The sequence below is a fragment of the Alligator mississippiensis genome, chromosome 5, assembly GCF_030867095.1.
Source record: "Alligator mississippiensis isolate rAllMis1 chromosome 5, rAllMis1, whole genome shotgun sequence".
Classification (NCBI taxonomy): Eukaryota; Metazoa; Chordata; order Crocodylia; family Alligatoridae; genus Alligator; species Alligator mississippiensis.
The window spans coordinates 68435443-68980135 of record NC_081828.1 but is presented as its reverse complement, the minus strand read 5'-3'; the positions used below and the strand labels follow the sequence as shown (position 1 = coordinate 68980135).

At 43.2% G+C, this 544693-nt stretch overlaps 9 protein-coding genes and 1 pseudogene across 25 annotated transcripts; 3 read left to right on the top strand and 7 right to left on the bottom strand.

Moving 5' to 3' along the window:
* Positions 1–12422: 12422 nt before the first annotated feature.
* On the bottom strand, positions 12423–51515 carry HENMT1 (HEN methyltransferase 1). Of its 2 annotated transcripts, none has more exons than XM_019479358.2 (7): positions 51247–51515; positions 30324–30476; positions 23713–23825; positions 20211–20345; positions 19549–19731; positions 16212–16389; positions 12423–14790 (listed from the first exon to the last, which is right to left on the bottom strand). In XM_019479358.2, exons 2-7 carry the CDS (start codon positions 30441–30443, stop codon positions 14350–14352), a joined length of 1170 nt encoding a protein of 389 aa, XP_019334903.1. In that variant the 5' UTR covers positions 30444–30476; positions 51247–51515; the 3' UTR covers positions 12423–14349. The 2 variants fall into 2 exon arrangements, with proteins under 2 accessions (XP_019334903.1, XP_019334904.1); XM_019479359.2 differs by having other exon boundaries at positions 30324–30453; positions 51247–51514.
* PRPF38B (pre-mRNA processing factor 38B) lies at positions 50845–61860 on the top strand. The gene is made up of 6 exons (XM_006265723.3): positions 50845–51276; positions 55402–55470; positions 55844–55995; positions 56079–56139; positions 59250–59473; positions 59770–61860. Exons 1-6 carry the CDS (start codon positions 50992–50994, stop codon positions 60626–60628), a joined length of 1650 nt encoding a protein of 549 aa, XP_006265785.1. The 5' UTR covers positions 50845–50991; the 3' UTR covers positions 60629–61860.
* A 4517-nt stretch (positions 61861–66377) lies between these two features.
* Positions 66378–100156, bottom strand: FNDC7 (fibronectin type III domain containing 7). 2 transcript variants are annotated; one of them, XM_014602091.3, is made up of 14 exons: positions 99915–100156; positions 98923–98941; positions 96550–96807; positions 95112–95366; positions 93470–93730; positions 92697–92954; positions 86154–86408; positions 84348–84605; positions 83266–83520; positions 82132–82386; positions 81208–81468; positions 78778–78807; positions 75273–75329; positions 66378–72067 (listed from the first exon to the last, which is right to left on the bottom strand). In XM_014602091.3, exons 1-13 carry the CDS (start codon positions 99975–99977, stop codon positions 75298–75300), a joined length of 2460 nt encoding a protein of 819 aa, XP_014457577.1. In that variant the 5' UTR covers positions 99978–100156; the 3' UTR covers positions 66378–72067; positions 75273–75297. The 2 variants fall into 2 exon arrangements, with proteins under 2 accessions (XP_014457577.1, XP_019334912.1); XM_019479367.2 differs by lacking the exon at positions 84348–84605.
* Positions 100157–100218: 62 nt separating this feature from the next.
* STXBP3 (syntaxin binding protein 3) lies at positions 100219–147522 on the top strand. Of its 2 annotated transcripts, none has more exons than XM_014602083.3 (19): positions 100219–100322; positions 113452–113501; positions 116314–116395; positions 119188–119264; positions 120039–120117; positions 120992–121092; positions 123150–123304; positions 127240–127330; positions 128378–128502; positions 131386–131490; positions 132154–132211; positions 132552–132617; positions 135390–135470; positions 136449–136587; positions 137493–137599; positions 139366–139464; positions 140172–140257; positions 142578–142726; positions 146115–147522. In XM_014602083.3, exons 1-19 carry the CDS (start codon positions 100265–100267, stop codon positions 146213–146215), a joined length of 1809 nt encoding a protein of 602 aa, XP_014457569.2. In that variant the 5' UTR covers positions 100219–100264; the 3' UTR covers positions 146216–147522. The 2 variants fall into 2 exon arrangements, with proteins under 2 accessions (XP_014457569.2, XP_059584426.1); XM_059728443.1 differs by having other exon boundaries at positions 131383–131490.
* Positions 147523–148787: 1265 nt separating this feature from the next.
* AKNAD1 (AKNA domain containing 1) lies at positions 148788–173385 on the bottom strand. Of its 7 annotated transcripts, none has more exons than XM_014602079.3 (20): positions 173128–173379; positions 170462–171681; positions 169361–169420; positions 168842–168893; positions 168454–168602; positions 168285–168341; positions 167467–167600; positions 164722–164890; positions 163933–164105; positions 163457–163559; positions 158280–158383; positions 157545–157633; positions 157284–157428; positions 156696–156808; positions 155379–155483; positions 155174–155278; positions 154279–154368; positions 151712–151787; positions 150914–151055; positions 148788–148925 (listed from the first exon to the last, which is right to left on the bottom strand). In XM_014602079.3, exons 2-20 carry the CDS (start codon positions 171608–171610, stop codon positions 148797–148799), a joined length of 3144 nt encoding a protein of 1047 aa, XP_014457565.1. In that variant the 5' UTR covers positions 171611–171681; positions 173128–173379; the 3' UTR covers positions 148788–148796. The 7 variants fall into 7 exon arrangements, 6 of the variants coding, with proteins under 6 accessions (XP_014457565.1, XP_019334893.1, XP_019334895.1 ...); XM_019479348.2 differs by having other exon boundaries at positions 170867–171681; positions 173128–173377; XM_019479350.2 differs by having other exon boundaries at positions 171314–171681; positions 173128–173376.
* Positions 173386–173570: 185 nt separating this feature from the next.
* Positions 173571–215633, top strand: GPSM2 (G protein signaling modulator 2). 2 transcript variants are annotated; one of them, XM_006265726.4, is made up of 15 exons: positions 173571–173791; positions 185438–185755; positions 197766–197987; positions 199469–199604; positions 201959–202101; positions 203225–203348; positions 203689–203804; positions 205017–205172; positions 206067–206175; positions 206627–206756; positions 207687–207757; positions 209790–209966; positions 210448–210613; positions 210774–210991; positions 214556–215633. In XM_006265726.4, exons 2-15 carry the CDS (start codon positions 185694–185696, stop codon positions 214721–214723), a joined length of 1998 nt encoding a protein of 665 aa, XP_006265788.2. In that variant the 5' UTR covers positions 173571–173791; positions 185438–185693; the 3' UTR covers positions 214724–215633. The 2 variants fall into 2 exon arrangements, with proteins under 2 accessions (XP_006265788.2, XP_014457550.1); XM_014602064.3 differs by lacking the exon at positions 185438–185755.
* LOC102573574 (COP9 signalosome complex subunit 5-like) lies at positions 175304–176540 on the bottom strand (annotated as a pseudogene).
* Positions 215634–216351: 718 nt separating the features above from the next.
* CLCC1 (chloride channel CLIC like 1) lies at positions 216352–245039 on the bottom strand. 4 transcript variants are annotated; one of them, XM_014602067.3, is made up of 11 exons: positions 244942–245039; positions 243034–243174; positions 238712–238822; positions 234624–234734; positions 233310–233531; positions 226233–226373; positions 224506–224599; positions 221765–221862; positions 221538–221684; positions 220635–220961; positions 216352–220020 (listed from the first exon to the last, which is right to left on the bottom strand). In XM_014602067.3, the coding sequence occupies exons 2-11, from the start codon at positions 243163–243165 to the stop codon at positions 219823–219825; spliced, it is 1581 nt and encodes a 526-aa protein (XP_014457553.1). In that variant the 5' UTR covers positions 243166–243174; positions 244942–245039; the 3' UTR covers positions 216352–219822. The 4 variants fall into 4 exon arrangements, with proteins under 4 accessions (XP_014457553.1, XP_014457551.1, XP_014457554.1 ...); XM_014602065.3 differs by having other exon boundaries at positions 244938–245030; XM_014602068.3 differs by lacking the exon at positions 244942–245039 and adding an exon at positions 244144–244674.
* Positions 245040–254607: 9568 nt separating this feature from the next.
* Positions 254608–317405, bottom strand: WDR47 (WD repeat domain 47). The gene is made up of 15 exons (XM_014602087.3): positions 317215–317405; positions 306237–306403; positions 300476–300559; positions 297406–297490; positions 290872–291674; positions 287067–287199; positions 284291–284469; positions 279481–279747; positions 278760–278835; positions 274563–274720; positions 268166–268335; positions 260947–261117; positions 259868–259999; positions 257953–258171; positions 254608–255978 (listed from the first exon to the last, which is right to left on the bottom strand). Exons 2-15 carry the CDS (start codon positions 306392–306394, stop codon positions 255836–255838), a joined length of 2778 nt encoding a protein of 925 aa, XP_014457573.1. The 5' UTR covers positions 306395–306403; positions 317215–317405; the 3' UTR covers positions 254608–255835.
* Positions 317406–332713: 15308 nt separating this feature from the next.
* CAMSAP2 (calmodulin regulated spectrin associated protein family member 2) lies at positions 332714–538081 on the bottom strand. Of its 4 annotated transcripts, none has more exons than XM_019479352.2 (18): positions 537630–538081; positions 519592–519851; positions 419185–419346; positions 417496–417579; positions 401626–401658; positions 395379–395520; positions 386403–386542; positions 363547–363640; positions 362190–362280; positions 353749–353831; positions 353112–353181; positions 349263–351471; positions 343727–343863; positions 341608–341828; positions 340449–340548; positions 338087–338202; positions 337015–337133; positions 332714–336561 (listed from the first exon to the last, which is right to left on the bottom strand). In XM_019479352.2, exons 1-18 carry the CDS (start codon positions 537766–537768, stop codon positions 336256–336258), a joined length of 4506 nt encoding a protein of 1501 aa, XP_019334897.1. In that variant the 5' UTR covers positions 537769–538081; the 3' UTR covers positions 332714–336255. The 4 variants fall into 4 exon arrangements, with proteins under 4 accessions (XP_019334897.1, XP_019334898.1, XP_019334899.1 ...); XM_019479353.2 differs by having other exon boundaries at positions 340449–340521; XM_019479354.2 differs by lacking the exon at positions 401626–401658.
* Positions 538082–544693: the final 6612 nt, after the last annotated feature.

Sequence of the window (544693 nt, the reverse complement as noted above, 5' to 3'; positions counted from 1 at the left end):
ATAGGAAATTCTAAACAGGGTATAGGACTATAACATACTACAGTACAGACAGCTTATGAAAATATGCCTAGCTCTTCTAACAATGAGAACTATTTGACAGCAGTGTTCTAAAGCAGTGATTTTTTTTTTTTTTTTTTTTTTTTTTTTTTTTTCCCAGCCATCTTAAGTCACAGACCCTTTCATATCACTTTCTGTTGTGGAACCCCTACCCCTGTCCTATGAACTGAGACAGGTTTGGTGAGAGGGTATGTTTTTCTGCTGCTTTTCCTCCTGACCTCCTTAAGAATCCCTCATATACTTGGAAATTAAGGTATGGTAGGATGTAAAGGGATGATTACTACAGTAAATTTTATCCTGAAGAAGGGGGTGCGGGGAGTGGGAAGCAAAAAGACCATATGCACTGGGTTAGGGCAAACAAGAAAAATATTGCTATTGCCTGAAGAAGACAAAGTTATTCTTTTCCCTCTGTACAAGCAAAGTGGTAGAGAAGGGAATGAAATACTAGATCTTGCATATTAGCACACTGTGCGCGCTTCGGTGTTGTTATTCTGCAGCACTTGTCAAACATGGCAAAAACAGGTAAAGTTCAACATGTGGAAAGTAGTATTGCTCTTACTATTGGGGATAGGTGTTAAAACATCTGTTCTCATGGTAGTGATTTTGACACTGCAGGTCAAGAACATAATTGAGAATTTTACCTTGAATGGTGATATGTATAAAGCACTTTGCAAATGTATAAATGAAGATTACTTGAACATGAATATAAAAACCCCAAAATGTAAGACAGCAACTCTGAATAGAGGATATTATTATAGAATCATAGAAAACTAAGGTTATAAAAGAGCTCAGGAGGTCACCTAGTCCAACCCCCTCCTCAAAGCAGGACTTCAGCAAGGCCTTTGACACTGTCTCCCACCCCATCCTCATTAAAAAAACTAGGCGACTGTAGCATCGATGCCTACACGGTTAGATGGATTGCTAAGTGGTTGAAGGGTCGTACTCGGAGGGTGGTGGTGGATGGGTCGTATTCGACCTGGGGGGAAGCGGGCAGCGGAGTCCCCCAGGGCTTGGTCCTTGAGCCCGCGCTGTTCAATTTCTTTATCAGCAATTTGGACGACGGGGTGAAAAGCAACCTATTCAAATTTGCTGATGATACCAGAATTTGGGGTGAGGTGGGCATGCTAGTAGGGAGGGGAAGACTGCAGAAAGACCTGGCTAGGTTGCAGGGGTGGGCTAACAAAAACAGGATGCGTTTCGATACGGACAAGTACAGTGTGCTGCACTTGGGCAGTAGTATCCGGCAGCACACTTATAAGATGGGAAACTCCCTTCTTGAGAGCACGGAGGCAGAAAGGGATCTTGGAGTTGTCATTGACTCCAAGATGAACATGGGCCGACAGTGCGAGGTCACGGTCGGCAAGGCCAACCGGACCCTATTGTACATCCACACGTGCATCTCAAGTAGGGCGAAGGAGGTGATCCTCCCCCTCTACGCAACACTGGTCAGGCCGCAGCTGGAGTACTGTGTCCAGTTCTGGGCACCCCACTTCAAGAGGGATGTGGACAACATTGAGAGGGTCCAGAGGAGGACCACCTGCATGATCCAGGGACAGCAGGGCAGACCCTACAATGAGAGGCTATGGGACCTGAACCTGTTCAGCCTTCACAAGAGAAGGCTGAGGGGGGACCTGGTGACTGTCTATAAACTCACTAAGGGGGACCAGAAGGGGTTGGGGGTGACCTTGTTTCCTGTAGTGCCCCCCCGGGATAACAAGGAATAACGGCCACAAGTTGTTGGAGAGTAGGTTTAGGTTAGACATCTATAAGAACTACTTCACAGTTAAGGTGGCTAGGATCTGGAACCAACTTCCAAGGGAAGTGGTTCTGGCTCCTACCCTGGGGGTCTTTAAGAAGCGGCTCAATGCCTACCTGGCTGGGGTCACTTGAGCCCAGTTTCCCTCCTGCCCAGGCAGGGAGTCGGACTTGAAGATCTACAAGGTCTCTTCTGACCCTGCTTCTATGATTCTATGACCATCCTCAACTAGATCATCCCAGACAAGGCTTTGTCTAGTCAGGTCTTAAAAACCTCCAAGGATGGAGGTTCCCTGGGTAACTTGTTCCAGTGTTCTATTACCTTCCTAGTGAGAGAGTTCTTCCTACTATCTAACCTAAATTTCCCTTGCTGCAACTCGAGACCATTGTTCCTTGTTCTGTGTCATCTGCCACCACTGAGAAGAGTCTAGTTCAGAGGTGGACAAAATATGGCCCATGGGCCACATCTAGCCTGCGAGGCCATTCTATCTGGCCCATGGGGCCCCTAAAAAATTTAGAAAATTAATATTTATCTGTCTTTGGTTCCTGTCAAAAATGATAGGAGCTAGAGGCAGTAGGACCCAGGGGAAGCCCCAGCAGGCTCCTGCAGCAGCAGGGCCCACCTGGCCCTGCCCCCCACAGCCAGAAGCTGCAGCAGGGGCTTCTGGCCTGGGACCATGTGGCTGCACCAGTGCTGGCAGCTCAGGTAAGCGGCGGGGAGGGCAGGGGATAGGGGAGGACCCCAGGCAGGGAAGGAGCCCGAGGAAAAGCTTAGCCTGTGGAAAAGTGGACCCTCCCCCGCTCTGTGGCTGGTGCTCCCTACTGCAGCTGCTTGCAGCCTGTGCGGGGTTGTTCTGAGCAGGCACAGGCAGCCCAAGGTGGGCTGTGAGCAGCTGCAGCAGGGAATGCCAGCCATGAGGTGCAGGAGGGGCTGCTTCTTCCTGTGCTCAGCACCAGCTCCTTCCCTGCCAGCAAGCAGGGGGTCAGGGCTGTATGCTGCCCCCAGCCTGTACAGCAGGGCTGGGGGAGCAATGGGAATGAGTGGGTATGGGAGCCAGAAAGAGCATGGGGCCCGTACCGGTGGTGCGGGGCCCAGGGCAGGGCGGCAGGGGTATGGGGTCCTGACAGCCAGGGGCTCTATGGAGCTGGACCAGCTCCCCCCTTTCCGTGCTGGTCCAGCCCAGCCCAGCTCCACAGACCCCTGCCAGCCTGGGCCCTGCTAGCACTGACCCTGGGACATTGGTCCCAAGATGGTGACCAAGGGGTGGGGCAGCTGTCAAGGGGCAGGGCTACCCATGCAGTAGTCGACAGCTTGCCAAAACTGGGTAAGCGGCCCTCCGCCCTAAATAATTGCCTGTCCCTGTTCTAGTTCCATCCTCTCTGGAACCACCTTCAGGTAGTTGAAGGCTGCTATTAAATCCCCACTCAGTCTTGTCTTCTCTTCTCCAGACTAAATAAACCCAGTTCCCTTAGCATCTCATAAATCATGTGCCCCAGTCAGGCACCATTTTTGTTACCCTCCACTAGACTCTCCAATTTCTCTATATCCTTTCTGTAGTAATCATTGATCCCTCACGGTCAAGGAGGATCAGTCCCGTTGGTCAAGTAAAGGGTTGTAGATGAGTCCACTGATGACCTAAGAAGCTGATCCTAGAGCTGCATTTCCCAACCTTTTTTTGCCCCACAGCACACTTGCCTAAATAAAAAAGCACTATGGCACACCAGATGGAGCAGGGGGTTGCGGCCAGCCGGACACTGACTGGGAGGAGCGGGGTGATGGGAAGGGGTGGCATGCAGCCAGCAGGATGGTGTTTTGGGTTGGAGCCACATTCCCCATCTGTCTGTGTCCACAGCAGCAGCAGCTGGGGGGCATGGCTCCAGCCCAAAATGCCACAGTACATCTAGACATGCCTGATGGTGCACTAGTTGGGAAATGCTGTCCTAGAGCCACAGGCTTTTTGGCAGATGTCATAGGTGGTAGATAAAGGGAGGGCTGAACTCAGATTTCTTGGTCTTGTTTCCTTTCCTTCTGTTTTTGTTGTTTTTCTACCCCCATGGTGAGATGGTTTTCTCGAAGTACAATGTACCTCCTCTCACAAGGCATCACCACATAGCCCTATCCCAGCCTATTTTTTCCCAATTTGTGGTATCAATGCCACACTTAATGTTTGCCTCGAGGGTATCCTTGAAGTGTTTCCTCTGGCCCCTGCATGTCCTTTGTCTCTGGCTGAGTGGGGAGTATAGCAGTTCTTTTGGTAAATGTACATCAGGCATACTCACATAATGCCCTGTCCACCGCAGCTGATGTTGAATAATCAAAACTTCTGTGCTGGTGGTGTTAGCGTTGGTGAGGACACTGGCATTTGTGCAATGATCCTCCCACTTTATGCCAAAAATCTTCTGGAAGTAGCACTGGTAAAGGTGTTCTAGGCTTTTGAGGTGGTCCTTGCACATCACCCAAGCTTCACAGGTGGAGAGAAGAGTTGGGGCTACCACTTCTTTAAAAAATAAAAGCTTTGTTTGAGTCCTGATGTCATGATCATTGAACATGTGGCCCAAAACTGGACACAGTACTCCAGAGATGGCCCTACCAGGGCTGAAGAGAGGAATAATCGCTTCCCTTGATCTTCTGGTAATGCTCCTACAATGCAGCCCAGTATACTGTTAGCCTTCTTTACAAGGGCATGCTGTTGGCTCATATTCAGCTTACTGTCCAGTGTAAGCTCCAGCTTCTTTTCTAAAAAGCTGCTGCTTAGCCAGTTGGGCCCCAGCCTGTAGCAGTGCATGGGATTGTTCCATCCTAAATGCAAGACTTTGCACTTGTCCTTATTGAACCTCATGAGATTTCTTTTGGTACAATCCTCCAATTTGTCTAGGTCTCTCTCACTTCTAGCCCAGCCCTCCCCTTCAGCATATCTATTATTCCCTCTTGTTAGGTGTCATTCACAAACTTGCTGAGGTGCACTCCATCCCATCTTCCAGGTTGTTGATGAATATATTGAACAAAACTGGCCCAGAACCAACCCCTGGGCCACTCTACTTAATACTGCCTGCCTGCTAGACATTGAGCCATTGACTACTACCCTATAAGCCCAATGATCCAACCTTTTTTCTATCCACCTTACAGGCCGTTCTTCTACCCTGTACTATTTTAGCTTGCTTGCAAAAATGTTGTGGGAGACTGTAGCAAAAGCCTTGCTAAATTCAAGGTATATCACATCTGCTGCTCTTCCTGCATACACAGAGCCAGTCATCTTGTCATAGAAGGCAGTCAGGTTGGTCAGGTATGACTTGCCCTCAGTGAATCCATGCTGACTGTTCCTAATCACCTTCTCCTCCAAATGCTTAGAAATAGATTCCTTGAGGACCTGCTCCATGATTTTTTCCATGGACTGAGGTGAGGCTGATTGGTCTGTAGTTCCTTGGATCCTTCTCCTTCCCTTTCTTTACGATGGGCACTATATATGCCCTTTTCCAATCACCTGGGACCTCTCCCAACTGCCATGAGTTTTCAAAGATGATGGCTCTGCAATCACATTGGCCAACTCCCTCAGCACCCTTGGGTGCATTGCATCCAGCTCCATGGATTTGTACAGGTCCAGCTTCTCTAAATAGTGGAACCCTGACTGTACCCAAGTCACTTGCTACCTTTCGCCCTAATGAGCATCTCAAATAATACTATCTGTATCTCTAACCTGTTCTTTTGCCACTGTTGGCTGCTCATCTCCTCCCCAAACCGTGCTGCCAGGTACTGTAGTCTGGGAGCTACAGACTACAGCACTTTAAGGAGTAAAAACGATTGGAAAAGAGTAGGTAGAAGATTGTTTCCTTCACTGTACATCTTGGCCATAACTTGCATCTGTAATTTACAATAAGAATCCTTGGTTTTGTGTGGTATGACACAAATCTAATCTAAGCTTAATTATAATATTCAAAATTAAACATAACTTGTCCAGGATATTATTTATAATTAGCAAATTCTTTGCTAGCTCATTTTATGTACATGGATTTCTCAGTATGCCACTGTCTCCACTGTGACTCAATCAGCATGCTGCAGCACTCTCGGTTGGCTTGAGTTTCAAGGCTGCTGCAGAATGCCACACAATATTAGTATTGTTAGGTATGCAAACATGACTCATAAAATAAACCTAGCAATTTCAAATAGGAATCCATTGTGTTAAAAACATTCTGACCTGCTGTCAGAGTTCTCTGCAACAGAAGAATTACTCTTTTTTCTTTATTTAAAGATCAAGTAAAAACAAACTTCTGACATTTTCCAAGCAGTGCCTTGAGTTTTAAAAAAGGTTGAAAACTGCAGATGTACCAAAAACATCCTGTCCAGTTGCTTTAATGACAGTTGTCCCTATAGGCTTCTTCTAAACATACCACATTAGAGGAAGTGCTCAAAATGAGTCACTGCTGTGGTTTGTTGCTTTATCCTCCTCCTCCCCATCCCTTCAGTGTATACATTCATTTTTGCTTGTGCCTTGTTTCATGCCACATGCTTGGGATAACTTCCTCTGCACCGTCCCCTCACTTATTGGACCCAAGCAATTTCTCTCTTCCCCTTCAGATATCTTCTCAAAATTATATCTTCTCAAAATGATATTGGTGGCTATTTTTCAGTCTCCATGCCCATATACCTTCACTTTTATTGCCCCTAATATTTTTTAAAAATATCAATAATTTGATCTACTTGCATTGATAAATGTTCCTGTCAAATTAACATTCTATTTCCTTTCTTCTTGTCCTTCTCCTCTTGTCCACTATTTAAAACCAAACTCACATTAGAATCATAGAAAGTTAGGGTTGGAAGGGACATCCAGAGAGCATCTTGTCCAACCCTCTGCCCAGACAATCCCTAACTTGATCACCCCAGTCAAAGCTTTCTCTAGCTGGGTCTTAAAAACCTCCAAGGATGGAGAATCCACAACCTCTCTGGGTATCCTGTTCCAGTGTTTTACTACCCTCCTAGTGAGAAAATTCTTACTAATATCTAACCTAACTTCCCTTGCTCTAACTTGAGACCGTTGTTTCTTGTTCTGTCATCTGCCACCACTGAGAACAGTCTAGTTCCATCTGCTTTTGAACCCCCTTTCAGGTAGTTCAAGGCTGCTATTAAATCCCCTCTGTCTTTTCCTCTCTAGACTGAATAAGCCCAGTTCCCTCATCCTCTCATAGGTCATGTGCCCCAGCCCCCTCACCATTTTTGTTGTCCTCAGCTGGATTCTCTTCAATTTGTCCACATTCTTTCTATAGTGGGGGACCCAGAACTGAACACAGTACTGTAGATGTGGCCTTGCTAGTGCTGAATAGAGAGGAATAATCACTTCCCTTGATCTCTTGGCAACACACCTACCAATGCAGCCCAGTATGCCTTCTTTGCAATACAGGCACACTGCTGGCTCATATCCAGCTTATTGTCCACTGTAACCCCCAGGTCCTTTTCTGCAGAGCTGCTGCCCAGCCAGTCAGCCCCCAGCCTGTACTGGTGCATGGGACTGTTCCGTCCTAAGTGCAGGACTTTGCACTTGTCCTTACTGAACCTCATGAGATATCTTTTGGTCCAGTCCTCCAATTTGTTTAGGTCACTATGAATCCCAGTCCTACCCTCCGGCATATCTACTACTTCCCCCAGCTTGGTATCATCTGCAAACTTGCTAAGGGTGCACTCTATGCTCAGTGACTTCCAGGTCATTGAAGACTTTGAACAGAACCAGCTCCAGGACCAACCCCTGGGGCACTCCACTCGATACCAGCTGCCAGCTGGACATAAGCAATTGATTACTACCCTCTGAGCCCAGTGCTCCAGCCAGTTTTCTATCCACCTTACAGTCCATTCATCCAGCCTGTACTTCCTTGGCTTGCCTGAGAAAATGTGGGAGATGGTATCAAAAGCCTTGCTAAAATCAAGGTACACCACATCCACCGGTCTCCCCTCTTCCACAGAGCCAGTCGCTTCATCTTAGAAAGCAATCAGGTTGGTCAGGCATGACTTGCCCTTGGTGAATCCATGCTGACTGTTCCCAATCACCATCTTCTCCTCCAAGTGCCTCCAGATGGATTCCTTGAGGCTCTGCTCCATGATTTTTCTAGTGACATTTCTGCATAAAGCCTCAGATGACTTGGCAAAGGAATTTGGCCAGTGGCAGAGCAAACAGAATCCCCCCACCCCCAAACTCCAACAGTGAATCAACTATGCAGTCACTTCAGGACCTCATGCAGCTTTCAGCACATAAAGTTTTGACTCCTGCAATGTTACATAAATATAACTGAACATGATGTAATGAATGTAAATATCTTAACAGAACCAGAGTAGGCATAAATTGGACAAAGTTAAAGTAAGAAAAGACCCTTCTCCTTTCTTTCACTGCCACTGCAACTGTGATAATGGGCTTACCTCAAAGTGCTTTACAAAAGAGGGTAAGAATAAGGACAGGCTCATTTAGAAAGTCTGTAACATATGAGCCATGAATAGTAAGTGAGGTGAAAACATGCTGTATATAAGAAGTGTGCCATCTCCTGGTCACTGGCAGTGTCATATATAAGCCACAACTTTAAATACTGTAGACTTGTTTTCTTTGTTTTTTTCATTTGTGAGATTAAGATGGCTTGACTACATAGTCCAGATTTTAAACTGGAAATCTGTGGAAAATTAAATAAGCTGTTTTAATTAAATGGTATATTTAAAACATCTCAAACTAAACTGATCACAAACCATCCTGTGCCATTATGAGGAATTCTGAAGAATAGCTTCACTATTTTAGAAAAGAGCACTTCATTTTAAAATTGATCTAATTCAGTGCTTCTCAACCTTGGAAAATGCCAGTTCCTACCCTTCACTTCATTTTCCTTTGCTTCTGGAAAAATAATAAAGCAATTCTTCTGTTTCAAAAAGCCTGGAAAGACTGTGACAGGTTATATTGACTATGAATTCCTATTTGAAATCTATGGGATTATCCTGTGAATTGTGTGTAGGTGTTTGCATACCTAACACTGATAATATTGCATGGCACTTCACAGCACCCCTAAAAGGATTCTTGGCTGAGAATCACTGACCAGTGCAAACTCTGTAATAAGGGCAAACACACTCATTTAATTCTCAGCAGTAAGCTACCAACTTTACTGGGTAAACTGATATTAGCTGCAGCATCTTAAACAAATTGCAATATTTTCTATGCTTCACTATGCAAACTTAGACAAAAGTGCTGGCCAATATTCACATTGGCCATGGACAGAGTAAACATTTACACTAGTATAAAAAAAAGGAGTAGACAGATAATGCAAATCTCTAATTTGGAATAATTTTGTCCAATCTACTGGGACAGTATCCTGGAAGGACTGGGGATAAACTTTTGCTGAAATAATTACACCAGTTCAGGTTTTGTCCATCCCAGAGCACCCATTGATTACAGTAGAGAAATTATCTGCTTTGTTTGTGGCAAAGCACCTAAATAGTCACCTACTACAGGAGATACTCTGGAAGAGATTCCACATCTGTCTGGCTGTTTTCAGCAAAAAAAAAAAAGATAAACATTTTCTTGGCCGATACGAATGGCCAATTACTAACGAGCCATATCAGCCGATACCAATCTGATAGCTGATTTACAGGAATGCAGCCAGGCAACTTGGAGAGCAGCATCCAGTCTGTAGGGGGGAAGGGGCGTGGGGGAGGGAAAAATCGAGGCCCCCACTGGGAGGGAGGGAGTGGGGCAGGGGTTGCCCAGCCAGGGTGGTGAACGTGACCCTGGGGTGGGGCGCATGACAGAGCTATGGGTAGCTCGTCCAGGGGGTGTAGGGAGGGAGGGACAGCTCCCTGCCACTGCGTGCACCCCCGAGGGAGGCATGGGGGGCATGTCCCCCCCTGGATTTGTGCATGGGGCAAGGGCACACTGCCTGCCGCACAAAGTGAGCCAGCCTCTTCCCAGCAGGAGGTAGGGCCAGGGCTGCACTCGGGGTGGGATGGGCTCAGCTGCAACAGAGCACAGTGCCCTGAGCAGGGGCAGCACTAGGGGGGATTTGGGGGATTATAGCCACCCCAAAATTTCCTGTAGACCACCCCATAGCCACCCCTCCCAGCGCAGTGCCACCACTGCTGCACGCCCCATGCATCTGAGTCTGCCCTACCCCCACCTGCCCTGAGCATAGCCCTGGCCTAGCCCCCACCACCAGGAAGAGATTGGCATAGTCTCTGCCCCAAGCCCTTGCCCACCTTTGCCCTGCACACAAATCTGCCCCAAGCCACATGCCCCCCATGCCTTCCTCAGGTGGTTGCACAGTGGCAGGGAGCTGTTCCCCCCCACCCTTCTCCCCTAAGAGCTCCAGACAAGCTGCTCACAGCTCTGTCCTGTGCCCCACCCCACCAGGGCAGCATCAGCCCCTGTACCTGTCCCTGCCTCACTCCCTTCCTCACTGTGGGAGCCTCGATCTGCCCCAACATGCCCTTTTTCTCCCCTCCCCTACACCCATTCCCGCAACAGACTAACTGGAATGACGCTGCTCTCCAAGCTGCCAGGCTGCATTCCTGGCCACATGCATGCTGTAGCTGCATGTGCACACAGCATTTATCAATGATGTTATCAGTCAAAAAAAGCTGATTGCAGATAATGCTAATTTTCCTGTTATTGGTGCCCATCTTATATGTAACTGATATATCGGTGCAACTCTAAAAACTGATATAGAATACGCTATGCCAGGGATTGTAACCTGTGGCCCATGGGCAGGCTGGATCTGGTCTGTACAAGTCTCCTGCAGGAGAAGTGTTCACAGGGTGGGGGAGAGAGTAACAACCCAGTATCCTCAAATCCTCCCCACAGCCTCAAACCCTGCTCCTCCCCATAGGAGACACAAGTTAAATTTGAATCAATACTGTTATTTTCATAATATACTTACAATCCTAGAATTCCGAGAAGCCAAATACCAAAATATGGTTTCATTCCTCAGTAGTACAATTTAATGGGTTGGCCTCAGTAGTACGGTTCAATGGGCTCGCCTCAGCAATACAATTCAATGGGCTGGCCTCAATACTGATAGGACTAAGTCCCCTTCCTTCAGTCCCTTTTGGGCGCTCTGCAGCTTCAGCGTGAACTAAGAGATTCGTGTTCACGGAGAGGTTGGTTCAGGTGATCAATCTGATCCGGCCTACATTTGCGATTCTTCCTTCGTTGTTCTGCAAGTGAAGTCACCTCCAAATTGGGACACTAAGTTACAGTTTTTATTGAGTGAGCTGCCGTCTTGGGCCACTCCTACTCAAGCCTGTCATTACTCCCAAATTTGGGCTCGGATCTTACTCGACAGATTCTTTTGCTTAGTAATTAGTTTCTTTTGTTGATCATTTTAATTATTCTAGGGAACTTCCATACCACTGTAAGTGACCTTTTCTTACCAATCTGGTCAAAAGGCTCTAGGGTTTGATCTCTCGGAACTCAGGATATTTGCTCTCTTTGTAAAAGACTTCTAAAGATAAAATTCAGAAGTTAAAACTTTAAACAAAGTCAGGACCTTTCGCACGTAGTCCAAAAACAATGACTTAGATAAGGAGATCGATCTTATCTTCTTCCTGAAACTGGCTAATGGGCAACCATTACAAACCTTCAAACTATTTCATTCAATATGACAAATGCAAGTATTGCTAGGTACATCAAGAGACTGAACAGCTTCCACATGAAATGTCTGAGTAAGATCCTGAAAATAAAGTGGGAAGACAAAATACCAAACTTTTGCATGTGCTCCGAGGGTGGAGGGGCGATGCTTTAATTTGCAGCATGTTGGAGCAGCCTCTGTGCTCATGTACAGGCACCCAGAGGTACTGGAGCATGCAAGACTAACACACTTAGACATCACTATCAAGAAGAGGAAGTTGCAATGGATTGGCCATGTCAGGAGAATGGGAGGAGACCATATCCCCAAGAATATTTTGTACAGTGAAAATCACAATGGCTCTAAAAAGCAGGGTCTATGGCGGTACCGGAATGTATGTAAAATGATAAGAAGTCGTTTAACGTCAATGTAGAAAGTGAGGAGGAGCACAGAGAATCCCATCTGATCTGGTGGGAAGATTAAGCGCTGGGTGCAGTTCAACATGAAGCAGCTTTAACCCAGAGGTTGGAAGCAAAGCAAAAAAGAAGAAAGCAGCGTGCTGCAAACTTGGACTCCAACTCAGACAATACATGGATCTATGAAACTTGTAACAACCTGTGCCACTTTCAAATTGGGCCTGTCAGCCACAAATGGATTCATCATGCATCTGACTAGACCTCTTACACGTATACCATGATCCAGAGATTGACAGTTGCCTACTACTGTTCCAAATATACCCCACCTTGTCCTTATTTTAAATGATCAAACTACAAAGTACACTAAATAAAATGCCAAAAGGAAAATACACTGAGAAAAAACCTAAAGATCTAAAATTATCTGCTAAGTAATGTATGTCTCACAGCTATGAATTGCAGTGATATTTTCAAAAAAAAGGACAAGTTCTTGGTACTTAACTCCATTCTCATTAGACAGCCACCCTCATTTTGTTTATGAGTTTATTTACAAGCTTGGAATTTCACATTTAAACACTTACCAGATTAGCTTTACAGTTTAAGGAAACAAACAAGAAATTAATTCTAAATATTTTTTATTAAAGGTTAACTTGAAGTAAACATAGCTGTTTAACAAAGAGCTGCAGACAGTACAATTATGAAAAATATAACAGTCAAACCATGCAGCTTGCTGTAAAGTGCCCTCCTTTTTTGCAGAAACTGAGCCTGTCATAGATTATAAACCATTCCTTGGCTCTGTAAATTACAGCCGTATCTTCTGCCTGGTTTCATCCTAAACAACTTCTGAGTTCAGGAATGGCCAAGAACCTTTTTAACAAACAACAGTTGGTACTATATGAAAACTCTGCTTTTTATGTTCTGTGCATCTTACAAACTTTAAGACTGACTGCGCAATGCTTGCACACCCAAAGCTGCCAGTGATTCCAGTGAATGTACACAAGAATGCGTCAAGTACATTTCCATCCAGTTATGATCAGTGCTTTTAACATAAGAGGACCAAAAGGGGAAAAAAAGGTGCAAGAAATAAAACTATACATATGTATAATACCTACAAGTATATAATACAAATAAAAGGTACAATGGCTAGCCTTCCTCTTCCTCTGCCAGAGGACTGTTTTTCATTTATGTTTTTAGTGCAAACTTTTGTCTCCTTTTTTTGGGATACCACTAACTAAGGCTTTCTATCTGCTGCTTTCTCTTCCAGGTACGCTGAACAGCAATCTGTAATATATGCTTTCCGTAGACAGATCTAAGATTTTGAAAAGGGCATGTCAAGGATTGCTACAGATCCCCTGACTCCCAGCACCCCACCACCACCACTTTGCTTTACACCATAGCTGCCACCAGCTTGAGCTGCCCCACCCATGAACCTCAGGCTGCAGTTCTAGTTCCCCATGGCCCCCAGTGCCTGGGTCCCTGTGGGTCTGGGCAGGAGGAACTGAGATCAGACCACAAGAGTGATGGCACAGCTGAAGCACCCAAGCCAGCAGGGGATACCTTGGTGGGGCTGAGCAGAGAGCAGGTACAGGAAGGGGGAACCCACCTGCTGCCTTCACTGTTCCTAGCTGACCAGAGGTGGTGAGAACCCAGGGGAGGTAGGGCCACTCCTGCCCCACTCTAGCCAGGGGCTGCAGGGAGTGGTTGTGTGGGCTACTGAGCTTGGTCAGGAACTGTGGTAGTGGCAAGCTAATCCTCCCTTCCTACACCTGCTCCCTGTCCAGCCACTCCAGATGATCCCTGCCAACCTGAGGAGCTCGAGCCTCAGCCCCATCATCCCCATAGTCTGAGCTCAGTCTCTGCTGTCTGGACTATGCAGGGGACCTAGGTGTCTCATAGGGCACAGGGAACTGCATGTGCTGCCATGTCTGCCAGAGAACTCTCTGTGCACCCACCAGATCCACCCCTGATTTTCTGGATTTCCATATCCCTCTCCTTTTCACCCTTTCAACAAAACCAAAAAATCCCCCAAGGAACATCCTTTCAAACAAAAAGCACTGTAGGTATTATCACAGAAACTAACATCTTATTGCTTCAGTTTATGCTTCATGTATGACAACATTTTGATTTCCAGGTTCAGCACTGAAATCATTCTATGAAGCAGCAGCACTCTACCACTGTGTCATTATTCACATGACTGGTATCAAAACTTCTATTCAGCTGGTAAAAGTTGTGAATATTCAGCATATCTGAAGAAAATAATTATGATATCTGAGAGATTAATAAGGGGAACAGAAGAAATTGTTAAATAAAACTACTGAATTTCAATGGTAGTTGGTTAACTTTTAAAATCTATCCTCAAATCCTTAGAGCTGACTTTCAGCTAAAACCCTAGAAACCAAAGGGGGCTACGAGAGAATATAGACTCCTGCCCCTCTTGAAATAAAAAAATTAAGTTCACCCTATGCTTCTAGCTACCATACAGAAGATATCGGCACGTGTCTACTGAAGAGGGGCCCTTCATCACCTTAGTGGAAACATAAACCATTTACTCATTTTCTTTCTCTTCATGTTCATGTTCAGTACTGATCACCACAGCAGAACCATCATTGCTTAGTGCTACTTTGCCAGTAATCAGCTTGCTTAAGTTCTCAAAGGTGCCACAAAGTTTATTCACTTTGGGAATAGAAAAGATTTTTATGAGAGGTATGTAGACTGCATTTCCACTGACATATGTCTCCATGTTTCTGTCATCAGCAAGTTTTTCAGCTTCAGCTAGAGAGGGATTCTTTAAATGCCTCATGAAATAGTGAGGTAGTTGGAAGTCGGGTTTCATCTCGACAAGACCATCGCTATGCTCCTTATATACAGAGTTGAAACTGTCCAAGAGTCGTCTGGTAATAATTTGTGCTGTATTAATAACTTCACTGACTACTGCATTCTGCAGGTACTTCTCATCTTTAAGACTTGGATACACTGCTTTGAAAATCTTTAGGAAAAGTAAAGAATCCAAAAGATTAAATATTAAAACATGCTCAGAAAATGTTATAAACAACATGCATCTAAAAACAGTGTATTTGTACTCAGTTTTTTATCTTGATATCCAAAAATATTATATTTAATAACTGTTATGATTGTATAATGTTATAATTTTATTGTACAAACAATTTAAATAACATGTTGATCCAAACTCCACTCTCATTTATACAACCGTACACCAGACTTCACTAGACTTTTATACTGTAACAAGCAGGAGAATTACTTTAGTTATCAACAGAACTGCAAAATCATAGATTTCATAGACATTAGGGCTGGAAGGGACCTCGGAAGATCACTGAGTCCAGCCCCCTGCCCTAGAGGCAGGAAGTCAGCTGGGATCATAGGATCCCAGCAAGATAAGCATCCAAATTTCTCTTGAAGGTGTTCAATGTGGGTGCTTGAACTACCACCGGTGGCAGGCCATTCCAGACCTTGAGGGCTCGGACAGTAAAGAAATTCTTCCTTATGTCCAGCCTGAAATGGTCTTGCTGGAGTTTATAGCCGTTCAACCTTGTCATCCCTTGGGGCACTCTGGTGAACGATAGTTCCCCCAGATCCAGGTGAACACCCCTGATAAACTTATAGGTGGCCATCAGATCGCCCCTGAGCCTGAGCTTTTCCAGGCTAAAGAGCCCCATAGCTCTCAGCTTGTCATCATAAGATCTGTTTTCCTGACCTCTGATCATGTGCGTGGCTCTTCTCTGGACTCTCTCAAGCTTCTCCACATCCTTTTTGAATTGTGGAGCCCAAAACTGGACGCAATATTCCAGCTGCAGCTTCACCAAGGCCGAGTACAACAGCCTTGGTGAGGCTGTACAAAAATCAGACATATGCCTAACAAGTTAAGGTTAAAGACTAGATCAGGCATGACTCTTCTAATTTTTTTTGATGTATCAGATGCTTTCCATAGTGCTGACAACCATGAGGTTCTGATGACACTAGTCCCACCACAGATAAGGTCACATTTCTATACTGCCCTGCCCGCTTCCATTACCTTTCTAGACTTATAACTATACCAAAGTTATTTTTTAGGGTTAAAATGTCTTTATAAAGCCCTTTAAAATATTAAACTAATTTCCAAGAAATCATTCAGTATTTAAAAAGTGGTTTGAGTCTTAAAACTGTGACAGCAAAATGCATTTCTCTATGTCACAAGGTTAGTCACAGTATTTGATATTAGAAACACAACCATGGGTTTGTTTCCTTTTCAATGTAAAATTATATATTATTAACTGGAGTTATGTCTGTGTAGCAGTAGTAGACTAGATTATGATATATATGTACCCCTTCTACCTTACAAAAGTGTCCCTGTATTTATTTATTCATTACGAAGTGAAGTGAAAAGGCAGGTAACAAGTGGGAGATACTTACAGTTCTGTAAGAGTTTTCTGTGGGTTTCTCCAAATTAATAGGTTCACCAGTATTTGGATATTTTCTCCTAAATACAGCAATTTGGGTACAAAATCCAACATCCTCAGTTCCAGGTGGTGGGGCTCCCAAGCCAGTAAATTCCACTGTATAATCATAGCAACTGGCTGCATCTAGTGCCCTAAGAAAAATAATTTAATCTTATCAAAATATATTGGTCAGCATTTCATTCTGCTAAAATGTGAATCTTCCTGCAAGGAACCAGACTATAATCCTGCAACCTCTCAGGCATGTATGTAACCTCCAGCATAATAACTTCACTGAGATTTGAAGCTGAGCTCACGTGTAAGTATTTACAGAATCAGGGCCTTACTCTTTAGTAATGTAGAAATAAGAACCAACTTCTATCAATGCATTTTTATATAAAGCAAAAGCTTCTTTAATTTTCTGCAAGTATTTCCTATAAAACATACATATTCCTTATCTTCCCTAGCTAATGCATCTCTCTCAGAACAGACACCATTAAAAATGAACTATGTATGGAAACCATTAGCTTTCTGCACTTTATGTCAAGCTTTCAGAATAAATGATTTTGAGAAATCATTTAAAAGATAACAAGAGCCACATAACATATGCTTAAATCTTGATGTTTGCAGGCTCTTTATACCTAGGAAAGAGAATGAAATCTAGCAGCTTGTGTCTGTAACAATGTGCAGAGATATCATATCAAGGTGAAAAAAGACCCATTCATTCTACTGCACCAGTGAGTGTTAAACAGCCAAAGGAAGCAAGGAAGAAACTTACTGGAGACAAGACACCCAATGCTGGAATCCTCAACCACAAGAGATCAAGCTGGGCACATCCAAACAAGCACACACGTAAAGTATGTGGTGCTGCAGAGCCATCTGCGGCACTGCACACATGCAGGCATTCCCTGTGCTGCTAATTTGCAGTGCTGGGGCTGGGGGAGGGAGAGGAGGCTTAACAGTGGGAGATCCCACCATCAAAAAACCTGTGCTAGAATAAAGTGGCACACACGTGGCAGCACCGTGCACCACCCCAAACCAGAGCCTGGCTGGCTGGAGCCACACTCCAGCTGCCAGCCAGGGTCCCTGCTACTGGATTGCCACTGCTGAAGCCCCAGGAGGTCCCCAGGACCCCAGGTGCAAGTCCCCTACCCCACCTGGGGCAACTTGCCATGTGCTAGAGCACATGTGCACAAGCATTCCCTGGGGCAAGTAGCAGCAGCGCAACTGTGCTGCTGCTATTTGTCCTCAGGGAAATGCACGTGTGCGCTCGTCTGGATGTATACACTGACTTCATGACTGACTTCTTTTGAAACACGCTGCAAGACTCACAACACAAATGTGTGAGTGCTTCTATGCTTCTTACACTAAAGCAACAAACAGATATAGACGTATAAAGGTGCTGGAGTACAGCCAACAAGCATCAGAAAATTCAAAGCCAGGACTGATGGTCCATTTTCAATTCCTGGAATAGTTATTTAAAGTAAATAAAAGTTATTCTAGAAAAGTGCCCCCACCACCATCTCGGGCATTATTTATTGTTCCTCAAGCAATGAGACTGCAACAGTGTATCAGCACCAGAGAGAAAGTGTCATTTCTTTCTTTGCCATTCTTCACTCTCCTCTTTTTATGTGTTTGTCTTGTTTGCCTTCAAAAGACTGGACTCCAGACAATCCTAACTAAAAACTAATTTTCTCAAGGAAAATGATTAGCACTGTCTTTGAAACATCAAACAGGTTTTTTCTTTACAAATCTGTCCACAGTGAAAGGGAAAGGATAATTTTTTACTGATTTTCCTAAAGACAGAGGGTGACAATAACAGTGCAGAAGGTGGGTTACTTACTGCTTGCTTATAAATACAGCACAGTCACGTCATACATGCATTTAACTTGCACGAATTCAACTATACGCGGGGTGGGAGGGGGGGCAGGGCTTGAGTTTGCGGTGGCGGTGGAAGGTTTTGGCAGCGTGGTGGTGGCCCGGCAGCACGCAGCCATCCCCACCACCACCCCGCACTGCGCTGCTGCCACCAGCCGCACAGCTACAAGCACGGCTCCACGGCAGCGGCAGGAGGTTTTGGAGGCAGAGGCAGTCGCCTATACATGATTTTTGCCTTACGCAGTGACCTCAGAACCTAACCCCTGCGTAAGATGCGACATGCCTGTATTACACACCTTTCAAGCTCCCAAACAGTACTGTGCACTTTTACAATTTGTCAGAGCAGCAAGGCCAAACAAAATTATGTCAACATAACCTGTTGGAAGGTTATGCTAATAAAATGAGAAAAAGAGATGAGGACTAAGAGAAAGGAAAAAAGAAGGGAAGAATGGAGCAGTCTCCTTTGAGCAGTCTCAACAACTTTTTTTCAAATGTATCTTGAAATGGGATCCAAATATTTTCAATACAAATAATACATTTCTACCTTGATAAGTGGCTAACTTGGAAAGGTCTGAACATGACTGGTTTATTCTAGGAATAAACCTACTCTTCCATTTTTGTAAAATCATGTATTTGGTGATCACAGCAGACCTTAAGAATTAAAGTCTTTGTGGCAGAGCTAAACCTGCCTTAACAGGAAAGTATCCTATGATATTATTTACAGCAGTAGCTTACCTGTTGAAGTCAAGCATTACTTTAACTCTTGTGTTAACCTCTTTCCGCAGCTGCCTGCTTGCATCAGGGTCCCTTTTTTATATTATGGCAACAACAAATGCCAGAGCAGGATAAGGTCTTTATCTTGTGCAGACTCTACCAAGTCCAACATGGTAATAAAATATCTTGCTGTACCATATGTAGTCCCACATCAACAGAGATACTCTTAATATTATGCTATTTGCTGTCCCATTGGGATTATTTTTAATGTTGTGAAACATTTCTTTCCATGCTTTCAAAAAGAATTCCAGACTAATGGAATTTTTCATTAACAAGAATGAAAGGACAGGAGCCTAGAGAGCTCATGGGAGTTTATGATATATTTCTATGCAGGATATTGTTAACATAAAGGCTTTGTTAAGACTTTACATTTGAAATGCTTTAACTGTTTCCCCTTCTTTTGTTTCTTCAGTAAAAGTGTTGAAAAGATTCAAGAAGTATTTATGACAATGGGAAAAAGCCAACTATGACAAGACATAAAACTTCAGAGCACACTTAACTTTATGTTGCAGCAATGAAAATTAGTTTCATTAACATCTTGTTGCTTACCGGGCCTGAGTATAATCCCTTTCACAGTCCCCTTCCCCACTCCACACAAAACACATTGTAAATTTAAATCTGTACCATGGCTTTTCATATTATTTCATAGTTAGCTAACTTACCAACTTTGAAATTGTGCTTGGTCCCATTCAAATTTGTGGTCTGGATGCCTGAATAGTGTTACCCCTGGCAGTAAAGGGTTAAATTCTGAGTTTGGAGTGCTGATAACAACCATGGCTGGAGCCATAAAACCAAATACCACTTCTGGAAACTTTTCCAGTTCTGTTGCTTCCAGGTGCTCTATTCTGCAAAGGGTAAGATTGCAAAAGTCCTTGAAATCCTACAGAGTCTTTTAACTTTATTTACAGTCAATTCAACAAAATATATGACAACAGGAGAACAACCTGAGTAGGTATAAATTGTTTGTGGAGATGCTTTCGTATTTTTTATAGTCTCCTTCCCCTTTCACAAATCTTTATCATTTCACATCCTCCCCATTAACAATGTTTCTTACTATACTTAATTTAAATACAACCCAGGTCAGTAGTGCAGTAATGCAGAGCTATTCTGCTGTTTGAATTGCCGAAGTGTAAACCAGAAAGGATTGAACTCAGATTACTCAGATTAAGGATTTTAAACTCTTTTGACCTCAAGTAATCTTGCAACATGTCAAAGTACATGCAAAAGAAAGAGTAAAACACAAAATACTACTCTATTTACAAATATTTCTCTTTATAATGTGTCTTGATTAATGAAAACTGGAGTATATCAGCTTGGTACTCACAATTCAATGCATGTTATCAAGTCAAAACCAAGCATGCAGGGGTCCTTCTGAGCAACTGAGCCATGATACAAGGTAACAATTAGTGTCCTTTCACTTGGTTGCAGATAATCACCAGGAAGTGGAGATAATCTATGCCTAGAAAAGCATCAAAGCATCACAAATTAAAATGACATAAGGACTTCTTTGGGACAAAGCCATTTTGCCTGTACATGTCCTTCATAATGACTACCAATGAGATAAAGTACCTTCAACTCTGGTTGATTTCAACAGTAGAGGATGTTCAACCCTCAAGCAAAAGACGTTAGTAATTGTTTTAGAAATTAAGAAAACCTAAGAAGGCTGAATCTTCACAAAAACACCATAGTAAAACTTTTACTGAGGATAAGTGCCACTAGCAGATAAGCACTATCCAGTACAGTTCTGCTTTATCTTTACTTAATAGTGACATCTATTAGCAATTTATTTTCTTAATTTCATGCTTAAAATGGGTATTAATATGGTCTCTTGCACAGAAAAACAGTAATATGGATATCTTAAGTGTGTCAGCAGTGAGCCACATAAACGTAAAAAAACTCTTGCAATTAAGAAAAAAGCTTGCAATTAAAGACAATTTTGCAAAAATCTTGTTGGTCTAATAAAAGATATCATCTCTACTATGAGTCCTGACTGCCTTTTCCTCTAGACCAATACGGCTACAACCTGGATACCTGACACATGGAAGATATTGAATTTTAGCCAATTTTTTTTAATTAAATCTTCATATTTTCCCAAGCAGGAAGCAACTGTGACCACCTGAGACCTGAGATTCTGCTCCTGCCTTTGTTTCCAGGTAATTTGCATCATCACAGATCCTCACAGGAGGTGAGAGGCTTCATACCAGCTATGAACTGACTTCCCAAAGGAATTTTCCATCTGTTGACTACTCTGTGAAATCCTATGAAATATGAACTTTCATTTCTACCCACGAGAACTTTTACAATCTTTTCTCCAATGCCTGATGAAGGGTGTTTGTGCCTGACAGCTTGCAATTAAAGAAATGTTTTTGCAAAAATCTTGGTGGTCTAATAAAAGATATAATCTCTACTACGAGTCCGGATTGCCTTTTCCTCTAGATCAATAGGGCTACAACCTGGATACCTAAAACATACTCTAGCATTTTAAAAGGTAATTTAATTAAAATCACTGAAACAAATAATGGTGCTCAGGCATCCAATTAACAACCAGGCAGAGTCTCTGCCTGTACTTACAAATATCATGGAACAAAGAGTAAATTCATAATTAAAAAAAAATCAGGCCAAAAGATTTATTTTGGAGGTTTAAATTCAAATCTTATTCACCCTGTTTTCTTTTGAAGTTATGAAGATTTCCCAGACATTTTTCCTTATTAGCCCATTACTGTAGTACTTTAAAAAGATGAAACTATAACCACAATATCCTATGTTACAAATACTCAATCCCTGGCCTGCAGGCCTCATCTGGCCTGCAGGGGTCTGCACGTCTGAAAATTTGGCAGCAAGGGAATGGTGGGAGCAATTCTGCTCCCCTACTGGCAAATTTCTTGACCTGTGAGGAGCCCCATGGGCTGGATAGCATGCTAGATCAGCATGTAGAGGGAGCCCAGGGACTGATGTGGGCACACAGGGGCTGGCTGGAGGTGGTGTGGGGCCTGATCCTGCAGTATGGGCGGGAGTAGAGGCAGGGTGGGCCCCAGGGAAGTGCCACAGCCAAGGGAGGAGCACAGGGCCCCTATCCAGCAGCGCAGGTTCTAGGGACTTGGCAGCGCCCCCAGTTTGACACCATAAAAGCTATGCAGATGGAAGCTGCATCCACACTGCTTCTCCCAGCACCCCCATTCCTCAACTGCAATGCAAGTGCAACTTTCAATGGGAAGGAGGCTGCGCTAGGGCTGGCTTTGGCGGGTAGGATGTCGAGAAGAAGACAGGGAGAAATAGAAGCAATATGAAAGCAGCTTACAGTTCCCTGGTCCTGGCCAATTTTCCTCCAACTGGGAACTGCACCTAGGCCTCCACTTCTTCTCCCAGCCCTCTGTTCTCCAGCTGAAGTGCAAATGCAGCTTCCAGCCGCACAGTAGCTGGACCAGGGCCAGAGAGCTGGAAGCTTCTTCTATGATGTGATTCTGATTCAGCCGAACTGAATCGAGACAGTGATTCAAATCTCCGAATCGAAACACTGCCCCTCTGAATTGTCTAAATCTGAATCCAAAGTGAATACTTGCCGCTTCGCACAAGCCTAGTAAAGAGAAGCAGCAGTGGTGCAGGCTCAGCTTCCAGCTCCCCAGCCCTAGTACAGCTATTCACTGCCTGCAGCTCCACAGGCTGGTTTTATATGTTGGTGGCCCCTGACCTAAGCCAAACCTTGAAAAGGCAATTGTATTATCAACCCCAAAAATAAATAGAAAATACAGGAGTACTAGGCTCATACCAAACCTGTTCAAGTATTGGAAAAAGAAGTAGGCAAGAAAGCCAGCATGGTCACGTGTTTTTTGCTTTGTTTCCAACTCATATACTGTATTCAAAGTAATTTGCTTTCTTCTGTGAGAAGCATCTACACTCCTTGAGAACTGGAGTGGCAAAAAGGTGAACCAACCTTTGATTTTTTTCCCTATACCAAAGGGAGTTTAACTTGGAAATAGGCAAAACCTTGTAGTCTGGAAATGGAGGCATGTGGTATGCTACTGAACACTGTGTACCTGATACCTATTTTAACATCTTGGAATTTACAAAATTCTTCCTTCTTTTCTTAGGAAAATGACAAATGCCTAATGTCCAAAGTTATCTACCATAAAATAAGAAAACAGAAGAAGAGCAAGAGTTGGAGTCCTTCACAGTTTCAAAAACCTTACTCTGCTATCAGTTTTGAAGAGAGGCTATGATAGCAGCTAAATTCCAGAAACACAATAAACTCAGATGCTAAATTCCCTTGTGTGTTTATATTAGAATCTATATCCTACATTTATCACTGAAGCAATGGCACTCTCAACTTCAAGACAGATTATTTTGTGTTTGGGACAGAACTTTACCCACAATCAGTCCATAAACTTGGGATTTAATGCTGCAAGAGATCACAAAATTCAACATCTTCTGAACAGAAGGCAAAAACGAGGGCTCTTCACATAACCTTCATACAGTAAGAGACAAAACCAAAAACAACGTCTAGCTCCTACTGATTGGAAAGAAAACAAACTATAGCTTGTGCAAATGTCAGTTTTGAAACTGATTATGTAACCGTAGCACTTCGTGCCAATATAAGTGTAAAATAGTTTTACCAAATCAGTACGTAGTTTTCCTACATACCAGTAGTTTTACCAAATCACTGTACCCTTCCCAGTAAACTCCGTCCTCACATAGCGATATCCAAAACCTTAGTTCATTTCTCCTTGTACTGGTTCTCTTGGCAAGTACTGCTGTCACATGCCATGAGGCTGAACCAAATCCTGAACCCTGAATCTCGAGTAAGAAAAATAATGTAAAACAGAGCTTACATTTTCTCCTTCATCACGTTCTCACAGATATCTAGACCAGCTAGCACTTCAATACACTTGCAGAATTTCAGCATCCAGAGTAGTGAACAATCAGCACACCCCAGATCTGCTACCTGTAAATTAGATTGCAAAAGAGCAGCCGTTTATTATTCTATATGAAGACATTTCTGAAGCTTTCAGAAAAATATGCCACACAGATATTAACTATCACTTTTAGGAAGAAAGAATTAAACACATTGTATTGTTATGTAACTTTACATTTTAGTTGCAAGTTACCAAAGAATACTCAGGACTGTAAAGGATTCTTTTACAGGGGACATTTAGGCCCCAGTCCTCCAAACTGTTCTACATTGATGGGTTTATGCAGGCATTAAGTCTCAAATGCACAAGGTCTACAAGGGTTTAGGTTGTAGCCATGCTGGTCTAAGGACATAGGCAGACAAGGTTCCTTGGGTGAATTTGATATCTTTTATCAGACCAACCCAGATGGTTGGAGAATAGTTATTAAGCAAGCTTTCAGGTTCAAAAACCCTTCGTCAGGCTAAGGAAGCTGCAGCAGTTGGTGTGTGCTCTTCCTGGATGGAATGAAAAGTAAACAAGCCAGGGGCTGGGCTGGGCTGGGCTGGGGAGTCAGTTGCCAGGCAGATTGTAATGTATCAAAAATCCAATGTCTGTGTTTAGTCCCTGATCTCTAGTATCCAGGAGGTTGATGAAATGGAGCTCATAGGCTGGTCTCTGGGAAGTGTTGTGCAAGTTTCCCTTGAGGATCAGGACTGAGAGATTGGAGAGAGAGTGGCCCTCCTGTGAGAAATGTGCCCCCACTGGTAATTGAGTGTTTCTGTCTTTGATGGATTTCCGGTGTGCGTTCATTCTGGTGCGCAGTTGTTGTCTGGTCTCTCCTACATATCTTCCATCAGGGCATTTGGTGCATTGGATGAGGTATATCACATTTCTGGAGGTGCAGCTGTAAGATCCTGGGATGCTGATGGCTCTGTTGTGGGGTGTAGTAATAGTGGAGGTAGTGGAGATGTGGGGGCAGGTTTTGCATTTCTTGTCCTGGCACGGTCTGGATCCTTTTGGTGTGTTCTGGGCTTGAGGAAGTTTGCTTCTGGTGACGAGGTTGGCGAGGTTCGGTGCTTGTCTGAAGGCTAGGATGGGTGGCTCTGGGAAGATCTTTTTAAGAATAGGGTCTCTTTCTAATATAGGTTGCAATTTTTTGAGGATTTTCCGTACAGGTTCAAGGGATGGGTGATACGTCATAACCAGCGATGTGCGATTTGTGGGTGTTTTTCTTCTGTACTGCAGCAGTTCTTCACGTGGTATCCAGGTGGCTCTTTCAAACGTGCGATCCTTTCTCTGGAGGAGTGTCCTCGTTGGGTGAAAGCCTTTTTAAGATTGGTGAGGTGGCAATCCCGGGTGTTCTCTTCAGTACAGATGCGGTGGTATCTGAGGGCTTGGCTGTATATCACAGCTTTTTTGGTGTGTTTAGGGTGATTGCTGGTTCTGTGCAGATACGTATGTTGGTCTGTGGGTTTCTTGTATATTGTGGTCTGTATTTTACCCTTCTGGATACTGATCATTGTGTCTAAAAAGGGGATGCTGGTGCTGGAGTATTCTAAAGAAAGTCGGATGGAGGGATGGTGACTGTTGAATTTCTGGTGGAACTCAATCAGAGATGGCAGGTTCTCACTCCAAATTATGAAGATGTTATCGATGTATCTTAGGTATAGTAAGGGTTTGATGGTGCAGTTCTTGAGGAAGTCTTCTTCCAGGTGGCTCATAAAATGGTTGGCATACTGCGGGGCCATTTTAGTGCCCATAGCTGTTCCCATCATCTGGAGGAAGTGTTATTAAAAGTGAAATTGTTGTGTGTGAGGATGAAGTGTATAAGCTCAGTGATATCTTTGGGTCTGTATTCTGGGTTGTAATCTTGTTCCTGTAGATACGTAAGGCAGGCTTGGATGCCATCCTGGTGTGGGATGTTGGTATATAGGCTGGTAACGTCCATGGTGGCTAGGAGTGTGTTGCTGGGAAGGTGGTCTATGTTTTTAAGTTTCCATAGCAAGTCTGTAGTGTCTTGGACAAAACTTGCTCTGTGGGTGACAAGCGGCTTTAGGATGGATTCAACAAAACCTGATATTTCCTCAGTTAGGGTCCCATGGTTGGATATGATAGGTCTGCCAGGGTTCCCTTGTTTGTGGATTTTAGGGAGCATGTAAAAAGTCCCCGGGTTAGGTAGCGGGGGGATCAAGGTCTGTAGTTTTTCTTGTAATCTTGATGGAAATGATTTGATGGTATTGTTGAGTTTTTTGGTGAAAAGGGGAGTAGGATCTTCTTGTAGTTCTTTGTAGTAGGTGGTGTCAGAGAGCTGTCTCTTGGCTTCCTTTATGTAATCCTCACGGTTTTGCAACCTATATTAGAAAGAGACCCTATTCTTAAAAAGATCTTCCCAGAGCCACCCATCCTAGCCTTCAGACAAGCACAGAACTTCACCAACCTCATCACCAGAAGCAAACTTCCTCAAGCCCAGAACACACCAAAAGGATCCAGACCGTGCCAGGACAAGAAATGCAAAACCTGCCAACACATTTCCACCACCCCCACTATTACTACACCCCACAACAGAGCCATCAGCATCCCAGGATCTTACAGCTGCACCTCCAGAAATGTGATGTACCTCATCCAATGCACCAAATGCCCAGATGGAAGATATGTAGGAGAGACCAGACAACAACTGCGCACCAGAATGAATGCACACCGGAAATCCATCAAAGACAGAAACACTCAATTACTGGTGGGGGCACATTTCTCACAGGAGGGCCACTCTCTCTCCAATCTCTCAGTCCTGATCCTCAAGGGAAACTTGCACAACACTTCCCAGAGACCAGCCTATGAGCTCCATTTCATCAACCTCCTGGATACTAGAGATCAGGGACTAAACACAGACATTGGATTTTTGATACATTACAATCTGCCTGGCAACTGACTCCCCAGCCCAGCCCAGCCCAGCCCCTGGCTTGTTTACTTTTCATTCCATCCAGGAAGAGCACACACCAACTGCTGCAGCTTCCTTAGCCTGACGAAGGGTTTTTGAACCTGAAAGCTTGCTTAATAACTATTCTCCAACCATCTGGGTTGGTCTGATAAAAGATATCAAATTCACCCAAGGAACCTTGTCTGCCAAGGTCTACAACACATTAACAGCAGAAGATGCTGATCCTGCAAAGACTAACCTACACATTTAACTCTATGCAGTAAGGATAGCCCAATAGATTTTGATGGAACTTCTTACAGTACATAAAGTTAAGAACCTGTTTCCCATCACCCAGATAGAGAGGGATCTATGTAAAATAATCTTAGTCCTATTTCTAAAGGGCAACGGAATATCCACATCAAAAACCATAACTTAATAACAAGCGCTATTCCCCCATGAGGATTTCACGACCATGCCAAATAAATACCACTCTTTGGTCTGTGCTTTCTTGCAGGTTTGGACTTAAACACATTGCTCAGCAGATGTGGGAAAGCCTAAACAGCCTGTTAAAAAATAGAGAACTTCAGTCTTTCCATAAATTAATTTAAAAGAAATTAAAAGAATAAAATTTGCAATGCCAAAGAGCTGGCCTTTATAAGTCCAGATGCAACAGAATTGCTGAATGCATCCTGTTCAAAATCAGATTAAAATGGCATGATTTCATAGACTACTGCTTTATAAAACAGTAAATTACCCATCAATAATGTGATTACATAAAAAAATCCATTTATGGTACAGCCAATAAGAGCTCACACATTCCAAGACACTCTGTAAAACAGGGGACTGCAAAATTTATCCTGAACTCCCTATTTTTTTCCCCATAAAGACCACCACCAGAAGCAAAATAATTACCTTATTAGTTTTTATGTTCAATATATCTTTAAACATTAATTGCATAGCTTAGCATCTCAAATTTCCAGAAACAAGACAGGGCTTTGTATTTTCTATTACACTGAAACAACTGCAAACCCATTCCTTTCTGGTAAAGCATTTAGCAAATCTAATCCTCAATCCTATCATGAATGTCTCTGCCTAAAACAAGTGCTAAAAAAAGCTGTATCAATGCTGTCTCAGATTCTTAATGCCATTTCTTTTGTTCAAGCATGCTGTGTAGATGAAAGTGATAAGTTAGCATGTATTTTACAATTTGTCTGATAATCTATAAGGAGCCGTTCTGCCCTGTCTTGTGCCTAACTTTAACCTAGCAGGCCTAATTACCCCTCTTTACAGTTAGGACTGTAAATCAAACACACTAAAAGCCTGAAGCAAGATAAGTAGGAACAAGCCCTGGAGAAATCCAGGGCAGCCTAAGGGACAAAAGGGGAGCACATAAAAAGTGGAAACAAGGTGAGATCACTAAAGACGAATATACCTCCTCTGCTCGTGCTTGTAGGGAGGCAGTTAGGCGGGCTAAAGCTACCATGGAGCTGAGGATGGCAACCCAAGTAAAAGACAACAAGAAATTGTTTTTTAGATATATAGGGAGTAAAAGGAAGGCCCAGGGAGGAATAGGACCCCTGCTAAAAGGGCAGAAACAATTGGTGACAGACAGGGGAGACAAGGCTGAACTCCTCAATGAGTTCTTTGCCTCCGTGTTCCTAAGTGAGGGGCATGACAAGTCTCTCACTGGGCTTGTAGAGAGGCAGCAGCAAGGCGCCAGACTTCCATGCGTAGATCCTGAGATGGTGCAGAGTCACTTGGAAGAACTGGATGCCTTTAAGTTGGCAGGCCCGGATGAGCTCCATCCGAGGGTGCTGAAGGCACTGGCCGACATCATTGCAGAGCCACTGGCGGGAATATTCGAACGCTCGTGGTGCATGGGCCGAGTCCCGGAGGACTGGAAAAGGGCTAACGTGGTCCCCATTTTCAAAAAGGGGAGGAAGGAGGACCCGGGCAACTATAGGCCAGTCAGTCTCACCTCCATCCTTGGTAAAGTCTTTGAAAAAATTATCAAGGCTCACATTTGTGAGAGCCCAGCAGGGCAAATTATGCTGAGGGGAAACCAGCACGGGTTTGTGGCGGGCAGATCGTGCCTGACCAATCTAGTCTCTTTCTATGACCAGGTTACGAAACGCCTGGACACAGGAGGAGGGGTGGATGTCGTATACTTAGACTTCAGGAAGGCCTTCGATACGATATCCCACCCCATACTGGTGAACAAGTTAAGAGGCTGTGACTTGGATGACTACACAGTCCGGTGGGTGGCGAATTGGCTAGAGGGTCGCATTCAGAGAGTCGTGGTGGATGGGTCGGTCTCGACCTGGAAGGGTGTGGGCAGTGGGGTCCCGCTGGGCTCGGTCCTTGGACCGATACTCTTTAATGTCTTCATCAGTGACTTGGAGGAGGGAGTGAAATGTACTCTGTCCAAGTTTGCAGATGACACAAAGCTATGGGGAGAAGTGGACACGCCGGAGGGCAGGAAACAGCTGCAGGCAGACCTGGATAGGCTGGACAAGTGGGCAGAAAATAACAGGATGCAGTTCAACAAGGAGAAATGCAAAGTGCTGCACCTAGGGAGGAAAAATGTCCAGCACACCTACAGCCTAGGGAATGACCTGCTGGGTGGCACAGAAGTGGAAAGGGATCTTGGAGTCCTAGTGGACTCCAAGATGAACATGAGTCGGCAGTGTGATGAAGCCATCAAAAAAGCCAATGGCACTTTATCGTGCATCAGCAGATGCATGACGAATAGGTCCAAGGAGGTGATACTTCCCCTCTATCGGGCGCTGGTCAGACCGCAGTTGGAGTACTGCGTGCAATTCTGGGTGCCACACTTCAAGAAGGATGTGGATAACCTGGAGAGGGTCCAGAGAAGGGCAACTCGTATGGTCAAGGGCCTGCAGACCAAGCCCTACGAGGAGAGACTAGAGAAACTGGACCTTTTCAGCCTCCGCAAGAGAAGGTTGAGAGGCGACCTTGTGGCTGCCTATAAGTTCATCACGGGGGCACAGAAGGGAATTGGTGAGTATTTATTCACCAAGGCGCCCCCGGGGGTTACAAGAAACAATGGCCACAAGCTAGCAGAGAGCAGATTTAGATTGGACATTAGGAAGAACTTCTTCACAGTTCGAGTGGCCGAGGTCTGGAACGGGCTCCCAAGGGAGGTGGTGCTCTCCCCTACCCTGGGGGTCTTCAAGAGGAGGTTAGATGAGTATCTAGCTGGGGTCATCTAGACCCAGCACTCTTTCCTGCTTATGCAGGGGGTCGGACTCGATGATCTATTGAGGTCCCTTCCGACCCTAACATCTATGAATCTATGAAAGCCCCAGCATAATAATTAAATTTTAAAATGTTCAGAAAGCCAGCCACTCTCTAAGAAAAGGTGAAGGTTTATTTTATTTACATTTTGTAAGACCCAAAAGAATACCTTTAAATTCTAAATGCAATTTCCTAAATTGACATAAGTTTTATACGTTTGAGAAAAATCTCATTTGATCACCAGAAGAGTTTGCCAACATAATTTAATCCCGAGAGCATTACTGCTTGGCAATTAGGCATTTCTATCACTCCAAGACGTTTTCTATCAAGCGTTTACTGTATTTTTAAAAACGGGCTGTGAAAAGAATGATATACCAACCTTCTTGGGTTTGTATTTGTTCACTAAATCTTTAATGAACTGGTACCGTTGCTTGTACAGTGGAGGTGTGAACTTAATGGTTCCTGTACATTCACCCTTGGCCAGGTTCGCATCCACCATCCTGCCTACGCTGAAAGTTAAAAATTATGTTTCCTGAAACAGATTTGACAACAATTAATTCAGCCCCTCACTCCCCCTGAATTCAAAATCAACCATATATAGATCTGATCCCACTTGCATGTAATGTTCTCAAATGCAGGCCCTGTTTTTCTTTCCACTTAGGACTGAAGGACCTGAATCTCTTCAGCCTTCTCAAAAGAAGGCTGAGAGGTGATCTTGTGGCTGCCTATAAATTCATCAGGGGAGGGCAGCAGGGAATAGGAGATGCTCTGTTTATTAGGGCACCCCCTGGAGTAACTAGGAACAATGGCCGCAGAGTGACGGAGAACAGATTTAGGTAGGACATTAGAAAAAACTTCTTCACAGTAAGGGTTGCCGAATCTGGAATGACTTCCAAGGGAGGTGGTGCTCTCCCCTACCCTGGGGGTCTTCAAAAGGAGACTGGACAAGCAACTAGCTGGTGTCATCTGACCCTAGCACTCTCTCCTGCCCAGGGCAGGGAGTCAGACTCAATGACCTACTGAGGTCCCTTCCAACCCTAACATCTATGAATCTATGAACAGGACGGGGTCCTATCCCAACCCACTCCACGCCTCCCAGCATGGCACCTGTGCACAGACACATTGAAGATCCACTCCAGGAATCATGAAATCCAGGCAGGGCCTTCACCGCCTGCGCCAGGAAGGGGGAAGCAAGAGCTAGGCCAGCCCCAAGCCTAGGCAGCCCAATCAAGGCAGAGCAGGGTCTCCCAGACAGCCCTGCCTGGTGGCCACTGCCACCACAGACTATCCCATGACCCTCTCCAGGCTCCCTCCATCCCACCCACCACCCCGGCATGTCACAGCGGCCGCTGCAGGAGGCAATGCTAGGCTTCCGGGTCCTGCAGCCACGGGGACAGCATCTCTGCGGTGACTGCTGGCTCCATTCTCATATGTCCACACAGTGCAGAGCAGACAGGTTCCTTTACACTAAATTCAAAATGGGTCACAGCTGTGGCTGCTTCCCTTTATAATGGCAGGAAAACTCTGTGCATGGATTCAGTCTTAATATAATTGGGCAATCAGGACAGCAGTAGGGACTGTATGATACCTAGAGGTATTATAGGCCAATGATGTCATGGTCCCTCAGGCAGTGGGTTGGACTAGATGACCTGTGGAGATCCCTTCCAGTGCTGCTTCTCTATGATTGCTCCATAGCTCATTGATGAGTCTTGAGGTGACGTAAAAGTCCAACCCTTGAGCTACAGATCTTTCCATCAAAGTTGCAGGGCTTTCCCCACGGGGAAGGCAGACCATAGGCTGGGATTTCTCTTCTTTTTCTTCCTCCATGCTCTCTTCTCTACTTTGATGGCAAGATGCTTTTCCTCAAAGCAGACTGCCACTTGGCTGAGAGTGTAGTGCCATTTGGAGTCAGTTAGCAATGAAATATGAGAAGGTCAAAGTGCCTTTAACAGCAGTATCTCTTTGCGTTTCTAGTTAACTTCAAAATGCACATTGTATTTAGTTACAGCTGGATCAGGCACATGTCCAAACAGACTGTGAATTTTTCCTGCTGCTGTCAAAATGGACCCCATACAGTTCAATAGAGGTTTTGTGTCCCTTTTACAAACCTAAGCCTCCTTTATTTGCTGAACTTACATGACTGCTACTACAGCAGCAGGTGGCAATGTGCTGAAGGGCAACAGAAATTGATGGAAGTGATAAGTGGGTGAAGCAAACACTAGAATAAGAAAGATCACAGGCTGTTGCAAGAATTCAAGAACCAACTGGAGCAGGATTGTGGTCACAAAACAGACTGGAGGAACTGGATTGCATGGCAGATCTGGGATAACCATCAGGAAATGCAGCTTGCTTCAGGCCCTGCTATCGAGACACTACAATCAGAGAGGTGGTCAGCCATGTTGGCCTGAAGTCAGGCAGAAGGTAAGGCAGACTGGCACTTCTCTGGTTCAGAGAGGCATTTAACCACTTCCACCTCTCCATCAAAATTACTTTTGAACAGTCCACCCAACAAATTAATGTTTTGGACACCACTGTGAAACTGAAATGGTCACACTGGTACAATATATTGGATATCACTACATTGTCTTGGAAACCTACTGACCACTACAGCTACCTCAACACCATCAGCTTTCATCCTAAGCACGCAACTGATCCACTGAACTGTAGCCAAGATCTATGTTACACCCATAGCTGCTCTGATCACACTGACCAGGATGCATACCTCAGGTATAGAGAACAGTGTTTCCTACATGAACAATGCAATCCCAAAACCGTAGCCACTCAAAGCAAGAGAGCCAGACTCAGCCCTGCTCTGACCGGTAACTATACCAACCCTGTGACACAGACAACAGAATTTGTCCAGTTGTCACATAGCAGCCCCAACCAAAATACCTTACACCAGTGGAACCCAAATCTTCAGGCTCTGTGGGCCAGATGAGTGGTACAAAGTCAGTCCATGAACCCAATCCAACATGCAGAACTGTATCACCTGGCCCTCAGAATTCCCCACTGGTCTGGAATTTTGGCAGCAGGACAAACAGCAGTATCATTAATTGCCACAGCTCCAAGAACGGCAGCAATTAAGGCTGCCGCCACTACCTCACCACCAAATTTCTGGACCTGTGGAAAGCCCTGTGGACTGGATGATATGGCTCTGTGGGCTGGATCCAGCCCACAGATAGTATCTTGGCCACCCCTGCCCTGCACGCCACATTAATGACCTCAGTCATCATTTTACAGGAGAGGTCAATCTCAAGGTAGTCTTGGAGAACAAAGCTATCTTGGTTTACAGGCAGCCCCTAATCTCAAATGATAGGTCTCCTCCAACAGGCCACCTAACTCCAATTCTCACTTAACCCACCAGGCCTTGCTACAGACCCCCATGCTGGTTGTACACCGTCATCAACACAAACAGATCACATCATCAGCGGAGCAAACAACACAAATTATAACATCTAGTTTCATTTACCTACTCCTCTACCAATGCCATATATACCATTACCTGCTTACAGCACTTCTCTGCTATCTGCATTGGTCAGACATGGCAACCCCTATGTAAAAGAATGAATGGACACTGATCCAACATCCATTCCAGAAGCACACAAAAGCCTGTGGCAGAATACTTCAGCCTCCCTGGACATTCCATCATTGACTTGAGTAGCTGTCCTCAAAAAAAACCTTTAAAAACCCACTTGAATGTGAAATTACATAACAAGAAATCATCCACAGACTGCAACGTGTTAACTATGTTCTCAAAAGAGATTATAGATTCTATCCCATTGCTTGGACTAGTTGTTAACTCTAGTGTTCCTCAAGCTATAACTACCTTCTTCATCTCAAATGATCTAATCAACCCACCTTTTACCTCTCTTAGCAGTGTCCTCTTCTCCTAGTCCTTTCCCTTTATATATATGAAACCCTTTCAAATTCATTCACAGCATCTCACAAAGTAGGCTGCAGCCTATGAAAGTGTATGCCTCTCTGAACCAGTTAGTCTCTAAGGTTACTGCCCTACTTTATGACTAAAAATAAAAGCAGAATTCACAGCAGAGAGGTAGATGGCAATTGCATACGGGAAGCTTGCTACCTAGGCCTACTCTCAGTCAGTGGCCAGTCAATTTGGGGTTGAGAAATTCACAGTTGGAACAGTTGATTATCCTAGTCTATAAAGTTATTAAGCATGTCCTGTTTTGAAATATACACAGAAAATACCAGAGAAATATGAAATAATGGGTTTTGTGAACTGTGGTTGGACAAGAGATTGGATACATATCTTGCCACTACCAAAATTCCCCCCAACCCTTGTCTATCAGTACATATAGGGAGATTTTTCCATTCTTATCTAAATAAAGAGGATCACCAGAGACACTTTGCTGCAGTAACATTAGCTTGCTAGGGAAGGTGTATTATGTTCTTATCTTTAGGAACAGATGACTTTTCCATAAGATGGAAGAAACAATATTATTACCAAACCAGCAAATTCAGATTGGTAAGGATGAAATGCTCATAGTGATTCTAGAAGATCTGATTTACCTTTGCATGATTCATTAAGACATACACTGAATAGCCTGACAACAGCAAGGAAAGATTTAACCATAGACCAGGGCAGAATGATTCCTGAATGTTTTTTTGGTAGTCTGAAAGGACACTGACAATACCTCCCAAAGTACGTTAGATCTTAGAGAAGAAAGTAATCCTATTGTTATTCCTGCATACCATGTATTGTGTAATATTTGTGAAGCAAAGGATGAAAGCTTACCATCAGGGTGCAAAAAGAGGAATCGATAGATTATCAGCTGATTTGGAACACAAGAGGCCCTCCAGGAGCTGCATAGCTAAGGGAAGGCTTAATGGATTACTTTATCAATCAACCATAGTAGTGAGGTAAGCTGCTTTTGTGTAGAGGATTGTGAGTCTAACTTAAATATTGAAACAATATATTGTTTTAAATTATGATTTCTCCGTTATGGGTTTAACTGTTGTTGGCTTTCAAATAAATTTGCTTTGACTCTCAGCTGACATATTTTTATTAAGCAAAATAACAAACCAGTCAGTGAACACAAGGAAAAAGAATGACATACTTGGAGGGTAATCAAAACTCAAATTAGTTTTGAGATTTACACAAAAATATATATATTACATAGGAAAGTGCTTACTGAACTATATTAATAAAATGCAGTTAGCTATAACCACTATATTCCACGTTTCTGTAGGAATGTAGTGCATCTTATATGGGAGAATGTACTTGACTTTTTGAACATCAGATTGTCTATGAGGTATTGGTGGGAGTTGGACATTTTGCTTCAAAATAGTTTGCAATATTTGTTTGTTGCTTAAGGGGTTTCACTATGCTCTGTATACTTCTCTATCCTCTACTTCTCTACTGTGCAGCTTCTTTTTTCCCCTTTCTGTCCTACTGCTTCTCCTCTGACATTTTCTCCTTCCACTTCTGGTTCTTTGGCAATCTCTTGAGTATGTGTTCTCTCCAATTCCTGTTCTCATAAGAAACAGGTTATTTGCACTGGAGAAGCCCCAAAACAAATTATCTTGTGTGTTTCTTTCATTCCCTAATTTGGGTCAGTCTTCCAGAAGATGGAGAGGTTGTACTTTTCCAAGACACCTCAGGTCAGGCAATTGATAAAAATTACAAAAATATTCTAGTGTAGTGGGAAAGGAAAGGTAAAATTCCTGAGAATTTTTCAGGGAAAGATCTTTATAAGTGGAGGACAGCTCAGCTCAGGACTGCTTTGTAGCTTTAGGAACCATAAGTTTCCTATTGAAAACTGCTGGCCAGGAAGGGGGGAGGATAGCAATGAGGATCCTGATTTCTGATTATAAGAATGGTACTGTAAATGTTTCTAAAACATACAACAGGAAGTGACTGTTATGACTGACATAGTGTCTTGTGGGTAACTGAGTTAAGGCTCTCTTGGCCCTTTTGTTACCAGGCTGTGTTTGCTATCCGTGGTTAAGAGGCCTGGTTAGGTTTAGTTTTTTGATAGAAAAACGAGATAATCATTCTTAGAAGTCTCATGGAATGGATCAAAAAGAAACTCTTAGGGGCATAATTGGTACAGATGAACACAATACTCTATTCCTAACTATTACTGAAATCAAAAGAGAGGCAAGCCTCCTAAGCCCAAACAAACTGCTTAGCCCTTTCTCTCCCTCTGCCCAAGTATCATATCAGAGTAATTTGTTTGTGACTCAAGAACTTGGGCTTCTATTACAGCCCCATTTTTCATAATGTTCTTATTGGGGAAAGGCATTTTTCCAGGAGAGAAAAAGGGACCACAAATGAAAAATCATGCATTAAAAAAAAATGTAAAAATGCATCTAATAAGAATTCCATTCCTTTTAATCACCAGTCCAAGCTTGACACTTGTGAGTCTTCTCTGGTCTTGCTGTGTGTCAGAGAGCTGTTAGCCCATCTAGGGGTCTTCATTTATCTGTGCACCTCTCTCTCCCTCCACCTGAAGTAGCAAGGCTGTATTTCTATCCCTTTCTGCTTCCTTGCCAATCAGCTGAGACAAGGTGTCCATAGTTGTACTAGGGAGAGAGGCAGTCTATGTCGAGTATGGCAATCAAGTCTTTCACAAGTGGGCAAGCCTCTTGGGCAACCCTCTGTTTTCTGTTTCTGCCCTTACCTTCTGGTAAGCTTGCTACAGGTCTTTTACCTTTACCTGACTTTACTTGTCACTCTATAACTCCTTTTCAGTCTTCATATAAACATCCCTATTTCTCTGGGTGACCCATAACTGAGTGTATCCTGACCTTTTTTTCCTACAGGCTAAGTAGATCCAAGACTTTCCTAATAACAGCAATTTGTGTGATGGGCTCTTTAGGTACATTTACAGGACACTGTAAATATTCCCAAGCCAGCTGTGAAAAGACTAGTCTTACTATAAGATACTGTGCCTCTGCATCATCATTATTTTCCACCCCTGAAGCAGGATAGATTAGCTCAGCTGAAGCACTATACTAACACTGCCATACTGCACAGTTAGAGCTAGCCTGGGTATCTCTGCATGGCACTACATTGTGCTATGTACACATAAGGTTGGCACTGAACTATGCCCGTTTACAAAGCTGGTCTAGCAAAAAGCTGGGTTTGGTTAGCTTATCAAACAAATCAAGTTTAACTGTAGATAAATGCAGATCTGTGGTGACAAAAGGCTATTTCTGTTATCCAAACTGTATTTTAAAGTAAGCCTCAAGCACAGATGAGTGCCGGGTTAAGAGGGAAAGGGTTCATTTTGGACATAGCTAGGAGGTGTGCTAAGAATTGGTCCAGTTGTTCCTACTAAGATAATAATGTTGTTATGACTTTTTCCCCAGAGTTCCTGGAAAATAACAAAGTTATTGTGAAAATTATTATTACCTTTCCTGGCCTGCCCTGTTCCCCAAGAATTGCTATGAGCCAATTATAAATTAGCCTTTGAAGTCTTTTAAAATCACTGTCAGCAATATGAGAGAGCCATAGCCAGAAATTTTAATGCCCAGTGCAGACCATGTGCAGGGTCTCCCCCTCTCCCCCATGTGTTACTGAGTAATATTACTTCTAGTTGATTCAGCCCTTCCTGTGAGAGCACTTCCCAGTGCTGTCATGCCATTGGCACTGACTTTGTTATAGTACTGATAGGGATTTTAAATTTATGGCTGTTAGTTTTTGGACATCAGATTTATTTTAGTTGCCCTGCTGACACCCAACCTTATTCTCTCCACTCTAGTATAACAATAGGATAGTGCTGCATGAAAGCTTGGTTGGCAGGGTTCCAGGAAGCAGAGAATTACAAAATATGAAGCTAGTGATTCAGCGGCAATGTCTTCTTTCTGAGTCAGTTTAAGTCCCATAAATCCAGTACTCATCATGAGTTGCATAAATAGTACTCACCATGATAGGATTTCAGATAAGGTGAGGTTTGGGGCTTGAAAAAAATGTGTGGTCCTTATACCCTATGCCAGTTTATAAAATACCAAACTGAATTGTTTGTATTTTTCTCCAAATATCTACAGATTCTCCTATATTTTAATATGAAGAATTCTATTTGCAATTTAACTAGTGCATTTCTTTTTAAACTTTATTTATTAAATGAATTTAGCTCATCAAATAACAAATTAAACATTTCAATATATAGCCAGTCTTAAAATATGTATAAGGACACATTTATCTTCAACCACCAGTGCTCCCTTAGGTCAGTGTCCATAGGAGTATTGTATTCTTTTCTTCCTTTCAGTCTGGTAATTCCTTTATCCTTCAGTTGTTGTTAGCCATTTCTTCATCTTTATAATACAATTCACCCCCTCTTTTTCCCCCCCTCAGAATTCTGCACAAAATAAAATTGAATCATTTTCTCCTCATCTCTGCTTCTAAATTTGTTCTCACATGCCAGCTCATAAAACCTGCACTTTCCTTCAATACTCAAAAAAGTTTCTGGTTTGGAAGATTTTTTAAGCAAGTTCCAAGAATATACAGCAAATTTCAAAGTAAGCATCTTTTTTCTCCTTTTCACTGTAGAACACCAACTTAAACATTTTTTGAAGAGTTTTAGTTCTGGAAAAACTGTCAAATCCCTGGACTTTAGGGGCAAGTACCAGGTCTGGCACTGGGGCAGCAAAGTCACCCCCTTGTGGCTACCTGGACCCTGCTTTACTTGCCACCCCTGGCTCTCAGGTTCCCCCCTGTTGTCTTGCCTGCTATGCTTTGCTGTTATTCACAGAAGTTTAGGGATGGAAAGGACCTCAGGTGATCAGCAGGTCCAGCCCCCCTGCTCTGGGCAGGAAAGACTGCTGGGGTCAAACAAAGCCTCTCTCATTCATCAAATGAGGCGTCATGTCAATCACTTCAGCTAGTCTGAAATCCTAGGCTTTTACTTGCTAACAGAGGTCATAATTGGACAGGAAGACTGCCCTATTTGCCTTAAGTATTTGGAGAGTCCCAAAATACTTATTTTTCTGATGCCTATTGTTGCAGGGGCTTCCCTGAAATCTGGAGTCCTTCCTCCTTAGCCAGTCAGGCCCCTCTCTTCCCTAGAGCCCCACTCCTTACAGCCTACAAGGCTAGACTTCTCCCCTTGTCTCAGGCCCTGGGCATATATGCCTTTCTCTGGATCACCTAATCTACTACTTACAACCCAGGTCTGTCAATCACTGGCTGCTCTGTACTGGCCACACATGGGGTGAGCAGCAATTTTATTAAAGGGCCTTCTGCTCCTATCAGTTTTCCCAGGTGGCTAGAGCCAGCCAGCTGATCCCTGGCTCCCTCTCTCCTCAAGTGATGGGATAGGGGCCCCATTACACAGAGACCCTCAGCCCCCCTCCCCTTTACACTTCCAGTCTAGTTGCTCCCACTGGCTCTCTTCCTTACTCTTTTGGGAAACGAAGGTGGCACTGCCGTGCTTCTTTCCTGGTCAGTGATGTATAGTAAAATTATGGCATTGCAAGCTTAAGTACCAGCAATTTAGTTGGGGGTTGTCCAACGTTTTTAAAGATGCATGGTCCATTACCATGGTGAATTTTCTCCCCAAAAAGGTAGTAATGGAAACTCCCTACCACCCACTTTATGACTAAGCATTATTTTTCAGTGATGGCATATGCTCATTTGTGGGGGTGTAACCTGCAGCTGATACTAAAGGTATTCTTCCCCATTTTCTTTTTGTGACACTATGGCCACGTTAGCTGCATCAGTTTGCACCAGAAAGGGTCTTTCAAAGTCTGATGCAAGCCCACAGGTTGCAAGCAAAGGGAGTCTTTTACCTTTTGGAAGGATTCAGCAGCTTCAGGAATCCACTGGACTTTGTTTGGAGCTGCTGTCCAAGTCCGCTCAGATAGGGGTGTTGTGAGCTCAGAAATGGATTCCTTGAACCTGATCCATAGATTTTTCCAGGGCATGAGGCAGTTTGGTGTGTAGCTCCCAGATCCTATTTCTTCAAGATGGGCACTATATTTGCACTTTTCCAATCATCCAGGACCTCTCCTTGCCATGAGTTTCCAAAGATGACAGCCAGTAGCTCTGCAATCACATTAGCTAATTCCTTCAGCACCCTTGGGCGCATTGCATCTGGCCCAATGCACTTGTACACATTCAGCTTTCCTAAATAGTCCCTAACATGTTCTTTCACCACTGTTGGCTTCTCACCTCCTCCCTAAACTGCTGCTAGGTGCAGTAGTCTGGGAGCTAACCTTGCCTGTGAAGACAGGTGAAAAAAAAAAGGCATTGAGTACTTCAGCCAATTCTACATACTCTGTCACTAGGCTGCCTCCCCACATTCAGTAAGGGACCCACACTTTCCCTGGTCTTCCTCTTGTTGCTAACATACTTGTAGAAATCCTTCTCGTTTCTCTTCATGTCCCTTGCTAGCTGAAACTCCAGTTGTGCTTCAGCCTTCCCAATTTCATCCCTGCATGCCCAAGCAATCCTATTATATTCCCCCCTAGTTATCTGTTCGAGTTTCTGTTTTCTGTAAGCTTCCTTTTTTGGTTTAACTCACTGAAGAGCTCCCCGATAAGCCAAGCTGGTTTTCTGCCATGCTTGATAATCTTCCTCTGCATCAGGATAGTTCATTCCTGTATGCACTTAGTAAGGTTTCTTTAAAATATAACCAGCTCTCCTGGACTCCTTTACCCTTCAGACCAGCTTTCCAGGGGATCCTGCATACTAGTTTCCCTGAGCAAGTCAAAGTCTCTTTTCTGAAATCCAGGGTCCTTACTGTGCTGCTCTCCTTCCTTCCCTCAGGATCATGAACTCAGTCATCTTGTAGTCGCTACTACCCAAGTTGCCACTACCCAAGTTGCCATCCACTACTACATTCCCCACCAATTCTTCCCCTCTTGCGAGCAGCTGGTCAGGGAGAGTATGGCCCCTAGTTAGCCACTCCAGCACTTGCACCAGGAAGTCGTTCCCACCATTCTCCAAAAACCTCCTGGATTGCCTGTACACTGCTGTGCTCAATCACCTTGACATCTACCAGGAGAGCAAGTCCCCCATGAGAACCAGGGCCTGAGATTTAGAAACTTCTGCTAGCCATTTGAAAAACCTCAACCTCATCTTCCTGGTCTGGTGATCTACAGCAGACCCCCACTACAACATCACCCTTGTTGCTCTCCTCTCCAACCTGAACCAAGACACTTTGAACAGGTCTATCCCATTTCACACAGGAGCTTTGAGCAACTGTACAGCTCTTTTATATCAAGTGCAACTCCTTCCTGAACAGTTTATACATACCCATAACAGCGCTCCAGTCATGACAGCTACCTCCCTGCTTGTTTCTCAGGCTCCCTGTATTTGGATACAGACACCCGAATTAACTAGACAACCACCCTACTTTCTGTGGAAGAATGGGAACACCTCCCCTGTTGCTCCCTCCTGCTTGTGCTTTGTCCAGATCACCCACTTCCCCATGGCTTTGCTTCATCCCCCAGCAAATCTAGTTTAAAACCATCCTCACTAGGTTTGCAAGCCTGTCTATGAATATCAATGGTGATGCATAGGGGTGCACAGGGGTGCACGTGCACCCCAAGAGCCAAGAGTGCCAGTGCACTCCCTGACAGACCACGTTCTCCACTTACGCAACAGGCAGGGGGCAGGCAGGATTGCCGGTACCCCGCTGAGAGTGCTGGGTGGGAAGTGAGAGCACTCCCCTCCCCCAGTGGGCAGGATTGGGGGTGCCCCCCACCCCGTCACTGAGGGGAGGGGGGGGATGTGCCCCCCTGACTAAGGTGGCACCAGTTGCCCATAACAAAGATGCTCTTCCCTCTCTTCATCAGGTGCATGCTGCCTCTTCCTAGCAATCCTTCTTCTTCAAACAACATCCCATGGTCAAAGAAGCCAGAGCATTGCTGGTGACACCATCTGCACAGCCATTCATTGATCCACAGAATGCATCTGTTCCTGCCCAGGCCTTCCCCTCAACTGGAAGGATTGATGAGCACACCTGAACCCCTGTGCTTTTCACCCTTGCACATAGCGCCTGGCAGTCTCATTTCATTGGCTCAGGGTCATTCACCCCTGACAGCATCACTGGTGACCCCGTGGGCACCACAGGATAGTAGTCAGAGGGCTGAATGAGTCTCAGTAATCCCTCTGTGACATCTTGGATCCAGGTACTGGGCAAGTAGTAGACCTCCTGAAACAAGAAGTCAGGCCAGCAGAAGGCCTCCATCCCCTGCAGAAGGGAGTCTCCAGCCACCACCACCTGTTGCTTCTTAGTGGCAGTGGTCTCAATCCTTCCAACCTTGGGGCCTGACCCATCTTCCTCTACCAATGGAACATGCTCCTCTGTTGCTACAGCTCCATATCTGTTCTTCAGGCAAACCGCTGCAGGTGGAGATTATGATTTCTGCCAGAGGTCAAACTTCCACCTTCTTGGGAGTCCACATAATTTTTTTTTCCCCTCTAGCACTGCCTCTGGCAGTCCTTCCTCCACAGATGGTACTTGCAGGATATTGCTCTTATTGAACAATTCTTTAGGTACATAAGACCCAGGCCATTTAATACACAGTATTAAAATCTGCCTGCTTGAATATCAAAGTTTGAATGGGGTTATACTGCAGTTTAGGAGAGAGCATGTGATAATGTAATTAAAGGCAATGAGACACTTTCAAAGGCACAAAGGGCAATTAGTCACTCTGGTTCCTATTGATTCAGTTGGGACTGTGCCTTTTCACAACTATACCTGCACTATGCAGTGTTTGAGTAAGCTATTTCATTAAGAAAAGCAAGTTCCCAATAATTCAGAAAGGGTATGATTTTGCTCTGCCTACTGTGGTCAGTGAACATTATCCTGAGATTACAAGAGGAAACTTGAACTCAGGGCTTCTGGATAGTGAGTTTGTTGCTACTATTACAAGGAGTCTTGTTAAGCCATTGATTTCATGGTATTGCCTAGGACAGTCACCATCTCTGCTGATCATCTACAAAATAAGTATACTAGCTACATGCCAAAGAGACACCATGAGAGTTTATTGATGTTTGTAAACCACTTGGCATTCTCAGCTCAGAGGTGTTATATTTCTTGATTTGATTGACTGTAACCTGGTAGAAGTATCACTTATTATACTGAATCTGATACTATTTAAGAGAAGAAAGGGGGGAAAATACAAACAAGCAAACAAAATGTGCACAGATAAATATTTTATAGCTATCCAAAATAGTAACCACCTCTCTCCCCTCCCCCCCTCCCCCACCAGAGAGGGAAAAAAAGGAGAGAGATTTTTTTTGTACATTCTCCAGAACTAGTTATTTTTAGGTCACTTATACCCAATATTTAAAAATTCAGAAAGATGTTCTCTTTTGCTTTTCCCTACTAAAAATAATAAGGGGGAAAAAAACAAAAATAAATCACAGGTTAGGGACTGGTTCTTTGAAGATTGTCAGTCTAAGAGGTATGGAATACTGTCAGCAGTTTTCAACCTTAATATTTTCTTTGAAGAACAATGAAAGCTTGATCTCCCTTTCTGATCACAGCAAATTTTGAAAGTCTCTTTTGATCATCTTCCACTGTACCAGCTAAACAGTTATTTAGAATTATTCCATCAGATTCAGTCTGCTACCTGAAGTTTTCCTTTTATTTCTATTATGCAGAAACAACAGGAATCTTTAGTTCTAGAGTATTTTCACATTAGAGTTTGCATTGTCATGCAGGACACCAAAGATTCAATTGACTCCGAATATAGGTTTAAGTAAATAGGGTACCCAAGACAAGTCCCCCTCCCCCACCCTCATCTTGGATCCAATTACATGGCAAGGATTGGAGTATGAGGCTAACCCTGTCCCTTCTAGCCCATATATGGTTTCCTACTATCACACCCTCCCCCTACAACCCCTCCCCATTTACCCTCTGGTTCTGGCAGGCTCTAGCGGTGCTCCAGGTTGGGGCACAGAGCACATCCTTGCTCCAGCCCCAGCCTGGCTGGGTAACAGCCAATACAGCGGTGGCAGCTCCACCCTTACCTGCCACCAGTGCTGCTGCACCTACCACAGGGGTGGGCAGAAAAAAGAAGACAGGTGACAGGGGGTGCAGGCATGGGAAGGCAAATAGCAGGGGATGAAAATGGTGGGAAGGCTGCAAAGGGCAAGGGGGTCAGGCTGCTTGACCCCCTGCCCCAATACCCAACCCACACCTCCCAACCACCTCCCCCCCCCACTGCTTTCCCCACTGTAGTATTTGGGTGGGGGAGGGGCACATTTAAAGTGATCCCCCAATAATTAAATTCTACACAAGGAAAGTTATAACAAACGTATACATTTTCCATATTAGAATCTAGTTACTGGGTGGGGGGAGCGCTCTTTTTGGATTTAAATAAATACAGTATATTTGTTCTAAAAGCCTTAAAACACTACCAAGTTCTGCAAAAATCAATTGACTGAATTAAAATGTTTTTCATTACAGAACCATCATATTTTGCAGGGGTTTCTCCATTAAAAAAAAAAATAAAAAAAAAATCAATCTATCTATCTATCCATCCATCCATCCCTCCCTTCATCTTTTTCTTCCCTTACTTAAAATTGTATTGCCCTGTGCCGGGGCCCAAGGGCAGCCATGACACCCCCTGGTATGCCCAGAGCTCCTGCCACACCCCGGCCCATTGGGGTACTCTCCTTTTTCTTCTCACCTGCCACACCTCAATGCAGTTATTTTATTGTAAAATAGAAGGCTGCTCCAGGGTCCCAGAGTAAGCCCTAGCCCATTTTGACCTGCAGGTCCCTCCCATATCCAATGGCTCTACTCTTGTCCCTCAAGCACTAAGTAAGGAGCCTTCCTAGGCCCAGTAAGGCCTCAGAAGAACCAGTTGCCTTAGGGGCTATTCATAGTCTCTTTCTGCCTCTGTAGTCATGCCCATGACAAATGTTACTTTCAGTTCATTCACTGGGCCTAGTCTGTTGGCCAACCAACCCACCAGCCTGCCAAGCTCCTGGCCCTAGCAAGGCTCTTCTCCCTGGACCCCCGGCCCAAGTCTGGCTTCCACCTGCTTTAGGCTTCAGCCCCTCTCCAGGCTTTAGCCCTCCTCAGCTTAAGCCTGCTCCAGCTTCGGCCTCCCTCAGGATTTAGTCTCCCTACTGTGGCATTAGCCTTGCACCCTCTAGGCCCCAGCCCCATATGGCTGCTGTGCTCTATCCCAGCCCTCAGGGACCCTGGCCCCAGGCCAGACAGCTCTCCCACTGGCCTTGGCTCTCCCAGTCTCAGCCTGCACCAGCCTCACCCTGCTACACTGCTGACCCCACATTAGCCCACTTCCACTAACTTTAGCTCTCCCCACCTTGGCCTGCACCAACCCACAACTCTCTGGGTCTCTGACCCCAGATTAGGTTGCCTAACAGCAAGCATCCCACAAAACACCCCTCTATGGCCTCCATTATCTCCCCTGTAACTACAACCTGGTTCCCTGTTTAGCTGAACTAAAACATAAATACAGATACAAGCACAACAGCTATACAACATAAACCTTCCCCACACTGAGCTACAACTTTTCTGCCAGCTATAAATCCCTTACCTCCTTTCAGGGACACTTTAGGTACCAATCAGCCCCTTCCCCATACTCAGAAACTCTTCTCTCTGCTGTCTATAGGCCCAAACTGACCACTTGGGCTCAGGCACTGGGCTTACCTGCCTCCAGTGCCCCACCCCTTCCTGTTAGGTGGCTCTTCAGCTACTCACATGGGTTTCCTTTTGGGCTTGATGATCACCTTGTCTTTAGCTGCTCTAGTTCTTTGCTCCTAGGTTTCCTAGATGTCTGCCCCCTTGTGTAGCTTACTGCTTTGCACCTAGCTCCTGGAATAGTTACTCCCGAAGGGTAGTCCCTATCCCCATGGTTTCTGACCTGCTTACTTCCTGGCAGCTAGTCTTTACACAGCTGGCAGGCCCAGACAGCAAGCTTGGCTTGCTGCAGCATCCCCTTAACGTAACAGAAGCCTCTGGCTCCCTGTTACATGCCCATTTTAGCAATTTGATCAAAATGAGAAAGCTGTGAGCAAATTTCAGTAGACTAGATGGTCAAAACTTCCCAAGCATCAAGAAATTCTAAACCACAGGAACTCTTTATAGTCTCTTTTGCAAAAGGAGCAAGAAGTGGGCAAGATAGTAACCATCCTAGCTTGTCTTTCCGAATCAGTCTTTCATGCTGTTTGCTTCAATTCAGAGATAATGCATCTTAAAGGGTGCTATCACTTGTCATATATCTTTTGTTTCAATCTGAAATAACTGTAATTGAATACGACAGCCAAGAAAACTGATGCAGCAGCACTGTCGGAAAGCATTACTTGGGAGTAACATTTGACAAGAAAATACATATGGCAAGACTGCTTAACTTACAATTCAAGGGTACATGAACATTTCTGTGCAGGGGTCCATAATGGATGCTCTGGTGAACAAGGTGGAGAAGACTGCCATTTTTCTTATCTTCCTCGTCAACTGACAAAACAAGCCTGTTTCTAGCAAAAATCTTTGAATCAGTTGCTGTGAATGCATGATAAGGCTTGCCCCTTAAACATAATTTTAGATATAGTTCCTTGCTCTTTGCAAGTTAAAATAACCTTTTGGATTGATTATTTTTGATTTCTGTTGCCTTACATATGAAGATCAGGTGAGATGCCCTAGGGAGGAAAATCTAATTTTGGACTTTGGGTTTATAGGTTGTAGTTATACCAAAGGCCTCAGTTTCACCAGCTGAGAGAGATTCTGTGAGAATCTAAAAGATGGCATCTTACACAAAGGACAAGCATCATGCAGTATTAGAAAATAATACCTAAAATACTCTCATAGGGATAGACAAATGATTGAGTAAATACCTTGAAGAATAGAAGAGATAAGAGGGGTGAAACAAGCTGTTTTGCAATAATTATAAGGGAAAAGGAAGAGGGAAAACACTCTGCAGATGGGGAACAGTTTTAATAACACAGCACTCGATTCCAAATAATTTTATTGTTCACAGACTGATTTTTAACTTGCCAAGACAACGATAATAATCATATTATGTTTAAAAAGGGATGCATACATTCTCATGCTTCTGGCTAAATCAGGCATCAGTTGGCAGAGGTTAAGAAGAAATATCTGCTGGATAGAAAAGCATTCTCATAGCTTATGGCAATCGACTGGTATATTTGAGATACAGGTTATTTTCCTGTTAGTTTAGGCACACTGGGCTGGATCTGGATTGGCTTTGTAAATACTTAGGCTTCTGGGTATCTAAAAATACCCTGAGAGACCCTGCCAATGCCTGAAGAAGGGTGTTTGTGCCCCAAAGCTTGCAAAGAAGTTTTTTACAACTATTTTAGTTGGTCTAATAAAAGATATCACATCTACCCAAAGAACCTTGCATGCCTTGGCTCAGGAAGGTGATTCAGATTGGCAGGATCAATTGCCTAGGACCACTTTAGTGACAATAGAGAGAATTAGGCACTGAGTATGGAAGTGCCTAGAGCTAGACAATTTAAAACACTAGGCACAGAACAAGGTCTGAAATCCCATGCATCTTTGGAGCTTAAGCTGCTTGTTAGGAACCTCTATCAACTCATTAACCTAAGTGGTTAGGATTTTAGCTTCCATTAGCTCCTTTGAAGATGCTAGAGTAGGTGGGAAGCTCTTTTCAGGCAGGGATCAAATTTTATCATGTGCATGTACAGTGTTTCACACAAGAAAACCCTGGCCTTGTGCTTCACACAAGGAAATCTTTGTGGAAGCCCTCATGTATTGCTGTAGTAGTATAAGTATTTATAAAACCAAGCTACTGAAAAAACAACTAGGAAAACAATTTATCTGAAGTTTATATTTTACTTCTATCATGTTGAAACTTGAGGAATCTTCAAGTAAAAGGTATGTTTATGTTACAGTTTGCAATTTCAAGCAGGGCACTACAGGTTCAATTAACTCCACTGCTTGTTAGAACCAACTCAGGATGCTATACAGCAAGGAAATTATGGTTGTAATTTCATGAAGCAGTGGATTTAGTGCTTAGTAGGTGTAGCATAGCAGAAAAAATATATTGTTTCTGGAAGTCACTTGTATACATTTCTTTCCTAATGTCGATTAATTAACATAACAAAAATAATGAACTCTACTTTCAAAAGTGAAAAATTAGAGACTGTTTCAGTTACATACTCAAAGCTGTGGATACTTTTCCGAAGTCAATCCTTTTTTTAAAGATATAGCGGAATAAATTTCTACACAGAAAGTATAGCAGGCCATTTCCAGCCATAAGGAAACAGAAATAGCTGCCTGGTCTGAGACTCTGGCATTATGACTTAAGCCAAACATACAATAATCCTTGTCATACACTCAGTTCTGTAATCTAGAGTTTCTTCTATACTGTTTATTAGCTTGCTATTCACTTTGCTAGTCTTCCATATGCAGAATGTTATGCAGATATTTACTGCAGATTGTAGTGATCATCAAGATGGACTGATCTATGAAGTAAATAATAAACCTCAATGTTCTCTAGAAACCTGGAGCTGCAGATTTTGGTGGAGAGTTGTTGGAATGAAGAAAATCAGGTGGGAGCGGTTGGCTATAGAAAGCTTGAAAGCCTGCTATTGGAGCTGAGCAAAAGTGTTGAACATCCATCTCATGGGTTGGATACAGATCATCGAAGTAAATCATCTGACCTGCTGTCTTTTTTTAAGGCTTCTCATCACAGCCAAAGCCCTGGTGACACAATGGGGGTCACTGGAATGGTGGAGCACTGCAGGAATTGCCTGTTTGTGGGGTTGCATCTGAGTAGCCTTGGTCCCCTCATCAGCCTCATGCTGCTGCTGAGGAAGGTGTCTTTGCAGCCCCTACTGTAACTGCTGCTGAATTTACTGTTCCCCATTGGCTAAAGGAATTGATGACACTAGGTAATGGGGCTGAATGGTGGGAAAAACAGCTATAGTATGGGGATGACAGAGGGTCTATAATATACCCAGCAGATGCTACATTAACCTCCTGGCTGCTGGCCATGCTGACACCTCCATTCCCCCACCCCCACAGCAGTGGTATTCCCAGGAGCGGGATACTGACCCAGGATACAAACCTACCAGTTAGGCCTTTAGTTCCTACCAGTAGCCAGAACCCTGACTCCTCCCTCTGCTCTAACTGTAGTGGCAGGACTTCTAGGGGCATCGTGGACAGGGTCCACTGCAGCTAGACTGTAATGCAGAACTCCTTTGATGTCAGGGCAGTTGCAGTGTAACTCTAAAATGTCAGAATCAAGGAGTTAAAACTTATATTTTCTCTGAAGTGACCAAAACTTAATGTGCCATTAATAGTAACGAAAATTCCTTACAATACTTTTGGTATCTTGATGTATTCCCTTATTCATAGGTAACTGGTAGCAGGTGCATGTGCCCCCCCTAACAGCTGACACCGAAGCTGTCGGCAGGGCTGGTGCCTCCCCTGAAAGGGCTTCTGCGGGTACCCTCCCAGATTCAGGAAGCACCAGTCACTCATGCCCTTATTAATAGATTGAAGTATCCTAATCATCATTTAAATCACCACTGGTGCTGAGAAGGTATCTTAACAATAATATTTTGACCTGAGTTGATTAAAGCAGATCTCATCTCTTAGCACACAACTTATAAATTATATTGTTCCACTTTGCACAGCTCTGCTTTATTAAAGCAAAATTCCATGCATTACCCTGTTCATTAGACCCTTTTAGTCTCCTCAGCTTACCCTGTTTACATCTTGCTTTAAAATTTTACTTTGCACTTCGATTTACGAGCAACCATGTTACAGGTTTGGTCTTCAGGGTCAGATCTGGACCACACAGCTACTCAAGGGCTGGAGCTGGATCAGCCTCCACCAGTAGGATGAGCCATGTCAGCAAGCCACAGAGGTTAAAGCAGCTGTTGCTCAGCCCTCCCCCTGTATGCATCCACTTCAGGGCTTTAGCCCCGCAGCTTCCGCAGCGGGCCCCAGCAGTTTGATACCTCCACAGTACCTGGTGAGGGTAGTACTGAACTGTATGGAAGTACAAAGCAAGATGTAAGAAGGGAAAGCTGAAAAGACTAAAGGGTCTGCCAAAGCAGAAAGCCTGGGCAACAGGGTAACACATGGAATTTTGCTTTAATAACTGCAAAGTGGCACCAAGTGGACAACCCAATCCCTGAGCCCTCTAGGACAGTGGTTCTCAACCTTTCTTGTACCAGGACCCATTTATAAACATCAACGACCAGTCCCAACCCAGCGCCCCTCACTCCTGAGCCGATGCCCCCTGCTCCTCACTGTGTTTGAAAGTGGGGCATATGTGGGGCAGAGGGGGGCCACAAGCAGGCTGGAGCTCTGCCAGCCTGAAAGTGTGGTCTTTTTCTTACTTGTTTTTCTCCATTAAAGGAAAATCCATTTTGAAAGTTCATTTGCAATCCTTTCATATGTTCTCACGACCCACTTTTGAGTCATGACCCACAAACTGAGAAATGCTGCTCTAGGAGCCCCGCATGCCATTACTGGATGTTGGTAGGATGCTACTTTATTCGTGTAAAACATCAATATTTTGCAACATATGCACTGCTGGGGAGCCTCTGTCAGCCAACAGACGCCTGCATTTTACCGAGCTCCACAGAGAGGTCCCAGACAATTTTTGTGAAGCTCCGATTAAACTGGGGCAGGCGATTTTCCCTACACCGGCCCAAACCAAGGAAGTAGAGCCGCAATCAAGCTTCAGGCCTGGGCCAACTCTCGCTCCGCCCTCCTCGCAGGCCCCTCTGCCAACACAGGACAAGCGCAAGGCTCAAGCTGGCCCAGCCGCGGCGCCAGGCTTAAGAAGGTAACCTAGGCAGGCCGCAGGGCCGCCATGTTGGCTCGCCCCGCCCTGCCAGAGAGGCGCGAGCTCCGCGCGGCCCACACGCAGGCGACAAGCTCGGGTCACCCCCCGCCGCGATTGGCCGGCTCGGTGCCGGAAGCCAAAAACGTCATTTCCGCGGGCCCGCCATCTTGTGGGCAGTTGGCGGAGGCAGCGCCCGGCTCGGTTGCTCGCCCGCGTCTCGAGCCCCGTCCGCTGCGCAGGCCGCGCGCTACCCCAGCCCCCTCCCTTCCCCTCTCCTCCCCCGGCCTGGGCCGGCCCGGCCCGCCGCCATGGCCAACAACAGCCCCGCCGTGGGCGCCGGCAACTGCCAGCAGCAGCAGACGGCCCAGTACCAGGCCGGCTCCGCCCCGCCAGGGCAGCAGCCGCTGCAGAGCGGGGGCCCCAAGCCGGCAGCCTCGGGCAAGCAGGGCAACGTGCTGCCGCTGTGGGGCAACGAGAAGACCATGAACCTGAACCCCATGATCCTCACCAACATCCTCTCCTCGCCGTACTTCAAGGTGCAGCTCTACGAGCTCAAGACTTACCACGAGGTGGTCGACGAGATTTACTTTAAGGTGAGGCCCGCTCCCCGCAGCCTGGGCCCTGCCGGGCGCCTTCCCTCGGAGCGGTGGGGCGGGAGCCGCTCCCCGCTTCCTCGCCTGATCCGCGACGGGCAGGGAGCAGCCGCCTCGCTGTGGCCGGGAACAGGCCCGGGAGGCGGCGGGAGCAGGAAATGGCCGCTCAAGGTCCCTTGCACGAGGCCGCGGCGCGAGGGGTAGGCACGCGGAGGGGGGCGGAGATGGCCGAGCGCATCTGCGGAAGCGCGCGCCAAAGGCAGCCTCCGGATCCCCCTCCTTCCGGGCCCAAGCAGCCCCCACCTGGAAGTGGGGGGCAGGAGGTACCGGGGGTGACCATCTCCCAGAGAGGGTTTGCACATGGGCTTGTTCTGGGTGAGACCCGAGATCAGGTTGCTATTGGTAGGGGTCTGAGTGTGCTGGGGGGGGGGGCGGAGCTGAGATCCTTAGGGTCACTGGTTGTGGCTCCTGCTTCCTTAGCAGGACCCAGTCAGTTTTGCAGCCAGGTTTCCATCAAGGCATGCTCAGGGACAGGGCTGTGTGTCCTGACTGTCATCACAGTTGGTTGTGTTGCCCTGAAAAAATGGAAACTAAATGCCGATGGTTGAGGTTACTGTTTTCCATCAGTTAAGTGCAGGGAGGTATGGAGGCACTGATCTCAGTGTGTCCCTTATACTTAACTGTATTATGTCACCAAGTCAGTCCTGTTGCCCTCTTGTCTTGTTTAAATGTTCTTTAGGGGTAAAACTTGTTTACAGTGAATTACCAAAGGGCCTAGTACTTCCATAATAATGACTTTGGTTTTCCACATCTGTGCCCTGATGGCTTTGGTATCAGGGGTGTTTAGATTGCTGATAAAAAGAAGGCTTCATTTACCTGCTCTGTTAATTCAACCCGGCTTCTGAGAGTCCAGACAACTTGCTTCATTCTCATACAGGGTCTTCAGTAACAGACTCTGGAGGCCAAATTGTGACCTCAGTTGTGCGTGTCACTTATTACATTCTATGAAATGTTAAAGGAATTGTTGGTTGGAGTTTCATAAACAATCCTGGTGATGTTTAAACAAGGAATAGTGGCCTTCCACCTTGGTTGGAGCTGTGTTGAAACAGAATGAAAAGCAGCAAACTTTTTTTTGCCTGTTTTATTTTTGTCCTCACTAAGGTTGAGAAGTGTATGACTTGAGTAGATACAGGCAGCATATTTGTCCAGGGAGGTGTTTCATTATGCTTACTTTTCAGATACATTCTGAAATATTTTGTTTGGTACATGTGCACTATTTGTATCCAGCTGTTCAGGTAACAATTACAATAAACATGCTCTTAATCAAATTTTATTTTGACTGTTTTTGTGGGGGGGAAAATTGTTTATATCTTTAATTCTCATACACTTTATTTAAATGAAAATGTCTAGTAGATGAATTTGACAAATAGAGATAGAGCACTTTATACTTAAAAATATTTGTTTGTTCATGTGGTCTTTTAATAGACTGGTCCTAATTGAGTGACACTGTGAAGTAGGCAAATTCTTACTTACCAGGTTCATGTGGAATGGGTGAGAGAGAGAATGGTTTTATATTGAAGGCATTAGATTAGGATTTAGAAGGTTTCCTGTTCTACTGCAGGTTTCCTGTATAATGTTTGGGCAAGTCACTTACAGGTATAATTTTCAGAAGATAATAGCTTACCATCAAGCACCAAAATATATGAGCAGATCTTTTAAAAGCCGTGTTCTTGGAAACTGAACTTATTTGTGCTTGGTGTGATCACTACTGAAAATCTGGTCTCGATTCAGATGCCTGAACAATTTTTTTTCTGAAAATCCACCATCTAATCTCTATGCTTCAGTCCTCAGTCTGTAAAACGGGGCTGCTACTTCCCTCACCCTTGTCTCTTTAGCTTCCTATGCTTCAGTGATTTTTTTTTATTTTTTTTTTAAAGGTATGTATACACTTTGAGAAATGGCATCAAATTGAGTTTACACACAAATCTTCTATAGGACTGGGGTCTTAAATTATAGTTGTTTCATGCCAGGGTTTTTTATGCATCTATTTGCAGTATTTACTGTATTGGGGCCACTGTCTATTTTTGGAATAGAGACTATTATATTATCAAGATTGAATGTTGCCATTGTCAATCAAAGAACTAAATCAGAGGAATCCAATTATTTGGACTGGAGAGCCACTTAACCAGTGGTAGTCGACGGAAGCAATCATCATGGCACTCACTCCGTGACCAGTGGTGTCCCCCAAGGCTCCATCCTTGGACCTGTTTTCTTTAACATCTTTATCAACGATGTGGATACTGGTGTGAGAAGTGGACTGGCCAAATTTTCCGACGACGCCTATATTTTGGGGTAGAGGGTCCACACCTGAGGATAGGCTGGTGATCCAGGCTGACTTGGATAGGCTTAAAAAGTGAGCAGATACAAACCTGATGACATTCAATACCAACAGATGCAAGGTACTCCACCTGGGGCGGGGAGGGGACCCGCAGCACGCTTATAGACTCGGCAGTGCTACGCTTGCTAGCACCACGGCTGAAAGAGACTTGGGGGGTCGTGATTGACCACAAGGTGAACATGAGCCATCAATGCAATGTCACAGCTGGTAAAGCAAACCAAACTCTGGCTTGTATCCATAGACGCTTCTCAAGTAAATCTCAGGATGTCATCCTCCTGCTGTACTCGACCTTGATGAGGCTGCACCTGGAGTACTACATCTAATTCTGGGCACCACAATTCAAGAAGGATGTGGAGAAGCTTGACAGAGTCCAGAGGAGAGCCACACGCATGATCAGAGGGCAAGAGAAATAAGTCTTACGAAGACAGGCTGAGAGCCATGGGACTCTTCAGCCTGGAAAAGGGCACGCTCAGGGTTTGACCTGGTGGCAGCCTATAAGTACATCAGGATCTGGAGGAACGCCTGTTTACCAGAGCGCCCCAAGGGATGCAAGGTCCAATTGTCACAAACTCCTCCAAGACTGTTTTAGGCTGGCCATAAGGAAAAACTTCTTTACTCTCTGAGGCTCCAAGGCCTGGAATAGACTCCCTCCAGAGGAGGTGCAAGCACCTGCTCTTGACTGTCTTAAGAAACATTTGGATGCTTATCTTGCTAGGATCCTTTGACCCTAGCTGACTTTCTGGCCTTGGGGCAGGGGGCTGGACTTGATGATCTTCTGAGGTCCCTTGCAGCCCTAATGCCTATGAAATCTATGAACCAGTTTTGGTGATTTGTTGAGGGCCGCGCATGTGCACACATGTTCCCTGCAGCTGGGCAGAGGCCAAACAAGCCATGCTTGAGATCAAGCTCTAGCCTCTGCTGGCACCTTGGGGTATGCTGAGCAGAAGCAGCCCTGTTGCCTGGCACTCCATGGCCTGCCCTGGGCAAGCCATGCTCAGGCCCTGACTGGTGCTGTGCTGGGTCAGGCAGGTGGGCAGGGCTGTTTCTGTTCAGTGTTCCCTGAGGTGCCAGAAGAGGCTGGGGCCCAAGCACGATTTGTCCAGGGCCTGCCACAGTGCTGCCACGCACCTGCGGGCTGGATAGAATCAGTTGGCAGGCCAGATCCATCCCATGAGCTGTTTTTTGCCCACCCCTGAACTGAATGAATAACCACTTTCCTCTGCCTGCATATGTAAGGGAGAAGGCATGCCAGTAGGAATAATCTGATATGTTTTCAATGCAGTTAATTCTGTATGTTATACATGCTATTTCTGAACTCCTTTATATGATGTAATATGGTAGATGTATCTGATAAAGCAGGTTAGAGATTGGTTTCCATATTATTGATATTGAAGACAAGTTTGCCTTTTAGAAATAAGTTTACTGAAAAAATTAACATAACCATTTGTGATGTTGGATAAAATGGTTGACTTCATTTAATTTTGGCATGTTTTATGTATGTGTGTATGTATGCATCTTTCAATCAAGAATTTTATTTTGATTATACATTTTTGCTCAAGCATTAGACAAAAGTAAGACCAGTGGGGAATTTGTCTTCCATTTTCTGATCCCTACAGTGAATCTATCTCCCCTGGGAAATGGTATTTGGAAACTTGATTGCTTCATGTAACTTTGACATATTTTAAAAGCTACACATTATATTGATTATATTTTTTTTTCACTCTCAGGTTACACATGTTGAACCATGGGAGAAAGGGAGCAGAAAAACAGCAGGCCAGACAGGGATGTGCGGAGGGGTAAGTAGAAGTACGTGCCTTCTTAAATTTTTCTGTCTTATAACTAGTCACCTGTATAGTTTCACAATGTAAATGCAGGTAAAAATTTCAATTTTAGCTACAGTGAGAACTTAATTTCGTCTCGGACTCTAGACATTTTAAATGTACAAAGGATTGAGAAACCCCCCTTGCTTCTAATGATGGGGAGTTGTGGAGGCAAGAAGTACTCCTCTGGATGGTGGTTGTTCTGGAGGGTTGGGAGGGTTTTTGTATTTCAGTTCATAGAACGAGACTCTTCATTTTTATGTTTGTTAGCTTTTCCTGTTGCCAGCTGGAGTAATATCTTGGCAACTTCCCATGCCAAACATCTGATATTTTCTTTCTTTTGCTGAAGGTACGAGGTGTTGGAACTGGAGGAATAGTGTCTACAGCCTTTTGCCTGCTCTACAAATTATTTACTCTGAAACTCACCCGTAAGCAAGTGATGGGCCTTATAACTCACACAGACTCTCCGTACATTAGGGCTCTTGGATTTATGTATATCAGGTGAGTAAAAATGTAGTTAACTATTAACTAACTAAGTGCAAAAAAAATTATATAAAATTTATCTGGTTTGTTTTTACTTCAAGGTACACACAGCCACCTACAGATTTATGGGACTGGTTTGAATCCTTTCTTGATGACGAAGAGGTATGTCAGCGAGGGTAATGAAGTGTTTTCTTTTGTTTCTTTTCATGTTACTTCTTTAGATTAGATTAAGAGTTTAGCCTTTCCTATGGTTTGATCATTGTAGCATTGTGATTTTTTTTTTTTTTCCCCATTTTTTTTCTCCCCCTTCAGTTTTAATTGCATTCATATCTAATGAGTGGGGAGTGAATGGATCTGATATAAGAATTGAATCTGTTCCTTGTCTCAAACTTGGCAGAATTCTCCAATGGCTAGGAGTAAGAATGGTATAAAACGTGATGGTTGTTTATAGACATTATTTTTTTAAAAAACAAACCCAAAACACAATAAAACTATACATACGTTTTACCAAAAGAAGCAGCGTGTTACTTTGGCCTGGCTCTGTATAGAGCTGTATAGTGTCTGTATAGATCAGGTGCTTCAGCAGGGCTTTTTGGCACTTTTCAAAGCTGAGTCAATTGGCTATTACATAAAAGCACCAAAAAAGTTGCGCTAAAACACCTGTTCTGTACAGATGTTGGGTGAGCTAGATTCAACTAACACGCTGCCTCTTCTGGGCAAGTGCTGGGCTCGGTGCGGGAGCATGCTGAGTTTAAAGCCCTGGGTTTTTGGGTGTGTTTTAACGTCTGCAAGCAGCCAATACATGTTAGAAAGTGGTGTGGGTTTTAACAAACACTTGTGGGGGTAGGAGGGGATGGAACATGAGCTTTTAATAAGAAGATTTTAATTTGTTTTCAAACAGATTCATTTCTCTGATTACTAACCTCCATGTTTCCAAGTCATTGGAGGCCAAACTTACCAGATGAGAAGGAAGCATCTTAGTTACTTGGTAGATGGTACCTCCCACCCAGACATTCTTTGGTTTTTTATCATTATTGGAGTAATAAAAAAAGGTTCAGTATTTATTTCTGAGCATCTTTAACAGGGCTCTGTTGTACATTAGGATAGGAGAATGAGGAAAAGTAAGCTTTAAAAAGCATTATGGGATTTACAAACTGGAGAAATTAAGTAGGAGTATATGCAGCATGTGTGTAGGGTTGAGATAGTTTGAAATGATGTAAAACTTGGTCAGGGTGAGTCTTAAACCGTTAGTAAGCTTTAAGAATAGGCCAGAAAAGAGAATCTCTTGCTCTCTGACATCAATATCTTTTTTTAATGAGAAATGTTAAGTGTTCTATTTAGAAGTGAGGCCCAGATATTCTTAACAATAATGCGGTGTTAATGATACATATATATGACTACAACACAGCATATTTATTTTACTGCAGCTACTTTCATTCTAAGCAGCAAAAACACTGTACAAGAGAGACATGTATTAATCCAGGTAAACATGTATTAATTGTACATTTGTAATAGAATCAAAATATTCCTTAATTAAGAATTCAGATGAGGTGTAATCTAAATAAGACTGATCTATCCGTGTGCTATTTTACCTCTGGGATATAAGCACTAACAACTGGGTGCATCTACACAAGATGCTACATCACCATAGCAGTGCACTACGATGATATAGCGTCGGGCACAAACCGTGATGCTGCAGCTACGTCGCCGTAGTGATGCGCTCCCTTGCTGTAGCACATGGCTATGGTGACGTAGCAGCTAAAAATAACCATGCACCACCAGCATGGCATAGTAATGATGCTGTAGAGGCACATGTGGACATCTCACTTTATAACGTGTTGCTTTATCTTTTGATGGGGATGGTGGTGGGCCTTTAAGGTGCCTGTTTACAAGCTTTTTCCTTCATAAGGACAAGTTGAATCAGAAAATGACTTAACTTGCACATCTTAATTGGTAGCTGCACTTTTCAAGGCTCTGGTTTAGTTTATACATATTACACACTGCACAATTCTTGACCTAATACATTGCTTATTATATATTCATGTTTCCTGTTTCTCAAAAAAAAAATTAGGGGAAGTTTGAGTCAGTAATAAACTTACCTGCCTCCCCTGGGCTCCTTTATGTAGGAGAATATGGTTACTGCTTGTTCAGATGTAATTTCTGGCCGCTCGTGGTCAAACTTATTTAAAAATTAAGTAAACACAGGATAAAAATAATTTTGTCCTATTTGGTTTTTTCTCCAGTCCATAAATCTAGTATGTTGAAACAATTCAGCATTGTCATTCTCTCCTGTAAAAGAACCTCTTTCCATTTACAGTTGTTCTTTTTCTAAATGTTTCTATTGTCTGTTCTGTTTAATTGTACATACTCACCAAGTATTACATTAAAGTTAATTTATTTTTTCTTCTTTAGATCTCTGTTCAGCGATTATATTTGGAAATACTGTATATCTGAACACTTAAATGTGTGTGAGTGCAAGCAGTTTTACATTTAGATTTTCTCTTCCTTTGTAGATAACAAATCTCACTTTCCTTGTGTGCTTGCACTATAGGTTTGGGACTGACAATAGCTGACTAACATGTCCTGAGCTGTGAGAGGGCATAGCAAGAAGGCCTTCATGCGGTAATGACCCTTTTCAGAGACAATGGTCATCATGGATTATGCGTTTCCAATTATTTGTTCATTTATTTATTTTTTTACATATTTCTAAATTAGAAACCTCACTGCTTCATGGCAGTTGGTTTGCTATTGCTTCCAATTTTGTTAGGATGCCATTTCGTACTAGAACTTTTTCTATGATCATTTTTAGATAGGCGATGATGTTCTTATATGAAAAGGCCACAGGGTTGGGTATGATTATATAAGGTCACGCATCCACAAAATGAGGTAGTTAATGTAGTCTTAGGAAAAAGAAATTCTCAATGTTGTGGCAATTTAAGTAAGAAACAAGATCTTAATGTAACTAAACTGTGTAAGGGGATTCCACATTAATCTATTCATTGACAATCGTTTAAATACAGATGGCTGCAGGATTAGTATGCTCCTGCATGCATATGTATTAAGACCTATTCCCTGTTTGTAACACTTACGCCAAATCCAAAGCCATATAGAGGTTGAAATTTTTCTCAGAAAAATATTAAACCAGAAAGCAAGTAAACTTTCATAATTGAGACTTCAAGATGGCAGTAAATATAGCAGCATTTGTTTTTAAATGAGTAAAGAACTCTTTTTGACGGTCAGGATTTTTTTTTTTTTTTTTTTGTGTTTTGTAGGACCTGGATGTGAAGGCAGGTGGGGGTTGTGTTATGACCATTGGGGAGATGCTTCGTTCCTTTCTTACTAAGCTTGAATGGTTTTCCACGTTGTTTCCAAGAATTCCTGTGCCAGTCCAGAAAGCCATTGATCAACAGATTAAAAGCAGACCTAGAAAAATCAAGAAAGATGGCAAGGAGGGAATGGAAGAAATAGATCGACACACAGAACGTAGACGTTCAAGGTTATACACATACTGTTTTAAAATGTTAAATTTTAAAAGTCAAGTATTGAATGCTTTACATCTTATGGTACCAGGAATAAAATTCCTTGCATTTTGCTGGGATAGCAAATGGTCCTATGTATCAAATCAAAACAGTTGTTTGTACTAATGGCTAAAATAATTAAATTATATTGAAATAAATGCATGGCTAGCAATTGAGGCCAGGATGTGGAATGTGAAGAATTATGAAACATGATAAAAATCAATAGGATTCATTGTAAATCTTTTTCAACTTTGTAAATCCTTTATTTTTGAAGGTCTCCGAGAAGGTCTCTGAGCCCCAGAAGGTCCCCCAGAAGATCCAGAAGCAGAAGTCGTCATCGTGAAAGCCACGGATCATCTAGTTTTGATAGAGAGTTGGAAAGAGAGAGAGAACGGCAGAGACTAGAACGGGAAGCTAAGGAGAGGGAGAAAGAAAGACGCAGATCTCGAAGTGCTGATCGTCCATTAGAAAGGAGGCGAAGCAGAAGCAGGGAGAGGCACAGGAGCCGTAGCCGAAGCCGTGATAGAAAGGGAGATAGAAGAGACAGGGACAGAGAGCGGGAGAAAGAGAATGAACGAAGCAGGAAGAAAGATCGAGACTATGATAAGGAAAAGGGTACCGAGAGGGACAAGGAGAGAGATCGATCTCGGGAGCGGTCAAAGGAGAGGAGGAGTAAGGGTGAAGTAGAAGAGAAAAGGCACAAGGATGACAAAGATGAAAAAAAGCACAGGGAAGACAAGAGAGATTCCAAAAAAGAGAGAAAGCATAGCAGAAGTCGAAGCAGAGAGAGAAAGCATAGAAGTAGGAGTAGAAGTAAGAATACAGGTAAGCACAGTAGAAGCAGGAGCAAAGAGAAATCAAGCAAACATAAAAATGAAAGTAAAGAGAAATCAAATAAACGAAGTAGAAGTGGAAGCAGAGGAAGAACAGATAGTGTTGAAAAATCCAGAAAACGAGACCACAGTCCCAGCAAAGAGAGATCCCGAAAGCGTAGTAGGAGCAAAGAACGATCCCATAAACACGACCACAGTGATAGCAAGGACCATTCAGATAAACATGATCGTCGAAGGAGCCAAAGTACAGAACGAGAGAGCCAAGAAAAGCAACCTAAAAACAAAGATGAGACTGTGTGAACTCTTTCATAAGTGGATCACATTGAATCCTATAAATGTTTGAATAAATCCTGCTTATTTTTTTCTTAAAGTTGAGATTGTGCAGTAGCTGAGCACTCTTCTTCAACCTCCCTCTAGGCTGCAGATTGTCATTTCCTATTTTGGGTAGGGAAGTGCCTTTGTAAACCCATTTAATGCATTGACGGTTTCAAACCATTTGTTTAGTTTAATTCATAATGCAAAGATTGTTCTTGCATTTTTATTGTTCAAATGTTTCTGAAATGTACAGTCTGTACATATGTCCTGAAAATGTTTTAATTCCTTTGGCATGGTTGCCATGCTAGTAAAATTTGTATAAGGCAATAAACTGCCACTCATTCTACTTTTGTTTTGTAGGTGTGGAATTATGGTTTATATCCTGAAGCTAGCATGGCAGTGCTTTGCAAAATAGTATGGCAGAAGCTTCTTAGGGATGGGTCTTGAATGTGTATTATAGCTGAGATATTTATGTGCATACAGTGTACGTGAGGGCTGCAGATCTAGAACTAACTTGTGTGTCTGTTGTACCTACTGTCTTGGAAAGCTTTTTAAGCTGTATTATGTTTTAATCCCCAACAGTGTCCCATTGAGAATCGGTTTTCAAAGGAGTACCAGTTCTTGATGTGGGGATTTTGATTACATTTAGAGGTGTTTTAGTAATAGAAATGCTACCTCAAGGGGACACTGTTTAATGTTAGTAGGTCTGTACCATATACACCTATGCATATTTTATTTGTTCGAGAAGTTGTGAAAAGAGAATGCAAGTTTACAACACTGTTTCTCCACTTTAATTTAAAGTGTCCAGTAATCTCTCAGTTGTCATAACCCTAAACTGAAAGTGGTTAAGATTTTGGGTGGGGGTGGGGGAAAGAGGAAATTTAGTTGAGGTGTTTCAGGTTCAAGCTTCCAAAGCGTTTTTTATAAATGGAATACATTTAAGAAATGACTCGATGGTGTCCTCTTTTTAATTTAATAATATTTTCTACATAAGTAAAGATTGCAATTGGAGCTGAAAATTTCGTCTCCATCAGAGGGGGGAAAGTGATTTTGTGTTTTTGTGGGTTGTTGTTTTTTTTTTAACAGAGTAGAAGAAGTAATGCCAGAATGCATTATTGAGAAATAAAAGTCCAGTTCTGTTTAGTAGTTTGTTCTGATGACTTGTATACTGAGTAAGGAGAACCATCAGTCTGGAATAAACACTGGATTAACTTCTTTGTGCTGGGTGTCAGCTTTTCCCCTCCTGTCTATTGCTGGTGAAAAAAGTGTGTGGACTCTTAGACCTCATTCTAAAGTGAAATGAAATTATGTACTGATTGAAGTTTAGAAGCAACAGCAGCATACAGAGAACTAGAATTTTGAGGAAAACTTATGGAGGGTGAAAGTTTCTTTAAATGTGGCTCAATTGTAAATCTTAGCTACATGAATGTGGAAGAAATTGAAGGTTGTGCGCTTTTTTGCTTCTGTAAAATATAAGTCTTAAGATATTGTTTAGGAACTTCTTTTTCCTTTCCATAGGAAGTCATACATCTACCTGCTAATACTTTCTAATTAGTAATATATACTTTAGGTTACCCTCCCCAACCCCCAAGCTGTAGTTGTCCCTGATCTTGAAGAAATTTGGGCATTATTTATTGTGCTATTCTAATGTAAAAGAAAATCATTTGGAGAAATCTACTAGTTCATTTCCACGTTTCTTAAAATAAGCAGAAAAAAAAGGGGGGAGGGGAGACACTCCACAAACTTAATTTAACTTAATTTTAGCAAACTGTTATCTGGTCCCTCTTTATGAATCTCTTTGAGGTTCTGCTTTGGTTTTAATGGTGGGCTATTGAGTTTCAGATGAGAACTGGAAGGGACATTTGTATGCATGAGGGAGAGCTAGCTGTTGCAGTACGAAAATTCTTTCTGCTTTCTATTTCCCTTTAAAAACGAACAAATTAAACAAAAAAGAAATGTACCAGAAAATTAATCTTGTGAAGTCAGTCTTATGTAATGGTGGTTTCCTTAGGCTTTGCTTCATTTTGGCTCATAGCTAACTTTTTTGACTCTGTTTAACTGTTTTCATTTATATTAATCTTTTAACTTTTGCCTCGTTCTTTTGCAGTCTTACTTCTATTGATTACTTGGATCATGTACTTAATAGATATAGGTCAGTCTATCCACACCTCCTAGAATTATTTTCCTCTTTGGTTTTACTTAGGGGAGGGGAGGGAAGAAATCTGTTTTTGTTGCCTATGTTTGATAGTGTAAATCCCTAAATGTCTTTCATAGATTCATAGATGTTAGGGTCAGAAGGGACCTCAATAGATCATCGAGTCCGACCCCCTGTGTAGGCAGGAAAGAGTGCTGGGTTTAGATGACCCCAGCTAGATGCCCCTCTAACCTCCTCTTGAAGACCCCCAGGGTAGTGGAGAGCACCACCTCCCCTGGGAGCCCATTCCAGACCTTGGCCACTCTAACTGTGAAGAAGTTCTTCCTAATGTCCAGTCTTGTTACACAGAAAACCGCCTACACTTTTGTAAATGAATGTACTCCTTCCCTGTGGTGCTCATAGTCTTATCTCTAGTTAAGACACAAACAGTGAATGTTAGAAGTAGAAGGGGTTAGAAAATAAGGAGAAGGAAGATTGCAGTGTTGTGTGGTCACATGTATTTAAAAAAAAAAAAGTGAATTGACAAAATCGTGATGTTGCTGGTCAAATAATGTGTGGGACTGTTGCCACTTGCACAGTTCAGGCATGGCTGTTTAACTCCTAATATGTGCATAACCCCTGCTAAAATTCTGTGGGCTGTCTGACATGTAGCCACTAAACTTGATGGTTGACATTTATGAAGGTGACAAGCTAAGTTTCTTTGTAACAGAAAACACCGTGCTTATTATCAGAGGATAACTACATCTCTTGCAACCACTGCCACCTATGAAACACCAGTTATAAGGCATCTGTCCCTGCTTTCAAAGAGAAACGACAATGAATACAAGCCATTCCCTCTGCTTCTCAGGCTGCAAACTAAAAATTTTTCATTCTTTTGTAGTTTTCAGGTAACTTAATGGAAATCTGGGCTCAAAATTTCTCTTGCTTTATGTGGGTTCTGTATGTGCTAATTTTTATCTTGTACCCTTTTTGTACCAATAATTAATTATATGCAAGGTAAATTCACTCATACCTGATCAGTGTGGTGGAAGCCTGCAGTCAGCTGCTTTTTGCGGTGTATTGTGGGAGTGATGTGCACCAAAATATAGTCTTCTGGGTGGATCTGTGCTCCTCACTCATTGTCTGCGACACCTGTTTCTGTAGTTGCCATCCCCATTATGGCTTCTAAGTGCCCTGATAGCTTAACATTCACCACCACCTGTCTGCTGTTGGGGAGCACCAAAATTGTCTTGTAAAAGTTGTAGAAATGGGTCTGGGGGACAGTACAGTTGAGGCTTTGGAATGTATCTCTATTTGTTACATTGTAAAGTGGGTTCCCTTTATGTGAATTTGAGTTCTGCACTGTTTTCCAGGAATGCATGTACAGCATAAAGTGAGGGGAAACCTGTAATTTCCATTCCCATAACATTATAAGTGCTTTATGCTATCTGAAGATTATTTTTTCATGTAAGCAGTGTTGGGAAAAGGTATAATTTGGTAGCCTGCAAGTGTGACAGGCACGTTATAGAGCTGCTGTTGTTCCAGTGGTATGAGTTCTAACATCTGCACGTGTGGATAAAGGCAAACTTGTTGCTTTCTTTTTGCGTTTTGAAACCCAACAGGATAATGGACATGCTTACACAGCACTACAGTGATGCACTAGTTTGGGAACTGGAAGCAGCCTAGCTGCTCTAGTGTGGTGTTGTGCACTAATGAACTACTATGGCTAGACTGCCACTGGTACCTGAGTCACCTTGTTTAAATAGAGAACCCAGAATATCACAAACTCGGACCTTTACTGGCATGAACCAAACTTCAATATTGTTATTCTTCACTCTGTATCCATGGAATTCAAACATGCTCTTAGATGCTGAAGCAACTCGTACCTTTTAATGTAGAATATGATTGATAATTTGTTTCTGGCTCCGTATCCTTTATCTTCTTTCTCTTCTCTTAATTATAAAGAGCTGTTATGGAAAAAAAGACTCCTAAAATAGAATTTTGCATCTTAAGAACAAGATCTCGGATCTCAAAGTAAAGCGTTCTTTATTAGGATGAGGATGCGGAACACTTCTGAAATGCTTAACTAAAAGCTAAAAGGACAGTTAGCCTAGGCCAACTTGTGGCGCAACAGCCTTTGTGCCAGGCAGCATAACAGGGAGAAGACAGAGCAGCACATCTGGCAGGGGAAGGGAATTGAAGTAGTACTCCAGGAGGGCATGGACTTAATCTGTAGCACACCTGCCAACAAGGCTAGTCCCCACTGATCTTGCCCATGGTGATGCGTATCTCAGATATGGTTTCTAGAGAACAGAACAACATTTAAAAAGTGGGGTATCCCTTCCTCTGAGTGAAACCTGGGAGATGTACATTCAGATTTTTCCTCTTGTCTTAGATCTGACTTTGGTGAAATCAAAAGACCCTGGCACTTATAATCAAGAATGGCAAACAATTTTGAGAGGCATGCGGCGTTCTACTGGGCAGAAGCAAAATGTTTGCCGGTGTCATGATTCATTCAAACTTACTTTCTTTGGGATCTTATGTGCAAGGATTAGCATGTGCTTTCCTTTGTTCTTCCCCACGCCCCACTGTATTTGTATATTGTAATTACAGCTACTATTCTAATAGATGATGGTGCATCATTTATGGATTTTGGAACTAGTATATGGCCATTACATTTGAACGTATGAACAATATCACTTTTGATTTAGGATCTTAGGTTCTTGGATCTGGATTAGGACACTTCCAAGTGCAGTTTGGCCTTGTTAATGAAGCTCTGCCCTTTTCTTTTGTGTAGTTTTTCTCTAAACCAAAGGTACCAGTGAGGACTGCTTTTGCTGCAGCTTGCCTTCTATTACAGAAGCTGACATTGCCAGAATTTCTAAGACCATAGGAGTTAGAACCAGTGGCTCTAACTCAGTCAGAGAGGTTCTTGCTGTGTAGTGTTTTTGGCCTTATTGTTAGCAGAATACTTGGATCAGGATGTTCAGCAGCCAGAGGTTCCTGTAGTAATAAGGCTGGTAGTTTGTTGTCATTCGCTGGAAACTCTCTGGTAACAGTGCTAAAAGTTGACCACCCTGGGGAAATGAGTCCCTTTGAGGATTGCTCAGTATCTAGTATATGTATGATGCTAGAAGGATTGCTGGACATGAAGAGTCCCCTCTTGATACTATGTGCATCTGCCTCTGTCTCCGTCAGTTCACCATGGTTTCAAGGATCAGAATTAAAATCTCTTTTTGATGTCAGCAAGTCCTAGCTAACTTGGCTTATTTCTCAACTGTTGGTAATTTAAGTCAATGTTTCCTCTTTTAAAGAAAGGACCACCCCCCACTCAACCCAAAGAATAAGTTTTGTGGATGTTCATCTGGAGATGGAAGGAGCTGATGCTATGTCCTTTCATAACCTCATCTTCAGAGTTTTCAGAAGGTGGAGAGGAGTTAGCACCCCAGTACATACTGCTATGAGAGAGTTTCACTGTCATGCCCCACACCAGAAGATTCTGCTCTGAATGGGAGCATGCAGAGAACTTGGGTGTTGTCCATTAGCTGTAGTCGGGCAACAGAGCAGATTTTATGCTCAAAAGAATAAAACAAATTCCAGTAAAGCAGTGCATCATCCTTTATTCTTAATGTCAGCTTCTGACTATATGAAAACAATTGTATTAACTCATGACATTAATAGATTAAGCAGTAGCAAGGTGCAGATTCATCAGGTAGACTTAGTGTCCTGGCTGTTTTGATTAGATATACATTTTATAAGTCTAACTCCTACCACGTTGTTTGATCAATCTTGCTACTGCACCATGAAGCTGAAAAACATCTGAAATGGAGTATTTCTAAAATTTTATTTTAAACCTTTGTATCATGTTTTAAAAAGACAAATGTAATCTAATGGCATTAACTACAATGAAACTAAATCGTATAAATGGCATGTGGCTTTCTGGCTTTGGGTGGTGTTCCACCCAATGTGCGGTAGCTACTGCTCTCAAATGTCAGGTTCATTATAACTCCATTTTTCTGGTGTTACCAGATTTCTCTGTGTTCCAGAGTAGTTTAGCTGACTAGCTTTATGGGGATTTCTGACTTGCTGTTACAAGCAGAAGCTATGTATAAAATACTGTAATGACAAAACACTTGTAAACAAGATGGTTTTCAGATTTTTTCCAGACTGTAACACAATCAAAGTATTAACAGAGATACAGCATAATTGCTATTGTAAATGTGCAGTAGAGTCTTAACATGCTGTAAGTGGCATTTGGGGATGAGAAAAAATTGTGATGCTCTATATTCAAGCAATAAGCAATCCCCTGTTGATTTGTACCCATGCATGGCAGTATTCTACACATCACACCAGGGCCACAATGAGGCTTCTGTAATCGTACAGAATCTTTCCATTTGAGATTTAGGTAATGTATGCAGGAATTTACAACTAACTGATGTTAAGCATTTATAGATCTTTATGTGCATAAAACTGTACAGGCTGCAGTTATCAAAGGGAACTCAATTAGATGGTTAAACTGTCGGGTAAACATCCCAGTCTGACTTGCTAACACTACCTATGCTCAACTGAAGAGATTATTGATGTTTTGTACGTGAAAGGCATGAGCCAGAAAGGTGAAATGAGTTTAGATTCACACTGACAAAAGAAGCATTTGACCTCATGTCTTTTGCTCTTTTTTTAAAAAAAGAGCAAGTATTTTACTGATTGAAACCTTTTAAATTTAAAAACAAAATTTCAGTCTTAATTAAATTTTCTAAGAACCATGGGTTGCTTCCTAATCCAGTGAAGGCAAAAATTGAATTTTTACTATGTAGTTGTAATGTTGTCACTATGTGAATATTGGTAGATACCTCCTCTCCTTACAACTGTGATTTATTTATTTATTTATTTATTTTAGTAAAGTTAGCCTTGCACCTATTCACCTGTTCAATATTTAATGCTAATTAAAATTAGCTCTTTCGTTCATGTTAAAAAATCTTGAATTAATGCAGGCTTCTACCAGGTAATTAAGAAATGCAAGTCTTATGCAGCTAGTTAAGTTTTGATTCAGTTTAATTCAATTGATTTTTATTAAGGACTATCCTTAAGGCATTCACTTCTACTTTGGGTGTTTAGAGTATGTACCTATAGCTGTCTGTAGTGGTATATTTTGTGATGTTCAGACGACCTCATGCTCTTGAAGCAAAAATAATAATGTAGCCTACTATTAATAATAACCTAGAAAGAAAAAATATGTAGACTTGCAGATCTTTTATAGCAAAGGTGAAAAAGTAGTCAAACTCAAGTAAATGGTAATGTCACTAACATGGCTAAATACTGTTTTTGGATGACACCCTAACAATCTGAAATACAGGATGAATATGAAACTTGTGTTTTATGATCATAGAAGGGTTGGAATGGCATGGACAGACTTATCCATTATTTTCTATAGTCTATATTTAAAATAAACCAATATGACCTGGGCAGAAGTATCAGCTTATGTCTGTAAAGAGCCTGAAATAACTGACCTGCCAGCTTTTTCAGCCAGCTCAGGAGGTACTGATTCAGATGCCAGTGTTTAATGTTGAATGTTTTCCTGAATAAGAAAATATACCGGAAATGAGAGGACGTATGTTATGCAGATCTATACCAGTGCTTTGAAAAATTGGGTATTGCGGACTAGGGGGTCAGACACAAGACTTGTAGAGAGAGGACACATACTGTTAATGTTGAGTAATGTAGGCCTTGGCACCCTTAGTGTCATGTATGGAGATGCAAGCTAGCTTGGGTACCAGGAATAGTATAATTGTTTTGCCCAGGCAGTCTAGTATGTTCTTACTGGGAATAACTTTTTGTACAGATAGTAGAGAGGCTAAGTAGGGGTGAAGCTCTTAACATACTGGTCACAGACAAGGAGTTGGTTGAGGATGTGAAAGTAGAGGGTGACTTGGGTGACAATAACCATAAAATGATTGACATCTTAAAAGGAACTGAACTTCAGAAAAGCAGATTTTATTACACTTGGGGAGCTCTGAGCTGTAAGTCTGACAGGAAAAGGTGGCCAGGAGAATTAGCTGCACCTAAGGAGGTGCAGAAGCAAGAATGGGAAGTGTAACAGAGGGTATTATTGCATGGGTCTGCAGGAAATAAGTCAAAGGCACAATTTGAGATGCCACTGGAAAAGGCAATTCAAAAGGACTCTAGAATTATGTCAGAAGTAAGAGTTAGACCAAAGAAAGTGTAGGTCCACAAATGAATGCAGAAGGCAATCTAGTTACTAATGAGGCTAAAGTATTGGATGCCTTTTTTTACTTCATGAATAAAGTGAGCTACTGAATGACAAGCGCAGGTGCCAGCAAAGATGAGGAAGGAGGTAAACAACCTGGAGTAGTGGAACAGCCTATTTCTAAACACCTGGAAGAGAACAAGGTGATTGGGAATAGCCTATATGGATTCACCAAGTCATGCCTGCTGAACCCAATTTCCTTCTACAAGATTATATGCTTTGTGGATTCATAGATGTTTGGGTCGGAAGGAACCTCAGTAGATCATAGAATCCAACCCCCTGTCCTGGGCAGGAAAGAGCGCAGGGATATAGATTCATAGATGAATGAATGATGGAGGTGGTGTGGTGGTTGTGAAGTACCTTGATGTTAGCAAGGCTTTGAAATACAGACTAGCTGAAAGTATTGTAAAATGGATGCATAACTGGTTGGATCATAGCACTCAATGCGTAGTCATCAATGGTTCAGTGTTTGCTTGGGAGGAGGTATTCTTCCTCCCAAGTACTGTTCCCCAAGCGTCTGTCCTGGGTCAGTATTATTTAACACCACAAATGATTTGGAGGATGAATTCAGTGCATGTTTAGCAAATTTGTAGATAATGCCAGATTGGGTTGAGTTGAGGACATTTTGGAGTAGGGGTTGGCAATATGTGACCATGGGCCAGATCAAGCCTGCAAAGCCATTTGACTGGGCTTGTGGACATGGGGGTTCCATGATGGTGGGGACTCAGCAGCAGTTATTTTCCCATGCAGCTGCAAGGAAAAAGGGCTGGCTGCACATGACCTTCCCATGCCACTGCAAAGGAAGTGCTGGCAGTATCTGGGACTTCCTGCCCCACTGCCTTTCACCCAGACTGAGTTGGTACAGTGTTCAGGTTTTTAAGGTTGCCAGCTGCTATTCTGGAGGGTAGAACTGGGATCAAGAGCAATTTGAATGAGCTAGAGAAATGGTTTGAAATCATGCATAAAGTTCAGCACGGGCAACTGCAGAGTCCTGCTCTTAGGGTGAAATAATATCATGCAGACTGGGGAATGATCAGTTAGGGCAATATTTCCCAACATATTCCAGCCCACAGCCCACTTACATTAATGACATTTTTCCGCAGCACACTTGTTAAGGTATTCCATGGCAAAATTCTGCAGCACACCTCTTCATTTCTGATGGCATACTTTTGTGCCACAGCACACTGGTTGGGAAACACTGAGCTAGGGGAATACTGCAGGAATGGCCCTAGGAGTTGCAGTAGGTCATAAGCTGAATAAGGGCCAGTACTGCACTGTTGCAAAACAAATCCAACAAAAACATTCTGGGCTGTATGATTTGGAAGTGGCACTTCTGATTAAAGGAAGTCATTCTCTTCTGCTCTGTTCAGCACTAGTGAAGTCTCACTTGGAGTACCATAACCAGTTTTGGGCCCCACACCTTAAGACAGATGTGGACAGATGGAAAAAGTTACAACAGAGGGCAACAAAAATTATTAAAGGCTGAGAAACATGACTTACAAGGAAAGGCTGAAAGAACTAGGATTTAGTGTGGAGAAAAGATGGGTTTTGGTAATGCTCCAATACCTAAAGGGCAGTTATAAGAAGGATGGAGAGGTACTATTTTCTGCGGCCATAGAAGACAGGACTAGGAGCAAAGGCCTTAGCCTACAGCAGAGGGCGTTTAGGTTTAGGTTGATGATTAGGAGGAACTTCCTATGACTAGGTGGTCAGGCATTGGAGAAGTTGTGGAATCTCTAACCTTGGAAGTTTTCAAGAGCTGGTTATACAGACACCTGACTGCAACTGTTTAGTCAGAAGTGATCCTACCTTGTATGGGGGGCTTGGATTGGATGGCCTCATGAGATCCCTTCCATCCCTGTGATCCTATTATCACAGTGCTACTTGGGCTAACTGACCCTGTATGAAGGTATCTTTCATGTGTCTCTTTACAGCATGGCATAGTACTGTGGGGGTGACATTGTAACATGGTATGTTTTATACTGAAGCAAGTTTCAGCTCAGAAGTCTGGGAAATAAGGAATTATGCCCCTTTTTTAGTCACAGGGCAAAAATTCTGATTTAAAGTCCTAGGATTAGATGGCCTATGCAAAGTAGTATTTTTAAATCTTGATATGGTTACTTATTTTAAGTTAAATACCTGGGCTGTGCCATGTCCAGACTACATCCTCTAACCTTCATTGAAGGGGAGCTGGACCCACAGGATCATCTGTAGAGGTATGTGACCTGTATTAGGATGGACCTAGCTTTCACCTGATTTCCATACATGTGGGGTTCTGTGTCTAAATTTCACTATTTCATCCTGTTTGGGGAGAAAACAAACACGGCCTTGACCCTTTGAAGAATTCAGAGGAAACTACAAAGTTCCTTTTAATTTTTCTTGGCTTCTCTGCAGGTATTCTATGCAAGAATGTCATGTATTCCTTCCTCAACAAATGCACCTCAAGGAAAATTTAAAAGCATCTTTGCTCACAGAATAAAAATTGTAATAGCACGCTGAGACACAGCCAACACCTTTTTACTGAATTCCAGAAGTAAACAGTTTATTATGAAACTCAATTTAAAATGCACATCAGAGTATAGTATTATCAGATGTGCATGAAACAAACTATGGCCCAAGTTCTGTCCTGGTTTGAGTGGAAACCTGAAAAATCAACCTCGGGACTTGGTTAAATCTAGGCAACCGCGTTCGAAAATACTGTTACCTCTACAAGTGAGAGACTCTATCACAATAGCTTTTGAAGGGGGGGGGGGGGAACTGTAAATGAAATATTTATCTGTTTCCAACTTTTCAAACTCTAAATAGAAAATAACTTTACTATTAAGCACTATAATTCAGTTATTTTCAAGCATTTCTTAGAGAATTCTGCAAAAGTGAATAAAAACCACTTTCATTAAGAAACATCAGTATTTTTGGTACATTTTAAGAAATGACATGAAGTGTCTGATGTTTCGTTTGGCTGCTTTGTATAAGCGACCTCCATTGGTGATTTCAGGTGCCCATGTAAGTCGTCCATAATCCTATTCTGTGGGGGGAAAAATACTTTTAGCTACATAAATTAAAAATACAATATTAAGGAGAAAAATCAGACATACTTTGGCAGTGGTGTTGTGCCTAATCCTACCCTTCTTACCTTAGGGTTTGGGTTGTTGTTTTTATAATAGTGCTCTACTTAAATTTCCTACAAGTAGGTTTATTTAAACCTGAAATTATCTTTGTAATGTACTTCCTACATTTATGCTGGCAGTTTTGTTTTTAAAATTCCAATTTTATTTGGCCACTGAAATAAAGTAACCAAGTCAATTTGACTTTCATTTTGAATCAGATTCATTTTCCAGTTCTGATGCACTAACTTTGGCAGGTCATTTTGACATGGCTGTTACTTCAAACAGCCTATTTCCCTGTCCCACAGCCTTTGCTTACCATTGCTGCTGAAAGGTGCAGTGAGCAAAGATTTGGAGTAACTAATTCTGCAGCAAAACAGCTCATTCAGCATGAACGTAAGCTGAGCTGGGGGGTGGGGGGAGCAAAGTCCAGTCACGAACAACAACCCTCCAGGATGGATGGAGCTGCAACTGAGATTGGCAAAAATGTGCAGAATGGGACCTGTTGGGTATTCTTAAAACACTGGCTGGATCAGAACTTTGCAGGCGGGATCAAATCTCTTCTTGGACCAGATCTGGCTCATAGATCAGTGGTATAATTAGCGCAGGGTGACCAGAGCAGTTGCCCTGGGTGCTGACTGGGGGGGAGAGGGCAGAGTGGCTGCAGCTGTGCAGTGTGCTGTGGTATAGCAGCAACTAGAAATTCCCCTGTGGCAACTGCCCCAAGCACCCAGCTGTATCATATCTCCTGTTTCAGATAAGCCTAACCTACAGCATCTCTCCAAAGAGTACAAAAACAAGTGTTGCTCTCCATACCCATTTTGGAAACTGTTAGTGGGAGTATTGGCTCTCAAGTTTCTTGTTTCAAAAGCTGTACAGGTCTTGTTAGCTCCACACCCTTGCCCCTCTATAGCAGTATGGTTGCAACAGGAGCTGCCTGTCTAGCATCATCATGCCTGAAATGTATCCCCAAAAATGGCCTCAGAGGGTGTAGTTGTTTTATTCTACACTGCAGGACAGTGGAGAGCACCAAATAAGCTCAGGTACCAAAAGCAGTCTAGTCAGCAGCACAGGGCTTCATGTGGACTAATTGACCCTGCTTCTCTGTTGCAATCAGACAGCTTCTAAAACTAGTTTAGGTATTTCTGAGCTTTACCGAAGTGTCTATACACATGCATTAAGTTTTCACTGCATAGATAGCCTGGATCACTGGCACATGGGCAATCCCCAACATGCTTTTGCATTCCAAGTGAATGGAGGCATGTCTTGTGACTCTTTGTACTGAGGTGCATGATGCCTGGGAAAGAATCAATTATGGGTAAATTCACTGGTCTTTGGGAAGAACTGTGGAAACTATTGGAAGACTATAGCTTATCTTCGTATATGTCCTTGTTTAGTGGGAGTGAGGATGCATCTGAACACCCAGCTAGGTCAAGTGGCTTAGTCTCAAAGCACCTTCAAACCTAGATCAAAGATTTTCTTGTGTAAATAGTAGGCTTGTGTGAAGTGGCAAGTATTTGCTTTGGATTCAAATTCAAGGGACAGTGATTCGATTTGGTGATTCCCTACCACAATTGTTTCCTTTCCTTAATACAGACTTAGAGTTGGGCTGTACTCTTATACATCATGCTCTTCCCATTTTACTGTATAACTTTACTGCACAAACAAGTTGGACTGTTCCTCAGACTGTAGCCCAGGCCCCTTACTATTTACTAGAGCTGCGCAATGCTTCGGTAGCCAATTTTATTCAGAGGAGATTTGGCCTGATTTGGCGGCCAAATCTTTTAATCTAATCAGGAGACCAGATAAAAGCTCTGAATCGACTGTGATGGTGGGAGTCATGGGCAGAACCATCCTTAGGAGTGTGTGGGGCCCAGGGGAGGTAAGGCGGGGTGGCAAGCAGCCGGAGGAGTGGCCAGAGCCAGTGGGGAGGGGGAGGAGAGGGGCCAGAGTCGGCAGTGTATGGCAGCAGCAGAGCTGACGGTGCTTGGCAGTGGTAGTGCATGGTGACTGTAGTGAGGCCTGTACAGGACTGTCCATGGGGCATCCCAAGGCATGGGGCCCAAGGCAGTTGCCCCAATTCACCACCCCTGCTCCCCAGGACAGCCCTGGGCATGGCACTCTGGGAGGGGGTCTCCTGCCACTGCATGCCAGTGGTCCAGGAGGGCATGGGAGTGGGTATGACCCCAGATCTGTGCAGGGTGGGCTACACTCCTGATGGGCAGTGAAAGGCACTGGGAGTGGAGGTTATGCCCTCCCACTGCTTGCCCAGCCTCCTTGCACCTCCCAGGCAAGCTTCAGCTTCACCCCGGCTGGACAAGCTGCAGTAGGGCATAGGGGCAGGTGCATGCACCTGGATTGGGCCGGGCCTGGCCTGGCAGCAGGGGCTATGGGGAATTTTAGGGTGGCTGCAGCCTCCCCATAGTCCCTGCTTCACTGTGCTTTGTGGGGTGGGTGGAGCCAGGGCTGTGGCTAGCCTCCTGGAGCACAGCTTGGCCCAGGCCACCCTGCACAAATCTGGGGGCACATGCCTGCTCCCATGTCCTCCTTCTCTGTTGAACCTCATCTGATTACATTCAGCCCATAGGACCAGCCTGTCAGTGTTGTCCTGGATCTTTGTCCTGTCCTCAGATGTTCCCACTTGTCCCCACAGCTTGATATCATTTGCAAACTTAATCACTGCGCTTTTCACTCCCTCATCCAGGTCATTGATAAAGATGTTAAAGAGTACAGGCCCAAGTACTGATCCCTGGGGGACACCACTGGAGATGGCCCTCCAGGATGAGGCCACCCTGTCAATTACCACTCAGTGGGATCAGCTGCTGAGCCAGTTGCCAACCCATCTCACTAGCTTGGTCTAGGCCAGTACTCTCCAACTTAATTGAGAGGATTTAATGGGGAACAGTATCAAAGACCTTGCTGAAATCTAGGCAGATGACATCCACCTCCTGCCCCATGTTCAGATGGTTAGCAGGTCATAAAAAAATACCACGTTTGTTAGGCATGACCTCCCCTCAACAAAGCCATGCTGGTTGTTTCTCAGTACCCCACCAGTTTGCTGTTATTCCATGAACACTTCTGTAATAGTCTTCAATTCTTATTTTATTCTTATTTTAAAATCCTTACCTGTTTATCTCCATCTAAAATGATGCTATTCTGCACTTCTCTTTCCTCTATAAATCACTGCAACAAAGCAGAGGTTTAGATAAATTCAGCTGGGAGCAAAACATAACCAGTTTGCTAAGGAAATGTTTGTTTGAATACTAGTTTATGCAGCAGTTTAGGTCATCAAATTTAAGAGGAAGGCTATTTAATTGAAACTACAGGAGAAATTTAAGCAAAATAGGCTATACTGTATTCCCATTTGTAACAAAGTGCTACTTATCACTGGCATACTGTGACTCACTAAATAATGGAATATGACCATACATTTTCAAAAAGTACCTTGCAGTCCTTGATTACCATGAGTAGTTAGGATTTTACCTCCCAGCACTGTGCTGGGACAGTATCAGATTCAAAGGGGAAAATGTTGTTTTATTAAACATTATCACTCTTTTTGTATCACACTTTTTTCTTAGAGGTTTTAACCCAATACAGGCAAGGCCTGACTGATTTGCTTTTAAGAACAAGTAAGATCACAGCTTTCAGCACTACAGTTGCTGACCAAAATACAGGCAAGATCTGTGTAAAATACAGAGATGTGAATTTAATCCATTTAAGGATAAATAAATACAGATAGATATTCAGGGAGAAATATCATGTGCAGAAGACCAGTGTACAAGGCCTGTGCACCCCTTAATTGTACTTGCATCTTGTTTTGGGCCTAAGAATATATGAAACTATGGTATGTTATAAAGAGTTTATCTGCATGAATTTGAAAGGACATCATGTGATAGGTGGTGAAGCTACACATGAGTTAGAGACAATCCTCAGCTGTACACCAATGAAATGTTTCCTCTGCACCATTCTGTTATATGTTCTATATGTGCCACCTATGTTAGAAAAAAAATACTTCAGGGATTTTTTTGTGAGTTTCAAAAAACTTTAAGTAGAATAATTTTTAGAGTCTTGTGCTGGTAAAAACCATCTGCCAAGAGTTCAACTGTGCAAAGCTTAAGTGAACAAGGTTCTTTGGGTAAATCTGATATCTTTGATTGGACCAACTCAAATAGTTGGAAAAATTATTTTTTGCAGGCTTTTTGGATACAAATACCCTTCATCAGGCTGAGGAAGCATGTGCAGTTGGTCTGTGCTTTTCTTGGATGGAATGAATAGTAAAGAAGCCAGAGGCAGGTATACATGCAAGAAAGCCAGTCAGTGAAGCTGCAAGATCCAGGAATGCTGATGGTTCTGTTGTAGGTTGCAGTGATTGGGGGGGGGGTGGAGATGTATTATCATTAACATATTATTATAACATATGTTATCATGTTAACATATCTCCACCACACCCACAATAGAACCATCAGCATTCCGGGATCTTACAACTGCACCTCCAGAAATGCAATACATCTTATTCAATGCACCAAATGCCCTGATGGAAAATATGTAGGAGAGACCAAACAGCTGTGCACCAGAATGAACACGCACTGAAAATCTAGCAAAGACAAGAATACCCAATTACCTATGGGGGCACATTTCTCATAAGAAAACCAATCTCTCAGTTTTAATCCTCAAAGCGAATTTACAAAACACCTTTCACAGAAGAGCCTATGAACTTCACTTCATCAACCTACTGGATACAAAAAATCATGGACTAAATATAGACATTGGATTTATGGCACATTATTACCTGCCTAACATCTGACTCCCCAGGTACCTCTCTACTATTTACTAGCTATGTTCATTCCCTTTTTCACCCCCAGCCTGTCTCTCACCCACGGACTCCACAATTTACATCTTCATTGACTGGCTTTTTTGCATGCATACCAGCCTCTGGCTTCTTTACTATTCATTCCGTCTAGGAAAAGCACAGACCAACTGCAGATGTTTCCTTAGCCTGACAAAGGGTATTTGTACTCAAAAGCCTGCAAAAAAGAATTTTTCCAACTATTTGAGTTGGTCTAAAAAAAGATATCAGATTGACCCAAAGAACCTTGTCTGCCTACGCCCTTAGACCAACATAGTTGAAACATATACCCCTGAAGCTTAAATAAGGTAATCTGCATTAACAACACACCCTTTTTTCCCCCCACAAAAATGCCAAAACCTGAAAATGTAATATATCTGGCCCTTCCAGAGCTAGAAAACAGGTCCTGATCCTAATGAAAGAAAAGCCTCCCTAATGGTATAAAACTCTTGTTTCTACCCCAACAGGACAATTAGCTTACTTTACAGTTTGTAACATTTTTAAATCAGGAAAAGTGGCCAATGTCTAGAGCTGAATTTTGCTGGGCTGTAGGATGGTATAATTTGGGGGGTGATGGCAAGTTGTGTATCTGAAGGGAAAAGAAACATTTCTGGATTTATCCTTTTTTTTTTTTTTTTTATTTGCTAGTTGTTTGACACTGCTCAGAGTTTTAGAAATTTAGATTAAATGATTGGAATTACAGATTTATTGTTTCCAATTTTTGGATCATTTAGTCTGATCTCTTGCATAATAGAGACAATAGGACTCTGCCACATCATTCCTGCATCAAATACATAATTTCTGATGGAATGCAAGTCTATATTTCAGAAAGACATTCAATCTTGATTTAAACATGTCAAGTGACAGAAAACACCATGTCCTTATGTAAGTTGTTTCAATGGTCAACTATTATCACACTTAAAAATTTGTCCCGTTGGGCAGAGGGCACATGATTTGATCATGGGCATAAACTGAATTCATTGCACACCTGTTCAGTTATTGTATATCTTCAATTTATTGCGTGGATATCATTAAACATCCCCTGTGCTTAAATGACACTGGCTTCTGATGGCAAGTTATGTAGAACATAGGTGTTAAACTTGATCACCCCTGTGAGCCAGATTCAGAACTGGCAGCAGCAGTGTGGTCATCACTTGTCCCTCTGCTGCCAATATGCATGCCTATCAGGCTCCATTGCTAGGAATTCAGTGAGCAGGCCTTACCCTTGCTCACCCCACTCCTAAATTCCCAGCCCCATGAGCTAGATTTTTGATATCTATGATGTAGAAGTATCTTTTGGTATTGTGGAGCTGGCTAATTCCTTTGGCCACCCCCTTCCCTGCACATGAGGTAAAGTTTGTGGCAGGAGAAAAGGAATATATAGGTAGGCCTTCCCTGATACTTAACCCCTGGCTGCCATAACAGCCTCTAGCTCAAAGGGCAGGGATTAGGCTTTATGCTAACTTTTACACTGGGAGACTGGTTTGACACAGAGCAATCCTTGAATGATGGGAATACAACTATAATTAAATCTATCTTTGTACAGTATCTCAAATTATGCTATATTCAGCTTTGGCAAAATATCCAAGCTCCAAGCAAGCATCTCGCAAGACATTATTTTATTGGGTGTAAATATTTTTTCTATGGTAAAACTGAGAGAACGTCTTTATCTGAAAATAATGTCTCAAGTTATTTTAAAGGTATAGTACTTTTCATTTTAAGAGAAACAAATGTCCTAGTACCATCGTTTTCATTAGAGGTTAAATCGTGGTAGTATTGTCTTACCCATTCCAACGGAACTTCCAGAGCATGTCACTGGAATGAAACACAATAACCATGTGACTGTTCAGCATATAATGTTAAGATAGAAATACAACCAAAATAGTGCACAATACTACATTATCTCATTGGATTTTTTCCCATTATAAATGGTTTAAATTTCAATTTTTTTCAAGAGGAATTATTTTTCTTCAATTCTCCCAGCTTTCATTTTAAAAATACTTTTTGCTTGAAGAATGTCCACTTAGAGTCTGTCTGCACTAATACAAAGGCTCAATCTTGAGATCATCTTCAGTAAGCCCAAATCACATAAACTGTTCACCCCTTGCAGTCTATACCAAAGCTGTCCAATAAGAAGTTGTGCTTCATATTTCTCCAGTGCAGCACTAACATATCTTCTACTAGCTCAGGGGTGTCCAACCTTTTTGAATGTGGGGCCAGATCATGAACTTTTTATCACCCAGTGGGCTGGCGAGCCATATTCATATTTTATCACCCTGTGGGCCATATGTTGGACAAGCCTGAAATAAGGCAAAGCTGGCACAAACCCCTACCTGTGCTTAGCTAGTGACAAAGTACAGGAAATAGTCCTGGAACAGCCATCCCAACAGCCAGGCCTCCCTTCTGCCTACTACGACCACCATTTGAAGGCAGCCCCAGAAGATATTTGACAGCAGTATTAAAATATGTGACCAAACCGATGTAGATGGTGCTTTCAGGCAGGCCAAGGAGCCACCTATGCCACCGCTTCCCCAGGCCTTGCCCACACCAGCAACACCACTTCCCAAAATCTTGGCAGTGCTCGCGCAGGCGTGGCTGGGGCCCAGCCAACGCGTGAGATGGGGGAGGGCGGAACTGCAGGAGTGAAGCTGGTTCCCAGCCTGGCAGGGTCTCAGGCCTGGTCTGCCCAGAGCGGCTCCTGGCAGGAGAAGGCCTTGGGGGAACGTGGGCTGCTCCCTCCTCCGTGCTTCCCTGCAGCGAAGGCAAATGGCCCCCGGGAGGGTGCAGGCAGCCACCACAGCAGGAGAGCAGCTCCCGGTCCAGCCGCAGGGAGCGACAATCCCCCCTCGCCACCCCGGGCTGCCCTCAAGCAGCGCAACCCCCAAGCAGCGCAGCCCCATGAGCCAGGCCAGAGTGAGGTAGCCTCTGCACCGCAGCCCCTCGCTCACCCATCCACACAGCCTTGCTCACCATGGTGCCTGGCCATCCACATATGCAGCCCCGGTGGCCTCAGCACTGCAAGCCCAGAGCTCAGGGCCCAGTGGACACCAGCTTCCACTGCCTAGCCCCACAGAGGTCATGCCAGGACCCCGCTTGCCTAGGCCCCCCCGGGGCTGCCATGCAGACTGCCTGTGCCAGGCGCTGTGCCCCATTCCCGCTCCACAGCCACTCAGCCTGGCGGGTCCTGGGAGGTGGGCAGGATGCCGGGGGAAAGGGGCCAAGCTGGAGACAAGTAAAAGCAGACGCTGTCCTCAGTTTGTCCTGTCAGGTGCAGCCCCATGCCGCGCAGCCCGCGGGACAGCAGTGGGACCCAGCTCACGTGACATGGGAGGTCATGCGAGTCCGGCTCCGCGGGAGTGAGCAGCTCCCCTCCCCTCCCCCATGCACCTGTCCCGAGCAAGGGACCTTGGGCCACAGAAAATGGCTTGGCGGGCTGCATGGCGGCCCACGGGCCGTATGTTGGACAAGCCTGTATTAGCTGGTTTGTGTAATGATTGTCTCTGTCTAAGGGCAATGGATTGTAAAGGGGAGGATGCAGAAGAATGGGAAGACAAGAAAAGGGAATTGTAGGATTGTTGGATACCATTATTGCCCAGTCTATATGCTCTCTCCCCAGAAGGATTTCCTGTGCTTTAAGTCTGCAGGGTGAGGAAAGTCCCAAAGACAACAGAAAAGGGTAGACTAAGAAGCAAGCAGCAGTGTGTTCCACCTCACATGGAGAAGTTAGCAGAACTTCCAGGTTAGGGGTTGAATACCACTAAGAGCAGGTGTTTAGGGTTTAACTGCCTTTTAGGTATGTGCTTGAGAATGGCCTTAATTTCACCCCATGAGTGTTCACATAGCCTTAATTTGCTAATATAGGGATAGGTCCCAAAAGGGCTGCTTTTTTTTAATAAAAAAATACTTTTTTATTATTAAAATATGTGTTTTTTAAAAACCTTAAGAAAAAGAATTACAATGAACTTGAAAACAGGGCAAGGAAAAAACCATGCCCTTGACTTCCCAGAATGCTCCTTAGCAAGCCTGATCACAAACTGGTTGTGGGATGGCCTCTTTGAGGACCCAGTATTAGAACAGAAAACTTTTGCTACATGATATCTCTTTGCCTTCTCCTTTTTCTGACACAACCCTGTCCTATATAAATATTCTGTAAATTATATTGGCATACATTTAACAAAGTATACAGAGTTCAAAGAACAATAAGCTATGTTTTACCTGAGTATATCTTTTTAGGACAGAATGGAGGCTTTGTTCCCTTATCAGTAATTGGAGATACCATCACAGTATAGATATCCCCACAAGGTATCTCAGTGACATCACAAAACCTCAAACCAGACTTAGGGGTACAGGTGAAATTGCCTTTTGATCCATATAGATGTGTAGTATAGTTTATCAGTCCTGTAGAAGCCCTCCAGTATATTCGGATACCATTATTGCCCAATCTATATAATTTCACTCCAAAAGGACAGCAAGCACCTAATAAGGAAAATAAACACAACATGTCTATAAATAGTTTATGCACTTTTATGAAAGAAATTGTCAATTTTTCTTAATAGGTTTTTATCAGATGAAGTGAACACTTTCCAGTACCTATATTTAGACTACAAAGATTTACAAAGACACAGCAATTGTACCAAGTGGGGAATAGGGGAATAAAAATGACCCACCAAATTCCCAAGCATAGTGGGGCTGGAATACAGCCCTGTTTACAATTGTGAATTGGAAATCTGGTCAGTATTGCTCCACAACCAGTGTAACAAGGAATATAACAAGCTCCACATCCAGCATAACAAGTTTACTGGATGCTGGATTGTTGCAGAACCTGTGATCCCTCTCCCATCTCCAAACTTCTGCTTGGCTCCTGCTGTTTGGATCTAGTATGTAGCCCCATTCCACAGTGTAGAAAGGGAATCACAGTGTACAGATGATCTACCCATAACCCTGAAGCTAGACCAAGGGATTTAAGTGCTGTAGCGAGTTTGTCTAAATTTCACTGACATTACATCTATGAAAAATAGGGATTTGTAAATGTATTAACTATTGGTTTACTCTCAGTTACAACCTTAATATGAAACTAAGACTTTTTTTAGTATACTGTATCTTTCTTTTATTTTCTGTCACAATTTTTTGTTTACATACTGGAAGAATAGCCTTGATACGTGCAGTCTGATGTCAAGCCAGTTTCACTAATTGCTTTCAGAGACACTGTATAGTTGGTGCCACATGTGATGCATCCCAGGAGACACTGGTTTTGGAGAGTGTGGCACCTGGCCCATCCTTTTGGTGATTCCAGTACTGTTACATATGTCTGTGCACCAGTCCCAGCAGACCAGCTGATATTTGTTACAGATTGCGTCAGTTGAGTTAATGTCAGATCATTAGGGCAACAAGGAGCTTCAGAGAAAACAAAGAAAGAAAATTCAACACTTTTCTGCTAAGATCATATGCAGTCACTTTTGTCAACATCTTTGTTTTAGATGTACTTAGTTTAAATAATGTTAAATTAAAAAACTGTCAATTTTTTAAATATTTTCATTGCCCTTTAGGCCTGGTCCAGGCTTTGTTAAAGTCACTGGGAGACTTTCTGCTGATTCAATGAAAGTTGGATGAGAACATTAGGAAGAAGTACAATGTTAGGAGCAGTCCTTTAAAAATAAATAAGGGGAGAAGGGTGGAAGGAATGCATATTTTTAGGCAAATATTACCAAAGTGGTTAGATATTAATCTTCATTCAGCATGCTAAAGTAGATCAAATATAATATACTAATAAGATCAGACAAACACAAGAAAAAATTTTCCATAGTGAGATAAAGCTATTATCCTTGGATTACTATGTGAAGATTTTTATGAGCGAGTTCCGCTCAATGGAACGAAGTGAGTACAACCAGTCATTGAAATCCCAGTGTCTCTCTTAGTCCTATATTAAAGATTTAATTGCTAACAAGGAAGCCATGCACTGCATAAAAATGGTGTGCTATGAAACCCTGTAACCCATGAAATATAAGTGCTTATAATTAGGGTTTCTCAGTATAATGTAGCCACTAAAGAGTAACATGGCCCCTATCACACACACACACACACACACACACACACACACACACACACACACACACACACATTTGGGCAGATGTCATATCATTCCATATTAAACAGTAATACACATATATACACTGTGAAAAAAACAGATGGACATAAAACTACACATATCTATCAGAATTATATACATGGTAATGCTTATATTTTCAGTTACATTTCATACTGATTGCCACATACCGGTTTCGAAAGGGATGCTGTAGCTAGGTAAGCTTTGTCCTACTGTTGTACTTGCCACAACACTAACAAAGAAGACTGATCCACAGGGAAGATTTGTTATGGAGCAGGAATTCCCAGAACTAGTGCAATGCCACAATCCAGCCTCTCCTCTGGCAGTTACAATATATGTAGCTTCATCGTTATTTGACTGCCAGTACACGCTAATTATGGAAAGCGCATCCTTTGAGATATTTGTTATTTCAGGACTGCATGGGGCTGAAAGATTTCATATTGAGCAGGTTTAAGCTGTGAATTTATCAATATAGAACTCTTCTTATTGTATATGGTGGTCAACAACTGTGAATTATTGTGGCTATTTGACAGAGGCAATTTCATTTAGTAACCTATTAAAATAGTTTGGAACAGTTTACAAGGACATACATCTTAAATATTTATTACAGACACAACTCTTGATTAATTGACCAGCTAAATTCCACAAAATACATAGTGGGATCATAAATCTGATTTTAAAAGTGCAGGGTTTCAGTAGTTTTCAATCCAACCACTTAATTGGGTGCCTGATTGTGAATTTAGGAGTCTACATACACCTTTAAAAAAACAACAACAACAAAAAAAACCCTTTATACTAGATTTGCTTTTCTTTGTCAACTAGACATTATAACAACCTTACTTAGCAACTGGATCATAAAATTGCTAACTATTCATTTCTTATGTAAATCATAATTGTTCATAGGGTCCTATTGAACGCTTGGTCTTTTTGCCTGGGTTCCATTCTGAGGCAGCAAAATTATTCAAAAGTATATGATAAGATGGACAAATATCTATTTCCAGTTAAAAATGATATAATATCATCATTAAAGCAACAACCTCAGTAAATTACTGGTTGTGATGTAAACCTTTGAAACAGAAAGGAAAAAGAGAAACGTTGTTAAAACCATGAACCATTAGTCCTCATTTGGTGATGTTGCTTTTACTGGAAAATGATGTTTGTCTATCTCATAATTCTGAATCACCATCATATACGTATCTGTGGTAGCCAACTAATTTTTTCTTGTATAAAGAAAGAAAAATAGTCAAAGTACCTGTTAACACACATTTAGATGCACAGGATGTGTTGCTACCCCTGATTTCACTGAAAGAATAAACAGTGATGTTATATTGGGTGTTACACTGCAGTGAAGACAGAGTGCAAACTGTAGCAGTGTCGTTACAAAGTACCACACCAGTCCAATCAACAGCTTTTGTTTCATACATTTCAGCACCACGGACAGGAGACCAAACAATCTCAATTGTATCGCTGGACACAAACACTGGATGAATGTCACTAGGGCAACACGGTGCTAAAAACAAAGAAAGAACATCAACACTACTTATTATAAACTGAAAAATGCTAAATATTAAACTGAATAGTGCCCTGTGTACAGAAACACATCAGATCTGAAAACTTCAATCACTGATCTTGGAGTAGCTGTTCTTAAAAAAAACCCCCAAAACTAAAAGCCAACCTGAACATGAAACTGCAGAACAAGAAATCATCCACAAACTGGATTATATTAACATTAGTCTCAACAGAAACTCTGAATTATCTCATTACTTGTACTAGTTGTTTGCTCCCGTGTTTCTCATGGTTTTAACTGCCATGTTTTTCTTAATCCCCCAATTACTTCTCTTAGCAGCATTCCCCTCCCCTTTCCTGTCTATATAAAATCTTTTTTTTCCCCTGCCAGACCTTTTGCAGCACCTGATGAAGTAGGCTGTTGCCTATGAAAGGTCAGGATTTTCTGAACCAGTCTCAAAAGGTGCCATCCTGCCCTAATTTATGTCCTCATTATCAAAAATTGCCATATGTCACCCACACTGATGAATTTTTCATGCATCCGAAGCTAAATCTATTTGAATCAATTCCATGTCCCTTATTTGAACACAGAAAATTCTATTTTACATCCTCTTGTGGGCAAAGAATATTCTTTCATCTATTTGGAGTCTTGATTGCAGTAATAATTTACTAATCTGAAAATAACTCTTTATACTCATATTGTGCCTCCCATTTTAGGATCTGAAGTATTTAGTAATTGCCAAGTTAAGCCTCAAAAGTTCTCGATGATCTAGGCATTTTCTTATTTTACAGATAGGGAGAACAGAAATTTATGGAAGTTTGGGAACTTACAGCAAGACTATGACACATCCTGAACTAGAATTCAGGTTTCTTGACTCCCAGTATTGTATATTACCCATAAGACTATATTCCCTTCACTTATCAAAATATCTTAGAATGCTCGCACATTTTAGAATTTATAAATTGGTGTTGTCACACTTGACTAACACATTGGCTACTCAAGTTGACATTGATTGTGGTTTAAAATTGAACCCTCTAGTATATTTGCTAAATGCACCTTATCTTGTTGGTGGTCAAATGGCCAAACATTTTCCTTCACTTTTTTCAGCAGAAAATTGTCTTTCAATTAAACAGTTTGTTGTAAAGAGCTTTCCATAGAGAACTATAACTCATTGTTAAAAGCAGACACCCAAGAAACCTGAAGTGTTTGGTTTGGGGAATGCTGCTGCAATGTCTCATGCTCCCATTCTGCTAGATAGTCCAGGTTCCCTAGGCAGCCTACATTTTCCATGATGTACGATGGTGGCTCAGAAGGGAGACTGTGCTGCATCAGAGGAGCCCAGGTTTCTAGATGCAAACAGCAGCTGTACCAAATATTAACTTCCATGAGATACTGCAGAAGCCTCTAAAACTGAAATGTTCTGGCATAAATGTAACATCCTCTGTCATTTTTTTTTAAATGTTTGATCAGAAATGGTCAGCTTTTATTCAGGATTAAAAAAAAAAGAAAGAATTCAATCAAATGCAAATGAATAAATAAATTGCTACTTACCAGTAGTATAATTGAGTACTTCACCTGAGGGACTCTGCCCTGCTTTGTTGTATGCAAAAACACTAATGAAATACATGAAACCGCAGTCTGACTGGAAGTGGCACTGGGTATGGGATGTGTTGCAATGTACCTCCAAGCCATCATCACTTTTCACAAAAACCACATAATATTCACCAAGATCTACATTAGACCAGGACACTGACAGGTTACCAGGATCTTCCTCTTCAATTGTTATACTTCCTGGTGCACAAGGGACTGGAAAACCAGATTTAAAACAAAAACAAGGGGAGAGGGGCAGAACTTATTATTGTATTTGCAGAATTTATTTAAATAAACACTTTTACTATGCAAAAAAACAAGCGTATTTAGAGTTTGGCATGTTTGGCTTGGATAGCTGAAACATGCCCAAGTGAGAAAAGAACAACTTATCTGGATTTTTAAAAAGGTGCAACAATAACGTGTGGTTACATTAAAATGTTACTTTCAGAAGGTAAATGCATATTGAGTACAGAATGCATCGTTTATGTATTTTAAACAGAAAAAAGTACATGCTACTGCAGTCACATGCATAAGAAAGATCTTGTATGGTTTAAAGTCCACATATAAATAATAGCACAGGCATCAAATATTTACATTTAAAAAGTGTCATGTCTTAATACAGGAAATTGTAGGTTTGAATGGGCTGAAAGCAGTTGGAATGTGAAAGCTTTTACATGAGAAACCCTTATAGATTGAAATTCTATGGTGGCATTCCAAAATAGCACATATAAATGAGAACCATACTGGTAATTGACTTAATAACTCTTCTGCTTTCCCTTTCTGCTTTAAAGGTTTTTATCACAACCAGCATTTTGGTGCAATGGTGCTGCTTTAATTGGAAAGATGTTTGACCATTATAATCACCATTGTCATTCGTATCCATGGTAACCCCTGGATGTCCCAGTGTATATCATACCTCTATTATGCTAGGCACTATACAAATAAATACATAGGCATATATGTTCTCTGATTTAAAAGTGATTGAGGAGAGAAATAACAGTATTATTAGACACCAGAATTGTGAAGATTGGTTGAACTGTATGGTATTTTCTATTTCAACAGCAACTTGCTTTAAAGAATTTCAATGTACTTTTCTAAGGATGCACAAGGATGACACGCCAATTCGTGAAGCATTCTATATTCAAAAAACAAACAAACAAATAAAAATACTCTCTTATTAAACCTCATGGACAACCCTTGAGAATAGGCTACAGTAGGGAAGCAGCAACATTATGATTCTATAATTGTTGAAACTGAGTCAGAAACATGGCTAAGTGATTTGCCTATGGTCATGGAGTAAGTCTGCATAAGTAACAAAAGGCCTTTACCATAAATCTATCATTCATTCTGGTCCAGAGCTCCTTTGAGGTCTCCACCCAGACAGGCCCCTTGGATGGGTCAGCAGTGCCCTGGCCCCTGTCTGCGGGAGTTGGCCTGGTGGGACCTCTGAAGCCTGGGGGTAGCATGAGGGCCGGGGGTTCCCTTGCCTGTGCCCAGATTGAGGCCCTGGAGGGACAGGTGAGGGGACTCCAGGCAGAGGTGAGCAGGCTGTGGGGGATCAGGGCTACAGAAGATAAGATTGATGGATATTTTCATTCTCTGCAGGACCAGACACTTGGCGCATCACGGGAGAGTCCCAAGACAGCTGAATGGAGGATGGTCACCTCCAGAGCTAGACAGTGTGTGGCTGTGACTGCTTCCCCAACACAACTGGGGAACAGACACAAAACCCTGGCAGCACTAGAGGATGATGCAGCAGAGGAAGCCACAGGGGAAGACATGTCCACAACAAACACCAAGCAGGCTGAATGACAACCGAGCAGCTGGAGGAAGAGATGCTGGGTCATCACGATGGGCGATTCCCTCCTGAGAGGCACAGAGGGGCCTATCGGTCAACTGGATCCCATGGCATGGGAGATTTGCTGCCTACCTAGAGCCAGGATCTGGGACATCACTGAGAGGATTCTCAACCTTATCCAGCCCTCTGATTACTATCCCATGGTCCTCATCCATGTGGGCATGAATGATGCGGCCAGGAGTAGTCCGGATCGCATCATGAGTGACTACGGGGCTCTGAGGGCCAGGCTTAGGAAGTTCTCATCCATCCTTCTGGTCAGCAGTCGCCATCAGCATCAGGACGCCTGCATCAGAGAAGTCAACCTCCAGCTCCGGAGTTTGTGCCATCATGCAGGATTTGGCTTCTACAACCACAATCCACACTTCCATGAGAGGGGCATCCTGGGACAAGATGGTCTTCATCTCTCTTCTAAAGGTAAGAGTCTGTTCTCTTGCAGGTTGGCTAATCTGTTCTGAAGGGCTTTAAACTAGGTTCATTGGGGGATGGGGAAGCAGAGGATAAGGAGAACCTAAGATCAGTGAGTCATGAACAATGCACTAGATCAGCCCAGGTAAGCACTAAGGGACCCAATAGACATCAGGACAAAGGGGTACCAAGGACACCCACTGAGGGGCTTAAATGTCTCTACACTAATGCTAGGAGCATGGGGAACAAGCAGGAAGAACTGACACTCCTGCTTGCAAGCAACAACTTTGACATGGTTGGACTAACTAAAACCTGGTGGGACCCTACTCATGTTTGGGTAGTAGGCATTGAGGGTTACAGGTTGTACAGATAGAGTGGGGAAAAAAAAGGGGGGGGTGTTGCTCTCTATGTTAAGGAACAATATACAACCTCTATTATCAAGATGGTATCAGAGGAGGGCAAAACCGAGGTACTGTGGGTCAGGATACACAAGGGCTGGGGGAAAGGGACTTGGTAATGGGGGTCTACTATAAACTACCACACCAGGAGGATGACCTAGACCTGGAATTCTTCAGACAGCTCTCAAGAGGCCATAACAGTTGAGAGATATGGTTGTCATGGGTAACCAAAACTACCCTGACATCTGCTGGGAGGAGCGGTCAGCCAAATCTAACTGCTCACGTAGGTTCTTAACCTGCATATAAGACCTCCACTTAACGCAGAAGGTATGTGATCCCACTAGGGGAAACGCCTTGCTGGATTTGGTGTTAACTACAGGTGACGACCTGGTGGGGAATCTGCAGGTACAAGATAACCTAGGGGATAGTGACCATTGATTGATTGAATTCACTATCTGGCAAAGGGTAGGTAAACTAACCAGCAGGGCTGAAGTGCTAAACTTCAGAAAGTCTAACTTCAGTGCACTTAGGATATTAGTTAGTGAGGTGTTAAAGCTCAAGAGCATTGGTGAAATGGGGGTCCAGGAAGGGTGGCTGTTCCTCAAGGGAGTGATCCTATGGGCACAGAAGGAGACAATCCCATTGCACATAAAAGGGGGCAAAGGGGCCAAGAAGCCCTCTTGGCTGAACAGAGAAGTGCAGGAAACCCTAAGGGCAAAGAAAGATGCTGTGAAAACAGGGGGTAGCTACCAAGGAGGAGTATACCTCCCTGGCTCCCACTCACAGGGAATCAGTCAGGAAGGCCAAAGCAGGAGGGATATGTTGGGACCCAGGGCAGCCGGCCAGCAGCTCTCCCTGACTCTCACCCGGGCAGATAAGGGTCTGGGGCCTTAGAAGGCCGTTAGGCAGGTATTTGTGACGCGTGGAGTGGAATTAATTAGGCAGACGCTTATCGGTTGTAAAGCAAGATTGTTTATTCACGTCAAGGTGGTGTAAGACGGAGGTCAGAGATATTTAGTTAGTTATAGCTTAGAGATCGTCGTTCAGTTATTTTGTAGATATATATATATATGGGCTGGCCGTTGGCTTATCGGGCATGCAGGGCAAGGGTACGCCAGGGAGGTTGCGGCGGGAAGACGCTGACAACTGATCAAATTGTCAGATTTACTCCAAGGTGTGGGCAGAGTTGTCTTCGACTTTGCGAAAAATGTAAGCGGGTTTTGTTTGTATGATAGCCAATTGTTTTTCGCCACGTCATAAATCTAATTAGAATCGCCAATTATCTAGCAGTCTTCGCTAGGGTGTTATCATAGGGTTACTCCCTGTTTTCTTTGACCAATTATAATGATTTATATAAAGCAAAGAAGGCAAAAGTTTTTATCTCTGTTAGTGGCGCAGCAATAAATTTCTTTTTGACATGCGCAGAAAAAAGCGGTTACTATCATTATTGTTAACCCTTAGTTAACCTAGTGCAGAAAAAACTGTTTTAAATGGTTATTACTTGTTTGTGACATGGGCACTACTTAATTTGGTTGTGACAGGATAGACACAGGAGGGACACCAGCCCACCAACTGTTAGTGCAGACTTAGTGAAGGGGCACTTTGAGGCGCTGGATGTGTTCAAATCAGTGGGCCCAGATCAACTTCATCCAAGGGTGCTGAAGGAATTAGCTAGTATCATAGCAGAGCCACTGGCACGGCTGTTCAAGCACTCATGGTGCTCCGGTCAGGTCTCAGGACTGGAAAAGGGCCAGTGTGGTCCCTATTTTCAAGAAGGGGAGGAGAGAGGAACCGGAAAACTATAGGCCAGTTAGTCTCACCTCTGTCCTTGGGAAAACTATGGAAAAAATCATTAAGGATCACATTTGTGGGAGCCCAGCAGGGGAAATAATGCTGAAAGAAAATTAGCACGGATTCACTGCAAGTAGATCCTGCCTGACTAACCTTGTTTCTTTTTATGACCAGGTCACAAAATGCTTAGATGCAGGAGTCAAGGTAGATGTCATCTACCTAGACTTTAAGAAGGCCTTTGATACGGTATCACATTCCGTTCTCATAAATCAACTGACAGGCTGCGACGTAGATGATTACACGGTCAGGTGGGTGGCAAATTGGCTTAGGGGTCGCACCCAGAGAGCGGTGGTGGTGGATGGATCAATATCAACCTGGAAAGATGCAGGCAGTGGAGTCCCACAAGGCTCGGTCCTTGGACTGGTGCTATTCAATGTCTTCATCAGAGACTTGGATGAAGGCGAGGACAGCACTCTGTCCAAATTTGCAGATGATACCAAACTATGGGGCAAAGTGAACACACCCAAGGGTAGAGGACAGATCCAGGCAGCTCTGGACAGGCTAGAAAAATGGGCAGAATGAAATAGGATGCAGTTCAACAAAGACAAGTGCAAAGTGCTGCACCTGGGCAAAAAGACCCACCAACACACTTACAGGCTGGGGGATGACCTCAGCGGCACAGCAACAGAAAGGGATCTTGGAGCCAGTTGACTCCAAGGTGAACATGAGTCATCAATGTGACGAAGTGATCAACAAGGCTAAATGCACTTTATCATGCATTACGAGATGAATGATGAACAGGTCCAGGGAAGTGATGCTTCCCCTCTACACGGCACTGGTCAATCCACAGTTGGAGTACTGCATCCAGTTTTGGGCACCGCACTTCAAGAGCAATGTGGAGAATCTTGAGAGGGTTCAGAGGAGGGCCACTCATATGGTCAGAGTCCTGTAGGCAAGGCCCTATGCGGAGAGACTGAGGGACCTAGATCTCTTCAGCCTTCACAAGAGAAGGCTGAGAGGTGATCTTGAGGCTACCTATAAATTCATCAGGGGAGGGCAGCAGGGAATAGGAGATGCTCTATTTACTGGGCACCCCCTGGAGTAACTAGGGACAATGGCCACAAATTGATGGAGAGCAGATTTAGTTTGGACATTAGAAAGAACTTCTTCACAGTTAGGGTTGCCAGTATCTGGAATGGGCTTCCAAGGGAGGTGGTGCTCTCCCCTACCTCGGAGTTCTTCAAGAGCTAACTTTCCCTATCACAATCCTGGTGGGTTGAGGGGTGGATAAAGCTATGGTCAGTATTTCTGTAACAAAGAATTCCCCAGGGGGTAGGGGTTGTAATAAGTAGGATGATGCTGAAAGGTGCAACATGTATCACTTGGAAATGTTAAATTGGCTCAGTGTGAGTTTCTCCAAACTTTCACAAGTATTTTTTTTAAATAACTGAAGAGCTATGAAACCAGAAGGGGCAATTTTGTTCGGTCACTTTCTTGATTTCAAGGGAACTATTTTACCCTGATGTTCCAGAATAAATATACAGCTCAATTTCTTTAAAAATATTTTTTAATTAAATAAACAGCACTGAAAAGCTGTTTCATTGTTGTTAGGAACACAGCCAGGAAGCAGCGCTCCCAGCACTGCCTCCTGGCAATACTAGCACTTAAACGAATATTGCAATGCCAGTATTTTGACAAGGTAGTGTAATTATGTATTAGTAAGTCTTTTTAAATAAGGTTAAATAAGTTATTATATGAGCATATTATATGAGGAACACACACTCATGGTACTTAATCATTCTTAAATATCCTGATAATTATGGTAGCAAATTCTCGTAATATACTTAGTACTATGGGAATTTAATAAAAGGTAACTCTTGATTTCTTCTCCTATTTGATTTATTCTCCCTATAGAAGGTTATAGAAGACTACAGAAATTATTTTCATTTAGACCTTTAATTATTATTAATCTTTCTTTTTTGTGAATTCTAGAGCTGACATTAAAACATAAGCACAAGAGAAACAGTATCACAAGCACCATATTTTTCTTACCAGTTTTAAGGCTCACTGAATCTGTAGGCTTACTGGACCCAGCATGATTGCTTGCTATGACACAAATAGAGTACACGGATCCACAATGGAGGGAGGCAATGGAGCAGGAAGTGGAGGATGTGACACAATTCAGTTTGGAGGCTCTGTTGGAGGCCGTCACACTATAATTTAAGGTTCCCTCTGTTGGAGTCCAAGAAATAATGGCCTTCAGAGCTCCACTATCAAAAACTACTTGAACATCTGCTGGTGCTTGAGGACCTGCATTAGTTAAGAACAATTGTTTATACACTTAGCATATGGCCATTGACAGAAGTAATCCTTAACCAGACCCCTGGATACAAATATCCCCAAGCTCTAGGAAGTGCAGCTTTTGTGGCTTAGATCTTGCCTACCTAATTTACTCAGATCATATTTACATGGAATTATTTTCAAGGTGACTCTACTTTCTCACTGATCTGTTGAAGTCTCAGTATTTACATTAGTATTTGCTATTCACTAATGAAGAAATCCTAAATTCCTCCTGTAGTTTTAATATGGACCTCAATCAGGCACAACTTTAACTGGTGTTAATGGTACCTTTGCCTGAGTAAACTTTATATGATTTAACCTTTGTCCTTTAGGTTGCCCTCTATTTCATGAGCTTAGAAATAAGGCAAGGATAATTTATACCAATTCAGGATCTCCCCCTATGTGGTCTGTTAGAAATGCAAACGCAAATACAACTATAAATATTTTAAGTTGTGCTTTTACACTAAAAATTAAATAATACTTACTTGTTCTTTGGTTGTATATGAAATCATCTCCAGGTATTCCATTGACATTCCAGGCATGAGCTTTGATGGTATAGAGAGTTCCTGAATCTAGACTGGTAAACACCAACGAGGTATTGGTAGTATTCTCTTTCACCATATTGCCCAAGCCATCTGATCTCATTATGGACACAGAGAATCCAACTGCCATATGTACAGCTCCCCAGCTCACCACGATGGAGTCATAACTTGGGGAACTTGCAGACAGAACTGGAGCAGCCAGGACTGTTGATGACAAATCTACATTCACTACTGGGATTTCCATAAAGAGCAATACTGTTCAAAAGCTAAATGTGATAACATCAGACAGGGTTAAAGAGTCACATGCCTTGAGAGTAAGGACAAAATTCAGTAGTGACACAAACCACAGTATAAATTGGTCAAAGAATAAAGAGGCAAGGTAGCTTATTTTGTACCAGTGGATTATTTTGTAGGCTGGCAGAATGGCCAACACACCAAACAGTGAAAGGATGACAAGCACAACAAAAGAAGCAACTGAAGGAGGGGAATGATAAATTAGAACTCCTTATATCTTCTGATTACCTTAGGCCTTCCTTTCCATTGCTTCCCTATCCTTCCACTCTTAAGGGTCAGTATATGTATTAACTGGAAAGCAAATCCAAGTGTTTAGAGTCACAAAACAGAGAGAATACATTGTAAAGGTTTTAGACTTATGCCCACAAAGTCAGGTGTAAATTATGCAGGTCAGCCCATGGGTTCCAATAAAATCTTTATACCATGGCACCTCATATTATATCTGCCATACATATTTTTAATGCTGTAGAGAGCTTTCAATATCTTTAAGACTGTATTTTCACTGTCTTCTGACCATAAAACCAAAGTCCAAAGACTAACTATCCAAGCTGTGGAAAAAAAAGTATAATTAATACACTTCTGAAATCTCTAAAATTAACCCAGCATCATTCTATTAATCATGTCCTCATTTTAAGGTTCAAATATCACTGCTGCATCCTACAGGAAAACTGAAAATTTCTTCTTCCTAAATGTATGAATTCCAGATCTAGAATTCTAGATTTTTTAGCCTTGATACAAAATTAAATATGAGACTTTGGTCAAGGCCTGTATCTTGTTCGTGTGAGCCAATGATCAGGAGCATTTTGGGAATCTGAAAACTGTACAATGATAAATGCATATAGCACTGTAAATTATCACCTGCAATCTATTACCTGGGTAGCATAACTACACATACGGCTCTACATCTGCTTTTCACTTCCATAGTACCTTCTTTCAAGGCTGTAAGAGCTCTTTTAAAACAATGACTTGTAAGACTACTGCAAATTAGTGTTATTGTCCACGTTACAAATGAGAAATTAAAGAACAGACAAAGTACAAAAGCAGAGCTGGCAATACAATCCAAGATAATACTCATTAATCTGTCACATCTATACTCATATAATATTCCTCAACTACTACAATGGTGGCACTTTCAGGAAGATTTAAATACAAGATTTTACTAATCATTATCAGTACAAATTAATTGTTTTAATATTCCCTACCAGACTTTTATAAGAATTTGTTAGAAAGTGTTACAGAATATACATTTTGCATTACAATATTACAGTTTTCTAAATAAAATAAAAGTTACCTGTCTTTGCCTTTCTTGAAGGTGAAGGCTGGCTCTTTCCTCCAGAGTTTATAGATCTGATGGTAATTTTGTACAGTGTAGCAGCCTTCAACCCTGTCACTGTGCCTGGGGAATTTGTGATAATTGTTTCAATAAAAGACTCCCCATCTTGTGCAGTTAGCAGATAACTGGTAGCCCCAGGGACAGCTGTCCATTCCACTGTGATACTGTTGCTCAGTTTTGAATAAGCTTGATCAATAATGGGCATCTCAGGAGCTAAAATTAAAAAACCAACAGGTATGTTAAACTTTTAAAAAGCCATAGTCTTCAAGCATTCCAGAGGCATAATCAGAAGTAGTCAGCACATGTCTCCATCTTCTTAGACACTTTTGTTTTAATTTCTTTAAGTCAAACAGTACATTTAACTAATATAAAAAATATAACTGCTGACTTTCATGCAAGGAAGTGAGACTGGGTCCTTAAGCATCCATAATGCAGCAAGCAATGAAAAAAATTCCTTAGGGCTGTAAATATAACAGGGTTTTACTGTTGTTGCTATGATGGTTCAGGAAATGTATAAAAGAAGGTTTATTGGGTTTATTGCATCAATTGTGTAATTGGGAGAACTGTTCTGAACTAAGAAGTGACACTAGATGCCTTGAAGCTTGTTCAGTCTTTCTCCGAGCTGTACAGTTGGTCCATCAGAAGATATTACAAAAAGCCTTGCCTCATAAAATTAAAATACAGTTTACCCAATAACTAATTTGGCAAGCCTTCCATGCAGAAATTTCTTATACAAAACATAAAGGAGTTTTGTTCTCAGGGGCTTGCAGGTTTTCGATATACAGAACATCAGCATATTGTGCCATTTCTGACATGCCTGAGCTAAGTAGGGGGTAAAAATGGGTAGATTTAATTTAAAATTTCAAGGGGAAAATCAATGTAAACTTTATTGTACTAAATCCCCCAGTAAGAAAAAAATCTTCTGGAAAAAATAGTATTTCCAAAGTTTTTCAAGTCGAATAATTTTATAAGGAATTTTCAACAGATAAATAAATTTCTGTAATTAAACAGAGAAAATAGGAGATCTGTCTACAGAAGTTCTTATACCATACCCATAATTAACTTCAACAGTACATAAATTCTAAATGGGAATACAATGTAAACTTTTCACAATCCTCACTGAGTCCTCACTCATTCCATATTAGTTTTCAATTAAAATCATGATGGATGATTTCAAAAGTTGTGCTTTGATTGGCTGGGAAGAAATGTATGGCATGCAAGGTATACATGCAAACACACATACACAAAAAAGAAGAGAGGAAAGTGAAATCAGTGGGAAAATGTCCATACATCTCAGCAGGGCGAGGAGCTAGAAGTATAACAACATATAGTGGGTGAAGTCCTGGCTGTGTTGAAGGCAATGGAGATTTTGCTGAGCAAGCCATCCCATACTAACCTGTTAACTGCATAGTCTGTGCTTCAGCCAGGATAATTCCATTCTCATCAATTGCTTCCACTTCCACAGTGTGGATAGTATTGGGGGTTAGTGGAGTTAGGATGCCTATAAGAGTAACATCACTGAAATGAGCCATTACAGAATGGCCCACTACGTTCACAGGGCTTGCTGTTACCCTGTAAGAAACAGCTCCTGAAAACTTCAGCCATCTGAGATAAATACTTCTTGATGTCACATCATAAATGGATATAGAAAAGCCTGCAAAAAACGCCAAGCCCAGAAAAACATGTTAATCTTTCAAATCCGAAACATACTACTAAGCAAAGTTTTTGGATGTGCTTTGTAATAGGGTTGCCAACTCTATTTAAGTCTATTCTAGGAGGTTTCATCACAACATAATTACATTAATTATGGTGTGTAAACTTTACGTCAAGAAGGCAAATGCACATTACCATTACATTTAAAAAACCCACGGGAGTACTGTATAAATTGGATTCAACATTTAATATTTATTTTAATGAATGCCCTATCATTTCTCTCTCGGGTGACTCTCAGCAGTCTCCTGGAGATTTGTATCTAATTCCTGGAGACTCCAGGGCAAACCTTGAGGGTTGGCAACCCCACTTTATAAGCCTGATAACCTGGACTTAGCCTCATCTTCAGATGGCAGGCATTCAGAACTTCTGGAAGTCAATCCCTCTAAAGCAGGGGTGAACAATTCACCCTGTACTCTGGGCCAGATCCAGGCTGTGGGGCATCTTGGTTGATTAGATCTGTGGGGCTGTTGGTGATGGGGGCAGCAGCACATGCAGTTGTGGCAGCGGGACAAGCAATTGTGGGCTAGGTAACTGCTTGCTGTGATAGGTGGCACAAGCATTGGTGGGCAAGCAGCCACAAGGTGAGTGGAGCTGTGTTGGCACAGCCATCATTCACCCCTTTGCTTCCAAGAGTCATGTTCACAGGGGAACGGGATTCTGTGGCAGGCCCTGCCCACTGCAAGGCACACCATCAAATTCTTTGGCCCACTGGTAGCTTAGCAGGCTGGATGAAGCAGCACCATGGGCTGGATCTGGCTCGCAGACCGTATTTGACACTCATGATATGAGGCATTTCAACTGGGTACTAAAAATCTTTTGAAAATTAAAGTTTGCATTAAAAGAAAATGGAACTAGATTTTCTCTATCAATTTTTCTAAGCCATGAAATCCTGTAGTGATACTATGTTGCCAAGTCCCAAAGATTATTGTGAGTCTGTGATAACAGTCTGTCTTAAAAAGATCCAAATGTTGGCACTTCATGAATACCTGGAAAAAAACCTCACTTTCATTAAAAAGGTGACTTTCTAGCCCCCCTGACTGTGGAACAAAAACAAGTATGTGACCTTAATTTATTCTGAAAAGCTTAAAAATGAGACGGCAAAATAAAGGAGAGACAAAATGTATTTTGCTAATGTTGTGTTTCTTATGTAATTTCATTATTTTGCAGGGGCTGACTCTCATTCTTTTTTAATATTTGAGGTTGTCAGTACTGCTTTTACTTATATTTCAGCTTTTGTAATACTGCAAATACTGGGCCAATCCTGCACTTCTCAGTGCATGAAAATCCCTGTGATTTCAAGAAGTGTTTCAACCATGAAGGGTTTATGGAGTCAAATGAGATTTCTAACAATTTGACAGAAAAATGCAATATACTATAATAACTACCCAAATACTGTAGTCACATTGTTAAACTGTCATATTTAGAATTTTAGAAGACTGTAATATAATATTTCTACAATATACACTAAATGGATTCTTCTCAGAGCTCAATCCTGCATTCGTGCTTCAGTCAAAATATGCACTCAAGCCAAGAGGAGTTCTGGGCACACAAAGAATACGAGACTGAAGAAAAGAAAAGGTGATTTGTGTTGCATGTTTAGTTTTAATATTATACAAAACAGAATCAAAAGTTGTAGTTCAAGAGAAAAAAATACGTATCATAAACTGAGCAGACACTAAGCAATCTGCAGTTGACAGTAGCTATATAGATACTGGATATTTCCTAAGAAGACATTGTTCAGTGCAAGCTGAGTTCCATCTTTGATAAGCTTCAAACTCAGACTGTAAGCAATAAGACAGAAAGCTTGTGGGGAGGTAAAATAGCATAGGGAATTATTTTTTCAAAACTACCATCTAAATTTTTTTGCTGTAGAAAGAAACATACATTTTTATTTCAAATAAAACCAGGCCCATCAAATGTAGTTAGCATTTTCATTTACAAATTTATTCAAACTTAAAAGTCAATTTGCATCAACAATAGGAACTTTTTACGTTTTCTCGCTGTCCATTTAAAAAAAAAAAAGCTGGTAACCAAAATCACCTTTTTGAGGCATTACCTGTGTTAGCTGAAATGACCTGAAAAGGAAGATTTAGAAGATTAGAAACAAGGCAAAATACTTGGTTTTGGGAAAACACAACACCTTTCATTTCTAGATGTCACAACCCCAAGCTCTTTAAATATTATAATTTTAAGCAGACAACTTATTCCTGTACTGGTTTGCTTCTTTACTCAGGGATACAGGTTGTAGCTGTGTTGGTCTACAGGCAAAAGTAATCAGAACTCTTGGGGAGGAGCTATCTTTTATTAGACCAACTAGATAGTTGCAAAATAATTATATATTTGCAATTTTTTTTAGTTGATCTAATAAAAGGTATCGCCTCCCCAAGAGTTCTGATTACTTCTTTACTCTGTACATTCAAGCATTGGCAAGCTTGTGGAAGGTGAATTGGCAAGTCAGTGGGATGCAGCATAGGTATGCGGATCACATTCCCATTTCATTTCCTCTCTGAATCTGCCAATTGATCCAGAAAGGGAAAGCTTGGAGGTGCTGACAGACTTCAAAAGACCTTGTGTTACACAAGCAGAACATTTTCCACCCCATCTTCTCCCTGCTACCCGGGTCTGTTACAGGGATCCGGCAAAAAATCAGAGTAAATGGCAGGTATCCAGGTTGTAGCCGTACTGATCGAGAGGCGAAAAAGAATCAAAACTCATGGCAGGGGTGCTATCTTTTATTAGACCAACTAGATATTCGCAACAAAAAAAAAAGTCTTTATTTGCAAGCTTTTGGGCACAGGTACAGGAGATGATGAAGGGTCCCTGTGCCCGTAAAGCTTGCGAATAAAGATTTTTTTTGGAGCAAATGCCTAGTCGGTCTAATAAAAGACAGCACCTCTGCCTCGAGTTTTGAGTCCTTCAGCACGCGGCGGGGCTCGGGGCGAGAGCGGAGGGAACGGGTCCTTAACAGGACCCTGCCCCTGACCAAGAACAGACCGGGGGAGTTGTTTCACCCCGGCGGGCGGGCAGACAGGCGGGACGGGAGCTTACCGCCGCCAGGCTGGCGAAGGTGAGGGCAGGGTACAGGACGGATTCATGTCTTCTGCCGCCCATCCTGGGGGCGCCGCCTCGCCGCGGCAGGCACGGACGGGCTCAGCGACGGCTCCTGCTCCCCACGGGCATCCCCGGGGCGCAGCTGGCTCCCTTGGGGTACCCCGGGCACTGCCACCGGCAGAGCGCAACCTCCCACCCGCCACAGTCCCAGGCCCTGCCCTCCGCCAGGCCTCGCGGGGAGGGAACGGGGCGGGGCGTTCCTCTGACTTATCGGAGCGGGGGGGGGCAAGAGCTGGGTGACGTGAGCGCGGTGTGACGTGTGTTGAGGGCGGAGCTGAGGCAGCAAGATGGCGCTGGCGGGGGCTGCGGCCGGGGAGCGCGGGTTGCAGAGTATGGTGTGGCACCGTAAGTGTGCGGGGCCGGGGCCTCCTCTGTAGCGCCCGGCCCTGCTGCGCCGCGTCTGCCTGCGGCCATGGGACAGGCACCGCCGCCCCCTCCCTGCGAGCCCGGGGGTCCCGCGCCCGCTCTCCCGGGCTTGCCTGTTCCCGCTGCAGCTACAGTTGCCGGGTGCGGTCCGTGCGCGCCCGCCTCCCCCCTCCGCAGCAGAGACCTGGCGAGGCGGCCTGGTCGGGTAGGGGCCGGAGCGGCTCGCGGGGAAGCCCCTAAACCAGCAAAATAAAACCGAAGGAGCGTAGCACTTGGCTGTGGAGTGGGGCACAAGTGGCCTGTGGCGTTTTAGATGATGGGAAATACCGACGGGGGTAAGGCCAGGACTGGCATGACCTGCTGTCTGTCAGCTCTACCCTCAGGGAGCGCTGATCCCTAGGCTTAGACACCAGGGGCTGGGGATACTTCCTCGCACCTGAAACGTTCAGTCATTCACCACCACAAGGGAGGAGGAAGCTTTTCTGTGCAGGATGTCAGGGAATGAATTTCTGCAGAAAGCAGTCTTTTCTTTGGGCACGATGGATGCACAAATAACTTTGCCTGTATAACTGTGGTGTACTCTTTCTTAGTCTAAGTGCTGCTCACAGCTTTTACCCAAAAGCAGTAAAGCAAATGTTTAAAGAGACTGGCTGCTTTCTCTTATGTAAGACAGTGGTTCCAAACCTTTTTATGCTGCGGACCAGAAGTGACCACAGACATGCAGACTAGCAGTGGCAGCCAACCTTTTTGTAGACTCAGTGTAAAAAAGGGTTGGTTGCCAGTCCACAGTATGCTGCTCACTTCTGGGCTTCCAGTCTGGCAGCCAACCCCTTCATGGCTCAGTACCCGGCCCAGGGGTCGGGAACCTCTCACATAAGAGACTGGTTGCTTTCTCATCATTTCATTATTCAGTGTCCTGAGAGTGAAACAGAGTAATTCTGTTGGGTGTTTGGTTGTAGCTGTGTTGGTTTAAGGACATAGGCAGGCAAGGATTTTTGAGTAGATGGTGCTGTCTTTTAGACCAAATGAGTTGGGGCGGGGGGAGGAAGTTCATAGCAAGCTTTTAGGTACAGTCACCCTCCTTAAGGTATAGGAAATCTCTGCTGTTCTGAGACTCCAAGGAATGAGAGACGCTAAAAGTGTGACAGGATGTCAGGGAGAATCCAAATATGTAGAAATTAGAATGACAAAAGGTAATGCAGGGAAGGAAGGGGGAAAAAGCAGGTGAGTAAGGGAGACTACAGTGGTGGTAATTCAAGGTAGAAAAGAGGCTGTCTGAGAAAAAAGAAATAGCTGGAAATAAGGAAGACAGAGGGGTGAAAGGAGTGGGGGAAAAGAAAAGTGTACAAGGTGAGGTTAGGCAGGTACCTGGTGAGTCAGATCAGGCAGGTTGTAATGTGTCATAAATCCAGTGTCTATATTAAGTCTATGATTTTTTGTATCCAGTAGACTTATGAAGTGAAGTTTGTAGGCTCGTTTACCAAAGGTGTTTTGTAGGTTTCCTTTGAGGATTAGAACTGAGAGATCAGAGAGAAAGTGGCTGTCTTGTGAGAAATGTGCACCCATAGGTAGTTGGGTATTCTTGTCTTCGGATAGATTTTCAGTGTGTGTTCATTTTGGTGCACAGTTGTTGTTTGGTTTCTCCTGCATATTTTCCATCGGGGCAGTTAGTGCACTGGATGAGATATGTAACGTTTATGGAGGTGCAGGTGTAAGATCCAGGAATGGTGATGGTTCTGTTGTGGGGGTGGTGGAGATGTGTTGGCAATTTTTGCATTTCTTGTTCTGGCACAGTCTGGATCCATTTGGTGTGGTTTGGGCCATAGGGAGTTTGCTTCTGGTGATGAGGTTAGGGGCTTGTTTAAAGGCTAGAATGGGTGGTTCTGGAAAGAGCTCTTTAAGAATTGCGCCTTTTTCTAGTATGGATTGCAACTTTTTTTGAGGATTTGCCATGCAGGTTCCAGAGAAGGATGATATGTCATAACTAACAGTGTGAGATTTGTAGGGATTTTCTTTTTGTACTGCAGCAAATCTTCACAGTGGCATTTGGGTGGCTCTTTCTCTGCTTTACCTTTTATCTTCCTAATTTCTACCTATTTACATTCTCACTGACATCCTGTTACATTTTTAGCTTCTCTCATTCCTTGGAGTCTCAGTACTCCAGAGACTCCCTGTGCCTACAGAAGGGCGTCTGTGCCCAAAAGCTTGCTGTATACTTTTTCCAACTACTCAGTTGGTAGATAGCACATCTACTCAAAGAACCTTGCCTGACAGAGTAATCCTGTCACTCTGAAGAACAGTAGAGTTAGGTGCTGAAGAGCTCTGAGGAGGACTTAATTTGCTTTATTCCTCTTCTGAGAAAACAAGGCTACATATAGTATATGCATCCATTAGTAGTAGTGTGGGGGAGGAGGAGGAAATTAAAAAAAAAAAAGAAAATGTTAGTAGATGGGTGGCTTTTAGAAGAACTGTTTTTTCTCTTCCCTTTTTTTTCTCCCTACCTCTGCTGCTGCCCTTCACCCCTCAAAAAGTTTTTGAAGCAGTCCCTTAATAGGCAGGAGGCATTGGGTTTGGGTAAGGACAGAGATTTGCTTTCATTCCTGCTGCAAGAAAAGAGTGGTTATTGGAGAAGGCTTTTGAAGGTATCTCATGTATATTAGCCAGAGACCAATATAAAAGATGGTTCCTCAGAGCATGAGCTTGGAGAAATATGCTCTTTCCCTTTCTGAGAAGAATATAAGGTTTTTCTTTGAAAAAAGAGAAGCCTGGACTTCCTGCAAGTCTTTTGGGTAGCAAAGTACTTAGTAAACTTCTAGCTTCCAGTTCATAGTATGTATTTTTTCTTGTTAAGTCTTAGTTATTAACCAGTGATACATAGTTTTTGTAGTGCTAAATGTAGAAGTAGATCAAGAAGCATTGTATTTAAACCAAGTTCATTTTGTATGTAGTCAAGCAGTTAGTGAAGTTCTGTAAATTATTTGTTATTTATACATTAATTTCTGTAATTTACTTTAAAATTAATTTATATATTAAACATTTATAAATAAGATCTGGTTGAACAGTATACTTGTAAACGTGTCAAAAGTGAGAATTCTTCTGTGTGAGAAAAGGAGAAAAATGTAAGGAAGGTTGTAGGAATCATTTTGTGATTAATTATGTCTGTAGTATATACTAATTAATAGTTGGTTTTGTCCTGTCTTATTCTTTGTGTTATTTATGTAATTGTTCTTTTAAATGTTTTTAATAGGAATGAAAATTAGATTATAATGACTGGTTTCTCAGTAATTTGTTTCCCTTGATATTTTTGTTGTGTTGAGAGTGGCTTTCATTTGTGTGTTATGGATTGGCAGGTGTAACTGCTAACCTTCATTTTAAGATGCTTGGAAGAGACATTTAAACTTCTCTGTGGAGTGGGCTGGTTGAAGTTGGATACCTCCATAAACAAAAGTACTTGTAAAGCACAGAGTAACTACTTAGGTCACAAAAAGAGTAGCTTAGTATCTAGAAGAAAATGAAGTTTTAGGAGGAATTTGAATATAGTCTGGCCTGGTAGTATTAAGCTTTCTGTGTACAGAAATGGGAAGCGCAGGGATAGGCAAAATATGGCTCGTGGGCCAGATCCAGCCTATCAGTTGATTGTATCTGGCCCGCCGCTGTCCTCAGTGCTCCGCATGAGGCCAAGCCTGTGCTGTGCTCCCGTCTGGGGCAGCCCATGCCTGCTGACAGCACTACTGTAATCAGTGCACACAGCTTTCTGTTGGGGCTGCCTTCCACCCACAGGTGGCTGCCCATCGGACTGGGTGGGTGCAGTGGGTGGAAAGCGGCCTGGAGCTGAAGTCCTGCACGCTAGGGCAGGAGCTGCCCAGCTGCAGCTTCCTCCCAGTCTGGCTGGGCATGTGGTGACCAGCTCGTGCACCCATGGCCATAGCTGCTTCCCCATGATACCTGCTGCCGGGAGTGGCATGGCAGGGGCAGGTGGCGGAGGAGGAACCACTGAAGGTAGGAGAGATCCAAGCAGTACCTGGGCATTTGCAGCAGTGCTGTGCAAGCTGGCTTGGGCTGTGCCATTAGCAGTGTGGGGCAGGAATATGGTGCAGGCTGCCCTAGGCAGGAGTGGGTGCGCTTCAGCCTTATGTGGAGCACTACAGGGTCAGCCATGGGTGACCACACCTGCACTGCACCACCTGGAGGAGGGAAGGAAGAGCTCACTCAATTCCCAGCTGGCTCCCAGGACCTAATGTGTAGACAGCCCCCAAACACATGCACAAACCCAACCTCACACTCCCTCCCTCCCTCCCCTACCCACCTCCACACACACTCATCCTCCCCCCACAATATACAAGGGTAAGACTATTTTGAGTTATTATGCAATTGCCTCTATATATACTAGCCAAAAAACATAAATCAGGACAACTACTTTTTGAAGTGAGATTAAAATATATTATAGTAGATGTTTGATTTTTATCATGATTTGTATGTTTAAATCTATAATTTGTTAAAATGATATCTTCTGAAAGGTTTCAAGTATGTGGCCCTTGTCAGCTCACTAAAATTCATTGGGCTCCTATACACATGCAGGGAGGCTGCTCTGATGCTCCATAATTACAGTATGTTGAAGCAGAGTCCATTAATCAAGTCTGCTGGAGCATGGAAATTACACATGACACTGGAGCCTGCAGGAGTGCAGTATCAGTGCCCCTGCCAGGGTAGCTAAAAAATCAGTGATTTATTATTATTTTTTTTTATTTTTTTTTAAATAAAAAAATCAGATTTTTTTTATTTAAATCAATTTTTTTAATTTGATAGTATTTTTAATTTTTTTAAGGTGCTTTAAAAAAACCCAAACCCTATATAAAGATAGTTTTAATTTAAGATATGATAATGCTCAAGAGATCATGGAGTAAGGATTATAAATTCTAATTATATACTATTTGAGACAATATAGTTGTATAATATGTAATCTGTGTAATTTTAGGTAAGCTTTATAAATAATTCACAACAGGCCATGGACTATATTAGGGGCCCAGTCTTATAGGGTTCTCAGAGGCTCCTTTGTAGATTAGTAAAGATTAAAGAAAACTGCTCTACCCAATGGGACTTGGTACTCAGTTTAGAAGATCCCATTAAGCATCTCTGTGATGCTTAGTTTCAGTTCTTAAACTCTGGATTTGTCTCTCGAGAACTAACAACTGCCTGTTAACAGCAGTATATGGAGACTCAAGAGAACAGATCTGATTTCCTACCCTTCAGCCCTCTTGTCTCTGAAAGTTTGTCTACACAGAGTCAAGCCCTTAACATTCTCTAAAAGTGCAAAATTTCAAGAAGTTAAATGAATAGAGGATTTCTACAAAAAGTGCATTGTTGTTGTTTGATAACAATGATTAAATCAAGGCTTCCTGACCAGTGATTTAAATAATTATTTAAAGCCATTAGATTTGGATCAAATCCATCCAGCATCCAACCCATGCTGAAAAATGGCAGTGGGGCGTTTTAAACTAAAGTTTATTTGACGAGCTTTAGTTCAAAGTGCCCTGCTGCCATTTTTCAGTGCAGGCACACTGATGCATGTTATGCTCCAGGTGTTTTAATTAGTGCAGGTCTCAGAGCTGCACTAATTAAAGCAACGTCCTTCCCCCTAACTCCCAGAGTGTCTGTAAATGCCCATTAAGTGGACCTCCAGCTGAAATAAGTGCGCACCCCTGGGTAAGCAGGAGAACCTCAAGTTGAGAGAAGGGCATATAAGAACTTTTAAAGGTGATATGACTATTAGTTTAAGGAGGAGCAGAAGAAATAAGTAGACTTTGAATGCCAGAATAATAATGAGGCTGAAAAGACTATGAACAAAGGCAAGGAACATTTTTCAATTTTATAAGAATTTTTGTCAATTTTTCTTATGCTATTTTGGTTACCCAAAGCCATAACATTTGTCTCACTGTCATCATAGTGTATTAAATTAGCTTTGGCTGGAATTACTGATGCAATTAATAAAAGTGAATTAAATTGATATTTTTTAAGTTTATTGATTAGTTTATCCAAGAAGGGATTGAACAGATTCTTGGAGGAAAGGGACTTCAGTAGCTATTGAGCATGGGACTTCAGGATACAAGCTCTGAATCAGAACTTCCTAGACCTTAAATGCTGGAGGCTGCAAATGAGAGAGGAACAGTGGTGAGGAAAAACTCCTTAGTCATATCCAGTTTGCTCTCCCTTCCAGCATCTGCTTTCTGTTGCTGTGTCACAGGATACTGAGCAAGATGGACCTGTGGTTTGACCCAGTAAATAGCAATCCTCAAGTTCTTATCAAATAATAGATTTAACATTTATTAAGCTAATTCCCCCAAATATACGTCAAGGCAGATTTCGTCCATTAACTGTGCTCCCTTAACCCAATTTAGTGTCCACAGGAGTGTCATGTTCTTTTTTTTCTCTGCCCGTTTGTCTCTGACAGTTTCTTTTATGTTTCCATCAGTGTTAAGCTTTTGTGTTTCTTCATCTCTATAATAATTCAGTCGCTTTTTTCCCCTAGACATCTTGATGCATATCTCACTATCTTCTACTCATCTCTGCTTTTGAAGTAAATTTAAAATTTAAATTTGTTCTTAAGTGTAAGCTCATAAAAGTTGTACTTTCCTTCAGTTCAATGTCTAACTAAAAAAGTTTTTCAGATTGTCTAGTTTAGAAGCAGGAGAAGATTATTATTTAGCAAAATCAAGAATAACTATCACATTTCCAAGTAAGCATCTTGTTTGCCTTCTCCCCTGTAGAACACTGACTTGATAGGACATTTTTTCCATTGCTAAAACTTCCCAAACTTTTTAAAATCAGTCATTGATTTTTAGGGGTGTCCTTCTTCTTCCAGGCTTTTGCAGTTGTAATTTTTGTAGCTACTAGAACAGTGGTTGTGAGCTGGGATGCCATGATACTGTTGGGTGTTCTGGGGCCCCTTTAGGGGTGCTGTGGTGGTAGCGGCTAGGTAAAACTGTCCAGAGTGCTCCCCCCGCATTAGGTCTCTCTAATCAGCCTAAAACAAGCAGCAAAGTTGTCTCCTGCTATGCAGCTCTTTCTGGTCCTTCCATCTCCTGCTTCTCCTGTCCACTTGTTTCCAGGGGTCAGTATTGGGGGTGCTAGACTAGAAAGAGCTGCACTACATGAGGCAGTACCTGCCTGCTTTAGGCTGATTAGAGCCTAATTCAGGAGGAGTGTGCACATGCAGAACAGCCCTTCTTGGGCAGTTTCATAGACCTTCCTGGTAGTAGAACCTGACTGAGAAGCACTTGGGTAAGATGAGGCAGCACTAGAGGTGCACTGAAATATCAGTGGCATATCAGCATTGATAAAAAGAAAATTAATATTATCGTCCGTCAGCTTCTTTTGGCTAGTGTAGCCAGTAGTGTTACCAATAAATGCTGTGTGCATGTGTGCAACTGCAGCATGCATGTATCCAGAAATGCTGTCAGGAAGTTTGGAGAGTAGCATCTGGTTGGTTAGTTGGGGATGCCAGAGGGAGTGGGGTAGGGGCTGGCACTACCCAGCTAGGGTGGTGAATGCAACTCTGGGGCTTGGAGTGGGATGGAGCCAGGGGAGGCTTGTCCAAGGGGTATGGGAGGCTGGGGAGGAGGGCAGCACCCTGCTGCTGCGTGTACCCCCGGAGAAGCTATGTGCCCACTTGGATTTGTGTGCAGGGCAAGGGTGGGCTGCACACTGTGGGCTTGGACCAGGGGCCGCACCAACTTCTTTCTGGCGGGGTGTGTGGCTGGGGCAGGCTCTGCTGCATGGGACGGGTGGCAGCAGCACTGGGAGGTGGGGCTATGGGGAATTTTGGGGTTGCTCTAGCTCCCCAAGCTTTCCCTTAGCGCTGCCCCTGCTCAGGGCACTGTGCTCTGCTGCTTTCCCTCAGGAGCTCTGTGCTGGCAACACAAGGGGACAGCAGCAGAGCAGTGTGCCCCAAGCAGGGGCAGCACTGGGGATCTCACCTGATCCTGAAGGTTTACAGTTTCTGAGAGACTTACTCATATCTAGTATCTCTTCAGGTCATCTGGTTCTAGCCTAGGCAAATTTGCTTTAATTAGGTATTTACGTACTGAGTTTAGGATTTGCTGGATCTACAGAATAAGGATTCTTATAAGTTACAAATGTTCCACATGTGGCTTTTGAGTTGGTTGCCTAGTCATTTTTGAGCTCTCCAGACAGGGTGTGTAGTTTTATTGTTGTTTAATTTTTTTTAATGTGTTTACTAATCATCTATTACTTTTGTTTCCCTCATTATAATATAGTTGTTCTGTATATCTTAGTGCTTTTTCTGTCCTTTCAGTTTGTAACATCTAACTTGTTTTTAATTTCTATTATTATATATTTTCTGTGATTGATTAATCTGGTGTAATGTTTTAAGTCTTTGTATTTCTCTAGTTAGATTTTTTGTTTCTTCTCTTCTAATCTTTCTTTGGTGAAGCTCTTTATTTATTAGTTTGCCTCTGGTGATGGCCTTGAAAGAATCCTATAAAACGTTTTTTGTTTTTTTTTTAATTTGATTTATATTATTCTCAGCAGGGCTGGTCTAACCATTAGATGAGCTAGGCAGTCGCCTGGGGTGCCAAAATTATATGCAGAACAAAATAACAGGAACATCATTCTAAATAACAGCTCTGGCTGGCTGTTATAATTGTGTTGGGGTTAATGAAAAATGTGAAACAATCAGTAAAAAAAAAAAAAAAAAAAAAAAAAAAAAAAAAGTTGTTTTACTAGCCAATTGCCCATCAAGAATGATGATAATATTATTATGATATAATATTAGAATTGTTCATTTTAGATATCAAATAAGTACATCTTATTTTCCTCTATATTGGAAGTGGTGGGGGCGCCGAGGTACACAGTTCACCTGGGGCGCCAATTACCCTTGAACCGACCCTGATTCTCAGTGAATTAGAGCATTTCTTCTCTAATAGTGCAGACTCTTTTTCTGGTCATACACAAGTGGGATGCTCAGTCACCAAGTCTTCATTTTGGGTGTGATCTCTCAATCAGTAATAAACAATTTTACTGGTCCATGGTCTGATGAGAAAATTCCACCTTGTTTTGCTGATGTCACATTGTTAAGTAATGGATTGGAAATTGGGATCATATATATATATATATATATATATATATATATATATATATATATATATATAGTTTGTGTGGTGTTGAATAACAAGAAGATTCTCTTTTGGACTTAAACATCTCCAGAAGTCACAGTGTTCCAGAGTAACATACTCTGGGTATTTGCTTTGATGCTTCATATAGCCATATAATTTAGAACACTTACTAATACTTCTTTTGGATCGGATTCAGCAACAAAAAATTGCTGTGCCTTTTGTGCTTCAGTATAGAACAGGGGTGGTCAACCTGTGGCATGTATGCCACAAGTGGGCATCCCCAGTAATAGCAAACTATGCAGGGAGCAGAAAGTAGAGCAGCAGACGGGGCAAGGGCTTAGGTCAGGGAACAGAAAGCAGAGCATCCACTTAAATAGGGGGAAGTGATGGGAGTGGCATTTGGGGAGAATGTGGGGCAAATTTGTGGCACACCTGCCAAAAAGATTCCCCCCCCAGTGGTTTAGGATAATAGAAAATCTAACCATATTTCTAAGTTTTTACAACAGATTGTTTCCAGTCGGCTCTGTGATACTGCACTTTGATAAACCAGAAGTATTTCTACATCTGTTAACTTAGTATACTGAATCAAAATTGGTTAGCATATTTCATTTTCTGTAATGCTGATCTTCACCTTCTCTTAGGAGGAAAGGTCCCTTTTAACAAGGTTTGAAGGTAACCTTGTGTATCTTTTTCTGTTGAAGGTAACCATTGCAGTTTCCTGCTTCATAAATATATAAATAGGCTTTTTTTCTATATAAAAATCTGGTTTTAATTTTCAGTGCCTCATAATTTGACTGTAAAATGTGCTCTGGTCTGACATTTTTACAATATAATCTCTAACAAACATAAATATTAAAAACAAAACAAACCCCTAAACCAAGTTATCTGTTTATAATTGTTCCTTTCCTATGATATCCTATTAGTCTCAAGTTATTTTTAATGTTTTTGTTTTCACTGAAGGTTGCTAGTCCAATGTTTTCTCAGAAGGTAACTGTAAAAAGGTGGTCTTTTTGTATAGTACAGGTTTCCCTCCCTCTTCTGCGGGTTTTGTATATGTGAATTCGCTCTTATGCGATGACCCTTTTTGTGAGCAAAAAATTTGTTACATTTGAAGTTCATTCACTCTTATGCAATCAGTGTGGTACAAGCCTGCAGTCATCTGCTTTGTGCAGTGCGTTGTGAGAGTGATGTTCATCAAAATATAGTCTCCTGTATGGATCTGTACTCCATGCTCGTTGTCTGTGACACATGTTTTTGTAGTTGCCATCCTCTTTATGGTAACATTCGCCACCCCCCTGGGCATGCGTGTACTGTTTGCTATTGGGGAGCACCAAAAGTGTCTTGTAGAAGTGGTAGAAATGAGGTTGGGGGTTAGTACAGTCAAGGTCCTGGAACGTATCCATATTTGTTAAATTGTAAAGTGGGTTCCCTTTATGGAAATTTGAGTTATGCATTGTTTTCCAGGAATGCATGCACAGCATAAAGCAAAAGAAACCTGTATCTTGATTTGCTTAAAAATTGTAGATGTCTGGACCTTGCCATTCTGTCACAGGGGTGGATGGTGCTCTTGCTTGTTTTACTGGAATAAATAGTAGGTAAGAACATGTTCTGGTATTTGAACATGTTTGGGAAAGGTGTTAGTATTTAGGAACCATAGGACGTACACAGGTTTCTACCTTGTTTGCTGTTTTAAAGGGTTTCATGAGATTAGATGGCTTGTACAAGGGGTGGACCACTAGAATTGTTGCCTGGATATTTTGTTGATGGATCCTTTGGAAATGCCCGAGGCAGGTAATGAGTTGGATTTGAAAGCTTTGAAAGAGGTGATGAAGAAATACTTAATTTACATATTTAATTGGGACAGTGAATTGATAAATAGTTACAGGCCTAAACAAAGGAATGCAGTTGTTATAGTACCACAGGGAGGATATTTTTCATGGTATGCAATGGCCTGGAAGATGAGCTGTTCAGATGACATGAGCGAGAAGGTCAGCTCACACCCTTAATTAGGAAATGGAGTATCCAGGAACTAGCAATTGGATTATGCATTTACAATAAGTGTTGTATTCTAGTTTTTCTGGCCAAGGAACTTAAGTAATAGAAAATGTTGCACTGAAAATAGATAATGGTAAAGCATAGCAAACCCCCCCCCCAAAACAAAGGGGGGAGGGTAGGTAGAGGGAAAGAAAACCAAACGTCTCTCAGGTTCTTATTTATTAGCAGAAAGTTCTCTTTTCAATGTAGGTCACTGTTAGAAAAATTAAAGAAAAGAAGAATTTTTTTCCTCAGTTTTCATTGCATTAAAAAAATTCCATTTGTTTATACACTGGAACAAGAATATAAGATAATGTGTGGAGTTAAAACTTGTGACCACAACCTGGGTTCCATATAAAACAATAAAAAATAATTTAGCATGCTATGTGCTGATCACAAAGACTTGTACTGATAGAAACAAAAAAACAAACTTCCTAGAACAATTCTGGAAGTATTTATAGAGGGGAGAACAGATACTAATTTTGTATTAATAAGAGAACAAAACCAAAAAAGACTGTTACTTATGGCTCTTTACAAAAGTCTACATATATCATACCTGAATCATTGTTCTCAGCTTTGTATATTGCAGGAAGGGTGTTGAATTGGAAAAAAACAGTTAAGGGGAAACTACAAGGAATGATGATGGATTTCAAGATTTTATAAGTAGAAGAAAGTTAAGGAAAACTTTCCTTATTTACAATATGTATGCAGTATCCCAAGTTATTTTCCCTTGAAGATATTTATTTCTTACTAAAATACTGCTTGTGAAATGAGGACTGTATTTCTTTTGGGCTGTAAGAAATTCAAATGAGGAAATTTTAAAATTTCTAGTGGAGTAAAGGTGGATTCCATAAAAATGATCAAATGTGACATAATGGGAAGGTAAGACTAATTAATTAAATCCTCGTACATGCTATAATATAGAAAAGATTTGGTGAGGAATAAGCTGTTGCCATGTGAAGTTCTTAAGCCATGCAGGAAGGGAACTTAATTTCTGTACTACCCTCTGGGAATGGGTGGGGAATCTGGGGGAGAGCTGAGATAAGGGAAAATTGTGCAGTCATATCATGCCTTTGGGTGAAATGAGCATGATACTATGTCTATGAAACTGGTGATTAAATAACTTTGGCAGTATGTCCTATTCTGAAAACTCTACTATGTATTTTGTAGTACTTGTATAACAGTGTGGGTCGACTATGCAAAGTTACCTTATGAATTTTTTGCTTGTTTGTTTTTATCTGGAAGAAATGATCTTTACTGTCTTAATGGTTTTAAAGTGGTGAATATTTCTGCTGAAATTCAGCTCTTTGGAACTGGAGAAAAGAGAAGTAGATCCTCCTTACTCAATATTTATAAAGCATTAGCAACTGTAAGTCAGTAGGCATTGTATAAATAGAAAATGACAGTTGCTCCCCCAAAGAACTTGTTAATGTTTAAACATTTGCTATCTTTCCTATTATCTAAAACAGCCGGTGTTTTCTTATAGGTTACTTCTGGGATGCTTCAAAGGCTCACAGATGCCTACTTGTCTATTTTAAAGCATGCGGAATGCTTACATACGTTTGAGTGCAGGCCTAATTCTGCATGTTTTTAAGTGTTACCTTAAGTTTTTTGCATGTAGGTAGTCCTATTGAAATTCAGTGGAGCTGTTCACTAACAATGTTACTAATGTGACAAAATTTGCATGATCAGAGTTGTAATTTGGACTGCTCATGTGAATATCTAAATTTTATTTAAAACTAATTGGTTCAAATGAAATGTGGCTTTAAGTTTTGAAAAATTGCTGTTGAATAAAGCCAAGGACTACTTGGAAATTAAAATAGCTCTACGGAACTACCTCACAGATTTTCATATTTTATGCTTTTCAACCTGAGTAGGTCATTATAGTATTTATTTTCAGTGCCTCTGAGTGAATTGTTTTGTTTTGTTTTGTTTTGTTTAAGGGCTAAAATCATCTGTCTTCGATGACTGTAGGAAGGAAGAAGAATGGAAGGTATGTTTTAGTGGTGTAACATTTTAGAATTACTTAAAACCAATAACTGTAACAGAGCACAGTAACTTCAGCCATTAAGACCTAATTGTTATGTTTCTTGTATTTTCTGCTTTAAATATTTAACTCTAACTTGTCTATTTGGTGTGGTAAAAAATGTCCCTCAATTTGCTGAAATATTTTACATCACTGTTATAAACATATTTTTCCAAAAGTGACCTGTGGTAGGTAGACAAATGGGTTGGTCTTTTTTCTTTCTTAATATAAAACACAGGCCAAAAGATTGTTCTGTTCTGTTGTGTTGTTTTTTTTTTCTCTCTTTTAAATGCAGGCTTTGTCCTACTTTATTTTTTTCTCTGAAGTTTTTCATAGTTACCTTTGTGTATTCAAATCCACTAACGGTAGCAATGTACTGGCATGTGTTGTCTCTTTGGGATTTGACAATATGGTGCTTAACACAGGCAATAGCATAGAGCCCTAGCTGAACGAGTATGTCAGCTTTGCCAGTGAAATTACACTGCTGGTAGAAATTATGGATTACTTCTGACAAAAAGCCAAGTCTTGTATCTCATGATTCTGATTTGTTGGTAAGAATTAATTGTTGTTGTTATTACTTAGTCTATTTAAAGTTTTGCTAGCATTTCAGGATTTCTTTATACTTAATACAGAAATTTTAAGTCACTTTTTTTTTTTTTTTAATTTTAAAAGCCTCTAAGTCTGATGCAGAAATGCCTGTAAGGCAGCAGTTACAAAATTAGGGGTCCCCAACTGAGTAAGATAATAACACTTATGTGAGGTTGTGATCACCACAGAAAATTTAGTTGCAACAGTTGCAATGACGGTGGAAGTGGGCTTTCATATTGGGAGAGACCGATTCATTGCTCTAGGGGTTTGCTTATGTCTATGAAGATAAAAATTCAGGGGCACTGTGAAGGCTAGTACTTCGATTTTTTTTTTTTTTTTTTTTTTAACCCTAATTCTAAAATAAAATTTCTGGATTGTTACACAAATAAGCAATGAACAGAAAGATTCTACAAAGTAAAAACACTACAGAGGAAGGTTCAGAGGAGTCTAAAATCAAACTGATCTGAAGAGAGGAAGGTTGGATTCCAGAGGACCTTTTAAAACAGCAGATTCTGCAGGCAGTTAGAGCCTTAAAGTTGCTAATCCAAGCATGTTGGAACATCAGCACATTGAGTGAGGGGAGTCTAGTTTTATCTCAGTTGCCTTGTCATGGGCACCAATTAAGCAACAGTGTGTTCTACAGGCACTAATAATAAAACTTCCATCTGAAATACTATATGCAGTTCTGAATTGCTTATTTTTAAATTATATGAATATGGACTAGAAAAGGTGTAGTGAAGGTCTGGTAAGCTATCAGATGAATGGAGAGCCCATCATTTGAGAGAAGACTAGGAGGTAAAGAAAAATTATATGTTAAATATATCATGTGGGTAAATTCCAGATAGGGAGAAGGACTCTAAATCAGTGGTTCTCGCTCTTTTTTGTACCAGGACCCATTTGTAAACATAGATGCTGAGTCCCAACTCAGCAAATAGTTTAAGTAAAAAAACAGTTCAGTGGTCCTGCTGGTGCCCCTCACTCCCGACCTACTGTACCACAGCCCCGGGCCCCAGCCCCCTGTTGCGTGGTGTAGGGGGTATGAGGCATGCGGGAGCACATCCCTCCCGCCCAATTTGTGCACCCACAGAGGGCATAGTGCTGCAGCCTGGCTGGATCAGCATTGGCAGGAGCTGTCCTCTGCAGCCTAGCAAACAGAACTCCATGCAGGAGGGCAGAGTGGGGCGGCGAGACTTATTGCTGCTACTGTTGCTGGAACTCCCATGCCAGCCAAGCCTCCGCAGCACAAGGAGTAATGGATGTGGATGGGATGTGTATTACCCTCACCTTTTCCTGCTACCAGCTGCTCGTGCATCAGGCCACAGATCTACCTTGCCACCATGGCCTAGCCTCTGCTGCCACTCCCCTCAGGCCACAGCTGTACCGCAGAGAGGAGATGGAGTGACAGGCAGTGTCACCTGTGCTCTCCCACCCCCCCAGACGCATCGTCTGTGCCCCCCTCCTACCCCATAGACGAGGAGCTGCAGGAGCGGCTCTCCATGCTGGCTGGCTGCCATGTGCATGTGTCCATGCACACGTGTGTGGCACCCCCTGCCTGATTACCCTCCTCCCACTTCCACAGCTCCTGCAAGGGAAAATCCATTGTTTTCTCCTTTAAAGGAGAATCCATTTTTAACATTCGTTCGTTCATTTTTTTTTATTTATTTTTTTTTAAAGCTGGTTCCCAACCCTTTCATATATTCTTGCAACCCACTTTTGGGTCGTGACCCACAGGTTGAGAAATGCTGCTTTAAAGAACAAAGTTGGCACAATAACAAATAGATATAAATTGGCTGTGAATAAATTTAAACTAGCAAGCGGAAGCAGGTTTCTAACAATCGGAGGAGTAAGATTGTGAAATAGCCTTCCAGGAGCAGGAGGAAGAGAAAAAGCTGGCTAGTTTTGAGATGGAGTTTGAACAGTTTATGAAAGGATTATATGATGTGGCTGCCTGTGACAGCAGGAAACTGGACTATGACTGGAGGAGGGGGGGAGGGAAGGGAAATGGCTTCTAATCCTATGTAATAAAAATGGGCATCTTTACCGTGCGAGAATGATAGAAAAACAAGCTTGTGAAGTGAATAGATTTCAGTAACTAATCAAAGGTAACATTTAAAAGCATGAAATTAACATGGTTTACAGTAAAGTGTATGTTGATACTGAATTAATTGTCTTAATTTGTTTTTGTATTTAGATAATCCTTTTAGATGACTTTACCACTAAACTGCTGTCATTATGCTGTAAAATGACAGATTTATTGGCAGAAGGAATTACTGGTAAGTGTAAAGTATCTGCTTTTTTTCTTTTTTTGTAATTTTAGGGGCAGATCAAATTTTGGAGGAAAAAGTGGCATTGTTGAAAAACTTATTTACTACTTTATTTTCTTGGTTGTTAATCAAGAATCTGGGCAAAAATGCCTACAGTAATGTAGTCTTAAAAGAACTTGCGAAATGCCATGGAGGCGAGTGGTAATATTTTTAAAATCCAGAATCTGGTCTGCTCTTAACCTGCCATTGTTGACTGGCTGTTTATTCATTAAACTATTTAATGTCAATTCAGTATAGAGTTGTTTGCCTGTATAGTCATCTTAAAGCCTGATCTACTTAATCAGATTTAGTGTTTCCAGAAAAGCTTGCTGTTGTAAGTCAGCTTCTGTTGATGGATCAGGTTTTTGGTTTTTCTGCTTGAATCTTCTCCAAGCAATTTTGATCAGGTACAGATTTTTCTGTACTATAAACAAACAGGAAAGTGTCTGATAACTTCAGGAAGGTAGCTAATGGAGGATATGTTAAGGTACAAGATGAACTTCTTGAGGGTGAGGTCTTCATAGGTTGTTTCTTAGATCACCACTGTTTGCTGATTAGGTAGTTATGTTAACTATAACAGCGAAGTATAAAATAGCAAGAATACTGTAATACTGCTGTATAAATCATCGTATGCTCTTACCCTGAATGCTGTATCCTTTCTTGAGACTCAGAACAGAATAAGAAACCCAGAAAAGGGAAACTAAAATTACTGAAGACAGTAGTGGTAGGGGGAAATGTATTAGCAAGGGAGGGGTTATCCAGTACAATTAAAAGTCAACAAGCTTAAAGTTGCTAAATGAAAATACATCTCTACAATGTATGAGAGATGTGGCAGTGGGTTCCTTAGTTTACGAGCATCAAAAGCTTTCTAGAATGAAGTGGGCAATGAAAATATTCATGGATACAACAGGTTAGTTTTCATAAACATTTATTGAGCATAGTGCTATTAAATTCCCAGACTGTTTATAGCCTGGAGACTGAAGCTCTCTATGGAACAGTACAGGACATAGTCTGAAGCAAGACTAGTCTTCCTATATAACCCACCAGTGTTAGACCCTTACTTTTTAAATCCCCTTCTTCCCCTCTTCCCCCCCCCCAAAAAAAACAAACAAACAAACAAAAACCCAGTATTTTTTCATTGTGTTTTGAAATATCTAGGGTTAACAGGGAAACCATTGGAAGGATGTAGGTCAGGGGTAGGCAACGTTTTTTGGCCAGAGTGACGAGAAACACCACAATGCCTACCTCGGAAGGTGCCAGAGTGCCAACATGGTAGAAAAACAAAATAAGGGCAAGGGGTACATGGCAGGATGCCTTGCTTGTGCCCCTGCCCCCCCAGCCCGGGCTCTGTGGTTGCCAGCAGCTACCCCGGCTGTGGGTAGCTGCTGGAACCTGGGCTGCTCCCAGCAGGGCTTGCAGCATCACAGCTGCCTGCTGGGAGCAGCCCGGGCTCCTAGCTGGCAGCAGCTCCCCAGAGCTGGGCTGACTGCAGCCAGGAGGCTCCAAACAGCTGTGCTGAGCTCCAGGCTCAGCTCTGCACCAGCGCTTGCAGGCACGCCTCGGAGTGGGCAGTGGCCTGAGGCAGTGCAGCACAGCTGTTTAGAGCCTCCCAGCTGCAGCCAGCCCCAGCTCTGGGGAGCTGCTGCCAGCCATCCGGGATCCCAGGTTGATCCCAGCAGGCAGCTGGGACGCTGCAAGCCCTGCTGGGAGCAGCCCGGGCTCCGTCACTGGCAGCAGCTACCCGGTGCTGGGGCTGGCTGTGGCATGCCAAGCAAAATGACCTTGCGTGCCATACTTGGCACATGTGCCAGGGGTTGCTGACCCCTGATGTAGGGTATGTGAAACTATTGATTGTAAAAAATATCCACTTTGTGCACGCACTTACATGTGAAATTTGTTTGGCTCTTGTCCCGTTTCCAAAGACAGAAGTGGCTCAAGTCCAAAATGTGTGCTGCATAATTTCTTCTATCTTTATTCTGAAAACAGAAGTAAATTTATTAAGCCAGTCATTTGCAAGATGCTCCTTAAATACTGACCCCAATTATAAACTGTCTTTGACTTCAGTGGGACTCCAGATAAGGGTGTATAGAAGAGCTTGGAAAATTAACTTCTTAATTTGGTACATAAGAGCCTTGAATCCTCTTGTCTGTTTATATATACTCTGCTCTGCCTCTGGCCCCATGTGCTTCCTCCTCTTGCCATTCCACCCCATGCTGGCACTGGCTCCCAGGGACAGGGAGGGGAGAGGAGCTTGCATGCAGTGGTGGCTGGCAGCACCCAGCGGCATGCAACATGCCTCCCCTCCCCCTCTCCTCCCTCCCTCGCCGCTGCCTACCCCTCTTTGCTAGCTGTTGTTGGGGAGTGGGGTCACTGCCACCAGAACCCCCACCCTGTTCCTGTTCCAGCTCCCCTCCCTTCGTCCCCCCACCCCCTTCCTCTCCTCTTCCCTGCTGCCTCCTCCTCCCTGCTGACTGTTGTGGGGACAGAGCGAGGCAGCATGGCAGCTCCCTCTGTCTGTAATGCATCGGGCCCTTGCAGCCAATCGGTGTGCACCCTCTTGGCAGCACATGTGCACTTGGCCCAGACCATTACAGATAGACAGACTAAGGCTTTTATTATATTAGAATTCAGTCTAGAATGCTCTCTCATTTTTGTTTCTTTTTAAAAATTCTGTAGTCCAGTGCTTATTAAAACTCCATTAACTGGTGAAGTCAAGTATTTTAAGTTACTCATTTCAAAATGTGATTCTCTGTATTTTGTAGTTGTGGAGAATGTGTATAAAAACCGTGAGCCTGTCCCACACATGAAGGCAATTTATCTCATTACTCCAACCAAAAAGGTAAGTGTTTTGAGTAAAATCCAGTGAATTCGTTTACTTTGTTTTGCTTTTTTTAAGTCTTAACTATTCATGTGGCACTTCAAAGCATTGTAGCATTATGTTGCTTAACTATTACAGTTAGTTGCAACTCTGTGTCTTCAGTATTTGCAAACAAAATGTTATGTGCATATCATGGGTAAGTAATAGCTGGCTTATGTGTACCTTTTGTGATATAGAAGCAATGTTTTCTTGTTTGGCTTCTTTCATGTGTTGCACCTATAGTTCTGGAATTATTGGTGAGCAGTAGTGAATGAGATATTATAACTAATGGTATAAGAAAATCAAAACATTATAAGAATGCGATTTTTTTTTTTATGCAGTTTTTGTTTTTTTTCATGTTTGCTCCTAACAAGCTGCCCTCCAAGCTGTTGGAAAGAGCTCCCTGAGTACTACAGGAGAGGGGAAAAAATATACATCTCCAATTATTGAATCACTTTTCCATATATAACATTGACTCCTATGTACAACTTTGAGAGATGAGAATATAGCTTTTTCTTGCTGGTTTTTTTTCATGTGGGGGGGATAAACTATAAATTTTGTTCTTACTTTTGTTATATATGATCAGAATTACACTTTCTGGTTTCATTCTAATTGATTAAAAATTAAACTTTTTCTTGAAACTTGGAATGAGCAAACCTTGCTTACTCTATAAGAGCAGGCAGAACAGACTTCTATGTTATCTTGGGTCCTTTTTTTCCTTTGTAGTTAATTACAATTTAGCATTTTTATCTTAAGTCTATAGATGGACTTATAAATGACTTCATGAGTAAATCATCTAGCAAATACAAAGCAGCATATGTCTATTTCACTGACTGTAAGTATTTTGTATCTAATTTGATACCTCTGAATGTGTAAATAACAGTAATACTTTTTTTCTTGCTAATGACTTTTGTCATGTACTAGTTGGTACATATGTCTAATATGCAGCATCTCCAGAGAGGGGAATTTGGAAGCACAGCTTCTTTATACAGGTTAAGTTTGATAGATGATTAAGCACCTAAGTCTGTCTGTCCACTGGTTCATGCTGTAAAGCAGGAGTGACCAAGATACAGCCTGTGGAGCCATGTCATGTCATCCGGGTTTCATGGCTCCCTGTGGGTCCAGAAATTTGGCAGCACGGAACCAGATCAGGCCCAAGGACAGGCCCTGCATGCCAAAGTTTTTAAAAAAGTTTTTATAACATGCCAGCTATATTTTCATACTAGAGACTGCACTGAAAGAAGATTTGAGCAAAATAGTGTACCTTCATTAGCCTTTCTGCAAAGACTAATGTTAACACCCAAAAAAGGTTTTTTTTGGGGGGGGGGGGGAAGTTTAGGGTTTCAGCTGTGGTCTGAGGAAGGGCATTTTGTGCCTGAAAGCTTGTTTTAAAACCTCCAACTATGTAGCTGGTCCAATAAAAAAAATTATCAAATAAACCTTGCAAGATCAAAATAGACATAGGAAAATTCAGCCTCAGTTCCATGAGGAACTGACTTGGGAATTCTGTAGACCAACCTAATATTCAGATATTTAAGCCAGGGAGGTTTTTGCCTATTCACGTTCTGAAGGTTCAGACTTGAGTGTAGTTATTTCAATGAATTGCTAACACTTTCAAATCTGTATGAAGTTTTTATACTATAAACTTATAACTAGTACTTAGAAGATAAAATGGCAATAGTTCCATAAACGTAGATCTTTTTTCCTAGATTGCCCAGACAATCTCTTCAATAAAATGAAGTCTTCCTGCTCAAAGGCTATTAGAAGATGCAAAGAAATAAATATTTCTTTCTTCCCATATGAATCTCAGGTAAACTTCAAGTTCTTTTTCTTGGCTTAATCCCAGAAAACTATCGTATTTTGTTTCCAAGTGTGGAAGATTTTTTTTTTCCACCCCCCTGGGCATTGTGACAAATGGCAGGCAGGGCTAGGGCTGGGATCACGAGGCAGTGACAGCACAGGGATGCAAATTAGCGCCTGTCATAGAGACGTGCGGGAAGTGGATCATGACACTACTCTGAGTCCACGTTGTCAATGCCTTGCCATCCTGGCCGTGGCCTTGGCCCCTGCCTGCCTTTCTTGCTCCTAGATGCCATTCCCTGTCCGCCTGCAGCCGCATCCCATCTGCCTGGCCAAGTGTGGCTTGTCTCCAAGGGTCTTGGGCCAGTTTGCATGGAGACTCCTCCTGCCCATCTACTCTTTTTGGCGTCCCTAGCAGTGGGTGCAGAGTGGACAGTCTGGGGTGCCTGGGCAGTGGGACTTGGTCCAGTGGTGGCAGAGATGCTGGCAGTGGCACCTGGGTAGGGTGAGCCGCCGTGGCGGGGTCCGACAGGAAGGCCTGTCCAGCTGCTGCGCTGCTTAAACTCTGCTGTACATCTGGGGGCAGCAGAACTGGCTGCATGAGCCATGGCTCAGGTTGCCCCCTGCACTAGGTGGGGCCAAGGGACCTACCACAGGCCAGATAGAATCCCCGGTAGGCTAGATTTGGCCTGTAGGCCATATTTTTCCTAGCTCCTAGGCTAGGGGCTATGCCTTATCGCTCCCTTCCCCTCTCAGACTGGTCCAGGAAGGAAGAGGAGCAGCCACTGCTGCTCCTTGCTTCTTTCCCAAGCTAAACACTGCCCCACTTTGGGTAGAGGCTGGGGGTTTTGCCCCGATTCTCACTCTGCTCTGCTCCCAGAGACCAGTAGCAGAATGGAGGCATCTACTTCCCCACCTTGTGCCCCAGAGCCTAGTCTGGGGCAGGTAATGAGAGTCTTTTCCTGCTGCTTCACCTGCCCTGGGGGCTGGGAGAAGTGGAGCAGGCACTGTTCGCCCTACCTTCCTCAGACTGGGATCATCGCAGTCTCAGGAAGTCACAGAGAGCAGAGGTGAGGGAGTGACTGCAGACTGAACTTCTGTACTGCTCCCTCACTCAGAAGGATTTTCCCTAGTAGAAGTGAAAGTCTGTGCACAGCCACTGACCTTTACACACAAGGTTTTTTTCCCCCCCTCAGTGTTATCAGAGAGTTTAACAGGACACTTCTTTCTTTTGGTTTAAAAAAAATATATATCCTTCAGTGTCAATGGAAGTCTTTTAATTTTACTGTCATTTCACTATCCTGGTTCTCCAGAAAGCATCTATTACAATTAGAAAATAATTTGTAAATTCTAATGTGGAAAGAAAAGAAAAGAGGCTTCTGATTCTGCTTATGCCTTAGGATGAGGAGGCCTTCATGATCATAAACAAGCAACAAAGGGTATTTGTTGTTTTTGCTGTCTGACTTGAAACCCCTGAGCCCAGTTTGTATCACAATCCTAACTGGGGACTGGCAAGGATAGCCTAATGCAAAAATATTTTTTTCAGGTTTTAAGATTATATGAAGCTAGGGTATGAGGATTTTCCCCCTCATAGTTTATAAATATATATACAGTTTATAAATATATCAAACTTTGGGTCCAAGCAGGTTTGGTACGATTACTTTGGCATTATATTCTATCATTCCATGCCAGGTATTGGATGGTATTTAGTTCCAGAGGCCTTGGGTTCCTCCATTTGTGCAGGCAATGAAGAAGTTGAAATGTATAGTGTTGTTTGTCAGGGAGAAATAAATGGAAGACAGTAATAGAGGAAAGAAAAGTGAAAACAAGAAATAAAGTTGAGCTCAAGAGGTAAGAGAAAAGGAGAGAGGATTGAGGTAAAATTGTATCGTTAGGCAATGAGCTTAGATTATAAATTTTTTTTTTTTTTTTTTTTTTTTAACCGTGCAATTTTGCTCCAGAATATAGTTGTCAGGTCTTTGGCCATTATGATCTGGTAATAGATGTTTTAATTTGTAAAGAAATGTACAGTGTTTAAGCTATCTTTCTTGGCTATGATTTACTTAGGTGTTTACTCTTGATGTCCCGGATGCTTTCTACTGCTGTTATAGTCCAACTTTGGAAAAGACAAGTGATAAAGATGCCATGATGGAAACAGTAGCTCAACAAATTGTTACTTTATGTGCCACTTTAAAAGCAAATCCAGGAGTAAGATATAGAAGGTAGGGCAAAACTGTGTTACTGCTGTTTCTTTCATTTTAATTTAATCTCTTCTTGTATTGCTCAGAAACGGAAGAAAATTATCTGTTTTCTGAGAAACTCTTATTTTGATTGTTAAATTTTAATTTACAGCTTGAAATAAGGTTGTGATATATGAACCCCCACAATATAAGCAGAGGAAAAGATTATTTATTTGTGTGTTTGAAAACAGCTCATGGGGTCAGGGTTCTGTTGCCGATTCTTTGCTCTTCATATCTCATCTGCTAACAGGTGACAATCTCAGGCACTGCAGTGGGAGGAACATCTTGCATGCGTCTTCTTCCCTGCATTTATGGGAGTATGTAAAGAGTAAGAATATGACCAAAGAAGCCATAAATCCGTTATGGAATGCAGGAGACAAACTAGTTATGGATGAAGTGGAGAAGGCCGAATTTATTTAATGTCTTTTTTACTTCAGCCTTCTTGAATAGGGTCAGCTACTACATGTTGACCATGGTTGGCAGTAAAAATAGGAAAGGAGACAAACACTCTAGTGCAGGGATGGGCAATCATTTTGGATGCAGGTCATTCAACAAGTTTTGGTGAGCTGTCGAGGGCCACACACACAAAATATTTCAGAAGGTATCGTTTTTGCAAACTGTAGATTAAAAAAAATTAAACTATAGATAATAAAATCATATTAAAAACAATCTAATATACCATATTTTAGTTAAATTTTAAAAATATTTTGTCCTGGTTTTTATGGGGGGTTTTTGAGTGGTATATATAGAGGTGATTGCATAATAGCTCAGACTAGTCTTACTTTTGTATATTGTGTCTGCGGTTTGGGTGTGTGCACGTGTGTGTGTGTGGGGGGGGGGGTGGCTGTCTGCATGTTGGGTCCTGGGGGGTGGGCAGGGGGTGTTTGCAGCAGAACTTGTCTGGGGAGTGTGGTGCAGGTACAGTTCACCCTGCCCTATGTCCCCCTTGTAATCCAACCTGCAGCTGTTCCCTTGATGCTCTGCATAGGGCCAAGCCTCTTCTGCTCCCATCTGGGGCAGCCTGCACTGTGCTCCCACCTGCGCCTGCCCCATGCTGGGCAGCTCCTGCCTTAGCAAGCAGGACTCCAGCTCCAGCCACCTTCTACCCACTCTGCCTGCCTGGCACAATGAGCAGCCACCTGTGGGCAGCTGAGTGTGTGGAACATGGCTAGGAGCTGGAGCCCCACATGCTGAGGCCAGAGCCACCCAACTGCAGCTTCCCCCTTGCTGGGTATGTGGTGCCCAGCACATGTCCCCACAACAGCTACTGTTTCTGTGTGCCACCTGCTGCCCAGAGCAGCGCAGGAGGAAGAAGAGGAGCTGTTGGAGGCAGGGGGAGCTGAGTAATACTTGGGTGGCTGCAGCAGCAATGGGAGCAGTAGCTCTGGGAGGCTGTGCACTGGGCCTGGGGCCAGGGGTGTCTTTGATGGACATGGGGTGAGAGTGCAGCATGAGCTGCCCCAGGTGGAGTGGGCAGGGCTTTGGCCCCATGTGGAGCACTGCAGGGGCAGCCTTCGGCCAGATATAATCAGTTGGCGGGCTGGATTTGGCCCACAGGCCATATTTTGACCACCCCTGCTCTAGTGGAACAATAAGTTAGAGATTACTTTGAGATGTTTTCAGGTTGGCACAGCTGGATGAGAATTCCTTCAGTATCCTAGGATATTATTGATGTAACTTTAGGGCCATTGGCTATCTTCTTTGAGAACTTTTCGAGGTCAAGTGAGGTACCAGATGACTGGAAATGGGCAAATATAGTGCCTATCTTTAAGAAAGGGAAGAAGGAGGATCCAGGGAATTGCAGACCAGTCAGCCTGACCTCGATACCTGGAAAGATCATGGAGCAGGTCCTCAAGAAATCTATTGTGAAACATCTAGAGGAGGACAAGGTGATTGAGAAGAGCCAGCATGGATTCACCAAGACCATGTCATGCCTGACCAACCTGATTCCCTTTTTGGATCAGGTAACAGACTCTGTGGATGGGGGAGAGCAGTGAATGTGATGCACCTTGACTTTAGCAAGGCTTTTGATATGGTCCCCAATAGCATTCTCATTAATAAGCTAAGGAAGTACAGACTAGATGAAACTACTAAAATGTGGATACACAACTGATTGGGTCATCATACTCAGTGAATAGTCATCAACGGTTCAAGATCTTGCTGGGAGGAAGCTTCATGTGGGGCTCCATAGGGATCTATTTTGGGTCTTGTATTGTTTACTATCTTAATTAATAATTTGGACAATGGGCTTGATTGTGTGCCTAGCAAATTTGTGGATCATATGAAGTTGGGTGGAGTTGCAGACAGTCTGGAGGATAGGGCTAGGATTCTGAATGACCTGGGTTGCTTGCAACCATTTCTCCAGTCTGTCAGATGAAATTCAGCAAGGACAAACATGAAGAAGGCCTGTGCTTAGGATGAAATAACTGCATGCACAAGTCCAGACTGGGTCATGACTGGTTAGGCTGCAGTACTACAGAGAAAGACCTGGGGGTACAGTAGACCAGGGGTTCTCAAACTTTGCAATACTGCAACCCCATAAAATAATATATACATTTACACAACCCCCCCATGGTTAAAGCTATTGATTTCATTAGGATTAGGTAGGAAATGAATAAAGCACATTTATCTTTGTATATTAAATGAAATATATTTGTCAAAAAACATTGATAAACTTTATAAAATTCAAAACTGTTTCACTGAAAAAACATTGTCAATAGTGGTCAGTGAGAAGGATGAGTTTGCTTGCTTAGTTTTTCAAACCTAGGCTTTATTTTCAAGACTGCCAGTCTCATTGCATGTTCCACATTTATTTTTGATAGCTATTTGCTCTTTAAAACAGCAACTGCTGAAAAAACCTCACTCAATCGCATGCAGTCAATTGAACTGTTAACTGATTAAAAACTGAGCATCACTAACCTGTACATGCCGAGGTTATATGGGCGAGTCCAAGAACATGTGCGTCGCTTCTGGGGGAGGAAAGCAGGCAGAGCATTTGCGTGTTGGGGAGGGAAGTGAAGTTTGCGACCCCTTTTAAGTTGCTTGTGACCCCCTGGGGGGGGGGGGGGGGTCACGAACCACAGTTTGAGAATCCCTGCAGGAGACCATAAGCTGAATAGGAGTGACCAGCATGCTTTTGTTGCAAAACAGGCCAACAATATAGTGAGATGTATTAACCGGAGTGTTGCTTACAAAGTAACTTTTCTACTGTTCAGCACTGGTGAGATCTTATCTGGAGTACTATGTCCAGGTTAGGGTTGAACACTTCAAGAAGGATGTGGATAGATTGGAAAGAATTCAGCGCAGAGGGACAAAAATGATTACAGACCTGAGAGATGTGACTTACGAGGAAAGGCTGAAAGAACTATAGTAATTTGTTCTGGAGAAGAGAAAACTGAAGGGGGTTTGATAAGTCGTCAAATACCTGAAGGGCAATTTATAGTGAGGATAGAGATTTGTCTGTTCTCTGTGGCTGTTGGGCACAAGACTAAGAACAATGGCCTCAAGCTGTAGCAGAGTAAGTTTAGGTTGGCTGTTGGGAAGAACTTTCTGACTATGAGGGTAATTTAAGCATTGGAACAGGCTACCTAGGGAAGCTGTGGAATCTCCTTCCCTGAAAATTTTCAAGAGCAGGTTAGATAGGGACTTAAGGAGGGCAGTTTAGTCAGGGATGAGCCTATCATGAACAGGAGGCTGAACTAGATGACCTTGTGAGGTCCCTTCCAGCCTTACTTTCCTACAGTCCTAAGGGTGTCTGTTAGTAACCTACAATAGATCTTTGGCCAATACTATGTTTAGCATCAAGGGTATATTTTGTGGATTTCAGTTCGTGGAAACAGTTTCAAAAGTGTCTTAAAGCATGCATGTTTCAAAATCAAAGACATCTACTAACTATTTTCATGTTTCTTTTTCTCCAGTAAGCCACTGGATAATGCCAGCAAGCTTGGGCAGCTTGTTGAAGAGAAACTTGAAAACTACTATAAAAATGATGAGGAGAGCCAAATAAAGGTAAATGGCATAAGTTTATTTTTATTTTTGTAATGAAAGGTAATTATTGAAAATGATCTTTTTGTGGTAATGTCTATTAAATTACTTATTAAATAGGGACACCTTCTTATTTCAGTCCCTTTTGTGTAATGTAAAAGAAGGTTGAAAGAGACCATAATTCCTACACTCTTACACATGGTAATTTGGGGGACTGATGCTATTTAGAATGCCCATTCAGTTTGATCCTGTAACTTGCTGATCTGAGTTGATCTAAGCTCTAGTTTCTAGTGACTTCTGGATGAAAGTTCAAAACTTAAATATGTAAAAATGTTAGTCATGATAACTATCAACTTGGTCTGAGCTTCACACTGTAGCGCAAAATAGAGATAACTAAATTAAGCTTCCATACTGCAGCTAGACTGCTTCCAGTATCAACGTTTATTTACCCAGTCAAATCAATAAGACTATTTGAACTGCATCACAGTATGCTACCAGGTAATACTGCATCATGGTATTCACTGTAGAAATACCCTCAGACCAAAGAAGAGTTACGGATCAGATAGTTACCACTGCCAGAGTTTCTGTAACTTGGCTTTAAACCTGCATCAGATAGTCATGAGAACTTGAGAGCTTGGATCAAATCAGCATGAGGTCTGGGCGCACTGAAATGCATGTAATATACATGTTCTGAATCTGTTAGTGCTAAGCCTAAGTGTGTGCTTTCTGTATGTCTTCCCAGTTCAGTAAGGATTTTTATTTTTGAAGTGGAAAGTTGTCAAATGAATTGTAGTTAGCACAGGCCCACTTTGTCAAAAATATCTCATAAAAACACTTTGTCTTGACTGCCGCCGCCTTGGCTGACAAGTAGTGAGCCACCTTTTATATAGCTGTATTGCAGCTTGTAATTAGTTACAAAATGGCTTGCTCTTAAGCAGTAAATAATTGTTTTGGATTCCAATAGCTTTTCCCATAAAAGCTTTGAAGCGTGACTTGTTTGATACAAATAGGTTTGACGTATTTCAGCTATCTATAACATATTATCCTTTTTATTTATCCTGCTGTTTTAAGGATAAAAACAACTCCCTGCTGTTAATAATTGATCGTGGCTTTGACCCTGTTTCCACCGTACTACATGAACTTACCTTCCAAGCAATGGCGTATGATCTGCTACCAATTGAAAATGATACATACAAGCAAGTACTATTTTTTGTATCTAAATACTACTTTGATTTGCTCATGGGTGCTTTCATTGGCATGGGTTCTATTGTAGAATCTTTGAGGGTAAATTGCAAAGTGTGTGTTGTGTGTTTGTACAACTTAAAAAACAAAAATAACAATGGATTCATAGATGCTAGGGTTGGAAGGGACCTCGACAGATCATCGAGTCTGACCCCCTGCCTAGGCAGGAAAGAGTGCTGGGGTCAGATGACCTCAGCCAGATGCCTATCTAGCCTTCTCTTAAAGACCCCCAAGTTAGGGGAGAGCACCACCTCCCTTTGAAGCCCATTCCAAATTTTGGCCATCCTTACTGTGAAGAAGTTTTTCCTAGGCTAAATCTGCTCTCTGTCAGTTTGCGACCATTGTTCCTTGTTACCCCAAGAGGCGCCCCACTGAACAGAGCATTGCCAATCCCTTGTTGCATCCCCTTAGTGTATCCCTAACTTCTTATTTATTTTCCTTAACTTGGAGCAATTTAAAAAATGTCCTGCTAATTGAAGCTTCTAAGCAATTTTCAGAAATAGTCCTAAATTGTATTAAGTCTGGGTGGAGACTTACTGAGGCATGGATGACAATAGCATGGCCTTTGCTAGAGGGAGGGATGGCAGTAATTTTTGGCTTTATCCTGTGATCAGAAAAACTGGTATATAGATGAGGTTGTCATCTTTTCTACCTTAATCTGAAATCATAATGATGGCTATTAGTGCTAAACGTCTTTATTTTTTAAGTTGTGATCCAGCTCTGAATTCTTCAGACTTAATAGAAAGTATTTCTTTCACCATTATGCAGTGCAACACTCCTAAATCTGTATGTGCTTTCAAACTTATTTCTGACTGAAGTCATATTTATGCTTGGGGAAATTTTTATAGGGAATATTTCAGAACTCTAAAGAACTTCTGAAGAGCTACAAGTCAAATGGGACTTTTCAGAAAGTTCATAAGTAATGCTAAATTTGGAGCATTTATTTAAACTTGGATCTTCAGGAGACTGAAGTATCAAGTTGAATATAGGACCTTCTTCTATACATAGGTAGAAGCATGATCTAAATCTTTAAATTTGTTTAGTTTTTTCCCCTCTTGTATTTCTGCTGCGTTTTGGTTGAATCACTTGACCTGTGTGAATTTCTGTAACTATCCAACTGCAAATGAAAATGTTGTGTGGTATGATACAATGTATGCTTTCTTTTAATGGGAAATTGCTTAATAGCTTAAGTCAAGGGTAGGCAACGTTTTTTGGCCGGAGTGCTGAAAAAAACCACACCACCTACCTTGGAAGGTGCCGGCATGCCAGAAAAACAAAACGAGGGCAGGGGTACATGGCAGGATGCCCTACTTGTGCCCGTGTCCCCCAGCCCAGGCTCCGTCGTTATTGGGAGCTACCCAGAACCTGAGCCAGCTGCAAACAGCTGCTGCCCTCCCGCCTCGGCCCTGGCTGTCTCCTGGCCCCGGGCAGGCAGCAAGTGTTGGCACTGCATCTGTTGGGGCTGGGGCAGGAAGGCAGCAGCTGTTTGTAGCTTCCCAGCTGCAGCTGGCCCCGGCTCTGGGGTAGGGCTCCTCCCAGAAGGGCTTGCAGCCTCCCAGCCGCCCATTGGGAGCAGCCTGTGCTTCCGGCTGGCAGCAGCTACCCAGAGCCGGGGCTGGCTACAACCAAGAGGCTGCAAACAACTGCTGCCTTCCTGCCCCAGCCCCAGTGCGTGCTGAGGAAAATGGCCTTGCATGTCTTGCTTGGCATGTGTGCTGGGGGTTGCCGACCCCTGGCTTAAGTCTTTGATGCTAAGCATGTTACTTGTATATCTCTAAAATAATTAATCCAGTTTGGCTATAGACAAAAATTACAAGCAAACTGTTATAAGTGATCGGGAACTGATTCAGATCTGTAACAGAACAGAAGTTCACTGCACATAACCTGGTTTCAATATGGCTGAAACTAGCTTTAGGTAAACCTGGATGGATGTAGACTTAACTGATTTGGGTTAAATTGGATCAGACTTAACTGATTTGGGTTAAATTGGATCAGACTTAACTGATTTGGGTTAAATTGGTTTATTGAACTGCTGTCCTAGGTCCCCTTCGGATTCAAATTAACTCTGTCCCCCAGTATTCCAGGATGTTTTGCACCGTCCCTGCAAATCCCTGCTCACAGGGTGGGCAGGCTAGACTTGGCCCAAGCTGTCTGTTCCAGCTGAGCAGGGAGGGGTGCTCTAGTGCCGCCCCCCACCCCAGCTTCTGGCTTGTGCCACTGAAGGCATGTGGCTGCATTTCCAGGATCAAAAGTGAACTTGCTTATCAGTTCAGTCTACGCAGCTTAGACTAACCTGCAAGGATTGAATTGGTTCAGCCTTGGGCTTTTTTGACTGTCTGTGCTTAGCCTTCAGGTCTATGTGGCCTTTCTGTACCTCAAGAGTAAAATAGACTTCTCCATGCTGTTTGTACTGTGTCTCAGGCATGTGTGCCTTCACACACAACTTAAGTTTGAACAACAACAAAAAATAAAACTCAGGGAAATCAAAGTATATGTAAGTTAATGATTTAAGTTGGCAAACTTCAAGATATGTAAAAGATTTCCAACTACTTTAGGCTGTTGTATTGGAAAATTATTCTAAAATTCATGTTGTTTTGCATTTATTAAATACCTCAGCGCAGGCTTAACCATCTTTTGACTTGTATTTTGTATCAAAGATGTTGAAATTTGTTAAATTTTAGAACCATACTTTCTTTTTAAGGTAAATCTTTGTCCAGTGCTACCTAATATAAAGTGCAACTAACAGGTAGAATGACACTTCACTATCTTTTTTTTTTTTTTTTTTTTAAATGTGTATTTTAAATAAACATGTCATGACCTGAACTTTCCGTCAGCAGGTATAAAGCAGATGGACCTAGTGGAAAGGAAAGGGAAGCAATTTTGGAGGAGGAAGATGAACTTTGGGTGAAAATTCGACACAAGCATATTGCGGATGTACTGGAGTATGTGAATAAGTTCATATTCTTTTGAGACTTTATACACTTTCAAGGAGATTATCTAAATAGAATGTAATTACTGTAGTAATGGAGTTGACAAAGACATGAAGAAATACAGAATGAGAACAGGCTTCCAAGCAAGGAAAACTGGCAGGTCAGGTAGGAAAAGCAAGTCAGTATTCACAGACTACACAGTGCTGTTCAGAAAGACTTCTTGCTCAGTGACTGATGTTAGAAAGAAAATATGATTATACAATGCATGAATGTTGATATTCATTAAAATTCTTGTAGATGCCTTTTAAGTTTGAAAGCTCAATCATCAAAAAATTCTTATAAATTTGGCAAGGTAAATTACAATTTAGGAAGTATTTAGCTTTGCCATAATTGGAGGAAGAAAAAATTGCCATCCAAAATAAGTGGTATTCTACCCAGCAAAAGAACCTTAGTTTGTTCGATCTGAAAATACCTAGTTTCCTTCTAGAAATCTGCGGAAGCATAGTTTTCTTATATAAAGCTATATATTTTAAGCCCTTCTTTTCATTAAGAATCACTTTTATAATCACTGGAAGTTCTGAAGTAGCAAATGTGAAGAGCTTTATTATACAGTTAATTTTATAAATAAAATACTTAAGTTTTTAAATGCATTTAGTTACTCTCTTAATCTGACAGGGAAATACCAAAACTTTTGAAAGAAGTATCAACAAAGAGAAAAGCAACAGAAGGAAAGGTAAGTTATTACTGATTTAAGTTAGTGTTGAGTTTTTTCTAACTGTCTAAATGTGACTTTCAATGAATTGAGGGGGGGATGGTTTCCAGATTTCATGGATAAGCTTGAGGATTTGAGGATTATTTCAAATAAATCTTCTTGGGTTTGCCTATTGCTGTAAGTTAAAATGTACCTGTGGGAAACAGATTATTATTGTGTTTTGATTAGTAGTTTTTTATAGTACTAAAAGTAATACAAGGCTTACAAAATATTAATGTTGTAAATTTTTTCTTCCTCAGCAGTAAGTGGAATAAATGAAAGGTTAGTCATCTCATTTTCAAAATACATTTTCTCTTTTCAGTTATCATTAAGTAATCTGGCCCATCTAATGAAAAAGATGCCTCATTTTCGTAAACAGATTACTAAGGTAAATAATCTTCCCTACATGACTCTTACAGTTTGCCTATAAACTATGTTTACAAATAGTATCTTCTTTTAAGGGCAATATTTTGATTTTAATTTCATACCTACAGTATAGAAAATGTATTGCTACCATACTGAGCTTTTCTCATTCAGGGTTTGTGTATTCTGTATTGTAAATGCACCTGCTAGGTGTTTTAGGTTTGGTTTTGGAGGGTTTGTTTGAGAAATAAATCTACTTCAAAATCAGCTTAATTTTTTGTCAGTGTAAAATATTTATTCATTCAGTTGAATGCTTTCGTGCACTCAAACAAGTTCATTTCCATTATGATTCCAGATAGCATATAAATAGTTCCTTGCAGTATTACTTTTTATTCAGCACCTAATGCTTCTTAGCTCTTATGTACTGTAGTGATAAAGAATGATAGAATTAAATACTTCAAGCCTATTACCCTGCAATATTGCGTTGCAGTATTGTCATGCAGGAAGTGTCACTCAAATTACGTAACATTACAATCATTTATAAGACAAGACCGTTCTGTATGTTGGAGTAGGATGCGTAATGAACCCATCTACAAAAAGATATGTTTAAAGACCAAGACCATACTTGTAGCCTCATTGCATCCTTTTTTCTCTTGACCTTTAAGCAAAACAGTTAACCGTTCTGTTTTTCATTTCCAGCAATTCTGCAGTATACTACAGAAGTCTAAAAGGACACACTACCACTGTGTAAAGCAGGGTTTTTCAACCTTTTTTAAACAAGTGTACTCCTTCTGGTGGTGGTGGCCGAATGTGGAGAGCGGGGGGGCTCTCACACAGCTGCTTCCATGCCCCCCTTTCCCACAGCTGGTTGCACGTGTGGCTCCGCGAGCTGCTTTCGTGCCATGTGCCCAGCCAGTTGCATGCTGCCCATCAGCAGCCTGCAGAGTCACCGGCCAGGCGGTGCCTGTGTGGCACCCCTCTGCAGGCCACTACCTTTGCCCCCTCTGGCTGTGCTCCTGGGAGGCAGTGGGGTGGTGGGTGGTGGTGGCAGTGGTGGCTGTGTGCAAGCCCTGTGTTCATCCACGGAGGGGTGCCGCTGCCCTTGCCCCCCCCGCCCTGCTCTGTTCCCACCTGCCCCCTGTCACCTTTCCAAGTACCCTAGAGGTACACATACCCTGTTTGACACCCCCTGGCATATAGGATCAGTACCTTCCTTCAAATGCAGTTACTTTCTGATAGATTACCAAGCCTAGCTACTTTTTTGTTGTAGCTCAGTGGTAGAATCCATGTCTGCCACATGAGAAACCTGGGTTCGATTCCCAGAGGGGTGCACATAACTACAACTATTGAGGCACTGAATGTTTGGATTCAGTTTGGCCTTTGGAGTCTGTCTCAGTGGTCTGAAGTGGGAATGGAAAGTCTAGTCAGTCTCCACCCCTCTATACTCTTGCCTACACATACATGTCAAAGGTCTTGGTGATCTCTTGCCATGATTCAGAAGGACTGACAGTTGCCTACAATTATGGGGTCCAGCTGGTTTTATATTCCTGCTTTATCACTTAAGAGGGTAGATAGAAAAAAGTCTTGTTCTGTGAGTGAACAGTAATACACAGTTATTTTAGAAAGTTTAGCTTTCTTCCTGAATAGTACTTTCCTGGTGCCACTTTGTGTATTTTGCAGAGGCATAAAATAGCAATGACACGTAGAGACATAGGGGATAGAACTTGAAGTTCTTAATCAAATAGCCTATTCAGAAACCTAAGGGAATCTTTTTGCCTTGGTTTTAAATGTCACTTGGATTTATGTTTGTCAGTTCTTCTGTATGGGAAAAAACAATAATATCCAGTGCTAACTCAGGGAGCTTTATAGTTGTTTTTTTAAAATGTATTAACTTGAAGATATTTTTATTTAGTAAGTCATATTTTTTGGCTTAGTTATTTGAGAGAGAGGAATTTAAAGGGCTAGAATTGAGATACCTAGGTGAATGTCTGGAAAGTGATTGTACAGCATTAACATGTTCAGATGGCCTTACACACAAACCTCGTACAGTGGTGTTCTCTTTCAGTCAAGGTTTTCTTTGTGCTCTTCCATAAGGCAATAATAGAATAGTTGAAACAGTCATTAGAAATATAGTAAAATGCAGTCTTAACAGTTCCATACCTGTGCCAAGTTTGTAAGTTAGCACTTACCTATTTTAGGCTGGCTGTAAGATTTTTTTTTTTCCTTTTACTGTGATCAGATGACACATTTTTCAAGAATGAAGAAATAATGGGAGTTAGGGATATGGCCTCTGAATTAGAACTTCCTAGACCTTAAATGCTGGAGGCTGCAAGTGAGAGAGGAACAGTGTGGAGAAAAACCCTGGTCAGACCCAGTTCACTCCCTTCCAGCATCTGCTCTCTGCCATTGTGTGACACAGAATAAGTGGACAAGATGGACCTATGGTCTGACCCAGTAAACGGCAATTCTTATGACTCAAAAATCTTTACCAGTAATTTTCGTAGGCTTTGTAAATTTTGTTAACAACACACTTCATTTGGTTGTAGTTGCAGCTGCCTTAAAATATAAAGATATAATTTTATCTGTTGTAGTTACGTTAACAGATTTAAACCCCAAAGTATTCTTGCTTCTGACATTTTAGAGCTTAATCATTACAGAAACACTCAAAACTTTTAGGTGAGAGGTAAAACCACAATCTTTCAGAACATATTTTGTAACTAGTAGAAATAAATTGTATTTTTTTTGCTATGACTGAATTATGTGAAAAGATAAATTATGAGACTCTTCTATTTTCCAGCAAGTGGTCCATCTTAATATAGCAGAAGATTGTATGAGTAAGTTTAAGTCCAACATAGAAAAACTGTGCAAAACTGAACAGGTACGTTAAAGTCAGTTGAAAAATAACATGTTTTTGTAGACAATGCAGAAATACTAACTTTTCTTTACAAGTAATTAACAATATCAATATCTGCCCTTTGGTTACTTTAAAAAAATCTTATGATTATTCATGTTATAGGAAGATTAGATAATCCACAAATCTCTCCTGCCAATATTTAATGATCTGCTTCTGGCTTTGGAAAATCCAGTTAACTTTTACTGGGGAAGGGATTTTTTTTCTCTTTCTAATTTCAGGATGGTTTATCTTCCCTCCTTTCCTAAGATTAGGAGTTCTTAATTGGTACCATCCTTTTCTGTGGGCATTTACTTTATTTATCATTAAGTTAACAGTATTGAACTGCAAGTACAGACTGCAAAATTGTTTACATTTCTATGCTTATTTAATATTATAAAACCATTTTTAAGGCAGCAAAATATAGCATAAGTATGAGAGTCCTTTTATTATAGAATTCTGGTTTGCAATATGGTAACATATAGTAAACAAAATCTGAAACAAACTTTGACAATACAAGTGCATTGTAAAAGCATTTTGTATTTGACAATGTTCCTAATGGGCTGTTAGTACAGTTCTTATCTCTGCAGATGAAGCCCTTTTTGACAGGAGTTGGCAGCCAACATAATTATAATTGGAACTCTTTGCCAAAGCTGTGTTCGAAATAGGATTGTCTGACTACTGTAAACTCTTGACTGACATGTTTTACTCAGTTTAAAAACGTGTGCTCTTCTATCACTGGTGTAAAATATGAACCAGATCTGCGTACAGGTTGAAACATCTCTGTCAATAGAGTTGATGCGATTTGCTTCATGTAGGGTGTCACCTAAATTGTGTGTTATGATGAACATGTTAAAAAAATTATGCTACTGTAGTTTCAGAGGAACTTAAATTTAGAGACATAAATTGATGCAGTTTGTTTTTAATGATTGGTAACTAAGATTACTTTATTCACTTTTAACTTAGGATTTGGCTCTTGGAACTGATGTAGAAGGCCAGAAAGTGAAAGACTCAATGAGAGTCCTTCTTCCAGTTCTTCTCAACAAAAATCATGACAAGTATGATAAAATAAGAGCGATCCTCCTTTACATCTTTAGCACAAATGGTATGATATAAGTTGTCTTATTTTTCAGTATTTACTGCGGCTGTCAGTCATATTAGTGCAGAGCCTAGTACTGTGTGTGGACCAGACGGTGCATTAGGTCCAGACATTGTGACAGGGTTAAAACAAAATGATCTTCATACCACGTACCCCTCTTTTTACGAGATGGATCTTAAGGATGTTGCTTGTAAAGGGCTAGCAGTAATTCAGCACAACCAGTGAACATGTTTGTTGTTGTTTTCTTCAGCAGATGATTACTAGCAAAACTTGCAGTATTCTGGTTATGGAATAGTTGCTTGAATTTTCCCTCCTTTAGTTGGTATCAGAGGATGTGTTGGGGAGAGACTTGTTGTTTGGTGCATCCTGGGTAATGGAGTAAATGGGGAGGAGTGGTAGTGCACAAGGATGATACAGAGAAGAGAATGCAGGCCTGAGTTCTGTATCATAAGCACTGAACAGTAGAAGTTTAGGTAACCAATTATGTGATCCAGTTTCCAAGGAGGATTGACTTGCTTTTTCTCTTACCTCAATTTATCCCAAATGAACTGTTTTTTTCCAAGTGGGACTCTGGTTTGCACCACCATCCAGTGCTTCTATGCTGGGCCTGGAAGTACAGAGAGTGTTAAAGGAAAAGGAGGGGTGGTTCCTGTAGAAAGTTTTTTCCAGAGATTATCATGAAGCAAAATTTTAACTTTCAATTACTACTTTTATCATCCCGTCTACAATGTTAGGATAAATTTACAGAGGTGTATTTATTATGAGAACCCAAGAAATATACCCTCATTTTAAATCCTGAAAAGAAAAAAAAAAAAAACATTTAGTGCAACTGGGACCAACAGCTAATTGTCATTGCAAGTATTATATGAACTTCTTAGTTAATTTATGCTTATTTTTCTTTGTGGTAAAAGGAACAACCCAAGAGAACTTGGACAAGTTGATCCAGAATGTACAGATAGAAAGTGATAGTGACATGATTAAAAACTGGCAATACCTTGGTGTTCCTATCATCTTCTCAGTAAGAAACTTTTTTTTTACATTCAACTTCCTAACACTTATTCAACAACTGTGAACATAATGTTCCACATCTTTTTAGGATATATCCAATAGCTGTCTTCTAGGAACTCTTGCAATTATTTTTGCAACCTATTTTTTAAAAGCCATTAAACTGCTAACATGCATTGCTTTTTCCAATCATTTCTGTAGTAGTGTTCTGGATGTTGACCTGAGCTGTTCCTTCCATAGCCAGTCAGTTTTGCTTGCTTTGAGTGTAATAAATATTTGAAATTCATTTTTTGTTGTTTTCTAAGGTTGAGAGAATTGGATCATTTAGAGCAGGGGTGACCAAGATACGGTCTATGGAACTGCCATCCAGCCCACGGCACTCTTCATGGATCTAGACATTTGGCGGTGTAGCAAACAATGGCAGTATTTATTCCTGCTGCTCCCAGAGCAACAGCAAGTAACACTGCTACTGCTTGTCCTGCTGCCAAATATCCAGACCAGTTGGGAGCTTTGGGTGTGGAAATTTGGCGGTAAGAACAGTGGTGGCAGACATGACTCCATGAGTGTCAGCAGTCCGCTCTAACCACTTTGGTTGATTCAGGACTGTGCCACATGCTGTGCCCACTCTGGTTGGTCCGGGATGTGTCTCACATATGGTGCCTGCTCCAGCTAGCTTGGGGCAGGCACTGTGCAATGTGACTCCCAGAGCAGGTGTCACATGTGGCACAGCCCTGGACCAGCCAGAGTGGGCTTTGGATCTGGCATGTGGGGGTGGCTCAGTGGGTCCCCCACATGCCACATCCTGTACCCACTGTGGCCAGTTCAGGAACTGTGCTGCACCTGGTGCCTGTGTTTATATGTACTGCCTGCCCCAGACTGGATGGAACAAGTGCCACATGTGACTTATGTCCTGGTTTGACTGGAATGGGTGCCACATGCAGTACAGTCCCAGATCCACTGGGGCAAGCAATGTCAGTGCTAGATCTGGCATGTGGGAGGCAGCGTGGTGAAGGAGGAGGGTCCATGGACCAGATCCAGCTCATGGGGCACAGGCTGGCCTGTGCATTGTTTACTTGGCCTGTGGACTGGTCTTGCACCACTCATCTGGCCCATATGGCTGGATGAGTTTTGATACCCTTGCTATAGATAATTTGCTGCTTGAAAAGTGGGCACATGCCAGGGACTCTAATAGAAGCTGGGGGAAGAGAGATCTGGTAATTTGCAGAGTTGATTTTTCTGAATAAAGAGAAGACATACAAGATTAATTCAAATAGCTTACAGAAAAAAATGTGCCCTGACATATTTATGCTAAATCTTTTTCAACATGGTGTTTGTTGTCATTTTGTGCTCAAAAAGGGAAAGAGCTATTTCATGACTCCAGAGCCAGAGTAAAAATAATATCCTTTCTGTTCTGGAGACCCAGGTGTGAAAAACTGAGCAAAAGTAATACAGAGGCAGGAACTACATAAGCAATTATGTGCTTTGGCATTAAAACAATAATTTTTTTTAAACATCAGTTTACTAATCTCCTTTGTCCTGAATATGGGTTTCCAGTGATTTCTAAACTGTCCCTAAATGTTATTTATAGATATTGATGTTTTTGTGGATATACTGTATTATTTCTTTTGGAGTTTTTCCCTGTTTATTTGGGCTCTTTTTAGTGGGTGAAGTAAGAATTTAGATGTAGCTTTTTGTGGGGGCTGGGAGTGGGTTTTTTTTTTTTAAGAGTAGGCAATATACCAAACTACAGTCTTAAAAACAATCTCTTCCTTTTCTAAGTCTGCTACTCAGCAACGTAAACAATCAAGAAAGGACCGTTCTTCAGAGGAAACGTTTCAGCTTTCTAGATGGACACCTGTTATCAAAGATGTTATGGAGGTGAGTAATTGTTCCTGAAGTGTAATATTTCTTAAATACTTCAAAAGCTTAACAGTTCATTTGAATTGATCTCTTAACATTTTTGTTATGCTTGTGGTAAATTATGCTCAAAAGTAAGCTTGAAAGATTGCTGAAACAAATTAAGAGAAGAGAGGTTTGAACCCATAGTTGAAGGTCTGATTCCAGGTTCTCTAGTATGCTATATTACCTGTACACTTTTTTTTAGTGAAGTCTTTTAGACTATAACTGAAGAACTAATTCCTTCCTTATGATATCATAAGTCACTTGGGAAGTTCACTGCTTGTGAAGCTTCACATTTTGTTTGTTGTTTTTTTTTAGGTGGAAAAATCAAGTAATTTGAGGCTATGTGTATATATCTCGCAGATTAAAATCTGAGCTGTGATGCTGTTTGGTTAGAACTTTCTTTAACTCTTGACACTGTAGGATCTAGTCACGTACATAACTTCCTTATTTTTATTTTAAATAAAGCTCTGAGTAGGGGCATAGAATTTTTTTCTTCATTGCATAGAAGTGCTGGTTGTGGACAAACTGTACTTGGCATCTCTACCCTTGAAAATCACTGTGACTGCGCTCAAGTTCCAAACAGCTGATTTTGGCCAGAGTTGAGACTTGAGGGGTTGTGTAGATGAAAGTTTGCTTTAAATCAACAAAGTTGGTTAAAACGAACCTCTTTCCCCCCACCCCAGGATGCTATAGAAAACAAACTAGATTCAAAGGAATGGCCTTACTGTTCCCGGTGCCCTCCAGCATGGAATGGTTCAGGAGTAGTAAGGTAAATTATTGCAATTGATGTTCAAGTATAAATTTCTTCTCTCATTACCTTTTTCAAATATATGGTGTAATCTTACAAAATTAGGCACATTTGTCACTTCTGTTTCTTGAAGCAGTGATTCTGAAGGCCGGCTTGATCAGTACCTAGGGCTTGTGACCCCTCACCTACCCCTAGTTAGGCTCCTAAGTGACCTGTGTGTGGCAGTTCTGTACCAATTGAAATGCTTTTTTCAGGTATGCAGCTTTATTCCTGTGAGTTGCAGTAATCAGTGCTGTAAGTTACAAACATCCATCATTATAGTCAGACTTTCTTTGCCCCTGGTAGGTATAGGCGCTATTTTTGGCTAGTTACTAGGCCTGTGTGAAGCTTTGGTAGCTGATTTGATGTGGCCAGATTCGGGGACCGAATCTCCAAATCCAAATCAAATCAGGAGACCAAGTAAAAGCTCTGAATCAATTTGAAAAAGATTTGGAGATTCAGCCATAGACTAACCAGCTGAAGGCAGCTGTGTCACCTGCCTGTTAAGTCTGTTGGGGTTGGAGGAGGGGGGGTGTTAGTTGCGGGGGCGGTGGGCAGGGGATGCAGGATGTGGGTGCTGCAGCGCTGGGAGCAGGGGTTCTGCCCTGCTGCTGCTTGCCTAGGGGGGTGGGGCAAGATGCAGGTGCGGCTTGCTCCAGGCAGAAGGGGGCAAGCAGGGCATAGCCCCTGCTCCCAGCACTGCTATGCCTGCATCCTACAGCCCCCTCTTCTGCGCCAGCTGGCAAGCAGTGCCAGTGCAAAGTGCCTGCTCCCAGTGCTGATGCAGGTGCAGCAGTGCTGGAAGCAGGGGCTATGACCTGCTGCTGCCTGGAGCAAGCCATGCCTGCATCGTGGCCCCCCCACCCCCTGTGCCGGCTGGGTAAGTGGTAGCAGGGCAGAGCCCCCGTGGCACCTCCTGCCGGGGCAGAGGCAGGCACAGCCGTGGGAGAAGGCCCCATGGCTGCCCGGCCCAGCCCAGCCCAGCCCTACCCAGTCCAGCCTCCTAGCAGTTCAAAGGAGGAAAAAAACGTTGGCAACAGCAATTAGCACTTCTGAGGGCTCGTAGCAGAGTCCTCCTGTGCAGTGCAGGGCAGCAGGGATTGTCCCCAACCCTGCCTGGCACTTGTGTGGCAGCAGTTGCATTGCACGGGTGCAGCGCAGCTCGGCAGGGTGCTGCATGCTGTCTGGGAGCTGGGGTGGCTCCAGCAGTTAGCCGGAGTTCGGCAGTGCTTGGCCCCAGATCCCAGGCAGCCCACAGCCTGCTGAGCTGCACTGCACCTGTGCCATGGGGCAGCTGCCGCACAGGTGCCAAATGTGGGGTGGGTGGGGGGGTGTTGATCCCTGTGCTGTGCAGGGGGGCTCTGCCACAAGTGCCCAGAAGCCCCAATCACCAGGGCTGGGCAGGGGATGGGGCTGGACAGGGCAGCCATGGAGGCTTCTCCTGCAGCTCCCCCCGCCCAAGGAGAGGCAGGCACAGCTGAAGGAGCTGGAGAACCTGTAGCTGCCTGGCTGTGCCTGCCTCTCCCTGGTCAATTCAAATAACTGAATCTCTCCAAATCAGCACCAAATCTTTTGAAACTGATTTGGCTGAATTGATTCAGGACAGTGGTCCAAATCTCCGAATCAAATCACTGTCCTCCAAATTGGCCAAATTCAAATTGAATACTTCCCTATTGGCGCACACCTACTATTTATAGGTAAAAGTTTGGGTATCTTTTGGACACTTAGAGGTGTAATTCAAAGCTGCAGGTGAACTTAATCAGAGGTCAGATGTCTCCAGTAGCAAAAAGGGTGTTATAGATGAGGAAAATTCTTAAAACACTGCTTTCGTTTAGCATTCCCTCAGACTCATTCAGTCTTCCTCCAGGTGCAGTTTACATTTGAGGAATTGAGAAAGTTAAGATGCATGTGATCTCTGAGAGTTATTTCTTGTGGTAGAGTTTATTGACTTGCTAACTTTCAGAATATTTTATATTCTTTCCCCTGTGAAGCTTTTGTTGTGGGCTTTACTAGCACAAGGTCCTTGCTTTCTTCCTACTTTTTCTACTCTTGTAATGGCTGTGTAGTCTTATGCTTTACTACGAGCTTTTTCACATTTTATTGTTAGTTTGACTATGTGACTTTCTAATTTCCCTTTTAGTGTTATATTTTTGTTCAAATATCAATTGGATGCTAGATCACACAACTGCAAATAATTGTTTTCCCATTTGATTAGTCTGTCAGTTTTGCTAATTTAATAACCTGGGTGTTGAAATGATCTACAGCTGATTACGTTAAATTTTTCTTACAAACTATTTTACAGTGTTCGCCAGAAAACGAAGACTAATCAACCAGATGACCGGAAGAGTGGCTCAAAGCTGATTATTTTTATAATTGGAGGCATTACTTACTCTGAGATGCGTTGTGCTTATGAAGTTTCTCAAGCCTGTAAATCTTGTGAAGTTATCATTGGTAAGTATGTCTTCAGATGTTAACATGGGAGTTGCGTTATTTCATTTTCTTACTGTTTAGTCTTTTTAAAGACTAAAAGGTTAATGTGGATTATGTATCACTTAGTGTGCTCTTTAGTTAATGCACATTAAGATGGGCTAATGTGCATTTTCCTAATACCTTACAATGGAGGTACTAGATTTAATGTGCATTAATTAAAATGTGTTAATGCACGTGTAGACACACCCAATGTTTTCCGTGCCTTCCCTAGGTCAGTCTAGCAAATGTAATCGACCTTATTGCCCTTTGTTTTCAGGAATACTAGAAAAACAGATCAGGCTAGTGTATCTATAAACATAAATAAATAAATAAATAAATAAATATATATTTTAAAGCTCTTCTGAAGCAATAGGGCAAATGGCATCAGTTTGAACCAGAATTACCAGCAACATTAAAGTCAGTCTTTTACTTCTGTTGAGCTCTCATGAAGGATTGCTATAATTCTAACATTTTTGTAGGTTCTGTTAGTTTCAAGACCTGGGTTTACTTGTGCAGATGTTGCAGGAAATATTGGTTAGCTTAATAATCAGATAAAACACTAAGGGAAAAAAGCCCTAAACATTAAGGAAAAAACTGTGTAAATTAAAAGTTCCTATAGGATGTATCAAGAAAAGTAAATCTTCCTATTTTACTGGACTGAGTTCCCTTAATTTAAGAAAAAATGCTTCTCATGTCCAGTGTTCCCTCTATGTTGCGTGTGTGTGGCTGTGCACAATAAAAAATCATGCTGCGTGACAACGGGGGACCTGTGCACACCTACCTGGCAGCTGCAGCATGGGGGAGGGGGAGCGGGGGGGAACGATTGCGGGGTGGAGCAAAGCGACGCACGCGGAAAGGGGGAGGCAGGACCAATTTGAGACTGGACCGAGGCGGTGCACTCACGGACCGCTACATATTAGATGGAGCATTGCTTATGTCCGGAGTTGATATGAGCTGTTACTGACAGCAAGTATAACAGTGGCCACTTTTAGTCCTAGATTCTTTAAAAAGAAAGATTAGGTAGCAATATGGTTTAACTAGACTGCAACTTACTTGTCAGTAATCCTAGAGCCTATGTTTAATAATGTTACCAGCACAAAGTTTTTCTATTGAAATCCATTCTGCCTGGTGGAGTGGGGCCCCCCTTTCTGTCCCACCTGATCCTATTGCTGTTTCCTGGGGCCCGTGATCCTTCACTTGTAGAAGAGTAAATGGGGTTAGGAAGAAGGGATAGTTGTCACTGTGAGACATTAGGAACCCATTTCTCCATTGTATTTAGGAGATGCCTTCTCCTAATTTGCTTGTAGTTCAGTGTGCAACTGGATCCCCTGTTTAACAGCTACTACCAACACTGGCTGTTTGCTCAGCTGCAATGAATAATTTTATAACCTACCCTACCAATCAGATCACAGCACTACTCAAAAGAGAAAAAAAATTTAATCTGGCAATAAAGAAAACAATTCCATTCCAGCACTTTTTTTTTTTCCTGACCCCCACCCCTCCCTCCCTCCACCTTCCTCCTAAGACTAAAGACCCTAGTTCTAGTCCCAAGAGGTAGAGATTTTCATTCCTAGTGCTGGCTGATTTTCCCCTAGGCAAGGGTTTGGTGAGCAACTGTTCACCAGAGCACCTGAGGGGGAAACTAGGAGTAATGGCCACAAACTCTTGGGGGAGTGATTCAGACTCAACATTAGGAAAAACTTCTTGACAGTCAAGATGTCCAGACTGTGGAATAAGCTCCCTCCAGAGGTGGTGCAATCGCCTACCCTGGAAATCTTCAAGAGGAGACTAGACTGTCACCTTGCTAGGGTGACCAGACCTGCAGTTACCTTTCCTGCTTGGTGCAGGGGGGCTGTGATGATTTTCCAAGGTCCCTTCTGGCCTTACAATCTATGAAAGGGGAATGCTTTATAATCTCTTCCTCTGAGCGCCTGTCAGGTTTAGGATGCAACATACTATCAAGTTAGGGCTATGCAAAGCTTTGGTCCCTGATTCGATTTGGCCTGATTTGGTGGCTGAATCTCCGAATCCTAATTGAATTGGAGGACCCTTTAATCTCTCAAAATTGAACTGGAACCCTCCGAATCGATTCGGACGTAGACTCAGCTTTAAATGTTTGTTTTTTTTTCTACATACCTCTAGGTAGCAGGGGCTCGTGAGTGCTGCAGTGCTGGGGTGCATGGAGTGTCCCACAGAAGCATGGGGGGCTCCCCAGTGCGCTCGGCAGCAGACCCAGAAGTGGACCAGAAGCACTTCTGGGTCTGCTGGGGAGCGCTTGGTGACTGGTGCCTCCTGGGGGGAGGCACCCAGGGTTCCCACATGGCCAATCGTGGAGCCGGGGGAAGTACTTCCGGTCCACTTCCAGGTTCACGGCTGAGCATGTGGGGGGTGCCGCATGCTCCTGTGGGACGCTCCATCTGCCCCAGCATTGCAGTGATAATAAGCCACGCCTGCTACCTCAAGGTATGTAGAAGAAACTTTTTAAAGCTGTCTAAGGCTGAATCGCTGTTTCTCTGAATCAGTATTGAATCTTTAGATTTGGATTTGGCCTAATCGAATTGGGGACAGTGATCCGAATGAACTAATTGAATAGCTGTCCCTGATTCGGGTCGAATCCGAATCCCAATCGAATAAGGCGTGCTTCGCACACCCCTACTATCAAGCTAGTCATGTACAGAATACCTCCTGTTAAAGCCCATACAAGCTGGAAAAGTAGCAGGGCAACAAGTTTTTGGTGGGGGGTTTTCCTCTTTCAGATCAGTGATGGTAAGAATTTTTTGAGCAAATATTTAAAAAAATTAACTGAAACAGAATATTTTGGCAAAAATTTGTGATGTAGCTTTCATCAGGAAAGGTTCTTGGGTCCAGGGTGAAACTTCTAATGAAAACTAGTCCACTCTTTCAGAAATGTCCAAGCCCCAGTCCAGAAATTGTCGATCAATCCAGGGCATGTGTTGAAGACCCAAGTTCAGGTCCATTCTTTGAGTTAGTTGAAACAGAAACTTGGAAGCATTATAATCATTTGGGTTGGGAATATCTTCATTTCTTATCCCTTTGCAAACTACTTTGAAAGATCTCTCCTTATTCTGATGCAAAAACCTTGAGTTTTTGCTAAAACAGATTCTGCTTTCCAACCAACCCTAGACCTGACACAGTTGTTCCCCAGCCCCTTGGTAGCAGGGGGAGCACTTGCCAATGACTCATTACATTTCAAGAAACTACAGCATTTAGAACTACTGTACCTGGAGCAGTACTCCAGCATTTAGAACTACTGTACAGTAACCCAAAGTGTTGGTATTTTTTTTGATGATGAGTTGTATTATCTGCAAGTTAAACAATTATAATAATCCAAAGTATTATGTTTTACCAGGTTCCACACACATTTTGACACCTAAAAGACTACTGGATGATATAAAGAAAGTTAATAAACCAAAGGATATAGTCTGCATTAAGGATGAAACAAGATTGTAATGTTTCAGGTGTTATTTCAGTGGTGCCTAACTAAAATTTATTAAGAGATCCCATAATATAAATCATATGTATATATGTTTATTAACTTTCAAATGCTGTATTCAGGACAGCACATTCTCCCAAATAACAGAATAACTTTTTTATAAGTGAAATTTGCTGCTTTTGCCATTTTGGAGACCAGGGCAGGGCGTCTAACACTTTGGTATAGGCAGCAGTTGACTAAAGTGCATTCTGAAAAGGGCATGTTTACTACTGTAACAAATTATGCTAAATTTAGAAATTGTGTTTGTATATACACTCTAATGATGTCTTCAAAAACTAAGAGTTTTTTCTATCTTGGAAACAGGAGAGTTTATTGCTGAAAATGACTGAAATAAAAGAATCTGGCTTTATGTAGAGGTTTCAGAGGAAAACTAAATATAATATATGTTGATTATTTCACATAAGTGCAATGTGTCATCTAACTATGAAAGTTTTATGCAACATGTACAGTAATTAACTGAAAAATATATAGTAAGAAATATAAACACTCTCTAGTGAGCATCATTTTGTGAAAACTCCTAGGACAGAATGTTAATCTAATATACCTATGAGACCACGCAGATCTTCTGAGTGGGAGTTGTGTGGTGGGGTGAAAGTTAATAATTGAAATACTACATGCTTGTTACTCTCAATAAAATACTTTGGAGAATGTGATAGAAGTTTTGTATGAAACACTAAAAAAAATTTGGTGGGCTTTGACCCTACAGAATTTCATAGAAAAAAAATACTGCTGAGAGCTCAATTCTGTTTGCTGCTGTGTGTGTGCAATTCATGTATTTTTGTTTGTAAAATGAATGGTCTGTGATCAGGTAATAATGCAGACTCATTATTAGTGCCATTTCAAAGACATTACAACATAAGCTGGAAAAAGTAGTATATCTCTTGCTCCTTTCTACCAAAGAATTACAAAGGGGCCTGTATCAGCATCTGAGCAAGATGTGGCCAACATTAGTACTAATCTAATGTGTGTTGTTTAAAAAAAAAAAAAAAGTCTCCAACAGTGTGTCTGGATGGCTAAAACTGATTGATATAAAATTAATTGAATTGTATTTTTAATTGTTTTACTTTTTGAAAATTGACAAATTGAGTTAGTCAAACTTACTTTTTAATATTCAATTAAATATGTGAGTGTCTTCCAATGCTAACGAGTTCTGCTCTTCTAGTTGAATACAGAAACAACTTGATGCTTAATCTAACTACTACTTTTATAAATCTGACAGTATCATGGACTGCATTCAGTCTTTTCAATAAAATTTTGAACACAGTGTCTGTCTTTTCATGGAGATGGCACTTACATGGCCCTGAAAGGATTTCTTTTTTTTTTTTTAAATCCTCTACATGTAGGATACATAACTTCAGTGTTCCTAATGGGAATTGGACAGCTTACTTTCAGAATAGTCTCATAGAATTATAGAAAAATAGGTCTGGAAGGGATATCAGGTCACCTAGTCTACCCTTCTGCTCAAACCATCCCCAAACCATCGTTTGTTAACCTCCACTTAAACTTTCAGTGACAGAGGTCACAATGCCTCTTGAAGAAACCTGTTCTAGTGATTATCCACTCATTGTTTAAAAAGTTCTTCCTTGCATCTAGCCTGAATCTGCCTCAGTCCAGTTTCAAAGTTTGTTTTTATTAGTTCTCTCTCTCCATGGGACAAGACAATTGATTACCATCCTCTTTTTAACAACAAACTCCTGTGCTTGAAGACAGTTGCTGTATTTCCCCTTCAGTGTTCTCCAGACCAGATTTCAGTTCTTCCAACTTGTTTTTATATGGCATGTCTAGACCTCCAATCAGTTGTGTTGTTTTCCTCTTAACTCTTTCCAGTTGGTCAGTGTCTTTCTTAACATGTGCTGCAGTTTGACTACAGCAGGATCAGGCTCTCTACTTCACACATTTCCTTGTGTAAAGATACACACACCCCAATTTCCAGCTGCTAATTTGTGGGCAGGGGAAAAGTGCTTGTATGCAAATAAGATCAGAAATTAAATATAATTACTGAGATATGCAAGAAGTTAAGCTATAAAAAATACAAATTGTTTTCTGTGTATGGACTCCAAAATTAATGATTATATACTTACTTCAGCTTAGCATATAAATGGATATTTTAGAAAAAAACAAAAACCATCCATACAAAACAACTCCATAATTTAGGGAGATAATCCAGGAAGGGGGTTTTGGTCCTGATTCTCTAACAAGTGCCAGCAGGAAGAAGAATAAGGCTGTGATGGAGACAACATGTTATGTTACAGGTACTGAAATATCCTGTTGTTCTAAACAAGCGATAATGGGGCTTATTTCCTCAGACCAATTCTGTTAAAAAAGAGAATACTAAGAAAATTTGGGTTTATAGTCAATCGAGATATCTTTACTTAAAGCTTTGATCTGGTTTCTCCATGTCTCCTTTCTACCCCCCCACCCCGGAGGGGAAAAAAACAGGGCTGTCTCCTTAAATAATATAATTCAGGTGTCTTTCTCATGTATCCAAGACCAGCTGCACTCAGCTCCTAACAGGAAGAATACCAGTGCTTGAATAGCTTAAAAATGTTTATTTTGATGAGTTTTAACTTTAGCTAGATCTTCAGAAACTGCTTGTACCATTTGTTCTGTAGTTTTCTTCAAGCTGTTTGCTGTGTGTATGGCATGATCCAAAGTAGAGTTTAAAATCTGTTGGAAACCAATCATAATCAAACTGTTAGATATTTATTTCCCTGGTAATTTAAAATATCTCTTTACATACAAAACAGAATTGTATTGTGTTTAAAAAATGAGACACAACACTGTCAAATGACACCTGCAGAACTGTCCTGCAAACTCTGGGGGAGAAATCAGGAGGCGGAGATTAGGGGCAGTGTGGGGATGGTGCCATAATCTAAACAGTAGGGCTGTGCGAAACACTATTGTTTCACTTTGATGTCTGTTTCCCTGTTTCAAAGGGACAGTGTTCCGTTTAGTTTCGAAGCACTGTCCCGTTTCCTTTTGTCGAAACTTTCATTGTTTGACATTTCGCCCATAGGCTATAATGGGGAATCATGAAAATGCCTAAAACTTGGTCATTTCTTGCCCGATTTGAATGAACATTGCAGGGATGGTAGCCCATTCTGAGGCCATAAAGCCTGCCAAGGAGATAGGTGCAGAGGTTTCTGGGAAACTGTACCTCAAACTGGTCAAACCAATAGTCCAGACACTTGCCAGCAGCCTCCTGTCATCCAGTGTGTAGGTCAGGGGCTCGCACCCCTGGGAGGGCTGTGGGGCTGTGCCAGACTCTTGCTGGGGGTGCAAGCCCCTGGATCTGAGCCCTGATGAGCGAAGGCTCAGGCTGCGGCAGCAGCAATCTTCTTCAGTGCTGAGTGCAGCCCGCGCCCAGCACCGGTCCCAGGTGAACAAGCAACCTGAGCCTCCTCTCATCAGGGCTCAGATCTGAGGACTCACACCCCCAGGAGGACTGCCGGGCTGTGCTAGATGAGAGAAAGCTCAGGCTGCCGCCTGGGACTGGTGTTGGGCATAGCCTGCACCCAGTGCTAGGGAAGATTGCTGCTGCCACCAGTCCTAGGTGGCAGCAGCAGCCTCCTGTCATCTGGCACGCAGATCTTGGGGCTCGCACCCCCAAAAGGAGTCTGGCACAGCCCCGCAGGCCTCCTGGGGGTGAGCCCCCACTCTGCACACCAGATGACAGGAGGCTGCCACCTGGGACCGGTACTAAAGCCAAGTAAGCCTGGCTTTGAAACTTGAAACATTTTGAGTGCCCTTGTTTCGTTTCAAAGCTGTTTCAAAACTTTTTGTTTCAATTCGATTTTTTTTCTGTTTTCAGCTTGAAACAGCTTTGAAACGAAACACCCAGTGAAATTTTGCACAACCCTACTAAACAGGCCCCCAGGGCTACTTAACTGTAGAGCAGGACTGCCCAACTGGTTGCCAGTTGACCACATCCAGGCCCCAAGTGGTTAACCTGTGGCCGTCGGGCTCCCAGTTCCCCCATGGCTCCAGCTCCTGCTGCTGCCACCACTGGAAACTTTGAGCTTAGGAGGCACCTGAGGACCCCATGCAGTACAGCAGGTTCACACCTGCCGTGTGATGCTGGGGTGGAGGGCAGCATATGGCAGTGTTCAGGGCATGGGGGATCTGGTATGGTGCAGTGGATGGTGCCCACTGTGTGAAGCATAGCGTGGTGTGTGGCCTGGGGAATGTGTGGCCCCCAGCTATGCAAAAATTGAACAGCCTTGCTATAGGGCAAGAAGCAGCTCAAGACTGCCATCATGCAGACGTGACAGCCATTTCCTGTCCCCCTAAGCTACCAGTTCTGAACTGTCCGTTTTAGAAGCTAAGCAGGAAATTCTCTGCTCTGTCAGTTCTCTCTGTGGCTTAATGCAGAAATTATTTAGCATGCGTTTGTCTTAAATGTAGTAAATTGAAACTTATTGACGCTAAGTGAAAAAGTTGTTGCATGAGTTTGGCATAGGTTGGTAAATTGCATGCATTTGTATTCAAAAGCCAGTGACATTCCCCATCCCACCTTGTTAGACAACAAGTGCAACACAAGCTATGTCAATTTGATAGTATCTATGTAGAATTTTAAAGACTGCCACTGAAAGTCAGTCTGACTTATTCCCCCAAGTTACCTGGATATCTTTGAAAATGTCACCTTAAATTCTTACCTTTGTCTTGGTATCACTGTTGTATCTATTTCCAATCACTGAATTACTACTGTGAGTCTTCCTGAGGGCTAAATATTGAGGTGAAAGGATAACTGTATCATACATCCTTGAGTACAAGGCTTTGGGAAGCTCCAAGTTTTGTCTAGAACAGAAAACATGGAATATTCATACAAACATTTTTTTTGTAGTGACCAAAACAAAAATCCCAGTTTTAAACAATACTACTGTAATTTTTTATATTGTATTACTTGTTTAATAATAGCAGTATTATTGGTGTGTTACATTTATGCTATGTATACTGCAATTACAGACTGATAGTTGCTTGATGTGGGAGTAGGGAATCTGGTGTTATAGACAGGTATGTTCATTAGAACATGCAGTAGTGCCTCCTTTGAAAGAGAAGGCACTCCAGTATTAAAAATGTTTAATTTGGCATATGTCTAAATTATAGTAAAATCCTACTTAATATAAAATTATAGCGGGTTTCTATGAGCAGATAAAATAAAGAACCACTTACATTATCAAGGGAATTAAAAAAACAAAAGACTAGACTATTTTAATATAAGTACTGCAACTCATTGCTACAGACATCTGTCACAACCTGGCTTGCTTGATTAGAACAAATCTAATAAAATGTATACAATTTTTCTCCTTCTATATATTGTGCTTTCACTAGCTACAATTTTAATATGCAAAACAGAATTGCATACATGCATACCAGTGCCTTCCACGCATGCTGCATCTTTTAATAATAATTGTCTGTGGTAATATTTATAGAAATCAACTGCTATCACTTACTGTTCAAAAAGTCTGCATACAAATTGATCTGGCTGTTTGTTTCTGGAAACACTTTGGGCAGCAATTCTTTTTTTCTCTGAAAAAAGAGATTAAATTTTGAGGCCGTAGTCATCAAGGAAGGTGTACTGTAAGTCTATAGGAAATTATAGCTAATTTTTCATGTATGACAGAATAGGGTTTTGTGGGGTGGCTTTTTTTTTGGGTGGGGGGGAGGAGGAGGTTGTATATGTTCTCAATCTGCGTAGCCCACTACACTAATGAATAGACAAATTAGCAATGCACTTATGCATGAACAATATTAAAATTGGAGCAAGTATTTCTGGTACAAGCAGATATCCTCCTGGAAGATCTTCCTTGCAAGAGAAACTCTCCTGAGAATAAACTTCTGTACGCTACCCTCTTTGCCTGGTCTGGAGGGGGAAAAGGGAACAGCACCTGCTGTCCCCTGCCTCTTCCCCTAACTGTGGACTGGGCTTTCCCTCAGCCTGGTTCCTGGGCTCACTGGCTTCCCCTTGCTACCCTTGCTGCCCAGCTGTGTGATGGGGAAGGAAGGGTGACTTCCATGCTGGCAGTGGCAGGAAGCAAGCTCAGGGAAGCTTTTCTTGTCCCAGTAGCCAGCCCTGCTGGCTTCAAAGGCCACATATGCTGCCCAGCTGGGTGGCACATATAGCAATTTAAGGGTGCCTATACACATGCAGCGAGGCTGCTTGGACATACTGTAATTAAAGCCCCCAGAGCATCATATGTATTCGCGTCCCCACATTGAAAAATGGTGGCAGGGGTGGATTAATTAAAGCTCAAACAAGCTTTAGTTAAAGTGCCCCGCCACTATTTTTCAGTGCAGGGATGCTGAAACGCATGTCGCCAGAGTCTGCTGGAATGTAATTACCATGCTTCAGCAGACTCCAGTGTCATATGTATCAGCGTTCCTGCTCTAATTGAAGTGCCCCCTCCCTCCTAGAGCATGTGTATAAATGCCCTAAAAGCCTATGAGGCTAAGAGAGCCCTCCCAGAAGCAGTTGGACTGGGGAACAGACTTGTCCCCATCCTCACTCCCCTCTCAGACCTGGTCTTGGGAAGGTGCAAGGAGCAAGGAAAGGGAGACAATTACAGGCTAAATACCTTTCTTGTTTCTTCTTTTGGAAACATTTCTAGGAATGGACATTTCTCAGAAGTTTCCACTGCTGGAAGTGAAAGGTGTTTTTTTTCCTGGCCCAACTGTCTCTCTGCAGAGTTGCAGTTAGTATTTCACTTGGTAAAAATAGTGATAGCACAAAAAAAAAAAAAAAAAAAAAATCTATCTTACAGCCTCAGCTTTGGGGATTGTTCTGTGACATAACATTTATTAAACTAACCGTTTTTCTAATCAGTCACGGGGAGCAGTACAAAAAGCATCTCCTCTGCTTTACCCACTGAATTAATAAATAACAACAAAAATACCTAGAAAAAGTTTTATCTGCCAATTCAAGATGTTAAGACTCTTGCAATCATTGCTGTTTTTCTTAAAAGCCCAGATTGTGTCTAAAGGCAATATATTTTGTTCTTTCTGTGCTCTTTTAATTGGTCTTTTATTCATTAATCCTTTCCCTCCATTATTGTTTGTGGGGTTTATAAACTGCAGAAGTCTGACCAGTGTCTTTAATAGCTCCCTCTTCTATGACTAGTAAAGAGATTCCAAAGGTCCTCCAACTATTGCAGGCAAATCAGAAGGAAATCCCATATTTCAGGTATCAAGTTAGTAAAGTGCCTAATATCTGGATACCAAGACAAAAAAGGGAAAGCACTTAAAGACTATTCTTAATTGATATTTTAATACAGTAAAAGCTGCCTTAACTGGCACCGTACAAGCCAGCATGCTCTATTAACCAGCATGCCGGCTTGTAAGGTAACAATGGAACTGGAAGTGCCCACTGTGGCACTTCTGGTTTCGCTGAGCCCCCGCAGCCTGGGGCAAAGTAGCCTGCGCTGCTGAGCCCCCGCAGCCTGGGGCAAAGTAGCCTGCGCTGCTGAGCCCCCGCAGCCTGGGGCAAAGTAGCCTGCGCTGCTGAGCCCCCGCAGCCTGGGGCATAGCAGCCTGTGCGGGGCCCGCCTCCCTGTCCCTCGGGTATGGCAGGGGGGGTGGCAGCCCAAACAGGCAAAGACGCCTGTTTGGGCCTCTCAGTTAACCAGCATATTTTGTTATCCGGCACCCCCCCATTCCCCGTGGGTGCCGATTAAAGCTTTTGCTGTAATTAGTAAAACAAAAAATGGCTTGGTGACCAATCAAAGTGGCATTCTATGAAGCACACAGAATCCTTCATAAAAATATAAAGCCCATTTCCTAGATGCATTTTTAAACATGCCAGTAACAATGCTTGCTTCTGTATTGTCCAACCAACAGTGTTTCAAAACGCTGAGCTGTCTCCCTTGCCTTCTCCTAGACGCATCCATCCCTTGATCAGACTTCAGTTTAGTATTGTACATTTCAATATACTGTCTACACAAAATCTCTTTTAAAAGTTGGTGCTTGTACTGTGTAGACTGCATACCAAACATTGCACTGCAATTACGTCAGTGGTATTATTTACCAATATTATCTTTGATAGATTCCTGGGTGCTTTCATTTCTTTGACAATGGATGCATATATTTGTACTCCAATCCCTGGACTGTAATGATGCTGAGGGCAAAAGGAAACTAATGACAGCACAGCATAATCATAACAAATGCATTAATTCTATGTAGCACTTGCACAGCATTTTATATTTCAAAATCTTGGTACTTAATCTAAGTATTCCTCCCTGTGAAACATGAGCCAGAGTGTTGAAAGACTTTAAAAATTGCTTTGAGTGATCAACATTTCTGAAAATAATCAGGCTGTCTGACTTGTTGAAAATCATACAACATGACAGTGGCAGAAGCTGGAATAAAAAAAAAGATTAGTTTATTTTCATAGAACACTGCACAGTGGCCCAAGAGCAAGTGGTAGTTGGCATAGTGATACCTAAGATTTCAATATTTTGAACATGTTGGTAGAAAACATAAGGTGCCATCCTGTCTCACCAAGGGACTGCTATAACTGACCAAAAAAACATGCGAGTCTCTAGGGTCTGTTGCTTACATTAGGAAGCATTTGTGTGACCTGAAAAGGGATTCTGCTTTGTTGCAATATATTTAGTCACACTGTACTCATGAGTTGAACTGCTCGTGGGATACACTCAGTGTGTGCATATTTCATGACCATAGGTTTACAGAAGGACTTTCCAGAGGACAAGCAACTATTTATATAAAGGTGGATTTCATAATCTCTCCCTGAAAGATCTATACTATACTGAATTAGTCAAGCCAACTTGAGCACTGGCATTAATACAACTCCAACTGTTTATATGGAAGCTGAGGTTTTCCTTTTGCCATTACAGATATAGGCTGTAATACATAAAGCTTGGCTTGTGGACAGTAGTCTTTCAGTAACACGCTATACTCACGAGGTAAGCTGAGATTTTTGTTTCTACACATGGCACAGGACTGAATAGATTCTTTGCAGCTCCCACATTTAAACCAATCTCTGCTTCCTGTGTTGTATCTGAAACCTGAAAATAAGTCATGTCATAATTGTAAAAAAAAATAAAAAATTACACAGTAAAAAAAGTTTTCATACAAACCTTTTAGTAGTTTTGACATCATATGTACCTTTGGTTTGGTGTGGCTTATAACTTTTAGTCTTCTGTTCCATAAAGTCATCACTTGGTGAATTAATGTAAGAAACACAGTATGAGATGTCTTCTGAATCACTGCCTAAATCAAAAGTATCAGAAGATGCCTAAAATAAAGTTACAGATAACATGCTGCATTACCTAGTCTATCTATGTATCCCTATGGCTTCTACCAGCATCTGATCAGAGCACCTCACTATCATGTAATGAATTTCTTTTCTCAATATTCTTCATATGTATGAAGTAGATCCATTTTCTAGATAGAGAATTGAGCCTCATCATATTAAGCTACTTCCCTGAAGACACAAAAGACATCTTTGAAAAATCTGAATTCAGTTCCCATTTTGACAAATCTCAGGTGTTCTTCTACAAAACGAGCCTTCTTCCAGCAGGCAGTCCTACTGAAGTCAGACTCGAGGTATGTGGTTTTTGTGTTTTAATGGTTTAAATGCTAAGTATTGGAGCACTTTCTAGAACCAGTGAAAGTGAAGAGGATCATGAAAGAAAATGTAAGAATAAGATAACACCTTGTTCTAACTCATTCACATAACAGTAGTACTCACAGAAGTACCAGCGCTTGCATATAATCTCTATATAGACATCACAGAGAAATGAATATCAAAAGTAATTCAGAGAATTAGGAAGCCCACATGCTCAGATCTGAAATCAGCCCCAAAAACCACTCAAGCCACCAGAGTACTCTCAAAGAGAGTAGTACTCGACAGCAGAAATAAACACCTGCTGTCCAGACTCCAATGCCAGTCTTAACTAAACTACTGACAGACCTAGCATCTGCCTTACTCTGAGACAGGGTGGTCTCTGATGGTGTGGGTCCAGTGGAGCTATACTGCTAAGGTGGGATATGAGGGATCAATATGCTCCCAACCCCAAGTAGGGCAATGAATACCATAATGAATGAGTTTTCTTATAAAAAGCCTCTACCCTACAAATGACAATGATCATTTAAAACCTGTTCAGTTTAATAGCCTAACCAGTTAAGTTTGAAAGAAGTCCACAATCTCTTTTAAAGCCTCTGGGAAGTGCTCAATGTGTGAGCGCAGTTGTGAACATGTACAAAGACTTCTGTGTGCATATCAGTATACTTCTAATTCTGGAAATTTTGCAGCTGCAGTGTTGGAAGTTTATCCAAAAATGTCATTTTAGTGAGTGTTAAGTTTAAAAGGTCCATAAACATGTCTTCGTATTCTGCAGACCTTGTAAATGTTACAGTAACTATGCATCTTACAAGGAACCAATATTACACAGCTCTGGACATTGTGCCAATGCTACTTACTCAGATTAGTATCTGATAAATCTAAATCCATTGCTTTTTCCTGAATGAAGGCTGAATGCTGTCTGCTTACTGACTTTCTGCCGTTGGTTTTTCTGTTCTCCATGTTTTTACTTCTGTATGTTAAAAACAGTACAAGGATTAGATTTTAACAAATAGATAAAAACCTTTATGGGCAATAAGATGTACATTAACATCTAATTCATTCATTTAGGAAAAATAGTTTGATTCATAAAGGAAATATGTCTGAACAAGATTACTGAGCTTTGAAGGACAAGATGAAACCTAGGAGTTTGAGTAATAGCTAAACAAAAAATCTAAGCTGTTTAATTGCAGCATGAGTCATAGCAATAAGATCTGATTCATCTTAACTTCAAAAAATGAGTAATCCTTTTCTTGTTAGCAAAGTGCATAAATGTTTGTGCATAAACGCATGCATCTGGGCATGCCTTTACCCTAGACAAGTACACACACATAATGGTAAAGTGACCAGGAACGGTTTAAGTAATCAGTCTCTTAACCAACTCACAGCATTTTTAATATTCTTAACTTGTTGTATTGCTTAAGAGATTATATTCAATTTATACTCACTTCTTAACATAAGAGCAAGGTATTCTGTTTGCCTTATTTGACACTTGTGTTTTCAATCTGGGATGTATGGTATTATCGTATTCATCTGGACAGTTTTCTACTACTATTTTATGAAAACAGTGATTTGAGGGATGGACTAAATTTCCTGAAACGATTAGAAAAATTAATTGAATAGTAGGTAACTTTTACCAGAATTATGAAATGGTAAGATTCACTGAATAAACTGAAAAAAGTCTGACAGCCTTTTGCTTTTGTTCCTACCTTGCTCTTGCAGCACTTTTAGATGAAGAATGTTGTGCTCCATATTACACACATTTGAAAGCTTGGCTTTAGATGGAGATTTCATTTGCCTAAAATTTAAACTGCTGATTAAATGAAACCAGAGTTCATGAGAGAGAATTTCTACAAGTAAGAGAACTGAGCTGAATACTTGATGTCTGTTTATATAACTATACATACTCGGCTCTTTTCCCTTTGATTTGTCATTATTAGGGTAAGCCCTGTGGCTTCTATTAAATGCTGGATTTTGTTTTAAATATTTTTAAATAATTCATGATTTAACAACTATGGAATGAATTTATTTCTCTGCAAAGGGCCCACAGAAAACCTGTGACTTACTTATGCCCTTTACAGTAATATGTAAGTGGAATTTAAGCCTTGGATAGCTCTCCTGGACTAAGATGCAATTTACTGAGTGAAATCATGTCTCTGTTGTAAGTGACAGTTTAATGTTTTTTCACTAACATCAGAATTTCACTTAATGTGATTAACTGCCTGTGCATCAGGATGATGATATTTTTGCTACCAGCTCTTCCCTTTGGCTCCTGTATACTCAAAGGCAGCCACCTTAACTGTAAGATGAGGCCATTGCAACTACTTAAATTTCAGACAGTCACTGTATGAACACATTTAGAGTGTAAATAATTACCTGTGAATATGCACAAGCATTTAGCTGTAATATTTGCAATAAGTAAAATACATGAAGTGCTTACTTACCCTTCGTTTTTTCCTTGATCGGTAGTATGGTTGTGACTTAACATAGGCTGCCTATGAAGTTCTAGCCCTCTAACCCCATTTTCTTCCTCAGGTGTAAGGAAGTGCTGCGTCACAAAGAACACACAGTACTTAAGACATACTTATCTGCACTGTTGTGTTTATCTCAAGTATGATATAAGCAACATTTATTTATTTCGATATCTCTTTCTGTGGCTTCAGCAATACTTTTTCATGCCATCAGTTATCTTCAATTTGTTTTACCACGCACTCACAATTCTGGTTTATGTAAAAGGGCTTTGGGTGCAAAGGTGAAGGGGACAGGGGCACATCTGGTGTTCTCAGTCCTTCTGGTCAAGAGGAAGGTCCCTTGCAGGAGTAGACGCATCTTGCAGATCAATGCATGGGTGTGCAGGTGGTGGCGCCAGCAGGGATTCAACTTAGACCATGGGATGTTGTTCCAAGAACAACTGGTAGGACTCCTAGGAAGAGATGGGATTCAGCTGATGGAGAGGAAAGAGCATCTTTGCAGAAAGGTTCGCTAACCTAGTGAGGAGGGCTTTAAAATAGGTTCACTAGGGGATGGAGACCAAAGCCCTGAGGTAAGTGGGACACCTGGAGGAAGCATAAGGAGGAGGAGGCAACAGGGAAGGCCTCCTATTCTTCCTGAGACAGTTTGGCAGTCGGCTAGTTACCTCAAGTGTCTGTACACAAGCGCACAAAGCTTGGGAAACAAGCAGGAAGAATTGAAAGCCCTTTCACAGTCAAGGAACTGCAATGCAATTGGAATAAACAGACTTGGTAGAATAGCTTGCATGACTGGAGCACTGTCATGGATGGGTACAAACTGAGAAGGAGGAGTTGCTGTATATGTAGAAGAGCTGTATGATTGCTCAGAGCTCCAGTATGAAACAGGATATAGGCCTGTTCAAAGTCTCTGGGTTAAGGTTAGAGGGGAGAGCAACAATGGTGATGTTGTGGTGGGTGTCTGTTATAGACCACCAGACCAGGAGGATGAGGTAGATAAGGCTTTCTTCAGACAACTAGCAGAAGTTTTCAGATCACAGGCCATGGTTCTCATGGAGGGCAATACAGCAGTGCACAGGAAATACAGGAAGTTTTTGGAGAGTGTTGGAGCCATGTTCTTCTTCACCTGCACTCACAAACACAGAAGAATTGGTGGGGGATGAGGGATATAGAAGTGGCAACTTGGGCAACAGTGACCACCAGATGATAAAGTTCAAGATCCTGACAAAAGAAAGGAGAGCAGCAGAATATGGACCCTGGATTTCAGAAAAGCAAACTTTGACTCCCTCAGAGAACTGATGGGTGGGATGATGACTAGGAAGGAGAATAAGAATATTGCTCAGTCAGGCAGGGATGAAATCGGGCCAAAGCACAATGGGAGTTGCAGCTAGCAAGGGACATAAAGAGTAACAAGAAGAGTTGCTACACTTATGTTACCAACAAGAGGAGGTTCAGGGAAAGTGGGCCTCTAACTGAATGCAGGAGGCAACTTAGGGATGGATGAGGAAGAAAAGGCTTAAGTACTCAATGCCTTTTTTATCTTGGTCTTCACAGGCAAGGTCAGCTTCTAAACTATGCACTAAGCAGCACAGTTTAAGGAGAAGGTGAGCAGGGCAGTGAAAGAACAAGTTATGGACTACTTAGAAAAGCTGGACATGTACAAGTCCATGGGGCCAAATGCAATGCATCTGAGGGTGCTGAGGGAGTTGGCTAACGCAACTGTAGAGCCACTGGCCATTATCTTTGAAAACTCATGGTGACTGGGGGTGGTTCCAGATGATTGGAAAAGCACAAATATAGTGCTTATCTTTAGGAAGGGGAAGGAGGAGGATAAAAGGAACTACAGACCAGTCAGCCTCACCTCAGTCCCTGGAAAAATCATGAAGTAGGTCCTCAAGGAATCCATTTCAAAGCCCTTGGTGCATCCATGCTGACTGCTCCTGATCACTTTCTTTTCCTCCAAGGGCTAGTCATGCCTGACCAACCTGACTGCCTTCTACGATGAGGCGACTGGCTCTGTGGATGCAGGGAAAGCAATGGATGTGATATACGTTGACTTTAGCAAGGCTTTTGATATGGTCTCCCACAGCCACCTTGCGAGCAAACTGAGGAAGTATGGGTTGGATGAATGGACTGGCAGGTGCATAGAAAGCTGGCTGGATCATCAGGCTCAACAGGTAGTGATCAGTGGCTTGAGGACCAGTTGGCAGCTGGTATCAAATGGAGTGGTCATCTGGCCAGGTGCTGGGGCATTGGAAACTGAGTAATGTAGTCCCAGTTTTCAAGAAGGGGAGGAAGGAGGACCCAAGTAACTATAGGCCTGTAAGCCTCACCTCGGTGCTCAGGAACATCTTGGAGAGAATCATCAAGGAGCACATCTGTGGCGGGCCAGCAGGGGAAATCATGCTCGGGGGCAATCAACATGGGTTCATCAAAGGCAGGTCCTGCCTGACCAACCTGATTTGCCTTTTATGACAGTAGCTAAATCCATGGATGATGGTGTTGCTGTGGATGTAGTCTTTCTAGACTTTTTAAGAAGGCTTTGACACTGCCTCTCACCCCATCCTCATCAATAAATTAAGCGACTGTGGCATTGATGCCTACACAGTTGGATGGGTAAAAAACTGGCTGATGGGGCGCACCCAGAGAATAGTGGTGGATGGGTTGTACTCAACCTGGCGAGATGTGAGCAGTGGGGTACCCCAGGGCTCTGTCCTCGGGCCTGCACTGTTTAACGTCTTCATCAGCAACTTGGACGAGGGGGTGGAAAGCACGCTGTCCAAGTTTGCTGATGACATTAAGATATGGGGCGAGGTGGACACACTTGAAGGGAGAGAGAGGCTGCAACTAGATTTAGATAGATTACAGAAGTGGGCAGATGAGAATAGGATGGGGTTCAACGTAGACAAATGCAGGGTGCTGCACCTTGGGAGAAGAACTCCACAGCATACACACAGGCTGTGGAGTTCCCTCTTGAAAGCACAGAGGCGGAACGGGATCTTGGAGTCATTACTGACTCCAGGATGAACATGAGCCGACAATGCCAGACCGCAGCTAGCAAGGGCAGCCATACCTTGTCATGCATCCAAAGGTGTATCTCAAGCCGGTCCAGAGAGGTGATACTCCCCCTCTATGCGACTTTGGTCAGGCCACAGTTGGAGTGCTGCGTCCAGTACTGGGCGCCGCACTTCTAAAGGGATGTGGCCAGCCTGCAGAGGGTTCAGAGGAGGGTCACCCGCTTGGTGAGAGGGCAGGACAGGCCCTACGAGGAGAGACTTAGGGACCTGAACCTGTTCAGCCTCAGCAAGAAGAGGCTGAGGGGGGACCTGGTGGCTGCCTACAAACTCATCAAGGGAGATCAACAGTAAATAGGCAGAGCCCTTTTCTCCCCTGCACCACCTGGGGTGACGAGGAACAATGGTAATAAGCTAATGCAGAATAGGTTTAGGTTAGAGATCAGAAGGCAATATTTTACAGTTACGGTGGCCAAAATCTGGAACCAACTTCCCAGGGAAGTGGTCTTTGCCCCTACTTTGGGCAAATTCAAGGGAAGGTTGGACAATCACCTGTCTGGGGTCTTGTGAACCCAGCATTCATTCCTGCCTGTGGCAGGGGGTCAGGCTAGATGATCTGTTCAGGTCCCTCCTGACCCTAGCTAGTACGAAACTGAGTGCCCTAAGAGTCAGTCCTGGGGCCAATTTTGTTCAGTATCCTTATTAACTATCTGGAAGATGGGATGGAGTGCACCCTCAGCAAGTTTGCAGATGACACCAACCTGGGGGTGTAGTAGATATGCTGGAGAGTAGGGCTAGGATTTGGAGTGAACTGGACAAATTGTAGGACTGGGCCAAAAGCAAGCTCAGGAGTTTCAACAAGGACAAGTGCAAAGTCCTGCACTTAGGATGGCAGAATCCCACACACCGATGCAGGCTGGGGGCCAACTGGCTAAGCAGCAGCTCTGCAGAAAAGGACCTGGGGGCTCCAGTGGATAGTAAGCTGAATATGAGTCAACAGTATGCTCTTGTTGCCAAGAAGGCTAACAGCATGCTAGGCTGCATTAGTAGGAGTGTTGCCAGCAGATCGATGGAAGTAATTATTCCTCTCTTCTGCACTAGTCAGGCCACATCTGGAGTACTGTGTCCAGTTTTCTGTGCCCCCCCCCCCCCAAAAAAAAATTATAGAAAGGATGTGGACAGATTGGAGGGAGTCCAGTGGAGGGCAATTAAAATGGTTAGGGGGCTGGGACACATGACTTGTGAGAGGCTGAGAGAATTGGGCTTATTTAGTTTGCAGAAGAGAAGACAGAGGGGAATTTAATAGCAGGCTTTAACTACCTGAAGGATGGTTCCAAAGAGGATGGAGCTAGATTGTTCTCAGTCGTGAGAGATGATAGAACAAGGAGCAATAGTCTCAAGTTGTAGCAAGGGAAGTTTACGTTCGATATTAGAAAAGAACCTCTCTCACTGGGAGAGTGGTAAAGCACCAAACCAGGTTACCTAGAAATGTGGTGGAATCTCCCCATCCTTGGAGGTTTTTAAGGTCTGGCTCAACAAAACCCTTGCTGAATGATCTAGTTGGGAGATGGTCCTGCTTTGAGCAGGAGGTTGTACTAGATGACCCTGAAGTTCCTTCAAACCCTAATTTTCTATGATTCTATGACTGCACCACATTTGTACATAATCTCTATTGCTTAGATAAGAACACAAGAGGTGAAATGACTTTTAGAGTAACTTTCAAAAGATCTGGCATGGGATAATGTTTTTTTCAATCAAAGACTTTAACAAATGGCCCAAATAATCCCATTTAAAACTAAGCAGTTTTTTGTGTGCTTTTCCCCTTGACACCTAACCACCAGAGAAAGCAGGTTATGGCATAAGCAAGCACATTTCCCCCCAGGGAAACTAAACCCACCCATCATGTTTGTTTCACAACCTCAGACAGAACTCCCAGAAAATCTGCTCTTCAGTTTGAATCATCTTACTTAGCAGTCAGTATGGCAACGTTGTGATATATTGTACTATCTCAGGACAACAACAGTCAAACTACCATAACACTGGGACAGTTAAATATCATCTACTTAAATTACGCCTTGCATAAAATAGTCATGCTCAATCCAGAAAATATTCACTTAGTCATAGAAGTAGACTTTGTACCATTACGTCCGAAGAGTTCTTATTTGCTAGTAATCTGGCTTCTTCTAGAGGCTGAGTATCTTTTTCATAGGCAGATGCATTTCTCTCTTGTAATCTTAACTGACTAGGGGGAAAAGCAAATTTCACTTTAAAAACATTGTTTCTTGTAACATCAGTAATATCATTGCCTCCTGGTTCTCTGAAACAGGAGGACTTAATGTGGTAGAGCCTTTGCTGATCTGTTTGATAATGACAATAGTAGTTATTTTAAATATTGACATCTCTTCTATAATGCAAACTACTGCAAAATGACTATAATAAATAATCTTGCCCTGGTACTATAGTTGAAATAGCTCAAACAGTAAATATTTTCAATCTGGAATTTCTATGATAATAATCAAGACTTCTGGTTGCGTGCTCTGACGCCCCAAATGAGAGTCTTCTGACTTCAGGGGATATTTGATCAAGCCTCATATACCCCATAAATGTGTACTTACACTTGAGTGAAAGGCTCCCAATTGTCATTATATAAAGAAAGCAGGCAGTTTTTCTCTAGGGTCACCTCAGTTGCCCAACTTTTTTTTGTGTTCTCATCCTTCTTTTTATCAAGGAAGTTCACTTCAGTAGCTGTCCTTCCTGGAGGATCACTAATGCTTGAGACTAATTCGCTCTGTCAAAATAACCATATTATAGACACCTTAAAAAGTTACAATACATGCCCATGTATTTTGTTTCTACAGTCTCTAGTGACTCATTATATACTCAATAGTTTTACCCTTTAAGTTTCAGAGGAGGACTCTTAAATTCAGATGGCATTAAAAGCAATTAGCATATTTTGAAAGCATTTAGTGATCTATTATTTGGTCAAATGTGGAACTATGGGAAGCAGTTACATTTCTTTACAGTTTTATAATCCAAGTCGAAATGCTACCATATTCACAAGCGAACTGATTTTTGTGAACCTTGTGCAAGCAGTCTTTATTTTCATATGTTTTCTCAATTAAATTGTAACAATTTGCAAAGAAGAAAACTTTCACATTTTCAAAAGTTTTAACTATCTTTTTGTGAATCTGAAAGCATATGTCATTTCTTTCCCAGTGCAGTTAGTTTCACCAATGCTATAGTCACATTTAGATTTTCAACAACATGACTAATGAGATAATGGAAAGACTCAGATAATTAGTTCCACTATTCACATTTCTGGAACCCCTTCAAGTTAATGGACTTTGTCCCTGTGTAACTGAAAAAAGAATCTGGTCCCTAAATTGTAAGACTTGAGGAGTTACCTCAGGAAGAACAGAACAAGATGAAATCACAGATTCACATGCAGAGAGTGAAGGAGATGTTGGAAGCCTTATCTGTGAAGAGGAACATTGACTGTACAAGCTATCATCCATTTTCTCTTGCACATCTTCAAGCAGCATTCCAAGCCTAAATATTTCTCCCTCTACTTTTCTAAACCCAAAATACAAAACACAAAATATTATAATCACCACTTCAATAAACTGTTCTTATTCTTCACTGAAATACCAAGGTTAAAAGAAAGTGGTCACCATCTATAAAACAAAGCCATAACTCAGAATATATTTAATTAAATCTTCTCAAGTACTTGAATAAACATATTGATTACAGTGTGGCTCTAGTACAAGTAATACATTAATTATAACTAGGATACATAAGGTATTATCAATTTCTTACCATATTAAATACAGTATAATTGTATTCTGAATATTGAAAAGTTTTGACTAGGATATAAATAAAGTTATTTAATAATGTATTTTGACAGACTTCTTTCCAGCATAGAATTAAGCACTGCAATTTGCCATTACCTTTTTTAAACTAAACTAAATTTTAGCCAAAAAAAAGTTTGGGCTGAGATGTATAAAGGCATTTAGAAACCTGTCTGCCTCTAAGTACTAAAGTACACCGTTTTGACACTACTGACATTTTCAGAAGTTCAACTCAGCTGTAGCTTGACTCCATTGGCACCAAAGGTTTTTGTTTAGCAGTGGTTGCAAAGCTGCTCCAGTTAAGTGTGGGACAGCACCAACACAAGCAGCTCAAAGGCCTAGTTCAAACTAAAGTTCTGCTGTTTTCAAATGATGCACGGTTCATCACTAGACTCAATCCTGTAATCACTCTTAGAGCACACTAAGCACCTTTTATCTGCTAACTCTTGCATCAGGAGGGTCAGAGGCCACTGATAAACAGAGGGGCAGTAGAATGTCTGCAGTGGTATAAAAATTAGGGCTAGTATTAGAGAAGTACTGAGCATAAGCACAAGGCAAATGGGATTTTATCTGTTAGGGTATGTTTTAATAGTTTAACTCCAGGAAAGGGCTTGTGGCAGAGCATCCAACACACTGGGAAGTGCCTTTCTCCACGTGTCGTCTAGGTGCACCAAACAGATACCCACTTAAGTATCTAATCCCTTCACTCCTGGCCAGTTTAGGTAGCAATCAGATAAACATTATCCCTTCTTTAAGTTCTTTATATACACTGAAGGTAGAGCCTACTGTTTAAGTTGGAACCAAAAATTCCCACGGGCAACAAGATACACAGGAGCCACCCACAGCAACATTGAGCAATACATAAATACCATATTTACTCAAAACCAAGATGAGAATTCCCTCCAAACAAAACAGAAGGGAAAGAAACTTCATCTTGGATTTGAGTACTGGCCCAGGGCAGGTGGCACCTCAGCTTGCACTCTGGCTTAGTGCTGAAGACAGCTGAGCCCTCACCTGCCCCAGGCTGGAATGACTCCTTTGGTGGGGAGGGGGCACACTGGGGTACACTCCAAGATGGGGGACAGGACCTGCAGCCTGTTCCCCTGTCCATTGCTTCCCATGGCCGTGCCTGCAACCTCATCCCCTACTCCCACCTATAGTCTGCCCCCCAGCCTGTGCTCCCCCCCCCCCCCCCCCCGCTCCCCCTGCCACTCCCCCTTTAGCTCAAACTCTAGTCCCTCCAACCTGAACCTGGTCCAGCTGGGAGCTGCTGTTACCTCTCCAAAGCTGGGCTTTGAGAAAGTAAGTGGGGGAGGAGGAGGGAGTAGGGAGAGGTAGGTATTGCTGGGGGAGACAAGAGGCAGAGGGACAGGGTGGGGGGCAGGCACAGGGGACAAGGGCTGGGTGGGTAGGAAGTGAGGGGCAGGCAGAGGGGCCAGGTAGCAGGAGGCAAGGGCAGACAGCAGGGGGACATGTAGAGGGCAGTCCCAGGGAGCCAGTGCTTTCCAAACCACAGCACTAGGGGGATGAATTTAAGGCAACCTTCCACTAATTAGGTTCTATACATGGAAAATTATAACAAATTTATAATTTTCCCTGTACTGAATTTAATTTTTTTGCGGGGAGGTCATTTTAAAATCAAAGCTGTGTTAGATTCAGGTAAATATGGTATGTTTAAGTGATTTAAGATCTGATTGTTTGCATTTAAAAAAGCAATTATAGTATGTATCAAAGCACTTTACAGCAATTGATAAGCATAATTATCCAGTTTTAAAGGTTGGAATTCTCTCTCTCAGAGAAGGTTCATATTATAAACGTAATACAGAGACCAGAGACTCAGGAGATCAGGTGTCAGTTTCTGTTTCTGCTACAGAGTCCATATGTAACTTTGCTAAGAGGCATGGGTTTCTTACTGTGCTATCTTTTATTGGACCAATTACATACCTTGAATAGAATTAGACAAGTTTCTGAATGCAACATAGTCTTAATCTGATGAAGAATGTCTTGCATTCAAAAGACTGTCTGACTCCATCCCAACTATGCAATTGGTCCAATAAAACATACCATGCTAAGAAATTCGTGCCTCTTACATGTTTCCTGGACCATCATGCTATAACATCACTCTAACATAATCATAACTTTGCCCAATCACTTAGCCATCCTCACTTTCTCATACATAAAACAAGAACAATACATCTTTACTTGACAAGAATTTTGTGAGGGTAAATTAATATTTATAAGATGCTTAGATAATGGGAGCACAAACAAGTACACGTACTGTTTAGTAGCCATATCTCTGACCTGTCAGGATCAAACTCGCCCACACTTATGGGGTTGTGCTTGTAATTCTGTAGCTGTAAACCACAATGTTCCTCTCTAGTGGCTACATATTTCCGTTCCAATGCATCAAGGTATCCCTTTAATTGCTTTAACACCTTAACAAGTAAAAGGTAATTTATTTTGAAATTACTTAATTATTTAGCAATTTGTATTGATCTACATTATAAGCCTAATTCTATTACTACTGAACAAAATAGTTTCACTACTGATTTCACTAAAAGCTTCTTATGGGCATAAACTGCCCTATCTACTCATGAGGTCTTGCTCAGACAAAATTCCCAAAAACTTCCATAACAATTTGACTAAAGGTCTTCATAAACAGTTTCAGGTTGAGATTTGTGTAATAATTTAGAGCAGTAATGCTCAGTCTCTCTGGGCTATGGGGCCCAGATGAGTGTTGTGGGGTTGATCCGTGGGCCTGATCCCATGTGCAGGGTCAGCATCTGGGATCAATTTGCAGGGTGAGAGATGGCAGCATTAATTGCCACAACTCTACCATCAAACTTCCAGACTCAAGGAGAGCCCCATGGGGTGGATGACAGCTCCGAGGGCCAGCGGTTGAGCACCACCAGTTTAGGGAATGTAAATACTTCATGAAAATTCAAATTTTTATCTTGGCATTTTTTATACTACAGTAATTTTTCCAGGGATAGAGCAAAAAATGTTTCATTACCAATATAATATGACTTAATGAAAAAGTTAAGTTACCATACTTATAAATCTAATGCCATTTAAAGCACATTTACAATAACTGAAAAACATTAAAAATGTGAATTTACCAGACAATGATCTTGTGAAGATGGGGCCTGTGTTACATGTTTATAAAAATCTTCAACCTTCAACAGAAAATTGGTAACTTTAGTATATGATTGTAGACTTTCTAAACAACTAAATATATGAGAATCAGCATCAAACAGACTTTTAATAAAGCTCTTTCATATATATTACTTCAGCTCTCAGTTGTTCTGTTTGTTCCTTTAGCATTTGAGACATCTTTTCTCCTTCTGTTGTTTTTTGCAACAAGTTAAGATTTAAACACATTTCTCCTGCTGCACCAGGTGATGGTAATGCTGTGATAATTCTCCCAGATTGTAATCCTACATAACATCATAAAAATAGAGGATAAAGTATCAGTTGAAATTTCCAAATAAAGCTTCCCTGATTACATAACATAAAAATAAATCAGCCATAACCATGTAAAATGAAGAACTTACGTTATTTACAAAACCAACATAAATTCAACTACTTGACAAAGCTACTTAGGACAAACCAAGTACAGGTTGTGCAGAATAGTTAAGAGAATGAAATATAGATACTTCAGAAAATATCCCCTTACCTCCTGAGTGAATGGCAAAGTTTGGATTAGGAGACTCTGCAGGAGGATATCTCTGTTAAGAATATATAAAAGGGCCTTTAAAAAAATAAGAATAAATTTCTATATAAATAACTTAACTTGAAAACTGTTTTAATACTGTGTATCCATGTAGAAATTAAGTAGGAATGGTTAATTAGAAACAAGCAATGTGCAAAAGGTATTTTGTTTAATTAACATATTGAGATGTATCAGGTATTTGCATTTAAAATATTCATATTCATAGAGCAGAATACAAATCTAAGTGGTAATCATGTGGTACATTTATGAGATGTTATTTGCTACTCCCATTGTACAGTGTTAAACTCCTAAATCTCTTATGTTGCCAAACATGTCTCCAAAGAATATGTACAAACAAAAAGAGTACTAAGCGGTAAGTTGCTTAGTAGACTATGCACTTCCTATCACTCTTAGAGAAAAAAATAAGATACTAAAAGTCTCTTGAAAAATGTATTCAGTTTTATAATATTCTGATAGATTTACCTTATAATCAAATCTCAGGTGATCAATATGATTCTGAGTTTCAGCCTGTTTTGTCAGCATCTTGCATTCATCCAAAGTAAAGGGAAACAGTTATTACTGTGTTGCAACACATATTTAATACATTTATACACTAAGGTACTAATCCTTCAAAGAAGAAAAGACCAGATTTATGTATATGAGTAGTTCCAAAGACAGATGCTGCATATGAAAAGTGACCTTTAAATGAACTGCTGTTTACAATAATAAAGGAAATCCTAAAATACTGGACTAAGTCATTTAAAAAGGGACCCACAGTCAGTCAATAAAGGTCATCACAAAAAAGGTTTGGGGAGTTAAAAGGGCAACAACAAAACCACCAATGGCTTACACAGAATCAAGATCAGGCACACTATTAACATATACTTTTAATTATTGTTTTAAATCCTAAAAATGTAAATCTACTACCCCAGTGGTATTCAGCCCTCCAGCCCTGTGAGCTTGATGATTGGTACAGGGCCAGTTTACAAGCCAGATCCTGCACCCCAAATCTGGCAGTGTCAGCCCAAAGTTGCTAGGCCATGGACTGAAACTGCGTACTGCCGTGATCTAGAATACAGAGCCACATCATCCAGCCTGTGGGGTTCCCCACAGGTCCAGGAGTTTGGCAGTAGAGGAGCAGCAATAAATGCTGCCACTGCTCCCCCGCTGCAAAATTTCCAGACCTGTGGCCATGGGCTGGATAATAGTTCCACAGGCCAGAAGCTGAGCAACACTAATGGGAGTTAGAAACACAATATTTTGCAAAGGTTTGGGAATCAAAAAATTAAACTGACTATAACCAGTTTCATAGCACTTTGACAGAAAACATTTAGATTATGAATCACAGAGATATTCTGTAATCTTATCAAAGGTTTCTTTTAATTAAAGCTATAGCCTAAAAGCCCAGTCCTGAAACTCTTTACTCATGCAATTAATTCTTAAATTAATAGAATTGCTGGCTACTGGAGGACTGTTTGCATAAAGAATGATTTGTGTTGAGCTTTGCAGAACACTGCACTTAATTTCCACTGACATTAATATTTTATGAAATCCTAGCCAGCTATCTGAAAAGATCTCATTTACCTCTAGCTGTTGCCCTAGTTCAGGAATACACATTTCCTTTTCTTGAATCTTTACTTCACTAGAATCAAAATAATTCATAGTTTCTAAAACATCTTTCACAACTGATGATTTCATAAGCAAATTGGGGGAGGATTTCAGGTTTTTTATTATGGGAATTGATTTATTATTGTTATTTCCTTTTGGTGTTTTAACTTTTGAAGCAACTTTAGAAACATCAGGAAGGCAATAATGAACTTGGCCTTGGCCATATTTAAACTCATGGGATGACACTGTTCTCTCAAACAGACTTTTTTGATACGCATGCTCTTTTCCTGTGTTTTGAAAACTGTTTGTATCCTTAGTCCCAGTAACTGATTCAGAATTCTTCTGTATAAGCTCTCCCTCATCAAAATAAGAAGTACCTGCCTTTTCTATAACAAATTTATTTTCATCTAGTAAATTGTTATCTCTGTGAACAGCTTCAAATATTTTTTCTTGCTTTAGGAAATTATTTTCTTCAAAGGACTTTGCCTGTGCTTCTGCTGGTAAAGTGGGCTTAGTGCATTCTGAAATCCTCATTTTATTCAGGATAGCTTCATCAACACTTTCAGTAAGAGAGGTCTCTGGGATAGTCTCGCAATCAATTAAATGGTTTGCACTCAATAGCTCTTCTTTGGAAAAATGACGCAAAAGAACATCAGAAATTTTTGAGTTGGTGAAATGTTCATTTCTAACTGGGATACTGAACACTCCAAATGTCAATTCCTTCTCAAAAGATGTTCCACTCACTAGAGCATCTCTTGTCATTTCAGTTTTAATTCCACTTGCCCTTGTAGCAGGTGGATGGTAAGGAAACACCTTTTCTTGAGGTACCTGTTGCATTTTATAATTCGTCTCTTTTAAACGGTTGCTAACTTCTGAATAGGTTAACTCTAAACAATAATCAGATTTCTTTTCGATAAGTGTACAGTCCTTCAAGTTATCTGAATCACTGATGCGTTTGTAGGTTCTTTCCAAGTCTCCATCATAAGGTAAGTCTTCTTGCTCCTCATCAGTTGCATCCCCAGAATAGTCACACTTGTCTAAGACTATGTTATTTGCTGGGTTTTTCATCCAGTCAGATTGCTTGCTTTTACCCTTCCTGGTTGGTCGTCTTTGATAATATGCCATAAGAATTTCACTGACTGTCAGTTTTCATGTACATTTTGTGTCAGCTTTTGCATTACTGCATGTGTCAGATTCTGTAAAATATGAAAAGTTAGGGTGGTCTTTACGTACATTAGAACCATACCTAGGCAAAGCATACATTTTAGATCACAGCCTGTAGTTATTCTCCATACAAATTGCCAGTAGACTTTAGTGGGAGACATGCACATGAGAAGCCCAATTCTCTTTTACTTGGGTACAAAACTGGATCAACTGTGCTGAATCCAATTTGATTTTTGTTTAAATTATATCGGGGAAAAGAGGAGAATCAGACCTATACCCTACAGCACCAAGTTAGTTGGTCCTTGTTAATTAATCCACCCCTAACATTTACAAATTGAATCAAAACAGACTAACTTGGTAATGGGGTCAGGAATAGTACATAATGTTTATAAAGCTACTGTATATTTAATATAGAAGCAGCTTAACCAGCCGGCTGAGGATTTCCCTAATGTTTAGGATTCACTGGGTGGCTTAGAGCTCGTGTAGGCAGGCTCAGGCCTTCCCCCTCTACCCCTACCCTGCAACAGTCTTTGGAGAAGAAGTGGTGCTCTTTAAATTGCTGCTTGTTAGCAAAGGCAGACAGAACTTGGACCAGAGAAGGGATACAAAGAAATCCTGAAACAACTACATTCTGAATTACTGTTAAACTACTACAGATGCAGAGTGGTTCATCGTTGCTAAAAGAAACCCCAGCTTTTCTAATTTGTATGAAATAAAAAGTCTTTTTAATCTCATTCATACTTTATACTATTATTTTCACCTCTGTAAGTGTTGTTATTTATGGAGTGCCAAAGGACACTGTACACACATGAACAGAGACAGAAAGAAAATGAGTTGCAGCACTAGAAAGAAATGGAGACAGGAACTACCTCTGCTTTTGATAATCACATGTTCTAACTCTGAGAGGTTTACTCTCTGCCAATACTTTTAAAAGGATTTTGGGAATATGCCATGCCCCAATTTAGCAAACTTGACAAATGATAGAATAGGCAAAATAAGGGCAAAATTCACCCATCAAGCCCCATTTCTTTCTGCAGCATTGGTTCGAAGCGTTTCAAGAGGGATTTTCAAAAGAGATGCTCAGTTTCACTATTGACTTCAATTTTATTCTTTGGAACAAAGAAGTTTCCTAGGCATCTGCGTGCAGCGCTTCGAAACACAGGGACCTGTTCCGTCCTGGCAAGTGCTATATTGATGCTGTGGTAGAAAAGGCCTCCTGGCTGCCGTCCAGCAGGGTACGGGGATGCAAAGCAGGTGCATGTCTCCCTGCCGCACCCCAGAGTCACTCTGGATCTGCTGTGAGCCCTTTTCTCGAGCAGAGACGCAAGAAGGAAGAGATGGGGGAGGGGAGCGGAGCGGGGGAGCGACAGCTACAAAGGGGACGCGGCAGTGACATGCGGTGGGCGGATGAATTTCTCTCCCTCACTCCGCGCAAGCCCCCCCCACGCTTTTGTATGTCAGGCCAGGCACCAACTTACTTTCCAGCTTTTCTCGAGGCAGCGGGGAGGCTGCGCCGACCGGCCCGGGCCCCTACCGCTATCCCCACGGCTCGTCCTGCTTTCCCCGCGCACGACTGGCGCCTCACCCCCACGCAGCCGAACGGCCCCTACCCTCGCTCCCGCAACCGCGGTGCCGGGTTACGCGGGGGCCGGCTCCGGTGACAACCGCTGTAACCCAGCACCACCACCCCAACCCACCCCTGCTGGCGCCAGCCGCGCCACTGTCACAGCTGCGCCTCAGCTATTCCTACCGCCCCTGAGGGAAACCTGGCTCCGCCCACCGTTCACCCGGCCCCTCCCCCGCCCCGCGCATCCTATTGGTCAGAGCGAATGATGCCAGTTTCCGGGACGGGAGCTGGACCGTCCCCCTCGGTAGTCAGGGAAATACGACGCATGCGCAGAGCGCAGCTAGGGGCCAGATCGGGGAGCCGTTGGCCGCTCTGTACCCTGCGCAGGGGAGGCGGATCCTCTGGCTGTGAGACCCGCGAGAAGCAGCGTGCCGGCGATTGGCGGGTTCGAAGCGGGGGGCGGGGGAGAGCCGGGCTCCTGCCCCGCGAGCAGGAGCGACCGCGGCCCCTCCGAGGCGGGGGTGGGGTTTCGTTGCAAGCGCGGCCGCGGCGGCTGCAGGCGGGCCGGGGTTGAGGTGAGTGTCGGTCCGGCGCGGGGCGGTTTTTGAAGCGACGAAGACAAAGGAACGATTGTCCGCAAGGAGTGTGGGGCGAGACAGTGGCCCCCCGGAAGAGGGGGCGGAGGGGGGAGGTCCCGAGGCAGGACCAGCCCGGCCCCAGCCGTGCCCGGCAGACGCGGGGGTGCTCTGCGGGTTGGGGGCGCGGCGTGTCCGGGGACTCTGCGTGAATCCCCTACCTGACGCCCCGCGTAACTCTCCTCCTCCAGGTGAGGCGGCTCCCGCCGCCCTGCGGGTGCAGCGCCCAAGCGCCTAACCCTGAAGGTTGTTATCTCTTCAGTTTTCTCTTGTCCAGAGGGAGTAACGAATCCCACTTATTCCAACCCTTCCTTGCGTGTTATATTTCTAGAGGCCTAATCACTTCTCTCTCATTCCTCCAAACTCTTTCCAATTTCTCCACCTTCTTCAAGCGTCATGCCCCAAACCAGATGCTGTGCTCTTGCTTGGGCCTCCCTAGTGCAGAGTAGAGTGGGTGAATCCCTACCTGTGACTTGAGTGAGACGCTGCTGTTAGTGCATCCCACAGAAAACCTATCAAAGACAGAACCACCCGCTTACCTGTGGGTGCCACTTCTCACAAGACCGCCACTTCCTCTCCAGTCTCTCAGGTCTAATCCTCAAAGGGAGCTTACAAAACCCTTTTTATAGATGAGCCTAAGAACTTCACTTCGTAAAGCTACAAAAAATCGTGGACTAAATATAGACATTGGATTTACAGCACATTATAACCTGCCTAACATCCAATAACCCCAGGTAATGCCTCCACACTACCAGCTACATCCTATTGCCAGGTCAACATTTCCCCTCTCCCTACCCCCCATGGACCTATTGTCTCCCCTGGCCTCTGATCCTCACTGCTACGCATTTGCATTTTCACAGACCTGCATTTTGTATTTTAGCTTCCGTTCCATGCAGCAGAATACACAAAATACCAGCAGATGCTCCCTATGCCTGAAAAAGGGTGTTTGTGCCTGAAAGCTTGCAAAAAATAATTTTCCTAACGATTTAGTTGGTCTAATAAACGATACCACATTTGCCCAAAGAACCTTATTTCCCAATATTACTGGCAAACAAGGAGAGGATGGGAGTTAATACTGGAACTGTAAAGTGGGCAAGGAGTTTGGCTAAAGGAAGACTATAGCAGGTGTTATTGAAAGGGGAGTTAGACTATAACAGGTGTTATTGAAAGGGGAGTTACTCAGCTGGGGAGAGATTACTAGGACCCATCCTATTTATTATTTTCTTTAACCACCTTGGTGCAAGAACTTGGTATGAAATTTGAAGGAGACAAAGTTAGGAGGTATCACCAGTGTGGAAGCAAATCAATTTTTTTGCAGTAAGAATCACATAACCTTGTGGAATAGCGTAATAGAAATATTTTGAAACTTAGCAGTACTCAATGCAAAGCTGTGCATTTGAAGAAAAGAACAGTATCTCTTAGATGTGGGCTTCATGCTGCCCCTATTCCCTATCTTGTGCTACTGTTGAGAAGTATATCCCATCTGCTCACTCCCAATCAGTACTTGCCAAACTCAGAAACAAATTGGTGTCCTCAGGTTACAGCTGCCCTGAGTCTTATGGAAGATTAATAAATTTATAATAGTTCATATGTTCATCTCAGTTGGCCATAGACTTCAAGTGATATTCGTTTGATTAAAAAGTTTATCCTTAATAACCTGACATCGATCTGCGGATAGCATTTGTGGTGGTCTTGCAGCTGTCCCTTGTTTCTGTAGCAAGTTTGTCTTCTGATTTTTGTCATGCATCTCTAAACCCAACATGAAACTTCCTCGTCCAAGTTCTGACTCTTCTAACATTTCAGACAAATCAAAGACTTGGCCAGTGGTACAGTCAGTATTAGTAAGCAAACTAAAAGAACTGAGAGTAACCCAATATTTATTCCACAACAGCTCAAGCAGTTTGCGATCCAAAAATGACTTTAAGCAGATTTCTAAAGCATATTACTGTTTACAGTGCACACCAAATTTTTTTTTTTTTTTTATAAGTGGAATAGTCTGGTACTCAAAAGAACCTTCAACTGGAGGTTTATAGCCCTTGGGATATATTCTAAATGCCCCCAAATTTACTTTTCCAGTAGATACTGTTCTTGTTGGATCAATAACTGCTGTTACAAAGGGTTTCTGAAATTGCTGGTTAAGTATCTGAGTACTGACATCTATCCCTGAAGCCTTCACCTGGGTAACTTTGGTACTAACCAGCTGCATTTTCTAGATGACCAACTTGCTTGGCATTCTCAATGTAGGGAGCCAGGCACTTTTAGGTAGCCACCTGCACATTGGTGCACATCTTGGTGCCCTTGACAAGCAGGACAAAGCTGTCCATAATGATCATGGTCTCACTGTACAGCTTGCCCAGCAGGAGCCCATCACCTCTAGGTTGTTGCATCACCATCTGTAGGAGCACCAGCACCAAAATCTTGTAGTATTTGAAGCAGTGGTAGTCCCTGGTCCAAGGCTTGGCCTCTAGGATCTCCTGTTGCTGCTTGCGGTCGTACTTGTAGATGTTGTTGATGCTCTGCACTTCCTGCACGTTGTCAGCCAGTTTCCAGGTCATCTACACTGCCTGCCCCCCCAGGCACTGGCACCAGTGCCAGCACCAGTCCCTTCACTCTCAGAGGCTGCTGGGGCAGATAACAGTACATAGAAACTTTCCCCTGCCTGGCCATGCAGCAGGGTCAGTGCTGCAGATTGGCCAGGCAGGGGAAAGAGTTTCCATATGCTTTGTGCCTGGGAGGGATCTGGGGCCAGGTTGTGCCTGACAGTAAAGGGGGTGGGGCAGGGAGGTAGAAGCTGCAGAGGGGAAGTGGAGGGGAGTAGGAGGGTGCTGTGGGTTTCTGGCCCTCTGGGGTAAGGGCTGCAGCAGGCGCCTACTCCTCCCTCTGCTTCATATGCAAATATAAAACAAGGGGCTCCCCCCCCCCCCCCCCCCGCTTGCTGACTGGGGGGGCCGGGGAACACCTTACCTTATGTTCAAGTAAATACAATAGGTTTAGGAGCACAAACTGCCAAGGGATGCTTTAGTTAGGTGCAATATCTGAAAATATTACTTTTGGGTTTTGTTGGTTAGGTATCAGCTGGCCTTAAAGCAATTGCATTTCATTATTTTTAGAGAGCTTGGTTCTCACTTATCATAGGTACAGATCAGTGAAACTTATGTGTGCAGCCTAGAAAATGTTCAACTGGTGCAATGCTGTGAAACAAAGAATTGCTTATGTGATTGGTAGGAAACACATGCATCAGTTTTCATGTAGTTTCTCAGTCTTCAAGTATTTTGCTTTCTTGTATTTATTACGTTGTAGCTTTGCAACTGTGTGCTTTTTGTCTTTTTCTTTGTTTGCATGCTCAGGGGTTTTTTTTTAACATATAATAGAGCAAGCGTGGGTTTGCTAGAGGACAAGAGATCTCTATTGTGACCAAAAGGTTTTTGTAGAGAGATGAATGCTAGAATGAACCTCATAAATCTGTTGAGAATGGAGGCAAACTACTGTTCACTTTATCATGAGGAAAATCAGTTGGTTACAGTACTTTATATATAGATCTCCATCTGCTTCCCCAGCAAAATTAGGATAGTTCAGCACTAACAAATTGTTTTTGCATGTCTTCTCACATCATATTAACTCTATTTTTTCCTCTGTGCTTATGGTAGTAAATTAACATTAACCACTCTGATAGAAGGCAGATAAGGCAAAAATGCTACCAAACTCTAACCTTTTCAATATTGGGCATGTTCTTCATGTCCAAACCAAACCACAAGATTTGTTGAAGTGCGCTATTCTTGAAACAACATTCTCCAGCTTATCATTATTATCATTGATTTCTTTCACTTTAGTATAGCATGTTTCTATTATCTGGGGAATGCTGAGTTTTAGAACAAAGGGTGGTCTTGGCAGTGAATTATTCTTGCATTCATATATAATATCCAGCTTCTGTAAAAGTGGGGTACTGAAACTCCCTGTATATTAAAAATTGTATTTGCTTGTATAGCATTAAGTTTTGATTGTCTTAAATTCAGTTCATTGTCCGCTTCTGCTGCACTGCTCAGGATGAATTTTTAACACGTGTAGTTGTGCTACATGACTTCACACAGCTAGAAAATGCAGTTGTGATTAAGTAGATTTATACTTGCTACTAATACAAAGATGTATGGCACTAATTTATGTTTATCCACTTACAAAATCCAAGGATACACTTTTCCTCCTTTATTGCAAAAAGGACCCAAGTACTTTTTTTTGTTGTTGTCTATCTTGATTAGTTGGGTTTCCACATTCTAAGGAGATGAGCCAAGTGTGGGTTATTGGGTTTTTAAAATCTGCATAATTTCTAAGGAGTTTCTGATCACCCCTGTCAAAGCACAGATAGATAGTCAATAATGAATGCTGAACTCCATCTGCTGCCCTCTTTCTCATTATTTTGCATGCTCTATTTCCCACACTGAAGGTACTGAATAGTCTCCTTTTTGGATGAGGGAGCTGAAAATCTAGCCAGACATTTGCATGATAGGATTATTCTTTCTGTCTCTTCTGGATAACATTCAAATGTTGAGGTTGTTTTATATACCAAACCTATCAAAACACTGGTTGATTTGAGTTGTAATATGACTTGACCTCCTTAAAGTATTGACTGCAGGCCTAAAACAGGAGTAATACTGGCCCAATTTACTACTCATCTTTCTTTTTCTCTTAGTGCATATGACAGTGAAATTTTAAAATTACCAATGCAGTCATTAGGTGTGTGCAGCTTATTAAGTTCTTCATCTTTAGTATCTCTTGATCCATGAACTGTGTTTTTGGATCTGATTGGCATGGGTAGAACAAATGGAAGAATCCCAGGGCCTTTTTTAAAAAACAGTTGCTAAGAGAGAAGTCCTCAAACGCCCATGATTTGATGCACGTTTTATGTGGTAGCAAAACATCTATGGAACTAAAATGAGACTGAAAAGTTATTGTCACATTTTGGAATCGGTTTTCTAACTAGATGTATTATAGGAATGTAAATTAGTATTGTGCTGCTGGTACTTCTTTTTCTCTTTTTTTCTTATTTTGTGTTAATTTGGGGCTGCTGTGCTTAAGCACTTAAACAGATGGCTTGTGTATACTAACTGCTACAATATCCTTATAATAAAAATGTTTGTGGTTACTTCTCTTCTTGGCTACACCCAGTTCTCTGTGCTAACTTGTTCACATGGATAATAAATACCTACAAGATTAGCTAGTTCCTAGCAACATACTGATTATACTGTAATATGCAAAAAGATGTTCTACTCTGATAAGTTAACTTTGCAGTAAAGATATTAAGATATTCATCCTTGTGTAATTTATTTTCAAAGTATTAATAATGTTATGTAGTTGAACAATGTAGGATCTGACTGTCTGAGTAGATTCAGTACGCATTGTTACAACTAATAAAAGTTAAACATTCTGCACTTTATTTTCAGTGACAGTTCTGCCACTACAGGTTTTCAGGTCATAATGTCCTTAAAGCCCATAGATGCCTTAAAGCCTTTTCAGGTAGATATATCACATTAGAGAATACTGCAGATAAGGCCCAAGAAGGTTCATTAAAGTTAGTGGAAGTTGGATTAGGCCTATATTGAGGTTACTATATTTAAAATCATAATAATTTTTAAGGCCACCATTATGTTACATTGAGTAACATTTTTATCACAGTATTTTTTTTGAGGTCCCTGACATCACTTGATCCCCCTCTTTTTCTGCATCACTCACTGAATATTATTCTGTTGTTCTTACCATTTTTCATCTGCTTTCATTTCAGTGGCACCACTTTCTGAAATAAGGTGCTATTCAGGGTTATAAGAACATAAGAATTGCCATTTACTGAGTTAGTCCACAGGTCCATCTTGCCCAGTATCCTGTGTCACACGATGGCAGAGAGGGGATTCTGAAAGGGAGAGTTAACTGGGTATGACCAGGGGTTTTCCCCCCACTGTTCCTCTCTCACTTGTAGCCTCCAGCATTTAAGGTCTAGAAAGTTCTGATTCAGAAGCTGTGCCCTTAACTCCCATGCTCAATAGCTATTGATGGCCCTTTCTTCCAAGGTTTTGTCCAGTCCCTTTTTGAATCTGGCTAAACTATCAGCTTCCACAACATCTGATGGTAATGCATTCCACACTTTAATTACACACTGTGTGAAAAAGAAACTTCTTTTGTCAGTTTTACCACCTACTAGTTTCATTTTGTGACCTATTGTAAGAGATTGGTAAATAATAAATTCCTCTTTACTTTCTCTTCACCATTTAGTATTTAGTAAACCCCGTATCATGTTCCCCCTCGAACATCTTTTTTGTAAACTTGCTAGGCCTAGCTTCTTCAGCCTCTTCTCTAATGGAAGCTCCTCTATACCCCTCCATACCACCATACTGGGCCAATAGTGGAGTGAGAATTTGATCCTAAATTTGGAGTGTTAATGTAACTGAAAATTTATTGATTCTTTTCTGGTATGCTGCTATAGCTCTCTCTAGTTTTTCAGTGTGTGCCCATGCTTGAGTGTTGGTTTAAAACCTTTTACTGAAGTGAAAAGGAAACAATTCTTTAAGAGCATGTGTGAGCTCCTTTCTGACTAAAAGTGGTAGGAAGCACTAGCATCATGTTATAAGAATCAAGAATTGCTTGTTTGAGAACTTGATCTAATCATTGTGTACAATGGAGTGAAGCTGTATATTAGTCTGAAGTATTTTAATTTTATGGTGAGGTTATGAGTAATAGTGAAAATAATACTTAGTCTTGCATAGAATTCTTTGTCAAAGGGTGCACAAACATGAGTTTTTTCGATACCGGGTCGGGGAGGGGGAGAAAAAGTTTAAATTGTTGTAATTACAATTTAGAAATTCTTCGTTTCTGTTGTCCACAGCCCATGGGACTAGCTTTCTCAGAGATGGAACAGTTACAAAACCATGAATAATATTGGCTCCACATCTTGAATGAATGACACTTGCTCTAAGAGGAGGCATGCCCTGTATCATTGACCATATCTAGAAAGCTGTTATAATAGTATAAAACGCTCAACAACATAAACAGTAATTACGTTTTTTAAATTCCTGGGTGGGGTGTCATACCCATTAATTATGACAGTCCACTAATTAGAGGAAGGCATTGACTTCCTTTAGTTCTCTACGGCATGACCATTTGTAAAGGAGCAAAAGGTGCTGGAAATTTAGGATGGGAAAGGGAGTAGATTGAGAATCAAATGTGTGTGTATATCTTCAGAATAAGCAAATTATAATTTTTAGTTAGTAGTTAAAGGGAATCTTATCTGTGGTGTTGCTGTTTTTTTTTTCCCCATTTCTCCCCTACTAATTGGGATCCTTCTTGTTCTGTCAAATACCTTAAAAAGCAGTCTTGGAAACTGGTGAGGAGGCACTGCCAGGATGGTGCATCTCCACAGTGATGTATACCAGTGGTTCCCAATCTGTGGTATGCATACCCCCAGTGGTACGCAGACAACATGACAATGGTACATGGTAACAGATTTATTATAATTATATGACAAAAATTTGCTGGTGGTATTTAAGGTTGAACTGAAAAAATTGCTAGTGGTACTTAAGGTTCATAGATTCATAGACGTTTGGGCTGGAAGGGACCCCGGAGGATCATCGAGTCCAGCCCCCTGCCCCAGGGACAGGAAGTCAGCAGGGATCATAGGATCCCAGCAAGATAAGCATCCAAATGTGTCTTGAAGGTGTTCAAAGTGGGTGCTTGAACCACCTCTGGCGGCAGTCTATTCCAAACCTTGGGGGCTCGGACAGTAAAGAAGTTCTTCCTTACGTCCATCCTGAATCGGTCGCAGTGGAGTTTGTAACTGTTCGATCTTGTCATCCCTTGGGGTGCTCTGGTGAACAGACATTCCCCCAGATCCTGGTGAACACCCCTGATAAACTTATAGGTGGCCACCGGATCACCCCTGAGCCTGCGCTTTTCCAGGCTGAAGAGTCCCATGGCTCTCAGCCTTTCATCATAAGGTGTGTTTTCCTGACCTCTGATCATGTGTGTGGCTCTCCTCTGCACTCTCTCAAGCTTCTCCACATCCTTTTTGAATTGTAGAGCCCAAAACGACGCAGTACTCCAGCTGCGGTCTCACCAAGGCTGAGTACAACGGGAGAATGATGTCCCGGGATTTGCTTGAGAAACATCTATGGATGCAAGCCAGTGTTTTGCTCGCTTTACTAGCCACAGCATCAAATTAAAGGCTCATATTCATCTTGTGGTCAATTATGACCCCCAAGCCCCTTTCATCTGTAGTGCTAACCAGAGTAGCACTGCCGAACCTATAAGGATGCTGCAGGTTTTTCCTCCCAAGGTGGAGAACCTTGCATTTTTTGGTGTTAAACACTGTTAAGTTCTCATCTGCCCACTTCATGAGCCTGTCAAGATCTGCCTGGATCACCCTCCTGTCCTCTGGTGTGGATGCTTTACCCCAGAGTTTGGTGTTGTTGGCGAACTTGGTGAGCCCGCTTCTGACACCAATGTCTATATCATTGATGAAGATGTTAAAAAGTTTAGGCCCTAGGACAGAGCCTTGAGGGACCCCACTGGTCACCGCACACCACGATGATTGGCTACCGTCAACCGCCACCCTCTGGGTCCTACCACAGAGTCAATTCCCCAGCCAGTGGATCGTGGTGAGGTTGAGGCCACAGTTAGCCAGTTTTGCCAAGAGGTGATCGTCGGATACCAGATTGAAGGCTTTTTTAAAGTCAAGATATATGATGTCAGTCTCTTCCCCCCTGTCCAGGTGGTAGGTCATCTGGTTGTAAAAGGAAATGAGATTGGACAAGCAAGACCTACCCGCAGCTAACCCATGCTGCGTATCTCTCAGGATATTGCCGTCAGCTAGTACGTTAAGGATGGCCTCTTTGATAATCTTTTCCAAGACCTTCCCCAGAATAGAGATCAGGCTGATGGGCCTGTAGTTTGCTGGATCTACTTTCCTCCATTTCTTGAAGATAGGCACAACATTGGCCTTCTTCCAATCTTTGGGCACTTCACCAGAGTGCCAGGAGTTCTCGAAGATCTGTGCCAGGGCTGAGCTATGATGCTTGCCAGCTCCTTGAGTACCCTGGGGTGTAAACAGTCAGGGCCAGCTGACTTGAAGGTATCCAGCCTGTCAAGGTGTTCCTTCACGAGGTCAGCTTTGATGGAGGGTAAGGAATCTCCCTCACCTGGGCCTCCCTGACCCACAGTGGGCAGGGGTGTCCCATGGGACTGGTGAAAAACTGATGCAAAGTACCCATTTAGCAAGTTTGCTTTTTCATGGGCATCGGTTATCAGTTGTCCCATCTGGTTTAGCAGGGGTCCAACGTTGCCCTTGCTTTTCCTCTGGCTCCCCACATATCTAAAAAAGGACTTTTTATTGTCCTTGATACTTATAGCTTGCTAGAGTTCCATCGCAGCCTTGGCTTTCCTGGTTTGCTCTCTGCAGGTCTGAACCAGAGCAGAGTATTCTTCCTTGGTGGTGGTTCCAGTCTTCCATCCTTTGTAGGTCTTCCTTTTAAGACGCAGGAGCACCAAGAGTCTCCCCCCCCCCAGAAGCCAATCACCAAGCCAGGGTGGGTCCAGGGGACCCCCCCACACTCCGTCTCACCATCTCAGCGTTCATGAGCCATGCCTGGTACTTTTAGGTATGTTTAAAAAACATATAAAGCTATGTTTGTTGCTGATTCTCCAAATCAGAATCTAATCTTCAGATTCGGATTTGGCCAAATCGAATCGGGACAGTCATCCAAATCAGCTAATCGAATCACTGTCCTTCGAATCGGGCCAAATCCAAATTGAATACAGCCTGCTTTAACACCCCTAGTAGAGAGTAAACTTAACACCCTTAAATTAATAAAGAGAAATTTGTAGAAATCAAGTTTTTAAGAGGAACTGTGCTGCTTTTCCTACTGTTGTTTCTCTTGCAGGGAGTCTGTGCATTACTATAATTAACCTTGTCATATCTAGCTGCTTCTGTCATAAAGGAAGTCTTAGTATTTTTCCAACAGGTTACATACTGTTCTTTGAGCTCCTGTCATCGAGTATCAAATTAAGAAGAAATGGGGGATGTTGTTTTTCCATATATGTTAAAATCGGTATAATTGTGTCTCAAATGTGCTGCTGTCTGTTTGGCTTAGTGGGATCTTTATTTGACTTACTTGAATAGAATTTAATATTTTCGTTCAAATGAGCTCTAAACTTTGAATAAAAAACAAGATCATGTTTCCTATACTTGTTTGTATCTGAGCATCTGCTATTTGCATTAGGGCTCTTTTTTTTTTTTTTTAGAGTTGTCTTTTCTGAAAATCTGGGCCCACTCTAACATCTGAATTTGAGAAATAAGCTAGTTAATACATTATCACCTACTTTATTCTTTTCTTTTACTTAAAACTTCACAATGTCTGCAGTGTTTTGTTTTGTTCTTCAACTGTGTTTGCCCTTCCTCTTTTCTCTCAGATGCAAAATGATGCGATTCAGACTGAATCATCCGCTTCTTTAGCTGTGAGAAAACAGCACCTATGGATTGGCTTTGGTGTATAGCTTCTAATGTTGTCATACTAATTTTAATGCTAATTCAGAAATGCATATAACCATACAGTATAGGTTGACAGTGAATTACTATTTCTGTGAAAGCTTTAACTTCCTAATTATTGTGCATTTAATTTCTTTAATTATATAGCTGCATTAACAATGCGGCAGGTTGTGGGGCATTTTAATACTTAGGTTGGGAAAACGTTATTGTCACTGCATGTTACACCCATGATTTACAAAAATAACATCCCAAAGCATTCATGCCTGTTAAGTTAGACTGTTGAAATTGTAACCATGTGCATGCAGGGAGGAAAATACTGATTGGAAGAGTGGGGATGTCTGGTTATGGACTGTAAGCAAAAAGGAAGCAGTGGGAGGCTTATATCCAGGAAGCTGGTATGTGGCCCTACTGATGAAGGGAAAAGCTCTATTGAATGTAAACAGGAGTGGGGTTATGGGATAAGTTTACAATAGACACAAAAGAGAAAAATCTTGGAGGGGGATGGATTTGTGGGAGTAGAGAAGAGAGGGAGTGCTTTATAAAAACCTGGATCTAAGGTTAAATCTATGAATTAGTTGAACTGATCTGAGACTCTGATGTCATTTAGGTGTTCTTGAGTGCTTAAGTTTTGCTTTCATATTTTATAAATTTTCTAAAGTTTCACAATGGAAAGTAGAGCAGTGTAATTCCCACATGCATGTTTCAGAGGGCCTTCCCTTTGAGACATCTGGACTATGATACATTATTTAGAATTGGACACTTATCCTATACACTTGTCACTTGTAATTGGACCTAGAGCAACGACTGTCACCACAATGGCAGTTGATTCTAAATCTCTAACTGAAGACGGAGCTCCTTTCGATTTAGCCTTCTTTGCTTTCTCAGATGCTTGCATGTAAGAATTGCCATGGTTACAGTGAAAGACCTAGCTTCTGTCTTTAAGTGATTGAAGAGCCTTCACACTCAGCAGGGTGTAGCTTTGCTTTTTGCATCAGCTGAGAGTGGCTATGAGCTCTTAATTGAAAATTAGACTTCAAGCCAAGCATCTTGTGTTCCCTTTACAGAAACGCAGCTGAATGGAGATAAAAGGGCCACAGATGCAAGAACTCGGGGACACGTTTCTGAAAGTTTAAGCTGGGTCCGACACTGACATCCTTTCCTTATTAATAAAGAAGAGTGTTTCAAATGGAACTTAGGATGTATTAACTTCAACTTATTAAAATACTAACTGGAATAATGTTTCGGAACAATTCTCCATAATAAAGTGCTTGTCCTGCCTGCAGAACACTTAATAATTTTCTCTACTGGTAATGCAACTCAATGGAGGAAAGTAATTTATTGATAAGCATGCGTGATGATCAGTCATTTCATATTCGCTACAGGTAAGACCATGTGCTATTTATAGTACCAACTTATTTATAAGTATTGTGTTAACAGTAAAAATGTATGTAAATTTTCATGCTTTCCATTTTAAAGAGAAATGGGAAGAATAAACAACATCATTACAAGTGGAACAGATTCCCATGTTTTGTTGCCAACCTCCCTAAAACTGATGCCTGTAGAATACTGTTTCATTTCCTTTTGACTTTCCTAGCTAGATCAGTGAAAGTGGATTAGTTAGATGCCCTGGTTGATTTAATTTTTTGTTTCTCTTGTACTATCACAAGGCTCATAATTATTGGAACTAATACGTGCTTTTACAAAATGATGTGTGATCATTAAAATAGGCTTGTTTAAATTGACTTCTTGCCTACTTAGAAAATGTGAAGTGTAACCCTGTTAGGATAACTCCTGCTTTTCCCCACTTCTTCAGTTAGCTTCCTGTAAAAATAGTCTAGTTTATTCAGTAAAATCTGCTGAATTCCTTTTTCTACCCCCACACAGTTTCTATAAACTACACAATTTCAGAGACTGTTTCTGGGACTCATTTGAATGGCATAAATTAGGATGTTTAAAGGAAACAAATAGTAATTTTCAGTGCAGGTGAAGGTGCTATGTTCTGAAATATATTGAGACAAACTTTGTCTAAATCATTTTTTTTATATTCTTATTGAATTATATGCTGGGTTATTATGGAGGTTTGGACTTTTATTGTGGTTATGAAGCACTTTGAAAATGAAGGGCTAAAAGAGACTGATAATAGTGGTAGACTGATAGCTTGGGTTGGGCAGGGCCTTCTCTTCCTAGGAGTTCAGCTATCCCACAGAAACCCCTGTATAGGGAGGTAATCCCTCATAATGTGTCAGAGCAGTTCTAATAGAGCCAGAAAACAGAATAGGATTGAATATCTTCCAGCCTCCACTTGGCCACTGGAGCACTGCTTCAAGAAGAGTGAGTTGTTCAGCTAATTCCACAAGAACCAGATGCCATGTCAAGGCTTCTGATTGTAAAGACCAAAAACATTCAATGATAAGATCCTCATGGTGGTTCCTTGTGTATTTCTATTGTTGAAGAACTCTTGATTACAGTAAGACACATGATGCCACTTTTCAGCATAACGAAAACTATGCTGTGACTTAAAATTGAATGTAGCCTTGCATCTACTGTAGCGATCATTTACAATGCAATTTGTGTAATTTATAACAAACATCAACTAAGATATATATATTTATGATCCCTCAGGCTGCTGTTCTGACAAATACCAAAGGGTTGATTCTGCCTTCACTTGCCCAAGATAATTTAGCATGCTTCTGCATAAACAAGCCATTAAGTAGGGCAGGTCTCTTTATGGTCAGTACTGAAAAGCTTTCAAAATAGACTCCTGCCATCCTTCAGAAAGTTTTTTTTTCTTATGCAGAAGTCTGGAGAGATGAAGTTTAGAGTCCTAATGTTTGAAATATATGAATGAACTAGAACGTTTTCATCTGCCAACGACTGTTTGAGTGTAGCTTCCCCCACTGGATCTGTAACACATGTCCAGGGGTAGATCCAGAGGAGGTACAGTGGTGTGCCTGCACGCATCCCACACTTGCATTGGACTTTTTAAAGTCCCTAAGTAGGCTGAAAAATCCTCCCTCCCTTCCTCTTACTGCTCAAAGGCACACCCCCTCCCTGCTCTTTCTCTCCCCTCTCCCTCATGCCTTTTCCTGATGTCCCAGGGGTGGGGAAGCACCAGAGCTGTTCCTGCCCGCTGCTTGCAGCCTGGGCTCAGCTAGGGACCAAGACAACAGCAGCAGGAATGGATGGAGGGTGGGGATTCCCCTTCCCCATGCAGTGACCAGGCAAGGTGGGAGAATTACTCTCTTCCACTATGCTGTTGCCACTGCCCTCTCCCCATTTAGCCCTGCTGGCTCTGGAGCTTCCCTGCCCCTAAGCAGTGGCAAAAGCAGCAGCAGCAGGAAGGGGAGTGAAGGGGGAGGGGGCAAAGGAGGGGAGGGAGTATGTCTCAGAGCAGGAAAGGGAAGGGAGGGGGGATTTTCACCTACTTTAGAGACTTAAAGTCTGTCCATGCCGGTGGGGGCAGAGGAGGTTGGGAGCAGGGGGGTGCAGCCATCCCTGCCATTCAGATTGCTTCTCTTGCACACCCCTTCAGGAAATCCTGGATCCACCCTACAGGTGTCCACATGCATTATTGCTATTCATGGTATATTGATTTAAATTAATCAAGCTAATAGCAATATTGCCTTTTAGTATGTCGCTCTCTTCACTGGCATAGTGCAAGTGTAAGGCAGTTTAGCAGCAGTAAGCAAGGGCTGACGTTTCCTCCCTGTGAAATCCCAGAATACCCCTATGATAGCATAAACAGTTGACAGCACTGTTTGTCACTTATGCTAGTTGTGTGCTGGTAAGGGTGGCCTCAGTTGTGCCTGGCCTCTTAGAAGTCCTTTTCAAGGCAATCTCAGGAGCAATATGGGCTCTAGCTACCAGCTGACTTCCTAGACCCCAGACTGACTGAGAATGCAGACTTGAATAGAATCCTAACTTTTAATATGAAATCTGCACTGGATTAAGGATTCCATGAAAACAGAAAGCAAAATCCATGGTCCATTAGTTAACATGAGTTGGAGCGTGCAGATGTGTGTATATACACTCTGCTGTATTTCAACATGTCATCCTGTCTAATGTGCTGCTCCCTCTATTGTAATTATTTTGGCTAGAGGGCCACCAGGGTAGCCCCACCCCTTGGACACAATCTTGAAACTGGAAGTCCTGTCCCTAGCCCCTGACCCTTGCCATGAGAAGTCCCTTCCCTTGCCCCTGGAAGTACTCATTTTGGGAGGGGATGCCATCTTGGAACCAGAAAAAAAACCAAATTGTATACTAAAAATAAAACATCTGCTATAACATATTCTAATTTTACTTTAAAAAAATATTTTTGTCCTGATTTGTGTTTGTATAGTGTATGCAGAGGTGATTGCATAATAGCTCAAAATGAAGGCTTTCTTTTGTATATTGTGGGGGACTGTAAAAAAGTTTGAGGAGGGTATGGGTGGGTGGGTACAGGGTTTGTGGGGGAGTGTGTGGGTGGGTTTGGGGCTCTGGGTGTGTGGGCTTTGTGTGGGGGGGATGTGTGGGTGTGAGGTTTATGGGGAGGTGTGGATGTTGGGGGTGTGACTGGGTGTGTATGTGGGGGGTGTGGACCCCCCCATAACATGGCCCCTGCCTCAGGGTGCTTGCAACCCATGGTGGGCAGAGCCCCATCTGCTGTTTTGCTCCCACTTGCTGCCACTTCCCCTCACTCGCCCACTGCCACTTCCCCTCTGCCTGCCTGCTGCTACCACCATTGCTTCCCCTGCCTGCCCACCTGCTACTGCCACCACTTTCCCTGTCTGCTACCACCACCACTTTCTGTGCCCACCCACTGCCTCCTCCCCACTCCCTTCACCTCCCTCCCCCACCAACCCTTCCTTACCTGTGGGGCTGGGGTCAGGGCCATCTTGCAGGCAAGTGTGGGAGCATAGTGCATGCTGCTCCTGCAGGAGTAAGTGGGGCTCAACACCATGCGAGCACAGCAGGGACAGCCTGGGGCAGGGTCAGACTTAGTGAAGTTATAGGCACCCACCTGCGGGCTGGATGAAATTACCTGGTGGGCCAAATTCAGTCCCTGCTCTACTGTAATAGGTAGAGGAGAGAAAATTAGCCTAGCCACAGATATCTTTTTTTTTTTTTGTTTGTACACTGACACATGCATGATATGCGTGATACGATAATTGTATGGTTGCAACAACACATGTTTCTTTGAGTAGATGCATCCTAAGACGGGCTGGGAGGACCACAGGTAAAAAGAGACCTGTTTTTTTAATTATTGCATATTAACATTTGTTGTTAACAAAAGCAAATGAAATGGCAAAATAATATTAAGACAGTCAGTTGAGTGAAATGCCTTACTAACTTTCCACAGTATAATGCAAGATGGAACACAACTTTTTATAAGTAAAATGGAGATTTTCAATATTTGGAGGAAACCTAAGAGAAAGGTGTTAGTCCTGATGATTACAAACTATTGGTTGGATTACTATGCAAGTGTCAACTCTGCTTGTAGGAGGTGTTAATAAGGTCATATCTCCACTATTTTAATCAAGGTACTACCAGGTGAGACAGCATATTGAATAGATTTGAAGCTCTGTAAAAGGATATGGGGGGTTAGATAACTTGCCTCTTGAGACTGATGGTTCTAGTTGAAAATAAGGTTCAGGAAAAACTGTTTTTTGACATCATTGTTACATGTTCTTGCAGCAGAAGAACTTGGCTCTAGAGGAGGAGCTTTCCTCCTTTGGTATATCCCTATAGCAAAGAATTGGGAAAAAAAATCAACATTTAATCTTATTAGAATTATGACATTAAAATTAATTGAAAATTAATTCTGAGGGTTTATTTTGTATTTGTACTTGACTGTTTGGGCTATTCCTCTTTCTCTTCCCACTCTGTATTTGGACAGTATTCTCCTTGGAGCTCTGGAAATTGTTAACAGAGAAAAATATTACATGTATTAGACAGAGGATAACAAAAATACACATCAGTGGCTGGAAATAAGGTGGCTACTAGCTAGCTCTCTGTGGACCATTGGAAGTGCTTCACAGAGTAACTGTGAACAAACAATCTCTGCCTCAGCATAATGATCTAATGTACCTGAAATCCAGTTAAGGGCTTGTTTTAAGTAGTAAAGAAAGATTTTTGTTGAATCCCAGACTCCCATCAGGCTTCAGTTTGCTTAGCTAACACGTACTAAAATGCAGCGTGGCTTGTCTGGATTAGCATGTTTGAATTTGTTAAAAGACGCATTGTAAATTATTGGGAGGGGTTAGTTTGGTAAAAGGGTGTGTCAAGAGGAAAATTAAGGATGGCGTAAGATTTGTGCCTCTACATGCAGGAGATTATAAATTAGGTTTTATTTTTAATGACCTCTCTCCTACGGTTTTATGTTGTGTGTATCAATCTTGACTATCTCACAACAAGCTTGCACATTTTTAGTAGTGTAAAAACTAGAAAGTTTGTCATAAACCTGCAGAAATCTCATTCATAAAAACAGATTAAGATTCAGTTGATTAGTATTGGTGGCTTGTAATATAAAGGTGGTTATGATTTCTTTTGTGGGCTTTTCGTTGTCTTTTTCCCCAATTGCTTTTTGCATGCTTATTGCAGTGAAAAAAAAAAGGGTTCCAGAGTAGGACAGAGAAGATTTTTGTAAGTAGTGGAGAGGATTCAAATGAGAAGGTAAATAAGGTCAAAGAAGATTAAAAAAAAGAGGGCAAAAGGAGTCAAAGAAGATGAAAGGCTTAGTGTGACAGATGAGTGAGGTAGCCTTACAAATGAGAAATTACACAGGAAGCAAAAACTTTAGGAGAAAAGCAAGATCAGGTGAACATAAATAAGATAAACAAATAAAGCACTGGTGTGAATATTTCCACAACAGTATCTATAAGAAGATTATCATGTTTAGCAGGAACAGCATTTCCCTAGAAGTACACAGATGAATGGAGCTTGTTCTCTTTTGGGCTCTGCTGCTTCAATGTGTCCTTTGTTATGCACTTGGTTACTGAATAATGAATTAATTCAAGTCAGCCACTGGAACAGACGGGGAGAATATGAAATTACTTTCTTGTAACTATTTAATGACTTCCTCAAATATTGATAACCTAACCCTGTCTTTGCCTATTTGCCATTGTGCTATTATGAGCAGCAGCAATTTAAACATGCTGTGAGACCATTCCTAAAACATGTTATTTTTAAAAACTGAGAATAGTTGCTTAAACAGTTAAACAGTAGCTTAGACTGTTCCTGTAACATATTTGGAAGGTTATGTAAAATTACTTATTTTAATGGCCATCTATTAGATCTTGGGGAAACAAGTTGGCAACATCTGACAGTTGGATAACAGTATCTGTTATAGTGTGGCTAAGAATATTACTACAGATCGTTGGGTGCACTTTCTGAAATTAATCGTAACTAGATGCTTCCTTTCCTTTGTAATAAGATAATGATCCAAATGGTAAAGTAATACTCAGATTTTGGCATCCACCGATTTCTAAAACCTGGCTTCATAAATCGATAAAACCTTAATGTAGTTTGCAGTGGAATTAAACCTTTGACTTCCTGGGTTTTTTATTTATTTATTTATTTTTAAATACTGTTGGTCCTTCCTCTTATTCACCTATCCTAACTAACAAAATTAAATGAAAAGATTAATAAGCAAGAAATGAATCTAGAATGTTATATTGCAGTAAGGCAGTCACCTTAAAAGCACGGATAAATTTTACTCAAACTTGCACTTTGGAGTTCTTTATCTTTTTGTTAATATATCAAGAACCATTGTTTTCACCATATAAATGATAATAAGGAAAGTGTGGAGCTTGGGTTTAAATTTCTTGATATGCTGTTAATGCTGCTTCGTACAATATTTTATTTACCAAAAATCCTGGCTAGTGTAAAATTACTTGGATACCTGACAGTAAAGAAAAATATATTTCTAAAAATGTACTAAGTTTTGTTTCTGATTCATATCACTCTCCTGCATTATCTCCATTATATGCTTTGGGCCTTATGCCTTTATCTTCAGTGGCACAGTGTGTTACAATACCAATTCTAAACGTTAATTTATTATGAAGAGAGCAATAGTTAATTTTATTTTATAGAATCAATGTTAAACTGTACATCTGCATTTTGAGTAATAGGAACCTCCTAGTGTAAGGGCTACTGTAAATGTTTCATATTTCACAATCATTTAGATATCCATAGATTTTAATGTTTTAAAATTCAGCACTGTGGAGGACTATATTTTTCTAAACATCAAATTAATTAGAAATGTCATTTACAATGAGGTGCCCGGAGAGAACCTCCTGAGGACAGGATTATTTAAGATTACTGAGCAAAGTGTGTTAAATCTTAAACCTTTAGTTGCTGATGGTGTAACATATTGTACTTAATCATTTCTACATTTTTCCAAGTAATATTTAATACAAACAGTATAAGAAGATAGCTTTATGTTTTAATAAATAGCAGTTTTTTAATTTCTTCCAGAAGAATTTACAAACCTGACAGTACTGCATGTGTTATGGATATCCAATTTGAGAAGCTGAGCGTGGAGACAGCTCCATGCTTGAAGTATCTTTTATCTTTTAAATTTTTACTGGATACTAGGCATAGATCATTTTTAATTGCAAAAGCCAAAAATGTCTATTATGTCACTGTGCTTAAGTTGTGGAATGTCCAAGTCTAACAGGTACAGTACTGTTTTGTTAGTTATCTTATTTTACTTCTGGCTTAAATCACTTTGATTCTGAAAAACAATGCAGAGGATTGATCAAGGATACTTCCATTCTGCTTATGTGTTGTAAAATACTCTGTTACCTAGCAGCTCTTAACTAAGCCTTTAGCTAATAAAAAAGTAAGTTGCTGTTTAATGGTATGCTGAGAGATCTGTCCGCATTTTAGTACAATGCTGTCAATTAAGCAGTGTGTGGGTGTGCAGAAGGTTGCTTTTAATTGCTAATCTTATTGAATTTGCTCATCAAGGAAAATTTTGTTTTGGAATAGCATAAATTTAATTATCACTGTGTTACACATTTGTCCAATTGCAAGCAGTATTTTTCAAATCATGTGGGTGTGAGGATATATTAAGTTGTATTAGCTGTTTATGTACTTTCCATATTCAAATGTCTCCCTAGGTTAAGCAAATGATCATTTCCTGGTTTTTGACCTTCTGTGATTTTTGTATCCATTTTCATTGTTCACGTTTTGACAATTAAGTCAGTATCTCAAGAGAAAAACATTTAAATATTTTAGAAGTTAATGGATTTTTCATCTAATTTGGAAGTCTCTGTTGCAGCTGTGCGGCATAATTAAATGCTAGATAGCAGATAAAGAATGGCTGGTGCCTGGTTTAGTGTTAGAAAAAAAGAAATAATAGAGAAGGTTACATTTAACATGTTTTAGTATAGTAAACAAGCTATACTAATAATAAACAGTTTTTAAATTTCGAAAGGGGCTTTAAATCCTAAAAGAGTATCTTCCACTTACTTTGTAAACATTGTTAAAGAACAATTTAGGTGTCCCTATCCTTTACTTCCAGGTTTTTCAGAGTAAGATTTCAGTTGTAGATTATTTTTCTAAAGTGTGGTATTACAGTACTTTTATGTTTGAGTGCTGTAAACAGAAGTACTGTTTTCCCAGTACTTCTCTGTTTTGAGAATAGATTAGCAGATGGTTTTTTGAAGTATAGTTAAGGAGCGTTTTTAAAAAAGCAAAACAGTATATTTGTTAGACTTCTTTTTTTTTCCTCAAAAGAACTGGGTTATACCCCTTGGGATGGAGAATCCTGATATTCTTGTGTAGTTCTGAGTATGGATCTTTAAAAAAAAAAAAAAAAAAAAAAATTACTAACGCTTACTAAAATGTTACCTGTCTCTAAGATTAAACGCAAGTTAGTATAACATTTAATGGCGTCTTAATCAAGAATGCCCTTTTATGCCTTCTCATAGCTCTCCCTGCAGGTCGTCTTTGTTCACCTGTCGCATCTTTTTTTTTGTTTGTAGTTCTTTACAAATAAATACTAATACTATACTGTCAGCAGTGTTGAAAATAATAGTTTGCAGCATTATTTGTGTTCTTGGCTTGCACTGGTTAAATCTCTTCCAAATATCTGATGTACTCTTAGTGAAGCAAATATGCTGTCATGACCTCAACTCTGATAGTTGGTTCATTTTTTTATGTTATGATATAGTTTCCATAGTGTTGCATTGATGTTATAAGGTAATAATAGGAAACTGTTATTGTACTTACGAAATGCTTGTATAGGTATAATTGTATCTGTAAACATTTGGGGACTTCTTAAGTAGTTCTAACACTTCTATATTAGCTGTTTTCAAAAAAGAATCACAAGTCATTTTGCAAATAGTTATTATATCTTTTTTAAATTACTATATCTATGTTTTTAGGCCAGAAACTGAGCTAGTGAAAATTGTATGGCTCCAGTGACTAACTACTAGTATATATCAGCCAGGGTCATTTTAAATTTCTTGGCTACTCTGCCCTCAAATCCACTTCGTTCAGACCAAATACCAGTATCAGCTTGCAACTTCTACATTAGAGTTTTTTAGCTCATTGAATAGAAACACCCAGGTGTAAAAATGTATTCGCTTCAAGAATGCTAGCATGGAATGCTTAGTATCAGCAAAATACTACATAAAAATAAAAATTTTAAATAATAACATTACTATCTACACTGTCAGTTGTGATGTAGATTTACATTTAAATATGATCACAGTATTTAAAAAATCCTAATTTGCTGGTGAGCTATCCACTTCTAACAAAGGACAAGTCATTCATTTATTTGTTTGTTGTTCCAGTAGTGACAAAAGGCATAAATGAAAAAACCAGTCTAAGGAAAGGACTTGGGAGAAGTGGGATATTGTATGAAAAACTTGCTTTTTGTTCTTATGGTATGTTTTCTGTATTGGGGTAGCAGTGAGACAACAGAACCAGAGCAGCGGTGTGAGATTTGGTATAAATCAAAAACGGTACAAAGCAGCCCAATAACTCTTGCATGGTTCAGTAGCAGACTTAAGGAGGCCGTTCAAGTCAAGGAGTCATCCTTCAAGAAACGGAAGGCATGCCCAAATGAGGAAAACAGGAAAGCCAGCAAACTCTGGCAGGTCACGTGTAAAAGTGAAATAAGGCAGGCCAAAAAAGAATTTGAGAAGTATCTAGCAAAAGATGCTAAAGTTAATAGTAATAACCTTTTGGAATACGTCAGAAGTAGGATGACTAACTAGACTTAGTTAATAACTTTTAAACTATCTCTAGTAGAGAACTGGCAGGGCCATTAGATGACTAAGGTGTACTCAAGGATGATAAGGCTGTAGCAGAGAAGCTAAATTAATTCTTTGCATTGGTGTTTACTGCAGAAGATGCTTTGGAAATTCCCATGCCAGGCGAAATTGCAGAATAGCTGAAGTAGGTTTGTAACCTATTGTAACAAATGACCTCTGTGCCAGAGGTCTGGTGGGTTGTCAATATAACACCCATCTTTAAAAAGGGCTCCTGAGGTGATCCTGGGAAATAGACCAATGAGTCTCGCTTCCATTCCTGGGAAATTGGTAAAAACTATAGTAATGAATAAAATCAGCAATTACATGGACAAATACGATCTTCTGGGAAAGAGTCAGCATGGTTTTTATAAAGGGAAATCCTGCCTCGCCAATATGCTGGAGTTTTTTGAGTGTATCAACAAGCATATAGAGAAAGGGGATCCAGTTGACATAATATATTTGGACTTTCAAAAAGCATTCAACAAAGTCTTTTACCAAATGTTTTAAAAAAAAGCTGTATTGCTGCAGGATTGGTGGGAAGGTTCTTTCTTGGATTGAGAGCTGGTTAAAAGATAAGAAGGAAAGAGTAGGGCAAAATAGTCATTTTTCAGGATAGAGGGAGGTCATGAGTAGGGTCCCACAGGGATTTGTGCTGGGCCCTAATTTTGTTCAAGTCATTGATGAAAATATTGGAAATAGAAATGCATCGTGAAATCTCCAAGTTTGCAAATGATACCAAGTTATTCTGGGTAGTCAAGTCACAAGCTGATGGAGGAGCTGCAGAAAGATTTCATGAAGCTGAGTGAGTGGGCAAAAAAATGGCAGATGTGAGGTAATGCACTGGAAAAAGTAACCTCAATTATACATACACAGTGCTAGGTTCTAAACTACCTGCTTTGATTCAAGAAAGAGACATTGGTGTCTTTGTAAATAGTTTTAAAAAAATGTGAGTTCAATGTGCTGTGCTGGCCAAACAAGCCAAAAAAATATTGGATATCATTAAGAAGGTGATTAAAAACAAAATGGAGAATATTATCTTACCAATATGCAAATCCATAGTATGTCCACATCCCATATGCTGTTCTTGTCCCCACATCTCAAAAAGGATGGAGTAGCATTAGAAAAGGTACAGAGAAGGGCAACCAAAATGATAGGGGCCTGGAACAGTTGTCATACCAGGAGAGACTAAAAAGGCTAGGACTCTTCAGTTGGGAAAGAATGCTGATGGGAGGTTATGATAGAGGTCTATAAAATCATGAAGGGTGAACAGGGAACTGTTATTCACCAGTCTCAGAATACTAGAACTAGGGGACACCCATTGACATTGGTAGATGACAGGTTTAAAATGAGCAAGGTAAAGTACTTTTTATACAACATGTAGTTAACTTGTGGAGTTCATTGTCTCGAGAGATGATGGAGGGCAGATAGCATGGCCAGGTTAAAATGGACTGGATAGATTCATGTATGATAGATCTATTAATGGCTATTGAACAAATTGATTGGAGGTGCTTCCTCTGGCATCTTTAACCCAATCAATCATAGATTCAGGGAGGGTATTGAATAGGGGATAGCTCACTTTGGAGAGATTCAGTTCGGTGTTCTCCTTGTGTAGCATTCACTTCTGCCGCTGTTGGAGGCAGGAGACTGTGCTAGATGGAGCATTGGTCTGACCCAGTATAGCACTTCTTATGTTCTTACAAAGTATTAAATGGGCCAAATCCTAGCTCTGTTCAGTTTGTATTAGTCCTACCTCAAGTAAATTTTGTGCTGACAAAATAAAAGCTTGTCTAATAAGACCACAATGTTAGGCTCCATAGATTTTAGTAATTAAGCAGTTAATGCTGTAATATTTGGGGGAGTTTTGTTTTTGGTTTCTTTGCCAGAACCTGCTGCTGTTTCTTTTAGTAAACTGATGCATTGCCTGTCCTGCAAATTCCTGTCAAACAATAGAACTTGTTTCCTAACTTCTGTGTTCATTGCTAGAAGTAGTTCTGTGTTATCATCAAACTTAGTGTTAAACACCCCATAGAGTGCTTTGTAATGCAAAAAAGTTTCTGAGAATAAATGTCCAGAGAAATAATACTGTAATCAAGAATCTAGACTGAACTCTCCCTCTCTTTTTTTTGCCCCCCATCAAATTATGCAGAATGGAGGCTTCTTGCTTAGAGCTGGCCTTGGAAGGGGAGCGGCTGTGTAAAGCAGGAGACTGTCAAGCAGGCGTATCTTTCTTTGAAGCTGCTGTTCAGGTTGGAACTGAAGATTTAAAAACACTCAGTGCTATTTACAGCCAGCTTGGCAATGCCTATTTTTACTTGCATGAGTATACAAAAGCCTTGGAATACCACCATCATGATTTAACCCTTGCAAGGTAATTTTACTTGTCTGCTTTTAGGTTCATCCTCCATCTCAGGTCTGTGAAATAGCTTGTTCAGTTAAATGTTTGCCACTAAGGTTGGTTAGACAAATGAATGTGGTATAATTAGTGATGATAAGTAATTTGGCCATCACTCAGATAGGGAGACCGAGGAAAATCAAGTGTAGCATAATAAGTATACAGATTCCTTAAATCTGCCAGTTCTGTTCTTCACAGTTTTAAACCTTGGTCTATGAGAAATTAAGTTGGAACGATTGTTTACTAGATGTAGCTTGCTAGTATCTGTTTTGTTTTGTTTTTTTAAACCAGTAATATGCTGGTGGTGATACATACGTGAAGTACGTGTGTTTCATGTGTTTGTTTATTATGACTGTCTTAAGGCTCAATCTAATAAAGGGTTTAAGCAACTAAAACAATTAGTGAGAACATAGGTCCCTTATGTTGGCACAACTGCTGCCTAACCCTCATGCTGCCTAAATTGACAAGGTGTTTTCTCTAAGGCTGCTTGAAGACATTAAAAAAACAAACAAACAAAAAAACAGTCATGATTTACCAGAAGAAGCAGCACATTACTTTGGCTCAGCTCTGCAGTGTCTCCATAGATTGGATGCTTCAACGGAGCTTTTTTGGCGCTTTTATCTACTAGCTCATTCAGTCAGCTAGTAGATAAGTGCCAAAAAAGCGCCACTAAAGAGCCCAGTCTATACAGATGTTGGGCGAGGTGGGTTCAGTTAATGAGATGCCTCTTCTGGGCATGTGCTGGGCTTGGTGCAGGGGCACACCGAGTTTAAAGTGCCAGTTTTTAGGGTATTTTTAATGTCTGCAAGCAGCCTTCATGCCTAGAATTCTGCACCTTGGAATGCCCAAACATGTTTCTCACGTCAGCCCCCTCTAGGGTCTAGAAACAAGGGCTGCTTACAAATGTGGATGAATGTGGGCTCAGTATTGTAGGTATTCACACATTGTGCCTAGTGCCTGTTGACAAAGTTGGCCAAAATGCAGTTCTGGTTCTGTTCTTTTAGAGGAGGTGAGAGTGGTTCTTTAATGCTCTAATCTAATGGTTAAAGCACTTCTTTAGGATTGAGTCTTTCATTAGCCTGTAGCCTACCCACATTTCCTTCATTCTAGCAGAGGGATGTAAATAACTTACAATTCTGTTGTTTGGATAGGGGTCCCCCATTGAATCTTGTAGTTTTTTTGTGCATGCCTAGGACTAATAAGAGGACAAGAAACAGCATAACTCTGTAGCTTTGTGTTTATGGCACTGGCCTGAGATGAATGGACTCCTTAGGTTTTTGCTTCTAGAATTGCTCTACTTCCTATTCAATGCTCATTGGATGGCTGCTTTCAAAATACCTTTCCCTTCCTTCTCGTCTCCTCCCTGCGCAATGTAATGCTGTTTATAGTGCCTTGAACACGTACCTTATTGGAAAAATGAATGGGATTTACTGGATGTTATATTCCCTTAATTTCAGGACGATTGGAGACCTACTAGGTGAAGCTAAAGCTAGTGGTAATCTGGGGAACACCTTAAAAGTGCTTGGGAATTTTGAAGAAGCTATTGTTTGCTGTCAGAGGCACTTAGATATTTCCCAAGAACTTAATGACAAGGTAAGAATAGGGATTACTTGCTTTGCTATCAGTCTGGCTGTAACTTTATGAATAGTTAATAGAATGTGTACTAAATTTACCAGTGACCCTCCTTACAATGGTCTTTCAAAAACAGCCTGTCACCTTTTTGAGGTACCTGTATTCAGTCAAATAAAAGATGAAGTCTGCCCCCCTCCCCCCCCCCCCCAACATAGGAAAGAGAGCCCTTCATCTTAAATTTGTGTACAAGTAAACTTCATTAAATACATTGTCTCTCATTAAACTTTTGCATTTCCAATTATTCTGTTTTTTCGCCAGCCTTAAATGTCTGGCAAACATCACCAAACAGGGCCACAAACAGTTTTCTCAGAATCCTTGTTGCCCCCTCTTTCAGTCTGTCAGTTATGATTAGTGTGGCCCTGCTCTCCATGAGGTGGATCCAAACCAGGTTGCCCTATGCCTCATCTGCATATAAATTTCTGAAAGATCCCAAGATTTGTGACAAGAACACCCAGTTCCAGTGAGAGTGGGAGCTAAGTAACACCTGGATCCTTTGTAGCGGGTGTCTCAAGTACACACACTACTGAGCAGTGCTGAGCTATGGAGTCACCATGGCTTGAAATACTGTTGACTCTGTTGGGGCCCAGCCCAGTTAACTGTATGGTAAATCCTTTTTTGGCTTTGGACTCATATAATGCTTGTTTTGTACTCTCTATAAGCAGGTACAAAAGTGATGCTTAGAAGTGTATTTATGGAGTGTCTGTGCTGAAATGTGCAGCAGCTTCAAGAAAGCTAAAATGCTTCAGTTCTCCCAGCTTTATTTTCCCTGCTGTTGCAGTGGGAGGGGAGCAATTCAAGGCAAGTTTGAATTGCAAGTTTGACTTGCAATCAGGAAAATCCTGTTTGGATTATATACCTGGAAAATTATAACAACACATTTATAAATTTTCCATATATAGAATCTAATTATTGGGGGGGGTCATCTTATATTTAAGTAAATATGGTAATTAAATATAAATTATTCAGTGATTTATCCCAGAAATCCAGATCTGACTAGAGTCAAGGGGTAGGTCCTATCTAGAAGCCTACCATTTGCATGTTATAAATGTCAAGGAAGTTATGTAATTTAGTAACCTTTTCCCCCCCACCACCTTTTTTCTCCCCCTGCCATTGCTTCATTTTTAACAGTAATAGGTCCCAGCTTCAGAGATTTTTGTGTAATTCTTAGCCATGATAAAGAGAGTAAGTGAGTTGCATTGTTGTGGTATATCTAAACTGTAACTTTGTGTAAAGGCTTATACTTAGTTTTACACACCTATAATCGAACCTACTCATAACCATTAAATGTTCATGAGTTGCAACCTTTGAGAAATTTGCAGACCAAGCACTTGGTTAACTTAGAGTTAAGCTTCACCAATGCTGCCTTTTGTCTGACCATCTAAAATTTGGCCCATTGATCCCACCACAGATTCCCTTGAAATGCCTCAGTTTTCAAGATACCCTGAATCACAACATAGATTTTTAGGCATTTAAACAACCATTTGCTAAACGGCAATGTAATTCAAGTTATAGTAGCACTACTACCCCACTGATATTTAAGAATACCTCCTATTTGGCCCAGTGTCTCATGATTGATAAAGGAGTCCCAGTCTCATGATTTTTTATATCATGTGTTAAAGACTGTGACTAAAAATTGCCGTCTTAGGAGGACTCCTGTTCCTTCTCTCCTGGGTGAAATCTGTCAACTTGTCAGAACCGTCTCTGTGCTGAGCCTGGAACTGTCACCAGGATGCAGGCTCCACCCATTCACTCCCCTTCCATCTGCACCAAATTCCCAACATGAAGTAATGGAGAGATCTGAACATGTGCTCAAGGCTCACACAGGCAGTCTGTGTTGGGTATGCTCAAGACTGCTGCCCAGTGGCTACTTTGCCTCATTTATGGTACTTGGCATGTGCAGAGCAGGAGGGAGTGGTTGGGGTGTGCTTCATGGCAGTGCTTCCAGACTCAGCAGCATAGACAAGCGCTATGTCTCAGTCTGTTCTACTACTGTTGGGTGGGGCAGTCTCTCTTCCCTTCTGCCAGTGCCTTGGATGCAAGTTGTTTGCCTTCAAGGCTTTAACTACTTTGAAGAAACCTGCAGGTTTGAATGCAATTACCTGGGAAGTGTTGTGGGTAGGAGCACCAAAGCCACGGGCTTGCTTCCTTGTTGGGATGCTTGGGATGTGGTGTGACAGTGTTTAAAAAATGGTCATACATGTATGAATTAATAGTTGGGGAGCTTTTTTTCCTTTCCCTGTTTGATTCTAAGTCTTGTACAGCACATCTCTGCAGAAAACTGTGAAATCCTTTTGACACCTGGTTTTGTATTCTAGGTTGGAGAAGCCAGAGCACTTTATAATCTGGGAAATGTGCATCATTCCAAAGGGAAAAATGTAGCCTGTGCTGGGACTCATGATCCAGGAGAACTTCCCGATGATGTAAAGGCTGCATTACAAAAAGCTGCAGATTATTATGAGTGAGTAATATTTTAAAGGGCTGTGACAGGAGAGCAGAATCACTTGCCAAAGAAATCCTCCGAGTAGCTTAATACAGGGGTGCTGAACATGCACAGAAATCTGAATCCAACCCCCAGCAGCAGCCAAATGTCTGGGACAGACCCACAGCACTGGAGCTCCAATAGCACTGCAGCTTGTTACCACAATGGCAGCCAAGTGCTTGCGATGTCAGGCTTCTTCCTGCGATGCTGCTGGGGCTCCAGCACTGTGGCTCTCACAGCTTGGCTGCCACATACCCAGGCAAGAGCAGTGGTGATGGAGCCCCAACAGCACTGCAGGAAGAAGCCCAGCACCACAGCTGGTTCCTATGGCAGCAGCCAAGTACTTGAAATGCCAGGCCTCTTCCCGCTGGGTGTTGGGGTGGGCACTGGATCCAGCAGGGAGGGGGAGAGCGGGGGTCCGTAGGGCTAGCCTCATCATTTATGCAGCCAATGCGCTTGTCCCACGCCATTTAGGAGTTTGATACCCATGGGTTAATACATTTGGAGACCTGTAATGGTGTGAACTAAACTCCAAAATAGTACCATTTAGTTGTAAAAACAGAATATGTCAGCTAATGGGATATTTTCTTAAATCACTTAAAGGAGGAAAAAGTGATACCTGGTATTGTTTTGTTTAAATTTAAGGGTGGTTTTGCTTTCATTCTTCTACTGTAATACTCATCAGGTGGTAACATAGGTAGAGTTACTCCTGTATTTTATTGCCCTGTTATCTTCTTGGCAACCAGGCTGAGATATGAGAAGTAAGACTTGAATATCAGCCATCTGTGCTTGATGTTGGGGGTTTTTTTTATGAAGTAATTTCTCCCTTCCTATGCTATGGAAGGGAGAATGAATTCTCTTCAGACTGGGTAAGTTTTAATTTGAGTCAGACATCTACTTGCATTTTACTGGGTAATGCCTAGTGTAGCCTAAAGGCTACTAAACCAATAAAAAAAAGAACCTGCCACCTCCCTTTGATTTTATTTTTTAAATCTATCTTCCTGTTTAACAATCTTCTAGTGTCCTATGATCAGTGTTATCTTATATATTGTTTCCCCTCTTCTCCCTCCTTTTCTCTCCCTTTCCTCCCCACTCCAAACAGGGAAAACCTGACTATAGTGACAGAGCTGGGTGACAGAGCAGCCCAGGGACGTGCCTATGGAAATCTGGGTAATACGCACTATCTTCTGGGCAACTTTAGGAGTGCTGTCATAGCCCACGAACAGGTACTACTGTGGAATTTTGCTTACTCTAGTAAATTACTTTCTAGTTGATTGACTGATCTTTGTTATATTTTTGTATTGTCTCTGAGTTTTTAAATGCTAAATGACCATACAGCACTTAAACTTATTTATAATACAAAGTCAGCGTTGCTGGTTCTTTTCAACGTGTTGTCTTTTCAGGAGTTGTTTAACTGCACAAAGATTGAAGTGAAACGTTAATATTTTTAAACATGTTTTCACGGATATGTTTTACAGAGCATGTTTTCACATGTTATCTGTTCGAGATGTATGCAATAAGAAACCAGGTACATCAATAAGATGTCTTTGCTTATTTATTCATTAGCGTCTCCTAATTGCAAAAGAATTTGGTGATAGAGCAGCTGAAAGAAGAGCATACAGCAATCTTGGAAATGCATATATATTCCTGGGGGAATTTGAAACTGCTTCTGAATACTACAAGTTAGTCCATTTTACTTGTTATATGTAAATATAGTACCAAGGCACTTTTGCATAATCAAAATAGTGAAGCTTTTCACTCTGTTAACTATAATTATGCCTAGCACTTGGTTTGCTGCTTTCAACTAATCCATATACCTATGTGGACGTAATTATACAAAATTTAGCAGAGTAATCTAATTCTAATCTTTAGTTTAATTTTAATGGGACTATTCAACTCTTTCTAAAAGAGAGGAAGTCTGGCTCTTGTATATATCTTCGTGTATACTTTCTTTAGAGGATTTTTAAACAGACGCTTCTCAATGTGAATAACTGTTTCTTTCCTTATCCTCTGCACAGCAAGGTAAATATAGTTGCTGCATGAAGTTAAAATATATCTGTCTTTTAGATTAGTTGCATGGGCTACATATTTGAGTTCAGATGTTAACTTTGAAACTCAGGACTTCTCACCTTTCCACAGGGACCAAACCTTACCTGAGCACCAGGCAAAGAAAATTTGCTCAACTGTGAACTCAAGTCAGTCCATGTTATAGAGTAAGACTGACTGGCTTCTAAGTATTTTACAAATAAAGCATATACTCTAGCTGTTCTAATGTTGATACTAAACTGTCAAGTTAATTCTGTACTTTTTTCCAGAATGTAAAGAAAATCAACTAAAAATGCAATAGTGAAGCAACTGGCTGAAGTTAAATAAGTCATTTTCAGGGAACAGTCCTGCTGTTAGGGAAGTAAATGGGATTTTTTGTGTTATTTTAAAATAAGACTTAAATGGGGGAGGAAAAATTGGAATAATTGTCCTGTGAGACTAACACCAGTTAATGATTTAGTTGTGACCCAAGAGTTAATGGAACTGTGAGTGGATTTAGATTTTAATTTTATCCTGTTGCACCTATATAAGTGTATCAGTGTACGTTTCAGAATACAGGCAACCCCCCAATTAACGCTGTTCACTTAGCGCTATTTTGCTATAATGCTCATTTTAAATTGATACCTGATTTCACTTAGCACTCAGCAAGTTTCATTATAATGCTTGCGGTTGCCATCTTGAGTCATTAAAAACAATTGTGGTCACCACCTTGGGTCACCAAGTACTTTCAGTTTCGCTTAACCCTTGTTTCGCTTACCGCTTGTTTTTTTCAGGAACCAGTTAAGAGCGCTAAGCGGGGGTTGCCCATAGAATTTTTCCCCAAATGTTTTGTGATGCCTGTATTTTAGGAAGACGTTACAACTGGCTCGACAACTTAAGGACAGAGCTGTAGAAGCACAGGCTTGTTACAGCCTTGGAAATACATATACTTTGCTCCAAGACTATGAAAAGGCAATTGACTATCATCTGAAACACCTTACAATTGCTCAGGAGCTGAATGATAGGTAACTACTGTAAGCCTTTATCCTATACTTAGTGTACAGAGGTAGTAGAATTGTGACTGCTTTTGCTATGTGTCTTCTGTATATAGAAGGTGAACTGACATGATTTTGAGTTTCCATGTGGACTGGATCATGCCCTTTTGAAAAAAAAATGGTAGCCTTAAAGTCTTCATAGTAATGAATTCTGAGATGAAAAGTAGAGTTTTACTTACATGGAAGCTAAGAGACTTATGGTTTTGTTGTCACTGTCAAATTATCTTCGTACCATGATGTAAGTATTTTGGTAAGATCAGTAGCTATGACATCTGCCCTTTACCTTGAAATCATAAGTGCTTTTACTTCTAGTTGTCTCACAACAACAGATGCAGAAGGAAGTCCATTAATATGGTACAGGAATTATGTTTTAAAATGGATATCATTTTAAGACCTGATATTCAAATATGCAGTGCTGCTAAAATTGATTTATGATTGTTTTAACATTATTTATTTGTAGAGGGAGAGAGACACCCTAAGAATAAATAATGCAAATCAAGCAAAGCTAATGAAATGGATTGTGAAATGTCATCCAACTCCTTGGTTCTTTCCACCATTGAATAGTACTTTGTCAGTTATGAGTCACAATGTTCACAAGGTAGAAATCCAAAGATCTGACCATGATGAAGCTCCCCATCTTAATATGCAAATTTAGAAATACAGCCATTTTAACATTCAGGTAAAAAGTCATCTAGCAGTGACAACGACTTCTAATGTCTTGGTATTAGAAATGGAGGTTGTCTTACCTGAACCGGCAGTAGTACTGTGATTCTGACCCAAAATCTAATGTTATAAAATTGTGACCCCTGGTGTTTGAGCATTAACAAATCCAGCAGCTGCATATTTGCTTAAACTGTTTTGCAGAATCGGTGAAGGAAGAGCATGTTGGAGTTTAGGAAATGCATACACGGCATTGGGAAATCATGACCAAGCTATGCATTTTGCAGAAAAACACTTGGAAATTTCAAGAGAGGTATGACTTGCTTTGATTCATGCTTTGATTGTTGGCTTTTTCTCTTGAAGATTTTTCATTTGTCCGGTGCTCTCTTTATGAAGGGGAAACATTTTTAAAAACCTAAGTTGAAGCCATATTGTCAGGGCAGGAGCAGGTGATAATAAATGTACAGTGGGTACACTAAATGAGTCTAAAAATGAAAAATATTTATAAAGAAAAGTTGCCTGTTACTGAGGAAAGCATGCTTTGTGTCTAATGTGTTAGAAAAAACCATCTGGGAGCAACCTTTCTCTCTGAAAATTTCACCTCTCTGGTGAAATCAGTTCTAAACAGACAGTCATGGAAAATTTCCAGAATAAAAGATGAAAATGTTTGCATGGCGGGAGTATGAGACAAAGTAATGGGATAGAGGGCTAGAATGTGGGATAGATGCCTGTAGTTGAATTTGTGGAACTATATTTGGTTGCAGGTAGGGGATAGAAGTGGAGAATTAACAGCAAGACTTAACCTCTCAGACCTTCAAATGGTGCTTGGTCTGAGCTATAGTACAAATAATTCCATGATGTCGGAAAGCCATGCTGTAGATGCTAGCTTGAATGGTAAGTGCTTACTTCCAGGATATTTTTTTAACAGTGAACTTCAGAAGAAAAACAATTCATTGTTTGCCATGTGCTGATCCTTTATTGTGTACAAATGCTTCTGTCTGGCTTTCTTGCTATTCTTAACCAAGAAAAAAGATTCCTTTTGCTTGCAATATTGGACACCTTAGCCCTGGCATTATGGTGTTAGGGCTGCATCCTGGGCTGTCCCTCTCCCAAAATTGATTAGCCTTGGGAATCTGAACCTTCCTCCCCCACTTCATTTGGAGGGGGTGACCCCTCCCCCTCCCACCCCCCAAGTAAGACTGTTCAAGCCATTTCCATTAAGGGGAAAAAGAAAACACATTTGTTTTGTATCTTAATAGAACATACCAAGTTTGGCAATTCCCCTTCCTCCCCCGCCTGCTTTTTGCTTTTTTGCTTTGCAGTACTCTATTCTTTTTATGGAAAGCAACAGCTTTTTTTACCGTTTGAGATAATCTGCCTTGCCCTTTTCACCATAGCACTTGTACCACCTCTGATGCTGACAATAGAAATGGGAGACTCTTGCTCCTGTCCATCTAAGATCCATAGCCTTCTGGCTTTGCCTCTCATATATATTTGCTCTCACCTCTTCAAAAGTCACAGCTCACCTCTACAAAAATAACTTGTATTACACTAAATAGTAAATGTCACTTGGATGCCAGAGCTTAGAATTCCTAGTCCAAGAATCATACGGCACCCCAAATATGTGCATGTTTCTATACTAATTAGTTTTCAATTCTGAAAGGAAGAATATTACTTAAACTGATTAAACTGTATCATTTTGGAACTTAAATTGTTATATCCTAGAGGTTGTGTTGTATACCATAGTTCACTTTTGAAGTGTGCAAAATGATTTTCCTTCCTTTAGGGAGCCAATTATTTAAATATCTGTATTTCTTCTTAAAGGTACTAAGCCTAGGGTAGGACGCCGTCACAGTATGGAAAACATGGAGCTTATGAAATTAACACCTGAAAAGGTACGCATGTTCTTTTTTTGTGATTCCTGTTCTGGCCAATAGGGTTACAGTAATATTTCATATCTTTTTAACCTACTGTTGCTGTAAAATAGCTATTGTGGAATAATTTGTGGGGCGGGGGTTCACCTTCCTCAGTTGTTGGGTGCCAGCAGCCAGCAGGGCCTGGGGATTTTGACTGGAGTGCGTCAGTGGTCCTGCTGGGATTAAAATTCACAGCTTCCTGGCTAGAGGGTTATCACTATCTGCTCAGGGTCAGACTGATTTCCCCATTTAGGATCAGTAAGGAATTTTACCCCATGGTTAAACTGGTACAGACTGCAAAGGCTTTTACCTTTTCTCTGTAGTGTGGGGGATGTGGCCCTCTTCTGGGACTTCTTGAGAGCATTTTAACAGTGCTTGCTGTAGCAGAAGACTGACCACTGTTGTCCCCTCCCCACTTTACCCATGGCAGGCTTGGGTGTTTTTGGTGTCTTTGGACAACGTTTCTTGTAGTTGTGTAGCAGGGTAGATTGAGTAGTTTTAGGATTTTACATGTGGTAGTGTGGAGAGGAATGATCCTGCCTTGAGCAGGTGGTTGGACTAGATGACTTCTGGAGGTCCTTCCAGTCCTGCTTTTCTATTACTGTATTTGTTAAATATTTGCAGTTTCTATTCTGTGCTTCTCCTAAGATAGAGTGGAGACATAGCAGCATCAGGTCAGCTGAACTGCAGTACTGTTAAAGCAGTATGGTTGTCTTGACTGTGCACTCATCTCTGAGTAGGTTAATGTTACCGTGAGCTATCCCTAAGTTACGTCCTTGAGAACTTTCCATTTTGGCAGCCAGCTTCATAGGAAGCCATGCTGCTGCTGCTGCTGGCTGACAGTTGCGCAACAAAAGTATTTCTGAATTCTGCACAGCTTTTTGTGAAGAAGCTCTAAAAACCTTCTCCATCATCAATTGAGAGCTAAACAACTATTATATGAGGGTTTTCTCAGGTTGCCATTTATTCCCAAATCACTGATTTATTCTTTTTTTTCTTTTTAGAAAATACTTTTGAATGGCATGTTTTGGGATACAGATATGCCATGTGATGTACCTGATTTCTTTAAGCAAGAAAGGAAAACATTGATGAACAATTAATTCTTTGCTTTGCTTTTATTAGATGATTTGAGGCTGTCCCTTGCCCATTTTATATATCAAACTCAGTGTGAGGGGCAGGAAGCTTGTGTGGTCTCAATATAAAACTGGCTGTCTTTGAGTCCATGGATTTTAATCTGCCATGTTATCACTTTTCCAAATCACTGGGCTGGCCTGGGATTTTTTAAAGTCATGAAATGTAACATCTGGAAAATACCAACAGGGCATGCCAAATCCTTCTGTGTGTCTGTAGCACCCAGCATGCTCACATTTCCTGTCAGGTGCAATGCAGGAAAAGCATTTTTAATACATATGTAACCAAATGGCTTGCAACTCGAAGACATTACAAACAGTGTGTTCTCTTACTATTGACATGTGATTAGACTCATTTGGGAAGACTATTTTAGGCTGGTATTTCCATGTCAGAGGTTGAAACAGTATTAAATTCATCACTTCAAAACCAGTGGAGTTGCTCCTGGTGAATTTGTCCTATAATCCTTCTGATGCAAATCAGTACACCATATGATAAATTGAACTTTATAATCCATGTGCCATGTAAATGACCTTGTTTAAAGTCCTTGTGCATTGTTGTGTCCTGTCATGGCTTGTTATGGTGGTTGTTATGAATGTAACTGTTTTAAGTTACTTGTACCTCTACCCAGACTTGCAGACATTAAGAAAAGCTGCAATGCAATATTAATATCGCTTCAGATAATCAAGGACTACGCAGCCACAGGTTAAGTGATTCAGTCTAGGAATTAAAGTTTTGTTTGTTCACTTTACCACTGGAGATGTATAGAATGAAGATTAGTTTCTGTTGTTCTTCCCGTTAGTGAAGTAGCAAAGACAATAGATGGCAACATATATAAAGAAATTAGAATGCCGGTTCGGTGACTCCTTTTTTTTTCTCTTAGGTTCAGAACTGGAACAGTGAAATTCTTGCTAAACAAAAGCCCCTGATTGCCAAACCTTCAGGAAAATTGCACTTTGTAAATAGACTAAAAGGCAAAAAATACAAAAACGGCACCTCTTCCAAAGTTCTGCAGGATGCCAGTAATTCAATCGATCACCGACTTCCAAACTCTCAGAGGGTAGGTTTGGAGAGGCAGGATTTTCATAATTTAAAAAAAAAATTCTGTGTGACAGTTTATATTAGTTTTAATTCTTAATCTGTGCGATTAAACTATGCAATCTCAAGGCATTGAGTAGAGAACCATCTTTGTGTTGGGTGGGTTCAATTACATATTACGTTTGAAATATGCAAAGTCAAAAAATAAGCTAACTTAAGGAGAAATGCAAGGCAAAAAATATTTATTTGTGCTTATGCGTCTTGGTGCAGCTGCTGGAAATGTCTGCCTTACCCCTGATGCGTTTATTAACTGGTGTTTTGGTTTTTTTAAATAAACAAACTTCCATGCGCAGACTCACATTATTGATTTGGCCACCTACATTTTAACTTTGGTTTTAAAAGGCCACGCAAGCGCACACATGCATTGCAAAGATGAAACTGCCATGTCTTCTGCTTTACAGTTCAATAGTAATCCAAAGCTGCCCTAACTCCTGTCTTTTCAGAAAAACAGCCCTGACATGATTAGAGACGAAGGGTTTTTTGACTTGCTGAGCCGATTTCAGAGTAACAGGATGGACGACCAGAGGTGCTATTTCCAGGAGAAGAACAGACTGACAGCAGCTGCAGCAACATCAACTTCCTCTACTCCAGTCAAAACAATGAGAAAATGTAACTTTTTATTGTAGGAAAATATCCCCTAATCCATATATATTTTGGATTGGATTCATAAAAGAGCACATGCTCTTAAAACTATTTTGACTAAAATAAACAGATTACTATTTCTGCATGGATATTTCCAAGGTAACTTGGGTTTTTTTCTTCTCTGCAGCTTTTTCTACTTCCATGGTCTCACCGCACACTGATGAATTCTTAGACTTACTTGCTAGCTCTCAGAGCCGCCGCCTAGATGATCAGCGGGCCAGCTTTAACAATCTACCCGGCCTTCGCCTGAATCATCATAACAGTCAGTCTGTCCTTGGACACCTGATGGCAAGCAGTAACAGAGAGCCAGATGATGATTTTTTTGATATCCTAATAAAATGTCAAGTAAGTCACTTAAAAAAAATAAAGAAAAACATGCAGAATGAAGTGGGTTTCAGGAGTTGGGTGTGCACAGTTGTAGAAGTCACTTAAGTAATCTACTCTCTTTAGGGCTCATTTCCCTCATTTCTAGAATAGGAACACCTTTAAGGTTGTAGATGAAAAGGATCCCTCAACTGCTACATATTGTGATACAGGCAGGGTAGGGAAAAATAGCCAGTGGATCTTACTGTTTTGATCATTTGCCACTGAAATATTTATGCACTTATAACATTTGAAAGCCTCTTACTACTAGAAGTGTTGGACTCTAGTTTCAACCAGCATATAAAACATCCCAGGTAAAACAGAGGGGATGACACCAATTATCTTTGGTGGTCTTTAAGAGAAGGCTGGATAGGCATCTGGCTGAGGTCATCTGACCACAGCACTCTTTCCTGCCTAGACAGGGGGTCAGACTTGATCTGTGGAGGTTCCTTCCAAACCTTAGCATCTATGAATCTTACCCTAATGGAGCAATTGATTATTTCTGATACAAAGCTGATACACTAAAAAGGTCATAGGCTGAGTCAAGAGGAAAATGGAATAAAATCATGAATTCCTTTTCTTGCAGCTAAGACTGCTGATCCTAAATCTACTGCAGTAGTTGGTATGACGCTGCATCAAAACGTGGAAGTGAAATTAAAAAATCTGATCCGTCTTCTGTAACCATAAAAAGATCTGCATGACTTCTAGCTAACCGGCATCCATAGTATGTTTGTCGGCATGTTTATACTACACTAGCTGAAACCCGCAAAACACTTGCGATTACATTTTTACAGCAAAAGTATTTCTTTAAATACAGGATTTTTAATTTATCCTTTGACCGAATCAAAACTTCTCACCCTCGAAAACACTACATAAAGCTGTCCGCGTGTAAACACAGGCTTAGGAGTATAAATACATATTTTGTCAAAAGTCTGACATTATGACTTTATAGTCATAGAATAAGAGGACCCTTGTACACATAATTAAGGGCCCTTGTACATGTGAGGAAATTGGCACTTTTAGTGGTTTAATTGCCCTTCTTAACATTTTAATTATGTAACAGTGTAGATGTTCAGCAGTAGGTTGCAATTAAATTTCGTACCAGTGTTCATGTTCAGCAGTGTATTTTGATTTAAATAACTTTTTTACATAGCAAACTAAAACACACCCCATGTATCTTAGTTTGCTATGTAACCAATTACACAGCAATATTTGTCATGTGTACAAGTGCCCTATCCGGAGAAGGTGGTGGGGACTGTGCACAGGACGCGGGAAGCTTGGGCTTGCCGGGCTTCCAGGGCCCCGTGCACCATCCCTGCTGCCAGCACACCCAGCCCACCCTCCTGCCGTCTTCCTGGGGCAGCCAGCCAGTTCCCAGGTGGCAGGAAGGCAGCAAGGATGGTGCACAGTGTGCTGGAAGCCAGCTAAGCCTGAGCTTTCCCGAGCACACCCAGGCTTCCAGTGCCCTGTGGACTGTTGGATCCGATGGATACTGCCTACAAGCTGGGGCTGCACCTGCGCAGCTAGCACCCTGATGCAGGTGGCCCTGGTGCTCTGCAGTGGGGTGCCCTGGTGCTTAATTCTAGCTCTGACTTGCCTGCATGTCTGTTTGAAATGCCTCAGGCTCTGTAATAACAACATACTTATTCTGTCTGTCTGGAGCACTCTGGTTGTTTCAGTAAGCATTGTGATTGGCTGCTGAGACGGCTGATCAGAGTGCTCTGGACAGACAGAATAAACCTATTATTATTAGTGGTCTAAAGTATAATAGGGTAGGCAGAGTTCATTGTTTATTACTGTTTATGAGGTCTGGCTCTTTTCCATTTTGTATAATGTGTGCACCTTAGTTGGCAGAATAAATATATTTATAGGTCATATGAGGTTTGTTTGTTTTGGGAGGGGCAGTTCTTTTTTTTAATAAAACTTACTGGGTCCTTACTGCAAGGAAATTACTAGTTTAAGAAAAGCATGTATATACTAGCTGAAGATAATGGGGACTACACAAATTACCATGTTTAGGCCAGTACTGATACAGAACATATTTAAGTGAGTTAGTATTCTGACTAATAAGAAGGCTGGAAAATGCTCTTTAAAATGTACTGGCAGGTAAAACTCCTTACAGCAGTCCTCCCTTTGCAAGAAGTCATTAAATGGTATGTTAGCAGAGGATATAGGTACACTAACTGAAACTGTAAGCTAGATAAGCTTTTAAAGCTGTTCAGTGTTTACTCTGCTTTCAAATTTATTTATAATTAAAAAAAAAAAAAAGCTCACATCTACCTCCCCTACCCGTGGCAGCTCAGTTAGCCTGAGCTGGTTTTTAACTTGTGTAATATTCAGCTAACCTGGCAGCTGGTCTCTAATGAATTGTGATCTTGGGTAAGGGGGTAGTACAACTTTCATAGCATTATTTAGTTCGATTTAAAGAGAAGTGTGTCTCTGTTTGTTTCCTGTTTGATTCCTCATTTAATTGCCTTTAGTTGCAGTGTCTATAATGTGAAACTTGGTTACCATAGCTAAGTATTTACAATTATTGAAGTAGGGTGCAGTTGCAAAAGCCTTTAGTAATTTCTTCTGTTGGTTATTTCCTATTATAAATCCTTATGCAAGGAAGAAATGGTGCTGAGGAGCCTGGGACATCTCTGATTTCACTTTCATAAAATAGAAATAAAATCCACTATCTGTAGCTTTCCATAAAAAGCACCAAAATACCAACACAAGGAAAATGGGTGGTAATTTTGTGCACTGCTGTCATGTTTGCTACTTGCACTGGAAGAGTTACTATTATCTAAATAAATGATGCTCATCCTTTTTAGGCTTCTAGCACCCTTTGTTCATTTTCCAGGAAGTGCAAGTAGGCTTAGACTGAGAAGCAGCTGAAGCAAGAGGGGACATATCTGCCTGCATTGGGTTTATAGCATCAACCTAATACAGGCAGGGCCACCCCCTTCTTCCAAAGCTGCTGCAACATTGCCCAGCCAGGTGAAACTGCCCCGTGTGCCTCTGTTTCTAGAAAGTGTGTGCAGGGCTGGACTGGGAAGCAGCTGCAGTAGGAAGAGATACAGATAATGTAGGCAGAAGCAACCCTCTTGGCACAGCTACATCCCCATCTGGTCCTGGACATGCTTCCTGAAAAGAAGTATGTGGGGCAGTTTCACCTGGCCTCTTGTGGCAGTGCTGTGGTATCCCAGGGTACCACAGCACCCTGTTTGAGAGCCACTGAATTAAATGATTGTCTCCATCACTCATTTAGGATAAGAGGTTTTAATTAATCCTTTTAGTCACCATCTAAATGAGAAATATTTACCTTTTCTATAAATACTGGGGCATTATGGCACAGAAATGAACTGGATATGCTGTTAACCCTTCCCACTATTCAAGAGTTGGTATTAGTATGTTAGAGGAATCTGTTCAGTAAAAGCCAGCACTATTATAGCTAAACAAAAAAAACACTAAGTCAGAATAAAACAGTCTGTCACTGTCCAGTGTTTCATACCATTGTATGATATTTATTTGCTTACAAGAATGTTATGTTTAAATCTACAGGGTTCCAGATTAGATGATCAAAGATGTGCTCCGCCCCCTGCTGCTACAAAGGGCCCCACTGTACCTGATGAGGATTTCTTCAGTCTTATTTTGCGGTCACAGGCTAAGAGAATGGATGAGCAGAGAGTCCTTTTGCCTTCCAATATAAACAGACCAAGTTCTAACTGAAAGACTTATTAAAGCAAAGCTATCAGGGGTTTATTGTGTACTGTAACTTTTCAATACATTTCCTTTCTTGTGCAGGGAAAACTATATGCCTTTTAAGGGTGTGTATATATAGCACTAACAGTTGGCTAGCCAATTCAAAGCATATTGTGTAAATACTTTTTTTTTTTTTTTTTTTTATTACAGTTGTAGTAAATTGACAGTTCTATACTTTGCAATGTGGTCTGCAACAGGTACAGTTGTGACCACTACCTGAGATTAAGGGCATTTATACATGTGGTCCAGAAGGGTGGGGAAGGAGGAGGATGTGCTTTAATTAGGGTGGCTCCAAGAGCTGCTCCAATTAAAGCACCAGGAGCATCTCATGTATCAGTGTCCCTGTACTTAAAAATGGCAGTAGGAGCGCATTAGAGAAAACCAGCAGGGATGCTCTAAGTGTAGGGATGCTGATATAAAAGATGCTGGAGTGTGGTAATCATGCTCCAGCAGACTCAATTAATCAAGTCTGTTCTGATGCTCTGTAATTACAGTGCCTCAGAGCAGCCTTGCTGCTCATGTGTAGGCACCCTAAGTGTTTAGCAGCAGCTTTTAGCAGTGCTTTTGTAAATGAACTGGACAAGTCACTGGTAGTACACATCATCCCCTCAACTGGCTTCAGTTAGCGGAGATTTTACTCCATAGGACTTGTATTAAAGGTACTTTGTCATAATTAGGTAGAGTTTTAATCACCTAAAATAATAGTATGTAGCTGAGAAAGTTTGTATATCCTTTAAAACAAATTCTAATTTGTACTTCTGATCTTTCCAGGAAAGATCAATTAGTTCTTGGCACTGTTCTTTTATACAAGTTTTTGTGTTGTTTTTGTGTTTTTTTTTAAAGGAAACCCTTGAGGAATAAAGTCACCTCACTTTGACTCTGCATGTCTCACTCTTATTTAACAGTTTAAAAAAGAAAGTGTCTAGCTATGTACTATAATAGTCTCTTTCTAAAACTATGAAAAACCCATGCATTACACACTTGCCATATTTTTAGAAAGCTTATTTATATTCAACAAAGATCTTTAGAAGACTTGATAAACAATTCAAATAGTTTAAAGTAACTTGAGCTTGAAGTAGAGTTGATTAAGTATCAAATTTTTTTGCTTGCACTTTGTACTCTTGTCAGTAGTAGCATTCCACTCACCAAGAAGATATTAACTGGAGACCTAGAGAGTTGATAGGATGTGTCATGAAATACTGATCATCTGCCAGCTTTGTGCTCTCACTGAATATGTTAAGGTCATTTAACCAGCTCCAAGATGTATATACAGTCTTAATGTTATTCTCAGGATGGAGAACAGCAACTTGCAGACAAAAGGTCCAGGCACAGCTGAACCAGTTCTTTGCAGAGTCCATAGTAGCTGCCTGTTATTTGCAGTACCATGCTAAGCTAAAATGTGTGTTTGCCTTGATATAAAACAGGAAGCATGTATTAAACCTATGGAGCAAAGAGAAGCTACCGGAAACAGTTAGACAAGTGTTTGGGCACTTTATCCTTGCTTACTGTGATATTAGATACTAAGTGTTACTTACAAAGCAGATTCTGAAATGAGATATATTTTTGCTTAACTAAGAGATTTCATAAAACTGTGATAGGAAACTGAGATTTTTAATATTTTTGAAAGTAAAAAATACACCCAGTTCTGGTTCTTATTTAGTTTTTCAAAGAAAATATTTATAGAACAATCACAAAAATCTTCACAAACTAGTTTTCTGCAGTGAGTTTCCACACTGGAATTATCACACCAGTATAAAAAGAATAAACAAAATATAAATTAATTTTATAATGGTATTATAAAGTGTTTTTGACCTGAGCTGTAATACAGGCTCATTTTATGTTGACTAATACTTGCAAATCACATTTTATCTACTATTTTGCTACACACTTGCTTAAGATGCAAGCATATAGCATACAGCCCTACCCTACAATAAATACTAATTCTAGAGTTCTTGAAAAATGTGTAGTAACCTTCCTCCATAAGCATTGCACAAAATGAGCTGTACCCATTCCCCTACTTTAGTGCTTCTCAACCAGGTGCCACACCGCCCCCTTGGGGGTGTTGCAGTGGTAGAGGCCAGGTACGACTGCCATGCGCACTCCCTCTGCAGTAGGGCTCCCTAATCAGTAGGGATCTAGCTAAGGAACCTACTTAAAGCACACCAAATGCAAATGAAAAACTGCAGGCCACTTGTAGTACCCAGCACCAGTCTTTTTGCAGCGAACTCCCCCTTTGCTGCCCTGATGTGCAGAGAAGTCTGCCTTTTGTGTGGCCCTGCCCCTTGTCACTGATTGGCAGAGGCAGAGCTTCATGAAAAGTAGCCATCTTGGGTGCTCCATTTTGAAGCAGCTTACCCCAGCCCTCAAGTAGGTTGCGAAGCCAGGCTAGCACTAGCTTCTTAATCAAGTATTTTCCAGTGATTCTCTGTAATATCAAAATTTCAGTATGTCCCTACTAAATCAGCCTAACCTGCTGTATGGCACTTCTTAGTCTGGTTCTTCCACTTGTGCCTGTTTCCTGGAGGAGCATTGGGGCTGTCCCATCTGCTTCTGTTTAGGATGAGCACAGAAGACATCAAACTCTGTAGCATTACACAGCATGAGGCAGCACCTGCCTCCTTTAGGCTGATTAGAGAACCCTAATGCAGGGGGGAACGTGTGCATTGTGACAGCCCTTCCTGGGCTAGATGTGCAGCAGTTTCAGCTGGAGGCAGCAGAATCTGACTGAGAAGCACTAGTGTAAACTGAGGCAGCACCACCTGGTTTTTCAGCCCAGGGGTGCCACAATATTAAAAAAAAAAAAGTAGAGGTTGGGTGCTGTGACTGAAAAGGTTGAAAGACACTGCCCTATTTCATGTCACCAAGAGGGGTGGTAGTGGAAATCTTGCTTGCACAATAAAACTAGCTCCCTGTTGCCTAGCGGTCACATAGTATAATAGCACAAACTGCAAGTCAGTTTAAAAGCAGCATAGTCTCTACTGTGGCGTAGTAATTGATCCTGGAACTTACTTTCTAGTAAAGGAGTAATTTTCTCCTGTCTGCATCCTTCATTAAGTGCAAGTTTTCTTACCTTTAGAAATGATTTGCTATATCTGTAAAAGTGACTGCCCTTTGAGAGAGAGAGAGAAAGAAAGAAAGAAAGAGTGATAATTTAAACCTACCTGGACATTCAATTGCTGACTTGAGGGTAGCTGGTCTTAGACCACAAAACTTAAAAAAAAAAACCCAACTGGAATATTAAACTCTGGAATAAGAAATCATCCACAGACTGGACTGTGTTAGTTTTTGTGCCCCTTTGTCCCTACAGATTACTGTTTGCCTCTCCCCTCCCTATCTTTTGTATTCAAATCACTCCATTTTATACACTCTACTGTGCAAGTCCTTACACAGCATCTGATGAAGTGAGCTTGGGCGTACAAAGGTTCCAGAGACATATACACATCTCTGATTCAGTTAGTCCATAAAATGCAGGTCTACCCTGCCTTCTGTCCTTTGAAAGATCATGATAGCTTGTCCCTGTTATAATCCTGCCTATGTTTACTACTTAAATTTTACTTATTTTAGCACTGTTAAAAGATAACATCTCACTGGTCTAGGTGTCAGAACTGCCACTTAAGACATTTGCTACTTCTATCCTCTGCTATAATCATGGGTTTTAAATCAGAAATGACAGTTTTGTCAGCCAAATGAGTTCAGTTTAAAAACTGTTCCAGACTTCTGGGATGAATACCATCCAGATATAAAGAGCAACAATTCTTTGATACAGAAAATGGCTTCTAGAATGAAGAATAAACTGAGTATTTGGCACAAATATTTTAACACAGTTTTAAAGTGAACATAAACCTCAAACTAAAATTAACGTCTGGCCATTTTAACCTAAGTGAAGCTCAAAAGGGAAAATGTGCTTTGCTATCCTGTAATTAATAATATAGCAGAGTTTGGACCAGGCCTGTGGTGCCAGCACAGGGAGTCATTATCTGCTACAGTAGGCCCTTGTGTGCTAGATCACGCAATCCAGTATTACGATGCTTGCCGTGCACGTAGAGAATGAAGTTACATTTAAAAATTCTAGGTAAAACAAAATTCTAGGTACTTTGGGGGAAAGCTGCCAGAAAGGGTAAATAAGAATGGTCTGATATAATAGGGCTAAGGACAGAAATTACACCTAAATCAGTATAAGTCATCAGAAACCAGTTCAAAACTGTAACAACAGAAGTTCAGTGACCATAAACTACTTTCAAAATTGCCAAAACTGGTTTAAAATAAATCTGGATGGATGTAGTATCAGACTTAACTTGAATCTGGAGGAGCTGTGGGACAGAAGTTGAATAAAGCCATTTAACTTAAATCAGTTAACTCACAGTCCCCCAGAACCCCAAGATGCTTTGGTCTAAACAGTGTAGGTGGGCTAGCCTTAGCCCAAGCTGTTTGCTCAGCAGGAAGGCATGTTCTAGCTCCCCTCAGCTTCTGGCCTGGTCACTGCAAGCATGTGGCTGCATTTCCAGAATCAACATGGTACTTCTAAATCACTAAGTGAATCATTTAGTAAATTATTTAGTGATTTAGAAGTACCAGAATCCAATGTTCACTTGCTTACTGGTTCAATCTATGCAGCTTAAGAATAACTTGCAAAGACTGAATCAATTCAACTTCTAGCTTTCTGACCGCCTACACTTAGCCTTCATGGAAACTGAAACACTTTAAATCCCATCCCATACTATCAAGCTCCAATATTAAAAATATCACAAATACACCACACACAACTCAGAGGTATGTGAAGGTGACAAATACTGTTGTCTGGAAGGTAAAACCTGGGCCTATATGCCATTTGTGCATACTTATTTATGCTCAAAAGTAGATTTGGCTCAAGATGAGGTCAGCAATCATATTTTACTCAGTTCCTATAAATGAAAAAATATTAAAAACAAAGTCTGACAAGCAAAGCCTTTTGAAAACCAGGATTTTAACAAAACTTGCAGCACATCTGAAAGATTAACTCAGTCTTAGCTGTGCCTTCCTTTCATTCACACAAACTGCTCTTTCCTTTTTTAAATTCTCCTGTTGCATCAACAGTCTTGCACATTGGCATTGTTCTCTTCAGGGCTACAATTTGGTTCAGTTCCACACTTTGCTTCAGATTCTTGTAAATCTCCAGGTGTGCACAGTTTCTGCTGTTCAGGTGCAATCTCTCCTTCATGGCTTTGATCTTTGCTCCTTTTCACGCTACAAACAGCCTGTTCTTCAGAAGAAGCGTGCGATCCGTTCTGTAAAATGGATCATTTGTGTCACAACCCAATTAATCAGTGCCTATGCCACTAGCAAGAGATACCATTCAGACCATCCTCATTTTGCACACAGTAGTCAACTAAGGGTTAAAAGAAATCCTTGCCAGAAACTCCTGAAACAAAATCCTGGCGGAGAGCTGTATATAATTTATGCCGTCACAAACAAGAAACGAAACTTAAGACTGGTCAGGGTGAAAGGGGATAGCACTGTCATAAATCCATGACAGTGGGGGATCCATGGGCTTGATCTGGCCCATGGACCAGCCTGCTTCCCTCTCCCCACCCCTCCCCACACACACACTCCTCTGCCCCACAGGGCCAGAAGAGCTGGACACTCCTGAACAAGATTAACACTGTACAATATTTATTCTCTTTCAGAATGCTGTATGCTGACCAAAACAATCTACTTACAGCCATTCCATACTCCACTTGTTTTTGAAAACCTGGACTAGGCTTGTATACTAAAGGAGCTTAGTGACTTAGAAGTACCTACTTTTAGAAATACACATTTTCAAAATAACCTGTTCCTTTAGGTTTTTATAATTAATGCTAGGTTAACTTGAACAGCAGCTGAAATCCACAACTTAACATACACTGGTTGCCATCTTGGTGTGCTCTTCAATTTGTGCGTCTGGCATATCACCTGCTTGCAGAACTTCAGAGTTTTTTTTGCCATTTTGTGGTCTCATGTGACCTTCTCCATCTCTCAGACCATCTCCTCTCTCATAAGTTCTTACATCGATGTGTCCAGCATTCATCCTATGACGGATATTTGAATCACCTGCACAGATATATTGCACATACTCTTTTGGTTCCTCCTTCGGTCTGTCACTTGGAGGAAGTGAAGACTGCGGTTCCCTCTCAGAGCTTGTTAAAGCCCTGAATAAATTAACAGATCTTCCTGCACCATAGCAGAAACCCTAAAGAGAAAAAAAAAAAAAGGTATTTGCTTCTGCACCTGATTTTATTCGCTCTTTCTACAGACGTATTTTTCCATCTCTACAGACAAAAGTACTTATAAGGAAAGATGTCAATATAGAAAGTTTTACCATTTGCACAAAAGATCGTATTTGCCAAGATGCATTTTAAGCATAATTTTTCAGTACTTAAAAAAGGTAGGCAGCTCAGGGACCTCAACTTCAAAGCCTTAAAAATCTGAACAAATATTATTTACTTTCAATTTTAAAAGATCAATTAAGCCACTCACCCCCCCTCAGGCTTTCCCTGCACCATTTTGGTCAACAGAAATACACACATTACCACAATTAAATTGGCATGAGCTGGTCAGATTTCCTGGTGCAAGCTTTTCTTACACCACCTTAAAAATCTCTGAGGATATAATATATCCTAACAACTTTAAAATATTTGTTTCAATTTTACCAATCTGTTGTTCAACTCTGTAGACAAAAATGCTGTTAAAATATTGGACCTAGTTTTATGTGGTGGAGATTTATGTATTTCTTTAGGTCTCCTAATGACAGCAAGAACATACTAACCAGAAAAGCCAGAGCCATGATGATTAACACTGGAACCTGTAGCAATAATGGTATCTCTTTCATAAGCCCTTTAATAAATTCGCCAATTCCTTGTCCTATGTGCTTCAGTGGCTCTGTTACAAAATTGGTGAATGTAACGGCCAATGCCTAGAAATGACGAGATAGGGAAATTATTTTCATTTTTAACTAAACAATGGAAGCATGTATGGTTTAAGTCCAGTATATACCTTTGTTGGAGGAACCAGCCAAATAGGATTCACTAATATAAGTTCATAGTACTTCTGACAGTGATCATCCTGGAATGTCCATGAACTTCTAAACCATTCTACAGTTGGTATAAAAATAAAAAAGGGTAAATGTTCATATTTTTTATTTTTCTTTAAGATAAATTTTAAGACATGATAAAGTTAAGCATTAACCAAAATATTCAATACTTTGTTTCACTTCAGAAGAATTAAAATTATTTCATAAATCTGTTTGGAAGTTTAAGTTGTCTAAGCATGGAAGAAAAATGGAATTTTCTTAATGTCAAATCTTACTGTTCTTTGGCACAGCTCTCTTTAGGGTTTAAAATGTAGCACTAAGTAGCCAGGAAAAAGGACATTAGGCCTGCACATTTGCCTTATTTAAGGAAGTACTTTAATGTCTGCCACTTTTTGCAAGTAGTCATTGGAATTTAGGCTTGGACTGTTGTAGCCGTAATGGTCCACACTTGCTACTCACATTTGAATTGAGGACATTTTCAGTGTTATTACTTATCTATTAGCCAAGAAACGGGGCTTAATAGCACTTTAAAATATTGTCTGTACTTTTATACAGCTTTTGTTATACAGCTTATTCATCTTTTAACATCTTGATGTTGAATCCAAAACCACTGCAGGAAATGGAGCAGTCTTTCTGAATTGTATTATTTGGTTAAGCAGTAGTCCCTAACAGGCACTTATGAAGAGTAATCACTAGAACAGCCACCCTCACCCCCTGGGCAGGTTAGTTTATTTTGAATATTGAACAGCAGTATATTATGTCTGAGGATTATGTTTAAAACTTTAAATGATTTTCCACACAGTTTTCTCAAAAGCTCAAATGAGCTTTAGTTAAAGCACCCCCACCACCATTTTGAAGTGCAGGACTCTGATTACACATGATGCTGTGGACACTTTAATTAGAGTGGCTCTCAGAACTGCTCAAATTAAAGTGACCCCCCATAACTACTCCGGAGCATGTGTATAGACAGCCAAAAAGACAAAGTGATTGCTAACATTTATGTAAGCATACAGCACTTGCTGTTGCTATCCATCACAAATAGTTTTAAAAATCCCATAACGGCTATTTTTAACCTACAAATAAATACAGACCTACTATTATAATAGGTGTAACTCCTGCATAAAAATAAAGCAAGCAACTGAAAATATATCTTGCAGGTCTAAGTAATAATATATGTTTTGTATGCAATTCTATTTGTGTTGTGTTACTGAGGCCCACATACTTCATTTACAGGGAAGTATTTAGTGGGCAAAAGATTACAGTATTTACTCAAATACAAGACTAGGTTTTTCTCCCCAAACAACATAGGGTGGGTTGGGAGGGAGAGTCTCATTTCAGATTTGAGTACCAGCTCAGGGCAGGTTGCGTGCAGCTCAGCTCCAGCTTCAGTCCCAGACTCAGGGTTGAAGCCAGAGCTGTGTCACCACCTGTCCTGGGCCATGGAGGTTTGTGCGGTATGGGAGGGGGCTTGCAGCAGGGAGAATTTGGGGTGGGGGGCATATCCATGGCGGATATCCATGGGGGGGTGGTGCATAAACTCACTAGGGGGGACCAGAAGGGTTTGGGGGAGACCTTGTTTCCCGTAGTGCCCCCCCGGGATAACAAGGAATAACGGCCACAAGTTGTTGGAGAGTAGGTTTAGATTAGACATCTGTAAGAACTACTTCACAGTTAGGGCGGCTAGGATCTGGAACCAACTTCCAAAGGAAGTGGTGCTGGCTCCTACCCTGGGGGTCTTTAAGAAGCGGCTCGATGCCTACCTAGCCGGGGTCACTTGAGCCCAGTTTCCCTCCTGCCCAGGCAGGGGGTCAGACTTGAAGATCTACAAGGTCCCTTCCAACCCTACTTCTATGATTCTATGAAGACCCCAGCTTCAGCTCCAGGCCAGGCCAGGCTGGGCTCATAGCACCATCCCTGTCCTCAGCTTATCCTAAGCTCTGAATCAGGCATCAGCTAAACTCAGAGTTGCAGCAGTTGTTTTGGCCTGGCCAGGCTGGGCCATGGCAGTTGCTGCTGTTTCTTCTGAAGCAAGAGCCACCCCAAGAAAAGCGGTGGGGACAGGTACCTAGGGGCAGGGAGAGGCACATGGCAGCAGGTGGCAGGCATGGGGGAAGCCATGGAGGGGCAGGCAGAGGCATAGGGGCAAGGACAGACAGCAAGGAAGCAGGCGCAGGCATGGAGATATCAAGAAGCAAGGGAATAGGCACTGGGGGGTGGGGGCAGGTGGCAAGTGGGTGGGGCACAGGCAGTCAGAGGGTCAAGGGGCAGGGGTCTGGCCCCCTTGCTCCCTTTTCCTACTGCAGCAGTGGGGGGGATGAATTTAAAGTAACCCTCCACTAATTAATTTCTATGCTTGGAAAATTATACAAATTTATAATATTCCATATATAGAATCTAATTATGGGGGGTCATCTTAAATTTGAAGTTGTCTTGGATTCAGATAAAAAAAACAACAACAGGACTCTTTCTCCTTCATTTAAGATGCCATATATTGAATGGCATAGAAAGGAATACAGATGGAATGGGGGCAGTCTTTTCTGACTGATTTTACTAAACAATGCCATACAAGTTTTAAAGCCAAAACAAAATGATGTGCCACTACTGATTTTATGCCAACCCCCCTCCTCCCCCCAAATAACGCTGATTATTATTTGCTATTTTAAAATTGTGACAACTATCAGGAAAATTAAACTAAACACCTCACCAAACAGATTCCCACTCCAGCTGATCTTCTCAGCACACACATTGTCAAACTTCTCCATTTTAACTACTTCTGCTTGATGCTGTGCAAAGGCCACCTGAAATAAGGATGCAGCTCATAATTTTGCAAGGCCAGCATAGTTACTGAATATGCCATCTGGAAAAATAGTGACCTTATAATTAAACAAGAAAAAGAAAGAATAGCACCCACTATGCATTAAGCACTACTGGCTGGTAAGATACATTTTTTGTCCTTCTATATTTTACCTTTCAGGAAAGCACCTGAAATGTTCAATTTCTTGCAACAAAAATGGACACCTAAAATGGATACCACAAGTGAAAACTTTCGGAACAGGATTTGTAACAAATTAAGTTACGCTATCCATTTAGGCTGTTGTCTGAAGTGAGAGCATATCATTCATATACCTACTAACTTGCATGCCACAAGCACGTTTTCTCAAAAAAGTCAACCCTCCAAAATTGGGCTAGATTTCTTAAATGGAAAAACTGATTTTCTTTGACTGTGCCCCTCCTGCTCGCTGGAAGGGAGAGATGCTGGCATCTATTTTGAAGCACACTCATCTTCATGACTGTGGAAAAAAATCTTCTCTCCTTACATTCTGCCTTCCAGAAAACAAGGTGCATATCTTATTGGGTGTGGTATAAGGTATACAGGAAAATACAGTATTTTTTCTTCTAGTAGGTTAATTTATGGGCGCGAGCTAGTTTTCTTAAACAGTCTTCCAAATGAAGACTTTCATTATATCATAAGGCAAACGTAGCCCAAGGCAACAAATATCCTTTTATTGGATACATCACTGTAATGGATTGTGTCAATTCAAAGTTTTTCATTTCCTTTTGAACTGACCATATTTCAAGTACTACTCCTGTCAGTTTTTGTGGTCTTATATTTTCCAGTTCTATCTCTCTCCTGTTGCGGTGTGGAAACCTCATATGGACTGGAAGGAATGGGCAAATATTCCCAGCATGCCACTGAGCATACAAAGTAAACAAACTGAATGAGGCCTTTCCCCTGTGGGATCTCTTTTACAGGAAGGCATGCACAACTTGTATAAATAAGGCCTTCTTAAATAACATATGACTTTTAAGTTAGGATATGTTGTATAAGGTCTCCTGAGGCAGAACTTAGCAAAGCGCAAAGTAAAAAATTCTCACTCTGAATTTTAAATTTTAAGTTAAAATTTCACACTTCAGCAAAGTATTAAGTAAATGAACTTACTGAGACATATTTTAGTAACTGTAGGAGACAGAATCCTCCGATCAATACAAGCAAAATCAAAATAAAATTATCTGCTCTATGATTAAAGTAGCACTAGGCTGTAGTAGCAGCTAAAGTATATAATACATCTGCACTCTAAATGGTTTAAATGAGCTAGTGAACTCTTTTAGACACAGGTTAGTTTTTTTTCATTAAAAACCTTTCCTACATTACTGCTTTGGAGAGCCACTCTTAAGACCTTTGTGCAGGAGAATTACATGGTTCTGTTGCTTTCTGGATTCTGTGCACCACTGCAACAAGGCCAAGGGAAATTTTTATTTCAATCTAATAACTACTCAATGCAATTTGAAGCGTTTCTGTTCTTCTATTTATTTTGGCAATCAACAACATAATTTTGTAGTCTAATCCCCACTCCCAAACTCTAAGGAATTTTAAGTTTACTATTAAAAGTTTACCATTAGAAACAGATCCAGAATTTCCGATTTACTTACCTTATACAAGTAAACCCAGTTCCATCCAAAACTGATGAGAAAACAAATTAAGAACACACGTTTTATCTGAGTAAGCCAGGAAATCCTTGTCCATAACTCAGTAGCTATGATTACAACAATGCACACTAAACACAAGAGTCCCTGAAAAGAAAAAGGGCAGAGGAGAGTCAAAATCCAGACACAGAACTTGAGTTTACTAACTTGGAAGTGAGAGAACTATAACATTTACTGTGCCAATTTCACTTATATTTCTACTGCATCAAGTTGCTGCAAAAAGACCGTTATGAGACTGCTGTCTCCTTTTCAGAGAGTATCCTATTTCACTATAGAAAAAGGAATGCTTTCCATGATTTAATGGTCCTTCCTGTCATGCCTTCAGAAAATCTTTTCTAGTCACCATAAATTTCACTGAGAGCACATGACAAAGTAGGCTGTAGCCTAAGAAAGCTCATTCCTCTAAATACATTATTCTATTCAATTATATTTAACAATGCTGTTATAATAGTTCCCTTACATTGTTATAGATCTAATTAGTGCGGGAGCAGTAAGTGCATGGCAAAAACAAGAAAAGCCCAACCCATATACCTGCACATTGTGGCAAAGCTGCTCTGACAGTAGTTTAAGACGAATTAGTATATGCAGAGAGGAATGAGAAACAGCATAGGAAGAGCTGGTAAGACATCACTGGTAAAGGAAGAGATGGTATAAAAATACAATCCAAAATTTGAATTTTTCATTGGATATAAACGGGCACATTCTGAATCATAAAAGAACTTTGCTGACTTACAAAGTTATTCAAAAGACAAGGTAGATATAAGGAATGCATCGATACATTGGTCCATATTGTATCAGCACTGATAAAAGGAAAATTGACATTACTGGTAATTACCTTTACGGGCTGATGTAGCTGATGTCTCTGATAAATGTCATGTGTGAACATGGCCAGGAGTGCAACCATTGCTGGGGGGAAGGGCCACTGTGGGGGTGGGGAGGACGCAGATCGAGGTCCCTGTGGTGAGGGAGGGAGTGGGGCTGGGGCAGGCACTTCCTTGCTGGGGTGTGGGGTGGAGCCAGCAGCTTGGGTGGGGGGCAGCACACCCCCCCAGGAGAGGCATGGGAGGCATGTGCCCCCCGGATCTGCATGTGGGGCAAGGGCAGGCTGCTGCTGCAGGTTTGCATGCTGTGTTGGGTTCTTCCCAGCCGCTGCGCTCAGGCCAGGCAGCAGCTAGGAAGGAGGCTACGGGGAGGGCAGAAGGCTCGAGCCACTGCCATAGCCGGTTCCATAGCCCCCCTCCCAGCACCACCGCTGCCTGCCCTGCCTGGCCCAAGCACAGCCTGGGAACAGCTCCCCACCACGAAGTGGCTGGTACAGCCCTAAGCCCCAAGTGGCAGCCTGCCCTCACCCCGCACACAGATCCAGGGGGCACATACCCACCATGCTTCCACCAGGGGTGCACGCAGCAGGGGGAGCCACCCCCCAGACGAGCTACCCACTCTGTCCTGCACCCTGCCCTGGCAGGGCAGTGCCAGTGCCTGCTCCCAGCCCCACTTCCTCCTTTACCATGGGGGCCCCAATCTGTAACCCCACCCACATTCCTTCCCTCCCCACAACTGACTTATCAGCCAGATGCTGCTCTTCAAGCTGCCAGGCTGCATATCGGATTGGTACTAGCCAAAATGACTGGTCAATAATTGGCCATTGGTATCGACCTAAAAAATCTTTATCAGTGTACCCCTAGTAGATATACATCTTTATTGATTAAGGTATCTATAACTTAGGGCAGGCAACTTTTGTGCGCCAGATCCATAAACCTAGCAATCCAGGACACCTCATTGTCTCTGGCATTAGCACCATCACAGAGGGAGTTTCTAGCTAGTGTTCTGGCTCTATTCATTTCCCTAATGCCATTGGAGCCACAGCAGCTGTTCGAAAGACATGACAGATTTCTTAAAGAAACTAGGCTCCATTGACAAGCTTCCAGGAAATGCTGTATTAGCTACCATGGATGTCACATCTCTGTATACCAACATCCCCCATGAGGATAGATTACAAGCCATAAAGAACATTATCCCTGATGAGAAACCTGCTTGTTTGCATTACACTCTCCCACTTTGTCCTCACACGCAACTATTTCAAGTTTGGGAACTCCCTATAACTACAAACAAATGGCACCTCCATGGGCATATATATGGCCCCCCAATATACCAACATATTTATGACTAGGGATCCAGGTTTTCCATTTCCCACAGAAGAAAACGTGAATTTTCCCTTTTGACCAAGAAAAACAGACTTTTCATTTTAACAGGGAAACACGGATTTTCCACTTTTGCAAAGACCTCTATGCAGGCTGGAAGAGTTTACACATACACGATCCTTGTTATGATCAGGGATCCTGGTTCTCCCTGATAAAAAAAATATCAGGGAAAACCAAATTCTCTGATTAAAAAATTTTAAAATCTCTGATAAAAACTCCTAAATCCATTATTAAAAGAAAAGGCCCCTCACTCCCCCCCCCCACAGACCCCCAGCCCTGCTGGTGCCCCTCCCCCAGCCCTGGCAGAGGGGGCCCCCAGCTGCCCAGGCTATAGGGACAGGGATCCAGGTCCACAGCCCCCTGCCCCTGGCAGGAGGCAGCAGCTACTATAGCGGAGCAAAGTCTAGCTCCCCACCCCACAATGCCTGATGCACACCCGGGAGCAGGGGAAACCCATGCCCCAGATTTGTAAGTGGGGTGGGGGTGGGCTGCCCGCTGCAGGCACCTGCCCTGCTGCCCTCCCCTGGGGCCTCCACAGTCCAGTGAGCATGACCAGGCACTGTAGGGAACAGCAAGCCCGCACGGGTAAGGTGCTTGCAAGTTCCATGTTGCCCTGGTGAAGCATCCCACACCCACATGGCAGCAAGGGGCATAACCCCACGTGCCCCCCACCGCTGCTCCCATGCAGGCAGGGGATGCATTGCCAGGACAGTGCAGAGCTTGCAGCAGCAAACAGCTTCCCCATGCAGCCCCACTCTACCTTGCAGTGCCAGGATGTACCCTCTGGGCTGCAGAAGCCCCAGGGTAGGGCAGCCTGTGCCTGCCCCACATACAGATCTGGGGGGCATGGGTACCTCCTGTCCCCCTACCCCCAAAGTAGGCGCAGTAGTGGGGACCTGGCTCCACCCCACCCCACAACAAGCTACCTGCGGCCCCATCTCACTCCCCACCGGGGCCCTCCCCCACAACTTACCTGCAGGAGCTGCTCACTGGTGGCCATGAGCATATGCATACACCTGGAGGCCATGAGCATATACATGTGCATGGCGCCCCTTGCCTGACTGCCCTCCTCTTGCTCCCTCCCAGCCCCCTGCACGCTGGAACTCTGCCAGCCTGCAGAGAGCTCTTTACAAAACTGCAAAATCTGCAAGTTTCTCCATTAAAATGAGAAATCTGCGCTTTCCTCCGGTAAAGGGGGAAATCCATGTTTTTCTTTGTTTTCCCATGGGAAACTGAAAACCTGGATCCCTGGTTACGATAGACCTGGAAATCTGTTTCCTCCGCAACAGCCTCTCATCCCCCTTCGTATACCTCAGGTACATTGATGACATCTTCATAATATAGATATATAGGAAGGAAACTAGAGATATTTCACCAGGACTTAAAAAACTTTCACCTCTCCATCAGACTAGGTCTGAAATACTCCTTGCAACAGATTCATTTCCTAGGCACTACAGTGAAAGTCTGCATTTCCTGGATCACCACTACACTGTACTGGAAACCAAGCAACTGCCACAGCTATCTTCACACCACCAGCTTTCACCCTAAATACACTAGATCCATCATCTATAGACAAACTCTATATTACAACTGGATCAGCTCTGATCCCACACTGGGATGCACATCAGAAAAAGTTACAAGACAATCCCAAAACTCAAGTCCCTGCAAGTCACAAACGGTAATCTTGTGGCTACACCAGACAAGCAAGCTGATATTTTTAACAGTTTCTTTGCCTCTGTTTTCTTGAACAGGGACCGGGATATCCCACCTACCAGAGGTAGGAACAATCTTGGGGACAGCTCTATCAGGCCTTCAGTCAGCACAGATGTAGTTAGGGATCTTCTGGAAGGGCTAGACATTTTTAAGTCTGCAGGTCCAGATGCCCTCCACCCAAGGGTGTTGAGGGAGCTGGCAGAGGTCATTGCGGAGCCCTTGGCCTGACTGTATGAGCGTTCGTGGTCATCTGGCCAGGTGCCGGAGGATTGGAAACTGGCTAACGTCGTCCCAATTTTCAAGAAGGGGAAGGAGGACCCAAGTAACTACAAGCCTGCAAGCCTCACCTCGGTGCTCGGGAAGATCTTGGAGAGAATCATCAGGGAGCACATATGTGGGGGGCCAGCAGGGGAGATCATGCTCAGGGGCAATCAGCATGGGTTCAAAGGCAGGTCCTGCCTGACCAACCTGATTGCCTTTTATGACCAAGTAAGTAAATCCTTGGATGATGGTGTTGCTGAGGACGTAGTCTTTCTAGACTTTAAGAAGGCCTTTGACACTGTCTCTCACCCCATCCTCAACAATAATTAAGCAACTGTGGCATTGATACCTACACAGTTGGATGGGTAAAAAATTGGCTGATGGGGTGCACCCAGAGAGTAGTGGTGGATGGGATGTACTCAACCTGGAGAGATGTGAGCAGTGGGGTACCCCAGGGCTCGGTCCTCGGGCCCACACTGTTTAACATCTTCATCAGCAACTTGGATGAGGGGGTGGAAAGCACGCTGTCCAAGTTCGCTGATGACACTAAGATGTGGGGTAAGGTGGACACACTTGAAGGGAGAGAGAGGCTGCAACTATATTTAGACAGATTACAGAAGTGGGCAGATGAGAATAGGATGGGGTTCAATGTAGACAAATGCAGGGTGCTGCACCTTGGGAGAAGGAATCCACAGCATACATACAGGCTGGGGAATTCCCTTCTTGAAAGCAGAGGCAGAATGGGATCTTGGAGTCATTATTGACTCCAAGATGAACATGAGCCGCCAATGCCAGACCGCAGCCAGCAAGGCCAACCATACCTTGTCATGCATCCAAAGGTGCATCTCAAGCTGGTCCAGAGAGGCGATGCTCCCCCTTCTGCAACTTTGGTTAGGCCACAGTTGGAGTACTGCATCCAGTACTGGGAGCTGCACTTCAAAAGGGACATGGCCAGCCTGGAGAGGGTTCAGAGGAGGGCCACCCGCTTGGTGAGAGGGCAGCAGGACAGGCCCTATGAGGAGAGACTGAAGGACCTGAACCTGTTCAGCCTCAGCAAGAAGAGGCTGAGGGGAGACCTGGGGGCTGCCTACAAGCTCATCAGGGGAGATCAACAGCAAATAGGTAGAGCCCTTTTCTCCCCAGCACTACCTGGGGTGACAAGGAGCAATGGTAATAAGCTGATGGAGAATAGGTTTAGGTTAGAGATCAGAAGGCAATATTTTACAGTTACGGTGGCCAAAATCTGGAACCAATTTTCCAGGGAAGTGGTCCTCGCCCCTACCTTGGGCAAATTCAAGAGGAGGTTGGATGATTGCCCGTCTGGGGTCTTGTGAACCCAGCATTCATTCCTGCCTGTGGCAGGGGGTCAGGCTAGATGATCTGTTCAGGTCCCTCCTGACCCTAGCTACTATGAAGCTACTCATATCAACACCACCAGACTCAGGCCTAACTCTGATCTGCTACAATACCAATGCCAGGACAACGGAAACAGAATCCCTCTGGCTGTCACCTACAGCCCCCAGCCTGAACACCTCAGACATCATTAATAACCTCCAATCCCTCCTGGAATAGCATGACAACTTCAAGGCAGCCATGGCAGACAAACCTGTCCTGGCTTACAGACAACCCCTGCAACCTCATTCCTATTTTCACCAAGGCACCAGGCCTTGCAATGGACCCAACTACCTACTGTGCTCCTACATCAATACAGAATACATTATTACTGAACCAAATAACAAGGAGTACAACATCTGAGCTTCATTCATCTGTAACTCTACTGATGTCATATATACCTTCACCCGCTTACAATGCCCACCTTCACTGGGTGGAGAGAGCAATCTCTACATGTAAGAATGAATGAAGGAACACTGATCAGACATCAGCTGCAGAAAAATACAACAGTCTACAACAGAACACATCAACCTCCCTGGCCACTCGTGCTGATCTCAGGATTGCTGTTCTCAGGCAGAAAAATGTTAAATACCAGTTTGAACAGGAAGCTGCAGAACAGGAAATAATCCACAAACTGGACTATGTTAAATATGGTTTAAACAGGGATGATGGATTCTTATCCCATTACCTGGATTAACTTTTGTGAACCCTTTGTGCTCTATGCATCTCATTTAGCTAGTCTATAAAGGAACCTATCTACCCTGCTTTCTAACATCAGACTAACATGACTAACCATCTCTCTTTACATAGTTGCAACAGAATCTCAGTCAAATTATTTAATTTGTGATTATTAAATTAAAAATCAGTTTTGCTTAAAATGTTTTAAGTTACTGAGCTACCAAAAACGTTATTTAACAATGATATTTGTCTATTTGGTGTCTTGCTAGAAGCAAATATATTAGCATATTTACTTGAATTTAAGTCAACCCTAAATTTAATACTGCCCCCCATATTCTATATACAAAAAAAATGTTTACACCTGTTATAATTTTCCAGGTATAGAATCTAATTATTGGAGGGCTGTCTTAAATTCATTCCCTACCTCCCTCCTGCTACAACAGAGAAAGCGGTGGGGGAGGGGCGGTCAGGTGGCCCCCTTACCTTCTGCCCTCCCCACTTCTCAGTATTACAGTATTCAGACTAAGCCCCCCATAAGGGTACATGAGCAGAGTCTAAACTGCTCAGTCCATGGGAACTCTGAATCCTTATAGACTTTGTGTATTCTGGGCCCTAATAAAGTTAAAATGGATTCTAGTTAGCAAGACTACAATATCTGGTTGGATAAGAGACAAAATACAAAAAAGATCAGCAGATGCGGAGAGTTCAAAAAGCTACTTCCTATAGGTATTCAAAAGGTAGAGAGAAATCAGACAGACCAAATAATAATGTCTCTTACCATAAAGATATCGTATGGACAAACTCCAAATGCGTCCTCAAACCTCCATTTCCAAGCCTCATAATCATGATGCTTAAAATTAGTTTGCATATCATTAAGGGCATCATCCAAAGCAGCAGGTTGCAAGTCCTCCTCATTGAGAAACCTTTCGATCTCTGAAAGAGTTTGTTTTGTAAGGACGATCTCAGAATCATAATGCATGCTACCAGTATTTTCATTAGGCTAAAAAGAAAGCAATACAAAACCATGATTAATCAAACATTTTCAATAGGAAATCTATACAAAAACAAATAAGAATATGAAGCGTTAGATATTAAGTATTGAAAGAACCTTTCACCATTATGCAATCAGATCTGTGAAAGCAGGACCTGGTTTCCATGTGGACTTTCAACAGAGTCCTAATTCTGGGTGGTCATAAGATCTTCTTGTATGGGTCAGGCAACCAGAGTAAGGCTATATTTGAGATCTATAGTTTTTGTAGCCTTTTTGTTCATTTTTCTGCATCCAAAAAACTGGAAGTTGATAAGTAAATCGTATACTTTGAAATTTTCTTCCAAAATACATGAAAAACAAGAGCAGAACCTCTTTACATTTTGTTAGGATATCAGCAAATCTCCCTACTAGCAGATAGTAGTAAGTCATCTGTTCTAAAACAGAATGGGGTCCAAAATGTAGCAGGAAGGATTTAGACAGAAACTGTTTTGTTTACCAGTGGCAACTTTAGTATTGAAACATGGAAAATTTTATAATACATTCCATTTCTAGTCCTGTAGTGCTCATTATTTAACTTATACTTAAGGAAAAACTCTCTGCTCCAATGGGAAAAAAGTAATAACCAAAAAGGTGAGAATGAAACCAAGTAATCCTGTTTTATGCAAGCTCAAAAAATATATGTTAAAAAATGGTCAAATGAAAAAGACTGACAAGAACTTGTTTCTTGAGATCCAGTTAGCAAACCCATAGTCTGGGTAGTGCACTACTTTACCTACACATCATTTCATAAACACATTGGATTCTGAACTTCAGTAATAATCTTATGAATTCTCCCTATATTGTGGGGGCAGAGGGACAAGCTCTTCTCTAGGCGGCAAAACCTGCCTACTTTTCCATCACTGGAACTGAAATTACAATATCGTAGGAATAGTTTTATTTTCTTTACATCAACCGTATTACAATAATCTATAAAAAATGACTTTTTACTGCAGTCTCATTTATTGTAAGGGGAATACTTAAGTGCCTCTGATTAGTAATAATGGCAATTACAGTAAAAAACAAAGCAATGTGCAAAATACTATTTTATTAACAAATACTCACAAAACCAAGTTTTCTAATTTCATTTAGAATTTTATTCAAGTAACGCCTAAAAATATGAATGCTGCTGCTTTCATATGAGTTGGTCTTCTCCTTCTTCTTATAGTCCTCAATCTACAACAACAAAACATTATAGATTACTGTCTTCCACCAATAACATTAAATTTTAGTATAAGATTATCAATAACATAATATATTAGTGCCCTACACTGATAAAGGCAAGTTTCCCAATATTAGCCTGTTACAGCTACTATATCAGACAAAATCATACCAAGGACTTTAAGAACAATTGTTTTCATATATTTCACAGATTCAAAGCTAAATAGATTAAATTCAAATAGATCTAGATTCAAAGCTAAATATCCAGGACTTTACACAGTATTTTTCCATTGTATCTATTTCATTTATCTGTACACCACTGCCAAATCTGTATTTTTGTGAAAAGAAGTCGGTAGAAAATGCTGCAAATTCTGTTTTCATAGATCTATTATATGTATTTTTAATTAGAAATATGTAATGTGTATGGAACATTTCATTTCCCTCTTTTGTTTCTGATCAATGCAGTACTTGATATCACAATCTGAAGGGTCAGAATCAGATCCTAACATTATCCTAAAAATTCACAGCAATACAACAAAACTGTCTAAGTACAATTTACTACAACAAACAAAATGAACACCTGTTTTCATCTGACTAATGTAGCCTACCTATAATTTGCTGTTTTGGGGAAAACAGCAGCACCTACTAAGGAAATTTCCAAATGTCTCAGTTTTAAACAGTCAAAAGCCTAACTCTTGTCCCTCTGTGGGCAGAGTCATGTTTCAAACACTCTAGGACTAGATTGCTGGGTGGCAGTCCCATTTTCTGAACTATGTTAATACAGCAAGTATAGTTGGATTTGGCACCTGAAAGCCCTCTCTCTTCCAGGACCTGTGACAAGTCAGATGAATCTACGGTTGTTTCATATCTAGGGGTTGTAATTTACTATAAGCTGCTCTGAGCCTTTCTAGATAGGGCAGGATATAAATCTGTAGCTAAATAGTAATAACAATAATAAAAATAATTCTAATCACATTATCAGAGTCTAGATTTTGCTTTAAAAAGGAAAATTTCTAAATAGCCTGATAGTTGCAAAATCCAGAAACTAATTCTGGTTTAAAATAAGATTTTAAAAAACAGGGAAACTGAAAGGAAAATCTGCAGAAATTCTACAAATCAGCATTCTAAAAAATCTGCAAAAGCCTAAAGATGATAGCGCCAAAGCTAAAAGCAAAGTACAAACAGTGACTCTCTAATGGTACAGTCCATTCATTCAAACCTCAGCGGCCTAATCTCTGAATCCAAATCGCATTGGGAGACTCATTAAAAGGTCCAAATCGAATCCAAAGCCTCCGAATCAATTCAAAAAAGATTCAGAGAGATTTGGACCAGCCGGGGAGAGGCAGGCACAGCCGGGCACCTGCAGATTCTCCTGTAGCTCTTCTGGCTATGCCTGCCTCTCCCCAGGCAGGGGGAGCCGTGGGAGAAGCCCCAATGGCTGCCCTGCCTGGCCCCATCCCCCACCCATCCCCAGATGCCTGACACTTGAAAAAAAGAAAAAAAGAAAAAGAAAATCCCGCACTCGCTGGCTGCACCAGCGGGGATCAGGGCCTCAGGGGGTTCGCAGCAGCAGGAAAAGGGCAGCAGTGGCAGACGGGGGGCAAGTGGCGGCAAGCAGGAGCACAAAATAGAGAGAGAGAGACAGAGACAGATAGAGACAGACAGTGTGCTGGTTATCCAAGAGGTCTATACTATAAAGAATTGTCAGTAGAGGTGAGGGACCTAAAACTTCCCAATTCTAGGCTCTTCCAGAGACAGAGGGCATGTCTTCACTGTAGCAGCAAGGCACTGCTATTGAAATATCTCCAAACAGTGGCACCTGCAGGCATGCTTCAAACCTGAATGTATGCCAATAAAGAGGCTAAGGGTATCCCCTTGAAGTGTATATGAAGTCAGCTTCCAGCATATTTGAATGGAGCCACTGGGGACAAACCTAGAGCAGCCTGACTGCTGTACTTCCATGTTTGGAGAGCAGCAGGGGGATAACATATGCTCAGCAGTAGCGCATCACAGCCAGTCTAGACAAACCAAGACAGGTCTCCAACATTACTTAGGCTGTTTTGCCAGCAGTGTAACCCCAGACTGGTGAGAGACAGAAAGCTTCTGTTACCAACAACCAAAGCTGCTTTTAGCACCCCCTTCACTTTATGCTGATTACCAGCACCCATTTAACTACCAATGCCTCCCAGCATCTGCTGTGCACCATGCCAACACAAATGGCACATGCAGCAGTCAGAGGCAACTGCTATCTACTGGCAGAAAGCTTGCAACCCAGACAAGCCCTTTGACAGAACAATTATAAGGTACTTGGATCTCTACAAAGCTAAGTGTTGTGGCCCTGCTCCAAACACATCTTCGTGTACTAACCATAATTTGGATGACGGAATAGAGACCAGTGAGTTTAACTACCTGATTCTCAAGTACTTGCATAATAACAGGTTTTGATTGCTAATACTGAAAGGAAACATTTAATTAATCAAAAATCTGTTCTTCCATTAAAGTTTAAATATTTATGCAATCATTTCACATTCTGTTGTATGTGCAATAATCTTTAAATAAACATACTTTGTTTATATTGTACACAAATTTCTTCTCATCATCCTTTTAAAATGAGACAGAAAGTTACCCCCTGACAATACATGGCAATCCACAGATCATAAATCAAATTAAGAGACCAAAACAGTAAGTACTTCTTCACAAAAAATGCTTTATTTCATTATCTAAGCCTCAAAACTAACTAATAACCTACTAATCTACCTGGTCTGACCCATCTTTGCTGATATTATGGAGGATTCCATAGATTTCATAGACATTAGGGCTGGAAGAGACCTCAGAAGATCGAGTCCAGCCCCCTACCCCAGGGACAGGAAGTCAGCAGGGATCATAGGATCCCAGCAAGATAAATATCCAAATGTCTCTTGAAGGTATTCAAAGTAGGTGCTTGAACCACCTCCGGTGGCAGTCTATTCCAAACCTTGGGGGCTCAGACAGTAAAGAAGTTCTTCCTTATGTCCAGCCTGAAGTGGTCATGGAGGAGTTGATGACCATTCGACCTTGTCATCCCTTGGGGCGCTCTGATGAACAGACGTTCCCCCAGGTCCTGGTGAACACCCCTGATAAACTTATAGGCGGCCACCAGATCACCCGAGCCTGCGTTTTTCCAGGCTGAAGAGTCCCATGGCTCTAAGCCTCTCATCATAAAGTCTGTTTTCCTGACCCTTGATCATGTGTCTGGCTTTCCTCTGCACTCTCTCAAGCTTCTCCACATCCTTTTTGAGTTGTGGAGCCCAAAACTGAACACTACTCCAGCTACGGCCTCACCAAGGCTGAGTACAACAGGAGAATGATGTCCTGGGATTTGCTTGAGAAGCATCTATGGATGCATGCCAACATTTTGCTCGCTTTACTAGCTGCAGCATCACATTAAAGGCTCGTGTTCATCTTGTGGTCAATCATGACCCCCAAGTCCCTTTCACCCATAGTGCTAGCCAGCATAGCACTGCCAAGCCTATAAGGATGCTGCAGGTTTTTCTTCCCAAGGTGGAGAACCTTGCATTTTTCAGTGTTAAACACCATCAGGTTCTCATCCGCCCATTTCTTGAGCCTGTCAAGGTCAGCCTAGATCACCCTCCTGTCCTCAGGTATGGGTGTTTTACCCCAGAGTTTGGTGTCGTCGGCGAACCTGGCCAGTCCGCTTCTGATACCTATGTCCACATCATTAATGAAGATGTTGAATAGCGTAGACCCAAGGACAGAGCCTTGAAGGACCCCACTGGTCACAGGGCACCACGACGATTGACTTCTGTGAACCACCACCTCTGGGTCCTACCACGGAGCCAATTTCCCAGCCAGTGGATTGTGGTAAGGCCGAGGCCGCAGTTAGCCAGTTTTGCTAAGAGGTGATCATGGGATACCACAGGAAATTTTTGGAGGAAGCATCCAAAAATGCAAGAAGATAAAAAAAAAAAAACACTTTGAAACTCAAAACAAACCTGCTGCATTAGGGATTCCACTGTTCTCTGACAACCCTGCAAGTCCTCTTGGCTTGCAGTGCTCTCATCAGCATTCACTGTCTTCTCGGTCTCAGACTCATCATCATTTACCTGTTGTTAAAAAGAATTATGCATTCCTTTATAATCTAGTTACAGAGAAGTTTTAGTTCATGTAAAATAATGCTGCCCTTTCATTCACCAATGTATTGGATAGGCAATGGGATGTGAAATACAGAAATGCTAAAAGAGCTAAAGCAACTGAACAATGTTCTTATTATAATGTTCATTCGATTCAGTCTTTCAGTGTTCCTTCCTATGCTCTCTCTACTGCTCCCTTTGCTTCCTCTCTCTCCACCTCAAACCTGTTTCATGCTGTCTCTATAGTCTCTCACATCCATTCCTTAAGTATCACTTATTAATTGTATAGATTCCTTCATTGGAGCTCTTTTTGCACCATCTCCTTTGTTTTTATACGCAAACAGGTATATGTACTAAAAAGGTTCCTCAAAACCTCCCCCAAACAACTAACATGCACTGAAGCCCTACTACACAACAAACTCAAAGCATGATCAACTACGTCAGCAGTTCTCAAATGAGGGTCGCAGGGGCAATGCTGGTGGCACTGCACACAAAGGATGAGTTGCACCGTGCGCCGGGAGCTCTCCCAACCCCAACACCGCTGTACACCGCTCCCAGCAGTGGGCTGCAGCAAAAAAGGTTGGGAACCACCGAACTAGGTAATTGTGCCGTAAACTGTGACCCAGCTACATATTCAAGCAATTAACGGTGTGATAAAACAACCAATAAGCTACGTTATTCCACAAAAGATGTGTCATAACTTTGCAGCTTGTTCTAATCATGCCATTAATAGAACATCTGGCCAAGTGCTCCTCTGTGGCTGGGAGCCCCATCACTTGAGGGGCTCCCAGACACAAGGGTGAATCATCTGCTGCCAGCCCTGCAGCTGACAAGGCTTGTAGCTGGGGCTGGGACTTCACCTGTGGGGCTCACAGTGGGAAGAACGTTACTGCAAGTGTCCTGGGGTGCAGGGCTCACAGAAGCAGCAGCATTCCCCCACGCTGCAGGTCCCACAGCCAAAACAGCTGCAGGGTTCACAGCAGGGAAAACACTGCCCCTGCTGCAAGCCAAGTGAGGTGCCGGGTTTTCAGCCGCTGCAGCATTTCCCTGCACTGCTCCTGCTGCAAGCCCCACAGCCCACATAGGTTGCAGCGCTCGCATGGGGGAAATGTGTGGAAAAATGCTGCCGCTTCAAGCCCCACACCTCACAAGGCTTGTAGCAGTGGCAGCATTCTCCCACAGTCCCTGCTGCGAGCTCCACAGCTGACAACGTTTACAGTGGAGCCATCATTCCTGGCACTGCCCCCACTGCAATGCCTGCAGCCCCTGCTGCAAGCCTTCTCAGCTGCAGGAGCAGGCTCCTCCTGCACTGATGATAGGGCACAATGGCAATCTGCCATGTGCATGACAGGAGCTGAGACTGTGGATCATGCGTTAGATCCCACTGCACCTTTCCCTGAGCAGGTAGAAGGGGTCCGAGCCAAACGCAGCCATGGAACAAGCAGGTGCAAATCTACAGGAATCAGTAGTCTCATACGAATAGTATTCGGAATGAAGTTTCATGCTGCAGGCTTTGCAGAAGCATTCATAGATTATACAGTCGGAAGGGACCCAATGGATCATCGTGTCTGACCCCCTGCCCCTGGCAAGAAAGAGGACTGAGGTTAGACAACTCCAGCCAGGTGACTGTCAAGCCTCCTCTTGAAGACCTCCAAGTTAAGTGATAGTATCACCTCTCTTGGAAGCCCACTCCAGACTCTGGCCTCCCTTACTGTAAAAAATTTCTTCTGAATGTCTAACCTAAATCTACTCTCCACTAGTTTGCATCCATTATTCCTAGTTACTCCCTGAGGCGCTCTGGTCAACAGCACATCACCAATTCCCTGCTGTCCTCTCCTGATAAACTTATAGGCGGCTACAAGGTTACCCCTCAGCCTTCTTTTGTAAAGGCTGAAGAGATCCAGATCTCTCAACCTCCCCTCCTAAGGTCTTTCAAGGAGGCCATTAATCATGCGAGTGACCCTCCTCTGAACCCTCTCCAGATTCTCCATGTCCCTCTTGAAGTGCAGTGCCCAAAACTGAACACAGTACTCCAACTGTGGCCTGACCAATGCCGCATAGAGGTGGAGCATCACCTCCCTTGATCTGTTGGTCATGCATCTGCTAATACACAACAAAGTACAACTGAATTTGTTGATGGCCTCAGACTGGCGGATCATGCTCATCTTGGAGTCAACTATGACTTCAAGATCTCTCTCAGCCTCTGAGCTGCTGAGGAGGTCATCCCCCAACCTGTAGGTATGCTGGGGATTCCTCCTTCCTAGGTGGAGTACCTTAAATTTATCTTTGTTGAACTGCAACCTATTTTGTTCCGCCCATTGATCCATCCTGTCCAGGTTGGCCTGTATCTGCTCCCTGCCCTCCGGTGTATTAACTTTGCCCCATAACTTGGTATTATCTGCAAACTTGGAGAGGGTGCTCTCCACACTCTCATCCAAATCACTGATGAAGACATTAAATAACATCGGTCCAAGGACCAAACCTTGCAGGACCCCACTGCCCACCTCCTTCCAGGCCGAGAACAACCTGTCCACCACCACTCTCTGGGTGTGGTCCCTAAGCCAGTTAGCCACCCACCTGACTGTATAGGCGTCCACTCCACAGCCCGTTAGCTTCCCTATAAGAATAGGATGCGAAACTGTCGAAGGCCTTCCTAAAATCCAGTAGATGACATCAGCCTCAGCTCCTGTGTCAAGGCAGTGTGTGACCTGGTCATAAAAGGCTATAAGGTTTGTCAGGCAGGATCTACCTGTGATGAACCCGTGGTGGTTTCCTTTCAGCATCATTTCCCCTGCTGGGCCTTCACAAATGGGCTCTTTGATGATATTTTCCAGTATTTTCCCAGGGATAGAGGTAAGACTGACTGGCCTAAACTTACCCGGCTCATCCCTTCTCCCCTTCTTAAAAATGGGCACCATGTTGGCCCTTTTCCAGTTCTCAAGGACCTGGCTCAAACAGCCATGCCGGTGGCTCAGCTATGACACTGGCCAATTCCTTCAGCACCCGTGGATGGAGGTCATTCGGGCCAGCTGACTTATACCCATCCAGCCTTTCCAGGTGCTCTTAGCATATAACCTAAGATCTCACATCAGAGCAGAATAGATATACCAAAGGGCAGGGTTCCCTAGTGAATCCTCTGCGATACATTCCAATACCCTCTGAAGTGTATAGTCAAGGCCCACTGACTTTAAAGTACATGTGGGCTAAGATTTTGCAGTGTTTGACATGGATGCCAATGCTTCTTATAAAATGTCCTTCAAGATGTATATTCAGAACCAACAGCCTTGTTAATTAAATACAAATATTAATTTATTACAAGCATATTTTCATCTTTATAAGCATCGTAATAGGAAGTTTCTGCCAACATAGAAATTATATGCATTACATGGAACTTCAAATATTTAAAACTCCCACTAATTTCAGTTACAGCAAGGGCTCAGTGCTTCTGAAAAAAATTAAGAGCTCATGGTCCTTGCGAAGAACCTATAAACAATGGAAAAAATGGTTGACTTGATCTTCCTGCATCAGAGGGGGCCAACCTTTTTGGAAGGTGCATCATAAATTAGTTCTGCACTCTCCCTGAGTGCTACTCTGATGCCTTTTCCCAGCCCAATACACTACTCTGCTTTCTGCTCATTCCCCTGTACTCCCTGCTAGATCCAATGCATTGCTTTCTGCTCCACGCTGTATGTGACACTGTGCTGTCTCCTCCCCAAATCATACACACAGAGGCTGCCCAAGTCACTTTAGGGCACACATGCCACAGGTTGGCCACCCCAGGTCTGTATCACCTAGGGATGCTCTGGGAGAGACAGGCTTAGAACACAGCTCTCCAGGCTACAATTCAACTTCCTTAACCATGAGACCATGCCTCACATTCACTCTATGACTTCCACCTTCTGCAAAATAATAAAAGGAAAGATCCAACGCAAAATAGGTTTTTATACCATACAGCCCAGATTCAACCACAGGAAAGGTCCATTTTGGGCTTAGAATGAGGTAGGGGTCCAGGGTAAAAATAGAATATGAACATGTAATTGAAGACTGTATGAAGATGAAATTTCATACAAAGAGGAAAAGTTAAGATTCTAGAGAAAACTCTAACTTTTCATTTCTTAGCTTTATTCTTTCAACAAGTTTATTGTTTTACGTGCACACACAATTTTTGCCTTTTTTGCACTTGCCTTGTTAGGTCTTCGCATGCTCACTGAAGCTGCATCGTAATTCAGCATATCTGTGGGGTCAATCCAATCGTCATCCTGAGCACTGCCACTTCCTATCAGCAGAGCTGTGCACAGTACCAAAGAAAGGTGCATCCTGTATCACTAAAACAAATATCCACAAGCGTAATTACATAAACAAGTAAATAAAAATGTTGGTTTAGCATCAAGTATATAACTTATTCCCACAGCAAATTAATCTCCCCGTTTGTCTAAATATCTGTTATTTTCACTTAAAGAAAATAAATCATTCATATCTGTTTTCAATGGTATCCGTTTATCCCATTATTCCATTTGGTTAGAATTATTGGCCAAGAACACAGAGATTTGTGCGTGTAAAGTCCAAAGTTGCCAGATACAAGCAGCAGTTCAAAAGCATCACTAAATCTTACTTAATCCAAGCAACACTTCATTTGACATCAGGATTAAAGCAAATACATGGATCAAGTCATAAATTACTAGATTTTGATTTCCTAAGAGCTGCCTGTATCAGCATCCCCACACTTAAAAATGATCTATCATTGTCCAATGAGCTTTAGTTCAAGGGCCACTGCCGCCATTTTTAAGCATGGGGACACTGATACAGGAAATGCAGGAGGCTGCTGGAGTGTAGCAATTGCCAGGCTTCAGCAGACTCAGTTAATTGAGTGCTTCAATTTGTGGTGGCAATGAGTGTGGAATTTCAGTGCATTGGAGCAGCCTCCGCACTCATGTGTAGGCACCATGTGGGCATTTATACATGTGCTCTGGGAGGTGTGGGGGGAGCTTTAATTAGTGAAGCTCTGAGAGCTGCGCTAATTAACATCCCTGGAGCATCATGTGTGCTGAAAACATCCCTGGAGCACCCCTGTGCGGAAAAATGGTGGCAGGGCACTTTGAACTAAAACTGGTTGAATGAGCTTTAAAGCTCTCCATCACCATTTTTCAGCACAGGGACACTGATACAAGTGATGCCAGAGTCTGTTGGAGCATGTTGATTTCCTTGCTCCAGTAGTCCCAATTAACTGAGTCTGCTCCCATGCGAAACATCAGGGCAGGCTCCCTGCACGTGTGCAGGCGCCCAATACAACTAACTTTTGTCACAGATGTTCTGCTTCTCAGGATCCAGATCACACAGGCAGTCTTTGTTCGCGCACGTGGCCTTACTAGTTCCAAATGAATTGCTGATATGAAAAAAAGAGGAACACGACCACCTCCCAGTTTTACCAAGCATTTCTAGGTTAAGTAGCTGTGACTTCTCATGCCCCTGCAAATCCGTGTTTCTTCCCTGATATTTGCCATAGCTGTAACAGGGAGTTCTGGCCTGTCGAGCAGCAGCATTTAACAGACCATAACAGAGTCAAAGATCATTTCCTTTAGCAACCAATCGCTTCCCAATAATTTTAAAATCGGAGTGAACTGCTGCCTGTTTACCAACCCACAAACACAGCTGGCAAAGGACTCAGGTACGTTCTTTAAACTCCCAGCCCCGCCCCAAGATTACAGCTAGGGAGCCAAAGTGCAAAGGGCGTCTGAATCTTTACTGGTAGCAGGGCGGGGGCGGGCTCCAAGGGGTGATTCCCGTGGCGTGGCTGAATAGGGCCCGCCCCAGACCCCAGGGGCGCAGAGCACGGCCCTCAGGCCGAGCGAGGAGACCCCCGAGGCGGCAGCTGACACCGCCCCCTTTGGCGACAGGCGGTGCCATAACGACGCTGACCGGGAGCGGCCCCCACAACCAGCTCCCCCCACCACCCGCCGGCGCGGGCCCGAGGGGCGCCGAGCTCCCCGACTGCCGCCCGGCTCCGCGGAAGCCTGCGGGAGGGGACGGGGACGGGGACAGGGACAGGCCGCGCAGCCCCACGACACGAAGCTGCGGGCGCCCCACGCACCTACCGCCCCGCGGCTACGACTGAGGAAACTGGCACAGCAGCCTCAGCGCAGCTCGTCGGCTCCCCAAGCACGTGACGACGGGCAGCCAATGGGGCGGGGCGGAAGAGTAGCGCTGGGCTCTCGCCCCGCCCTTCCCACAAGTCTCCGGGGCCCCCTCTGCAGGCGGGCTGTGGCCAGGCCTCGCGCGCGTGGTGCCTGCTGACTGCTTGGGCGCTGCCTTGAGCTCCTAGCGGAGGCACGTGAGGGGTTCCCCGCTCCCAGCTGCCTCTCTGGACTCGGAGGCGGGAGCAGGACAGGGCTGCCCCGCAAGTGTCCCCCTCGCGGCAGTACTCCCACGGGGGTTGGTGCTGTTACTGCTCAGGGATGCTGCTTGAGGTGTATGGGGGAAGACTGATCCCCTGCGCTGTAAGTACAGTACAGACAGCCCTCGACTTAAAACATCGTGAGTTGAGGACCTTATAAATTGACACCCCGTTTTGACTTCCTGATGTCAGTTTCGACTTTACAACGCTTGATCTGATGCAGCGCCACACCAGCGAATGAGTTCGCTGCGTCACCCGTCTCCCTGGAGAACATCTGTCCAAACTTCCTTGGACACTTTAAGAAAGCAGACAAGACTTCAGAAGAAGCTGCAGGGAAGAGCCCGTCACAAAGTCTAGCAAAGTCATCTCAAAAAAGTCCTTCCAAATCAATTATTGCTATTTAAAAATATACGTACAGTAATGTAGCTATACTACTCATCCATAATTGATTGAGTACAACATTCTGGGTTATTTTTGGTGAAAATTGGGTCTCAGGCCTTGGTTCAGAAACCAATCCTATGGGAAAAATTGGTTCCAAAGTACAATGTTTCGACTTATGACACAATTGGTTCCTGAAAATGCTTCTTAAGTTCAAGGACTGCCTGTGGTGGAGGCAGACTCAATTAATCAGTCTGCTGGAGCATGCTAATTAGTACACCTCCAACAGTCTTGTGTATCAGCATCCCTGTGCTCCAAAATGGGAAAGGGGGGGGGGGGGAAGTGCTTTAGCTACAGCTCCTTCAATGAGCTGTAGTTAAAGCACCCCCCTGCCATTTTGAAGCATGGGATGGTCAGAGCTGCTTTAATTAAAGCATCCCAGCCCTGGAACGTATGAAAAACACCCAAGGAGTGCAATTTTTGAACTACAGACCAGGCCACAGATGTGGGGCTTTCTGTATGAGAGAGTAGGCTGGGATTCTTCTCTTTTCCCTTCCTCTGTGCTCTCTCTTTTGAGGGCAAGACACTTTTCCCTCAACATGGCACAGTAACCTCAATCATTTTGATGTAAAGTGTCTAAAGGCCACACACACAGGTAGCTGGAAGAGCACTTGCTTTAAGAGCAAAAGGACGTGAGCCTTTGGATCCCCATTCCTTTATTTTAAAACAACTTCATTTGGTAGTGACAGTTCATAGGGTTCAAGGACCCTTCCGAGAAGACACTGCTTGCCAGTCAAAGCAGACAACTGCTTTGCATGTAGTGTTGTGCCTCAAGGTACGACCTACAATTCTCAGCCCAGGGGCCAAATATGGCCTCTGGAGCAATGTCATCTGACCCACAGGACTCCTCATGGGCCCAAAAATTTGGCGGTGGAGGAGTAGTGACAGCATTGTAGGCACATATGTATAGGCAGCATTATTGGTGTATACATTATGCCAATTTGGGCATACAGGGGCAGGGCAAGGCTACGCAGGGACTGATCTGGTCCATGGATTGACCCCCCACACCACCTAGCTGGCCTATGGGGCCATAAGGTTGAGCACCATTGCTTTATAGGAAAGCCAATGCTTCACCATTATAGAGCCAGCCAGTTATTTAATATTATGTGCACATTAGTGAAAAGGTTACAGATCCTTCATGATCATTTCAGTGAAGGCAATCTTCTTTGCTCATAAAGGGCAGTTTATATGTGGCACGGGGGTTTAATTCGCTCTACATTGAAGCAGTGTTTTTTAAAAACACTGCTTCAATTTAGGGCAAAGTAAACCCCCATGTCATGTACACCTGTGTCAGAGACTGATCCTTACCTGCCTTTCCAGCAGCGGGGAGGGGAGAGCGAGCTGCTGGCGGGAAACTGGTTCTTCCAACCGCAGCATTGTCAGCGCCCCCCAGGCAGCACCCTCCTGCAAACACCCAGCCTGGACTGTCCCAGGGGGCACTGCAGCTGTGGAGGGAAGCACTGGGGCCCCATGCAGCTCAGGCAGGCAGGCTCCAGTGGGGAGGAAAAAAAATAAATAAATAAAAGATCAGGCTTTTTCCCCCCCTTCTGTGGAGCCTGCCTTCCTGGGCTGCTGCTGGGCTGCCTGCAGAGCCCTTGAGCTGCATGGGGCCCAGTGCTTCCCTCCACTGCTGTAGGGTTTAGAAACTAAAACTCCTCAGAGGTGTTTTACTTGGCAGTGCCCCAAAGTCATTTGCTGCATCCCAAAGTAATTTAAGGCACATTATGCCACCAGAAGTGCTACAGTGACTGGAATTAACATGGAATATGCCAATGAATGTGCAAACAGCAATGCCCTTAAAGTGGTACAAAAGGCATTTAACCCACTTCAAAGTGTTGTCTACAAATGGGAAGTTATTAACTTGTTCAGTAAAAATTAAATCTTATGCTTGGTGTAAAAGGTAGGAGCGCAGGCAAGACAGACAGGAGAGGATGCCATAATTTACAGCTGTGGCATTGACATGCAGTTCAGGAGGCACCGCCCCCGCCTCCCAGGGCATGTGCAGCAGCGGGAGCCACCATCTCCTCACCATGCCCCCTGGACAAGCCGCTTACTGCTCTGTCCCATGCCCCGCCTTGCTCCGGCTGTGCAGGGCCTACACCAGCCCCAGTCCCCTCCCCTTCCCCCACAGACTTACCTCTAAGTTTTTCACATTCCCAAAGTGTAGACTTTAAGAACACCACTAAAAATCATGAGTGTTGGCAATACTGTCCAGGTTTATCATCTTTAACTCCTCCCCAGCCATACTCAGCGGCCGTGGGGGCCTTGCCACCCTGGTCCCACCCATCCCCCACCCTCCAGCTTTTCAGCCACTGCCTAAGGGAAGGGAGGGCTTGCTTTAGCCCCCTGGCTTCTAGCCTGAGCCACTGCAGGCACATGTTTGTATTTCCAAAATCAAAAGTGAATGTCTATTCCCTTGCTTCTCAGTTCAATCTACACAGGTCAGACTGACCTGCAAAGATTAAATCAGTTCAGGCTTGGGCTTTTTTAATATCTGTACTTAGCCTTTAAGATTTCTTGCATCTAACTTTTGTCAGTATGACTTATCTTTGAAGTGCTAGAATGAGTGACTTGATATATTTAGGGAAAGGATCATTTCCATCAACGTGGAAATTATTGTCCATGTTGAAACAGTGTTAGTCAAAATAATGGAGGAATAGCATCCCTACATCCATGTCCTGTAAAGTAATTGACCAAACATGCTATTATTTGTTAAGTTGTAAATCACTGCTTGTTACCTGTTTGAAACTATAGGAAGTATAACATTCAAGTTACGTGCGAGTTTTATTGGCAATAATTAAAGATGCCAATTGACAGCTTTGGAGGTTTAAGTCTTATTGATTCATTTAGTAGACAGGATGATAAGCTATAGAGCAGGACTTTCCAACTTCTAAGTATTCAGGGACCAAATATCCTGCAGCAGGCACCAGCAAGGGTCACACACCCACAGGCTGCACTAGGGTGTGCCACAGGCTTCCTGGGCTGCATACAATGCAGGAATCCCCCTCCTACTGTAGTATGCAAGGGGTCAAAAAACAACAACCTGTGAGGGACAAAACCCCTCAAAAATGGAGCAGTACATGCTCAGGCAGTGCATGCTGCTGAAAAGCGGAGCTGGCCAGCCTCCGCCCAGCAGGATTGCTGCGGCTGCAGTCCTGGGGAGCCCTCAGTACTCCAGGTAAGGCTACTAGGGCCAACACAGTGCTAGCCCCAGGCCCCCCTACTACCCCCAGGGCAAGGTGCACTACTGCTACTTGTTCCAAGGGAACCAAACATCCGTGCTTATCTGGATGTGCCCAAAAAGGGGAGATTATAGTACATTGTTGACAGGCTGAGCTGCTTGGAGAGTACAAAAAGATCTAAGTTATCTAACTACAAGAATGTTTGCTAAATATTAGCCACATTCTGATATCTGAATATATTCCTTGAGGTAAAACAGATGACAGGAAATAAGCTACTTCAAGTTACTGAAGCATCTTTATCATTGTTGTAAATATTTTTTGGGTTTACAAACCAGTCAAAAAACACTATTCAATGGCAGGAAAAATTCTTACCAGCACAAGGTGTTGGGGCACATGTAAGTAACCCTTGATTATTGGAATCCCATTAAAGTTTTATATAATTTCACTTTTCAACATTAAAGTACAATATTACATTATACTTTTGTATAAATTACATTTTGCAAGAGAAATTTGGGTAGGATCTAGAATAAAGTATTCACGCAAAAAACATATCCCAAAGTAGTAATAAATGGTTTGGGTTGAAGGACTACTGTTTGACAGGGGAGAGAGTCCTAACTGCTTAGGAAGTGATATCTTGACCAGATTTGATAAAGCGGTTGAGTGGTCTGCAAAGTGCATATAGGTTAGGACTGTAATCTCTCAAGTGTCAACATCAGGATTTAAAAAGCTAAAAGAATCAGTGAATAGCATATTGAAATTAATTCAATAAAAGGTTAAGCTTTTCAAAGATTCATAGATGTAGGGTCAGAAGGAACCTTGTAGATCTAGTCTGACCCCTGCCCTGGGCAGGAGAGAAAACTGGGCTCAAATGACCCCAGCTAGGTAAACGTCAAGTCTCCTCTTAAAAGACCCCCAAGGTAGGAGCCAGCACCACTTCCCTTGGAAGTTGGTTCCAGATCCTACCCACCCTGAATGTGAAGTAGTGCCTTCTAATGTCTCGTCTAAACTTACTCTCTAACAACTTATGGCTGTTATTCCTCATTACTCCAGGAGGCACTTGGGGGAACAAGGTCTCTCCCAATCCCCGCTGGTCCCCACTAGTAAGTTTATAGACGGCCACCAGGTCCCCACTCAGCCTTCTCTTGCGAAGGCTGAACAGGCTAAGGTCCCGTAGCCTCTCCTCATAGGGTCTGCTCTGCTGTCCCTGGATCATGCGAGTGGACCTCCTTTGGACCTTCTCAATGCTGTCCACATCCCTCCTGAAGTGCGGCACCCAGAACAGGACGCAGTACTCCAGCTGCGGTCTGACCAGTGTCACAGAGGGGGAAGATCACCTCCTTGGCCCTGCTTGTGATGCATCTGTGGATGCTTGACAAGGTACGGTTAACCCTACTGACCGTGTCCTCACATTGTCAGCCCATGTTAATCTTGGAGTCAATAATGACTCCAAGATCTTTCTGCCACCGTGCTTTTGAGAAGGGAGTTCCCCAGCCTATAGGTATGCTGCTGGTTCCTACTGCCTAAGTGCAGCACCCTGCATTTGTCAGTGTTGAATCCCATCCTATTTTCATTTGCCCACCCCTGTAACCTGTCCAGGTCCCGCTGTAATCTGTCCTTCTCTTCTAGCGTACCCCCAACTCTTGGTGTCTGCAAATTTAAACAGGGTGCTTTTCACCCTGTCGTCCAAGTTGCTAATAAAGAAATTGAACAGTGCGGGTCCGAGGACCAAGCCCTGGGAGACTCCACTGCCCACATCCCTCCAGGTTGAATATGACCCATCCACCACCACCCTCTGAGTACAGCCCCTCAGCCAATTTGCAATCCATCTGACTGTGTAGGCATCAATGCCACAGTCGCCTAGCTTTTTAAATGAGAATGGGGTGGGAGACAGTGTCAAAAGGCCTTCCTGAAGTCCAAAAAGACTACATCCACTGCAACACCTGTGTCCAATGCTTTTGTGACCTGATCGTAGAAGGCAATCAGGTTGGTCTGGCAGGACCTGCCCCTAATGAAACCATGCTGGTTGCCTTTGAGCATCATCCCTGCTGCTGGCCCATCACAGATGTGCTCCTTGATAATCATCTCAAAGAGCTTCCCCAGGATTGAAGTAAGACTAATGGGCCTATAGTTGCCCGGGTCCTCCCTCTTCCCTTTTTTAAAGATGGGGACCACATTGGCCTTCTTCCAGTCGTCCGGCACTTGGCCAGAGCACCACGAGTGCTTGTAAAGCCATGCCAGGGGCCCGCGATAACCCGTGCCAATTCCCTCAACACCCTGGGGTGGAGAGCATCTGAACCCGTTGATCTGAACACATCCAGCCCCTCCAGAAGTTCCCTAACTTGGTCCTCCCTGACCCTAGGCCTGGCAGAGTTTCTCCTGAGTCCATCCTGAATCTCAGTAGGGGAGTCCTGGTTCCTGCACAAGAAAATAGAGGCAAAGAAATTGTTAAAGAGGTCTGCTTTCTCCTCTGGTGCAACCACCAGATTGCCAACCATATCCTGCAGGGGCCCCACATTATCCAGTGCCTTCTTCATACTCCCTATGTATTTAAAAAAGGACTTTTTGTTATCCTCAATCCTAGCCCTAGTTCCGTATCTGCCTTAGTTTTCCTAACAGCCCCCCTGCAGACCCGAGCAGTGGAGATATACTCCTTTTTGGTGATAGTCCCCTCCCTTCCACTGGGTGTACGTCTCCTTTTTGGCAATCAGGCATTCATGAATGCCTTTGGTGAGCCAGGGGGGCTTTTGGGCACTCTTGCCCCCTTTGCTTCTCATTGGGATTATCACTCCTTGGGCTCTGAGTATCGTCTCCTTAAGGAGCAACCACTCATCTTGGGCACCCAGTTCCCCTACTCTCCAGGACCCCAGTGCCTCTCTCACTAATCTCAACTCATTGAAGTTGGCCCTCTTGAAGTCAAGGGCTACCTCCTTGCTGCAGGCCCTTGACACCCTGCGCTGGATGGTGAATTCCAGCAAGCGATGATCGCTATTACCCAGGTGGTCAAGGACCTGGAGTCCCCTCACCAGGTCGTCGCCTGTGGCCAGGACCAGGTCCAGCAGGGCATTCCCCCTGGTGGGACTGTGCACCTTCTGGGTTAAGTGGAGATCCTATATTTCAGCAAGGAACCTTCGTGAACGGTCAGACCTGGCTGACTCCCAGCAGATGTCTGGGTGATTTAGATCACCCATGACAACTACATTCCTTGCCTTAAGTGCCTCTGCAATCAGACCTGAGAATTCACAGTCCAGCTCTTCTCCTTGGTTGGGAGGTCTGTAGTAGACCCCCACCATTAAGTCCCTTTCCCATGACCCCCCTGTATCCTCACCCAGAGCACTTCAGCCTGCCCCTCCTCAGACCCCATCCTGCTGGTTGAGGATGTGTATTGCTCTTTGACGTAGAGTGCCACACCCCCGCCTTTCCTCCCTGTTCTGTCCCGCCTGTATAGTCTATAGCTCCTAATGTTAACTGCTCAGTTGTGGGATGAATTCCACCAGATTTCTGTGAGCCCTACTATGTCCGAGTTTGAACTAGCTAACCGGAGGGCGAGTTCCTCCTGCTTATTCCCCATACTATGAGCATTGGTGTAGAGGCATTTAAGGCCTTGAATTGGTATGTGTGCCACCCCCCAATTCCCAGGACTATCTGGACCCCTGTTGCTCACCTGGGTACTCCTTGTGCATGTCACCTGTCTTGTTTGGGAGGTGTCCTCAAGTTCTCCTGTGGCTCCATCTTCCAGCAAAGCTAGTTTAAAGCATGCTGCACAAGATCAGCCAACCTGGAAGAGAAGACATGCTTGCCTTTACGAGAGAGGTGTAGCCCATCCCACCCAAACAAGTCCCCTGTACGAAAGTATGGGTCATTATCCAGGAACCCGAGGCCTGCCTGGGTCTTTGAACTTGTTGGAAATGCTGTTGAAATAATTTGCTTTAAAAAATAATAGAAATGTCCCAAGCTGGAGTATTTATTATAACATACTGGTTGGATATTATTTTGTGACTAAGAATCACAAGTCACCAGCTGTGTGGGTGACAAGGAGAGAAAAGAAATAAAAAAAAAAACAAAACAAACCTCTGTGTCCCTGGAAAGCATACTGAAACCAGCATGCACTGGGCCTGTGGCTGCATGGTAGTGGCAGCAAGTGTTCTGTGGTGCTCCAAAAAGCCTCTCTTGCCACATTTTCCTTGCACACAATTTCCCAGAAATTCTTTACATAGAAACTGACTGCCTGTTCATATCCTCAGCCTTCACTTCAAAAAGGAATCAAGGGATTGCACAGGCACATAAATAGAAAAAGAACAGGCTCCTCAATCAGTAAGTTAGTATAAATAGAGTAATTCTGTTATGTCAACTACTTAAGATTACACAGAAGGTGTAAAGCTGTGGTTCTCAACCCTTTTAGACTGGAAGCAACCGCAAGCAGGACAAACAATACTCTGGCATGTATCAGCTGATACATTTCAAGCAAACCCAAGGAAGTGATTCTTCTCCTTTATTCAGGATTGGTGAGACCCCAGCTGGCATAGTGCATCCAGTTCTGGGTGCCACTTCAACAAGGACGTGGAAAAGCTTGAGATAATCCAGGGAAGAGCCACCTGTATGATCAGAGACTTGCAAGGCAAGCCATATGAGGAAAAGCTGAGCGACTTGGGCCACTTCAGCCTAAAAAAGAAGACTGAGGGGAGTTGGTAGCAGCTTACCTAAATCAGGGCAATACATCAGGGGCTCAGTCAACTCTTCACCAGGGCACCCATGGGGAAAACCAGGAGTAATGGCCACAAACTCCTGGAAGACCGTTTCAGGCTTAACACTAAGAAAAAAACTTCTTCACAGTCAGGGTGTCCAGACTGTGGAATAAATTCCCTCCAAAGGTGGTGCAATCACCTACCCTGGAAATCTTCAAGAGGAGACTGGATGGGCATCTTGGTGGGGTCACCTGACTCTAGTTGTTTTTCCTGCCTAGTGCAGTGGGGCTGGATCCAATGATCTTGCAAGGTCCCTTCCAGCCCCTTACAATCTATGAACTTCCCATTTAAAAAAAAAAAAAAAGAATTTATTACAGTGCCTACCTCCTTGTAGAGGGGCCAGGCAGTAGTGACAAAGTTACAGCCAGGCAGGGACAAGCCTGATCCTGCACTTGTCTCTTCTTCCTCCTCATGGCAACTCTCAAAAGATCTAGCAGCACCCCAGTTGAGAATCATGGGTCTAAAGCTGTGGTTATCAACCAGTTGATCTTGATCCACCGGTAGATCTCAGAGCCTCTTGGAGTCGATCTGAGGCTGGAGTGGGGGGCTGAGTGCCTGTGTGCATGCACAGGCGCACCCAGCCCAGCAGGTCAGATCATGGGGGAGGGAAGGGGCGGGGGCTAGATTGAGGCCCCCCGCGGTGAGGGACAATACCTTAGAGGCAGGAGCAGGGGTAAGTTGAGTGGGGCCCTGGCCGAGTGGGACTTACCTGCTGGGGAGGTGCACCCCCACAATTTTTTCTCCCTCAATCTGCCCCCTCCCTTCGCCTACCCACAGACTTACCTGCTGGGCGGGGGAAAGTGGAGGGGGCAGCGGTAACAGCGATGCACAGTAGATCTTGGGTTGCTTTTAAATGTCAAAGGTGATCTCCTACTTAAAAAGGCTGGAGACCACTGGTCTAAAGTTTTTTTTTTTAACATTCTGTCAATCTACAGGTAAAACAGGGAGACTTATACAAAATAACAAACAAGAGAGACTGAAATAACTGGTAATTGTGCTTTCAGGTGATGTCGGAGGTCTTTATTGAGATATAGCACAGATACACTTCTATAATAAACCTTTTAACTTTTATACAATAGTTTAAAAAAAAAAAAAAGGCTTGCTACAGTGAACAGATAATTTAGTAAATCAGAACCCAAAACTTAAATGCATTCAAATAAATAAATAACCTAATATTTAAAAGTAACTGTACAATATGAAAATATAACAAATACATAAACATTAGAATCTATTTTTTTTTGTAGAAATAAAAAAACTGCAATTCTGCATTACATAAACAGTGCAAGAAAAAAAAATTAAATAAGCTTCTGGACTGGGAAGTTAAGTGATTTTAAAATTATCATGCAGACATAGCATTTTAAAGCCATGCTGTTGTCTATAATAAGTGTTAAATGGTGTCATCTTTCTTTGAGAGATTGGGTAGCCATTATGCTCACTGTGACAATGCTGCCAAATCCACTTTTCTACAGTACATCATACAGAGGTATTCTGTTGCATTCAAAAAGTGAAACATTACATTTCAAGAGCAAAACCTACATTTTGTTTTCAACACGTTGCTGTTTTACTACATGATTTTGTTTCCATAGGCTTACATTTCCCCCGCTTAGATGAAAAGCAAAACACACTCTATTATGGACTATAATCAAGAAGCAGTTACTGCCCACTCACCTTTAAAAGTTCATAATTATATTATAAAAATCAATGTTGAAGTTGTGGAGACAAAAAAAAGTCAGACCTTTTCCTGCCAAGTGATGCATACAACAGAAGTGTGAAAACAATAGAAGTAAAATTTTCATCTTCTATGTTTATGTGGATCTAGTTTCAATATATATTGACTTGATTAAGGTGTAGTTCAATTAAGTTTCTCTATAAAATAGTCATTGAGGCAAAGACCAAGGAATGCAATTAATACTAAACTGTAAACACATCATTCATATTACTTTGAGTGCACATCAACAACATAGGAGCTCTTCCAATAGACTTTGGCAACAAGACTACAATAGGTCACAGCAGCATGAGTTCACATGGAAGACTGAAAGCACTGCAAAATAATACTAAAAACACCAAGACCTCCTAGCAATCAGACATTCTGTGACAACTGCCTCTTCTGGCTAAGACACTCTTCTGGTCAACTGCTGCTCTTTGAATGCCTAAGTTGTTTGCTTGTTTTAAATAAAGTCTAGTAGTCTTACGTCTCTGTGCTTTATCTGCATAGGTTGCCATTAGTTGCACTCTAACCATTGTAAGTCCAAAGGGTTACAGTTCTGTCTGCAGATGATGATAAGAAGGAAAGATCTTGTGTATGCCACCTGCACTGAATCACTTTGTCTTTGTGTTCCCCTATCACCATAATAGGAAGCTGCTTGGTAAGATCCCCTAAAAGGATAGAAAGGATAAAAATCATTATCTGTTTAAATGCTTACAAAAAAAAGTTTTCTTGGAAATAGCCTACACATGTATTTAGTTTGCTGAACAGAATGCATCCTCATTGGATGGAACATTAAAAGGTATTCACAGAAATAACAAACCCTTCTATTTACGTAAGTAACCCATTTTTTCCACATATAGCACACTCGGAACAGAAATATACACACCCTATCTTTGGAAGGCACCAAAAAGGAAAATGATCTCACCATGGAGTATGGGTAAGCACCTGAGGTTTGGGGTCTCCTAGTCTGACCCCATGCCCTAGGGCCCCAACTGGGCATACTGGGGCTGCATGCTGAAACTGACCCAGCATGTCAGATTTGGCTGTGGATTGACATAATGCACCGGCCTAGTGGGTGGTGCCAAGGTCAGCTGGCCAGGGGTCTCCTCCAAAAGTCTGGAGATCTGGCTGCAAGGGAACAGTGGCAGAGCTGCAGTGGCTCCCAAAGCTGTCAGATCTCTGGATCCCTGGGGAGCTGCATTTCTCACATATAACATGGACCCAAATTTCCTACAGCCGATTAGGTGGATGAAGCAGGGCTGGAAAACATGCATCTTTCATGTGATAAAATATGGTATATTTGTGTTTGTAATAATGATTACCGTTCATATTCTATAATCTATAGCAGGGATCTAAAACTCTTTCAACTTCATGGGCTAAATGAAGGGTGAGGAGCTGGTCTGTGAGCTGGATCTGACCCACAGACCAGCCTACAACATGGAGAGGCAATTTGATGCACGCACCATGTGGCCCACACCCTGGAGCAGCCTCATGCATTTTGTGCAGCATGTGCACTGGTTCCAACCCCATGCACTGTATGCAGCATGACCTGAACCAGGACACAAGCTGCACAGGGCCCTCATGCCAGACTGGCCCCACATGCTGTATATGGCATATAGAGCCAGTCTGTGGGTCTAATTCAGATCCAGCTCTGCATGTCACATGCAACATGCACTGGTCCCAGCCCCATGCACTGTGTTCAGCAGTGCACCAGGGCACATGCAGGGTGCATCCATGTGGGGTGCCCACAACAGGCAGGTCCTGCATGCTGCATCTGACATGTGGAGCCAGTCTATGGCCCTGATCCAGGCCAGCCCTAGATCCAGCATGCAGGGCCAAACCAGCACAGGCACTACATACAGTGCTTGCCCTAGACTGGCCTTGTGTTGCCTTAGCAGCACATACCCAGGCTCTTGTGTCATATACAGCCCTCGCCAGATGGACTCCACATATCATGTGTGCAGAGCCAGGGCTAGTGCATGCTGCATGCCACACACTGGTTGTTCCCACAGGCAGCACTGCAGGCTGGATGATAGAGCTCTGTGGGCCAGATCTTTGCTACAGATCAGGGTCGTCAATTAGCATTTTTGATGAGTTAGCATTTATATTGTGCCTAGAAGCCAGACTGAGGCTCACTGCAGCATTCTAGATGCAAATCAATCAATCAATCAATCATCTACTCACTCCAAGTATAAAATACTAATTCATATAATTTTTTCAGTACTATTAAAAATAAGCAGTTCATTAAAACAAGACAAATTCCCCAATCTCTTATTTCCTTTTTCCCTATTCTCAAAAACAACTTAAATCTGAATTTTGTTGTGTGGGTCTAAATTTTCTCACTGCCTGAAACTTTGGTTCAGTCAGGCAGTAGCAGTGATTTCCCTTATTGCACTTAAAGACACTTAACCAGATTTAGTTGAAAGGCTATAGTCATTCACAATTAAATAGAATCTGTCTGAGAGTTGATGAGACTCACAGGTGGGTATATTCCAAAACGTTTTCGCAGATCTCAGTAATACTTCCTCAGGAACTAGTCTCTTTAGATCCAAAATTTCTTACAAGCCTCCAACAGTAAAAAACACAAAAACAAACCATGCTTCATTACTTAATTTTAATATACATCATAGCGGATGGGTTACCTTGCAAGTCCGTCACCTTTATTTTCATATCATAAGATCCTGTGAGCAAATAATGAGCCCCAGGAGAGAAGCGAACAGAACGAACATCACTGGAATGAGGGTGATAGCTCTGTACCATTCGTCCTCCTCTAATATCATATAACATACAGCTGGAATCCTCTTGCCCAGTAGCAAGGAGACGGCCACTAGGATCAACAGCTACTGATGCTACAGCACTGCCTAAAAGAAAAAACATTCTATGTATTAGATTAATGCAGACTCGATGAGATGTTCTACATTCCTTTGGAGTCTAGAAATATTTGAAATGCCTGTAATAAAAAAAAAAAAAAAGTATTTTTGGTAGTTGTAGTAACAAAGAAAATGACATTAAAACCAAGTCTTATTACTGAAATTTTGTCTGACTTGTAATACATAAGCTAAGTACAGACATTTGGGAAGGTTAAGTTGGGTTCAAAATGGCTGCCCGATTTAAAACTTAGCTTGTCCCCATACCGACCTTACATTTACAGACCCAGTCTCAATGACCAGCAAACAGTCTAAACCTGTAACTGTACAGAAGTTCCATGCACATGAACTGATCTAAAAATTGCAGAACCTGGTGTACGATAAGCCTGGATTTATGTAGTATCAGACTTATTTGATTTAGATTGGAACAAGGAACTTCTGTACACTTTCCCTGTGCAGCTGCAAGGCTGGGAAAAGCCAGCTACTATAGCCCCAGCCCCAGGGCTGCTCTTTTCATTGCCCCCTCCCACTCCCGACTGGGCTATTTTTTGTCCCCCACTCCCCAGCCCTGACCAGCCAGCCCCCTCAAACCCCGTCCCACAAGCCACCCCAGGTGCAGCTGCTTTTAATCAGCATTCGCTGCTGCCAGAGACAAGCAACTAAGTCCTGGTGGGGAGAAGCAATGGGAGGGATGGGGGTGTAGGTTCATTGTGGGGATGGGGGAAGAAACGACCTTGCAGGTCACGCCTCTCCTTCCACCCCACCTGTAGGTTGTGTCCTGCTATGGGAAGTGCCTGTCTCCCATCCCTGGCAAATCCCCGATCTCCTCCAGCCTGCTGGATCCCCAACCCCCTGGCTAGCCCCCCCATCCTGACTTGCCTGTTATAAGGCAGCCATTTTGAATCAATTTAACCTTCCCCTAACACCCCCGAATATCTGTATTTAGCCATATTAGCTTATTATGAAGTGATAACAAAACTACAGTTAAAGCTGCAATCAGAATTTTTCCAAGACTGTGACTACTTGTTTCGCTACAGAAAAAGAAATAGTTAAAAAAAATCCAAAAGAATGTAGGTGGGATTTTATTTTCCTACACAGCTAGAACTCAATGTGCAAAGTGTTCAAAAATATTTCAGACACAGAGATTGTTTTGGGAACCAGTATTCCTCACAACAGTGAACAGTTGTGTTTACTCCATTAATATAGAGACAGTGACATTCTTCCAAAAACTACAAATTTGAAAGTTTAGGTATAAACTAAATTTTGGCAAGTATCAACTATATTTCTGTAATTATTTCAAAGTAAAGGTTAAAAAAACCTTAAAAAACCCATAACATTCAAAATCCTAAACACCCCTCCTATTCCCTCCACCTCTGTCAGCATTAAATTAGTTTCAATTTTATGTTTAAGATAGGAAGTGCATTTTCTGTTTTAAAACACCGAAGGTTATGGTGCTTTATAGATAATTTTTGAGGTAAAGAGTCAGAAAGAAAAACATAACCAAGGTTTGAATGGATATGCTGAAGGTACAGTCTTTTTGAAAATGAGCATGTGGGGGTGGAGAAGCAGGGGGAGGCTTGAACAAGTCAACAGTCACCATTTTATAATGCAAGATTCCTGTTTTACTACCTGCTAATGACATGAACCATCTTTAAAATATAGAAGCGTGCAAGACAACAGCACAACTTACCAGTTCCATGAAATGTTGTTCCAACAACACGCACACAACTTGGTACTCTTAGATCCCAGAATCTTACGGTCTTGTCTTGGGATCCAGATGCAATCATCCACCCACTCCAAGTATAAAGTGCTAAAATATGACCTGCATACAAGAATCCTTTTCACTTCACTGGTAAGAATCAAAATTTAAAGACCGATAAACTTTTTTTCTCACACAATTCTGAATGCGTTTGCACTTGGAGATTAAATAGTAGCATCAATGCTACACAGTTAGGAGTGTGTTAAATATTCCATTTCAAAAAGAAAAACAGAACGTTAGGATAGTTATCTGATTCTCTTCAGAGAGCAAATCTATCAGCAGATATCCATAAGTTTCTATTTATTACCAGTTATTCAACCTTTAGTAAGTATCTGGGTGAGGCCACAAGTGCCTTATTGGAATACCTTCCTTTTAATTGTTAGCCTGAAAAACAAACACAGCCTCCCTGCTCAGTTAGGGCTTAAAGAAGCCATTTGCAAAGTAGGGGTTATAGGACTTGCATGGGACTTAAAGTCCAATTATTTTTTTTTAAAAGCCCCAAACAAACAAAAAAACCCTAAAACACACCTCAGGCTCACGTTAGAAAAGGGGTCATATATGAAAAAAAAAAAAGAGACTGGGAACCACTGGTTTAAAGTAAAGTAGATAAGAGTCTTGTGCTCCAGACACTTTGTGTAATGTAATACTGTAGACAGCCAGAACTGCTGCTAGTAGGAAAGGCATTTTTTTATTACAAATACTGTATTTCCTCACATACAAGCACACACCCTTTCCCTACCTCAAAAAACCAGCTGTTGGAAATTGGAGTGCAGTCTATATACCAATGAGAAAGTAAAGGCTGCACATGATTCACAGGGAGAACAAGAAGTAGGCTTGGGTTTCTAGCTGCTGATATTCAGTTACTTACTGCAGGGAAAGATCCTTTTTCTTCATTCTGTCTTTCAAAAACAAGGCACACAACTTATGGTGCATGTTGAATGTGAGAAGAAATATAGTATAGCACAGGTCAGATGATAGAGATATAAAAAAAGCAACAGTAACAAATATACCAGTATGGCCACTCAAAGCATGAAGTCCTTGTCCTCGCTGACAATCGGTTGTGTAAATATTACAGTCCCCTGCTCCAGCACTTATCAGAATAGCACCACCACTTTCTGGTCCTTCCATGAAAGCGAGATCCCGGATTGTCCCATCGTGCATACTGAACTCCAAGTCTGGACCTAAAATAAATTTACACAAAACCAGGAAAACACTGAAATATACTTTAAATATAAATTAGTTTTGTAATAATTTAAGCGGTTGCTCTGACAGTACGGAACGGAGCTAGGATAAAGAGAAACTGGCATCCGAAGCCAAAGGAATGGAGTCCAGGGCTGACTAGATGACAGAAATGGGACTCTGATGAAGCAAAATTTGGAGAGAAAAGGAGAGTTGGAACAGAGATGGAACCAGGATAGGTTGGAAGGAATGGGGCAGAAAGGGTCCAGTTTTGGGGGAAATAAGGCGGAAGAGTCTATATCCACTACAGCAGGCTTCTTTACAGATTTTCCAATGAATCTCAAGATTCAAGTCTCATACTTTTTTAGTGTCTTATAAGCATCTGTGAAAATCATCTCATACTCTACGCAGAACTGCACTAGACAGAGATAACAATATATTCCTACTATTAATTACTCTTAGCTCAAGTGACAAGGGCCTGTGCAATGGATCTAAAGGTTGCACCAATGCAGATTAGCAGTCTGTTAACATTCAAATTGCTATGTAGCAAAACTTGTTTTTACAGTTTGCACTTTAAAAGCTAGGAAATTATACCTATAAAAAAGATGCAGTCAAGCACAAAAAAAATAAAATATCAGTATTAATATAGCTTGTACAATCTTAATTCCATCCTTTGTGTTGTTTTCCATTAGGCTGTCTTTAAAAAGGAAAGAAAAAGAAAGAAAATAGGATAGGAAGGGACTTAGTTTACGTTTCTGCTCCAAGACAAGATCAACTACATTTAATTTACTTCTGACAATTGTCTGATCTGTTCTAAAAGTCTCTAGTGAAGGAGATTCCACAAGCTCCTTAGGTTATCTATTCTACTGATCAACTATTCTTACAGATAAGATGTTTTTGCTTATGCCTAATCTTTCCTACACTTTAATCCCTTTACTTCTCATCTTACCTACAGTGAATATGGAGAAAAATGTATTACTTTCCTCTTTAAAGCAACCTTTAGATATTTGAATATTTGTCTACCTTCAGTTCTCTCTCTGTGCTACGCAAGTCCATTTCCCCTCCAATTATTATTTCTAGGTTACATTTGCTACATCTTTGATTAATTTTCTTAGCCTGTACCTTTCTTAAAATGCACTACCCAAAACTGAACAAATTACTCCAGGCAATGCCTTGCCACTGCTGAGTAGAGTAAAAGGATTATTTCATACAGCTTACAAATGACACTGGGATTTACATATCCCGTGGTTTGCTTTTTTCACAACAGCTGAGATTGGAAGGTAAAACAAACAAGGCAGATGTTTGCAAAAGAAAGGACAGTCTCATCATCTGGGCAATTAGATAACTGGATTCCATCCCTGACTCCTATAACATTCCTACACACGACTTAAATTTGCTGTTACACATAGTCACTAATTTGGTGTTCCTCCTTTGAGGTGCCTCATTTGAAGCTGTTGAGAGCTCCAAATGAAATCAATGGGAGAAGCATTTTGAATAAATGAAGGGATATGTAATACTTCTTCTGGGAACCTTGGATTGTAAGCATCCTAAACAGAGCACCCACAATTACTGAATAGTTTTGACCTGAATCATCAAGCCTGTTTGCCACTTGTAAAATGGGGATAATAGCCACTCACATGACAGGAATCCTCAGGGTCTTGAGGAAAAGAAGGAAGGAGAGCTGCAGAATAAGGACCCTGGACTTCAGAAAGACAGACTTCAACTCACTCAGGAAACTCATGAGCAGGATCCTCTGGGAGGCCAGTCTGAGGGGGAAAGAGAGTCCAGGAGAACTGGTTGTACTATTAAAGAAACCTTACTAAGGGGTGTAAAATGAACCATCCCAACAGGCAGGAAGACTAGCAAGTATGGCGGAAGACCAGCTTGGCTTAGCAGGGAGCTCTTCAAATGAGCTAAAGCATAAATAGGAAGCTTACAAATGAAAGCTTGGACAACTGCTAGGGAGGAGCATAAGCATACTTATTGGGCATGCAGGGATGAAATCAGGTAAACCAAAGCACAACTGAAGTTGCAGCTAGCCAGGGACATGAAGGGTAACAAGAAGGGTTTCTACAAGTATGTCAGCCACAAAAGGAAGATCAGGGAAAGTGCAGGTCCCTTACTGAATGGGGGAAGCAACACATAATAGTGACAGATGATGCAGGAGAGGATCAATGCCTTTTTCACCTCAGACTTCACAGGCAAGGTCAGCACCCAGACTACTGCACCTGACAGTGCAGTTTGGGGAAAGAGGCGAGGAAACAGTGGCAAAAGAACGGATTAGGGACTATTTAGGAAAGCTGGATGTGTACAGGTCCACAGAGCTGGACATGATGCAAACAAGGGTGCTGAGGGAGTTGGCTGATCTTGCTGGCCATTATTTTTTTTTAAATTCATGGCTATTGGAAGAGGACCTGGATGATTGGAACAGGGCAAAAGCAGTGCCCATCTTTAAGAACAGGAAGAAGGAGAATCCAGGGACCAAACACACCAGGCAGCCTCACCGCATTCCCTGGAAAAATCATGGAGCAAGTCATCAAGGAATTAATTTCTAAGCACTTGGAAGAGAAGGCGACTAGGAACAGTCAGCATGGATTCACCAAGACAAGTCATTCCTGACCAACCTGATGGCCTTCTATGATGAGATGACTGGCTCTGTGGATGTGGGAAGAGCAGTGCACATGATACACCTTGAATCTAGCAAGGCTTTTGATATGGTCTCACAACATTCTTGCAGGCAAGCTAAGGAAGTACAGGCTGGATGGATGCACTGTAAGTTGGATAGAAAACTGGCTGTATCATTGGGCTCAAAGGGTGGTGATCAATGGCTTGATGTCTAGTTGACAGCTGGTATCAAGTCGAGTGCCCCAGATATTGGTCCTGGAGCCAGTTTTCTTCAAAACTTAACCAATAATCTGGAAGATGACATAGAGTGCACCCTCAGCAAGTTTTCAGATGACACCAGCCTGCATGGAGTAGTAGATATGCTGGAGGGGAGGACTAGATTTCATAGACATTAGGGCTGGAAGGGACCTCGGAAGATCATCGAGTCCAGCCCCCCGCCCAAAGGGCAGGACGTCAGCTGGGGTCATAGGATCCCAGCAAGATAAGCATCCAGTTTCATCTTGAAGGTGTTCAATGAAGGCGCTTGAACAACCTCCGGCGGCAGGCTGTTCCAGACCTTGGGGGCTCGGACAGTAAAGAAATTCTTCCTTATGTCCAGCCTGAAATGATCTTGTAGTAGTTTGTGACCATTCGACCTCGTCATCCCTTGGGGCGCTCTGGTGAACAAACGTTCCCCTAGATACTGGTGATCACCCCTGATAAACTTGTAGGTGGCCATCAGATCACCCCTGAGCCTGCGCTTTTCCAGGCTAAAGAGCCCCAGGGCTCTCAGCCTGTCATCGTAGGGTCTGCTTCCCTGACCCCTGATCATGCACGTGGCTCTTCTCTGGACTCTCTCAAGCTTCTCCACATCCTTTTTGAATTGTGGAGCCCAAAACTGGACGCAGTACTCCAGCTGCGGCCTCACTAAGGCCGAGTACAGGGGGAGAATGACGTCCCGGGATTTGCTTGAGAAGCATCTATGGATGCAAGCCAGCGTTTTGGATTGGACTAGGATTGAGAGAGTCCTAGACAAACCAAAAGAAATCTCATGAGATTCATTAAGGACAAGTGAAAGTATTTCACTTAGGATGGAACAATCCCATACACCAGTACAGGCTGGGGACTGACTGGTTAAGCAGAAGCTCTGCAGAAAAGGATTTGGGGGTTACAGTGGACAGTAAGATGAATATGATCCAACAGCGCACCCTTGTTGTGAAGAAGGCTACCAGCATACTGGGCTGCATTAGTAGGAGCATTGCTAGGAGATCAATGGAAATGATTCTTTCCCCTCCTTGTATTTGGCACTGGTGAGGCCATATGTGGAGTACTGTGTCCGGTTTTGGGCCCCCCACTACAGAAAGGATGTGGACAAGTTGGAGAATGTCCAGTGGAGGGCAACAAAAATGATTAGGGGGCTGGGGCACATGAGTTGAGTAGGGATCCTGGTTTTCTCTTTAACCCCCCCCCCCAAACCCCCACAAATTCTCTGATTAACCCCTCCCCCAAAAAATCCATGTTTTTCTATGATTAAAATGAAGTGCCACTATCTCTATCCATCAGTTGAATAGAATATTTTACTGATATATTTACAATTTTAAAGTAATTTGGAAGCCTTCCAGTGCCTTTACCACTGTAATAAAATAAATTACAAATACCTATACATTTTGGCATTTGATTTTGGGGTTTATTTTTTTTAATCGCGGAAGGAAAAAAAAAAAAATAAAAAAATCAGAACTTCCTCTGCCCACTTCACTCACCAGGATGCAGGTCCAGCTGCAGCTGTCCCACCCCACTGCTTTGTGGTGCTGAGAAGCCCTGATATGCAAGTGCCCTACCCATGTCATTGCCCTTAACTTGCAAGCCACAGCCCCCCAGCCCTGCTGGTGCCCCTCACTCCCCACCCACCCACAGCCCCCCCCAGGTCCCAAACCTTCCAGAGGGGGCCCCCCAACTGCCAGCGCTACAGGGTCAGGGACTCAGGTCTGCAGCTTTCTGTTCCCTCCAGCAGTGCCAGAGCTCCAGCTGCCACCTGTGGGAGGCAGCTGCTGCTGCAGTGGAGTGGAGCATGGAGCCTGACTCCCCCTCCCCCATGGGCAGCATGGCTGAAACAGAGCCTGGGGGGGGGGGGGGGGAGGGGAGGGGCAGATGAGGGCTATAGGTTATGGGCTTGGGCCTCCCTGCCCTGCTGTCCTTGTCTTGGGGGCCTCTGCAGCCCAACAAGTGGGAGCCAGCGCAGCAGGGAAAAGCGGAGCTGAGCAGGGAAACTTCCTGCCACCACGGTAAGGTGCTCCCTGCCCACCTGGCAGCAGTGAGGGGCTCATCTCCGCACCACTGCCCCCACTGCTGCCAGGTGGGTAGGGGGCGCCTCACCATGGTGGCACAAGGCTCATGGCAGCGGCCTCGAGCTTCCCCGGCTGGCCCCACTTTGCCCTGTCACTCCTGGCCCCACTTCGTCCTGCCTGGTAGGCTGTAGAGGCCCTGGGGGCAGGGCAGCAGGGTGGGAAGGCTTGAGCCTGCAGCTGCCTCCACCTGGTGGGCAAGTCTGGGGGGCATGTGCCCCCCATACCCTCCCCAGGAATGCACATAGTAGCAAGGTGCCAGCCCTACCCCCCCAGATGAGCTGCTTGCAGATCCATCCTCCTCCCCACCCAGACTCTGCGGCCATGCATTCCAGCCCTGAGCCCCAAGCCCCATGCACTGTTCTGGCTAGGCAGCAGCTGCAGCCCTACCCAACTCCCTCCCTCTCCCTCACTATGGGGGCCTCAATCCCCCCCTGCTCCCACCAGACTTACCTGTGGGAACTGCTCTCCAGGCTGCCAGGAGGCCAAGTGCATGTGTAAATGCACATGGCACCTCCTGCCTAACCGCCCTCCTCCCTCTCCCCCCAGCCCCTTGCAGGGTGGAACTCTACCACTCTGCAAGGGAGAACCCACTGTTTCCTGGGTTTTTCTCCTTAAAATGAGGAAGTCCAGGTTTTACTGTGTTTTTCCACAGTGAACAGAAAACCCGGATCCCTGGTTAAGGAGAGGCTGAGAAAACTGGGCTTATTTAGTCTGGAGAAGAGAAGACTCGGGGAGGATTTAATAGCAGTCTTCAACTACCTGAAAGGTGGTTCCAAAGAGGATGGAGCGGGATTGTTCTGTGGCAGAGATGACAGACCAAGAAGCAATGGTCTCAAGATGCAGCAAGGGAAAAAAACTCTCTCACTAGGAGGGTAGTAAAATGCTGGAACAAATTACCCAGAGGGGTTGGAGGTTTTTAAGACCTGGCTAGACAATGCCTTGGCTGGGACGATCTAGTTGGGGATGGTCCTGTTTTGAGCAGGGGGTTAAACTAGATGACCTCCTAAGAGGTCCCTTCCAACCCTAATTTTATGATTCTATATAGACCAGGAATTGCACCAATCTGAAGTCCTCAACTAGCAGCACCCTAACTTCCTATTGGGAAGGGAATGACAGGGCTATGACAGGTTAGCTAGGAATAAGTTGATATGCTACTTCTTAGAAAAAAGCAGTAAACAAAAGAAAAAAAAAAAAGAGTAGCTTAGGATGGAAAGCCATAAATTTGGCTTGAAGACAGGGAGAGTCAACTTATAGCAGTTAACTGTAAAACTGAGGCTTTTGGGATTCAAATTAATAGGTTCCTCTTCCTAAACTCGGATGAGGAGGAAGGGGGAGGGAATGAAAAATGGGACTATGGAAGCAGAGCATATTAGCAAAGGCCTCTAGAAAGAGAGAGAAAGAGAGTAAAAGAGCTACTGCTATATTGATACTCTGCTTAAGCTTTATTAAAAAGAGCTAGAAATGACTCAAGAATGCCAGAATGTTCTATGGCAGGGCTGTTCAACTTCAAAGTGGCAAGCTCCCATATCTCACAGGTTGCAGACTCTGGGCCATACACTGGGCAGGCTGCAGAGGACCTCTTGTCATCTGTAGCCCTCCACACCACATAAGTGGTGCAAGGCCCTCCCCTGTCCACTGCCAGAACCATGCAAGTGAGCAACCCCCTCCCTAGCAATACTCCCCCCTATGCTGCTGCACAAGCTCCTCCCCTGTTGCTACCATCATGCAAGCAGATACCTCTCCCTGCTGCTGCCATTCAAGGAGGACAAGTCCCACCCAAGTTGCGCTGCTGCCCATTCAGCAGAGCCAAACTCATCAAGTCTCCACCCACGCTATCCTATGCCAGAGATCCTGGCCCAGCTGCCACAGTAGCTAGGGTAATGGGGAGGAGCAGTGATGGGCAGGAACTCTTAGGCTCCCTCCTTGTGGGTTGGATGCAGTCCACAGGCCCCCATTTGGACAGTCCCGTTTCATGGTTTCTATGGTCAAAACATGTTATTTTGTTTCGCAAACATAACTCAAATGGCTCTGGCATTTGTCAGTAACACAGCCTTCCCAAATGACAATACAAAGCTTCATACAAGTATACATAATACCCTACCTGTTGCATTACAAGTTTCTGCGTTAAAAGGTAGCACTTTAACATATTTATCATTTGAACCAGTAGCTAACAACTGTCCACAGGGACTCCATGCCACACAATAGATTGATCCTTTATGATGTTTGTTCCTTTTGAAACGAACTACTGGAGGTTTAGGAATGTTATAAGCACTGCAAAAAAAAAAATAAATAGAAGTTGACTATTTTCCTATTTAGTTGTAAATATAGAATGCATAACCTAAAAGGAAAGTAAATTAAGTTATTTAAATACAACATGAAACCGAAGTAGGCAAAAAAAAATTAAAAAGTGGAACTCTTCTGAAGCACACTTGATGAACAGAGAGACTGATGTTCAAAGCTATATTTTTAATTTACTGCTAGGTTTAAAATTACATGCGTTTAAAACACTTTTAAAGGCATTGTTTCTCCTTAATAAGTTTGCAAACAGAAAATAATTTAAAGCCACAGAAAAAGAAATAAATTATGGTTATTAATGGAACCTCTAGAGCCATTACAAAAATAATGCCAAGTCATTAATATTTTAGTGCAACTACTACAGCAAGATGCACTCAGGAAATTGGATCCCAGTTGAATGCACAGACAGGTTTGGTTTTTGTTTTTCAACAGACAACAGTAAGTTGAGATGACTAACTGGATTTCACTGCAATAGTGCAGCATTTTGTTACACTACATGGGATCTGTTCCCCAAACAAATACATTTTTCACTACCTAAAACGTTAGGACTCTCATGTCATAAACTGCATCTGCAAGAGCTGCCTGCATTACTCATCAACATACACGTTTCAAAAAAAGACCAAATAAATTTGATTAATAACAAAAGGCAGTCCATTTAGAAGCTAACCTTTATACACATTAGAGAACAACAGTTCCAATGTCACATTTTTCACAGTTCAATTCCTTTCCACCAAAACTAAGAAACTTTAGAAAAATAATAAAAGCAGGCAAGTATTTTTGACAACTTTAACCTTACTTTAAATATGTTTAATCTTCATTCTGGAAGACTGGGGAGTCTAATTTTTTATATCTGCCCCCTCTCCCCTCAGTCCACCACTCATTCTCCAATATTTATACTACAGAAATATTTCCCAATGTGCCCCAAAACAGATTTCTAAAGCACAAGCTACTTAAATTACAAGTATTCTTTGTGTAAAAATATGCACACACAAAAAAGAACTGACACACAAAACATGGATGTCTGCTGGTACATCTGTAGGAGATCTGACAGATAAAACTGAGCTTTTACTAAAATGGCTTAATGTTATATTTTTTTCCTCAGACTCTGAAATTAAAACAAAATCAGAGACCTCCTTTTCTAAACTTCCCCACCCCCTGACCCTATAGACACTTATGAATGCCCTTGACCTCAAAGACTACTCATTAAATCATTTGCATAAATGTTTGAAAGACTGAGGCCTAGGGTGGGTAAATAAATCGATATTCTTTCTTAGGCAGGATTGACAAAGTGAGCCACCACAGAGTTTAAAGATAAATAATGTTTGAATGATGTTTTCTGTATAATGGTAACATTGGTTTTTTAGGTCATCTTTGAATGAGTTTTGAAAAAACACTGTAGATCTAGAAAAGTTACTGTTGCTTTCAACCAGCTTCTTCAGTATAATTTCTTGCAGATGACTAATGTTCAGTACATTGATGCAAGAGAGAACTATAATTGTTTTTAGTTACATGTTGCTTCCAAAACCTCTCTCACATTATTTCTTGTCTTCCTAAAAAAGTCAACATTTACTCACGGTTAGGGAATGAAAGAAAAAACCCCCCAAAAAACAAAAACAAAAACCCTATTCCCTTTCTCCCGTTACTTTTTTTGGTTGCTTGGACATTAGGAGAAAAAAAAAATAAAGCTTGTGGGAAATGAGTGGAAAATTTTACTAAACTTTTAAGTTTTAGTTCAGTAGGTAAGACAGCAGCATTTTCCAATAACAGCAACAAGTTAATAGGGCAAGAGAAGCAGAGGCCCATAGGAAATGTTACATTTATCATGCACTTAACATGTTAATCACACAAATTGTAACACAGCACACCTTCAGGGAATTTATGGCAGAACAAAATGGCAAACCAGCTATAAAGATGTTCCACATATAACATGGAACTTCTTTGTGGCTGGTTTGTATCCAACTTTAAAATGAATGTGTGGCACATGTCCTAGATCCAGGGCTGCCCCTGCCAATGATCAGGTGACTGTCAGGACTGGGCAGGGGGCAGCCCCAAAGAATGGGATACAGGTGCCTTGTGCTCAAACCTGGGGATCAGGAAGGTAGCAGTGCCAAGTCCTGAGCTACCTCTGTGAACTCTAGTAGGTGGCAACCCTGGATCCTAGATCTGGGACTCCAGGCTGCCATCTGCCTGACCCTGTGGAAGCAGTCCAGGGTCCCATGCTCAGACACTGAAAGCCCTGCCACAGTGCAGACAGCAGAGGCTAGGGAGCTCCAAACCCCAGCTGCACGCACCAGCATTTACATGACTGAGACCCAAGGAATTTTATGCCCAGTACCAGAAATCATGTGCTTATGCTATGCGTGTTTGGCAAGGGGCCCCCGAGTATCTTTCACTGCTAACAGATCATTTTAAAAACTTGTAATAGAAACTGGAAAAAGAAAAAAATAAGTATAAAAAAAGTATGCTTTCTCAGTTTCTAAAAAAAAGCTAAATCTTAACTTCTAAACATAAATTACAATTTCAACAGATTGCAGAAGTACTTTAAAATATTAGCTGACGGGAACAAGGGTCAGGGTGACCAAATATCACATTTACCCAAATATAAGACCACATCAAATTTAAGATGACACCCCAATAATTAGATTCTGTATATGGAACCAAGATAAATTTGTTACAACTTTCCATGTATATAATCTAATTGATCAGAGGTTCATCTTAAATTCCCCCCCACCACTTATTGGGGAAAGGACCACCAGAGGGCTATGTAGTAGGGGGGGGGGAGGGGCAGCCAGCCCCCTTGCCCCCAGCACTTGTTCACCCTTCAGTCTGCCACCTACCACCTGTGCTCCATCCTGCAGCCTCTGCCCCTCCACCTGCTCCCCGCTTCCTACAGCCTCTGTTCCACCCACTACTTACTGTTAGATGCAGTTGCAACTTCATTCCTTCCCAGGGTACAAAACACATTGAAGCTCTGGCCCCAGCCCAGCCATGAACCTAGTCATGGGGAATGAATGAAGCCATGTGTTTTTATTCGTTTTTTTTTTTTAGTTTTCCCCCTGCTTCATGTAATCAAACATTTTGTATTATGAACTTTATTTTGTTGATGACATTTGAGGGAAAACAGAAAGTAAACATGAGTGCTGAGGGAATTCACTGATGGGATTGCAGAGTCACTGGCTGTCATCTTTGAAAACTCATGGCAATCAGGAGAGGTCCTGGATGACTAGAAAAGGGAAAAATATAGTGCCCATAATTAAGAAAAGAGAAAAAGGATGATCCAGGGAACTCTAGGCCAGTCAGTCTCATCTCAGTTGCTGGAAAAGTCATAGATCAAGTCCTCAAGGAATTAATTTCTAAGCACTTGGAGCAGGTGATTAGGAACAGTCAGCATGGATTCACCAAAGGCAAATCATACCTGACCAACCTGACTGTCTTTTATGATGAGATCATTGGCTGTGTGGATGCGGGGAGCCCAGTAGATGGGATATAAAACTTGACTTTAGCAAGGCTTTTGATACCATCTACCACAACATTCTCACAGGCAAGCTAAGGAAATACAGGTTGGATGAATGGACTATACGGTGGATAGAAAACTGGCTGTATCATTGGTCCTCAGAGGGTAGTAGTCAATGGCTCGATGTCTAGTTGGCAGCCTGTATCAAGTGGAATGCCCAAGGAGGTGGTCCTGGGGCTGGTTTTGTTTAATATCTTCATCAATGTTCTGGAAGATGGCACAGAGTACACCCTCAGGTGTTTGCAGATGACACCAAACTGGGGGTGGGGGGGAACAGATATCCTGGAGGGTAGATTTAGGATTCAGAGAGCTAGACAAATTGGAAAATTGGGTCAAAAGAAATTTCATGAGGTTCAATGAAGAGAAATGCAAAGACCTGACCGTAGGATGGAAGAATACCATGCACTGGTACAGGCTAGGGACTGACTGGCTAGGCAGCAGCTCTGCAGAAAGGGATCTGGGGGTTAGAATGGACGAGAAGCTGGATACGAGCAAACAGTGTGCCCTTCTGGCCAAGAAGGCTAACGGCATACTGTGCTACACTGGTAGGAGTGTTGCCAGCAGATCAAGGGAAGTGATTATTCCCCTCTGTTCAGCACTGGTGAGGCCACATGTGGAGTACTTTGTCCAGTTTTGGGCCCCCAGTACAGAAAGGATGTGGACAAATTGGAGGAGAGTTCAGCAGAGGGCAATGAAAATGGTTAGGGGACTGGGGCACATGAGTTATGAGGACAGGTTGAGGGAACTGGGTTTATTTAGTCTAGAGAAGAGAAGACTAAGAGGGGATATAATAGCAGCCTTCAACTACCCGAAGGGCGATTCCAAACAGGATGGAGCTAGACCAGGGGTGGGCAAAATTGTGGATCTGGCTGGCAGCCAGACTCCATTTCCCATCACCCCCTGCACATGTCACTGCAGCCAGTTTCCATGGAGACCCTGGGAGCAGTGGGGCCATGACAGTGTGAGTCCAGGGTCTCCATGGAGACAAGCCCCAGCAGCACTGGCAGGGCATGCAGCTGGGCGGGGAGCTGTTCTGGGGCCAGGGCTGGGATCTCGCAGTAGTGACAGCGTGGTCCGGAGCTGGGGAAGAGCTGCGATTTGCTGCCTGCACACTTCTGTCCGGGGTGCATGGGCAGCAGATAGCAGCTCTACCCCAGCTCTGGACCATGCCGTCACTGCCACAAGTTCCCGGCCCTGGAGCAGCTCCCCGCCCTGCCACACATCCTGCCAGTGCTGCTGGGGTTGGTCTCCATGGAAACCCTGGCCCTGTGCTGTCATGGACCTGCTGCTCCTAGGGTCTCCATGGAAACTGGCAGCAGTGACATGGCTGGGATATGGAGTACATCACAAGCTCAATCCAGCCTGTGGGCTGGACTCTGCCCACCCCAGAGCTAGGCTGTACTCAGTGGTAGCAGGAGACAGAACAAGGAGCAATGGTCTCAAGTTGCAGCAATGGAAGTTTAGGTTAGATATTAAGAAAAACTCTCTCACTAGGAGGGTAGTAAAAACACTGGAACACGTTACCCAGAGAAATTTTCAAATTTCCATTCTAGGAGGTTTTTAAAACCCGGCTACACAAAGCCTTGGCTAGAATGTTCTAGTTGGGGATGGTCATGCTCTGAGAAGGTGATTAGACTAAATGATCTCCTGAGGTCCTTTCCAACCTTAATTTTCTATGATTCTATGACTCTTAAGCAAGCTGGTAAATTGTCCCAGAAGTATCAGAGGCAAAAATGCACAAAAAATGGCACTTACTACAAATAACTGAATTACTATATCTATATTGCTGGACCTGGTCCAGAAGCAGCAGATGTTACCAGAGTTACTCCTGAGCCAGGCTGGGGCCAGGGTAAGCGCATACTTCATGCCCCAGGCTGAAGCAGGAACAGAGCTTGCTGGTTCCAGAGCAAGGGTAAGTGGCAAGTGGGGTAGGGGGCCCAAACCTATGGTACAGAGGCAGTGGGGTGCCAACACAAGGGGGAGCCCCCCAGTGCTTTCCTGGCTGCAGCTGGGGAGAAGTGTGGGGGGGAGGCAGGGAGCAGGAGAAAGAAAAAACAGAAACAAATTTAAGATTGACCTTTCATTAATTAGACCCTATTACGAGGAAAATTATGGGGAAAAAATATAAAATTTGTTATGTAAAAAAATCTAATTATTGGAAGGTTGTCTTAAGTTCAAGGTTGTCTTGGATTCAAGTGGTTAAGGCAAGTATTTTTTCTGACTATCTAACCCAAAAAAGAAAGTTTGGGCTGGCAGATTTAAGACAAACCAAAGAGGCTAGATGAACTGAGCCATAAGACCTCCTTCTGTGCCTATGGTTTAATGTTCTCAAATAATTTCTTTCACAACGCAACTGTGTTTGAGACACTAACAAAAACAACACACAATTAGAAAAGTTGTGATACTTTTGGCAAAAGCAAGCAAAAAAACCCAACAAAACCTAGGTGTCATTTGTTTACAAATCCACAAAACAAACACTTAGACAGGCCTTCTTATATTGACTCTATGGTTGTTAGGTTCTTAAAAATACTAAAACATCTGGGTCAACAAGTTAACCAACTACAGTATGAAAAATCTAAAGACATAAGCAGATCTGATACATCTACAATCATCATTCAATAATAAATGGCAAGTAGTGGAACAGGTGGGACTACAATATAGTAAACGGCTACCATACATTTCTAATTACCTTGAGTCAATTACTTCTGGATAGGCACACACTCTCAGAGTTTTGGAATTTGAGCCAACAGCATACAAATTCCCACTTGGATGAAAAGCCACAGCTCTGACAGCTTGGGTATCTTCTAGAGTATTAATACAGACAAACTGCTTTTTTGATTTGTCCTCCTGTTGTGGAAAAAAGTGTAACAAACACAATAGTTTTAATAAAGTTTGTAATAGTTTATACATATCAAAGAGCCTGTCAATCTCCATTTTTTTAAAGCCACTTGTATCCCAATGTCAAATTCAAATACAACGCTCACATGGTTTCTAAGGAAAATAACAGGCAATACACTTTGATTATTCGTGACACAGGAGTATAGAAACCAGAGTATTATGAAATCTGCAAAAAAGTAAAGTAGGGAAAAAGACTCCTAAAGTTATTCTATACCTACTTACATGGAAAATTAAAAGAATGATTTGACCTTATTATTTAGTATAGATCTCGAAGGCCTTTTAAAGTTTTATCATCTCGGGGCTAACCAACTTCTGAATAGCTGGTAGATGCACAGTGCAGGCTATGGACCTGCAGACCACATGCTGTGTGGGCCAGCCCCCCTGAACAGATAGTCCAGCTCCACCCTTCTTCCCTCAAAGTACAAGTAGCTCAGCTCTCTCCTCCTCCCTGCAACACACAGCCCAGCTCCCACCCCCCATACATACACACAGAACAGCTCCATTCTCCTCCTGGCTACCCATCAGGCAGGCAGCACAAATGCACCACTAGGCACAGGTAACCTAGCTCCCTTTGCTGAGCATGAAGCACGTGCAGCCTGGAATCCTCTCCTGCCATGTGTGCAGCACAGGCTGCCTGGCTCCCTCCTGCAGCACTGCCCTACCTCCCAGAATGGAGGCAGGAACCAGAAGCTAGAGGAGGGAGAGAAAGCCTGGAGAACCTGGCTGCTGCTGCAAGAGCAGTGAGTGCAAGAGTGGCAGGAAGGCTGGGAGCCCATGGGTTTCAAACAAGGATGGCTTTGTTTGAGCCATTAAAACAAATTGTATAGATTGTTGAAAACAGGAGTATTTCTATTTTTCCCACCCCTAGATTAGGCACCCGTGAACGGTCCAAACCATTGCTGTATTCTACCAGATAGCACAATACATGTTAAAATCACTGATAAATAAGAGGCAAGAATACTTGTGGATAATATCTTTTTATCGGATGACCTGCATGGTTGGAATAGGTATAAACAAGCTTTCAGGTATTACAATACCCGTCTTCAGGTACGGCAAAGTATCTGAGAAAGGGTACTGTGATATTCAAAATGCTTGTCTATGTTCATCCCAACCATGTAGGTCATCCAATAAAATATACTGTCTACAAGAATTCTTGCTTCTTGCATATTTCCTGGACCATCACAGCAACATCATCACTTCAACATGGATAACTGGAGAGTACATTAATACAGATAGTAAATTAAGGCCAAGGTGTGGCCACCTATTGGACACTATTTTTATCATTATTACAATTTCAATTTAGTGTTCTCTGCCAGGAGAATTACACCTCTATTCTATCATTTTGATTCTATGTGGGGGTAAAGCAGAGATTTTTAAGAATATACCTATTACAAAATTACTTCTGCATTGGTGAACTAGACTATCAGGATCAAAGTCTACAGGTCAGAACTCTGAACTAGAGAACAGGATAATGGAGATAAAAGAAACATGACTGTGTATAGCAACAGTCACTTGTTAGGGATGGACATTTCCGTATTTAATTAGAGCGTTGGTTTGCAGTCAGTACAACTAGGAAACTGGAACCACCAAGCAGTCTCCTATTGTTTCCCCAAGCATGCCAGAAAGAAGAAGAAATCTTTAAGACCCAGACAATTATGTAACAGTTCCCTGATGGAAAAGGATGAAACAGATGCCAATATCCTAATTGTAACAGCAGTAGCAGAAATATAATAGTTATCTTAACATCTGGACTACGAGTCAATATCTGGTCATACCGGGAAAGCCACCTGGACCTGCACAGGATTGGGCTGCGTGGGGAGGATGCTGCATCTACCCCAAATTTCACCGGCACTTCGCTCCCAGCACTGCTGCCGCCACCTGCTCCTCCAGCTCAACGCCCCATCTCCACTCATGTGCAGGGAAGAGCCAGGGCTGTGGCTGGCAGCAGCAGCACTGGGAGCTGAACTGCAGTGAAATCTGGGGTGGATGTACCATCCTCCCAGAGCTGCTGGCACCTGCTCCAAGCCCAGCCCCTGCTGAGAAGAGCCCTGCGCAGCCCCAGCTGCAGTCTACCCCACACTGCCCCATGCAGACCCAGGAGCACATGCCCACCACACCCTCCTAGGGTGCAAACATCAGCAGGAGCCACGCCCCCTACACGAGCCCCGTGCCCCACCTGAGCAGTGCCTGCCCCTGCCCCCTCCCTCATCGCGGGGGGTGTTGATCTGCCCCCCCACACCCCTTCCCTCCCCTTCTGCTACACCAGACTTACCAGCTGGAGGCAGCTCTCCACACTGCTGGCTCTGCTCCTGGCTGCCTGAGTGTTGAGCTTTGGCTGTGTGCAGCATGGGCATTTATCGGACAAATTATCGGCCACATTGGGCCGATATCCGATACAGTAAATTTTCTTTATATCAGTACTGATTCGATATTGGACCAACGTATTGGTGCACCAGAACCAGCAGTCACTCTAAACACACCAAAAAAGCTGTGATATACAGCCAAGCCCTCAGATACCACCACATTTGTACTGAAGAGAACACCCGGGATTGCCACCTCACCAATCTTAAAAAGGCTTTCACCCAGCAAGGACACTCGTCCAGAGAGGAAGATTGCACGTTTGAAAGAGCCACCTGGATACCACGTGAAAAAAAAACTGCTGCAGTACAGAAGAAACCCCCCCACAAATCGCACACCGCTGGTTATGACGTATCACCCATCCCTTGAACCTGTACAGAAAATCCTCAAAAAAATTGCAACCCATACTAGACAGAGACCCTATTCTTAAAAAGATCTTCCCAGAGCCACCCATCCTAGCCTTCAAACAAGCACTGAACCTCGCCAACCTCATCACCAGAAGCAAACTTCCTCAAGCCCAGAACACATCAAAAGGATCCAGACCGTGCCAGGACAAGAAATGCAAAACCTGCCAACACATCTCCACCACCCCCACTATTACTACACCCCACAACAGAGCCATCAGCATCCCAGGATCTTACAGCTGCACCTCCAGAAATGTAATATACCTCATCCAATGCACCAAATGCCCTGAGGGAAAATATGTAGGAGAGACCAAACAACAACTGTGAACCAGAATGAACGCACACTGGAAATCTATCAAAGACAGAAATACCCAATTACCGGTGGGGGCACATTTCTCACAGGAGGGCCACTCTCTCTCCAATCTCTCAGTCCTGATCCTCAAGGGAAACTTGCACAACACTTCCCAGAGACGAGCCTATGAGCTCCATTTCATCAACCTGCTGGATACTAGAGATCACGGACTAAACGTAGACATTGGATTTTTGATACATTATAATCTGCCTGGCAACTGACTCCCCAGCCCAGCCCAGCCCCTGGCTTGTTTACTTTTCATTCCATCCAGGAAGAGCACACACCAACTGCTGAAACTTCCTTAGCCTGACCAAGGGTTTTTGAACCCGAAAGCTTGCTTAATAACTATTCTCCAACTATTTGGGTTGGTCTAATAAAAGATATCAAATTCACCCAAGGAACCTTGTCTGCCTATGTCCTTAGACCAACACGGCTACAACCTAAACCCTTGGTGCACCTTTAGTATTTGTGAATCCTATTGTCTTGAAGTTATGTGATAGATAGCTAATTTTCTGCCTAATTTCACTGCATATACTACACACACTGCTTTATGAAAGCAACGAGTGGATTTCATAAATAACATTGTTGTTGTCCTGACCCAGCTCCCCAAAGACTTGAATAGCAAGCTGCATTCTTGAGAATCAGTTCTCTGTGGTAAGCATGAAGGGAGCCTGAAAAATTCTGTCTAGAATTACCCCACTTAGCCTTAACTTTCTCAGCATTTTTCATGTAAAAGTTTGCAGCTGATTTTCAAGCATGTTCCAAATACCATTGCTCAAAAAGATATAATACTATTAAAAGAACATCATATACTCCAATTCAAAGCTTGAGCCAAAGAATAAGTACATGTAATTGCTCTTAAAAAAAATCTCACCTCATCACCTCTTGTCCTACTTAGCGTACCTAAAGAATCCTCAAGTTGTGGCTGAGGGGCAGCATGGTCTGACATACTGTTTTAATTAAAAAACAAACAAACAAACAAACATGAATTCAGTACAGTATAAATGCTTACAAAGGCATTTTCTTGTCCAGAACTACAGCATCCCACAAAATATGCATAAAGTGGATAGATGAACAAATTGTACCAAAGTTGAGGAGACAGGGAGACTTATGCAGATAGGGTCTCTCACCCATCCCCTCTATTCTGTGGTAGCAAGAGCTAAAGATAGGGCAGTTTACACCTGAATTAAACAACTGCTGAATTACTGCAGTTTAAGCTTTTACTCTTTCTTATCTACACCCTCCAAACTGACTAATTTAAAGGGACAGAGCAGTACACATCTGATTCCTTACTAATATCCTACCATTTTACAAAAGTCGGTAATGGCTTTTATAATTACCAGAAACAAATCAATAGACAAACAAAGGCAAAGTAAAAATAAAATGTTAGATGTGATAAAAATTCTAATGGGAAATTGTCAAATTGAAAGTTACTATACTTCCAGACAAATTTATGCCAAGTTCCCCCCACCCCCTCTTTGACCATTTAGTAAACCAAAGATGTACAGGTTCTGATAACAGTCAAAATACAGACATCATCCCCTCAGTGTTAATCTAAGAAAATTTTCAGAGCTCGTAATATGCCAAGCACTTACATTTGATTCCCTTGGACAGGTGATTCTTCAAGAAAAGGTATTTGATTTGTTGACCCATGCTTCCGAGGAGTGCTTGTATTAACATTTTGGCTATCAGTCATTATTCTCTGACTAGAATCTGGAGGTGGGGATGTAAAGGCTGGAGTACCAGTTGCCAGACCATTGGATGTATTCCCCTTGCTTTCTTGACCTTGTTGGCCGAGTGTCTGAACTTCGTTTCCAAGACTGTCCATACCTATGTTTAACTCTCCCAACTTTTGAATAGACCTGCAGAGGATTGACAAAAATAAGAACACAATAAAAAGGTAAGGAAACAATTTATAATATAGGAATATCCAAAGAGAACAGTTTTGTTCAGCAGTTTGATAGGTATGCAGATTACTAGGAGTAATCTCTGAAAAATTTATGAATTAATGTTCTAACATCTTTTCACCAAAAAACTCAACAATACCATCAAATTATTTCCATCAAGACTACAAGAAAAACTACAGACCTTGATCCCTCCCCACTACCTAACCCAGGGACTTTTTACATGCTCCCTAAAATCCACAAACAAGGGAATCCTGGCAGACCTATCATATCCAACCATGGGACTCTAACTGAGGAAATATCAGGTTTCGTTGAACCAATCCTAAAACCATTCGTCACCCACAAAGCAAGTTTTGTACAAGACACTACAGACTTTCTACAGAAACTTAAAAACACAGACCACCTTCCAGGCAACACACTCCTAGCCACTATGGACGTAACCAGCCTATATACCAACATCCCACACCAGGATGGCATCCAAGCCTGCCTTACATATCTACAGGAACAAGATTACAACACAGATTACACACCCAAAGATATTACTGACTTAATACACTTCATCCTCACACACAACAATTTCACTTTTAATAATCAACACTTCCTCCAGATGATGGGAACAGCTATGGGCACTAAAATGGCCCCACAGTATGCCAACCTTTTTATGAGCCACCTGGAAGAAGACTTCCTCAAGAACTGCACCTTCAAACTCTTGCTATACTTAAGATATATCGATGACATCTGCATCATTCGGACTGAAAACTTACAATCTCTGATTGAGTTCCATCAGAAATTCAACAATCACCATCCCTCCGTCCAACTTTCTCTAGAATACTCCAGCACCAGCATCTCCTTTTTAGACACAATGATCAATATCCTGAATGATAAAATACAGACCACGTTATACAAGAAACCCACAGACCAACATACGTATCTGCACAGAACCAGCAATCACCCTAAACACACCAAAAAAGCTGTGATATACAGCCAAGCCCTCAGATACCACCACATTTGCACTGAAGAGAACACCCGGGATTGCTACCTCACCAATCTTAAAAAGGCTTTCACCCAGCAAGGACACTCCTCCACAGAGATAGACTGCACATATGAAAGAGCCACCTGGATACCACGTGAAGAACTGCTGCAGTACAGAAGAAACCCCTCCACAAATCGCACACTGCTGGTTATGACATATCACCCCTCCCTTGAACCTGTACGGAAAATCCTCAAACAATTGCAACCCATACTAGAAAGAGACCCTAATCTTCCCAGAGCCACCTTCAAACAAGCACCGAACCTCACCAACCTCATCACCAGAAGCAAACTTCCTCAAACCCAGAACACACCAAAAGGATCCAGACCGTGCCAGGACAAGAAATGCAAAACCTGCCAACACATCTCCACCACCCCCACTATTACTACACCCCACAACAGAGCCATCAGCATCCCAGGATCTTACAGCTGCACCTCCAGAAATGTAATATACCTCATCCGATGCACCAAATGCCCTGATGGAAAATACCTAGGAGAGACCAAACAACAACTGCGCACCAGAATGAATGCACACCAGAAATCTATCAAACACAGAAATACCCAATTACCTGTGGGGGCACATTTCTCACAAGAAAACCACTCTCTCTCCAATCTCAGTCCTGACCCTCAAAGGAAACTTACAAAACACTTCCCAGAGACCAGCCTATGAACTCCACTTCATCAACTTCCTGGATACTAAAAATCATGGACTAAATATAGACATTGGATTTATGACACATTATAACCTGCCTAACATCTGACTCCCCAGGTATCTCTCCACTTTCATCTCCCTTCTCTCTCTTCCCCCCCCCTGCCCCCAAGCCTGTCTCTCACCCATTGACTCCTCAATCTACATTTTCACTGACTACCTGTCTTGTATGCATGCCAGCCCAGCTGCTGGCTTCTTTACTTTTCATTCCATCCAGGAAGAGCACAAACCAACTGCTGAAACTTCCTTAGCCTGACGAAGGGTTTTTGAACCCAAAAGCTTGCCTAATAACTATTTTAATCTAATAAAAGATATCAGATTTACCCAAGGAACCTTGTCTGCCTATGTTCTAACATCTAGAATTAATGTTATTTTCTAACAAGATTAGGTTTCTGATTTTTTTTTTTTTTTTTTTTTAAACATGGAGGTAGGGTATTTTTCATCTATTTAATCCCAAGTTAAAAAGGCTAAAATTCCTTCCTTTTGTTACTGACAGTTCAAAGTTATAGTTCAAAAGCATGCACAGGTTTCTTCAACTAGCTTTTGGTCTTATGAACTAATCAATGAAATAGTGCACATTTCAAATTAGGTGTGTGAAACCCCCAGTTCCTAATTATAACAACATTACAATAAATCATGGGTAAAGATAATTTTTTACATAGCCAAAAATAGATCTAAAAAGCCTTAGCAGCCAAAGCAACTAAAAACGAAAAAGTTTAACTAGCGTTTTCTGTATGAAAACGTATAAAAAGTATCTATTTTTTCAAGGTTGTATGGTAAATCTCTGCCTTGTAATCACCTTCTGTTCCCAAATGCTAGTTAACAGTCATTTAAATTACTGTTTCAGAAAATTATTGGAATCTATAGATTTTATTTCTTAAAAATGGATTATCCCTAAATTAAAATCAGCTTACTCTAAAGCAAAGCAATATGGGTTTAAATATCAGGAGTAAAACTGTACTTATGAATTAATATTTTTTACTAGAAGACCTCTAGAATAAGTTTCCTTGAGTTTTCCTCTCTTTTCCCCCCAACATATCCATTTTGTCTGGTTTTAGTAAAAGAAAAAAGGTTAAGCCACAACTTCTATGCTCACTTAACTGCAAGCATATATGCATATATGTAATGACATTATTTTAAGATAGGGGTTTCACTGAAATCAAGTAAGTGCTTAAAGCTACGCACAGACCCTTTGGGGAGGTTAGGGGGTGTTTAGACCAAGTTAAAAATAGATACCCGATCTAAGGTAAGTCAGGATGGGGAGAGGGAGGAAATCAGGTAGGGTCTGCAAGGAGTGGGGGCAGGAATTGGGGGCTGGAAATCCAGCACACCAGAGCAGACTTGATTAATCACATAAATTGATGTGGTATGGCAGTCTTGTGCATCATGTGCATCAGCGGTGCAGCAAGCCTCCAATTTGAGAAAATAGCAATGGTTCACTTTGAACTAAGACATACTTGATGCCATCTACAAATTAGCCTCCAAATACAAGATATTCTTAGAAGTTGTCTACCATAAGATAACATGGAGAGAAACCTTCCCCAGTTACCAGATTTACTAAAAGCATCTTAAGGAGGAAAACAAATGCAAAAATAATCCTCTCTCATTCAAAATTTACCTTTATTATTTGGCTAAATTAAAAAAAAAAAAAAGTGTTTTTTCTTCCACTCATTTCTGTTCACGACAGTGTAGTTAAAGTTATGTCTTTCTAGCTTGCAATTCTTCACTGGTAGGATCATCCCCTTCCTCCTCCCATACACACAAGAACATTTTTAGTTAACCATGCATTTTTGAGGCGTTAAAAAAAAATAAAAAAATTCCATACCTGGAATTTTGAATACCTCCCAATATTCACAAACCACCAATTTCATATACTAGGGGTGTACCAATAAAGATTTTCTTGGCCAATACCGACAGCTGAATATTAACCAGCCATAGTGGCCAATACTGATCTGACAACCAATCTTAACTGCGGGTTGAGTCATGTTGGGCTGGGTAGCTCAGCTTCACCCACCCCTCCTCACCCGTGTCACGTCTGTGGCATTCAGCATCTTTTACAGCACCTGCTCCAGCCCACACTCCGTGCCTCATCAGCTCCTGGGACACTGCGGCAACTACTTCAGCCCAGCCCAGCCCAGCCCACTGGTTTATAGATTGTAGAGTCGGAAGGGACCACAATGGATCATCGTGTCCGACCCCCGCCCCTGGCAGGAAAGAGGACCGAGGTCAGATGACCCCAGCCAGGTGACTATCTAGCCTCCTCTTGAAGACCTCCAAGCTAGGTGATAGCACCACCTCTCTTGGAAGCCCATTCCAGATCCTGGCCACCCTTACTGTGAAAAATTTCTTCCCAATATCTAGTCTAAATCCACTCTCAGCTAGTTTACACCCATTCTTCCTAGTCACTCCCTGGGGCGCCCTAGTAAACAGCGCTTCTTCTATTCCCCGTTGACCTCCCCTAATAAATTTAGGGGATGGAAGTGTATCCAGGTGAGGGGATGGGAGTGTATCCAGGATCACCCTAGCTCATGGGAGAGAACCCATGCATCTGTGGGCCCTGGCCAGAAGATATAAATTATAGGAAAACCTTAAAATCAGCTACAACAACCAAAAAAAGCCAATGATGTAAATTTCCCTTTTATCAGTGTCGACCCAATAGGCAACCAATGTATTGGTGTACTTCTACCATTTACAGGATTTGGTGGCAATTTATTACCGAGAACATGCAGTGGTTAGCAAGTATTACAGATAACTAAAACCAACCTGTTAAGAAATTGTTCAGTTAGATTTTGCTGCTGGTCTGCTCCATCTTCCTGGTTTACACCACCTTCTAGCAACATTTGCTGGTACAGTTGTCGTTGTTGCTCTTTCTGCTCCAAATGCTGCTGGTAACGTAGCTTTTGCCTGTAATATTCTTGGAATTGCTCTGTTGAATCACGAAGCTTAAAGAAATAATGTTATTTGGGTAAGACAAATTTAAAGTTAATTATTGCAACTATATACTCTTAATTCTCTGTACTGTTATAAACATACATGCTATACAATCACCTTTGGGGAGCAATATCTTTATTTTTAACCTAAAACTAATAGGTTACAACTTACCAAAAAGCACAGCAACATGATACTAAAACTTAAATGTGTTCTATTTGGGTTTGGGAGGAGACATGGAAAATTGCTAAGTTTAATGGTGTTGCTGAGAAATAAAATCCTTCAACATACTCTTTAGCCTTGAAAGAAAAAAATTGTATGAAGGAAGGCAAAAGAATCTAAATATTAAGTTTAAGGTGTAGTTTTGAAAAGTTACATTTATGTTCTCATTGAAAGAATACATACATCAAATTTTATTAACAGGAGTAGTGTTTTTGTCTTAAGTTTTTACTTTTCTGCATGGAGTAAAGTACTGCAAAGATAATTTGTTGAAGCAAAAGTAAGTAAATATACATGTTGATCTGTTGCTTAAATAAGACAGTTCTGCTTTCAGAGCAGATTTTCACTAATAGGAAGTACAATGTCCTACTACAGTCTTAAAGGCCAACCTTTAAAGACCAGAATTTTTGTAAAGGAAAACAAAGTTACTCCAACCTACTGTAACTGAATCTCCCATGCCTGAGTGACAACTAGTCTCACTGTGTATAGCTTATTGCAAGTTCTAGGTCTTTAAACGCATTTCAAGTACATAGCCCACATCTGGCACCCTTCTGGAACCATGGGACCCTAAAGTATGGCTACCTAAGCTCCAAACCAGTTGCCAAACCCTGGGCTCTCAAGTAGCTTAGCTGTGTTCCCTGGGAGTCCAACTGGCTCTGGCCTCACAGTTAACCCTTCAAAATTCAGAACTGTATTCTGTTCTATCTGCCAGTAGTAGGTGGCTAGCATCTTCAGGCAAAACAAAAAAAAAAGTCTCCTGTCTTCATTCTCCTCTGCATGTTTTGCTTTTCCATAGCAAGGAAACATCCCTTACTTTAGAAAAGTGGCTGCCTCAGATCTTCCCCATGCCCAAATCCAGCCCCTCCCCACATTATTTCAGTAGGGAAGTCATTCATTAGTGATATAGCCCACCATAACTCCTGCCAGTCCTCTCTTAGTTGTCCCACAGCCTAGCACAAGTAGGCTGCTTGCAGACAAAAAAACCCCCAAAAACCCACAACAGCAACAAAAAATCCCCCCCACACTTTACTGGAAGCAGCAGCACATTAGTTGGATTCAGCTCTGCAGCGTCTATATAGATCAGGTACTTCAGGGCTTTTTGGTGCTTTTATCTAAAGCCGAGTCAATTAGCTACTAGATAAAAAGTGCCAAAAACCCCACTGAAGTGCCCAATCTTTACAGACAGGAAAGCCAGGAGCAACTAACATGCCACCTCTTCTGGCCATGTGCTGGGCTCAGCACAGGAACATGCCAAATTTAAAAGTAAAGGAGTGTTTGGGGTTTTTTTTCCTTCTATGCCTGCAAGCAGCCATAGTGTCTAGAACAGACAAGTACTGTTAAACTATATTTTTAATGCTGCTTGGATGCCTTCCTTTAAGAGGAAGATTTCAGTACAGGATAAAGACCACAGTGAGTTACAAACCAAAACAAAAACAAAGAAGCAACCAAACCCCTAGAGTTTATAATTTGACCAAACCTAGTCCTTGTACTTTACTATTTCACTACTAAATAGTAGCATAAGTGTTCAGATAAAACCCTATTCTGTCACTGACTAATGAAGCAGATAGATCTGTGGAATGGTAGGAAGTAGAGAGGTAGGCAATTCTCGTTTCATTTCAACAAAATGTCATTAAACCTTTGCTTTGCTCCCCGCCTCCACTTCCCCCTCCAGAGAGAAGCAGGCTAGGTACAGTGACATGAACCTCTAAAACCCTCGGATTCCAACCACTATATTTTGTTCCCTTACTATTTACCACCTGGTAAATTTATCAAGACCCACTATATCTTTCTTAAAGTTTACTGATGTATAAAACGTTAAGCAACTCAAAGCTAAATAACAATTTAGTTAACAAAGCTTAAGAGTCCTGTAATGCTTCATAAGTAGGTCTTTGTATTCTCAGTAAGACCGTCCCATTCAGTTGGAAGTACTGAATGTCCATTTCTCAGTTGTCACTGACAAGAATCCTTCAGGTTGTTAACACTGCCTATCCCAAGGCAACTAACTGCAGTGAAGTTTTAGACAGATTCTTTGTTAAAAGCAGCTTACAAAAATGGCTTTTTTCAAATCAGATATTTAAATGTGTATTCCAGCTATGAATACTGGCCTACATTTTTAAATACAGTAAATACAGTTCAGAAGTAAGGACACTGTAAGCTGATGCCTTTATCCAGACATTAAAAAAGCACAAGTGAATCTAATGGAAATATAACTGCTTAGGTTGCATCTTACATTGTAAGCATATTTGTAAAAGCAGAACAAGTTTCAAAAGCATCCAGACTGAAAATGTCATATACATGAATGAAGTTCTCCGCACAGAAGAAATATTGTTATTCTGTTTATTAGAGCAGGCAGCTCAAAGGACCACATTATTTGGAAATGATCAAATATTACCTCATTTTTTTCTTGTTTGGCTGGTGCTTGATTCTGTGCTCCATTTACTGGTTCATTCTCCGGAACTGAACTCTGGCACAAAGTCTCACTGCCAATGGAATGTTGTGGCTCCACGGGAGTGTCACTTCTTTCACTGACATGTAAAGAGAAAGCAGCGGCTTATTTGAGAAATCTGCTCTAGAAGAGCAGAAAGTCTTTTAAATAACTACAAATGGATTAACATCCCTAGGATAAAACCTGACAAATACTACGTAAAAACTACTCTAGATGAAGCCAAAAGTTACTGCTTAGGAGAAACAAAATTTGAGGCCCATCGAATGCATGAGTCTGTCATGTGGCATCTGTGTAACTGTCACTTACTCTATACAGCAGAGGTGTGGCAAGAAGGGTTGGTTGGGGTCCACTGTCAATCTGGGGTACAGAACCCAACTGGGGAACACTGGCAGCAGGGGGCAACTGATGGCTATGTTAACACCTGTGACACCTGACACCACTCATCCAACCGTCACCACTGCTGGCACAACCCAAGGTCAGTGTGCAGCCAGTCCCTGATGAGTTTGACCCTACTATACAGCAACGTCCCCACCATGTTACTCAAAGCAACAGGAAGTTTTGCTTTCTGCAGCATGCATTTCTTCAGGTTGACAGAGACAACAAAGTATAACATTGCCTGTAACATGTTACTTGTCTGTTGCTAGAGGTCAATACTGTAAATACTACTACTAGTAGAAAAGGTTAACTTTATATGACACTCGAAGTAGGTAAACCAGACTATCCCTAATGTCACTACTGTTATTTTAATTTACAGAGTATTTGTGAATTAGCTTGGAGAAGTATTTCCAGATGGAAATACTTGAAAAATGCTTTAGCAGTCAATAACCTGCAAAATACATTAAAATTTGGACACTTTGAAAGCGTTCTGAAACCTGGAAAAAACTATAGATATTTACTGGTCTGGAGAAGGCTTCCTCCACTGCATTATTTTAAAATTTATTGGTATTTATGTACATTAGCCAAGATAAATTTTATCATCCAGCTAACAAGCAAGTCTTAAGAACCTTCCCATTTATTTATTTATATATAAAAAATGAAGACAAATCTGTAATGCAAATATTTCTGCTGAAGCATGAGACAAGAATAAACCCAGATGCTCCCATTCTTGATAAACTAACTACTTAATCTATATGCATAACTAAAAGCTAAATCCTTTTGAAACTGGGATTCCGACTGAAGGTTTAGAACACTTTTGAAGTCTGGCTCTGTTTACTTCTGGCGCTCAAGGCAAGTTAATTTAACTACACTAAAAAAAAAAAAAAATGCAATCGTGTCAGGTATATTTAACACCAAATTAAGGTTCTGATCATCCAAATCCTTTGTATAAACAGTGCTTGCAGGACTAAAGATTAATAATTCAAAAGAGCTTCTTGTAGACTAGAAATATAAATTTCACTTAATAAATGCATCATGTAGAATCAATTACTAAAGTATACCAAAACTGGAAGGAAAAAAGGAAAAGTCAAATGTTACCCAAATATAGACTCCTTCATACAATATTCCACTTCAAGACCTACTTTCAAGACACAGATGCTTGCAATAGTGCCAAAAATGCAACAATTCAGTCAACTAGTGACCACATTTGGAAAATTATGAAAATTTTCCTATGTGCCTGAGTTATGCTGTACAAGGTTTTGAAAGCAATAACATTATACAAGTTAAGGAGCCAACAGCTCTAAGTCTCAAATTGAAAAAAATATTTTCAAAAGATTCTAAAGATCTTTCATCATATTGAGAATGAAACTTAAGATCTCTGTAATTATTATTGCACTGATTTTTGTTAACATCTGTTTCATCTGTAATTGATCTTTGCAAAAGTAGAATCAGGAATGCTGCTTCAGATCAGATTCAGTAACATTCTCCTTAGAGTGCCCCCTGCTTGCTAATTCATGGATCTGGAGTGCTATTTCTCTCTTGTAGAATTAAGGAAGCAACAAGGGTGCAGGAGAACAAGGGTGCTTGTTGCTCCACAGCTTATTTATTGGTCCTAGGAAGCTCCCAGGCACACGGGTTTACACATGTGCCCAGACTACAGCACATCAAGCCAGGTCACATCAGCCCTGGCTGGCAGGTAGCCAGGAGAGGAGGGGGGGGGGGAGGGAAGGCTGACAGCCAACAGCCCAGGGCTGCTCCAACCACACTCCATGTGATGCAGAGGGGCTGGCTGTGGCATGAGGATGCTTCACTGTGAGGCTAGCCGGCAGGTAGCCCCAGCCAGTCACCTCAGTGTCTACTGCACATGAAAAAACCCCCAAACAAACAAATTTTGCAGCAGGGCAGGACTTGTATTTACCATACCCTGCTGCAGAGTTTTAGTTTTGTGCACCCTCATAGGGGTGTATGGGTAGACACAGATGTTTTCTGTGCAGTTAATTAGTCAACTGAGCAGTAAATGTCCTGTGTAGATGCTCCCATTGAGAACTATTTCATAAATTGTTGCAGCTGCTTTCTAGGGGGGCATGGGAAAAGGAAGACAAACAAAACAAGAAGCTTTTGAATCAGAAGCAAAACCCCCTTAAGTTAACTACCATTAACACACACACACACACACACACACACACACACACACACACCAGAAGGGATCCTGCTATAGTTTGTTTTTGAATGAGAGACATCAGCGTTGCATATCAGTCCCTACTAATAAGAGGTAATGACTAGTTTCTACAGCATTCATTAGCATTGCACCCGATTAGCTAGAAGTCTTTTCTACAGAAATAAAGAAGCAAATGTGATAGTTTTGCTGAGATTTCATTTGAAGAACAAATTATTATTAAAATATTATTAATACAATTATAGTTTCTTAAGTCTCTAATATTACAGAGCTGACATCTAAGGCTTTGCTCCTGTTAACAAACACACATACATAGTTACATCACCTTCAACATTTATTATGCATTTAATTATTACAGCATGAGGTCCTAAATTTGCCAGGATAATTGGTATGAAGTAGTGCCACTTTGTGAATACTTTGCTTATCCACTGAGAAGCATGAAGGTGGGACTATAGGCCAGTGACTTTCCACTTGTGGTCTGAGGACCTCTGGGGGTCCCTGGACTATGGCCAAGGGGTTAGTGAAAGATGGTTATGATCAATCAAAAGTATGTGAATACCCACACTTGCAATTTAAAGGTCTATACTTCTATTCAAAATTTCCAAAGGGGCCCCCGAATTAACAAAGGTTGAAAACCACTGCTATAGGCTACACAGATTAAAATACAGAGTTCAGGAATTCTGAGGAAACTACTGAACATAGTTTCATCTTCTACATCGTTAACGTATTAGATAACAAAACCATTACACTGAAATGAGACACTTCCCCGCAAGAACACAATGAGCCGCTTTGCTACTATATGAAATAAAAAAAAAAGTTCTCTTGCAATATTTTATGCCTCAACTCACATGCCATAACATACCCACAAATGTAGTAAGTCAAAAAAGAGTATCAATAATGAAAGTCTAGTATTCATCTGGTTTTAGATTTGTTCAATTTCATAGCAGAAGTATGAAGTTCTAACATCTCTGAGGGAGTCTAGATTCAAACCTTCATGCTCAAATCCATTTTTTTAAACATTTATTATTTTGAAAGTCTAATTTCAGCACAATTTACACAAATCAGATTCTCTTATCGTTTATCAAATTGCAAGTGCCACTAAAATACTGACACCAATAAAATAAAATATAGGTCAAATGTATTACATTTCTGTTAATTTTTGCACTTTGGAAAAAAACCCTTTAATTAAATTAAACTTACCGCTCAGGTGACTCTTCAAAAATACTATGACACTCCGTATTTTCAAGCATCAGACTTCTGCTTAGATTCTGTACTCCAGGGTAATGGAAATTAGCAAAGGAGTGTGACATTGGAGAAGTTTTGGTTCCAAGATCTGTGATTCGCTTATCGTGATTCGTCAATCCACATGATAGCCCATCTAAGGCAGGGTTTAAGGAACGAGTCATGTAAGCATCAGCAGACTGAGGCCGCCTCATTGGGGATGATGGATAAGGTGACAGTTTGCTGATAAGAGGTGTCAGCAGATCTGCATACGCAGCTTTTGTGGGCTTGAGTAGTTTATCAACATGAATATTAAGTATTTTTTGTTCAAATGCACAAGAGAAAACAGTAGCTGGCAGATTCTGAAGCCATGACAATAAACTTAGGTCTAAGTCATCACACCCATTACCACAAAGAAGGTCAATGCCAAGCAATACTTCACTTTCTGTAATTTCTTCTCCTGTTGCTTTGCTCTGACAGAATTCCACACAACATTCATAAAGTAATCCCTTCATTACAAGCTGAAATAAACGATTGTTACTTGCTTTGAAGCCAGCCTCACTTAGTTTTCTGTCAGCAGGAATAAACTCTGCTACCATGATGCAGGCTTCTTCAAAACAGTGAACTCGTGCAGTACTGGGGTTCCAGTCTTTGAATTCTGCATGGTTGGTCAGACGAGGCAATGTGAGTAGCAAACATAGTTTACTGTAGTCTTCTTTAGAGGGACAATACTCTTCCAAAGTATGTAGGCACTGTACAGCCTCTTGCATTGTAAATTCCAGCTATGGTAAAAATATTCATGTAAAAGAACAAAAAAGGACATTTTAAAATGTTATTCTTCTGTAAAAAAGCTGGGAGGGAAAAAAAAAAAATAACTACGTTTTAAGATCTTAACATTTCAAAAGAGATGGCTCAATCTCTTTAGGTTCAGATGCCATTTCTATTTCAAGAACCCAAAATCATTTTCTCACATCCAAAAAGAGAAACCCCACTTAAGTTAGAATTTGATTCTTGTTATATCCCTAGGCTTCTTTTATTTCCAGAAATCAGTAACTTTAAGAGTTTCCTTGCTTCTTAAAAAAAAATAGAACAAAACAAAGACTAATGCAGCTCTTTGAATAATTTAAACTTTTAAACACAAGCATTTATTTGAAAATCTGAAGCAGAAGGTCATGTTACATGCAATAATTAAGATTGAGACATCTTAGTTGCAGAAGATTCCCATCAATATCCCTTAACACAATCCATTTATCAAAGCCTTTGTTTTAGAATCTGATTGCATGATGTTGTCTAATAATGAAAGTACATACAATACATAAAATAAAGGAAAAGGAGGTCTTTTCTCCCTTTTATTAGTGACCAGAAAGGCCACACAAATAGACTAAGTGCTTTACTTTTTTAACTATCTCTCTGCCGACTTGAATATAGAATTTCCTATTACTACCTACTTGATTTACTTGATTCTAAAACAAACTTTTTCCCGGATTTAACATGAAGGAAAAGTGCCCCTCATCTTAGAACTGTGTACAAGGACAGTGAGGAGTCAGGGGGCTTCTGTGGCTCAGACTCCAGCCCTTACCCAGGGGTCAGGGTTATAGCCACAGCCAGAGCTGACCATAGTGGGGTGCGGGTCCCAGGGCAAATTAGCCTGTGCAGGGCCACATTAACACTGTGCGGGGACCATGGGACCCCTGCAAAGACAGGGCACAGGCTGGGGTCTCCCCTGCACACACAGGAGGGGTGGGGGGAGGGCGCATCTCGGTGCTTTGTCTGGAAGATGGGGTGGAGCTGCCAGCACCAGGCAGGCCCTACACGAGGGGCCGCAGCCATTCCGCCTGGCTCTGCAGGACCCCCCCCAAAACGCAGGGCCATACCCTATGGATGGCCCTGGCCACAGCTACTGCCTGCCCCCTGCCCCTTGCCTTCTCCCTCCCTAGAGCCTCTGCTCCCCTGCCCACCCCTCTTCCTCCCTGCCTTACCTATGCTCTGCAATGCCAGGTTCCATCCATGCTGTAACCTGGGACACTGAAGTACAGCCTCAGCCTGGCCCTGTAGCAGCAGCATGCAGCCTGCACAGATGCTCAGAGGGCAGGACTGTGGACCATTTTCAGTGTTCTAGGCTAGAATGGGGACAAGAGTATGCCACCATGGAACATGGGCAAGGGGGAGAATTGGGAGGTGGGGGACAAGCAGGGGGCAAGGTGCTCAAATCTCCCCATACCATCTGCCCCCCACTGCCTGCACCCCTGCAGCAGTGGGGGTATGAATTAAAAGATGACCCCCCCAGTAAATAGATTATATATATGGAAGAAAACAACAACAACAACAACAACAACAACAACAACAACAACAACAACTTTCTATATGCAGGGTCATCTTAAAGTCAGGGACATCTTAGATTTGAACAAACATGATATATTTAGCGCACTATATGCTCAATGAGATAGAGAAATAGTTACAGATTCCTCCTCTCCCACACCTCATTCGGGCAATTAGTCATTTGTCTCAAACATATACTTAAGAAATTCATAAAGCTTTTTAGTAGCAATTTAATGTTCCTATACTACCAGTGTAAAGGGGAAAAAACCCCTTCAAAATAAATGAATGGGTCTTAGTCTATAAGCTTTGGTGTGCTGCAACTTGGATTACCATTTTTCCTCACTAAAAAACCTCATTCAGAACTTCTCCACATTAATCCACAGAGCAAACCAAGACAGGGTTTCATGAATAAGTTATGTATCAGTTGACTGAGGCTAATTGAATCAGCCAATGCATTCAGCGAAATCAATCCTCTGTGACATTTATTCCCTTAGCAGTAAAGAAACAGGACCAACACTGAGTTTTTGTCCAGAAAAGCAACAACAGGAAAAGTGCAGTGAACAATTTAAAATGACAAAATAAAATAAGGTCTTACTTTGAAAATATAATAAATGGGTCATGATATTTGTATCAGGACACATATACAGGAATCAAATATCCTTTAAAAATGAGAGATTAAACCTAAAAATATATATTAAAAAAACCCAACAGATCACTAAATAAATCACTGGACTGGGACACATGACTTTAACAGAGAAAACCAGGATTTCTGCTCATAAAAAAAAAAAACAAGTTCTCCGATTAAAACCCCCAAAATCTGCATTTCTCTATAATTAAAAATGAAATGCCAGTAAATACATATAGGTATCAGCTGAGCACAACGTTTTATTGACATATTTACCATTTTAAAGCAATTTGGAAGCCTACTAGTGCCTCAATCGTTAGAAGAAGATAAAATCTAAATACCTATAAAATTTGGTATTTGATTTTGGGGCTTTTTTAAAAAATCAGGGGGAAAAAAAAAAAAAAAGAGCTCACTCTGTCCTCTTTACCCACCAGGACACGGGTTGCCCCCCCGCTCCGCTATTTTGTGGTGCTGAGCAGCCCCAATATGCTGGTGCTCCTCACTCCAAACCCACAGCCCTGCAGCCCTACCAGTGCCCCTCACTCCCAACCCACAGTCCCTCTCAGCCCTGCTGGTGCCCCTCACACGCGACCCGCTGCTCCCTGTCCCTAGTGTGTGAGGAAGAGAATAGGTGTGTAGGAAAGGCATGGGGGGCACAGGTGACAGATGGGTGGCATATGCCTCCCAAGATTTCTGTGCCCACCGTGGGGCATGGGGCTGCAGTAGGGCCAGACCAGCTCTGGGCAGGAGCCACCACTCTGGCCCAGTGAGGGAATCTGGCACCAGAGGGAGTGCCACCCCACCATGGTGAGGCATGGTAGGGGCAACAGTGCAGAGTTGTGCCTCCCGCTGCTGCTGGGAAGGCAGGGGGTGGCTCACCATGGTGGCTATAGCAGTGTGGCACTCCCTCCTGCACTGGGTCCCCACACTGTGCTGTGGAGATGGCTCCTGGCCACAGCTGATCCAGCACCACTGCAACACTGTGCCCTGCTGTAGAAACAGAAATCTTGGGGGGCACATGCCCCTTTTTCTCCCAACCCGAATGCTGTGCTTCCTCCCCTCTATGTGTGGCCTATTTCCCTTCCATGCCCCCACCGATCAACATGTGGACTGGACCCACCCCTCGCCCCCCCAGACTTACCTTGAAGGAGCTGTGGGAGTTGCTCTCCACCACTGCCTGGATGCCACATACATATGCACACACACACACGGCACCCTTTGCCTGACTACCCTCCACTTGCAACCCCAGCAGCTCCTTGCAGGCTGGAATGCTGCCAGCCTGCGAGGGGAAAACCCACTGTTGCCTGCAGTTCTCTCCTTTAAAAGGGGGAAAATTCATGTTTTTCTCCATTCTCACCTCTATTCTCGGCAAGACCTTAGAAAAAAAATCATAAAGGATCACATTTGCAGGGGGCTAGCAGATAACTCAGTGGTAAGGGACAACCAGCATGGGTTTATAGCAGGCAGATCCTGCCTGACTAACCTGGGCTCTTTTTATGACCAGGTCACAAAGTGCTTAAATGCAGAAGCGGAAGTAGACATTATTTACCTGGATTTTAAAAAGGCTTTTGACACAGTGTCGCACCCAATTCTTACAAGCAAACTGAAGTAGCTGTGAGATGGATTTTCTTACAGTAAGGTGGGTGAAAAACTGGCTTATGGGATGCACCTGAAGAGTGGTGGTGGATGGGTCAGTTTTTCCCTGGAGGGATGTGGGCAGTGGTGTCCCTCAAGGCGCTGTCCTGGGACCAGTACTGTTTAACATCTTCATCAGCGATTTGGATGAAGGTGTTGAAAGCACCTTGTTCAAATTCACTGATGACACTAAACTATGGGTTATAGTAAACACACTGGAGGGCAGGGAGCAAATTCAGGCAGATTTGGACAGACTGGGAAAGTTGGCTGATCAGAATAGTATGCAATTTAACAAGGATAAATACAAGGTGCTGCACCTGGGGAGAAAGAATCTCCAACACATCTATAGACTGGGGGTACCATTCTGAGTACCACAACAGTGGAAAGAGATCTCAGAGTCCTGGTTGATGCAAAAATGAACATGAGTCACCAGCGCAATGAGGTAATAAGCAAGGCTAACCGCACTCTTTCTTGCATCAGCAGGTGCATCACAAGCACATCTAGGGAAGTGATAATTCTCCTCTATGCAGCATTCGTGAGGCCGCAGATGGGTAACTGCGTCCAGTTTTGGGCGCCGCATTTCAAGAGGGATGTGGATAACCTTGAGAGGGTTCAGAGAAGGGCTACTCATATGGTTGAGGGCCTGCAGGTAAGACCCTATGAAGACAGACTGAGGGACCTGAATCTCTTCAGTCTCCTCAAGAGAAGGCTGAGAGGTGATCTTGTGGTTGCCTACAAACTCATCAGGGTGGGTCAGCAGGAAATAGGGAACACTCTGTTTACCAGGGAGCCCTCGGGGTTACCAGAAATAACGGCCACAAACTGAAGGAGAATAGATTTAGATTGGACATAAGGAAGAAATTCTTTACAGTAAGGGTTGCCAAAACATGGAACAGTCTTCCAAGGGAGGTGGTATTTTCGCCTACCTTGGAGGTGTTCAAGAAGAGATTAGACAGGCATCTGGCTGGGGTTACTTAACCCCAATGCTCTTTCCTGCCTGGAGTAGGGGGTCAGACCCAATGATCTACCAGGTCCCTTCCAACCCTAGAAATCTATGAAAGGAGAAAATCCACATTTTTCCATGGAAAATGGAAAACCCAGATCCCTGCTTATGAGGACAGGCTGAGGGAACTGGGCTTATTTAGTCTGGAGAAGAGAAAATGAGAGGGGAGTTAATAACAGTCTTCAACTACCTGAATGGTGGTTCCAAAGAGGATGGAGCTAGATTGTACTCAGTGGTGGCAGATGACAGAATCAGGAGCAATGATCTCAAGTTATAGCAAGGGAAGTTTAGGTTAGATATTAGGAAAAACTCACTAGGAGGATAGTAAAGCAGTACAACAGGCTAGCCAGGGAGGCTATGGAATCTCCATCCTTGGAGGCCTTAAGACCTGGCTAGATTAAGTCTTGGCTGGGATAATATAGTTAGGGATGGTCCTGCTTTGAGCAGGAGGTTGGGCTAGGCAACCTCCTGAGGTCCCTTCCAACCCCAGTTTTCTGTGAATGTATTTTTCATATTCTAAACCGTTTTGTTAGGGAGTGCTAGACTGTGTACTTGGTAGAGATAGGAACTACCTTTTTACCTTTGATGACCTTTGTCAGGCCATAAGCATGCAATAAGTTTTGTGCATCTGTTTGTATTAAAAAAGCACCAATTGCACTGGATCCAGTAAAGTCCAGGACTGGAACGGCACTATTTGGAGGTGCACTATTAAGATTATGGGAACAAAATCTATCCCAAGTCTTTCTGATGCTATTCCAACTATAGCTGTGCTTTTGAGAACATCACCCTTTTAGTTTTGTACATGAAAAAATTTAGTTGAAAGTTTCTGAAGCTGCATACCAGTAATAATGCTATATACTTCCATGATGCTTTCAAATCACAGTATTTTAAAGCATTTTACAATTGTAGACAAGTAATAAATAAATCTTACGTGCTGAGGCTCATCTTCTGCTGACATTGCATTGTTTACACATAAGGCTTCTAAAAATTTCTGCTTCAGTATAATATAGCGAAACCTGGACAGAAACAAAACAGAAATGCTAGAAACCTTGATGCAGCAGCTAAACATGTTAGCAAGATTAGACATGACATTGTAAAATATTTTTTTAATTAACTATAGGAATAACAAGAATTTAACAAGCCAGACAATTGGTTCTTAGCACAAGTTGTCTTTTCCAGTTCATTAGTTCTAGATGTCTACCCAGACATCTCGTGGGAAGAGCGCTCGGCTAAATCCGAGCAGTCGCAAACCTTCCTCTCATGCGTGGATGACCTCCGTCTGACTCAAGAAGTCTACGGGCCAACAAGAGGTAAAGCGCTGCTCAACCTGGTACTGGCAACCAGGCATGACCTAATCAGCGACCTAACGATTGATGGGAAGCTGAGTGACAGTGACCACAAGCTGATCATCTTCACCATCCACCGTAAAGCTGGTAAGTCAGTCAGCAATACAGAAGTCCTTGACTTTAGGAAAGCTGACTCTGACAAGCTCAGAAGGCTTGCCGGTGAGGCCCTAAGGGACCACGACCACAAGGGGAGGGGAGTTCAGGAAGAGTGGTTGCTCCTTAAGGAAGAGATCCTTGATGCATAAGCTCAGGCTATTCCATCTCCGAGGAAAGGCAGCAAAAGGGCACAGCAGCCCCCCTGGGTCTCCAGGGAACTAGCGGACCTCCTGCGGCTAAAAAGAAAGGCCTACAAAGGATGGAGGATGGGATCCACCTCCAAGGAGGAATATTCTGCGCTGGTCCAGTCCTGCAGGGAATGAACCAGGAAAGCCAAGGCTGCAGCTGAACTCCAACTAGCTACAAGTATCAAGGACAATAAAAAGTCCTTTTTCAGATATGTGGGGAGCTGGAGGAAAAGCAAGGGCAACATTGGACCCCTGCTAAACCAGATGGGACAACTGACAACCGATACCCAGGAAAAAGCCAACCTATTAAATGGGTACTTTGCGTCGGTCTTTCATCAGTCCCACGGGATGCCCATGCCCATTATGGGACAGGGATGCCCAGGTGAGAGAGATTCCCTGCCCTCTATCAATGCTGACCTCGTGAAGGAACACCTTGAGAAGCTAGATACCTTCAAGTCAGCTGGCCCTGACAATCTACACCCCAGGGTACTCAAGGAGCTGGCCAGCAAGATAGCCCAGCCCCTGCCACAGATCTTTGAGAACTCCTGGCACTCTGGTGAAGTGCCCAAAGATTGGAGGAAGGCCAATGTGGTGCCTATCTTCAAGAAAGGGAGGAAAGTGGATCTGGCAAAACTACAGGCCCATCAGCCTGACCTCTATCCTGGGTAAGGTCTTAGAAAAGATTATCGAAGAAGCCATTCTTAACAAACTGGCTGACAGCAGCATCCTGAGGGATAGCCAGCATGGGTTTGTTGCGGGTAGGTCTTGCTTGACCAATCTTATCTCCTTTTATGACCAGGTGACCTATCACCTGGACAAGGGAGAAGAGATTGATGTAATACATCGTGACTTCAAAAAAAAGTCTTCGATTTGGTATCCCATGATCACTTCTTGGCAAAACTGGCCAACTGTGGCCTTGGGTTCACCATGATCCACTGGCTGGGAAATTGGCTCTGTGGTCGGACCCAGAGGGTGGTTGTTGATGGAAGTCAATCGTCATGGTGCTCTGTGACCAGTGGGGTCCCCCAAGGCTCTGTCCTTGGACCTATATTGTTCAACATCTTCATTAATGATGTGGACATTGGAATCAGAAGCAGACTAGCCAAGTTTGCTGATGATACCAAACTCTGGGGTAAAGCATACCTGAGGACAGGAGGGCGATCCAGGCTGACCTTGACAGGTTCAGGAAATGGGTGGACATGAACCTGATGGTGTTTAATGCTGAAAAGTGCAAGGCTCTCCACCTTGGGAGGAAAAAACTGAAGCATCCTTAAAGGCTCGGCAGTGCTACGCTGGCTAGCACTATGGATGAAAGGGACTTGGGGGTCATGGTTGACCACAAGATGAACATGAACCTTCAATGCAATGCTGCAGCTAGTAAAGCAAGCAAAATGCTGGCTTGCATTCATAGATGCTTCTCAAGTAAATCCTGGGACGTCATTCTCCTGTTGTACTCAGCCTTGGTGAGGCCGCAGCTGGAGTACTGCATCCAGTTTTGGGCTCCTCAATTCAAAAAGGATGTGGAGAAGCTTGAGAGAGTCCAGAGAAGGGCCACGTGCATGATCAGAGGTCAGGAAAACAGACCTTACAACGACAGGCTGAGCGCTATGGCGCTCTTCAGCCTGGAAAAGCGCAGGCTCAGGGGTGATCTGATGGCCACCTATAAGTTTATCCGGGGTGTTCACCAGGATCTGGGGAAACTATTGTTCACCAAAGCACCCCAAGGGATGACAAGGTCGAACGGTTATAAACTACTGCAAGACCGTTTCAGGCTGGACATAAGGAAGAACTTCTTTACTGTCTGAGCCCCCGAGGCCTGGAATAGCCTGCCATCGGAGGTGGTTCAACCACCCACATTGAACGCCTTCAAGAGAAATTTGGATGCTTATTTTGCTGGAATCCTATGACACCAGCTGACTTCCTGCCCCTTGGGCAGAGGGCTGGACTCGATGATCTTCCGAGGTCCCTTCCAGCCCTAATGTCTATGAAATCTATGAGAAATACTACACTTTACAGTATTTGCAGGTTGAGAAGACAATGATATACTTATTCAAGAAAGGAGACTAGGTAACTTATAAGTTACTTATAAGTAACATTGCTGTTTTATATGACTAAGAAAAACAAACAATTTTACAATTCACTTTTTGTACCATCCTTAATGGTAGATTTTAACTATACAAAGTTTCATAGGAGAATATTTTGACAGGTAAAATACTTTACGAATTCTATGGGATTTAAAGTTTGTTGTTCTCAGATTCTGCAGTTAGAATTTATTTTTCTAAACCTTTGAACATCTCATTCTAGGAATCTCTTGTTTTAATATTGCCATAAATAATATAAAGCATTTAAGTGTCCATTCTAGCTTTCTTACCTTTTCTTGTCAAATTTTTCCATGCACTCAAGAGGTTGAATGAATTGAAGAACCTCATCCCACTGACCATCCAGGATTAACTGCCTATAACAAAAGAAACAGGCCCTCAGTTTAGCTGGACATTTTACACTTTTACAATTGTATTTATTTATTCATGACATGCTGTCATCTGAAATAGGACAGCTGAACAACCATCTTTGTAAGGATGTAGTGCTTTACAACAAGGCTGATAATAAAAGTTGACACATTTCTTGTGCTAAGAAGCAAGGCCAAAACGAAGGATTCAGTTCTAGTATAAGCCTCCTGTGCTGACAAAATAACCACTATTCCTTTATACAGAAAAAGACTTGGGGAACATTTTACATTTAAAAGCTTGCAATTTTTGTAGAGTTAAGTGGATTAAAGTATGGCAAAATGAATGAGTTAACATGGGACAGGGTAGGTTGTGAAATTACATCAGGTCAGCTACTCCACAGGAACTGCCCATTTACACCTGGTGAAATAGAAGACTCCAGTGACAGTGCCATCGTGAGGGGTTTGGTTTCAACCACGGTCCGCACTTCAGAGAGAGCGGACTGTTGGGAAGGGATGGCCTCCACTTCACCTGGGAAGGGAAGAAGCTCTTTTTCGCCAGAATGGCTGACCTTCTTGACAGGGCTTTAAACTAAGACCTCTGGGAGACGGGCTGTCTATTAACAGTTCTAGCCCAGGCCATGTCAGCTGCATTACCAATAACTTGGGCAGCCCAAGGTAACCCACTCTAGCAACAGCTCAGGGAAAGGTCCTGCTTCACCCCTCAGGGAAGCATTGGGCTTCTCATGGCAGACTTAACTGCCTGTACACAAATGCTAGGAGCTTGGGAAATAAGCATGAGGAACTGGCCCTTCTCCTATGTGAAAATGACTATGATCTTGTAGAGATAACAGAGACTTGGTGGGACTCTACCTATGATTGGTTGGTTGTTTTAGAGGGTTACACCTTGTATAGGAGAGACTGTGTGGGAAAGAGGGGTGGGAGTGTTGCTCTCTACGTCAAGGATCAGTTTACCTCCCTGAAGATTGAGTTTTCTAACCAGGAAGGATGCCTTGAGATCCTCTGGGTCAAAATACGAGGAGAACATGAGGAGGGTGACATACTTGTAGGAGTCTACTATAGACCTCCCCACCAACTAGATCGGGAATTCAATAGGGAACTGGTCGAGGCTGTGCACTCCCGATGCATGATCATCATGGGGGACTTCAACTCACCTGACATCTTTTGGGATGAGCGCGCAGCCAAATCTGACAGGTTGCGTAGCTTTCTCACTTGCACTGATGACCTCTACCTAACATAAGAGGCCTATGGGTCAGCTAGGGGAGAGGCATTGCTCGATCTGGTCCTGACCAAAGGGGAGGACCTGGTGAGCGATGTGAGGATTGAGGGGAAGCTTGGTGACAGCGACCATGAATTGGTCACCTTCTTAGTTCACCAAAGAGCAGGCAAACCCCTCAGTAAAACAGAAGTCCTTAACTTTGGGAAGGCTGACTTTTGCAAACTCAGAGAATTGGTCAGTCAGGCAATTAGAAGCCATACCCCTCTAGAAAAGGGATTACACGAGGAATGGTTATCTCTCAAAAACAATCCTAGAAGCACAGGGAAAAGACATTCCATCTCGCAAGAAATGCAGTTAACAGGTAAGGAAGCCCCCCTTGGCTGAACAAGGAACTGTTGGACCTAATTAAACTCAAAGGAGAAGCCTACATCAGTTAGAAAACAGGGAGCATAACCAAAGAGGACTACTCGGCACTCGCCCGCACCTGTAGTGAGCGGTTCAGAAAAGCCAAGGCACAAACCGAACTCAGGTTAGCTATGGGAATGAAGGACAACAAAAAGTCCTTCTTCAGATAAGTGGGAAGTTGAAAAAAGAACAAAGATAGCATTTGGCCCCTTAAAGATCCAATGGGGCAACTGATATCCAACACCCAAGAAAAGGCTAATCTCCTAAATGACTTTTTTGCATTGGTTTTTCACCCTCCAAGGAGGATCACACTGTCAGAAAGGACACAAACCATTCTGGGAGTAGGTGATAGGCCCCAAATTGGTGTGGATCAGGTGAGGGAACACCTTGAGAAACTGGACATTCACAAGTCCATGGGCCCAGACAGAATGCACCTGAGAGTCCAGAAGGAGCTAGCAGACATCACTGCATCCCGGTTGGCAGAGATATTTGAAAATTCGTGGGGTTCAAGCAAGGTCCCGGAAGACAAGAAAAGAGCCAACTTGGTCCCTTTCTTCAAAGTAAGGGAGGAGGGATGACCCAGGGAATTATAGACCAATCAGTCTGGAAAAATCCTGGAAAAAATTGTCAGGGGATCCATCAACACCAGTCTAATGGGAGGCAAGCATCTGAATGCCAGCCAGCATGGCTTTGTGACTTGCAGGTCTAGCCTGACCAACCTCATCTCCTTCTATGACCAGGTAATATGTGCCCTGGACAAGGGAGATGACGTGGATGTCATATCTGGATTTCAAGAAAGCCTTTGACTTAGTTCCCCATGGTGTCCTCATGCTTAAGCTGGAGAACTGTGGCCTGGATCATTTTACAGTCTGATGGCTAGGTAACTGGCTATGGGGTCGGACCCAAAGAGTACTAGTTGACGGGAGCAAATCAACTTGGCGCAGGGTGACCAGTGGAGTCCTTCAGGGCTCGGTACTTGGGCCAGTACTCTTTAACATCTTCATTAATGATCTGGATTCAGGAGTCAGATGCGAACTGGCAAAGTTTGTGGGTTATGGGGGAGGGTGGTCACATGGAAGAACAGGCTGGGGATACAGGCCGACTTGGACACGTTCTCAAGGTGGGCCAACCAAAACCTGATTGCTTTCAATGTAGAGAAGTGCAAGGTGCTGCACCTTGATAGGAAGAACCTTCAACACACTTACAAGCTCAGCAGTGCTACACTCCCTAGCACCATAACCAAAAAGGACTTGGAGGTCTTAACTGACTACAAGATGAATATGAGCCACCAATGCGATGCTGTGGCTGGCAAGGCAAACCAAACTCTGGCAAACCAAACCACTGATGTATCTCAAGCAAAGCCAGGTAAGTCATCCTCCTGTTTTACTCGGCCCTGGTAAGACTACAGCTGGAGTACTGCGTCCACTATTGGGCCCACCCACTTCAGGAGGGATGTGGAGAAGCTTGAGAGAGTCCAGAGGAGAGCCACTCGTATGATCCAAGGCCTGGAGTGCAGGCCATATGAAGAGAGGTTGAGGAACTTGGGACTCTTCAGTCTGGAAAAGAGAAGGTTCATGGGGGAACTTGGTGGCAGCATGCAATTATATAAGAGGGGTGTATCAGGACCTGGGAGAATAGCTGTTCACCAGAGCTCCCCAAGGGATAACAAGGTCTAACAGCCATAAACTCCAGGAGAGCTGATTTAGACTAGACATAAGAAAAAAAAGTTCTTTACGGTGCGAGTGTCCAGGGTCTGGAACAAACTCCCCCCCACACCGACATGGTGCAGGCATCTACTCTGGACTCTTTCAAAAGAACATGTGCATGTATTTCTTGTTGGGGTCACTTGATCCCAGCTAACTTCTTGCCTACGGCTGGACTCAATATCATGAGGTCCCTTCCAGCCCCCGATGTCTATAAAATCTATGAACCTGTTTAGCCACAGGAAACAGGAGTTAACTTGCCTCTCAGTGACAGTGGACACTTTATATTTACTACAGGATAAAAGCATGCAGGCTAACACCTACAACAAAGTAACAATTTGCTTCACCTTCCCACCACAGCTTACCTCAAGATAAATTGTTAGTGTAGCCATACTTTCAAATTAAAACTCCTCTAATAACTAAACAAAAAATAAATGAAGGGTGAAGAGCCTCAATCTTGAATTTGTTAATTTATGTAACAATCCTATCTTCACACTTACTCAGCTTTGGAAATGTGTGCCAAACACCTACAATACCTACATAACTGGGTGGGGGTGAGGCGAGCTCAAAAATGTTGTAAGATTGAATTAAATAATCACTGTTAATGTTATTTAAATATAGCTATATTGCCTAGTTTCCAATGCTCCTGGTAAACTAAGTTCCTTCTAGAATCCTTGTCTACCATACAGGAGACCTGGGTTTGATTCCCAGACACTTATACAACTACAGCCATGGAGACACCAAACATCTGGACTCAGTTTGGTCTTTGGATTCATCTCAGTAGCCCAAACGGAGGATGGAAGGTCTGGGTAGCCTCCACTCCTCCAAAAAAATTCCTGCTCAAGCTTATGCATCGATGGTCTGGTGTGGCCCTCATGCATACACCATGATCCAGGAGGATCAACAGTTGCCACTTTCATAAATGTAAAAACCATGTTAAAACTTGTAGACAGCCCAGAGGAAGCTACTACAGTAAAATGGAGGCTGGAGTATCTATTTAGCTACAGATTAATAGATATTTTTGTCTGTCAAAGATAATTAATTAGTTGGTAATCTCATCTGTCACTCCTTGCCCTCCCCCAAAAAGGCCTTCCTTATCACTAAAGAAACTGCTTAACTCCATTCATTGTAAAGTACTATCACCTAAATGAATACATCAAATCATCCTTCTCTTTTCAGAATATTACTGACTGAGTGTCAGCTACACGCAGGCAACCAAGCTTTGTCTTGATGAGCAGAGTCCACTTTCATAGTTTGATATTAGTGGAAATCTGAGCAACTTTTGGAAACCACCTTAGGGAAAACCCTAAGGTTTTAGAAACCACTTCTCTTCACAGACCATGACTACACAGTATAAAGTAAAGTAGAGAGCCATGCAGAGATACTCACGCTTCAGTACTGGAAGCAGTACAGCTATGGCAGCATAGCATTGTACCCATACTAATTAACTCCCAATGCCACAGTCTGCGTGGCACTGCATCAGCATTGCCAAACAGAGAAAAAAAAATATTGACGATCTATAAAACTATTTACTGACAACCAGTTCATCCCCATACCCTGATGCTCTCAACCACATCCCTCATTATGCTGCCTTCACCCCAGCCCACCACTGAACTTTACCTTCTCCAGCCCCACTCTCCCTGTCCTGCCATGTTCCCCGTCCCTTCTGGTGCCTCAGACTGCCTGCGGTTGTGTAGCCCTGCCTGCTTTAGAGATGAGCAGCTGACCCTATGCAGTGGCAACATATGCAGGGGTGGGAGGAGGCTACACAGGCTCCCATGGGCCAAAAAGCCCTGACAGAGCTCCCTGCAGGGTCCCAAGCTGTACTCTCACTCAGAAACTAGGTGGCACTGCTCTGCTCTGCCTGTCCATCAGTGCTTCATCCAGCTTCACCCCAATGACAGTTCTTCAACCAAGCTTGCTGGGATTTTTCCCCCTTTTTAAATTTTAATCACATGGCTCAATTTCTTTTATGGACTTTACACGCAAGCATTTTTAGTCTTTTTTTGGATGGTCTATAAGTTTATGGACAGTTGGCAACCCTGCACTGCACTGTGCTGTACAGATATATCTATATTTACCAGATCTTTATCTAAATAAAATATTTTGTTTTTCATAAATGCATCAGCTTATTTTAGAACTCCACTGATATCCCAATACTTAAATGCCATACATATGAACATTACAATGGAAAATTAATACTTAAGAAATGAAAAAATTATGGCAAAGATGACTAAAAGTTTACATGCCAGTTAACTGTCATTTGTTTGGGCTAGTAAATATATGACCAGTCATACAACCTGTTAAAGTTATATTTTACCAATGACATACAAACTCCTACCTCAGAAAAAGCATATCATCTGAGAACAGGCCATTAATAACTCCACTTTCTTTCTCAAGGGCCAGCATACTGATATGAAGTTTCCTCGAGTTCAAGAAATCCAAGATTAGTTTAATTATTTCAGCCTCCTTTACATTAACTGTTTCTTCAGCCGTCATGATGGTACCCTAGAGAAAAAGAAAACAAATTCAGCCAAATAATACAGTCAATGCTGTATTATTTCTTAAGTCTTGTGAACAAGTATTATCAATTAGAGTATTAATATTTTTTTTCTTGAAGGTATAGAATATTGTAGTGAGCTTCCCATGCTTACTTTGTAAGGGCAAGTTTCCGTTGCTATTTTTATGGTGAAATATCATTGTGAAAGTGTGATTCACCATGTTTTATAGTTTTCCCTCTGAGATGGTGTCAATACCCTAACATATAAATATGTATGATTCTTTTTCCCAGGGCAGTGAGAAGTGGCATACCCTGTTCAGAAGCCTGCAGTTTCCTAGCTCTCTGGCTCAATCCTACAAACTACTAAGTGCCCTTTGTATAAGTCAATGTTGAAGATAAACAGTACTTTGGAAAAATAATCTGTCTTTAGAACTACAAGTCCCAAACTGAAGTCCTCTGAGTATTTGCTGATGGTTTCTAGAAGGCCTGAAGTTAAGGAAGAACGGTCTCTTCAGGAACTGTTTGAAGAGCTAGCAGACCTGTAAGAACAGCTGGCAATAAAGAGGAGATACAGAAGCTAATATCAAGAATGAAAACCATCAGTAGGAAGAAACAGTCAAAGAAACAAGGAGAAACAGGACTGGGTAGCTGTTCTGTTTATGGAAGAATTGGATATCCAGAACTACAAACAAGAGGGGAAAAACCAGGACACGCAGACAGGGCAGAACCTATCTATCTACAGAAGGGAAGGTTGTCCCGGTTTGTGCCTGGAATGAAGAGGAAAACAAAACAAACTATCAAAAAAGACCAAAAACCAAAACATGCATTAGATGCAGCTAGAATAAATAAATAAATAAATAAATAAATAAAGCAGATCTCCTATTACTATTTTTTCATATAAGTAGTTACAACTGTGATGGTAAAATGGGAAATGAGGTGGCTCTTAAGACCAACTTAAAATGCAATGCTTGCTTAAGAGGTTCTCCATTAGGAAAAAAAAAAGTTTGCTTCTTTCCAATTTGAAAAAAACCAAAACAAAACAACCAACCACTGAAATAGTAGCAAGCTATAGAATAAAGCTTAAAATAATCCAAATAAATTATTTACCAAACAAAGTAAAAAAGTAAGGGAACAAAGCTCTCATCTCTCCTAGTAAATACATATAAAAGTATTGCAGAATCCTAATGGATATAAAAACATAAGTATTAATTTTTGTTCTATGACACCCCCCCCCCCGCAAAACATTTCACATATTCTGCCTCTAGCAGTATGCCAGCTTTTTAAACTGAATCTCTGTCAGAACATTTGATTAGAAAAGTATTCTGTTAGAGCAGTCTCATTTGTAGTGGAGTGGCAAAAACATGGTTGTGCCAGCTAGAATAGGCTGCCTTCTGTTTAAAACTTGACTGTTTTTAATTCGCATTTTAGTCACACAAGGCTCCAGCCATTAAATACTTGTGGCTCTCATGACAGGCACACCCATTAGCCTGCCCAATGCTTCTCACTAGTACATTTCAATAGAAAAAAATATTAAGAACTTACAACAGATTTTATTTGCAGAAAAGAAAACATAAGAGCTACGCAGCTCTGTGCATGTTGCAACAAACTGCTGACTAGCGACATATCTTTTCCTCCCTGCTGCTGACTTTTCTTTCATCATTATTGTTTTAATTCTTTCTGTAACTGGGGAAGGGTTTTTAGTCCTAAATAATAAATCAAATCACAGCTTTTTAGGTGGAAAGGAGGGAGTAGCCACAAAATTATACAGATCCTTAATTCTCAACAAACTACTGCATTCCCCATGTTTTATAATGGGATGGCTTTTATAAACTTTAAAAACTTTTATAAAATACAAGCTTTCAAAAACCAAGGTGAGGTTCTTCAGTCCAGTACTAATCTGTTTCATGCCAAATAAAACCCTCAGGTACAAGGGAACATTCAGCCTTGTCTTTTGTTTTGATTGGATGGCACAACACAGCAAATGTGAGTGAGTAAAGTCTGTAAATTCCTTTCAAGATTGTATTAGAATTAAATATTTACACACCCTATTCATGTAGAAACAAACATGACATGCAATACCTTGCTTGAGAGTGCAATTATATTATGAGATTTAATAGCTTGGAAACTAAAGTAATAATTAGCACATAAGACAACCACCAGGTCTGCATGCCAAGAACAGCCCAGTTCCTGCAACATAAGAGCTGGATAACTATGACACTGCATCATCAAAAATATTACTTTCAGCCAGAATTACTAGATATTTGAGTGAAGGCATCAAGTTCTACAGCCATCCAATTTTTCTAAACTGGAACTATAAATAATTTGTGTTCTAAGTCTATAACTTCAGGGGAGCACTGGTAGCTAAATCCTATTTTAAGGAAGGGTTATAAGTCTCCTTTCACAAACTTAGTTATGCTAACAATAACAACAACAACATCACTAACATCATCATAAATAAGTTGTAACATGAAAAGTTTAGAGACTTTTATGGTATAAAGAAAAATAAATGCAACAATAATAAAACTACAAAAAGATTTTTTGGGTTGCAGTAATCCTAGACAGCACAACAAAACTTCAATGGATTGGTAAGTGCTTAACACCAAAATGTTTTGATAAACTACAAACAAATCCCAGTTGTAAACCTGCAGAGTACCTTACTATATTTACTTGCATCCCACATGCACGCTTCTCCCAATTCAGCAGCATCTGTGACAGGGTTAAAGCTTCGGCTGCAAAAAGCTAATGACACTGAACAGTAGATTTGGTCTCTGTTCCATGAATGAAGTCTGCATTTAGCCATGACTCTAGAAAAATCTTTTCTTCTTCATGGTCTCAAAACAACGTGCATGTTGTCTTTTGTGAGGCGGGGGGAGAGGAGGGGATGCAAGAAAATATGGTACTTTGATCAGTGTTAAATAAAAGGTCTGACTAAGCTTCAGTGCTACTCAAGGAAATATTATCACTAACTTGGGGGGAGGGGGGTGGGGAATGAATTAGACTCCAAAGACCAGGTGGGTTTGCCAGTATCTTTGCCAACTCTCAACATGGATTATTCTAAACTACAAGGAGAAAGGATGGAAAAAAAATGCAATTAAAGGCACATAACACCAGAGGCAAATCTAGGATTTCTTAAAGGAAGATGCAGTACATGGCTCCTTGGGCCATGGGAGGATGGGGGAAAGGATTGGCTGGAACCCCCAGGCTGGTGGGAGACACCAGGGAGCCAGGAAGGTATCCGGTGCATGTCACCACCACCACTGCTGTCTGGGTCAGCTGGGAATATAGGAGGATCCCCAGAGCTGCTCCTGCTCCATCCCAGCTCAGAGGTGCTAGAAGAAGCTGTGCAGGGAGCCAGGCTCAGCTGGGGACAAGGGTAGCAGTGCCCAGGGTCTTCCTTCAGCCCGAAGGAGTCCCCCACCAGCAGGGAGCAGGTACTGGAAGAAAGAACCCAGTCCCTGCTGGTTGATGCAGGCATGGGGGGGGGGGGGGGGGGGGTGGCACAGAACTGGACACTCGAGGGCTCTCCTCCCCCACCCTACTCCAGCTATGAGCTGAAGCTACTATTTAGGGCTATGCAAAGCTTCAGTTAAATTCGAAGGCGATTCGGCCTCAGCTGAATCTCCGAATCCAAATCAAATCAGGAAACCTATTAAAAGGTCCAAATCGAATCTGAAGCCTCCGAATTGATTTGGAAAAGATTCCGAGAGATTCAGATTGGCCAGGAAGAGGCAGGCACAGCTGGGTGGCTGCAGGTTCTCTTGTGGCACCTCCAGCTGTGCCTGCTTCTCCCTGGGTGGGAGGAGGCGCGAGAGAAGCTCCCGTGGCTGCCCTGGCCCCATCCCCCACCTGGCCGCAGCACTTAAAAAAAATGTTAAAAAGGCCTGGACTCACTGAAGGTAGCAGTGGCTGTGGGGGCTCTGGGGCCACAAGGTAGAGCCCCCCGTACATCCCCCACTCCCCTATCTCTGCCCCCCCGCCTGACCCCAACATCCTGGCAATTAAAAACACAAGAAAGTCCCACACTCACCAGCTGCAGCAGCAGGGGATCAGGGCCTCTGGGCGCTCATGGCAGAGACTCCCTGCACAGCGCGGGGCAGTGAGGGGCAGCAGGGAATTGGTCCCCTGCCCACCACCCATGTGGCAGCTGTCCCATGGCGTGGGTGCAGTGCGGCTCAGCAGGGCAATGTGTGCTGTCTGGGAGCTAGGGCGGCTCCTTGTGTCAGCCAAAGCCTGGCCGCGCTCAGCCCCAGCTCCCGAACAGTGTGTGGTGCCCTGCCAAGCCACGCTGCACCCACGCCATGGGGCAGCTACCACGCAGGTACCAGGTGGGAAGCGGGGGGTGATTCCTGCTGCCCCCCCACTGTGCAGGGTAGCTCTGCCACAAGTGCCCAGAGGCCCCAATTGCCACTCCTGCAGCCAGTGAGTGCAGGGCTTTAATTGCCGGCATGCTGAGGCCAGGCAGGGCAGTCATTGGGGGCAGGACTGGAGATCAGGGAGCAGGGGCAATGTGGGGGGACTCTGCCACTTGGCCCCAGAGCCCCCACAGCTGCTGCTACTTCTGGCGAGTGTGGGTTCTTGATTCCTGGATTGCTGGGGCTGGGCAGGAGGGCCATCGGGGCAGGGCGCTCTGCCACAGCCCCTGCCAAAGCCCGTGAGTGCAGGGCTTTTTTTTTTTTGCTTTTTTCTTTTTAAGTGCCGGGAGGCTGGGGCCAGGCCAGGGATGACGCTGGGCAGGGCAGCCATGGGGGCTTTCCTGCGGCTCTCCCCTGTCCAAGGAGAGGCAGGCACAGCCGGAGGAGCCGCAGGAGAACCTGCAGCCGCTGGGCTGTGCCTGCCTCAGCCAATCTGAATCTCCAAATCAGTGCCGAATCTCCAATTCTGATTCACCCAAATCAAACAGGGATAATGATTCGAATCACTGAATTGAATCAGTGTCCTCTGAATTGGCCAAATCCGGCTCCAAATCAAATATTTCCCTATTCGCACAGGCCTACTAATACCCTAGTTGACAAGCACCAGCAGAACCCCAAAGGCCCTCCTGCCCTGATCCAGCTGCAGGAACAACGGCAGCCATGTCACACAGATTCCTCCTTCCAGGCCCTACTCTGCCTGGTTATCCCCTCTCCTCCTAGTGTACCCTGGCAAGAAACAGCACTGGAACCTATACACAGGCAGGGACAGTGGCAGAGCCCAGCTCCCCACACAGCTGCTCCTTAGAGCCTGCAGCTGGAGCAGCACAAGAAGGGCTCCCAGGCTCCCCTTGTGCCTGCATCAGCTGGGGATAGCAGTAGCAGAGGATGGGTTCCTCCCTCCAGCAACTGCTCCCAGCTAGTGGCAATCACAGCAGGGGAGCATCAGGTGCAGAAATAGGAAATGTGCCTGCTGCCATTGCTGTCCCTACAGCATAGCATGCAGTTGCAGCAGACAGCTGGAGCAGTGGTTTTGCTCACTGGATCTACCCCTGCTTAACACTATCTAGTATATCTTTAATACCTTGCAGAACACAGCTTAATTTTGCTTTTGTTGATACACTATTAGTTGTAAACAACACTTTAAAGGTCTGATATTTACAAAAAGTAGTATAGTTATAATATTTAGGGTCACTGAATTCAGAAGAAGAGTTGACACATGCAGAAAATTCATGAATTAACATCACTGTGAAAGGACATCTATGCACGGTTCTTTCAATCAAAGGGAATCTACCACTGGATTAGCACTGTACAATAAGCCAGAAATAAATGGAAGATCTAAAGCTTTTCATTTAATTTAAGGTTTTTAAGAATTACAAGAAAGAAGGAACTCAGATTTATTTTACTCTTATGCATTACTCTGCCAAATTATTGTAAGACACACTGGAACAAGAATCATGAGTTGTAAGGTGTGCAGTGTAAAAATTCATATATCTGTCTGTATGATCTTGTGAAACATGTCTTTCACATTAGTTCCTCTCTGGGTTTTGTTATTCAATACCTGAAAAACCTCAAGATTAGAATACCAGCTACACCATGAACCCACCCCGCTGCATCTGTGCATTGACAACACATATGGCAAATAACATCACGCTCTGATCTGATCAAGCACTAATACTCAAGAATGACAAAGGTGCAGCATTAGTTTATGGTTTAGTATTAATTGTATTAGTTTATATTCCAAGCTTTCAGATGCTTCGTGCTAATCAGCTGTCTGCTCAAACCCTCCCCATCTCCAAGTCTGTTCACCTGCTTCACTGTCCACCTTTCTTCTTAAATCACATCAGTTGTCTTGGTCTTTCACTCTCTTTCCCTTCAATATCCCCTCCCACTTCATTTTTTTATATCCATTTAGCTTCTCTTCTCCTAACTAAACTCAAATGAATTGTTGTTCAGGAAAGGTGCAGGTTTCTGCCATACTGCAGACTAATACGGTTACCTTTCTCTCCTAAAAACTAACACAACCACACTGTCTTTTTGGCTGTGCATTCTCTTTTCCCTACTCTAGACTTGAAGTCTATTTAGATTTAGCCTTTTCTTTTCTATGGAACCCTAGAGGTAGGTACTCTGTATTCTACTTCAGTGGTACTTAAAGATTAACAAAAACATTAAAAAGAATTAAAGGAAATCTACCCACTACTCAGTGGTATGATTTGAAGTTAAATATCTGCATGAAGTACAGGCTGTATGTTTTGAGTTACAACGTTTCACACTTACGACATTTATAAATTGATACGCTATTTCAACTTTCTGACTCAGTTTCAACTTTACAATGCTCAATCTGATGTGACGCCATGTCAGTGAACAAGTTCAAGACTCCAGAAAAACCTGCAACCAAGACTCCTGAGAAGACTCCAGCCCAGAACTCTTCAAAAAGTCCAACCAAAAGCCCTTCAAAAAGTCCAGCAAAGTCACCTCAAAGAAGTCCTTTCAAATCAATATGATTGTTATTTACAGTATAAATACATTAATGTAGCTATATTATGCATCTATAATTGATTGAGTACAAACTTCTTGGTTATTTTTGGTGAAAATAGGGTATTGGGCCTTGGTTCAGAAACCAATCCCCCATTTATAACATTGCTTCCTATGGGAAAATCAGTTCCAAGTTACAACGTTTCGACTTACGTGGTTTTCAGGAACGAATTGTGTCGTAAGTCTGAGGACTGCCTGTACTTTGTTTTTTGTTGGCGAGAGCTTGCAGACATTAAAAACCAAAAACCCCCCCCAAAAAATAATCACACTTTACTTTTAACTTGATGGGTTCTTGTGTTGAGTGAGCCCCATGCATGTCCAGAAGAGGCAGCAGGTTACTTCTGCCTGGCTTTGCAGTGTCTGTAAAGATCAGGTGCTTTGGTGAGACTTTTTTGGCGCTTTTATCTAATAGGTGATTGAATCAGCTTTAGCTGAAAGTGCCAAAGAGCCCCGCCAAAGCACCTGATCTTTACAGATGCTGCGGAGGTGGGTTGAAGCAACATGCTGCTTCTTCTGCTAAAGTCGCTTTTTGGGTTTTTTTTAACATTTGCAAATGTGGCTCCGTGGGTGCTGAGCACCCTCTAATTTTTTTCAGTGGGTGCTTGACCCCCAGAGCACCTACAGAGTTGGCACCTATGGTACTTACAGACTAGGAAACTACTGTATTTTTGCGCATATAGCCCGCCCACGGGTATAAGCCGCACCCACGTATAACCCGTGGAAAATTGTATTTTTGTAAATTAGTCCATGTATATGCTGCACCTGTGTATCCTCCGCAGCAGCGTATACACAGGGAGGCGGCGCAGCCCAGCCTACCCTGGCCCCCGTGGTGGCGGCAGTGCAACCCAGCCCACCCTGACCCAGGCCCCCGCAGCAGGGGCGGCACAGCCCGGCCTACCTGGGCCCAGTGGGGAGGCAGCGCAGCCTGGCCCGGCCCTGGCCCCAGCCCCCGCAGCAGCAGCAGCAGCGCAGCCTGCCCCAGCCCCCGTGGTAGTGGCAGCAGCAGTGCAGCCCAGCCTGCCCGGGCCCAGCGGGGAGGCGGTGCAGCCCGCCCTGGCCCTGGCCCCCGCGGCAGCGGAGTCCATCCCAACCCCCGCGGCAGAGGCGCAGCCCGGCCTGCCCGGGCCCAGTGGGGAGGCAATGCAGCGGGCCACCACAAAAAAAAAAAGTCCGTCGATAGCCCACACCCCCGTATAGCCCACACCCATCCATTTTTTTGGAAAAATCATGTGTACCCCGCAGGATATATGTGTGAAAATATGATAATCACTTTTCCTTTTAAACATGCAAACTTCCATCTATGGCCTTCTATCATAAATTGTACATTTAAAACTCTTTCAAAATTCCTGATGCATATTTATTAATGACAGACTGCAATACATTTCTGAAGCAAAATGTTAGTATCCCTGCATTCTGATCAAAGTCTAAAATCCTGGACAAGTTTGTACTATTTATGAGAAACAGTCAGTCAGATCTGAAATGGCTATTAGCAAAGAAATCACATTCTCTTTCTCTTTTTGGATTATTTTTTAAAACGGACAATATTCACCCCTCCATCTCATAAAAGATAATCGTACTATATATCTTTCAAGAATATGATTACTCGATTCTCTCTTTCTGTACACAAGGGAGCAAGAAGCGTTCAATAGTTTATTTTCTCTACGAGATATGCACTGAAAGATGCAAATCAAAAGAAACACTACTGAAGATGCTATGTCTGCAACTCTTTTGGTGTGAACAATTTCCCAGAAAGAAACCTATAAGCAGTAGTCTAGTCAAGAAAGGGACATATATGCTTAAAAACAAAGCAAAACAAAGCACCACACCTTTTTGGTGCAAATGCTACACATCTTTATTATTCATTCTAAAGCAGCCTAGTCCCTGACGCTAGAATAATTTCCCCAGGGGTGCAGTTTTACCCATCCAGACTCCACTGCAGAATCAGGGCCCTGATCATTAATTTAGGGTTTTATTTTCATTGTCCTTAGCAAGTCAGTTCTAAGATGAAAGGGAACTTTGAAAGATTATAATCCATACATCGTTTTTTTTTTATTAAATTCCCATAAAATGGGGATATGTAGGATAAAGACACTGACAAGCACCTAGCCCTAAGAGGAAACATTATTCTATTGTAGCTAATGTGCATGAATACATATTAGGGCCTCAACAGAAAAGACAACCTTTCCAACAGCTAAGAACAGAACTGTCATTTATTAGGTGAGACCATAGGTCCATCTTGCCCAGTATCCTGTGTCACACAGTGGCAGAGGATGGATACTGAAAGGGAGAGTGAACTGAATAAAAAGGACTTTTTTTGGTCCCCCATTTCACTTCCATTCCCACCTCCAGCATTTCAGGTCTAGGATGAAGGTTACAATGCATCTTGTTATATCTATATCCCTGCAATCTATGGTTCAACCCTTAGGCAGAGAATCCAGAGGCAAAGCAGGCGGCCTGCAGCTTGAGAGCCAGCCAGCCTGTTAGCCTTTCCCTTTGGCTATATTTTACACCTGACAGGTGACCTCAGCAGATGCCCGCTGCTTACAAAAGCTTACACTAGGCATCCCCGATTCAGTTGGTCTATAACAGTGGTACTCAACCTCTTTTGTAACAGGACCCATTTGTAAAGATCCATGGCCAGTCCCAACACATTAAATAATTTAAGTAGAAAGCAGCCCTCTGACCCTGCTGGTGCCCCTCACACTCAACCCGCTGACCCCTGCCCCCAGGCCCAGCCCCGTACTGTGTGGCATAGGGGGGGCCATGTGCCCCTCCCCAGATTTGTGCTCTCACAGAGGGCACAGAACTGCAACCTTGCTGGACAGGCACAGACAGGAGCCACCGCTACAGCCCAGCCAGTGGGACTTGGCGTAGGAGGGCTGAGTGGGGCGGCAAGATTTATTGCTGCCGCTGCTGCTGGAACCCCTGTGCTAGCCGCGCCACCAGCAGTGCAAGGAGTAAAGGAGTAATGGACAGGGATGGGAGCTGCTTTCACCTTTTCCTGCTGCCAGCCGCTCATGCGCTGGGTCATGGCTCTACCTTGCCACCATGGCCCAGCCCTGGCTATACCCTGCCGTTAGGCTACAGCTCTACCTCAGAGAAGTCGGGCAGGGGGCAAGCCTGTGCCCTCCCATCGCCCTGACACATTGCCTATGCCCCACAGACTTACCTGCAGGGAGCTGCCCTCCACGCTGCCTGGCTGCCACATCCACACGTGCACACCCGCTTTCCCGTGGCACCTCCTCCCGCTCCCCCCAGCCCCAAGCAGCTCCTTGTGGGCTGGACCTCTGCCAGCAGAAATCCTCATTTTTCTCCTTAATCCATTTTTAAACTGCGCCGATCCATTTTTGTTTTAAAGTCTGTTCCCGACCCTTCCATATATTCTTGCCCCCCGGTTTTGGGTCGCGCCCTATGGGTTGAGAAATGCTGGGCTAGAAGGTGACAACCTCCGCCGGGCCGACCACGGCCCCCTGCTCCTGCCCGGCCGCGCTGTCAGCGCTGTCTGTGACAAGCTTTGTGTACGCGACGACATATGCGCGGGGGGGAGTGGGCAGGACCCACGGAGCGCACGACCGCCAAGCACCCGCAGGAAATGGTGAGAGTCGCCCCGGCGTCAGCCACTGCCCCGGGCCGCCGGGGTAACCCGCCGGCGGGGAGGGGCAGGTCTCCACGCCGCTGCGCGTGGGAGCCCCTGACGGGAACGAGCCGGGCCGCCAGGGCCCCCGGGCGCGGCGGGAGGGGCGGGGGCCGGGGCCGGCCGCGCCTTTGTGTCATTGCTGGAGACACAAAGGGAAGCGCCTGCGCCGCCGGGGATGCGGGGACCCGGCCCCGCGACGACGGGCGGGGGCAGCGGGATCCCGCCCCCCGGGACTCACCTGCGCAGGGCCCCGGCGGTCCCAGCCCTCGCGGCAGCAAAATGGCGGCGGGCCCCGGCCCGGCGGAGCGCGACTCACGGCCAGTCTCGGCCTCTGCGGCTGCGGCCCCGGCCCAGCCGCCCCGCTCGGCTCCGCGGACTGCGGTTGTCAAGCGGCTCCGCCAATCGCGGCGCGGCCCAGCTGCTCCGCCGGCCCCGCCCCGCCCCGCCCCGCCAGTCCAGTCCCCGCGCCGGGGCGGGGCGGGGCGGGGCGCGGCGGCGGCTCAGCTGCCGCGGGGGAGGGCGGGGCGGGGTAATTGCCGCCGCCCCAGGGCAGAGGCGCCCGCCCGTTGGGGGCGGTGGCGGGTGTCTGTGGGGGCGTCTCTCGCTGCACGGGGGCTTCCCGGGACGCTGGCGGGGAGGATGTGCCGCCTCTCCCCGCTTCAGCGCCGCGCGGCTGGGGGCAAATCCTCCGGCGCGCGTGCGGCCCCGGTGCTGGTCCCGGGAGGGGTGAAGCTGCCCCTGCGGCCTGTCGCAAGCTCGGTCCTCTGCGGCTCCCGGCCGGCGGCCCCGCCTGGCCAGGCTAGGCGAGCCCGGGATCTTTGTTCTCCTCCCCTCTTGCAGCAAATCTGTTTTCTGGCTGCCCAGAGGCTCGAGGGAGCTGGAGCCCGTTTTTCCATCTCGGACCGAGCCAAATAAACTGCTGTGTGATGTTTCAAAGAGCTGCCATTGAAGTAGCGGTTTTCTGAGATGGCTCTTTGTCAGTGCTTTGTGGCATAGGCGACACATAGAGGGGGCACGTGCCCCCCCCAGACTGGCTGCTGCCACCACCTTCTGCAGGCAATCACCACCCACCCCCACTCGCTGTCACCGGTGACTGCAGGTGGTCCCCATTCACCACTGGCCACCCCACTGACACCACTGCTGGCATCTGCAGGTGGTCCCTACTCGCCTTCAATGCTACTACCACTTACAAACTGTGTCCCCCCAGTGTTGGGAGGCACCAGTCGTTCATGCTTTGTGGAAAGGTGAAGGAATCAATATGTTCTAAGTGTAAATAATATATAATGGCAAACTGTAAATCACCAAAGATTTCCAGGGGTTTGATATTATTGTGATGTTGGCATAAACCAGTTGGCAACTAGCTCTGTCTTTGTTCAGCCATAGCAGTGCAGTGGGCTGCAAAAGAGTGCCTTAAAACATGTCTGACCCACTGGGGGCCCCATCTGGGCTATAAGGCTCTGAGTGGGCCAGTCCAGCTCATGGGGTGGCTACTGTGGCTACTACAACACGAGCCTGTGGTGGTAGTGGTGGAGGCTCAGGCCAACGTGGCATAAGCGGGGTAAGTGGCTGCAGACAAAGGAGTCACTTGCCATGGTGGTGGTGTGCAAGTGGCAGCAGGCCAGGTGGCCACAGGGTAGCCAATGGCTGTGGTTGTTTTGGGGGGTTTTTTGCTAATCTTTTTCAAGATCAAATCAGTTCCAAAATCAATTAGGCAAAGCCCAATACTCAAGTTTCAAAATTAGACTGAGCAGAGCCCAAATGCCAAGTTTGTGTGACCATAGGTGACACGTAAGTGGGGCATGGGGGGCACGTGCCCCCGCTGAGATTGGCCTCCACTGAAGCCACTGCCAGCTTCTGCGGGTGGTTGCCACTTGCCACTGGCATCTGCAGGCAGTCCCCACTTGCTGCTGATGCTGCCACCTACAAATGGTGACCCCCAGTCGCAGGAGGCACCAGTCGTTCATGTGTGGCTCTAGCATGGGTCAAGTCTCTTTTTTCTCAGACCCATCGGTCTGGGTCTTTGGATACTCCCCAAATCCAGGCAGGCATCTTACATGAAAGCCCCAGGCACAGAGGTGTTGATCTTGGCCCTCAGTCACTTGCCTGCTGCCAATGGCCACGTCCAGCAGGCCCAGGACTCTGCAGCAGGCCATGCCCACGACTAGCCACATCTCCAACTTCCAGTAGCCAACCAGCAGACAGGAAGCCAGGTTGAAGTGACTCTAGGCACACAGTCCAGGGGCCGTGTTTGAAACCCCTGCCTTCAAGTATTAGTGCAGAACATTTTTTTTTAAGTCTGTACCAAGAACACGGGGGCCATCCAGCCATTTCTCATGTCCAAGCCTTGCAAACAGAAAACTTTAAACAATTCTCTAATACAGGGAGTGGGACAGTAGGAAAACAGAACAATATAAAGGTGCTTTCAGGTTCAGGAAAGAATCGATTCTGTATGATTAAAGCACAGCATCACATCACAAGTAACATGCTCTCCAGTACACTGAATCCTTGTTTTTACATGTAAAACTATCACTCGAATCCTGAGTACCCTCAGTTTCCAATGGAGTAAATGTATGTTGCAGGGGCTGACTGATAGTAAATGTCATGAATTTTAAAACAAAATTGTCCCCATTTAAAGTGCCTATGATCAGCCAGAAGTGACCAAAGTAGGAACCAAACCACTTTAATTGTCCAAATTAAGTGAAATGCAAAAAGAGTCAGCAAAAATTGTGAAAAATGCATTCAATTTTCAATATTATTTGAATAAGCCAAAGTATTAGAAGAAACACAGGTAACAGGTTTTTTTAATATTGGCTTTTACCTTAATGTCCTCACAAATGTTTTATGAAGGCTAATCTGTTAAGCTGTTCCCCTCCATACATACATACATTTTAAGTGGAAAGTCAGTGTTTCCACTTTCCTGCACAGAAGGTTCCTGAGTTTTTAAGCTCTTGATGAGAAAATCCTTGCAAAAACGTGGTATCAAATCCCCACATGCTAAATTGCTTCAACATAGATTCATAGATTCATAGATGTTAGGGTCAGAAGGGACCTCAATAGATCATCAAGTCCGACCCCCTGCATAAGCAGGAAAGAGTGCTGGGTCTAAATGACCCCAGCTAGATACTCGTCTAACCTCCTCTTGAAGACCCCCAGGGTAGGGGAGAGCACCATCTCCCTTGGGAGCCCGTTCCAGACCTTGGCCACTCGAACTGTGAAGAAGTTCTTCCTAATGTCCAGTCTAAATCTGCTCTCTGCTAGCTTGTGGCCATTGTTTCTTGTAACCCCCGGGGGCGCCTTGGTGAATAAATCCTCACCAATTCCCTTCTGTGCCCCCGTGATGAACTTATAGGCAGCCACAAGGTCGCCTCTCAACCTTCTCTTGCGGAGGCTGAAAAGGTCCAGTTTCTCTAGTCTCTCCTCGTAGGGCTTGGTCTGCAGGCCCTTGACCATACGAGTTGCCCTTCGCTGTACCCTCTCCAGGTTATCCGCATCCTTCTTGAAGTGTGGCGCCCAGAATTGCACGCAGTACTCCAACTGCGGTCTGACCAGCGCCCTATAGAGGGGAAGTATCACCTCCCTGGACCTATTTGTCATGCATCTGCTGATGCACGATAAAGTGCCATTGGCTTTTCTGATGGCTTCGTCACACTGCCGGCTCATGTTCAACTTGGAGTCCACTAGGACTCCAAGATCCCTTTCCACCTCCGTGCCACCCAGCAGGTCATTCCCTAGGCTGTAGGTGTGCTGGACATTTTTCCTCCCTAGGTGCAGCACTTTGCATTTCTCCTTGTTGAACTGCATCCTGTTGTTTTCTGCCCACTTGTCCAGCCTATCCAGGTCTGCCTGCAGCTGTTCCCTGCCCTCCGGCGTGTCCACTTCTCCCCATAGCTTTGTGTCATCTGCAAACTTGGACAGAGTACATTTCACTCCCACGTCCAAGTCGCTGATGAAGACATTAAAGAGTATCGGTCCAAGGACCGAACCCTGCGGGACCCCACTGCCCACACCCTTCCAGGTCGAGACCGACCCATCCACCACGACTCTTTGGGTGCGACCCTCTAGCCAATTTGCCACCCACCGGACTGTGCAGTCATCCACATCACAGCCTCTTAATTTGTTCACCAGTATGGGGTGGGATACCGTATCGAAGGCCTTCCTGAAGTCCAGGTATACGACATCCACCCCTCCTCCTGTGTCCAGGCGTTTCGTAACCTGGTCGTAGAAAGAGACTAGGTTGGTCAGGCACGATCTGCCCGCCACAAACCCATGCTGGTTTCCCCTCAGCATAATTTGTCCTGCCGGGCTCTCACAAATGTGAGCCTTGATAATTTTTTCAAAGACTTTACCAAGGATGGAGGTGAGACTGACCGGCCTATAGTTGCCCGGGTCCTCCTTCCTCCCCTTTTTGAAAATGGGGACCACGTTAGCCCTTTTCCAGTCCTCCGGGACTTGGCCCGTGCGCCACGAGCATTCGAATATTCCCGCCAGTGGCTCTGCAATGACGTCGGCCAGTGCCTTCAGCACCCTGGGATGGAGCCCATCCGGGCCTGCCGACTTAAAGGCATCCAGTTCTTCCAAGTGACTCTGCACCACCTCAGGATCTACGCATGGAAGTCTGGCGCCTTGCTGCTGCCTCTCTACAACCCCAGTGAGAGACTTGTCGTGCCCCTCACTTAGGAACGCTGAGGCAAAGAACTCGTTGAGGAGTTCAGCCTTGTCCCCCCTGTCTGTCACCAATTGCTTCTGCCCATTTAGCAGGGGTCCTATTCCTCCCTGGGCCTTCCTTTTACTCCCTATGTATCTAAAAAACAATTTCTTGTTGTCGTTTACTTGGGTTGCCGTCCTCAGCTCCATGGTAGCTTTGGCCCGCCTAACTGCCTCCCTACAAGCATGAGCAGAGGAGGTATATTCATCTTTAGTGATCTCACCCTGTTTCCACTTTTTATGTGCTCCCCCTTTTGGCCCTTAGGCTGCCCTGGATTTCTCTGGTCAGCCATGGAAGCCTCCTGGCCCCTTTCCCTCTTTTGCCTCGCTCGGGGATCGTCTTGCTTTGTGCCCAAAGGATCGTTTCCTTTAGGCACAGCTACCCTTCTTGGGCACCCATCCCATCAAAACTCCTACTCTGCAGTGCTTCCTTGACTAATCGCCTGAGTGCAATGAGATCAGCTTTCTTAAAGTCTAGCACTTTCACCCTACTAGTTACCTTACCCACTCGCCGTCTTATGTTGAATTCTATCATAAGGTGATCACTGTCTCCCAGATAGCTACCGATTTGGAGGTCCCCTATCATGTCATCTCCCGTTGCCAATACCAGATCCAGTATGGCATTCCCCCTAGTGGGACCATACACCTCCTGTGTCAGGTGGAGGTCCTGTACACAAGTTAGAAACCTGCGTGAGCGATGGGACCTTGCTGTCTGCGTCTCCCAGCAGATGTCCGGGTAGTTTAGGTCCCCCATGACTACCGCCTCTTTAGCTTTTATGGTCTCTGAGAGTTGCCTCAGGAGCCCCGCATCTATTTCTTCCCCTTGGTGTGGGGGTCTGTAACAGACCCCTACCACCAAATCCCTTTCTCCTTGCCCCCCATGTAGCCTAACCCACAATCCTTCTACTTCCTCAGCCTCAGATTCTGTCTTGATGAGGGTTGATGTATATTGCTCACTGACATAAAGTGCAACCCCCCCCCCCTTTCTTCCCCGACCTGTCCTTTCTGTACAATCTATAGCCCTCAATATGTACCGCCCAGTCATGGGATGAATCCCACCAGGTCTCTGTTAGCCCCACTAAGTCATAGGTGTGGCACTTAATAATTTATCATGTAATTAACATATTAATTGTAGGGGACCTTATATATGCATAAAAGCCCAGTGTAAGGATGGCTCCAGATTAGGGGTAGGCAACCCCTGGCACAGGTGCCAGTGTGGTACATGAAGGCATTTTGTTTGGGATGTGCACTCCAGGGTGAATGGCAGGGGAGGGGTAGGGCCAGGGCTCCGGCCCCTGCCCCTGGGATGCCAACATCTTACAAGTTGAGATTCCAGGTGTTTGTCACTGCCCGAAAATGTTGCTGACCCCTGCTCCAGATCATTTTGAGTTGCTCGTCCTTGCAAAGGAGATTAATTTTTATATGCAGCACAGCTGTGGGTGTGGTCAGAGGGGTGGAAAAAGGATTACAATGGGAAGTTCAACATTTTGCCCTGTAACAATGCAATTTAAATTACTTTTAATATCTTGGATCTCCTTTAAGAACAGGATCTACAGCCTTCTGTAGCTCAGGCAGCCGTGAGAACTGTCAGCTAGAAGGAAACATGCTTAAAATTATTTCACAAAACTGAACTTGACCGAGTAACAAGAGAAATCTACTAGGTCTATTATGTGCTTTCCATTCAATACCCATAACTGCAGGACCTGTACTGTCTATATGGAAAGGGCCAGTGCCCTGGCTTAGTACATTTTTGTTACAAGAATACTCTTTTCCTGTAACAAATATTGTATTTACTCAAGCATTACTGATGTAAAGATTTGCAAAATAAAGTAGTCTTTACTCCTCAAAACTTAGTCATGCAAGCAGTTCCATTGATTTCAAATTTTCAGGATTAGGGCTAGCATACCAGCACAGAAGCTAGAGTTGCTTACAGAAGCTACAAAGAAAGCATATATTTGTTTATCTCAGCATGCAGTTCCAGTTTCAAGGTAGATCAAAGAATAAAAATATTAGCCAACAAGGGTAAATCTGGATCCAGGTCATTTTAATAAGTAAGTGGATAGGCTTGTAGGGTCTTGCCAGATCTTGTTATACTGAGAATTAGACCTGTGATATTGTAGGAAGGATTAAGCAAACCTGCTTGCTGGATAATGCTCAATACTTTTTTTTTTTAGCTTTTAGTCTTTATGAAAAAGACACTAATAACAGGTTAGCAGAGACATAAAAACCTAGGTTACTTTATATACATGCTGGTCTGCATATACACAAAGTTCATCTACCATAGAGAATATTTTAGATGAAACTTATGCAGGTCCCAGAAATCTGGGACCTGCATAAGATTTTAGGATGTTTGCTGCCCTGTAGCAAGGGCAGCAAAGCCATCAAGGATAACTTATTGATTAATGTATGTCACATCCATATATCCAGTGATTTTGGAAAAGAAGAGGGAGGATTTGTTTTTCATAAAGCATCTTAGTGCAGAGTTGTTAGCTCCATTTTTCACTTTTGTGCCCTCCTCCTAAAGGCTCTGTAGCTTGATAGATATTTCTGGCCGTGGAGGCAGCAGCTCTGGAGCCCATGGGGAGCATGACATTTGAATTAGCCAGAAGAGTCACTAATAAGTAAGGTCCAAAGGACTGCCTCGCCTAAGAGTTAGGGCTGAGTCCTTTCATAATTTTCTGTCATGGATTGCATGACTCCCTTGACTTTCTTTTTGGTTTCCTTGGATTCATGCCTGCTTAATAATATGCAATTTATTAACATGCAACTGTGTCCCTATGCAGCCACCTGACACTGATTGTATAGGAATGGAATGTGGTGGATCTCATCAGAAGATAGAAAGGAAAGTAACTGAATGCCTTAGAGGAACTATAAGTTAAAGTAGCCCTGCTGTTAAATGCAACTCAAAACATTTTAAGTTAAATGTACTGCACCAGTACAGGCTGGGGACCGAATGGCTAAAGCAGCAGCTTTGCAGAAAAGGACTTGGGGGTTACAGTGGACAGTAAGCTGAATACGAGCCAAAAGTGTGCCCTTGTTGTGAAGAAGGCTAATGGCATACTGTGCTGCATTAGTAAAAGTATTGCCAGCAGATCGAGAGAAGTGATTCTTCCCCTCTATATAGCACTAGTGAAGCCACATGTGGAGTACTGTGTCCAGTTTTGGGCCCCTTCACTACAGAAAGGATACGGACAAATTGGAGAAAGTCCAGCGGAAGGCAATGAAAATGGTTCAGGGGCTGGGGCACATGGCTTATGAGGGAACTGGGCTTATTGAGTCCGGAAATAAGAAGACTGAGTGGGGATTTAATAGCAGCCTTCAATTACCTGAAGGGTGGTTCCAAAGAGGATGGAGCTAGACCAGGGGTGGGCAATTATTTCAGCTGGAGGGCTGCTTAACAAGTTTTGGTGAGCTGTTGAGGGCTGCATGGATAGCCCTGCCCCTTGACAGTTGCCCCACCACCTGGTTGCCATATTGGGACTGGAAGTCCCACTCCTAACCCCTGACCTATGCAACTGGAAGTCCCTCCCTTTGCCCTCCCCCCCCCACAGAAATACTCCTTTTGGGAGGGGAGGGTTGCCATTTTGGAACCAGAAAAAACCCCATACCATACACTAAAAGTCAAATACCTACTATAACATTTTAACATTATTACAAAAATGTGTCATTTATGTTTGCATACTGTACATAGAGGAGATTGCATAATAACTAAAAAATAAAGTCTTACTCTTGTATATTGTGTATGCGGGGTGTGGTTTGGGTTGGGTGTGGGGGTGTGTATGATGGAGTGTGGGGGACTTGTGAGGGGGTGTGGCTGCATGTGTGGGGGGCATAGGGCATGTTGTGGGGTGTATATCTGCAGGGGGTTGTGGGGGCAGGGTGTGGGTGTATGAGGTTTGTGGGGTGTGAGGGAGGATGGGGGTGTGTGGGGACCCCCTACACTCCCCCACATGGCATGCAGCACTTGTCAGCAGCAGCAAGCAGGGGGACTTGTACCCTGGTCAGGCACTGGCACCCAGTGGCTTTCAGCTCTGGCCAGCACTAAACATGGGGACGAGGAGTGCTGCCTGCCCAGCCTGTTTCTATTGCAGGGGCACTGCATGGCAGCATGGGAGGAAGCGGGGGCTGCATGCCATGTGGGGGCCCCTCCTCACCCTCCCTCACGCCCACACCCTGCCCACCTGAGCTCCACGCTCCCACCGTCCCTCTGGGCATGGGCTCTGTACTGCCAACCCCAGTCCCATGCTCCCTGCCCCCACCCAGCTGCAGCTCCCCCACTGCCTGCCACTTCCCTACCTGCTGCCTGGAGTGAGCAGGACACCAGGGAAGCCAAGCAGGTCCCCCTGGGATGGCTGCAGAAGTGGCAAGAGCAGCAGCCCCACCTGGAAGCAGCTGCTGGCTGGGCTGGACCTTTCCACTCATGAGTGTGGGAGTGAAGCACAATAGGGTGTGTTGTGGGGTGTGCATACATGGGCACCTCACTCTCACCCTCCTGGCCAGAAGGGCTGGGCAGGGTACAATTAGTTGGTGGGTGCTGCAGGCTGGATGAAAGTGCCTGGCAGGTCACATCTGAGCCATGGGCCATATTTTGCCTGCCCCTGAGCTAGACTGTTCTTGGTGGTGGCAGATGACAGAACAAGCAGCAATGGTCTCAAGTTTCAGCAAAGGAAGTTTAAGTTAGATATCCCCAACTAAAAACTCTCTCATTAGGAGACTGGCAAAACACTGAAACCAGGTACCCAGATAAGTTGTGGAGTTACCATCTTTGGAGGTTTTTAGGACCTGGCTAGACAAAGCCTTGGCTGGGATAACCTAGTTGGGAATGTTTCTGGTTTGAGCAGCAGGTTCAATTAGATGACTTCCCGAGGTCCCTTCCAACCCTAATTTTCTCTGATTCTATGATTTGTTTGGCTCCTTTCTGGATAAGCTATGGCATGTATTCTCCATTTTACATTGGTAAGTGTTGCTAAGTCTAATGCACATATGTCACTACACAGCAGCCCTGATCTGAGCATGGTAGCATGCTGATCCTTTTCAAGAGAGGTCATGTTTACCTTTAGATAAAATTAAATTGTGATTTTTTTGGGTTAGAACAAAGATACTGTAAAGCCTATGTCTGAAATGAGGTCATTTAATTTGTTTTTAATGGAGAATATTCAGAATTTCCTGATTTGAAAAGCTGAGCTAGCTAAAGACAGTTGGCAGGGTAGCTGGAAAGGATTATGGCTCTCAAGGTCACTTTTTATGCCTGCCATTCTTCAAGCTGCTTTGCTTGCTCAGCTCATGAAAATAGAAGCAGGTGGCAAAAAAAGAAATCCGTTTAAGTATTCAACAAGACATAAATAGGCAGAGCCCTACAAGGACCCAAGTTTTAATATCTCCTTTAAAAATAAATCTGGTAGAAAGGTATTGGAAAAGACCCATATGGATAGCTTGATTCTCATCTGTGGAGAAGATATGCCCAGCACAGGTGGGGTTACAAAACAAAACTAGTTCTTAATTACCTTTATTGCTCTTGACTAGAGAGCTTGATCATGGTATAAGTCAAAACAATTCTGAACCTCAGTAGGATAAGTGTGAATATAAAAATCTGCTGTAAACTTTGAAAGTAGTTTCCCATTAAACATTGGTATGCTGTTGAAATATATGAATGAGCATTCTTTTGCCCTGATTTCATAGAATCAGGAAACTTAAATAAAAATGTTCCTTCTTTAGAATTAATGTTTTCAGGTCGGAATGTTCTGACTTCTTAATTACAAAAATATTAATTAAAAAATCCTTGTGAATGAAAAGTAAAAATAACCTTTTTTTTTTAAACTCTTTTGTAAGCCACAGACTGACTTTACTAGCATTAGCCTAAAACTGCATTCCCCAAAGCACCCAATATGGCAAAAACATCCTAGAGCCAGTTTCTCTCATCTACAGATTATTCCTTTGTATATAGAATGAAAATCTCTTGAGTTTATACTCAGTGTGCTTTCTTCTCATGGCAGGATTCAGGGAGTGGGGCTTTAGGTCAAACAGCTAAAACTCCAGTAATCTGCCATGACTATTGTATTACAGAGGTGGCTTTGACTTGTTTGTAATCAGTCCTCTTCAAAGGTGTTTCTCTATAGAGCTTCTATTCTGTTTAAGAGGTCAAATATATACATTTCAGTATATGTGTGAAAGAAGAATGTGTGCAGTGTTGCTGCTGTCTGCTGCTGACATAGGCATGCATTGGGGAAGAAGAGTCAGTTCTGCTCAAAACTGAAAGGAACGTCTGTGTAGGGAGCCCAGCTCAACTTGGGGAGTGGCAGCAATGTGCAGGTTCTTCCATTCAGCACCTGTTGCTGGCCAGTGGGGCAAATGGGGTGTGGGGAGCACTGGGAGGAGGAACCTGTGTGCTGCTGCTGCTATTCCCAGCTAAATAAGGCTCCCTGCACAGCTGTTCCCTGCAGTGTAGGGCAAAAATGGCTCTGGAGCACTTCTTGCACCTGAATTAGCAGAGGCAAGAGGGGTAGTGGGGATAAAGGGGGTAAATGGTGGAGGCAGGCAGCAGGGGGTACCAGGCATTGGGGAGGCAGGTGGCTGGGCAACGGGTCAGGTCACCCCCCCAACTGCTTGCCTCCCCTCTGCCTGCCCCACTACTGCTACTTTCCTTGCCACTTGCCCCCTCTGGTGCAATGTTGGTGGAGAATTAATTTAAGACCACCCTCCAATAATTACATTCTATACATGAAAAATTATAAATTTATAATAATTTTCCATGTATGAAATCTAATTATTGGGGAGATGTCTTAAATTCAAAGATATCTTGGAGTTGAGTAAATATGTGAGGAATCAGTAGTTGTATATCTATGAATTTTTGTAACTTAACACTTCATTTTGTTTTAGCAAGAGGAAGAAATTGTACCATGTTAAAGTGTCCAAGAAACCCCAAAAAACAAAAACTACACAACAAAATGAAGTAATGCAATTAAGCAAATACCTAGCACTGAGCTTGAGCATTCCAAAGCTGACTTGGCAAACATTGCCAACGCAATTATGATCAAAGTTTTAATATAAGCCTGAGAAGAAATCCTTGTTCAGGAGGTTATTTAACCATTATATACATAACTGGTTCAGTAGCTGTGACATTGCTTTCCCATGGACTTGAATCCTGATTTTTCTGGAAAACAATCACTATCCTTATAGTTGCTAAAATTGTGTATGAATGGGGCCAAATATCATCTTTTAAGTTTTGGAGGGATTAGCACTTAAAGAAAGGGAATTGTTTCTGTTGTTGTTATTCTAAGCTTACTCAGTTCCCCACCTTCTTGAAGAATTCACACTTTGGTCAATTAGATAGGTGAAACATGATTATCTATTTCTGTCATCTTGGTAGGCTTTCTACCATGACAGTACCAACTACAGTATTTTGGCACAACACCTGTGGTTCCTATTTCTCCCAGTAGAAGTTTAGATCCTTCTGTTTTGCCTGTAAAGCAAGAATTAACTATTTATTCCTGCTCCTGGTTTTTATAATTTAAATTAATCTAATTAACCTACTGTGCTTGCACTTCTGTTATTTGGCATCGGAATATACATGCCTGGTTTGGGAAAGATAGGTACATGCAAAGAAGCTATACACTAGGTTGAACAAAAGTGCCAGATGCTTTACTCAATGTCTTAATGTCAATAGTCATCACTTATTCACTGGAATTCACCAGACCTCAGGAGAGCAGTAGCAAACAAAACAGAACACACCTGTCAGATCAAAGCCAGGAGGCAACCACTACGTGGGCACATTGCATCCCCCAGTAGATTAAAATCACAGAAAAATGTCCTCTCTCTAACACAGCCACTGAATGGAACACTAACAATCACACAAATGAAAATGTGGCAGTCATGATCAGAGATGATCCAGAAAGGAATTAGGAAGAATATCAAAACTGACAAACGTCTTGCAGGCACAGAGCTTGATTGGCCAATATGGAGAAGCTTGAACCGCTGCTGAACAGCGGTTCAAGACTAAAGCTAACGTGCAACTGTGGGGATACTCCAAGGATGCAAATGGCATGTGCCAATGTGGAGGAAACTTTCACACTACAGAACACCTGTTCATCTGCCCATGTATAGGGGAACGATGCACCAAAGAACACCCCGCAAAAGCTACAGATACAGCAACAGTATGTGTCCATTGCTGGACCCAAATTTGCAGTGGTGGCAGGACATGATAAGAATCTAATTAACAGTTAACATAATTTTATTCTGAATTGTAATCTATATTTACCTGAATCTAAATTTATTTTTAAATACTTTTACAGTTTAAACCCACCCTTCTTACAAGCCCTCCACGGCAAATTCCACAACCACACCCTCCACCCCACAGTCACACACTCCACAGACACTGTAACTCCCACACCTCCCATGTATTGCCCCCCTACTCCACACACACACCCACGTGCCTCTAGGGGGAGCCCTGCTCATTGCTGTGCACACACACCCTACAACACACATGCATCCACACCCCCAACACTCCCCCTCCCCACACCCCACAAACCCCATACCCCCCTGCAAACCTATGTCCATCCACCCAAATCCACACATACCCCTACACCCCACATCCACAGTCCCTAACAGATCTATACCCACCCCTTGCAAAAGTAAGACTTCATTTTGAGGTATTATGCAATCACCTCTATATATGCAACACAAACACACAAATTGGGAAAACAATTTTTTTTTTAAATAAAATTTTATTGGCAATATTTGATTTTTAGTATATCATTTGCCTTTTTTCCAGTTCCAAGATGGCAAACCCCTCTCCCAGAAGGAGCACTTCTGGGGGACAAGGGGAAGGACTTCTGGTGGCACCATATTTCCAAGTCTAAAAAGGAGGACATCTGTCACGGAGCAGCAGGGAAGGGGGGCGGGGAGGGGAGAATATAACGGTGAGGGGGCAGTGACATGGTGGTGCTCTGTCCTTGCTTATTCTGTTGCCCCTCACTGACAACCCCAGCCCTGCTGCTGCCCTTCACTCTGGACCCACTGATCCTAGCACTGCCAGTGCTCTCCACACCTTGCTGGTGCCCCTCACTCCCAACCCACAGCCCCTTGGCACTACCAGTGCCCTGCACACCCAACCCGCAGTCACACATCTCATCCCCCATGCCCCTCACTCCTGATCCGCAAGCTCCTTGCCCCCCACCCAGCGCTGACGTGTCCCTCACTCCCTACTCACAACCCCTGCCCCTTTGCTAGTGCCCTTCACTCCAGACCCACAGCCCTGTGCCCCTCACCCCCAACCTGCAGCCCCTGCCCCACCCAACACTGCTGGTGCCCCTCACTCCCCCCGCCACAGCCCCTCCCCACCCAGTGATGGCCCTTACCCCTGACCACAGCCCCCTGGCCCCCCAGCCCTGCTGGTGGCCCTCACTTCTGACCCACAGCTCCCTGTCCCCCAGCCCTGCTGCCCAAGCAGCTCCCGCGTTGCTCTCTTGCTCTCCATCCCTCCCTCCCCCTGGCTGTTCCTGTGCTCTATTGCAAGCTGATTGGCTGTCAGGGTCACATGACCCCCAACAGCCAATCACCTTGCCCGCTGCTCCCAGCTGGCCTGGGGGGGGCAGAAGAACTGCAAAAAATCCAGACATTTTGCTCTTATTTTAGAAACCCACCCAGACACAGCATGGTGGGGGAAGCAAAATGGAGGACATTTCCAGGAAAACCTGGATGTATAGTAACTCTAGGCAAAGGTCAGGGGGTGGGACTTCCAGTCCCAAGATGACAACTGGGGACAGGGGATCCTTGCGGACCTTGACAGCTTACTAAAACTTAAGTGGCCCTCCAGCCAAAATAATTGCCCACCCCTGGTTTAAACCTACTTTTCCTCTGTTCCTTTATAGCTTTATCAACTTACCATTGCCTCATCAAGATGGTTTACCTGCTTCCTTGCAGAGTTCATGGAAGAATTTTGTCTTTTATTAACTAGGACAAGCATCATCTTGATTGTATTTCTGAACAGGAGCTTTATTTTCCAATGCCTTATTTAATATTGTAATGACTATTAGGACTTACCATTTCTCCATGTCCTTCTAGAGAAGCTCCATAAGAAAAGTGCGTGGTCCTACTTCTTAAATTAGTTGGCGATCTGCAGTAGAAGACACCTTAGAAGAGACTCAGTTGCCAGTCTAAATCTGTCTGGAAAATTTGTAAGTGGGTAGTTCAGTCTTGTTCAGGGAAGCCTGGTCTCAATACCATATTCTGTGCTGTAGGGTCATAGAAGACCGTACCAAACAGCAACCACAAAGGTAAAAAAAAAATGCAAGAGTCTATAAGAAGGCACAGTTTAACATAAAATATTTAATATTAAAAAGGGAAAACTACCGTAATTCTTGAACATTAGTATTTATCAAGAGAAATATGACTGTTAGGACTTGCAAGTGATTTCATAAAAAGCAGATTTTTTTTTGTTTGTTTTTAGCACCTCAGTTAATTCAAGGCAGCAGCCCTTCTACTTGGAAATCCTGGCCACCAAGAACATGTCAATCTTCTGCTTTGGTTTTTGTACTCTTCCCCCACTCACCTGAAATACCAATTAAGTGCAAGGCTTCAGTTTATCTTGAAAACATGCCAAAGGATTAAGCAAAACTATCAAAGCAACAAAATAACTGACTAATAATCTCCCATAACTTTGCATGTCCTTTGGAACAATTTAAGTTTAATTAGAGAAACAATATTGATACATCAATATTATACATCAGGAATACAGTACTTTTAATAGGTGACCGGTAACTGTGAAACTCAGTTTCAGAAGAGATTAGGTTATCTCCTCTTTGCCTTCAAGAATGAAATACAAAGTCCAGGTCTTCAATAGCCTTCCCCTGATAATAAAAGTTATATGCAAAATTGAATAAAGAAACCATGAATGAAGGATGACTACAGAAAGAGAAATGTGTGTGCATATTTTCCAGAGGTGCTAAGATTCCATGATGATGAGCATGCTTTGGAAGTAAGGGCAAATTGTTTGATCATACTTTATTAGACGCATACAAGAGAGTGAAAAAAATGTATGAGGTTTTTTGGTGCCATGCTTTTATTTATATGAAAAGGAAAAATTACACTGTACCACATAAGTAGCAATGACAATATTTTACAGCACAGCATTTGAAAAAATATGGAAGCAATGCTCCACAGAAGTGGACAATAAGCACACAATACACTGTACATTTTTCAACAGTGCCCATAATTAAATAGTGGAATTTGGCTTTAAACAGCCAAACAATAAAAACTAACAGTCATACTAAAAATTTAAAAAAATGATTTCAGTAGCTATTATGACTGTTAGTTTGAAATTTTGCTTTAGAAATTAAGATGAGTGTTTGGCAAATTCAGTCATAGCAACAATAATAATAATACCCCTGATGAAAGCACCAGTGTGTTCTGAAAAGGTCAGTGATAAATACTGGCCTTTGTGATAAGCTATTTTCCTTTATTTTTTAAATGTGACCTCAACCAAAGATCCACTGTAATTAAAAAATGTGCAGGCTTAAAAAGGAAAAGTATCTCTGTCTCTACTTTTCCTGTACAGGCAGTCCTCGACTTACCATGTTTCGAGTTACAACATTTATAAATTGACACCCTGTTTCAACTTTCTGACCTCAGTTTTGACTTTACAACGCTTGATCTGATACAACTTCACTTCAGCGAACAAGTTTGCTGCGTTGCCCGTGTCCCTGGGGAACATCTGTCCAAACTTTCCTGGACACTTTCTTTAAGAAAAACCTGCAGCCAAGACTCCTGAGGAGACTCCAGCCAAGAACCCTTCGAAAAATCCAACCAAGAGCCCTTCAAAAAGCCCAGCAAAGTCACTTCAAAGAAGTCCTTCCAAATCAATATGATTGCTATTTACAATATAAATGTATTAATGTAGCTATATTATTAATTTATAACTGATTGAGTACAAAATTCTGGGTTATTTTTGGAGAAAATAGGGTATCAGGCCTTGGTTCAGGAACCAATCCCCATTCATAACATTGTTTTCTATGGGAAAAACAATTCTGAGTTACAACGTTTTGACTTAAGACACAGTTTCCAGGAACCAATTATGTCATAAGTCCAAGGACTGCCTGTATTAAGTAAAATGCTTTGCTGCAAGCAATGAACTTTTCAACTGCATTATTCACATTCTACTTTTAGACATTGCACAAATCTTTTCAGACCTGTAGACAAATATAAACTCCATAATACATTCAGTCATATTTAAAAAGATTCAAAGAATTCCTGTCATGTATTTAAACTCACTTTGTTTAGAAGGATGTGTATGCATCGATGAATGTTGCAAGTCTGTAGTAAATCATAGGTTTAGTTTTAGAAAGAAAAAGTCTCCTATGATAAAACTCTTCTCGAGCTTATTCAACATAGGCATATATCTGTCAGTTCCATCCCCATCATGGACTTTTCCTGAACAAATTTTTGCTATTTGCAAGTTTGCATGGTTACTCAAAAGCTTTTCCTACAGTAAAGTAGTTGCAGGAGCTGTCTAACAGGCAGAATGTGCAAACCTTCTTCCCCCCTACTTTTAATTTTTATTTATATAATATATACACAATATGTATACACTTGAAGTATAAGAGTTACATATCCTGGTCATATACATGCAAACAGTAAGAATTAGCTAACCACAAATAGTTTTGAGTCACATACATCATAAACATGTATTTTAAAGTTTTTTTCTTGGTTTTTTTACATTTTTAACAAATATACATAAATATAAGAACATAAATTACAGTAAAATATTGACAGCATTTCTGAGAAAATGTTCATAAACAACCCAGATGCATTGATGCCTAAGGCCTTATAATAATTAAAAAAGTACTGTTCTAAATTGTTTAAGGATATCTCATTCCTGTGCATCTTTTATGTAAGTAAATGAGTACATCATTGTAATGAGGCTAGATTTCTCTCTAAGAAGACTGAGAGAAATGTACATAATTTTAGTCTCTACTCCTAATGAAACTGAATGGACCACATAGTTCTAGTACAATACTGTCTTTAAATTTACAGTCATCACAACACTGAAACAGAACAGGATCACAAATCATTCAAGTCTTTTCCTGAGAATGAGTTTTTTTTCCCCAACTAATCCTCTGGTATACATTGCCAAAAAACCCACAGATTTGGGGGAGGTTTCAAGTTTGTAGTTTTCTTCAGAATAATGCTATGATTAAAGTGATTATAAAAAAAGAAAAATGCTAAATAATAATAGCATTAATAAAGTGATCACACACTGTTTTGAAATAAAAATGCAGCCCTTTGTAAATAATACTGATGTATGCTCCAATAGTTAATTTCATAAATGGTTATATTTGTTATAAACATATTGAAATGTTTAGGTTTTTGTCATGTTTATTATTTTAAAATTGATAATATGAAATTGTCATTAATAAGTGTATGTCAAGAATGTTACTTTTTTTTTTTTTTTTAAAGGCAGACATACTGAAAACACATTTATCTAAAGGAAATATTATTTAAGTCTGATAGCATGGATACACAGAGTAATTCCTGCCTGTTAGAGGGAAAGGATTTGGCGCATCAGCTACTTCACAGTGACCAACTATGCATATGTTCTTACCATGTAGTAAATTAGAGCTAATCCATGGTATTTTACCCCTTAAAACCTGAATGGACCCTCAAGAAAAGGTGTTAAGCTTCTGCAGGTAAGCTTTCAATAAGTGAAGATAGGAATGTGACCACAGCTAGTTACCACGACGAACCTGATGCACTGTGAATCCTTACCCATGGCTACCTTGTAACAACTTGTTCCACCCTACCTGTGCCCTCGGTTAGGTAGGAGTTGAGGTGGTCAACGCAGACTTCGTCAGTGAATTGTGTGAGTCTTTTGAATATTTTACTTGCTAAAAAGATAATGCAATCTGAAGGAAACCTCCCTTTAAGCAGCTCAAAGGTTTTCCCCTATTGTTTAGTTGAAAACAGTTAAGCAAACCAGTATTTACTTGGTTGAAATTAATTGTAAATACTCAGGGGGGAACAAATCTTCCAGTAATGTAGATACAACAATATAGAAAGAGGGTTCTAGAGGAGTACCTATTATGCCTCCTGATAAACTACTTATCTGTTAGCCTTCAGGGTAAGATTCACTGAGTAAAAGTAAATGGCATTGAAAAATGTTTAAAAAAGGTGTTTCCTTAGAGGAGAAAATTGCCAAAAAAAGGAGAAAGTTTCAAGACAAGCACAAAACAAAGTAAAAGGCAACAAATGTAAAATGTAATTTGTCACTACAGATGAACAACATTCAGTGCTTCAGTGTATCTAATCAAAATAGAGCAACTATACCCTCTACACCATATTAGCACATACAAATCTCCATACATGAATCAAATATTTCCATGCCCACTTGAAAGCATCTCCAAGTGATAATCTTCTGTATTCCTAAACACTGTGTTTACATTCCAGTTGTGCATGATAATAGAGCTTGGTGTCCAGTTTTAAGTTCTAAAAGTCTCGCTGGCAACTAGAAATCTATTTTCTATAGGCAGTAAAGATGAAGTGCAAGTGTATCACAATTGTCTGAAGCAAATATTTTCCCCATCTACTATGCCTTGGTAGATAAGAGTTTTTTAGGAGTTACAGGTCTCTTGGTTTGCCACAAATGGCTGTGAATGGTAATTGCGTCAACACTGGCAGACAAAGTTTTAGCTGGTATGTGGCTAAACTGCTTCCTGTCTGAGTTGTATTTATATAGTCCCTCTATCATTTTTTTTGTGATAGATTTGGGGCCTATCCCAGTCAGTTTATTGATTTCTTCAGTGTCAGGGCAGTACGTATACAAAGATCTGAATTGGCAGCCTGAATCCCGGAACAGGATTAAGAAGTTATTGGCATCAGACTTCTCCATTTCCTTTAAAAGAACAAGAAAAAAGGGGGTTTACAACATGTCATTTTCATTGTAACTAGAAATCCCTTAAACTCATAGGGGTGTGTGTGTATTTATCTATATATCTAGATCGATCTCTCTCTCTCATATATATATAATCTCTAATGTGTATATATATACATACACCCCCCCCATGTATATGCCAGACATACACACGTGTCTATCTACTTATCTACTGTACGTATTGTGATAATCTTTAATTACTAGATCATAACAGTAGTGTCCACAGTAGCCCCTGCTCCTTCAGCCAATGAAGAAGACAGATCGGAAATCAAAGAGACTATTCCAATCTTTCACAAAGCATTTACACGGCCATGATAGAGATTCCTTTCCAGTCTTCCTCATCCTGAAATATCTTCCTAGATAGGCTAGATGTAGGCCTTATCTTTACTTTTATATGTAAAAACATACCCTTACCTCCAATATTTTCTTCTTCTGACCTTCATTTACTTTTCCAGCCAGGCAACAATGAGCCAAAGCATTCTGAATTATATGTTTGTTGGATTTTGCACTAGGTTCCTTGTACAGCTTTGGTCCTAAGAGAGAGAACTGAGAAATCAGCTAAGTGAATCAGTAAATTAGAATAATTTTAAACACTATGAAATGCATTTTCCATTTTATCTTTGCATGTAATGCAAACCTAGCACCCAAAGGAAGTGAGCAGAAACTAGACATGCTACACAAACAGACCGACTGCGATTCATCTGTGAACATATCACATGATTGCATCTTCCAATTATACCTTATCATGTTCAGTGAAGAAACCTAATCTTTAAAACACTGTTTCCCCAAACAATACATCTTTCAGTATTACAGCATCATTAAAGCAGTTTGGGTTAATATATTTGGTATCATAAAATTAGGGTGACCCCTTTAGCAAGTGTTGAAACAAGACAATCCACTCCTTCCTGCTCTCTAGCATGCTCAGCTGTCTGTGAGCTATGTTCTCAGCTGAAGAGCAGAGTGGGAGGGGGTACTCAGGTGATACAGATTCTTTAATGAACCTTTGGTATTTAAAAAATGGTTCTTTTTTTAAACATGATGCAAACTATAGTGTACTGTTAGCAAAAAAAGAATTCTTAATTTCCTTTTACATTCCAATCTATGGAACAGATTTTCCCCTGTAAAGCTTGTTGTTTGTTCTCTGAAGTTTTTGGTTCTAGACTGATCCCATGTTTTCTACTCTTCTCACCTGTTACTACAGAAATGTTAGCAGAGAGATATAGAAAAATGACTCATGCATAAAGTTACTTTTGAGCATTTGATGAACTGGAGCCTAAATGTGATTTTGGTAGTTTAAAGCACTGCATTTTCACTACCTTTTATGTTGTTTTAAATTATATCATTTTAAAAAGGAGATAAATTCTGAATCTCTAAGAAAGAATCTTAAGTGTTGCTATAGCAACAGCAAATAAGGGAAAACTTAAATCCTTTGTCTACAGTCGCTTCTTACACTTTAGCACTCCCCATGAATGTTACCAGTACTGACCCGTGTATTCTGTAGCAGAAGCCACTGAAGAAGTTGTAGATGCATTTTCCCAATCTTTTTCCCCATTGCGACTACCACAGCGACTTGGAGATAAGAATCCTTCTACAGACTCAGACCTAAATATTTTATAAAAACAGGTTTTCCTTTCAGGATTGAGCAGACCACATCTAAGAGAAAATTCCCTACATTTCCAGCCGAGAAGCCTTTTAAACTTAAAAAGAAAATTAAAATGTATTTAAGATAGAAGACTGAAGGATTTGCATTATAGGTTTCAGGTCCAAAACAGGAGTAGCTCTACACATGTATCTTCTGAATATTTTAATAATAGTGGTTCAAGATTATATTCCTAAAGAGGAGGAAGAGTAACTTTCAGGCAGCATACCAGGGAAAGAGTTCTGATTAAGTCTATTAGCACACATAATCGTCTTACTAAATGGAAGCTTTAATCCTTTATAACTGTACTAGCAAAACTTGGCAGAACTTTTTATAGGGAGCAAGCTTGCTCTTGGACACGATGATGAACTACAAGTAAATGTTCCTTCATTGCTACTTTTGACATTATTGCAGCAGTTCCCTGTGACGACTACTATAGTGTTATGATTATAAAACAATTTTTATGACAAACTTTTGCTTTCAAAAACATCAACCTTTGAGGCTGAAAATATTCAATGTTTGTGGTTGGAAAGTGTGAGCAAAATCCTGTAAAGCTACGTAATTTTCTTCAAAAGTTAAAATAAATTCTAAATTTTCTTTGAAGGGGGATGCTGCAAAAATAGATCAAGTTTGAAACTTGCCATGGAAGCTGTCCCAGCCAGGAAAAAATCTTGCTTAGTTATTTAAATAAGAAATTAAGAATAAAAATAATTAAAAAAATAATTTCTGGACACATTCAATGGACATCTGGTAAAATTCTTAATTAAACCCCATCCATCTTATTTTATGTATATTCTCAGCCTTTGCAGGAAGTATGCAGGAGTACCAGAAAAGGAAAAACAAATCTTTGACATGAGGAAGAGGGGAACATTATGGGAGTCCAAACCTGCAGTATGTTATTATTAAGCGTCCTATAAATTACATGCCTTTAAACCAATTCTACTAGTTTTATAGCTTTTTAAAAGTTCAGAGCTCTGAATCAAATCTGAAGCCATAGCAGGCTGTACTGGTAGAAGTCCAGTTTTTACATTAGTTACAACACACTTATACCTGGGCTTTGCACAAGTACAAGAACACAATAGCAGCTAATCTGGTTTAAATAAAATCAGTGTAGATGGGTTTTTCCCTTCCACATACTGGCTCCACAGAATTATAGCTAGGGACCTACCTAAACTGCAGCAAGACAAAGGGTTTTTTGCAGCTGGCTTGCAGTGTGCAGAGCCAATTTTACAGGCATTTTGCAGCAGCCATGCCCTTCAGAATTGACTGACAGAGAGGCCCCACCTGCTGGCACGGATTGGCAGAGAAGGCGGGGGGGGGGGAGGGGGGGAAGGGACCAGGGGGTATCCGCTGCCTTGATTGCTAGCTGCCTTTCATGCAGCCCTACCCCTCAGTGCTGATTGGTGGAGAGACCCTGGTGCGGGGGTGGGGCAGAAAGGGAAGACAGGCAGCCACCATCTTGACGGACGGCTCCCCTTTGTGTGGCCCCACCCTTCAGTGCTGACTGGCAGAGAGGTCCTGGGGGGAGTGACAAGAGGGTGGCCACCACTTTGATTGCTGGCTGCCCTTGTGCCATCCTCTTCCTCTGTGCTAATTGGTGGAGAGGTCTTGGCAGGGGGAGGAGGGATGAGGGGCAGCCGCCATCTTGTCTGTTGCCCTTCATGCCGCCCCACCAGTCAGCGCCTTTACCTCCTGGCAGTGAAGACGGCTGGCTCCCACTGGGGAACCAGCATTTTATTTTTATTAAATTTTTTTGGTTTGTTTCATTGCTTTTCTCTCCTTTCTCTCCTTTATCCTCACTCCTAATATAATTTTATGACCATTCTATATAATGCTGACTGTTATTTCATTCTCAAAATGAAAACAATGAATTGGTTTCTAACTAAAAAAAATTCTGATGTTTAGCCGAGGATGAAATTTTGTTGAGCTTCTGATATTTTTGTATTATTACTAAGAAAAGAACAATTCATTAATGTTGCCAAAAAAAAAAAAAAAAGAAGAAAATTAAGGACTACACATAACACACGGGATCACAAGAAGCGAACTAAGTTTCTACAGGTTGTGACAAACTCAAGCACGCAAACTAAAGAGACTGCACAGAGGATGTGAGGACTTGGTGTCTTTAAGAATTCTGATACGTATCAGGAAGGTTTATTTTATGAGAAGAAATACTGATTCACTTTACATAAAAGTGGTACTGCAGTTTTACCTTGGTGTTCTCTTGCCCGATTGCACACTTTCATTGTCTCCTGTATTCAGGGATGCCAAAGAAAGACTAGATACTGAAAAAACACGATAAAGTTGTGAACCTGGATAAAAAACAAAGTTAAAATTTATAAAAATGTGGGCAAATAGCAAAGAGTCTGTTCATTAGACTCAACACCAGCATAAGTAATTGGCAGGAATAGTTGTAAATGAGTCTTTTACTCCTATAAATTATATACCTGCATGCATATATGGCATGCTAACTTTGTATTTGCAGACACGGGGCCAAAAAAACAATTCTTATGTGAATTTGGGATCTTCTGAAATGTAGCATTGATGTAAATATATGGAGTTAGATCATGGGCACTAAGCGATTAAAGTTAAACAGCACCAATATAGCAGGTCAAAATCCAAGGGCATTAATTTCCTATTATTAAATGGATTGCAAGGGGTATTTTAAATTGCACTGAAATGAGGTGGACAGCAGAGTTAGCAGAGTATTCTTGGCAGAATAATAAAGGTTACTGAAAGTCTGCTGCTAAAAACATCAGTAACTACAGTCCCTTCTTTCCTCTAACTGTAAAGTCTGAATACTTTCTTTGAAATCATAAAATAGTTTATAACTAACAATGTAGAGAACTTTTCCATAAGATCACACATGCAGTAAGAGGACCAAATGAAGCAGACATAAGAAAAAAGGCCAAAGTGTAAAGGAAACTTTACTGTTAGTTTTTAGTTCTGTCTATGTTAAAGCAGCAGCTTAAGGGTTCTTACCTGATAGTCATCATTTAATTATCAATCTTTTATCTCCCAAATGTTCTACTCATTCTTAACTCTACAGGTGCAAGAAGAGGTTAGTGGCTGGGAAGAAGACATGGATGCGCACAATACAAATCACATACATTGGTGCTTCAGCTGGTTTTCATCTAGCAAACATCTGTTTGTTCTTATATGCATGCACGCATAGTAAGTCAGTACCATTTGTCATTTTTAACTGCCGTTTGAAAGTTTTACTTTTATTAGCCCAGTTCAATCACATGCAACTTCAAAAACTGTACATCAGTTTAGCATATGATGCTAATCAATGCACATTTTGGTTAGTAGGGCAAATCAAGCTGGTGTTTTAGAATGAACAGACTCTTTCTAACACTGACATGTGTTACCTGGTGGACCTTTGACTGGAGTTTTGGGTGACTCAATATGATCTCTATGAATTGATTTTGGACGTGGCTTTTTTTGTTTAGATGAATGTGGGCGTGGTTTTATTACAGTATCCATCTCCTCCATAAGCTTCAACTGTTTCCGTCGCATATATTCTTGCTTAATGAATTCTCTGCGTGCCCTGTCATCTTCTTTCTTCTGACGTTCTTCCTCTGTCTTGCGCCTAAGAAAACATCAGTTAAGCAGAAAACTTTGAAATAAATCATTATAAAAGATATGGAAATAAACAAAATAAGGCAAGGTTTTATCCACAGAAAGAGGTCTTGCCTCTTTCTGTGACAGAATGACTGACTTTCTAGGACAGGATGACAACTGAATAACTTCTTAGTCAAGGACAATGAAGTAGACCCAATCTGTCTACAATTAAGCATAGCTTCCAACATCATGCCTCTTGAGAAATTAGATGATAATGTTGAAAGGTAAGTTACCAGCTTGGAAAGTGGCTACTAGTGATGTTCTTAAGATTCATCCTGGGCTTTGTCTTGCCTAACATTTTCATCAGCAACGTTGGTGCAGGAACTAGAAGTGTGCTTATGAATTTTGTAGAGGACATTAAGCTGGGGGGGGGGCATTGCCAATATGGAGGTGAGCCAGAATATCTTACAAAAAATGTATAATACCTTGTGGAGTAAACATGAAACAACATGAAATGTAATATCATGAATTTACACTATAGCCTAAAATGGGGGCTTATAGAGTTGGAAAGAGAGGGACCTAGTGCACTGCTTGATCAGAGGATTATTATGAGCTGCCAAGGCTATTTTAATTCTAGGATGCAGTAAAAAGGGTCTATTCAGTTGAGACAAGGACGTACTAGTGCCACTGTAAAAGCAATATTAAGTCCTCATTTATATATACAGGTATACTACAGAGTCAAATTACTTCTTTGCCATTGCTGTAACAAGGCACTGGCCTCTCCCAACTTCTACCTATGGCATGTGGCAGTGTTTCAGTTTTGAAATAGGCTCTGTGATTATAGCATTTGTTTGAGGAATTGTAATATATGCTTTAAGGACTCAGTGATAAGGGTTGCTTGTGAATGCAGGGATCTGAACTTAATGGATTGGGAGAAACATTGGACTAGAAGGAGCCAAACTTTCAATTTTGGCTTATTCACTTTTTTCTGACAGATTTTAAAACCCATGTGTCATGTTGTAACAATATGCTTCACATTATTTAAATCTGGAGTTTCATTTTTCCCACTTCAATGCTGAGAATCTACCTTTATTTGCACTATAGATTTTGAAGATGTAACTTATTTTATAAGGAAAACAAAGTCCAGGGCTGTTTCTTCAGCCATTGAACGCTACCAATTTACACTAAAGAAAAGCCTCCCAAATTACGTTAATACTGGATTGAGAAGCTGTGCCCAAGTCTGGACATGTGCAAGTAACACTACTGCAAATCCTGATTATACTGTGTAAATAAAAGGAATGGCTAGATGATATATAGCTCTAAACTGGTGCAACTTACTTGAATCCAGTGTAGAATTATCCGAGGACAAATCAGAGGTAAAACTATAGTGCTGCAAAATACACAGGGGTAGGTGATGTCCATCTGCAATTTAACTCAATATAGCTGTTTGCTCAGTGTGAGCAAGGCTATTATCTGGTCCCTGACTAAGGTGGTATTACCACCTAATTCATATAGCTACACTGGGATACCTGGTCTGGATTCTAGAGTAATTCATGTTGCCATACGGAACTGATAAGTTACGTCAGTGCAAATGTGTTGTCTTCCCAAGCCCTATGGGTCATTCTACTCTCAAATACTTAAATATCTTTTAATTCAAGCGGGATTATGAATATATACACAGGACAGAAGATCATCTTTCACTAACCTTGCCAATAGCAAATCTCTCTTAAATTAGTTTAAGGAAAAGATTAAATAAAAAGTATTGGGCTTACAATGGAGAAAAAGGTTTGCTGTATAAAACGGGAAACAGTGGCCACACTGTATTTTGATCAGAATTTCTGATATACCACTGACAATTTTAGCCACAGTAAAGTTTTCCACGTTATCCTTGTTTATGTTGTAATTAGCACATGCAATTAGTTTTACCTTGTTTCTTCCTTCTTATGCTCTAGCTCTGCTTCCAGCTGCTGCTTTCGTAGCAGAGTCTCTCTTTCTCTTCTCAACCGCTTTTCCAGCAATGCTGCCCGTTTCACTGCCATATCATTTTCTGCCTTTTGATCATCCTAGCAGCAACAAGTCAGAAGAAAAGAGGTCTAAAAATTTTAGAGCATTTGGATCCTGCAGCTGACCTACTTCAAGTCATTAGAAATCTCTTTTTTAAGAATGTTTATAACCTACTAATTATATTGAAAGAACTTTTAAGCATCTTCCTCTGACTACCAAACCAAACTCGAGACCCCACACTTCTCCTGGTATACTTAGACATTATTCATTTATTTCAAATAAGAATTTACACCTTCCTTATAACAACAAGATTACACTAGTGGCGATCACCGACCCCAGAAGCACCAGTGGCAAAACTGGAAGTACCAGCAGCAAAGCTGGAAGTGTCACCAGCGCTTCTCTCGGCGCCCCCACTCCCGGGCTGGTGAGGGCCAATCTCAGGAGGGGCATGTGCCCCCCCTATACATGCCCTGCGTGTTGCATGTGTTTAGATCTATCAAACCAAAATAAGGGGAAACAGCCACTTGGGAAGCAGCAGCAGAGGACATCTGCTGCTACCTCCATGTTGAGCCACAGCAGCTTGTATTAGAAGAAGCTCAGAGATCAGCCAAGATGTCAACAAAATAATTTTTGTTGGAATTTTCCACTTCGCCGAAGTTGTGGCAACATTTCCATTTCGCTTTTTTTTTCCCCTGATGAATCTGCCTGGTTTCCTGCAAGCCCAGCTGCCACCTCACTACCCCAGAGCCAGGAGCCTTGGAGCTTCTAGGCTCCCAGCTTCCCATAAGCCCACCAGACAAGACTGTCAAAGACCTAACCTGCCAGGCTGGTACAATGGAGCTGAGGATCCTGGAAGCCTTGACAACTATGTATGGCAGTGTGCTCAACCTTTCTGCACCATGGGCTAGATAAGTAATATGGGGCAGGTTCTAAGGAAGGATCTCTTGCAGAGTCAGCTCCTGGATCAGGCCCTGCATGCCCTATCTAGCATGTAGAACCATGCTATCTGGCCTGACAGGCTCTTCACGGGTCCAGAAATTTGGCAGTGGGGGGAGTGGAAACTGATACTGCCACTACTCCCCTGCTGCCAAATTTTCAGATCCATGGGGAACCTGGAGAGCTGGATGACATGGCTCTGTGGGTCAGATCTAACCCCCGGGCCAGGGGTTGAGCACCCAGGGTATATGGAAAGTGACTTGCTTTTTGCCTGCTTCACAGGAGATCCATCACTAAAGAGCAGGCACAAAATTCACCAGATTCCTCTTCACTCTTTAAAATATTTTACACACACACACACACACCAGGAACTTAAGTATCTTTAAAATTTTACTACTGCACTATTAATGTCCATATAATGCTTTGCACATGTAGAGTGCTGCATAGGTAGAGTGACATCAGAAGATTAACTAGGCCTATACCGATTTCTTAGAAACGTCTTTGAACGCGCTTAAAACATTCGAAGTTCTGCAGTTTATCCGCATAAAAATGACTTTTCACTCAAAAGTCACAATTTTATAGTTACTTCAGGATCTGGAATATCAGCAAAGATTGTCAGCAGGCAGAAGGAAGGTAAGGAAGACAAAACTATAAAATAAGATACTAATTATGCAAACAGGCCTCTGAACTTCGTGCACATGTAAAGTCACAATCGACAAAGCCTTCTCAAGTCAAGAGGCTGTGAACCAAAATAAACAAATGAGTTGACCTCAACCCTATATATTCCATAGTTTCAAAAAAGATTTGAAGAACAGCATAAAAGGCAGAATAAAAAAAAAGAAAAATATGTAATATTACCTTTTCTGACAAATTTAAACATATTTTAATTTGATTCCATCTCTAGTTACTGAAGGTAGTTTCCTAAAAAAAACAAACCAAACAAAAAAAACCTGCCAAGAACTTTCCCTAAAAGGAGCTGCTTCTTCTAAGTCGAACATCAAGAACGATAATGAAGCCAGAAAATAAATATTCAGTGAAGCTACCATAGGTTTAGATGTCAGTCCCACACAGTTCCAACAATACAAACCCTTGCACTCAGAGTCCCATAAGCTTGAGTGAGACTCTACACATGTGCAAGTGTTTGTATTAGCGAATACAAAAAAAATCAACACATCACATGAATGCAAATAATTCCAATGCGTTTGCAAATGGTGGATTTAGGGAACATTAAAAACACAGGAGATGGGATAACTTGCCATTATTTCTCTAAGGACATGTTTACATAGTTAATTTACTATGGCAGGCTGTTGTGCCCTCAAACATGCTGTGTTGCTCTTTGCAGGATACCCCCTGAACTGGAAGCAGTGTATGCACACCTGCATAGTGCTCTGGGACAGTTAATTAGAACCAAGCAAGTGAGGTTTGGGGGAACCTTAGAGGCTAATTAGTTAAGGGAGGCATAAGCTTTGGTAAGCAACTCTACTTCATCAGATGCTAAATGGAGGTGTGAACTAACCCTGTGCCCTGGTTCCAGCAACCCTGGAAGCTATGTTGCTTCTAGTTTAGGAGGCAGCTGACATGAAGAAGCACTGTCTGTGAGTAATGCTGGGGGGCAGGGAAGGGGGTGCTAGGAGGAAGGAACACTCCAGCTGTTTATTTCTATGCCCCTCAATGTGTTAATTACTTTGTTTACCCTATTGATTTTTTCAACTCACTTTTTGTCTCTTTCAGCAATGACCCCTCCCCAACCCCCTTCCTTTGCATTTAAATTCTTCTCTATTGAAAACCTTTTATTTCTGCAAGCCCAGTCATAGCCTCAGAGGAAGTAGGCTGTTGCCTATGAAAGCTCATGTCTCTCTGGAACAGACTAGCCAAGGTACCACCCTGCCCTAACTTCTGCCTATACTAGATGCAGAACAGAAATAGCACTAACGAATTAAAAGGGGGAACAGCAAACGTTAATACTGTGCTCATGGAAAATAAGGCAATCCTAGTTTAAGACCACTTTAGATCAGGGGTGGGCAATTATTTTGGCTGGAGAGCCACTTAAAAGAGTTTTGGCAAGCTGTCAAGGGCAACAAGGGTAGCCCCACCCCTTGACAGGTGCCTTGCCCCCAGTCAACATCTTGGCACCAGAAGTCCTGCCTCAAACCCCTGACTTTTTCTACCAGAAGTCCCTCCCACTGCCCCCAGAAGTACTCCTTTTCGGAAGGGGGTTTGCCATCTTGGAACCAGAACCCCTCCCCTGAGTTATATATTAAAAATCAAACATCTACAATTACTTATTTTAATTTTACTTCAAAACATATTTTGTCCTAATTTGTATGTTTGCACTGTGTATATAGAGGTGATTGCATAATAGCTCAAAATGAAGTCTTATTCTTGTATATTGGGGAGGTTAAGGGGGTATGGCTGGGGGGGCATGTGCATGTGTACATTTGTGTGGGTATGTGGGGTGTGGGCATGAATGATGCATGTCCCTGGAAGCTGGAGGGGCACAGTGACTGCCCATAGCAGCTGCAGCAGTGTCGGTGGGGTGGGGGTGGGGGGGAAACGGGCAGCGAGCGACTGCCCACAGGTGCCATTAGCAGCATTGGCAGCAGCTGATCAAGGGGGGTGCACCACCAATCTCGGGGGTGCATGTACACCCATGTGTACCCCCTATGTATTGCCAATGGGGGTGTGTATGAGGTTTGTGAGGGGGTGTGTTTGTGGGGATGTGTGGGTGTGTATGGGGTTTGTGGTGGGGCTGTGGGGTGTATGGAGGAAGAGGATGGCTGAGGGGGATGTGTGGGGGGCTGTGGATGTGATGCCCTTCCCTACAAACATGCCCCCACATTGCGCACAGCCCCTGCTGCCAGCAGTAGCAGCAGGTGGAGCCCCCTGGCAGTGCACAGTCATGGCGAGCTGGGTGGAAGTGCAGGGCTCATACCAGTGCCCTGGGGCCAGTGGGAACCTGGAGTGGAGCAGCAGGAGCACAGAGCCTGGGCCAGCTAGGGCACAGGATTCTCCTGGCTCCCATGTGTGGGTCTCATGCGCCTGAGCCCCATGTGATGAAGCCAGTGGTGCAGGTCATGGGGCTCAGCTGGGATGACAGGGAGAGGGGCAGAGCTGGCTTGGCTCCACAGCACAGAGCTCCCCACCATTCTCCATGAACTGGGCATGGGCCACCAGCTCCATCACATGGGTCTCCCCCAAAGGTGTGCAGCTTGGGTGGAGAACCTGGGAACTGCATGTGAGCCTTGTGTGATGGAGCCAGGCAGACCCCACACCCCTGCTGGCCTAAGCTCCATGCTCCTGCCGCTCCACCCTACGTCTCCACCCAGGGCACTGGTGCGGGCCCCACACTCCCAGCCAGCTGTTGCTTCACCCCTGCCCACCACCACCACTTCTGCCACTGCTGCCACCACCACTCCCACCATCCATTGCCATCACCGCCACTGCCACCATTCCTACCCTCTGTCCCTGCCCACCACTGCTGCAAACCTCCCCCTGCTACTTCCCTACGTTCTTGCCTGTCCCCTGCCCTTCCTGAAGTCCCCTCTCCTCTCTCTGCCCACCCACTGCCAATTGCCCCTGCTGCCGCTGCCACCGCCACCATCACTTTCTCTGCCTGCTGCCACTGCCTCTCCCCCATCTGCCACCACTTCTCCACCTGCAGGGCCAGGGTCAGGGTCATCCCACAGGCAAGGGTGGGAGCAGAGCATGGACTGCCCCTGTAGAAGCAGACAGGGCTTGGCCCCATTTGAGCCCAGGAGGGGCAGCCTGGGGCCAGGCTGGATACAGTGAATTGGTAGGCACCTGCCTATGGGCTGGATGAAATAGCCTGGTGGGCCAGATCCAGCCCATGGGCCATATTTTGCCTGCCCGTACTTTAGATAAATGACTCAGTGGAATGCAAAATCTTTTGCCCTCCAAGAAAAGCTTTGACGCCTGCATTCAAAACATTGTTAGCTTCTAGCATTCAAACTACCTTTAAAAAAACCCAACAAAACAACAACACAAAATAAAACAAAAACACGCTTTGACTGAAATTCTGCTTAAATAGAAATATTTTAGTACACAGTCTTATATTTTTAAATAGACATAAAAATATGCCACTTTTAAAATAAACTCTAAGAAGATAGGTACTCCAAGGAGAAATTTCCAAGATCTTATTTACAATTCTGGGATAAGGTGAGGGGTAGGCAGCTTATTAAGTGTGTGCATTAATAATTTATGGTAAAAAAAAAAATAAAAAAATCTACATTCATTAAAACATCTTCCTGACCCCCAATACTTCTGAAACACTTTTTTAAGACTGTTAATTTGAAGAGCTCTTCTGTATTCAAAATTGCTATGAAAGCTCCAATGGTCCCAAACCAAGCATGAGCTGTGAAGGTTTTAGAGTCAAATACCAAGGACATCACAGCACTCTGAAGCACTGACCTCAGTGGTTACTGAAGTGCCATCTCTGAATTAAAAAGCTCCCTTGGAAAAAGATAACTTGCCCAACAAACATGTACCATTTTAGTTCACTTACCTTAAAAAAGAATCCACAACACACTTTTTGGTCATCCTCGAATTGTTCTCTATCACTCTCACCTTCATATTTCTCAGAGACTTCAGCCTTTTCAGGTGGTTTTAAATCCGAGAGGGAAACTTCAATTAAATTAGCTGTTTTAGGAGTGAGAGTTGGCAAAACTGGTTGGCTCAGCTGATCTTCATTTGGTGTGAGGCAGACAGTTTCTGTGATTGGCTGAGATAACACTTCAGAAACCTTAGATTCAACAGGCTTGAGCTCCTTCTCTTCTGATTTTTGTTCACGTGCCTCCAAAGTCCCTTTTTGTTTTTGTTGTTCTTCTTTTGCTATTTCCTCTTTCGATTTGACTTCTTTCAAAAGGTTTCCCTTTAACTGAGGTTCGGCTACACGCTCCCCATCATCCCCAAAGCAAACAAATGATCTAGTCTGAATGGGAACCTGACTTGGAGAAAATCTTCTTAAACGAGGAAGACTGTCCACAGACCGTGGAGCAGTCAAGGTGCGATTTAAAGGTGTTATTTTCAGTTCATTTGGCCTAGGAGTCCTTTGCATCTTAATGGGAAAAGAGGCATTTTTTCTGTTAGAAGACTGCGGGGATTGATGAGTAGGGCGAGGAGATTCCACGGAAAATGATGCAGTGGGAGATGATGATCCTGTTTGCCTCGATGAAGATTTAAGCTCTCGAATTTGCTTCTGAGGAGAAGGCTGAGGAGGTGAAATAACCCAGGCTTGCTGCTCCCGCATTTGCATCAACATCTCTTGTTGAAGGGAGAGGCGCTGCATTTCCTGTTGTAGGAAGTGTAGAGAAGAATTTAATTTTTCAATAGATTTTGTATATTCTAAAATGTCTCCTTCATTTAGAGTTTCTTCTGAGGGACTTGCCAAATTCCATTGCTTTTCAGAATCCACAGGTGTGGCAGGGTTCTTGGACTGAGAATTTTCAGTGTTTTCCTTTATTACCTCCATAGTTTTACTAGTTCGTTCACCTGGTTTTTGAGCTTCTTTTTCTTTCAGTCTACTACTTTCAGTGAAGGATTTCTCATCTTCAGCTCCGACGGCTTCTTCTCGAAAAGGTGATACTCCATCCCCTTTCTTTTTCACCACGTTCAGAAATGCTGTTCTTCCCATTTTCTGCCTCTGCTTAGTGAAGGCAGCTTCAACTTTCTTTTTCTGAGCTTCAATGGCTCGCCTTTTTTCCTCCAGTTTCATCCTAAGATGGACCATTTCAGAGGCCAACAACTGCGTAGTGTCTCTTGCTTGAGGAAGGGGCGTTTCCTCGGGTATGTGAGCCCAAGCAACTACATGAGGAATATTCAGCTCAGAACCTTCTGGGGTAGTTTTCTGCGAACTGCTTCCACTACTTCTGCTATCCGTATGATTCAGTTTCCTAAATTTCTGCTCTGCAAAGCTGGTCATTTTCACTCCTGAGCTTGAAGAAGCACTGCTGCCTGCTTGTGATTTGGTACTTATTGAGCTTGGACAGGGACTTAATTGCTCTCTCTGGTTACTAGCTCGTACATCATAATCTTGAAGAAATTTAGATGGTTCTTCCATGTCAGAGTCCATGCTCACCGTGTAATCCCTCAAAGAAGAATCCTCATCCATAGTTTCAGGAATATCTTCTGATGGAACATGTATTCCAGTGTCCACTTCAGTATTGTCAGTCACTGGACTCAGAGCACCTTTTGTGTCTATGATGATATCAGGACTAGGCTGATTTAGTTTAATGTTTGAGTTAAAAATGCTCATTTCCTGGTTATGAAGAAAGAACCCATTTGTTATTTGGTCTGGCTGGATAACACCAGGAGATTTTTCAGTGTCATGTATTATCTGCAAAGCTTCTTCAATGCTTGGGGTCTCAATCTGATTGCCAAAATCATCCAAAATTGCCCTGTTTTGCAAAGCTCCATTTGGAAGCCTGTACTGGTTGTTTTCATTGGCATTTCTTTGATTTGTATTTAGAGATGCACTGACTTCTGGGTCGGTAGGAGATACTATGTCCTTTTCCTCTTCAATATCTTGAGTTTCCTCTTCACCATTTACTGGCTTAAAGGACAGATTTTTCCTAATGTGTTTGGGCACGCGGGTGTTATTTTGTGCAAGACCTTCATTACTAACAGATCTAGTAATTCCTCTATTTGGAGTAGATATCTGAATGCTATTTTCTTTATCAAAAGAAATGTCAAAGGAAACTCCATGCACTGATGATCTAAATGGGATGAAAATAAAAAGGCGTAACATAATTCATATATATTTTTAAAAAATCATATACATTTAAATATTCTTCTAAAGTTGTAGTACTCATGAAAATGGATTAGTTTCATAAGATAGTAACATATTACAAACAAGCAAATTTAATTATCCAATATTATTCTTTTATTATTTTTATACCTTTCTTTAATTCAAACTACATTTACTTTAAATAAGCTATGCTTATGCATCTTATACATCTTAACTTCACACATACACAAATTAATATTACTGGCAATCTGGAATAAACCCAAGAACTTTGAGGAATACAGAAATTGCCATACTGGATCATAGCTGTGGTCCTTCTAATCCTGTTTCTGACAGCAGCAAGTCTATTTCCAACTCTTACTAATTAGCAGTTGGCTTACATTCTTGAGTATAAAACCATATACCCTTTCTAGTCTAATCTGTCTGTACTGATCTACATAATAGTACTTTTCTATCTTGAGTTGATGGCCAGGTGGCCTTCTATTGTCACTTTTTAGTTGTTGTATTTACTTGAATCCAAGATGAGGTTCTTTATTTAATATGGGAGGAAAAAAACCCTTACCTTGGACTGGAGTACAAGATGGCAGTGGGGCAGGCAGCTGCTGCAGCTCTATCTGCAGCCCTGACCTGGGGTTGGGGCGAGAGCTGCAGCCTCCCCCCTACCTCCTTTCCTCCTTCCGACTGGCTAGCCCCCTGGTTCCAGTCCCACTCCAGCCAGGGACACAGAGCACATGGTTGCTCCAGCCCAGTACAGTAGCAGTGGCAGCAGCTCCAGCATGGACTCTGACTGGAGCTGCTGCTGCAACACCTGCATAACCAGGCTGCGGCTGGAGCAACTCTATGCCCTGGCTTGGAGGGGAGCTGGAGGGTAAGTGGTCGGGGAGTGGGGCAAAGAGGCAGAGGCTGTGGGGTGCACAGACAGCAGGAGAGAGAAGACAGCAGCTGGGGACCAGGCAGGGGAGTAGGCATGGAGGAGTGAGGGGCAAAAACAGTAGGGGCAGGTGCTGGGTGTGCATGAACTGATGGGTTGGGTAGGCACCATGGGATACAAGTGGAACAGGCAGCAGGGGGTAAGGTGTGGGGAAGGCAAAAGGCAGAGGTCATGCTGCTTTATTTCCCCACTGCCACCCCGCCAGCCACCTGCTTGCCTACTGCCTCCCCTCCCTCACCTCCCTGGCACTACTTTCTCTGCTGCAGTGGGGGAGGGAGGGAGATGCATTTAAGATGACGCTCCAATAATTAGATTCTATATATGAAAGATTTTAACAAATATATAAAATTTCCCACATACAGAATGTAATTATTGTGGGGAGTTCATCTTAAGTTGAAAGTCATCTTAGAATCAGGTAAGATAAAGTATATTTAACACCACGCATCCATTACAAAATGTTGGAGCTGTCCCCATCTCTTGCAAATGTTGAAAACTCACATTTATTCCTGTTCAATTTTCTGTTAGCAAGTTTCTAATACACAATATTGCTTTTCTTTTTTCTGAGTACTTGATTCTCCAAGTCTCTTGGGTGAACTTTCTCAAAGGCCTACTGAAAGTCCAAATGATGACAGCTATAGATCATTATTTCTTAAAACACCTCCTATATAATGATTACTCACCTTTTCTCTTTGGGCCAAGTTCCTACATACCCATCCATATATGACATAGATGTGGACCTTCTAATAACTCCTAATTGAAATTAAAATAAAGCAATGTATCCAAGTTAATACTTATGGAAATACTTGGAAAAACATTTTTAAGTGAGCTCAAATTAGTATAACAAATCAGTTACTTTAATTAGTCATACAGTAGCAAGTGATCAAGCTTTGATTTTGTTTTCTGTTTTGTTTTGTTTAAATTGCTTTTTACTTTAATGTGAACAACAGGATATCAATCATGTTAATGAATTCCACTGTGCACACTATACCCATCCCTTAGAAAATAAAGGTAATTTTATTGCTCCATAAAAATGTTCATTATGCTATACAATAATGGGTACAAGCCATGTTCCACATAGTCAAAACAGAAACCAAGCTCCATTAAATGGATAGAGGCAATTTTTTTTTTTGCAAAAAGCACTTACCAAGGTACACCTATTTAAAAAAAATTATAGGCCCAATCTTAAGCTTCCATCTGTGACTCTCCCAATGAAGCCAAGAATTCCTCATGAAGAACATTTACAAGAATATTAATATGATGAATGTAATTTAGTTCATAAAACAATCAACTGAACAAGCCTGGGTGCAAAGCTGTTACCTGGAGCAGATGAATAAGGCTGTTGGTGTGTATGTCTAGAAGGCATAAGTTGATGAGACGGTGTAAAAGTTTGACCCTCCACACTGCAAGGAAAAGCATATTAAATTATGTAATACCTCTAAGACACTGCAAAAATGCAGCTGCATTTGTATTCTGGGACAGCACAAAAAAATAATTTTCTGTATAAGGGAGAAGAATTTTGTTGTAAAAACATAAATCTATTAACTGAAATAATACAAGCATCTGAATTGCCACCTTAGAAAAGAAATGAAGTTAAATAGGAAGTTATTCTGCAGCTTTCATAAAATGGCAACAGAAAATGTCTTATTGGTAGAACATTTGTCTTTTGACTTATTTCATGTTAATATTTTCTTACAAATGTCACTTCTATGGGTTTGATAGATTGTAAATACATAATAAAAAAAACAAACAAAGGCCGTGTCTTGCTGTCCACAGCTGATAGTACCTATAGGACAGGTTACAAGAACAGTATCATCATACACCTCTTTTTGTAATTGCTCGTAACTGTCCAAATATTTATATGCATGAGGTGGCAAAAATGTGATCTATGCTAATGTCTTTGCAACTATAACTAATGTTTTTACTACAGAACCATTAGTTACAAAGGTTTGCTTTATTTCTGCTAAGTATACAACAGATGCTCATTTGTTTGATTCAAAGAAAAAGACATTACTAAACTAGGTATTTTAATCTAGAAAGGCTTCATTAATTCAACAAGTTAAATAATCCCTGTGCTGCTTTAGCATCTGAATGACAAACACATTATTAGAAGGATTTACCATACTTTTAAAGAGCCAAACTCCCAAAGCATGTTTTCTTGCACAGCATACTTTTCCCCTGCAAAAAATAAACCGCTGGAAATTGGGGTGCATGGCTCAAGTGAAAGACAGGAGTGCCTACCTCAGTGTACACTGCCTCACTTGGGGCTGCAGGTGCAGTCTGCCTGCTGGGGATGGAGCTGGCTGCATGCAGTCTGCTTTCTAGGGCACCTAGGGCTGGGCTTGTGGGTGTTCCAGGGCACAGTTGCACTGTATTTTCTTGCTTGCCAGCAGCATATGTTTGGGTGGGATGATCTAGCTGGGGCTGGCCCTGCTTTGTGCAAGGAGGTTGGACTAGATGACCTCCTGAGGTCCCTTCAAACCCTAACTTTCTATAATTTTATTTATATATCTATCTATCTCTATCGATATCTATATCTCTATCGATATATCTATATCTCTATCTAGAGAGAGAGAGAGAGAGAAAGAGAGAAAGAGAGAGAGAGAGAGAGATGTAACTGCAGCAGGAAGGAACAACACCCTGTGGTTGCTCCATTAATCCCCTGGCTGGTCGTGGACAACTGCAGTAGCAGCAGTATCCCTTAGGCTGATCCTGGGACAGCCCTTGCTGCTGAGGAAGGAACTGTTCACCACCAGCCAGCAGCTAGGGGATGTAACAGGGTGGTCTTTTCCTTTAAGAGGGAACACTCAACCATGTTGAGAGGCTAGCTGCAGGGCATCTGGGGCATTTATATACCTACCTTTCTGTCCTGCGATGTGTTGGGGATCTGCTTTGGAGCAGACTTGATTAATCGAGTCTGCTCTGCATGTGAGCTGACGTGCACTGCACTGTGCCACATGCAATTGTATAAGTGGTGAAATGCGTGTCAGTGCAGAGAGAATGGCAGTGGTACGTTTTTTTTAACTAAAGCACCCCCCCGAGGTGTTTTAGTTCAAAAGTGCACCGCCGCCACTTTCTCAGTGCTGACACGCATTTTGCTGCGTATACAACCAGGCGCCTTTCAAAGTGCCTGGTGCTGAAGTGCTTACATGTGTAAAAATACCCTTGGATAGCCAGGGACTGTCCTGCTCAGAGCTTAAAAATCTTCCAGAAGAGTAAACAGAAGGGGAAGAAGCAAACTGTGAATGAAACTGCTTGCTATAAGAACGGGGCCAGGCTGCCGTGATGGGAGCCAGAGCCAAAGGGCTCCTCCTCAATCACTCAGAACAGGGCAGAAGAGTTTTCATTTTGTTTTGTTTATTTTTTGGTTTATTTGTTGCCTAAAGACTGTAATACGTTAAAAGGACTGGTGGAGGAGCTTCTCAGGGAGCAAAAGCCTGCCTGCAGAAGCCAGCAGTTTAGGTAACCTGCTTAACAGGGGGTTAACAGAGCAGTTACAGGTTGTTGCCTCTTCCTACTGTGCTTCCCATATTTATGCTGCTAGCAAGAAAAATGCTTTTTTTCCCCTCAATCACTATTAGAATAAATCCTTTGATATTTAGAACTCTACAACATGATCTTGGGGTATAGGTTGTAGCTGTTTTGGTCTAAGGACATAGGCAGACAAGGTTCTTTGGGTGAATCTGATATCTTATGTTATTTTCCAACTATTTAAGTTAATCTAATAAAAGATATCGGATTCACCCAAAGAACTTTGCCTGTCACAACTTGGTCTTCACATTTTTGCCTCAGTGATAAATATCCAATCTCTCTTTTTGAGGTTCTTACTATGTGTTGGTTGTGTATTTCAGAAACACACTTACATTATCATGCTCCAATTCATCAGATGTTATTTATATACTACTTTATTTCAGCTAACTACTTTAGCAGGTTTGGGGCTCTGACCCTGGAGTTGGCTGCCCCTTGGCAGTCAGATTAGCTTGCTATGCTCTCTGGCCTCTGTAGCACATCTTATTTCCTGCCAGCCAATGTTAAATGTCATGATGGATTGGAGAGAGTGGGGGTGCCTTTAGAAGTCAGAGAAGCCCCTTTATGTGCTTTCCCTCTTGGCACAGTCCTTAGGGCTCTTCTTCCCCTCAGCATAGTCCTCAGTGCTTCTCTGCCCCTGCCCTGCACAGTTTCTCCAAGGCCTGTTTCCCCTTCAACTGCTTCCCCTTCAACATTGGCTTCTTTCCTACCTTGGAGATCTCAGAACAGCAGCAGAGTCTCCCAATGCCTGAAGAAGGGTGCTTGTCCCCGAAAGTTTGCAAAAAACTTTTTTCCAACTACTCAGTTAGTCTGATAAAAGATATCAACATCTACCCAAATAAATTTGCCTGCCTATTCCCTTTAACATAGTACCATGAGCCACATCTAGTCACAGCCCTTCCCGAGTTTCACAGGCCCCTGATCCAACCTCAACTGTCTCCATTGCAGCCCCTGGGCTCAAATTGCCTCCTACTGGCCATCCTCAGTTCTGTGTAACACAGCATCCTCTGCTAGATGCTTGGAGTGGTTCATGGGGCAACCTTTCTTGGTAGAAGGAAATGTTCCAGAGTACCTTCACCAGGGTGCCCCATGTGGCCTCCATTCACCCCTTACTAGTCACCCCATGCCTCATGGCTGTCATCTCAATGTTCATCTAACCTGGGGGTTGCCCTTCCCTAGACAATCCCCCATTTTCACCTATAGCTTGGGGTTGCCCTTTCCAGGGCTCTTCCCTATACATGTAACCCAGCAATAAGCCTAGGTTTGCCTTTCCCTAAGGCTCTTCCTTTCACTTCCAGCTGGCTTCCTACCTTATAGGTTTCTTGCTTGCTGCTGGCTGGCACCAACCCCCCATAGCTTTGGTCCCCTCCAAGCACACTTAGGGGATCACTCAGCACTCCCAGGGACTCTTTCTCCAAGGCTGCCAGGCAGTGGTGTAATGAGGGCAGGACGAACAGGAGGACTGCCCCAGGTGCTGACTTGGGGGTGCGAGGTGAAAAAAAAACAGCTGGTTCCAGCAGCCATGTGGCTGCAAACACGATCACTATCATGGCAGGAACCAGGAGTTGCCGCTACCTGTGCATCCTGGACGTTCGGCCATGTCCCTGTGCTACTGCTGCCAGTGGCCATGTTCTGCTGCAAACTTCAGGGAGCTCTTCTCTCTCCCGTGTCCTAAGCTCAAAAGCCTGCTCTGGCTCAAGAGCTAGGCTTATAGAGCACCAGGTTTCAACCATTCTGGTCACATGACTCCAGCTTTCTTAAGTGGGTCCAGGGGGTTTCATTAGCCCAAAAGCCCTGCCACAGCCACCACTTAAATAGATACCTGCAGTTCAGCACCTTATCATATTCATGTCTTCTCCAGGTAAGTGGTTGGTAGCTTGTTACGGTCTTCAAGCTATGACTCTTAACTCCTTTCTGCTGCTTGTCTCTTTGTAGCTGGTACCATTTTAGCTGCTAGCAGTCTTGCAACCACATAATGCTGCCTTTACCTCTCACTCAAAATAACAGGGGTTAGGGACTGCCTGTTATACCTATATGCTACATGACTGATCTTATTACAAACATCTAGATGGATTCTTAAAAATTCCTTTTTTATTGTAATGACTGCAAAAATACAATCTTTTTGTTTAATTAAAAGAAGTCATGTTTAGCAAAAGACAGTTAAGCACCCCTGGCAAAATCTGTTTCAGAGAACAGCAAATCACTGCTCATTTGTTTTTGCATAATCCATTGCATAGACTAACAAGGTCATTGCTAAAAAAACCTGCATGAGGAACACACTACTACGAAATGAGGGAAAACATGGATGCTTTTACAAATAAGCATTTTTCATGTGCGCATACGCAAATTGCATAAACATCCCTCTTCTGTTATTGCTGAAGATCCCATTTAACATTAATTCTAGGCCGAAGCTCACTAAGGCAGCAGGGTGTACCACTACCATAGAAATCAGTTGAAATGCCTATTTCAAACTCCAATTGCCTATACGTTACTCTACAAAGAAATCATCCATACGGAATTTCACTGGGATAATCTGCGAAACTTCCTAGCCAACTCAAAGCAAATACACTCACTTAAATCCTGATCTCCTTGTTCTCTTAAGAAAAGCCTGTGATTTGGGCACTAGGTGTTAACTTTCTAACATTATAAACCTATATTCTCTTTTCATTTAGCACCACGAATGAAAGGGACCTGGGGGTAATAATAAACAACAGTATGAATATGAGCCAGCAGTGTGACGCTGTAGCCAGTAGGGCAAATAATACACTGGCATGAATCAATCAATGCATCTCCAGCAAAACTAAGGAGGTAATTCTTCGGCTCTACTCAGCACTGGTGAGACCGCAGCTGAAGTACTGCATCCAGTTCTTGGCACCACACTTTAATAAGGACATGGACAAGCTTAGTTTCATAGTTTGTAGGGTCGGAAGGGACCTGAGCAGATCATCAAGTCCGACCCCCTGCCATGGCAGGAAAGAGAACTGGGGTCAAACGACACCAGCAAGGAGTTAATCTACCCTCCTCTTAAAGACCCCCAGGGTAGGAGCCAGCATCACTTCTCTTGAAAGTTGGTTCCAGATCCTAGCTGCCCTGACCATGAAGTAGCGCCTCCTGATATCTAGCCTGAATCTACCCTTTGCCAGCTTGAGAGAGTCCAAAGAGCCATCTGTATGATCAGAGTCTTACAAGGCAAACCATATGAAGAAAAGGCTGAGGGATCTGGGACTCTTCAGCCTGAAGAAAAGAAGGCAGAGAGGGGACCTGGTAGCAGCTTGCTGCTACACTAGGGGAGTACATCAAGGGCTTGGTTAGCAACTGTTCACCAGGGCACCCAAGGGGAAAACTAGGAGTAATGGCCACAAACTCCTGGAAGACCAATTCAGGTTCAACATTAGGAAAAACTTCTTCATAGTCAGGATGTCCAGACTATGAAATAAACTCCCTCCTGAGGTGGTGTAATCACCTACCCTGGAAATCTTCAAGAGGAGACCAGACGGTCACCTTGCTGGGGTCACCTGACCCCCAGTTATCTTTCCTGCTTAGTGCAGGGGGCTGGACCCGATGATCTTCCAAGGTCCCTTCCGGCCTTACAATCTATGAATCTATTTACTTGTGATGAAGAACAGTATCTCTCCAGGATAAAAAATAGATCTTACAATTACTTTACCATTTACTGCTCTCATACTATTCCAACATAAAATGATAACTTGTTCCTAAAAAGACACTAACAATTGTTGCCATAATGAACCTAGACAATACACTATCCCTCTTTATACTAGAGGCTTACAAAGATTTGTTCTTCTGTTCTGAACTTGTTCCATGAAACAGAGATCCTATTATAAACTTCACACAAATGACAAAACGCACAGTTGTGGCAGCTCACAGGCAATAGCTATACTGGCAGTCCTAACAGTAGTGATAAATTAAAGCCCACTAAGATCTGGAGCTTTAGCTCCTTTAGGAGCTTTCTATTAATGGAATTTTGTTCCGTCTCTCTGTCAATACTCCTCAGTCTAGAAGCCAAAATCATGTGTGCATACAGAATCTCTTCTCTTCCAAATGAGTACATTCTATTTGGTTTAACAAGGATTTTTGTGTCATAAAAGATTCTGCCAGAGCTGAGATAAATCAGGAAGGGCTTCAATCGTGTCCTTGAAAAGAACATGTTATATACTGCCTTCTATGCTAGTATTGTTTCAGTTTTCACCTCATAATGAAACTCCACGCTTTTTAAGTACAGTGATGGTATTTGCTAATAGCTTATGGACTTTCAAAAGAAATCGAAGGTGAGGATTCAGGTTCTCTTCACCCACATCCTGGCTTTACATTAATATAATCCATTGCTTTTGATAGAATTAATCCTGATTTACAGCAGTGCATGTAAGATGAGAATCAAACTAGTAGTACCTAATGGTTTTAAAGAAATCTTATCCTGCTTGAAACATGCAGGGATTTCTGTAAGTCAACAAAAATACTGAATAGAGTTATCTGGGTAAGCTAAATAAAGAGAGTATACCAGATACCTAATTATCTAACTTTCCCCTGTGTCCAAAAGTCATAATCAATAAATCTGTTGCCCTAAATGAAATGTGAAAGGCATTAAATAGAATGTCTGGATGCCATAAACTGAAATCCTTCTCTGCTTCCATCAAAAGAAAGGTCAAAAGGAAGAGATTGGTCCACTTGTCCCTGATCCCCAGGGGTGATCTAGAGCCACATGTGTGGAGTCCATGTGCCACACACAGAGCAAACATGCATGAAGCTGGTCAGAGTCAAGAGAGTGCACCCTGCTGTCTGCCTGAGGGGGTGAATATGCGCTAGTAAAACATAACAATATTCACTAATATATTAAAAATATATTATTCACATTATATTTGTACTATTAGTTTTTTAAATGGAGTTCTGCTAAATTCTGACAAGTTAGAGAGGTACATTGAGTCTGAAAAGGTTGAGAACAACTGCTCTAGCCAAAAACCTCTGAGATTAAGTACTGGCTGGAGCACCACCATACCTCAGTCAAACCTCCCAGTTTTCGATAAAGGTAACGCAATGATTCTCAACCTTTTTTGGACTCAAGGCACCAAACACTGGATTCAAGGCACCTCCATATCTTGTGTGAATTAAATGGCATCCCACTTCAAAAATTAATAAATATATTATGCTGCTTACCTCCTTACAAAGGGTCTTGGAAGTCAGGGTTAGGAATCATTCAGGGACAAGCCTGAGCCTGCATTTATCTACTTAGCTTATCTGTTTATCTCCTCACACTTCATGGCACCCCAAGGTACCTTGGTACCCAGGTTGAGAATCACTGAGCTATACTGAATTATCCAGAAACTAGCAACATTCATACAGATTACCAACAAAAGCCATGAAGTATATTGCCATATTGTTATATTTTCAAGACATCCATCAGCATAGTGCTCCATCCCTGGAACATACCTTGGTGCTCCATCCCTGGAACAAGTCCCATTCCCTGTCGCTGACATTTCTCCCTCCAGCAACAATCTTTAGCATTTCAAAAAGCTTTACTTTTAAGGCATTCATCTCATTGCTTTGTGAGTTGGTATACTCCCCTTCTCTATATTAATCTTGTTGCTGGAACCTGCTCTGTAAAGCCTTATATCTTTCATTTCCACTTATCTACAGTATGTAATTCACAAGTGAATGAAAGTTTAGTGCTTCCATCCTAGTTCCCAATCTACTCATTTGATAGTCTGTCAGCTCTGCTAATGGGCCTAAATCTGGAAATTGCCAAGAAGATCCAGTTCCTTTAACAAATGGGAGCTGAGTGACCTCAGGACTGTGCAAGATCAGAAGAGAAACTGGAGGCCAGGTGGTGCACTGTTATAGACAAAGGTGCACTGGCAGTGTTGCAGGGAACAGGTCTCCATGTAGCAAACAACAGTGGTTCTGGTCCGTTGCTAGAGCAATTGGATTTGCCCTTTCCTGAGAACTACATTATTTCTCAGAATCTAACATTTCTCAGTATCTTCAGTTTTCATTCTTTATTCTGACACAATTTGAGAAGGATTTAGAGGGACTGATATTCAGAACTGTTAACTGTCTTTTACATTATGTTGAAGGAACCATGTATAACAAATTGACTTTGTGTTTGATAATATAGCTTCTGGACACTTCTAGAAAGGCCTTCAGAAATCACATGAACAACTGTGCTCAATTTAAGCAAAAGTGAGAGAAACAAAACACAATTTAAAAAGCTCTGACATTACCTGGCTATAAAGTCAGAATCACATGAGCCACCCATGTAGTTTCTTCTGTTGGCATTAAATCTAGAAGTGGATGCATCTTTCACTGATTCAGCTGTAATGAAAGGCAAGACTCCAAATTACTTAAGTTCAGCATTCAGTTCAAACCCTTATTAGAAGAGCTGGATGAAATGCCCCCGTTTAACTTTCATTTCACATGATTCAGAAGGATAAAGTTTAATTTGTTAAAAAAGTGTTATAAAATGTTTCTTTTCCACTATTCACTCTTCCATCTACTTTTTCTGTGTAGCCACTGAAAAAGGGAGAAAGCAGGATGGGGAGCTGGGATTTGGGGGGGAGGAGGGGAAGAGGAGAGGAAAGCCAAACAATGGAAACAAATACTACATTTCTGTTATCTCAAAAAGTTTTAAGGAATTTTGCAAAAGTTCCTCATTTTCTAAATAGATACATTTTGGACAAAGGCCTTTTTAAATTGAAAAACGTTGACAAACTGCTTATTAGGAAACTGTATTTGGGCCTCATTTTTAAATTAGGAAGCAATATTTAAATTATTTTTCATATATTATGCATACTATACAATACATACATGAAACAAAACTGAGTAAAATTTTAACACCACCACAGTGTAAATCACAGGTCCCAGTGCCAAGACCATGTGATACATGCAAGTGGCACATGCTTCTTAACTTTCTTCTGCAGTCCCTAACAGATCTGCCAAGACAGATTTGACAAATTAAAAAAGTTGTTTGAGATGATTGCTCACTCTGCAGGCGCAGAGTTTTATCCTGGCCTGTAGTTACTTGTTTAAATTTGTTCACTCCCCTCAAGATCTTTTCCTTATGTATCACACCCACTAATTAAAGTTCCTTGGGTCACATTCTGTCTGCAGTTATGTCTACAGGATTTATGCAGGTGTAAATATAATTGGAAGTTAGGGTTTGTCCAAATTGGGAAAATTACAGGTAATGATCTCAGCATAAATTTACCTGTTTCAGATAAGTCTTTATTTAAGAAAAAAGTCTGTTTATAATATATAAGGCGGAAGAAGAAGAAAAGGAGTAGGAGGAGAAGGAAAAGGAGGAATCCTGCCCAAGCTGAGCTTTGCAGTAGTAGGCAACCAATGATCCTCTAAATCATGGTATACACACAAGAGGTTTAGTCAGATGCCTGATGAAATTTTTGTTAATTACAAATAAATATGCTCATAATTCACACAGAGAATATGTCATTTTTCCACAGTCTCTTTTCAAGCCATGAGAATTCACTGGCAGATTAAATCTGTGAACATTCTGGCAACAGGAACATGATGGGGTTTCCACAGCATAATTAGCATAATACAAAAAATGATTAAAATAGTTACCTTGGGGATGTACAACAACACGGGGCTGTACAAATGATGGCTTCACCACTTCAAACCACCAGAATAGCTCTGCCATAAACACCAAGTAATTACTCTACAAGGAATTAAAGACACTGAATGAAAAACCCTGACCATCTTAATTCTAACTAAAAAATGAACTAGCTGCATAACATTCAGAAAGGTCATGCATTTCCCTCAGTTTTCATTACATTACATGGTCTTGCCATGCTTTACAGAACTCTGAAGTACTTGAATGGCTGTACATGTAGATCATGCCATGTGTTTGTGGCACTGCAAATTTCCCAGATTCTTAGGCTAGGGACAGATATTCAAGAAGCCTGAGCCTGAATTGAGTCAATCTTTGCAGGTTAGTCTAAACTGGCTAGGCTGAACCAGTTTGTAACTGGACAGACATTCTCTCTGGACTGAAGACATTCAGGCACATGCCTGCTTTGGCTCAGGCTAGAAGCCCGGAGTGCTAGAGCAGCCCTCCCTTCCATTCCAGAGTGCTGAGCTGAGGGGTGTGTGGCCAGGCATGGACAGGATCTCTGATTGGGGAGGACTGCCTGCGCCATCCCAGGCTTTTCTCCGCTGGCTGTTCAAGGGGCAGGAATATTTCCAAACCCCAGCCCCCTGCTAGCACTCTGAGGCAACTTGGGTGTGCAGTGCATGCATTTGTTGATGATACAGAGCTTTTTAATCTCTCTCTCCCTGCTTCTTTATATTGTTTGCAACTAACTGAGCAAGCCAGCAGGGGGCTAGTAACAGTGTTTACCACCTCATCAGCAAAACAACAGCCTTTCTCCATTAGTTCAAACCCTTCTTAAACAGCTTATCAGCTGACCTGTTGATTAGCTCCAAAAAGCCCTAAGCAGTCACTGTTCTGTCTGCCTGTCTCAGTGAAATTGGAGACATGCACACATAGACACCTCTCAGCATTAGCTAGCATACCACATGCTTAGGGTCCATGGGGCTGGGGCCTATGCTGTGGGAGATGGGAGGGAGGGGGGATTCCTACTTAAGCAGCATAGGGGTGGGGGCAGGGGGAAGCCAGGCAGACTCTGCTGTGTCTGCAGTCTCTGATGGAGCTGCAGCCAGGAAGCAGAGGGGAGGCGCTAGCTCTACTGTGGAGCAGAGAGCCCTGCTTAGCCCAGAGAGCATGCCAGGATGGTGGGGGAGTCTGGTTTATCTTAAACAAGCAAGGGGTCTGGGACAGACATTGCATAAACTGGTTTGACCCAAATCAGTTAACTCTGATATTACATTCAACCATGTTTGTCTCAAACTGGTTTCAGCCATTTTCAAACTGGTTTATATACACTGAACATCTGTTCTGTTACAGGTTTAAACCAGCTTCTGATCACTTAAACTGGTTTGTGTAATGTCTGTCCCTAGCCCTAATGTTTCAAATGAATTCCTGTCCATCCCCTAAGTGGGCATTCCTCATCATCTGGGTTCTCACCTTGAGACCACGACAGACTATTCTGCAAAAGAGATGAGCATTCGTATCTGCAGCTAAAGTCAAGGGGAGCTTTGCTGTGAACGTATACTGCTATATAATGCTAAATGCTCTGTTAAAACCATGTCCTATGTGTTGCAACTAAGCAACTGACAGTGGTGAATACTTTTGAACCGACTCCCTCTGTGCCTTGGTTCTCTATTTCTAATATAGGCTAACAATATCATCTTGTCATCTCATATTCTGAAGATTAATTACTGGCTAGGAAACACTGAGGTACCTTAACTATAATAATAAAAGTCCATGAAAAAAGAACAATATTGTACAAAAGCAGCATTTAAACAACATGAATAAATAAGCTCACTCTAATAAGAATATCAAAAAACCTGCTGCTCATTGACCAAGCAGTTTCTATTCTGTCTGCTGAGTGAGGAAGCAATTCTGAGGAAAAGACATCCTGTAACAGTGTAATTCAAATTTGTATCTCTGTGCATACACAAAAGGAGCCCAAACTAAGATTTCACCAGCAGCTTGAGCTCTGGCAAACATTTGCTTTTTAGTTTTTTACTTTGCAGCCATAATAAAACTTCTTATAATATAGTTTGTATAAATGTATAACGAAGACGCAAGGAGGCATGCATACATTATAAAGACTGAAAGCACAAACTATAAAAACATCTGTTTCCACATTACAATAATAAATCATAATTAGAAAAAAATTCTATAAATCAGGCTCTGTTTAAAGGCACTTCTGTGTAATTTTGGCAACAATAAGGTTGCCAAAATTATAATGATCTGCAATTTTTTAAAAAGAAAGTATCTAGTTAAAGAGAAAAGAAAATCCCTTGTCTAGTATTCTCATCACTAAATTACAAGTTTAGGTTAAAATCTGAAATTATTTGAAATATCAGATTTGTTTTTAACCGCTAGTGGTATTTGAGATGTACATTTCATTCATTTTGGACAATAAAAGCAAGGTTTGGTAGTTGTAAACTAGCATACAGCTTCAATTAATAAATTATTGTTAAAATACAAAATCAAGCATTTTATTTGCTTTTTTAAAAAAGTCAAAACATTTTTATTAATATTCGGTTTTGCAAACCCCTTTTATATGCAATAAAACCTGTAATTTGATACCCATCTGTTAAATTTTTTAATCTTTGAGAATTAAACTGACTCGGAATAAACTAAATCTCCCAACGAAAAGGCAGATTGTTTTAAGTTAACACCTTCAAGAAAGTTTAATCAATGAGCCAAGGAGCAGTGCCTCTAATAAGCTTCTAATGACCCAAGAAAGGGAGCGCTGTTTTTCAGTATACAGTTTTAATTAAGTACATAAAATACTACTTAGTAAAAGGCAGAGTTCTCATTTTTCTCTAGTACAAGCAGTGCCGTAAGAGAAAGATGTCCATGAAATGCATTTGTACCACTAGCTGAGGGGCACTAAAAGCTAGGGCCATTTCTTAATTCTGAACCCCTTGTTAAGTGTGTCCACATGGATGCATCTCGATGCTTGTGCAGGTTAGGAAGAAGAGTGACCATGCCTGGACCTCCACAGAACATGTGGAAGGAAACAGCAGTTCTTATTCTCAGAAGTCCTCAATACCAGAAAAAGAAAAGGGAGCAATATGGATTGTGTTGGGGCAGAATCTAAATCGGGACTTGACTCTTGAGGACATTTAATATAAAAGGTGCTGTTCGGGAGGTCACTGGATCAGGATGGGAGGAAAGAAAGGGCTGATTTCATCACTGGGAATTCCAGCACTGTGGTGGAGGGGGAGCTGAACTGGCATTTGTATTCCCACTATACGCTGTTTGGGATGAGATCACAATTCTATCAGAATTTTCATGTAGCTTAAAGGTAGAGACCTACCTAATTTGTGGGGGCTGTCCCCGATTTCATGAGCAGAATGTGGGCCTGGGCAGCCATTTCATGGGTGAAGTGTGGCAGGCCTCCCATGTCTCTGATTGGCTACAGGGCCACAGCTAAAGGTGACCCCAACCCTCACCTTTGATTGGCTTCAGGGGCTACCTTTTATGTGGGCCCAACCCTCACTACTGATTGGCTGCAAAGGCTGTCAAGGAGCCCCACCCCTCACTGCCAATTGGTGGAGGGACAGGGCCACATGACAGGCATCCCTTGCAGTCAATCAGTGGCTGGGGGTGGGAGGGGGGAGGGAATGGTAGCCACCTTGCCTGCAGCCCTTCAAGTGGGAAGCCCCCTTGTCTCCACTTTCCTGCCCCGCTGGGCTGCTGCAGCCCACTAAGGATTGCTGGCTAAGGAGCCAGTGTTTTCTTTTCCATAATTTTTTTCCCCCATGGATTTCATGGGCATTGCCTGGATTTCACAGGCAATGCTGGATTTTGCAGAATCCATGAAATCGTGAATTTTGTGGTTGCCTATAAGGATACTGACAAAATCAGTAGGCCCATAATTTGACCTGTCTTATAAACTTCCTTGTATTTTTTTTCTACAGGCTACAGTATTAACATATTTACACAAGTGATACAATATTTAAGAACAAAAACAAAAAACAGAACTAAGGCATTAAGGCCAGTAGCCATGAGCAACTCTAGAGTAACACAATAGGGTACGTTAGGGGAAAAAATGTACGTTCCCAGTCTTCCAAGAGGTTAAAGTTGTTAAAAAGGTAGAAATTTAAGACAAAATAATAATTTTGAAATGCCTGTAATAAAATGTCTATGTTCTCCTTTTAATTACAGTTTGAGGAATGAGTATAAATTTACCCATGCACCATGTATAAAACTGCCATGCTCTCGGGAGTACACAGGATACAGCTATGTATGATTCACATTTAACCATAAGCATAAGGAGATTTTGCACATAAAGCCCCAAAAACAATGAGTTTTAGACCCTGGCTGTTATACCAACAAATATTGTATATAAAATTACTGTAATTTTTTTTCCTTCAGACAACTTTAAAAACACCAACTATTACAAATAGCTTTAGAGAGTAAATCAAAGCTACAACTGGTCATAGATATTAAAGAGAATAAGATGGGGTTCTACAAACATGGCAGGTAATCAAGACAGATTAGAAAGATGGTGGGTCTTTGGCTCACTGGAGAGAATGTGCATCATGCAATGCTTAATGTTTGCACTTTGTTTCAGTTTCTACAACCCCTCCGCCTCCCCGCCCCTGACCAAAAGGCAAACAACAATAAAAAAACAACTGGCAATAAGATGACTAGCAGAATTTATATAAATGTGGTGAAGGGATACAGTTCATTAAAAGTAAAGAGTGTCAGACTTTTGCCAATTTGAATGAACATGTCTTCAACTAATAGATGTGTGTTTGATTGAATAGCTGAAAAAGTGTAACAATGGAATGAATATCAGAATAGCAGAAGATTTTTAACAGGGAACAGGTCTTCTCTCAGGGAACTCTTCTGGGTACACTTTGGCTTAATATTTTTGTTAATAACATACATGCAGAAACAGAGTTGGGAGCCCAGGAAGGGTGGCTGTGCCTTAAGGAAATGATCCTTTGGGCACAGAGGGAGACGATTCCAATGTGGGGAAAAAGGGGGAAAGGGGCCAAGAGGCTTCCTTGGCTGACCAGGGAAATCCAGAGCAGTCTACGGGCTAAAAGGGGGGCATATAAAAAGTGGAAACGGGGAGAGATTACTAAAGAGGAGTATACCTCCTCTGCTCGCGCTTGTAGGGAGGCAGTTAGACAGGCCAAAGATACCATGGAGCTGAGGATCCCAAGTTAAGGATAATAAAAACTTTTTTTTAGATATATAGGGAGTAAAAGGAAGGCCCAGGGTGGAATAGGACCCCTACTAAATGGGCATAAGCAATTGGTGACGGACGGGGGGGGACAAGGCCGAACTCCTCAATGAGTTCTTTGCCTCAGTTTTCCTAAGCGAGGGGCAAGACACGGCTCTTACTGGGATTGTAGAGAGGCAGCAGCAGGGCGCCAGACTACCAAGCGTAGACCCTGAGATGGTGCAGAGGCACTTGGAGGAACTGGATGCGTTTAAGTCAGCAGGCCTGGATGAGCTCCATCCGAGGGTACTGAAGGCACTGGCTGACGTCACTGCACAGCCACTGGCGGGAATATTTGAACACTCGTGGTGCATGGGCTAGGTCCCGGAGGACTGGAAAAGGGCCAATGTGGTCCCCATTTTCAAGAAGGGGAGGAAGGAGGGCCCAGGCAACTATAGGCCACTCAGTCTCACCTCTATCCTAGACAGTCTTTGAAAAAATTATCAAGGCTCACATTTGTGTGAGCACGGCAGGACAAATTATGCTGAGAGGAAACCAGCATGGGTTTGTAGCAGGTAGATCATGCTGGACTAATCTAGTCTCTTTTCATGACCAGGTTACAAAACACCTGGATGCAGGAGTAGGGGTTGACGTCGTTTACTTAGACTTCAGGAAGGCCTTCGATACGGTATCCCACCCCATACTGGTGAACAAGTTAAGAGGCTGTGACTTGGATGACTACACAGTCCGATGGGTGGCAAATTGGCTAGAGGGTCGTACCCAGAGAGTTGTAGTGGATGGGTCGGTATCGACCTGGAAGGGTGTGGGCAGTTGGGTGCCACAGGGCTTGGTCCTTGGACCGATACTCTTCAATATCTTCATCAGCAACTTGGACAAGGGAGTGAAGTGTACTCTGTCCATGTTTGCAGATGACACAAAACTGTGGGGAGAAGTGGACATGCCGGAGGGCAGGGAACAACTACAAGCAGACCTGGACAGGTTGGACATATGGGCAGAAAACAACAGAATGCAATTCAACAAGGAGAAATGCAAAGTGCTGCACCTAGGGAGGAAAAATGTCCAGCATACCTACTGCCTAGGAAATGACCTGCTTGGAGGCACAGAAGCGGAAAGGGATCTTGGAGTCCTAGCGGACTACAAGATGAACGTGAGTCCGCAGTGTGACAAAGCCATCAGAAAAGCTAATGGCACTTTATCGTGCATCAGCAGATGCATGATGAACAGATCCAAGGAGGTGATACTTCCCCTCTATCGGGCGCTGGTCAGACCGCAGTTGGAATACTGCGTGCAATTTTGGGCGCCGCACTTCAAGAGGGATGTGGATAACCTGGAGAGGGTCCAGAGAAGGGCCACTTGTATGGTTAAGGGCTTGCAGGCCAAGCCCTATGAGGAGAGACTGGGGCACCTGGACCTCTTCAGCCTCCTCAAGAGAAGGTTGAGAGGCGACCTTGTGGCTGCCTATAAGTTCATCATGGGGGCACAGAAGGGAATTGGTGAGGCTTTACTCACCAAGGCGCCCCTGGGGGTTACAAGAAATAACGGCCATAAGCTAGCAGAGAGCAGATTTAGACTGGACATTAGGAAGAACTTCTTCACAGTTAGAGTGGCCAAAGTCTGGAATGGGCTCCCAAGGGAGGTGGTGCTCTCCCTTACCCTGGGGGTCTTCAAGAGGAGGTTAGATAGGCATCTAGCTGGGGTCATCTAAACCCAGCACTCTTTCCTGCCTACGCAGGGGGTCGGACTTGATGATCTATTGAGGTCCCTTCCGACCCTAACATCTATGAATCTATGAATACATTATACTGATCAAACTTGCAGATGACACAGTGGCAAGGGCTGCAAACATTTTGGAGGACAGGATTAAAAACCAAAGGGATTTGTATAAATTGGAGAACTGGCCTATGGACAATAAATGGGGAGAAATGCACAGTGGGAGCAATTGGATTGGTAGTAATAGGATTTGGGGGTATGACTGATTACAAACTCAGTAGCAATGTGATGCCATCCAAAAAAAGCAAAGACAAATCTGAGTTGCATTAACAGAAGGACTGTATGAAGTTGGCAGTTGTTTAGACTCAGCTAGACTCCTGAGTCTAGTTTTGGGGACCATATTTTAAGAAGGATACAAAGGAAGTGGAAAGATTCCAGACCAAATGAACAAAAGATAAAGGGGCTGAAATGCAAGCCACAAAAAAAAAAAAAAAAAAACCAACCAAAAAACCCTCCAAAACACTGAAGGAACACGCTTTGGAGAATATGAGATTAAGGGAAGTCATGAAAGCAATTACAAAACAGCTAATTAAAATTAAATTGCAGGGACAATTTTCCTAATTGTTAGGACATTAAGACAGAACAAGCTGATTTTGAAGAAGAGAATAGGCATTTGTCTGGGATGGCATCAGAAGAGTGAATTCTGCATCTGAAGAAGAGCTGGAAATCCAACTTCCAACCTATGTATTTATTATTTTTGTCAGATTGAGTGATTTAGTTAAGTCACATGGATGAGGGGAGTCAAAGAAAAACAGCCAATGAAGATAATACTATATTCTGTTTAAGACTTCTGTCTCAGGGATGTGTACATATTGCACAATGATTACAAACATTTAAGTAAAGGTGAGAGCATCTTAAAGAAAACATTTCAAAGACATAGAACAGCATTTGGATAGAATCTCAGCAGTCCACAGGCAAATCTGAAAAGACTAGTATCTTCAATTAATTTTTCACTTTTGAACTGGCTTCATGGTTGTAAGCATCAGAGCTCTAGTCTCATGTAATAACCCTAACATCCCCTTAGTGTTTAGTGAATGATGAGGAGACTACCAGAAGTAATCTGGCATAGAATGGGAATGAAAGCATATATAGCTATTTGAGCCCCAGGCAGAATATGGTGGTAAGCCATATTTGATAAACAGCCTAGTTTTTGTACAGTATAAAACAGTCTACCCATGTAGTACTTCATTCAGAAAACACCATAAATGAAGTCTTACTTTCCAAACTACACAACAAAATATGACTTTTGATGCTGACTGAATTCACATTAAAATAAGCACCAAGTTCCAACTCTCTCAGATACAGTTTAATAATGGCAAACCAAACTATTATCTGAAGCATACATAGAAAAATATATTTAATGGCACAATCAGACTATTTAAATTTATTTTAAGGTATAAAATATCAGTCCCCAACACAGCTCTGATCCACACACAAAGTCTCTGTCCCAACTTCAGTGGTTGAAGTCCCACCTGGATTAGTTGGTTTGCCTGAGGGAAGGGGCCAATGCCCATATGTTACTTTCACTCAGACTAGCAAACCCACCCACTTTGCATTAAGGATGAAGTGACAAATCGTTCAAGGGCTGATAATCTTCCAATATTTTCCCAATTGTCCCAATGTGTCCAGAAAAATAAACAATTTCTCCTACCATTCTCTGAAAATTGAGTGCTTCTCTTTCTTTAGTGCTAAAGCCCGCAAGTCCCTCTAAGTCCTAGCCACAAACATATGAAGGTACAGTATCACTGAAGATGCAATAACTCAAGTCTGGCTGTGTAGCATGACCATTTAAAACTGGACACATCAAGGTACACAAATCTCAGTGCCAAAGACCCAAAATATAGGCTTTTCCATATAGGAAGGTTCAGAAAAGTTAGTCCAAATTAAAAGTGCATTACCATAGCGTGGGCACTAGCTTAGAATTAAAGTAGCCTTAATCAATGCAATCAAGGACTAACTCTTGTACACACAAGTCCTTGCACTGCAAACTGATCATATGCCTCGCCACAAAATAAAAAGATCAGCCAGATGTTGCTTCAGTTTTTCAATAGCAGCTATAATAGCCCTTGGGCAAAAAAATGCAGGCCTTCACATTCAAAACTGTAGTAATTAAATGAGTGATACCTTATAATGAAATTTTTTCCATTCAAGAAAATTACTTTGGTTTAGCAGACCATCTTTAAGAGCAACACACACGGCAAAAGAAACAAATATTTCAGAATATTTTCAGAATAAATATTATCTTCTTAATATGATCATTGTTATACAGGCAGTCCTTGACTTAAAACGTTTATAAACTGACACCCTGTTTCAACTTTATGATGTCAGTTTTGACTTTACAACACTTGATCTGCTGCAACGCCATGCCAGCAAACAAATTTACTGCGTCGCTCATCTCTCTGGAGAACATTTGTCCAAACTTCCTTGGACACTTTCTTTAAGAAAGCAGACAAGACTCCAGAAAAACCTGCAGCCAAGACTCCTAAGAAGACTCCAGACAAGAAGCCTTCAAAAAGTCCAACCAAGAGCCTTTCAAAACATCCCGTAAAGTCACCTCAAAGAAGTCCTTCCAAATATATATGATTGCTATTTACAATATAAATATATTAACATAGTTATATTACTCATCTATAATTGATCGAGTACAAAATTCTGGGGTATTTTTGGTGAAAACAGAGTATCGGGCCTTCGTTCAGGAACCAATCCCCCATTTATAACCTTGTTTCTTATGAGAAAATTGGTTCTAAGGTACAACGTTTCGACTTAAGATGTGGTTTTCAGGAACCAATTGTGTTGTAAGTCTGCCTGTACAAGGGATACGAAATCCCAGATTCCTTACTTTTAGATTAGCATTTTATAATGCCGATGTTTACAGTAAACTAAAACAGTGGTTCTTTCTAGATTCAGGACATCGCTCAATGTTTTTTGAATTTGATGCCAACCCCAGGTGAGAACCGCTGTTGTGCTAATGTTCCAGCAGGTAAAATGGTTAGTGCACAGCTCACCTGGGAAGGGCTGCAGCACACACTGGCTGTCCTGCTTGTTTTATACTTATCATATAACCCTAATGCAGTAGGAGCACACGCTCATGCTGCAGTCCTTTCTGGTCTGGCGGTACAAGAGGCACACAGGGCACTTTCACCTGGCTGTGGCAACAGAGGTGGTGCCATTACTTTCTTATATTTTATCTATCCATCCATCTATCTAATCACTGGGTTATAAGTGCAGCTCTTACCAAAGCCACTGTTTAGTGCAGCTCCGGAATCAAGAGGATGAATGGTGTTGCTGTTGGCCCCCCTCTTTTCCCCTACTTCTGAATTCATCAGTGGTGACATTCAGCCTGAGTTCCATTGCTGTACTGACAAGCCAGTGAACTTTAAGAGCTTACTGTGCACGTGCTGCACAGCCAAATAGCAGTGTGGCTGCACCTTGTTGGATTTGCCTATATATACAGGTGAGCCCTTACTCAAGGATTTGTATATTATCTCTGTAAATCTTTTCCATTAATCTATGACTAATAAAATGTAGCAAGATTGGAGTGTTATTGGAGATGTGATGATCCAGGGAATATGCAACAGAGATGGTAGACAAGCTTCCAAGCACATAGGAAGACTTTCTACAAGCTTGTCTAGAATCGCTCCCACTTGTATAGCTGATTCAGTAAAAGATAATATTAAAAATGTAGTCTGTTTTTGTAGTCTTGACTAAGAAGAATTTATCACTGAAGTCAATGGGAACTGATACCTACCCAGCCTTTTTGAAAAAGAGATCACTTATTTATATGCTTATGAATTAAATTTAGAAGCCTGATTTCAGACAAGTGTTTTTAAAAAAATGGAAGGAAATGAATATTAAGGAATTAGAAGAAACGACTGGTGTGTCATATTTTTTTGTGACAATTGTGATATTACAAAAGTTTGGTTATATACTTGAGTATGTAGTTTTCCATCCATGAATGAGAATGTTTCTGATAGGACAAATTGTTAAACCTTCTCTATCATACAGCAGAAGTGATGCATTTCACCAAGACATTAAACCTCATAGAGCTTGGCTTTATTACGGTACCTCTGCCTGTTATTCAGGAAAGGGCCTAAGACGGTGAGCTTTCCACATCAATTAAATGAGTAACTGCAGAAACTGCAGAAGTAAATGCAGCTTCAGAACTACAGTAACAGGTGTGGTGTGATGAGATGCTGTATTTTAGAGAATGAACTACTGGTAGAACTCCAATATCAAACCCTATATCTAACCACTGAGGACAGGAAAGATCTCTGTATCTCTATATTTTATTTTCACTAACCCATGGCTTTGACTGCTTGTTGATTTATTATTGTCACCTACAGTTTAATATACAAGTAATTCAGAAATATGACAGAATTTTAATGGTAATCTCTGACTATATTTCAGAATGGTTAAAAAAGAGATTGCCATTAGATGGCAGACTTGTAGCTCTAAATAGCCAGGTCTCTAGAAGTAGGTCTCCTTTTATAAATACCTTTACTTCGATTACTTCTTTTCCCTTCATATTTCCTCACTATCTAAAGCTACAAAATAACTTGATGAAATAAAATGAGTTTTGTATTGTACAATGGAAAATCCTATAATTCAGATATAGGAGTCTGAAAGGAAAGGAAAGGAAAAAGCATCTAGAAAATAATTATAGGCATTTTTTGCTTTATTGAGAAGCTAACCTGCTGTCTTATGTGGTTCAGCAGAGTTTACATTCAAGACGCACACAAAGGGAAATAAACAATTCCCCATATCAACACAGTTTTAGGATTAAGACTAACTTCAAACATTCAATGCACTTAAGGAAAAATTGCAAATAGCCTAGAAACCATTTGACTGATTCTGGTAGTGTTAGAATGATGTAGCTGTGATGGTCCAGGAAATATGAGAAGTAAAGATTTTTTGTAAGTGATATTTTTTATTGGACCAACTGCATGGTCGTGACAGACTTAGACAACCTTTCGAATGCAATGCATTCTTCTTCAGGGACCTGGACCGTGACCTTCGAATGTACTGCATTTGAAATCTTGTTTAAGTCTAACTGAACCATACAGTTGGTGCAATAAAAAGATAGAACAACAAAATTAGTCATGGATTTTTGTGGCTTTATAATACATCTCAGACATGTTAATAATTTATTAATTTTAAGATAGTGTTTTAAAAAATTAAAGGCTCATAGAATAAAATATTAACAAAACCAACATAATTAATTTATAATGAACCTTTTGTTCAATCTGTGCTTAAGGGGAGAAAGAAGCCTGCTACAAATGCAGTGTTTCAAAATTTATTTGTGTAAAATACGTGGTAATATTCATTTTGCGATTAAAAGATCTCTATCAATGGCTGCCTCAAACTCAAGTCTAGTTAAAAGACGCATCATAAACTGGGAATAGAGGGAAAAACATAGCATGTTTCAAAACTGTGAAGAAACACAAATTACGTTTTTAATTATGTACCGTGGGCTTAGACTACCTGATCTATTCACCTTGATCCACAGCTGCTGTCCCATGGGCATCAGAGGAACAACACTGCACAAAGCTGGTAGATAAAATGAGGCCTTTATGTAACAATGCCGCCTTTACATTTAATTTCCCTTAGAAACCTTTTTCCTGATAGAACATGATTTTTGAACCACTGAGTTAAACACAATGCTAACAAGAATTTTTACTAGTCTGTCAGCAAATGCAGTTACCAAGATTGTCATAGTTTGCAAAGTTAACATTTTGTTAGCAAAATTATTGTCAGCAAATGCAGTGTACAAATGCAGTGTTCAAATGCAATAAACTTCTGTAACATAAACAAGTCTTTAGATATTAAGTTACTGTTGAATTCAGTATTGCCCAATGGAGAAAATGTGATGCAAGTCTCTTAAAATTTTACACAGATATTTCTGACAATTGCTTACCATCTTTAATGCGTGTTGAGTATAGTAATTGTATTGAGGCAAAGTGTAGACAGCTGCACACATCAATACTTGCAAGTTCAATTTCACAATTGAACCACTCTGATTGAGAGCAATTAACACCTCTCAGAACTGTTTCAGGCTTTGTGGTGTTGTTATAACTGTAATGGTCCAGGGAATAAGTGAGAAGCAGAACACATTTGGCATCTTATCACACCAGCAATATAGTTCGGAAGTGTTGGATAAGCTTTCAGACTCAAATGTCTTTCCCGTCAGGCACTCATTTTTTGCAAATTTCTACACCTGCATCAACCATTCTTCTACCATCAGGAAGTGTCTTTAGGACATAGTGAGACTCCCTTACTGTTTCTCTTCCAATGAAAAGAGTCTTTAGGACATAATGAGACTCCTTATTGTTTCTCTTGCAAAGAAAAATATGAAAAACTGTCAAAGGACAAAAACAGCTTTGAAAAGGTAGAGGGAGGAGAAGAGCAAAAACAAAAGTAACTGCCACAATTACACTGTGATAAAAGGAAAAAAAGACACGCTTTTTTGTTCTCTTACTGTTAAAAGGAAAGGCTGATCAGGACTAAAGCAGGAATTTTTCGGGAGTGATAGATCCACATTGCATTGTGTGATTATATATAGGGTAGCTTGCCTTGCAGCCACTGAACCCCATGTTGCCACTGCAGTGGTCATGGTGGCACCCCTCACACGCTAGCTTAGATTTGGCACAGGGCCCCAGTGAATTTCCGATCCCTGTCTTAGAGCAGTGGTTTTCAACCCTTTTAGATTGAAGGCAACCCTCAAGAACTGCCAGACCTTAGCATTTACTCGTTTCTTGAATACAGAGAAATAGTAGAGCAGCTCTTTTGTTACAAAGAACTCCCAAAGATCACAACAGGTCAGAATGGTTTTGGCACTATGGGGCACGTGTAGATGAAACGAAATTTCCCGTTTACGTCAACAAACCTGCATTTGTGTTGGCACGACCTGGGATTTCCCGCCACTTTAAAGTCCATTTAGTGTGCTATTTGAAATCTCTGGGTGCGTTCAGATGAGTATGTGCATCTCTTGTGGCATCTCAAACCAGTTTGAGGCATGCTGAGAATGAAAAAATGTTCCCCACTCTACATATTTGCAGCGCGGGCTCAAAATGGGATACCTGGATTTCCAGGTATCAAATAAAATCATCGCGGAGGAAAGCAGTGCAGGGCACAGTTCCCCACCATGTGTAGAGGCAACCCGGGGCTCGGACCTCCAGAGACGCCCTGGCATCTGGCCAGAGCATCTCTGTGGTGCCCCTGCTGCCCTAGCATGCTATGTTTACATGCCAGGGCAAGCAGGAGCGGTGCATGGCTCTGATCCAAGCACTGTCTGTGGTAAGTAGGTACTGGGGCATGGGGTGATGGGGCTGTACATGTCTGGGGGTGCGGGGCTGGTCAGGGGGCATGGGTCCCCCACAAGGCCCACAGCCCCCACCCCTCCCCCCGCAACAGCAGTGTCTGTGGGGTGCTCAGGGCCCTCTGTGGCCAGACCCCCCAGTAGTGCGGTGCGGCACGGTGTGGCGCAACAGGGCTCCAATCGCTTCAGAGCTGGCACCATTTGTGCTGTCTGTCGCGGGACTGGCCCAGCTTGGCGCAGCTTCAAGCAGCATCAGGGTCACTTGGGCTGTCACCTGAGGGCTGGCACCACTCGCGGGAGACCACGTTGTGCCAGGCCGGGTCCTGCCTCCATGGGCGCTGCGCGCTGTCGGGCCGGGCCAGTTCAAACCCACTCAAACTCCCCCAAGTCCCCCTCCTCCAAATTGCTTTACACTTGTAAATATATCAATAAAACACTGCCCTCTCTCTATATAGTGGCATTTCATTTTAATAGCAGAAGAACACTATTTTGGGTATTATAATGAGAGAATTTGGATTTCTTATCAGAGAATTTGCATTCCATAAACAGGGAACACCAGGATCTCTGCTGGCAAGACAAGTGGTGAGACCCATGCAGAGGAGCCTGTCTAGGGCCAGCACTGGGGACCCAGCTGGAAGGCAAACAAGATGGCTGACCTTTTGGTCATTTGGGGCCAAGAGGACATGCTTTGACAGTTCAAAGCGGGCCACCGCAAGGAGCACATCTTCTGGGTGACAGTTGCCAAGATGCCAGAGCAGAGGTACCCTGTCTGAGTCTGGCAGGGGCACAGCCTTGGGGCCGCAGGTCCAAGGGGGCGGATGCTGTCATGGGTGGCAGCAGGTCACAGCTAGACAGCAACCCCCAATGTGAGACTTCTGTAGTGGGTAGAAGGTGCAGGGGCCACTCCAGGTTAGGGCTGCTTCAGCAGTCCAGCTGGCACAAGGGGTTGTGTCCCCAGATACCAAGTGGCTGGGCCTCAGAAGCTCCTGAGGGCAAGTAGCCCTCAGCCACTCACCAGTGCAAGTTTTTATATTGCTGGGGCCAGCAAGGGGCAGGTTTTTATACTGCTCAGGCCAGCACAGATGCGGATCGGGGAGGAACCGGGCAGGGTTATTTTGCCCCAAGTGGCACAACTTGCCCAACAGCAAAGTGCACGTCCGGGCATGTGCACCAAGGCAAAAATCCCCAGCTCACATTTGTGCCACTCCTATTTGAGCTGCTGCAAGCGCACGTGCCTGCATGTGTGGATGTGCCTTCTAGGTTTTACTTGTGAATCAGGTCTAGGTGTTTGCATACCTAGTAGTGTTAATATTGTGTGCCACCCCGCAGCATCCTTAAAATGATCATATAGCATCCTGATGGTGCATCACTATCCTGGAGACAGAGAATGTGCTGTGATGACATTTGTTTGTCCTTATAATGGGAAATAGTACAATTTTTCTTGCTAGCCATGTGCTTCTGATAAATCAGAATAAATCCATCTGGAACTGGTGCCTTTAGAAGCTATATCTCCTTTTACACTCTAATCAAACTAAACAAATAACTTTGGGTGTTGAAGACCTGAAAGAGACTATTGATACACACACTGTGGAACACTTTGGATATTCGGTAAATGAAGCCTCAGCAGTGGCAATGCGTAGGGGGTGCACATGCACCCCCTGAGAGCACTGGTGCATCACCTGGCAGGCTGCGCTCCCTACTTAGGCGATGGGCAGTGGGGGCAGGCGGTGCTCCCCGTGAGCACTGTCCAGGGTGTGGGGGCGCCAGGTGAAGCACTGCTGGCACTTCCGGGAATGCCACAGCCACTTCCTGGTTGGCGTGTTTGGCCATGGGGCCCCCCTGGTTGCTGACTAGTCGCTGGAGAGGCATGTGCCGCACCTCCCCCCTCCGGACTCAGGTGGCACCAGTTGCCCATAAGCCTTAGAATTATTGCCTTGGAAGGGGCATCAAGGGTCATCTAGTCTAACCCTCAGCACAAATACAAATTGCATTATCCCTATACTATTGCAGAAAAATTCTCATGCAGCTTTGTCCTGACTGTGAAGCAAAGAAGAGTCATGCTTCCTTTTCTTTATGCCAGCCAAATACTTGAAAACTACTACCATGTCCCTCCTCAATCTCCATTTCTCCAAACTGAATGCACCTAGTGCCTTCAAACTTTTGTTGCATACCTTTTTTTGAACCCCTTTAACATCTCTGTCACATGCCTCTGGATCTTCTTAACATCCTTCTAAAACTGTGCAGACCAGGACTTCATACAATATTTCAGCTATTCCAGTACCTCCACTTGCTTGGCTTTGCTTCTGTGCTTTTTTTGCTTTAGAGGACCAATAGGATTGCTACCCTTCCAGGTGAAGTCAAACTCTGAATTATTTCACATATATGCATGTACAACCTTGTCCTAGTGTAACTGAAGGATGTGATGTACTCACTGCGGTATCTAAGGCATGCTGTTTCTACTTGAGAAGCTTAGGAAAAGATTATGAAACTTGCTTCTGTTGATCTTTATTTTAGAGAGGAGACTTGCTTTGCTGTTCTCAGCCCATCAGCTAAAGAAACAGCAGTCTACAGGGACAAGAACTTGGTAACAGGTCTCTAGTGACTTGATTAGAAAACTCTGGATAGATTATAAATATGACATGTTGGAATAAAGTAGTGGAAATCTGTGAAAGTAATTAACTCACATTGATTAACTATGACACTTTCTTAGGCTCCAGGGGGATGTTGCAGCACAAGTCAGATGCCTAGGATAAGTGTTTCAGTGTCCAAAATGTAACACATACACAGAGAAACCCTGTTTAGTAAGGCTATTTGGGCCTTCAGGACCCAAAGTAAGCAATATCCTATAAACAGACCACATTTTCAAGTCAATGTTATAGGCAGGCTGCCTGTTAGACTTTGTGGAATATGGAACCTACTGGTTTAACTTTGAAGCCCAAGACTAATAAGGTGGCTTGTAGAGAAGGCTATACTCCATTAGAAGCAATGAAGAGCAGCATGACAAAGTAAAATACCTGTCCCACTGATTTGCAGTGCACGGCCTTCCTTGAAATGCACCTTGCCTTGGTTGTTTTGGCTTTTTATTATTTATGGCACCAACATAAGAGTCTGCCTGACTTCTGAAGAGGCTACATCACCACCTGTTGGGCAGTCTTGTTCCTCTGAATAACCAAACTATAGACACAGAGACCTAGATAGAAATGCAATAAAATTACTCCCATTTCCAAAGCAAGCTGAAAGCATGTTAAAAATCCTTTCCTTCTAGGTTGCCACTATCCTCTGGGAGCAAATTGGATCTGAAAGTAAAGCTCACCAAATATAAAAAGGTAGGACTGAAAGCAGAAAGGCAGGCAGTACGGTTGCAATATGTCTTCCAAAACACACACATTTACTAGAAAAATTGCCAGAAAATGTAAAATAACCTTTAATATCTGTTATATGCAGGGATCTGGGATTTGGAAAACGGAGGGTTTCCCTTTGCAGGCTGGCAGAATTCCAGCCTTCAAGGGGCTTCTTGGGGGCGGGAGGCAGGGGGCATGTGGCAGTCAGACAGTGTGGTGGAGAGCAGCTCCTTCCAGGTAAATCTAATGGGGGCAGGTGGGCACAGACAGTGTGTTGACGGGGCAGGAGGGCACAGGTGATGCATGGGGGGGCATGTGTCCCCCAGATTTCTGCACCCACAGTGGGGTGCGGAGTTGCAGCCAGGCCAGGCCAGGCCAGCTCCAAGCAGAAGTTACCTCTGCAGTGGGCGGGACCTGGCACAGGAAGAAGCACTGCATCTCCATGTTCACCAAGATGAGGCACTGCCTGCCCACTCGGCAGCAGCAAGGGGCACAACACCGTGCTGCCACTGCTGCTGTGCCTCACCTTGGTGGCGCGACGCTGCCTCCTGTGCTGGGTCCTGGCCACTGGGCTGCGGAGGCAGCTCCTGCTCAGAGCTGGTCTGGCCCAGCTGTAGTCCTGCGCCCCACTCTGGGTGGGGAATCTGGTGGGGGGCACATGCCCCCGTGGCCCCTCAGTGCATCACATGTGCTCACCCCCCACCCCCTGACACATTGCCCATGCCCACACACCCCCCTTCCACACACTGGGGGGGCTGGGGCCTAGGGGGAGGGAGCAGCAGGTCAGGAGCGAGGGGCACTGGCAGGGCAGGGAGGTTGTGGTTTGGGAGCAAGGAGGAACAGCGTGGGCAGGGCACCAGCATATCAGAGCTGCTCAGTGCCACAAAGTAGCAGCAGGGACAGCCACAGCTGGACCCTGTATCCTGTTGAGTGAAGGGGGCAAGGGGAGCTCTGATTTTCCATAATAAAAAACAAATGCCAAAATATGTAGGTATTTAGAATTTATTTTATTGTGATTGAGGCACTGTTAGGCTTTCAAACTGCTTTAAAATTGTAAATATATCAATAAAACATTGTGTTCAACTGAGGCATACAACTGTGTTCAACTGGTTTCTCATTTAAAGTGGGGGAAAAATATGGATTTGGGGGTTTTCTAAATCAGAGAATTTGGGATTTTTAAACATAGAAAACCAGGATCCCTGGTTATATGGAAGTATTTGAATCTGCCCTTAACATGTATAATTTGTTTTAAATCTCTTTGCTGTTTTTCTTACAGAAAGGATTGAAATGATAAGCTAGAAAATATATAGTTATAATCAGCATACATTGGTTTCCCTGCAGCACTGGAAAAGCTTCCAGCTCCTTGTAAACTACAGGCAGAAATACTTTAGCCCAGTCATCAGCAGTCTTGTGTTTATGGCAGCAATGATGCAAAACAGTTCCCTGCTGGCAAGATGTGGCACATTGCTCACAGTTGTGGGGGAAGGCATGTTATATTAAACACTTCCAGTCAAGGAATACAACTAAAGACGAGGACAAAAAAAATGGAGAGAGTCAGGCTCAGGCTAGGAGAAACTATTAACGTGTGTGCAAAAAAACCCAAACAAACCCCAGAAACCCTGTAAAAGTAAGTCCTAGTTTTAAACATATACAATATATCCTGTTCAGATGATTAAAAAAAACAAACTAAAATCTAGGTGACTCAATCAAAAATTAACAACTAAAAATCTATTTTTCTACAAACATTTGACTCTATCTCAGAGAATTTTATTAGTCTGGATCATCTGATATTTTTCCAATTATGTTTCTAGGATGTGGAAGAAAAGACAATTTTCAGTACTGTTTACCAATTGAATATGTTCTGTAATATTTACATTTTCTGCATATATTATGACCTTTTAAGTAAGACTAACTCAAGAGGGGAACATATTCTAATTAAAGGTACTCCTAACAGATATCCTGGGAAACTGAAGCACCCTTCCTAGCTGTGAATTTATTTTTAAAGAAGATGACCTAGTCACACATGCAGAACAGAGCTTAAAAGCATTAGTTAGTGTTTCCATGCCAAAGTTCAGGAGGAAAACTTGGCAGCCTGTCTGTTCATCATTTACATCTAAATAGGTAACCATGCCACAAGAGCTTGTGACAGCATAATCACAATGAGCTTTTTCATCTACAAATATCCTAAATCTATTTAAAGTCTGTAAATCCAACCTCGGAAAATTATTGAAAAAACAAGAAAAATTCGTAAGTCTAATATCAAAAACATAACCTTTGATCTGAGAAGTTAACTGGGGTATTTCTAAAGGAAACTTTTTAAGAGAGTCAAATATTTGTTCTCAAAACTACATGGTGGATGCTAGGTTGAATCATTATGTTGCATGCCCCTGAAGTTAAAAAAGTAGCATTACTCATTCTCATATATGTACATAACGAGTCACGGATTCCATATGTCCTTGTTTCAAAGCAGGGAGAAGATAACAAAATGTGTGGAAGGGGATGAACTCCAGATGAAATGAGTAATCAAATGATACAGAGTCTGTAACTCAATTGTCCACCTCCCTTGTTTGATTTACGTAATATAAGCGACTACAGTACAGCAAGAGCCGTTTTGTGATGTGGAAGTCCCAAAATGCCAAAAGCACATTGATGCTGCTAAAACAGATGGATTTCACCTGCAACTTAAGAGGTTTCAGTATGTGAGGTAACAAATAGTTCACAGGAACTGATGATACTGGAGATCATGGGTCTGATTCAGCAGCATTTACTTATATAGGCAGCCCCACTAAAAGCAGTGAGACTATTATTTGAAAAGAATTGGGCCCAAAGCTCATAGCAGGGAGCAGGCAGTGTTCAGGCGCTCAACTGTTTGAGAGATCATAAAAAGCAGCAATGAAGGTGACCTAGTTATTTAGAAAACTGATTATACTCCATCTGCCACGGATATGCTGACTCCATAAAAGGAACACATCCATCATTCCTTGCGGGCACTCAAGCAAGAATTAAAGAAGGTGGGGGAAAAGTATTTTAAATAGTAAAAAAACTTAAGGAAAACCAGAAAAAAAAGGGGTACATTTTAAAGAAATCAGGTAATTAGTCTCCATTTCTCTATAACTGACCTTTAATGAAGGTACCAGACCACCAAAATGAAGCAAATATTTTATTCTCTGTTAAAAATGAAAATACACTGTAAGAATGTAGAGCTACACTACAAGAAACCTCTATTAAGTCTCTGGATAATACCCACGTTTATTCAGAGAACATGTCAGAACGTATCTATTAAAATATTGTGCTAACCACACTGCAGTTGCGGTGAGGACAGAATTTCCATTTCAATTCCCTGTTTTAAGTATACAGTAACTTCCTGGAAAAAGACATTTTGCCCTGATATGCTTTTCCATTTTATAATTTGAAGAAAATCTGCTAAAACATTTGAGTCAGCCAAGCCTGACTGAGAAAACTGAGAGAATGTTTTTCAGCCATAGTAGTATTGGCAAGACTTTTCTTGGCACACAAACTAAAAACCAGTTTAATTTTAAAAGTTCAAACTTGGCATGTATACACTCCTGAAAGAATAGACCACTCTAGTAAGTTGAGAGGAAGCTTTTAAAAAATAAAGCTACAAAATACATGAAAACAGTATTCTGCATACACGTTACTTCTCTTTAATTTTGTCTGTATGGAAATTTGCCCTCTTTAACTAAACTGGTTTAGTTAGATCAGTTCAAATATCTCGAGGGAAGGCTCCCATTTTGGTTTAACGGTAATACGCTTAAATTAAGATTAAACTGGTTGAATTAAACTAAGCCTGGATTAAAACCAAATTAAGATTGGGTAACCTACCTTGTATTTACTGCAGAATAAAAGCACTCATACAGGCAGTTGACATAGAAGAGCTAATACAGTGTTAATTGCCTCAGAGTAAACTTTCTCATGTAGCTGTGCCCCTATGTAGCTTAAGGGTCTCAGGTACCAACAGTCAGAGCAATAGCAGTACAGTGGCAAAGGGTCTACTAGGGGACACAACTGTATTCATTCCCAAACCAGAAACAATATTGCAGTGTTTGCATGGCACTCTGCAGTACAATCAGCTCTGCTTCTCAGGTGAGCTACTAATTTTGATTGCAGCACTGCCCTACTGTGACAAAACTACTCCCAGAAGTTGGGAGCAAGTGCATAAAGCAGGCATAGCTTCTCTAAGCGTGAGGGTTTGCCGTGAGCATACCCTCTGGGGCTAGGTTAATTAACTCTGTAAGAAAGAGGGAGAAGGGTGGATGCACATCACACGAGGTGCAGAAATCTAACTGCTACCAGCACAGTTATACCAGTACAACCTCTAGCGAGGTTGCAATGAGCCACATAGCAACAAGACTGAAAAGCAGTAAAAAACACAAACTGTATAACGTAAATATAAGATGTCCCCAAATATAAGATGACCCTGCAATAACTAGATTCTATATATGGAAACTTGATAAATTTGCTATAATTTTCCAGGTATAGAATCTAAGTATTGGAGGGCTGTCTTAAATTTTTTCTACCCCCATCTCCCACTACTACAGCAGGGAAAACAATGGCTGGGGGCAGATCAAGTGGTCTCTTTGCCATCTGCCCTTCCCACTTCTCTCTGCAGCCTTCCTGCACATGCTGCCACCTGACCCCCCCCCACTAACACGAGCTCCCCACAGCTTCTTCCTTTTCTCTCCCCTCACCCCAGCTTCCCCCAGTCTCCACCTCTCCCACCCTTCCCCCCTTACTATCAGATACTGCTTGGGCTGCTCCATCTTGGAGCACAGCACGTGGAAGTTCAGCCCTTGCCTAGCCATGCAGCAGTGTCCGAGCTGTTGACTGTCCAGGCAGGCAATGCACCAGTATCAGCACTTCTGATTCGCTCAGTAGGGGAAGGAGTTTCCATGCGTTTTGTGCCTAGGAAAGACCCCAGCCCAAGCTGGAGCCGAGCTGTGCTTGACAGTAAGAGTGAAGGAAGGAAGTGGGTAGGGGGCCAAAAGCAGGGAGGGAAGGCCAAGAGGTTTCTGTGGGTCTGACTCTGGCCTACTCCAGCCTCTGCTTCATATGCGAATATAAGATGAGGGGCTTTTTTCCTCATGCTGATTGGGGGGGAGGAGGGGGAGCGGGGGGAAACACGACTTCATCTTGTAGATGAGTAAATACAGTAAGCATTAATAAAATAGACATGTGGAAATTACGCTGGTTTTTTACCTTTACTGAAGAAGCAGCATATAACATATCCTCGAGAGTGAAGTGGCAGCACTGGTTAAGGTATTCCTGACAAAATTCTTGAATTAGCTGTAGATTGTATAGGCTATCAGCCAATGATAGAGTCTCTTTTAAACAAATATCTAAAATGAAAGAAAGGGGACAAAAAATGAGGCATTTTTCAGATTGGACAATGACGGTCTTACAAATACTAGGCACTAAATATTTGTCGGCTAGATTCAATTTGTATTATTAGAAAAATGTGAGAACACTTTGTCAATTTCAGAAACCATAAATATGATGACATCTTATATTTTATAACACTGTGATTATACATCTTTGTTTTGAAGCACCTTCCAAGCCATACTATAGGTGATTTTTTTTCATACCGATTGTGAACCATGATTTTCAATGTCATTGTCTGTGAAAATAAAGGTGTCACAACCCAAGGTTGTGATTTTTTGTTTGTGTGTGCTTTGGCACTGCTAAATTATTTTCCCGCCAAATTTGTAGCTTTCTTTGCAGTGTGCATTTCTTTTTGCATCTGAGAAATGCTTGTTGCAAAGAGTTCCCGCCATTTGTATTAGAATTCGAGCCACATTATTGGCTAGTTCTAAATTATGCACAAGTGGTGGCTAGTGATTGGCTCACTAGCCGTATAAAAAGCTTGAGTGGTTTCCGCCAAAGTTGGAGGACTCCACGAACACCAGGAGGAGGGATCTTCACGCTGTGTGAAGATCTCTAAGCGCTGCGGAGCCTATCGGACCCAGCGCATTTCAAACAGGCAACAGAGGTCTGATCAGCCTCTGGCCTCTCCCCGTCGCCGATTGATTCCTAGACGTATCCCTTCCTGCGCGCAAAAAAGAGACGGACCCACGGAGCTTCAACAACTCCGTGGGAGAGAGCGAGCTTGTCGTAGTCCTCAAACGAGGATTTAATCGGAGCTGTGCCTGGAAAACTGTCCAGCCTACACTGCGACCATCTTCGGTGTAAGTAAACAATCTTGAATCAACCACTAAGCGTCCGTGACTAATTCTAGCTCGCCACCTGTTTTCTCCGACCGCGCGTGCCCGGGCTGCTGGCCACAGCCCGTGTGCACAAAAGGGCCCCGGATTGCTCCCGGCCTGCACAAAAGGTTATTCTAATTTCTTGTCCGTTTATTCATACAATCAAAAAGACCTAACTAGAAGGTATATATTACATTAACTACAGTATTTCTACTGCTACTAGGCTTTAAACATTCAGGTACTACCAGGAAAATAGAAGGAAAGTTATTCATCTGTCATTAGTGCTCTCCAAGTATACTGATTTCTTACCCTTGAATAGCTACAAAGGAATGTACCACAGCACTGACAAACTGCATTCACCTGTAAAAGCAGTATCAGTTGGAAGTGCTGCTGGCGCTACTGCCCTAATTCCCTTTCTACTATTCAAAATGCCATTTAAGGACATATATGTGGTAAAGGTGAATAAGTGAGTGCAGTGCTGCAGCTGCAATGTACCTTTGATACCATTCACAGCTGAGTATCTTTCCCTTCTTCAGTAATAGCTTCTTGGGAGACTGACTAGCAGTAACAAATCCCTACAGAGTATTGAGAAGTTCTTAAAAGTGAAATATTGAAGAATAAAGAATGAATAAAAGTTCTCCTGTTTAGACTATTTCTACATGAAGACAGTATAGTTAGGAGAAGATGTGAACAAACAGCCATGCATCATCTATTCAGATTTCAGGGTAGAATAATTTCTCCAGAACACCAGAAAACTTGCCTTAGAGCAGGGTGGGCAATTATTTCAACTGGAAGGTCGCTTAATGAGTTTTGGTGAGCTGTCAAGGGCTGCAAGGGTGGCCCCGCTCCTTGACAGGCGCCCAACCCCCTGGTCACCATCTTGGGACTCCTGACTCTTGCCACAAAAAATCCCTCCCCTTGCCCCCATAAGTACTCCTTTTGGGAAGGCAGTTTGTGATCTTGGAACCAGAAAAAAACAAGTTATATACTAAAAATCACACAACCACAATAATATAGCATTATTTAATTTAAAAAAATATTTCTGTCCTGATTTGTGTGCATTTGCATTGTGTATATAGAGGTGATTGCATAAAAGCTCAAAATGAAGTTTTACTCTCGTATATTGGGGGGGGAGGTAGGTGTAGATGGGGTAGGTGTAGGTGGAAGGTATGGGTGAGTGGGTATGGGGTTTGTGGGGGGCTGTGAGGAGTGTGGAGAGGATAGGTGGCTGGGGGGGTGTGGGTGCATGTGTGGTGGGGTGTATGCATGTAACAGTGAGTGGGGCTCCCCCCTACAGGCATGTGGTGGGTGTCTGGGGAGGTGTGGGGGAAGGTGTGGGTGTGGGGTTCATGGGGGAGGGTTTGAGGTTATGGTGGGGTGTGCATAGGAGCCCCTCGCACATGCCTCCCTGAGCTGGTCTACATATGCTCCCCTGAGCCGGGCAGCACCCACTGCTGCCCCGCCTCACAACAGCCTGGAGCCTGTGCACCCTGCAGTGCCTCTCCGCCACCACCAAGAGTGTGCAGCCCCAGCCCACCCCGCTCAACCATGGCATGTCCTGGTGCTCCCCAGGCATACAGTGGGCCTAGGGCAGCTCCACAGCTGGACTGCCTTTCTAGGCATCCCAGGTGGCAGTGGCTCCTTCCAGCTGCCACCATCATTGGCCCCAGCCTTGTAGTACTGGCGGGGACCCATGTGTGCAGCCCTGACCCGGTGAGCCCCATGCCTGCTCTAGACTCGCCTATCCAGGCTGAACAGCAGCAGCAGCATCTGGGTAGAAAGTGTTGCTCGGTGTGGGGGAAAAGTGGCCTCTTCCCTTCACCGCTGCCAGGCACTTCCTGCTGCAGCTGCCCAGAGCCTTCACTGGGCTGCCCTATGACTGCTCTGCACTGCCATGCTGCCTCACTGGGCAGCCCAGAGGCAGCAGTGACAGCAGCGGAGACACAGGGAAGCCTGGGGCAGCATAGGCTCTGGGCAGCTGCAGCAGGAAGGTTCAGCAGCAGCAGGAGGGGTGGGGGGCTGCTTTTCCCCCGCACTAAGCAACAATCTACCTAGAAAGGCAGTTCAACTGCGGAGCCACCCCAGCCCCGCTGCGTGCCCAGGAGGTGGGAGGACATGCCATGGCCAGGCAGTGCTTGAGCCAGCTAGGACAGAAGGATCCGCTGTGGGCCAGACAAAGCCCCTCCCCACCCGTGGGCCATATTTTGTCCACCTCTGCCTTACAGTTAGTTGGATGGGCTTGCTGATAGAGAGGTTTTTGCTTGGCCATGGGGTAAGAATTATCTACAATACTCACATTTAGCAGTCTTTCCCAAGATTTCCTAATATAACTACAAATGTTAAAAAACCTTGATGCCAATGAAAGGGAGCTCATTTAAAGGAGTCATGCTCTTTTAAACTGAAAACATACAAGTTCATTTCCTCTCTTAGAACATATGGTTGAGACACAAACTGGAAGGGACTGACTGGTTAAGAGGGGACTTTAGTAGAGGAGTATCACAGCATCACCCTAACCCAACAAAACAAGATGAAGAGATAATGTAACCTCACACAGCTTCTCAACTGAGGGCACAGCTCCTGCAAATGCAGCCTGAGCTGCCAAGGGATAAGGATCATGGTCAAGTGTTCTAATCCAGGAAGGTGAAGGCTTATACTGGAAGAGACTGCATCCTTTTAATAGCCCTATAAAACAAAGCAAACTTTTGTTTCTTGGACTGAAAAGTAAATTGCTTAAACCAGTCAGGTGGAATTTAAATAGCTGAAACACACAGAGGATTGGCTTTAAATGGCTGCAGTTTAATAGAAGAAAGTACAATTCAGATAGGCTGTGTCCACATGAGCAGGGGTGTGCGTTTGCAACAGCACAAATAGTAGTGGCACAAATTTGTAGTGCTCACCCCTGCTCATGCAGTTTGCAGCAGGACACAGTGTCCAGCTGCTTCATGTGCTGCAGGGGTGGGGGCTGGTTGGGGCACAAGATGTCTCAGTGCAGGATTAACTGGCAGGCAACTCCCACACTGAGGCAACTTGTGCCCCAGCCAGCCAGGGAGCAGCCCAAGGCTGCCCATGCCCCTGTGTTCAGGCACCCTATGCCCCAGCGAGCCGCTCCCTGGCTAGCTGGGACACAGGGTGCCTCAGTGCATGTCTCCATGTTTGTCCCTGCACAAGGCATTTTGGTGTGCTTTGTACACTTTGGGATGGGGGGGGTGGTTGCTTAGCAACCAGAGTCACACCTCCTGCAGGGACTCACCAGCTTGCAGACGGGCAGCAAGGGCCAGGGCTTAAAGAGGAGTCCCACAGGCCAGATGGAATTGCCCAGTGGACTGGATCTGGGCCATGGGCCATATTTTACCCACCCCTGATCTAGGTGCCTCAGTTGATTAAAAGATGACTGAGCTGTCAGTATGATGCATTTTCCTTTTTCACAGCTGCATCAAGAAAAATATTTCAAAGTAGAGCTATGAAAATATTAATGCCATTGTACAAGCACTGGTAATCCCCTCATCTGGAATGCTGTGTAGAGTTCTGATCACTGTTCGTGAATGGTGAATTTCAAATGGGAACACAGCTGCATAGGAGGGCTACTAAAATAATCTGGGGAATGAAGAATCCATATTACAAGAGACAAATAAAAGAGCTTGGTTTATTTAGTTTAGTGAAGTGAAGGCTGATATAAATGCTGGTTGTATCTACATGTGCCCCTACGATGCCATTCTTCATTTAGTACTTCCTTTAGAAGTCTGTTACTGCATTGTGCCAGTAGCCCACAGTTATTTTTATCCACTACGTCACTGTAGCAACGTGCTATAGCAAGGCAGCGCGTTGCTATGGCGACAGATGCGGTGTCACGATTTTTGCCTGCCGATGCTATGTTGCCATAGCCCGTTACTATGACGATGTAGCATCTCATGTAGAAATGTTAGGGAGAGTAAGCACCAGGGAGGAGAAGAGCTATTTAAGCTGAAGAACAATTTCAGCACAAAAACATATGTATAAGAACCTTGTCTGCCTATAACCTCACCATGAATACATTTAAGCTGGAAAAATCAGAAGAAAGTTTCTAGCCAGAGGAGGGAGGCTTCCTCCAACAGCAGTAGCGGGGACCAGAAACTTAACTGATTTTAAATTGTAGTTTGATAAGTTCATGAAAGGGGTTATATATAGGGACTACTGTAATAATTTAGGCTTCAAGGGATTTCAGGGGAAAGCTCAAAATCTAGCATTTACCCTGGAGCTCTGGAAAACTGTGATTAGAGTGGAAATGGCCTGAAACTGTGACAGACAGGGAGGGCAAAAGAAAAAAGTTAAAAACAAAAACAAAAAAAATCTTATCTGAAGTGCAGAGAAGAAAGATAAGAGAGTCCTGGAAACACTGTGGAAGCCCCATGTGTTCCTATGGGCAGCCAAGTACAGGCTGAGCCCCTGCCAGGGCTTAGCCAACCAGGCTGTTCAATTCCCCACTTTGGCAGGGAGTTTAAAAGCCCTGCACAGAGTGGGGCAAGTAAGTACCCCCTGCCCTAAGGGCTGCAGGCATAGGCATGCCAAGTGTCTGTCCCCACAGCTGGGTGTGGGATGTAGGGTGCCCCCACCACAGTAGCTTTCCCCCACCTGGTACGGGTCTCCCAAGCCCCACATTGTTTTGCTGCTGCACAGGAGCAGAGGGGAATTTCCCACTCCCCTTCTCTCCATGGGAGGGCAGAATGCGGCTTGGGAAACCTATGCTGGGCATGGGGGAGGCCCCTGTGGTGGGGGCCAGTGACTGTCTGTGGGGGCAGGCACCCGGCACAGGTCTCCAGAGCCCCACTTTGCCCCCTACACGAAGAAGGAGAGGGGGAAAAATCCTCTCCTCTCCCACACAGCAGCAGAACAAAGTAGGACTCAGGAGACCCTGTATCAGGCTGGGGGAAGCCCTTGTTCCACACCCAGCTGTGGAGGCAGGCACCTGGCAGGAGTGGACCCTCTATCCCCCACCTCCCAGCTTCATCTTACTCACCCCATATCCAGCCAGCTAGGCAAAGCCTTGGGTGGGATGCTATAGTTGGGGCTGGTTCTGCTTTGAGCAGGGGTTAGACTAGATCAACTCCTGAGGTCCCTTCCAACCCTAAATTTCTATGATTCTATTATTTCAGTATTTTGCATGGTGCAAGCTGAAAGAATGAGCAAGAGCAGTGTGAAGATGCCCTATGTAGCAAAAAAAATTTCTCCCATGGACCAAGTGAAGCAGTTTCCTGCAGGTACTCTTCATACAGATGGTAGCCCCATGGCAGGTTCCCTCAGCCAGAGGTGTGGGAGAACCCACCCTGAAAAACATCTGAAATTAGTTTCAGAGAGCCCACAGGGAGCTTGCTTTCCTCACTGCTGGAGCCTGAATTACAGTGGTCCCTAGTTATACAAGATGGTCATCTGTGGTAACAAGAGACCAGATTCATTAACCATGGGCGACTGGTGCCTCCTGAGTCTGGGGGGGAGCACCAAATTGCCAACTGGGGGGTTCCCCCCATGGCCGATTGCTGACCTGTGGGGAGGAGTCTCTCAAAGGCTGATCGCCAAGCCAGCAGCAAAACCAGAAATGCACTTCTGCCAGCACTTCCAGTTTCATGGCTGGCACTTCCAGCGGGTGCACAGATAATCTCAAGATTGGCAATGCATTGCCAATGTCGATACCCCAGGAGGTACACTTCCAATCCTGTATGCCAGGCTCCTCAAAGCAAACCTAGACTTTCTTTTAAATTAAAATGTAATTAAGAAAATAAGTATTCAATAACACAAATGAACTAACCTAAACATTAGATTATGTTTCTGCTCTTTCCCCATTTGTTACAACCTTTCAATTTAGTGTTCCTTTTAGCTAGTTGACACTCTCATTTCCAAAATGGCCCATTGCATCTCATGTGGACAATCAAGATCAAAATATAATGTGTCCCAAGAATGATACCAACAGATTATATAAGACCAGGGGAGGAATTAATATTTTTAGTCTTTTTATTTTTATTTTTTAGTAGTGCTCACAGTAGTAACTGAGCCCCTCTGACTCTGTTATGTGAAAGACCTTTATGCATGTACACATAACAAAGTTTTTGGTGAATGTGATGTCACACATACGTTGGAGATTCAAATGACAAAACTGAAGTCTAAGTTAGTATTTTAACAGAATGAGCCCTTTTCTTGCTTTACTACATTGAAAAAAAAAAATCAAAGGAAAATGCAGGGAAAGCATGCATAGAATCCTGACACCAAACCATACAAGAAAAATCTATCAATCAGATATTCTAAATTTTGGTCTGTTTTCAAATATTACAAGGGCAGCAGGCATTATCCTGGGAGGCAAAGGTTCAAGTATAATTGGGTATAACGGAACTCTGTGTTCAACTTTTCTGTAAACTGGGAACAGAATGCAGCAGTATCAGATTACTCAATCTGACATTTGTTTCCCAAAACACTTTTTTATCCATTTCCTGAGCCCAAGACAACTGACTTTATGCAAGCGAATTTTCTTAAGATTGAATGTCTGTGATACTGATGACTTTCTAGAAAATAGTTCTACATAGAGATTTCATGACTTCAGATCAGAAAAATATCCAGCACATCTACTGGCTGGGAAGTGATCCTCCTAGCAGCACAGAAGCAGAAAGGGATCTTGAGAGTCATAGTGGACTCCAAGACGAACATGAGTCATCAGTGTGACAAAGTCATCAGCAAAGCTAACTGCACTTTATCATGCATCAGCAGATGCATGACAAATAGATCCAAGGAGGCGATACTTCCCCTCTATGTGGCATTGGTCAGACCACAGTTGGAGTACCGCATCCAGTTTTGGGCGCCATACTTCAAGAAGGATGTTGATAGACTCGAGAGGGTCCAGAGGAGGGCCACTCATATGGTTAGGGGCTTACAGGACAAGAGGAAACACTGAGGGACCTGGACCTCTTCAGCCTTCGTAAGAGAAAGCTGAGAGGTGATCCTGGGGCCACCTACAAATTCATTAGGGGGATGCAGCAAGGGATCAGAGATGCTCTGTTCACCACGGCACTTCTTGGGGTAACAAGGAACAATGGTCACAAACTGAGAGAGAGCAGATTTAGGCTAGATATCAGGAAGACCTTCTTCATGGTAAGGGTGGCCAAAATTTGGAATGGACTTCCAAGGGAGGTGGTGCTCTCTCCTACCTTGCAGGTCTTTAAGACAAGGCTGGACAGGAGTCAGACTTGATGATTTGGTGAGGTCCCTTCTGGCCCTAGCATCTATGAATCTATGAAAGTGTCAAATCAATGTGCTAATTCCTGGGTCTTTCTGATTCCTGGTGCAGGACTACTCCCAAAGGCCAAGTAGTTCATGGAGAAGCCCTGACAAAGGATGAGCAGATGTCAAGCCACCTCAGTACTGTATGAAGCATACAGCTTAAATCTAGATTCTGCCAACATGAACATATAATCTGAATCAGGCAATGAGTAGCAGAAAGCAGCTCATCACCGTGGATAAGCAAATGTAGGAACCACGTGGTGTTGTATAGTATAGATGTACTATACAGCGAATACAAAATGTAGTCTGAATAATGCAACTAACTATCAAGTTGGTTAATAAAGTAATACAGAAGTAAGAATTGAAAAAGTGAGGGCCATTGGGATTTTAGCCCTTTAAATCTACATTTGTGATTTGTTTTGTCTCATAAGAATAGATTTATTTCCTTTCAACTGTCCTCCTTTTCTAGACTGTTCCAATGTTCATGACATTGAGGCATGGGCTCCCAATACTGGGTAATCCACAGAGGCAGCTCTTTAATCATCTTCATAAATTTCCATTTTCAGGTGATGTGCTAGTAATAATAAAAGTATTACATTTAAAATATAGAAATTTGACACTTAAGAAATTGTTTCTTAACAGCACCATTTACACTTTTTACTGAATAGAAAAACTAATTTCAACTTGTACCGACATTAATTTAACAGCAGAGACATCTATCATACATACTCACCCTCCAGTTTGACAATATCAGGGCAGTAGAAATGGATCAGGGCTGCTAAAGCACAACCATCTGTACCATCCTTCAGCAGATTTTCTACCAATGGAATGCAGGGCAGCTGCTTAAGCAGTGTTTGCTCCTTCCTGTAACGAGCCTACCACATAGAAAGAAGTGATTAAAATAGAAACAGGCTCAGAAACTTATGTGAAAACGGATTTGTACTGAGTTCTATGTTCTTTTAATGAAAACACTGTACAGCAGTCACCCACCACTGTCAGTGGTTACTTTCTGTAGATTAATATTGATGACAAACAAACAGGTAAAATGTAAATAGATTAAAAGAAAATAAGCCTAAAAAGCTAATATTAAAAACTTATTTCAAAACTAACCTCTTAAAAAGTCTTGCAAGTTATGAATAAGCTAGTTCACTCTGGATGCATCTACATGGCTCCCCATGAGGCAGTTGTTAGTGGGCCATCATTTGGTATTTGCTTTAGGAAGTACTAAATGACAGTGCAGTAACAGCAGTTACTGCGCTGTCCCAGTGACGCATGGTTATTTTGAGCAGATATGTCACTGTAGTCACACATTACAGTGAGGTACCTCATCGCTATGGTGATGTAGTGTTGGCATCACGGTTTGTGCCTGCCGATGCTATGTTGCCATAGCAACAATCTATGTTGCTGTAGCACGTCACTACAGTGACAGTGTCATGTGTAGATGTGTCCACTGAAACCAAACAATCCATGTAACACCTTTAAGGAGAATAACCTATCAATAGTTTTATTCAGTTTAGTAAGTATTGAAATAATTAGTTACATGTGGAACATATTGGACTACATCATTAGCTGGTGTAACTCAACCTAGCAATTTGCAAGTCAATTGACTTTACTGAGTTATACCACATAAAGATATGGCCTAATATGTGCTTCACTTATAACAGACTTCCTGGCAAGTTTACAGACAAAAAAAAAATCTGCATTTAATCATTTTCATTATTTCTCTGTCCATACAACAGTACATTTATGAAATAATCATGGTCAATATTACAAAAATAAAGACTGCTACAAAAGAAATGTCTTGAAAACAATTCAACATGTCTGGAGATCATTAATGCTGAGTTTCAAGATGGTATCAATCTGCATTCAATACATTTGAATGTTTTTTCTTTGGCTCTAAATTGCTATTAATTGTTCTTCATGTCTTTTCTCACCATGCTCTGGGGAGACAGATGAAGGAAGGAGTAAAAATACATTTTCTCATGTGTTCTAATTTCTTGATATCACTTACTGACTTGTAAATGTACAAATGGTGCAGGACATGTATATTCTCTCTTCACCTCTCAAAACTAATTATGAGGCTTGACCTAATTCTGTGTTTGCGCAAGCAGACACACTCATGTGTATGCATTACACACATATACATGTGGTATGCATATGGGTGCATACTGATATTTATATACATTTATTTTTATATATATACACACCTAGGTGGAGTTGGAAGGCTACTTATTGGAGCTCTAAGAATTTCCTCATGCCACACTTTAATACTGAAGGCTGTATTTTGTGATCATAAGACTTTGGTGAAAATGTGATGGACTTCCTTTTGGAACATCAGTGTCCCTCTCTAAGTGGCCGTAATGTAACTTGAGGGTCCACAGGCAGGTGGCACATGATAGAGGGCTTGGAAGGCAAGCTGTATGATGAAAGGTTGAAAGAAACAGTCGTGTTCAGTTTGCTGAAAGAGTGATTAAGGGACATGAAAGCAATCTTCAAAAACATGAAGGTATTTCTCTGTTGCTGCAGAGAGCAGGACACAAATCAATGGCTTGAAATATCCAATCTAAACCTGTTTTACTGCAATCAAGAAAAACTTCCTCACTGTTAGAACAGTGAGGCAGTGAAACAGGCTAGTAGGCCTGCGTGAAGCAGCAAGTATTCAATTTGGATTCGGATTCGGCCAATTCAGAGGGACAGTAATTCGATTTGGTGATTTGAATCACTGTCGTGATTCAGATTTGGCGATTCGGCACCAATTCGGAGATTCGGAGCTGGGCTCAGCCTCTGCTTCTTGTGTCCGTGGCTCGCTGCTGCTGCTTGGCTCCCCAGTGCTGCACCACCTCTGGAGGAGCCGCCGGGCTCTGATCGTCCCATGATCTGGCCCAGCCAGGGCCTCATTCGGAGCCTGGCGGCTCCTCCAGCAACATGGGCAGGCAGCTTCTGCTACTGCGCACACCACAGGGGAGCTGGGGGAGGGTGGCGACATTCCCCCTTCCCATCTCTCCTGCACTATGCCCTGGAGGAGCTGCTGGGCTCTAATTGCCTCACAACCCGCACCAGTCGGGTCCCCATTCATGGTGAATCAGGCCCTGGCCAAGCTGGGTCGAGGGGCAATGAGAGCCCAGCAGCTCTTCCAGAGGTGGCACAGCACTGGGGAGTGAAGGGGGAGAGGCTCGTAGGCCCCCAAGCTTTGCACAGGGCAGGGGTGGGCAGCAGATGGCCTCAGCCTCTGCTCCCTGCGTCCACGCATCGCTACCACCGCTGCTTTGAAAGTGGGGGGGTGGCATGTTTGTCCTGCTGCTGTGTAGGCCAGGCAGTGAGGCACTGCACCATGCCACATTCAAAGCAGCAGTGACAGCAAGGCGCAGATGCAGGGAGCAGAGGCTGAGCCCACCTGCGGCCTGCCCTGTGCAAAGACTGGCCCACATGCCCCAACCCCTCTTTGCTCCCTGGTGCTGCACTGCCTCTGGAGGAATCACTGGGCTCCAAATGCCCCATGACCCAGCCTGGCCAGGGCCCGATGCACCGTGAACGGGGTCCTGGCTGGGCCAGGTTGTAGGGCAATCCCCACAACGCAGGAGGGAGAGGGGCAGGAGTGAATGATTTGCCTTGCCCTTATGCCACTCTTGATCTGCCTCCCCCCTCCTTCCTCCAACCCAATTAAAAGAAACTTACCTGCCTATGACTGGGCCTGCTGTGATAAAAAGGTAACGAGCTGTGATTAACACCTACAAACAGCACACTGATGAAAGAAGGAAATCAATACCAGCACCAGGAGCTCCTTGAACTCTACTGTCATTACAACAAAGTCTCCAGTTTGAGACAATCAAAGCCAGAGACAAGTTCCTGAGACTGAATACCACCTGATCGACCGCTCCCAGAGTGCCTATTCATACCCACGGTCACCCCATGCCCCCTCCCTTCTCAGTTTCTGTTTGCTGCAAGCCTTCCAAATCTCCCCAAATCAATTTGAAGGCTTCCGATTCAATTCAGAGCTTTTAGTGGGTCTCCCGATTCGATCTGGATTCGGAGATTCAGCTTCCAAATCTCCTCGGAATCAAATCGGCTACCGAAGCTTTGCACAGGCCTACTGCCTAATGAAGTTGTAGAATCACCATCATTGGAGGTTTTTAATAAGAGGCTGCATGAGTATTAGTCATATATGATCTAGGAGTAGCTATCTATGCCTGGAGAGCAACTGTTGGAAGTATGGGAACACCCACTTCTCCCCTAAAAATCACTGGGAGATGAGAAAAACTCTGAGCTGCAGAAGAGGTAGATATTGGGGAGGACCATGCTCAGCTGGGCAGATCCTGCTGCAGGCAAGGGGACCAGAGTAGCACCAGGAAAAGCCTAACGACTGGAAACTGCATACACTGGATGGGGCCTGCGCCAGCAGGCAGAGATTGCTGCAGTGGAAGAGGGTGGGGCTCGGTCCCATGTGCAGTGCCGCAGATGCAACTGCAGGCTGGATCCAAGCAATTGGTGGGCCGGATCCAGCCTGTGGGCCATATTTTGCATACCCCTGAGTTAGAGAGTGTGATATATAAAGTTATGTTTACTGTCTTCAGGTTGAACACTAGAATGGAGAGTGGCTGGTTTCTTCCCATGCTTCTAGGATTTCCTGGTTGCCACATGCCTGTCAGGAAGGATTTTTTTCCATTCTTGTTGCTACAGGTTTCAGGCTGTTTCTTACCCCCCCTTCCCTCCTCAGAAAAACATTTGGTGTTGGCTGTAGCCAAATTGGGAGTTTTTGGACCAGGGTGTGCCAATGCTCCTGCTGGGAGCAAGTCTGGAGGTTCCTGGCTAGCCTAATCACCACATTTTGGATCACAAAGGAATTTTACTTCATGATCACACTGGTACATACTGTGGGGATTTTTCCTTCTTCAAACAGAGAAAACAGCCCTCTTCCTTGGATCTTTTGAATGTGTTTTAAGAAAACTTGCAATGAAAGTACACCGATTCTGGCAGGTTAGGGTTATTTAGCTGTTTTTGGGCAATGTGCCTAGTAGTTGGGTTGACTGTGTAGATTTAACAATAGGTTAGATAAGGACTTTTGTAGAATAGTTTGAATACGGAGGAGTCTGCCTTGAGCAGAGGGTTGGACAGGGTCACCTCCAGTGGCCCCTTCCATCCCTATCTTTTCTATGATTCTATGCTATGTTGAAATTTTGAAGAACTTCTATAAAGGCTTTTGCAAAATGTGGCAATTAACATGACCATAACGATAAAGTACACGTTAACAGGCATATAGTATGTTTAATCACAAAACTGTTACAGCACTGTGTTTAATAACAGCACTGAATGTGTACAACATTTCTAGGGACTTGTATTCATTACTGTAATTAAAAGTTGTCACATTCAAGTTACTCTACTTGACCTGACCTAGTGAATGACAGTAACCTGCTAGCTGCACAGAATTATGACATTAACAGACTGATTGTATTAGCAGTTGATTATTTGTAGCAATTCCCCTGCTGCATTAAAAGCTTTAATCTGCAGCCCTTCAGCTTCAACCTGTGCTCCTGACAGAACAGCTAACATGAATTTAAATCGCTTCTTAACTTGAGCTTCAATTTTTTGAGTACTTACAACAATAAAGTTAAAAGGTAAAACTCAAGTCATAGTTCAAGATAACAATGTAGTAATGACAAACCCTCATATACTGTGGGAAGATCATCAGTAAATAAATACTTTATTGTTCTTTTACTACTACTCTTGTTTAAAGTACAATATGTAACATGAAAGGAAATGTATTTTATTTTTGTAGTCTGGTGGTGACCACACAGGACTGTCTTTTTCTTTCCTTTGTTAGTCATATGGCCCTCTCAATTTTCAAACAAAACCGAAAAGATACTATTCTATCCAGACTGCACATTCTCTGTTTCAATAGATGTAGATCACAATAAAGGAAGTGAAGAGTACAGTGAAATTGTATGCAGCTGAAAGATTCTTCTGGATTTGAGTTGGATCCACTAGAAACAGAATTTGTGAAGCAGCTGCCCAGCTCATTTTTTTATTCTCATAAACACACAAACAATCTTCTAACTAACATGAAAAGCCATCTGAGGGACCAGTAGTGTGCTACAGGGTAATCTTTGGACTGAAGGTAGATTATAAGTACCTCTTTGAACTTACTTCAGAAGTAACCTCTTCAGAACAAAATTAGGTGTCTGATATTGCATTTACTTGAATACTTCAAGATTTAGTTCACATATAAAGAACATATTCATGCAAGCAGGAAGGGCTTATTCCCCCCTACTGTTAAAATATGACAGTCAAGCAGACACAATCTAACTGCACACATTTTAGGTGCAAGCTACCATCATATAATAAAGGAAAATGACAATCATCTTCAGAAGAGGCAGAAGAGAAACTGACTGAGGTATTAAGTGCAGACTCTTTTAAACTAAACTACAGAATGTTTTTGAGATAATGTATATGTAAGATCATCTTTTGCCACCCTAAATACATATATTTAATAGAAAACTGAGCTAAACTAGAGCAAATGGAGTATGTGGCAACTGCATGTTGTTAATGAAGGTCTGAAAAGTTCTAGTGCAACTTCCTAACAATAATAAAAAAAAGTGTGTTTTCCCTTCCAGGGATGGCTACAGCACGTACTAAATGGAAGTTTACCCATGAACAGGGAAGACTAAGCCACTAGAGTAAAAATGCTTTATATGCTGAGCTAAAGTTTAAGGCGGCAGCCTACTACACCCTAAGGAATAAAACATATCCACATCAGGTGCACAGTTTCCCAAATAATTTCTGAGCTCTAACAACATACCTTACATTGTTCCCCCAAATTACCTTGTAAAACTGGATTCTAAACTATATGTTCTCTTTGAACAGCAATCCGCTGTAATGAAATCTAATCGGGATAAATGGAATGAATGATTATATCAGCATGACATGGACAAAGCCATTCTCAAATTAAGCTATTTGATCAAAATGAAGCAGTTGGGCAAACTTACAGGAACCAGTTTCCAAAACCATTTGGTAGGAGACTTCAGAGGAAGCAGTAGGGAAAGAAAAAGAAAAAGCAAAAGCAAAGGAAAAAAAAAAATCAGATTTTACAAGTTATTCTTATAAAGCAATTTTTAAAACTTCTAAGTTTTGTACAACTGAATTGAAATCTCATAGTAACATGCTTGGAATTGTTACCATCATACAGTATGACAATATAATTCTTAAAACAGTACCATTAATACTGGAAATTCTAGTTATTTTTAGAGCAGCAGAATAATCTTCCCATAACAAACAAACAACTTTTCAAATCTGCAGGTTCCCCAGCTCCCCATGTCCTCACCTATGTAATTACACCTTATATATGCAATCCATTATGCCAACTGGAGGAATTCGTTTGAGACCTGAGGTAATGATATTGAAAGTTTCAAAATAAAAATCACTCAGAACACAGAATGTGCGAGCAAAGAAGCTAAGGCAACGTATAACAACAGGTCTAAACATGCTTGTATAGTGACATTACTAATTCCAGTGAGGTTTATAATAGTTATTTTAAATGAAAAACAGGTCACCTTTCATAAATATTTAACAATATATTGTAAATATAGTCATAAGAGTCCTCTGGCCAATAGGTGATGCAAACAGTTGTGTTTTTGCAATGACAAACCACATTAACATCAGATGCATGATATGTAAGGACTTGAAATGAAGAACCTACTAGATACAGTCCTCTTTCAACTGGTTGGAAGGAAAGAAAAGTAAACCAAACCAAACCAAACCAAACCTGATACCCATAACTAAATCTTAAAAAAAAGGCTACACGATAAACATTTAAAAAATAAAATAGGCAGGCAAGCTACTTTGTTAACATCAACAGATTAGTTCCTAATTATGTTTATACATTTCTGAACAAAAATAAATGCAACTATTATTATGGGACTATTACAAACACACCATTAAGTTGAATTAAGAACCTTACTGATTGACTTTACAAGCTAAAATCTTTAAGGAATGGTTATTTATAGATACAAAGGAAGCAAAAATAAAATTATTTTGGACTAAAAAGAGATATATTACATCTGAAGTAACTAAGTAGATAAGACTGCAGATCTTACTGAATAATAATTACTATTACAGATATTACTGAATCTTTGGTAGAAATTCTGGGTGAAGGAAAATTCTATAGTAAAATATCAATCTTTACTACTTGCTTTATTTTCATTCATTCATTTAGCTAAAGTGATATCTAACAAGAAGATAGTTATCCAAAAGTGAAGGATGAACTTCCAAAGCTGAGAGAATCCATTGAAGATTAGGTTCAACCTGAAAGGGCCTGAAAGACTTATAAACAGGATTTATAAGATACTGGTAAATCTTTTTTTTTTTTTGTGAAAATTTTCTAAGAAAAAGATGAGGAAAGACTGAAGTCCCTCATACAAGAGACTGATTGCTCCAATGACTTTTAAGCAAGAAGTCAATTATTAAAAAGTAAAACTGTTCCCCTCTCTTCCAACAAAAAAACCCACATCTAGTCTTTTAAAAAAAAAAAGTAGTACCTCTGGTGATGGGTTGAGAAAATGAGAGTAAACTAAACAGATTTATCCAAGTCTGTCTTCAAATTTATTTAAAGGGGTGCAATATTTTTTAGGGCTATTATTACAACAATTTAATAGGGTTGGCTTACGCAGTATCGATTTAGCATTAAACAGCCAGAAATGTTAAAGCATGAAAATCCATTTATAGATCTATATCTATATATTAAAAATGCTGTTTAATGCTGAATCAATACAATGTAATTATTATACATACATGCACATGTACAATACTGAAAAATCATGTAAGTGCCTCGGCAGGGTTTTGAGAGTTTGAATTGAGCTGAAGTGCCACTCAGAACATATGAGAAGGGATAGTTTGCCCAACTTTCTTTGTGCCAACCCCACAGCTTTGAAATTTGTTCCTAGCTAGGTCAAGAACTGCTAGAATCTGATGATCTCCAGGGTATATGACAAAGATCATTTTCCTCCCCATTTCTTCCCCCAAAATATCTGGAATGGGGGAGTAACTAAAAGAGGTGAAGAACTGCTTAATGGGAGCAAAGAGAGGGAGACTCAAATGTGAGCTGCCTGGTTTGTTGGTAGTGGATTATATTTAACTATATACTGTGCTACTTTTTGATCCCACTTTTAAGCAATGTCCATAATGCATTTAATATGTACCCTCTTCTTTGCTTTTATAAATCTAAGAAATAGGTAAGCTGTGCATTATTGGTGACATATAAAGCACACGTTCATGCAAGCAAGAGGGAATTATTTTCCCCACTGTTAAAATATTACATAGTGGACACAATAATCTAACTGCAGACACTTTAGGTACTTAGATTTAATTAATCTAACTGAATATGAATTACTGGTTTTTTTTGCCCTCAGCAAATGTGTTTGGTCATTTACTGAGGGCTGGGATGGTGCAGGTGCTAAGGTGCACAGTTGGTATTCCAGAGGAAGCAAGTTTGAGGCCATAGCAGAAGTGCTCATGGCACAGCCCTGACTGATGCCAATGAGTTTGTGAATTCCGCTAAATACTGCCACAGAAGGACATGTAAAAGGAACATGAACAGCACGTGCCCATGGTGGCTGAGGGGGGGGGCACGGCTGCTCCGGTGGCAGCAGGTGCCTGGCAGTGGCGAGCGGGGAGCTCCTGCAGATGCCACCAGCACTGTTGGCAGTGGAGGGTGGGGATGGCGAGTGCCAAGCAGGGGTCGGTGACCACCCACAGGCGCTGCTGGCTGTGGCGTCCTGGGGCGATCGCAGACTGCCCGAAGGCCCTGCCAGAACTGCCCGCAGGCGCCACCGACAGTGTCAGTGGTGTCTTTTTGCAGGGGGTGCACCACCATGCACAGGGGGTGCATGTGCACCCCCTACGCATTGCCACTGAAAAGAAAGGAAAGGTTATTTACTCACTCAAGATTTATAGCAGAATTTCTAAAACAGCCCAAGTACAGCAGCCTGTCAGGCTTTTGTGGGTTTTACGCTCATTATTGTACCATTCCTGGCCAGAGGAAACTTTGTTAGAGTTGTACAGGTTGGCCAGCCTGTGGTATTGGCAGCCTTTGAATGTGGCATGCAGCAGACTGGGGAGCAGACAGGTAACAGCAGCAGACAGGACAAGCAGCAACAAGCAGTGCAGCAGATGCAACAGGGAGAACAGGGAAGGAAGCTAATCAAGTAGGGGTAGGAGGATCAGAGTGGCTCTCCAGGAGGGGACAGGGCTAATTTGTGGCATGCATGCCAGAAAGATTGGCTCCATCTAAAGTAAGAAATAGAACAGAATTATTCAGCAAACTGTATAAAACTTTGAGCATCTAGCGAAAGTAATTTTGCTTTTGCTTGGCCAGAAACTAAAATTGAAAAAAACAAAATCTTTATCTACCCATTTCAAAATTTCTACAAAGGCCTTTTCTTCCCACATCTGCTTGGCCATCTTCCCAGTAAACATAAACAGAGGTATTTTCCCCATTTCTTTCACAGTTCAAAGCTCACGACTGAGAGCAACAGGCTACCAAAACCCATCCCTACCCCCAAGAACCACAGATTAGAAACTGAGGTCTCAGGTACATGCCTGGAACAGCAGCCAATACAAGTAAAGAGAACCTTCAGTGACATTTGAAGTTGTAAAATAGAACAAGGTGCTTTTATATTTCCAGCCATGTCAGCAACATGGAAAACCCACAAAACAGCCAAAGAGTTTTAGTCCAAAAAGAATACAGCAAAAGAAGCAGAGGCTCAATCATAAACATCAGCCCCTTTATTTACTTGGTTTCAAGCACTAATGAAAGCAACATGCATCAAGACATGAGGATAGTGATGTGCATTACACACCAATGTAAAACTAGCACTGATTGTGAGCAAAGCCAATGTTTTCAAAATATAAGTACCTAAAAAGTTTGGTAACAGAACATTGAATATATTTATTCAATATATTATATAGACATAAGCAATTAACTTTAGCATTAATGGATTTTGAGGTCTCCCTAGTGCTGTGGGAAGCAGTACTTAATATGTTTTTGAATAATTTAAAAGTTATATTGACTATCACAGCATCAGAATTCAAGTTTGGGTTTTTGATATAATATGTCTACTGATATTAATGAACTAAAATCCCAGTCACAAAACAAAAAATGACAGAAAAAACACATAGTAGACAGCAGCGACAGCTGCAAGTATACACATGCTTCAGCCATAGGAGGCTAGTGGTTCAAGAACATAATTGCAGCTGTTCTGCAGCTGTTGGTAAGATATATTGGGGGAGGGGGATCCTAAAGCTATACTGGCATGTCAGTGATCCTAAAGAATTGAGGAAAAGGGTAAAGAGGTAGTGCTTGCAAACAAATAAACTGCACTGAAATTTATGTGGAAATACTGAGAGATATTTGATAGTACCCACATCATACTCACTTAGCTAACAGAAAGCTATTGGGAGAAATTCTAAACACACTGACTACAATGGAGGCCAAATTAAAATATTCTATTAAATATATAAAAGCAGCATTTTGTGCAGTGTGCAATATGTTTCATGTGTAGGAAATCTAGCTTTTAGTTGAGAGTGTGCAGAGTTTCTAAGTGTCAGCTGAAGTGGGACAGAACTATTAATATTAGCAATGAAAAGTAATAGTCTGGGCATACAACATGCAGTTATGTGAAGCTTACCGTAGTTAGAGGAATCTGCTCTTAGCACAAATGGAAGTAATTTGTGGAAGAGCTAGAGTAAGTGGACTATTAGTCCACTCAACCATGAGAGCTTAGGATGTGGACTCTATTTAAGAAATTTGTGATGCCTTTCAATGAACTGGATAAAATATAACACCGTTATAGCAATTTGAGTTTAAACATGGGAGTCAAACTTTTACACACTTCTCAAATGGAGCAAGCAATATAATTTCTGATGTGCATTTTGTTTTCAAATAAATTACTGTATTTACTTGAATACAAGATGTTTTCTCCCCAATTGGTATGGGGGGAAAAGCCCCTCATAACCGTTTACAAGGAAATCTCACTAATTACACTATCTTAAATGCAGCCATCACTGCGAGCATGACTATAAAACACACCACCTCCATTAGGCAAATATGCTGATGGGAACTTTTTTGGGGGGTATCCTATGTGGAAGCCCCAGGACTGGAAGCCTTGGAGTTCAGATGCCTCCTAGTCATGCTTGCTCCTAGCCAAAAGGCTGAGGCGCAGTTAGGGGAAAGTGAGAAAACAGTCCCCCATCACCACAAGACTGATGGGAACCTACCACAGACAGGCTAGTGGGCTAGGGAACCTTTTTTATTACAAGTTTATTAAACACACACATTGCTTGACACTTACAAAGCTTCATATACTGAGCATCTTTGTTTTATCAAGATTTCATATTGCAAAACAACATGTCAAAATCATAAAACTAAATATTACACCCTTAAACAACATACAACAATTTCCCACAAAAAAACCCTTACAGAACTCTATTTTTTCCATACAGAACCCCATGAGTACCAATTAACTTCCCTCTAAAAATATTATTAAAAAACCCCCCCGATTTATTACCTCAGTAACCACCTGAAACTTTCTACCCCCCCATCAGTCCTTTCTGTTGGTTCAGTAAAACAAGTGTGTCCAGTCCTTTTTCCTTCACCTCTTCTCTGTCTCTACTTCTACCTCTTCCTTGTCAGTATTTCAGTTCATGCAGCCCCAGCTTCTCTTTTAGCAAAACCTAACCCCTTAAAATCCCAGAGGTTTCTTACTTTCCATATACTGGTTTTAACATTTGCTAACAGTGCCCTCATTATTGTTTCCTTTGGTATGAGCCCATACAATACCATCTTTTTTGTTAAAGCTTATTTTTGAGACACTCAAAAAACAACATACCCTTTCCCACACAACCTTTGGATATATACAGTCCCAAAACAGGCCCCACTATTTCTTCAACATTGATGTTATCCATATAGAGTTCACGTTTTACCTGTCCCCCTCCTGGTATTGTTACCCCACTTACAATTTTATCTTTCTTTATTCTTTGTGCCAACAGCTACATTGCACATATGAACACTACTGGTGACAATGGGCACTCTTGTCTTACTCCTGATTGGATTTTAAAGGCTCTGCTCAGATGTCCATTTATAGGCACTTGGCTTTCTGCCTCCCTATATAACAGTCTTGTCCATCCTATCAATTTCTCTGGGAAACCCATTTTCCTTAACACTTCAAATAGAAAATAATGATCCACTCTATCATACGCTTTCTCAGAACCAAATTTGCTACCTGAATATGTGCCAGTGTATCCACATTTTTCCATGGTTAAAATGAAACATCACTATTTATATCTATCTAGATAGATATAAATAAAATGTGGTGTTTCATTTAAATCATGGAAAAATGTGGATTTGTGGTTATTGTTTTAACCAAAAATTTGAGATTTTTTTAAAATCAGAGAAAACCAGGATCCCTGCTTATCAACATTTGTCCCTGACACCAAGAGTGTCCTCATCTCCACCTTTTCTCAAAGTGTTTATACTGCACTCTTGTAGACAGATTATGTCTGCCCTTAATTGTTTTAAACACTAGCTCAATATTTTCCCATCTTTTTCTTGACATTAATCAATGCTATTATCAGTACTATTGTGCTTGCTTTAACTGAGACCACTTTGCTGCTCGCTGTAGCCAACTCCACCCCCTGTCCCACTTGCATGTTGGTTGGTTTTGCAAGTTGCTTGATTGCTTTTGCATTCAATAAGCCTTCTACCTCTCTGCCATTTCCTGCCTCCTGCTGAAGCCCAGGGGCATGAATGGTGGAAAGCTGCTCTCTGACTCTGATGCCCACTTTCCTCCCTATTTATCAGTTTTGTTTTTCCTGATTTTCACTCCCTGCGTTCTCCCCTGCCTGCCACCCCCCCCTCACCTGGGCTCTTTCATTTGTTTCACTTCAATTTCTTCTGCTAGTTTGGTTTTTTTCCTTCTTCCCCTCCTCCATCTCCACATCTGGGCTATCTGCTGCTCTCCTCTCCCCTTCTACTGTTTTTTTTTTTTTTTTTTTTTTTTGTGCTGCCTCAATTACTGATGTCTCTCTCCCCTCCTCCATTCCTCCCTGCAGGGTCATGGTCACCATTTCTACCTTGTTCTCAGCCACTTCTTCCCTGCTATCCCTTTCTGATTCACACTGTTTCACAGGGGATCTGGCCTTACTTGCATAGGCATTGGGACACCTGCAATATAAGTGACTCACTCCCTAGAACTAATGCATTTTAGAGACTCCTGGCACTCTACTGCTCTATGCCCTTCTCCTTCACACCTGAAACACAGTATGTGACAGCAGTGTGCAGAAAGGTCCTCCTTCTTTCCATACTGTTGCACTGTTTCAATTGACCAATACATTATAAAGTGCGGCCCCACCTAGATCGCAGATGGGAGGTGCTGTACCCCACCTGGGCTACACTCATTCACTTTTAAAACTACTCATACCCATCATGTCCTCATCCAGATACCATATTTATCCCGCACTTTCTCTACCCACATTACTTTTTGAACATATTGTTTAATACACTTTTCTATGTCTACTGCCTGCAATAAATCTACTACAATCACCCTCTGTGATCAGTATTGTTGTATAAGTAGTGAGGGTACTACAATCACCCTCTCCCTTCACTTTTCTCCTACTATGAATTTTAGCATTTTAAATTCTTCCCTTCCACTTTTCTCTGCATCTTTCTTCCACAAAGTTTCATACTCTTCTGCATTCCAGCAGATGAATTCCCAGGTCTTTCAGTTTTGTTATTCAATCAAGCTGGTTAGGTGCTCTGCCTGCACCGCCAATATCTCAAATAGTACATTTTCCAAAAAGTCGTATCTGTTCATTTCCATTCCCTTCTCTGTCCCATTACTAACTAATATTGCCTTTATCTGTGCCTCTGTCATTCTTTGCTTCTCGTCTGCTGTCTCTTCTCCTGCAGCCTTTGTTCCATCTCCCACTCTCTGCTCCTTTCTCGTGTCATCATCACTTCTGTCATTGCTCTCGTTATCACTGCTTCTACTGTCACCTGCCTCCCCTTTCACTGACCTCTGTTGATGGCTAGAAAATGGTATTTAGAGGGTTGCTTTTGGGAATTGGCTTGTAGGTAAAGTAGACTGCATTAGACCAATGGTCCAGGGGAATGACAAAGGTTAACTGGCTTCTAAAAGCCTGTCTGTGAGTTTCCATCAAGGCCCACCATGTCTGAAGGCAGCAAACACACAGGCTGGGAAACTGAAGACATGTACCACATAACATGAGATAAGGGACTCTGCTGTGTTGGCCACGTCACAGTGCCCACTGCAGAGCCCTTGGGATTTCTGGTTTTGGTAAAAGAGACCAAATTAGGAGGACCAGGGAAAGAACCAAATTAAGATGTGTGCATTTGAGGAGTTTGAGAAATCAAGGAATATGCTCACATGACAGAACATGGACAGTATGATGACCACAGGGAGACCAATTAATGATGCCCAGAGATGAAAAGTCAGAGGGGGAGAAAAGATACAAAACGAGGGATTTCAGAGCAGCAAAGGGTTCTCAAGAGGGGAACCTGGGCCACCATAGACAGCCCCTCTCAGCCTGGCACATATAATTAGCACGGCCCCGCGCTCCAAGGTGAAGTGGGACCAGGCAGCCCTGTGTCTCATCTGCATGTAAATTTTTGGAGCATCCCCAGACTTGTGATAAGAACGCCCAATTCCAGGCATGAGTGCAGACTAATTAGTTCACTGATCCTTTGGGGTCCTGGGGGGAGGAGGTACATCTGGAGTATACACACATACTGAGTAGTGCTGAGCTTTGGGGTCAGCATAGAGGTGTGGCCAAACTAATCATATGTACCGAGGTGAGAGAGGGCATGAAATGCTGCTGATTCTGGTGGGCCCCAGCCCAGTGATCTATGTGGTAGCTGTGTTTGATTTTAAGGTTATTGTTTTCAAATTTGCTCCTTACTTCCACATTCTTAGGGAGAGCAGGGTCTAACAGTACAGAAGGGGAGTAAGGACAGGAGGGGAAAGAAGTGAATGGGGGTCAGGGGCAAAGGAGCTATCCAACCCTCCAGATTTAATTTTCCCTGCTATAGCAGAGGGAAGGGGACAAATACAAGGCAAACCTCCAGTAATTAGATTCTATACCTGGAGAATTATAACAAATTTATAAAATGTCTATATATATATATATATATATATATATATATATATATATATATATATATATATATATAATCTAATTATTGGGAGGGTCATTTTAAAATCAGGATTGTCTTCTATTTGAGTAAATACAGTATTCAATATTTTAACATACGAATCCATATATAAATGAGGCTGCCATACATAAAAATATACACTACTTCAGCACCAAAATGTTATGAAACTATTAATCACATTTTAACAGGTACCATAAAAAGATATAGAATTGTTTTGATACTGCCATGAAGCGTGAAAAAAAAGTTTACTTTTTTAGTAAAAAACAGTCTTATTGCAATATGTAACAGTCTTTGTCCTCAGGTGTGGTGGTGACGCCCCTCGTTGACTGAGTAGCTCCTGCTCTGCTCTGGTTGCCTAATCTTACCTCTGCTCTCTCACCTGCCACACCTGGCTGGAATTATTTAATTTGGGAAAAGGGAGGCTGCCCAGGCCCCAGAGTGACTTCTGGTCTGTTGTTGGTCAATGCATTAGCAACATGAGCCTTATGGGACAATTTCACGGGCCCCTGACCTCCCCTCTAGCCATGCCCATGCCTCATAGTTCTCTGTTAACATTCTAATGGGCCTAGGCACTACTGTGATATACGGCCCTCTCCAGCCTCTGTGTAATAAGAGTCCCAGTAGGCTTGCAGCCTCAGTTCAATATATGGTTGTCTCCAATTTCTACCCCTCCTGGGCTCTGCTATAATTTGTCCCCACCCTGGCAGGCTCAAGGTTCCTTGTGCTTTTCTGGAACTATTGGGACCTATACCTCCCTTCACTAGCCCCAACCTGGCCCACCGGTCAGAACTACAATGAAAAGTTAATCCCTCTGGCTCCAACTCAAACTAGAAGTGCTTGGGCTACCCAACACAGTTTGGCTCTTGGTAGACCCCCAGCTCCTTACCTGAAGTCAGCAGGGCAGTGGGGTTCCCCCAGAAGTCTCTCAGCCTCAGTCACTCCTACAGAGAGCTCCATCCTTCACAGCTTACAGGTCAAGCCTGCCTTCCAGACTCAGCCTGGGTTATATATCCACCAAGCCATACTCCTGCAAGTCATGTGCCTTCCTCTGGTCCACTGCAGGTGTGCTCAATCAAGTTCACAGACCAGCCAAACTACCGTAGCAGTTACCCTCTTTTTCAGGCTGAACACGGTCCTACAGTACTACTGCTGTGCTACTAGCACTGCAATAAGTATTCTGTTGCCCAAGGCCACTCTGCCTCATTGCTGAAGCTTTTGTTTTGCACTGGGTGCCTGGAGCCTATCAGTCCCCTGTGAACTGGCCTCTCCTGGCTGCACCTGGGGCTCCCTGCAGGTGTTGGCCATTCTTAAAGTAACAAGGAATCCCCAGCTCCCCCTTATACAACATATCTGGTAATGTATAGAGGTCATGCAATTACAGATCTATCAGAATATAATTTGTATCCATTTGTAATATATGCTAGTATCTTTGGGGACTATTAAAAGATTTAGGTCTAAGGTTTAATTTTTCCAGAAGCTGATATAAATTTATCATAACATGAACTGAAGTTTTAATATGCAATTGATATTTTAAACCATTTCCAAATAATTTTTGTACAATTTTTCTTCATATTTTTCAATGCAAAGGATTCACAGAAGTTCAAGGCTGGAAGGGACCTAGTGAGATCATCAGGTCCAGCACCCTGCTCTAGGCAGGAAAGACTGCTGGGGTTAAATAACTCCAACAAGGTGCGTGTCCAGTCTCCTTTTGAAGATCTCCAGGGTAGGGGTCTGCACCACCCCTGCTGGGAGTCTGTTCCAGAGTCTGGTCACATGAACTGTGAAGAAATTTTCCTTATATCCAGTCTGAAACCTTCTTCTAGGAGTTTATGGCCGTTGCTCCTGGTTTTCCCCTGGGGTTCTTTGGTGAATAGTTGTTTGCCTAGCCCCTGATGCTCACCCCTGATATATTTGTAAGCTGCCACCAAAACCCCCAGCCCCTGAGGTCTTCTCTTTTCTAGGCTGAACAGTACCATATCTATCAGCCACTCCAAGTATGGCTTGCTCTTCAGGCCTCTAATCATATGAGTGGCTCTTCTCTGGACTCTCTCAAGCTTCTCCACATCCTTCTTGAAGTGTGGCGCCCAGAACTGGATGCAGTTCTCCAGCTGCAGCCTCACCAATGTTGAGCAGAGCAGGAGAATAACTTCCTTAGTTTTGCTTGAGATGCATTGGTTGATGCACACCAGTGTATTGTTTGCTCTGCTGCCCATCTAACTACTGTGTCTAGGTCCACCTGCATCATTAGCCTACCCTGATGCATGGCCACACTTCCCCACAGTTTAGTATCATTGATGAACTTCGCCAATGTGCTTTTTACCTCAACATCCAGATCACTGACGAAGATGATGTTGAAAAGCACTGGTCCAAGTATCAAACCCTAGGGAACCCCACTGGCTACCTTCCGCCAGGTTGACACAGATCCATCTATTGGTACTCTCTGGGTGCGACCCCACAGCCAGTTTCCCACCCATCTGACTGTGGAATTGTTGAGGCCATGGTTCTGTAGTTTTACCTTGACAGCCTCATGGGACACCAAGTCAAAGGCCTTCCTAAAGTCTAAAGCTGACTTTAGCTGATGGATAGCTGACATTTATATTCAGCAAATTTTTTGTATCTCTCAGGGATCTGAGTGGCAAAAAAAATAAATAAAAAGAATCAGTAACAGACAGGAGCCATATACCATATCCAAGCTGGTATTTTAGCTGTCCACGAAGCTCCCCTATTGTGCATCACTCCAACCTTCATGGGCAGAAGGGCTGGGCAGGGTACAGTAGGTGGGTGCTGTGGGCTGGATAAAAGTACCTGGCAGGCCAGATCTGGCCCACAGGCCATATTTTGCCTGCCCCCGATTTATATAATGCCCATCACAACAGGTCTGTAGGTGCTACTATAGCACAAGTATTAAAAACCCAAATATGTTTTTATACACAACTGTTTTCATTAGATACATTTATGTGATCAAATCTGCAAAACTACAGTAGTATTTAAACAGTTAATGTATTCGCAATATATTAAAGAAGATACCTATTTAAGACATTTTGCTCTCAGAGACCTCAAGCATTTTGGATCTTAGTTCCCATCCTCAGGAGTAAAGAAAACAAAATAAACTAAAACTAAATCTATGCAGTCCTTTCTATTTAGTTTTCTTTATCCAGCTATAATAGAAGGCAGCAGTATGTCTACATATTTTCCTTGTGTGATCTACCTAGTTTTAGGAATGAGCTTCTCTAGCAGACATCTTATGCTCTAAATCAGGGGATCCCAAACTGTGGTATAAATACCCCTGGGGGTATGCAAGTTATCTTGGGGGGGTATACAGATAAATTGTGTAATGGTAGATTTAATTCTCATTATAATAATTGGCATTTAAGGGATTAAAATATAAAACCTATGCTGATAGGGCTATGCAGGCAGCTGGTAAATCTGGAATGGGGTATGCAGTAAGGAAGAGTTTGTGAACTTCTGCTCTAGATTACCGTGCAAAGAAACTAAGGTTCCATTTTTTTCCCCTCCATCACTAAAGGAAGATCAAGTTTGCTGCTACTAGAATCTGTGTCAGCAGCTTGCTAATACTATTCACTACTACTGGAAGAGGTCTCTCTTCCAAGGATACCTAATAATACCTGCCCTAAGGGAGCACAGGGCAGGAAGCAGAAAGCTGAACAACAGATTGGGTAAGGAAAGGGGATCAGAGTGGGTAAGGGAAAAGGGAGGGTATGGGGCTAATCTGTAGCAAGCCTGCCAAAAGAGCTGGCTTCCACTGATGCATGCACATTTGGAGCCATTTCAGAAGGGGAATATCATGCTAAAATATGTTATGCTTAAGAAGCAGCCCCAGTCGTCTTCTAATTCTGGACTAGAAACTTCCAGGAAAGACATATCTACCACATATATATATATATATATATATATATATATATATATATATAAAAAATAAACATTCCTTTCACTCCATATTCCCTCCAGAATGTATCTGCTGCAATTTGAAAATAGTTACCTTAGGCATTCCACTGGTAAAAAATGTTAAGTAATTTCCCCTAATGATATTCAAATAGAAGATGCCTGACCTCTTTTCTATGTTTTCAGCCACTGTCTTTGTGGGGTTTCCTTATGCAAATATATTCTATTACAGATAAAATTAATTTTAATGGTTTAATTAAAATGGTTAGGCAGGAATACATGCATCTTATTTATTTTTTGTCTGGTTACTGTAACTATATCCTAAACTTGCAGGATGTCTCTTAAGCTTAGTTGATCCATCTAAATGGGGGGTGCTCAATCTGCAGCCTGCAGAGCTATGGCATCTGGTCTACAGGGTTCCCCACCTTGGGGGGAGGGGAGGGATTTGGTGGTGGCAGAGCAGCAGCCATTAATATAGCCACTTTCCTCCCACCAAATTCCCAAGCTCCAAGTACCTTGTCAGAGCCAGGCGGTGCCCCACGCCTCAGCAGGACCACGCTGGGGCCAGGCTATGTCCTCTCCCTTCCCACAAGCCTGAGCCACAGTCCTTTTTTCCCCAGGGAGCTGGTTAGGGCCAGGCCATGCCCCCTTTCCCCCTGCACAGGTCTGGGTCAAGCCCTCTCCCCTCCACGGAGCTGAACCATGCCCCCTTCATGTCCCCGCAGCTGGGTCACATACCGCCCCCCTGCCACACGCCTTCTGGGGCATGCTTCCCTGCTATGGGGCTGCTCCCCTGCCTTCCTCCACATGACCATATGGTGCCCACCATTCTGGTCCTGGGCACTGGACTGGAATCACTATCTGGCTTGTGGCTGAACCAAGCACTATCCCTCTGACCTGCTCAGGGAAGTTAGAGCACCATTGGTCTAAAGGAACTGCATTTTATTAATATTTAAATAAGGAACAGTTGCACTGATTTTCTGACTTGGACAAAATTACTCTTTTCAAGCCTGGGGAAGTCAAATGTTTTTCTACATGGAGTATTTTGCTTTAAAATATAAAAGCACTTCTCCCATATGTCATATGGCAGGGGTGGCCAACCTAAGGCACAGGTGCCACAAGTAGCACACGACAGATTGGGCAGGGAACAGGCAGCAGTGGCAGATAAGGCAATGAGCAGAAGCAGAGCAGCAGCTTGATCAAGGAGCTCAGGGCAGGAAACAGAAACCTGAGCAGCAGACTGAGTAAGGTAATAGAATCAGAGTGGCACTTGAGGAGGGTATGGAGCTAATTTGTGGCAAGTCTGCCAAAAAAAGTTGCCCCCCCTGCTGACCAGGTATGGACATAGCATATTTGGAGCCCTTCTAAAAGGGAAATATTTCAAAACTGAAGGAGCTGTTACCTTCAGTTTGTTACCTGTGGACAAGCTGGAAACAATACAAATGTAGCAAAACTGCTCCCACAAAAATCCTGGATGAAGCAGTATTAAAATTGGAACAGTTTTGCCACATTTGTATTGCTAGCCTGTGGGCAAGCCAGGACCCATTAGAACATAACTGTTGCCCTTTTCCAATATTCCCCTTTTGAAAGGGCTTCAAATATGTGTGTCTGTACCCATAAACTTTCTTGTAGGTTTATTTATTTATTTTTAATAAATGAAGTCCCATGTTCCAAACAAATAATGTAACCAGCCAGGCATCCTTATCATTCTCCCAAAGCTAGGCAGGAAGGGAAATTTAACCCTCACATGAAAATACAGTGGGAAGGGAAGTGGAGTTGCAGCAGTCTGGTAATCACGCAACTCTGAGGATAAGGCAATACTTGAGTGTGTTCAGACTAAACCCCTTCCTCTTCACTAAAAAGAACATGTCTCTGTCCAGCAAATTGTGTCATTCAGAAATAAGCATGCCAAAGCAGTTCCTGTTCTGGAATCCCAAATACTGTTTCCATTGTATCATGAATTTGACTAATATACTATTTAACTAAATCAGCTCCAGTGAAATTGGTGAGGGTTGGGAGGGGGGAGCAAGAACTCTTGACAGGAAAAGATGTAGATTAGTTACTTTTCTGTATTCATGGCTAATCTAGTAGCCATTTATTACCATGGATGGTAAGCAGAGTGATGCTTCTTATTATTCCTCATTTTACTAATAAAATCTCTCAGAACAGCCCAAGTAACAAGAGGATCATTTCAAAAGCCATGATCAGATAAATTTAAAAGTATACTTCTCTTGTTAAAAACTAGATCTGGCTACAGTTTGGGTTTGTTTTAAATAGCATTTGTAATACACTATTCTTAGGAATTATCATGTCCACATCAGACTTGGCCACAAAGATCTTTCTATACTGTCAAATTATTCTTTCCCAAGGGAACAACTGCAAAAACAAAGAATAACTACTTACTGTAGTACTTAAAAAGATGCTGTCATGGAAGTAATGAAACTTTGACACTTTAAAAGCTTTCTTTCTTATTTAATATGCTGCACACCCTATACTTAGGTAGGCAAACATAAGATAACCACAACTTTGTTCATTTTTTCTTGTTTTTGACTTGTTACAAAGCATGATGATCCCATTAAATACTTGGCCTACCAACTAAACACCAACACACATTGTAACTGTAGTGTTGTCTGCATTTAACAGCTGCTTTTGCATGTGCACAAAATGAGTCCTGTTTATATGTATATGCAAATTCTCTCTCAGTTGTAAGACGTTAAATATTTTTACCTACCTTTTGACCCATGGGAGTTTCTATACCATGATGCTCTTTTAGTTTTTGTTCCTGTTCCAGTATGTCTTTCAAATGTTGATTCACCTAAAAAGGGAGGATCATTTTTAAATGGCCTCTTCTGTTTTAAAGAGGAACAGCCATTTCTGGATTTAAAACTGAGATATGACAACTAAAGTAATCAGGATTTTTTAAATCCAAATTCAGGTTCATAGTAAAACCAGGGTGAATCCATTGGCTGTAAGGCTCAAAAGTCAGTACACAGAACTTTAACTACTTCCATACCTGTCCCATACTCTACATTGATGGTTACTCTCCCAGAGGAGTGAGAAGAAATACATACCTGTCCCTCCAGCAGCCCAAAGGCCAGCTACAGGCCCTGAAGGATTAGTATGTGGCCTATGGGCTCCTGCTCAGCCACTTTTCCCCACTAGTTGCTCCTGCCACAGTAGCCAGAATTATTGTTTGACCCCAGCACTCTTTCCTACCCAGGGCAGGAGGTCAGACTCGATGATCTATAGAGGTCCCATCCGACCCTGAAAATCTATTGGGCTACCCCTCCCTCCTCTGGGTCCCACTTCCTGCCCTGGCTCCTACAGGGATGGTGACATGACGGGAAGAAGCTGAAGTGCCTGTGCTGTGCACACAGCAGAGAATGGGGCTGGACACTTGCCTTTTATGTGTTCAGCAAAAGGAGGAGCCAGGCTGAGCATACTGCAGGTGGGTGGAACATGTAGCTAGGAGAGGCCAGAGGCTGCTGAGTGCTGTGGGCACTACATGGGGGGTCAGAAGGGAGGAGGAGAAGGGGGCACAGGACTGGCTCTGCAGTGCATGGAGCTGAGCAAAAGGGAGATGGGCTGGGGCAAGTAGCATGTGACTCCTAGGTCTGTGGCCAGTGCTGTCTGTAAACCCAGCTGCCCAAAAGTTGGACAGCCATGAAGTAATATGTCCAGAATCAGCAAAAGTTTGTGGGGAGAGTTAGAGAACGATGGGTTAATATTTTCATTTAAACAAGTAGAGGAGGAATCTGAGATATGCTTCAACAAAATCAGATTTTTCCAGGCAGCTCCAAGTTATCATCACCAGCACATAGCTCACTGAAAGCATGAAACAATTTATGCTTTATATCTTACAGCACTGAGACACAATCAGCAAATGCTGTATTAAGTGTTTCAACCTGTAATCCAGGACCACCTAGAGCTGTTGACTTGACAGAACATTGTGTTACCTGTCTTACAGAATGATGAAATAAGATTTGAGATTTCTCTATTATGCAATAAGCGATCAAGTAGATCACCCCAAGATATGGCTGAGTACAAAAGAGATTCCTATTTCCAATCATAGTTAAATATACTAGAGAAAGCCAGGTCTTCATTGGCTCTGCCAAATGATTTATTAACAATTTCAAAAGCAAAATGTGTCAGCAAGTGACTAAATTTCATTTCTCCCTCACCTAATTTTGGTTTCTTTATGTAGCAGTAAAAAACCTTTTATTTCAAGTTTCTTCCCAGCTATTTTTTTTAATTCTTGCTGGAAGTAAAGACTTTTACTTTGTATCAAATGAACATTATGTATTAAATGAAGCCTGGAATATATGACTGTCTTCCAGAAATATATTTTTTTTTCATTTATTTCCAGCTAGAACACATTGATTCTCTATGCATTTTAACCTTACTTTAGATACATTCCTACCTTATTTATCCAGTACATGACAGCATCCTCAATGTCATAGGGTAGGTCTGTGGCTTGGAAGAAAGATGAATACTGCTGAGCACATGCAATCACTTTTTCAATACTGATCATCTCCACGGTATATGCCATCATCAAGGTATCTATCATGGCTAAATGAGCACTCTGCAAAGAGAAAAAGTTAGTTATTTTATGAGATACCATTTATTTAGCATGGAAAATTAAAGACTCTACACTATTTTTCCCTCCTCAAATTATGTGCGTGCATGTATGTGTGTGCATGCTTGCCTATTTTATAAGTATTTACAAAGATAAGCACAAAAAAGCACCACAGGATGTTTGAAGCCCGATAGCCAGAATGAGGGATAATGCTAAAAACATGAACAACAGATTTAAGAGGTAATGTAAAGAACAAGGGTGTTCACTTGAAAAATAATGCTTTTTGTCAAATAAATTTGTGTAGTCAATACAAATATTAAATGTCAAGAAGCAGTAATATGCAGCAAGTTGTAATCATAGTAGCAATGACTAAAGTCATACAATATTCACCACTAAGTTTTTATATAGCCAAAAGTGCATCTAATTATCGATAATTTCCCCCCCAGTACCGTGTTCATCCAAATCCAAAAGAAAACCCCGAATTCAAGATGAATTTGTTACAATTTTCTATGTGCAGAATCTAATAATTGGAGAGTTATCTTAAATTCATATCCCTTACCACCCACTGCAGCAAAGAAAACAGTGGCACAGGGGACAGGAAGGGGGCAGGCAGTGGGGGAAGCAGTTGGAGAGCAAGCAGTAGAGGGCAAGCAGTGGGGAGAGGCAGATGGAGGGGAAGCAGCTTGACACCTGCCTTTTTTGCCCCCATAAACATGCCCCCTCCCATGCCTGTCACCTCCCTTGTACTTTTGGGTCCATTCCCCCTTGATTTCCTACCCACAGCCTCTACCCCCTTGCCAAACCAACAGCAGCTGGCTGCTCCCTCTACTGCATGATAACCAAATTCAAGACAAGAGGCTTTTCCCACTCTATTAAGTGGTGGTGAGGGGCACCTTTTCTTGGATTTGAGTAAATATGGTAATTAAAAAAAAATCTACTTAAGCAGGTTTTATCTATGCTGGAAGTAAAGTGCAAAGCTGTGTGACAAACTCATTTTGATAACTATAGATAATAGATTTATAAATGGAAGCATTTATTTTTTATGTATGTTAAATTTCATTAGAAATATTAAAACTGAAGAATTTTTAGGCTATAGTGAAAGACTGAATATGATGGAATGGACTCACACTATAAGAAAAAATATTTTATAATGGGTGATAAAGAGAAGGAAAAAAAAAAGGTGACCAAACGCCAAGCATGAGAGCAAGTTGTGCTCGTGGCATGGGGGAAGTAGTGGGCGCGGCCTGATAGCTGCGAGATCAGCGGTCCCGGCCCGTGCTGATTGGCAGGGGGCGGATGGATGCAGCCCGTTTAAAAGAAAAAGCGCGCGCGCCAAAAAGCTGGGACCCACGCCATATCGGAGAGGCCTGATCACCCTCACCGGAGGTCCTGCGTCCACGAAATCCCTTCCCTCCAGACGCCCCCATCACGACTGAATTAGAGCTCTCAAGTTAACAGCGAGTTTATTTTTGAAACTGCTGTAAAGGAAACCACCTATACGAAAGTGTGAGTAAAGCATTTATTTGTTACACCGCCTCCTTGGTGTTTTCTGTCGACGGAGGGAGAGACAGGAGAAGGAGGAACAAGGCCCCGTAACCCTTTCGTCCCCGGCCTGTTCACGTAATACTTTTCTGGGTCCAACCATCTACCGTCAGGTTGGTCATGGCGTCACGAACAGGATCCTCGGGGCAAAAGGGGAACAAAGGAGACGATGAGCTAGTCAGGTATTGCCCATGGGGGAACCATCACCGGCCCCCAACCACAGACGCTGATACTTTATGGGCCCATGTGGCATACCATCAAGCTGGGCAAGACAGGAAGATAGGGAGCTATGTCTCCATCCACCCGACCGAGGGCAGCGGGGAGCCGCTTAAAGAACGGGTCGTGTCTGGCCTCAGCCCTGCAGCCCTAGGATGCCTCCTTTCCAGCCCCGCGGTTCTTTATCACCCGCCCGACACAAAACCAGAGGCGTTACCTAGCTGTGCCAAGCCTACAGGCACAGATGACTGCACTGTTGCGGAAGAATACGCCAGGTGCATCCAGTACCTAAAGGAGGGGAGTGGCTGCGAAACCCCCCCCCGATAAATTCAGATGCCCCAACCTCGATCCCGGGGGTGCCGAAAGTGAAATCCTAACGGCACTCCGTGAGAGTCTTGAGACCGATGGGCAGGACGCCACAGGGTGGACAGGGCAAAAGTGGAATAAGGGAAAGATGATTAATATCCTGTTTCACTCGGTGACCACCCTACTACAACACGCGGCGAACCAAACCAGCATGACAGATACGCTGACTAGGACGGCCGTGCAGCGGAGTGCTGCACAGCCCGAAACACCGCTTAAAGATGGCACTGTGGGGGAAGAAGAGGGAGTGGCCAAAAAGTTCCGGGCAGGAAACCCCGACACTAGCGAAACCCCGTCGGCCCCGCCCGAGGAACCGCCCCCGTTTAACACCCCGCCGCAGCTATATTCCGCCCTTCCCGCTGACATAGGCGTGCACCCGTTCTGCATGCGAACCCCGTAGCCATAGTGAAAACTGTCGTCGATGGTGCGGGAACCCGCACCCTCACTACCTTCTGCACGCGCACCAGAGGGGAACTCCAAGAGTTGGCAAAAGATACCCAACTAAATCCAGGTGAAACACTGGTGATATGGTTGGGATGATTAATATTAGAACACGGGTCAGATTTAGTAGACCCTGAGGAGTGTACTACCCTAATGCGCCAACCCTCATGGAGTGGAGGAGCATGTAGCGACACGACTCAAATACTACGCAACCAGGTTTAGCCAATCCCTTTGTGTGCTGCCGTGGTCCCAGCACTGCTAAGCCGAACTCACGCTTGGCATGCGGATCCACCCAATGACTCATCGCCCGCACAGCTCCTGTATGCAATAGCGGGAGCCAGTTACTTAACCTGGGATGCCGGACGGTATCCACTGACCCCGACTCCACACCAGGCAAACAGTATTTGGCCGCATCGCTGGTGTCACGATCCTGGCAAGGTCCCTGTGTCTGCACCAGCAGTAGAGGCCTGCATTGAAATTTACGGAGGTACGAATACACCCATGTTCCGCTTGTTATTACACCCACTGGTAGGGGGGCCGATAGGGAACGTCCTAAGTAGCCTGGGAAAGCTTTCCACAGTACAAAAAACAGAACCCAAGCTCACCCCGCCAGTGGCAGTACAGGCGGTGGGAGCGTGGAAAACACCAACTAGAAAATCCTGAACTTATCGCTCGCCGCGCAGACGACCACCGGACCGCACACCTGAGGAATGCACCATGTTTGGCTTTCTGCTAAGCAAAAGCGGCCTGACAAAGAATCAGCTTTGTGGGTTAGGAGATGAGGGGCAAAGAACACTGGCGCTGAACTTAGACTTTAAGTCTAGCGGGCAGGAGCTGGACAGAGAAAAAAACGAGTAGCGGCCGTCAACGCAGGCAGCGACAGCCGACCCCCCAACGACGAACGCCCGCATGCAACCTATAGTGTGAGCGCAACTGCAAATTCTACCCCTACCCCTATACGCTTTTTGCTAGATACGGGGGCCCAAGTAAATGTGTTGAAACCTGAAACGCCCCATGTCAAGACATCCAAAGTCATCTTTGTACAAGGGCTAAATGCCACGACATCTGCGCCCGTGGTCAAGTTTTGGATCAACAAAAGGGCCCTGTATGGAGTCTCAGAGGGCATAAACATCTTGGGCATCCCCGCAATAAAAGCATTGGCCTTAAAGAATGCCATATACCTAGCACTCCCGTGGACTGTGGCACCAGGCGAAAAACACCAGCCAACGCTAGCAAACCCTACACCCTGGCGGTATCAGCCAATCCCGACGCACACTGGCCTGCAGCCCCAGATCCGAAACCTCTTGGCTGACCTGTGCAAGCAAGGGTGCATTCAGCCCGAAAAATCCTCCACCTACCTTTCGGCCAGATGGGGCATCCCCAAACCGGGAAAACCAACGGAAGCCCGTCTAGTGGTGGACTACCGACAGGCGAATCGTCGCTGTAACCCGCTCCAAATGCCAGCCGCACAAACCGTCACAGACATCCTCGATGGCATAAATGAGATGCAGAAGGGTGGAGAGTGGTTTGCCACCACACTAGACTTAAAGGACATGTTTTATTCGATCCCTATAAATGACCCGCATGGGATCCTTAATATGTGCGTAGGCGGACAAATGTTTTCCTGGAAGGTTTGTCCACAAGGTTACCGCAATGCACCAGCACTAGCAGCTACAGCGATGAATGGGACGATCGACAGCTTTGTTCATTCCCACCCAAAGACTGCAGATGTTCGCATCTGGACCTATGTCGACGACATTGTCATCATGGGGCACGATTGTGCCGCGGTCCGCGCCACCACTGCGGACCTAAAGGACCACCTGAGCAATCAAGGATGGACGGTAAACCCAGCCAAGTCCATGAGCGAGCCATCCTCGGACATTAAGTTTTTGGGGACACGATTCACAGGACAATGGCGATCGGGGACGGCGCACAATGCTGCCCCTGAGTTGTCCTCACTTTGGCCGACCACACAGGCAGACTTTCAAGGCCTGCTAGGCCAGCTAAATTGGTTCCGCAATTTCATAACGCCATCACATTTAAAAGTTATCCAACGGTTGCAACACCAAATTCGCAAGAAAACACGACGCAGAGTCCCATGGAGTGAGCATGACCAAGCCGCGCTGGAAAAAGTCATGACAGAGCTTAAAGAGATGTGTCTTATCGCACCCCCCTCCGGCAATCTTCTGACAATTCATGTGGGCTACACCACAGAACATATCTGGTTTACAGCCAGTGACGCCGAAACAGGAAACCTCGCGTACACCGGTCACCGCACACTCAAAAGCCACCAACATCGGTATGGTTGTCTAGGAAAAGTCATGCTCGCGGCTCAATTAGGAGAACACCTCGCGACGAGCCCAGGTGTACTTGTTGCACCCGGCGGCACCACACTGGGATTACTTAACCCCAGCAAAATCCACCCGGAGTATCAGGGCATGGCAAAAACTTGGAGCGCCCTAGTCCTTCGTCACCAGTATTACTGGTCGACATGGCAAGTCGTTGACAGAGAAATGATTCCGGCCGCCGAAGAAGATGATCCCACTGTACTATTGTATGGGACCACATCCCCGGCGTGGATAGCTTCAGATGGTGCATCCCGTGATGGCGGAGGATATGGATATTATTGTGACCCCTGTCACGACTACAAGCTCCAAACGTCCCATCCAGGAGAGTCGGTCCAAGCATCTGAACTACGAGGCTTTCAACTAGCTCTTGAACACACCTACCGTCACCACGATGGGATGCCTCTGGTACCCGTCATAGCTGTAGGCTCAGAATATATATACAGAATTGTCACCGGAATGGCACAAGTTACAGAACACACAACCCTCTGGGATGATGTCAAGGCCACTTTACTACGTTTCTCTGTTCGCCCCTTAATCAAGCACACGCACTCTCACCGACCTGACACGGACCCCGTACATGCCGTCATAGATCAGCTAGTGGCACACCGAGGACCCATGAACCAAAAGGACATACCTCAGTTACACACCATTGACATCATAGACACTGACCCCTTCCTCGCTTGGCTCCACAAGCGTTGGGGACACCTTGGAGCAAAAAGGGCGCAAGCTCGCTGGAGGGAGCAAGGCAACAAAGGACCGAGCGTAGAACAATGGAAAAGAATAATCCAAGCCTGCTCTGCCTGTGCGTGAGAAAAACCCGTGCACCACGAGCACCAAAAGGGCGCCTATGACCCGGCACACTTCGCTCCAGGTAAGGTGTGGCAAGTGGACCTGCTCGGGACACTCCCAGGAGCCAAGCCACCAAACAAGGGGCTAATAATCGTAGACCTGGGAACCCGTCAAATCCTAGTCCTCCCCACGAGGAAGACCACCGCTCCCGTAATTCAAGGATGCCTACAGCTCGCTTTCGCCCATTGGCAAGTGCCCCACATCATACACTCCGATGGAGGACCACCTTTTAACTCCAAAGGCTTAGAGCAGTTCGCGATAGAGCATGTTCAGTGGCATCACCATCTACCCTATCACCCGCAGTCCAATGGCGTCGTGGAGCGCCAGATAGGACTATACAATGAACAGTTAAGGTTAAAGGAAAATGGATCGTTCAAGAACTGGACCAAGTACAACAATGATGTACTAATTATCATGAACGCCGCTAAAGCTTTGTGGGATGAACGCACCCTGATGCCACGTCCGCCTTGGAAGCCATGTTACTCATCCCAGGAAGCAGTGTGGCTAGCCATTCCCACAGCTACCAGCAAACGCCCAACTCCAGCTCCCGGTGTTGTACTTAAACTCAGTGGGTACCCGAATACCTATTTTGTCTCTCTTGAAGCACTCTCACCCGCACGCACCGTCTTGGCCCACCATAATTGGCTAAGTCGACGTAGCACAGTTTAGTATACATTACTAACGAACCCCAAGTTTTGTTTTCCAGCCTAAAACGGTATGAAGTTGCCGATGCACGACATGGTGTGAAACTCGTATTTGGGACAACTGTCGCCGTGAGTGAACCCATTGGCGATGACCCCGGCAAAAAACCACCATGCTGCATTTAGACAGACGCGGTTGGATTACTGACTCACTATCTGACTTATTTGCAAGTCTTGAGTGAAATTTTACACTTTTGATCCTTATTATGTATTTGTATTAGATGTTGTATTTTGTATGTTTCAATTTTGTATATACCCACTTACTCGCTATGTTTGAGCCTGGCATTTGGTCAAGGGGGCATGTGATAAAGAGAAGAGAGAAAAAAAAGGGTGACCAAACGCCAAGCATGAGAGCAAGTTGTGCTCGTGGCGTGGGGGAAGTAGTGGGCGCGGCCTGATAGCTGCGAGATCGGCGGTCCCGGCCCGCGCTGATTGGCAGGGGGCGGGTGGATGCAGCCCGTTTAAAAGAAAAAGCGCGTGCGCCAAAAAGCTGGGACCCACGCCATATCGGAGAGGTCTGATCACCCTCACCGGAGGTCCTGCGTCCACGAAATCCCTTCCCTCCGGACGCCCCCATCACGACCGAATTAGAGCTCTCGAGTTAACAGCGAGTTTATTCTTGAAACTGCTGTAAAGGAAACCACCTATATGAAAGTGTGAGTAAAGCATTTATTTGTTACACCGCCTCCTTGGTGTTTTCTGTTGACGGTGGGAGAGACAGGAGAAGGAGGAACAAGGCCCCATAACCCTTTCGTCCCCGGCCTGTTCACGTAATACTTTTCTGGGTCCAACCACCCACCGTCAGGTTGGTCATAATGGAGATTTAAAATGTTCACAGTTTGTTTAAAATAAATGTGTATGGATATAAGCTAAAACATGATTGTCGCAGGGCACCTTAATGCCTGCTCCTAAGAGAGGAGAAACTGCCAGGGAGAGAGCCCTGGCAGAACCAAGTGAGCACAGCTGTGGGTTGCAGGAGCAACTAAGGGGAGCCAGATGCCTGTAGGGGGCAGGGCCTGGCCCTTATAAAGCCCAGGGCCGAAGCCAGGCTGGCAGTTCTCTGCCAGCAGCCGGAGAGGCAGGAGCTCCCTCGGCCGAGATATGGGAAGGAGCCTAAGTCGCAAGTACAGCTCATGGTAGCCCTGGAGGCTTGAGCTATGATGAGGAGTTATGGCCAGGCGGCTTGCATTTGTGTTACAGCCTAGGGGCTTGTGGTTTTGCTTTGTGTTTGTATTATTACACCCGGAGGCTTGGGCGAGGCTGTAGGGGTTGGAGGAGGCCTCAATTACTCGCACGTCAGTGCGTAAGCAGCTGGCGGCGAGGGGCGCGGCCAGTGGGTCGCGGGCGCAACCCGTAGGTTGCAGACGGGGATCTAGACCCCGGATTGCGTGTGGGGGAACATAGACCCCGAAGGCGCAGCTCGCACGCCACTGCGCGAGAAGCTGGCGGCGAGGAGCGCGGCCAGGGGCGGGCGCAACCCATAGGTTGTGGACGGGGACCGAGACCCCGGATTGCGTGTGGGGGAACATAGCCCCCGGGCCCCAGGAAAGGGGCGGTATTACTAAGGAGCCCAGTGTGGGCGCGGAGAGCCCTCAGAGAGGAGGAACGCCCTTGTACGTTATTGAGGAGCCCAGTGTGGGCACGGCGAGCCCCCAGAGAGGGGGAACGCTCTTGTACATTATTGAGTAGCCCAGTGTGGGCGCGGCGAGCCCCAGAGAGGGGGAACACCATTGTGTTTTATTGAGTAGCCCAGTGTGGGCGCACGGGCACAGCAAGCCCGGCCGCAGGCTAGTGCGGCAATCCCCCTCAGACTGAGGCAGGGCGCTGCGGTTGCCCCTGAGAAGACAGGGAGTAGCAGTGTGGGGAGCCAGAGTCAGGGAGGGTATCCGTGCGGTTGGCCCATAGGACCGGAGGCCCGCTAGAGAGTCCCGGAGCGGAACCACACCGGCAGGGGAGGCCCAGAGTGGGCCAGACGAGAGTCCCAGCAAGAGGCTGGGCATGAGAGAGGGAGCCCAGGGTGGGCCACAGTAGAGAGACAGACCGGACAACGTTCTTTACATCTGCGAGGCTTGGGGCGTGGTATCAGGGGAGGTAGGAGCCACGCATAGCCCATAAGGCTAGGGCGCTTGGGTAGTGCCCATTGTACGGGCAGACCCACGAGGGGTCCAGGAGCTGACAGGCCCGAGGAAACACAAGGCAGCCTCCCTATTACATATATTCCATCAAGACGTGGCGGGCGAGAATGGAGGGTGCCCTCGGGCCGAAGTAGCGCGGTGAGAGGGCCTCAAGGAGATCACGGCCCTCTGTGAGGACCCCGCCGTGACAATGATGTTCTATGTTAACATGAAAGCTGTCAGTTCTTTCTCATTTTAAGGGCTACCAATAAAGCCATGGTAGCAGTTTATGAGAAGTTTGGGGAAGGGAGATTATAGAGATTTTCATTCGGTGGAAGCTCTAGGGGTTGTGGGAAGTAGCTTACAGTCAGATTCCTTTACCCCCCTCTTGTTGTAAAAGAGAACAATAAGTTCCTATATTATCATCAACATTTTTCATGAGCTGGAAGGTTTTCCAAATGACAAAAGACTAAGCTCTGTGTAGCGTTACCATTGCAACTAAGTTTTATAAAACATCACTCATACAAACATTTCGTAGCACAGTAATTATAACCATGACAACACTGATGACTAATATAAGCTTCAAGAAAAGAGATGTAACATGATGTTTAATAATTATGTTTAGCACAGCATATGTAGAGCATCCAACACCATTTCATAAAGTATCTATGCACTATGTAAAAGGTAATGAATTGCATTGTGCTCACCCTGTTCTTTGTACGTCTCCCAAATATCTTTAGAATTCTACTAGCGCAAGTGTGCCTTTTTCCATGACAACACTAAACATCGAAGAATCTGCCTGTTAAAATAATACTAGCATCCAGATCAATTTTAATTAGTATGTCTTGCCAGTCACACATCACAGCATCCAAGCACATTCAGACTTCATTTCCGCAATAACAATCCATTTGGCTTCCATCACAGTCCCACTGAGCATGCTCTAAACAAGCATCACTCCCAGCGTCAGCAAGGTAAGTGTATATCATCAACTGTCATTTGAAAAGTCTTATTCTAAAACAAATGAGACTTCACTGTGCTTTTCCCTTAAATGACTTGGAAATAAGTTTCTCCCCTTAAATCAAAAAGCTGGAAATTAAGCCTTGTTCACACATAAGGAGGGATCTTCAAATCCTTTTAAAGTACAATCCTGGTTTGAAAATTGCAGAATACATCATTTTAAAAAAAAAAATGTGTTATATTTTCTGATATTGATAGAAAACATTTCTGCTAATTTAAGACAAGCACACCTTATTTCTACATTTAAGTTTGGCTAAACTTCTATTAAGTGACCACTTGCATAGTGCTACTCTGTTAAAACTTTCAAAATGCCATTGCTATTTTTTTGTACACTTATGTAATGAACTAGCTATTAAATTATTACAAATAGATTTAATCTTTTAGTCATTTGTTATTGTTAAAACTTTAAGTAAAATACAATTACATAAACATTTGCTTAAATGATTTGAATTCAAGGTTTTTTTCTACCTTCTAATAAAGTATACAATACTCAGAATTGAAATGATCCGAGTAAAAAATGTTCATTGTTTCAAAAAATTAATTAGATGTCAACTGCTTAAGCAAACTAGGGAAAACAGAAGGACTGACCTACAGAGAATATTATATACTACAATTCCTAGATTTAGTAACTCGCTTTGCGCAGACAGAGTAATCTATTTTGTACCTCTTTTTTCTTATATCATTTACCAAATAAAATGTTTTATTCCATGTCTTAAAGAATAAATAGGTAAATAAATATTTTCTTTCTTTGGATATCCTGCTTGGATTAAGAAGTTATTTGGTCATGACTCAACCACAAGAGGGGAGGAGGGGATGTGTCTGAGACAGACATATTGAGAAACTAAACTTATAATTTGTTTTTATGCCAGTAAGTAAAAACAAACTTCTCTATAAAGAGGTATTTTGGGGTAAGTGTGACAATTTCTAAAACCAAGGATAGTTTTCCATACATTTGCAAGTAAACCAAAAAATGCATACTAAATGTCTGAATCCAGCAAATTCATTGTGACTAATAGGATCATATGTTCTTCCCTCTTATGCATCACAAATAATAACAAAGAAGTCTAAATTCGGCCTTGTGTTATATCTGTCCAAAGCTACTCTTTCCAAATTTTTTTTTTAAATCTAAACATGGAACAGTTGAAACACCTTGTGGAATATTATTCAAGTTTTTTCCCCTCGTGTTTGTTTTGTAGAGCTAATAGAAGAAAAGGAAAAATAATTTGCATCATTCACATGAAAGCCATGATTGAATAGACACAGGGCATGTCTACACAGATTTCATAGATTTCTAGGGTCAGAAGGAAGGGACCTTGGAAGATCATTAGGTCCAACTCCCTGAGCCTGGGCAGGAAAGAGAACTGGGGTCAGATGATCCCAGCCAGGTGTTTGTCCATTCTCTTCTTAAAGACCTCTGAGGTAGGGGAGAGCACCACCTCCCTTGGAAGCCCATTCCAGATTCTTGTAACCCTTTGTGACAAAGGTGACTCTCAAGCCCAGTGTTAGCACCAACACGCCTCTGTCTCTGGGCAAACTACTTGCCTTGCTCACCTGCTATGCCTTATCTAATTAAGATGTTAAGTAGGTGGGCATAGAGATGAGCTATGGCAACGTAGCTCATTGCTACGGTGAGATAGCACTGGCAGGCTCAAACTGATGCCAACACAACTGTGCAGGAGGGGAAACAACCCATGTGCCTCCAGGACTGCGCAGTAACTTGTCAGGTAATTAGGAACTGTGTCTTCACTATCACTTGCTAAAGCAAGTACTAAATGACTGCACCTTAACAACTGCGCAGTCCAGCACATGTGTATACACACCCACAGAGAAGCACCTGGAGTCAGAAGGTGACATTTCTAAATAACAATTTTTTTTTTTTTAAAGAACCTCAATTACCAAAAACTTGAAGAAAAATGGAATTGAGATTCCTATTCCACAGATGAAATATTGAAACCTTTAAATTCTCTTCCAGCTCACTAGAATGACTTGGCAAAAGAAAAAAACTAAGAATCAAAACAATGGACTCCAAGATCAAGGCCTTAATCTGAAATACTTTCAGCAAAGCGTTCCTTTACCCTTTAAAATTAAATGCTACCAATGCTCCAATTTTTATTTTTATTTTGCAGACTTAGCCATAATAGAAATAAACTGTAACGGATTAGGAGTGTTATTGTAATACTCCTGTTTGAAATGTGTTTGTGTTGTTATAACATTGCATGCCTCAGTTTACCCGAAGCTAGTAAACAGGAAAGATTGGGTTGAGACAGAGAAGCCAGGTTTGCTAGTTACATGACAAAAGACATATTTATCTACAGAGAACTGAATAGCTTTGTTGACCCAGGAATGGTGGGGATTGCTGGTGACATCCAAGAACTTTCAGGAAAGCCAAAGAAAGTAAGGACAATAATAACTAGAGGAATGTGAAGAAGTAGAGTGTCTGGCCAGGGAGGAGTATGAAGAGAGTCCAGTGAAGAGTTTTGAAGTTTCAGATGAGGCAACTGGAAAGAGAACAGTGGAGCAATCTTTGGGGATGCTCTGGACTGTACAAATTGGTTTGCTGACAGAACTTATTAGCTCTTAGAGAATGAGGTGGGCAAAATACAACCTGTTTGCAACCCAAGTGTGGGATGCAGCCTGGAAAGTGGGGCATGTGGCAGGGCTGAGGCAGCATGGCAATTGGACTGGGCTTTCTGGCAGCCCCTGCAGCTGTGGCTCATTCTGCCTTGCTGCATCTGCCAATCTGCCCCACACCCACCAAAAAAAGGCACCACATGGAGCAGGCATAGTCTCCATAGAGACTTGCTTGAAACCCTGACAGGCAAAGTGTGCTCGTCTGGGTGGATGGGACAGGGCCATGGGTCGGAGAGCAGGGAGTGGCATCTGGGAGCAGGACAGGCAGCTGAGGCTGGAGCTGGAATCACAGGGTACTGACAGCAAGGAACTGTGGCTGGGGCCTGGGTCCAAGGCAGAGCCACAATCTACTTCCTGCATGTCCCTATAATGAACGCATGTTTTGCAACCAGGGACATGGGGAGCGATTTGCAGCCTTGCCCTGGCCACCTGTCCCATGCTATTACTACCTCATGATCCTGGCCCTCACCTTGGGTTCCCATCTTGTTCCCTGCCTGCCCACAGACCCGTCCCACCTGTCTAGCCGAGTGTGCCATGCCTGCGGGGATCCCAGCATCTATCAACACCCTGCCTGTCCACTCTATCCAGTGCCCCCACTCACGGGTGAGGCAGACAACCCACAGCTGGATAAGACCAGCTGCCCGCTTCCTCAGCCCACAACAGCTCATGGAAACTCCTTAAGTGGCCCTTGAGCCCAAATAATTGCCCATCCCTGCCTTAGAGAATGGCAAAGAAACTGTGGCTAGTTGGCCTTTGCTCCAAAAATTGCCTTTATTGAAAGCTGTCTGCTTTGCAGCTGGGAACTTCAGGATGCACTTGCTGTCCCAGACAGGAGAAAGTCCCGCTTTTAGGAGCTGAACTGTAAGCTAGTGCCTTGACTCAAACCATAGAATAACCGGGGACAGTGAGTGACCAAAAGACCTGGGTCTCAGAATGGAAAGGAGTCAGTACACCTCACCCTGGTCTACAAGCTCTTCCTGTGCTGGTTTAATGGATACTCAGACACCAGACAAGGCTGCAGTGATCCCAAGTTCCCCCACCCCCAAGGCACTCTTTGATGTAAGCTGCAATACACTGTTTATTGCTATTTTTTTTCCCGGGGGGGTGGGGGGCATGGGGATTAAGCCCCTGGCCTCATTCCTCAGAGCACCTGGGACTTGAGCAGTTAGCCACTCAAGCCACACAGTATTGTGACTTATTATTTAATAAAAAAAACCCTTTAATTTACTGTACTGGGACGTTTCATAACAAACAAGAATGTTTGTACTAACCTGCCAGGAAATTACATATATATGCCAAATGAATGCCACCCCCCGCAAAAAAAAATAATAATCAAGAAACTGAGATGAATTCCAAGCAAATGAATAGAAACTATTTTGTTCCAAATCTGAAAGATATAAAATGTTGCCAGTATAGAAATAGCTATTTGATTTAAATAGCTTCAAAACTTTTCACTCCTTGATCATTTCATAATACTCACTATGACTATAAAAACATTACATGCTGAAATCTCTATTTAAAATGATATGTTTAAAATTATTGCTGCTCTCAGCTATATTTTATTTATATGCAACACAAAAAAGTTAACTCAGTCTCTAAAACTCATTTTCTGTTTTGCAGTGTGGGTTTCAGAGTCTTTGCCTATGCTATAGGAGTTGTTTGTTAAGAAGCTTACTCCACCTTGGAAATAAAGTTATTCTAATAGTACCTCTATTAATTCTTCAGGCCTCTATTTTTGAACTAGCTCCTGAATTAAGTGTCCATGAAAGTTATGGATTATCTGAATAGGAAAAGCATTATCATTTGATTTCTAGTACACACACTTGGAAAAAGAAATAATTATAGTTCATTTTTAAATGTAGATTTGCTAATAAGTATGTTAAGTTACTGTGCTAAGCTTTTCAGTATTATTTTCCAGTTCTTTTTCCCCCCCCCGCAAGGTTTCTTATTTTTCTCGTTAAAGAATATAAGGGCTTTGAACTACTACACTGAATTCCAAATAAATACAAAGGCCACATACAGACGTGTGTGGCTGTATAATATACTCCATTGTTTTCTGGGGCGCAAGGGAGCGGTGTGGAAGGTTTTGGGGTTTTTTTGTTTTGTTTTGTTTTGTTTTACTGCTGGATATCCATGGGTCAAAAACAAAACAAACAAAACAAAATCACAAAACAAAATAAACCCGCAGGAAAAAAAGTGGAATGGCATATGTGGCAGCAGCAAGCAGCATCCACCACCTGAAGCCAGAGCCTGGCCAACTGGAGCCATGCTCTGCTCCAGGACTGCCGCTGCTGCAGCCCTGGGAGGCCTCCAGGGCCCCAGATAAGGCTGCTAGGGCTGCCCCTACTCCACCCAGGGTAACTTGCATTCCAGAGCAAGCATGTCACAGTTGTCCCCAGGGACCAAATGCCCATGCACATCTGGACACAGCCAAAGAGTCTCAATTTCCATTACAGAATCATAGAACCACAGAAAATTAGGGTTGAAAGGGACCTCAGGACATCATCTAGTCCAACCCCCTGCTCAAAGCCATCTCCAACTAGATCACCCCAGCCAAGGCTTTTTCTGGCAAGGTCTTAAAAACCTCCAAGGATGGAGAGTCCTCTCTGGGTAACCTGTTATAGTGTTTTACTACCCTCATAGTGTGAAAGTTTTTCCTAATATCCAACTTACTCTTGCTAAAACTTCAGGCCATTGCTCCTTGTTCTGTCATCTGCCACCAATGAGAAAAATCTAGCTCCATCCTCTTTCAAACCACCCTTCAGGTAGTTGAAGGCTACTATTAAATCCTCCCTCAGTCTTTTCTTCTCCAAACTAAATAAGTCACAGTATGTGGAGAAATTATGACCCACATTATGTAGAAAAATATCTAACCTATAGATAATACTCCTAATTGAACCAAATATACCAAACATTTGAAAAGACCTGGAAATACATAACTACTCCATTATTTTTATTCACAAATACTGCCAAATCTATTTCATTTAAATTTTCAACGTTTTCATAAGAAACTCTCCCTAATCCTATCTGAAACCTGGTAGGATTCTTCCCATGACTGGGCAGTACATATTGAGGGTTATAGGCTGTACAGAAAGGACAGGGTGGGGAAGAAAGGGGGAGGGGTTGCGCTCTATGTCAATGAGCGATATACTTCGACCCTCATCAAGAAGGAATCGAAGAAGGAGAAAGTAGAAGGATTGTGGGTTAAGTTACATGGGGGGCAAGGAGAAAGGGATTTGGTGATAGGGGTCTGCTACAGACCCCTACACCAAGGGGAAGAACTAGATTCGGGGCTCCTGAGGCAGCTCTCAGAGACCATAAAAACTAAGGAGGCGGTAGTCATGGGGGACCTAAACTACCCAGACATCTGCTGGGAGACACAGACAGCAAAGTCCCACCGTTCACGCACGTTCCTATCTGTCACAACCCAAGGGTGTGATTTTGTGTGTGCGCGCTTCGGCACTGCTAAATTATTTCCCGCCACGAGGAGCTTTCTTTGCAGGGTGCATTTCTCAGTTGCAAAGAGAAAACCCCGGTGCAAAGGAGTTCCCACCATTCGCATGCAAATTTGTTCCCCACTTTTGGCTGTTTCTAAATTATTCCCACGTGGCGGCTAGCGATTGGCTTGCTAGCCGTATAAGAGGCTTGAGCGGTTTCCGCCCAAGTGGGAGGACTCCACAACCATCTCGTGGAGGAGGAGGACTTCACGTCTTGTGAAGAACTCTAAGTGCTGCGGAGCCTAAAGGACCCAGCGTGTGCCTTAAGAAGGCTATAGGGGTCTGATCAACCTCTGGCCTCTCCCCGTCGCCGAGCGCAATCCCTCAACGAACCCCTTCCTGTGCGCTTGTTCCACGGAGCCTAGCAAGCTTCGTGTGTGTGTGTATCCAGAGCTCTGTCCGAGTTATTTCAAGAGGCTCAAGTTTTCTGCGGGCCTTGTTCGAGTTCGTGTTGGGGAGCCTAGCAAACTCCATGTGTCTGTCTGTAACTGCAACGTAAGCAAGTTTTTCCTGCCTGCACCGTGACCATCTACTGTGTAAGTAAAATAATCTTTAATCAACCGCTACGCATCTGTGCCTAATTCTAGTCCACCGGCCTGCATTCCCCGACCCATGTGCCAGGGCTGCTGGCCACAGCCCGCTGCGCGTCCCCAAGGGCCTCAGATTGCTCCCGGCCCGCACACTATCCTGCGTATAGGACCTCCACCTGACGCAGGAGGTACACGGTCCCACTATGGGGAATGCCTTACTGGACCTGGTATTGGCAACGAGGGATGATATGGTAGGGGACCTACAGATTGGTAGTCACCTGGGGGACAGTGATCACCAAATAGTTGAATTCATCATAAGACGTCGAGTGGGTAAGGTAACTAGAAGGGTGAAAGTGCTAGACTTTAGGAAAGCTGATTTCAGTGAACTCAGGCAATTAGTCAAAGATGCACTGCAGAGTAGGAGTTTTGAAGAGATGGGAGCCCAGGAAGGGTGGCTGTACCTGAAGGAAATGATCCTTCAGGCACAGAGGGAGACGATCCCGATGCGAGGAAAAAGAGGGAAAGGGGCCAGGAGGCTTCCTTGGCTGACCAGAGAGATCCAGGGCAGCCTGCGGACTAAAAGGGGAGCATATAAAAAGTGGAAACGGGGAGAGATTACCAAAGAGGAGTATACCTCCTCTGCTCGCACTTGTAGGGAGGCAGTTAGATGGGCCAAAGCTACCACGGACCTGAGGATGATATCCCAAGTAAAGGATAACAAAAAATTGTTTTTTAGATATATAGGGAGTAAAAGGAAGGCCCAGGGTGGAATAGGACCCCTACAAAATGGGCAGAAGCAATTGGTGACGGACAGGGGGGACAAGGCTGAACTCCTCAATGAGTTCTTTGCCTCAGTGTTCCTACGTGAGGGGCAGGACAAGGCTCTCACTGGGATTGTAGAGAGGCAGCAGCAAGGCGTCAGACTGCCATGCGTAGACCCTGAGATAGTGCAGAGGCACTTGGAGGAACTGGATGCGTTTAAGTCAGCAGGCCCAGATGAGCTCCATCCGAGGGTACTGAAGGCACTGGCTGACGTCATTGCACAGCCACTGGCAGGAACATTTGAACACTTGTGGCGCACGGGCCAGGTCCCGAAGGACTGGAAAAGGGCCAACGTGGTCCCCATTTTCAAGAAGGGGAGGAAGGAGGACCCAGGCAACTATAGGCCAGTCAGTCTCACCTCCATCCTAGACAAAGTCTTTGAAAAAATTATCAAGGCTCACATTTGCGAGAGCCCGACAGGACAAATTATGCTGAGGGGAAACCAGCATGGGTTTGTAGCAGGTAGATCATGCCTGACTAATCTGGTCTCTTTTCATGACCAGGTTACAAAACGCCTGGACGCAGGAGTAGGGGTTGATGTCGTATACTTAGACTTCAAGAAGGCCTTCGATACGGTATCCCACACCATACTGGTAAACAAGTTAAGAGGTTGTGACTTGGATGACTATACAGTCCGGTGGGTGGCGAATTGGCTAGAGGGTTGCACCCAGAGAGTTGTAGTGGATAGGTCGGTATCGACCTGGAAGGGTGTGGGCAGTTGGGTGCCGCAGGGCTTGGTCCTTGGACCGATACTCTTCAATATCTTCATCAGCAACTTGGACAAGGGAGTGAAGTGTACTCTGTCCACGTTTGCGGATGACACAAAACTGTGGGGAGAAGTGGACATGCCGGAGGGCAGGGAACAACTACAAGCAGACCTGGACAGGTTGGACATATGGGCAGAAAACAAAAGAATGCAAATCAACAAGGAGAAATGCAAAGTGCTGCACCTAGGGAGGAAAAATGTCCAGCATACCTACTGCCTAGGAAATGACCTGCTTGGTGGAACAGAAGCAGAAAGGGATCTTGGAGTCCTAGTGGACTCCAAGATGAACATGAGTCGGCAGTGTGACGAAGCCATCAGAAAAGCTAATGGCACTTTATCGTGCATCAGCAGATGCATGACGAACAGATCCAAGGAGGTGATACTTCCCCTCTATCGGGCGCTGGTCAGACCGCAGTTGGAATACTGCGTGCAGTTTTGGGCGCCACACTTCAAGAGGGATTGGAGAACCTGGAGAGTGTCCAGAGAAGGGCCACTCGTATGGTTAAGGGCTTGCAGGCCAAGCCCTATGAGGAGAGACTGGGGCACCTGGACTTCTTCAGCCTCCGCAAGAGAAGGTTGAGAGGCGACCTTGTGGCTGCCTATAAGTTCATCACGGGGGCACAGAAGGGAATTGGTGGTTTTATTCACCAAGGCGCCCCTGGGGGTTACAAGAAATAATGGCCACAAGCTAGCAGAGAGCAGATTTAGACTAGACATTAGGTAGAACTTCTTCACAGTTTGAGTGGCCAAGGTCTGGAATGGGCTCCCAAGGGAGGTGGTGCTCTCCCCTACCCTGGGGGTCTTCAAGAGGAGGTTAGATAAGCATCCAGCTGGGGTCATCTGCACCCAGCACTCTTTCCTGCCTATGCAATGGGTCGGACTCGATGATCTATTGAGGTCCCTTCCGACCCTAGCATCTATGAATCTATGAATAATCCCACTGATTTGAAAAATTAAGAGTTGCCATGATGTTATGATGAAGTTATGCCTTACATACAGAATACTCTGCTAAACTTTTGCATTTATTAAATTTATACATCTGTGGAATGATTAAAAGTTAAAACTGATCTGTGATATAACACCAAAGTGTGGTTATATAATTTTAATGCACATTAAAATTCTCAACCTTTAGACTTAAGGCACTCATTGTTAGACTCAAGACACTCTTCAGAAGATGCCAGTTCTCAGTTTTCACTCATTTTTTAACTACAGAAAAATAATAGAGCAATTCTTCTGCTGCAAAGAACTCAAAAGACCAAAACAGGTCAGAATGAACACTATAGATTCTTTTTTTTAAGTCCTTGGGTTTATATTGTGAATTGTGTTGGCACATGTAACAGTGCGAGCCATTGTGTAGCACCCCATGACACCCTTTATAGGGTCTCAAAGCATCCCTAGGTGCTGTGGCACCCTGATTGAGAAACAGTTTTAATGGAACAAGTAGAGCAGCCTCAGATCTCCAAGAATATTTTCTCAGTGGGTAGGGCAAATAATACAACATATTGTCATGTCATCCTCTCAAGATCTGTCTAGCTCATGCAGAAATAAGGAAAAAAAATCTATTCTGTTACTAAGGTATATTGTTAGTGTCTTCCTATTGATTCAGATTATCAAGGGCATAAAATACAAAAAAATGACCCCTCCTCCTAGATCACAATTTAAAATACCATTTGAAGTGGCTATCCCACTGAAGCATTTCCTCAGGGTTTGGCAATCTTCACAGACCTGAGGATTTAGGAGGAAAGAACAGGGGATTAAGACTGAAACTCATTTAAAAACAGACCGGTCTCTCTCTCTCTTTTATCTTTAAATTAAAAGGTAGCTCTCTAGCCTTCATTTATTTCCTTATACTGGGCACTATTTTGGTTCTCAAACAGAAAATAAAACATTACTCAAGTGCATACCCTCTTCTGAAGTCTACTGCATGTTCTGTTCATAACTTGATCTAGATTCCCCTCAAAAACAGCTATTAAAAACAAATCACTTGTGAGATATATATGGGGTCAACTTATAGTATGAACAATATAGCACTACTGCGTAGAGCAGAGGATCCCACAAGGCACCCTTAAAAGTCCCGGTAGTTGATGGCAGTGGTGCAGAAGCTGCTCCTGCGCGGTACCTTTAGAGGCCATGATGGGTGTACCTTAAGGGTCCTGCAGTATCATCTGCCCCATATAATAATGGCCAAAGTGTGCCATACAGGGTCATCTACTCTGTCATGGAGGTGGTGGGATGATAGGCTCTGTATTGTATAGGAAAATGCCAATGGTGAGAGGTCCAAATTACCATCATTCAATAGGTCTCCAGAATCTTCTTGGTTTGCTCCACTGGGAGCTAGGCATTAATTCTACTTTACAAAGGTAAGGAAGACAAGAGACCCAAGAGCTCTGTGTCAAGCTGCAACTTCCATATCCCTGACTCCACTGTAGGGAGCAGGGCCTACTCTCCAGTTGTGAGGCAGTCCATATAGAAGGACTACAATGGAATCACAGAGCCAGGAAATAGTTCCCAAAGTGAGCCAAGCAGTGGACCTGGCAGAAGCTTGCATGTGTTTCACTGAAATCCAGGAGTGAAACATATTGGATTCAGCAAATTAGCATATTCGAACAAAATGAAATAATTACCAAAAAAAATTTCACACTGGTTTATTCCCACCATTTAATGTCAAAGGATTGGGGATGGCCAGGAAGAGATTCTAATGGCCTTGTCCCTTTTGTTAGCTTTCACTATTTGGGTGGGGGAAGCAACTGAGGAGGAAAAGGTTAAAGAGTGCTGCATACATAGAAAAACATGAGTCCAAGAAGAAAAGTTCTGGGAGGCAAAAATAAAAATATGGCAAAGATTAGTACATCCAATACCAGCATCTTTATCCAGTCCATGTTGCAAAAGGAGCATGTACTTTTCCCAACAAAAAAGTAAACCCATTTACCCACAGGATCTAAAATGGAGAAGAGGAAGCATGTTACGATATGAACCAAGTATTTTTGGTGCTCAACAAATTAACACGCCCCTTTATATATGGTTCTTGGGTTCTGATATACAATTGCCTTTCCAAAGATGCTGTTTAGAGGGGGTAGTAAAAGACTAGAGAAAAAAATGTTTAAATTGCAGTGCTGAGTGATATGACATATGGTGGAGGTTTATCAAATCATTATGGCTGAAAAATCGATGTTGGGGTTATCCTGAACGTGATTGTCCCAAGGCTTTGGCTCACAAAGGGAGGGGGGGCAGTCATTTATTTAGACACATAGCTTTTAATGGGAATTAACTTGAATTAGCCTCAATTGTCCCAGGGGGACAAAAAACAAACATCACCTTGGTATTTCACAGGTACATGAAGTGGGACAATGGGTTTCTACTTCTGTAGGATCCTACAATAACAGGCTTTGTCTCAGGAGAAATCCAGTTTTTAGCCTATGAGGCTACAAAGAAATGTTGCACTGTCCTAGGACATGTTGTCCCTGTGTTTACCCCAGAAAATAAATGTCCCAGGACTGGTGTATACATGTGTTGCTCTTCTAATTAGCGTTTAGTGAGCATCTGAATCTACTGCCACTTTTCTGCCATTGAACCAAATATGCACTCCCAGAACAACCATTCAGATGCACTTTGTGATGTCCTGGGGCAAACTGTTACCATTCCTTATCCTGTAAACCTTTTTAGAGTTTGTTCCAGGACAGACATGGATATCTTAAGGACTGCTCTTTGTCCTGAGAGAAACAAATGCAATGTCTGTTTGTAATCTGAGTGACATATGAAGTAGTCTTGGAGGCTAGTTAATGGTTGAAACTTTTATCAGATGTCTGCCTGTGATATGCAATAAATAATTAAGGATCTCTCTTAGAAACTAAGCACAGTAGAAATAAAGAAACCTATGAAATTCCACAAAGAGACCAAAAATTCTTACTGTTTGTGATAGGAGCCAAATGAACACAGAAGAATACAGTTGGCCTTTTATTACAGGAGAAAGGTAACAGTTAAACATTAAATTTCAAAGCCCACAAGAAACAAGTCGTGGGAGATGATATTTACTGCTCTTGTGATGTGTGAAATGATGCGGGAAATGTTAATGAACACATTAACATCTAAAACAAAAGTCTCAGGATTATGGGTTTTTTTCAGGTTCCATTTGAGGAAACAATTTATTCTGTTTATTTGAGTGTTATAGATTATTTAAAACTGCTCATTAAACTCTGTTTTCGTATATATCAATATGGAAAATGCACTTAGTTTAAGATTTGTGTGGCAATTTGTTATGTTATTCTTAAATATTAACATTTGCCATTTAGCCAGAATTGCAGTCCTCTCCCTTCTCAAAGTTTATAAATAATTTCATAGATTTCATAGACATTAGGGCTGGAAGGGACCTCGGAAGATCATCGAGTCCAGCCCCCCGCCCAAAGGGCAGGACGTCAGCTGGGGTCATAGGATCCCAGCAAGATAAGCATCCAGTTTCATCTTGAAGGTGTTCAATGAAGGCGCTTGAACAACCTCCGGCGGCAGGCTGTTCCAGACCTTGGGGGCTCGGACAGTAAAGAAATTCTTCCTTATGTCCAGCCTGAAACGATCTTGTAGTAGTTTGTGACCATTCGTCCTCGTCATCCCTTGGGGCGCTCTGGTGAACAAACGTTCCCCCAGATACTGGTGATCACCCCTGATAAACTTGTAGGTGGCCATCAGATCACCCCTGAGCCTGCGCTTTTCCAGGCTAAAGAGCCCCAGGGCTCTCAGCCTGTCATCGTAGGGTCTGCTTCCCTGACCCCTGATCATGCGCGTGGCTCTTCTCTGGACTCTCTCAAGCTTCTCCACATCCTTTTTGAATTGTGGAGCCCAAAACTGGACGCAGTACTCCAGCTGCGGCCTCACTAAGGCCGAGTACAGGGGGAGAATGACGTCCCGGGATTTGCTTGAGAAGCATCTATGGATGCAAGCCAGCGTTTTGGTCGCTTTACTAGCCGCAGCATCGCATTGCAGGCTCATGTTCATCTTGTGGTCAATGATGACCCCCAAGTCTCTTTCTTCCATAGTGCTAACCAACATAGCACTGCCGAGCCTATAAGGATGCTGCGGGTTTTTCTTCCCAAGGTGGAGAACCTTGCATTTATCGGCATTGAACACCATCAGATTTTCATCCGCCCACTTGCTGAGCCTGTCCAGGTCAGCCTGGATCACCCGCCTGTCTTCTGGCGTGGATGCTTTGCCCCAAAGTTTGGTGTCATCGGCGAACTTGGCCAGTCCGCTTCTGACTCCAGTGTCCACATCGTTAATGAAGATGTTGAACAGTATGGGTCCAAGGACAGAGCCCTGGGGGACCCCACTGGTCACAGGACACCACGATGAGTGACTTCCATCAATTACTACCCTCTGGGTCCGACCCCGGAGCCAATTTTCCAGCCAGTGGATCGTGGGGGACCCAAGGCGACAATTGGCCAGTTTCTCCAAGAGACGATCATGGGACACCAGATCGAAGGCTTTTTTGAAGTCAAGATATATGACATCAATCTCATCTCCCTTGTCCAGGTGATAGGTCACCTGGTCGTAGAAGGAAATGAGATTGGTCAAGCAAGACCTACCCGCAACAAACCCGTGCTGGCTATCCCTTAAGATGTTGGCGTCGGCCAGTCCATTAAGGATGGCCTCCTTAATAAACTTTTCTAAGATCTTCCCCGGGATAGAAGTCAGGCTGATGGGCCTATAGTTAGCCGGATCCACTTTCCTCCCTTTCTTGAAGATAGGCACCACGTTGGCCTTCTTCCAGTCTTCGGGCACTACACCAGAGCGCCAAGAGTTTTCAAAGATCCGCGCTAGAGGCTGGGCTATGATGCTCGCCAGCTCCTTGAGTACCCTGGGGTGAAGATTGTCAGGGCCGGCTGACTTGAAGGTATCCAGCTTCTCAAGATGTTCCTTCACAAAGTCAGCATTAACGGAGGGCAGGGGATCACCCTCACCCGGACTTCCCGGCCCCGTAGCAGGCACGGGCGTCCCATGGGGCTGATGAAAGACCAACGCAAAGTACCTATTTAATAGGTTGGCTTTATTTCTGCAAGGCGAGTGATTTTTTTTTTTAATCTTTCAGAACAAGATGACTAAAAACTAAAAAACAAAACACAACACAAATTACCATTCTTTGTGGGAAACAGAAAGCAAGTAGCCATTTGCTTAAATCCAGTTCTTTAGACCACGTAAGCCTCTGAGTCTCAAAATAACTCTGGGAATGACTGGTTTTTCAACTTTATAATGTTGTCCGAATGTGTAGATTTTGGTGGCAAGAGCTTCTACAAGGAAAGGAAGAAGACAGAGGCACAGTTTGTGCACTACTGCTTCTAAGCAGTGAACCAACAGAAACAAAGGGCTGGGTATTTTTAAAGCAATGGCTACCTATAACAGTCATAAGCTAGTTGGTACCACTGGATACTGACTTTACGGTTTGTGTATTAGGAAAACTGGATAAATGGGGTAGTGAATAACAGAGGAAGATGGCCCAGAATAATAGAAATGTCAAAATAAATAAAACTACTTGTAGGTCAGAAGTGTCAAAGCAGCAGCCTTTGGGCCAGATCCTGCCTGCAGAGTCTGATCATCTTGCCCGCTGTACTGCCCATGGGTATCTGCCTGGACTTGTACATTACATGCAGTGTGTCCCAGGTCCATATACAGCATGCACTGGCCCTAGTGCCATCACTGTGCGCTTCATATGTGGCTGGTATGGGCACACTGAATGAGGTGCCCACATTGGACCAGCACCACATGCTCCATCCAGCACATGGGCCCTGTGTGTGGGGGCCTGATTGGGCCTGCAGACTGGCCCAGCACCATCCATCCCACAGAGCCTAATGAGTTTGATACCCCTGCTGTAGGTGATAGTTGCATGAAACTTCAGAACATAGCAAAATGTTTTGGGGTTTTTTTGTTTGTTTGTTTTGGGGGGCGGGGTTGGTTTTTGCTTGTTTTGGGTTTGGGTTTTTAAAAAAAACATGTGGTAGACAGTTTTTAACTCTTTCAATAATCCACAAGCATATCACTCAACTCATATTTTTAGCAAATGCTATTGAGAATTTTTTAGACCATTACTTCAAATCCGGTAGGTTTTCTCCTCACCTAAAAAGCATATTTCCATGGAAACTAAATGGTTCTAATAATCTGTTCAAGATATGGAGATAATGCATCTATCACTCTTTGCAGTAAAGGAACACGTGTACACTGTCTTCATTTTTATGACCATATGCAGAGATTGATCTTGCCCAAATACTTTTAAAGCTTAAAATGGCTACTGCCACAAAACAAACAAACAAACCAACTTTACTTTTTTTTTAATTAGGAAAAAGAGCTCAAACTACTTTCATACAGTTCCAGATCTTTTTAAAATTGCTAATGAATATTTGATAACTTTTAAATTTTAAACTAGGTTTAGATATTTGACCAGTCAAATTAAATTAGATCAATTGACTGGTCAAATATCAGTAAAAAAATTGCCAAATATGGTCAAATAATATATTTTTAAATTTACATTATAAAAGAATTACTGTTTTTTTAATGTTGAAATACATTTATTTCACAACTAAATCTTTTGCAAAAAACTAAACAAAAAGCACAAATTTTCCATTAAGAAATATGCCAAAAGACATTTAAAAAAAAATAAAAATCATATTTCTGTCAAGAAAACAACAAAAAAATTCACTCCCCATAAAACCAAAAAACACTTTTTTGACAAAACAAAAACAGCATAAAAAGACTACTTAATAAGTCTCATTATTATAACAGTCAAAAATTTATTTTCACTCAAGTCTGTTCTCTCAGTTGATGCCATCTTCCTCTCAACTTCTATTCTTTTCACCTTCACTATCTTTTGAGTCAGAATCAGAAGACACTTCAAAAATATTCATCTTCACTCAAAATGTTTTTCATTAACCTTAGATTTTGATACATAGTTGTCAAAACCCAAAGTTGTGAGTTTTTGTTTGTGTGTGCTTCGGCAATGCTAAATTATGTTCCTGCTAAATTGCAGCTTCCTTGCACGGTGGAGTTCTCTGCTGCGGAAGAGAACTCCGGTGCAACGGGGGATTTCCCACCAAATTTGTAGCTTCTTTGCATGGTGCATTTCTTTTGCATCTCAGAGATGCAGGGTGCAAAGGAGTTCCCGCCATTTGTATAAGAGTTCGTGCCACATTATTGGCCAACTCTAATATATGCATACGTGGCGGCTAGCGATTGGCTTGCTGGCCGTATAAAGGGCTTGGGTGGCTTCCGCCCAAGTTGGAGAGAAATCACTTGGAGAGAAATCACTTAAAGAGCATGAAGATCTCTAAGCGCTGCGGATCCTCACGGACCCAACGCATTTCTTAAGCAGGCAACAGAGGTCTAAACAGCCTCTGGCCTTTCCCCACCGCCGAGCGCAATCCTAGACGTATCACTTTCCTATATACTCAATTTTCGAACCCACAGAGCCTTAATAGCTCCGGGGCCTGAGAACTGAACAGAGCCCATGGAGCTTCGACAACTCCGTGGGAAAGAATTGCCGAACCCGCGGAGCCTTAACAACTCCTGGGCCAAAGAACCGAATTTGTCGTAGTCCTCCAACGAGGATTTAAGCAGAGCTGCACCTGGAAACTGTCCAGCCTACACTGCGACCATTTTGGGTGTAAGTAAATAATCTTTCAATCAACCATTACGCCTCTGTGACTAATTCTAGCCCGTGCGTGCCTTGCCGCCGCACAGTTTCCTCCGGCCCCGCGTGCCTGGGCTGCTGGCCACAGCCCGCGTGCGCAGACGGGCCCGGCTCGCCCCCGGCCCGCACAATAGTTACCATCTTCTCAGCAGCTTTTGTTTTCATCCTGTTTTGGTTCTTGCTATGTTGCCTCATACTGACCAGTTATGCCCAAGCCCATTCTATCCAGCCCACAGGGCCCCTAAACAAATGTAGAAAATTAATATTTCTCTGCCCTTGGTTCTTGTCAAAAATGACAGGAACCAAGGGCAGTAGGACCCAGGGGAAGCCCAGCGGGCTCCCACAACAGCAGGGCCCGCCTGGTCCCGCCCCCCAGCTGTGGTTTCTGGGCTGGGAGAACATGCCTGTCCTGCACAGGAAACTCAGGTAAGGGAGGGGGGGACCCCAGGCAGGGAAGGAGCGCAGGGGGAAGCAGCCCCGCCCCATGCCCAGTCCCCTGCACTGCTGCTGTTCGCAGACCACGTGGGGCTGCCTGTGCCTGCTCCAGACAGCCCCATGCAGGCCACGAGCGCCTGCAGCATGGGGCATTGGGCGTGGGAGGAGCTGCTTCCCTTCTGTGTCTAGCTTTTCCCTGGGCTCATTCCCTGCACTGAGAAAAATGGCCCCTCGCCCGTCCCATGGCCGGTGCCCCACGCTGCAGACGGTCGCAGCCTGCGCAGGGCTGTCTGGAGCAGGCACAAGCAGCCCCAGGCAGGCTGTGAGGGGCTACACTGCAGGGCGCCGGGCTTGGGGCAGGGAGGGGCTGCTTTCTCCCCCCAAGGCTGGCAGTGGGGCGGGTTACAAACTGGTGCTGAGCACAGGGAAAAATGGCCCCTCACCCGCCCCATGGCCAGCGCCTCACACTGGAGCCACCTGCAGCCCGCATGAAGCTGCCTGTGCCTACTCCAGACAGCCCCGCGCAGGCTGCGAGCACCTGCAGCGTGGGGCGCCGGCCACGGGGTGGGCAAGGGGCCACTTTTCCCCACGTTCAGCACCAGCTTCTTCCCTGCTGGCGAGCAGGGGGTCGGAGCTGCGTGCTGCACCCTGCCTGTACTGCAGGGCTGGGGAGTACTGGGTGTGAGTGGGCGGGGAGCCAGCAGGAGCACGGGTCCTGCACCAGTGCCCCAGGGCCAGCGCCGTCAGGGTCCAGAGCAGGGTGGCAGGAGTGCAGGGTCCCAGCTGGCAGGGGCGCGGGGTTCCAGCTGGCAGGGGCTCTATGGAGCTGGGCCAGCTCCCCCCTCCCTGCTGGTGCAGTCCAGCCCGGCTGCACAGACCCTTGCGAATGCTGGCCCTGGGACATTGGTCCCAAGACATTGGAATGTTGGTCCCAAGATGGTGACCAGGGGGCGGGGCACCTGTCAAGGGGTGGGGCACCTGTCATGGGACGGGGCTACCCATGCGGCCCTCGACAGCCTGCCGAAACTGAGTAAGCAGCCATCCACCCAAAATAATTGCCCGCCCCTGAGTTATGTTCTGAGCAAGCAGTAGAGCTTAGAAGTGTTAACAGGATATCAGAAAGTCACTAATATACAAGGAGGACAAAAGCCTTTCCATCAATTAATTTGATGATGTAATTTGACCTTTTTCTTTGGATATGACTGCATTCTACATCACTTCCCTGTTGAATATACTGCTTCTTGTTTTAAAATGTATTATATTTCAGCCAAAACAGATTGGCCATCAGGAAATTTCTTAAATTTGGCCAAGTTAATTATTAGTTTGAATGCTGCATCAAACTCTTCACTAGTTAGTTTCTGTCCTTGTGAATCCAACAGGTAAGTTGGATTGTGTGCATCAGTGATCAACTGGCCCTTTTTGTTACTTTCCAACTTCTGTATGGTTTGGACAACAGGTTGTAGCATTGACAAAAATTTGGAATTATGTACCCAAAAGACATCCTCCTAAAAAATGTAAATTTGAACGTCTCACGGAAAAATGAGAGAAATACAACAGCTGACTGCAAAGCTTTCGTGCACACTTGAAGTTGTTGCAAACATTTGATTGTTGAAGTCCACAACGTAGGACAGGTTGTGTTCAATGTTGAAGGTATGCTATGATGTTTTCAGCACCATAAACACAGTAGTTGGCATGTGTTTATTTTGGAAAACTTGATAATTTTTTTATTTTTGTGCGATAAGAATGGAATGTTTGTAAACCTTCAAAATCAAGAACAGTAAGTTGCAATGTTCGAGCAGCACAGCTCTATAAATGAATATGGGGATCTCTCTCTTTTACAGTACTCCAAATGGGCTTCACATTTTTCAGCACTGTTAGTTATAACTGAAATACTCTCTTAGGACTAAATTCTTGAATAACATTTTCAAACTGCAATGCTACAGATTAGGATATGTAGCAATGTTCTGCAGTGCTTAAAATTTTATAAAATAGTGACTTGGGAGTTGCCACTGAAGTTAATTATGCTTTAATTCCGAATATCTGATACAATGAACACACAAGATGCCTCTTCAGTAAGACCATTTACTCTTCTTGCATTTCAACATAAGCTTCAAGATAGTCAGCCAGCCATTTTCTGCCTGGTAATGTGTAGATTAGATGTAGCTTTGCAAAGAATTCCTTCATGTAGGGATTTTTTTACTATGTAAAAAGTCAAACTGCTTGCATACATAACTTTACATCAAATTTTTCTTGTGCGTTAATCTTGTCCAAAAATCCTAAAATATTTTAGGGATCACCACCCCCCCCCCCAGCAGGAACCGGTGAGTGGGGGTCGGGAGGGTGCTATGGAGGTCTGGGGGAGCAGGCAGGGGATGGTGCCTAGCAGGGATCCCCCCCCATGGTCCCCTCTCCCGTACCCCCTACCCCCTACTTACCAGCACAGAGTCTAGGGGCTGTGGCAGTGAGTAGGGACTGCCCAAATCTCCAAAGCTCTCCGAATCTTTTCCAAATTGATTCAGAGAACTTCGAATCAATTTGGACCTTTTTATTGGTCTCCCAATTCGATTTGGATTCGGAGATTCGGCTGCCGAATCTCCTCTGAATTGAATTAGCACTGAAGCTTCGCACAGCCCTAATTTATACTGTTAATGCATTACACTTAACGTTTAAACTGCCCGTTCCACCAGCAGTTTGCACCAAATAAGTCAGAGTGCTGGGGAGGGGGAGGAGGAGGTGGATCCAAGCCAGCATTCTCCCCAAAGAAGGAAAGGTGGGCTAGATGAGGCAGGGCAGGGCATGATGGCCGACACCTGAGGTGCTGCTTTCTGCCTGTGTGCATCTCTCCCTGTGGCAGAGTGGCTGCTGGCTACTGGGGGTCTTTTTGCCTCTGTCTCTCCCTACCGGGCTCACTCACTGCTCTCAATCTCATTGCCTTTCTTAGCAGGGGTGGTGTTCCCCCATGCCTGGGTAGGTGGGTGGGTGCATGGGGGTCATTCTGGCAGGAAAGGCTGCAAGGCAGCACAGCCCATGGTAGCTTTGGCTGGCTTGGCAGCAGTACACTTTCCTCACCCCATGTTGGGTCTCTTCATCTCCGGCTACTGTGGAGGAGGAGGAGGAGGATGCTCTATCCTCCTCCTTTGCTCACACATGGTAGATGTGACAGCCGGGGAGGTGTCTCCCCTGTACTGTACTGCCTGTCCACCGAATACCTGGCTGAGGGCTGCTAGAGCCATTTGGCTGCATCACACCAGCACTAGCCACCTGTCACACCAGCACAAGGAACTGCCTCGCAGCAGGGAGCCCCAGGCCTTTGTAGTGCATCCCACACATAGCCCCTGTCCCTCCGTAGTATGTGTTATTAGTTAAATTGTTAACTCGTATACATTAGAAGAGTTTAAACAGCTAATTTTTTAAAACAATATTTACATCTCTAGTTGCTATAAACACAGGTAGTCTTCCTGTAATATTTCACTGATCTTTGACCAGTCAAAAAAAAATGCAGTCAATTTACTGGTCAATTGACAACATTTGACTGGTCAATTGACTGGTTTACCAATCCTAATTTAAAACACACAAGAAGTATAGTGTTAAAAGATAAATCAGACATTTCCTTTAAAAAAGAAAAAGACTAGTTTTGAGACATCAGAAATCTACTTCACTGCAGCTCCAAAACTCCAGCTATAATCTCATTTATTCTCAAACCAGTTAGGGCTTACAGTACAAAAAACAAAAACAAAAAAACCCCCACTTTCCAGCTAAAATTTACTAGCACTCTAGGCTGCTTGCAGATGTAAAAAATAAAGTTAACCTGCCTCCACCCCACACTTTATCAGATGCAGCACACATTACTATTACTTTGACCCAGCTCTGCAGCAGCTGTATAAATCAGGTGCTTCAGCAGGACTTTTTAGCACTTATCTGAAGCTGAGCCAGTCAGCTATTAGATAAAAGCACCAAAAAAGCCCCACTAAAGCACTCGGTCTATACAGAGATGTTGGGCAAGCCGGGTCCAACTAATGTGCTGCCTCTTCTGGGCATGTGCTGGGCTCGGCTCACCAATTTTAAAGGGCTAACCAGCAGCCCTGGTGAGTCAGTACATGAGCAGATCCAAGGGTAAGGTGAAAATTCAGAATGCCTCCGGCAAAGTTAAGTGTAGATACTATAGAACTTTTTCCTCTGTAATTCAGATATCATGCAAAACTGGACTTCTATCAACCTGTGGTTGAACTTCATATATTGCAAAGCGTGGGGGCCGAGGGGGATCCGGGAAAGGGCTGACTGGGTTGTGGCCACAAACCCAGCACGTACAGATGGGTACTTTCAACCGCTGCAGTAGAATTAGGCACAAACGCATACTGGTTCAAACAAAGATGGCTTTACTTACACTGTCGAGATGTACAGCGTAGGAAGAAAGTTAACTTCAAACTTCAGTTTCAATTTAACCGAGGAGCTCTGATAAGACAAGATATCTTTCTAACGGGTCTGAACACGAGCATGCAGGACATGGGGTACGTCGGGATGGTCAGCGACGGGGATTTGTCAGCGGTTGATCAGTCCGCCATGTTCACTCCGAGATGGGCGCGGAGTTCTCCAACTTGGGCGGAAACTGCTCCAACCTTTTATATGGCTAGCGAGCCAATTGCTAGTCGCCACGTAGGAATAATTTAGAACCGGCCAATAGTAATGTGTGAATTTGCATATGAGTGGCGGGAACCTTTCCATGCCGGGGGGTTCTCCACCGTGCCGAGAAATTCCCTCGTACAAAATCTCACCGTGCCTTGTGCTAGAAAGTTCCACTGTGCCGAGGCACTCAACCACTAGGCTCTGACACAAAGGAAAAACAAAAGATGTTAAATCAGGAAAACAGGATGTTTAGCAGCTTCTTGCCACACTTTTTGTACAGACATTTTGGAATCAAGAAGTTTATACAGGAGTTGTGGAACTAAAAATAACATGTTTTTTCCTATTTGAAAAAATTAATAGACTTTATAGGCCAAAATTAACAAGCACAATAAAACAATTACAAACAAATAATTCTAGAGTAATTATTAGTTACAAGCGAGAGAGCAAAGCTGGTGCACTATTTTCTGAGAGTGAGAGACTGTGGTTCTAAAATGCTTTATTCATCAATATTAGGATAAAATGGCTAGTTTTTGCAGCTAGCTTTCCATGGGAAGATTTTAACAGTATTCCACAGCTTCCTCAGGAAATGTGCCTCTCTACTGAAATGTTGTGCATTTCCTTTCCTGAAGATGGATAAGAGAAAAATCTCAAGTTTAAATCAGGCATGGCATTTAAAAAAAATAAGAGTTTTAAACTTAAATTATTTTACTCTTGCAAAAGTGTACCTATTTTATTTTGGATATTTGTTTTCAAATATAATGACTCCGGGCTGGGATTATTCTTCTGGCTCAGAAAGAAATTGTACCTTTTGGTTGATATGGGGAACTTAGCTTTAATATTATTGGCCTCAAAATATGGAAAAAAACCCAACCCCAAAACAATTCTTTATATTCCAGCTATGACTAAAGTAGTTTAAACAAGTTGCAACTCTTCAGGAACATGTTAAAAAAAAAATCACAACAGTTTGATTCTGCTAATCACAGATCAAAAAGATCACAATCCTGCTGATTCAGAAACTGCTATTCTTGGGACAGGAAGTCCAAATATGTTTTAAGTTTAGCTTTCTTTGTTGTGTTAGGAAGTTAATAAAGGAAATTAATCTGTTTTTTTCTCAAACCAATTTACCATCTTTAAAAAGAGAGGGGAGGGAACCCTACCCTGAAGAAGTAATTTCCTCTGTATTTTGGCATGAATAAGCTCCCCGTAAGATTATTATTCCCTTCATCATCACCCACAGAAAAATGTAAAGAAATAAGGCTATCCTATCCAGTAATCCAACAGCAACTATTCAGCTCTGATGATTATTTGGGAAGTTTGAGGGAGCTGTTTTATTTTATTAGTATTGGCTAGAAAGGACAAACAGGATCACATAGCACTATGGAAAGGGTAAGAGACTGAACTCAAACTCTTCTCCCTTATGACAGTGCAAGTTAAGATAAACTCCATTTAAAAAGGATACAGCAAAATTTATAGCTACATAAGAGAAAAAAAAATGAACAGAGAAATTATACTGATCACAATACATCTGTTTTCCTTTGGCTGCTGTCTTAATAAAAAGGCTGAATGTGATAAGCTGTTAAATAATTACCAGTTCAGCCAGATGATCTATATATTTCCATCTAGTGAGTAAGTGACTGTGACAGGCCTAATCGGGACAGGATAAAAGAATACAGGAATACTAGAATATAATGCAAGTAGCATGGGGGACATAACTAGTCTATCAGAAATCTGTTAAAAGGTCTTTCTTCTTTAAGGTTCTTGAGTCCAAACCACCCTAATAAAAAGCTCTTCTGAGACAGTTGGATTATCAAATATAAATCAAATGGAGTTTCCTATGCCCCAAGCCTCAGATAGCAGGATGTAAGCAAGTTCTCTTACAACTTCCTGCCACCTCTTACTATTCTCCACCCCCACAAATTAACCCTGTGGCTGAAAGTATACTCTGTGTTGAAGCAAGAAGGGCTTGGGTTCCAGAGAGTTCTATTTTGTTTAAAAGCCAGTCAGTAATTTTAGCCACCCAACCTGGCTGTTCCATCTCTGCAAGCTCTTATATGAAGTATAGTCACCTAATTACAGAATATACAGAGAGAGAGCAAGCAAGAGCAATAAAACCAGTGCACATGTGGCTACAGGTTGCTTTTTTCAGTCAATAACATCTACTAAAATATGGAACACATGTTTAGAGCAGGAAAGCAGCATTCACAAATCCCAACATCAGATTGTAGCCGACTTGGGAAACAATCTATCTACAAGGAAAATTATTTCTACTATGACTATAGGGTTCATAAATATAAAAATGTATGGAATGGACACAATGGAACACAACTTTGACAAATCAAACATAAAGCGGATATATTTTGGTCAAACAAAACAATGTTTTTCATTTCCATGCCCAAGTGGTTTTCCTTCTCTCACAGAATACATTCAGCAATTTATGTATTTTTATACCATATTTTCATATCACACACTCCCAAATAAAAAGACGTGTACCTTGTTTTTTGAAAAGTGGAATGAAGGGGGGGGGGGAGAAAAAAAGATATTTCCTTGAAAATACTGCCAAGTACATACAGTATTTTTGCAAGAAAAACACAGGCAGCTGCAGTATAGTGACACAGAAACCTTACTTAGCTAGTGGTATCAGCAGAGATCTCCATGCTGCTGGACCTGAACTGCTCAGCCCCACTTCCCAAGCTAGCTGGGCCCTCAGCTCATCAAGCAGGCACCATTAGCTGCCTACCTGTCTTGTAAATGGATCAGACAGTTCATCTCCAGCAGAATGGGGCCCTCTGTTTCCATTTCCTCATTTAAGATACCTCCGCCTTATTTCCAGAAGCTAATTTTTGAAGGAAAAGTACATGCTGTATACAAGTAAATATGACATTGCTTTTCAAAATGCAACAACATCCATGAAGTTTAGCGTAACATTTTACTTTAAGGAATTAATTTAGTTAAGACATGAATTTCTCAAGCAATTAATAACTGTGACACTACCTTCAGCAAGCACATTTTCCTCCAAGAAGTCTTTTTTTGTAAAAAAAACAAAGCGAGTAATCAGCTTGTAGGGAGATATCTTTTATTGGACCAACTGCATAGTTGGAATAGAGTTGGGCAAGCTTTCGAATGCAAGAAATTCTTCATCAGATTAGGAAACGGTAAAGGTGTTCCAGTCTTTTAAAGGGAAAAAAAGAGAAGAATAGTCTTGAAGGATACCATTGACAAAGCGAAGATAACATCTCAGTTACTTGTTGAACAAGGTCAAGGTTGATGCCCGAGACTGTATCCTCTTAATACTGATAAAGTATAAAAATCTATTCTAAATTGGCCCTGGAATAGCATCAAAATAAATCTAAAAAAATCTAATATTTTCTCTCTCTCAGGTAGGAGAAATTACTGTCTATTTACGTATCCAAGATGGGTAGTTTCAAGTCTAAAACAGTAAAAACATTGAAATGTAACCTTTCTTTTCTGTCCCTTGGCTCCAAGAGGTTCATGCTATGCCTACGATAGGCGTTATTAAATCACTGAAAGAGTACATACACATTCTCTCTGGCAGCCTCTCCTTCCTCTCCCACAACTAAAGCTATGAGTGATAGAGTGTGGGATACACGTGACTGAATAAAAGAAATATCTGGACACAACAAAAAAAATAAAACATGGAGCCCTTATAGTAGAGTTCAAAGATTTTGATCTACTTCTTCAGGTAAGAATGCATCTATGAGGAATGCTCACATGGTACTTATTGCATGGCAGCTAGACATTTGCCATGTTTACAAAAATCAGCAGCAAGCTACCCCTAAGAGGCAGCATTAATTTAAATCTCTGCTGCTGGTATCAGGGTATGGTAGCATATATGGTGTTGTCAGTTTTGCTTAATAATTTTGCTTCCCAAGTCCAATAAATGCATCTTGCATTGTGCCATTAACCTCAAACAGAACTGATTCTCCAACAAAACAGGTGAATTCTAGAGGTGCAACATTCCCTTGACAAAATCATGTTTTTAGTTCTGCACAAAGCAATTTCAAGAACTAATAGGGAAATCTCTGTGCCATTTTTCACTGCAGTGAAAGGACATGGGGAAAGAGACTCTCAAAAAACTAACTCCCAAACAACCTTGTTGATCACTACTGTCACTGACTGCCACCTAGAGATAAGTAACAATCTAGTACAGGAGTCTGAGAACAGGTGTTCATGGCAAGTCACCTCAGCCTCTAGCAAGGCAGACAGTTCAACAGATTTGCTACATTGCTTTGTCATGGCAACCTGTGATGCAGGCATCTCTGCAGGCATCCTTTGCCAGAGATCTCAGCTGTAAACTAGGGAGGTAGGGGGAGCTGAAATTCTTGTTCAGAGGTACCTTACTCTGATTTGGGGAGTAAGACTATAGAACGGAAGTAAAAGGAAGGGAATCAAAAGGATGGAGAGGCAAGAACCTAATTAAGTAGGTTTGATTTTGTTCAAGGTGACAGAGACATCTACTTCCTACATTTATTTAATTGGTAAAGGTTGCATTTTTGCTGTGTTAAGTACTTCTGAAGGACCAATTAATTCATTGTTTCTACTCCCAATTGCCATCCAAATGACAAAACTTATGCCGACCATTTTGTTAGAATGGTAAATACATTGAGAAATGTGTTTTTCTTTTACAAGCAGCCACCATGTTGTAACCTCAAAAGCACCAATAGTAAAAAGAGTAAGTATCTAAATCTACACAGGCTGCCTCTGAAATATGCTACTAAACATTTTTATGAACTCCTTTTATTCCTGTACAAAGGCAATGAGCTAATGTGATGACACTGACCTTAGTTCTAAAGCTAGTGGGTCTTAAGCTTTTGACATTCAATGCACCCCTCCAAATTTTTTTAAAATAGAGTGCTGCTAAATTCTGAAAACGAAGAGATTATGAATACTGCAATATAAAATGTGTATTGCAGTACACCGATACAGATTTTTGGGGCTGAAACCTATAGCCAATTTTTAAGGAGGCATATCAGCCGATACCAATCTGATTTCCCATACCAGCCTGGCAGTTTGAAGAGCTGTGTGCAGCTGGTAAGTTTGGTGTGGTGGAAGGGGAAGGGGAAGGGGAAGGACACTGAGGGGCAGATCAAGGCCCCCCACGGTGAAGCAGGAGTGGGGCTGGGTCTGAGGCAAGCACTGCTTAGCTGGGGTGGGGTGGATGCAGGACAGAGCCCTGGGTCGTTTGAGTGGTGTGCGGCGGCGGGGGGTGTTCCACTGCTGCGCATCACTGGTCTGTCATCCACTCGTTCAGAGGCTTGTTTGGTGCCTTCCTGCTCGTCCAGCAGCTTCTGCTGTTTGTCCAGGAGGACATGGGGGGGGGCGGGGCATGTGCCCCCAGATGTGTGGGGGGCAGGGTTGGATGGGGCAAGCTCTTTCTGGCGGGGCAGGCGGCAGTGGCATGGGAGCGGGGGTTATAGCCACTCCAAAATTAGCTGTAACCCCCCCCAAGTCCCTTCCCAGGGCCACTGCCTGCCCTGCGCAAAGCCCTGCCCTAGTGGAAAGATCCCACCCTACACAGATCTGGGGGCACACACCTCCCCATGCCCTCCAGATGAGTGGCAGGAGCTGCCAGACAAGCAGGTGAGCGCTGGAGGAGCTGCCAGATCAGTGGCTCCCAGACAATTTGTGCACAGTGGTGGCCCCCCCCCATGTGCCCCCCCCTCGTGCCCCCTGGACAAGCCATGGCCCTGTCCCATGCCTGCCCCACCCTGGCTGGGCAGCACTTGCCCCAGCCCCACTCCTCCCTCACCGTGGGGGCCTTGATCTGCCCCCACCACGCCAGTTCCCTTCCCACTCCCCCACTCCTCTTCCAGCACACCAGACTTACCAGCTGCTCGCAGCTCTTTGAGCTGCCCGGCAGTGCTCCTCACTACCTATGTGCTGCACTGCAGTTGTGCGCATGCACAGGCCATTTATCAGCCAAATCAAGCCAATTTCCAGTATAGACTATTTTCTTTATAAAATCGGTGCTTATCTGATATTAGACTGATGTATCGGTGCACCTCTAATTATAATCCAATGATTACAAGGTTTTAAATTTATTATATCATAATCATTCTTTCAGGCTGCTGACAGATTATGCTCCCCTGTAGCAGAAAGCCCCCTTTTCCTCTAATGTAGCAGAAAGCCCCCTTTTCCTCTTGCCTGCATTTGCTCTCCCCTCTTTGGATATGTTTCTCTTTTCCTACCTTTTCTTCCTTCCTCTCTCTTTCACTTTAAGATAAGGAATTGTATTTTAAAATTTGTATGTGTGCATTTTGTATCTCCCCTTGTAGTTTGGTATTTTTATCTATTTGTGTGCCATGGCATTTGTAGCTTATATTTTATATTCCTCACCTTTCAACTTTCAACTAAATGTGTTTTAGTAAGTTATACATTGTAACATTGTTAACAAAGGCAGGAATCAAACTGCTCTTCCCTGTATCAGGCTGGCCTCTGAAAGAATGAGTGAATCAGTGATTGAATGTGTAACATGGAAGCAGGCAGCAATTATCACCTGGAAGCTGAACTCAATAGAAGACAGTGTAACAACCGGGAAATCTCTATACCTCATTGATCAAGGGCTAGAAGCCCTGGCCTGACTTAATCCACACCAGAGACCAACTTTTGGGCTGAATATCTCCAGATCGACCACTCCCAGAGCCCTATTCTAAATTCATCAACGGACTCCCAAACCTGCATGTACATGCGGACAACCCCTGGGGCTGACAGATGCTGTCCAGTAGCCACCAAGGGGGGGAAGTCCCACGAGGGTCAACGACCCCTGGATTGGGCAAACCAGAAAACTGGGGAGTCACCAAAGTCTGCCAGGGACAGATAAAAGGCAGTGAAAAGTGACCCTCAGTGGCGCCCTCTTGATCTCCAACTCGACCAGACCTGTCCAGCCAGAAGGACCAGCCGGCGACCCCCTTCTGGAAGATAACACCACACTGAAAGAAGCCTCAACGACAGACTCCAGCGCTTGTAGGATAGGTATACCTGACTCTGTAGCCTGCTACTGTGTGTGTGTGTGTGCATGTGGACCAGCCCCAAGGTTTATGGTTACAGTGTTTCAATCCGCCTAATAAACTAGAATTTTAAGGATCCCGAGTTGGACATTTGTAGCCAACACCCCTAGCTCTGCCTGGCCCAGAACATGTTTTGCTCCCAGTGCAGCACTGAACTCCCCACACCCGGCTCTAGGACACTGGTAGGTATCAGGAACCACTAGGCCAAGTTCTTCCCTTAGTCACCCCAGAGCCATCACCCCCTGAACACCAGCCCTAGGGCCGAGCAGTATCTAGGAATGCTCAACTGGTGAAAAAGAAGAGGTGCTGGGCTGCACAAACAGCATGTGGATAAATGGCTGAGGGGGTGGCAGGGGCAGAGGGTGGACAAAAAGACACAAGGCCCCAGAGTGGGAAAAAGACAGACCAAGTGGGAAGGGTGCCATGGCATGGTCATTGCCATTGCCTTCAGAGCCAGATGGAATTGCACTGGACATCTTTTGTATAACCAGACTAGGAAGTGGTTGTGGCAGAAAGCCGTGCCTGCCTACATTATACTTTATGCAGGCAGGAATGCATGTTGCTCCTTCTGCAGCTCTTCCTGGTTCGCCTCTGATGTGCCTCCTAAAAAATGAGGCGCACTGTGGCATCCCTGGCAGGTTCTTGTGACACCCCAGTTGAGAACTGCTGTCTTAAACCCTCTAAATTCATAAAAATCTCCTGGTCAGTCAGCTAGTAAGTCTGCATTGACAACTATGCCAGCTGTCTTTCAACAGAGAGCAGTAAGTATTGCAGTAGAACAAGTGTGAGGGGATACGACAGAAATAACTGAGATGTAGTCCTCATTAGACACGAAGGATGGAGGCATCTCAGCCTGCCATAGGGGATATGCAATATAAATTGTTGCCTCTGCTTGAGCATACAAAACCCACAATAAATCCAACTATCAACAGTTTTGATAGAGAAAAATGCTCTCAAGCAGATATTAACAGACACCTTCTCCCAATTAGTTGTCAGAAGTCTATATTTTGTCTATAGCAGTAAGGTTCATTTAAAAAAATGTTTTAACACAATTTAAGTGTCCTAATTTAGAACATGCCCTAACGTGCTATCTCAAGGGTAATCAACCCACGACCTATGGGCTGGACTCAGCCCACAGAGCCATTTTACCTGGCCCACAGAACTGTGAGACTTCGATAGAACTCAAGCAGTGGAGATGAGCAGTGACAGCAGCACTGCAGTGGTGAGTGGTAACAGCAGCTGCAGCCATGTGGGCCATGCTCATATAAGCTTTAGTAGTAGCTCCATGCTCCAGAAAGTTGCCAAACCATGTGTTTGCTCAAGAATGAATCCTTCTCTGTCATGTAGGGTTTGCAGTACCTAGTTGAATTGCTGCCACTCTAGTAGTTAACATTTTAGTCTGTCCACCACCATCATATAGCCTTCGTTCCTAAAAAAAAAGAAAAAAATCTCTGTCCCACATCCTATCATACTGTTTCCGAAGCAAGTAATTATTAGGAGCTTGTGTGTATTAAGCTTCAGCATCTTTAATGCTGTCCTAGGATTACAGGAGGGTTACAAAGTGAATAACCTTAATCATCTCAGACTCCCAATTTTTTTTAAATCAATTACTAAATACTTTTCCAAGATACTGTACTAATCAATTTCTAGGCTTATCCTTTGGCTGTACCAAATTAAAATAGCTAACAAATCAAAATAATTACTTTTTTTTTTTTTTTTTTTTTTTTTTTTACACAGTCTTCTCCAGCAATTTATACTTGAATCTCAATATTTTGCCACAACACGATTCACAGAAAAAGTTACTGATACCTTTTACTTATTCAAAGATCAGCCTCTGTTTTCATTAACAGGTTGAGACTTGAAGGAAGCAGAACTGAACAGAAAATAAATAAATTTTGACAATTTTTCAATACAGTCCATGGTTACAGTTTGGATTGACAACATAAATTTGGTAGCTACTAGAGATGGTAATCCACAATTTTTGCTTTCATTCCAATAAGACATTTCTAGCCTTTATACTTAGCATTTATTATTTTGTTTGGCAACAAACAGCAAAATCCTTTAAGCATAGTGTTACAAAACTAATGAAAAGCTATTTGTTATTTAACAACATTAAGTGAAATTCAGCTTCGCACCAGCTCTCCAAGGTTGAAAAATATCTTTTTTGCAGTACTTCATGTCTCAAACTTTGGCAGTATCTTCTCAGCGCATTAGATTCTATAACCTTCACAGTTCCATAGAATTTAAGGGCTGAAAGGAACAATAAATTAACTAACCTGACCTCCTGTATATCATAAGCCATAAATGTCTACTACATACACAGTGAACTATGACAGTACAGTTAGCAGCAATATAGGCTTCCTTACACTGCCATGCCAATACACCTCAGCCTTGATCAGTGTAGCAGGGAAATCTTGTTCCCATTCAGTCTTCCTCAATTATCAATAAGGATGCAAAGTGTAGTGATGGATTTTTTCGTGTGAAGGCCCTTGCACTAGTAAATAAACCAACCTTTTTATTTGTTTTTGTTTTTAAATCAACTACTGCAGCAGTTGACAACCCTTTCAAACTATGGGCTGGAGCGACCCAGTTCAGGACAGAGATGGGCGAGTGCTAGGACCCAGCCACCACCTTTTCCTGTGGCAGCACAGGGAAACACCTACTGCCAGTGCTTTTTATCAGGGTGGCATAGAGTTCTTATGGCAGCAGACAAAAGCAACTGCCATTGAAGCACCCTGCTGCCAAAGGCCCACTTCTGCAGGCTGGATCCAATGGGTCTGCAGGACAGATCTGGCCCATGGGCCACAGGCAGCCAAACCCTTAACTACTGGATAGCTCAGGGCTGGCCAACCCGTGGCACAGGCAACCTCTGTGTCTGACACACAGCAAACTGAGAAGGAGATGGACAGCACAGTGGCAGAGAGGGGAGGGATTAGAAAGCAGAGCAGCAGGTCAAACAGGGAGTACAGGGCAGGAACAGAAAGGAAAGCAGCAGATTGGGCAGGGGAAGGAGATTGGAATGGCACTTAGGGAAGCTATGGGAAAAATATGGCACACCTGTCAAAAAAGAGGGCCCTCACCAAGATAGGTGCTGGGCTACAATTTCCCCCCTCAGGAACCTAACTTGTATTTGAATCAATGATTGACACGCCAATGGTGAAATTACAAATTCATTTCTTCTAAATACTCTAATTTGCTCTATCTGTGCAATAGAGAGAGAAAAAAATTAGATCCATTTAAAGAGATAAAAAAGTCCTCTAGAATTAGCAGACAAGGTTCCTTGGGTGAATTTGATATCTTTTATTAGACCAACCCAAATGGTTGGAGAATAGTTATTAAGCAAGCTTTCGGGTTCAAAAACCCTTCGTCAGGCTAAGGACGCTGCAGCAGTTGGTGTGTGCTCTTCCTGGATGGAATGAAAAGTAAACAAGCCAGGGGCTGGGCTGGGCTGGGGAGTCAGTTGCCAGGCAGATTGTAATGTATCAAAAATCCAATGTCTGTGTTTAGTCCCTGATCTCTAGTATCCAGCAGGTTGGTGAAATGGAGCTCATAGGCTCGTCTCTGGGATGTGTTGTGTAAATTTCCCTTGAGGATCAGGACTGAGAGATTGGAGAGAGAGTGGCCCTCCTGTGAGAAATGTGCCCCCACCAGTAATTGGGTGTTTCTGTCTTTGATGGATTTCCGGTGTGCATTCATTCTAATGCGCAGTTGTTGTCTGATCTCTCCTAGAATTAGCAGGCATTAATATATATGCGCACACGCACACACACACACAGGAATTCCCCCCCCCCCCCCCCCAGCTTGCTCCTGCCCTCCCTGGCAAATCAGCCATACATAATAATTCTTGCAACTATTTCCTCTGAGTCTACTGTATTATAATGAAACAATACTATGGAGGAAAATAATTCAGCTCTTGCTGAGCTGTCTACATTTCTAGATACCCATTATTTTCCAGTAAGAGATCTGCAACAATGGGAACCCTCTGTTCTAACAGTTTTACTTTCTGCAGAAAGCTTGCCTGGTGTATTTGCTACATTGTTTTTTAAACAGCTATTCCCATAGAGAGAGCCGTGTGCGCATATTTATTTAAAACATGGTTTCAAAGAAGATACGTGTTAGAATCTAACAGGCAATGTCTCTCAAAATAGTGACTGCCTATGCTTAAAATGAAGTGAAACACATGCCCACATATGGAATAATCCAAGATTTGACTGTGAAGCAACTTCACTGATTCCAGTGGAATTATACCGGTGACCTGAAGGGCTACAGATAGTGAAAGACTGACATTAAGAACAGACAGTAAATCAATGTTTTGGGCTGGCATGAAGTCTGGGGTTAGGAGGGAATTTCCTCCGGGTCAGGCTGACAGGGACATAAGGCAAGGGGTTGCCGTCCTCATCATAGAACAGAGATCCACTACTAGGATCATATGGACCAATCCTACCCAATCTATTCCTTGCCACTGCAGGAATCTTGAACGCTGGCAGGCTCTCATTCTCAGAGCATGGGCATACTATGGTTTGTTCTTCTGATGAATCAAAGCTCTTCTCTATCACTAAAGAGGTTTCTGGATAAATACATTTTTGTCTCTAGAGCTTTCACACGTACTAAATTCACTTTAATGTTTGAAAAAAATAGCAAGTTGAACACACTGAAGCAGAGAACTGTGCGATGTGAATAAACAGCGTACAATGGAGCTCATATTAAAACAGAGTATGATTCATCCTCTCAGACATACCACATTTGTAAACTGGATTTCTAACAAAAATAAATAATAAAGTGTTAAAATAGAATGAGCCTAGTTAAATTCTTAGTACCATGTATGGTACCCTCATATTTTACTAAACAAAAAGGATTGGGTGCTGCTATTCGTGCAAGCTATTTCTATCATGTGTAGGCTTATACTTTCATTTCCTTTGTGCTGCTTATGAACAGAATGAATTACAAATCAAGAGCTGGAATAAGGATTACCATGTAATCCAGAAGGAGCAAAACAAAAGGATTCCCTTCCCCCTGTAAAAATCCAGGTCTCCTTTATTATTTAAAGGCTGTCATCAAAAGGAAGGACAGAAGGATATATTTGCAGTAAAACTGCCCTATGAGTTTCCTATGCTGTAGCAGACACTGCAGCAGAAATCTATTTGGGCCTTTTGGTGATCTCATACTTATGTGACTGCAACTCTCTGCGATCACCAAAAGGAAAGGCAAGGATGCACAAGTAGTTATATGCAGGGTCCCTGACCCACACGTTACTAGCTATACAAGTTTTTTGCCCTAACTAAATATAACCTTTAGAATGGGTTTTCAGTAAGTCTGAATAGAAACAAATGTGTTTTCCCTGGATAAGTAGGGACCTACTGAATCATGATTTTATGAAATCTAGCATTGCCCGTGAAATCCATGGCCCCCTGCAACTGAATGCTCCAAATCAGTGCCGTAGCAAAAAAAAGGGGGGGGGGGGGCGGTTGCCACCACTCTGCATTACTGCCGCCACCTTTGGCTTCACATCCGGCTGCTCGCCACCCCCACCCCTCCATTGCCAGCTTGTTTGCGTTGGGGGCCCCAAAACTATCTCTTTCAGGGAGCCCCCAAAAAATGTGGGCCGGTCCCACCAACAGCCACCTCAAGTTCAGTATGCCTCTATGGATAAGTTGTGCTTATGTTTACCCCAAAACAAAAATGTCCCACGATTAGTTGCACACACATAGCTTAGTAAGTAACCGAATGAAATGCTGCTTTTCTGCCATTAATTTGACAATGCAATCCTGAGATAACTGTACAGAAGAACTTTGCAATATACCATAACAAACTGTTACTACCTTTTATCCAGGTACCTTGTATCCTTTTTTTTTTTTTAAAGCATTTATCCTGGGATAAATGAGATACCTGTTTGCAGACATTGTGACTATTTAGGGATTCAGATTTATGAACTTTTTGATATTGGGAATTATCTACATATAGCTGTGTCAGACTACAAATTCCATCAAATCAGTCTTGCCTACCTTTTCTGTTATTTTTTTGCTTCATTTTGAACTTCTTCGAGACAGTGTCATTAAACCTGATGATCCTCTATTCATGTGGATAGCCAATTCATCACAGTTAACTATCACTTAGGACAAACCAGACTTTTTATTCTGGGGAGAGGCAATTCAAATAATAGATCACCCGGACTGGAAGTACAAAAAGGGAACTCACTGGAAAAAAGGGGCAGAAGACACTCCATAGTTTGAAGGAAAAGCTGTGTACAGGAGGGTGGGAAGACAGAGACTTTAGGCCTCCTTAAAAGACTCTCCAAAAAATACTCCAAAGTCCAAAGAATACTCAAGAACAGTGAAGAAACAGGTAGGGAAGCATGTACGTAGTTTTAGTTTTATCTAGGTCTGCATGTTTCTTGCAGAAGCTAAAATAAATAACACTTTTTTCTTAGAGCACTTAGTCTGAAGCTTACTTTAGATCGGGGCGGGCAAAATGCAGCCCAGGGCCATTCTATCCAGCCCACGGGGCCCCTAAAAAATTTAGAAAACTAATATTTATCTGCCCCTAGCTGCCTGTCATGTAGCCCTCAATGGCTTGCCAAAACTCAGAAAGCAGCCCTCCACCTGAAATAATTGCCTGTCCCTACTTCAGTTTAATTTAATTACATCTTCCTAAAAGCATGATCTATAAAACACAATGCAACCATAAATTTGGAACTCTAGAAAGGAAGGAGAGGTGGGAGGGTTGGTCCTGGGAAATTTGATCTGGTTTTGAAGTCTGAAGCAACTGGGCTGTGCAGTCCTACTTCTGTGAAGGGGTAACAGATATAGACTAATACAAGTGGTGTGGCAGAATGCACAAATGGTTGGGCAGTGCTACAGCCAACTTAGAACAGGAAAGCTTAAGATCACATTTGGGTTTAATATGCCAGAACCAAGCACAATAGTCAGCTGACTGTCAAATCAGAGAGCTTTTCCAGGATTCTACAACACCATCTCACTTCTTTTTATAAGACGTATTTTGAGATATGTATTCTAATCTCCACTTACTATAAATCCACCATGTCCTAATGCAAAATTATAACAAAACTATTGAAATGCTAAACATATATTTTAAAAAGGCAAGAAATAAAAATCTAATCAGAGAGAACTGAATTTCCCTTTAGCCTCCAGGTCAGGTGAAATAACTAATATCCTGTCATATGAGTTATTCCAGTACTTTCAGTTACAAGTGTCATCTACCATTAGATATTACAGACAGAATCAGTAATATTGCCTATAATTAATATTACCCAGCATTTTCCTGTAATGTCCTGCTTTTAGCTACTTATAAAACTGACAGATTTTAACCACTGGGGCTGCATTTTTTCATGCTGGGCATCTGCCTCAGGCTGACATCTTCCCTTTTTCCAGGCAGGGCCTGACTAGACAAACAAACTAACAATATGAAGATGCAGCATAAGGGAGGGAAGATAATAAAAAGACAGGACTGAACACAAACAGACTAGAGGTTCAGGCTTGGGGATGAAGAGATCAGAAGAGTTTAATCATTACAGTCTGCAATCATGCAAAACCTGGAATGGATGTAAACTGAGACTCGCCATTAAATCTTTGAGAAATCAGTTACAACAGGGATACTAAACTTGCCTTGTGCTGTAGGCTGGATCTGGACCACTCGGCTCCATGTGGCTTGGGCTCAGGCCCAGGTACATAACAGTGGTGGCAACAGCTCCAGCTCTAGCACAGGACATGCAGTGCTGCTCTAGCTCCTGCCACATGCCCGGTGCCCAAGCTGAACCTGCCATATGTTCCATACCATGGTGGTAGTTCTAGCTCTGGCAAATGGCATACAGTGGCTCCAGCATGGGACAGTGACAGGGATGATAGCCAAGGAGCTGGAGCTGTGGCAGTGGTGATGGGCAAAGTGGCTAGGGCTGCATCAGGACTCACTCACCCTTCTGCCACCAACTGTCATGTCAATCGGGATCCAAGGTTCTTCAGCAGGTCCCATGCCCCTCAGTAGCCCAGTGGGACAGATAGAGAAGCTCTGTGTATTAGATCCAGCTCATGGGCTATGTTTGATACCCCTCTCCCCCATTTAAGTGCATGCATAGGCACCTGTGTATATTAAATCATACACAGAGCAAGACAATGTTCAATTCTTGTTTAAGAGTAGGAAACGCCCTTATTTAATGTAAGAAAAGCTCAATCATGTGAATGATTGTACCATACAAGATGGATCTGCTGAATGCTCTACTTTTATTGTAAATATGACTAACTTGCCTTGTAATTACCAATAAGTAATCACTGTAGATACCATGCATGATTTGCAAAGCTTTGCCAAAGCACTCTTTCTTATCTACCTATGAATCAAGAAGGGACCATTCCTTTTATGCTGCGGTCCCAAAATAATGATGCCCTTTTAGTGACAGCTTTACAATTTTGCTTATTATGGTGGTGTTCGATGGTGAGGCCTGAAGAGAAACTACTTTAATTATGAATGTCATGTGTAGCTTAAATATATTATGTGCCATGTATAAACTCTAACAATTTAAAAAGGAAAAATATTTAAAAAATTAAAAAGAAATTACACTTCTCTCTCTTATTTTAGGAGGGAGAAAGAACAGACTCAATTTGAAGAGAATCATTTAAAAATTAAATCAGTCAGTATTTCAACCATGAAATTGTTACAATAAAAACTACCCTTCTTCTGATCTCCTGGTATAAGATGCAGGTAATTAGATTATGTACTGGAAAAAATAATAAGACCAAACCTTATTTTACCTTGATTTGATCAGATTTCACAGGTCTGCATTAAACTACAACTGAATATAGTTAACATGAACTGTGTAAGGTTCCTCTAAATGTCACCGTCTCTTACCTACATAGCCAAGGAGCTAATGTTCCTTGCCGTTACACATTCAGTTCCTCTTTGAATAAATGTTTCAAGACTGAATTAAAAACTGATTATTAATATAATAGGACCACCTCAACTCACCACAGAACTGCAGCCATCTCTGTGGTGAAACCTTTCTTAAAAGAACAAAAAAACCCAAAAAGAAATGTCAGTCAGTTTTGGACAAAGTGAAGAAATCTGTAAATGAAACTACAAGCAGGTTTAATGTAGAATGCTAATCACTCAGTTAAAATTTCAATTTCTGGATAGGAAATACAGTTCAACATGGTCACCCATTCTGTGAAAAAAAAGCTGTAAAAATCCTTTGTAACTATATAGCTAAGGAGATATTTCTATACGCTTCAAGTGCTTTTCAGTTGTTATAATATCCTTCGCACTGAAAATGTCAATAGGCCAAGTTCTTCTGGTGATATAAATTGGCAGTTTGCAATAGAAAATGCATCATGATACTTAAGTGAATATTTGTATTCACTCTCTATCCACTAAAAACAAGCCAAAAGTTTTTATATCAGTTAATGTTCAAGACAGATATTTAAATATCTGCTTCTTAGTACGAATTTGAACTCATCATAATAATTATTTTAAGCACTAGAAAATATTTTTATCATACCAAGAGGTCACACTCACTGAAGCCACCTTTATTATTGGAAAAGCTAACTTAAGTATAATTCTAATATGGAAACCTGAACATTGATTCATTTCAACTTAGATGGAGAAGAATCCACAAAGATAAAAATTGTTTCTTTTTTTCTTAAAAAGTTTAAAAATATGAAGTCAAGAAGTTAAAAGACAGCTTTCATAGATTTCATAGACATTAGGGCTGGAAGGGACCTCGGAAGATCGAGTCCAGCCCCCTGCCCAAGGGCAGGAAGTCAGCTGGGGTCATAGGATCCCAGCAAGATGAGCATCCAGTTTCATCTTGAAGGTGTTCAATGAAGGCGCTTGAACAACCTCTGGTGGCAGGCTGTTCCAGACCTTGGGGGCTCGGACAGTAAAGAAATTCTTCCGTATGTCCAGCCTGAAACGATCTTGTAGTAGTTTGTGACCATTTGACCTCGTCATCCCTTGGGGCGCTTTGGTGAACAAACGTTCCCCCAGATACTGGTGGTCACCCCTGATAAACTTGTAGGTGGCCATCAGATCACCCCTGAGCCTGCGCTTTTCCAGGCTAAAGAGCCCCAGGGCTCTCAGCCTGTCATCGTAGGGTCTGCTTCCCTGACCCCTGATCATGCGCGTGGCTCTTCTCTGGACTCTCTCAAGCTTCTCCACATCCTTTTTGAATTGTGGAGCCCAAAACTGGACGCAGTACTCCAGCTGCGGCCTCACTAAGGCCGAGTACAGGGGGAGAATGACGTCCCGGGATTTGCTTGAGAAGCATCTATGGATGCAAGCCAGCGTTTTGGTCGCTTTACTAGCCGCAGCATCACATTGCAGGCTCACGTTCATCTTGTGGTCAATGATGACCCCCAAGTCTCTTTCTTCCATAGTGCTAGCCAACATAACAGCCAACAGCCGTGAAAGAGTAACTTTTCTTATTCAGAAATGTAGTTAGAAATGATTATTAATTCTACCCATAAAACTAACTTCTGGCAAAGCTCAATGAGAAACTTAAGCTTTACCAATGACCTTCAGCATTACCATGCTCCAATTTTCAACCTTTTTTAAAAACGGTAAACAAAAGCTTCTTTCAAGACAATCCTTCAAGTTACCATATTAGAGGTTAGAACCTCAAATTCTGAATTAGAAATAGTCATAATAAACTTCCCATGTGTTCTTCCAGTTGGTATGGATGGGTTTTGTATGTCACAGTTCCTTTAGAAGTTAACAGTTCAAAAGTAAATACTTGTAGATCTAACCTGTAATCTGTTACGAATCTTATCACGTAATGAGTATGTGGTTGAAAAATGGGAAAAGCTGAATTCTAATCTTAATTCTTCTTTTAACTCATGTAGTGGCCTTGAACAAATTTTATGCGCTTTGTTTCCCACCTGTTCAATAGTAATCACAATATTTACCTGGTGAAGCACGGGATGGCATGTGGCTGAATTAAACTAACATGGGACAGGTGCTTTCAACATGTAAAATACTATTTCACACTAATGACAGTTTTATCACCCAAAATCTGCATATGCTAAAATAGCAATATGGAAATCAAAAGCAACTACAGAGGAAATTGCCTTGAAGGCTGTCATACTGTAAAAAAACAAAAACAAAAAAACCCTCCTCTCAATAGCATTTCAACTTTTGATTATTCTAGAGATGCACTGATATATCGGTCCAATATCATATTGGCACTGATATAAAGAAAACTGACTATCGGAAATCTGCCCGCTGTAGCCGATAATTTGGTCAATAAATGCTCATGCGTGCATGCAGGCAGCAAGAAGTGCAGCCCAGCAGCTTGGAGAGCTGCTTGCAGCTGGTAAGTCTGTTGTAGTGGAAAGGCAGGGGGCAGATCAATGACCCCCACGAAGAGGGAGGAAGGGAGTGGGGCTGGGACAGGCGCTGCCGAGCTGGGGTAGGGGGCAGATCCTGCTTCTGCATGCACCCCAGGAGGGCAAGGCGGGGGGGTGCCTCCCAGATCTGTGAGGGTGGGGCATGGTGGGCTGAAGCTGCGTGCTGGGGCCAGGGATGGTGACAGGCTCTTTCCGGCAGGGGCTGGACCAGGCTGCGCTTGGGGTGGGTGGTGGCAGTGCTGGGAGGAGGCTAAGGGAGGGGAATGCAGCCACCCCAAATTTCACCATTGCCCCTCCCAAGCCCCCTCCCAGTGTGCTGCCACCTGCCCTGAGCGCAGCCCAGCCCAGCCCAGCCCCTGCCAGGAAGAGCCCAGCGCAGCCCTGGCCCCAGCCCACAGCTGCAGCCTGCCCTGCCCAGATCCCAGGCACATGCGCCCCCACCCCTGGTGTGCCCTCCCGGGCTGCATGCTGTGGCGGGAACTGCTCCCCCCTCCCTGCAGATGAGCCGCGGCTCCAGCCCACACCTGCCCTGTCCCAGCCCCACTCCCTTCCTCACCTCAGGAGACACTGATCTGCTCCCATGTCCTTTCCTTCCCCCTCCCCTTCCAAAACAGACTTACCAGCTGCATGCAGCTGTATCAGAAATCAGATCAGTATCAGCCAATATGACTCCTTAAAAATCGGCTGTTGATATAGGCCCCCAAAATGTCTATTGCTGCACTCTTAGATTATTCCCGTAAATGAATAAAAGCAATGACCACAGGGACACCTGCTTTGACATACAGTTGCCCAATATACACTCCAGCCTGAATATTCAAATATTTAGAAGCTTTTTCCCTTTCATAGAGCTATCATCACAGGATAACTGACATTAGCCCATCTTTGGAGACCTTTCAACCAGTTCAGGTAATAGTTTAAGAAAGATTTTTAGAAATATCTAATATAGTGATTCTCACCTGGGGTTCCAAGCCACTATGGAGAGCTGTAAGATCTTTATGAGTGCCACAGGGTACTATGCCATACTAGCTCTGCTGGGTGTATGAACACCTACCTACACATGACTCACAAGATAAAGCCAGAGATTTCAAAAAATTATATGTAGTGTCAAAAAAATTCTGATCTGTCACAAGCCGAGTTCTTTGCCACAAAAGAACTGCTCTTATTTTTTCATAATCAAAAAATAAGCGAAAGCTAAGAGCCGGCATTTTCTGAGGGGTGCCTCGAGTTTAAAAAGGTTGAGAATGGATAGTCTAAACAAAAAGCTTCCTTCAAACCCCATTTTTCTGTTCAGTACATAGCCTTCCTGGGGGTAAATAATTTTTGCAGAAATCAAGGGGATTAGGATGGCCCTGCTCTTTATGTGGAGACTATCTGGAGAAGATCAAACTTGTGTTTTTTGTAGCTTCAGTCACAATGACCACAGAAACTTGTTGAAAGCAATTCCCATTAGAAAATCCCAAGTCCCTTTGCAAATAACTCTCAGGAAGGCATAGGAAGACTCATTCCCCTTCCCCCTCTTCTTCCTATGGTCTTCCAGCTAGAGGGGGAGCATCAAAATGATCCTGTCTACTTTGTGTGGTCAGAACAGTAGCTCACAGCATCCTTACCTGAAAAGACTACTGCATGATCATTCTTAACTCTCCTCTACCTTCTTCCTCCCCTATGTTAACTGCACTCTTTTCTTGTGTCCCTAGGTAATACCATAACAACAAATTGCAATTTTATTTCTAATTATATTATACAGATAAATAAAAACTGTTATCTGCTGAAAGCAACATGTTCATGTATGAAAGGCAAACAGGTGGGAGTTGTGCTTGGAAGGAAAGTAATTCATCAACCTCCTGGGGAAAATATTCCTAGCAAGAGGTTTTGTAATAGAAACCCTACACAATATTGGAGGTCCTTATTCTGGTGCAGCCAAAGACAGATAGTGCCCTACTGATGGCTTCTGCAGAATGACAAACAGTTTAAAGAAATTTGTCCAAGTGTTTACTTCTGTTTTATAGAAATAGGAGAGAAAGGTAAAAAGGAAGAAGTCCAGATAAAAATTGTGAACACATTGAAAGAAAAACTAAGCCATGACATTTGACTTTTCATTGAAGGCAGGATTTCACCATTCAACAATTAGATCCAAGATATTTGGGGTAGAAACCATTTATATCTATGTTCAACAACAAATAAACATACAATAAGGACCTTAGGAAATTCTGCAACAAAATTAAAAAAAAAATAGGGAAGACTCCTTCACTGCATATAAAAATGTCTATTCTCCCCTTAACTTTGCAGCTTGATCGAGGTTATTTGTTAAGGATGAGAAATGGCAAGTCATTGTAGTAGAGACAAAAATCTTGCAAGTCAGTAATCAATTTTAAAACAGTTCATATGTGGAAGAGAAAGCAAAATCTGTTCCCAATACAATCTGAATAGTTTACAAGAATTTATTGGTGGCATTATTACAAAAAAAGTAATAAAAAAACTCTAAATGTGAACTACATTTTTTTCAAATGTGTTTAACTTGTGCTGAATAAAATTGAGCATGGAAAAGCTGTAGAATAGATTTGTTTCATACCAAACAAATTTACACTCTGCAAGTTGCCAGGTACATCCTTCTGTTTTAGCTCTGACAAAATATTAGTCCTTGATTATAAGAAAAATTCAACTGATAAGCTAAAAACATACGAATCTCTTTTCTTCCAATAGCAAAAATAGCTGAGTCACTGAATATTTGAGGGCTCTTAGATCAATAACTAGGAGTCAATCGTAGGTTACTTTCACCTAATACAGTATTAATCTACACTGACTAGCAACACCACTAAACATCACTTTTCTACACTACAAGAAAGAAAAAAGGGGAAAAACCCATAAATCAACCAGGAACTGGATGGCTCAATGGAAGGGCAATGGAGCAAGCAACCCCTCCACTTCAGTTAATGATTGTGAGGTAGAATAGTAATGCCTGAAAAGTTGCCATGGTCAGGTATCCTCCCAGTGGCCTGTGCAGATGAGCATTAGTTCAGTTCTCTGTGGAAAAATACAGGTTTCTATTACACTAACATAATTTGGCATTAGGTGTCAACCTTTCAGCAATTCCAACAGACACCACAGAAGAAAAATAAGCATGAGGCCTGCACTACAAACTTCTGAAGATGATCTTTCAAAGCAAGGCCTGAAGCACGTAGGATAGGCAGAGTGGGGAAACTGGCACTCCACTGGTTCTACTGTGTTTTGAAATCCATCAGCGATATGTCATTTACTTAACTACAAGTATTTATAAGATGTTTCAGTATAATGATGATATTATCCTGGAAAACAGATGATTAGAAGTAAACCTTAAAGCTCCAGAGGGAAAAAGCTCTCCACTCCCTACTGGTCACAAGTGCTTCCATAAAAAGTATTTATGTACGTTAAATACCCATTGATCTTTCAGTAACACTTGGGAAGTCACCAATACAGAGTATTAATGGCTCCCAAAATAAGTTAGAAGGGAAATACTTCCTAACTAATGGCAAAGAGCTTACTTGATGCTTAAAAATAATCTGCTCCAGAATCTGCTTTCGATTTCTCATCCATTACCACTTTGCAGAGGACAGCAGCAGTGCTGAGTAGAACATTGCACGGTCAACACAGGATAAAACACTTGGACTACTGCTAAAATGCAGATAAGATGGATGCTTTAGCACTGGTGTGTGAAGTGGCATAATCAAGAGACTGACTTGCCAGATATTCTCACTGGTGAACAAGCAGCAAATCTCGAACTACATGTGAAGTTATTAAAAGCTGTGATTGTATTTTATACCATGTTTGCACATGTTCCATTTCCATTTTCCCAAGCTCAAATCTGAGTAGTTTCATAGTAGCCAAGGTCAGGAGGGACCCGAACAGATCATCTAGCCTGATCCCCTGCCACAGGCAGGAATGACTGCTGGGTTCACAAGACCCCAGACAGGTGATCTTCCAACCTCCTCTTAAATTTGCCCAAGGTTGGGGCGAGGACCACTTCACTAGCAAGTTGATTCCAGATTTTGGCCACCCTAACTGTAAAATATTGCCTTCTGATCTCTAACCTAAACCTATTCTCCATCAGCTTATTACCATTGTTCCTCGTCACCCCAGGTGGTGCTGGGGAGAAAAGGGCTCTGCCTATTTGTTGTTGATCTCCCCTGATGAGCTTGTAGGCAGCCCCCAGGTCTCCCCTCAGCCTCCTCTTGCTGAGGCTGAACAGGTTCAGGTCCCTCAGTCTCTCCTCATAGGGCCTGTCCTGCTGCCCTCTCACCAAGCGGGTGGCCCTCCTCTGAACCCTCTCCAGGCCAGCCACATCCCTTTTGGAGTGCAGCGCCCAGTACTGGATGCAGTACTCCAACTGTGGCCTGACCAAAGTTGCATAGAGGGGTAGTATTACCTCTCTGGACTGGCTTGAGATGCATCTTTGGATGTATGACAAGGTATGGCTGGCCTTGCTGGCTGCAGTCTGGCATTGGCAGCTAATGTTCGTCTTGGAGTCAATAATGACTCCAAGATCCCGTTCCGGTTCTGTGCTTTCAAGAGGCGAACTCCCCAGCCTGTACGTATGCTGTGGATTCCTTCTTCCAAGGTGCAGCACCCTGCATTTATCTACTTTGAAACCCATCCTATTCTCATCTGCCCACTTCTGTAATCTGTCTAAATCTAGTTGCAGCCTCTCTCCCCCTTCAAGTGTGTCCACCTCGCCCCACATCTTAGTGTCATCAGCAAACTTGGACAGCGTGCTTTCCACCCCCTTGTCCAAGTCGCTGATGAAGATGTTAAACAGTGCGGGCCTGAGGACTGAGCCCTGGGGTACCCCACTGCTCACATCTCACCAGGTTGGGTACAATCCGTCCACCACTACTCTCTGGGTGCACCCCGTCAGCCAATTTTTTACCCATCCAACTGTGTAGGCATCAATGCCACAGTTGCTTAATTTATTGTTGAGGATGGGGTGAGAGACAGTGTCAAAGGCCTTCTTAAAGTCTAGAAAGACTACGTTCACAGCGACACAATCATCCAAGGATTTAGTTACTTGGTCGTAAAAGGCAATCAGGTTGGTCAGGCAGGACCTGCCTTTGATGAACCCATGCTGATTGCCCCTGATCATGATCTCCCTTGCAGGCCCCCCACAGATGTGCTCCTTGACAATTCTCTCCAAGATCTTCCCAAGCACCGAGGTGAGGCTTACAGGCCTATAGTTACTTGGGTCCTCCTTCCTCCCTTTCCTGAAAATTGGGACCACATTAGCTAGTTTCCAATCCCCCGGGATCTGGCCAGATGACCACGAATGCTCATACAGCCGGGCCAAGGGCTCCGCAATGACCCCTGCCAGCTCCCTCAACATCCTTGGGTGGAGGGCATCTGGACCTGCAGATTTAAAAATGTCTAGCCCTTCCAGAAGATCCCTAACTACATCTGCACTGACTGAAGGCCTGACAGAGCTATCCCCAGGATAGCTGTATCCATGCATTTCATTTCCATTCCACTTGTACAACCCCCAGGAGTGTTCATTTAATTTTCCTGTATTTGTGGGTAAGGCATCAAATTGATTTATTAAATTGTCAGGAGGGGGTCCATAAATACATTACATCTAGTCTTTTTTTAGAAGTGCCAATAGCAGATTGGCACCGATATAAAGAAAATCAGCTGCATCGGAAATCAGCTTTTTTTGCCTGACGCAGCTGATAATGTAGCCAATAAATGCCCTGTGCAGCCTGGCAGTTTGGAGAGCTGCGTCTAACTGGTAACTCTGTGGCGGAAGGGGAAGAGGAAAGGAAGGGGTGTGAGGGGGCAGATCGAGGCCCCTGCAGCAAGGGAGGAAGTGGGGTAGGGGCTGGGGCAAGCGCTGCCCAGCCAGGGTGGACAGGGCACATGACGGAGCCGCAGCTCGTTCTGGGGGGGTGGCGGCTCCTGACACTGCATGCACCCAGTAGGGCACGGGGGCCATCTGTACAAGGTGGGGCAAGCTGCCACTGCGGGCTGGGGTCAGGGCTGCGCCAGTTTCTTCCCAGCAGGGGTTGGGCCGGGCAGTGGCAAATTCTGGGGTGGCTGCAGCCGCCCCATGTAGTCACCTTCCTAATGCTGCTGCTTGCCCCAAGCACAGCCCCTGCCAGGAAGAGTCCAGCACAGCCCCTAGCCCACCACAGCAGCCCACCCAACCCCGTGCAGATCTGGGGGCATGTACCCCCCCCATGCCCTCCTGGGGTGCACACAGCAGTGGGAGATGCCCCTCGCTCCTGGAAGAGCCCCCCTCCCCCCGCCCCACTCCTTCCCTCATCACAGGGGCCTCAATCTGGCCCTCTCCCACAGCCCTTCCCTTCCCCCACAACAGACTTACCAGCTGGACACTGATCTTCTAACTGCTGGACTGCATATTGGAAATCGGATCAGTATCAGCCAATATGCCTCCTTAAAAAAAAAATTGGCTATTGGTATTGCCCCAAAAATCTCTATTGGTACAACCTTTGTCTTTTTTGTTACCACTGACCATTTAGTGGAGGGCTGAAGTGAAGAAAAAAAAAGGGAAGGAAGAGGAAGATGCATTTTCCCCTCTGTGAGGATTTAAAATTTAAAAAGTACCATGCATGGGCAGCTTGTGGAGAATGCTCTTTGTCCCAAGTATTTTATGCTGTATAAAGCTCCTGTGGACAAAGCAATGCACTTTCAGTTTAAAATATACAAAATTTACCTAGACAAAAGAAACAACTGGGAAGAGATAAGTATGGAATAAGAGGGACAAGATCATGCCTAATAAAGTTGGGTTTTTTTTAAATAGAGAAAGGCAGAACAGGAAATGAGTATGGGGAAGCTAAGTTTCCAGGATGATTTGAAAGGAAAATGTAGTAGATAGCAGCACTGGAAAAATGGGAACTTAGAACTGCAAAACCATAGAGGCTAAGTACAGTTATTCAAGAAGCCCATGGCAGAGGCACTCTGACTTTCAAGCTTTAATCTAAGCAACCCTATTTAGGATGGAAGGATGCAGAACACATGCTAGCCTTTGGGGGGGTTGGTGTGTGTGCGTTTGGGGGGGGGGAGGAGCAGAGCCTGCCTACATGGCCCAAGCATTGCAGGTGGGGGGGAGGGGTGCTCTTGCATGACTCCCAGCATGGAACTGAACAGCTGAGCCACCCCCGATTGGCTGGCAGGGACATCTTGGCTACCCACCTAGACCTGATGTAGCAGTGACTCGTCATAGCATGCAGCCTCATGGCCATCTGCATGCCCACTCAGTGCGTCCTGCTTCTGCTGTATGTGCATGTCAGTCCCTGCACCCCCCCCCCCCCAGTCATGCATGGAACCCAGGCATCCTGGACACACATGCATGCGCTCGCACACACACCGCAACCAGGCATCTAGGGCACAACTGGACCACTGAGTTTCATACAGCCAATGAAGATGACACCTACCTTTTATGCAACTCCCTGTTCCCCAGGTGATGGAAAGCAGGCCCTATGCTCCCAGGGTCCCCAGTTTTGTCATCAGCAAAGTCACTGCTCCCCCATTCCTTGTCAGGGGGTCAGCCTACCCCCTCCTGCCCCAGCTCATGAAGCCCTATGAAGGGCAGCTGGACCACCAGAAGGACCATTTCAACTATGAACCAAGCCCAGCACTGTGAATACACACAGCACAGGGGTGGGCGAGAGGGCAAGCCCTGCACTGATATATGTGGCCCTGGCTGCACACCACAAATCAGACATGCATTCATTTCGAAAAAATATTTTTGTCCTGATTTATGTTTGTGTAGTGTACATATAGGTGATTGCATAATAGCTTAAAATGAAGTCTTTTTTGTGTGTAGTGGGGGGGGTATTGGTGGGTGGGTACAGGGTTTGTGGGGGGAGGTGCATATGGCATGTGGGTATGGGGTTTGTAGTGGGCTGTGAGTGTGTGCAAGGGAAAGGTGGCGAGGGTGTTTGAGGGGGTGTGGGCACTTGTGTACCATAGGGTGTGCATGTGGGACACCCCCCTACAAACACCCTGCCCCCTCATTGCATACAGCCCCTGCAGCCGTAGGAGGTGAGGCCTCGGGGCATTAGTGGCCTGTGGCAGGTGGAGACACCCAGTGGTGCACAGTTCCTGGCTGCATGGCCAGGACCGCAGAATGCAGTAGGAGCCAACCCAGCCCCCACACTTCCCAGCTGGCTGCTGGTGCTGCTGGCCCTGGCCCCAGGATACCACACTCCCACCCACCCACTTGCTGCCACTGCCATTCCCCTGCCACTTCCCTTCCTTCCTTGCCTGCCTGCCTGCCTGCCCGCTGGCCACTTCAGCAGCGCGTGGTTTCCAGCTGCATGGCCAGGACTGCAGGATGCAGCAGGACCCAGCCGAGCCAGGCCAGGCCTCCACAGTTCTTGGCTAGCTCCTGTTGCATCATGCAGTGCCGGCCATACAGCTGGGAACCATGTGCTGCCAGCCTAGCTGGGCTGGCTTCTGCACCACATGGTTTCCTGCTCATGGCCAGGACTACACAGTGCAGCAGAAGCCAGCCGGGAACTGCAGAGGCCTGGACAGGCCAGGTCAGGCTGGCTCTTGCTGTGTCCTAAGGTCCCAGCCATGCAGCCTGGAACTGCGTGATGTCAGCTAGGCTGGGATGGTTCCTACTGTGCCAACAGTCCTCCCTGCCACTCCCTCTGCCCATTTATCTGAGCTTCCCTCTCTGGCAGAGGGAGGGCAGGGGAACAGCCACAGGATTCCTAGTCAGAAGTCTTTGTTAGGAAGAAGTTTCTGGTTGGGGGCTGGGGTGGGGGCTGGGCCAGGTAGGCCTTGCTGCTGCTGCCACTGAGTCCTGCTGCAACTGGTGCCTTGTCATTTTTGACAAGCATCCAGGTACAGATAATAATTTTCTAAGTTTTCTATAGGCCCCACAAAGTAGATAGAATGGCCTGGCAGTTCGGGTCTCGCCCGTGGGCTGTATTTTGCCTACCCCTGCCTTAGACCCAGTGCTGTCTGTTCCAGCTGCTGCAGTACCTCCTTGGGCTGAGCCAGCACATGTTAAGCCCTACCTCAGGGCTGGGCCAATCTCTGGTGCTGGGGCTGTGCAGAGGGGAGGGGGAAGGATGCAGAATACCAAGCAGAGACCACTGCTAGAATTGAACTCCTCCACCTCCTTTCTCCAGGGCAAGTTGGGGAGGGCCAGGCTGGGCAGTACCAAGGAGCCTTCTAGGTCTGGGCTTCAGTGGCACAAGGACAAGGAGAGGTACAAGGAGTTTGTTGCCCTGCCCAGGCCCTATTGCTTCAGGGAGGAAGGCAGACCCATCATGTGTCTGGGAGTCTTGCTGCTATGGTGGAAAGGCCCCACCTGAATCTGGGGGGAGGGGGGGCGGCAGGCTCTCCCTCCAGTGGCTGGATCTGGGAACAGGAGAGGGCCACAGCCCTGGCTCCATCTGTAGCCCCAGCCCCTGCCTGTGGGGACAAGGGGAAACCGCAGCTCTGAAACTGGGCAGCATCTCCTAGTAGCTCAGCCATGCCCATCACCCCCTGCCCACGGCTGCCCTCCAGCGGCCTGGGGCCTGCAGAGTGATAAGTGCAAAGTGAAGATAAAGGGCTGAGACTGAGGTAATTTCTGCTGGAGGTCACTAAACTAGGTATGAGCTATCAGTTAACCGTTTAACTGATAGAACTGGAAGAGGTTAAATGGATATTGTTTTTAACGATATTTATATCCCTAGCTAATGGCACTCTAGATCAGAGTAGGCAACCGCAGCCTTCCCCCTAAGCGTACCCCAACTTACCAGTCACATTAGACTGTTCCCTCACCTACAGAAGTTGCATTTAGAAGGTCAGCATTCAAGTCTCTGCACAGGTATCTGCCTTAATGCCTTAAGTCAGCACAACATGGTACATCAACTTCAAAGTGCACAGAACCACTGTGCTTGCAATGGTATACTCCCCACCAGATTACTGTGCTCATGTGTGGTCCAGAAGTTGTTTCACTAAAAAGCTCAACACTGTAATTAACAGTGCGCAGCTGTAAATAATAAACTGCACAACTTGCACACACACAGATGTCTTCCCTGCACTGTAGGACATCAGACCAAATGACATAAGATGACAGACCCTAAGTCCTGCTCTGCTGCCAGGTTTCTGGGATTGTGGAGAGCCTGGCAGGCCAGGTATGATAGTCATGAGTGTTCATAGACATTCGGGCTGGAAGGGACCTCGGAGGATCGAGTCCAGCCCCCTGCCCCACGGGCAGGAAGTCAGCAGGGATCATAGGATCCCAGCAAGATAAGCATCCAAATGCCTCTTGAAGGTATTCAAAGGTTCAAAGTGGGTGCTTGAACCACCTCTGGCGGCAGTCTATTCCAAACCTTGGGGGCTCAGACAGTAAAGAAGTTCTTCCTTATGTCCAGCCCAAAGCGGTCACAGCAAAGTTTGTGACCATTTGATCTAGTCATCCTTCAGGGCGTTCTGGTGAAAACACGTTCCCCCAGATCCTGATGAGCACCCCTGATAAACTTATAGGTGGCCACAAGATCACCCCTGAGCCTGCGCTTTTCCAGGCTGAAGAGTTCCATGGCTCTCAGCCTCTCATCATAAGGTTTGTTTTCCTGACCTTTGATCATGCGCGTGGCTCCCCTTTGTGCTCTCTCAATCTTCTCCACATCCTTTTTGAATTGTGGAGCCCAACTCTGGACGCAATACTGCAGCTGTGGCCTCACCCAGGCCGAGTACAATGGGAGAATGATGTCCCGGGATTTGCTTGAGAACGATCTATGGATTCAAGCCAGCGTTCTACTCGCTTTAGTAGCCACAGCATCACACTGAAGGCTCATGTTCATCTTGTGGTCAATCCTGACCCCAAGGTCCCTTTCATCTGTAGTGCTAACCAGCGTAGCACTGCCAAGACTATAAGCATCTGCAGGTTTTTCCTCCCTAGGTGGAGAACCTTGCATTTTTTGGTATTGAACACCATCAGGTTCTCATCTGCCCATTTCATGAGCCTGTCAAGATCTGCCTAGATCACCCTCCTATCCTCAGGTGTGGATGCTTTACCCCAGAGTTTGGTGTCATGGGCAAACTTGACCAGCCCACTTCTGACACCCATGATGATGATGTTAAACAGTATAGGCCCTAGGACAGAGCCTTGAGGGACCCCACTGGTGACCGCAAACCAAGATGATTGGCTTCCGTCAACCACCACCCTCTGGGTCCTACCGGAGCCAGTTCCACGATCCGCTGGCTGGGGTGAGGTCAAGGCCGCAGTTAACCAGTTTTGTCAAGAGGTGATCATGGGATACCAGATTGAAGGCTTTTTTGAAGTCAATATATACGACATCAATCTCTTCCCCCTTGTCCAGGTGGTAGGTCAGCCGGTCGTAAAAGGAAATGAGATTGGTCAAGCAAGACCTACCCACAACAAACCCATGCTGGGTATCCCTCAGGATATTGTGGTGAGCTAGTCTGTTAAGGATAGCCTCTTTGATAACCTTTTCCAAGACCTTCCCCAGGACAGAGGTCAGCCTGATGGGCCTGTAGTTTGCCGGATCTACTTTTCTCCCTTTCTTGAAGATAGGCATGATATGGGCCTTCTTCCAATCTTCGGGCACTTCACCAGAGCACCAGGAGTTCTCAAAGATCCATGTCAGGGCTGAGCTATGATGCTTGCCTGCTCCTTGATTACCCTCGGGTATAAACCATCAGTGTTGCACTAACTTTAGATAAAAGGTGGGGCAAATGGAAATGAAATGATCATTCAAAGTATTTTGGTCTGAAATCTATTCTACAGAGTTTTATACCAACCCCAAATGAGTTCCCCATTGGGCACGACCTTGACAGAGAAGCATGGTTCAAGCTGCACAAACTGAGATCTGGATATGGACACTTCAGAATAACACTGTACAAGATGAACATCTTGGACAGCCCCCTGTGTGAAGGCAGTGTTCAGCAAACAGCACAGCACTTAAAAGCTGTAATCTTTACAAATGCCCAGACGCAGTGGATAGAATTCACACACTGAGCACTAACACCAAACACTGGCTCATAACTGGCTGGAGGGAACAAAGCACATGTATGGGGGATCTGAAAACATGGGCTTTGCTGACTCTTGTCAGTGACAGCTTGGGGGCGGGGCCTGCACAACACTGGGGCAAAGGAGACTAACGCTGGCCTAGATCACCACCGCATGAGGGAGAGTTAGCAGGGTGCTGCAATGTTCCATGGAATGTCAGCAAAATACAACCTACCATGAGTTATGGGATGTTAAACAGATGTTTGTTTGTTACAGTGCCCTAACCTGCAGTTACACCCTGGAGGAATTACACAATTAGGTACCTGCATAATTTTGTGCATAAAACGTATAACCACACAACTGCATAATTTAACATGGGTGGGCTCTGTGCCTCCACTTCCACAGAGCTCCCAGCACACCAGCTGGGAGACCCATGTGGAGGTACTAAGCATGGTGATATGCTACTAGACAGCTGATGAGTGGGGAAAGGAGCTCCTGCCTGCAGCAGGAGGGGATGCGTATTGCAGTGTGGGAGGCGTAGGTCTCCCCACCACATGCCTCCCCTCCCCCATGGTGCACAGACTCTGCTGCCAGTGGTGGTAGCAGCAGTAACAGAACCTCAGGGGTACTCAAGGCCTCAGCAATCAAAGGCCCCTGGGGAGGCATGGCTCTGGCTGAGTCCCAGGGGATGCACATGGTGGCATGGAGCTGGCCCATGCCTTCAACCCAAACCATCTGGCTCTGTGTCAACACATAGGGTAAGCCACATGTAGAGGCATGGATCCCACCTGGCCCAGTGACACGCAACTCCTCGTCTGCATGTCATCGGGACAGGCAGGCTCTGCACCTCCACATGATGCTTCCAGCACTGCAGTGGGAAGCCCCTTGTGGAGGCATGAAGCTGGCCTGGCCTGGCCCAGGCTGATGACACACAGCTCCCACATGCAGCGTTGCAAGCTGCATTTGCTGACACAGAGCCAGCCTGGTCTGCTCTGAAGATACATGCCAGTGGGCCAGGCTGGGTCAGCTCCATGTGGCTACCTGCAGCCCCCAGAACTCTGCACATAAGTCTGTATTTTACTATGCATAATTTTGAATTTTTCTGTGCACAATTCCCTGTGCTGAAGTTTGATATTACATCCATCTAGGGGCAGGATCCACCACTTCTAGACTGCTCTGTGTGTTTTGATAGTCTATTTGGTTACAGCTATAGAGCACTTTCTGCATGCCTGCCATACAAGAAATTCAACTTCTGTACCTGGCCTGAGGTATTATTTGGATTTTTTTTCCAAGTTACATAAGCCGACTGCAGCTAAAGTGAGTATTGTTAAAAATCTAACCAAGAATACCTTACGTGAAAAGCAGTAATGCAGTTGATACACAAGAGTAAGCTACAATGCAGGTTTCTCTCAATTTATGCGGTACATGCGTTCCTGGAGAACGCCGCATAAATTAAATTAACGTAAAGCAAACCTAAGAAATAGGGATAGGTTCTCCTGTCTGCTGCTCCTGGGGCCAGCTAGGGCGAATGCAGACAAGCGGAGCCCCAGGCAGTGCAGCATTCACCCCAGCCCTGGCTGCAGTGGCCCTGGGAGCTGATGGCAGCCACTGGGCTGCACTGTGCCTCGAACCCCACCAAGGCTCTGCCTGTCCCCACTCACCATAGCTCCTGCTGCAGCTGAACCAGGAGCAGCCAATGCCAGCTCCCTGTAGCCATTAGGCAGCACGGTGCCCTGGTGCAGGCAGCTGGCGCCAGCAGCTCCCAGGGCTACTGCAGCCAGGGCTGGGGTGGAGACAGGCAGAGCGCTGGGAAGAGCCTGGAGCCCAAGCCTACAGCGGCCGCCGGCCCCAGCCTGGTCTTGTCCCACTGCAGGCAGCTGCATCATGCCCCAAACCCCCCGGGGCTCCACTTCCCCCAGGGTACTGTGCCTCAACTCCCCCGGTGCGGCAGAACCCAGCAGCTGCAAGCAGGCAGTGTCCACCACTCTTAGAGCTGCAGCAGGGGCGGGCAGCTGCCTGCAGCCGGACAAGACCAGGTTGGGGCTGACAGTTGCTGCAGGCTCAGTGGCTCCAGGCTCCTCCCAGCCCTCTGCCTGTCTCCACCCCAGCCCTGGCTGCAGCAGCCCTAGGAGCTGCCAGCATCAACTGCCTGCACCAGGGCATGGAGCAGCCCATCAGCTACAGGGAGCTGGCACTGGCTGCTCCCAGGACAGCTGCAGCAGGAGCTGGGGTGAGTGGGGACAGGCAGACAGACAGGTTCAAGGCATGGTGCAGCCTAGTGGCTGCTGGCAGGGCTGGGGTGAGTGCCAGACCTGTACCGCCCAGGGCTCCACTTGTCTGCACTCACTCCAGTCGGCCCCGGGATCATCTGACAGGGGAACCTATCCCTATTTCTTACGTTATAAAATAGGTTCACTTTATGCAAATTTATGAGGCATTCACCAGGCCTATGCCGATCGCATCTATGGAAATTTACCTCGCGTATAACGAATTTTGGTTACAAAAGGGTCATTGCATAAGAGCAAATTTGCATAAACTGAACCCGTGTAAATTGAGGGAAACCTGTATGGTGTCATTTTAAAAGAATCACTCATTTATCCCAGGTTATAGCTGACTGGTTATGATGGATCAATCATGTTTTCAAAACTGAGAAGTCATTCAGAGCGACTCAGCTTTAAGCTACCCAATTTGTGCTTAAAGTTTATCTGGTCCGAATCCCCAAGGACAGGAACCATTCCCTCGTCCTCCTTCCCCAAAAATTCATTACATTCAGAGAAACTGCTGCAGGCATTTTTGCTCTACCCTAGTGCTAAATCATCTGGCCCCACAAGCCAGATGAATGACCCAACCCTGCCCACCTGCTAGGATCAGGTCCTTAGTCAACATGCAGGACCATGCTCTCTGGCCCATGGGGTTCCCACCCTGGGTCCAGAAACTTAGCAGCATGGCAGAGGTGCCACCACTCCTCCCACCCCTACTGCCAAATTTTTTAATCTGTGGGAGGGACCCAGAGGCCAGATAACCTGTCAGGGGCCAGACCTGGCTCATAGGACAGGAACTGAGCACCCCTGCTCTACAATAAGAAATGCTGATCTTAACAACTGCACAAAATAGTATTCTCTTTCAAGTATCAGAAACACCTTTAGACTTGGAATGTGACCCCATCAACTCCAATTTAACATGAGATCTGGTCAGTACTTGGAGTTGAGGCTTCTACAGAAAATCCTGATGCTGCAGAAAGGTCTGTTGGTGTTTCAGTTAGTAGCTCTCTCACCTCCAACTGAATACTGAAGCAATACTCAGGCTAGCTCACTGGGAGTGGTATCGTTTGGATGATATAGCTGATAAACATGAAATCTTAAACATCCGAGGTCATTAGTCATCCTTTGGTAATGTTTATGAGTAGGAGTAACAGTCCCAGTGTCTTAGCACATTTGCTAATCAGCAATTGACTCAAAGAAGGGGATTTAGGTAGGCTGTTTACTGCTACAGTGTTTCTCCAAATCCTCAAATCTGTGCTTATGGCCTTTAAAAATATTCAACATTGTGGTACTTAACAATTTGGTAATATGAGGGTGGAAGTGAGTGCTATGCAAAAGAAACTGGGGAGGTGATCATGAGACAACTTGGCAGGCAAGGGCAGGAACAAATGATGGAGCAAAGTGGATGGGGAAAGAGGGTGGTAGGAGGGGAAGTAAAAGAAAAGCTTGACCAGAGAAGAGGTAGAATTTTAATAACCTTTTAAACTGGTAGATCACCATTACAAGTCAATTACTGTTCGTAACATTAGAAAGAGCAATACCTATTCCTCTTTAAAAAAGAAAAGGAATGGTTTTATATACTGTTCCCTCTTAGCTATAAACTTAGCATTGTAACTACTAAAATGGTATGGTCTAAAGATTTTTCTTCACCTCCTTTTTCCAATTAAAAATGATGATGGTGTAAGGTAAGGATGAACTACATAACCAAATTAGATTTGGTCTTCAAGAGTCACACATCTCAAGTCTGTTTAAAAAAGTTCCGTTTCCATTAAAAACCATGCAGCTCAGGGTAATCTCTTGTCTAATGCTTTTCTGCGTTGATTGGTCAGTAACTGTTTAAACAGATCAGTGTTTCCCTATTTTTGCAGGTCCTACATTTTTAGCCTTTAATTCTAGAACGAGTGAGGAAAGAAAGCAGTATTGTATGGGAATGTCTCAGTGAGTCACAAGTTAACGTGCCAACACTGACTAAGCGCTGCAGAGTGGAATTTCAAAAAGATATGCTGTCAGGCCATCCAATAGCATGAAGGTTTCAAACTGTGTAGAGAGACAAATTATAGTTGTAATTGGAATGTATGCCACACTTTCAGAACGAACGGCCTTATATTGCAACCATTTTCAGTCCAGAAGCTTTTTCACTCACTAAAAAGCAAGGGTCAGAGTCTGAGGAGAGATTGTGTTTTGAAGATGGTAAGTTAAAAAAAAGTCTTTTGAATTCAACACCCAGAAAAAAAAAAATAGGACAGTTAACAATAGGTTAAATTTCACATTGTCCATGTATTTATGTAGTTCTTCACAAAACTTAAATTGGCTTTATCTTTAAAACACCTCTACAAGTTAAGAAAATTTTACTTTTCTAATTTTTCTTCTCAAATACAGAAATTAAGCAATGGGGCCAAAGAAGCCTTTTAATGAACCCAGACATGACTCTTGTGTCTCTCCACATAAATCAATCAATTCTGCTCCTCTCCTTCAGATCTACAACAAAGCCAGGACAGACTTTGGTAAGAGGTGTCAATAACTGGAGACCTTTCACAGGAGAGCCATTAAAGTGATTAAAAGATAGGAAAATATGCCTTAAAAAGGGAGACACTCCTAGAACTCCATTTTATTTTGTTTATAAAAACCAGCATTAAAAGGAAAACTTGATTAAAGCAGGACACAACACTTTGCTGATTAGTTTATTCAACTGAGCAACAAGGTAAACAAGTTCTTATAGCTGGATGTTGATCCTTAGCTATTGGTTCTCAACCTTTGTAGTTTCAGGGCACCCTGAATAACATTAAAATTTGGTGGCACCTTGGTTGAGAATCACTGTTGTGTTGCCTCAGATTACCTCAGTGGTTGTTCCACTGGGTTGCTGCTGCCATCAATATCACAGCCAGGTAGAAGTGCACTATGTGCCCCATGCACAATAAGATAAGCCTAAAGCAGGCAGAAGCACCTACTTTTGTTACAGCCCTTTCTGGCCCAGTCTTCATGACAATGCTCCTCCCAGAAACAGAGGTGTGCCTGGGAAACTCCACCTGCCCACTGCAGCAGTGGCACCCATGCCACAGCACTCCTACAAGGGGTTCAGGTCACCCCACAGTACCCATCAAACCCCAGTTAAGAATCACTGAGCTAGACAAATGCAGGCGAGATATATTTAAGTTACAGTAATTAGCCATCAGAACAACTGAGCACAGGATATGGTAGATTCTCAATCACTGGCAATTTTAAAATCAAGATTGGAGGTTTTAATAAGAGATCTGCATTAATAAAAGACCTATTCAGTAAATTCCAATTGCCCATGTTAAATCAGGACATAGGACTAGATTGGTGATTCTCAACCAGGGTGCTGTGGCACTGTTAGGTGTGCAAACCTAATTCACAGGATAAGTTCACAGATTCCAAGTAGAAATCCATCATTGTGACCTTTCTGAGTTCTCTGCAACACAACTGCTCTATTATTATAATTTTTTACTATAGAAAGAGTGAAAATTAAAAGATGGCATTTTCCAAGGGATGCTGCAAGTCTATCCAAGGGTTCCACAAGTCTAAAAAAGACCTCAAAACCACTGGACAATCACAAGGAGCAGATTAATTTATACCAAATTTAACAGCATCCCTTTATGAAAATAACAGGAAAAAGTCTCAATACCTGAAAATGACCACTCTGTTAGAAAATTAATTTTTTCAAATACAGAGTAAGGCACTCTCTCTCACCTTTTACCTTTATAAATTTAAGTATCACCATATTGTTGCCATCTGTTTTTTTAACATAAAGTAGCAGATTTGCATAAAAACAACATATACCAGTTTCCCCCTCACTCAAGGTTAAAGGAGTTTTGGATCACTCCCTCAAACAATTTTCTACCCTGAAGTCTTATGTACAATACAGGTGGAATTGTATTTATGCAAATCAGTAGCTATTTTTCCCATATAACATACATATGTGGATTATGTATGGGCACACCACAACTGCATTTACTTTTTCAGTGCATTCTAGGAAAAATCTGGGCAGCTTTATCATCATAGTCTCCCAAAAGGGACAGAATGCTTAAAGTATACAAAGAGACTGCCACTAATAGCATGGTGCTATTTTTGCTCTTCAAAAGGGAAAACTTTTCCAAAATGCATAAGCTTCCTGATTGAGAAGATAAGATTCCAGATCTCTGACCAATAGCAAGAATGAACTGGAGAGAGCCACAGACAAGCTGAATGATCTGGCAGTGATTAGAAGAGCTTATCTGACTGATGTGGTTGCTTATTCAAGCTTGCTTGTTCATTATGTGCTAGTTTTTAACACAGTTTTAGGAATAGATTTATTGGGTAGGAGCTTTCACACTATAACACTGGAATTTTTCTTTCCATCCCTCTTCTTTCTTCATAACTAAGTCACAAGCAAATTGTCTTTTTTTCTATTTCTTGTTCCCTCCTCCCTCCACACACACATTTTTAGCAGTTTAGCATAGTGGAATCCCACTGTGCTCATTTACACATGAAAAAGCAATGGACAACAAAAACAAATTTTATGCAGTTACTCACAACAGTTCCACCTCAGTCATTCACTTTTTATATTTTCTTCTTCTGACCTTCCCACTGATCAAACTGATACATGAGCAGAGCAGATCTAGTTTCTCTCAACTGCTTAATTCTGCTCCCACAAACCAGTGTGAAAACTGTCAGAAAACTGCTACTACAATGTACAGACTCACTTTAGCCTCAAGTTGTCCCCACCTTGTTTATACAAGCCACCTCCCAGCTTTCTGTATTCATGTGCAAGAACTCAAAGAGACACTGTTTCTTAACATTCAAAAGTAAGGGTTTTTTGGGGTTTTTTTATTTGGTAAAAAGTTAGAAATTATGAAAGAGCATTTCTGTGCTCAGACAGCTTTATATTTTTATTCTTTGGAAATATGTTATTTCCCTTATCAAAATAATATTATAGAAGTGTGCTACAAGAATTGCTAACATTTATCAAATTATTTTGGAATCACACTATGGGAACTTTAAAAGTATTTATTATATCACAGGACTTAGAGGATGCATTTGATCCAAGGTCATTCTAGAATACTACTGTTTTATAACTAGAATTAAAGGATCAAGATAATTGAGAAAACTTTGGGTCTATGCCCCGTTAATACTGAGCACCAAGTTCAAAATACTGTTCAGATTTAAAAGTATTACCAACTCCAGGCTGTTCAACAATCACAAATCAAGCTCTGCAAAAAATAATGACATTATAAAATTCTCAAGATTTTTAAACCAAGTTCAGGAGTGATTGTTTTTGGGTTGATTATTGGTTTTTCAGCTTCTAAGGCTCACATGCTAAAATTTCTTGTTGCAACTATGAAAGCTATTAATCTTTTTTTTAAATAAAAAAAGAAATGAGATACTTATGTTCCCAGGTGCACATTTCCAGGAGCTTGAGCTTTAATAAAGATACTAGAAATGGTGACAGAGTCCCAATAATGTTGTGAGAGTGGCCAGTCCTTAACTCCTCCCAAAAATTACCCAAAAAATGGATGAATGCCTGCTATCCTTAAAACTGATCTCCTACTCATATTATTGTTTGTGAAATATCAACAAACTACATTCTGAAGAACTCAATATAAGTGGATACATTGCCATGAAAATTGTCTGTTCAAACAGACACAGTGCAAACTACAGATCCAGTTGCAGATATAAGGTACCAGGCTTTATATTAAAGTCTATATGAAGATTCCCATCAACTTCAAAGGGAGTTCAGTTGACTCTGGATTGAACTCCCTCTATCTTCCTATTGTCTCATTCTAAGTCAAGGAGAAAAAATGAACAACAGAAACAGGAGTGAAAAAAGCAATTAAAACATTCTAAATAGAAATTAAGTTATTTCAAAAAAGAAAACAAATTAAACCTTCGAGTTAACAATAAAAATAAGGGCCTTGCCATACCAAAATAAGTTAAAGTCAGTGCCTATGTCAGGGGCGGGCAACTATTTTGGGCGGAAGGCCGCTTACCAAGGTGTGGCAAGCCATTGAGGGCTGCACGGTTAGCCCCGTCCCTTGACAAGTGGCCCACCCCCTGGTTGCCATCTTGGAACCAAAAGTCCCAGCCCCCTAACCCCTGACCTTTGTCAACAGATGTCCCTCCCCTTGCCCCCCAGAAGTATGTGTTTCAGCAAGGGGTTTTGCCATCTCTAAGACGGAAGAATACCAAATTATATTCTTGAGGAAAAAAAAAACAAACAAACATACAAGTCATTCATTTCAAAAAATATTTTGTCCTGATTTACATGTATTTGTGTAATGTATACAGAGGTGATAGTACAATAGCTTAAAATGAAATCTTACTCTTGTAGTGAGTGTGCATGCGAGTGAGATTTGTGGGGGGATGGATAGGTGTGGATGGGTATGGGTTTTGGGGGGAGGGCTCCGAGTGTGTAGGGGGGGGAGGGTTGTGGCTTGCGTGGAGGGGGAGGATTTGTCCACAGCCTACCTCCCCTCTCTCCCCCTCCCTGTGGCAGGCAGAGCAGAGCCGCCACCAGGGCTCTTGCAAGCTCAGGCTCTGCACTCCTGCTGCTCTTGGCCCTAGAGCACCAGCACAAGCCCCATGTTCCTGCTCGCTGCCAGTTGCCCCCTCGTCTACCACTGCTTCCCTTCTCCTGTCATTTCCTGGGCGTGTCCCAGCTGCTCCTGCAGTCCCAGAGACGATGACACACAGAATGGCTGTGGCAGGCGGGAGGAAGGGCCAGTGAGCAGGTGCACAGAGCACGACAGCTGGGCAGGAGCACAGGGCTTGGGCCGGTGCCCTGGGGCCAGCACTGGTGGGGCCCAGAGCAGGGTGGCAGGAGTGTGAGGCCCAGGCTGCCAAGGGCTCTATGGAGCTGGGTTGGGTCCCTCCTCTCCCTGCTTGAGCAGCGCAGCCCAGTTCCCACACTCCTACCACCCTAATCTGGGTCCTGCCAGTGCTGGCCCTGCTGTCCCGCCCAGGTGTTGCTGCATTCTGTGAACCTGCTTGCTGCCCCTTCCCCCTCCCTCCCCCAATCTGCTGCTGCTGCCGCCATTTCCCCACTCCCCCACTTCTGTTGCTGCCATTATCCTGCTTCCTTCCTCCACCCCACACACCTGCTTGCCCACCCCTCCGGCACCACATGGATCCCAGCTGCAGCACCAGGACTGCAGGAGCCAGCCTAGCCAGCCTTGAGGACTTGGGAGATGACCCACAGTCCTCCCTTGCCTCCCTCCCCCCTCCTTCTTATCTGTATTTCCCTCCAGCACAGGGAGGCAGGAGCAGCCCCAGGCAAGAAACCCCTGCTAGGCAGAGGCCGGGCTGAGGCTGTTTAGTTCTGCTGCTGGTTTCCCCTGGGTCCTACTGCCTCTGGCTCCTGTCATTTTTGATAGACAGCCAGGGGCACATAAATATTAATGTTCTAAATTTTTTAGGGGCCCCAAAGGCTGGATATAATAGCCTGGTGGGCCAGAACCAGCCCATGGGCCATATTTTGCCTGCCCCTGGGCTATGTGTACACAAATATTACTCTACTGCTTTCACTGCATGTTAATCATTACAATGCTTACAAAGTTTATAGCATGAATTATATAGTGGGTGTATCAGAAGAAAGTGGCTTAAGATTAAAACCTATGCTTCCATCATTTCCTGGAAACTTCAAGTGTCAAATGGTTAATGACCTACCTACCTCTCCCTATCCAATATTGTTGGCATGAAATTCTAGTTCACCCACGGCCAACCTTTGACAGGTTTGCCGCAAATTAGCCCTGCATGTTCCTCAAGTGTCACTTCCCCTACCCAACCTGATGCTTTCCTTATTTTTGTGTTCCTAGTCCCATTTGCTACTGCTTTCTGCCCCATCTGCCACTGTGCTGTCTGCAGGGTGGATTTGATTTAAATAAAATCAATTTTAAAACAATTTAAAAAATCACTGGCCAGGAAGCCTCCATTTAATCAGTTTTCCACAAAGTTCATTCTTGTTGTTTGACATCCTTTATTCATTTAACTTCTCCCTGTCCCTCCCTGCACAGATACTTACCTGCTGGGGAAGCGCAACCCCAAATAATTTTTTCTCCCTCCACCTCAATCTGTGCCCCGTTCTGTCCTCAGACTGACCTGCTGGGCAGGGGAAGGGAGAGAGAAATGACGGCATAGGTCTTGGGTTGCTTTTTAATTTAAAAATAGGTGATCTGCTTAAAAAGAGGTTGAAGATCACTCTTCTAGACTGAATATTGAGTCCCATTAGGTAGGGTGGTTTTCTTTATTCCTTGTTAACATATAAAGGAGCCTCTGGGAACCCCATAAGATTGATTGGGCCCCTGATATAGTCCATGGCCTGTGGGACCTATTTATAAAAAAATTTCCTAAAAAGGTCACATGAATATATTGTCTCAAATACTATATAATTAGAAGTTATAATCCCCTATTCCATGACAATATCTTTTAAGCTTTATCATTTCTTAAATTAAAACTATGTTTATATACATTTGGTATTTTTTAAAAAGCAACAAAAAAAGATTAAATAAAAAAAATCTAATTTACATTAAAATCCATTTTTTTTTTAAATAGTTGATTTTGTATCTACCCTAGCTGTATGTCCCTTTCCTGTGCCACACAGAGTCTGCCTGTGCCACTTGCAGCTTCTTGTTCTATATAGTGCACCTTCCTTTTGAAGTGAGAGGAAGCTGCTGGTAGGAAAATTCCCAGAGAAAAAGTGTTCAATCCAAACATTCTGCAATATTTAGTCTGTCAGTGGCTAAGCACATTATGTTTTTAAATATATTACAAGTATTCAGAATGGCTTGGATTCATAACCAGAGAAGAGAAATTCTAAGGTTAGAGTTCTTATAATACCATCAACTACAATGTATTTAGATTTTTGTGAAAAACAAAAAACAACCCCCACTCCAAACAAAAAACAAGTTGACAGTGTTGGACCAGAAGTGTGGTCCAATATGAGAATGAAAAAAAACTGTATTTGCCATTCTTGTATTTTTTACTTTGGAAAGAGCTATGAATAGGTGAAAACAAACCATGTTAAAAAAAAAAAAATCAGGTCCTTAATTTAGAAGTCACTTCTCAGGAGCTTACTTTCAAAGGGAAGGGATCTCACTCTATTACTGACACCAAAGAAGCTCTGGAGGCATCCTGTTGATAATGCAGATTAAATGCCCTCTAGTTAGTTTTCAGCTCTATCTGAAACTATTTACCAATGTACGCCATTTCTAGTACATCGTATAGTTGGCAGTTTAAAATGCTACTTTTGCAATGTAGCTTCATCTGTTTGTACTGCTCACTAATTAGTTCTGTGCCTCAATTTTTATTTGGATTAATAAACTGGCTTTTCTGGTTTCTTAGTAAGATACTGAATTCAGGAAAGATCTTTTAATATTAAAGTATTTGACCCCCTAAAATTGATCTAATCCATCATTTAATCTCTTCCTTATCTCTATATATGTTTATAACGGGTTTTTTTGTTGTGTGTGTAATTTTTCATCATACCATTGTTTAATGGATTTATAAGCAAATGTCAGTTGACAGAGGTCATCCTACACCTGCTAGCTGACATTTCCTTATAAAGCCAAAACAGCAAAACAATTAATGTGAGACTTTGGAATGTATAAAATATACCATTTGGTTTAATTTTTCTTCATGTCAATTCATAAATGCTAACATTATAATATAAAAAGGTCATGTTTCACACAACTTAATGTCTTATAAAGAATGCAGTCATAAGCAAGAATTATTTATGCAATTTTTGGAAGACACTGTCTATATACCAAGCATGACTGTTTGTGAATCCAAAACAGCTCACCAGAAACTCAAGTGGCTTTTTTCAGCCTGTGTTTGTCCAAGAAGTTGCAGGCATTTCTCTCCTAGTTAGACTTGCTGCCATCTGTTTTTCAGGATATTGGGAAGGCAGGGGTGCACCAAAGACTGTGATACCTGAGCCAAGGCAAGATCTCTTATCCTACTTTTTGGAAAAGCTGCTGGACTTCATTCTCTCTGTACTAAAACAATTATATTTTTAACGTATAACAAAGTTGCAGAAAGACTCAACTTTGTCATCTATACAAATTAAAATATCATACAAGTTTAAAAGAACATACTCTGCTTTTTCCAATATATTTCATTTTATGGAAATATGGACTGCTTAGCAGAAGACAAGTTGAGGAGCCTCTTGTTTTGGGTGGGTTTTGATAGGAGATGGTGGTTGTCTTTGTTTAAGTTTATGTATAACAAAAAGTCATAGTTTTACTGTTTGGTGACAGGGCCCCACTTCACAACTAGCTAGCCTAACATGGTAATGATCTGAATCCCCAGGTATAAAAAAAAAACAACAACAAACCCCGACAGGATTCAGAAAGCAATGACAGAAAAAGTTGCCAATATCTTTCAGGAAAGAAGTCTTAGGCATGCAGTTCCAACTAACTTCCTAAGTAACATTATTCACAGTTTCTCCCTTTATACTATTTGCCTATAGGTTTACTTTCAATGCTATAGAAGGGGTACATGTTCCAAAATCATGTTCGACTGGTATCAGCCAAGTCCTCACATGGCAGTTGGACAGGTATGTAAACTTCTGGCTTCCTCACCAGTCTTCATTTGGACGGAATGAAGAAAGAAAACTAACTGTGCAATGAGTACTGCAAGACTCAGATAAGATGTGCTTCAGCCATTACTACAAACAGATAAGCAACTATCTTTTAAAATACTTGTAGGCTATTTAAGAAGTGCCATGCATTTAAAATCCAGAACAATAAAATTCTCGGTCACTGAAAAGATTCCTATGCTGAAAATCACTACTTAAAATCACTAAGACAACTCTGGAGAATAATACAGTAGTTATAATTTTATAGTTGTATGAAAAGGAAACTCGATGCAAATCCAGGGTAACTGGCAATTTTTCAGTACTGTCAAGGATAACTAATGAAGTCAGATTAGAGGCCTGGGCCCAACCAATCCTAGTCAGAGGATCAGGGCAGTTCATCCCCTAAAGCTGAACTACTTTTGAAAAGAGTTTAAAGGTTCCACCAGCTTTAGCCCTGTAAAAACTAGGCCCAGCCTGCAGTACTGTCTGGGCAAAGGCAGAAGTACTTGCTCGTAACCTCCATGGGCTTTCTTGCTTTCTCAGATTTCTGATTTCAACTCTTGGCTCCTGTTTTGACCCATAGCATATATTGACTCTGGTTTTGGTTTCTAATTCTAGCTCTGATTCTGACTCCTGGCTCCCTGGGAACCCAGCTTCTTGATTTAGCCCATCCACCAGGTAACCATTCCTGACCACCCATGCCTCAGTACCTAACCATGACCTTCAATTTAGATGGATATTTTTACTGTATTTAAAATTCAAAGTATTAAAAATTCAAAACACTGCATTAAAACCTAACTAATTCACACTAATGTGTGTGCAACTCACTGCAACTGCATTTTGTGAGAGTTACTAAACAAGGACAACATTTACCATATTCTCATGTACAGTGTGCACCAGAATATAAATAAATACACACCTTATTTTTGAAAGACAAAATGAAGAAATATTTTTCTCCGAGTTATGGACAAACCCTAATCCTCAGCTGACTTGCCTCCTTTTTCTGCTTAATTAAAGCTAGAACCCTAGCTGCTGCTGAAAGCTGGTCTTCATGAGTGGATCTATAATCCTAAAAAAAGTTGAAGTCTCCAAGGTTGTAAAAGAGAAGAGAGACCAGGAACAGCTACAGACAACTAAATGGCTCCAAGAAAGGGTAGTCTCATTGGGAGAAGGGGAGGGGCAAGGGAACCGTTAACACCTGTGACCTTTAAAGTGAGGGAGAATTATGTATTAACATCTGCAGTGTGAAGAAGGAAGCATTAAGACAACTGAATCCTGCATCTGCCTGAATAGTAATGCAACAGCTGCTGTACCCTAGTGCAGGAATCAAAGGGTTCTTTTCTAACCCATTCAGCAAACTCAGCTTCTCTGCTTAATATGGGTGTCCCAATCTTGGGTGGTTGATTTTTTTTTGGAGGGGAAAACAGTGCTTCTATGTGAACGAAATACCATATTTTCTCACTTTAATTTTCATAAATTAATGCAACAATTTCTAGGAGAAAAATCTGGATACTACTAGAGTACCGTACCAGTAAGTCTTCGTTCACAGATAAGAGAAGACCACCATGTTTACATGTCAATTAGCAAAATGCAAATTAACATTCTATTGTACAATTAATAAAGCAGCTGCTACAGCCTACTCAGTACATACTGCACTCCTTCAATGTTCACACATGGTTTTATCCCCTTACGGCTGTGCATACATATTACATTGTGCTCATAGTGAAGCTCTCAATGTTTACATTATAGACCCATACCTCTGGGTAAATGCAATCTATGATTTCCCATAACAGGAAGAAACTACTGCTCCTTTAACAAAGTCACAGACTACTATAAACATTAAGTGTTTTCAGCTTTTCCCCATTCATTAGAATTGAGTTAAGCAGGATTTCTCCTGCAATATTAAAGCATAGCATTTTGATGCTGACAGCATACAGAAATATCAGAAGGGTTTTTTAAGGTAGTGTGCAGAACAATCCAAGAACATTCTTTTAGAAGAGCCAGGATCTTGTATCTAAAAATTGTCTGGATCTACCAAAGATAAATCCCATCTTATATATCTTTTTATCAAATCTCTAATGACTGGAGGGGAAAACAAAGCAAAATCTAAGCTGTTTTTTCTGTTTTGTTTTTTAAATTCAGTGTCCCACATAAGTTTCAGTAAATGTTGTGCAAGTCACTGACAAACTCCCACTGTTTGCTGCTTCTTTCTGATCCTGCGAGAGGGGTGCTATAGATGACAGTAGGCTCAGATGACCATAAACATCTTCTGCAGGAGAGCTAGGATTAGACCTTCTAAATTCACTTAACTTCCAGGCCCCAATGACAAACATCTGTATCATGTGTGCAACATTTCAATGTGTAAAACAGAACGAGCTATCTGTGGCAGTTACCACTGAAGTTACACATACGGCTTTTATGGAGCTGCTGATGAGGAAAATAAAAAGAACCTAGACAAGAGCACTCTTGCATGGATTTACCAATATAGCAGCCTCTGTACACCTTAAATAAGTATGGTCACTGGGTCTCCAGAGAAGGCCAAATTAAGAAGAGAAGGGAGACTGCAAAAGGAAGTTTGTGAAGGAAGAACTCATCCTGAGAAGAACCTCTGAAGTATATTCCCTGCTGTAAAAGTTTACAATCCCTGCAAGACAAGCAGCTTTCTCCAGCAGAGGAGCTCACACAGCATTAAGGGCAGGAACTGTATCCTGAACATGTTAAGAGCTCCACCAAGGAAGAGACTAAACAAGCTGTCAAGGTCTCCTTCTAGCACCTTATGGGTTCCACAGCCAAGCAAGTCAAGTTCTAAACCGTGCTTGCTGAGCTACTCCAGAATACCAGCTTTGCTCTGAGGCAGGTCTCTTATTTTGCACAACTTTCCAACCATTTTCTTCAAGCAATTCTTCAGCTGCCATTCTGCTCTTGGGGCACAATAACTGTACCCCACCTGGGTCTCAAATTTCAGCAGATTATTGGCTGCTCTTTTCAGGGGGAGAAAAGTATTTAAGGGAGACGTAATGGAAGAATATGGGATAGGAAGCCAAAAATGGCTTTTACGCTGCATTATATTATTCTGCATACAAAATGACTGCCCTCACCATAGAACTTCTAGTCTTCTGCTTAGACCTTAAGTTATTACCACGTTTCTTTCATGTCCCTGTTTCTTCGGTCATTTTCTATCTTTATGTTTGTCCTTTGCAAGAACAGACATGTTCTTTGTAGTGCAAATGCAGGTGAACTTGCATTTTTTGTTAGTATACTAGTAATTTTATTTATGGGGCTTTTTTAAAAATTAAAATCTTAGTAGCACTAGCTATTCCAATAATATTCTTTCCACATGGCAAAGGAGAGAGTCGCAAAGAAGTGGCCTTCATTTTGCAGAGCATGAGAAAATTTGGGTGCATATAGAAGAATGTCCAGCCACCTGTCTAAGATTCAACCATACTGTAACTTGAGGTTCTGGAAGTATACTGGATATTGAATACATTCTTCCCCGTCAAAAGACAGCTGCTGGAATTGGGGTGTGAATTATAAGCAAGAAAATATGGCAACGGCAATTTCTACCGCTTCAGCTTCTGCTGAGCAAAAAGAGTAATGCTGCATGCTATCAACTGGGAACAAAACAATGAGCAGGCTTAGCTCTTAAGTTGTTGCTAATCAGGTACTGACTATAAGGCAAGATCTTTTCTTCTTTATGCTGCCTTTCAGAAATAAATTGCATATTATAGTACTTCCATGCAAATTCAAGTAGCATACACTATATTGCAGCTCAGCACAAGCAGTTCATTTCAGCTACAGTAAAATGAAGAGTAAGGTTTTACTATGTTAAAAAGAATTAAAATTAACCTGCTGAATAAAATAGACCCATTGAAACCCTGTATGCCTTTTGAAGTGCATGTATGACTTGGAAATAGAGATGAAAACGATTTAGTTTATTTTAAACCTTTTTGCCCCCCTAAAATATTGCAACAGGGAACCCTACCCTGTACTAGAGAGTGAGTGTAAGAATGGAGGCTGGGCCTTTAAAGACAGACTGCTTGAAGGCTGAAAGGGGCAGACTCTGGGGATATATAAGCCTAGCTCCTGGGCAGAGCTGAGCAGTCAGTCATGCCCTGGCTCTGATAGGGGAAGGAGTCCCTTGTTGCAAAACTGCACAAGTAGAAATGGAGATGGAAATGGTAGGCAGGCCTAGGAAGACCAGAGAGGGTAGAATCCTCAGTGTAACTGAGGAAGACCCTGGATAGAGGTGGGGAAAGGCACCTTGGTTGGAATAGCCTAGGAGACACCAGCCCTGCTGGAATTGCTGATCAGGCCAGAGATTCCTCTGGACAGTGGGGGAAAAACAAAACAAAAAACCCCAGGTAATTCCAAGATGTGGATAAAGACCCAGAGGTAGCAACAACCTAGTGGTGGGAAAAAAAAAGGGAGAGAGACACCCCCAAGATGGTATCTCCCCAACAGAATTGAGAGCCTATTCTCTGATTGTAAGTACCATCATGGCAAGTGAAAGGCAGTTACTGTATTTAATCCAAATCCAGGACAACTTGAATTCAAGACAGCCTCCCACTAATTAGATTCCATACATGGAAAATATATATAGAGAATTGTAGCAAATTTATACAAATCGGGGTGTGGTCTTAAATTCATCCCTCCCCTCCCCAACTGCCTGGCCCCTGTGACTACTTTCCCCAGTTCAGCAGTGGGGAAGTCAAGTGGCCTTACCTTGCCCCCTGCCACCAGTCCCCCTCTACAGTCACCCCCCACCTTCACTGCCTACTCCCTCTGATGCCAGTGTCCTGGCTCTTGCCCCACCACGGTGTTTGTACTCCCCACAGAAACTGTTCCCCTTCCACAATCACTTGGCCCCCTCCTGCCTGCCTGCTCCCCATACCCCTGCCACCCCCCAGCACTTGCTCCCCTCTGTCCCTGCAGCCTTTGGCACCTGTCCTACCCCCATGCCTACACCCCCTAACCTCTGCTGCCTCCCTGGGGCCAGAGCATTCAAATGGTCCATGCCCCAGGACAGAGCAGGGCCAAAGCCAGAATTCTGGAGGGTAAGTAGCAGTGGCAGTGCGGAAGATGGCAGGCAGGGGCAGAAGCTGCAGAGGACACGTGGCTGGGGATGACGAGTGCCTACTGTAGCTACAGCTCCAACCTCAGCAGCTGTCTACCCCCTCCCTCTTAGCTTTTACTTGAATCCAAGACGAGGGGCTTCCCCCCATTGTTAAAATGAGAGGCAGCTTGCCCTCCTCCCACCGTCTTGGATTTGAGAAAATATGGTAAACACTTCAGAACATGGGGAGAGCCTGTAGGCAAGGCACCTGTCTGCTCTTGCACTATTGAGAGCAGATGTAAATAGCACAACAGGATCTTAATGCAACAGATACTGACTTGTGTAAAATTCTCCTTCTACAGGGGAAGTTATAATAAGTGCAACCCTGGTGTAGCAGCAGCTGTTACCACATATGCCAGCTGCCACCCCTGCCATAGAAATAAGAAGGCAAATTGGCTAGAGAATTGCAGGAATGGAGCATATCACGAAAAGCTAGAATAAACCAGAGTTCCACTATAGACCCAGTTCTTAAATATCATACAGTCCTGTCATAGTACTGTCTGTAAAGACAGTAAGGTAGAACAGAGTGGTACCTTGAAGACTAACTGCTTCAGAAAGGCATAAGCTTTCATAGGCAACAGCCTACTTGAGCAATACACAGACGACTTGCACAGGGGCCATGCAGCCTTGATTAGGGATCTGCAACTAAGAACCAAAGCACAAAACCCTTTCCCTCTGTCACTCATCATAGGGAAAAGCAAGAGAATATCAGACCAAGCACATGGCAGGTTAGTTCATGCAGCTGTAAACCACCTCTTTGGTCATGCTGCCTACTGTGTAGGTTTTTCACCTTAATTTGCTTTTACCCAACAGCATGCAATAGTACTTCTCAAATTCTGTTATTGGGATTATGCTTGGAAGCAACACAGAAAATATTTTTGGGATATTTTGGCAAGGCTCTCCCAGTCTCTGTTCACTTTCAAGTTCATAATTATCTTCCCAGATTGCCTGTGAAGAGTTTATGTGATATCCCTTGAACTATACTACACACACCAATGGAAATTCAGTACACTTTTTACTTTTTGGTTGAACAGAAGCTAAAGAATAAAGATTAAAAAAAATATGTTTTATTTTATTTTAAATTTTAAAATAAGCATGTAGCCAAAAGACCCTTAAAATGTGCACAGTACTTCAAGGAGTGGAACTGATATAATTGGGTTTTATAATCATTAAGAAGAACTTTCCTAGATATTTTCATTACAAGAGCCATTAGTTTCTTTCAGTCTTTCCCAAAGGTGTTTTCTATTTTTTAGTATTTTGATTTGTTTATTTATTACTATGATGGCATATTCTGAATGGAAGCAAAACAAATGAAAACCAGGAACAACTACCTGATTTGACTGCATCTTAAAAACAACAGCATTTACCAACAAAAAAACCCCAAACAAACAAACCCCTGAAAAAATAATTTGTAACTTCAGCAAAGCAAAAAACCTTTTTAGATCTTCCTCAGCATAATGCAAAGACATAGCAAAAACCTAAGCCAAACTGTCTAACTGTTCATGTGAATATACAACGTATAAAGTATGCTACAAAAAAAAAAAAAAAAAATCCACCCCAAATAACCAAAAGTTTGGGTGTAAAAGAAGCAACACTTTCCACAGAGGCAGCAAACTCTCAGAACCAAGCAGCAATGTCAGATGGTAAAACAGATTCTACAACCAATGAGTCAACATATGTATTGCCTGCAGAAAACTAACAACTGATAGTACTATCTTCTGTTTAAGGTGATAAAAGGTAGATTAAACTTGGGAAGAGTCTGATAGCTATACGGACCAAAGTAAAAAACAGACAGCCTGTGCAAAAGGGGTCAGCACAAACTGGTGCGCTATGAGATGCGCATCTACTATATGAAACATAGCTGTACACGTTTCTATTATTTCACTTCATCAAGTAAAGTGACACTGAAAAGAGCAGCACAATTATGCTGCTTGCTACCATTTTCAAATTAAATGAGGATCTGTCAGGAAACACGTGCTAATCAGAGAAACTGAAAACAGCAGAGCATTTACAACAGAAATTAAGCAAATCAACATGAACCAGGTACAACCTAAAGAATACATTAATCACATCTCAGGACATGCATATTAACAGCAGATAAAAATACTGGCCACAGAATTAAGAAGTCCAATTCTAGACATGGATCCTGGTTCACCAAACCACTATTTTCTCATTCTAAACACAACACTCCTTACATATGCTTGCTGCCACAGTGATGCCCACATACAAAACAGTCACTCAAACAAGTACTAATATTACCTGAGCCATCATGACATGCATCTGCTTAAAATAAGTAATTGAAAATTCTTGTTGTGTGCTCTTAGCCTTCCTCATCCCGTTCCTTCCCTATTGAGTTACCCTTACTTATCACATCAGGTCTAAAACTAAATTATGCATTCTTCAGAACAGCCCCTAAACTAAAGTGTCTAGAACTCTGTAAGACTTAGTTTATATGCCCTTCAGTTACTAAATTGCTGGAGTCCTTTGGTGAGATTCTTTTGGCAAAATGGAGCGTCACTTCAAGCCAAAGTATTCTGTGAAAGGAGCCATAATCTGGATTAGGATCTAAATTCTGACAGTTTTCTGTTACTATCTGAACTACAGAGGTCTACAAACCCAGGTTATAAAGAACATTACCACAAAGTTCAAAGTTGTACACCAAGTTGGTAAATCACAAAAGATGTTATCGTGCCACTGGAGATTTCAATGCAGACATTAACATCTTTGCCCACCAAGAGATAAATCAGGTTTACTGAAGATTGTTTTGAGAGAAAAAAAGATTACAAAGGCAAATTTCTTCAAAGAAGGCACTTATAGAAGAGACCATTTGCAATTAAATGGAGTGAGACAGACTATTATAACAGTATTATAGTGCATTCATAAAAGAGAAAAAAAACCTGACAAACCTGCAGCACAATGGCAAATAATGGCATTAAAATCCTATCTTGATCTTGAAAAGTATGCCAGTTCATACAGAAGCAAATACATTTTCCTAGGTATTAATAGTCATATAAAACTGGATTATTTTGTGTACTGTATACACAGTCTGTTTAAAAATCCTGAAGTCCTTTTTTAAATAGTTTTCAATTTTAATAGCTCCGTACTGCTAATTTAGTTATAACAGTTAATACCACATTTAACAAAGACAGTATGGTTGAATGGAAAAGAATGGTTTTACATTCTTTAAAACAATTCTAAGAAGAAACTTATAGGTTCTACCATCTGGCTCTTGGAATCTCATTTGAATTACTAATGCCTGCCCATGGAACTGGTGCCTGTAGCAGTGACATGCAGGGAGTGGATGGCTCTGCCCCAGTCCTTAGCCTTGCACTCAGTCCCACAATCCTGCTCCTAGATGCTGCTCCCCACCTGCCTGCCTGCCTGCCCACAGCTCCATCCCATCCACCTGACCAAGCATGCCCTGCCTGCAGGGGTCCTGGGCCAGTCTCATTGAGGTCCTGCCCACCCGTCTGTTCCTTTCAGCACCCCTGGCCATGGGTGCAGGACAGGCAGGCCCAGGGCCAGACAAAAAAACAAAAACAACTGGCATCATCTCACCCCCTGCACCAGGCCATGTAAACACCCAAGGGGCCAAGGCTAGGTTTGCAACCCCTGCCCTCGCCCTCAACATCTCATCAAAACTCCTTAAGTGGCCCCCCAGCCCGAATAACTGTCCACCCCTGAGCTAGACTGTTCTCAGTGGCGGCAGATGACAGAATAAAAAACAATGGTCTCAACTTGCAGCAAGGGAAGTTTAGGTTAGATATTAGGGGAAAAAACCTCTCACTAGGAGGATAGTAAATCACTGGAACAGGTTACCCAGAGAGGTTTTACAATCTCTATCCTTGGAGGTTTTTAAGACCCAGCTACACAAAGTCTTGGCTGGGATGATCTAGTTGGGGATGGTCCTGTTTTGAACAGGAGGCTGAATTAGATGATCTCCTTAGGTCCCTTTTAGGCCTCATTTTTTTTTATTCTATGATCCAGTACAGGATCCCATGTGCAAGCAATTTCTCCTTTGGGATATTGCTTAAAATGTGTCTTTATTCATTGCAATCTCCACAAAGACACCAAGATGCAGGTCTATGATGCAATCAACATCACCACTCTCCCATACAGGTGTTAAATGTGGGTAGCCGTCACCCCTAAAATCCTCCACATCAAATGGGAAGATCACCACACAAACATCATTGCACTCACTGTCCCGCAATCCTGCTCCTAGATTGGGGGCCCCCACACCTGTCCGGCAGGTACCCGTCTTAGGGCTCTGGAGGCGCAGGTGAGGGAGCTCCGGGAGGAGGTTAGCAGGCTGAGGGGGATCAGGGAGGCGGAGGATGAAATTGACAGATATTTCCTTTCCCTGCAGGCCCAGGCACCCAAGGAAGAAGCAGCCCGGGGAGTGCCCTCCACAGCAGAGTGGCAGACAGTCACAGCCAGGACCAGAGCAGCTCGCAGCGAACCAGTACCAGCTTCTCCAGTCCGACTGGTGAACAGGTACGAGGCCCTGGCGACCCTGCAAGAGATGGAAGGGGAGGAGGAAACCCTTGGGCAAGAAGAAACACCACGTTCTTCACACTCCAAACAGATCAAGAGATCCACGAGGACCCAGAGGAGGAGGCAACGAGTGCTCGTCATAGGCGACTCCATCCTGAGAGGTACGGAAGGACCCATCTGTCGCCAGGACCCCTCGGGTCGAGAGGTATGTTGCCTCCCTAGAGCAAAGATTTGGGATGTGACGGAGGTAATCCAGGCCAGGATCAAGCCCACCGATTACTACCCCATGGTCCTAGTCCATGTGGGTACTAATGATGCAGCCAGGAGAACCCCCGATCACCTGATGGCGGACTACAGTGCTCTGGGTGGCGTGCTGAAGGAGTTCGGTGCACAGGTGGTTTTCTCTTCCATCCTACCAGTGACTGGACGAGGAAGACGGCAGGAGAACTGCATCAGAGAGACCAACTGGCGGCTTTGGCAGTGGTGTCTCGAGGCAGGCTTTGGATTCCTGGACAATGACCCTCACATCACGACGTGGGACATGCTCAGCCGGGATGGGCTTCACCTGTCCCCCAAAGGTTAGCGTGTGTTTTCTACTAGGTTGGCGGATCTCCTCCGGCGGGCTTTAAACTAGGCTCATTGGGGGGAGGGGAGCACGAGGGCAGGGGAAGCTGTGGACCACCAAACCATGTGGCACCCACAAGGACAGCCCAGCCTGAAGGAGAACATTGGAAACCTGAAAGCCATGGGGAGACCAGCACTACAGAACAGGTAAGAAACAAGAAGGTAAGAAACAATGGGCCCCTTGGGACTCGGAGCAGGGGGGCAGCAAAGGCACCAGTCGCAGGGCTCAAGTGCCTATATACTAGTGCTAGGAGCATGGGGAACAAGCAGGATGAATTAGCGCTCCTGCTTGCACTAAACACCTATGACTTAGCGGGGCTAACAGAGACCTGGTGGGATTCATCCCATGACTGGGCGGTACATATTGAGGGCTATAGATTGTATAGAAAGGACAGGTCGGGGAAGAAAGGGGGGGGGGGTTGCACTTTATGTCAGTGAGCAATATACATCAACCCTCATCAAGACAGAATCCAAGGTTGAGGAAGTAGAAGGACTGTGGGTTAGGCTACATGGGGGGCAAGGAGAAAGGGATTTGGTGGTAGGGGTCTGCTACAGACCCCCACACCAAGGGGAAGAAATAGATGCGGGGCTCCTGAGGCAACTCTCGGAGACCATAACAGCTAAAGAGGCGGTAGTCATGGGGGACCTAAACTACCCGAACATCTGCTGGGAGACGCAGACAGCAAGGTCCCATCGCTCACGCAGGTTTCTAACCTGTATACAGGACCTCCACCTGACACAGGAGGTGCATGGTCCCACTAGGGGGAATGCCATACTGGATCTGGTATTGGCAGCAGGAGATGACATGATAGGGGACCTCCAGATCGGTAGCCATTTGGGAGACAGTGATCACCTAATAATAGAATTCAACAGAAGACGGCGAGTGGGTAAGGTAACTAGTAGGGTGAAAGTGCTAGACTTTAGGAAAGCTGATCTCAATGCACTCAGGCGATTAGTCAAGGAAGCACTGCAGAGTAGGAGTTTTGAAGGGATGGGAGCCCAAGAAGGGTGGCTGTGCCTAAAGGAAACGATCCTTCGGGCACAAAGCAAGACGATCCCTGAGCGAGGCAAAAAAGGGAAAGGGGCCAGGAGGCTTCCATGGCTGACCAGACAAATCCAGGGCAGCCTAAGGGACAAAAGGGGAGCACATAAAAAGTGGAAACAGGGTGAGATCACTAAAGATGAATATACCTCCTCTGCTCGTGCTTGTAGGGAGGCAGTTAGGCGGGCCAAAGCTACCATGGAGCTGAGGATGGCAACCCAAGTAAAAGACAACAAGAAATTGTTTTTTAGATATATTGGGAGTAAAAGGAAGGCCCAGGGAGGAATAGGACCCCTGCTAAATGGGCAGAAACAATTGGTGACAGATAGGGGGGGACAAGGCTGAACTCCTCAACGAGTTCTTTGCCTCAGTGTTCCTAAGTGAGGGGCACGACAAGTCTCTCACTGGGGTTGTAGAGAGGCAGCAGCAAGGCGCCAGACTTCCATACGTAGATCCTGAGGGGGTGCAGAGTCATTTGGAAGAACTGGATGCCTTTAAATAGGCAGGCCCGGATGGGCTCCATCCGAGGGTGCTGAAGGCACTGGCCGACATCATTGCAGAGCCACTGGCAGGAATATTCGAACGCTCGTGGCGCACGGGCCAAGTCCCGGAGGACTGGAAAAGGGCTAACGTGGTCCCTATTTTCAAGAAGGGGAGGAAGGAGGACCCGGGCAACTATAGGCCAGTCAGTCTCACCTCCATCCTTGGTAAAGTCTTTGAAAAAATTATCAAGGCTCACATTTGTGAGAGCCCGGCAGGACAAATTATGATGAGGGGAAACCAGCACGGGTTTGTGGCGGGCAGATCGTGCCTGACCAACCTAGTCTCTTTCTATGACCAGGTTACGAAATGCCTGGACACAGGAGAAGGGGTGGATGTCGTATACTTAGACTTCAGGAAGGCCTTCGATACGGTATCCCACCCTATACTGGTGAACAAGTTAAGAGGCTGTGACGTGGATGACTGCACAGTCCGGTGGGTGGCAAATTGGCTAGAGGGTCGCACCCAAAGAGCCGTGGTAGATGGGTCGGTCTCAACCTGGAAGGGTGTGGGCAGTGGGGTCCCGCAGGGCTCGGTCCTTGGACCGATACTCTTTAATGTCTTCATCAGCGAATTGGACGAGGGAGTCAAATGTACTCTGTCCAAGTTTGCAGATGACACAAAGCTATGGGGAGAAGTGGACACGCCGGAGGGCAGGGAACAGCTGCAGGCAGACCTGGATAGGTTGGACAAGTGGGCAGAAAACAACAGGATGCAGTTCAACAAGGAGAAATGCAAAGTGCTGCACCTAGGGAGGAAAAATGTCCAGCACACCTACAGCCGAGGGAATGACCTGCTGGGTGGCACAGAGGTGGAAAGGGATCTTGGAGTCCTAGTGGACTCCAAGATGAACATGAGCTGCCAGTGTGACGAAGCCAACAGAAAAGCCAATGGCACTTTATCGTGCATCAGCAGATGCATGACGAATAGGTCCAGGGAGGTGATACTTCCCCTCTATAGGGCGCTGGTCAGACCACAGTTGGAGTACTGCATGCAATTCTGGGCGCCACACTTCAAGAAGGATGCGGATAACCTGGAGAGGGTCCAGAGAAGGGCAACTCGTATGGTCAAGGGCCTGCAGACCAAGCCCTACGAGGAGAGACTAGAGAAACTGGACCTTTTCAGCCTCCGCAAGAGAAGGTTGAGAGGCGACCTTGTGGCTGCCTGTAAGTTCATCACGGGGGCACAGAAGGGAATTGGTGAGTATTTATTCACCAAGGCGCCCCCGGGGGTTACAAGAAACAATGGCCACAAGCTAGCAGAGAGCAGATTTAGACTGGACATTAGGAAGAACTTCTTCACAGTTCGAGTGGCCAAGGTCTGGAATGGGCTCCCAAGGGAGGTGGTGCTCTCGCCTACCCTGGGGGTCTTCAAGAGGAGGTTAGATGAGTATCTAGCTGGGGTCATCTAGACCCAGCACTCTTTCCTGCTTATGCAGGGGGTCGGACTCGATGATCTATTGAGGTCCCTTCCGACCCTAACATCTATGAATCTATGAATCAATATCCTTACTGAAGCCAGTGTTACCAGCATTGAGTCACTGATCCTCAAATACTCAGTCTTCTGGACTGGACATTGGGTAGGGATGCCTGACTCTCGACTCCCAAAACAAGTGCTCTCTTTCCAGCTTAGTACTGGCCTGACATCTCTTAGGAAATGCTACCAGGCACAACTCAAGAAAATGGATGCCAATGTCAAGAGCTGGGAGGAGCTGGCTGCCAGCCGACTTCAGTGGCATTACAGCCTCAACCAAGAAGCTGCCCATTTTGAGGTAAAGTGTCTTGCCCTCAAAGCAGAGAAGACAGCATGAAGGAAAGAAAAACTATAGAAACCGTGGCCTACAACCTACTCTCCCCTGCAAAAAGACCTGCAACTTCTGTGAACGGGTCCATGGCTCAAGTATTGGACTCTTAAGTCACCATCAATGAGCCATGGTAGAGATCATCCTTGAGTTGAGGAACTGCTGACACCAACTTTTTAAATTGAAGTACTTCATAAGATCCAGTATGCGTATGTGAAAATTTAACACTGTTACTGAAAATAATGTCAAGTAACTACACTGTATTTTCCAAGACAAAGGCTGAAAGTGTCGGAGAGGCTATAAATACTTTCGTTGTATGATACATATTATGGTTTTCAGGTATTCAAATAGCTCCACAAGAAAACATGTGAACACATTGCTTATTTTTCCTGAAGTCAGAATCATGGAAAATAGGGCTGGACGGGGCATTAATTAGTCATCTTATCCAACTCTCCTGCTTAAGGCAGGATCATCTTCTTATGCAGATAAAAAACATGCTTTTACATACAAAGCATGTACCATTTTTTAATCTTTTACATTTATTTTACCAACAAATGTTCATAGTATCATACTACCTTAGGCGGGGCTAAGAACCCGCACATGAATATTTGAATTAGAGTCCAAAGAAAATGCATCTGGATCTTAAAAACAAAATGAAACAAACCATTTTTCAATCTGCAAGCACCTTTTATTTATTTATTTGCAAGTTAAAAACCCCATTTCTAATTTTTGAACTAAAATGTTATTGTGCAAAGGGTAGTTTCAGGGAAGCAGACAAAAAAAAAAACAAACAAACAGCCAACAAAAAAACAAACAAAAAAACCACATACACATTACTGGCCTGGCCCTACTTAGAAGGAAGAGAAAGTGCTATGCAGTAGAAAGAAAGATCCTGCAGGATGCAGAGTCCAGTTCCAAAGTTCCCCAGCTCCAGTTAGGACAGGGGCAGGCAATTATTTTGGGCACAGGGCTACTTACTGAGTTGTGGCAAGCCATCGAGGGCTGCACGATAGGCGGCCAGGGGCAGATAAATATTAATTTTCTCAATCTTTTAGGGGGCCCACGGGCCAGATACAATGGCCTGGCGGGCCGCATCTAGCTCCCGGGCTGCATTTTGCCCACCCCTGAGTTAAGACAATGGTGAGAGGAGGCACTGTCAGATGATCTACCCCTAGATGGATTCTTTGCTCTCTCCAAAATAACAGGCACGTACACGAGGAGGCATCCTGGAGTCTGAAGCCTACCTTCATACTCAGAGAAAAGTTAAAAAGTCAGTATGCATGCAAAGGCATGCTGATGAAAGAGTGAGAGCAAACATGCAAGCGGAAGGCTGAATCTCCAGATACTGCAGAGGTCAAAGTTATTTCATCTCATGCTTTTATATTTGAAAGCTATTTCTTACTTCATTTACCAGAGAGATTGACTTCATGGTCCAGCAAAACTGTAGAGAGCCATATCAGGCTAACTAATCGTTACAGCTTTACATATACTGTTAAAACAGTGCATTGTGACATGGTGTTTACATGGTGTAATGTGTTTTGTCACAGTACTTTTACTTTTCTAAAACCCCCTGCTGGCTGCCAAGAGAAAAGAGGGTAGGGGGACCTCCCCTGCCCCCACTAAAAAAAACAAAACACCAACCTGTCCTTATTTCCACCTGAAGGCATTAATTCCATTCTTACCTGCAAGAGAAGGGTTAGCCAGGAATAAACCCAACTGAGTCCCATTTCTCATGTACACACTGCACTTCCTTTGCCTGGGAACCAGAGACATCAAATACATAGCAGTCAAATGAACCTCAAAAGACATTTTTTTGTCTAGATCTATGCTAGCTCTACACCAATTTGGCCATCTTTATATGTTCCATGACTCTAGTAAGAGATCAAATATACAATAGAGGGCTTGTACTTATTAGTGTGATGACTGAGCATGTAATAATAGTTATGTTGGTACCAACATATCTACATAGAACACAAAATTGTCTTTCCTTTCAAATACTGCTCTGGGCCGTCACTCTTAAAATGGATTTCTTTTTGTATAAGATGACTGAAAAGAGTGGGCGTACATGAGAATAATATAATAAGCAAAGCCCAAATTGCCTGCCAAGTTCAATGCTTCATAATCAGCCGATTTGGAAACCAAATCCTTATGTATTTTGAAAATCAATTTAGCTAGAAGAGTGAAGATTTTTCTTAAAAGATGCTATGAACTCTTTCAATATGGAAATATAGAATTAAGATTGCCTTATATTCTGTTCTATGAACATTGTAAAGTTAGAATCCCACACACAGTGCACACATTTTTGTTCTAGCTAACTTAAAACATGAAACTGAGTCAATAAGAAAAACAAAAAGACACCCCAAAAAGCCTAAACTTTTTTGCAATTTCTCTAATATTGAATATATGGCAGCAGGTCAGAATGGCCCATGGAACTGTACGGTTCAGCATGTAAGTTTTTGATTAACCCCGTGTGAAGCCCATCCGGGGCACACACTGCATGTGGCACACAACTGAACTGGCACTGCGCACTGGCTCTGGGCTAATCCAGTTTGGGCTGCGCTGGAACTTATGCACAGGGTTGGTCCAATGGGGCAACACATGCAGGGCATGCCCTTTGCCACATGCCGTCAAATTAGACCATGCACTGCATGCAGCAAACACTAGCCTTACTCCAATGCTTGTGCTGCAGGTGGCACACAGGCTAAGCCTAACACCATGGGTGTTGCACCCAAGGCCAGCATAGGACGTGTGCTGTATCCCACCAGACCAGTCCCAGAGTCAGCAAAGAAGTCTGGTCCATTGGGGAGCAGCATGCAGCATACTCCCTGCTCCAGCTCTGCAGGCCACATGCAATGCCCAGTGCCAGTCCATCCCAGGCACTGCCTACAGCACAAGCCCAAGTGGGATGGCATACAGCATGTATGGCACATAGCTAGCACAGGGGTGTCAAACTCATGCAGCTCTGCATTGAGTGTGGCATCCTGCTAATTCTGGCATGGCTCAATCCAGCCCAGCAGCCCACATCCTGCCTGCAGAGCTGGATGCATCTGACACCCCTGGTGTAATATGGCAAAAAGATTACTGACAGATTGAATTTGATATTCTTTAGACATGACTTTGCAATATCAACTGTCAAAAAAAAAAAATCAGCATTTAAATGCCCTAAGGATAGGAGAGGAAGGAGGTATCTAGAAAATAAAATTTCAAGGGATGTAAAAAAGGAAGTCAAAGTAGAAAGTTATTATATCTCCTGGAAGTCCATCAAGAATTAAATAGATATTGATAGATTAAATAGATATTTCATCAGCCAGCTCCTAAGACAAGTTACTCAAAACAAATAAATAAAAAATTAGAAACCACTTCTTTGTCTGTATATAGCCAATAGGGGTTCAGGGAAATGGTCTACATGGCAAAATGGAGATGTAGCACATGCCATCTTGGAAGGGGGAATACAGACAGTGGATGCAACACTGCACACAAAGACCCTATTGTCTTCCTGCCTGACAAAGTATTTTTTTTTCTGTTTATTCAAAACAAAAGGAAGAAAAACTGCTTGATACTGGAGGGTGTGAAATTATCATTTAAAATCTACTTTGACAAATACCAACTCCTCAAATATAGAGATGCAGTCTTGCAGCATTGCTCATCTTCCCTCAAAGGTCAGGCTTAAGAACAACCTACAAGTTCTTTAATTAGATATCTTGCAAATGAGACTTCATCATGGACTGTCCCTGCTATGATGATGCTAGAGAGTGGGTGTGGATTTAACAAGAAGGCATACACTGAAAAGGAGGCAAATCAGGTGGAAAACAGTGGATTAAGTCAACACACAATATTCTCCCCTCCCAGACAGTATAGAAGTATTTCCACTCTGAAAGAGTGCAACCAGTGTAGAAAATGTGTTTTACAACTCTTCTACAGATAAATTACAGTATTTACTCAGCAATTTTTAAAGGCCTTAACCACGGCTTTTGCACAAAATTAAAGCCAATCTGCCTGTTACTATGGCCAAGCCAAAAATATAAATACAGAAAAAGGCAAGATACTTGGATTCAGGTAAATATAGTACAAGAGCATGGTGAAGAATTTTCATGGCCAGTCTAAGCCATGTAACTGGATCATAGCTCAATGCTAGAGGGACAGAGAATAAAGAACATTCCAGTGTAGGGGCAGAAATAAGGCCTGAGGTCACCTCTGTACCATACTTATGTGAAAACTAAGTCAAGGGATGAACTGGAGATGACTTTACCTCAGAAATATATGCAGCGCACATGAGAATGTCCTAGAAACTTGTGTGTTTGCATGCTGAGTGCACCTTGAGTAATGAGTGCAACAAGGGTGGGTGCCATGTGCACTACCCATATAAAAGGTCACTGCTGATGGGAACTCGGTGAGTGAGTGCAGGTGCGAGTGTGTGACTGAGTGCATGAGTGTGGCGTAGTGTGTTTGACAGAAGAGGTCTGGTGGACTGTGGGTCCTATTGCATGGTTGTTGGTTGTATGGTGTTGCTGTTTAGCTGTTGCAGTGTGTAGAGAGAGTGAACCACTGAAGCTGGAACAGCACTGAAACTTAATCCCAGAGTGTTATTTCCAGAATTACTTCATGGGCTCCCCTACCATTGATTCGTGCAAGTTGTGACTGAGTCAGCTCCCCGGATTTGCCCCCGGCAGCACTTAGTGCGATAAGCAGTGGCTCACACTACTTTGGTAAGTATTACCCCTCCCCAAAGGGAAAGAAGGAAGGAAGGGGTTTACTCTCCCTGAAGAGCTGACAGCATCAATGTCAGCTTGACACAGCCATAGTATTCAGAGCAATAAGGCACTCAGTCATTGATTCTAGTCCTCAATAGATATATAGTAATTGCATTAAGTATTCTTTTGATCATATTAAAAGTTTTCCTTGTTACCCTATTGCTACTTACCTTTAATAATAAACCATTTGATTTGTTTCAGTTGTAACACCCGAGTTTGCATCCTTAAATTTGCCATGATCATAGTTTTGGTCAGGCTAGTAAGGATCTGATAGACTGTCTGGCTACTTCACTAGCTAATTCTTTGCCCAAGAATCATCTGGACCGTGGAACCTTTCACTAGTATTCATTCATTCATTCACTAGCTGGGCGGCAGCTGAGTGGAGCCGGGCCAGGTCAAGCCCCGCCCAGGCCCCTACTTCGCCCAGCCCCCCCAGGGAGCCACGCGACCGGAGCCGCACGAACAGGCTGCACAAACAGGCGCGCTTCTCTGCCGGCGCGTGAGTTAGCGCGGAGTTCGCGCGGGAGGGCGTGCGGGAGGGCCAGACCCTGCCTGCGCACCCCCCAGGGTAGACAGTCCCAGCTGTAGCCAGCCTACCGGAGGCATGACACGGATGGGCACGCGCCGCACCCCGAGGGTCCCCTCGGGCTCCGCAGCCCCCCCCTCTGGCACCTCAGAGACGGCCACCCAGACGGAGCCCCGGGTTCCGGGCTCCACGCAGACGGAGCCCCTGGCTCTTGGCTGTGGGGGCTGCCTGTCCCTTTTTCAGGCTCTGGGGCCTGGGAGCATGGCGACCTCCCCTTGCGGGGTCTGCTCCCTTTTGGGGTCTCTGGCATGCCAGCTGGAGGAGCTCCAGGCCACAGTCCACAGACTGCGTGCCATCAGGGACTGCGAGCAGGAGATAGACTCCTACTGCCAGGCCCTTCTCCCCCGGGAGGCAGAGGGTAGATCACAGTCTCCCTCCAGGCCAGAGGAGGACTCTGGGACCTCCTGCTGTGTCCAGCCAGGGGCATGGACCAAGGTGGTCAAGGGCCCTAAGGCCCACCGCACCAAGGCCCCACCCCCGCCACAACTGAGCAACAGGTATGCACCTCTTGCTGCCCCAGCAGAGCCTGCTGAGTTGCCGGCCCCCACAGGCAACATGGGCCCAACTGCAACTCCCGCCCCTGCTCTCCCCAAGACAAAACGTAAGGTGTTTGTTGTGGGAGACTCCCTCCTGAGGGGGACGGAGGGGCCAATCTGCCACCCTGACCCCTTAGCCCGGCAAGTCTGCTGCTTCCCAGGGGCCCGCATCCGGGACATTGCAGAGAGGATCCCCAAGCTCCTCAAACCCACAGACCACTATCCCATGCTCCTTATTCATGTGGGCACCAATGACACGGCTCGGAGCACTCCCAGCCAGGTCATGAGGCGCTAAAGGGATTTGGGAGCGGGGCTTAAGGGTCTGGGGGCACAGGTGGTGTTCTCGTCGATCCTCCCAGTCTCAGGCTATGGGCTGAGAAGGGACAGGAGGATCTATGTGGTCAACCAAAGACTGCGGCGCTGGTGTCGTCAGGAAGGCTTTGGCTTTCATGACCACAGCCCGCTCTTTGGCGAGAGAGGCAGCGAGCTGCTGGGAAGAGATGGTCTCCACCTCTCTCCCCTAGGGAGGAGGCTCTTCTCAGCCAGACTGGCTGACCTGCTCCACCAGGCTTTAAACTAAGCCCGCTGGGGGACGGGGGCATGACCGCCACTGCTGGCCCGCTGAGCAAATCTTGCAAAGCCAGCGGATCATGGCACTCAAGGGAGCCCGCCCCAGCCCCAGCCCTGGTAAAATCTGTGGGCAAGGAAGGAGCCCCCCCAGGGGGCACTTGCCTGCCTGTACACAAATGCGAGGAGCTTGGGGAATAAGCAGGAGGAGCTCATCCTCCTGCTCAGTGCAAACAATTACGATGTCATAGGGATCACGGAGACCTGGTGGGACTCCACCCATGACTGGACCACGGGGATAGATGGCTATACCCTGTACAGGAGGGATCGTGTAGAGAAAAGGGGCGGGGGTGTAGCTCTCTATGTTAAGGAAAGCTACGCGTCCCTGCAAGCCAATATTGGCGACCAGGGTGGACGGCTGGAGACCCTCTGGGTTAAAATCCGTGGGGAACACGGCACAGGGGACACAATGGTGGGAGTCTATTACAGACCTCCCACCCAAAGTCCTGAGCTAGACCAGGAGTTTGCCCAGGAACTGGCTGAGGCAGCTTGCTCCAGGACCATGGTTGTCATGGGTGACTTCAATTACCCAGACATCTCGTGGGAGGATCGCTCAGCAAAATCTGAGCGGTCGCAGAGCTTCCACTCGTGCGTGGATGACCTCTACCTGACTCAAGAAGTCTATGGGCCAACGAGAGGCAAAGCACTGCTCGACCTGGTGCTGGCTACTGGGAGGACCTAGTCGGCGACCTAATGATCGATGGGAAGCTGGGTGACAGCGACCACGAGCTGATCACCTTCACCATCTGCCGAAAAGCTGGCAAGTCGGTCAGCAACACGCAAGTCCTTGACTTCAGGAAAGCCGACTTTGACAAGCTCAGGAGGCTTGTCAGTGAGGCCCTAAGGGACTGTGACCGCAGGGAGAGGGGAGTTCAAGAAGAGTGGCTGCTCCTCAAGGGAGCGATCCTCAATGCACAAACTAAGTCTATTCCATCTCGGAGGAAGGGCAGCAAGAGGGCACAGCAGCCCCCCTGGCTCTCCAGGGACCTAGCAGACCTCCTGAGGCTAAAAAGAAAGGCCTACAAAGGATGGAGGATGGGAGTCACCTCCAAGGAGGATTATTCTGCACTGGTCCGGTCCTGTAGGGAGCAGACCAGGAAAGCCAAGGCTGCAACTGAACTCCAGCTAGCTTTGAGCATCAAGGACAATAAAAAGTCCTTTTTCAGATATGTGGGGAGCCGGAGGAAAAGCAGGGGCAACGTTGGACCCCTGCTGAACCAGATGGGGCAACTGACAACTGACGCCCAGGAAAAAGCCAACCTATTAAATAGGTACTTTGCGTCGGTCTTTCATCAGCCCCATGGGACGCCCGTGCCTGCTACAGGGCCGGGAAGTCCAGGTGAGGGTGATCCCCTGCCCTCCATTAATGCTGACTTTGTGAAGGAACATCTTGAGAAGCTGGATACCTTCAAGTCAGCCGGCCCTGACAATCTTCACCCCAGGGTACTCAAGGAGCTGGCGAGCATCATAGCCCAGCCTCTAGCGCGGATCTTTGAAAACTCTTGGCGCTCTGGTGTAGTGCCCGAAGACTGGAAGAAGGCCAACGTGGTGCCTATCTTCAAGAAAGGGAGGAAAGTGGATCCGGCTAACTATAGGCCCATCAGCCTGACTTCTATCCTGGGGAAGATCTTAGAAAAGTTTATTAAGGAGGCCATCCTTAATGGACTGGCCGACGCCAACATCTTAAGGGATAGCCAGCACGGGTTTGTTGCGGGTAGGTCTTGCTTGACCAATCTCATTTCCTTCTACGACCAGGTGACCTATCACCTGGACAAGGGAGATGAGATTGATGTCATGTATCTTGACTTCAAAAAAGCCTTCGATCTGGTGTCCCATGATCGTCTCTTGGAGAAACTGGCCAATTGTCGCCTTGGGTCCCCCACGATTCACTGGCTGGAAAATTGGCTCCGGGGTCGGACCCAGAGGGTAGTAATTGATGGAAGTCACTCATCGTGGTGTCCTGTGACCAGTGGGGTCCCCCAGGGCTCTGTCCTTGGACCCATACTGTTCAACATCTTCATTAACGATGTGGACACTGGAGTCAGAAGCGGACTGGCCAAGTTCGCCGATGACACCAAACTTTGGGGCAAAGCATCCACGCCAGAAGACAGGCGGGTGATCCAGGCTGACCTGGACAGGCTCAGCAAGTGGGCGGATGAGAATCTGATGGTGTTCAACGCCGATAAATGCAAGGTTCTCCACCTTGGGAAGAAAAACCCGCAGCATCCTTATAGGCTCGGCAGTGCTATGTTGGTTAGCACTATGGAAGAAAGAGACTTGGGGGTCATCATTGACCACAAGATGAACATGAGCCTGCAATGCGATGCTGCGGCTAGTAAAGCGACCAAAACGCTGGCTTGCATCCATAGATGCTTCTCAAGCAAATCCCGGGACGTCATTCTCCCCCTGTACTCGGCCTTAGTAAGGCCGCAGCTGGAGTACTGCGTCCAGTTTTGGGCTCCACAATTCAAAAAGGATGTGGAGAAGCTTGAGAGAGTCCAGAGAAGAGCCACGCGCATGATCAGGGGTCAGGGAAGCAGACCCTATGATGACAGGCTGAGAGCCCTGGGGCTCTTTAGCCTGAAAAAGCGCAGGCTCAGGGGTGATCTGATGGCCACCTACAAGTTTATCAGGGGTGATCACCAGTATCTGGGGGAACGTTTGTTCACCAGAGCGCCCCAAGGGATGACGAGGACGAATGGTCACAAACTACTACAAGATCGTTTCAGGCTGGACATAAGGAAGAATTTCTTTACTGTCCGAGCCCCCAAGGTCTGGAACAGCCTGCCGCCGGAGGTTGTTCAAGCGCCTTCATTGAACACCTTCAAGATGAAACTGGATGCTTATCTTGCTGGGATCCTATGACCCCAGCTGACGTCCTGCCCTTTGGGCGGGGGGCTGGACTCGATGATCTTCCGAGGTCCCTTCCAGCCCTAATGTCTATGAAATCTATGAATAGAGAGCCTTAATTAATAAATTCACAGTCTAACAGATTGGTGTCCCACTGGCATCCCTGGGTAGGCACCAATACATCAATGGATTTTGATGGTCCAACACCAGTTGACCTTGACTGCCATCATTTTATTTATTTTTACTTTAATGAAATCCCTGTGGATTTTGCAGACAGTGCCTGATTTTGCAATTTCCATGAAATCATAAATTGAGTAAGTCCCTATCCACAATACCTTGTTAATTATGCATTATGTAAGAAACAGTTTAATTGTATATTGTCTTAAATCCACTGCCTTTCAGTTTAATTAAGATGCCCCCCGTCTTGGATTAACCCTGGTTTTTTTCCGTAAGAGAAATCATCAACATAAATTAATACTGTAATAATAGAGGTCAGCAACCTTTTAGTAGTGGCACACTGCTTTAAAAACAACGTTAGGCCTTGGGGCTGGATGCAGCTTTCAACCCAGCAGTCATGAGGACTGGGGCTTGACCACCATGATTATGCACCTACCCAAAATGCAGCCCCACCCCTCATCACTGATTGGCAGAGAGGGGCAGGGCTGCATGACAGGCAGCCTTCTCAGCCGATCAGTGGTGAGGGGCAGGGCCAGCAGTCTATTGTGACCTCTTCACCATGACTTCTCACCACAGTACTGCAGAACTGCTGATGACTTGCCAAAGATACGTACCATTTTCATGGACAGGATCCAATTCCTTTGTGGAGTGGATCCGGGCAACAAGCCATAGGTTGCCACCCCCTGCTCTATATAATTAAACATATGGTAAATCTCAGTCATATGTAAATTAATCCTATGATCAAATAAGTTTTAAATAATTATCCAACTATATTTTTACTTTTAGAAAGTATAATATATACTGGTAGAAGGAGTACACACACTAGTTCTCACCATTCGTATCAATTAAGAAGAATTGTTTCAAGATTATAGTAATATACGGGAAGAATTTGACTAACTTATATTTGAATTAATATCGCAAGCGTATAAAAAGGTAAAGAATATAAAAAGGGGCATGCATAGAAATATGAACTTGGAGCAGCTTTGAAAGGGGTGAGGGTTTCTATGAAAAAAAGAATCACCCCAACTTTGACCATGGTAGAAGCAGTCAAAATTGGAGCAGTTTTGCTAGACTTGTATTACTAGAGGCTGAGGCACCTAAGTGTTACAGTGTGACAACTGTTACAGTTTGAGCAGTAGCTCCTCCTTCCCTTTTGAAGCCGCTCCAAGTTTATGTTTGTCCATACCCTACGTCTCCAGTATCAGACTCGCTGTTGCTTTGTTCACTGCTACACATATTTAAGTAACCATACAACTAACTGCATGCTTTAGTTATTCCACTGAGAGTTTGCTTTAAAAACAGTATGAAGAGCTTTAATAAAGCCACAACATCAGAAATGCTGACATCAAGGTATTCATGTTGGATATTATCAGCTTAATTCTTAGTTTCCCTTTGCAATAATTTAACTCTGAAAAGTTGGGAAGGGGAAGGAGGAGAGATTTTCCTCTCAAACATATCCAAAAGTAACATAGCTGCAGTGGCAGATACAAAATATAAGATTAATTTGCTTCCTCCTGCCTCTAAGACATACTTGTTTAAGTCATGGCTCTTATGGCCCATGCCAGTCACTCAGCAGCCCTAAAAATAAATCCTTTTCCCAAATCAGTTACTCCATAGGAGCATCTTCTCACTAAGGTCATGCAATGCTACCCAGTCACACATTTTTAAGAAATGTAAATGTTATCTTTCTTCCCCCCCCCCCCCTTTCAGAAGTTAGAGATAAAAATGAGGTTGTTTGTTTGCAGAATTTACTGACCACCCTTCCCAGACCAGAAGGTATGCTTCACAAACTTTTACAGGATTGAGGAGCAGCAGGTGTTTGGCTAAAGTCTGGGTCCAGTGACATTAAACAACAAAAGTCCCATTTACATCAGTAGGAGTAAAATTTCACTTTTTGAAAAAGTAAAAAGTAAAGCTTTGTTTTTAAGTGATATGAAGATGCATATCATTCTGTTTTTCAAAGTGAAAATGATAACCTTTCACCTAAAAAAAGATTACAGAGTTACAGCAGAATACATCTATGGGATTGCTTTCCCATGCAGCCAAATTATGAACTATTTTAGAGAGACAGAGAATGGTAGGTGAAGAGAGAGGGTTGAACAGAGGACTGGGAAGAGTGGTGCTTGGAAAGGAAAAACAAGAGGCATTCCAGTTTTAGGAAGAAAATGTGTTTGGTGGCTTGAAAACTGAAAAATAATGTAAACTGTTCTACTTTTAGCTCTCCATTTTGAAAACGGAAGCTGGGAAAGAAAGTGAAACCAGTCATCTCCTCCCTATAGAGAACAAATCTAACTTCTGGGATAAAAAACATGAAATCAAAGTTTTACTGCTATTAAGAGCATTCAGAACAGAAAACGCCAAGGAACAAATATACAAATGCCAAGGCTCACCATCTGAATGGGTTTCTTGTGCAGATCCCTTTCAGTTACCAACTTCTCCTGGTCAGTGACATAAAGACCTTTCTGTGCCAAGGCTTGGATAACAGCATCATGACCCACAAGTGGTTTGGCAGCATCACTCTTGAGAATTAGACTCCCAGCACGACAGTAGAGTTCAGCAGATAGCAGCAAGTTAACAACCGGTGGTTTAATGTGTTCCTGATCATACTGGTCTGTGTAAAATGGTTCTCGCAATTCCTCTGGAACATTTTCTACAAAAAAATAAACAATATATATACTTTTTTTTTTTAAAAAGAAAAAGATACAAATATTTCACAATACATAGACTAACCAGACAGCATGTTCACATACAATTCCAAAATTACTTTACATGATGAAAGAAATATAATCTGTGGTAGGAATCTCTCTTTAGAATATGGGAGCTAACAATTCAATATTAGTGAAAACTACAGATGAATGTATTACCATTAAAGAGAATAAGTCATAAATACTAGCTTGTTGGGAAAAGGTCCTGAGAAAAGTCCATGCTGCAAAGCAAAGTGTAACAGGGCTAGCTCGTGGTTTTACAGAAGCATCAATTCAAGATGTCTTGACTTTTCCAACCTTATGGACAAACCTTCCACTTCAGTATGTTTTATAGCTCAGCCACATAAAGGCAAGATGACGTCTGTCAAATGGCTGTGTTTAAAACACAAAACTCTGTTTTATTCTATAATTTTATGTAAGTGGAAAAAATTGTAAATTCTACCCCGGGGGGGGGAGGGGAAGGGAAGGAAATCCATACCTTGTAAGTCAAACTGAGAACCCAGTAAGAAAACTCACACTGTACATCAGAAGTTAGATATTACCAAATGATAAAAATTCAATAGCTAATTATTACATAATACTAACATTTCTATAGATAATTTTAATAGAATCAATTTATTAAAAATAAAAGAACAGAGGGGAAAAGGCTGAAGAATTATGGAGAATTTCCCCCTTTTTGTTAAACACTGGGACACTAACACTTCCCTGTAAAATAAGATACGTCAAATCTGAATGCCTTTGGGGTTAATGAAAGCTACATAGGAATGTATCATGTAATACAGAGGTTCTCACACAAAACTGGGGGAAAAAACTACTATAAAAAAGGGACCCCAAAATGCGATTGCACTTCTTTGTTTTTTTGCTTAAAAGTGCACACTTAGGCAGGCGCTGTGAAAAAACGGTGAGCTCGCTGCAAAAAATAATTACTGGCAAGCAGAAGAAAGGGTGGAAAGCCCTGAAGTCTTGGAGCATGGTGGAGGGGGAAGGAAAGGCAGGGGCCGGGTGGGACTGCTTAGAGCAGGAGTCAGGGAGGCTGCAGACAGCTGCCCCAGGGTCTATGGAGCCCTGGCCCAGTTTGCTGCATGCGTGCACCCACTACCAACAACAAGTGGGGCCAGTAGGGCTGTGCAAAATGGCTATGTTTCGTTTGTTTCAGATCCGGCCATTTCAGAAGGACAGTGATTTGCTTTGGAGTTTTGGATCACTGTTCTGTTTCGATTCGTCTGAATCCGTTTTGGACTTTTGGTGCTGTATCTTTGCCAATTCAGAGATTTGGATTGGCTGGGGAGATTCAGTACAGCCGGGAGACAGTAGGCTCCCCATGGCTCCTCCAGCTGTGCCTGCCTCTCCCCAGGTAGGGGGGGCAGTGGGAGAAGCCCCCATGGCTGCCCTGCCTGGCCCCAGCCTCCCAACACTTTAAAAGGAGGGCCGCGGGGCTGTATTGCACTCTTCCCAAGGGACGTGGGCCTCCAGATCTGCACACAGGATAATAGCAGGCTATCAACGCCAGCTGGAACCAGCACATTATTATGACCTGGCTCTACAGCTTCTGTAGAGACTAGGTGCTTGAAATGAAGTTGACTGCTGGAGCCCAGCCCAATTAGCTATATGGGAAATCATAAGCCTTCTGGCTTTGGAATAAGATCATGGATAGTTTCTACTGTATGTAAATAGAAATAGCTCTGCTATTTAAGTGCATCTATGGAATACCTGTGCTAAAACTTGTAGCAGTTTCCAAAAAAGGTAAAAATGCATCAATTTTGGATGAACAAAGTCTATGGGTACCTGTAAGTTTGCCTACATACAAATTACTGTGGGAGTTATTTCAAGGTCAGTGTTTCAAATTTGCCCTTCACTGCCATGTGTTCAGGGAGAGCAGGGTCTGACAGGGGAAGAAGGCAGCTACCTGAACCCCCAGATTTATTTTCACTGCTGAGGCAGTGGAAGGGGTACAAAACCAAGGCAAGCCTCCCATAATTAGACCCTATACCTAGAAAAGCATAGTAATTTTATAAATTATCCATATATAGAATCTATTTATTAGGGAGGTCATCTTGCATACAGTCAACTTATATTCAAGAAAATGTGGTTACATTTGAAACCCAATACAGACATGTGCATGTACATACAAAATGTTTGAATCTAATCTAATAACTTCAAATACTGTGTTGCCAGAAAAACCTACTACAAATGTAAATTCATACAAATTTATATCAAGTTTACTAATAGGTTTTGTCTGTAAATTGTTTTTTCTGCAAAGCATCCAGTAAATCTATTACATTTATTAATTCACAGAAAATACTGACTTGAGTTCACAGACAAATAGGAGAAATAGCTCATTTCAAGATTGCCTCAGCAAGAGGTTTGCAAGACAAAACACCTGTCATAGCCATTATCTAGAAATAACTGCACAAAACCATTCTCTTCTTCCAAACTACTATCCAGTTCTGACCTATACAAGTGTTGCTGTATTCCTATGCTGTCCCCTATACCTGGAAATCCTCCCTAGGCCTTTACAATATTTTGTCAAGCTGGAACTTGTACGCAAATGGCAAGTTGTTACCACCACCAGGTCCTTCCCATATTGCTAAACAGAAGACAATCCTAGCATGGACCAGGTTGAGAACTACTGTATGCTATGTGTAAGCAACCTCACAATACCCATACACTTTGAACATGTAGCATTTCCCTACTGCTCCACAAATAACCTTCTAATTTCTTATCAGAAAGTGTTTGCAATACAACTATTACCTAGTTTCATGTACTCCTTCCACTGTCTCCAGCCTCTTATTTTTATCCTTCCTTTCCTTTTCCACCTGCCACTCTATACTATTTAAGTTTTAAGCTAACTTCACTTTCAAGGTACTTTACCTCTACCTTCTATCATCCCACTTCTAAAAAAAAATTTTTTTTTTAAATTAAAATCATAATGAAGGACTCCTACCTAATTCTCAATTTTTCAAACAAGTACCTTTGTGCTTTCTTCCACCTGCCCTCGTAAAAAAAGGCAATACCTGTAAATATCTGCAAGCCTATTCCATTATCTTCCTTAATACTCTTTTGCTATGATGCCTACCAAAAAAACCTTTATCAGCTAGACAGCTGCTATGCTGGAACTACTGTTTATCACAAAGACCAATACCACTTCATTTCATTTCTTTACTGTAGCTATCTCTATCTCTTGCTTTAACCTAGAGATCCTAGAGCTGGATTTGTACAAGAAAAAAAATAAAACAGGATCCTGGTCCATGATTAGGGTTTCATGGCAGTACAGTAATATAAGTATAGGGTTGTGGACTTTGGAAATCTATACAGTGACCAGTCTGGAGGAACTGCTGGGCAGCAGAAGCTAAGATATGTAGAGACAACAGAATTTCACACAGCATAAAAAACATATTGGTAGATCCACATTGGTATGTTTTTCATTCTAAAAGAAAAACTTCACAAACTTTAGTGATATTCTGAAGCTAAATATATTAAAGATGAGTGCACTGTCTCCATTTAATGTATCAGAAAAAAATTGATATGGCCTCTAATTTTAGGGAAGAAGTTTTGGTTACTAAAGCTTGATTTTGAGGACAAAATCCTCTACTCCCAATGAAGTCAGCAGGCATAGTGTGCGCTCAATTCCTCCAAGTGCCAGGAAAGAGTCATTTTTGAGATCCTGTGGGGAAAGTTGTGACCCCACAAAGTCAAAGTAATCACAAAAGGCTCTTGTTGACTTTAATTTGGCCAGGATTTCATTCCAGTTGTCTAACAATGGACACCTTAAAAAACAACAAACCAAACAACCCCCCCCCCATTTTTAAATGTAAAAATTTAACATTTTTTTAAATGGAGAGACAGCAGCCTGCAATGACTATAATCTACAGTCACTCTCAAAATGAAAGACATTCCCTTTCTTTCATATGCAGCAGTTCCCACCCACTTTTCTCTCTCTCAACTAGTTTTATCTGAGAATTTCCTGTAAAAAACAAAAAAACCCCAACCAAACAAAAAACCCCAGTGATTTTATGTACTAATGCTTTTTCCTAATTTTTATTAATGCACTATTGTAGGCTTTATTTTTCTTCAGCTGAACAATATAAAATCGATTAAATTTAACAAACAAAACTAAAAGCTACAAGAATATCAAAGCAAACAACTACATGTGCATATATAAAGACTAGACTGTTTTCAAGTCTTATAAGTTCAGAACAAGGTCCTGTTCTGGACAGGGTCCATCACAGATTTAGTTGTATCTCTGTATATGAGCTGCTTTATTCTAACAGAGAATTTTTTGCAGGAATAAATCAACTAAAAATTAAATGATTCAAGGGAAGTAGAAGCCAGATATATGCAGCCAACACTTTTTTTTTTTAATTTTGTGTTTCTAGCCCAATTAGCAAAAATCAGTTCTGAATCCTAGCCATTAAGCAGAACCATGTGTTCAGGCGCTCTCAGCACTGAATCTGGCAACTCATGGTGAGCCACTACATTGGATATATGTCTCAACTTCCTCTTTACTCCTACAGCTGAGCTGTGCCTTTCTTTTACATTTCTTCACCAGTCTTAAATGTCTGGCAAAAATCACCAAAATCTATGCATTCGAGGCGCTGTAGGCCCCCTCTTGATCAGTTGCGTGCAATTAGTATGGCCCACTCTCTGTGAAGTAGATCCAAACCAGGCAGCCCTGTACCTCACCTGCATATATAGTTTTTGGAGAACCCCAGGACTCTTAACAAAAGCACACAGTTCAGTCATGAGCTGGGCAGCTGATTAGCACACAGATCCTTTGTAATGGGTGTCTGAAGTATATACACACATACCGAGTAGTCTAAAGCCCCACAGCTCAGCACTTGTATCATGTGTAGTTTGTATTAGATGCAAGTAGATATAAAAGAGCTGTTCAAAACTGTGTTTACAGAGTACATGCTACAGCTTGCAGGAATTTGTAAAAAGAAAAGGAAAAGGGTAAAATGTATCAGTTATGGATGAACTGGGTCTTTGGGTACCTGTAGTAGATTTGTCTACAATGAAGTATACCTGTAGTCTTTCACAAGTCAGCATTTTCAGATTTATTCCTCACTTTCACATGCTTAGGGAGAGCAGGGTCTGACAGTAAGTGGGGTGGATGACAAGGCAAGGGGGGCTACTGACCCTTCTCTCCCCCCTGACTTATTTTCCATGTTGGAGCAGTGGGAAGAAGACAAATTCAAGGTAAACCCCTAAGAATTAGATTCTATACCTGGAAAACGTTATAACAATTATAACTTTTCCATATACAGAATCCAATTTTTTGGGGGGAGCGGGAGGGTGTCCATCTTGACAATTCCTTCATGCAAACTACAGTAATTCCCTCCGCCATATATGATTTAGCAAGTCAGTCACCTATATAGCAAGCCCAAAAACAGGTGCGGGACAGAGACTACATGCATCTATCAATTCCAATTCAGAAAAACACAGATTTAAGTTAAACGAACTTCAAAACACAGTTAAGCAGTACCTGAACCTGCATTCCTTGTACTTCCAAAACTCACATGTATATTTCAATGGGATTTTAGTGGTGCAATCTTTGCACACTCCAAATCCCAAGGTATCATAGAATTAATCCCACCTTCCCACTGGCCTCTATGATCCTTGAGATTTTGATAATAAAAATGAAATCTGATTTTGCCTACTACATGAAGAAAACACTTCGGATTCAAGAATCCATAGTGAACTGATTTGGGTGGACTCTATAAGAACAGATCCCTTTGCAATTTTAGAAAGTTGGAATATGTCTGTTCCATAGGCTAAACAACAAGATCATAATTTTTCTGAGCCTCTAAAGTATATGAAATATTCCCAGAGAACTGCAGACACAAAAATGTAAAAGAATTTTTCTTTATGCAAAACATTAACTGTTCTACGAACAGAAAAAGAAAATAAAGGACAAAATGATTTCAAATAGTTCTGTAATCTGTTCTGGGAGAACATACACAAAAGTCAGCTCATGTAAATATGCCACCAAATTACAAATAATTTTCATAGAAACCTTTGAATAATCCCATTTCTCACAGACTAGTTATCATAAGACAATTGATAGTCAACATAGATCTTGATAGCTATAATGGGCTACATGTTTTATTATGATATTAGCATGTTAACTGTGTCTATATTGTTATAATATTGTTTAGCTCAGTTTCCCTGATCAGTCTGTGTACAGAGAATGAAGGGTTAAGTGTCAGAGTTGGCTCTTTGCAGGAGGAGACCAGACCTCATCTCAAGTGCCCAGGAGAATAAATATGACAATGGGAGAGCAGGCTGGGGGGGGAAAAAAAAAAAAGCAAAGCAGCTTGACAGCTCCAGTATCCAAAAAACAAACAAACAAACACAAACAAACAAACAGCTGAGCATCTTTGTGGGGCACTAAGGGTTGTACAGGCAAAACATCTGGCTGGCTGGCCTTTGCTCCAAAAAATACCTTTAATGAAGAAAGTGTCTACTGTACTGCTTGGAACTGCAGTTGCACTGGGTCTCTCCAAGAGGAGGTCAAGTTCCTCTCTTACAAGTGGAACTGGGTGCTTACTACTTAAATCAGGGTAATAATGAGGCAGGGAAAGCAAGAGAAGGCAAGGCCAGGTTCTCAAGTAGGAAGAAGCCTGGGCTCTCCCCTTGCTCTACAAGCCAACCCTGGGCTGGGTTCAGAGGACTCTTGCAAGGTATAAACTGGGGTGCTCAACTGCTGGCCTGCAGGCCAGATCCAGCCCACAGCACCATGTCATCTGACCTACAGGGCTCCCCATGGGTCTGGAAATTTGGCAGCAGGGGAACAGTACCACCATTCCTCTGCTTCCACATGTATACACCTGTTGGGAGTCCCGCTCCTTGTACACTGGATCAGGCACCCAATCCCAGCATGCAGGGCTTGGTGTGGGTGGTGCCAGGCTCCAGGGCTCAATCTGGACTGCAGACCTGTACCATGCTACTCATCTGGCCCAAAGAGCCTAAAGTTTGAGCATCACTGGTATAAATAGATGTAATGTTAGGTGTGGGATCAGTTGTGCTGGGATGTGTTCTGGGACAGGTGACCCACTTCACTGGCATCTACAGATTCCAGGGCCATTGTCCTGCAAGGTCCTTCTGCTCCCAGCATCCAATTCAGTGGGATAGTAACCATGCCTGCCATATCCCAAAAGTCAGGCCATGCATCTGCAAGCAAGGGAAAGTCACCTACAACCCTCAGGGCATGCATGCAGGTGCGGGGCCAGAGAAATCCTAGAAAAATCATCCTGTAGGGATATTCTGAGTGTGCATTTCTTGCTGTGGTGCCTTGGGCAGGGGTCTGCAAGCACAAAGGGGGAACCCCCATGGGGTTCCCACACTTGTAGATGTATGCCCCAAGTTGAGATGCAGCAGCAAGAAATGCATGCTGCAGGAATCCTCTGGGACATGCATCTATAAACTTTGACTCAGCCTGACCCAGGGCAAAGCAGCAGGAAATGCACTCTCCAGGAACCCCTCTACAGAAGCTGCAGACTAAAAGACAGCACAAGCTATGACTAGGAATTGTTGCACTCACAAATTTGGGTATTTGTGAGTGACGGAGCAAATATCTGTTCACTTAGGTTGTGTGCCACCTCAGAGACCAGAGAAGGCAATAAAAACCACTAAAAAAATTATTGGATAGATACAATCTATTGTTCTTTTTATAAGCATGACCCAAAATGAGTTCTAGGCTCAGGTAAAGCTTCAGGGAAGTTAATGGACCACTATAGATCCTTAGGGGCCATTTGCACAGGGCTCACAGCAGGAGTGGTATTCCTGAAGTATTTAGTAGCATAACTTCAGTTATGCTAGATATAGCAAGGCTTTTTGAGGATAGTATCTTTTTATAAGATCAACTGCATGTTGGAATCAAGTTTAACAAACTTTCAAATGTAATGCATTCATCAGGTCTGAAGAGGGAAGCAAGCACAACAAGCAGGCATCTGATACTAAGTTCTGCAAAGCTACTTCCCCCGCCCAACCACCTCTTTACTCTCCAAAAGTCTTTCAAGTCAAGCTCTAAAGTTAAATTATTACTTAAAAACAGGAGGGGAGTGGTGCCAGGGGAAGGAATACCTGGCTATAGTAGATTGCCATAAAAGTAGCTATTTTGAAACCAACACCAAAATACACAGGCATTTCATTAGACTAGACTGGCATATTGGCAAGAGAGACACCTTTTTGGAAACACAAACACAGACTTCTAAATCTTAAAGTTGGATTTGAAAACGTTGCTAGCTCTGGGCTGTGAGAAGACTAAGTGAAAATAACATGCAAGCTCAACAGTACTTTCTTTTATACTCTATATTATTGCCGCAGAATGACATGACATTAGCTATATTGTTCCATCTCATTTCTCTTATATAATTTAGACTGGACTGAGCTATGATTCTACAAACATACAAAAAAACCCCAACTTTACACACTACTAGCGTCTCCTTCACTTAAATGGGATCACTTGAAAAGCCTGTGGACAGGGACCTACCTAAAAATCCCAGAGGAAGTTTGCAGCACAGCGGTGCTTTTAATCTAGCTCTTTTCACTATGCACTCCTTCCCCCTGCACCCGCCACTGAGTGGCGAGAGGCAATTACTGCTGCAGTTTGTCTCCAAGCCACTCAGCAGCATAAATGGTGTGTGTGTGTGGGGGGGGGAAGTGCATAGTGTGTTGGGAGGGGCACGTCAAAAAAAAACAAGATGAACACCATAAACTTCCACACCAATTTAGGTACATTCCTATCTACACATAAGGACATGCATATCAGGAACAATGGTTCACATCCTTTTGAGGTCCACCTTGATAGAATCAAGGCACCCCTCAGAAATCTCTTAGCTTTCACTTGTTTTTTCACTGCATAAAATAAAAATAATAAAAGGAATCTCTCTCTTGCTAAGAACTCAGAGACCACAATGGGTCAGAATGTTTTTGACACCAAGTTTCTCATTGAAATTTCTGGGTTTATCTTATGAATCATGCTTGCACACTTAACAGTGCTAACACTGTGTGGCATCCTGCATCACCCTTGAAAGGAACTCAAGGCACCCCACGGTACCACAGCACCCTGGTTGAGAATCATTGTCCGAGACTGTATATTTCTCTCTAAGGCACAGAGAAGCTTTAGATAGCAAGTATCCAAAGAAATTCAGTAAGAACAAACACAAAATAACATACAACTCTATCCCATGTTCTTGTCCTAGTAAGTACCTACAGAGTATAAAATAATGTAAATGTTACTTTTGATATAGGTGCACAATGACAATTCAACAGTTTCTTTCAGTTCATGCTTCAAAATTGTGGAGGAAGAACAAGAAACCCACCATTAATTCTAATTTTTCAGCAGTTTTAAAACAGCAAACATCTCAGAATATAAAAATTAGTTACATTCTTCTTCAATTTAAAGAAGGGAAAGAGGTAGCTACCATAAGCTTCCTCCACTTAACTTTATAAAAATAACTCTGATCGTAAGTGAATTGAGGATAGAGAAAAATACTCCTTGGAAAAAGTGACTTGCATTAAAGTAAACAGAGGCTACACTTTCCTTAGAAAAGTGGCTTGATTTTCTTGGAAAACAAGTTGGTTTTTTTTTTAAATAGTTTCCAGACATCCAACTGGATAAATATTACCATTTCAGCTATACATTTTAGTCTAAGAATCAGCACTTTTAGCCCTGGGAATATTCTAAATGAATACATTTATGTAATCCTGTATAAAAAACTGTTCAGAAAAACAGAGTAAGAGGGGAGTGGAAAAGGAAAAATACAACTGTTCCTCCCTCCCCACCCTCACCTCAACTGTAGCCTCTCTTACAAGTTCATTTGTCCTTGTAAACAGCATTTACAGACAAAGTAGTTCAATGTATGCTTCATTGATACATTTGATTCAAGATCTTGGAAGTCACAGAGTACAACAAACCCCAACTGTGTGACTTCCTATGGTGTGATTCCTATGAGCAAAGAGATGAATAAAGGATGGTTTTGGAGGTGGCTGACCTTGAAGATTAAGACTAAAATTATTCTACACAATTCCTGACTATTCTAGAAAAGTGATTCTCAATCTGTGGTGCAGGAAGCATCTTTTCCCAGTATCCTTAAGTATTAGCTCAGTGTTAGGTGTGCGCACTTGATAAACCCAGAGATTTTAAAAGAACAGTCCTTAGTGTCAAAAACATTCAGATCTGTTGTGATCAGAGTTCTTTGCAACAGAAGAATTACTCTCTCTTTTCTGCAGTCAACAAACCAGTAAAAGCAAAGAGCTGGCATTTTTCTAGGGTACCTTGAATCTAACAGGATTGAGAACCATTGATCTAGACTTGGTCTATTTCAGTCTATATCAGAAATTTAAGTTATGCCAAATCCTGGCACACACGGAACAAATGACACTTTTCTTTGGGCAGAAATTCTGTCATTACTATATAGTAACCATTTAAATTAGCAGGTTGGAGTTTGAACAGAAACAACTAGAGTTTTATAATATCCTTCATTATCAAGAAGGGGTCTCTGCCCCGTTCTCAATATCAACCAAGACTGACCACCCACCACCACTTTGGACAAGATGCTGATGGAAATATTTCATATTTTTGTTTTTACAAAGTGTTTACAGCTACCGCAAATAGAAGAGGAAAGGGATTTAAGCCCATCAGTCCAAACTGGAGGGAATGCTCCCTGTGGGGCTGTACATTGCTAGTATATGGGGCAGATGATAGTGTGGATCTGACTCAGATGATATTTTCACCTCTTTGGCACAAGAACCTTTAAGAAGGAGGGAAGATAAAATGATGCACGCTCCATGAAGTGAGATCTCTCTTTTGTTTAACTAGTCTGCCACTAAATTGAGTCAACCTTGTACTGAAGCTAGCTAGACCTCTGTCCAGGAAACAAAGCTGCAGAGTCACCTTCATAAATTGCTGCCAGCATGAATAATGTTACTACTCCTAGTGCCTTCAACACCTGATTAAAGTCAAACACCTTTAGGTCCAGGATCTCTCCATTTCCAAGGAAGTGCTTAGGTGTTGCATCAAATAGTTGGGGAAGGGAATAAAATATCTGGTGACACACTGATTTGGATATCATCAAGAACTGACACTTGATGAAATATTGATTTAATCACTTGGTAATGTTCATAAGAATTCTTTGATAGCAGGTAGTAATATAATTTGGATTTAGGAATTCTCTGGATTTTGCTGGCATAACCAAAACACCCTGCTTCCAATACTTATTGATCCAAGAAGACAACAAACAACTAACCTCTTAAATTCCACCTCCGCAAGTTGCTGGGGGAAAGGAAGTCCACCCACTCTGTAACTGCATGAGTCCTATTTTGTAAAGTAACTGTTCCAGTGACCCCAGTATTTCTTGTCCATGAAACCTGCTCAAAGGTATGAAAAAAATACCAAAACGAATGTGTTTCTCTGCAAGAGTTTTTTGTTAGTTTTATGAAAGGACAGATTTCCTATTGCTGTCTTTTGCTTTGATTACTGCTTCATAAAGAAGTTCACCAAAAGATGTGTCCTTTATATAATTAGGAAAACCAATGAAGTGATTGGCCTTGACAGCAACTTTTCAAGAACACAACCAGAAGATGAAAGCAGGTAACTATTTTGCAAGGCCATTTTTATTGATGGTTTACCTTAGTCCACTTACAAATGTTCAGTTCTAGTGGTGGAAAATTTCTACAACTAGAAGTGATTCCGGGAGAGGGTGCAGTACAAATGTTCAGTCTGCAATCTCTCCCTCTCCCCTGCTTCTAAGCACCTTCCTGAGACCAGGGTGATCTCTGACTAGAGAAAGTATGAGCTGCGCCAGTCCTCCTATTCACAGGAAGGCCTGGAGCAGCAGAACAAAGCCCCCTAGGGGACTCTAGTATAAGGAGCAAGCAGGGGGCTCAGTAACACTCCCTGCACTTGGCTCCCAGCGTCTGGGAACCCGAAAGAGAGAGCAGATTCTGCATGCTTCTTAACATTGAGGACTCTGGAGTGAGAAGCTGGCAGGAAGCAGCTGATGGTTGCTCCTCCTCTCCACACCAAGTCTATGGGAAGCAGGTGTCCCCAGTACCTAGTCCAGAGCAGGGTGACTCTGAACATCTAGACATGCTCTTAGCATCTACGTCATCAACACTTGACTATTCATTCAGGATCTCATGATTTAAGATAACTATGGAATTATCCTTAGTAGCGGCAAGCAGTAGCAGGAAAGCAAGCGGTGGATGGGAACGGGAAAGTTGAGGAACAGTCAAGTGGCCCGACTCTTTGCCAAATGTCCCCCCCCCTCCCTACTTCTTCTCTTGCTGCCTGTCCCCCTTCCACTTGATTCCCCCAGCTACCTGTACCCTGTGGTGCCTATCCCACCCATTACTTGCTTCTCTGCTGCCGGCTCCCTGTGCCATCTCCCGCAGTGCCAGCCCTCTCCCACTACTTGCCACCCTACCTGCTCCCTGGCAGTGACCCCACACTAATACCCCCCCCCGCCCCCCACTCACTCCCCATCAGGGCTACAACCCCACTCTGGCCCAGGGCTCAGAGCACATGCTGGCTCCAGCCCAAACCCAGCTAGGCAGCAATGGTTGCAGAAGTGGCAGCAACTCTGGCTCAGGACCAGATCGAAGCCAGAACAGAGGGTGCTGCTACTGGGCCAACAAGCACCAGAGCCCCAACTGCAGGTAAGTAGCCAAGGTTGGGGGGAGCATCTCCAAGAAGTCCTGACCAATTAAAACATACTTCACATAAGAACAGTTACCTCAGGCAATTGTTGGCATTTCTATCCAACAGTAAAAAAAGCTCCCTTCTTCCCCCAGTAACTGGACAAGACCCTACCAAAAAAGACTTTGTTTTTTCATCAAGTTCTTGAAACTTTTTTCTTCTTCATCCACTTCTCTGAAGAGATCAACCTGATGCTCATCAGTGACATAGTGTATAGCTTCCTCCTTTGGTAAATGGATCTATCAACTTATCTAATGAAATATTATCCAGATCTGCTCACTGAAAACTTCCTTGGTTCTAGAATAGCTGTCAGCTATTTGTAAAATGAATTCTTATTTACACTTAGTACAAGAAGTTCATTACTAACAATGTTTTTTGGACTGCTGCTTGAAGTCCAAATAACAACCTGCCATAGCAGCCTGACCATTCAGTGTTCATCCCACAGTTTATCTTAAAGGAGGTTAATAAAAGGAGCAGAATTAAGCCAGCCATATTAATTTAATCTCTTATTTGTCTTGTTTCAAGGGGAAAAAAATAAGGAGGGGTAGAGGAAGGACATTAAGAAAATCTTAATTATTAGACTTATCAGTAGACTTCAGTGGAATTGACCAGAAGGCTTCAACCTGCCTGAGAACTTTTAAGAGACTAGAAAGGAGAGCCCTTTGATTTTAATTCTCTCAGAGAAACCCCAAACATTTGTTTTTCTAGCATGAGGTTACTCGTACAGGTTTCAGCAGGGCTCCATACTCTTCTGCTGTCATTAAGCATGTAGTTACAGCTGCTAGGAAAGACCATTAGACGTTGTGGATCAGAACAGCTCCAAGACACCGAAAGGTAGCATTCATATTTGCAACTCCTTTTGTCAAACTGATATGGCAATCCTACCTCACTACAAACACAATGCAGTTGTGTCTATATAAGAATTTTGCAAAAATTAATTGTGAGGCAACTTTGAGGATTGATAACTAATGCTAGCTTAAGGAAAGGCAGAAGATGATCTCTAAAAAGGTGCCACCCTGCCTTAACTGGTTCAGAGATGCATGACCTTTCATAGGTAACGACCTTCAGAGGCCATGAATGGACAGCACCATTTATTCATAGCACCTGAAAAAAGTAGGTTGTTGCAAAAGCTTATGCCACTCTGAATCAATTAGCCTGAAGTCAAACAGAAGATAGAGAAGGGTGGCACCTTATGCACCAATATGGATAACCGTCTCTTAGCTTGAGGAAAACAAGTTGTAGTCTATCAATTCAAATTGCATTATGCCAAGGATGAATTTGGCTCAAAGTCTTAAACTGATTCTAAAACTATTTTTGCAACTTAGATGTCTCTGTCAGAATTATTCAGAAGAAAAAGGTCATTCCAAATTTATCTCGTGAGAATTTCCTCACTCAACCCTTTTAACCCTGCATTTGCTACAGAGTTGTTTTTATAGCTAGCAGAATCACCAAAAAGAATAAATTATGTTCACACACTTAAGAAAACCTCTTCATAAGAGTAGGACAGACTTTTGCTGCTTTATAGATGTCAGGGAAATAAAACTGTATTACCCATTATTTCAATTAGTTCTATTAGTCAGACCTATTATGCTTTGAGGTTCACAAGGAATAGTTTCAACAGATTTAAACTATTGGGTGATAAAAGCAGGTTTTCTAAACTGAAAGAAATTCCCATAATCTGTAATCTTACAAGTAATCCTATTGTATTCAATGAAGTTTCCATGCAAGTCATCATTTGCAGATTTAAATTCAGAGGTTGCCCTCAAAAAAATCCAAAGCATTACTATTCCAGTACCAAGATTTTTAACACCTTGCCAAAAAACAATAAAGTACACGTTCTATGTCCCTCATGTCATTTGGCTGCTACAAAACACCCCTAAATCCAGTCACACTGAACTTCCTTTCATGTTACATGAAAATGCCTTGTAGAGCAGAATATGAGACACTCTTCAAAAGCATTTTTTCATACAAGCTGTTCTAAGTGATTTAAATTAACTTAAAATTGATGTATATATTTTTTAATTATACAGATTTGGAAATGTTAATGTTTTAACAATTTTTTTATGGCACTGCTGAATCTATGGAGGTGTTAGGAAAGAAATTAGGATGGGTGTCAATTCGTTTTGTTCAAGTATCTTTGACGAAAACATATCAACTTCTGGATTAGAATTATACAATTGCAAAATAATTAATTCAAATGCAATTCTGCAAAATTTGGGATTATTTCTTAGAAAGATGCATGGGATACAAGAATCTATTTTATGAAACAATTGTTACATTACTGGAGCATTACAACATGAATGATTTGATTTAGTTCTTAAAATGTTGAGATCATCTGTTACAGAAACCTTTCTATTTTTCTGAACCTTGTTACATAGTACACATACTCAGCAGTAAAACAGCCAACAAAAGCAAAATAATCACTTTTCCTTCCTCCTCACAAATCCAAAGTATTTAAAAGCAGCTTTCCATTTAATAGGTTTTAAAAAGGTTCATGCTAAGTGTTATTAGAGCATCACAGGCCTATGATGGATATTCTTAAATGTTAATTCAATATAGCTGGATACCTAGCAGTAAGAATTTAGACTATGAATTAATGTAATAAGTTAAAAAACTTCAAGTATGGTTAGAGCTGGATGGAGACAGACAAAAATTCTACTCAAAGGAAGCATACATTTGAAGCATTACATTTATATTCAAAATTATTTTAAATGTCATTCATGTGTCAGATACATTTTTACAAGACTACATTTCCCCTTACCTCTTATTGTTGTACTTACACTTTTATCCATGCTGATAAAAGTTATGAACCTACTTCTACTCTTATCCCTACACAGACTTATCCAAGTCAGTGATAACCCATCTGAATATGTAACTGCATGTTTATCATCACTCATTTAGACAGAATTCTAACTAGGATAGCATTAATTCCTTGATTTTGGTAAACTATATGAAACTTCCTCAGAATGCTTCAGAAGTCCTTCAGGGAAGGACACATCCTTCCATCAAAATCCATCCAACCTTTTCTTGAGTCACCTGCATTTTTGTTTCTAGGACTCAAAACTTCTAAACCATAAAAACAGATTTAGGAGACCCAAAATAAACATTTTCATGATTTGTTTGAGTATACATTTCAAAGTAAACACTGAAGATGGTCTTACATTCCCAAAAACCCACAAGAACTTCCTGGAGAAAAGTCCTAGAAGGTGTAGCATGAATAGAGAGCTTGAAAATACTACTTGTTTAATACTTGTTGTGGATTTAGAATAAAAAGTTCCATGTCAAATTTGAAATGACACAAAAAGTTATATTTATTGCGCCAACCATGACCAAGACCAACCATGCCTTTGTTTTTTTTCTACCTACTGCCATATGAGTGTCACACACAAGAATGACTGTCTCTATACAGAAAGGGATGCAATGCATTTCAAAGAAAACTTTAATATCTTTCCTTTCTCCTAGAAGAAATAGTTAGAAGGGAAGGTCAATTCTCCAGTTCTGATCCAAGTAAATATTTGGAAAGCATAAGCTTCCTTTAACAAGTTGAAAGAAGTGGTTGTGTGTACAACTTGAAAGTATTTTTCATGCTGATAGAACCATGACGACCCAGGACACTGATTTTAATCCTTCCACATAATTATTGTGAACTATATAACAGTTCAGGGCTGCACATTCCATTTTTGCCACTAGTCCTTGTAGTTATATTAATTGATACCAGCTAACTTTAGTATTTAGAGGGGAGAGCAAAAATACCTGGTTTTAAACCAATTGTTACATTTGCTCATGTAGCTTGCAGGATAATAACCATGGGGGTGGAGGAGAGGAAAGGAAAGGAATCCAGTTTAGACCAGACTCTTTAAAGAAAGTTAAATGGAAAAGTATTCTGCAAGCTGCTGCACATATTGAACCCAAATATGGATAATATAAACCAAGATATTTTAACCTTCCCAAGACAGTGAATTTGTCACGCCATTTGCCAATAAGGCCCTATCATACTTGAATTTGTAGACCATGGGTATTCTGTATTTCATGTGTGCAACTGTATTTTGTCATGGTCTAAACTATACTAAAAACAACTTTGCCAAAAACCAAAGCCATCAAATTTGAATCACCAAAGAGGAGGAGTAATTACATCACCAAAAAAAGCAAATGTGAAGAATTTCCATTTTATTGCTACCTAGCCCTCAGGTTCTTATTGACAATATTATCATCATTATTTAAGTTCTGAAACTGATAACTGATTCTTTGAAACCGCTTGGCACCATCTGAAAAATGGTCTTACATGGGCGGGCAAAAGTCAATTAAAGCTTTAACAGTAAATACAGAAACTATTTTGAAAAACAGTTTACTACTAAATTCTTTGTGCACTGAAAAAGGTCGCTGTGATAGTGAGCATTACCCATATAAATGCTCAGTCAGTCCGGACTGTGTGAGTGCCTGTGCGCGTAGAGGCTGCTGTCAAGTACCATCCGCCCCGGGGGGCACCATAAAGACAAGCCTTTAACCCTGATAAAACATGCAACAACACTCTGGCTCCTACCAAAAGGAGGAACCTTTTCCTGTTATTCTCCCGAGAAGAGGGAGAAAATGATGGCTGGCGGCCACGCAGCCTTTCCTTCAGCGGAAAACCAGGCGAAGGAGCGTGGCCAGCTCAGACCCCTCTACAGAGACAACGCCGCCCCACGGATTGGGGATGTTTCCCCACGCAGGGTGCCGCTGGTATCCCTCCAGGGCCAGGCTCGGCGGCGGGGAAAGGGAGGCCTTCAAATGAACCCGCTCGCGCTCAGTCGGGCAGGCAAGGAGAGAGGTGTGGGCCGTGCGAGGGGCCCCGCCGGGCCCGGCTCGGGCTGGGATGCGAATGGCCGCCCGCCCGTCGACGCGAGCCGGGCACATCCCTGCCCGCCGGCTCCAGCGGGGAGCACCATCTTTTGTATCGCCGGCAACTGTCATTGGGGGAAGGGGGCGGCCCAGGGCGCGGCGGCCCCGGCGCTGGGGGAGGGGGAGCCGCAGACGCCGCTACCTGTGCCGAAGGCTTTGGCCACCAGCCAGGCGAGGTTGCAGGCGATCTTGGCCCGCGCGAAGTCGTAGTGGTCGAAGGGCTTGATGGCGGGCACCAGAAAGGTCTTCCGCAGCTCTCGGGAGTCCGCCGCATCCCCCATCGCGCCCGCGGGCCGCCCGCCGCCGCCGCCTTTACATGGCTCCGCCTCGCCCAGCAGCCCGCAGCCGGCCCGGCCCCCACCTCCTTTGTCTCCGCCCGCCCCGGGACCGCTTCCCCCGCAGTAGCGGCAGCAGCTAGAGGAGACGGCGGCGGAGAAGAAGGAGGAAGACGGGGCTGGTGCTGCGGGGCCGCACAGGACACGTCCGAGCGCCCGGGTCCCGGCAGCCGCCGCCGCGAGCGCTTCCCCCGCTGCTGCCGCCGCCGCCGCTGCGGTTTTCCTCCGGCGGCTGCCGCACTGGCTTGGAAAAGCTGCCCAGCGCATGCGCGCCGCCTCTTCCCGCGCCCCTCCCTCAGTGCGAGGCCGGGGCGGGGCCCGAGCCGGGAGTCACGTGGTCGCGCGGCCGCACAATGGGCCCCTCTTGACCCCCGGCCCACGCAGGGGGCGCGGGCTTGTGCTCGCCGGAGGGTGGCGGGGCCAGTCCCTACCCTCCAGCCCTGCCCCGTGCGGGGGCTTGTCTGCATGGGGCGCGCTCGTGCCCCTGGGGAGCTTGGAGTGGGCTTTGTCCCCATACCCGTGGCTACAATGGTTCCCCCTGGTTATTTCTCATCCTCTGCCTTGCCTTAGCGCCAAGGCTCAGGGCTGAGCGCCTCGGCAGGTGGATGTGGCACAGGCCCTGATTAGAAAAGGTGACCCTTGTGTCCAGGAGCTGATCACCCACGCTGGTTTACCCTGCCTTCGCCAGGCGCTTGTCAAAGCCGAGAGGGGACAATTCAGCTGGATGCAGAAGATAAGCTGACAAGCATTTGGAGAGAAAGAGTGAGGCTACAGAAAGTCTCGGTAGGCCAGCAATGCACTTGGCCTATGTGTGGGCTACGTAACGGGCACAAATTAGTCTTGCGGACTGGCTGCTCAAGTGATGAATGCACAGACCACCCCCCATCAGTGACCATATAAAATCCTTGTGGCAACTACCGCGATCACCTTAATGGGGTGGGAGGGAGATTAGTGGTAGGTAATGCTACTGCAATATTACCTGGAAACAATGGGCTAATACCATTTTATTAGAAGGCAGGATAGATTTGCACCTTATGGATGCATATTTATACACATAGTAAATGTTTCATAGTTGGCAGGGTCGGAAGGGACCTGAGCAGGTCATCAAGTCCAACCCCCCTGCCGTGGCAGAAAAAAGCACTGGGGTCAAATGACCCCAGCAAGGTGTTCATGTAACCTCCTCTTAAAGGGTAGGAGCCAGCACCATTTCACTTGGAAGTTGGTTCCAGATCCTAGACGCCCTGGCTGTGAAGTAGCACCTCCTGATGTCTAGTCTGAATCTGCCCTCTGCCAGCTTGTGACCATTATTTCTAGTCACTCCTGGTAGTGCTCGGGGGAACAGGGACTCCCCCAATGCCTGCTGGTCCCCCCTGACTAGTTTGTAACAGGCCACTAGATCCCCCCTCAGCCTTCTCTTGTGGAAGCTGAACAGGTTCAGGTCCTTTAGCCTCTCCTTGTAAGGCCTGCCCTGCTGGCCCCTGATCATGACAGTGGCCCTCTTCTGGACCCGCTCTAAGTTGTCCCCATCCCTCCTGAAGTGTGGTGCCCAGAACTGGATGCAGTACTCCAACTGCGGCCTGACCAGTGCTGCATAGAGAGGGAGGATCACCTCCTTAGACCTGCTCAAGATGTATCTGTGGATGCATGACAAGGTGTGGTTGGCCTTCCTGACCGTGTCCCCACACTGCTGGCCCATGTTCATTTTGGCATCAATAATGATTCTAAGATCCTTTTCTGCCTCTGCACTGATGAGAAGGGAGTTCTCCAGCCTGTAGGTATGCTGTTGGTTCTTCCTCCCCAGGTGCAGCATGTGCCTGTCCTTTCACAGCATTTGATGAAGTGAACTCTAGCTTCAGAAAGCTTATGGACTGGAGCTCACTTCATCAGATGCTGTGAAAGGACATGTACAGAACAGTGTATAAAATGGAGAGTGTGACTTAAATACAAAAGGTAGAAAGAGGAGGGAGGGGAGCAATGCTGGGAGAGGCATATAACCAAAGAACTCATTAGAACAAAGGGGTCACAAAAGGTAATCTAGATAACAGGAAAAGAATTAGTAGACTCTGTTTAAACCACACTTAACACAATCCAGTTTGTGGATGGTTTCTTGTGCAATTTCCTGTTCAAATCTGTTCTTAAAGGTTTGCTGCCTAAGAACAATTATTCCTAGGGTCAGGCAGGAGTGTCCAAGGAGGTTTAAGTGTTTCGCCACAGGCTTCTGGGTCTTTCTGCAGCTGATATCCAATTGGTTTATTCATTCTTTCTAGTAGGAATCACACTTCTGCCCAATGTAGATAGCAGAGGGACACTATAAGCACAGAATAGCCTATGTGATGTTGATAGAGTTTCAGGTGAAAGAACTCTGGATGTTTAAATATGTATTTGTTTGGTCCAGTGATGATGTGGCCTGTGTTGATGAAGGGGCACAGCTGGCATTTAGGTCTGAAAGAAGGCTTGATGAAAATGGGAGTTAAGTAGGCTGTTGCTTTAAAGATGCTGTTGGGGGGGGGGGGGGGCGCTTGTAAGACAGTTTCATCCCCCCATGGCTATTTTAAGACAATCATCCTTTTCCAGGAGGGGTTGGAGGTCATTAATGATGTGTCTAATGTGTTCAAGCTGGGCGTTATAGGTGATAACTAGAGGGACTCTCCTGTCTTTATTCTAGGGTTGTTATTGTAGTAGGTCAGCACAAGATCTGGCTTTGTTAATTGGAGTAGCTACAGTTTTGGGGTTGTATTGTAAAATGTAGGAATTTCTGTTTCAGATCTTTAAGGCATGTATCCCAGTTGGTGAGATCAGAGCAGATATGGTTGTACTGTAGAGCTTGTAGGTAGATGATGGACCTAGTATTTTTAGGATGAGAACTGGTGACATGAAAGTAGCTGTGATGGGCTGTTGGCTTCCAGTGCAATGTTGTGGCAGTTGGCCATTGCAAGCCTTCATTGTAGTGTACAGGAAATTAATTTGTTGGGTGGAAAATTACGGAGTTAGTTTGACAGAGAGATAGAGGTTGTTAAAGTCCTGGTGAAATTTCAGATGTGTTCATGAAATGAAGGTGTCATTAGTGTACCTTATGTATATCAGGGGGATGAGAGGACAGCTAAGAAGAAAGCAGACTTCAAGGTCTATCATAAATATGTTAGGTAAGGGCATCCATATGTCCATGGCAGTGCTATTCATTTGTTGGTATAGGGCAGCAGTTCCCAAACCCTGACAGATTGCACACCACCAATTTAAATGATACAACCTTAAGTACCACCAGCAAATTTTTTGTTGTATTGTGGCAGGGGCAATGCCATGAAAAAAGACTTACCTGGAGAAGGAGAGGAACAGAGCAGATGGGATGCTGCCACAGACTGGAAGTGTGGGGAGAACAGGGCCACAGCAAAAAACCCGCTGCACTGAAGATGGAAGAAAAAAAAATGAAGATGGGTCCGGGGAGAGCTGGGGCCAGCACCAGTACCAGTACCAGCATGGACCCGCGTTATGGCAGTGTGCCAGCACCGATTTGCCGGCTGGCCCCCTTCATAAAAACCCCAGTGGACCAGGAACAGGGAGGACCAGAAGCAAGTCCTCCAGTGGGCCCAGAGCAGCCCAGAGCTGATCACAGCCCCACCAAGGGAAGGTGGTGGTAGCCCCGGGAGGGGGCAGACAAAAATAAACTAAGCCTAGGAGAACCTAGTTACTTACCTGGAACCGAACTGTGGATCCCAGACAAAGACAGATAGGACTGGGACAACAGTGAACCTGAGGAGAGAAAAAGAGACGGATCCATGAGCTGCGCTGGATGCAATCCAGAGAAAGAGAAGAGCATGCCAGGAAGAAGGTAACCCAGGGCTGGTAGAAAAATTGCAGGCCAGTTACAATACAGACAAAATCTGGATGACCTGGATTTTTCTAACTTAAAAGGGCAAAACAAAGTCTGTACCGTCACCAGCTCTAGTGGCAGTTGGAAACCAACATGCATGGTTGACATAAGGCAGGGTGTATGGGGAGGTAGAGCCCTGAAACGGGAAACTGGATGGAAGATTGAAGGAGGGAACCAGGAAAGGCAGGAGGAACAACCATCCTCCCAAAAACAAACTAATTCCAACAAGACATGGCAGGCAAGAACCCCTGGGAACTGTCCGAGTCATCTAGCTCAATAGCAAGCTGTCAACTAAGGGGATGGCAACATCCGAAAAACCCATAAGAGCAAGACATACTAGTGAGTGGCACAGGAGGTTACACATATAAAGTAATTATAATAAATCAGTAAACGCGTACCACTGACAGGTTGTCTGTATACCACTGGTGGTACACATACCACAGATTGGGAACTGCTGGTATAGGGAATTCCCAAACCAAACATTGCAAGCAAGAACCAAAATATCATTACTTCCTATGTGTCTGTACCCGCCTCTCAGTCTGGGACCATGATTCTGTTTGAGGCTGTGGTGGCGAGGTGCCCCCACAGGCTCTCGAGGGGGAGAGAGTAGAGCCCGTGGACCCCAGACCCTGAGAACAAGGCCACAGAGGGGCGTACAAACCTCCTGGAGAGCAGTGGGAGCAGGAGCCACGTTCGCGGCCGCAGTTGCGTGAACCACCATTACGCCGGGTGTGGCATCAACTGTTTCCAGCATGGGGAACAGCTGAGCCAATCCCAGTGGCCATATCAGCCACCGCGGGAAGACTGAAAAAACCCCATCAGAGCAAGGACGGGGGGAGAGCCGGAGAGAGAGAGCACGGGCTGGCAGCTTGTGAGGCAAGCTCCGGCTTGGGGAGAAAATGACCCAGCCTGCGAGGCTCCAGCAGGCAGCCTAGGGAAGGGCTTTAAGCCTTCTGCGGGAGGCAAAGCAGGAGGCAGACTAGGAGGTCAAGCAGGAGCACCCGTTCAGCCGCCTGAAGAGGCTTACACCAAGGAGGCAAGGGAGCTCCCTGCTTGCGGTAGGAGAGAGGAGGCAGCTGAGGATCCGAGAGGGGGCTGGAATAAGGGGGATAACCCTGCAGCTCTTCCTGACTCAGAGGAGTATTTTCTATAAGAAAAGAAATCGTCCCCAAAAAGGGAGGGAGAGCGACCAGAACCCTGGGAACTGGTCTGAGGCCGTCATATGGGGCCAGGAAACATCTGTAACGTACCACCCATTGGCTGGCGTGTGGACGGGGTGTAGGGGAGGCGAAGCCCCGTAGAACATCATGTCGGATGACCGTGAGTACCACCATCTATCGGGAGGCCCATCTGGGAAAAGATCTCCACTGTAGACCCCTCTTAATGTGCGTTTAACATCCAAGTCGTGGCAGGAGAGTTGAGGGGAGGGGCAACACTGTGATAGACTGGGCGGCGAGAGGGGCGTAGGCTCCACAGAGGCCTAGAGGTATTTGTGCTCTACAAATAAGAATACCAAAGCAATATATGGGTCATGCTTCAGGAAAACAGTTTCTATTCAGAATGTGTGCTTAAGCACATATTTGACTTTAAATCTTACAGTTAAGTCCTTTAGCTTTTTCCTGATTTTTTTGCATGACCTATTCGTCATGCATCTGCTGATGCACAATAAAGTGCCATTGGCTTTTCTGTTGGCTTCGTCACACTGTCGGCTCATGTTCATCTTGGAGTCCACTAGGACTCCAAGATCCCTTTCCACCTCTGTGCCACCCAGCAGGTCATTCCCTAGGCTGTAGGTGTGCTGGATATTTTTCCTCCCTAGGTGCAGCACTTTGCATTTCTCCTTGTTGAACTGCATCCTGTTGTTTTCTGCCCACTTGTGCAACCTATCCAGGTCTGCCTGCAGCTGTTCCCTGCCCTCCAGCGTGTCCACTTCTCCCCATAGCTTTGTGTCATCTGCAAACTTGGACAGAGTACATTTGACTCCCTCGTCCAATTCGCTGATGAAGACATTAAAGAGTATCGGTCCAAGGACCGAGCCCTGCGGGACCCCACTGCCCACACCCTTCCAGGTTGAGACCGACCCATCTACCACGACTCTTTGGGTGCGACCCTCTAGCCAATTCGCCACCCACCGGACTGTGCAGTCATCCACATCGCAGCCTCTTAACTTGTTCACCAGTATGGGGTGGGATACCGTATCGAAGGCCTTCCTGAAGTCTAAGTATACGACATCCACCCCTTCTCCTGTGTCCAGGCATTTCGTAACCTGGTCATAGAAAGAGACTAGGTTGGTCAGGCACGATCTGCCCGCCACAAACCCGTGCTGGTTTCCCCTCAGCATAATTTGCCCTGCCGGGCTCTCACAAATGTGAGCCTTGATAATTTTTCAAAGACTTTACCAAGGATGGAGGTGAGACTGACTGGCCTATAGTTGCCCGGGTCCTCCTTCCTCCCCTTCTTGAAAATAGGGACCACGTTAGCCCTTTTCCAGTCCTCCGGGACCCGGCCCATGCACAACGAGTGTTCGAATATTCCTGCCAGTGGCTCTGCAATGATGTCGGCCAGTGCCTTCAGCACCCTCGGATGGAGCCCATCCGGGCCTGCCTATTTAAAGGCATCCAGTTCTTCCAAATGACTCTGCACCCCCTCAGGATCTACGTATGGAAGTCTGGCGCCTTGCTGCTGCCTCTCTACAACCCCAGTGAGAGACTTGTCGTGCCCCTCACTTAGGAACACTGAGGCAAAGAACTCGTTGAGGAGTTCAGCCTTGTCCCCCCTATCTGTCACCAATTGTTTCTGCCCATTTAGCAGGGGTCCTATTCCTCCCTGGGCCTTCCTTTTACTCCCAATATATCTAAAAAACAATTTCTTGTTGTCTTTTACTTGGGTTGCCATCCTCAGCTCCATGGTAGCTTTGGCCCGCCTAACTGCCTCCCTACAATCTTGATCAAAATTATTTTAGAAAACAAGCTTCTATAGTTTTAATTCAATTTATTATTAGTT

Bases quoted from the DNA above. Each gene is read 5' to 3' on its own strand.
- HENMT1 (XM_019479358.2), bottom strand. From the start codon at position 30,443: ATGGTGGATGCGAACCTGGCCAAGGGTGAATGTACAGGAACCATTAAG. The intron at 20,346-23,712 runs GTAAGCTCTGTT...ATGCTTTTCTAG, and splicing joins AACGTGATGAAGGAGAAAAT to GCATAGATTATCTCCACTTC. The intron at 16,390-19,548 runs GTAAGTTAGCTA...TATTTTTCTTAG, and splicing joins CAAGCACAATTTCAAAGTTG to GGCACTAGATGCAGCCAGTT.
- AKNAD1 (XM_014602079.3), bottom strand. From the start codon at position 171,610: ATGGCATATTATCAAAGACGACCAACCAGGAAGGGTAAAAGCAAGCAA. The intron at 168,894-169,360 runs GTAAATCTATCA...TATTCTTAACAG, and splicing joins ACCTGAGATTTGATTATAAG to AGATATCCTCCTGCAGAGTC. The intron at 151,056-151,711 runs GTAAGTGATAGC...TTTCTGTTCTAG, and splicing joins GTATGCAGACTTTTTGAACA to ACAAAACTTGGAGCTTCCCA.
- STXBP3 (XM_059728443.1), top strand. From the start codon at position 100,265: ATGGCGCTGGCGGGGGCTGCGGCCGGGGAGCGCGGGTTGCAGAGTATG. The intron at 135,471-136,448 runs GTACGTTAAAGT...CTTTTAACTTAG, and splicing joins AACTGTGCAAAACTGAACAG to GATTTGGCTCTTGGAACTGA. The intron at 142,727-146,114 runs GTAAGTATGTCT...ATGTTTTACCAG, and splicing joins ATCTTGTGAAGTTATCATTG to GTTCCACACACATTTTGACA.
- CLCC1 (XM_014602067.3), bottom strand. From the start codon at position 243,165: ATGCACCTTTCTTTGGTACTGTGCACAGCTCTGCTGATAGGAAGTGGC. The intron at 221,863-224,505 runs GTGAGGTGTTTA...TACCAACTGTAG, and splicing joins CTGGAGTGGGAATCTGTTTG to AATGGTTTAGAAGTTCATGG. The intron at 220,021-220,634 runs GTATGTTAAGTT...TCCATTTTACAG, and splicing joins ACACCAAGATGGCAACCAGT to AACGGATCGCACGCTTCTTC.
- CAMSAP2 (XM_019479352.2), bottom strand. From the start codon at position 537,768: ATGGGGGATGCGGCGGACTCCCGAGAGCTGCGGAAGACCTTTCTGGTG. The intron at 519,852-537,629 runs GTAGCGGCGTCT...ATTTTTTTGTAG, and splicing joins GGCCAAAGCCTTCGGCACAG to AAAATGTTCCAGAGGAATTG. The intron at 353,182-353,748 runs GTAACAGCTTTG...AATTTCAATTAG, and splicing joins GCCTTATTCATCTGCTCCAG to GAGTTATTAGAAGGTCCACA.
- FNDC7 (XM_014602091.3), bottom strand. From the start codon at position 99,977: ATGGGCGGCAGAAGACATGAATCCGTCCTGTACCCTGCCCTCACCTTC. The intron at 86,409-92,696 runs GTAAGAAAAATA...CTGGTTTTCCAG, and splicing joins TTCAGTGAGCCTTAAAACTG to TCCCTTGTGCACCAGGAAGT. The intron at 82,387-83,265 runs GTATGTGGCAAT...TTTTCTCTGAAG, and splicing joins CAGCATCCCTTTCGAAACCG to CTCCTTGTTGCCCTAATGAT.
- GPSM2 (XM_006265726.4), top strand. From the start codon at position 185,694: ATGGAGGAAAGTAATTTATTGATAAGCATGCGTGATGATCAGTCATTT. The intron at 202,102-203,224 runs GTGAGTAATATT...CACTCCAAACAG, and splicing joins AAAGCTGCAGATTATTATGA to GGAAAACCTGACTATAGTGA. The intron at 207,758-209,789 runs GTACGCATGTTC...TTTTTCTCTTAG, and splicing joins TGAAATTAACACCTGAAAAG to GTTCAGAACTGGAACAGTGA.
- PRPF38B (XM_006265723.3), top strand. From the start codon at position 50,992: ATGGCCAACAACAGCCCCGCCGTGGGCGCCGGCAACTGCCAGCAGCAG. The intron at 51,277-55,401 runs GTGAGGCCCGCT...TTTCACTCTCAG, and splicing joins TCGACGAGATTTACTTTAAG to GTTACACATGTTGAACCATG. The intron at 55,471-55,843 runs GTAAGTAGAAGT...CTTTTGCTGAAG, and splicing joins AGACAGGGATGTGCGGAGGG to GTACGAGGTGTTGGAACTGG.
- WDR47 (XM_014602087.3), bottom strand. From the start codon at position 306,394: ATGACGGCTGAAGAAACAGTTAATGTAAAGGAGGCTGAAATAATTAAA. The intron at 284,470-287,066 runs GTAATATTTGAT...TATTTCTTTAAG, and splicing joins CCAAACAAGAAAAAAATGAG to CTTCGTGATTCAACAGAGCA. The intron at 258,172-259,867 runs GTAAGTTGTGCT...TTTTTCTTTTAG, and splicing joins AACAACATTTCATGGAACTG to GCAGTGCTGTAGCATCAGTA.